At 40.1% G+C, this 576,716-nt stretch overlaps 4 protein-coding genes, 2 long non-coding RNA genes and 7 pseudogenes across 15 annotated transcripts; 8 read left to right on the top strand and 5 right to left on the bottom strand.

The window, feature by feature from the left end:
* The first annotated feature begins 58,641 nt into the window (after positions 1-58,641).
* Positions 58,642-61,430, top strand: LOC114296838 (subtilisin-like protease SBT3 pseudogene; annotated as a pseudogene). The gene has a single exon (XR_014365135.1). The product of XR_014365135.1 is annotated as a subtilisin-like protease SBT3 pseudogene (transcript).
* Positions 61,431-122,453: 61,023 nt separating this feature from the next.
* LOC114296841 (subtilisin-like protease SBT1.6 pseudogene) lies at positions 122,454-124,631 on the top strand (annotated as a pseudogene).
* A 25,472-nt stretch (positions 124,632-150,103) lies between these two features.
* LOC145823047 (uncharacterized) lies at positions 150,104-397,454 on the bottom strand (annotated as a pseudogene).
* On the top strand, positions 186,795-211,986 carry LOC114296833 (uncharacterized). The gene is made up of 6 exons (XM_082917372.1): positions 186,795-186,930; positions 187,066-187,472; positions 194,840-195,061; positions 209,034-209,372; positions 209,821-209,943; positions 211,659-211,986. Exons 1-6 carry the CDS (start codon positions 186,795-186,797, stop codon positions 211,890-211,892), a joined length of 1,461 nt encoding a protein of 486 aa, XP_082773498.1. The 3' UTR covers positions 211,893-211,986.
* On the bottom strand, positions 223,693-255,642 carry LOC114296846 (V-type proton ATPase catalytic subunit A-like). 3 transcript variants are annotated; one of them, XR_014365136.1, is made up of 7 exons: positions 255,505-255,642; positions 245,792-245,891; positions 245,575-245,637; positions 244,886-244,964; positions 244,516-244,632; positions 244,362-244,399; positions 223,693-225,215 (listed from the first exon to the last, which is right to left on the bottom strand). XR_014365136.1 is itself a non-coding variant. In XM_082921996.1 (5 exons), the coding sequence occupies exons 1-5, from the start codon at positions 255,560-255,562 to the stop codon at positions 244,735-244,737; spliced, it is 396 nt and encodes a 131-aa protein (XP_082778122.1). In that variant the 5' UTR covers positions 255,563-255,642; the 3' UTR covers positions 244,720-244,734. The 3 variants fall into 3 exon arrangements, 2 of the variants coding, with proteins under 2 accessions (XP_082778122.1, XP_082778123.1); XM_082921996.1 differs by lacking the exons at positions 223,693-225,215; positions 244,362-244,399; positions 244,516-244,632 and adding an exon at positions 244,720-244,830; XM_082921997.1 differs by lacking the exons at positions 223,693-225,215; positions 244,362-244,399; positions 244,516-244,632 and adding an exon at positions 244,720-244,830 and having other exon boundaries at positions 245,792-245,859; positions 255,505-255,632.
* Positions 230,227-231,939, top strand: LOC145820830 (uncharacterized). Its single transcript, XM_082917371.1, has 2 exons — positions 230,227-230,655; positions 231,265-231,939. The coding sequence occupies exons 1-2, from the start codon at positions 230,227-230,229 to the stop codon at positions 231,937-231,939; spliced, it is 1,104 nt and encodes a 367-aa protein (XP_082773497.1).
* LOC145823048 (subtilisin-like protease SBT3 pseudogene) lies at positions 255,608-257,995 on the top strand (annotated as a pseudogene). The gene has a single exon (XR_014365134.1). The product of XR_014365134.1 is annotated as a subtilisin-like protease SBT3 pseudogene (transcript).
* Positions 286,953-292,534, bottom strand: LOC114269547 (uncharacterized). 2 transcript variants are annotated; one of them, XR_014365138.1, is made up of 4 exons: positions 292,206-292,530; positions 291,997-292,052; positions 287,382-287,850; positions 286,953-287,216 (listed from the first exon to the last, which is right to left on the bottom strand). It is a non-coding gene; the product is annotated as an uncharacterized LOC114269547 (long non-coding RNA). The 2 variants fall into 2 exon arrangements; XR_014365137.1 differs by lacking the exon at positions 286,953-287,216 and having other exon boundaries at positions 287,243-287,850; positions 292,206-292,534.
* LOC145820829 (subtilisin-like protease SBT3 pseudogene) lies at positions 288,351-290,621 on the top strand (annotated as a pseudogene).
* Positions 397,455-478,161: 80,707 nt separating the features above from the next.
* Positions 478,162-490,295, bottom strand: LOC114304546 (V-type proton ATPase catalytic subunit A-like). 2 transcript variants are annotated; one of them, XM_082921995.1, is made up of 8 exons: positions 490,159-490,288; positions 479,993-480,060; positions 479,808-479,870; positions 479,133-479,211; positions 478,972-479,028; positions 478,713-478,824; positions 478,559-478,596; positions 478,162-478,424 (listed from the first exon to the last, which is right to left on the bottom strand). In XM_082921995.1, exons 1-8 carry the CDS (start codon positions 490,204-490,206, stop codon positions 478,236-478,238), a joined length of 654 nt encoding a protein of 217 aa, XP_082778121.1. In that variant the 5' UTR covers positions 490,207-490,288; the 3' UTR covers positions 478,162-478,235. The 2 variants fall into 2 exon arrangements, with proteins under 2 accessions (XP_082778121.1, XP_082778120.1); XM_082921994.1 differs by having other exon boundaries at positions 478,165-478,424; positions 479,993-480,092; positions 490,159-490,295.
* LOC145823046 (subtilisin-like protease SBT3 pseudogene) lies at positions 490,262-492,685 on the top strand (annotated as a pseudogene). The gene has a single exon (XR_014365133.1). The product of XR_014365133.1 is annotated as a subtilisin-like protease SBT3 pseudogene (transcript).
* A 33,941-nt stretch (positions 492,686-526,626) lies between these two features.
* LOC114281981 (uncharacterized) lies at positions 526,627-531,953 on the bottom strand. Of its 3 annotated transcripts, none has more exons than XR_014365129.1 (5): positions 531,582-531,953; positions 531,373-531,428; positions 530,663-530,778; positions 530,518-530,566; positions 526,627-527,255 (listed from the first exon to the last, which is right to left on the bottom strand). It is a non-coding gene; the product is annotated as an uncharacterized LOC114281981 (long non-coding RNA). The 3 variants fall into 3 exon arrangements; XR_014365127.1 differs by having other exon boundaries at positions 530,678-530,778; positions 531,582-531,945; XR_014365128.1 differs by lacking the exon at positions 530,663-530,778 and having other exon boundaries at positions 531,582-531,939.
* Positions 527,850-530,003, top strand: LOC145820827 (subtilisin-like protease SBT3 pseudogene; annotated as a pseudogene).
* Positions 531,954-576,716: the final 44,763 nt, after the last annotated feature.

The following is a 576,716-nucleotide window of genomic DNA, read 5'->3' as shown; positions in this document are numbered from 1 at the left end:
TTTGAATTTCTGAACACGCAGCTCATATTTTGAATGTGAACACGCAACACACACTTTTTGAAAGTCGAACACACAACCCAAACTTTTGAATTTCTGAACATGCAGCCCATTTTGATTGTGAACACGCAGCACACATTTGTTGAAAGAAGTTGAACACGCAGCCCAAACTTTTGAATTTCTGAACACGCAGCTCATATTTTGAATGTGAACACGCAGCACACACTTGTTGAAAGTCGAACACATAGCCCAAACTTTTGAATTTCTGAACACGCATCCCATTTTGATTGTGAAAACGCAGCACACATTTGTTGAAAGAAGTTGAACACGCAGCCCAAACTTTAAATTTTTGAAATCTGAACACACAGGCCAAATTTAATTGTGAACACGCAGCCCACATTTGTTGAAAGTTAAACACGCAGCCCAAACTTTAAATTTCTGAAATCTGAAAACACAGCCCAAATTTAATTGTGAACACGTAGCCCACATTTGTTGAAAGTTGAACACGCAGCCCAAACTTTAAATTTCTGAAATCTGAACACACAGCCCAAATTTGATTGTGAACACGCAGCCCACATTTGTTGAAAGTTCAACACGCAGCCCAAACTTTAAATTTCTGAAATCTGAACACACAGCCCAAATTTAATTGTGAACACGCAGCCCATATTTGTTGAAAGTTGAACATGCAGCCCAAACTTTAAATTTCTGAACACGCAGCTCATATTTGTTGAAAGTTGGACACGCAGCCCATATTTGTTGAATTTGATTTGATTTGCACACAGCTCATATAGCGATCCCAGGTTTACCCTTGTTGTATAGTGATCCGGACATGTGTCCGTGGATGTTGGTAGTTGTTTATTATCTTGTTTACATCCTTTCTTACTTTGTATTTGAGTTATAGGATGTGTTGAGCGGGTTTGTTACAGGTTGGTTGAGTTTAGAAACCAAAACTAGTCGCCCAGATTTTTGGCCTGTACGCTCGAGCAGAGGTGTTGGCGCTCGAGCGTAGATTACATCCATCCAGTATCTTGTTGTGCAGTGTTGTGAGCTCGAGCGTAGGGTTGGGAGCTCGAGCGGAGGCCTGGTTCTGCAAAAGAGCTGGGCGAGTGCATTCTGCGCTCGAGCGGGAGGTTGGCCGCTCGAGCGGAAGTCTGTGAGTGGCCGCTCGAGCGGGGTGTTTTACGCTCGAGCGGAAGACTGGGTTTAAATCCCGAAATTGTGACTTTTCAAATCACTTTTTCACTTTCTCTTCTCTCTCTTACTTTTCCAAAATCACCATTGTTGAGCCTCTCACTCTAGACTCTACCTTCTCTCTAGGTTTTGATCTAGTAGGAGTGATTTACTCACCTTTGGCCTTTACAAAAAGGTTGTTGATCGTCGAGGGCTTCATTTTAATCTGAAAATCTCGGGTTTTGGAGCACGTTGGGTTTTGTCGTCTTCTCCTTTGGGACTCCGAAATTGAGGTAGGGATAACCTACTCCTCTCTATGGGTTTTGTCTTTAAATTTTGGTATTTTGAGATGTTGGGCTTGGTTTGGTAAATTTGTGAAAGTTTGGGGCTTTTGTGTAATTTTACAAAAGTTGGGGTTTTATTCATAATAAACCTAGATGCATGTTTGGCATAGAAAAATAGAATGATTGTTGAATCATTGATGAAAATGGGACCTAAGGGTTGAAATGGTAATTATGGAAAATGGCCTAATTACATTGTTTAATTAATTGGGATAATTAATTGGTGAGAAATGAGGAAATGAAATGTTGATTGAATATCCATTTGTGCATTTATTTTCTGTTTTAGAAATAACTGCTTTGGGCTATCGGTGGAGGATAGTCGAGATTGTTGTAGACAATGCATGATGATTAGGTAAACGGAAACTAATCAATGGAACGTGTCATGGAACTTGACGGTTGATAGAATACATTAATTGTGTGTATTGTGTGATTGTATATAGAACCAATGTGTTTATATACGTTATGTGTAGAGGAGGAGATAGGGGATGTACTCCGCGGTTTAGGGGAAGATAGGGGATGTACCTCTAAACCGGATAGGTATTGGGAGGAGATAGGGGATGAACTCCGTAGACAGAGCTCATATGCTTGTCTAGAGAAGTGAAGATAGAGCTCATATGCTTATCTTTGTGAAGTGTGGATATAGCTTGTATGCTTATCTGTGGATATTGTTGATATACATATCTGTTGTAGAGTGTGGATACAGCTTGTATGCTTATCTGTGGATATTGTTGATATACATATCTGTTGAGAATGTGGGTATAGCTTTTATGCTTATCTGAATGTGAGATATAGTTTTTATACATATCTGTGGAAATGATGATAGAGCTAGCATGCTTATCTGTTGAAAAAGGGAAAAATGAAAAGTAATTGGGACTTGTAAGTCGTTGACATAAATATGTAATTTATGTGATTGTATCAGTGTTGACCAACTATCAATTGCTAATGTTTTAGTCATTGTCCATGGTTGGTTTAGTGTATTTCTACTGGGCTGTGGCTCACCCTATATGGGAATATCATTTTCAGGTACAGGAAGCATGCCACCTCCAAGGACATAGCTTGGAAGGCTAGAGGCGGACATAGTGTAGTTGTTTTACTTTTGATGTATTACATGTAACTTCAAGCCAAGGGCTTAATGTGTAAACGAGTTAGTACCCTTTTGTTGAAACCAAGTGTTAACTTGGAAAGCTGTAAGCCCGTAGGGCATTTTGTTTTGATGTTAACATGTAATACTTATGTAATGAAACTCAATGAAATAAAGGAATGTGGTTAGTTTATATGTAAATGCTTGTCTTATTTTGAGGGCGTTACAACTTGGTATCAGAGCGTACCGGGTTCGAATACTTTGGGTACGTGGGAAGTGATTAGGATCACAATGGGTTTGTCTCGCTTGATAGAGACTTAGATGTAGTATCATATGCTATGTGCTTAAATGCTAACATGCTTATGTGACTATGTGGGTATGGGATTTAATTTCTAGGATGTTGATTGGATCCTTGAGTTTCTAGGAGTCTTGTTGGAAAGGCACTTGATCAATGCTGTTTCTAACCGGAACTCTAGTAACGTCTCGGGACTATCATTATCCGGAAATGAAATTCGTAAGTGCTTATGTGTTTATGTGCTTACGTGGAGTGAATTACAGTTGTCCATGCATTAGGACGTGAGTGTTTAGTTTCGGCACACTTATGAATGTGCTAACGTTCTGTGTTGCCTTTATTAGGATGTCAGGACGAGGAAGAGGTGCTAGGCGTGGTAGACCTGCGAGGCAGGAAGCGCCGTTACCGGGTGAGATTCCGGCAGTGCAGGAGGGAGTTGGGCAGGCCAATGTGGCCGAGCCAGTAGGTCAGCAGGCTATGGGTGCCTTGGCCAGAGAGATAGTAGGAGCTTTGGGTATTCTTAGAGCTGGGAATCAGGCAGCTGAGACAGGACCTTCCTTCTTGAAGAGGGAGTTCTTCCGGTGTAATCCGGACGAGTTTATCGGGGATCCTAAAGAGCCGCTTAAGGCAGATGAATGGCTCGAACAGACAACGAAGACGTTTGAGATGCTTGGCATTGAGGACGGAGCACTGAAAGTGACCTTGGCATCCTTCCAACTGAAGGGAGATGCGGGTCAATGGTGGAAGTACGAGAAAGCTCGTGTTGGTGGTACTTGGGAGGCGTTTGTGAATGCTTTTCAGGAGAGGTTTTTATCAGCAGCAGCTAGGGAGAAGCTGAGGGATCAGTTTAGCCGGCTTAATCAGCAGGGCTTGTCAGTGGTCGAGTTTGAGGCTACTTTTACCAGTCTGTCCAGGTTTGCACCTGAACTGGTGGCGTCTGAGGAACGCCGTTGCTATGAGTTTGAGCGGAAGTTGAGGCGGGGCCTCAAGTTGAGAATTGGTGGGTCTTATATTCGAGAGTATAGACACCTAGTGGACGCTGCAGCTCATATGGAGCTTATGATGCAGGAGGAGGATGAGGGTCAGAGAGGCTCCAAGAGGAGCCAGGATAGTCAGAGTGATGGCAGGAGACAGAAGGGTTATAACCCTCAGCAGTCGCAGGGTGGTGTTGCTAGATCGACCTTCCCAGTGCCGAGTGCAGGCTCCGGGAGAGGTGGTCAGGGGGATTTCACCTGTTACAAGTGTGGCCAGTTGGGTCACAAGGTATCTGTTTGCCCGCAGAAGGGTGGGGGTCAGAAAGCGGCTTCTTCTTCAGCTAGACCGCAGAGTCAGAGTTTGGGCAGGGGGCAGCTCTTGACTTGTTATCAGTGTGGACAACCTGGGCACATGAAGAGGTTTTGCCCACAGTTGAGTGCCACTTCGGGAGCGTCTGGTTCTAGGCAGACGTAGGGTTTTCAGCCAGCTCAGTCTGTGCAGGCCTCGAGGGCTAATCCGGGAGCTTCGTCATCCCAGTCTGTGCAGCAGTCTTTTGCTCCGAGAGGTGAGCAGGTAGACCAGGGGCCTACGGGGCGCGTGTATGCTGTTACCGCGCAGGATTTAGTACCAGCTCCATCAGTAGTGAGAGGTACTTTTCTGTTTTGCAACTCAGTTGCTAATGTGTTGATAGACACGGGTGCATCTCATTCTTTTGTATCTGCTGCATTTGCATCTGTTTTGGAATTGGAGTTAGCACAGTTGGCATCTCCTATTTATGTGGTATCGCCTTTGGGTGGTGAGTTGATTCTGAAACAGGGTGTTAGAGGATGTGATATAGAGGTCGCCGACTATAGGCTTCCTTTTCCGTTTGTTGTCATGCCCATGAAGGGTTTTGATGTTATTTTGGGTATGGACTGGTTATCGTCATACCGGGCTGTTATTGATTGCTACCGCCAGAGGGTTACATTGTGTACCTTGAGCGGGGAGTGGTTCCATTTCTTGGGAGACCGGGTTGGTAGTGTTTTGCCACCGGGGTATGATTCGCGAGGGCAAAGTGAGCTTAGTAGTCTACTTGCTAGCTTTGAGAGTGGTGAGCATGGTGAGACCCAGTATGTATTACCGAGGGTGGTTTGTGAGTATTCGGATGTCTTTCCCGAAGATCTTGTTAGTTTGCCACCTCACCGAGAGATAGAGTTCTCTATTGATTTAGTGCCTGGTACGGCGCCGATTTCTATGGCACCTTACCGTTTTGCTCCAGCAGAGTTGGTTGAGTTGAAAGTTCAGCTCCAGGAATTGCTCGATAAGGGCTTTGTTCGCCCTAGTGTTTCACCGTGGGGAGCACCGGCACTCTTTGTTAAAAAGAAAGATGGTGCCTTGAGATTGTGTATAGACTACCGGAAGTTGAATCGGGCTATGGTTAAGAATAAGTATCCTATGCCCCGTATAGATGATTTGTTTGACCAGCTGAAGGGTTCCCGTTGTTTCTCTAAGATAGACTTGAGATCGGGTTACCATCAGTTGAGGGTCAGGGAGGAAGATATTCCTAAGACGGCATTCCGTACGCGGTATGGCCATTACGAGTTTCTGGTGATGCCATTCGGGCTTACCAATGCACCGGCAGTCTTTATGGACTTGATGAACCGGATTTTTCGGGAGTTCTTAGACCGATTTGTGGTTGTCTTCGTGGACGACATCCTTATCTATTCGTCTTCTGAGGAGGAGCACGAGGCACACTTGAGAGTGGTGCTTGAGTTACTTATAGCCCATAGGCTGTATGCCAAGTTTGGGAAGTGTGAGTTCTGGCTGAGGGAAGTCAAATTCTTAGGCCACGTGATATCCGGGGAAGGGGTATCTGTTGATACATCCAAGGTTGAAGCAGTGCAAGATTGGGCACAGCCTAAGACTGTGTTTGAAATCCGCAGTTTTCTGGGATTAGCTGGGTATTACCGTCGGTTTGTGAAAGATTTCTCCAGGTTAGCGTCACCGTTGACTAGACTGACTCGGAAGGGAGTCAAGTTTGTGTGGAGTGAGACTTGTAAAAAGTCGTTCCAAGAGTTGAAAATTAGTTTGACCACCGCTCCGGTGTTGATTATTCCGGAGAGAGGGTTGGGTTATGCGGTTTATTGTGATGCTTCACGAGAGGGTTTGGGTTGTGTGTTGATGCAAGAGGGGAAAGTGATAGCTTATGGCTCACGCCAGTTGAAAATACACGAGAAGAATTACCCCACACACGACCTAGAGTTAGCAGCTGTGATCTTTGCCTTGAAAATCTGGAGGCACTACCTTTATGGTGAGAGGTTCGAGGTATTCTCGGATCATAAGAGTTTGAAGTATCTGTTTACACAGAGAGACTTGAATTTGAGGCAGAGGAGATGGATGGAGTTCATCGAGGATTATGATTTTGAGTTGCATTATCATCCGGGAAAGGCCAATGTTGTGGCCGATGCCCTTAGTAGGAAAACCATTAGTGATGTAGCTTGTATAGCCATCCGGGAATGGGAGATGTTGGGAGCACTTGGCGAGTTTGATTTGCTACTGGGCGAATCTGTCGAGGCTGCGGCCTTGTTTTCTGTTGTTGCGCAGCCTACACTTGTGACTAGAGTGTTAGAAGCACAGAGAGGTGACCTTGAGGTAGAATCCCTCCGAGAGAAGATCTCCAGTGGGAAAGTTGAGAAGGGTTTGACGGTGTATCCCGACCTGAGTGTGAGATAACGAGACCGTTTGTTTGTACCGGAGGCTTGCCGTGAGGAAGTACTCCGAGAGTTTCACCATTCGCGCCTTGCGGTGCATCCGGGAGGTACTAAGATGTATCAGGATTTGGGTCACCAGTTTTGGTGGCGGGGTATGAAAAGAGATGTGGCTGTTTTCGTATCGAAGTGCCTTACTTGCCAGCAAGTGAAGGCCGAGCATCAGAGACCAGCGGGTTTGTTGCAACCCTTGCCTATTGCCGAATGGAAGTGGGAGCATGTCACTATGGACTTCGTTGTAGGTCTTCCGAGGACTCAACGGGGTAGTGATGCTATTTGGGTGGTTGTAGACCGGTTGACTAAGTCGGCGCACTTTATTCCTATGCGCGTGAAAGATTCGGTAGATCATCTTGCCGACTTGTATATTCGGGACATAGTGAGATTGCACGGGGTCCCAGTAACGATCGTCTCAGATAGAGATCCTCGTTTTACTGCTAGGTTGTGGCAGAGTTTGCAGAGTGCCTTGGGCACTAAGTTGACCTTTAGTACGGCTTATCATCCTCAGACTGACGGGCAGTCCGAGCGTACTATTCAGATCCTCGAGGATATGCTTCGGGGTTGTGTCCTGGACTTCAGTGGGACGTGGGAGAGGCACTTGCCATTGGTAGAGTTTGCCTACAACAACAGTTTTCAGTCTAGCATCGGTATGGCACCGTTTGAGGCCTTGTATGGCCGACCGTGTAGGTCTCCAGTTTGTTGGGCCGAGGTGGGTGATGCACCTTTGTTGGGTCCGGAGTTGGTTAGGGAGACGACGGAGAAAGTTGAGCTTATCCGTAGGAGGCTTGTTACAGCCCAGAGTCGACAAAAGAGTTATGCCGACCGTAGGAGGAGGCCTTTGGCGTTTGAGGTTGGTGATCATGTCTTTCTGAAGATATCACCTAGGCGAGGCCTGATGAGGTTTGGGAAGAGTGGGAAGTTATCCCCTCGGTTTATAGGTCCTTTTGAGATCCTTGAGAGGATAGGTGAGGTTGCTTATCGGTTAGCCTTACCGCCGCAGTTGTCCGGAGTGCATGATGTGTTTCATGTGAGTATGCTTCGGAAGTATGAGCCAGATCCATCACATGTGTTGGATTGGACTGATTTAGAGGCAGATGAGGATGCCTCGTATGAGGAGAGACCGGTTCGGGTCTTGGATAGGCGGGATCAGGTCCTGCGTGGCAAGACCATTCCTTTGGTGAGAGTCTTGTGGAAACATCACGGAGTGGAGGAAGCCACTTGGGAACGTGAATTGGAAGTCCGAGAGAAATATCCGGACTTGTTTGTTGTTATGTAATCTTATATTTAAATTTTACATTTTGTTGAACTTAAGAGCTTGGATATATGTCTTAAGTTGTGAAACATTGAAAATGTTTTGGTTATTGGAAGTATGTTTTGGAACTTGCCTCTTATGGAAGTTGAAAGTGACATTATATGCGTTAAATATATTGTTGAAATTGGAAGGATAGTGCATAATGTTGATGCATGTTGAAAATACATATGTTGTTTACATATTGTGATATGTCTCTTGTTAAAGGGATGGGATGACCGGTAATGGGTCGAATTGTTGAATGTTAAAATGTAACATTGTTTAAAATGGAGGAAAACTTGTTTTTGAAAACTTGTGTTTAATTTCGGGGACGAAATTCTTTAAGGGGGGGAGGTTATAGCGATCCCAGGTTTACCCTTGTTGTATAGTGATCCGGACATGTGTCCGTGGATGTTGGTAGTTGTTTATTATCTTGTTTACATCCTTTCTTACTTTGTATTTGAGTTATAGGATGTGTTGAGCGGGTTTGTTACAGGTTGGTTGAGTTTAGAAACCAAAACTAGTTGCCCAGATTTTTGGCCTGTACGCTCGAGCGGAGGTGTTGGCGCTCGAGCGTAGATTACATCCATCCAGTATCTTGTTGTGCAGTGTTGTGAGCTCGAGCGTAGGGTTGGGAGCTCGAGCGGAGGCCTGGTTCTGCAAAAGAGCTGGGCGAGTGCATTCTGCGCTCGAGCGGGAGGTTGGCCGCTCGAGCGGAAGTCTGTGAGTGGCCGCTCGAGCGGGGTGTTTTACGCTCGAGCGGAAGACTGGGTTTAAATCCCGAAATTGTGACTTTTCAAATCACTTTTTCACTTTCTCTTCTCTCTCTTACTTTTCCAAAATCACCATTGTTGAGCCTCTCACTCTAGACTCTACCTTCTCTCTAGGTTTTGATCTAGTAGGAGTGATTTACTCACCTTTGGCCTTTACAAAAAGGTTGTTGATCGTCGAGGGCTTCATTTTAATCTAAAAATCTCGGGTTTTGGAGCACGTTGGGTTTTGTCGTCTTCTCCTTTGGGACTCCGAAATTGAGGTAGGGATAACCTACTCCTCTCTATGGGTTTTGTCTTTAAATTTTGGTATTTTGAGATGTTGGGCTTGGTTTGGTAAATTTGTGAAAGTTTGGGGCTTTTGTGTAATTTTACAAAAGTTGGGGTTTTATTCATAATAAACCTAGATGCATGTTTGGCATAGAAAAATAGAATGATTGTTGAATCATTGATGAAAATGGGACCTAAGGGTTGAAATGGTAATTATGGAAAATGGCCTAATTACATTGTTTAATTAATTGGGATAATTAATTGGTGAGAAATGAGGAAATGAAATGTTGATTGAATATCCATTTGTGCATTTATTTTCTGTTTTAGAAATAACTGCTTTGGGCTATCGGTGGAGGATAGTCGAGATTGTTGTAGACAATGCATGATGATTAGGTAAACGGAAACTAATCAATGGAACGTGTCATGGAACTTGACGGTTGATAGAATACATTAATTGTGTGTATTGTGTGATTGTATATAGAACCAATGTGTTTATATACGTTATGTGTAGAGGAGGAGATAGGGGATGTACTCCGCGGTTTAGGGGAAGATAGGGGATGTACCTCTAAACCGGATAGGTATTGGGAGGAGATAGGGGATGAACTCCGTAGACAGAGCTCATATGCTTGTCTAGAGAAGTGAAGATAGAGCTCATATGCTTATCTTTGTGAAGTGTGGATATAGCTTGTATGCTTATCTGTGGATATTGTTGATATACATATCTGTTGTAGAGTGTGGATACAGCTTGTATGCTTATCTGTGGATATTGTTGATATACATATCTGTTGAGAATGTGGGTATAGCTTTTATGCTTATCTGAATGTGAGATATAGTTTTTATACATATCTGTGGAAATGATGATAGAGCTAGCATGCTTATCTGTTGAAAAAGGGAAAAATGAAAAGTAATTGGGACTTGTAAGTCGTTGACATAAATATGTAATTTATGTGATTGTATCAGTGTTGACCAACTATCAATTGCTAATGTTTTAGTCATTGTCCATGGTTGGTTTAGTGTATTTCTACTGGGCTGTGGCTCACCCTATATGGGAATATCATTTTCAGGTACAGGAAGCATGCCACCTCCAAGGACATAGCTTGGAAGGCTAGAGGCGGACATAGTGTAGTTGTTTTACTTTTGATGTATTACATGTAACTTCAAGCCAAGGGCTTAATGTGTAAACGAGTTAGTACCCTTTTGTTGAAACCAAGTGTTAACTTGGAAAGCTGTAAGCCCGTAGGGCATTTTGTTTTGATGTTAACATGTAATACTTATGTAATGAAACTCAATGAAATAAAGGAATGTGGTTAGTTTATATGTAAATGCTTGTCTTATTTTGAGGGCGTTACAGCTCATATCTTTCATTTGCACGTAGCTTATTTATTTCATTCTGAAACTGAATACATGTGTTCATTATGAATGCAGATGTCCTCCCGCGTTACACGGGGATACGGTTCCATTGCTGCGAGGGAGTGGTATGCAGAGCTCCCGGAGGCTATCTGCGATTGGGTTGATCTAGCAGGGTTCGAGCCCTTTTGTACCGGGATATCTCACTATCCAGCTAGCAGGACGTTGATGGGCGCCCTGGTGGAGAGGTGGTGGGACACCACCAACTTCTTTCATTTCTCATCTGTCGGGGACATGACTATGACCCCATTTGACTTTGCTGTATTGACAGGTCTCGACGTGGGAGGCTGGGCGATCCCCTACGATGAGGACATGGGTGAGTGGGAGGCTGCCTGGGTTTATCTATTGGGAGCTCGCCCACCGATCGACTGATCTTCGGGTCGGGTCTGATACACCTGGTTTTCTACACAGTTCAGGCATACTGAGCCCGAGACTCTTAAGGAGATTGCACAGTATGCCCGAGGGTTTTTGATGTTCCTCTTCGGGACCACTCTGTTCGCCGATAGGGGGAACACCGTTGGGCTATTTCTGCTGAGTGCCCTGGTAGACCTCTCGCAGGTTAGTCAGTATGACTGGGGTTGCGCCAGCTTGGCTACCCTCTATTGCTACATGAGCGCGACCTCCCACAGACGGGGAAACATAGTCGGCAGCTACTGGAGAGCCTAGGAGGTACCTTCTGCCCTCTTGACTTACATTTCTGCTTTTCATTGTCTGTACGTTGCACGCACGGCACACTTTACATTCTGTACTCACATTCTACATTCAGCATTCTGTATTGGGATTCTGCACTTAGCATTCTGTATTCGGATTCTGCACTCAGCATTCTGTATTCAGATTCTGCACTCAGTATTCTGTATTCTGATTCTGCACTTAGCATTCTGTATTCTGATGGCTTTTGCCCTATTTTTCACAGTTATGGGTTTTTGCGTACTTCTCGACGCTAGCCCCAGAGCTCGAGGTGGAGGCGCTCCTCATGACTCCCTACTCACTCGTTTTCGAGGCCCAGTACCGGCCGAGACCTCGGGAGACCCTCCCCTACCTGCGGCAGTATTTCGACACGGTGCGGCTGACAGAGGTAATTCAGAACTCTCAGTTCTCCATGTTTTCATCCTTGATTTATTTTATACATCTACGATTTCTGATCGGCTTATGCATTGGTTATCTGCAGATCACCTGGCAGCCCTAGGTGCCTTTTAGTAGGGACCTCCGATTTCAGCTTGCCGGAGGATAGGCCACCTCCCGGTCTAGGATCTTGTTTGAGGGTCCGGTTGGTAGGGCCTGGTTCCTGGGGGAACGCTTCCTTCGCCAGACTATGGGCTTCTTCGAGCAGAGTGTCCCTGCAGTACCTCCGGTCGACATGCGGTCCGCCGATAGGCTCACTCCCTAGGATGTTACTGACGCCAAGTTGGGCACCGATGTATTGCTACACTTGGAGGACGAGGAGTACGCGACCTACCATCATACATATTTGATGCCTCCATTGGCAGGTGTCCGTACTCCCATGAGGAGGTCTACTGGCATGCCATCCTCGAGTCGTACCCGAGCTAGAGACATTCCTTCGACCAGTAGGGCTGATACATCTAGGGGTGGGGCTGGACTGGTCCCGCCGATTCCCCCAACTTATCATCATGCTGGATGGCCAGACATTCCGACTGAGTTGACGGGTTGGCGATACGGGACTTCCTACTCGATTCCGATAGAGCCTCCTATGCCTGATCATTGATATGTCAGTGATCCTAACTCACCACCGGTATGCTCCATTTCTTTTCATTTATCACTCAGATACTTAGACACTCATTTATTCATTGATGATTTGAGCTTGTATCTGTAGCCACCCAGAGAGTACATGGAGGGGATGCTCATATTAGTGGCCTCACTCGAGGGTATGGTCTTGCGGAGAGAGGCACAGCTGTCCATCATGGGTGTCTTGGTATTCTTTAATTTTCTCGCATTCATCATACTTCTGATGACATATTGAACTTGAACATCTTACTGTATTGATTGACTGTATGTATAGAGCACACCTGACACACACCACATTCATGTACTGTATCTGTATGCACCGACTTCATGTAGTTTTCTTACATCTGCATCTGATATACATACTTTGGCTGATGTATTGCACTCTTTCTTTTCAGATGCCTCTGCTGCATACCGGGCCACAGGCCGGGCCATCTGGGCCTTTCCGAGGAGCTGGGCCATCTAGGTCTTCTCGAGGAGCTGGGAGAGGGGAGTCGTCTCGCAGACGAGGTGGGCGTATAGCACATATCATTGAGGAAGGGTCCAGCGAGGAGGAGGAGTCTGCGCATCCTCAGTCAGAGACATCCGCCGGCAGAGAGGATGACTCTGAGTCCGGTTCCGAGGGCGGAGGTGATGCCAAGGAGGGTTCCGAGGACAGCCGCTCCGATTCAGATAGTGGTGCTGATGGGGATGACGCAGGGGCGGTTCCGCAGAAGAGGACGAAGAGGGCCTCTTTTTCTCGCGCTTAAGAGCACAGATGTTCCTGCTTTATTTCCCTTTTTTACTAATAGTTGTAGCACATTGCACATTATTAGGCAGTTTTATTTTCTGTAAAACTTGTACCCTTGTTGTAAAATGTTGTAACAAAGGAAGCATGTTAGAATGAAACAGCTTTTGAAAAAGTGTTGTATTTTATGTTCTTGCATCGCATCGCATCGCATCATTTTGCACAAAATGAGATTTGAATGAAAATTGAGCATCGAAAATTTGCCAAGTCAAGTAGTGAACCGACGCAACAAACAAAACAACTTATCTTACTAAGAAACAACAAAACCTTAGAAAGTTTACAACTTGATAAACAAGACACAACAACGTTGATTAAACAGAGAGTAACAACTCGATATACACAACTCGTCAACTCGACAAAACTTAATACCTCGATAAACTAAACAACTTGATAAGCAAAACAACAACTCAATAAGCAAAATAACAACTCGATAAGCAGGATTTAACAACAGCTCGATAAACAAATGCATTTCGGACGATCTGGGTGACGGAACGCATCCGAAACAGAGGAAAACTCGCACCTTCAACACCCCCAATGCATGGAAATGCTAGGAACTTTCTTTTAGAAGTTAGAACAAGACCAAAGCCACCTTTCTCTCTATGGCCGACCACCTAAGGGAGCTGGCCGACCATCTTTTTGCATTAGAGGGGAGAGGGGTGGTCGGCCTACCAGAAAAGGTGGTCGGCCGACCACCTAGCTTGGCAGCCACCAATTTTTCGACATGTGTCCCCCGAATAGTGCCTTATCCTCTTTAAAAGCTCCAGCCTCGTGGCTCTCTCATTTCATCTTAGTTTTGCATCAAAATGGAGGCGTTCTTCACCCAAAATCTCACAGCTTAGATTGCTTCTCTAGACGGCTCGGAAAATTTGAACTTCCGGGGCTTCGGCTTGAACGCACTATTCACGCTGGGCCGTACTCCGCTACATCTTCCTTTCCTCTATACCACGGCGAGGTTTTGGAATCCGATAACACATGACTTTAGCTTTAGCAGGCAAGAGATGTGTCCTACTTTCACGGATTTCCAAGTTTTGATGGAATCCGAATGCAACAAGGAAATCTTGCCTCAATTCCGATTCGGCCACGTCTAAGCCTTAGGACAAATGTGCGGCCTCACTTTGCATGATGCTCGATCATTGGTTCATGATGGGGAGCTGGACATCCCAAGCTTGGTTTGCCCGTTTTCTGATGTTGGTGACCGCGGCGACCATCATTGGCAGGGCTATTAGCAACACGCGCTTTGCCTATGCTTGCTATCTCATTTCTTACTTGCCTCAGGTTCCGGAGGATCCAGTGTCCAGTTGATCGAGGTTGCCCAAGGTTTGAAGGAGGGCAAGAGCTGCATTGCTATGACATTGGCTGAGACATTGATGGGCTTAGACGCTTTTCACCGCCGGGAGACGGCTAGGCTTGCGGGGAGCCCACTACTATTGCAGGTAATGTTTCCCACCCCATCTCACATATGTATTGCTCACATCACTCGGCCTTCAGGCTCAGTTTTTCTCGCAAAGCCCTTTTCTTTCTTTTCTCTCATCGTACATCTCTCTATTCTTTATTCTCTCATTTTTCAATCCCTCCCCAGGTGTGGTTGATGGACAAGTTACAGATTGTGGAGTCTTGCCCCGCATACTCAACTTGCGGCTACTTTTTTCGACAACGCCTGGTCGATGCCCTTGATAAGGGATGGTGGTACAACTGGATGTGAAATTTGTCTGCAGATCGCATTGCTTAGCGCTGTCCTTGGTTCAATCTCCCGGCAATGAGCTATAGCATGTCCCGGCAGATCGGGATCCAGTTGATTGGTCTGACTCACTGTGTGTTCTACTTTCCGTTCCGGTTCCAGCGCTAGTTCGGTCATGATTAGACTTGCCCGCCAGAGGGGATAGAGTATCCTGCTGCATTCCCGGTTTGAGACGCACAGCTTGCCCGGTATACCACAGCATGGAGGACTAGAGAGCTCCTGGCCCCTGCTCCCACTTTCAGTTGCACTTTGTCTAATGAGTGCTTGGATTGGCTCAATGAAGAGGCACAAGAAGGGCCCACTTTGGCATCAGAGGCTTCGACCAGCTCTAGGAGGGGGCGCAGGAACACCAGACCTAGCTATGCCCCGGATTTATTGCTTTATTCGTACTTTCAAGTTCTCTTTATGATGTAATAAAAAGTAACTTCAATTATGCAAGAGCAGGAGAACTCTGTATTGAAATCAATGAAATTGAAGGTTGTGGGTACTGAAAATTTTCCGCTTTGGTCCAAAAATGGTCTAAGTTGTAAAAAGATTAATCTTGAACAAAGTCAACTTTTATTAAAACTTTTCAAAACCATTTTCGATATGGATCATAACTGGACACACCTGAAATCTGTCACTGAGATGCACAACCCCGGATCCTAGCAACTGGAAAGTTGCCCCTAGTCTGAATAGTATCGCAACACTGCACAGCAACGAAAAGTTATCCCTAGTCTGAAGAGTACTGCATCGGAGATCATAACCGAACTCTTGAATGCTGAATAGACAAAGATGGTCGAGATGATCAAATGGACAAAGTTGATCGGGAAAAAGTTTATGGCTGAACTTCAGGATGAAGTTGCCTACGTATCCCAAAGATGGAAATCAAGCCTTATGTAGTTTAGACTTAGGTTCACTCGAGTATTTTCACTCTCCTTTTATGCTCTAACTTTTGCCAAGGCCGCCCTTTGCGGGTTTTCAACCTTGCGAGCTCAGTTTTTATATTTTCAAAATTTTCAATGCTCTAACTTTTGCCTAGGTCGCCCTTTCGAGTTTTCGGCCTAGCGAGCCTCTCAGGGGTAATATTACTTTAACTTGTCCATGTTGATCGGTTGGGAGAACTCTAGGCCATCTAGATCCATTAGAACCACAGCTCCACCTGACCAGATAGCTTTGATGATGTAGGGACCAGTCCAATTGGGTCTGAACTTGCCCCTTGGGTCGTGGATGGGAGCTTGGTTGTCCTTAAGCACCAAATCTCCTTTTTTTAGATTCCCGGACTTAACTTTCTTGTTAAAAGCCCTGGCAATTTTGCGCTGATAGCCTTGAACATGGTACAGTGCTTTCAGTCTGCGCTCGTCAAAAAGCATGAGTTCTTCAAATCTGTTCTGTTGCCAATCTGCTTCGGCTATCTAACACTCAGCCAGCACTCGCAAAGACGAAACCTCAATTTCAATAGGTAGAACGGCCTCCATCCCATAAACTAATGAATATGGAGTCGCCCCAATAGAAGCTCTAATTGAAGTCCGGTACCCCCACAGAGCAAACGGCAGCTTGTCTGGCCAATCCCGGTAGGTTTCCACCATCTTCTACAATATGTGTTTGATATTCTTGTTGGCGGCCTCGACCGCTCCATTGGTTTGCGGCCGATATGTAGACGACTTATGAAAAGCCACGTTGTATTTCTCCAACAAGTCAATCACTTCCTTCTTGAAGTGGGAACCATTACCTGAAATGACCTCGTTTGGGACCCCATAGCAACAGATGATGTTGTTTCTGATGAACTTCGCAACATGTGAAGCCTTCAACACCGCATAAGATTGGGCCTCAACCCACTTCGTGAAATAATCTATCGCGACCAGGATGAACTCATGCCCATTCGACCCCATCGGGGTAACAGCCCCGATCACATCGATTCCCCAAACTGAAAATGGCCATGGCGAAGTCATATTGTACAACTTCGACGGCGGGATGTTCATGCGATTTGCATGGATCTGACATTTGTGGCATCGCCGAACAAAGCCGATACAATCCTCTTCCATGGTGGACCAGTAGTAACCCTGTATGAGGATCTTTCGTGCCAGCATTACTCCGTTCATATGCGCACCGCATTCCCCTCCATGGATGGCCTCCATCAAGCATTTTGATTCTTCAGCTTCAACGCACAGCTTATGCAGTCCCAGATGACCTCTCTTATACAATTTACCTCCGCAGATGATGAACTGAACGGCCATTCTTCTTATTGCCCTTTTGTCCTTGGCATTTGCCCCTGGTGGATACCCCTCTTTCTCCAAGAAATTCCAAATATCGTAATACCAGGGGATCTCATCCTGAACCTCATCTATAGCAGCAATTGATTCATATGCTAGCGCAAACTTCTGATCAATGATGACTGGACGCATCCGGACTCCAAATGGGATGTCTATCATGGAAGATAGAGTTGCTAGTGAATCTGTGAACCTGTTGTTCTCTCTTAACAGATGAGCGAAGTTTAACTTCTCAAACCGAGGAATCAACAAATCCAAGGTCTGGTGATACATCATCATTTTTTCTTCTTTGACTTTCCAATCTCCTTTCACTTGAGATACAACAAAGTTTGAGTCCCCGATGACGTCCAACTGTTTTGCCCCTAGTTCCAGAGCTGCCTCTAGACCGACAATGCATGCCTCATATTATGCTTCGTTGTTCGAGACTTTGAACCGGAGCTTGAATGCTAAAGGGATACGGGAATTGTCGAGTGCTATCAGCAACACTCCTATCCCATACCCGTATTGATTTGACGCTCCGTCAAAGTACATTGTCCAAAACTCGTCGTCGATATGCAAAATGGCCTCATCTGGGAATAAGTACTCAACTGCTTCACCCCCTTCCACTGGATGATCGGCTAAGAACTCTGCTACTGCTCTTTCCTTGACCGACTTGCGCGTCACATATTTTAGATCGAATTCGAAAAGCAACAGCAACCAACGAGCTAGCCTACCCGTAAGTGTTGGTTTCTCAAAGAGATATTTGATGGGATTTAATCTCGAAACCAACATTACAAAGTGAGCTAACAGGTAGTGCCGCAGCTTCCTGGTAGCCCATACCAAGGCCAAGCAAGCCTTCTCCAATGGTGTGTAGCAAGTCTCATACTCTAACATCTTCTTGCTTAGATAGTAGATGGCCCTTTCCACATTGTCCTCTGATTCCTGCGCGAGCATGCAGCCCATTGTGGTCTCAGTTACCGAAAGGTGCAATATCAACGGTCTTCCCGGTTCTGGTGGTGACAACACAGGTGGGTTCTGTAAATATTCCTTGATCTTTTCAAAAGCAGCTTGGCATCGGCCGTCCCACTGGAATTTCTTTCCTTTCTTCAGGAGACCAAAAAGTGGTTCACAAGTCAAGGTTAATTTTGAGATAAACCGTCTTATGAATTGCACTTTACCCAGAAAGCCTCGCACCTCATTTTCAGTCCTTGGTGGTGGCATTTCTAGGATGGCCTTGATTTTGGAAGGGTCGACTTTGATACCTCTCTGTGTAATGAGGAACCCCAGCATTTTCCCTGCTGTGACACCGAACGTACACTTCTGCGGATTCAACCGCAATCGGAATTCTATGATCCTTCGAAAGAACTTTTGCAAGGTGGTGTAGTGGCCCTCTCTTTCCTTGGACTTGACAATCATGTCGTCCACATACACCTCAACCTCTTTGTGGACCATGTCGTGCAATATTGTGGTCGCGGCTCGTTGATATGTAGCTCCAGCGTTCTTTAGCCCAAATGGCATCACTCTGTAGCAATAGGTCCCCCACGGGGTGGTGAATGCAGTCTTTTCTCGGTCTTCAGGTGCCATCACTATCTGGTTGTAGCCTGAAAAGTGATCCATGAACGAAAGCAAAGCATGCCCCGCCGTGAAGTCCACTAACTCATCGATATGCGGCAAGGAAAAGTCGTCCTTCGGACTGGCTCTGTTCAAGTCCCTGAAATCCACGCATACCCGGATCCTGCCATCCTTCTTCGGCACTGGAACGATGTTGGCCAACCAAGTTGGGTATTCGGATACCAACAAGAAACCTGCATCAATTTGCTTGGTGACCTCTTCCTTGATCTTGAGAGCCCAGTCCGGGCAGATTCTTCTGAGTTTTTGTTTAACGGATCAGGCCTCGGGGTCAAAAGGGATCTGGTGCTGTACGATCTCAGGATCGATTCCAAGCATGTCTTCGTAGGACCACGCGAAAATGTCTTTGAAATCTTTTAATAAAGCGACTAAGCGCTCGTGTTCCTCCGAAGACAGTGTGGACCCGATCTGGACCAGCCGCGGGTCCTCCTTAGTACTGACATTCACAGTGGTGATTTCATCCATTAAGGGTTTAACAAATCTCTCCTGCTCTTGTTCAATTAAGCGTTGCAAAATCGGAGGAATTTCTTCCTCGTCGTTTTCATCAAAATTTTGAAAGTCTGGGTTAATGCAATAAATCAAAGGCACAAAAAAGTACTCAGAAACCACAGCCACATCATTCTCATTAAGCATATCCAAATTGTCCGATTCTTCGGTTACAACAGACTCAAAAGAGAAAGAAAAAGACGACCCGGACAAGACTGTGGTATCCGGGTTATCATCCCCAGGAATACCGGACTCAGACTCAGTCGAGCTAGAACCTGATTCCAACTCAACAGACATGGTGGAATCAAATTCCGTCTCACTACCTGACCCGGTGCTGCTTGACAAAAATCCCTCTTCATACTGCCAGATGAGAGAGGGTGTGATAGATGCATCCAAAATAGTTACTGGTAGGCCCGCAGCCGTTCCATTCCCGATCATGCATACCGAGAAGTTATCCCCCAAGCACTTCTGTTCGATCGGAGGATCTGAAAGTAGACATGCCAGCGCTACCCCCATCTCACTTTCAGCATCCTCAGACTCCACTTTCTTGCTTTGCTCAACCTCAGCTAATGGGTCTGTCTACTCTTCGGCAACGTCATCCTCAGGTAACTGCAGGTCAAAGAAGATCTCAAACCCCAGCACGCGCTTCCTCTTCGCGTTCATCCACGGCTCTGGAAAGCCACAAACGGAAAGTCCTCCCCCTGCCGGACGAAGCGTCCGTTTAGGGTACCCTGAATGGGCCAGTGCATTAAGTCAAAAAGCTTCCCCGCCTTCTTCGCTCTGGCTCTCCCAGCCATCTCCTTACCAGATAACCCAAGCCAAAGGTATGTGGGTTATGTGGCACCTCGGCCAATGCTGCGACGCCCTTCCGGCCGCTCTTTCCCAATCCCTTCCCGGGGATGTGTTGAAGCTTGTTCATGAGGTATACTGATTGAGCACTGACATACACCCCCTCATTAACAGCTAAGATGTTCTGCATGACCCGAGCCTCGGCTAGGGTAAAACCGGATAAGAACACATCCTCCATACCGTGCTCAATTTCCAAAACTGGCGTAGATACTTTCGGCGGTGGATGGATCGATGAATTCCCAAAAACAATGGCTACTCCCTTTCCATGGGGGTATTTCACCATTTGATGCAAGGTAGAAGAAACTGCCTTCACTTGATGCAGCCACGGCCACCCCAAGAGTAGATTGAAAGTGGCGGGGACCTGTAGGACGTGAAAGTCAATTTCATGCAGCCCCGGCCCAACCTTGGTCTGAATTTTCGCTGTCCCCATGACTTCTCTGCTCGTGTTGTCGTATGCCTGAATCACCTGGGCTATTGGCACAAAGTCTGCGGTCTTCAAACCGATTGCATAGGCAGTCCTCGCTGGACACACATTGATGGCGGACCCTATGTCGACAAGCACCACGGGTATCCACTTGTTCCTGCACTCCACGGAGATGTAGAGTGGATTGTTATGGTTCGCACCCTCTGGTGGCAATTCTTTGTCAGAAAAGGTCAACATCAAGGTAGCTCCTCCCGAAAAAACTAAGCCCACCAGCTATTCGGGCGTGGTGTCTATTGAGAGCTTGGCCTTGTCCATGGCCGATAAGACAGCTTGTCGATGCACTCGCGATGCCATAAGCAGTCCCTAGATGGAGATGTCTGCTTGTATCTTCTTTAACTGCTTCAGTACAACCTCTTCTTCGACTTGCTTCTGTTTTTGTCTCTCAGCTTCCTTATCCTTCCCAGATACCTCTGGCTGGTCTAGATGCGGGGGCTTGAAATACCGCCCGCTTCTCGTCATATGATCGACCTCACCGATATACCAGGTATCATCTGGCTGATTACTCCCCCAATCCTCATCCGTGTGGGCAAGACATAAATCATCGTCCTCCCACCACATTCCGTCGGCAGCCAACAGACACCTGTCTGGCTCCGGTTCAATTGCATCTGCAGTACTCTCCGTCCACATGCTTGTAGCATTCTCTATCTTCGTGCACACAGCACTCTCAGTCCCCTCAGGGCCCTTAACTTTCCTAATTCTCTCGGCATCCTTAAACCTTTCTTGTTCCAACTACGTCAGTACAGCTGGTTGTTCAACAATTCCCGCATTCATAATGCCCAAGTCTTGAGCGAAATTCTTAGCACCGGCGCTCTCCGGCGATTCATTCTGATTTCCGGCCCTTCCGGCCACCACTAATATTCTTGTCCCTGCCGGGCCCTGTTCCAACTGAGCTTCGTCAATAACGTCTGGTAGGTCATCAAGCCACCCGGTGACCTCTGCTGACTCCTCAAAATCTAACCAGTTGACCACCATGCCCTCTAGCTCTTGTTCATTGAAAAATTAGAGGTTGGCAAAGTCCTCTTCCACAGCCGTCAAACCATCTATCCCCTGCTCAAATCCATCCCCTCGGATCACACACAGCTCTGCCCTCTCTGGCAATTCAATATTAGGCTCAAACTGACCTGCTGGCAGAATGTAATCACTCGGATCATAGGCTTCCCCAACGACACTCCCAGACTGCTCAAACCCTGATTGAACAATTCCATCCTCCTCTGAAATCTCCTCTGTTCTGTCTTTGCCAGTCACCACCATTGGCTCGGTTTGGGTTCTGGAGATGTCCAACATGCACAAAGAGTCAGTGCAGTCAGGAAGGAGCACCTCCAACTTAGCTAGGTGGGAAGGAATGATATATATGCTGGGATCGTAAGACACGACGCCAGTCTGGATGAAGTTGATTCTTTTGGGAGGTGGAGCTTGGTTGTGCGGTGGGAGAGGGTTTGTTGTGACATTGGGTTTTTCTGGAGGTACAATCACCTGCTTGTCAATAAGGTCTTGAATCTCATGACGCAATCTATAACATTGGTCAGTGTCCTGACCGTGTTGTTGGTGATATGCGCAGTATTTTGCTGGGTTATGAGAAGGAGGGAATGGATTTGTCAATGGCCTCGGCTCCAGGGGCTTTAAGTGCCATTTTTTGATTAATACCCCTAGAGCCTTGGACAGGGGCATATACAGTGGGGTGAAGGTTCTTTGGCCTCTGGGTTGGAATCGGGTGGTTTGTGTGTTGCTTCTGGACGCGCCGGAGAAAGGTGTAGCTGCCACGGGTCTGGGAGGGGGGATGGTGGTGACCACGCTTACTTTTGAAGCTCTAGCATTTGTGGCATTGCCGGTGCCTGTGTTGTTGTTGCGGTTGAAAGTTCTTCGGGGTTGCTCTCTATCTTGGTCAATCAGACCTTGTTTCATGGCATCCTCTATTTGTACCCCCATCTCGTGCAAATCTGAAAAGGTAGGGAAGGGGAGTACAATCATTTTCTGCATCAGTTTTGGCTGGAGATTGCGCACAATCATCCGGATTTGATCTTTATCTATAGGCCTTAAGGTCATCATTGAGGCCTTCGCCCTTCAACGGGCCACAAAATCCGAAAAGCTCTCCTTAGGCTCCTGCCTTGTTGTCTCAAGATCACAGGTTGTAATCTCGATTCGAGTGTTATAGGAGTACTGTGCAATGAAAGCCTCAGCCATCTCGTCCCAGTTCCGCTTAACATCATCTTCTAATTTTGCATACCAGATAGCGGCCACACCTGACAAGGTCCGGCCGAATAATGAAAGCTTCTGTGGTCTGGTGAGGCCCATCGGTCACAGTATATCTAAGAACAACCGAAGATGGACCATGGGATCCCCGGATCCGTCAAAACAGTCGATTTGTGGCATTTTGAACCTATCTAGCAGCGTCACAGCCACATCGGTATATGCGTCCTCGATGTCTGGGATGGACTTCATCCCTTGGGATTTCTTGAACAACTTCTCGAGCTTGCTCAATTTTAACGCTGTATGGTCTACCTCAAACTCAAAGGGAGAATCCGATTGATTGACAGGCGTAGGTGCCTTGGATAATTCAGGTAGAATTGGGGGTGGGGCCGGCCCCGTTGGGATGTCCGTATCTGCCTGGACATTTGGTGCCTCCCCAGGTGCCGAAATTCCTGGCGGGGGAGGAACTTGGTAGGAAGCAGATGCCCCAGCTTGTTGTTGCAACCTGGTAATTAATTCTGCCATGATCTCGGCCTGTTGTTTGGCAAACTCATCTCGGCGAGCAGCATCCTGCTACATGGCTCTCATGGTGTCCTGCATCTGACGCATCATTTCCTCGACTCCTATCGGTACCGCCATACTGCCCTGATCTGTCTAAACTACTGGCAGGTCTATCTCTATAGCAACAATTGAGATCTCAGTCCGACTATCCACTGATGGGGTAATCCACTGTATCGGTACTGCCATACTGCCCTAATCTGTCTAAACTACTGGCAGGTCTATCTCTATAGCAACAATTGAGATCTCAGTCCGACTATCCACTGATGGGGTAATCCACTGTTCTGGCGACCTCTGCTCGGATACACTGCGTCTTTTCGACCTCCGTCTGATAACCGGGGGTAGAGAGTGAAACACTGGTTGTCCGTCGACCAGATCCTCAGATCGATTGAGTCGGCGACCTCTTATCCAGAGTGCTTGGGGAATATCTGCTTGGTTTGAAGCAATTGTGCTAAATTACCTAGCAAAAAGATAAATAAAGCAATAATAAGGAAATAAACGAGCAGACAAACAGACAGCATAACGGCGTAAATAAACACAACACACAGTCGGGTATAATTAACATGCAATTGATACACCGTTCTCAAAGACTGATCATTATTCCCAAATCACTATCCCCGAAGCTGAATCTGATACCCGCAGATAACTGATTCCGAAAATACTGAATTGGTGCCCGCAGGCCTGATCCCCAAAAATACTGAACTGGTGCCCGCAGGCCTGATGCACAAACTTGTAAACTGATACATGCATTCGTATAAAGACGCACTCTAAAAGCACATAACAAACAAGTGAGAGCCAAAACACCCCTATGTTGGGGTAAGGTTTCCCTGTCCTATTTTTTCAGGAGCTAGGGTTTCACTACGCACGCAGCGGTTTCAAACAACCAATAAACGGATAAGCAACCTGTCCTAGTTTGGAATGGTCACTATGGATTCCGAATATGCACTAGGTCGAATGGTCAAAAAGGGTGCCCCGGTAAAACCGGGGTTTGTGTTCCTGTCGTGGCAGAGCCTGCAACCGGTCAACCTTATGGCACGCTTCGCAAAGTGAGCCTCCGGCAAACCATTCAGGAATAGCATACGGCAAACACGGTGTCCTAGGCGCACCAATGCAAATGCAATGCAAAGAAACACATAAGTGTAGTCAAAACCAGATATCATGAGTTCAAATCAAGTTCTCTAAATCCCCAGCAGAGTCACCAGAAACTGTAGACGTCCCCGAATGTCCCGGGAGGGAATCCCCCCCCCCCCCCCAGTTTTGTTCATATGGGCTCACTACAGTTTGGACTCAAAAGTCACGGTCCTGTATCTAATCTCGCAGAGTGCGATGCAAGACCGATGAATCATCAAAGAGTCCAAATTTGGCAAATCGTTTTTGAAAAAAAAATTTTTGAAAGAAGTGCCAAACATGGACTGCTTTGCCAGATACAGAGTCGCCACCTAAATATTTTATTTTGGGAAATTTAGGAAACCCTGACTCGTTGCCTAAGGCCATGTGTCCGTCATCACCAAAGTTGTCTCGGCTCGGGAACTTGGGTACGATTGGGGAAGGTCACTTCGTGAGCACCCCCGCTCGCCCGATCAAAGATCGGCCTCTACTAACCATGATATCTAGTTTTGAAAACATTATGCATTCTTATTCCGGTTATTAGCCTAGATTTACAATGTGATGTGCACAGCATACAAGTATAGACTGGATCGCCTGAATTGGAACAAAACGTTTCATGTTTGTTTTTGAAAGTGGTCTGCTACTCGCAAGTAGACTTAAAATGCAGATTTTGCCACCCTCGGGTGGGCTTAGAAAACAAGGTGATTTGCCACTCTCAAGTGGGCTTAAAACTCACAATCGATGAATTGTTCCAATCCAAATAACCCAACCTTCACCCACAGGCATTCAGGCAGGTATACCACGTAAGCACGTAGCCTCATGGTAAGCATGCTATCATGGCAGTCACTCACACACATGCAAAGATGCTAAAGCATAAACACTTACCGAGTACTCCAAGCCAAAACAGAAGGTATGTTAGAAATCCATGCATGATCCTAACTATACAGAAATGCCTAATGCAACACATGCAAAAATGCAACTACAATAGGCTCGGGTATTCTAAACATGGCATATGATGATGCTACAACAAACACGTATTCAATTTGGAATTGAAATACAAATGCAGTTAGTATGATGCGCCGAGCCCGGTGCATGCAATACAGATGAATGAATACAAACATGTGAGCATAAGTATGCTAATTAAAATATGCCCTAATCTAACCATCATAAGCTGGTAAATAAAAGGGAGAAAGACGTGGGGTTGGAAGACATACATCACACACACACACACACTTATTACAACATTGCCCTCGCTCAGAGGGTCCGGATAATATACAGTCCGAAAGTAATACAGTCCGAAAGTAATAACGAATTACAATTAATTATTACACAACCACTAACTAATTAACAAATTAGCTAAGTAAGCAAATAAAATGGCATGCAAATGGACTGCCCCGGCTCTGTTTTGGATGATAATGGATGCATGCATGCTCGATGCGCTTTGTCGGTAAATTCCATCGCGATGGCTTGTCTCGCCATTGTTTGCAGCTGATTTCAGGAACTTACACAAAGCTCCAGGAGGCTGAAACTCCACCTTGGGAAAGCCACCGACCAGGTATTGGCTTGGAAACCCCCTGCCGACCACCCCTCATGGTGAAAACCAAAAAAGGTGGTCGGCCTACCAGAAAACCTGGTCAGCCGACCACTTTCTGCCCCTGGACTCTGGTTTTTCTGCAACAACGGCAAGAAGGAGAGAAAGCAATGTATTTTCAACATATGTGTGCGGGACCACTCCTCTCCGTCCTTGCACAAGCTCTAGGGAGTGTGGCCCTTGGTTCTCGAGCCACCAATCACACATCTCAATGCATGATGGCCGAGAGACCGAATTGCACGTTTTAATAAGACATGAATGCAAGTATGAACATATGAAGCCAACAATTCTATCATCGATAATCAAGAATGTCGGGGACTAAGAATCGAGGCACGTTTCGTCACTTGGAGTACGAAGCGCCCCTTGTTTCCCGTGCTTGGACTAAACCCTATTCCAAGCACCGTGCAAATGGAATGGCATGCACAATGCGACTAACATGCAACCTAGCATACGTAATGCTATGTACTAAAATGGCATACACAATGCGCGTGATGTAACATGGCATACACAATGCTCTAAAATGCAACCTAGCATACGCAATGCTATGGACTGAAATGGCATGCACAATGCACGATGGACTTACGCCAACATGAGTGGACCTCAGCCACACTCACATCAGTGGCCATGAGATGGAAAAGAGACAACCGAAATGCGTGCACACGTGCACGTATACCGAGGACTGAACCTAAGGCATAAAATGCCACTCTACCAAAGCATGGAAAGGGATGAAAGATGGCATACAAATATGTAATTTCCAACACTGAAACATGATGCTAAATGGTCCCGAAACATGGAAATATGGCACCCGATGCATGAAATAAGCCCCGAAACTCAAAGCTAGGCACATGTATTGAATTAGAACTATGCAAAGCAAGCATTATTTGGCCGTGAAGTACAAAGACAGAGCCAAGGCAGTCCCAAAACATGCACATTTCTAGTTTAAAGCATGGCCAAAAGGTGCTAACATGATGGACTAAAATAGCATGCAAATTTGGCTAGCAAGCATGGTTTACATGGAATGTATATGAAGCGTATGAGAACTCATCAAACCAACCAAAAATAGTGAATAAAACATGTCAAAATATGCCCAAATAACCATTAAAATGCAACCAATGCATGCAAAAATGATGAGTTCCTTTAGAGGGCCATACATGGGGTTATTAAGCACATACAAGATAGACACGTAACATGGAAAAACCACCTTTGGAAATGAGTTATGACAGCCCTAAAACCCACCAAATAGGCCCTGAAATCAGTCTTGGAAACATGGAAAGAAAGGCCCCTTTGAAAGGCCTTGAATGGGATTGCTCTATACATGCATCATAGACATAAAACATGACAAAATGGGCTCTTGACAGAGCTTAGGCAGACCTTCAAACCCTCAGAATGAGGCCTGAAACATGACTTCAATGCATGCAAAATAGGGTCCCTTTGGAAGGCCAACCATGCTAGTAAAGAGAATGAGGGGTGAGAAGGTCACTCCTCTATGATTTTGGATCTCAAAGACACATCAAGGCCAGTGAAAATACACTAGATTTCAATGGCCAAGATGCCAAAACAAGACCAATGCAAATGCTCAAATGCATGGCTCAAAGCATGAGGAAGTGAAGCATGCAAGGAAGAAGATGACTCCAAACAGAAAAGTGACCTCAATCAAACTTAAAGAGGAGGTCAAAACAAGACTTTCTTCAGTTTAAGCCGAGGTCCAAAAATGCTCACAAATAAGGCTAATATATCATGCAAAATAAGCCCTAAAAGAGAGATAAAGCATACAAGGATGTAAGAGACCTCAAACAGAAAAGTATCCTTAATCAAACATGAAGAGGAGCTCAAAATAAGACTATTTTCAGTTTACACCAAGGCCCGAAAATGCTTGCAAATGGAGCTAAAGTATAGAACAAAATAGTGCAAAAAAGGGGTAAATGAAGACTTACCCTTGTAGAGCCGACCCTCAGCAACTTCTGGACTAAGAATGTGACTCCTCAAGCTCTGCAAATGACCTCCAAGATGCTGGAGTGGATGGTGGGGGTGGTAGGCTATGAGGTGTAGTGCAAAATGGCCAAGAATATTAGGGTTTGGAGCTTGGAGAAGAAGGCTATGGAGGATGGAGTGTGTATGCCTTAACCAAATGTCTAACCCTTGCAAAATGAGATGTAGGGTTGGTTATATAGAGGGAGAGAAGTAAGGCTTCTTGGAGAAGCCAAGAGAGAGGTTCAAAGCTTCTAGAAGCTTGACCAAAGGGGTCAAGCTTCTTGAGGAAGCTAGACCAAAAGGGTGAAGCTTCCTCAAGAAGCTTGACCAAAAGGGTCAAACTCCTCCTACCAACCAAGCAAAGGGGTCAAAACCCCCTTTTAAGGACCAAAATAGGGACAAAACCCTCGGACAGTGGGTCAAGTGCAAAACAGCTGGCACAGTTGGAACACACTTGAGAAGAGCAAAAAGTAGAAAGCTGGTCGACTAGCTAAGGTGGCCGGCCGGCCACTCCCCCTGGTCGGCCGACCAGGGGTCAAAAGGGTCAAGCAAAAAAGCTGGTCGACCTCCCCAGAAAGGTGGCCTCCCAAATGAGTAGAATACAGCTGTGTGGTGAAAAACCATTAAATGTGACCCAAAAGAGAGAAAAACCAACTTTTTAGAGGGGTTCAAAAGGGTCAAGAAGAATTACTGGTCGGCCTACCCATATTGGTGGCCTCCCAGATGAGCACAACACAACGATGGTGTGAAAAACCAGAAATTGTGGCTCAAAAGTGAGAAAAACCAACTTTCTGTCAGAAAACCGGCTTTTGGAGAGAGAAAATGAGAAAACTGGTTTTTCAGGGGAAAAGGTAGCCTCCCACCATCCTACCATCTTCCTAATAATGAAAATAGGGTCTCTACCAAAAATGGACCAAAACGGATGCAAAACGAAGGTTCGGGGGCCAAAACGCGCGGTTCGGGGCCCCGAAAACAGACTGTTAGGCGCCGGAAGTGGCGTATGACCACGAAAGTGGTCTCCCGGGCTACAGTGTCCCTCAAAATGGGGGAAACAAGGTGTGTGCCAAAAACCGGAGCAAACAGAGGTAGTTAAACGGTCCCGAACCGAGGCACACGGCCGACGGTTCCGAAAAACCAAAAACCGGGCTCCAAACGGGAAAAATGGCCTACGACCACGAAACATAGCCTACGGCCACTGAGAGATGGTCTACGAGACCTCTCCCTCCCTTCAGGAAGAGAAAATGGAGAAAACGGGATCTGGTTCGCAAACCGAGACAAAGTACAAAAGAGTCCGGAAGTCCGAAGGCAAGGCTCGCAGCCAAGACTCTGAAACCTCAGAATGAGCACAATATGCAATATCACCGAGCCCTCAACCGATGACGTCTGAGTCTTAAGGTCAGTCAAAAATGGGGTGTCTACATATACCGTTTAATGTTTTTTTTGATAACATAGTAGTCATATACTGTTTATCATTGAAATTTTGTTACATAATATGTTTCTATATATTTTGTGTGTAAATTAAATTTTGTATAAATTTTTGTGATTGATGCATTTTTATTTCATCAAAAATATGACTACTGAAACAAACAGCACTGAGATTGTTCGTATTCCGACCCCCACACCCATTGTACTAGTGATGACTCCAACAGTACCAATAAATTATGGAGAGAAACTAGAAAAATTCAATGGAAATGATTTTAAAAGATGGCAACAAAAGATGATGTTTTATCCTACGGCATTGAATTTGGCTCGCTTCACTCATGAAAAAGCCCCGACATTGAATGAGGAAAAAACTAACCAGCAAGTAGTTGTCGTAGTCGATGCATAGAAGCATGGTGATTTTCTGTATCGGAATTATATCATCAATAGGTTGGAATATACATTGTACAATGTGTATAATGTCAAAAGCACCGTAAAAGAACTGTAGAAATCTCTAGATCATAAACATAAGATAGAGGATGCAGGTACAAAGAAATTTGTTGTCAGCCGTTTTCTGGATTTTAAAACGATGGATTCCAATATGGTTATTAGTCAGGTTCAAGATCTCCAATTAATTCTCCATGACATACATGCGGAAAGGATGGTTCTCAGTGAATCTTTCCAAGTAGTGGCAATCATTGAAAAATTGTCACTATCCTAGAAAAAATTCAAGAATTATTTAAAGCATAAGCACAAGGAGATGAAATTGGAGGAACTGATAGTGCGGCTCAGAATTGAGGAGGACAACCGTGGTACCGATAAGAAGTCAGGAAACCATATTATGCAGGCTAAAGCAAATGTTGTGGAACATGGACAAGGGTCAAAATTCAACAACAAGATATGGAAGTATAATGGCAATGGTCCCAAACAAGGATCCACCAGAAAGATCAACAAAGGGATCAACAACGGGTTCAACAAGAGGTTCAAAGGCAAGTGTTTTGTGTGCAGCAAAGATGGACATCGGGCTAAGGATTATCATGTTCGTAAGGACAGAAGGAGTTCGAACAAAAAGTTAGCATAAGCCAACATAGTCGAGGATTTTTATCTTTTCGATAAAGTGGCAAACATCAATCTTGCTGCAGTTATCTTTGAGGCTAATTTTGTGGGCAATCCCAATGAGTGGTGGGTGGATACTGGAGCAACCCGTCATATCTGTGCAGATAAGCAGATGTTCATAGCCTACAAAGTGGTGGAAAGTGGGGAACAACTTTTATGGGAAACTCCTCCACATCAACCGTGGAAGGACAAGGAAAGATTGTGCTAAAAATGATCTCAGGGAAAGAACTCACTCTTAATAATGTACTTCATGTGCCGGAATTCGTAAAAATTTTATTTCTAGGTCATTGTTGATCAAGAATGGGTTTAGATTAGTTTTTGAATCTAACAAGGTTTTACTCTCCAAGAGTGGAATGTATGAGGCGAGGTTACATGAGTGATGGGCTTTTTAAGCTTAATATATTAACTGTTGTACCAAATTTGGCTATTAATAATAAGAACATGTCTTCTTTTTATATTGCTGAGTCTTCTTTTTAATAGCATGGTAGATTAGGACACGCAAATTTTAATTCTTTGCGTAGACTTGTTTCTTTAGAATGTTTGCCAAACTTAGAGTTTGATCCTAGTCATAAATGTGAGATTTATGTTGAGACAAAACTCACTAAGGCATCATTTAATAAAGTAGACAAAAGTATTGAACCTCTACGTTAAATTCACACGGATATCTATGATTTAAAATTTGTTCAAACTAGAGGAGGTAAAAAGTATTTTATTACTTTTATTAATGATTGCACTCGATGTTGCTATGTTTACTTATTAAGAAGTAAAGATGAAACCTTAGAAGCTTTTAAGCAATATAAGCTTGAGGTTAAAAATCAACCTGGCAAGCTATTAAGGTAGTGAGGAGTGACAGAGGTGGTGAGTATGATGCACCATTTGAGGAATTTTGTTCTGAATATGGTGTTATTCACCAAACCACTGCACCCTATTCTCCTCAGTCAAGTGAAGTTACTAAGAGAAACAATCGAACTCTTAAAGAGATAATGAATGCCATGTTGATTAGTTTAGGGTTACCTCAGAACATGTGAGGGGAGACGATTTTGTCTGCTAACTTTATCCTTAACAGGGTACCCCACAAGAAAATCAATCAAACACCTTATGAAGTATGGAAAAGTCGATGACCTACCTACAATTACCTCAAAATGTGAGGGTGTTTGGCTAAAGTGGTAGTACCTAGTTCTAAAACAACTAAGATAGGACCAAAAACCGTTGATTGTGTGTTCATTGGTTATGCAAATAATAGTAGTGCATATATACAAATTCTTTGTTCATAGATCTGAAAAACCTGATATGCATGTATACACTATTATTGAGTCAAGAAATGCGTCATTTTTCGAACACATTTTTCCTTGCAAGGAAACTGAAGAGACAAGTTCAAATAAAGGAACTTTTGATACTGCCATGGGTGACAGTGAATACCAAAATGATAATAAAGCAGAAAAACCTGGACATAGCAAGAGGGTTAGGATCTCTAAATCATTTGGTCCCGATTTTCTAACATACCTGCTAGAAAATGAGCCTCAAAACTTCAAGGAAGCAATGTCAAGTCCTGAAGCTCCATTTTGGAAAGAGAAAGTGAATAGTGAAATTGAATCTATTTTGCAAAATCATACTTGGGAACTAGTGGATCTTTCAACAGGATGTAAACCTCTTGGATATAAGTGGATATTCAAGAGAAAAATAAAAGCAGATGGTTCAATAGATAAATACAAGGCTAGGCTTGTTGTTAAGGGATACAGGCAGAAGGAAGGCCTTGATTATTTTGACATCTATTCACCAATGACAAGAATAACATCCATTCGCATGCTAATAGCAATTACAACATTGTATAATCTAGATATACGTCAAATGGATGTTAAAACAGCATTTTTAAATGGCAAGTTAGATAAGGAAATCTATATGGAACAACCAAAAGGGTTTCAAATTCCTAGCCCAGAGAAAAAGTTTGAAAACTTGTCAAATCCCTTTATGGATTAAAACAGGCTCCGAAACAATGGCATGAAAAGTTTGATCACGCTATGCTTTTGGATGGTTTTAAGATAAACGAATGTGACAAATGCGTCTATGTTAGACGCACAGACAGAGGCTATGTGTAACAACCCCAACTCATAATTAACTGTTAAACCATGATTAAGTATGCCTAATAAGTAATTAAGATGAAATCCTGAATTAATTACATGTGCATTGCATTATTTGTGTTTATATTTGTCTGTTGAAGGAATATCTATTTGTGTTTTTGTTTTGTTCTGCGAATTGAAGGCCTTATCGACATCCGATCATGAAATTGACTTGAAATATGTATTAGTTGGATTTTTTAGAATATTATGGTAGGTTTAATTGAAATTCGATTCGAAACGAAATAATTAGAATAATTAATGCTCAATTAAGTCTAATTAATGAATTCCTTAATCCAAGCCTATATAAGGCACTAGTGGACCCTTGTATACATTTTACACACTCATTTCATCCTTTTTGAGCTATAAACATGTAAGAGAGAGAGAGAGAGAGAGAGAGAGAGAGAGAGAGAGAGAGTGAAAGTGAGTTCAACAAGGGAGAATGAGAGAATTGCTAGGAATTATTGGAGAATTAAAGAGAGTTTAGAAGTTTAAGCCTCTACACTTGTGAATCCAAGGTATAAGGTAAGAATTCAAGCCTTTGGTCTTGCTTTTGAGTTGGTGAGTTCATGAATACAAGAGAATTAAGTTGAAATTGAGCTAGAATGAAGGAGTATAGATCATGCCATGCATGCATGTCCAATTTCATCACAATTTGAGTTTAATTTCAAGAAGTCTCTCATGCATGTGTCCATCTTACCTTTATTTTGAGAATTCATCAAGTTTCATGCCATTTTATCTTGCTTGATCATGTTTTGGAAGGTTGAGTTCATAATAACTCATGCATGTTCTACATACATACAATTCAAGTTTGATTTTGAGCAAATGACATGCTTTTGGGCCTTGATTTCATGAAATGATCTTGAATTCTTAATGTTTTCAAAGTTTAGACTTGTTTTTTCAAGTTTTAAGGCCCAAGGGTTGATTTTAATGGTTTTGAATTTGAATTTTGAAGATTGGAAGCAAACTTGGAAATTTTGGAATTCTGCTCCTCCGCTTGAGCGATAGAACCTGTGTTTAAGCGACCACTCTACATTTTTGCACTTTCGCTCAAGCGATCAAAAGTTGGCTCGAGCGTAAAATTCATGCTCCCAGAAGTTTACAAGTTTTGCAGACCGCTCGAGCGACAAGAGTTGTGCTCGAGTAAGGACTTCAGTCTTACGCTCAAGCGACTGTCGAGAGTGCATCGAGCGAAAAAATCAAGCAACCAGTACTTTTGCAAAGTTTACAGACCGCTCGAGAGAAGGAAGTTGCGCTCGAGTGAGACCCCTATTTTCAGCAAAAATGACTAAGTGTTTTGAAACTCATTTTGGCATTCCCATTGCATCCTAGGCATTCCTAGGCCACGAATAAGATATAATAATGAGGATAAGACAAAGAAACACACTAAGAACGAAATGCAATAAGTTAATTACTATCCGGGTGTGTGTTTCAATCTGTGTCTTTGTTATGTCTATGTAGGTCACGCGCCATAAGCTATCTGATTTGTCTGCTCTGTCAGTCTACTTCTGAAGCCATCTATGAGTAATAACTTAGTAAAGTTATATTCAACTTTATTTAATTTCTGTATGTTGTATTAGGATCTGTTTTCTGAAATGATAAGTTATGTACAATGAATGATTGTCCAATTCTGACAATGTATTCGTGGCATCCTTAGCATTACATGATATCTGTTAGCTGTTACTCGGTATCGGAGGTTCCATCATAGAACCTAATATGTCTGTTATCTGTTATCTGTACCGGAGGCTCAATTATGGAGCTCAACATATCTATTATCTGTTACATGGATCTGAAGGTTTCTTTATGGAACTGGTTATACATAACCATCATTTGTTCTGTATCTATCTGTATCTGTTCTGTTAACGCTAATGGATGTACCACGTATGATTAAGTACGAACTCTGATTTCTACTTATGACTATAAATCTGTTTTTGATATGAACTCTGATTTCTGAATCTAATATGGGATATCATTTAATTAAAACCCTTTACTCTGTTATTATTCACCAGGCCTCCGTTCACTAATTATATTATGTATATTGGTGATCAGGGGCGTGACCAGGCACAATGATGATCGCCTGGAGCTTGTTTTGTCGACCAACCCTTGTATCTCTCAAGGAGGTTCCGAAAGCCATACGATCATGTTTTGTAAATGTATAAGACTTGTTTTTTTTTGGTATATGAACAAGTTTTTGGTTTATTTGTACTTTGGGCTAAGTCTCCTTTTGACTTTATTTGTGTAAATAGGTGATATAAGACTACCATATCTATGACGTCACATGCACATATATGAGTTTTGAAAATTCTGTCCCATTTACGTCAGCACAACTTAATGGACTATGAATATTTTTATATATTTGTTTCTGCAACCCCTTAATATGTGATAGACTGTACAGAGGCCTTTGGTAATCCAAGGATTACTGGCCGGTTACGACGCTAAACCTATAGGGGCAGGTTTGGGTCGTGACACTATGTCATAGTTTGTCTTTATGTGGATGACATGCTCATTATTAGAAGCAATAATGACATGATTAAATCCACAAAGAAAGTTTTGAATAAAAATTTTGACATGAAAGATCTAGGTGTAGCAGATGTAATTCAAGGAATATAAATTACTAGAACATCTTAAGGATATGCTTTATCTCAATCTCATTATGTTAAGAAGATTCTGAAGAAATTTGGAAAGCATGACGACCGTCCTGCTAAAACACCTGTTGACATTAGTCTTCATTTGTCAAAAAAAATAGATGCATGCATATCACAATTAGAGTACTCTCGGATAATCGGAAGCTTGGTGTACTTAATGAATTGCACTAGGTCGGATATAGCCTATGCTGTAAGCAAATTAAGTAGGCACACAAGTAATCCAGAATCAAATCATTGGGAAGCGATAATTAGGGTACTTAGGTATCTAAGACATACGCAGAATTATGACTTACATTATACCAAATATTCAGCAGTACTCGAGGGGTACAGCGATGCAAATTGGATATCGGATACTAAAGACTCAAAATCCACTAGTGGATACGTCTTTACCCTAGGAAGTGCTGCAGTCTCTTGGAAATCCTCTAAGCCGACATGCATAGCAAGGTCAACAATGGAATCTGAGTTTATCACATTAGATAAAAGTAGAGAAGAAGCAAAATGGCTTCGTAATTTCTTAGAAGACATTTCAATGTGGCCTAAACCTATGCTATCTATATACATTCACTGTGATAGTGAATCAGGAATAAGACGGGCACAGAATCATATCACTACAAAAAATTACACTTTTGCCGACTAAAAATTTAGTCGGTAAAAGTCCATTTTTAGTCGGCAAAAGTTATCCGCGACTACTTTATTTGGTCGCCACTTTGGTTGCCAATTGAGGGTCGGCAAAAGTAATTAGCGGCTAAAACTTTTGTTAGTCGGGAAAAAGTTTGATTTGCTAACTAAAAGTTTGGTCACTAAATATATCATTACTATGACTAACCATTTAGTAAGTAAAACACTTTGGTCGCAAAAAGTTATATTTTCCCAACCAAAACGTTTGGTTGCCAATTGTCACATTTCATGACCAAAAAGTTTGGTCGCCAGTTATCACATTCCATGACCAAAAACTTTGGTCACCAATTATTACATTCCACGACAAAAAACTTTGGTCGCCAATTGTCACATTCCACGACCAAACATGTTAATCCTCAATTGTCACTTTCACGACCAAACATAGTAGTCGCCAAAAAGAATGTTTGCGCAACTAAAACTTTAGTCGCCAATAGACCTATTAGCGACCAAATCCTTTGGTTACCAATATTAATAATTTTAATGACTAATTATTTAGTCGCCAAATGTACCCTCTCACCTATCTTATTTAGTCGGCGAAAGTCTTACTTATCTTTCCCGACTAATCATTTGTTCGCCAAAATAGGAAAAACAAAACCAAAATTTTGTCACCAACATCCAACAAAATAAACCAATCCATTCAATAGAATCTAGAATTTGAAATAATCATTCAAACCAACAATTCAACTGAATCATGAACATTTAACAAAATATATAAATCATCCAATCTTGAATCTATTTAATGAAAGTCAGCAACTATTATAAGTTTTCATCCACAAGTAATTCCAAACTACATATTCCTCCAATTAAAATTCTGCTTGTAATATATATAATCATCCAATTCACATCCATCTATAATAAGAATTTAAAACATAACAAGTACTTGTTATTATGTTTTAAATTTTCATCCATGCGCATTTTTCAAAAAATATAATTGGTAGTCTACCCAAATATTTACCATACACACCCATCCAAAAATATAACTACTAGTCTACCCAAATCTTTTCCATACACATGTATACAAAATTATATAATCCTTCCAAAAATGCGTATAGTGCCAATTAGTCATGTACAATTTAGCTTCATGCACGAGTACATCCATCTATACTAAACAAAAACATAAATAATGTGAGTTACTTTTTATGAGAATATTTGCACATCACTTTATTGTAAAATTTGACGAAAAATGAAAAATGTCCATGGAAAGTAAGGTAACATGAACAAATTAAATGACTATCAATACCATTTTGTAAATAAAACAACATCATTCATATGTATATATCCAATAAACATTACAATTCTAACTATTGGTCCACAATTTGCCAATATTGACTTGTGCTTCAATAATGGAAACTAAGTTTAAATAGGCTTTATAATTCTGAATTCAAAATGCTTTGGTTGAACTTTTACTTGGAGGAGGGTAAGCGTAAGAGGGGAGTGGAAGACATGAGGTTTGGAGCATCACATTTGTTGATCTAAATATGTAACCGTGTGTCCTATCGACGCGCCGCTTGCTCTCACAAGTTTGTTTAATGTAGGCCCAGGTGACCGTTATGATATGGGGGCTGATTCGACGTTGTTTCCAATTGTTGCCCCAAACGGCCCGTTTTTGCCTTTTTTATCACATTTTTTGGTCTACATATCTAACTGTGCATCCTATCAATGCGCTGCTTGCTATCGGAAGTTTGTTTAATCTGGATCAAGGTGGCCGTTATGATATCGAGACTGTTTCGAGGTTGTTTTCAATTTTTTCCCCCAAACGGCCCCATTTTTGCCTTTTTTTTATCACATTTTTTGGTCTAAAAATCCAACTGTACATTCTATCAACACACCGCTTGTTCGCACAAGTTGTTTAATCTAGGCTGAGGTGACTATTATGATATGGAAGCTGATTCGTGGCTATTTCCAATTGTTGCCCCCAAACAGCCCGTGTTTGCCTTTCTTATCACTTGTTTATCACTTTTTTCTTATATCTGATATGGGACTTGTTTCGAGGCTGTTTCGAACTTGATAGTTAAAGAAAATGGTTTGCTAAAAAAGGCAAACACAGAAACTAAGTTTCATGAAAAATTCCACAAATTAACTTCACCCGAGGAAAATATAACATAATTTAGATTCCAAAACTTACTTAGAGGTCCAAAGATGACCCAAAACAACAACAATCAACTACAAGATCATATGTAAATCCAGTTAAGTAATTAAATGTAAGGATGCAGGAAACCTTGACATAAAACCAATAAAACAAAGAAATAATGAGCAATCAAAGTAAACAAAGACTAATTAGAGATAACTTCTCAAGAATAAGGCATTTGTGGAGTGTTTCAACACATTATTTCCACTAAGATAGATTAACGTGAGGTACTTCTCAAAAAATAAAAATAAAAAAAAAAAACAGTTAGATTACTGAGGTCTCACCTCAAATGATTTCTTATCAAAAATTTTGGATGGTTTGACTTTGTAATTTGGAAAGCATTATGTGGCAGGGCACGGCTTGTGTTACCAATCACAAACAATGCTTCACAAATTTCACACAACACAACTTACAAAAACTCCTTTAAGTTCTTTTTTCCTTTTTTTTTTCTTTTTTTTTTCTTTTTTTTTTTTGTAACATCAACATAAAGTTTCATTATAAATCAGAAAAATGAAAGAGGACAAGAAGTCTTCATACAAAGAAGGAGAGAGAACAAAACGAAACAATTACAAAGAGAAAACTCTTAGCACTAGTAGACCATTTTCTTCAACTATCAAGTTTGAAGTTTATATGCAGTGGATTAGAAAACTTGAACAAAGACACAATTAATACTGACTTTGTATCAAAACAATTGGATTTGGGTGAGGAAATGAACTAGACCAGCCCCTAGAATAAGGTAATTTTGACAAACTTCTTATGAGGTGTGATGCTAAAAAGGAACCTTGGGTAAAAGTAACCAAGTTCACCAATGGGATGAGGGAAAACACAATGGACGAAGCTTACTGTAAGACTTTAGACATAGAAAACCAATTGGTCCAGTAGCTTTGGTTGCCTGTAGGGGTAGCATTGCCCCCAAATGGCCCGTTCTTACCTTTTTTTATCACATTTTTTGTCTAAATATCCAACCATACGTCCTATTGACACGCCGCTTGTTATCACAAGTTTCTTTAATGTAGGCTGAGATGACTGTTATGATATGGGGGCTGATTCAAGGTTGTTCCCAATTGTTGGCCCCAAACGGCCCGTTCTCCTTTTTTATCACATTTTTTGGTGTACATATCTAACTGTACGTCCTATCGATGCACTGCATGCTATATACGCTGAGGTGACCGTTATGATATCGAGACTGTTTCGAGGCTGAAATTAAAATTGAAATTGAAATTGAAATTGACTAGTGTGCATAATATACATAATATACACTGAAATTGACCAATTTGTTTTATTTTCATAGACTAGTGTGCAGAATATACACTGGAATTGAAGACATCAGTTTTTTGAATGTAGGTCGAGGTGACCATTACAATATAGAGGTTGTTTCAGTGTTGTTTCTAATTTTTGCCCCCCAATGGGTTGTTTTGTTAGGAATCGACCCTTCCTAACCAAGATCGGTGAGACACAAAATAACAAACAAAGAAGAAAAACAAATCAAACAAATGACACACACAAGAACACAAGGATTTACGTGGTTTACCTCATAATAGAGCTACGTTCATGGTTGTTGCAGTTTTTCAATGATCAAAAAAATGCAACTCTCTCTTAACCTAAAAAAGGCACCCCTCTTATCTATTTATAAGTATAGAATTAGGGTTACACGGAAGCACATGGAAATTACGAAAGTACCTAAAACCCCCCATTGGACCCAATGTTTGAGTGAACAGTAAGGTTGAGTGAACAGTACTTATCTGGGTCCACCGACCTAACAATCTCCCACTTGGAACCTGATAACACAAGCTTTCCATCATCTTCATCACGTAGAGGAAAGCCGCAACAACTCAATCTTCCTTCATCAATCTTGAAGGCCCACTGAAGTTGCAAACAACTTCAATTTGTTAATGGTGACTGTCTTCGTCAACATGTCTGCTAGATTCTTACTGCCTTGGATCTTCTCAAAAGATAAAACTCCGTCATCTACAAGTGAATGAGTGAAATGGTATCGCAGTTGAATGTGTTTCATCCTAGAATGAAAAGTCGGATTCTTTGCAAGATAAATAGCACTTTGACTGTCACTATGCAAAATACTCATCTCTTGCGCCTTACCCAACTCTGCTAAGAAATTCTGTAACCAAGTCATCTCCTTTCCAGCTTCAGTAATAGCAACATACTCAGCCTCTGTTGTAGAAAGGGCTACAATCTTTTGTAACTGTGAAATCTAACTCACTACTGTACCACCCAATGTGTAAACATAACTAGTAGTACTCTTTCTGTTAGCCATATCACTAGCCAAGTCTGCATCAACATAACCATGTAACCCGATCCTGGTTCGTCTGAAACAAAATGTCATGTCTGTAGTACCACTGAAGTATCTAAGGATCCACTTCACTGCCTCCCAATGCTACTTGTCTGGATTACTCATGTACCTACTAACCACTCCCACTGCATGTGCAATGTCTGGTCTAGTACAAACCATAGCATACATTATGCTACCGTTAGCTGAACCATATGGAACACGTTCCATGTAAGCTTGCTCTTCTTCGGTCTTTGGAGACTGCTCTTTGGTAAGTCTGAAGTGGCTAGCCAATAGAGTGCTCACTGGTTTTGCACCATCCATGCTAAACCTCTTGAGAACTTTCTTGACATACTCAGCTTGTGACAACTTCAAAGTACCATTTGCCTTGTCCCTGTGAATCCTCATACCAAGGATTTTGTTTACAACTCTAAGATCCTTCATCTCAAATTGGTTGAACAAAAGTTTCTTCAATCTTTTTATCTCTTCAATACTAGATCCTGCGATAAGCATATCATCAACATATAAGAGCAAAATAATATAACTTTTGTCAAACCTCTTCAAATAACAACAATGATTTTCTTGACATCTTGTAAAACCACTGCTACACATAAACCCATCAAACTTCTTGTACCACTGCCTTGGGGCCTGTTTCAAACCATACAAGCTTTTTCAAAGTTTACATACAAACTCCTCTTTGCCACGTGCCAAGAAACCTTATGGTTACTTCATGTAAATTTCCTCCTCCAAATCACCATGGATAAAAGCTGTCTTCACATCCATCTGCTCAAGATACAAATCTTCAGTAGCCACAATTCCCAGCACCAAACTGATAGTGGTCAACTTCATAATTGGAGAGAAATTTTCAGTGTAGTCAACCCCTTCCTTTTGCTGAAATCCCTTTGCAACGAATCTGGCCTTGTAGCATTTACTCCTATCATGTTCCTATTTGACCCTGTAAACCCACTTGTTATGCAAAGCTTTCTTACCCACTGGTAATTTAGTCAACTCCCATGTTTGGTTTGCCATGAGTGAATCCATTTCATCCTGCATAGCTGACTCCCACTTGATTGAATCATCAACTTGTAAAGCCTCATCATAACTTCTGGGTTCACCTCCATCAGAAAAAAACAAATAATGTAAAGATGGAGAGCAACGCTGTGTAGGTTTAGACTCTCTTTCTGACCATCTCAACTTAGGAGTAAGAGTATGTGGCTCAGTTTGTGGAATAAGAGTTTTAGGATTATTCTGAATCCTACTATTCAAATCATTCTCACTAATCTCCTTTAACTCGACATGCTCATGACAAGTAACAGATTCAAATTCAAATTCACATGCAGACTTATCCCTATCTTTATACATTACTTTCTCATTAAATATGACATCTCTACTTCTAATTATTTTCTGATTTTTATCATCCCAGAACTGAAAACCAAATTGATCAATGTGATACCTAATAAAAGTACATGTAACAGATTTCGGATCAAGTTTACTTTTATAAGCAGAATCTATATACACATATGAAACACAGCCAAATACCTTCAAAAAAGAAATATTTACCTTTTTACCGCTCCAAGCTTCTTCTGATAACTCTCCATCTAATGGAACAGATGGACCACGGTTAATCAGATATGCTGCAGTATTAACTTCATCTGCCGAAAACATCTTTGGTAATCTAGCCTGTATCCTCATACTTCTAGCATGTTCATTCAAAGTTCCATTCATGCGTTCTACAACGCCATTATGTTGAGGTGTCTTTCGAACAGTATTTCTCCATTCCAATTCCACTTTCTACATAATATTTCTTGAACTCATTGTCCTCATATTTTCCTCAATTATCTGATCTCAAGCACTTAATTTTCAAACCTGTTTCAATCTCCACCAAGGCTTTTCACTTCTTAAAAGTAGTATAAACTTCAAATTTATGCTTCAGAAAATAAACCCATACCTTTCTCGTTGAGTCGTTGATAAATGCAACATAGTATAATGATCCTCCAAGAGATGAAACTGGTGCAGGTCCCACACGCATCTGTATGAACCAACTCTAACTTTTCTGACTTCAATTTCCTGCCATCCTTTGAAAAACTAATCCTCTTTTGTTTGCCAAAGATGCAATCCTCACCAAAGTCAATGTCCACCGATTTTAAATCTGACAGTTTCCCCTTAGATGCAAGTACCTTCATCCCTTTTTGACTCATATGCCCAAGCCTTGGGTGCCACAAATTTGAGTCTTCCTTCTCACCAGCAACTGCTACTGCATCCCTATTGTTCGTAATTATGTAAAGGGTTCCTTCTTTTTTACCATGAGCAACAACCATGGCTCCTTTGGTGATTTTCCACAAACCACCCATGAAGGTTACAACATGACCTTCATCATCAAGTTGTCCAACAGAATTCAAGTTTTTTTTTCAAACCAGGCATATGTCTGACATTCTATATCTTCCAAACAGATCCGCCTGGCAACTTGATTGTTACATCCCCTACTTACAATCTTCAAAGGTTCATCATCAGCCAGATAAACCTTCTTGAAATCACCACCAATGTAATTGTCCATGATTTTCCTCTATGAAGTAGAATGGAATGATGCCCCAGAATCTAAAATCCAAGATTCAAGAGGGCTATCAATACTCAAGATCAAAGCATCATAAATCTCATCCGTTACAGCATTAGCAGACTTCTGATTTTGATCACCTTTGTTCTTATTCAATGTCGGGCAATCTCCCTTTAGATGTCCCTTCTTTCCACAGTTCCAGGACCTCCGTCCCTCTCCAGTTCTTGACTTACTTCTGTGTTTGGATTTTGATCTGTTGCGGTTTGGGTTTTTTCCTGCTGATCTTCCTCTAGCTTCTATATTCAGGGCAGAACCTTATGTTTTCCATAATTCCCTCCTACGAATTTCTTCACTTAGAATTAAATCTTGAATATCATTGTAATTTAACTTTTCTTTTCCTGAAGAATTACTTACTGCCATTACAATACCATTCCAACTTTCTGGCAAACTAGATAGAATAGTCAAAGCCCTAACCTCATCATCAAATTTGATAGTTACAAAACTCAATTGTGTTACCATAATATTGAATTCACTCAGATGCTCAGCCACCGAAGCACCTTCCGTCATCCACAGATTAAACAATCTACGCATAAAATAAACTTTATTGGAGGTAGAGAGTTTTTGATACATGTTTGAGAGTGCCACCATGAGACCCGTTGTAGTCTTCTCCTTTACTATGCTAAACACAACGTTATGAGACAACGTTAGCTGAATAACACATAGCACTTGGCGATCAAGAAGAGTCCACTCATCATTCTTTATATTTTCTAGTTTTGCCCCTTAAAGGGGCTCATACAGTTTTTTCTGATACAGATAGTCTTCAATCTGCATCTTTCAAAAGACAAAAATTGTGCCATTGAATTTATCGATTCTAACCTTTTCGTCTGTGGCCATCGCTTCCACTCAAACCAATGCTCTGATACTAGCTGTTAGGAATTGACCCTTTTTAACCAAGATCGGTGAGACACGAAATAACAAACAAAGAAGAAAAACGAATCAAATAAATCACACACACAAGAACACAAGGATTTACGTGGTTCACCCTAGAATAGGGCTACATCCACGACTGCTGCGGTTTTTCACTATGATTAGAAAAATACAACTCTCTGTTAACCAAAAAGAGGCGCTCGCTCATCTTTTTATTAATATAGAATTAGGATTACATGGAAGCACATGGGAATTACGAAAGTACCCAAAACCCCCCATTGGACCCAGTGTTTGAGTGAACAGTAGGGTTGAGTGAACAATACTTATCAGGGTCCACCGACCCAACATGTTTTCCCCTTTTTGCCTTACAATTTTTTCTGTAATATTCTTATAACACTTTTATTTGCCTTTAATTTGAACATAAATATAATGCAATCTGGTTTAACATAGTTACCCATTACCATGACTAGCTATGGTGGGGACTTTGGTGGATTGAGATTTTCCATTACTTGCGCCAACATGCTCTGAAGTCCAAAAATCTGCTTTTGCATCTCATTACGTTTTCTTGCATTCTCAACCTCTTTTATTTGTTGCTCTTCTTCCTTTTTTTTGTTGCTCTAATTATATTCAAGGTTAGTTTCTTTAAGTTTAATGATGGTTAATAATTTGCTTTTGGCTTTTAGTTTCATCTGTTGGTTTTTTTATGTAGGACTCGTATGGAATACCTTTTTTTATGTTTAAAATCCAAAGTTCTTGGTCAGTTTTCAAAATTGAGAATATGAATTGCTAGTGGTTATCCACACACGAGCTATGTGCTATGAAATCTACAAACGAAACAGTTTAGAGTTTTTTTTTTTTTGGAAAAAAAAATTGAAGCAATTTGACTGCTCCTGTGTAATTGCTCATGTGTGGGCATTTTAAGAAAAAAAAAAAAAAAAGGTTACAAAGCTTCATCGACTTTAGTTGTAGGCTTTATATAATAAATACTATAGATAATTATGAAATGTTTTGGAAGTATTTGTCATACATCCATAGCTTGATACTTTCCATAAAAATCAACTGGACTGCTCTATTTCCATGTGCTTACATGCTTGCCCTTTTTAGCATGAGAGAGAACTTGCAAGATTATGGACAAGAGTGGCTATTTTTGGTTCATATTTAAACCTTTATAATTCTTTATTAGTCATCGCCTCTCTTTGGTAAATAAAATGTCCTTGTCCTTGGCTCAAGGGAGGATTCAAGCCTATGATTGAGTCTGCTATGTTATCTATGCTTGTTTTCTTTGCTATAAGAGATTATTATCACAATAGTAAATTTTTTCCCCTTTAAGCTTCCTTTTGCTATAGTCCATTTTAAGCATGCAGTTTTGACTTGTCTTTAGTTGCATTTCCATTCATTTTGGTTTTCACTGTTGGATCTGGTGTGAATAACCTTTTCTGTTTGTAGGTTCGGGAAAAGGAGAAGCATTCAGAGAGAAATTCTATTGGCATATCTTTTTGGCAAATCTTGTTCAGGAACTACAGACATGATTATATAGTATTATGATATTCCTGACCAGATTGTTACAAATTTATAATGTTGATGCCATTGGATGTTCGTTGCGGAGCTTGTTCTAAGTTTGTAATTATGAACCTCCTAGTCAACCAAAAAGGAAAAAAAATTATAATGTTGGTATTGATACATTGATTAGGCACTGATGCCTCTACTTTAAAAAGTCTAGTAAGATGAGTATTGCCTTTCTTTCTTTCTTTTTATATTTTATCTGATTTAAATCTAAAAACCCTCAGATTTATTTTGAAGACTAGAAGATTAATGAAGCTTTCATTGTAAAAGAATTCAAGACAATCACTGATTTAGGTGGTGGACTTGAAGCTTTCGAAATCCTTATATAAATTGTCTATAAATGCAGATATAGATTAGGGATATAGTTTCTACTCAAGGATTGGTGCATGGGAGGGACAAACTCCTACCATATATATTTGAGTCAAAATTGTCCAGGTGCATGGTAAATGCAAATAAAACATAGTTCAAAAGATTACTGACTTGACCTTAAGGACGTCATACAAAGAATAGCCAATGTTGAATGACAAAAAAAAAAAATAAATAAATTAGACAAACCTTGAATGAATATTGACCGGCTGGTGTAATGTAGGTTATCTTTCTTATAGAATCAAGAGGAAGTGCAACATGGTGCTGCATTAAACTGTTCTAAAAAATAGTCTGCATAATGATTTAACCATGGCAACCTAAGATGAAGAATAACAAAATAAAAATGCCAGACACATATGGCAACAGAATTTTACAGAAAGCACTTTTAAACTTCTGTAAACTAAGTTAAGCATTGTTAAACTTACAGCATATAAGTCTCCCTCTGTTACAAGATCTCCCTCACCTGCCACCGACAGATGACGTTGAACTATAAAGCATCAAGTCTTTCTAGCTCTCTAATGTAAACAAAAGCCATAACAATTGTCTCTAAACAACTAAAGTAAAACGCTCTTTGATTACCTTTTTTTTTAGGCTGGAATTCCCAAAGGGTATCCTTGTCAAGGGCCGAGACAGAGACACCACGAGGGATATACACATCACCAGATCGCTTTGCGATGGTCTTTAGAGGCCTCTGCATTATGTTTAAACAATAAATGGATTGTCAGTGGGTAAATGTCCTCCTTAAGAAAAGCTAATAATAAAAAATCCAATTGCAAAATGTTTTTGTTTAGACAACATTCAAGTTGGACAATATGAAGAAGCATATATTTTACAAACCTGAATACCATCAAATATATTCCCCAAGATTCCAGGACCCAACTCCATCGACAAAGGCTGTAATGTCAATGGACAAGTTAAATGTTAGTGCATTTAATGTTCGATCTATAACAACTCAAAAATTCTAACAATAATATTGTAAAAAAAACATAACAAGATTACCTTGTGTGTTTGTAAAATAGGATCATTGACTGTCAACCCAGTTGTTTCTTCATACACTGAGATGATACATATGTGGGATCTACAAACAAAAACGAGAAGCAGTCACAACTCTCTATCCGCAGAGCAATTAGTTCGCGTGAGTCATATTCGTTCAGTTAATAAGCAGTGTTGAAAGATAAAGTATTACAAAACCCCAAAGAATATGCCTTTTGGGAGGAGAAAAAACAAAACAAAAAATAATTAAAAAGAGTCCTTTTTACAGAGAAAAAGATCAAACCTCTTTATATATATATATATGTACATACAAGGCAATCGATAAGATACAAATTATTGATCATGCTATCCAAGGATAACCCAGATCATACAAACAGTGATACACAAAATTCCCAACTAATAAGCAAATTATATAAAGCAAATATGGTATACTTGCATGTGCTCTATCATCCCAACAAAAACAAACAAGAATATACATATATATATATATATATATATCAGTTTTCATTTTTTGCATTGTCTAGAGAGTATGATTTGAGGCCATCCCTTCAAACATTCACTCATTAGGGTTTTAAAAATTAGGGAAAACAAAAAAATTGGTTTTGAAAATTAGGAAAAACAAAAGAAAATAAAGAAATTGAGAGAGAGAGAGAGAGAGAGAGAGAGAGAGAGAGAGAGAGAGGACCCATACTTGATCTCAGGGTTGTTTGAAGATTGGAGAACTGGTAGTAGCAGAAAAATGGTGATGGTGGTGTTGTTAGGTAGGAAAAGAGAAAGCAACCATGTGAGTAAGAGGAGTAATGGAACATAAATACAGAGAGAGAGAGAGAGAGAGAGAGAGAGAGAGAGAATACATACCTAACAATGGAGGCCCAAGTACTTCTTGAAGCGCCGCTGATGCTTGGTCGAAGAAGCAACACAGACGACTGCGATGACAGAAGAGAAGCAACTTTGGTGACTGCAATCGAGCAGGAGAATCAATGATGAGGGTGTATGAGGAGTGGTGCGCGGAATATACAAGCAATTTTTCCCTACAAAACTGTTTGGTCGGTATTGTGCTTCAATTTATTTAAATAACATTCAAAACGACGTCGTTTTATTATCTGTGACCAAATTATTTTGGTTGCTAAAATTTTTTTCATTTGCGCTTTTTTTTTTTGGTCTTCCATGTTTGACCTTTGCCGACCAAATTTAAATTTTGGTCACAGAAAATTCTATTTTGGCAACTACAAAATATTAGTCGACAAAACTCCAAACCTTTGCTTACCAAATTTTAATTTAGTCACCAAATGAAAACTTTTTGCGACTAAATAAAAGTTAGTCTGCAAAATTGGTCGGGAAAATGTAATTTTAGATGAACCTTTCCAACATTCTTCAGTCGAGGAATTCACTCCTCCAAATGAAGCCAAAGAAGGCCTAGGGGGGTCATGTGCCCCCCCTCAATTTTGAATTTTTTTGGTTTTTGTTTTGTGGTCATATGCAAAATGTATTCTTTTTTTTTTAACATTTTTTTTGGCTAAGGATTTATTGTATTGTTCATAATAAGTAGTTATTTGATACTTTGGGAGCACTATGTGGTATTGTTTATGTAGTAGTCTAAACCAATAATGTAGTGGAAAATCTTATGAATTAAATATAATTAACTCATTATTTTCAGGTAGTTGACAAACTACTTTGTGTGATTTGTGATTTCTCATGCTTTGAACATCACATAGGCAACGCCATATGGTACTCTAAGACTATATAATAATTTCAATTCAAAGCACATTATTTATAGGCAATATCATCTCTTTAATATTTTCTGTCAAATAAAAATTAAATAGATTTTATAATAATTTGTGCTATAAATGATGTGATTTTATTTTCTAAAATTAGGAATTTTGATCCATAATTTTTGTGCTAAAATTACAAACTTGCATCACCATCCTGCACCGAACTATTACATACTATTATAGAATTTTAATTTATTCTTATTAATAATGATTTTTAATTTCTTATGCTTAAATTTAGCTCATAAAATTATTATTATCTTAATGTTGATCATGATTTTTTTTTTTTAAATTGTGATTAATAAGTGCTCCCTCTAACTTAATTTCCTGGCTCTGCCACTGCAACATCAAGCCCACCTCCAATGGAAGTGAACAAAGCCGAGAAGCCAGCAATGGAGGCTTCACCAGCTCTAATCTCCAACCCAAGAAGATCAAGCATGGTCGGCTTGTTTCCATAGAACGACAGTGGACCCACCATCAAATTAGTTAAACCGGTGGCTCAATCGGAGTGGAGCCCTAGCCCTAGACCTAGCCCTAGCCCTAGCCCAGCCGCTACCGATGAGTTTTTGTCTGGTATCAACACTACGAGGCTTACAATCAGATGTACCGGCAAAGACCGCAGGTGGTGTCGGCGATAATGGCAAGAACATACAGAGCGGCTTGAGAGATTAAGATCGATGACCCACAATTAGGGAAGAGAGAACTCCTTCAAAGAAACAAATTCAATTTAGGGCAAAAAAATGAGAAAAAAAAGAATATGTATATGTAACAACCCTCACCACTGTTTACTGATAACACTACTGATTAGTGCTAATCTATGATTAAGCATGTTAATTGACTGACTGACTGAATTATTAAACTGATTGTTTGATTGTGCTAGTTTGAATGCAATTCTATCTGTTGACTGTTAAATTATATATTCACGTTTTATGCTTTAAACTGCAAATTGAAGGCCTTATCGGCGGCCGAATCTGAAAATCGATTGATGTTTTGTGCTAATTAAGATTTATTTGATTTTAAGGTATATTTAATTGGAATGTGAATTGGTATGATTAAATTAGATTAAATATTGATAAATTACATAAGTTGGCTTTATTTACTAAAATGCCATCTAGTGGGCCACTTCACCAATATTGTTGAAAGCTTAGTCTTGCATCTCATTCTTGTTCATCCTTGAGAGACCAAACCAAGAGAAAGAGTGAGAGAGGAGAAACTTAGCTTCATTTGAGAATTGGCTTGGAACTAAAAGAATTGAAGGCTAATTGTGCAATTTGAGCTTGTATATCTTGCATTCTAGACCTGAGGTAGAACATTTACCTTCTTGTTTGTGAATTTAAGTTAATTCTTGCATGGCTCATGGCAATTTAGTCATCTAAGTCTAGAATTGGTTTACAATGTTGAACTGAGAGCTAGATCATGCATGCATATATATATTTTGAAGTTTAAAGTTGTTTTCATGGAAATTCCTCACATGCATGTCTATATCTTGAGTATAGTCCATGAATTCATCTTGTTATAGAAAGAATTGGCTCATTTGTTCATGTTTGGAAGCTTGAAGTTGATTTAATTCATACATGTTATGTTTTACATCATGTTCATGGAATTTGTTTGAATTTGTGTTCAATTGAACTACCTTTGGGCCTTGATTTTACAAATTGAGCTTTGAATCATGTCAAACTATGAATTTACAAGTGTTTTCCAGAAAATTGGCCCAAGAGGATCGAATTTGATGCATTAAAACTTGATTTTGAGCTTGAGGTTCAAATCTGGAAATTCCAAATTTTGGACTCCCGCTGGAGCGGGGTAAGTGGCGCTCGAGCGAGAAATTTGTGTATCCAGCACTTTTGTTGTGTTTACAGTCCGCTCGAGCGGGGTTTTGCACGCTCGAGCGAGGACTTGTGTCACACGCTCGAGCGGGTGTCGAGCGCCCATCGAGAGTGATTTTCACACATCCAGTACCTTTGCAGTACGCTCGAGCGGAGCCTTTTGTTTGCATGTCCGCTCGAGCGGGGAAACCCACGCTCGAGTAGGACCTCTGTTTTCTGAAAATTCTGAAAATATTTTTAAAGTGCATCTTTGCATCCTCATTTCATCCTAGGCATTCCTAGGCCTAGTTTAGGGCATTTTAATAAGGATATTGATGTAGAACCACACCGAGGCAAATTAGGGATTAAGTTATTATTTTCCCAACTATGTAGCTTAGTGTGTGTTCACTCTGTAACTGTATAGGGTTGGCATCTGAGGACGCGTACTAGCTTATCTGTAGCCCAGAACTCTGTGAGTAATAATGTTGTAAAGATATGTTCAATAATGATTATCTTCTGAACAATTGAACTGTACTGTTTTCTGAAATGATACTGTTACTGAATGAATGATGTCCTATTTGTGAACTGTATTCGTGGCATCCATAGCAACCTGCTGTTACTATACTACACTGCTACTGTCACAGAGATCTCTGTCGGTTCCCATGTTAGAACCACTACTGTTTACTGATATGATGGCCATCAATTGACTGTTCGGTCTAATAAGACCTACTGTACTGTTTTGCTATTGGATGTACCACATATGACTATTATAGTTTCTGAATGACTGTTATGGCCCGAAATATGAGCCACAAACTGAATGACTGATATACTGTTTAAATGACTGTTTTCAATATTGAAAGGACATTCATTCTTAACCTCTTTACGCATATGTTATTCACTGGGCTTTAGCTCACTGCTCATATATATATGTAGGTGTACAAACACCAGCCCGTTGCTAGAAGCGTCAGGGTAAACTCCAATTTTGTCAAGCCAACCAACGTGCCTCACTGAGAGGTTCCAAGTCCTTCAAGCTAGGGCTTTTGGGGTGTTTTAGTTTTCCCCCTTTTTGTTTATGTTTTGTATAGACTGAATGATGTTGTATTGTACTATTTTAATAGGGATTAAGTCCCTGTCCTGAATGATTGTATATATTGTACATACTGTTTTGGTACTGATTGTATATATATATATATATATATAAAAAGTCTTTTTGCATACAGACTGTCACAGCTCATTGGACTTCTTTTAATTACTGTTTTGGCTTCCGCCAGCCCCTGTACTCTGTATTACTGTATTATTGTTAAGCAGGCCTTCGGTAATCTCGGATTACTGGCCGATTACGGTGCTAAACCCATAGGGGCGGGTTTGGGTCGTGACAGTATATATATATGGTTATTGACAACTAAAATATTTTTTAGTCATTGAAAATATTTTATAAATCCCTCCAAAATTTGAAATGTCTCCCTTCAAATATTTTAGTTCTTTGGCGACTAAAAATTGTTTCACTCACTGAAAATAAATATTTGGCAACCAACTTTTGGTCGCCAAAGATAAAAAGTAAATTTTTGTTTTTCATTTGGCAACTAAATAATTTTAATAGCCAAAACTAAAATATTTGACAACCAAACATTTGGTCGCCAAAAATAAAAAGTTAATTTTTGTTTGTTATTTGGCAACTAAATAATTTTAGTAGCCAAAACTAACTATACAGCGACTGAAATATTTTTTTAGTCGCCAATTGTGGCAAATTTAGCCACTAAATTTGTTTTAGTCGCCATTTGTGGCATTTTTAGCGACTAAATTTTTTTTTTTTTGGTCACCAATAATCAATATACCCCAACTAAAAAAATTTAGTAGCTAATTATTGTACTTTTGCCGATTAACATAATTTTTGGTCGCCAATTCCATAATTTTTGGCAACCAAAATATTTTTAGTCAGCAAAAGTGGTCGCCAAAAGTGTATTTTCTTGTAATGTATGTATAACAGTAAATCTCGACACATTCGTTGAAGACATAATACCGTTCAGCATTTGCTCTCACATAAAATAATTTCCATAGAATATATAAAGCCAAAAGATAATATTGCGGATCCATTGACTAAAGGGCTAGCCAGAGAAAAAGTATACCATTTATCGAGGGGAATGTGATTAAAGCCTATTAGTTAAAAGTCGCCATAATGGCAACCCAACCTAAATGACTGGAGGTCCCAAGATCTAGGTTCAAAGGGACAACGGAATTATGGATGACTTCATGTATCACTAAGGAAGTTTACTCTTACCCATTTCTATGATAAGAAGAGTGATACATGTAGCGTTAGTAGAATAAGCTTTGGTTTTAATGATTTTTATAGCTTGGACATCCAAGTGGGGTATTGCAGGATACTCTTAATAAGAAGCCACCTATATGAGTGTGAATTGGGTCAGTTTTGTGAGAATTGAGAAGGCTAAATTCTCTAGAGCACTCATGAATTACTAGATATTGTTTAGGGCCAAAGTGAATACAACCGTAAGAACCAAACTGTGTCTGCGGATACACTATGTGTAGTATATTGTCTTAGCTTACACAAACAGTTGAACAGTTCAAGATGTTGTGTCCACTGGTTAGCCAGTAAGTCCGATAGGCTTTCACTAGAGGAGGTTCAAAGCCAAAAGCTGTCTATCTAGATGTGGTATATCTTCTTAATATACTCTTTCTTTGTCTGCATTTTGTTGCATGTTCGATTTCGTGAATTCCATTCATGTGGGGGATTGTTGGAAATGGCTTTATAATATGGCTTTATAAAATCTTATTTTTTTCTAACTTTGAGAATTAATTAAGGTAGGACCCAAGCGTTATTTTTAACATTTCTAATTGGGTTCATGTTTAATACTGCGTAGTGAATAACATCGTGTATTTGGTTGCTCAAAATCATTTCCGGATGAATGAGAATTCAACGTGCATTTTCAGGTTCGTAGAAATGGCTTTAGGTGGGTTTCCTACATATTTTTGAAATGTGCTTGTCCCACATTAAAAACGCTTAAGGATTTATATGGATATATAAACTCTAGCTTGCCATACTTGGGATGGGGCCCCAAGGGATACCCAAGTTTTGTGGATGGGTAAAGTGGGTTAGACTCATTGGACCCAAAACAAAACACAAGCAAGCCTTACCGCCATCCGTCCGGTCAGGCTAAGCTGGACTTGGGCGTGAGTGCATGGTAGAAAGTTGGGTTAGGTTTGTCTGACCCAATACTTATCTTTTTGGGCCAAAAATATTTGTATTTTATTTATTTATTTTTGAATTTCAGTTTCAAAATTCAAAATAAATCTGTCCAGTTTTTTCCTCTACCCGAACAGGTTCATATCTGTTGAATTCCACCCAAACAAATCTATTTCTGTTCCGAACAGGTTTCTACCTGTTGAAACCTGTTCTGAAAAGCCACATGTTCTTCTATAAATAGCCTGCCATTCCAGCATTTCATTCATTCAATTTTCCCTGAGCATTTCGTCTTTCTTCTTCCTTTTCCATCTTTTTGTTTTCTGCATCTGTCTACCATTTAATTTTAGGAAGAAAAATAGATAGTTAAAGCATAGTTTTGGTTCTCCAAACTTGAGTTTGTAGTGCTACAAACCAAGTAGTAGTCATTGCATCCTGAGAAGTAGACATTAAATCTCAAAGCACCGAGCGAGAGCGAAATATACTTTAAGGAAATTCTGTTCAACACAAGTCTTGACTTAGAATTTTTGTAAACAATTAATTAGGAATTTAATTTATTATTTTCTAGATTATTTATTTATGTTTTGTTATTTGTTTTATCTATATATTTAATTTACACACGCAACCGCTGAGGTGCTAACAATCTCCACTACTTATGTAGAGGGGTTAAAACATAGCACCAAACAGGTGCAATGTATTCCAATTGTCCATTGCTAAATTTTATCTATTTTATTCTCTCTATACATAATACACATTTGGAGCATACTAAAACACACATTTTAAACACTAAAACACATATTTTAACACACAATTTAGCTAATCCATTGGAACACCCACATACATTCACTAAATTAATAAACAGTTCACACACAAAAGTTGGACTCCAATTTTCTTATTAATACACTTTATCACACTTAAATATTTGTTTCGAGTAAAAGGAGATGCTAAATATCATGAAAGTTGCATGTCAACTTCCCATTTTGTCAAGGCAACTAGGGTTTGTCCATTAAGGTGCTCTCACTAAAGCTCGCTAAGGAATAGCCCTCCAAAAAAGTTAACAGTGTTGTTTATCTGCTCATGTATGGCAGATTCTGTTGCCATTACAAAATCTTAAGCCAGATAAAGTTTAATAGGTCCAGGTTCATTATGTTAGTTTTTTTCAAATTGAAAATTGATAATTAAAAATAAGAATAAAAAAAATTAAACTTACAAGAGCTTTTTTTTTAAACTTTTCAGATAATCAATTTTTTTAACTAGTTAAATTATTTTTACCTTACAAACAGAAATTATATTAAACATTCTAACACAAATTCTTTTAACAAAAAAGTTATAAATAGCTCTAACAAACTGCACCAAGAAACAACAAAATCTTGGGTAAATTATATTTTCAAAAACTGAATTTCAGCTTCATCTCACTTCTAATTGTGCTAATTAAGTTATCGGACCTACATTGCAATGTGATCTATCATCACCCCATTGTTAGAAAATTTGAGTGAAGGTAGAATGGGTCATTATTATTTTTTTTCTCTGATGTCTCCCAAACGTGCTCACATGTTCCTCGCCTGATCACTTTCCATCTAGTTGGCAGACAATAAGGAATCAAAATAAAATTTGAATGTGTAAGGTGTAAACCATTTAACTTTTCTTTTTCTTTTTCTTCTCAATTAAGCAAAAGATAGAGACACAATGACGTAGCTGACCACACGTCACATGTACGTAACCCTCACCATGGAACTCATTAATTTGGCATCTAAAAAAAATGAAAACACAAAAACAAAAGTTAAAAATCAATAAAACCGCATCAAGCCAATTCAAAACTAAAGAAATGTTTCATCAAGCTGCTACACTTGCTTAGGCACTTGAATCATGAGCTAAACAGAGCTATAAAACTAACAAAACAACGAAAGCAAAAACATTTGCTAACCCCAACCCACCGATTCTACTTATATCACTAACTTACTTTTTTACAGTTTTTATTTTATTACATTACTAAAAAAAAAAATTGTGATTCTCATTACACCAATTACACTGTCAAAACTAACTCTAAACTATAAACTCTTCAAAATCCTTTCAATTTTGTCTTTTTACACCAATAGTTTTTGGTAATACAATGTTAAAGAATTTGAATTACTCCAATACCGTGTTACCAGACAAACTAATTTTTTTCAGTCATTTATTGTTGTTTGATTGGATGATTTTACTTTACTTCAACAAGAAATTAGTTGGAGTCCATTTGTAAAGTGTCTGTTCGATAATACATTACTATACAAATTGGATTACTCCAATGTCATGTTGTCGAACTAAAATAAATTTGTCCAACCATTTGTCGCTTTGCGTGCATTGTAAATTATCTTCATTGTTGTTGCATTAAAGATATCATTTCGTTTCAATGTAATAATATTTCTTTTAGTCGTACCATACTCTTTAACTTGTCAACTAACAATAATGTTTCCTCATCAGATAATCTACTAGCAAATAAGTCATTCAAGATGTTCAACAGCCAAATAATTGTACTTGCATTGTTGCAATGAATAGAAGCATAATCCTTCTAAGAAAAAAAATTTTACAAAAATATAAAAAATAAAACTGAAAATGTAAGGTAATGAATAACCGAACAAATTAAAAACGTTCGGTCTTAAGTCACTGAAAATGTATCTTTTATTCGCCAGTGGATTACTGGACATATATTTTTTGTTCAGCAATGTGATTCCGAATTATTTTATTTTATTCGATTTTGACACACCGAACAAAAGTCGAAGAATTTCCTAAAAAAATGAAACAAAAATCTTCCAAACAAATTAAAAAAACTAATCATTCCACTTTTTTGATGATTCTTCACCACTATTTATTCATCTATTACTTTTTTATATGGTCAAAACACAATTTTCACTTTTTGAAAAAAAAAAATATATATATATATATATGTAGTCGAGAAGAAAAAATGAGAATGGAAGAAAAGTAATAGGAATTGAATTGCAATGGGTGTAAAAAGATAATAACATATATTTAATTTTAATATTTTGTCTTTAAAAATAATTTCACACATGAATAAAATTAAAAAATAAAAAATAATAAAAAAAAAACATTTTGTATGAAAAATATAAAGAGGTAAACTAGTAGTGGTGTCCTCAAAAGAGATGCTTCTCTTCTATCAAATCTTGACTCTAACCCATGGAAGCTACATTCTGAAAAAGGATTGAAGACGTCATGAAGAATATTAAGGTTCGGCCATGTTCATTTCGTTTTTTTCTTTCTTTAATTTTTCTTCCATGAATCACTCTTTAAATTCAAATTTTTAAAATAATTTAAAAAATACTAGAAATAACCCGTCGTCAAACACGTAGCTAGAAAATTTGAAATAATGGATGTTTCAATCATGACTTTAAAATAATGGCTGTTTCAATCATATTCCACAAAGACTCTTTTCCATGTGTTTATAGCAATGTGGCTTGAATGATTCAATTGTTAATGATGAATTAGTTGATTGTGATGTTTTGCCAATTGCATACTAGTGTATTCCCATGTGATGTGGCTTTTGGGTCTTGCGTTGGTGTAGATTATAAGCTCAAGTCCCCTTTTATTTTGAGTTTAATTTTGTTTACACACTATTAAAATATGAATAAAATACAAATTTTAATTAATTCAAAATAATAAAATTTACAATTTTAAGTATTGCACACTTATTAAATGAGAAGCTCACAATTTTAGACCAATCAAATTCTGCGAAAGTGTGAACCAATATTTTGTTTTTTACTTTCATCTTTGTTGGTATCTCCTTGATGATTTCCACGGTAGTGCTTAAGTTAATGATGTATACATTTAAAAGTTTCTCACCTATTCTTTACTTTCCAGAAAATAAAAAGACCATAAAAAACCAAGACTTCACTCTTTTTCTTTTTTTTTTAGGTTTTTAGGCCACCAAGACTTACTGTTCCCAGCAACAGGATCAACAACTTGGTCAACTGATGAGGTATTACAAGTTTTACTTCAGTTAAAAATAACAAAAGTTACCGTCCATTCAAGAGTAGTGCAAGCCGAAGGGCTTTTACCTCGATGGCATCACCCAATCACTCTCACACGAGAGGTTGGGGGTTAAAACCTAGCCTTACAAATGGTTAGATATATACCTAATATTCTGGTCCTCGCAAAAACAGTTATGCAAGAATTTTAGAAGTAATCAAAGTATATTATATATTAAGGACATACCTCACAACTTACAAGGAATGTGGATGACCTTGATTCTTTTGCATTCCTGGCTGCTTAAGAATTAAGGCTGTAATGGGTTCAAGGCATGAATATATTATAGGATTAGGGTTCTTAAAGGCAGAAGATTTTTAGGGTTTGAAGATTGGAAAGAACTAAAAATTAATTTAGTTAAACGTGACAGCTTAAGGGCAATGATACAGACCACTAAAAGTGATGCTCTAAAGCAACCACTAATGATGTGGCATCTACTTAAAAAAAAAAAAAAAAAAAAAAACAGACACAGCAACATTGTGGCAGTGGGTCCACCCACTGCCACATCATTAGTGGTGGCACTAATTAATGTTTCCACTCATTTTCCATTTTTGATTATCATAACCAGTCTACTCTAGACCTAAATAAAGCCTTTTATAATAACCTAACAATGTAACCCTTCGTAAAAATTCATGGGTGACCACTACAGCATATGTCTAGCAATTTAAAATATTACAAAAATACTGCTAACTTAATCCACTTTTCATTCATTTTTTCCTTCACTCTTTTTTTTTTCTTTCTACAACTCACTCCTCAGATCTAAGATTCAAACACAATCTTGGGGTTTTAAAAGGAAAAAGAGCTAAAATTAGTTCGTACAGAAGTGATAAAGCTTGCCAAACTTTCAATACACAGCCTATTCAAGAGTAAAACAAATGAGTAATTTAAGGTTTTGATAATCAAATTGAATGCCAATAGGTAGAGGACGGGGTTAGTACTGACTTAAGCTTGACTTGTTAGGGTTTTGGTGCTATAAAGGAGGTATAAACAAAGGCTGTGACACTAACAAAGAAGAAGAGAGGATAGTTTTTACACTCACAACAGCCAATCAAATTCACACAAACAAACTCTCAAATTATTGTAAAATCAACTCTATTGAAGAATGATAGGCTGCTAGACTGACTTAATCCTACAAAGACTTAACATTAAACAACAGCCAATCAAATTCACACAAACAAACTCTCAAATTATTGTAAAATCAACTCTATTGAAGAATGAAAAGCTACTAGACTGATAATCCTACGAAGACTTAACATTAGGAGTCCTTGACTTTTTGACTACGGTGTCTTCTGGACCTAGATAAAGCCGTGTACAATGATAACCCCATAACGTTAACTTAATCCATAAGATGATCCATGGGCAATTACACACCATATGTTTATCAATAAGATTTCATCATTATCTATATATATTAATGTCAAGCTCAAAATAAAGAAGGAAATTAAAGTTAGGGACCATTAAAAAGATAAGGAAGAGAAATTTCAAAGCATGAGAAAGTATACCATTGAAAAAATCAACGTAATGGGAGGGAGATTTTCTTGGAAGTCCTTTATATAGCATAAGAAAATCAGTTTCACATCATCTTCCCATCCAATCTACTTAGCCATGACCAGCATTTTTCTTTGTTTGCCCTTGCACCCTGCATTGCCCTGGCTACTGGTATTCCTCCTGGGGGTCAGTAATGCTTTTGAAGGACCTGAAGAATACAAGACATACATCATCCACATGGACCGTTCACAGAAACCAGCAACTTTCTTAAGCCATGAGTCATGGCACAAGTTTACTCTAAAATCGTTATCTTCATTTCCCGCTGACCATGAAGATAAGTTACTCTACTCATATGACCATGTCATGCATGGTTTCAGTGCCAGGCTCACACCCTCTCAACTATCTGAACTCGAAAAGTCCCCAGCTCACCGTGCAACATATGAGGAGTCCTTTGGTAAGCTCTTCACAACCCACACCACCAAGTTCCTTGGCCTAAAAAGTAGAACTGGGCATATGGCCTGCTTCTTCTTTTGGGAAAGATGTTATCGTAGGAATAATAGACACTGGAATTTGGCCAGAAAGCGAGAGCTTTCACGACAAAGGGATGTCACCAGTGCCAGAGAGATGGAAGGGCAAGTGTGAAAATGGCACAGATTTTGGCCCTTCAGCCTGCAACAGGAAGCTCATTGGTGCTCAGTCTTTTAGCAAAGGACTCCATGCTTCAGGTAAAAAAATTTCCAAGGAAGATGACTTCAAATCAGCAAGAGACTACACTGGTCATGGAACCCACACCTCGTCTACAGCAGCGGGTACCCATGTACTTGGTACTAGTCACTTTGGGTACGCTAAAGGCACAGCCAGAGGGATAGCACCAAATGCACGTATCGCTATGTACAAGGTCCTCTGGTCAACAAGCACAGAGGAGACTGCAGCTACTGATGTGCTCGCCGGCATGGATCGAGCTATTGCTGATGGGGTGGACATCATGTCTTTCTCTCTGGGATTTACACAGACATCTTATTTCAAGGATGACATAGCTATGGCATCTCTTTCAGCAATAGAGAAAGGAATTGTTGTTATCTGTGCAGCTGGAAATGATGGAGGTCCAAACACAACATACAATGGAGCACCTTGGATCATGACGGTAGGTGCTGGCACTGTTGACCGAAGTTTTGGAGGAAAAATGCACCTTGGAAATGGAGCAACTGTGGAAGGAACATCATATTTCCCGGAAAGCATATATATTACTGACACACCTTTGTATTATGGGGAACGTAATCGAAGCAAAGCAACATGCAACCTTTATGCTTTGGATCCAAAAGAGGTTGACAGTAAGGTAGTCCTATGTGATAATAGCGGCAACATTAGTGTCATTAAACAAATGATAGAAGTTTTTAGGGCAGGTGGATATGCAGGCATCTTCATGGCGGACCATGTGGCTTTAGGTCCAGACGAGTACTTCATTCCTAGCCTGGTTTTAAAGACTAGTTCCGGGACTTCAGTCAGAGAGTATGCAACCAAGGCAAAAAAAGCGATGGTGAAGAGCATGAGGTTCATGATGACAAGCTTGGGCACAAAACCAGCTCCTCTGGTTGCCCGGTTTTCTTCTAGAGGACCTGACCCAATTAGCCCAGGTGTTCTAAAACCAGATATTCTCGCTCCTGGCGCAGATATTCTGGCAGCAGTTGCACCCAATAAACCTGTCGCTACAATAGGTAACTACGATTTGGTCACAGATTATGCACTCTACTCAGGAACATCAATGGCAGCACCCCATGTTGCAGGAGTTGCAGCATTACTGAAGGCTGTCCACCAAGATTGGAGCCCTGCAGCCATAAGATCAGCCATCATGACCACCGCAAATATAGTTGACAATACAGGCACAACCTTCAAAGACCAATGGACTGGACTCCATGCCACACCTCTAGACTTCGGGGCAGGCCACATCAATCCCAATAAAGCCATGGATCCAGGCCTGATATATGACATGGGTTTCCAAGATTATATTGAGTTCCTGTGTCGCCTCGGCTATAGTAAGAAGCAGATGAGCGCTGTCCTCAGAAGAAATGAGTGGAGTTGCAGCCAAAATCCCATAGACCTCAATTATCCTTCTTTCGTCGCCATATTTCCCAAAGGAGCCAGCTCCATAAAAGAAAAGAACTTCAGCAGGGTTGTGACAAATGTGGGAGATGGTACAGCCACTTATCAAGCTGTTTTAGTTGTTCCTACTGGAATGAGGATCAAAGTAGAGCCCAATACTCTCACATTCACAAGCAAATTTCAGAAGCAAAGTTTTGCTATGAGTGTAGAGGTCGATAAAGATGCAACAAACATAACAAGTGGCTATCTCAAATGGTTTGATCAGGCTAACCACATAGTATCAAGCCCCATTGTAGCCATTTCTGGCTGACATCCTCAGCATAGGTATTCTACCCAACCAAAATATGTTAAACCAATATTCTGATATGAATCTCAATGAAGGATCAAAACATTATGCAATTATAAAGTAGAAGTGTGAAACAAGGCCAGATTGTTTTATATACACCTTAAATTAAACAAGCTAAAATTTTCCAATAAAATGTCAATATAAGCTCTTAGGAGATGTGGTTGTGTGGCATATAATATATGCAGCTTATCAAAAATTATGAATTGAAAGTTTGTCAATGATTCATTTATTGCAACTAATTGTATACCTTAAGGGATTCAAGCTGATGGAGCAGTGGCGACCCCTCTAGTCGCATAGAACTTTACGAACAAACTAAAATCCTACAACCGCATGACTTAGTCATCTGTACAACAAGATTTAAGTTCTGTTAGGTATCCATTTGCAGAGTGGGTCAACTTGGTTGGTCCAGATTATTGCCTACTTGTACTTTCATAATCGTACAATTTTATCACCCACCCTTTTTACCTCTTACTCAACAAATTTATGCACCATGCTTTAGTAGCTCATCAGTTGAATAAGCTCCTCTAGAAACCACAACAGAACATGATTCATGGGAAAAAGAAAATACTGATATTAGTGCGTACTTCTTGGCATGTAACTACCAAAAGCTCGCTCACTCTATTATGCAAGTAAATAATGCAAAGCAACTAACAAAACACCACCCAACCATTTGATAATCCAAAAACAGAGGAATGGTTTCAGATAATCCAAAAGCACTTGTGTTTTTGGTGCAGCTTATAATGCTAAAAGTTGATAATCTAAAAACAGAAGTTAAAAGCACCGCTCTCATCTCAGCTTTCAAATGATCATGCCTTTTTTTTTTTTTAAGCTTATTTAAGTTAGGGCAAATTACACAAATAGTCCCTATAGTTTGGAGCTTCTATCACTTTGGTCCCTGACTTTTCAATTGTGACACATTTGACCCTGAATTTTAAATCTTATTCCAAATAAGGACAATTGAAGATATCATTAGATTTTTCAAAGGTAAAATTGTCAATTTGATAAAATATAAATTAATTTGACAAAAATAACTGTCAAACAAATATTTTTAAATTTTTAAAAATTATTTCTACCTATTAAAAATAAAATTATGTAAAATTGATAAATCTTTTAACATTTATTTATTTTTTTTACCAAATTAATTTTTATTATGTGTTTAGATAATGATCATGTAAAATTAATTTTAAAAAATTAATCATGTAATTTTTATTAATTTTACATAATTTTATCCTTGGTGGATAAAAATAATTTTTAAAAAATTAAAAATATTTTTTTGACATTTATTTTTGTCAAATTAATTTATATTTTATCAAATTAACAATTTTACTCTTGAAAAATCAAATGATATTTTCAATTGTCCTTATTTGAAACAAGATTCAAAATTTAGGATCAAATGTATCACAATTGAAAAGTCAGGCACCAAAATTACACAAGTCCCAAACTATAGGAACTATTAGTGTAATTAACCTTTTAAGTTATTTTTACCTAATACGCTGTACGCCGAAGTTGTACTAAACAGTCTTGAACAAGCTATAGAAAAAGAAAAAATGTTAACTGAGGCTAAGAATTGGATATTTAGTCAAGATATGCAGGTATGTTACCTAATAATAAATGTTATATAACTTGCTAGATCCAATTGCCACCGCCACCATCCATCCGCAAACCCTAACCCCCTGCCTCCACCGCCGCCACCGTGAGACTGCGCGATGACAGAGGAGAGATCACGATGAGAGAGAGATCGCTGGCATGAGATCGTGGTGGATCGATCTCACGATCGCGCGATGAGATCTGGTTCCAGATCTGGTTTTGCAAAGGTTGGGGGTGGATGGGCAATGGGTTGGCGGCAGTGGCGGAGGGGAATTGGTGGGAAGGGCGAGGACTGGCGGAGCGGTGGCCGGAGGAATCTGGTAGGGGTGGCCGCCGGTTAGAGAGGGTGGGGTTGAAAGAGGAAGAGAGAGGGCAGATGGAAAGAATTAAGGGCATGTTTGGTTGGATGTGATTAGCAGTGAGGATTATTAATAAAGGGATTAATAATATAAGAATTATTAGTGAAAAAATTAAATAGAAGTGTGTTGTTTTGATAATAGTATAGCAAATGATTATCAAAGAGATTGTTAAATTATTTTCATATAAAATAAATAAATAAATTATTTTTATATTAAAAAAATTAAAATAAATATTAAAATAAAAAAAAGTACCCTACTAAAAAAAATTAAATTAAAAAATAAAATTATTATATAAAATAGATCAATCTCTTTATTATTTTTATAATCTAATTCAAAATCTAACCAAGTTAATTTCTCTACTGAGGGGTTTACTAAATTTCTTGGACTATCAATCTGTCCTCCCATTTTTATCAAATATGATGTGGATGGAATCCACAGTCATAATAGTCCAATTTAACCACTCAAGTCGTGAAACAAGCATAGCCAAAGGGTAAATATGTAAATTGATTCATTGTTTTATAATTATTTTTTAAAATTTTTCTGTATTATGTAATTATTTTGAAAAAAACTATAAGTCTTAAATTTTTTACCAAATAAATAATTAAATGTCTTACATGAGTATGGAATTTCACAAAATTATAGATCCTACGCTCATGTAAGACATTTGATGTAAAGCTAAAAAAAAATATAAAAATGTGATGATGGAAAATAGAATATATTATGATGGATTATGGGTGGTATATATTATATCATGATGATGTTTCAGTAGGGCGGTAAGTGGGTTATTTATTTTATTTAGGAATCTATCTATACTATATATATAATCAAATGTAGTGGTTTTGTCAAAAATTTGTAAATATTCATTCCTTAATTCTCATAATTTTAAAATTATCTCTTTCTTACGTGGCAACCCTTTTTTATTGTCTTTCGTGTTTTCTATTTTCCTCCATTTTCTATTTGTTTGATTAATTAAAATGAAAATTAATTTCATGACTTATGGATAAAGATTTGAATTTCAAAATCCCTCCATATAGATAAACATATAAAAAATGATAAATAATTTATGAAAATTAATTTCATGGTATACAGATAAAGATAAAAATTAAATACTTAATTTCATAACTTATAGATAATTTAAAATTTCTTCCCATAAATAAGCATATAAAAATTGATAAATAATTTATAAAAATTAATTTCATGGTCTACTGATAAAAATAAAGGTTAAAAAATTGATTTAAAAAAAATTACTCATATTTTTTGTCCTTCACTTTGTACTTTAATTAATTTCATTATAAATAAACATATAAAAAAATCATAAATAATTTATGGAAATTTATTTCATGACATTTAGATAAAGATAAAAATTTTAAAAATTATTTGAAAAATAATAATTTCATGACTTATAGATAAATAAACATATAAGAATTGATAAATAATTTATAAAAATTAATTCCATGGTCTACAGATAAAGATAAAGATTAACTAATTGATTTACAAAAAAAAAAAAATTTAAAATAATAAAATTGAGATAAATATATGATTTGTTAATCCATATCTATCAAAAACATATCTATCTAAATCTTTATTTTGGTTTACTTATATTTTTTTTCTCCTTTTATCACATATTATCTTTTTTTATTTTGAATTTTTTATCTTGTGAAATACTCTTATCTATAACTTTTTATCTCCTCTTAACCTAATCTTCATAATTTTTATTATTTGTTATTATCTACCAAGTGATAAAGATTTCTATCTATACTATATATGTAACCAAATGTAGTTGTTTTGTCAAAAACCTCCAAATATTTATTCCTAAATTCTCATAATTTTAAAACACTCTTTTTCCTACGTGGCAACCTTCTTTGATTGCCTTTCATGTTTTCTATTTTTCTTAATTTTTTTTTGTTTGATTAATTAAAATTAAAATTAATTTCATTACTTATAGATAAAGATTTGTATTTCAAAATTCCTCCATATGGATAAACATATAAAAACTGAAAATTAATTTTATAATCTACAGATAAAGATAAAAAACTAAACAATTAATTTAAAAAAATTAATTTCATAACTTGTAGATAATTTAAAATTTCTTCCCATAAATAAACAAATAAAAGTTGATAAATGTAGACGTCCCCGAACGCCCCTGGGAGGGTGAGCTCCCGTTCTGTTCATTTGGGGTCACTACAGCTCAGGACTCTCAAAAATTGTCACGGTTCTAAGTCTGAACCAAAGAGTTCAAATCCGGCAAATCGTTTTGAGAAAACAGATTTTTGAAAGAAGTGTCAAACATGAACTGCTTTGCCAGATACAGAGTCGCCACCTAAATGTTTTATTTTGGGGAAATTTAGGAAACCCTGACTCGTTGCCTAAGGCCACGTGTCCGTCATCACCAAAGTTGCCTCGGCTCGAGAACTTGGGTACGATTGGGGAAGGTCACTTCGTGAGCACCCCCGCTCGCCCGATCAAAGATCGGCCTCTACTAACCATGATATCAAGTTTTGAAAACATTGTGTGTTCTTATTCCGGTTATTAGCCTAGATTACTATGTGATGCGCACAGCATACAAGTATAGACTGGATCGCCTGAATTGGAACGAAACATTTCATGTTTGTTTATTTGAAAGATGGTTTGCTACTCGCAAGTAGGCTTAAAGATGCAGATTTTGCCACCCTCAGGTGGGCTTAGGAAAAGATGGTTTTGCCATCTATACTATATATGTAACCAAATGTAGTTGTTTTATCAAAAACCTCCAAATATTTATTCCTAAATTCTCATAATTTTAAAACACTCTCTTTCCTACGTGGCAACCTTCTTTGATTGCCTTTCATGTTTTCTATTTTTCTTAATTTTTTTTTGTTTGATTAATTAAAATTAAAATTAATTTTATTACTTATAGATAAAGATTTGTATTTCAAAATTCCTCCATATGGATAAACATTTATGTCTTACCCAAGGATATTTGAAATAAATAAATAAATAAATTTATAAATCTCAAAACCTAACTTCTATGACAATATGAAATTAGCCAAAAAGATTGGAGAACAAAAATAACGTTCTAAAGAAATTAAACGAGTGATTTAACCAATTATGCAAAATTTTTAGCATCTTCTGTGAAAAGAAGCACATGTTTTAAATCTCATATTATGTTTTTTGCTCTCTTTTACTTTTGCAATTTATCTAAGTTTCTATTTCTATATTCGTATAATTTATCTTCAAATTTGCATTTGATTTTTTTTTTAATCTTTATCTTATATTTACAGGATCGATTCTTGCTTTTGATTTTTAATTAAGTTTATTCTATTTTTATCTGATTTTCACTTTCTATATTCTTATAATTTTTTATTCTTTCTTATTTCAATTAAGTAGCTTTAGAAGACAAAATTTGATTAAATTATAGGTAGTAGACACAAAATAGAGTTAAAATTTGTATAATAAAATAACATAATTGCTTATTTTTTAACTACACAAAATTTAAATTTTAACAAATTATAAGTGGCACTTAAATCTTATATGATTTTTAACATACTACCTCGATTTTATTTTAGTTTTTTTTTTACAAATTTTAAAAAATTATAAGTGGCATTTCACTCTTATCTAATTTTTTAATTATTACCCTCTCCATTTCTTCTGTTATTAGAGTTATATTAGATTTTATTTTTCTTTTCAAGTTTGTCTTATCTTATTTTTTAATTTTAAATTTCAACTTTGTTTTTTTTTTTTTTTCAATTACTGAATTTCTCTCTACCTCATTTTTCTAGGATTTGTCTAATTTTCTTATATATATATATATATATATTTATATTTATAGTTTATCTTCAAATTTAAACTTAATTTGTTTTTATCTATATCTTATATTTACAGAATCCACTCTTACTCTTAATTTTCAGTTCAACTTTTTTTTCTTCTAAAATTTATTTAATTAAATATAGTAAGATTACTAAATATATTATTTCAATACCCATCTAAATAAGTATCATAGTATTTAATTGTTAATTTTTAGCATATTCAACATTATTTATCATTTTTTGTTACTTACCCGTGCATAGCACGGGTTACAGGTAGTATACATATATGCACTTGTTTCCTACAGCTTAAACTAAAGCATTTCTTAAAAAATTATAATTATTTTACAATTGATTTGTATTAATATTTTAAATTTAAATAATTATTACGGGAGTTTAAATAATTTAGCTCTTTAAGACGGAAAAAAAATTAATAGTTCATACCTCTTGGGTTAAGTGAACGGATTTAAAATTTAGACATTTTTTTAAGGTCGGACTAGGAATGACTAGGTTATAAGTATATGCAAAATACCATCCAGTGTACACTGATTCACCCACCAATCGTAGGTTAATTTGATCCGTAGTTTAAAAATTATAAGCCGTTTTTGAAACCGCCATACTCTATTATAGTTAATACATTTTTTTTTAAAACTCACAGTTTATGATTTGTTCCAATCCAAGTAACCCAACCTTCACCCACAGGCATTCAGGCAGTTATATCACATAAGCATATAGCCTCATGGTAAGCATGCTATTCATGGCAGTCACTCACACACATGCAAGGATGCTAAAGCATAAAACTTACCGAGTACTCCAAGCCAAAAAAGAAGCTAATTAGAAATCTATGCATGATCCTAATTATACAGAAGTGCCTAATGCAACACATGCAAAAATGCAACTATAGCAGGCTCGGCTATTCTAAACATGGCATATGAAATGCTACAGCTAACATGTATTCAATTAGGAATTGAAAATACAATGCAGTTAGTATGATGCGCCGAGCCCGGTGCATGCAAAACAGATGAATGATGCAAACATGCTGTCATACTGTATGCTAATTGAAACATGCCCTAATCTAACCATCATAAGCGGATAAATAAAATGGAGAAAGACGTGGGGTTGGAAGACATACAACACACACACGCACACTTATTACAGTTGTGCCCTCGCGCAGAGGGTCCGAATAAATAATACAATCCCAAATGAAAGAATAGTACAGTCCAAATATATACAGTCCGAATATAAACAGTCCGAATATAAACAAATTCCTAATTAATTTACAAATTAACTAAGAAAAGCTATAAACTGGCATGCAAGCCAGGGATTGCCTTGACTCTGATGAATGATGCATGTCTGGCTGCCTCGCGCGGAAATCCACTGGGATGCCCCGATTAGCCTCTGTTTTCTAATTTTTCTTGGAAAGCGCGCCAAGCTCCGGAAGTTTGCTGATTTTTGATTTGCTGCAACAGAGAGCAGGAAAGGGGCATAGCAATGTATTTTCACAAATGTATGCATGCCTCGATCCTCGTGCCACCAATCACGCATCTCGATGCATGATGGCCGAGGAGTCGAATTGCACAACTCAATATAGAATGAATGCACATATAAACACAACAAGAACCTAACTCCATCACGGATAATCCAGAGTGTCGGTGACTTGGAATTTGAGATACGTTCCGTCACTCGGAGTACAAAACGTACCTCGTTTCCCGTGCCCGGGCTAACTCCTATCCCGAACACGACGCAATATGCATGACATGCATGAAATGCAACTAAGATACAATCCTAACATACACAATGTTATGGAATGGCATGCAAGCTGCACGAGGTAATACACAACCGGGCATACACAATGCTATGGATGAAATGGCATGCGTGATGCAATAATGGGCTTACACCAACATGAGAGAGTCTCAGCCACACTCACATAGGAGGCCATCAGATGAAAACAAGACAACTCGAAATGCATGCACGCGTGCACACAAACCGAGGACCGACCCTCAGGCACCGAAATGCCACTCTAATGAGACATGGCAAAGACATGGAATATGACATGCAAACATGCAAAAATCAGTAGCAAAATGAGGGGCAAAACAGCCCCGAAAACAAGGCGAAATGACACCCGATGCATGGAATTTCTCCCGAAACATGGATTTTGGTGCATGAAATGGCTTATAACGATACAATACAAACATAATTGGTACATGGAATGAAAATACAGAAGCAAGGCAGCCCCTAGACAAGCTTTGTTACAGTTTAAAGCATGGCCAAACAGTAAGCACAAATGGGACTAAATTATCATACAAAAATGGCTCCACAAGGGAGGCAATGAAGCAAGTGGTAGATACAAAGCTCAAACAGAAAAAGACTCTTCTAAAACACTGAAGAGGGACCAAAAATATGAATACTTACAGTTTATGGAAACCCCCAAAACAATATACAAGTGTGCTCAAAATGTCATGCAAAGTAGGGCCCAAAAGAGGTCAAAACACAAAGCATGCAAAACATTCATCAAACAGCCAAAGACCCTTAATTAAACATGACAAGGGGGTCAAAATATGGTCACTTTCAGTTCGGACCAAGGTCCAAAAGCAGAGACACAACAGGCTAATAAATCATGCAAAAATGGGGACCAAAGAGGGGTATAATGACAAGTGGCACATGGAGGTCCCAAACAGTAATGAGACCTTCTTCAATATTGAATAAGGGCTCAAAATAAGCTCACTTACAGTTTATAACATGCCCCAAAACAGATTACACATAGGCCAAAAATAGCATGCAAGATTAGGGCCTAAAGAAGAGATAAAGAAGGAAGTGCAAGATGGGGACCTCAAATGCCAAAATTCCCTTAATGAAACATGAAATAGAGCTCAAATAAAGGGTACTTTCAGTTTTGGTCGGAGCTCAAAACAGTAAGCAAAATAACTAAAAAAAAGATACAAAAAAAAGGCCAAAAAGTGGGGAAAGGGTGCTTACCCTTGTAGACTATTCTTTAACAACTTCTTGGACCAAATTTGCTGCCTCCTAGCCTCTGAGAAGACCTCCAAGCTGCTGTAAATGGAAGTGGTGGAGTGGTGCTAGGTGATGGTGTGAAAATGGGGTAGGATTTGGGTGTTTTTTGAAGGAAATGAGAGAGATGGAGGGATATAATGCAAGAGGCTCTTAGGGAAATTTTTGTAACCCTTGGGACAGAGCTGGAGGCTCTGTTATGTAGACCAAAGAGGGGGAGAAAGGGAGGGAAAAAGTGGGGGGAAAACAAGCCAAGTTTCCCCCCAAAAGTTGTTCCCCCCGGATGCAGATTTTTTGGGGGAAAAAAGTATACAGCTGGAATATACACACCCTGAGGAGCAAGGCCGGCCAGGTTTTGGAGCTACAGGTGGCCGGCCGACCACCCCCCATAGCCGGCCGGCCAAGGGTCAAAAGGGTCAAGAAGATTTTCTGGCCGGCCACCACAAATTGGTGTCCTCCTGGATGCCCTCAACACAACCCTGTGGTTCAAAATTGCCAACTGTAAAACAGGAGAGAGAATAGGCCATTTTTAGGAAGGGTTCAAAAGGGTCAGGTGGAATTACTGGCCGGCCACCAACTTTTGGTGTCCTCCCATGTGTGTACATAACTGGTTCGCAAACCGAGGCGTCGGAGGAATATAACTGGTTGCTGAAACAATTGCTGGCCTCCCACCCTTCTACGGCCTTCCTGGTGATGAAACAGAGGTTCCTGCCAAAAATGAACGAAAACCAATGCAAAACGAATGTTCTGGGGCCAGAACGCGCAGTTCGGGGCCCCGAAAATTGCCTGTTAAGCACCGAAAGTGGCATTCGACCACGAAGTGGGTCTCTCAGACCTCAGTGTCCCTCAAAAGGGAGTAAATAAGATGCATACCAAAAACCGGAGCAAATGGAGGTGGTTAAGCGGTCCCGAACCGAGGCACACGGCCAACGGCTCCGAAAAATCGGAAACCGGACTCCAAACGGGCAAAATGGCCTACGACCACAAAACGTAGCCTACGGCCACTAAGAGATGATCTACGAGACCTCTCCCTCCCTTCGCGAAGAGAAAACAGTGAAAATCGAGCCTGGTTCGCAAACCGAGGCGAAGCACAAAAGAGTCCGGAAGTCCGGAGGCAAGGCTCGCAGCCGAGACTCTGAAACCTCTGAACGAGCACAATATGCAGTATCACCGAGCGCTCAATTGGTGACGTCTGAGTCTCAAGGCCGGTCAAAATGGGGTGTCTACAGTTGCCCCTCTTTGACAGAACTCGAAAGTCATAAGTGACGGGAGTGAATGTCAAAGCCCAGAGACGACCCATTTTTGACAAGGCCGAAGACTTAGACAAGCATACAAAAATAACACAAATGTGCCCACAGGCATGCCCGCAGGCAAAGGGGGCAAAATGCAAAGCGATATGCACAGAGCCGGAGGTAACTCAATGATCATGCAAATGCAGCAAGCTGTAATGAAGCAAGTATTCGCAAATAGATGCAACATTTTTAAGCAAGAATGCAAAGAAACAACTACATTTCATACAGTTAAGAATGCGGAGAATTGTTCAATTCTCGTCGCGTCTCACACGGAGAAGATACGATACTTGCGCAATTCGTCTGGTCGCACCAGTCTCGAATGAACCGTACATACAATATCATGCCTGCAAAAGAGAGAAATTCAACAAGCACAATATGCTAACAACATATATTCAATGTGATTCCGAAAGTTTGACACACGCAGTGCCGGCGAGTGAATGCATCGCGATGCGAGAAGGGAACGTGCGTGACAACGCATGCTCAAGCACAGAGGTATGGCAATATCAACAAATGTGCATAATAATGCAAGTATGCTCATGAGAATGCAAGTTATGCGCATGATAGTGCAAAACGAGCATAAATCAAGGTGCCCGTTTATTACGAAATAACGAGCAAGGAAACGCGTGTTTCGGCGAAGGCGACTCGATCACGGCCTCCGATTCACTTCCTGGAGAGGCTACAACATATTCAAAAAGGAGACATTTTGATTTTGATGAATAATGATGAGACACATGTCAGAATTTGAAGCTGAAGTTCTGGCGGAGCAATTTCGCGACAGAAAGTGCACTTTTTTTGAACTTTTTCAGGTTCTGGGAACTCCAATCCTCCTCAAAATTTGTAGAGAGCTAGGTGAGCATGTGGGGAACATGGCCGGCCAGTTATTTTCCCCAGGGGAGGCCACCGGCCAATTTTCAAAAAGAGAATAGCCGACCGGCTAGAAAAGGTGGCCGGCCGGCCACCTGCCCAAATCTGCGGGCAAATTGGTCTTTTCACCTCCTTTTCTTTATATTCTCTCACCCAAACACTTTGAGCTCATAACTTCAGCCACGAAATCTTCTCCTCTTGCTTCCCAAACCATTTTCTTCCTCAGATCTGAGCTCTATACGCGTTTTCCAACGCCCCACGCAAGTTGTTTTCGCGAAAACATTCAGTTTCAAGCACTTTGAACCGATTAAATTTTGATTTCGGGGCTTCTTTTCTCATTTTCGCCACTTGAGGTGAGTTTGTCTCAATATTTGGAAGATTTTCTCGAGGGTTGACTTTTGTTGACTTTTTCATTTCTCGAGAGTTGACTTTTGTTGACTTTTTTCAATTTTGCTCATTTCTGCCCCTTTTGCAGATTTTCCGAAATGGCGGGTAATTTTCCTCATGGTGGAGCCTCTCCGGGTGCCGGGGACGATTTTGATGTCATGACTTTGCCCCTGAGGGTTCGACCCTTTATTCCCGAGAGGTATGCCCCGCCGGCGCATGTTCTTCCCCGGGCTATTTTTCGTCACTTTACTGATTTTGATGATCGAGCACCCGGAGATCTACTTCTGCGAGAGCCAAAGCATCACCTCTCCTATGAGGCACGAGAGGTATTTACTTCATTTTCTGCATTTTTCGTGCATTTCGTGCCTTTGCCATGCTTGAACACACAGTTTAGCCTATGACATAGTACTTTGCTTGCATCCTGAACATGTGGATTAAACACTCGAATTTCTGAACACTCGGCTCATTAATTGATTGCGAACGCACGGTACACATTAGTTAAGAAGTGGACACACGGCTCAAACACTGATTTGTCGAACACACAGCCCGAATTTGAAGGTGAACACACAGCACACACTGACTAAGAGTAAAACACGCAGCCCAAACTTTGATTTTCTGAACACGCAGCCCAAGTTGAAGGTGAACACACAGCCCACACTGATTGAGAGTAGAACACACAGCCCAAACTCTAATTTTCTGAACACGCAGCCCAAGTTGAAGGTGAACACACAGCCCACACTGATTGAGAGTAGAACACGCAGCCCAAACTCTGATTTTCTGAACACGCAGCCCAAGTTGAAGGTGAACACACAGCCCACACTGACTAAGAGTAGAACACGCAGCCCAAACTCTGATTTTCTGAACACGCAGCCCAAGTTGAAGGTGAACACACAGCCCACACTGATTGAGAGTAGAACACACAGACCAAACTCTGATTTTCTGAACACGCAGCCCAAGTTGAAGGTGAACACACAGCCCACACTGACTAAGAGTAGAACACGCAGCCCAAACTCTGATTTTTTGAACACGCAGCCCAAGTTAAAGGTGAACACACAACCCACACTGATTGAGAGTAGAACACACAGCCCAAACTCTGATTTTCTGAACACACAGCCCAAGTTGAAGGTGAACACACAGCCCACACTGATGAGACTAGAACACACAGCCCAAACTCTGATTTTCTGAACACGCAGCCCAAGTTGAAGGTGAACACACAGCCCACACTGACTTAAAGTAGAACACGCAGCCCAAACTCTGATTTTCTGAACACGCAGCCCAAGTTGAAGGTGAACACACAGCCCACACTGATTGAGAGTAGAACACACAGCCCAAACTCTGATTTTCTGAACACGCAGCCCAAGTTGAAGGTGAACACACAGCCCACACTGACTAAGAGTAGAACACACAGCCCAAACTCTGATTTTCTGAACACGCAGCCCATGTTGAAGGTGAACACACAGCCCACACTGACTAAGAGTAAAACACACAGCCCAAACTCTGATTTTCTGAACACGCAACCCAAGTTGAAGGTGAACACACAGCACACACTAACTAAGAGTAGAACACACAGCCCAAACTCTGATTTTCTGAACACGCAGCCCATTTACTTGCACACAGCTCATTCGTTTTTATACTGACACATGTATTCATTCTGAATGCAGGTTGGTTCTCGCACTGTGCGGGGATATGGCTCCACCGCTGCGAGAGATTGGTATGTTGAGCTCCCGGAGGCTGTTTGGGATTTAGTAGATCTGGCGGGGTTCGGGGCCTTCTGCGTTGGGTTATCGCGTTGTCCTGCCAGGAGGACACTGATGGCAGCTTTGGTGAAGAGATGATGGGACACCACCAACTCCTTTCATTTTTTTGCCACTGGGGATTTGACTATGACCCCGCTGGATTTTGCTGTATTGATTGGCCTGGACATAGGAGGTTGGCCCATTCCTTACGACGAGGACATGGGTGAATGGGAGGCCACTTGGATACATTTGCTGGGGGCCCGCCCGCCTGTTGACAGAGCTTCCGGGAGAGTCCGATACACCTGGTTCTCTTCCCATTTTCGGAGGGAGGAGATGGAGCCCGGGACTCCTGAGGAGACAGAGCATTATGCCCGTGGTTTTCTTATCTTCCTCTTCGGGACTACTCTGTTTGTCGATAGAGGGAACACGGTTGGGCTGTATCTGTTGAGCGCTCTGGTTGACCTATCACAGGTCGGTCGGTACGACTGGGGTGGCGCCGGCCTGGCTACCCTTTACTGTTATATGAGCGCGACCTCCCGCGGGCAGGGAGACTTACTTGGCGGTTATTGGAGAGCCTGGGAGGTACTTTCTGTCCTCTTGATTTACATTTCTGCCCCTCATTACTTGTACATTGCACACACAACGCACTTTACAGTCTGTATTTTGCCCTCAGCACTTTGTATTTACATTCTGCACTGCTTTTCTCAGTTATGGATCTACGTATATTTCCCGACGTTAGCCCCAGAGTTGGAGGTGCCAGGGCCCCTCATGACCCCGTACTCACTGGTGTTCGAGGGCCAGCACCGGCCGAGACCCCGAGAGACTCTCTTTTATCTACGGCAGTATTTTGACTCTGTGCGAACGACGGAGGTATTTCAAAACTCTCAGTCCCTTCTATTTTCATCTTTGATTTGCCTTACATATTCCCAATTTCTAATTGGTTTATGCACTTGTTATCCGCAGATTACATAGCAGCCTTGGGCACCCTTGGGTGATGGTCTCCGATTTCAGTATGCCGGAGGATCGGGCACCTCCCAGTACAGGATCCTGCACGAAGGACCGGTTGGTAGAGCATGGTTTCTGAGGGAACGCTTTTTGCGTCAGGTATGGGGGTACATTTCTCAGGACCCTCCCGCAGCATCCCCAATTAGTATGCGGACTGCTGATAGGCTCTCTTCCCAGGATGTAGTCAGTGTTATGCTGGGTACTGATGCTTTGCTACATCTCGACGAGGGGGATTACGCCACTTACCGTTATACATACCTGATGCCTCCATTGACGGGAGTTCGCACCCCGATGATGAGGTCTGCTGGTACTCTATCCTCGAGCCAGGCTCGGGCTCGGGCTGCAGACGCCCCTTCCACTAGTAGGGCTAGTACATCGAGAGGTGGGGGTAGATCGGTTCCTCCGATTCCTTCGACTCTTCCTCATCCTGGGTGGCCGGATATGCCGACTGAGCTGATGGGGTGGCAGTTTGGGACTACCTCTCCGATTTCGATCCCGATTGAGCCTCCGATGCCCGGTCATCGATATGTCATTGATCCCGACTCACCGCCGGTATGTTCTACTTCTTTTTATCTATCATTCAAATGCTTAGACACTCCTTTATTCGTTGATGATTTGAGCTTGTATTTGCAGCCACCCAGAGAGTACATGGAGGAGGTGATCGGATTGGTGGCCTCACTCGAGGGCATGGTCTTGCGGAGGGAGGCACACTTGTCTATCATGGGCTTTCAGGTACCCTTCAGTTTTCTGGCATTTATCATACTTCAGATGACATGCTGATTCCTACTGCATTGATAGGCTATTTGTGTAGAGCACATCTAACACATACCCCGCTTGTACATTGTGTTTACATGCACCCACTTCATGTAGTTTTTGCTTGCATCTGCATCTGATGTACATGTTTGGACTAATGTATTTAATTTGAACTCTTTGTTCTCAAATGCCTCCGGTATATGCTCAGCCGCAGGCCGGGCCACCTGGGCCTTCTCGGGGAGTTGGGCCATCTGGGCCTTTTCACGGAGCTGGGCCATCCAGGCCTTTTTAGGGAGCTGGGCCATCCAGGCCTTCCCGAGGAGCTGGGCCATCCAGGCCTTTCCGAGGAGCTCGAGAAGGGTCCTCTCGCAGACGCAGGGCACATGTTATAGAGGCGGAGTCCGATGAGGAGGAGGAGGTTACAGACCGTCAATCAGAGACATCTGCTGAGGAGGGGGACTCCGGTCTTGGTTCCGGGAGTGGAGGCGAGGCTGAGGGGGATCCTGAGGATGACAGCTCCGACCCGGATGGTGATGGTGGTGCAGAGGTTGTCCCGCAGAAGAGGATGAGGAGGGCCTCTCATTCCCGCTCCCGAGGGCATTGATGCTGCTGTTTCCTACTTTATTTTCCTTTTTGCTAGTAGTTTGTAGCACTTTGCATATTGTTAGGCAGTTCTATTTTCTGTAAAACTTATACCTTTGTTTGTTGTAAAACATGATGGAATGAAACAGCTTTTGAAAAGGTGTTTGTATTTTAAACTTTTAGCATCGTATCGTATCATTTTATTTTGCACAAAAATGAAATTGAATGGGAATGTGCATTATATAATCACCAAGTCAGGTAGTGAACTGACGCAACAAACTAAGCAACTCAACTTACTAAGATATAACAGAACCCTAGCAAGTTTACAACTCGATAATCAAAATGCAATAATGTTGACAATTCGATAAACAAGACTCAAACAAAAGCTCAAACAAAGAGTAACAACTCAAAAACATGAAACACGACAGCTCGACAAACAACTCGATAAGCAAAACGACAACTCGATAATCAAAACAACAACTCGATAAACAAGACTTAACAAAACGGAGTGTACTTCGGACGATCTGGGCAACGGAATGCATCCAAAACAGAGGGAAATAGAGGCCTTCGGCACATCCGTTGCATGGAAATGCTTGAAACTTTCTCCCGGAGGGTAAAACAGGGCCAAAGGCATACATTGGAGCATGGCCGGCCACTTTTGGGAGCCAGCCGGCCAGTTTTTTTGCAGAGAGGGGGCCACCGGCCATTTTTGTAACAAGAAGTGGCCGGCCTGCTAGAAAAAGTGGCCGGCTGGCCACTTAACCCTGCAGCCGCCCAATTTTTGACACTTGTCCCCTTAAATAGTGTTTTTCCCTCTTTAAAAGCCTTAGCTCCGTTCTTTGATTCAATTCATCTTAGTTTTGCACAAAAATGGAGGCGTTTCTCGTTGAAAATCTCACAGCTTGGATTGCTTCTCTAGATGGCTCGAAAAAGTTAAACTTCCGGGGTTTCGGCTTGAATGCACTATTCACGCTGAGTCGCACTCCGCTACATCTCCCTTTTCTCCATGCCGCGGCGAGGTTTTGGAACCCGGTGACGCACGCCTTTAGCTTCGGTGGTCAAGAGGTATGTCCAACTTTTGAAGATTTTCAGGTTTTGATGGAGTCTGAATGTCATGAAGAGATCTTGCCCCAGCTCCGCTTTGGTCACGCCCAAGCTTTAGGGCAGATGTGTGGACTCACCGCACATGATGCTCGGTCTCTGATCTGTAATGGGGAACTGGATATCCTTGGTGTGATCCATCGCTTTTCTGACGCCGGTGACCGCAGCAACCATTATTGGCAAAGTTTCCGGCAACACGCCCTTTGCTTGTGCTTGCTGTCTCACTTTCTGCTTTCCCCAGGCTTCGGCAGAGCTAGCATTCGTCTGATTGAAGTTGCTCAAGGCCTGAGAGAAGGAAAGAGCTATATCGCCATGACCTTGGCCGAGACGCTGATGGGTTTGGATTCTGTCTATCGCCGGGAGACGACTAGATTTGCCGAGAGTCCACTGCTGCTGCAGGTAGTGTTTCCCACCCATCTTACATATGTATTTGCTCACATCACTCGGCCCTCAGGCTCGTTTTTTTCCTCACAAAAACCCTTTTCTCGCTTTTCTCTCAACGTACATCTCTCTATTCTTTATTCTCTCATTTTTCATCCCTCCCCCAGGTATGGTTAATGGACAAATTGCAGGTCGTGGACTCTTGCCCGGCCTACTTTGCTCGAGGCTACTTCTTTCGACAGCGCCTAGTTGATGCCCCTGACGAAGGGTGGTGGTTTGACTGGATGTGCAATTTGTCCGCAGATCGCATTGCTTGGCGTTGTCCTTGGCTCAACCTCTCGGCGATGAGCTATAGCATGTCCCGGCTGATCGGGATCCAGTTGATTGGTCTAACCCACTGTGTGTTCTACTTTCCGTTCCGGTTCCTGCTCCAGTTCGGTCATGATCAGATTTGCCCACCAGAGGGGATTGAGTACCCGGCTGCTTTCCCGGTCCGAGGGGCACAGCTTGCCCGATATGCCACAGCATGGAGGACTAGAGAGCTCCTGGCTCCTACTCCTACTTTCAGTTGCACTTTGTCCGACGAGTGCTTGGATTGGCTCAACGAGGAGGCATAGGTTGGGCCTAGCTTGGCGTCAGAGGCTTTGACCAGCTCTGAGAGGGGGCGCAGGGATACTTGACTTGACTATGCCCCAGATTTATTGCTTTATTAGTACTTTCAAGTTTTCTTTATGAATGTAACAAAAAAGCAACTTCGATTGTATGCAAGAGCAGGAGAACTCTGTTTTGACATCAATGAAATTGAAGGTTGTGGTGCTGGAAATTTGCCGCTTTGGTCCAAAAATGGTCTTAGTTGTAAAGAGATTAATTTGAACAAAGTCAACTTTTACAAAAACTTTTCAAAACCATTTTCGATATGGATCAGAACTGGACACGCCTAAGATCTGTCACTGAGATGCACAACCCCGGATCCTTGCAACTGGAAAGTTGCCCCTAGTCTGAATAGTACCGCGGCGCTGCATGGCAACAGAAAGTTGCCCCTAGTCTGAATAACTCTGCACCGTCGTGGCAACGGAAAGTTGCCCCTAGTCTGAATAGCACTGTACCGGAGATCGCGATAAAAGCTGATGGATAAAGATGACCGAGATGGTCAAAATGGATAAAGTTGATCGGGGAAAAGTTTATGGCTGAACTTCAAGGTGAAGCTGCCTAGGTATCCCAAAGATGGGAATCAAGCCTTACGTAGTTCAGGCTTAGGTTCACTCGGGTATTTTCACTCTCCTTTTACGCTCTAACTTTTGCCAAGGCCGCCCTTTGCGGGTTTTCAACCTTGCGAGCTCAGTTTTTATATTTTCCAATTTTTTGTGCTCTAACTTTTGCCTAGGTCGCCCTTTCGGGTTTTCGGCCTAGCGAGCCTCTCAAGGGTAATATTTCTTCAACTTGTCCATGTTGATCGGTTATGAAAACTCTAGGCCATCTAGTTCCATCAGAACCACAGCTCCATCTGACCAGATAGCTTTGATGATGTAGGGACCAGTCCAATTGGGTTTGAACTTGCCCCTTGGGTCGTGGATGGGAGCTCGGTTGTCCTTGAGCACCAGATCTCCTTCTTTTAGATTCCTGGACTTAACTTTCTTGTTGAAAGCCCGGGCAATTCTGCGCTGATAGCCTTGAACATGATACAGTGCTTTCAGTCTCCTTTCATCAAAAAGCATGAGTTCCTCAAATCTGCTCTGCTGCCAATCTGCTTCGGCTATTTGACACTCAGCCAATACTCGTAATGACGAAACCTCAATCTCGATAGGTAGAACGGCCTCCATCCCATAAACCAATGAATACGGAGTCGCCCCGGTAGAAGTTCTAATTGAAGTCCTGTAGCCCCACAGAGCAAATGGCAGCTTATCTGGCCAATCCCGGTAGGTTTCCACCATCTTCTGCAGTATGTGTTTGATATTCTTGTTGGCGGCCTCGACCGCTCCGTTGGTTTGCGGCCGGTATGTAGATGACTTATGAAAAACCACGTTTTATTTCTCCAACAAGTCTATCACTTCCTTTTTGAAGTGGGAACCATTATCTGAAATTATCTCGTTTGGGACCCCATAACGACAAATGATGTTGTTTCTGATAAACTTTGCAACGTGTGACGCCTTCAGCACCGCATATGATTGGGCCTCGACCCACTTCGTGAAATAATCTATCGCAACCAGGATGAACTCATGCCCATTCGACCCCTTCGGAGTGACAGCCCCGATCACATCGATTCCCCAAACTGAAAATGGCCATGGCGAAGTCATGTTATACAGCTTTGACGGCGGGATGTTCATGCGGTTTGCATGAATCTGACACTTGTGGCATCGCCGAACAAAACTAATACAATCCTCCTCCATGGTGGACCAGTAGTAACCCTGTCTGAGGATCTTCCGTGCTAGCATTACTCCGTTCATATGCGCACCGCATTCTCCTCCATGGATGGCCTCCATCAGGCGCTTTGATTCCTCGGCTTCAACACACAGCTTGTGCATTCCCAGATGACCTCTCTTATACAGCTTTCCCCCACAGATGATGAACTGGACGGCCATTCTTCTGATTGCCCTTTTGTCCTTGGCATTTACCCCTGGTGGGTACACTTCCTTTTCCAAGAAATTCCAAATGTCATAATACCAGGGGTTTTGGTCCTGAACCTCATCTATAGCAGCAATCGACTCGTAGGCTGGCGCAAATTTCTGGTCAATGACGACTGGACGCATCCGGATTCCAAATGGGATGTCTATCATGGAAGATAGAGTTGCTAAAGAATCTGTGAACCTGTTGTTCTCTCTTGGAAGATGAGCGAAGTTTAGTTTTTCAAACCGAGGGATTAGCAAGTCCAAGGTTTGGTGGTACATCATCATCTTTTCTTCCTTGACTTTCCAGTCTCCGTTTGCTTGAGACACAACAAGGTTCGAATCCTCGATGACGTCCAAGCGTCTTGCCCCTAGTTCTAGGGCCGCTTCTAAGCCAGCAATGCACGCCTCATACTCTGCTTCGTTGTTCGAGACTTTGAACCGGAGTTTGAAGGCTAGAGGGATACGGGAATTGTCGGGTGCTATCAGCAACACCCCTATCCCATACCCGTATTGATGCTCCGTCAAAGTACATCGTCCAATATTCGTCGTCGATGTGCAAAATGGCTTCGTCTGGGAATAAATACTCCACTGCTTCACCTTCTTGGACTGGATGATCGGCCAAGAATTCTGCTACGGCTCTTCCTTTAACCGACTTGCGTGTTACGTATTTCAGATCGAATTCGGAGAGCAACAGCGGCCAACGAGCTAGCCTACCCGTAAGTGCCGGTTTCTCGAAAAGATATTTGATGGGATCCAGTCGTGAAACCAACATTACGGAGTGAGCTAACAAGTAGTGCCGCAGCTTCCTGGTAGCCCATACCAAAGCTAAGCAAGCCTTCTCGAGCGGAGTGTAGCGGGTCTCGTAGTCCAACATCTTCTTACTCAGATAGTAGATGGCCCTCTCCACCTTATCCTCCGATTCTTGTGCGAGCATGCAGCCCATTGTAGTCTCAGTCACTGAAAGGTACAATATCAACGGTTTCCCCGGCTCTGGCGGCGACAACACGGGCGGGTTCTGCGAATATTCTTTGATCTGTTGACATCGGCCGTCCCATTGAAATTTCTTGCCTTTCTTCAGAAGACCAAAAAGTGGTTCACAAGTCAAGGTTAATTTTGAGATAAACCGTCTTTTGAATTGCACTTTACCCAGAAAGCCTCGCACCTCCTTTTCAGTCCTTGGTGGTGGCATTTCTAAGATGGCCTTGATCTTTGAAGGGTCGACCTCGATACCCCTTTGTGTAATCAGAAACCCCCGCATTTTTCTTGCTGTGACACCGAAAGTACATTTCTGAGGATTTAGCCGTAACCGAAATTCTCTGATCCTTTGAAAAAACTTTTGCAAGGCGGTGTAGTGGCCCTCTCTTTCCTTGGACTTGACAATCATGTCGTCCACGTACACCTCAACCTCCTTGTGGATCATGTCGTGCAATATTGTGGTCACGGCCCGTTGATAAGTAGCTCCGGCATTCTTCAACCCAAACGGCATTACCCTGTAGCAGTATGTTCCCCACGGGGTGGTGAATGCAGTCTTTTCTCTGTCTTCTGGTGCCATTACTATTTGATTGTACCCTGAGAAGCCATCCATGAATGAGAGCAAAGCATGCCCTGCTGTAAAATCCACCAACTCATCTATATGCGGTAAGGGAAAGTCGTCCTTCGGACTAGCTCTGTTCAAATCCCTGAAATCCACGCATACCCGGATCCTACCATCCTTCTTCGGCACTGGAACGATGTTAGCCAACCAAGTCGGGTATTCGGATACCAGCAGGAAGCCTGCGTCGATTTGCTTGGTGACCTCTTCATTGATCTTGAGAGCCTAGTCAGGGCGGATCCTTCGGAGTTTCTGCTTAATAGGTCAGGCTTCGGGGTCAAGGGGGATCCGGTGCTGTATAATCTCAGGATCGATCCCAGGCATGTCTTCGTAGGACTACGCGAAAACATCTTTGAAATCTTTTAGTAAAGTGACTAAGCGCTCGCGTTCCTCCGAAGACAGCGTGGACCCGATCTGGACCAGCCGCGGGTCCTCCTCAGTACTAATGTTCACGGTAATGATTTCATCCGTTAAGGGTTTGACAAATCTCTCCTGCTCCTGCTCAGTTAAACGTTGCAAAACCGGAGGAATTTCGTCCTCGTCGTTTTCATCAAAATTTTGAAAGTCTGAATTTATGCAATAAATTAAGGGCACAGAAAAGTACTCAGAAACCACAGTTACTTGATTCTCATTAAGCACATCCAAATCGTCCGAATTCTCGGTTACAACAGACTTAAATGAGAAAGAAAAAGACGACCTGGACACAACTGTGGCATCCGGGTTATGATCCCCAGGATTACCAGACTCAGACTCAGTCGAGCTGGAACCTGATTCCGACTCACAGGACTCGGTGGAATCAGATTCCGGCTCACTACCTGACCCGGTGCTGCTGGACAAGAATCCCTCTTCGTATTGCCAAGTGAGAGAGGGTGCAATAGATGCATCCAAAATAGTCGCTGGAAGGCCCGCAGCCGTTTCATCTCCAATCATGGAAACCGAGGAGTTATCCCCCAAGCACTTTTGGTCGATCGAAGGATCTGAAAGTAGACACGCCAACGCTACCCCCATCTCAAGTTCGGTGCTCTCAGAATCCACTGCCTTATACTGCTCAACCTCAGCTGATGGGTCTGTCTGCTCTTCGGCAACGTCATCCCCAGGTAATTGCAGGTCGAAGAAGATCTCGAAACTAGGCACGCGCTTCCTCTCCGCGTTCAGCCATGGTTCTGGGAAGCCGCAAAACGGAAAGTCCTCCCCCTCCCGGACGAAGCGTCCGTTCAGGGTACCCTGAATGGGCCTATGCATTAATTCGAAAGGCTTCCCAGCCTTCTTTGCTCTGGCTCTTCCGGCCATCTCTTTACGCTTCCTCACCTAGTCCTCTTTGGTGGGCAGATAACCCAATCCAAAGGTGTGAGGGTTGTGTGGCACTTCGGCCAATGCCGCGACGCCTTTCTGGCCGCTCCTTCCCAATCCCATTCCGGGGATGTGTTGTAACTTGTTCATGAGGTAGACAGATTGAGCGCTGACGTACACCCCCTCATTCACAGCCATAACATTCTGTACCACTCGAGCCTCAGCCAAAATGAACCCCGATAAGAACACATCCTCCGTGCCGTGCTCGATTTCCAAGACAGGTGTGGACACTTCCGGCAGCAGATGGATTGACGAATTCCCAAAAACAATCGCTACCCCCTTCCCGTGAGGGTACTTCAGCATCTGATGTAGAGTGGAAGAAACTGCCTTGACCTGGTGCAACCACGGTTGCCCCAAAAGTAGGTTAAAGGTTGTGGGAACGTCCAAGACATGGAATTCAATGTTGTGTTGTCCTGGACCAACCTTGGTTTGAATTTTGACAGTCCCCATCACTTCCCTGCTGGTATTATCGTATGCTCTGATTACTTGAGTAGTCAGCACGAAGTCCGCGGGTTTCAACCCGATTGCATACGCTGTTCTGGTTGGGTAGACATTAATAGCAGACCCGGTATCAACAAGTACCACCGGTATCCATTTGTCTCTACACTCCACGGAAATGTAGAGGGGTTTGTTGTGATTTGTGCCCTCAGGCGGTAGTTCTTTGTCTGAAAAGGTTAATGCCGGGAAACCTCCTCCCGGAAAAACCAGCCCAACCAGCTGCTCTGGTGTAGTATCTATGGAGAGTTTGGACTTGTCCATAGCAGATAGGACAGCTTGCCTATGTACTCGCGATGCCATAAGCAGTCCCCAGATGGAGATGTCTGCTTGTATCTTCTTTAGCTGTTTCAGCACAGCTTCCTCTTCAATCTGCTTCTCCTTCTGTTTCTCCGCTTCTCTATCCTTCCCGGATGCCTCGGGTTGGTCTAGGTGCGGGGGCTTGAAGTACCGCCCGCTTCTCGTCATGTGATCTACCTCATCGAGGTACCAAGTGTCATCCGGTTGATTGTTTCCCCAATCTTCATCCGTGTGGGCAAGACATAAGTCATCGTCTTCCCACCACATTCCACTGGCATTCAAAAGACACCCGTCTGGTTCGGGTATGTTTGTGCTCACAGCACTTTCAGCCCGCATGCCCACAGCATCATCTGTCCTTGTGCCCGCAGCACTTTCGATCCCTTCATGGATCTTGGCTTTCCCGGTTCTCTCAGAACCTTGTTGTTTTATCTGCGTCAGTGCAGCTTGTTGTTCAATCTTCACAATGCTTTCATCCTGAGCGAAATTCTTCGTACCGGCGCTCTCCGGCAATATACTTTGATTTCTGGCCCTTCCGGCCACAACTGATACTCCTGCCCCTGCCGGGCCCTGTTCTGGTTGTGATCCTCCCACTACATCTGGTTGATCATCGAGCCATCCAGTGGCCTCTGCCGATTCCTCATAGTCAAACCAGTTGATTGCAGCATCCCCTGGTTCCTGATCATCGAAAAATTGCAGGTTGGCAAAGTCCTCCTCTACAGCTGTCAGATCATCTGATCTCTGCTCAAATCCCCCCTTCGGATCATACACAGTTCTGTACTTTCTGGCAACCCCACACTCAGCTCGGATTGGCCCACCGATAGGATGTATTCACTTGGGTCGTAGGCTTCCTTAGCAAAAATTCCAGACTGTTCAAACCCAGCCTTGACCATTCTATCCCCCTCTGCAACCTCTGCTGCACTATCTTCCACGGTCACCACCGCTGGTTCGGGTTGGGTTGTAGAGATGTCCAACATGCACAAAAGGTCAGTGCAGTCGGAAAGGAGCACCTCTGGCTTAGGTAGGTGGGTGGGAGTAATACAGATGCTAGGATCGTAAGACACGACCCCAGTCTGGATAAGGTTGACTCTTTTGGGAGGTGGAGCTTGGTTGTGTGTAGGGAGGGGGTTGGTTGTGATGTTGGGTTTTTCTGGTGGCAAAATCACATTTTTATCAACGAGGTCTTGAATCTCGTGACGCAGCCCGAAACATTGGTCGGTATCATGGCCATGCTGCTGGTGATATGCACAGTATTTGGCTGGGTTGTGAGAGGGAGGGAGTGGATTCGGCAATGGCCTCGGCTCTAGGGGTTTCAGGTGCCCCTTTCTGATCAAGACCCCCAGAGCCTTAGACAAAGGCATGTATAGTGGGGTGAAGGTTCTCTGGCCTCTGGGGGGGTATTTGGAGGTTTGAGTATTGCTTCCGGATGCACTGGAGAAGGGTGTGGCTGCCATGGGCCTTGGAAGGGGAGGGGGAATGGTGGTGACCATACTGACCTCCGAAGCTCTTGCAGTTGCAGTGCCACTCAGGCCTGCATTGTTGTTACGGTTGAATGTCCTCCGGGGTTGCTCCCTATCCTGGTCAATCAGACCTTGTTTCATGGCATCTTCGATTTGCACCCCCATCTCGTGTAAATCTGAGAAAGTGGGAAAGGGGAGTACAATCATTCTCTGCATCAACTTCGGTTGGAGATTGCGCACAATCATCCGGATTTGGTCCTTATCAGTGGGCCTCAAAGTCATCATCGACGCCTTTGCCCTCCACCGGGTTACAAAATCTGAGAAAGTTTCCTTGGGCTCTTGCCTTGTCGTTTCGAGATCACGAGTTGTAATCTCAATCTGAGTGTTGTATGAGTATTGCGCGACAAAGGCCTCAGCCATTTCATCCCAGCTTCTTTTTACTTCATCTTCTAACTTCGCGTACCAGGTGGCGGCCACACCCGACAAGGTTCGGCCGAATAGCGAAAGCTTCTGTGGTCGGGTTAGGCCCATTGGCCGCAGGATGTCTGAGAATAGCCGAAGATGGACCATGGGGTCCCCGGACCCGTCAAAGCGGTCAATTTGCGGCATCTTGAACCTATCGGGCAATGTCACGGCTACGTCAGTATATCCATCCTCGATATCCGGGATAGCCCTTACCCCTTGCGATTTCTTGAAGAGCTTCTCAAGCTTGCTCAATTTCAGAGCTGTATGGTCAATCTCGAACTCAAAGGGGGAGTCTGGGTGGTTGGGTGTATGGGTTTTGGATAGTTGAGGCGGAAGTGGGGGTGGAGCTGGCCCCGTTGGAAGGTTCGTGTCCTCTTGTAGGTTCTGGATATTTGGCACGGTGTTTTGGGTGTTTGGCAGAGCGTTCTGAACAGTAGGCGCCTGCTCGGGTAAGGGAGCCCCTGGCGGAGGAGGGACTTGATGTGAAACAGATGTCGCATTCTGCTGTTGCAGTCTGGTAATTAGTTCGGCCTGTTGGGCCATGATCTCGGCCTGTTGTTTGGCAAACTCATCCCGGTGAATGGCATCCTGTTACATGGCTCTTATGGTTTCTTGCATCTGACGCATCATTTCCTCGACTCCTGTCGGTGTTGCCATACTGCCCTGGTTTGTCCGAACTATTGGCAAGTCTATTTCTATAGCAGTAATTGGGATCCCAATCTGACTGTCCATTGACGGGGTAGTCCTCTACTCGGATACACTACGCTTCCTCGGTCTCTGCCTGATAACCGGGGGTAAAGAATGAAACACTGGCTGTCCGTCAATTAGATCCTCAGATCGATTGAGTCGACGACCTCGTGTCCAAAGTGCTTGGGGAATGTATGCTGGGTTTGAAGCAATTGTGCTAAAACTGCCCTAGCAAAAAGATAAATAAAGCAATAAGGAAATAAATAAACAGATAAACGGACAACATAACAGCTTAAAATAAATGCATGACACACGGCCGGGCATAACAACACACGGTCGACAAGCTGAATACACACTGTCCTCAAACACTGATTATCATCCCTGAATCACTGTCCCCAAAGACTGAATCTGATACCCACAGATAACTGATTCTCAAATACTGGCTGATGCCCACAGGCCTGATACCCACAATACTGAACTGATGCCTGCAGGCCTGATGCCCAAACCCTGTAAACTGATACATGCATTCGTATGGAAACGCATCCCAAAGCACATAACAGATAAGTGAGAGCCAAAACACCCCTATGTTGGGGTAGGGTTTCCCTGTCCTATTTTGTCAAGAGCTAGGGTTTCACTACGCACGCAGCGGTTTCAAACAACCTATAAACGGGTAAGCAACCTGTCCTCGTTTGGAATGGTCACTATGGATCCGAATATGCACTAGGTCGAATGGTCAAAAAAGGGTGCCCTGGTAAAACTGGGATTTGTGTTCCCTTACTGGCAGAACCCACAACCGGTCAGCCTTATGGTCATGCCTTGACAAGACAAGCCTCCGGTAAACCGTTCAGGAATAGCAGATGGCAAACACGGTGTCCTAGGCGCACCAATGCAAATGCAATGCAAAGAAACACACAAGTGTAGTCAAAACCAGATATCATGCGTTCGAGTCAAGTTCTCTAAATCCCCAGCAGAGTCGCCAGAAACTGTAGACGTCCCCGAACGCCCCTGGGAGGGTGAGCTCCCGTTCTGTTCATTTGGGGTCACTACAGCTCAGGACTCTCAAAAATTGTCACAGTTCTAAGTCTGAACCAAAGAGTCTAAATCCGGCAAATCGTTTTGAGAAAACAGATTTTTGAAAGAAGTGCCAAACATGGACTGCTTTGCCAGATACAGAGTCGCCACCTAAATGTTTTATTTTGGAGAAATTTAGGAAACCCTGACTCGTTGCCTAAGGCCACGTGTCCGTCATCACCAAAGTTGCCTCGGCTCGGGAACTTGGGTACGATTGGGGAAGGTCACTTCGTGAGCACCCCCGCTCGCCCGATCAAAGATCGGCCTCTACTAACCATGATATCAAGTTTTGAAAACATTGTGTGTTCTTATTCCGGTTATTAGCCTAGATTACTATGTGATGCGCACAGCATACAAGTATAGACTGGATCGCCTGAATTGGAACGAAACATTTCATGTTTGTTTATTTGAAAGATGGTTTGCTACTCGCAAGTAGGCTTAAAGATGCAGATTTTGCCACCCTCAGGTGGGCTTAGGAAAAGATGGTTTTGCCACTATCTAGTGGGCTTAAAACTCACAGTTGATGATTTGTTCCAATCCAAGTAACCAAACCTTCACCCACAGGCATTCAGGCAGTTATATCACATAAGCATATAGCCTCATGGTAAGCATGCTATTCATGGCAGTCACTCACACGCATGCAAGGATGCTAAAGCATAAAACTTACCGAGTACTCCAAGCCAAAAAAGAAGCTAATTAGAAATCTATGCATGATCCTAATTATACAGAAGTGCCTAATGCAACACATGCAAAAATGCAACTATAGCAGGCTCGACTATTCTAAACATGGCATATGAAATGCTACAGCTAACATGTATTCAATTAGGAATTGAAAATACAATGCAGTTAGTATGATGCGCCGAGCCCGGTGTATGCAAAACAGATGAATGATGCAAACATGCTGTCATACTGTATGCTAATTGAAACATGCCCTAATCTAACCATCATAAGCGGATAAATAAAAGGGAGAAAGACGTGGGGTTGGAAGACATACAACACACGCACACACACTTATTACAGTTGTGCCCTCGCGCAGAGGGTCTGAATAAATAATACAGTCCCAAATGAAAGAATAGTACAGTCCAAATATTACAGTCCAATATATACAGTCCGAATATAAATAGTCCGAATATAAACAAATTCCTAATTAATTTACAAATTAACTAAGAAAAGCTATAAACTGGCATGCAAGCCAGGGACTGCCTTGACTCTGATGAATGATGCATGTCTGGGCTGCCTCGCGCGGAAATCCACTGGGATGCCCCGATTAGCCTCTGTTTTGTTATTTTTCTTGGAAAGTGCGCCAAGCTCCAGAAGTTTTCTGATTCTTGATTTGCTGCAACAGAGAGCAGGAAAGGGGCATAGCAATGTATTTTCACAAATGTATGCATGCCTCGATCCTCGTGCCACCAATCACGCATCTCGATGCATGATGGCCGAGGAGTCGAATTGCACAACTCAATATAGAATGAATGCACATATAAACACAACAAGAACCTAACTCCATCACGGATAATCCGGAGTGTCGGTGACTTGGAATTTGAGATACGTTCCGTCACTCGGAGTACGAAACGTACCTCGTTTCCCGTGCCCGGGCTAACTCCTATCCCGAACACGACGCAATATGCATGACATGCATGAAATGCAACTAAGATACAATCTTAACATACACAATGTTATGGAATGGCATGCAAGCTGCACGAGGTAATACACAACCGGGCATACACAATGCTATGGATGAAATGGCATGCGCGATGCAATAATGGGCTTACACCAACATGAGAGAGCCTCAGCCACACTCACATAGGAGGCCATCAGATGAAAACAAGACAACTCGAAATGCATGCACGCGTGCACGCAAACCGAGGACCGACCCTCAGGCACCGAAATGCCACTCTAATGAGACATGGAAAAGACATGGAATATGACATGCAAACATGCAAAAATCAGTAGCAAAATGAGGGAAAAACAGCCCCGAAACAAGGCGAAATGACACCCGATGCATGGAATTTCTCCCGAAACATGGATTTTGGTGCATGAAATGGCTTATAACTATACAATACAAACATAATTGGTACATGGAATGAAAAGACAGAAGCAAGGCAGCCCCTAGACAAGAATGTTTACAGTTTAAAGCATGGCCAAACAGTAAGCACAAATGGGACTAAATTATCATACAAAAATGGCTCCACAAGGGAGGCAATGAAGCAAGTGGTAGATACAAAGCCCAAACAGAAAAATACTATTCTACAAAACTGAAGAGGGACCAAAAATATGAATACTTACAGTTTATGGCAACCCCCAAAACAATATACAAGTGTGCTCAAAATGTCATGCAAGGTAGGGCCCAAAAGAGGTCAAAACACAAAGCATACAAAACATTCATCAAACAGCCAAAGACCCTTAATGAAACATGGCAAGGGGGTCAAAATATGGCCACTTTCAGTTCGGACTAAGGTCCAAAAACAGAGACACAATAGGCCAATAAATCATGCAAAAATGGGGACCAAAGAGGGGTATAATGACAAGTGGCACATGGAGGTCCCAAACAGTAATCATCCCTTCTTAAATGTTGAAGAAGGGCTCAAAATAAGCTCACTTACAGTTTATAACATGCCCCAAAACAGATTACACATAGGCCAAAAATAGCATGCAAGATTAGGGCCTGAAGAAGAGATAAAGAAGGAAGTGCAAGATGGGGACCTCAAATGCCAAAATTCCCTTAATGAAACATGAATTAGAGCTAAAATAAAGGGTACTTTCAGTTTTGGTCGGAGCTCAAAACAGTAAGAAAAATAACTAAAAAAAAGATACAAAAAAAAGGCCAAAAAGAAGGGAAAGGGTGCTTACCCTTGTAGACTATTCTTTAACAACTTCTTGGACCAAATTTGCTGCCTCCTAGCCTCTGAGAAGACCTCCAAGCTGCTGTAAATGGAAGTGGTGGAGTGGTGCTAGGTGATGGTGTGAAAATGGGGTAGGATTTGGGTGTTTTTTGAAGGAAATGAGAAAGATGGAGGCATATAATGCAAGAGGCTCTTAGGGAAATTTTTGTAACCCATGGGACAGAGCTGGAGGCTCTGTTATGTAGACCAAAGAGGGGGAGAAAAGGAGGGAAAAAGTGGGGGGAAAACAAGCCAAGTTTCCCCTCAAAAGTTGTCCCCCCCGGATGTAGATTTTTTGGGGGAAAAAAAGTATACAGCTGGAATATACACACCCTGAGGAGCAAGGCCAGCCAGGTTTTGGAGCTACAGGTGGCCGGCCGGCCACCCCCCATAGCCGGCCGGCTAAGGGTCAAAAGGGTCAAGAAGATTTTCTGGCCGGCCACCACAAATTGGTGTCCTCCTAGGTGCCCTCAATACAACCTTGTGGTTCAAAATTGCCAACTGTAAAACAGGAGAGAGAATATGCCATTTTTAGGAAGGGTTCAAAAGGGTCAGGTGGAATTACTGGCCGGCCACCAACTTTTGGTGTCCTCCCATGTGTGTACATCACAAATATGTGGTTAAAAGTTCAAGAAAATGGCCCAAGAGTGTTCAACATTGGCTTGGAAGTGAGAAAAACGGGCGTCGGAGGGCGCCAGAGGAATATAACTGGTTGCTGAAACAATTGCTGGCCTCCCACCCTTCTACGGCCTTCCTGGTGATGAAACAGAGGTTCCTACCAAAAATGAACGAAAACCAATGCAAAACGAATGTTCGGGGGCCAGAACGCGCAGTTCGGGGCCCCGAAAACTGCCTGTTAACCACCGAAAGTGGCATTCGACCACGAAGTGGGTCTCTCAGACCTCAGTGTCCCTCAAAAGGGAGTAAATAAGATGCATGCCAAAAACCGGAGCAAATGGAGGTGGTTAAGCGGTCCCGAACCGAGGTACACGGCCAACGGCTCCGAAAAACCGGAAACCGGACTCCAAACGGGCAAAATGGCCTACGACCACAAAACGTAGCCTACGGCCACTGAGACCTCTCCCTCCCTTCGCGAAGAGAAAACAGAGAAAACCGAGCTTGGTTCGCAAACCGAGGCGAAGCACAAAAGAGTCCGGAAGTCCGGAGGCAAGGCTTGCAACCGAGACTCTGAAACCTCTGAACGAGCACAATATGCAGTATCACCGAGCGCTCAACTGGTGACGTCTGAGTCTCAAGGCCGGTCAAAAATGGGGTGTCTACAATAAATAACTTATAAAAATTAATTTCATGGCCTACAAATAAAGATAAAGATTAAATAATTGATTTTTTTTAATAAAAAAAAATTACTCTCTTTTTTTCCCCCTCATTTCGTACTTTAATTAATTTCATTATAGATAAACATATAAAAATTCAGAAATAATTTATGAAAATTTATTTCATGACCTATAGATAAAGATAAAAATTTTAAAAATTATTTTAAAAAAATAATTTCATGACTTATAGATAAATAAACATATAAAAATTGATAAATAATTTATAAAGATTAATTTCGTGGCCTACAGATAAAGATAAAGATTAAATAATTGATCTTCAAAAAATTAAAATAATAAAATTTAGATAAAGATATGATTTGTTAATCTATATATCTATCAAAAACATATATATCTAAATCTTTATTTTGAGTTACTCATTTTTTTTTCTCCTATCACATATTATCTTTTTTTATTTTAAATTTTTTATCTTATGCAATGCTCTTATCTATAACTTCTTATCTCCTATTAAATTCTTAACATTCTTTTGATAATTTTTATTATTCATTATTATCTACCAAAGGATAAAGATTGTAAAAAAAAAAAAAAATTATCGCTCTGAATGAGAATAGTATTAATAATGAAATAATAAAGGCTACATGGGAGAATGTAGCACAAAAATCTCACAAAATTAATTTTCTTCACTATATTTATAAAAGGTAATAATTTGAGATTTTTTCTATTAGTTATTAAAAATAATTTGCATTAGATCATTGTTATGTTTTTTTTTTTTTTTTTTTTTTTTTATAAGGCTATCATTCGTTATAGTATTTCTTTAATCCCATCTCTAAATTCTCTCTTTGAAATCTTTGTTTTTTTAATAATTAAGTTTAGAATCAATTTCTTATCAAATTTGTTTTCTTGATCCTTATTTTATTGAAGGATCGAGACGAATAAAACTTTCATATAATATATGAAATTAATGAATATAATACAAAGATGATAGGGAAGTACTACATATTTGTCAATATCTCTATGTTATTATTAGTTGATTTGCTAGATTATACTATCAATTTAGAGCCCATATGATTTAATTCAATGTTCATGACTCTATTTGTATTTGACAATTTTTTCATTGAGTAGTCGATATAATTTTTTTTTTGGATATATAATGATTAAAGCTATCATTTGTTATATTTTTTCAAGTACAATTCAAATAATTTTTTTATCATATTTTTATAAATAAAATAGATTAAAACTATTCTCTTATATAATTTTTATAATACTATGACATTCTTATCTTGATTAATTTTTTAAAATGATGTAGGAACTATGAAAGTATTATTCAAACTATGGAGAATGATTTATACTTTGATATGATATGAGTGTGTCATTACTAGAGGAAATCAAAGATAAAGAGTTGCTAATATAATCAATTAATGATTTGTTTGAGAAGTTCTTTTTATAAGCAAGGCAACAAACTTAAATTAAATTTTTTTAAAAACTACTTATAAATTATAATTAAAAGTTGATATATATTCATAATTTGATCCCACAATAATAATATACACTACTGATTTAAAAGTTTAAGTAAATTTATGATAACTTTTTTAAGCGTATAGAATTTCTCTCTTTTAACGTTTTGTTTAGTTTGATACAAGTTATTTATGTTATCAAGTGATTGTGATATTATTTTCAACAATTTTTATAATTAATAATTTTTTATGCATATCAAATTTTATTGTAAAATTTTGTGGGTTAATTATTGTTAACATCTACCTAGATGGCTTGTCGCTATTAAGATATAATTTAAAATTAAAATAATTTATTTATCACACAGAATATATATAATTTATTTTTTCGTGCATCACACGGGTTACTGCTAGTATTATAGAGAGAGAAGTAATGTACACGAGGGGAGGGAACAAAAGAGGGATATATCATGAGAGAAGTAGTGTACAGTAGGGCTGTCTATTTTACTCTTTCGGTGGAGAATGATTTATTAAAGAGGGATACTTATTAGAGAGAGGGTTTTGGGAAGTGAGAGAGAAACTAAGAGAGTTATGTTGTGGTCGCGGCTGATTCTGTAGCAGAGCCGAGAAGACACAAGGCAGTGAAAATATATACAGAGGGAGGAAGCAATCGCTCTACGTTAGATCTGAGATTCTAGAGAGAGAGTATGAGCAGCAGCAACAATGGTGGCGGGTTACAATCAATCCCTGTGGCGTCGAGGAAGATGGTTCAAAGCTTGAAGGAGTATTGTAAACTGTCCCGAGCTTGAGATCTACGCCATGCTCAAAGATTGTAATATGGACCCTAATGAGGTTGTTAACGGCCTTCTTTCTCAAGAATAAGGAGATAACAGAATCCAGGTTTCGTCACTTTAGTAACTCTTCAAGTCGTGGGGGTAGGGGTGGCACTGATGGTTATATTGGGCGGGCTGGCTCAACCCAATCCAACTCTTTTGAGTCTGGCGTTTTCTTGTTAAACCTTCATACAAGAAGGAAAATGTTAAAGACAGCGAGGAAGAAGCCACTGGACTATTACTGAAGAAGGGGCTTCAAGTCGATGATGAATTGGAATTGGAATTGAAGCAGACGTCTGTGGGTCGATTGGGGGATGAAAGTAGCTCTCACAAATTGGGTTTTGATTGGACTTGGCCGCCATGGAAGAACGTTCCTCTAAGATATAAAATCATTGGTACAACCTCACTGGCCTTCGTTATTTGTAACATGGATAAGGTGAACTTGAGTATTGCAATAATTCCAATGTCACACCAATTTGGATGGAGTTCATCTGTTGCTGGATTGGTGCAGTCATCTTTCTTTTGGGGTTAAACATTAAGTCAGTTGCCTGGTGGATGGCTTGCAAAGACATTTGGTGGGAGAAAAGTTCTTGAGATTGGAATCTTGATCTGGTCACTAGCTACAGAACTTGTTCCTGTTCTTGCTGGATTTATGCCTGGACTAGTTTTGTCAAGGATTTTGGAACTCTCTCAGTTTGTTGAATATGGATGCGAGGGTAGTATATTGCTGCTTCAAACCTGCTTGGATCATATAAATTTTCGTGAAGGAGACGTGCACAACATGCATCTTAAGCCAAATTTATTAGCTGCAATATTTAGATATTTACTGCAATGGCCAAATTTTAGTACTGTGTTTTGTGAAGCAGTGAGGACCGTGATTATAAGTGAACAACTTCTCACGGATTTTTGTGATGCATTAAACTTGACGGTGTCAACCAAGGTTCGTACCGGAAATTGATAGGGCCGGTTCGATACGTAAGCGATTTGTTGTCCGATACATGCCGATACGGCTGAAAAACGAGCAAAGCTCAGTGTCTTGTGTATGAATGAGTGTGGCTACTGAGCAAAGCAAAGCATGGAGGAAAAGCAAGGCAATCACCTGGAGGAAAAGCAAAGCAAAGCACTTTGAGGAAAAGAAAAAATAAAGCAAAAGAACCTGCAAAGCAAAGCACTCAATCGGACCAAACCCAACTCCTCAATCAAACCCAAATCTATCTCCTAGGGGCTTCGATCTTGTAAAGTGCTGCAGCCTGCAGGGCGAAGCATCGAATCGAACCCAAATCCATCACCGATTTCAAGCTTCTTCGTTGAAGGTTTGGTCTCTCACTCATGCTCTGTTTGTTTTGTTCTCTCACCGTATGATAGCTCTGTTTTTTTTGTTTTGGGTCAAGAAAGGAAGTCATAGTTTTGGTTTATAAGTTGTGTTTGGTTCGGTTTGTTTATAATTTTTTTTTTTTTCTGTGATTATTTTTTTAAATGCACATAATTTTTTGTATATATTATTGAGGTTATCGGGAGCAATTTTTTACATAATTTTAAATGCACATAAGTTCAGAAGGTGAATAGAACTCATATTTTACAATTCAGAAGCAGGTTTGTTCTCCCATAATTTTATATATATATATATATATTATCAGCATAGAATATAATGTTTTATATAGAATATAATTTTTTATATAGAAAAATATTTTTTATTTATATTTTAAATGCACATATGCTCAATATATATATTTTTTATATATATTATTTAAAGAGATTTAATCTGTCAGATTTTTTATTTCAGATTTTTTTTATTATTTTAGATTTTTTAATCTGTCAAATCTTTTTATTTCAGATTATTTTTATATCATATTATTTTTATAGAGGTTTAATCTATCAGATTTTTTTAAAGAGGTTTAATTATTAAGTAAAGATGTTTAATATTTTAGATTTTTTATTTTTATTTTAAATACATTATTATTACTAACTAAATTAGAATTACAATATTTGTTAATTGAAAACTGTTATTGTAGGTAATTGAAAGTTATAATGGCGCACGGAGGTGGGGTTTGTCTATAATTTTTTTTTCTGTGGTTAGTTTTTTAAATGAACATAATTTTTTATATATATTATTGAGGTTCAATAGAATTCAGGGGCAATTTTTACATAATTTTAAATGTACATAAGTTCAGAAGGTTAATAGAACTCATAATTTTACAACTCAAGAGCAGGTTTGTTCTCCCATAATTTTATATATATATATATATATATTATCAGCATAGAATATAATTTTTTATATATAAAAATATATTTTATATATATTTTAAATGCACATATGCTCAATATATATATTTTTTATATATATTATTTAAAGAGATTTAATCTGTCAGATTTTTTATTAAAAGTTTAACATATATGCCAAATAAAAAGGTTGAGACTAAAATAAATACATATCATTTAGTTGAAAATGAGTCAAGAAAGTGCCTCTACATATCAAAATTTTGATTAAAATGTGATAAATTAAGGCTAAAAGAGTCAAAAAATGCATAAAATTGAGTTTTAGATGGATTGCTAATGATTTTTGAAATTTCACAGCCGCGACGCCCGATACCCGCTACGTACCGGTCGATACTACCGATACCGATACTCCGCGATCGATACCGTTACGTTACCCGATACCGCGATTTAGAACTATGGTGTCAACATTCGTTTGGTTGTGTTGGGTTGTGCATCTTTTCACTGTGTGGCATTGGATGTTGAAGGACGTTGCTATACTTGGTGAGAGCAACATTTTGATCGGTGGAGATCAAAATTCGGCAAAATCAAAAATTTAGATTTTTGTTTGTTTTCTCTTCAAGCTTGAGGTAAGGATTTTTTTTTTAGTTATATATATGTTTTTGCAAGATCTAGATAATTTTCGAAATCATCATTTGATTAGTTTTTTTTGAAAATTAATTATTGATTCAAGAGGATGAGCGATTTTGAGAGTGGATTTACTTCGTTTTCCTTAAAAAATAGAAATTAAGGGTTTTTGAACTATGTTGATGAAAGAAAGATGTTCTTGGTGAGATCTTCTCAAATATTTGAAGATGAATGGTTTTTGGTGAGAAAACCTAGAAATTAGGAATTTTTAAGAAAGATGTTGAAAATCTTTAGAATATGTTGTTATATTTATTTTGTGTGCCAAAAGAAATGATATTTGAAAATTGTTTATTTATTACATATAAATGATGTTTTCAAGGAATAAGAGAATTGTTGAAGTTTTGAAAATTGTTGTTTAAAAATGTTGATACAGTCTTGAAATGACTAAATTGTTGGAAATGTTTGAAATGTGAGAACCATGTTATCCCTTGGATGAATTGAAATAAAAATATTTATTCATCTTGTGAAATTACATTGGCATATCAATTCATTTGATAATGAAGAGCCTTGAAATTTGATTCGAAAACTTTGCATTTAGAAACGAATGTTGAGATACAAGTTTTCATGAAATGGTTTTAGGGTAAATACGGTGGTAAATCTTGACAGGTGATGTAATAGGTGTTGAGCCTTCCAGTTAATACTGGTAAAAATGACAAATTGGTAGTACTTGTATAGTCTACTTGCAGACATCAGCCTAGGGATTGAAATGTGGTGTAGATGATAGGTGTCGAGCCTTCCCGTTAATACCGGTAAAAATGATAAATTGGTAGTACTGGTATAGTTTACTTGCAGACACTGACCTAGGGATTACCAGAGTTGTATTTACCGCCCCTTGAAACTAAATTGTTAAATTTTGAACAGTTGAAGTTGCATAACATCATTGAGCATGATAGTTTTCAAAAGATGAAGATGTGGTTTATTTTCAAAAGGTATGGCATGACATGTGCAATCATCTCTTGAAACTTGTATAAAATGCATATATTTTGTTAAGGATTTTCCTATTGGGCTTTATGCTCACCCTATGGGATTCTTATGCAAAAAAAAAGTGTGGTGATTCCGCTTAATTGAAGGCATGGAAGTGTGTGTAGAGAGTATAATGTGCTCATTTGCTGTGACTCTGATTGTAAGCCAAGGGCTTTGTATGTGTGGGTTTGAATAACCGTTTTATGTAACTAGGCTCAAGCCTTGGAAATTTGTTAACCCTTGGGGGTATTTGTTGTTTAATTAATTGTCGCTGGATAAATCGTATTATCGCATGAAGACTATTTACATCATGTAATGTAAGCATGAGGATTTATTATCAGTTTTACTTTAAAGGGCCATGACTATTGTATACCATTTGGGCATGTAAATTGGGGCGTTACATTTGATATTTTTTGGCAGAAAATTTAATATTCTTAGCAATGCCTAATTATTTTTTCAGTAATGTTACCTCCACTAAATTTGGTGTCGTCTAAATTTGTTCATGTTGATCCTCTCAATTATAAGGTGATTACCATGATAGATAAGGGTAAACCCAGGTTATCCAACTAACACAAATTTATCCAATTCAAGCGACAACAAATTTAATAAATAAATCATTTCACTTATTTTTTTATTCCTACTCGTTTTGCAATTATTCCTTCAATTTTAACTTTTTAATCAACATTTGACAAATCGCTTCTTATGGTTCCTAAAATAATATTTTTTAATGTCTAATGGTATTTTCCTTTCACTTATAGTGGTATTCGGAAAAGTCTAGACAACCGCTCTGTTCCACTTAAAAAATTTCGGGTAGATAATTTTATCATGGAAATTAATTTATGTGTTGTAGAGTTTACATAGGATTCATGTAAAGTGTGATATAAATTAATTTTTGAGTAATTTCTAAATTAATAAAGATAAATTCATAATATTTTTCATAGTACTCCCTCCGTCCTACAATAATAATCTTTTAGAGATTCTAATTTATTTAGTGAGACATATAATTATTGCTTTGAAGTCAAATCAAAATATATTAATTTAAGACGAGAGCTGTTGGCTTGAAATAAAATAAAATAAAACCTTACAAATCTTCAAAGGCATCTATTATAGTAAGGAGAAATATATACTGACATATTTTTTATTTTATTGTTGAAAATTCACATGTGTTGAAATTTAATGTATATTTATTGATTATTATATTTTTGATGTTTTTAAAAATTAAACTAGTTATATTTCTTTTGACATTGATATTTATTAGAGTATAGCTACTTATATTTTATTATTCACCGATAAATATAAGTCATCTTCTATATATTTTGGGTCAACTTGTGCTCACCTCCAATCTCATAACTTTGAAATTAATTGGGGAGATTCAAATTAATTAGTTGATTTATCAACTAATCAATAAATAATATGTAATAATACATATCATTGCAGGTAAATTTAACGGTAATATTTTAAGGGTTTTATAATTTTTTAATTGGTTTGCCTACATGAGAACAATATTGATGTTATTATTATTATTATTTGCAAAAATAAAAAAAATAAAAAAAACTTATACTTTGACCCTTATAACAAAATAAATCATGAATTTTTAATTTTATCAATTTCAATGCTAATATTTTGATTTATTTTCAATCTCAATCATTCGCTCATTTTTGTTAGGTAGAATTAATGAAAAAAATATATTTTAATTATTAAACTCAATGTAAATATATCTAAAGTATCATTTTTGCATCAACTTACATAATGAAAATAAGTCAATGATTTAGATTGAAAGTAAATTAAAAAAATTTAATTTAAATTAATAAAATAAAAAACTCACAACTTATTTTGTTACAAAGGTCAAATTCTGAATTTTTTTCAAAATAAATTTTCCTCGTTTGTTTTTTTTTTTTTTTTTGGGGGGGGGGTTAATTTTGCTTAAAGTAATGTAAAGAAACCAACATCACACACACCAACAAACAAATTATATATAAAAAAAAAAAGCAAAACAAAAACAAAAAAAAAACAAAAATATTAAAACAAAAAAAATAAAAGAAAGGGACCCTTGAAAACAAATAAAAAAAAAAACAAACGCACCAAAGTATATCGTTTAAAGAAAGGGACCCTTTGAAAAAAACAAATAAAAAAAAAACCAAACGCACCAAAGTATATCGTTTTGCCATGCAGCACTCCTTGTTGTACGACAGGGACCCTTTTCTCCTCCAGACTGCTTGATCATTAAAATGAGAAAAGGGTCTTTGTTGTACAGCAAAGAGTGCTCCACGGCAAAACGATATACTTTGGTGCGTTTGGTTTTTCTTTTCCTTTTATTTATGTATTTTGTTTTTCTAGTTTTTATTTTTATGTTGGTGTGTGTGCTCTTGTTGGTTTTTTTACATTACTTTAAACAAATTAACCAAAAAAAAAATGAGGAAAATTTATTTTGAAAAAATTTCAGAATTTGACTTTTGTAACGAAATAAATTGTGTGTTTTTTACTTTATCAATTTAAATTTAAATTTTTTAATTTATTTTCAATTTAAATCATTGACCTATTTTCGTTATGTAAGGTGATGCAGAAATGATATTTTAGATATTATATATATATATGTGTGGGTAAAAATCTGACCACACTGCCCGTTTAGTGATCAGCAGCAAAGCACCGGCAGAATAGATGGCTTTAGCAACCTGTAACAGAAAGAAAAAGCTCCGGTGGTGGTTCTTCCACCCGGGGGCACTCCGACGATCAAGTTAGTATGTTTCTCAAGGATAATCAAGTACTAAACTGAATACACAAAGTATGAATTGCATACCTTAGACCCACGGGGGTGCCTTTCTTTTATAATACACTCAATCCAAGTCCAAATAGAAGTATGACTTCTATGAACCCCAATCTTAGTGCTTACTCTGGACTCTTTAGGAGATAGAGATAAACTCCCTAAGAGTTTTATCCTTATCTTAATTAAGTCCCCTCTTTGCTTTAGGACTCTTGTCCCTTATCTTCGGATTCCGATATCTTCGGAGATAACCTCGGCTTCTCCGAGATTACCTCGGCTTAACTACCAGGGCACGTGGCACCTCGGCTGACACGTCGGCGTCACCATGCCACGTGTTGGTATTCAGAAAATATGTCCCCACAACTGCCCCCTAGGTTCTATTTACCTCGGCATTCTGAGGTGATGGAACCTATTCCGAAATTTTGTTACTTCTTTTCTGAGTAATGGCTCAAAAAAAACTGTTTTGCCAAGATTATCTTTTTTTTAGCCGACGTGTTCTCTTCGGAGAACGAGGCTTCGGTCGTACTCCCCTATGCGCATGAGCTGTCATGCATATCTAACTGTTTCTTTTGCGTGTTTCGTTTTCATTGGGGCGTGTCAGTGACGCGCCCGAAGCTGTCTGTTCGTTCGTCTGCGCCGTCTGACGCGTGCGTTACCCTAGGCGTAATGATTGCCCTAATTTTGCCGCCGTTTCACATTTTTGACAAAACTTTTCTTGCCTCTATCCTTTCTTCACTTTTTCATTCCATCTTCTTGTTTTTTCTTTTTCTGAAAGTCCGTTCTTCTTCTTCGAATCTGCCATTGCTTCAATTTCTCTTCTGGAACTGTTCTTAGTCCCGTATTCTTCCAAAGCCTTCTTTGCTGTCGCAACTGGTTTCTGGGCTCGACGAGTATTTGCCTCGGCTTCATTTATCCTGGTAAGACCCCTTCCTTTAATTCTTCCATTCTCTTCATGTGCTATTGTCTGTCTGTTGCTATTATTGATTTTATTCGAGGTCTGGGATTTATCTGTAACTTGAATTTTGTGGCTATACTTTGAACCTCTATGCTTTTTCATCATTCTCTTTTGCCGCTATTCTTGATTTTTTTTTTTTTTTTTTTTTTTATTGTTTCTGAGAACTATACCTCTGTTCTTGAATCTGAAACTTCGTCTTTGTTTTCTCTTTTTTGTATCTGCCCCAGATCTGTGCCCTCGATCTTTATCTTCATAGTTCGTAGATTTGGGATTTGTCTGTAGAACCATTAATCTTTAGGGAAACCTGAAAAACGCCCATCTTCTGAAACATATTCCTCTTAGTTTAGGCCGACATAATGGGTATGTGGAGGCATAGGGTAAATACCCCAATAAGTCTTGAATACTTTAGGCAAGAATTCTCTATCCCAGCCGACGTTCATCTTAAGCTGGCTGGGGATGATGACACTATCGTGCCCACAGACCATACAATGCCTTTTCCAGTAGTTGCTTTTATCGAATGTGGACTTCGGCTTCCACTTGATCCCCTTTTTCGTCAAGTTCTCCATTTCTATAAGCTAAACCCCATGCAACTCACTATCAATTCCTATAGGGTGATTAATGGTATTATAGCCTTAGCTAGGCAAGAAAACCTTAGAATCACCCTAGCCGACCTTCAATATTGTTATACCATGTGTCCTCTTGATCTGAAGGATAGGGGTTTTGTCTATTATCTTAAGCCAAGATCCACTCAGTACAAAATTATAGCCGACCTCCCAGACTCCAACAAGGGGGCTGGAGATGATTTTCTCATTGCTTCTGGAAATTGGGAATTTGGCCCAGATGAAGATGTCCACCTCTACCCTCTTCCTCGAACACTCACAGAGGGCAAGAGTAAGAGCCCTGAGTCAACACTTAATTGTTTTTACTTAGGACTTTAAATACTTTTTGTTTCTGACGTCTGTTTCTTTGCAGATCTTCATCAACCACCGAAAAATTTTCGTCAATCCTTCTTCCCAGGACCAGATCTGAGAACACTTCTTGGCCTTCCAATCCTTAAACGAAAAGCCCCAGTATTATTAAACTTTGTCCCTACATACAAATCCACTTTACCCGACGTCCCTCGAAAATGGAAGAAGAGTCTCTCTCCACCTACAGCCACAACCTTAACTGCTTCTACATCTCGGACAGATCAAGAGTCCACATCTGACCCAGCCGATCTTCCATCAACTTCGGTTCCCTTCTTGATACCAATTCCTGAACGTAAACGCCGACGAAGGCTCGTAAAGACTGCCGAGATGGTTCGTCCGAGGCCTGTCGTCCAAGACCTTCTTGCCGATCTTCCAACTGATGCCGAAGCCGTACCGGCGCAATCAATGCTCCCCCCCAAACCAAAGAGAGTAAAAAAGGCTCAGCCTAAGGCTAAGGCTATTGATGCCGAAGCTGAGGATGCTGTGCCTATTTCAAAGCTGGCAGAAAGCAGGAAATCAACCTCTGTCTCCACCAAGAGGTCTGCTGAGGGCCAACCCTCAGGGTCTACACAAACAAAGAGGCCAAGGTCATCGTCTGCGACGACCTCGGCTTCGAAGAAGCCCGACGTCCCCTGGGCCCCCGATCTATCCCTGGAGGATAGGCCTATTATGGCTAGTGAGAGTGCTGACGACATTAATGTTGCTGTCGCCCTTAGCACTGCACTTCTTCTACCAAATGATTTGGATCGAAATAGCAAGCTTAGTGAGTATGAAAATTACGCCCTGATGCTCCAACATTCTGCTCAAGTAAGTATTTCTGTTTGTATTTTTGTTTTTTCCTTTTGTTTCTTTCTGAGAAAATTTTCTGACACTTCTGTTTTTATTCAGGCTATCCAACATGCCCATTCATTTTCAATGCAATCTTTTGAAAATCGTCAAAGATTGGTTGATATGAAGAGGGAAACATCTTCACTGAAGAGAGAGATAAGGGCCCTTGAAGCAAAAATGAAAAAACTGGAGGATCAGGCCGAGGCTGCAACGAAGAACCAAACCTTAGCTCTAGAAAAGGCCGAGGCTGCTGAAGCCGTTAAAAAAGTAGCTGAAGCCGAGAAAAGGGAGGCCGAAGCTCAGAAGGTCCAGGCGCAAAAAGAACTTCAACAAGCTCTGGCCGCCAAGGAGGCCGAAGTGAAAGAGGCCGATGAAAAGGCCTATGCTCAAGGCATGGCCGACGTTGCAGAAGACTACAAGCTTCAAGTCAGGCAGGCATGCAACAGGGGATTTTCCCTTGGTTGGATGTCCCTGGTAAAGAAGCTTGATCTTCCTGCTGACTCGCCATTGCGCCAGGCCGACGCTATTCCTTTACCATTTCCTCCTCCAAGTCAGACTGAAGACGAATCAGAGACCGAGGTAGAGGCTGAGGGTGAGGACGAGGAGAAAAATGATGAGGAAGCCTTGGTGAGGAAACCCAAGGATGCTGCTGGGGCCAAGTCCCCTCTTCCAGCTGAACAAGTTTTGGATTTAACTCAAGATGAAGGGGGTGATGAGGCTGTGGAAGTGTCCAAGGAGTCCGTTCAAGGGTGTCCATCATCTGACCTCCTTCTGACTGAAAGAAGTCTTGACACAACATTGGCGGAGATAGATGCCGAAATACAAGCGGAGAAGGTGGCCGAGGAGATTCCACCTGAATCGTCCGAGGTCCCAGTTCTTGCTGTGGCTGATGCTCAAGAGTCTTGAAAAAATTGTCCTTTGTAGTTTTTTCCTTCTTTTTACTGCTTTTTGCGCTTTGTACTTTCTTACTCTCTAGATAATGAAAAAATTCTTTCCTTTGGCCGACATGGTTTCTTCAATGTGTAATTGCAACAGTTCTTCCTCTGGATGTGATATTTTGTTGACTGTTTTTGCACAGTTTTGTACTTAGAAAGTTTTTTTGCATGCTTCTTCATGTTGCTTCCTTGGTGCAATCTTCTCGGGGTTTCATACCTCGGGTATAACCACGAAACTTTTACTTCGGCAGGATACTAACCTGCAAACTTCTCATAAATTTCAACAAGTATAGAACATACATTTCGGAATGTAAACTTTGCAAGCTTCTTCTTAATTCTTAACAAGTACTAAATGGTAATCTACTTGTAAATTGCTACAAATTTCAACAAATAATGAACAATATACTTAGCCTTTGTTTTAACCTGTGTCCTTCTGTATACCTCTGCGGGTGATCATATGTCGGCTTAACATAAACTTGTAAATTGCTACAAATTTTAACAAGTGTTAAGCATCTTTATTGGGGTTCAAACAACCCACACATTGCTATGAGGGCTTAAGCAATAGTATCGGCCTATCTTCGACTTGTAAATTGCTGCAAATTTCAACAAGTGGAGATAAGGAATCAGCTTAATTCCAACTTGTAAATTGCTACAAATTTAAACAAGTGAATTAAGGAATAACATCGGCTTAACTTCAACTTGTAAATTGCTGCAAATTTCAACAAGTGAAGATAAGGAATCAGCTTAATTCCAACTTGTAAATTGCTACAAATTTTAACAAGTGAATTAAGGAATAACATCGGCTTAACTTCAACTTGTAAATTGCTACAAATTTCAACAAGTGAAGATAAGGAATCAGCTTAATTCCAACTTGTAAATTGCTACAAATTTTAACAAGTGAATTAAGGAATAACATCGGCTTAACTTCAACTTGTAAATTGCTACAAATTTCAACAAGTGAAGATAAGGAATCAGCTTAATTCCAACTTGTAAATTGCTACAAATTTCAACAAGTGAATTAAGGAATAACATCGGCTTAACTTCAACTTGTAAATTGCTACAAATTTCAACAAGTGAAGATAAGGAATCAGCTTAATTCCAACTTGTAAATTGCTACAAATTTCAACAAGTGAATTAAGGAATAACATCGGCTTAACTTCAACTTGTAAATTGCTACAAATTTCAACAAGTGAAGATAAGGAATAACATCGGCCTAGCTTTGTCTGAGTTTGATATGTCTTCAATAAACATCCATGCATAACTTTATCAATCATATATGTTGAAAGAATTCTGAAAAGACTTTATTGATGATATCGGCCAAACAATGATGTTTATCTAATGATAGAAGAATTTCAAATTACAAGTATTCCAAGGTCTGGGCAATGCTTTGCCCTCATTGTACTCAAGCCGATATGCTCCATTGCCTAATACTGAAGTAATTCTGTAAGGTCCTTCCCAGTTTGGGCCAAGCTTGCCCTCCCTGGGATCCTTCTTGTTCCCGACGACTTTTCTTAGGACTAGGTCGCCAACTTGAAAATCTCTTGGATTGACTCTCTTGTTGTAAGCTCTGGCAAGTTGTTGTTGGTATACTGCAAGCTGAATTGCAGCCTTCTCTCTTCGTTCTTCCAGTAAATCCAGGTCTCGGGCTAAGAGTATGTCATTGGTGCCATTCTCTACTCCCTGGGTTCTGATCCCTGGGATGCCGATCTCCAATGGGATGACTGCTTCTGTGCCATAGGCCATGGCAAAGGGGGATTCTCCTGTTGATCTTCTCGGCGTAGTCCGATATGCCCAAAGTACGTTGGGCAGTTCGTCTACCCACTTCCCTTTTACTGCCTGGAGCCTCTTCTTTATTCCATCCAGGATTACTTTGTTGGACGCCTCTGCTTGCCCATTGCTTTGAGGAAAACTTGGAGTTGAGAAATAGTTCTTGATCTTGAATTTTGCACAAAAGTTTTTGATAAGTTTGCTGTCGAATTGTGTTCCGTTGTCGGCAACTATTGCTCTTGGAATCCCAAATCTGGTAATTATGTTTCTCCAAATGAAATTCTTGACATCCACATCTCGGATTTTGGCAAGAGGTTCTACCTCTATCCATTTTGTGAAGTAGTCTGTTGCTACCAGTAAATACTTTCTTTGCCCAGTTGCTTGGGGAAGTTGTCCAACCAGATCCATGCCCCATTGGGCAAACGGCCAGGGGCTGGATACTGGGTTTAGGTCGGCAGCTGGCTGATGTATCAAAGGTGCAAACCTTTGACATTGCTCACACTTTTTTACATAGGCTTCGGCATCTTTTTGCATGTAGGGCCACCAATACCCTTGGGTAATGGCCCTATGGGCTAATGATCTGCCCCCAGCATGGCTGCCACAAATTCCTTCATGAATCTCATAAAGAAAATCTTCAACCTGCAAAGGGTGTACGCACCTTAAGAGTGGTCCAGTGAAGGACCTCCTGTAGAGATGGCCTTCCGCTGTTAGGCTGAATCTGGCCGATTTCAGCCTAATTTTATGTGCTTCTTTATGGTCTTCTGGCAGCTTCCCCTCTTTTAGGAATGCAATGATTGCATCCATCCAGCTTGGTCCAAGGCCCACGCACATTGTTTCTTGTTCGGTGCTTTGTTTGTCTATACTCGGGGCCGACATGTAGTCGATCATAATTGTCCTTGTTTTTCCAGTTTGAATTGAGCTGGCCAGGTTGGCTAACGCGTCGGCGTGGGTGTTGTCATCTCGGCTGACTTGGAGTAATCTGCAGTTCTGGAATAGGGCTGCCAGTCGGATGACTTCCTTTGCATATGCCGACATTCTTTCGTCTCTGGCTGTAAATTCTCCTGTTGACTGGTTAACAATTAATTGTGAATCACAAAAAACAATTACCTCGTCTGCCTCAGCTGCTGCTGCTAGCTTTAGTCCTGCAATTAATGCTTCATATTCTGCTTCATTATTGGAGGCTTTGAACCCCAAACGGATGGACTGTTCTAATATTTCCCCATCTGGAGATATCAGCAGTACTCCTGCTCCTGCCCCCTGGCGGTTTGAACTTCCATCGACGAATAATCTGAATGAATCGCCGATGTAGATGCTGCACGGTCTGAGTTTTCCTTCCTCTTGCGTTTTGGTCTTTGACTGGGATTCTTTCTGTTTGTTGGGATGGTCTTCATTTTGGCTCGACGGAGCCCGAGGTGTGATGGCTTCAGGTGTGAGTTCTGCGACGAAGTCGGCCAAAACTTGGCCCTTTATTGCTGTTCTTGGTCTAAATTCCAGGTCAAACTGACCCAGTGTCACTACCCATCTTGCTATCCTTCCTGTTAAGTCTCCTTGATGCAATAAGGACTTCAGTGGGTGCTCTGTTAGAACCACAATCTTGTGTGCCTGAAAGTAATGGCTTAATTTCTTTGAAGCCATTACCAGGGCTAGCATTAATTTTTCTAGTGGTAGGTATCTTGTTTCTGCATTTGCCAAAGTCTTGCTTACATAATAGACAGCCTTTTGCTCTCCTTTTTCCTCTCGGATTAGCACTGCACTGACTGCGTGTTCAGAGACTGCTAAGTACAAAAATAATTCCTCCCCTAGGACTGGGTTGGAAAGGACCGGGGTTGTGGTCAGGTACTTTTTTAGGTCGGCTAAGGCAGCTTCACATTCTTTTGTCCATAGGAAGTCTGTGGCTTTTTTCACCAGGTTAAAGAAGGGTCTGCACTTGTCTGAGCTTCTGCTGATGAATCGGTTTAGGGCTGCGGCCCTTCCAGTGAGCATCTAGACTTGCTTTGCCGATGTTGGACTCTGTAATTCCAGGATGGCCTTGATTTGGTCTGGGCTGGCCTCAATGCCCTTTCTCGTTACCAGGTAGCCTAGAAATTTACCTGACCCAACTCCGAAGGCACACTTTGCGGCGTTGAGTCGGAGCCGATATCTTTTGAGTATGTCAAAGACCTGTTTTAGGTCGGCAAGATGGCCTTTTGATTCCTTGGTCTTTACGACCATATCATCGATGTAAACTTCTACTGTTTTGCCAATCAGATGTTTAAACATTTTTGTTACTAACCTCTGATAGGTTGCTCCTGCGTTTTTCAGCCCAAAAGGCATTACCTTGTAACAGTACAGGCCTTTCGGCGTGATGAACGCGGTCTTCTCCTCATCTGGGGGGTACATAGCAATCTGGTGGTACCCTCTGTATGCGTCTAAAAAACTCATCCTTTCGTGTCCCGAAGTGGCGTCTACCAGTTGGTCGATTTTGGGCAGAGGGAAGCTATCCTTGGGGCAAGCTTTGTTGAGGCTGGTAAGATCTACACAAACCCGCCACTTGCCATTTTTCTTTTTTACTACTACTGTGTTGGACAGCCACGTTGGGTACTGAACTTCTCGGATTGCCCTGGCTTCAAGGAGTCTGTCTACCTCTTCCTCCACTGCTTCGACGTGTAATAACGTCGGCCTTCTGGCTCGTTGAATCACTGGTTTTGCCGATCTGTCGACATTCAGACTGTGGCAAGTGACCTCGGGGTCAATGCCAGGCATTTCATAGGGTGTCCAGGCGAATGCCTCTATGTTTGCCCTTAAAAAATCTTCTAGTTCCTTTTCTTCTTCTTTAGCTAAGCCAGAGCCGAGAAGAAAAAATCGTTCTTCGTCGCCCTCCTGGACGAGGATTTTCTTTAGCGCTTCTTCGCTTTTTTCGGTCGGTTCTTTCCCGACGTCTTCCAGGACTTCCATGTCTCCATCTTCAACTTCTGCTTTCTTTGGCTCCTGTATACTACAGGTGGACTTTATTGCTGCCATGGAGCAATTTTTGGCTTGTAGTTGATCCCCTCTGACTTCTTCAATCCCATTCTCTGTTGGGAATCGGAGTAGTTGATGCAACGTCGAGGGAACTGCCCCCATTGCATGTAACCACGGCCTTCCCAAGATGATGTTGTAGGGTGAGGGTGTGTCAATTACCAGGAATTCTGTCCTGATCTTCTTAGTGCCGGCTTGTACTTCTAAACTTGTTGCACCCAGTGGCCATGTCGGCGTTCCATTAAAGCCGACCATCGGGCCGCTGGATTGTTCTAGGTCATCGGGGTGAAGGCCTAGCTCTTTGTAACATCTGATGTACATGATGTCACAGGAGCTGCCTTGGTCTATTAGGATGCGCTTTACCTGGCACTCCCCAACCTAGAGGGATATTACCAAGGCATCATTATGCGGATGCTGGACCAGTTCTAGGTCGGCTTCAGTAAAGGCTATCATTGGCCCTTGGCATTCATCTGGCCGATGTCTCTTTTCCCCAACTTGGTAGATATGCTGTAAATGTCTTACCCTCTGGGTTTCTCCTCTAACTTCGTTTTCGTTGACCCTTGAGTGGATCACATTAACCACCCTTGGTTCTCCTGCTTGTGGTAGCTGTGCTGGGGGAGGGGGTGCTGCTGGTGCTTGAGGCAGCCTCGCCTGCTCTTCCCTTGTTCTGGCCTCATCGATCAGGTCCCTCAGAAGGCCTTGTCTTACTAGGTCCTCCAAGTGTGCTTTTAAGGCTCTGCAACCTTGAGTTGGGTGCCCTTCTTCATTGTGGTAGGCACATCGTCTACCAACATTCCTTCCCATAAATTCCCCCGGTGCTCTTGCCGGAGGCCTGAAATATGGTTGATTTCGAATCTGATCTAAAATTTTATGGATTGGGATCCGGAATACCGTTGTTACTGCCTGTTTATTTCTTAGTTCTATTTCTTGTTTGGTCGGCCCACTGTTGACTCGGGCTCGCTTTGGTGAGCCGTTTCCCTTTTCCTGTTTTACCTCTTTGTTTCCCGATGTATCTTCCTCGGCCCTGGCGTATTTCTCAATTCTTGCCATGAGTTCTTCCATGCTTTTTGGCAATGTTTTTTCCAGAGACTTCCGTAGTGGGCAGTCATCTTTCAGGCCGTTCTTGAAAGACACGACTGCTACTTCCTGGTTGCATTCAGGTATTCGGTTGAACACCTCGTAATACCTCTTTGCATAGGCCCTAAGGCCTTCTTCCTTGGTGATTCTTAGAGCCATCAAAGCATCAACCCTCAGGGGTTGCAGCTTGTTGGTCACGAACCTGGCCACAAACATCTCGGCCAAGCCTTCCCATGTCTTTATGCTTCCTTTCGGTAACTTATGGAACCAATCAGATGCAATTTCCCCAAAGGATGAGGGGAATACCTTGCAGAGCAACGGTTCGTTCCCGCTATATAGTGCCATTGAATTTAGGTATAGCCCAACATGAAAGTTTGGATCTGACTTACCATCATAGATTTGAAACCTCGGCATACTGAACCTCTTGGGCGGTTCGAATTTGTCCAGTTCCACCGAGAAGGCTGTCTTCGGTTTTACTGGAGAGTTTACCTCGGCTTCTGCATTCTGCTGCCTCCTCTTGAGGAAGTCCCTTAAGTCTTCTTTGCTCCTCCCTGGAGCTCGGCTGTCTTTAGATTTTAGTCTTTTTGGTATACTGCTTTCGGCCTCGAGGTGGGTCCGTTTGGGTCTTTCTTCATGGGTTGTGTCAAAGTGGAGCACTTGCCCCTGAACATGTCGATGTTCTTTGGGGTCTGGATGCTTCATGTGTTGCGTCCTTCGGGACTCTTCTTGCCTCGGCCTTTCTCGTCCGACTTCCCTGGAAGACCGGTGAGAATGCCTTCCGCTCCTGGTATGTTGAGGGACCTCGGGGATTGTTTTTCCTCCACCCTTCTGGGTGTTAGTTGCTGGTATCGGCGTATCTTGCAGCGGGTATGGCGGTTGCATAACATTATTCTGCATCATGAAGTTGACGACTGACTGGAGGTCCGCCAACTTGTTTGCTAATTCTTTTACTTCCTCGTCTCTGCGTAGGCACCTGTCCCTCCATACCTGGAGGTTGTCTTCATTGTAGTATTTTCCTTGGTTTGATCTCTTTGCTGTGTCGCCTTCCTGGATGTCGTCGTTCTCCCTGTGACCCTGGTCACGGGCTTCTGTATTGTGATTGTCTCCTTCAGTGTCAAGGTTAATTGGTCTGCTGCTCCCAGAAGGAGCATCATCCCCAATATTTCCCTGCTGTCCGTTACTGGCCATCTATTCTTCCTTCGTTCCCACAGACGGCGCCAAATTGTGTGGGTAAAAATCTGACCACACTGCCCGTTTAGTGATCAGCAGCAAAGCACCGGCAGAATAGATGGCTTTAGCAACCTGTAACAGAAAGAAAAAGCTCCGGTGGTGGTTCTTCCACCCGGGGGCACTCCGACGATCAAGTCAGTATGTTTCTCAAGGATAATCAAGTACTAAACTGAATACACAAAGTATGAATTGCATACCTTAGACCCACGGGGGTGCCTTTCTTTTATAATACACTCAATCCAAGTCCAAATAGAAGTATGACTTCTATGAACCCCAATCTTAGTGCTTACTCTGGACTCTTTAGGAGATAGAGATAAACTCCCTAAGAGTTTTATCCTTATCTTAATTAAGTCCCCTCTTTGCTTTAGGACTCATGTTCCTTATCTTCGGATTCCGATATCTTCGGAGATAACCTCGGCTTCTCCGAGATTACCTCGGCTTAACTACCAGGGCACGTGGCACCTCGGCTGACACGTTGGCGTCACCATGCCACGTGTTGGTATTCAGAAAATATGTCCCCACAATATATATATATATATATATATTGATATTGAGTTTAATAACTAAAATATATATTTTTCATTAATTTTACCTAGCAAAAATGTGCGAATGATTGAGATTGAAAATAAATCAAAATATTAGCATTTGAATTGATAAAATTAAAAATTCATGATTTATTTTGTTGTAAGGGTCAAAGTATAATTTTTTTAATTTTTTCAAATAATAATAATAATATTGTTATTGTTCTCATTTACGAAAACCAATTATAAAATTATAAAATCCTTAAAATATTATTGTTAAATTTACTTGCAATGATGTGTATTATTACATATTATTTATTGATTGGTTGATAAATCAACTAACTGATTTGAGTCTCTCCAATTAGTTTCAAAGTTGTGAGATTCGAGGTAAGCACAAGTTGACCCAAATACTAAATATATAGTAGATGACTTATATTTATCTGTGAATAATAAAATATAAGTAGCTATACTCTAATAAATATCAATGTCAAAAGAATTATAACTAGTTTGATTTTTAAAAACATCAAAAACATAATAACTAATAAATATACATTAAATTTGAACTCATGTGAATTTTTAAAAATAAAATAAAAAATATGTCAGTATATATCGGTCCTTACTACAATAAATGCCTTTGAAAATTTGTAAGGTTTTGTTTTATTTTATTTTGTTTCCAACCAACAAGTCTCTCTCTCTCTCTTACAAAAAAAAAAAAAAATTCAAAACCGTGCCGTTTGTATGCACAACAGGCACCCCTGGTCCATTAATTTATCATAGTACTCCTTTTAGTTTCATTATTAAATATATTTATAATTATTTTAAAATAATAGTTTTGAATTTTTTTAGAATTTTATGTGTTGACTTTTCAGAATGGATAAATATTTTAAGATATCTAAAAAGAAAAAGATGAAAAAATAATATGGAACGGAGAGAGTATATTTCATTTGGTATAGTGTAATAATATTATCATTCAACAATACATGAGAAAATTAAGAAAAATGCAGTATATTTGAATTTGATTGTCAAAATATAACATTTTGAATATTATAACATAATATTTATGAGTTTGATAATCACCTTAAAGCTTCTGTGCTTGTTTGATAATATTTATATTTATAATTTTTTTATATGTTCATTTAAAATAAAAATAAAAAAAATAAAAATAGTAATAAATTTTATTTGGTGTCTATTTTCATTTTTAAAAAATAAGAACAGTTTTAAAAATTTATTATATTTTATAAAACACCAACAGTTGGGCCACGCAATAAAAATAAAATGAAATATTTACTATTAATACGTGACATCTAAGTCATAGGGCCCTGTTTATTTTCAGAGGTAGAATGGAGAAGATTATTAGTGAGAGGACTAATAGTGAGGGGATTAAGAAAATTGTGTTTGTTTGATAACCAACGGACTAGTAATAGTTTATGTTTGTTTTGAAAGATAGGGATAGGATTAACCATGTGAAATTCTACAAATACCCATTTTGCATTATTATCAAATTTAGACTTATACCAACTAAAGAATAAATAAATTTTTACTCAATGTTATTCTTCTTCCTTTTTTTTTTTTAAATTATTAAAGAATCCAATTATCAAAAAAAAATTAGTCAATGTTATTTATTTATTTATTTATTAATATTAATGAATCCAACTATCAATAAATTTGTAGTCAATGTTATTCTCTCTTCTTCTTTTTTGATTTTTTTTATTATTTATTTTTTTATGTTTTTATTCTTTTTTGTAAATATTAAATAATCCAACTATCAATGTTATTCTCTCTTCTTTTTTTATTTTTTTATTCTTTTTTGTAATTGTGTATGATGACAACTTTGAAAGAGTGTCACCACCAGCAATCACATGAGATATATCAACATGAAGTGTAATATTCCCATACATAAAATGATAGGTAAATGACAATACAGTTAAATTTCTTTGATAACGCCAAAAGTGAACAGGGCATACATTGAACGGCATCAATCTAAACCCATCTAGCACGCCTAGTTTTGTTAGTAGTATCCATTGCAAGTGTGGACGCATACAAAATGCATATAACTACAACATACCAAAAAACAAAAAAAAAAAAACATGACAACTCATCTATAACGGTAGATGAAAAGAACAAAAAAGCCACATAGCCAAGCACATCATGATTCTGGCGCACATTTCTTTGTCAAAGTCTGGCTTGACGAGCAACTCATAACCCTCTAAGGCCGCGTTTCATCAGAAATATACTTTGGGAGTCCAAAGAATGGTGCCTCATGGAATACTTGGCATAGTGCGGATACCTAAGCATCCAAAAACCCATCTACATTGCCTATAGATAGCACCGCTACTTGGCACAAATTCATTTCCTTATATGCTCAGGAATAAGACGTTGACGCAATTCAGGCGATGCCCCAGCCAGCTCTGTAAGAAATTTTGGCACGATCAACAAGAGAACCATCAAACCCCCCCCCCCCAAAAAAAAAAAAGGAAAATTTAAGTTGACTCACCTTGAGGCGTGAAATTGAAGAGAGGAGGGACCGGTCTCCCATTTGGCAAGCTTGTGGTTGGTTCCCTCAAATCATCAAAGAAAGGATGTGCACATGCCTCCAACTGAAAAGGTCATAGATTTTGATTAAAAGACAACTTTCAAAACAACATTTTACAATTTCTTTGACAAGGTCAGAAAATTATGTATGATTCAAAACAAAATAACAATATAATCTATTGATTACAAAGACAAATCATAAGACAATATTAACTTATCAATTTGGCTAATGTCTTATTAAAAATATAATATAATAATGTTATATTAGGATATCAGAGAATGACATTACTTGTACATTTCATTTTGCTATGAAAAATATTCAATGCAACGTTGATTGACAATGAGCTTTTTAATAAATGTCCACATATAATGATTTTTCTATTTCATATATAATAAGCAAAGATCAAATTTCTTACAGCAGTGCAACGTAGATTTGGTGAATATTGGAGCAGCTTCGACACAAAATCCATAGCTTTGGCTAGCATTCGCTTGTTAAAAACGAAGAAAACGTAAGTTCATTAGATTTGGCTGTCATGAAAGTAATGCGCTTATTATCAATGAAGATGAGTCAAAGATGCATCCTCCATGTGGAATTTCTAACAAACCTTGTGCCATGGGTGTGCTTTGATCTGAGGAAATTTGAACTCCATGTAATTTGGATTCATGCATCTAATTTCCTCTCTGGTTGGTGTCCTCAATATCTGTAACAGAACCACCCAAGAAAATAATAATAATAATAATAAGAGAATGCACCAAACAATTATTAGAATATAAAATTTTATAAAAATAAATTACTAGAACCTTAATTATTTCCACTAGCTGATCAACCCCACTTTCTCCAGGAAACAAAGGCTGCACATCAAACCATATTCAATACGAATCAGGACCAGCCCCATAACATGTTCCGAAATAAATGAAGTTTAGCAACAACAAATTAATCAGCAAATTTCAAAATTTCATATATATATATATATATATATACTGCTTAGTCCCAAACCCTATAAATTAATCAACAAATTTCAAATTTTCAAAAAGCACAGTAAAATAAAAATTGTTATAAAGCTACAAAAAAAAATAAAATTCAAGGCCAATGCAGAAGAAACATATCTTAAAGAATGATATGCAAATGGGTATAATTGAAGAAGCATGGTAGGCATTCATCTAAATGCATATACCACATTCAAAAAGTCTGAGAATAAATAATCAACAAATAGTAATCAAAACCAATTATTACTAAGCAAATATTTCATTAACGGGTGCCGTAGTATACTGCATACAAGTCCCTATCTTGATTTCTTGCAGGGTAAAGTGGCATCTTTCACATCAAATTTAAAGCTTAATAAAAGTGCTGACTGTCAATGTTCCAGAAAACAAACTCAAATATACACTCACCTGGCCTAGAAGTAGCTCGGCCAAAACACAACCAGCAGACTACATGTCAATTGCAGTTGTGTACTTTATAGCCCCAAATATCAATTATGGAGCCCTATAATACCGTGAGCAAATATATGATATGTTGGGTTCACCAGGCACCTACAACGGGAAAATAAATTTCAAACATTGCCACACATTAAAAAACATGAAATCCCATGAATAGAGACCTACCAACATCTTTACACTCCCAAAATCGCACAACTTTAGCTGATGACTGTGGGGATTAACCTGTAACAAGCATCAAAACCTCAAAAATAAGTTATAATATCTAACACACATGAGTTCCAAACCTTTTCCTGATGGAAAAGAAGTTCCAACACCCTAGCACCAACAACATAGCCTCCATCCTCCAACATGCCCCAATCCAACAACATTAAAGAGCACCCACACTAGAATGTATGATCCAATACAGATCAATTATGCAGTAACTTAATTAAAATATAACCATCAGCTACTAAACAAGTTTGTTCTTGAATAAACCAATGTATGGAACTACTTCAAATTATTAACATTAAACAGACGCAAGTGGTCTCCACAATTAATTATATAAAAACATGGGACACCCACAGTGGTCAGAATCACAAGAAGAAAAAGTAGCATATTATGGCTCTTTCAAAAGTAGCAGAGAGTAGCATACAATACAATATAGTGCAGCCCAGCACAGGAGTAACATGTAAACAGATTGGAAGCTACAAGAACTAGTCTTAACCAGTCCAACATAGGACCAACATATAAACAAATTGGAAGCTACAAAAACCAGTCTTAAACAACCCAACACATGAGCAAACAAAAAGAAACCCATCATACAAAAAGACCATCATACAGTAGATGCCACATTCAAATATGACCTTCCAATAGAAAAGAAACCCAGTTCATATTGTCATTCTCATCTAAACTGAAGAACAAGCCAACTTTGTCTTCATCTTTCACTATCATAGATGCTGCCATCAATCTTTGGGTATTACTCATTCGCAACTTTAGAAGTTCTGCACTAACCAACTTCCTTTGTTGGGATAGGTCATATGAATATCCTATCCTATAAGCAATCTCCACCATCGTAGTATTAGTATTCTCAATGAATGATCCAAGATTTTTTGCTATCTCTGATAGTTCACTAGGAATCCCCTTAGCAGGCCGAGCCCCTTTTTTCCCAGTTTTAGTAGAGTCAGCATGGTTGGAAACATTACCTGCAGTAGACATTGAGTAGTCTGTTTCACCCATCTTCATACTAAACTGTTCAACAAGAGACTGTTCTCCTTCTTTTGTAGTTACATTTGTATCCTCCTTTTCCATGGCTGCAACTGCATTAACAGGATCCTTAGGCAGTTCACTAGTCGCCCTGTCCTTTCCAAATAGAATAAGCCAATCTTCATAGAACAAGAATGGCCTATTTCGCATCCCTTTTGCATCCGGTACCCTCTACACAAGTGATTATCCAATTATTAAAAAGAATAGATTGATTTATAGGTAAAGAGTCATGCAAATAACAACATAAAAATGAGATTTACCCTGACATAGTTCTGCCATACGTCGTCACTATCAACAAGCACCATCTTTTGTTCATTATCCCAATCAAAACCACTTATCTTTAACACATCTTGAAAAGTGCTATATTGTTTCCTCCACAACTTAATCTTCGAGTCGATGTGAGGAGTGGCTCGAAGATCAGTTCCAGGAAATGCTCTTAAGATCTTCTTCTCACATTCATTGTAGAAGCCTACCCTAAACTGATTATTATCAAGCTTCCACCTGGGATTACTTGCGGTTATATCCTTCATGGTTATAATGAGGAAGAGTTCCTCATGGTGATTCCAAAACCTTCGAGGTTTCCCCTTCTTACGAGAATTAGTGGTACCAGTGTCATCCATACCTATATATATATGTATGTCATAAGTTTAAATCATAACACACATGTCAATCGTAAATAAAAAATCAACTTACACAATATTTGTTACAAATACCACACAAAAACTAAACAAATATGGTTCGAATTACATGCCATAATAAACTCTCACTATTACATAAGAATCGTCATACAACACTAATTTATTGACCTCTGCTTGCTTTCCATTCATTAAACATTTGGGTTGCCATGGCAGTTCTCCATTCACTCCATTGATCAGATGCTTCAACAACATCAATCATTTCATCTCCTAATTCAGTAGCTGGAGGAGGAGGATTCATTTCCTCATTCTCATCATCATCAAGATCCATAGGCATTTCACATTGTATGAGATTGTGGAGAAGGCAACATGCAGTGATAATACGAAATTGAGTCTTAATTGGAAAGTAAGAATAAGTCCTCAATATTGCCCACCTCATTTTAAGTAGCCCAAAACACCTCTCAATGATGTTACAAGCAGAAGAGTGCCTCATGTTAAAAAACTCTTGTGGAGTTGTTGGGGCGCCCACTTCTCTCCATGTGGAAAGATGGTAACGCTATCCTCTGTATGGTGCAAGAAAACCCTCCCCATTTGTGTAACCCGCATCTACGGGATAGTAGTGGCCTGTAATTATGTAACATGGTTTCACTATGTATGTGACAAAATAATTGTTTAATATAAATATAGTATACTTATATATATAACAATATATAATTTTTATACCAGTTGGGACTTTCAACCCATTGGGTCTACTGACAACATCTCTAAGTACCCTAGAGTCAGAAGTAGATCCTTTCCATCCAGGCAAGACATATATGAATTGCATGTCTTGGGAGCACACACCTAATACATTTGTGGCAATTTCTCCCTTTCTTGTTCTATACCTTGGTTTGTCTATTGCAGGGGCAAGAACCTTAACATAGGTTCCATCTAAAGCACCAAGACAATTCTAAAAATAAAATAATATTATAATAGGCAATACAAAAATATAATATGTTAATTAAACAAAGTTGTAAATATATTGTACCTGAAAACAACTCCACTTATCATCTGTACAATTAGCAGTTATTGGTTCAAGCTTCTTAAGGAGGAGACCATGGAGGCGCAACACAGCCTTGAGAACATTATTGAAGTGCTTACTAATTGTTTGACCACTTCGCATGAAATTAAATTTAATTTTGTTGTTCTTAGTATGATGTGCAAGCACATTCAAAACACATTGCTACTTGCTCCTCTAAGACGACATACTTTGAATCAGACAATCCAACACTTCGCACCAACCCACATAAAAGCATAAAAGTACGCCTATTCATCCGAAGTTAGTCATGACAATTTATGTCACTATCGTTGACCAATCTATTCAAATGGTCAATTTGATTTCCATAGGGGTGAGGTGATCTAGGTAGTTGCAACCTAATTTCTTTCTTCTTGAATGCAGCATGTAAAATCACTATATACATAGCACATGCATAATTAATGGATGAAACAACATGTTGCAGGGCTACAAATTCCTCTATCAGGTCTTTTCTCCCTTTCTTAGTGGCATAATTATCCATCTACAAAAAATGAATAAACAATAAGCGGCTAAAATCAGCACAAAAAGTAAAACAAATAATAGAAACTGTTGACTGCCATAAAACAAAGTGTAAAGGCCAAAAAGCCACATAGAGAAAAAGATTCAATGAAAAACAAAGGAAAGAACTACGCAAAAGATTACCAAGCGGAGCATTGTTCAGATTTTTTCATACCACATGTTAACAATGTGAAAGTAGTATTAATTTCCTACAGAAAAGAAATAGAAAAGACATCAAAGAAAATGAAAGATATTTATTTTCAATGGAAATCCAACTTAAACATTTAGTTATAATACACAATCTTTGACTACAACAAATGCCATTAAAACACTAGTGCAGAAATATATGAAAAAGCACTTGAATAGGTAAATATGTTCCCTATTTTTACTCAAGAGAAAAAAGGGCAGTTTCTTACAAGAATGGTCCTTTTTCTTACAAGAGTGATACAAACCCATTATTTGAATATTCCATTCTCATACTCTTTTATTAGTTGTATTAGAATGAGGAAAACATGGTATGTATGTAGTTCATTTCATGAGAAACACATTCCATAATGTTAAAGTTTGAAATTATGTAATTAAATTTGAAACTTTCAATGACTATTAATTTAATCATTTGTCACTGACCTCTTTCCTTGAGAAGGCAATAACCTAATTGTGCTCTTGTCAATTCAGGATTTTAGGGTGTTGGCAGGGGATAGAGGGTGTTGGCAGGGCAATAACTAATTGTGAGTACATTGACATTTACCATACTTGATACATATTCATATCCATACTCATTGGCAGACTTGGATATGTTATATAAGATGACAAAATGCAACTTCCCTTTCCTAACATATTTTGTTAATCAGAGCAACTTTCTCATTATACAAGTACCCACTAAAGAGGTGGAGGTATATGAATTTTTGCTGATGTTGTCACAGATTAAATTTTTTTAAGACAAGAATATTAATGGAAAAGGATCTAGACAACTTTTTTTCTTCTCTCTTTTGATAAGTCATCTAGATAGCCAGTTAATTAAAGAGGATTTCCATATTTTCTTCGTAAAAAATTTGGCCAGTTGGATGTCTGAACCAATCTTTTGATGGGTTTGATTATTATTGTGCAGATAAGAAAATCTATTACAATTAACAATTGAGTATTTGCTCATTATTTGTTTGCTGTACTTTTTCCATTAAAATAAAATTGCACATTGCCAGCAATTACCAGCAATCAAAACCCCAAATGTGTAAAAAATATATCATTCAAACCCCAAAGGCAAAAAAAAAAAAAAACCCCCAATTTGAAGCAGATGCAGCAGAACCCAATTTGAAACAAAACCCAATTCCAACCACCAAGTTAATAATAACTTGCTTGACAAAAAAAAAAAAAAAATAAAATTACCGATATAGCAGATGCTTCACTCAATCTGAAGATTGAAAATCTGAAGATGAGAGAAAGCTAGGCACATTGTGAAGAAAAGAAAGGAGCTTATTTAAAAACAAACAATTGGTAAAAAGAAGAAAAAATAATCAGCAAGAGATGTACTTTATGCAGCATCCAGTTCTTGTAGCAAGAACTTGGTGTCTTTGATCATTGTGTCAGATCAATTGGTGATAAGAAGGGCTGCACTTATATTTTTTACGATATTTGACATCATGCCTTGCAGGCCAGCACTCATAGGAAGTAGCATTATGTACCAACAATCCCTCTCTCACTATGATGCTTATGTAACTCGAACTCATGACAACTTAACTTTGATACCACTTGTCGGACTGAATTCCACCATCTCTCCTAAAACCAATTGGTGATAGGAAGGGTTTCACTCATGTTTTTTATGGCATTCAACATCACACTCCGTTAGTCTATTTTTAAAGCAGTCCCAGAGAATGACATTGTGTACCAAAACAGTGCTCTATGTGGAAAGCTCTGTGGTGATCCTTCAATTATCAGATCCACTATGGTTTGCTAGATCATGATTGGTTCAGGTACAACAGTGGTAACCTTTGGCCATCTAGGCTATGAAAAAGCAAAGGAAAAATTTGGAAGTTATTATTCAAAAATCAAAACCAATTATATTAGTCAAATGGAAGGCTCACTTGTTTTTTTAGACAATTTATAAATAAATAAATAAAAAAAGAGAAGGGACAAATATGCTGATCATGCTAACACAAGCAACCATATGAATCACAGAAATGTCAAAGCATGAGAAAATATGTGCACAAGTAAATTATTGAAAATCAAAGGAAAAATTTGGAAATTATTCCAAACAAAATCAATAAAAAAGAAAAAAGAAAATGATGGACTAATATATTGATCAAGTTAACACAAGCAAGCAACTGAACAACTAGAATGTCAAAGCATGCAAATATCTGTGGACAGGTACTTGAGATCAAAAATCAAAAGAGAAACAATATAAAATTAAAAGGGAGATATCTTTGTAGTACTATAAATGGTTGCTCAAATTCTCAGTTTCTCATCAGCTTGCCTGCCAATCTCCTTAGCTAGCCGTGACCAACTCTTCTCACATTCTGATTTTGAACCTTGCATTGCCATGGCTAATGATGTTATTGCTACTAGGGGTGGTCAGCAATGCATCTTCAGAACTCGAACAATACTAGACATGCATCATCCACATGGACCATTCACAGAAACCCGCATCCTTCTCAACCCACTATTCATGGCACCGTTCCACCCTAAACTCGTTGTCTTTTTCTCCACTTGACAGTGAAGAAAAGCTACTCTACACATACAACCATGTCATGCATGGGTTCAGTGCCAGGCTCACACCCTTTCAACTTTTTAAACTTGAGAAATCCCCAGCACATCATGCCACCTATCACGAGTCCTTTGGCAAACTCTTAACCACCCGCACCCCAAAGTTCCTTGGCCTAAAGCACAAAACTGGAGTCTGGCCAGCTTCATCGTATGGCAAAGGCGTGATAATAGGAATAATCGACATCGGAGATAGCGAGAGTTTTGCTGACACGGGGATGCCACCGGTGCTAGAGAGATGGAAGGGCAAGTGTGAAAATGGCACAGCTTTTAGCCCTTTTGACTGCAATAGAAAGCTCATTGGAGCTCAATCTTTTAGCAGAGGACTCCTCGCGCCAGGTAAACAAATCTCCAAGGAAGACGACTTTGAATCAGCCAGAGACTACCACAGTCATGGGACTTACATGGCATCCACAGTAGTAGGTTCTTACGCACTTGGTGCTAGTCACTTTGCGTATGCTAGAGGCACAGCCATATGAGTAGCACTGAGTGCACACGTTGCCATGTACAAAGTCCACTGGTCAACAAGCACAACTGAGATTTTAGCCAACAACGTGCTCGCTAGCGTGGACCAAGCAATTGCCGACGGGGTAGACGTCATGCCTTTGTCTCTGGCCTTACCCAAAACACTTTATTTTGAGAATGTCATAGCCATTGCATCGCTTTCAGCAATAGAGAAAGGGATTGTCGTTGTCTGTGCTGCTGGAAATAAAGGGGCTCGGAACAGAACATTCAATGGAGCACCATGGATCATCACAGTAGGTGCTGGTACTATTGACCGAAACAATGTCGCATCACTAAACCTAGAAAATGGGTTAACCATAAAAGGCACATCATACTTCCTAGCGAGTGTTTACATTACCAACAGATCTATTTATTATGGGAAAGGCAACCTAAACAAAGCAATATGCAATGTTTCAGCTTTAGATTTAGAAGAGATTGTTGGAAAGGCAGTCCTATGTGATAAGAGCCCTAACATTGACATAGTTGGAAAGATGAAGGAAGTTAAAAGGGCAGGTGGATACGCAGGAATATTCGTGGGGGACATGGTGACTTCAGATCCATAGTACTACATTCCTGTCCAGTTTTCCATTCCTAGCCTGGTTCTGCATACTAATTATGGGGCTTCAGTAAAGGAGTATGTAACCAGTGAAAATAACGTAAAGGTAAAGAGCATGAAGTTCGTGATAACGACTTTGGGGACAAAACCTGCACCTCAAGTAGCCTTTTTTTCTTCAAGAGGACCTGATCCAATTAACCCAGGTGTTCTAAAACCAGATATCCTCGCTCCAGAGCAAGATGTTCTGGCAACAGTTGTACCCAAGAAGGCGCATTTCAAAGTAGGCAACTATAATATGGTCACTGATTATGGATTCATCTCAAGGACATCAATGGCAACTCCCTATGTTGTAGGAGTTACAACATTACTAAAGGTCGTCCACCATGATTGGAGCCCTGCAGCCATCCGATTAGCTATCATGACCACTGCAAATACACTTGACAATACAGACATAGCCTTGAAAGACCAATTAACTGGACTGCGTGCCACACCTCTGGACTTCGGGGCTGGCCATGTCAATCCAAACAAAGCAATGGATCTTGGGTTGATCTACAACGTGGGTTTCCAAGATTATGTTGACTTCTTGTGCCGTCTTGGCTACAATAAGAAGCAAATGAGTGCTGTCCTCAGAAGAAATCAGTGGAGTTGCAACCAAAATCCCAACGATCTCAATTACCCTTCTTTCATCGCTATATTTCCCAAAAACACCAGCTCCATAACAACAGAAACCTTCAACAGCGTTATGACGAACGTGGGAGATGATACAGCCATTTATTGAGCAGTAGTAGTTGTTCCTACTGGAATAAGTGTCAAAGTAGAGCCCAATACTCTTACATTCACCAGCAAATATCAGAAGCAAAGTTTTGTCGTAAGCATAGAGATTGATAAAGTTGCACCCAACATACAATACGGTTATCTCAAATGGATTGATCAGCATGAACACATAGTATCAAGCCCCATTGCAGCCATTTCTGGCTGAGACATGCTCACGAAAGTCTCTGAACAGATTTTCTGCCTTGATACTTTGCTCTACAAATAATTGAGGAACTATGCCTATATTGAACGTACAACGTCAAGTAACTTGTTTAGCACAACAAAGATTGAAATAAGCTATCAGTAAAAGCTATTAAAGTTTATTTATCAAAAAAAAAAAAAAATATTAAAGTTTATTGTTCTTTGTAGTGTCTGTGTGAATGTGGGTTGCATGCACGTAAGTATGCAGTTTCCAAAAATAAAAAATTGGAAGTTTGTTGGTCTTCACTCAGAAGAACTAGTATCTCCAATATTCGAAAGCTGAATATCAGCTAGAGTGAAATAACAAACAACTATACACAAACTGGACATTGGTGCAGAAAATCTATAGCTTACTCATCTGCACACCAACTTTTGAATCAAAGACCACAAACCAGTGTGCTTAATTCTGTTAGCATCACTTCCAAAGTAGACACGCTTGGTTGGTCCTAACCATGCAATAAAGTTGTTTCCGCATATAAAAATTAAGAGTTAGAAGTTCAACTTACGATTTTATTAACAAAGGGTTTTATGTCCTTCCCTTTCTCGCCCCCCGTAAATAAACTTGTGTTAGGTTTAATTTGCTCATCTATTCAGTTGCTTTGGCAAGAATTGTAACCAAACATGATTAACAACAAAAGCACATTACTGGACTTGTGCGTACTTTCTTCCATCTATCATAGCCACAACCTTCACCCATTGGACTTCAACATATTCTCACTATTAGCTTAGGCTATGAAGTGGATAAAGGTAGTCAAGAAACGCCTGTGCAATACTTAGGCCTTGTTTGGCAAGGGCTATTTTAGCCTATTTTAGGCTAAAATTCACAAAAAGACAAAATAGGCTAAAATAGCTAATAAGACAAAATGTCACATCAAACCCATAATCATTTCACTTTTTCTCTCACAAACATCACATCCAACTAAAAAAAATCCAACAACCTTTTCAAATACAAAAATTTTAGCCTACTAAAATAGCCAAAAACTAAAATAGCCAACTTCTCAAACAAGGCCTTAATTAATTAATAAGTTTTACACAAAAGTTAAAACTTACTAGATTCTAAACAAATAAATCAACAGACCCATTACGTTAATTCTCTTCAAAAATCCAATCTTGGCATTCATGTGTCCTAGGCCTTGGCCCTCACATCTCTATACAAAACATATAGATTTTCCTGCATCTGCTTTATATATACTTAGTAATGTGAATTCGACATTGTAACTTCCATTTTTTAATATGTTTTGCTTCTAGTCCCCCCTGCCCCTCCCCCTCCCCCCAACCCCCAAAAAAATACCCATATTGTTAAAATAAATGCTAGCAGTTATCAAATTCAACTCATCTCCATTCATCAAATCACCAACAAAAAAAAAAAAAAAAAATTGGATGTAAAACTTGCACCCACTTATAGTTATCAAAATTTCCACACAACAAAATTGAAATACAGCACTATTGAAGTTTTAAAGCAAACACCAATTAATAAGTCAGCTTTACACATATGCAACGTTTAGAAAACACAATCAAACCAAATTGCAGGTTCATGGGTACCTTTTAGAATAGCTAGACAACATTGGTCTCATTTTATGATTTGAATAACTCCATCCCTGCAGAGAATACATGTATGTATTGTAGTGCATTGAGAAGATGAATTAGAACAGAAAAGGATTGAAATTGAAATCAATGTAAAGCGAATCGCTAAGCCATACTATTTTTATACGGGGCATTAGATTTAGAGATTACCGAGATATATGAAACAGAGCGTTGAAGAGAGGAAAACCCTTTGCAACGAAGTCGAATAGACCGTGATGATACGAAAAACCAATCAAACGGTGAAGTGAATAAAGCCAACATTTGTCAAATATCTCGTTCTTTTTTTTTCATTTTTTTTCCATGTTGCCACTAAAAACTAAGATCAAGAACATGGACATACAGAGCAACCATGGCTATTGCCTGAACCAAATACCAATAAATAAATAAATAAATAAATTAATAATAATAATAATAATAATAATAATAATAATAATAATAATAATAATAATAATAATAATAATAATAATAATAATAATAATAATAATAATATATTAATCATTCAACTCGATATAGGTGACACAACGCTTGTTTAGAACTAGTCGTTTTCCGAAATTTGAAATTTTTAGTGATAATTTTTTAAAATTATGTCAATTTTTTTATCTTTATAGTCTAAATCTAAAAAGTATTTTTTTTAAATAAATAAATAAAAAAGAAACAAAATAAGTTTTAAATAGTCACTATTTTTTATTTATTTTTATCTTTTCTAAACTTCTTTTAAATTTTTAAAAATTTTTCGATTCATCTCGTTGAGAATTTATAACATATAATTATAACATAAATGTTTTGAAGAAGGGTTAAAAAGGTGTGGATGGTGGCTTTTTTGCATCTTTTGCGAAGGAAATCAGAGCACTTTTGAGGATACTGAGTTGAGAGATTCATAGACTTAAATCGGCTTTTTTTGTTTTGTTTTCATTATTGGCTGGAAGGGAAACTTTGTGACACCTTTTTTTTTTCTTCTTCTTTTTGTATGCACTTGTGTACGCATGCTGCGCTTTTTTTTTTTTTTTTTTTTTCGCCTTATAATGAAATGACTTATTTACTTTTTCATATATATATATACTAACCTTCTCACAATTTTTTTTTTCTTTTTGATACAACGGAAATAAAGCAAAAACAAGAGGGTTAAACTCTCTCGCTCCCTATCTCAAGCAAGTCTGCAACCAGCAACTCCCTAATCTCAGCAGGGGGGTATTGGCCACTAGGATATCTTCCGGTTGTATTGCTCCCAGCTTGGCAAGAGCATCCGCACAGATGTTGCCTTCATGATAGACATGTTGTGCAGTGCATTGGCAGCCATTGAAGATGATTCTCACAGTTTCCACTAGACTGCGGTAAGGGTGTTTGTTGCCAGGGCCTTCTACTAGCACCTTCACAACTTTTTGGGCATCGGTCTCCACTATCACTTTGGTGAAGCCTTTTTGGAGAATGATTGTGAGGCCTTTATACACTACCTATAATTCTGTTTCAAGACTAGTACAGCTTTCTATCCTTCCATAGTAACTGCATATCCAAGCTCTCCTCTCATCTCGAATGAGACCTCCAAATCTATTTGGTCCCCTACTCTATTTGCTTCCATTGGTGTTCCACTTTAGAGTACCTGCAGGAGGAAAAGACCATTTTATGAGTCTAAATGGGGGTCTAGGATTAATAATAGACAAGCTAAACGCAAGATCAATTTCAGTGGAGTAATCAAGGATAAACTTCAAGCTCTCAAACTGGGTAACCAATTTGTTTTCAAAGCTTTTAAGGTTCCTGTTTTTCTAGATTTTCCACAATGTGACCAAGAAGATAGTGCTCCATGCAGATTTGGCGCCAAATTTGGCCTTTGTTTTGGAGTTGGAGAGCAACCAATTCCTCCGAGTTTCATCAAGCATCTATAGATACCAATGCTGATTTCGGACAGCAATCCAAACTGCATTGGCTTTGTGGTATGCGTGAAAGACATGGTTGAGGTCTTCATTTTCACTACAAAATGGGCAACAAGAGTTGTTTGATAGCCCTATTTTTAGTCTCATGTTATTAGTAAGAAGTTTGCCATGTAAAATGGTCCACAAAAACCCTTTCAATTTTTGTGGAATTTTCTTTTTCCACAACCACTGCCAATCCTCCTCTTTCCCATCATAATCAGAAGCAATATCAAAAGCATTGGAAGTGGAAAAAGTGGCATCAGGGAACCCTTTCCAAACTAGATGATCCAAGTTGGAATTATATTTAGGGGGTTGCTTTTTGAAAATATAAGCAACCACCAATGGGGGAAAGATTTGATTAATGATAGCAACATCCCAATCACCTTCCATATTAGTGATATCCCTGACCTTGTAAATAGAAATATTGTGTGGGGGGGAGGGGAAGAAGAAATTGGGGGCATGACTTCCTCAATAGATTTCTCCCTACACCACCAATCTTTCCAAATATCAACAGTAGTGCCATCACCAATGGACCATTTAGCACATCTTTTTAGAATGCTTCTAGATTTCAACATTCCTTTCCACACATGAGAGGATCTAGTACTCCTCTTACTGTTTAGAAAAGGTGTGCCTTTCAAATATTTGGTTTTTAAAACCTCAATCCACATACCTCCCTCTTTGTTAATGAGTTTCTATCCCAGCTTAGAGAGAAGAGCTAGGTTATACTCTCTAGCTTTCCTAATGCCAAGTCCACCGTGTTTCTTCTTTTTGCAAACCTCATTCCAATTGACAAGATGAATTTTCTTTTTCTCTAGGGAATCACCCCAAAGAAAAGTTCTATTCATCTTGTCAATATCATTGCACACTCGTTTGGTAACTCCACACTTTGCATAGAGTAAGAAGGTACAGTAGAGGTAACTGATTGAACAAGAGTAGCTCTTCTTGCCATAGAGAAAACATTCATTTTCCAACCAGCCAATTTAGCCTGAAGGTTTTCAAGGATATAGTTAAAATGGTGCCTGGTCACCCTTTTATTCAAAAGGGGGACACCTAAGTACTTTCCCAGATCATTAGTTAATGGAATGCTACATCTAAAATTGAGGTCTCTAGCCTTGCTCAAATTAAGGTTAGGGGACACAAAAAGTTTAGATTTTTGGAGATTAATTTTAAGCCCAGAGATGAAACTAAACTCAGTCAAAACATTAATAATAACAGCACAGGTTTTAGTATCAGCTTTTGCAAAAAGAAGTAAATCATCAGTAAAAAATGTGTGGGTGATACAAGGTCCTCCTTTAGCAGTAGAGATCCCTTTCCATCTCTTTTTCTCAGCCTTTAAGCTTACCATATTAGACAGACGTTCCATGCACAAAACAAAGAGGTAAGGAGATAAAGGGTCACCTTGCCTTAGACCCTTCAAAGGCCTAAACTCCTCCAGAGCTTCACCATTCCATAAGATAAAGGTCTGTACTGAGGTTACACAACACATGATTAAATCTACCCAATTCTCATTGAAGTTAAATTCAAGAAGAGTTTCTTTAAGGAAATGCCACAAAATATTGTCATAAGCCTTTTCAAGATCAATTTTCAAAATCATATTGCCCAATTTACGTTTTTGGAGCCTCATGGAATGTAGGACTTCTTAAGTAATGATGATGTTATCACTGGTATTTCTACCAGGGACAAAACTACTTTGATTAGGCCCCACAAGTTTATCTAGAAAAGGTCTTAGTCGATCCACAAAAATTTTAGTAATGATTATATAGGTAACATTACAAAGGCTAATAGGCAAAAAATGTTTAACCCTCTCAGGATTGTCAACTTTCGGGATAAGAGCAATAAGGGTCCTGTTCATCTCCTCAAGGATGCGATTGGTAAGAAAACAATTCTCGATGAAGGAACAAACACCAAGGCCAACAATATCCCAAAACTTATGAAAGAAAATAGCCTGAAAACCATCTCTACCAGCGGCTTTAAAGGCTTTGATATTGTTAACATCTTTCTTACTTCCTCATCAGTAATATCTTTAGACAGCTCAGTATTATCCAAATTAGATAGAGTGCATGTAATAATATTACACTAGTGGTTCAAAGAATTGGTAATGGGATTCCCAAACAAATTTTTGAAATAAGTAACAACAAGATTCTTAAGGTTAGAGGTATTGTCAATCCAGACACCATCATCATTCTGGAGTACATCAATTCTAAGTCTCCTTCTCTTAATGAGAGTGGAGATATGAAATAACTTAGTATTGCGGTCCCCTTGGACAATCCAATTCTCTCTGGATTTCTGAAACCAGAGGACTTCCTCCTAGATAAGTGTTTGATTATATTGTTCCATCAGATCTTTTTCAAGCAAGTGGAGATTGTGGGTATAGACACAGGATTAGGTTGTTTGGATCCCTTCAATCCTCCCTAGAAACCATTGCTTCCGTTTAAAAATATTACCAAAAGTATCCATATTCCAAACAGATACCTTATTCGCCAAAGTGTGAAGTTTATCAATAAGATCAGGATTAGAGTGATTTCAACAATTCTCAACAACAAACCTGAACCCCTCATGGGTAATCTAGGTTGCTTCAAATTTAAAAGGTCTAGAGAAAGGGCTATAGGGGATTTTACCTTCGGTGAAGACCATCGTCGGAGAGTGATCAGAATAAGTTCTGGGGAGGTTGCGAACAAAGCCATCGGGAAACGGGTCCTCCATTTAGCATTGCAGAGAGCTCGATCCAATCGAACTAAAGTGTTGGCCTAGCCTTGTCTATTGTTCGACCAAGTGAGGCTAGGTCCAGTGCAGCCAAGATCCATGAGGTTACAGTTGTTGATCCTGTCATTAAATTTCCGATTACACGTTTGACTCTGGTTAAGATTTTGATCTTGATTTTGGTTCATAGTGAACCCTCTTTTCTCAGCACTACTAGCATAGTCATTGAAATCTCTAGCAACAAGCCAAGGCATATTCATATCCTGGGCTATTTCGCCCAAATTTTCCCATAGTTCATCATGAGCTCTAGGATTTGGGCTTGCATAGACTACCGACAACAACTATTCAGGGTGGTTCTGTCTAGAAATGGTGGCAAGGATCATTTGTGAGCTAGCTTCTGAGATTCTAACATTATTGTTGGGATTCCACATCATCCAGATACCTCCACTTCAACCAATAGGGTCAACATGTGCAGAGGTTATAAAGCCAAGGGTGTTAAAGAACATACCCATAGATTGAAGAGAAACTTTAGTTTCCATAAGTACTAGAATATCAGGTTTCTGTGTTTTGATAAGTTCTTTAATGGTCCTCTTGAACTTGTTGTTTCCAGCTCCACGGCAATTCCAAAATAGCATATCTATTAGAGACATTTAGGGAAGATTTGGGATGGGCAACTAGGCTGGTATGCCCAGCGTCGCCCTAGCTCTATTGTGGTTGTCCTCCATGGATAGTTTCAAGCTCGCAATCACTAGGTGCTGACTCTGGCTTGCTTCGAATTGCCACCATGGTTTGATCTTTAGTTTCACTTCTTCTACCCACCAGTCGACAGCGACGAGGTGAGATGCTTCTTTCCCTAGGTCTAAGAACAGCATCACTCGATGTTATGAGATCTTATGTTGGCTTGTGGTCATCACTGGCTCCTCCATCTCCTCTCTCGCAATTTGCATTTCTACGTTACTCATCCTTGTTTTTATCAGGGGGCTTTTTATTGTGACAGTGGTTTAAAGTGGTCACTCTTGGTACTGTGAGAACTCTTGGGTTTGAAGCTGAAGGTAACTGGGGTTGGTAGCTAAGCTCCCTATCTTTAAAGGCGACAGACTGTGTAGATGTCATATATTCCTTTTGTATCATTTTTTCCTGAGCTACTCCCTTCCCTCATTTGATCTCATCTCTAAGCAATTTTTTTGTTATCTCAGCTATATGATGTTGACCTATTTTTTTATCCTGGGTGTCTTGAGCTTTTTGTCTATATCTGAAACCTACTTCCTTGGTTTTGAAGTCCATTTTATTATTTCTTTGTTCAACTTGGCCTGATTGTTCCCCCTACAACAAACTTTTCCTCTTGAAGTATATCAAACTGATTTCATTGTGACTGGGCTAGGCTCTTTGAGGGCTTTAAATGACAATTTGGTCATCTTCTGGTTGGGGCTTTTGTCCATGGCCCATAGCTTGGGCCCACCTCAGCTTCATTAGTGTCAATGTTGTTTGGGCTCTTGGATATGCTTGGCCCATGTGCGTCCTTGCCTCCTACAATGACTATCTGGGTCATCTTCTTCGGTGCCATCTACAACTTATCGGAGCAATTACCTTTTTGGTGGCCAATCCTGCCAAAGGAAAAGTAAAATGTATGTAAATGTTCATACTCAATAACGTAGCTATACTTAACGATAACAAAGTACGAGAGCAGCGGTTTTTTCAAGTCCATCTTTATGCACAGTCGGGCGTATTCTACCCGGGCGGCCATGGCTGTGTTAATGTCCACCTTCAGTGGCTTCCCCAGAGTTTTTGCAATATAAAAGAGGACTTTTTCACTGTAGTATTCAATAGGGAGATTTGGGAATCTAACCCAGATAGTTGTTGTATCCTCTTCCACAACATCCGATTTAAAGTCAGGTTGTCACTTTCGAATAGTGACATAGTGGTCCATCACTACCCATGGGCCGCATGTGTAAACCCTATTATAACCCTCCATCATATTAAACTTCACTATAAAGAAGCTATGTCCAATGTCAAGAGCTTCAAAATCTTCTTTTAATCCCCAAATCTTTTTCATCTTAGTGACAAACAATTTATAACCAATGCTCTTACCCAATAACCTAATAATAAGGACTTTTTTCCATGGCACTCGAATTTTCTTGAGGAGGCCAGGTGGGATTTTACTTTTGGGATTTGGTCATTCTGATTGAGCTCTGGATCTTCAACAGCAATATTTTCAATCATATCTTCTTTGTCATCAGATGATAAACTTCAACATTGCAATCAAAAAAAATTTCATTGTTGTTCTCATTAAATCGCGAATGGAGGAGGGCCTGTTTAAATGATTTTGTATTTGCCTCCGCTCTTTTTATTCCTTTCTCCGCACTCACATCCATAACTTCGTTATGGGTGTAGGTCCACTATGGTCTCTGTCATTTTTGTTTCAGTTGAATCAGATTGGTTAGTCGGTGTAATTTAAAAGTTGTTCCCCCATGGAGACATTTGTTTGTTCCATTTGGTCTCCTTTGATTTTCTTCATACTCCTGGCGAGATGATCATCTTCTTCAAGTGATCGGCCATGGGAGATGGTTTCAGTAGTAACGGTTATATTCTAGAGAGAGAATTTTTCAAGTATATTGAGTGTGTTGTTTTAACCTTCCCACAGTTCAACATTGCATGTTTGACTGAATCCTCAAAACCAATTGAATTGAAAGCCTCTATTTCTTGTTGCTTGACATGTGAAATACAGAAATTGATAGTCACGATATAGTTTTGCATGAATGCAGCTTTTGATGCCCCGAATCTACACTATTGGTTGCAGTCAAGGGAGAGTCATTAATGAGTCCTATGGTCAATAACCAAGTAAGATCCCAGATCGCCGGAGGAGTCAAATTAGCCTCCCTTCTAAGTCCAACTTTCTTAGGCAGCGCACTACCGTTTTGACAGATCTTAAAAGGTATTGATACAAGGTCTCATAAGCAAAGATAAGGTTTATATATATGTACATAACAACCACGAATATCCTTAATTACAAAAGCTCGTTCCATTACATTACATCCCAAAAGAAAATTTAAATCTTCATATGAGCCTTATAAAATATCAAAGGGAAATTTCTAACTTTCCTAAGATAGCCAAAAGTCTTCGAAGGTTTCAGGCTCGTCGTCTCCAGCTATAAGCTCCTCTTTGACACCTGGCATGATACGCAGTGAGCTTTGAATGCCCAGTAGACGCACTATAGCGACCCCGGTCTTTTCCCATTTGATTATTGTATCCGGACTTAGGTTCCGTAGATTCTGTCATTTTATAATTGTTGTTGTTGTTGTTGTCCCTTATTTTCTCATTTGGAATTATAGGATGTGTTGGGCAGGTTTGTTTCAGGTTGGTTGGGTTTAGAAACCAAGTGTTGCTGTCCAGAATTTTGGATCTTCGCTCGAGCGAGATGTTGTTTTTGGTTCTTCGCTCGAGCCGGGGTTTGGTAGCTCGAGCGAGAGTTTGTGTCTGGTTTGGACCTGTAGCTTTGCATTCTTGGCTCGAGCGAGCTTTTCTTCACTCGAGCGAGTTAGTTCGTTCTTCGCTCGAGCGATAGTTCCTTCGCTCGAGCGTGAGTCTGGTTACAGACCTGAGGGTTTGAGTTCTTCGCTCGATCGAGTTTTCTTTCGCTCGAGCGAGCTTTTGGGTTGTTGGCTCGAGCAAGGCTTCCTTGGCTCGAGCGTAGCTTCTCTGTGTCTGGTCGCTCGAGCGACCAAGTCTTCGCTCGAGCGAGCCTGTCCAGTTTATATACGCAGCAGCGGGTTTTTAATTAGTTTTTATCATCTTTTTAGATTCCAAACCCTAAGGTCCGACTTCTCTCTCTCCCTACTCACCTTCTTTCTTAGGTTTGATCTGTTTAGAGTGTGTTTCTACCCTAGTTGCTTTATTAAAAAGATAGAGGGAGTCGAGGGCTTTCATTTAATCTGAACAATTGGCGATTTGGAGCATATTGGTATTTGGGTATTCATCTCTGTCTTCTCCATTTGGGTTGTCTTCTTTGAGGTAGGGATTTCCTACTCCATTTTATAAGTTCTGTTCTAAGTTTTGGTATTTTGATAAGTTGGGGTTACTTTGATAATTTTGGGAAAACCCTAGTTGTTTAAATTAATTAATTTGTGTAATTGATTTAAGGGGATTGGGGAATTTGGTTAAATTCATGAAATTGGGAAATTTATTGCTTAAATGGTGTAGTTGGATAATGTAAATCACTCGCCCATTGAATTGTTGATATATTTATTTCCAGTCTAGAAATAACTGTTTTGGGCTATCGGTGGAGGATAGTCGTGATTGTTGTAGACATTGCATGTGGATTAGGAATAACTGAAACTAATCACACTGGTTAAGTCATTAATTTTGACTAATGCATTGATACAGAAAATACGTGTATTGATTGAGCATTGCATTTGCATACATTGTTTTGTGTGGGAGGAGATAGGGGATGTACTCCACGGTTTAGGGGAAGATAGGGGATGGACCTCTAAACCGGATTTTGTTTGGGAGGAGATAGGGGATGGACTCCATTAGCATCACTTTTATGTGTGCTTATTTATATAGAAGTGTTTTTATTGATACAGCACTAAAATGTGTATCAATCTGGAAGTATGAAGTGTTTTGATTTGAGCTTGAGTCTCATTTGTTTGTTGATATTGGAAGAATGTGAATATGATATATATAATTCACTGTTGTAAGTTTGGCCAGGTTCTGAGCCATGTTGATAATGTTGGAAAGTAAAACGTATCTTAGACAATAGTGTCATGAGGCTGTAAAATGAAGTAATTGATTATCCTGGTTAACCATCTGTTGAATGCTATTGCTTTATTCATTGCTTATATGTGGTTTAGTATATTTCTACTGGGCTGTGGCTCACCCTTTATGGGAACATCATTTTCAGGTTTAGGTGATAAGCTACCTCCAAGGACTTAGCTTGGAAGGACTTGGACTTTGAAGACTATTTATAGTTATTTGTTTTTCATTGTTAGTATATGTAAACACTCAAGCCTAGGGCTTTATTTATGTTTGAGTTAGAACTCATACTTTTGTGTCCAAGTATTGGCTTGGAAAGATGTAAGCCGGCAGGGCATTTACTTTGATGTTACATGTAATGCTTTTGTTTAGTAAGACTCTGATGGATATTATAATGAAGAATTAAAGTGTTCTTTTTAAATAATGCATGTCAATGATATATATAATGGGTTATTTCTGAGGGCGTTACACGCACACACACCCCGTCCCTTTTTCCCAGTCTAATACACAATCACAAATATGATAGCAAGTAATAAAGCATGATACTCAACTAAACAAATAAAGGGTTACAAGGTTAGATGTTAGTAAACTAGACATCCCCCAAAGAGATTTTGTCCTCCCAACCACAAGAATCAGACGCGGATTATTCGGTATGCCCCCTCTTTTGTTGCTTTGTTGCAGAACTAACCTCGAATGCCTACCAACAGTTATATATCGCATAGCACCAACCGCAAGGCCTCAAAAGAGACGCTAGTAATGGGCCTTGCCCAAATCCCTCCTCACACCAAATACCTAGGGTCCGAATACAACCGCTCCGTTCAGGGGTTCTAAAAAACCACTTGCGCAAGACTTTAACTTCCAAATAGGAAACGCATCCCATCAATCCATACATCACATATTATCATCTTTTCATTACTCAAGTGATCAAAAACCCAATACCATCCCAATTAAGTTTTCCGTTGAGTTAAATGTTTTAAATCAAGGTTAGACCAACTTAACAAGATAGTAATATCCATGTAAGCATGCATCATTAAAATGAAGAAGATAAGGAACATAACCATAACTCATGCAATACCATACCAGGACATGATCATAAGCTAATAAGCATATTCATGAACACAAGAGCATAAAACACTCATGCAAGCTAATTTCCAAATTCAATACCATTTAAAGATTAAAATAAAAGGGCTATTTTAGATTTTTACCGAACTCGGCCATCCTATGGTTTGTAGAGAATTTAATCTAGTTTCCAGAACATATTTCAGAAATGGGATAGCTTTTCTAAATTTTTAGTTATTTAAGAAATACTCCAGCGCTGTCCAGATTCATCGACCGTTACGAAAATTTGATTTTCTTACAAACCGCCCACTGTTTTTCAATGAGACCAATTTTACTTTAAAGCTAACTCCTTAAGGAAGATTTTGACATAAAATGGAGGTCTAGAATAATTTTCTACATGTTTCTAGAAATTTTGAAAGTTGGTTGTGAAAATAGATTTTTAAGGCACAATACCCAAAACAAGAAGATTTGTGAGAAAGGGATCCACTAAGGAAAATTTTTCATTTCTTTTGTGATGAAAACATGCTAAATAATATATATTAAACTCAGAAAATTATCTTGAAGGTGTGCCTTTGGAAAGTTTGAGAGATTGGTATGAAAAAGATAGTTTTGTACCGAAATGAGGGGAACTACAAGAGGGGTAGAATCATGGCTCAACTCTTATCATTTTTAACACAATGAAATCATTAATAACACATCTAAAAATAATGGTTAGAACCCTTAAGAACATGTATTTGAAAAAGGAAAATAAAAGAGAGAGTTGTGTTGTGGCTTACTTGTTAGGCTAGGCCAAGTTGAACAAGATTGCTCCCCTCTTCCTTCCTCTTTCTCTCAAAGCTTTTCTCTTGCTCTCCTTTCTCTCCTTTAGGCCAAATGTAGGTGTGTGTATGTGTTGTTTGCGTATGCTTTGCTAAGAGGGTGGTTGTATTTATAGGCAATTTTGGTATGAAAAGACATAAAGGCCCACTAGTTGGAATTGGATTAAAAAGTTTGGATTCACTTGGAGTCTAATGGAATAGGGAGTGATTAGGGGGCTTAATTATGTGATTAGACAAGATTTAGTTAGCCTCTAGTTAGGATGGAACTAGGTTGGAAACACAACCCTTCTACTTGGTACTTGAGTTTCTAGAATGTCATGATTACAAGCCTTGAGAATTGATCCCTCACGCTCTCCTAGGTTGGCTGGCTATGGGGAAAGGAAATGGAGAATATTTTATTTAATATATGTACACTATGGAGATATTCCCAATGTATATATATATAATTGGTACCAAGGTCATCATTGCTCCAAGATTTCAAGGGATTTGTTTGTACTAAAGTACAATGATTATAGCTTAGGAGGTATGATGGCTAGCCATGTGCTCAAGATTTGGGGAGATTTTCCTATTTATTTTGTGTACAAATTCCATAGATATTGTGTACAAAAAGATTTGATGAATAAGAGGTACAAATATATATATATATATATACAATGGTACTAACTTGGGGTCAAAGAAAGGAAATTTACTTGGTCCCCAAGAATAAATAAAAAAAGTATTAGAAAACAAAGGAGATGAATAATAATAAGGTGAAGATAAAAATAGATAAAATAAATAGAGAAAATAAGTTAGATTCTCATCTAAATATCTCACCACCAAACTACCACCAATACCTCTCACTAAATATTAATACCTCAAAAATTCGGGGTTTCACACAGCTAGCATCTTATGCTTGATGTGTGACACCCTAAATATTTAAGTAATACCATAATTCACCACGATTAATAATAATAATAATAATAATAATAATAATCTGTAATAGTAAAATAAAATAATTAATTTCATGATGGTATGCGATAAAGTATAATTTAATTTATTATACAATTAACTAGGGTCAATGTAAAATGAAGGAATAATAATAATAATAATAATAATAATAATAATAATAATAATAATAATAATAATAATAACTAAGCTATACGTGCTATGTAAATTAATTTGTCATTGTAGTTATCAAATATATGATGAAGAGAATTATTTGGAGGCTAAGTTAATCACTAATTAATAAAAGAAGATTGGCATGTATAGATTTAGTTAAACATATTAAGTAATAATTAATTACGAAGATTTGCAAATATGTTGAGAAGAATGAATATGAGCCATCTGTACCACCTAGGATTAAGGGGGAGGTGATTCATCACCATAGGACCATTAGATAGGATGAGTCATCACTTAGTTACATGTATAAAAAGGGGGAGGTGCTGTGAAGTAGTGCTAACAAAAAACAAAGAAGAAAGAAAGAAAAAAGAAAAAGAAAAAGAAAAAAAAAAGAGAGAATCAACAAAAATAGAGAGCAAGAGAAGGGCCGAAAACCAATGGAAATAGGAAGGAATTAGTAAGACTCAATATTAAAGTGCGTTATATTATACCTTGAGTCACCATAATATATTTTACGTATGTTTTTGGTTACCATAATTTATTTTACGTAATATATGTTTTATAAATTATATTAATATTTTGATTACGTTAATTATTTTCTAAACTCTATTTGCTTAAATTGAGACCCATAGATATGTTTGTTTAACTTTTAGAAATTATTTGACAATGATTTTATAACCATTTATGTTTTGTAAGTACCACCACGGGAGTCTTATGCCTTGGGGGACTTAAATAACCATTGATCTCTGTTTGGCCACTTTGTGGTCCTCTGTTTGTCATAGATCCATTGACCTCTGCTTTGACTGTCACTCCAGTGACCTCTGCTCTGTTCCATTTTGTATTGTGGTTATGGTTATTGATTTACATAATTTCTGTATTTCAGTTTTTGCCACTTAAATAATTTGTTTATTCAAATTAAGTTATGTAAATATTTTAACCAAACTAACTATCCATGGTTATTTTGTGTTTCCTATACTCTTGGCATAATATTTCTTACTCTGCTGTGTACTTATAACTGTTACCCTTTCAGGTGACGAGATGTAAGGAAAACCCGTAACCTCATATAGTGGAACCCGTACAAGAATTGAGGCTGATCTGTTTTTTTTTTTCTTTTCTTCCTTTTGTTTTTTTACTAAGGGCCGGTCACTGAATAAAAAATAAATAAAAGCCCTATAGATGTACTTTCTTTTATCAAAATAGTCGAATGAAGTTCATTTTCTATTTAATTATTTTCCTACTTCCATTTTGCCTCTACCTATGCCACTTAATTTGTTATGATTATAATTATTTAGTAAGTTGTGATTCCAACCCTAAGCCCCTTGATTGGGTCGTGACATGATGAATATTGTCTTTGCTCGAAACTATTTAGCCTAACAATTGTCTTGTTTTCTTGAAGCTTTGATGACATCATTTTTTCTTTGTCATGTGGTAGTAGATTTACATCAGATGTTAAAATCAAGAGCATTTCAGTTGTTGGTGGTGCTGATAGAAGAAGTCCTTCCAAGATGAGGGCATAGTTAATTATATTGCAAATAATAATAATTATTTTTTTGTTTCTTTTGCTATTTTTTTCAGTACGTGATGATATTTTCGCATATCGATATTAGAGCTTACTATTGATTCTAAATAATTAATTATATTTAATATATAATTTTTTTTTATTTATACTGTCAATACTTTTGTTTTGTTTTAGATACAAATTTGAGTTTTTAAATTATCAAAAATTATTAGTATTGTTGGAGGATGTTTTTATATATTTTTGTAAAAGAATGTTTGGTTGACACTGTATTATTACAGGATACATATATATTATTATTCGTATATATGATTTTGTGAATGTGAATGTAAATGTGAATGTAGATGTAGATGTAGATGTAGATGTATTTTATTTTAGAAAATATTAATAATCTGTATAGGGAATGAATTAATAAAATATATTTATTTTATGATTTTTTTTTTTTGTGACAGTAATAAACCGTGGCTAATGTAATCGTCATTTCCTTACATTTTATTAGCGACGTGTTAACCTGTCGCATATACATATTAATTCAATTCTTTTGTGAAGATTTAAACAATCCCGAAGACATTATTGATTCAATTATATTTTTTTTCGACGTTTTAGACCATCACAAGTAATACTTTTAGCGATGTCAACTACCATCTCTAAAAAAGTTTTGGTGACAACATCCTAAACCGTCAATCAAAGTGATGTTTTTCTCGCTTTTTTGTGTCAGGTCAAATCGTCGCAAAAACTATTAATTTGCCGTCACTACAAGAAAGTGACGGTTTGTAACCATTACAAATACTTTATGTCACACCCCCTTCTGTAACCCCTCACTTCCTGTTGCTATTCCATCGCAAAAAGTCTTTTACGACAGCATGTCAACCTTTTGCGACGTTTGAGACCATCGCAAAAAGGTCCAATTTTTAGTAATGGTAGTTTTATTAAAAAAAAAAAATTATACAACTTGCATAAGTGATGATCATTTTACAGAAGCTATCTAATTTTTTTGCTACACTTTCCCTCCCTAAGCAAATTTTTTAGTGGTGTTTATGACTGCAATCTGGTTAATTGTTCAAAAATTACATTGTAAGCCTCATAAAAAGTCCATGGGTTGATTTGAGCCCTACCTAGCCGAACTTTGCCTGACCCAGACCTAAGGATGGGCTAGCAGCCCAGCCCAGCCCAGCCCAAAAATATATGGGCTATGCTTGGGTAGAAAGGTAAGGCATGTTGCCTGACCCGATGACTTTTCAAGGCCCGATCCATAATATGCCTATCCCGAAAGCCAATACCAAGCCCATTTATCTACACTATTTATATTTTATATATTTATATAAAGTGAAGGTTAGAGTTGGTATCATGGTGTCACGTATTTCTCATATCTTTATTTAAAACAAAAAAGTTAAATAGAGAAATGCACAAGATTTTAAATCAAGACTTTTGGTCTAAGATATAAAGTTCTTACCATTTGAGAGCACACATATTATAATGTTACTTTGATTTTTATTTTTACTTATTCAATTGTACACGCATTGCGTGTACAAGCCACTAATAATAAATACTATATGTTCCTCTTTTCCTTTTGTTTTTTTTTTTGGTGCCACTACAACAAAATGCACATTTGGCGACTAAATTTTTAGACGCTAAAAGTAAGATTTTTAGTCGCCGAAACATTTTCCTGACTAAATATTTTGGTCGCCAGATTTGTCGCCGGAAGATTGTCGGGGAAAGTATTGGCGACTAAAAAAATTATTTAGTCCCCCAAAGTCCTATTTTTTGCCGACTAATTTGTTAGTAGCCAAAAGTAAAGGTTTTGGTGACAAAACTAATATATAGTCGCTGATGAGGCTAAATTGGTGACTAATATGTTAGTCGCCAAAAGCTACTAATTTAATTTATATCACATTTTCAGCTACTAAAATTTTTGTCGCCAAAACTTCAAGCATCTAGGGCGACCAAAGTTTTAGTCGCTAATAGATATATATTTTTTTTCATCTAACATTTTTTAGCTACTAAATGTTTAGTCGCCGAAAGTCCAATTTCGTGTTTAGCTACTAATAGTTTTGTCACCTAAAGTCTACGTTTTTTAAGTCTACGTTTTTAGCTACCAAAGTTTTAGTCGCATATAATATAATTTTATGGTTTTGGCGACCAAATATTTAGTCGCCAAAAGTGTTTTTCCTTTTTTGGCTACTAAATATTTAGTTGCCAAAAGATTTAATTCTTTTTTAGCTACCAACTATTTAGTCACTGAAAATATTTAACTCCATTTTTGGCTACCAATTGTTTAGTCGCCAAAAACATCATTGTATTATTTTTTTTAATTTTAATTAATTTGTCCACAACATGTATATATCTATCACAGCCTGCAACAGGTATAAAAACAAAACAATATATATATATATATTATCACCCTTTCTATAGCGCATATTTCACTTACAACCATCAAACAAAAAAGAATAACTTATAATGTCAACTTCTATACAAACCAAGTACATATTTCAATTGGAAATAATAACTTCATACATAACAAATAAGCATACCAAAACAATGTCCTCCATACACAAAAATATATTTACTACTATGTGAAATGACCATTTGACATGGTACAAATTAGCATTGTAATGTATACCACGACAAAAGGTAATCTATATACCACAACAATAAATACAAGTTCCATGTCAAATGTATTATGTACCCCGACAAAAGTCATATGTACGATTCATCCAAATGCCATACAAAAAGCAGAGGACGACAAAAAAAAAGGAGTGTTCAGAAGTGTAAATTATCCTCCGTACACAAAAATAGAAGATCCACATGTCTATACCAAAAGCCATCTACACAAAACAAAAATTACACCCATTAGTTCCATCTAGCATTTGAACATAATTTCCATGCCAAAAAAGCCCATTGGCATCTAAATAACGCAAAGTGCACAGGAGTAAAAATCCATTGGCATCTAAAAAATGACAATCAATGTAAGGTCAACAATAATGAGGAAAAATGTAGCCCCTAAAAAATGACAATTAATGTAAGGTTGTGCAACATATTCAGCTGTAATGACAAAAAATTTAGCCCCTAAAAAATGACAATCAATGTAAGGTTGTGCAACATATGCAGCAGTAATGACATAAAATTACTTTATAAAACAACTTGGCAATGCTTATTTGTCAAACTAGAAAATGATTGAAGGTCAACATCAAAGTTAAATCGGGTCTACTCTTCAGTTTGGTTCTTTACAACCCTATTTAGTTGTCATATTTGGCAAAAATATCATGTTGTTGGGTAAATGTTTCACTGTACTGAGAGATTATTGAAATGGTTTTGACTATTGCATATAAGCTGTGACAATTCAATAAATTAGGCCATTAATTAGTCAATCCAAACCACCTAGAATCTTATAAATGGACCCATCTATACGACCATTCTCATTGTTAAGCGTTTTCGAGGGCTGCTTTGCATTTTCAACCCCAAACAACCTTTTTCGACTAAGTTTATAGCGTTTTTCACTCCAACTCCCAACCTACGTGTGCTAATTACACCCTGTCTATCCCCACAGGTCCTAATTGTGAAGAGGAAGCTACCCGTTACATCCATAGAGTGGTTCGGGAGCTGCATTGCATTTTCGCTCCTGAACGACCTTTTTCAACTAAGTTTATGGGGTAAATCACTCCAACTACCAAACTACGTGTGCTAATTACATCTTGTCTGTCCCCACAGGTCCTATTTTTCACAAGGAAGCTACTCGTTACATCCATAGAGTGGTTCAGGGGCTGCGTTGCATTTTCACCCCCGAACAGCCTTTTTCGACTAAGTTTACAGGGTAAATCACCCCAACTCCCAAACTACGTGTGCTAATTACATCCCGTCTATCCCCACAGGTCCTATTTCTCACAAGGAAGCTACCCGTTACATCCATAGAGTGGTTCAGGGGCTGCGTTGCATTTTCGCCCCCGAACGACCTTTTTCAACTAAGTTTACGGGGTAAATCACTCCAACTCCCAAACTACATGTGCTAATTACATCCCGTCGGTTTCCACCAGTCCTATTTGTCACGAGGAAGCTACCCATTATATCCATAAAGTGGTTGGGGGGCTACATTGCATTTTCACCCCCGAACAGCCTTTTCGACTAAGTTTACAGGGTAAATCACTCCAACTCCCAAACTACATGTGCTAATTACATCCCGTCTATTCCCACAGGTCCTATTTCTTACGAGGAAGCTACCCGTTACATCCATAGAGTGGTTCAGGGGCTGCGTTGCATTTTCACCCCCGAATGGCCTTTTTCGACTAAGTTTACGGGTTAAATCACTCCAACTCCCAAACTACATGTGCTAATTACATCTCGTTTGTCCCCACAGGTCCTATTTCTCATGAGGAAACTACCTGATACATCCACAGAGTGGTTCAGGGGCTGCGTTGGATTTTCGCCCCCGAACGGCCTTTCTCGACTAAGGTTACGGGGTAAATCACTCCAACTCCCAAACAACGTGTACTAATTACATCCCGTCTATTTTCACTGGTTCTATTTGTCATGAGGAAGCTACCCATTATATCCGTAAAGTGGTTCGGGGGCTGCGTTGCATTTTCATCCCCGAAAAGCCTTTTTCGACTAAGTTTACAGGGTAAATCGCTCCAACTACCAAACTACGTGTGCTAATTACATCCCGTCTTTCCCCACATGTCCTATTTGTCACAAGGAAGCTAATTGCATCAGCCATTGTGTTGCAGGTTCACAATTGGAAGAAGCATGAATCTGATCACACTGGTAAGCAATGAAAAGATCTGGTTATGCTTGGTGATGAATACTTGAGTGGTCCTATGCAGGGTGTGTGTGTATGTACAGAAATTTGAAACAAAAGGTGGAAATCTGCCCCTCTTGGGGCAGGTTAGATTGCCATCTCCAACCATCTCTCCACCCCCCTTCCAAAGGCAAAAAAGAAGAGGAGAACAACGACTACAACTGAAACATTTTACTTGAAGAAAGTATTATTGGCAATAAAGAGATTCACCCAAGAAGTTCAATGCTTTTGATAAAGAGAATATGAAAAGCTAACAAATTGGACAATAATGATAGGAAACAAGTATCAATACAAGAAACATAAAGTAGACTTTAGCATACATATTATTATGATATGGAATGCGATGACAATGCAATCATCATATAACAAATCAAATAGTGATAAAGAATGATTGTATTGTGCAGTTCATTAGGAAAAGGGATTTATTTTAGGCATTCAGAATTGTGGCATCTCATAACTCAGACAGCAAATCATGTTGCTACAAATTCATTGCAAGTTCACTTGGTTGATTCAACTAAGTCTGAAATCTCAAATGACCCTTGGATATCTATGTATTAACTTGTTCGAATGGGGGGAAAAAAAATTACCAACAAGTATCTATGTTGTACGATTGGTTGATCATATTCATAGCATATTTTGATCTATTAGTAATGCCATTCAATTGGATGGGACTCCTAATTTAGTGACTTCCCTCATATTCATAAGCTTATCCTTCTAAATTCTGGGAAAGTGAATGTTTCTTTGAAATCATATGGTTACCTTATGGAAATCAGAATGAAGTCCTTTGGAGTATTGAACCACTAGGTCCTTTGCTGCTATGTCTACTCACATTACGCCTCAAAGCCTATTCGAAGCACAAGAAAAAAAACAACCATAATCAACGTTGTAATAGGTTTGAATACGAACTTTAGAAAACAATTCTACGTTTATTGTACACAATAATGTCAATATGAGAAGGGCACAGTCCAAACCCATTAAGAAAAAATAAAATAACGAAGTTGAAATTGCAAACACATAGATTGCAATGTACATCTCAAAGTGTGGATGGAAAATGGTTGGCCACCATAAACAACTTGATAACCTGAAAATGGAAAATGGTTTGCTCAACATAGCATATTCATCAAGTTGGCCACCATAAACAACTTGATAACCTGAAACTATTTTATCTAATGCGTTTCCAGCAGGTCTCTGTCCAAAAGAAAATGATGGAAAATGGTATTAATCCTCAAATTATGCAAAAATATAAAGCAACAAAAATTAGTAGCATCCACTTATCCAAATCACCATAAATAACACTCACTGCGCATTAAGTTTTCTAAGATCAATCTTCTTTAATAATCCCTGTACATCTCAAAGGGATTGCTTCAATCAGTTCAATTCAGATAACATTTGTAAGGAAACTCTTTAATCTAAGGTGAATAATAAAATAGTATCTATCACACAGGTACAGAAAAAATTCAACAAACTCTACAAGTACTTGTGTGGATACAAATGACAACGTCCAGCCATAAAGATAGATATAAACATCCCATCCTTGTTGAAAGGTAAGTATTACAATTTGATTGAAGAAACTCTTGCCTAAACTTTAGGAAAAGAAACATGTATTGCTTTTCAAAAAGAACATTATTTCATGGGGGGAATAGTATATACCCCATACATGGGTTGTCCTTGAAAACAGAACTGATAGTGGAAGCATATCGCACTTTATAACCCCAGTACATTCCCACCTCTTCCCTAGGCTTGGAAGATGAGACAACCTGGCATGGTAGATCTATGAAATACTAAACTTCACAAGCAGTACCAATTTTGTTATTCATATGAAGAATTAAATCGCATGCAGGATCAATAATCATAAGTGTAAACTGAACCAAATTTCAAAATTTAAGAACAATAAATTATGAATAATCAGGCTTAAAAATCTTTAGATGCAAAACCTAAGAAAAATTAATTCAATCTATTTCAATGCAAAGAATTTCTAAGACATCCTAGGTTTTGTGGATAAAACACACAGATTGCTAGATATATTCAATCTCATCATTATTTCTATTCAATGACATCACAAACATATACGAAACACTAAAATTGCCTCTCATCAATTGTATGAATCTGAAGCAATAGAAGAGAAAAAAATAGTGTATGAGCATCAACAAACTTAGGTAATCAATTCTAATAGGAGAAAAAGCTATCAGAAGACAATGTAAAAGATTTGTCAAGTGATTTAAAATGGAATGCTATTCATATTACTTTTATCAAATCACTAGAGGAGATTCTTCTCCGTCTCCTAGGTACTATGACTGGTATTCTTGTGATCAATTTGATAGGTATTTTCCTTCCAAGGTTCATATTCTAGATAAGGTTCTTCCTTTCAGTCAGGACAACCATCTACCCTACACCTTTATCCAAGTATCAGCCAATTCTAATGTATATTTCCCAAATATGTACCAATATAAGCAGGGTCCACTTCAGAAATAGTCGGGTACAGTAATTCAAGTAAAAGCAATGCCTCAGAACAATCATCTCAAGTACATGGCAACACCTCTATATATTGCATCACTAATCTATACACCATACTTCACAAATCCAAAAACTTAGCTTGTGAAAACATTAAATATCTTATCCAGTGATTCTCCCGAATAAAATAAACAAATAATACTAATAGTAACAGAAACAAGACTATATAATAACTACAAATTTTAAATAGATGAAATTAAAAACTAATGATCAAAGTGTGGAAGTCACCCAACCTTTCTTGGATTAGCTATGGACAAATTTTGTTGCAACATTGAATGCTGGATATCCGAAGCTTACGTAGTAGTACACAACTAATTGAAGCATTAGCACATTCAGTAATCCAAGTAGTAGTCATAAATTAGAAAGTAATCCATTATCATAATTATTGAAGTGACAAAAAAATCAAGGAATTCAAATAACTTCTTGAACAAAATAGAAAGAAAAAAAAAATCCATGTACTCAATAGATGTAACAACCAAAAACATAGAAGAAAACAACAATTCAAATCCATCAACTCAAAGAACATGAAAAAAAGTTATAAAAAATTACAAATAAATAAAATAAAATAAAAGGCAGGAAAAATCAAACAACAAATAAAGCCAATGAGTCCATAACAGCCTTTGATGGTTTTCCTTGTACTGAAACAAACCAGAAAAGTTAAAATTAGTATATGGAGATAGGTATCTTCAATAGAAAACAAGAATGAATTCAACAAAAACAACTGCTGAAGTCCAGAAATATGTCAGTGTAAAGCTAAACAACTTACTAAATATTATAGGCAAAATTATCAAGCAAATGAGAGAAGCCATGCCCACCAACAGTGAGCATTCCATTTCATGAATCCAAAGACCTATAAAATGCAACAAAAAAAAAATGAAATAAATTAAATTTCATAAAAACATAACTGGTCATCCAAAGACCTTTAATGTTTCGATCCAAACCCTAGAAGTAGATTAGGGTCATAAAATGAAAACAAACAAAGAGAGATGAGATCCAAGAGAGAAAGGAAGAGAACGAAGAGATTACCAGATAAAGAAATTGAGGGAGTTCATACAGTTGGTGGTCTCTTCTTCAGACGACCATGGCGATTTATAGAGCGAGAAACAGAGAAAAATCGAGAAAGGAATATCGAGAGCAAAATCGATAGAGAGAAAGAGTAAAATTGAGACAAATTTGGGAAATAAGAGTGAAAGGGGATAGGGCAAGTTTTATACGATTTGGGGATATGGCAAGCTCGAGAGCGAAAATGAGAGAGAGCGCGAGACTAAGAGAAAGAGCGAGAGATAACCTGGTATTGTGGCAGTGGCGGTGGTGATTTGGGACGGTGGTGGTGGCAATGTGCGACGTCGAATGCTTCTCGGTGGTAAGCCCCTGTGGTGAGGTAAGGTGAGGTGAGATTTGATGGTGACTGATTGTGTGTGTGTGTGTGTGTGTGTGTGTGAGAGAGAGAGAGAGAGAGAGAGAGAGAGAGAGAGAGATAGTGTTTTGTATTCCTAAACAGAGGAGAATACTTGGGCGAGCGCCAATAGGATTTTACTTTCCCACTAAAATTTTGGCACCTTCGGCGACTAATTTCAAATTTTGTCGGCAATAATGTAAATAATAACAACTAAATTATTTAGTAGCCAAATCAACTCTAATGGCGACTAAAATGTTAGTCGCCAAAAGTAGACATCTTTACATTTGCCGACCAATTTTTTGGTCGCCAAAGGGTAACAATAAAATTATGGTTGTTATTTGCCGACTAAATTTATTTTAGTCGGCAAAAATTAGCATACCACGACTAAAACAAACTTTAGTAGCCTAAAAACTAGATTAACACCGGCTAATATTTATTTTGGTTGCCCATTATGGCCTATTTAGTGACTAAAATTTTTTTTGGTTGCCAATAAATGATATACTCCGACTAAAAAAATTTAGTAGCTAAATCTTAAACCTACGCCAACCAATGCAATTTTTTAGTCACTAAAAATTGCACTTTTGGCTACTAAATTCCTTTTAGTCGCCAAAAGGATAAATTGTTGTCGTGTGCACGTAAGCAATTTTAGTAAAACAATTAGATTAATATTGAGAACTAAATGAATCGCACACCAACTACAAAGCTAGTAACCATATTACCGCTAAATTAAAGATGCATATAAATTAATAACATAATCATAATTACTTAATAAATAAAGTTAATTTTTTATGATTCAATATTCAATCCTAATTATTGTAATGCACTTCAAAATTTATATTATATATATATTTTTATTTTCTATGATTATTTAGAATTTAATATTAAAAAAAAATAATCCCAAATTAGGCCCGACCCAAAACTCAAAAATTCATATTTTTAAGAACAAGTGTAGGGTCTGGTCTTTAGAAATATAGCATACGTCAACCTGAGCTTAGCTAGTTGACGGGTTAAAGCCCATGGGTTTGAAATTTTAGAGTCGAGTTGGCCCGACCCCACCCATTTGCTGACACTTGCATCCAAGTAAAGCTTGGGTTCCAATTCGAAACTCCCATTGACACAGAATTTTGTCGCATTCAAAGGCTGATCACCACATACAACTTTATTTCCAAGATTTAAATAAAGCAGCATCTTAATTTCTAGGACACCCATGCATGATTACACGTTCTAAATTCTCCAAAAAAGCAGCATCTTAAAATGGCAATTATTCCTCGGGGCATGCATATGCATGCACATTCAGACAACGTTCACCAAACGTTGATTATCGGCGACACAACAATGGGGCTCCTCACCGTGTGCCCTTCATTCTCTTCAATCCAAGTTAGTGAACCGAATGTCACTGACCCGTTCTTGTCACCCATATAACTTATGGTCAGAGAGTAGTTCTGCTTCTCATATGTCTTCGTAAACACTAATGTATCTGGTGAAACACTGACCACAGAAAACGTTGGTGCTATCACATTAGCTGTGTAAGACGTTGCGCCATCTCCAACATTCGTGACGGTCCTTTGAAATGTTTGAACCACCATCCCTGTTGTGTTTGTGTACAAAGCAATGAAAGATGGGTAATTGAGATCGGAAGAAGTGTTTAAGCAACTATAACTGTTCGATCTTGTTATGGTCAAGATCTGGTTCTTAGTGAAATTCTTTGAGCAAAGGAGATTCACATAGTCCTGTGAAGCAGCATCATATATAAGACCCGGATCATTTGCCCTGTTCAGATCAACTTGACCAGATCCCATAGCCAATGGCATAGCAATTTCGTGTTGGGTATACCTCCTTATTGGAGTGTGGGACCCAATTGGTTTGTTAAAGAATTTTAATTTGGCTTGGTTTAGGTATAATATATTTTTATATATTATATTTGTGGAGACCCAATCCAATTTGGAAACAACTAAGGTTTGATAATAAACCCTAGATTCACAATATTATGATGTGTGTATTGTTTTTCCCAAAGCAAAGTGGCAGCCGTTTTCTTGGTGAAATAGTGCTTCGGGTAGATTGCTTTGGTGAAGCAGCAGTAAATTGATTTGGGTGCATCTTTGTTTGGGTGCTTTGGTGAAGTTGTTTGGGTTCGTTATTTTGGGTCTTCTTCAACTTTGATTCTGAAGATTTTGGTTCATCTATTTGGTGAGGTCTTTCCTCTTTGTTTATTTGTGATTATTTAGAATTCACCTAAGGGTGGTTTTGTGAAACCATTAGTGTCTCGTTTGTAATCGTTTGGAACCTATTTGGTTGATAGTGGAATCGAATTTTGATCCCGTGGACGTACTTCATATTGAGGAAACCACGTAAAAATTCTTGTGTTGCTTTTGATTTAATTTTTCCGCATTAGTTTTTATTCCCATTGGTTGATTTACTTGTGGGGAATCACATATTTTCCCTAACATTTCGTAACCCAAGCCAATGTCTCGGATTTGATTAAAAGTGTTATCGATTGTGCTTGCTGTGGTCATCATGGCGGAGCGAATGGCAGCTGGACTCCATTCAGGGTGCGCTCCTTTTAGTAGTGCAGCAATGCCAGAAGCATGCGGGCAAGCCATGGATGTCCCGGAGATTGTGACGTAATCACTGGACAAGACAATATTTGAACCAATGGAAGCTGAATATCCATTTGGAATCCAAGATGCTAATACTAGTGTTCCCGGGGCCATCACGTCTGGCTTGAGGATTCCCGGATAGCTCGGCGAAGGACCTCTTGATGTGTAGGCAGCAACAGCTGGTGCAGCCTTAGTACCCACAAAGGTTTGTTGAAACTCAATGCTAGCTGTAGGTTGAACAATAGTTTGGGCATAATTGATCAATGTCGGTGCATCCTTCGGGCTAATCACGACCCCCGGATAAGGGAAAATATTAAACTCGAATATTTAAGGGTCATCCGAGATAAAGATAGCTGCAGGCTGATTTGACATAGAAACTTGTTTGATTTGTGTGAAAAATGGCACCGTATTATCGCATATGAGGATGGAAAAAGGGGCCTCAGACAATAATTCAGATAAATTGCAAGCGGATATTGTCGTGTTGTAGATAATAGGGTGGTTTTCCACCAAGGCACTCGCAGGGAACATGCTCCATCCAGTGATGGTTAACCCATTTCCCAGAGTCACTGTCCCAGCGAACCAATGATCAATAGAACCAGCTGCGACTGTCAAGACCCATGGAATGCCATTGTGCAACAATCCAAGCTTTGGACCATAATTTCCTGCTGAAGAAGAAACAAGCACTCCATTTTCCATTGCTCCGAACAAAGCTATGGCGATTGGATCCTCATAAAGTGGCGTCTGATCGAAACCCATAGAAATTGATATCACATCGACACCATCAACAATTGCCTGGTTCATACCAGCAAGAACATCTGAAGCATAGCGAAATTGGTCCCAAATAACCTTATACATGAAAACCCTAGCGCGTGGCGCAACCCCTCTTGCGGTTCCTGCAGCGTAGCCAAAGAATGAAACAACATCAACATAGTTTCCAGCAGCAGTTGAAGAAGTGTGCGTCCCATGTCCTTTAGTGTCCCTCGTCGAGTTCATGTTGAATGTAATGTTGGGATTTGCAGCCACAACGCCCTTATTGAACGACCTAGCTCCTATGAGCTTCAAATTACACATTGAAGAATTGAACTCTTGTCCTGCTTCGCAAATTCCATTCCAACTGCTGGGAATTTCAGTCATCCCATCATCTTTAAAGCTTTCACTCTCTTGCCACTCCCCGGTGTCGATGACACCAACAATCACATCTTTCCCATAATTGGAAGCCGGCCATAGTCCGGTGGCGGGATTGAGGGAGAGGAAATCTATGGTATGAGTGGTATCAATCGTGGCTTGCCTGTCACTATAAGATGAGACGAACCCTGGCGAGTTCTTCAGAGAGTCAAGCTCATCTTTGGACAATACTGCACTGAAGCCATGAAATGTGAGAGGGTAATGGGCCGAGCTGGGCAATGGGCCGTTAATGGGCCAAAATAAGAGCAGCAGAGTAAAAGGAGCCCAAAACCTTTAAGTTAGTCCGGTCTGAATGAGGGTTGAAGATTATTCTGGACTAAAGATACTTAGTGCTTAGACCGGTCTAAGGTTACTTTGAAGTTAGTTCGGTCTCAAAAGGTAGACCGGTCGCAGGCATAACACGGATAGCTCGGTAGGACCTAGCTGATTGTTAGCACGGTTCAATCAACATAGTAAGCACAGTTTGAGCAGGAAGAGCTGAGGCAGAGCAGTGAAGGAGGGGACCAAACTATCGATAGTTCGGTCTACTCAGTGCTCGGCATGGCCATGCTTGCTTCGGTAGTGGTAGTTCGGCCATGATAAAACCATCTCACTTGGTTTAAGCAGTGAGGGAGGTATTGAAGGATAAGCATTATCCTTCAATAGTATGAATCCTAGGAGGACTCTTCATGGAGGAGTAGAAGTCCTACTAGGATTGTTCCACACGAAACCTATAAAAGCTCACAAACATCACCTTTGGAGAGGTAACACAACTTTGATTCTCGAATTCACAGAGCTTTTTGTCTACTTGTCTATTTTTCTGACTTAGGCATCGGAGGGGTTTCCGGCACACACCCGCGGCTAGCTCACGCTTGTGTTTTCAGGGAGTAAAGCGATGTCGTACGGAGGAGCGCAGACTTGATCAACAGGATTATACGAGAAGGTTTATTTTTTTCCCGTACAATTGGCGCCGTCTGTGGGAAAAACAGACAGGACAAAACCTCTTGATCAAGCTTTACCTCTTTAGGAACAATGGCGCATAATGAAGATTTACCACAGTCCGCCATCGACGGGAAAACACCAGATGGGGGTGCAAGGCGCGAAAGACTGCCTTCTATCCCTCCCATGGCGGACTTGGAGCCCCAACGACATAGCTCCAGGAGGGATACTAGGGGGAGGCGGACTAACAGCCCCCGTTACTCTCATTCACAAAGTCCTGACAGGCAAAGGCGGAGGATTGATCCTCAAGTTCTGAAGGACCGCGTGAAAGAGCAAGACGAGTTAATAAAGAAAATGGCAGCGAAGATAGAGGCCTTGAAGCGCCAGATGAAGGGAAAAAGAGTGGCGACAGGAGAGGGGCGCAAAAACAAGACGCCCCCTCGCCACTCAGAAGACCATGGAAGGCATTCCACACCATCACAAGCAAAGAGTAGAAGCCTCAGGACAGGCGATACTCAGTCTAGAACCTCCAGAACTCGTTACTCCAGGTCTGAGAGAACGAGATCATTGAGGTCTTACACAGAGGGAAGTACCTACCGACCCTCACACTCGCACCAAACATTATCCAAACAGACGGAGTTGCCCAGATCATCCGATTTGCGGATCATGCTGGAAGAAAAGGCACGATGGAAGGAGGACACCAGAGCGTGCGACCCTCGCAGAGTTTCTGCCCTTCAACGATTGGCTCCTCGATCACATGGAAGCGTTGAGGTTGGAATGACATTACCACGCCCTGCCTACGAACCAACGGACAAAGCATTAGCAAGGCTGCAGGACCTCGCCGTTCGTTCTGGCAATTGAAAACGCGCCCCTACCTACAGGCTTCCTCCAGCCCAAATTCACTACGTACGAGGGGAAAACGGACCCCTACATTCACCTAAGCCACTTCCACCAGGTTATGGCGGTATATCGGCGAAACGAGACTCTAATGTGCATCCTCTTCCCGTCAAGCCTTGGCGATCTAGGCTTGACTTGGTTTGAAAAACTTCCAGAAGGCAGCATAGCCTCCTGGGCGCAATTGGCGGAGGCGTTTGTCACAAGGTTCAGAATAAACACCAAAACCCCGGTGGAGATTGACCAGTTACTCTCTATCAACATGGGTGAAAAAGAGACGCTAAGGTCCTACAATAGTCGCTACTGGGAGACATTCAACCAGATTGGGGACTGCCCCACCAATCTCGCCATTGCACAGTACAAAAGAGGCCTTCCAATCGGGAATAGACTAAGGGACTCAATCACCATGACACCACCCCTCACCATGGAAGCCTTGATGGAAAAAGTGTATCAAAACATCAGGGTGGAAGAGGATAGTGCCCGTGCCAAAACAAAATCTGGCACCACCGCAGTGCCAGAGAAAAAGGCCTCGACAAAGGTCAACGCAGTAGATCGTCCAAGCAGAAACAGACGAGGCAGGCGAGACAACGGAGAGGACCAGGATAAAAGATGGTTGAGAGTCCGCACTGCCATAACCACGGTCTTCAAGAAACCGATCTACCGAATTCTAAGTGAAATACGGGATAAGCCTTTCGTCAGATGGCCAGCTAAGCTTGGGGAAGCTCAGAAGGACTATGATGAAAGATCACGGTACACCTTCCACAAAGAAAAGGGGCACCGCACTGAAAATTGCACGCCATTGAGACAGCACTTGGAGGAGTTGGTGACAGCAGGTCACCTAGATAAATACATTGAAGGAGGGGCCCAACCAGCCCCCCCGGACCATAACAACCCCAACGGAATGCCAATCGACGCCCCACCTCCAGGCGTTATCAATGTGATACATGGAGTTTTCGAACCTAAGCATGTATGCGAGCTCAGAGGATCAATCAAAAAGGCTGAGCATTTAAGAGAGGTACAAAGTGCCCAACCTACCATCAAGAAGGGGAAGACAGAGGCCACGAACATCATGTCTTTTTTGGACAAGGACTTGGCAAGGATATATTGCCCTCACAATGATGCCTTGGCTGTCACTCTCCGAGTCAAGGATTTTGACGTCAAGCAGATTTTGATAGACCAAGGCAGTTCATGCGAAATAATGTACTACGACACCTTTAAACAGTTGAAGTTACAAGATAAAGACTTGGCACCTGCCGTATCTCCCCTGATTGGATTCAACTCCATGCCAGAATGGCCCGTTGGCAAAATAATCCTCCCAGTCAAGGCAAGAAGCGTGACGAAACAAGTGGAGTTCTGGGTATTAAAGGTCCCCTCCACTTATAACATCATCTTGGGCAGAACATGGCTGCATGCCATGCGATCGGTGGCGTCATCCTACCACCAAGTAATGCGGTTCCCCAACGATACTGGTGTAATTGAAGAGGTCTATGGAGATCAGATTATGTCCAAGCAATGCTTTATCACGGTGAATGGCAGCCGCGCTGCCAAAGGATATGTTCATTCGGTGGAAGAACTTAAGAGCAATGAACTGTTCGCAGATGTAGGCAAAGCAGCTAATCAGAAAGCGGTGGAAGACTTGGTAGAGGTAAGAATAGGTGAAAAGAACCCGGATAAGTTCTTTTTGCTCGGTTCATCGTTGTCCAGCACTGAGAGATTAGAGGTCTTGGAATTTCTAACCTTTAATATCGAAGTGTTTGCCTGGACACCATACGACATGCCAGGCACTGATCCCAACTTCATCTGTCACCAACTCAATGTCCACCCATCCGCCAGACCAATCATTCAACGCACCCGTAGATCGGCACTCCACCATGCCGAAATAGTGGCGGAAGAAGTAGGAAACCTACTGGAGGCAGGAGCAATTAGAGAAGTGTACTACCCAAGATGGATCTCCAACACAGTCGTAGTGCCAAAGAAGAATGGCAAGAGGCGTGTTTGTGTCGACTACAAAACAGTCAACAAGGCATGTCCGAAAGACAGCTTTCCTCTACCACGGATAGATCAACTGGTCAACCTAACGGCGGGGCACAACTGACTTAGCTTTCTGGATGCATACAGAGGCTACCATCAAATCACCATGCATGCACCAGACCAGGAGGTCACATCCTTTACAACTCCAAGAGGACTATACTGTTACAAGGTCATGCCCTTTGGCCTAAAGAACACAGGGGCAACATTCCAACGGATGGTCACCAAGATGTTTGAACCATTGTTAGGCAGAACAATGGAGGCTTACATCGACGACATGGTGGTCAAGAGCAAGGATGAGAAGGACCATCTCAAGGACCTAGGCGAGATGTTTGAGATCCTGAAGAAGCACAAGTTGCACCTCAATGCATCCAAGTGTGCATTCGGAATAGGATCTGGCAAATTCCTGGGCTTCCTTGTGACCAACCGGGGTATAGAAGCAGAGCCCTCCCAAATCAAAGCAATCCAGGATTTGGAGAGACCAAACTCAGTAAAAGAAGTGCAGCATCTCACCGGCATGGCAGCTGCGCTCAATCGGTTCATAAGCCGGTCATCGGACAGACTACGACCATTCTTCTATGCACTAAAAGCCAAGTTCGAATGGGACGAAGAATGTGACCAAGCTCTGGAAAGCTTGAAAGAATACATGTCTTCTCCACCATTGCTGGTCACCCCAATACCTGGAGAAGAACTCTTCCTGTACCTGGCAGTCTCTCAGCACGCAATTAGCGCAGTGTTGGTCTGTGCGGAAGAAATTCAACATCTGCCCATCTATTATGTCAGCAAGACATTACTGGGAGCCGAAACAAGGTATTTGCCACTGGAAAAACTGGTATTGGCCTTGATGATGGCCTCAAGGGAGTTGTCGCACTGCTTTCACGTCCACACCATAGTTGTCCTCACAGCTTTCCCATTAAAAGCTCTGTTTGAGAGGGCAAACTTTTCTGGACGAATCTTGAAGTGGGCGGTAGAGTTGGGACAATTTGACATCAAGTTCCAATCCAGAACCGCAATAAAAGCCCAAGCTTTGGCAGACTTTGTCGCAGAATTCACCCCAGGAAGTCATCATATCTACCCAGTCGACCTGACTAATACAACCAAACCAGGAATAGAAGTTGACGCCGAAATAGCACAACCACCAAGTGAAGACTCACCAACAAATAAAGACTTGGTACAATCAGATAGCGAAGGGCAGACCGCAAGCATGGACCTTGAAGAAAACACTAGCAACATTCTTGACCCCACGACATCATCTGACCCCTCCACTTGCTGGAAGTTGTTCGTTGGTGAGATGCGGAAGCTCTTTGTGGATGGAGCATCCAACCGGCATGGTGCAGGACTTGGCATAGTCCTCATCTCACCAGACGGCCTGGTTGTGGAGCAAGCAATCAACCTTGGCTTCCCAGCATCAAACAACGAAGCAGAGTATGAAGCACTTCTTGCAGGACTCAAATCAGCGTTCTACATGAAGGCCACCGAATTAATGGTCTACAGTGACTCACAGTTGGTGGTAAACCAAATTTCTGGCGACTATGAAGCAAAGGATGACAGGATGGCCAAGTACCAAGAATTGGTCAGAACAGAGATCAAGAAATTTGAAGTAGTAAGGATAGAACAAATTGGCAGAGAGGAAAACAGCAGAGCAGACGAACTAGCAGGCTTCGCTTCAATGGCAGATACTTCCATCCCTCATCCATTACTCATCGACTACTTACCAAGACCAAGCATTGAAGACCCTGAAGCAGAAGAGGTATGTTACGCCGAGCTAGGCCCCTCATGGATGGATCCCATCATACTGTTCTTAAAAGATGGCGTCTTACCAGAAGAAAAGAAAGAAGCCAACAAAATTAGAGCAAAGTCGCAGCGATTTTGGCTCTCCCCATCTATGGCATTGTACAAAAAATCCTTCTCAGGACCTTATCTAAAGTGTGTCCACCCCAGTAAAGTAGAAGCATTCTTGTTCGAAATACATGAGAGGGTGTGCGGAAGCCACCAAGGAGGAAGATCATTAGCTTACAGAGCCATTTCACAAGGATACTGGTGGCCATACATGGAAGCAGACTCTGAGAAATATGTGAAGAAGTGCGAGAAATGTCAGAAGTTCACACATCAAATACATCAGCCGGCCAGAGAACTCCTACCATTGACCAGCCCATGGCCCTTTGCAATGTGGGGCTTGGACATAGTAGGACCACTTCCAACAGCGCCCGGAAACAGGAAGTACTTTCTCGCAGCAACAGACTACTTCACAAAGTGGGTGGAAGCAGAAGCATTGGCATCAATCAAGGAAAAAGATGTGAAGAAGTTCGTCTGGCAAAATATCATTACTCGATTCAGCATACCTAAAGCCCTCATATCAGACAACGGCACCCAGTTTGATGGCAAAATCTTTAGAAGCTTTTGTGAAGAATACAAGATAGAGTTCTACAATTCTACACCAGCATATCCTCAAGCAAATGGCCAAGCAGAAGCATCAAACAAGGTTGTCTTGGATGGACTGAAGAAAAGGTTAGAAAAGGCAAAAGGCAAGTGGGCGGAGGAACTTCCTCATGTTTTATGGGCTTACCGCACCACACCTCGACGATCAATAGGAGAAACACCATTCTCCTTAGCCTACGGCATGGAAGCAGTAATCCCACTGGAAGTTGGCCTCCCCACAATTCGAAGCGAAAATTTTGATCCAGACTTGAATGGAGAAGCCATAGCATTGGAGCTCGACCTCGCCGAAGAAAGAAGAGAAAAAGCACTAGTCCACATTGCCTCATATCAACAAGAGTTATCCAGGAAATACAACAAAACTGTACATCCAAGGCAATTCAAGATCGGAGATTGGGTGCTGCGCAAAGTGATGGGAAACACCCTGGTACTAGGAGATGGCAAGCTAGGGCCTAATTGGGAAGGTCCTTACAAAGTGGTTGGGTTAGCAGGCAAAGGGGCATACCACCTAGAAGATAAGGACGACAAAGCAATCCCTAGGCCATGGAACACCGCCAATCTCAAGTTATTTTATTTTTAACTTTCCTCTTTCAAACATGTGTAATTTTTTCTTTCCTCAATAAAACAAGTCGATTCTTTTCAGCATAGTTGTTTTCTGTAAAAGTTAGTTTTAGTGAAGTTAGGAACATTGCAAACACTTTATTCTAAGTTGGCTGGAAAAACTAACTTAGAGGTTGGCTGGATTAAACCAACACCCCTCCTAAGCCCAGGATAAGGATCCAGGCTGCAGGACGTTTGGTCGGAATAACCAAACACTTTACTTTAGGTTGGCTGGAAAAACCAATCTAAAGGTTGGCTGGAAGAACCAACACCCTTCCTAAGCCCAGGATAAGGATCCAAGCTGCAGGACATTTGGTCAAAATAACCAAACACTTTACTTTAGGTTGGCTGGAAAAACCAATCTAAAGGTTGGCTGGAAAAAACCAACACCCTTCCTAAGCCCAGGATAAGGATCCAGGCTGCAGGACGTTTGGTCGGAATAACCAAACATTCTATTCTAAGTTGGCTGAAAAAACTAACTTAGAGGTTGGCTGGATTAAACTAACTTTTCTTACTCTTCAGCCAAAGTAAGGGTATGGATGAAGACGTGGTTGGCTGGATTGAACCAACTTTTGTTACTCTTCAGCCGAAGTAAGGGTATGGCTGAAGAGTGGTTGGCTGGATTAAACCAACCTTTGTTACTCTTCAACCAAAGTAAGGGTATGGGCTGAAGAAGTGGTTGGTTGGATTAAACCAACTTTTATTACTCTTCAGCCGAAGTAAGGATATGGCTGAAGAGTGGTTGGCTGGATTAAACCAACTCTTATTACTCTTCAGCCGAAATAAGGGTTTGGGCTGAAGAAGTGGTTGGCAGGATTAAACCAACTCTTTGTACTCTTTAGCCGCAGTATTTGTATCAGCTAAAGAGTGGTGGGCAAGTCAGCCTAGTCAGATTGATAAGCTAGGACCAGAATAAAGTATTTAAACCGGAATAACAGTTAGTGCAAAAAAAGATGATTCTCATTAATCAAGTTCAAAGCAATTACAAGGGAGGGGCTCCCAGCCCGGTTACAAGTCGAAGCAAAAAGAAGAAATACAAAATCAGCTAAAAAGGTCATCTATTTCGACATCCAGCTCGGCATCAACCCGAAGTCCGGTTTCAAACGGAATTACAGTCTGAGTTGGGAGCTCGGTCTCGGCCTGGAGCTCGGTTTCAACAGGTTGCTCAGTGGTTAGATCTTCTACCGCAGGCTCCACCCGAATTGATTGGTTAGCTGGAACATTGTCAACCGGAGTGTCAATTGGCTCATTCTCTTCATCGTCTCCGTCAAACACTTCAAGAAATTGCTTCTGAAGATCGGCTGCATACTCCACCAGTGAGGCCGGAATAAAATATTGAGGAGCATTGTAGACCTCGGTGTCGGGACCGCAACCGAGCTGCTCCCCGGCACCCCTCCAGCCCCACTTGAAGAACAAGTCCTTCGCAGCTTCACACTGTTGGATGTATGCAGCTTCGCCTTCCTTGAAACCCTTCAGCACGGCATCTTCAGCTTTCTTCTTCAAAACATTTATTTTGGCGTCCTTAACACCCTCAAGTTTCGCCAGTTCCCATAAATACTTGTCTTTCATCTCGGTTAGCGCTCTTTGTTTGTCGGTATTAGCCGAGGTAACTAGTCCGGTTAGACGAGTTATCTCAGCCTCCAGCTCGGCCGTCCTCTGTTGGGATTGATTTAGTTCGACAGTCTTGGCTTCGGCTTCTGCCATGGCTTGCCTAGTCGTTTTCCTTAGCTCCAACACTCGCCTATGAGTGATATTGTTTTTCTGAATGGCCTGCAAAAGAATTGTTTCTTTTTAACCGAGCTAAAACTTGGAAGAATTAGAAAGATCGAAAAAACCTACTTACTAGAATCATTGATTTCATTGAAGACCGGATGAACTTCAGTTCGGTGTTCAGTTGGTTGTGGTGGTGCTCCATGTCTTTTGGAAGACACACACTCTTGGCCAGATTGAAGGCCAGTACGTGATCTTTCTCTGCGACCACCGAGTCGGTGTCCTGGATAGCTCGGTTCTGGAAAGAGAGCTTGGGTACCCACTTGGAAGAGCTAGATTGGTCGGATCGCTCTGGCTGAGGGCTCGGTGGAAGGCTTGGTGGCGGAAGAATGGTCTCATCTTTATCCACAAGGCGCTGCTCGGTTTGGCTAGTCCGGGCACGCTTGTCCACCCGAGATGAAGAAGGTTGTTGAGAAGGAAGGGCCACAACGGCCTGTTGCGTTTGGCTTGGTGGCGGTACTTCGGGTCTGTTGGTTTTGGCCAAGAGGGCCCTGACTCTGTTTCTCTTGGCCATTTCTTGTTCGGTTGTGAGAGGGACCAGGATAATTTGGGGTAAAGTTGGGTCCGGTTCTGGGGCGTCCTCAAGCAGAAAATATGTTACTCTGGCTTTTCTGCGACCGTTGTAACGGTATGTCGGCTCAAAATTAAGAAGTTTGGCCCAACTTCTTTCTGGAAAATGAAGTGCGGCGCGGATAGTGTTCAGATTGGGGTAACTGTACAAGGATTGAAGATGGGTTGAATCTGCATAAAGAAGACAAATTGTTAGTTCGGTTCAGGAATAGGTAATCGAAATAAAACAAAGCATGCCAACAAACCGAAGTAAATTATACCAGGTTCACCTTTATTCCAGTTTATACTTCGGCCAGGGATCTGGGCTTGCTGGTCTTCAAAATTGCCAGACACCCAGAAAAAGTCATCATCATTCAAGTCTTTGTCCGGTGTGTTTTTTATTATTTTTCTCGGCGACGGCGTATTCAAAGATAGTAAATCCAGCCGTCTTCTTTTGACCCTATGGAGTACTGGTGGAAGATTTCGGCTAAGTCAAGGTTAATGCCAGCTCGGCGGTTTAGCTCGGATATGCCCATTATAATGCGGTATGAGTTGGTGGAAAGCTGGGTTGGGCATATTCTCGTTTGCCTAAGGAATTCACAAATTAAGGGTTGGACTGGAAATCTTAGTCCGGTTTCTATTATTGATAAAAGGGTAAAGGGTACAAAGCCCTGGTTTCCCCAAGGTATAACATCTTTTTCGGCTAAGGTTAGGTGGACATCGTCAGGAACGTTATAATCCCTTCGGAATTCGGCCAAGCCATCCGGAGTGTTTACTAAAAACCTATACTTCCCCATTTATTTTATAAGTTATGAATAAATTAAAAGTTGTGTTAGCCTGGTCGAAGACTGGTGCTGTGTAGCTCGGTTGAGCGCCCAAAGGAGTATCTGGGCAACCTAAGTCTGCAAAGTGAAAAACAAAGGTGTTAAGCACAGTTTGCTGGACCGTGCTACAAAATAAGAAGCAAGAAAAAAGAAGTCCCACTTCGGCTATATAGGATGTTACAGGTTCTATCTCGGTTTCAACAAGGTGCTTGGTAGCTCGGGTGGATTAGTAGGTAATGTTAGACCGGTTAAGCGCCTAGGGACAGCTTTCTGAGTTCGGTCTAAAAACTGAGAAAGCTGGTTTAGCCCCCAAGACCTAGATCGGTCGAAATTAAGGTTTCCCAGTATGCTAAGTGCAGACTTAGTTCGGTTGGATACCTCGGCTAAGGTCTATCAAGAAGTGGTTTGACTTATTGAAACTACTGGTACCAACATGGAGTGCTAGTTCGGTTAAGAAGCCTGATAGAATGACATTGACTACAAACTACTTTTTAGTTCGGTTATATTGTAATTGTGGATCAAACTAAGTGTTCTGCAGACAGCTTCATGAAGTTCATAGGGTTCTTATGAAGTTTTTCCCAGAAAACGTAAGGTAGAGCAAGAAAATATGTTTTGCAAAAACAGAAACAGTGTGCCAAGAATGAAAGAAAGCAAATGCAAAGACCACAAAAGCAAAATAGGTTTGAAAAACTTACCAGGTGAAGAGAAGGAAATGGAAGTAGAAAATAGCAGCGAGCACGAGCTTCTTCAAAATGCAAAATGAAGAACGAGAAGAGCTCAGAAGAGAGAAAGAGCTTGAACAATAAAATGACTGATATGGGAGTTCAAAGGGCGAAAGAGGTGTTTTGGAAGGTAGGAAGGACGAAAAAGCGCGGGACTGTTCAAATTTTGCAGAGTACGAGGGCGGCGTAATAGCTGCGAAGGGCCAATCAGAGGCTGCCACGTGTCATTGGAATGGGAGACGATTCAGTTATTGTGATTGAAGAGACGTTTTGACCGGACAGGTGCAACTCGGTTTAAGTTAGCTCGGCTGGACAAGCTAAAAGAATTTTTTAGCTCGGTTGCAAAGGCTAAAAAGAAGTTTTTTAGCTCGGCTGGAACGGCTTAAAAGTTTTTTAGCCCGGCTGTTAGCTCGGCCGATATACAAGTAATCCCTATCTTGCTTTGCCGATGGAATTAAGGGGCAATTGAGAGGGTAATTTATATGATTAAATTGGGTCGAGCTGGGCAATGGGCCGTTAATGGGCCAAAATAAGAGCAGTAGAGTAAAAGGAGCCCAAAACCTTTAAGTTAGTCCGGTCTGAATGAGGGTTGAAGATTATTCTGGACTAAAGATACTTAGTGCTTAGACCGGTCTAAGGTTACTTTGAAGTTAGTTCAGTCTCAAAAGGTAGACCGGTCGCAGGCATAACACGGATAGCTCGGTAAGACCTAGCTAATTGTTAGCACAGTTCAATCAACATAGTAAGCACGGTTTGAGCAGGAAGAGCTGAGGTAGAGCAGTGAAGGAGGGGACCAAACTATCGATAGTTCGGTCTACTCAGTGCTCGGCATGGCCATGCTTGCTTCGGTAGTGGTAGTTCGGCCATGATAAAACCATCTCACTTGGTTTAAGCAGTGAGGGGGGTATTGAAGGATAAGCATTATCCTTCAGGAGTATGAATCCTAGGAGGACTCTACATGGAGGAGTAGAAGTCCTACTAGGATTGTGCCACACGAAACCTATAAAAGCTCACAAACATCACCTTTGGAGAGGTAACACAACTTTGATTCTCGAATTCACAGAGCTTTTTGTCTACTTGTCTGTTTTTCTGACTTAGGCATCGGAGGGTTTTCCGGCACACACCCGCCGGCTAGCTCACACTTGTGTTTTCAGGGAGTAAAGCGACGTCGTACGGAGGAGCGTAGACTTGATCAACAGGATTATACGAGAAGGTTTATTTCTTTCCCGTACAAAATGCATGATCATAAGTGCAGACAAGGCTTGGTGTGGAATGATGGCCGTTTGATGATGTAGACTCCACAGATTTTATGGAATCAATGATGGAGGAGTACTAATGATGATGGGTAGTGAAAGCCTTGGGCATGAAAGACTTGTCCATGTGGACAATGAATGTGGACCTCTCCGCCAAGGTTGAACTAACATGGACAGGTAAAAGAAACATTGCAGACAATATCATCAACAGAAGGGGAGACACATTTCTTGTCAACCCCATTGTTTTCGTTAGAAGAAAAAACTTATGCTCAGACACAAACTAGGTATGGAACTTAAATAGGTGCATATTTTACAACTACGAGGTAAGCACAGGATTATGATAATATATATATTATGAGGATTTATATACCTTGTGTCAGCTTTTATTAAGTTGAATAAAACTTAGGCTTCTCCGTGGAGTCTCGGTTAATTTGTTCCATTGGCAGTTGGCTTCTTTGGAAAGGTTTCCTGGTCAACTTGTGAAATTACAAGGATGAGTAAATGCTAAGATGATTAGATTTTTATATCAAATTTATTTACCATTTAACATGGCACTTTAGATATCATCTTTGTATTGTTATGATATCTGGAAAGTAAGGTTCATTGTATTAATACAATGATCACAAAGAAATTTGAAACAAAAATTTGATCATCGTGTTATTACTCAAATCAAAATTTTCCGTATAGACCTTTGGGGGGGGGGGGGGAATTATGACATAGAATTTCAAATTTTCATTTAAAATTTTATATAAAATGATATAACGTTTTGAGATGCGTCTTTCTTTCATTTCAAATAGAAAATATAAAAATACATGATAATGTTATTTTTATGAAAAGTAAATATTATACAAACTAAGGAAAAAAAAAACATTTACAGAATTTGTTAATTTGTTCAACATACAACATTTTGTAAACTGCTTTAAAAACGAAAAAATCAGCTTTTTATCACAAGCCAAAATCAAAACAAATAGTATTTAGCCAGCTTGGCAATTCAATTTTTATATACCTCTACTATATACAATGTGCATAAAATGTTCTCAAATTTTTTGTTTTTATTTTTATATTATTGACCGCCCCAACCCCCCTCCCCCCCCCCCAAAAAAAAAAAAAAAAAAAAATGAAGAATGACATACATGGGCTGGCCTCTATGAACTTTTAAGCTTAGTCTGTTAATTTGTTCCATTGGCACCTAGCTTCTTTTGTAGGTTTCATGTTCAATTAATTAAGTTGTTGTTCACAAAAACTTTTTTAATTGACTTTTTAGAGTTGAGACTTTTTTAATTTTGAATTAAAAAGTTTGATTAGTAAATTTTTTTAAAAATTTTTGTGAGAAAAAAAAAATGAAATGATTATAATTTGGATGTGACATTTTATCTTATTGAATTTTTTAGTCTATTCGGTCTTTTGTGTATTTTTAGTCTCAACTGAAATAGCAAAACTAAGCCGAAATTACAAGGATCAAATGAGTAATAGGAGATTGAAGTTTTTAAAATAAATTTATCATTTATTTTGTAAAACCTTTCGTGTATATTATTAATAAAAAAAATTAGGCCAATTTGATAATTATAGTACATTCAATTTGACAAGTGTATTTTTAAAACTGGCCATTCATTTTTTTGGTGACAAATGCAATAAGTTGAACATGTTATAATTATCAGATTGATTTTTTTTTTATTGTATGGATAATATACACGAAGAGCTTTATAAAATGAGCGGTTTAGATAATTGAATTAGGACTCGTAGTACACCCTACGAGCCCGGACAACAATCCAGACTCTATGAAACACTACAAGAAAAAGCACCTTTCGCCAAAAGTCCATTTTTAGTCTCCAAAAGTCGACTTTTCACTTTCCCCGACTAAATATTTTAGTCGCTGGTTTTGTCGCGAATACATGGTCGCTGGAGGTATTGGCGACTAAAAAAGTTTTAGTCGACAAAAACAGGTCTTTAGCGACCAAAGCTTTTGTCGCCAATAGTCAATTACATTTTTGAAAATTATACATTTAGCCACTAATCTTTTAGTCGCCAATAGTGAATTATTTTTTTTGTTATTTATACATTTGCCGACTATTTTTTTCGTCACCAATAGTCAAGCTTTTGGCGACCACACACATTTTAGTCGCCAAAAGCATATTTCAGGAAAAAAAAATTACCCTCTGCTGTTCCCAAGTTTCAAACCACCAACCTCTCACATTCTAAACCTTTAGCAACACACTCTTCCCACTATGCCACTACAACATCACATGAATATAAATGCAACATATATTATTTATATAGTGTATTGATCGGTATTAATACAAAACTATATATATATATATAAATAATTATTTTTATTTAATATAATTTATGTAAAAAATAAATTATTTACTAAAAAAAATAGGAGACCACTTTTGGCAACTAAAGTTGTTTTTTAGTCGCGAATTCTATACTTTTTGGCTACTAATTACTTTTTTGTCGCTAAAAGAATTAATTCCCGCCTAAAACCTCCACTTTTGGCGACTAAACTGACTTTTAGTCGTCAAAACCCTCCACTTTGGGCGACTAAACTGAATTTTAGTCGCCAATTGTTGACTTTTAGCTACTAAATATTTTTTAGTAGCCAAAAAGGTTCACTTTTGGCTACGAAATTTTTTTTTGTCGGTAAAACACGTATAATCGGCGACCAAACTATTTTTTAGTCGCCAAAAACCTTGACTTTTGGCTACTAAAATTTTTTTAGTCGCTAAAACCCATATAATCGGCGACTAAACTGATTTTTAGTCGCCAATAACTATACATTTGGCTACTAAACTGTTTTAGTCGCCAAAAGTCTTCACTTTTGGCTACTAATTCCATTTTAGTCGCCGAAAGTGCTACTTTCAGCGACGAAAATTTTTTTTTTAGTCGCCATTTGTGCTTTTTGTTGTAGTGAAAAGTGAGATTCATCGCACCATTGCAACAATAATTAGCTTTCTTGGTCTTTAATCACATCTTCCCTCCCCTAAACACCTTAACTTAATGCTAGCTTTTCCAAAATTGTTTTCAGATCTTGTTTGATATACAAATCATTTCAAATGGGGACTATTAGAGTCTTCATATTCTTAATAGTTGTCTAAGAATTAATATAAATGAGTGATTTGCCATGAATTGTTGGTCAGACCCAAAAAACAAGACTCTGAATTATTGGGACATGATGCAGCTAGCTAGGCACCCTTATCAAAGGAAATTATTAGGTGTTAAAGAAGATAAAATATCAAAATGTGTGCACAAAATATTCAAAAAATCTGAAGTCAAACCAACCCAACCCCAATGGGCTCAATTGATTTGGTTTTTTCAATACCTTTATTAGGATCCTAAATCATTAACCTGATAGGATTGAATTAAAAATCCAAACTCTATATATTTGTGGTTCACATGTTTTCATGTAATTAGATCTGTTAGAAAAACCAAAGGTGAACTTGATTGCACCTTTTCATTTCATATATAAAAGAAAAGTTAATGCTAAATTGTCAAACTCATCTTTCATTAACTCTTCAAGTCTGCCAAATACTCATCTTGTATACATTCGGTTGTAACTCATATGACAAAACTTTAATGTTGAACGTTCAAAACTGAATTATTCTAAAAAAAATTAGTGTAAATTATAAACACACTTCTTAAGGTTTGCTTAAAATACAAATTGTTCTTTATAATTTAAAAAATTATAAATGCTCCCTTGTCAAAAAAAATTTATTTAACAGAATTAACCAAAAAAATAAAATTCGTAACTGTTTTTCTATACAATAATAAAATTACTTAAATCATTAATTGAAATAAATTTTTGGCTTTATTAAAAATTGTTAATTAATTTGATGGTTTATTAATAAAATGGACTAATTGTTATGAAATTAGAAATTTCAAGGGACAAGATGTGATTTCCAAAACCATAGGAAGCAAATCGTATTTTAAGAAAACTTCATGAGATGTATTTGTATTTGACACGAAAAAAATTTATTAATTGAGTCAATTATGATTAATTCGATCCTAGATCCAAAAACTTATAATCAACCATGATTGAGTTAGTTCTACATTCAGTACTATCTCAAACTTAACCGACGCATGAACACCCTTACATATACCAGTACCTATTGGTCTAAGTACATGGACAAGTGCCCAAGAAAAACCTGGCACACCTCCTCTCTTTTTATTTCCTTGTTTGCTCAGTCTCTAATATTAGAATAATGTTTCATAGCTCGAAACATGTTGCCCCGAATGGCTCAAATACGCAGCTCTTTTTTTTTTTTTTTCCCTTCCCCCTCTGTTTTCTCTCTGAAACAGATAGAAGAGGAGATAAGAAGGAGAGAAGGAAGAACAGAGAAGAAGAGAAGGAGAAGAGAGCGCCGCCGACAAGACGAAGGCCTCGGCCACTGACGAAGCCATTGTTGAAGAAACTTGAAAAGATTCGAAAGAAACACAGGTATTGTGCGAAAAAACTGGGTTCATCTTAAATGAATCCTTTTCCATTGTTTTAATCCATCAGGGACCATATCTTCTAAAAACACCATGAATTTCTTTGTGCCTTAAAGCCAACAATTTCTTCTTTTTTCCTCATTTATGAAGTCCCCACAATTTGAACCAAATAAATCCTTACAGGAGACCCAAACCACCCAAAATGTTCCCAATAGATCTCTGATTGACCCAAATTTTCCATTGCTCTTTTTTTTTTTTTTTTTTTTTTTTGCTGAATTTGTTGCTGATGGAAATTCAAATTGTTTAGGGAAACTGAGGAGTTTAAGCAGATAATGCAGAGAAGAGAAGAGAAAGCTTACTTAGCGTGTTTAGAGGATTGAAAAATACAAGGAGATGAGGAAGGTTAGATCTGTGTATACACATATATATGTGTGTGTGTATATACATGAGAGAGAGAGCCCACCATCGCAGTTCAAAAGGAAGAAGAAGAAGACCAAGGTAGAGGAGGAGAAATAGTGAAAGAAAGAGAATGAGAAAGAGAGAGAGAGAGGTCAGGCCATTCGAGCTACGTAGCAGAATTGCTAATATTATTCCTACTCGGCCATACCCTATTGTCATCCTTATAAATAAGGAATTTAGCTCACAGAGCAAGGGCATTTTTGTTGGAAATGGCTTTATAATATGGCTTTATAAAATCTTATTTTTTGCTAACTTTGAGCATTAATTAAGGTAGGACCTAAGCGTTTGTTGGCTACATATTTTGTACAAGCCAATTACAATTCGACGCGTGGCAAAGTAAGGGTAGTACGGGAAGACTATTCAAATCTTCGATCCTAATCGTACACGTGGCAATTAGTATTGGTTGTTACGAGATCTGAGCGGTAGTGGATCAGTAGAGAGATACAAAGTGATGTGGCATCATCGATTACTCACATTTGAATCAAAATTTAAGAGGGAAGCCTAACTGCAAGTGATGGCGTAATGGAGCTAATCTTGAGGCAACATGATCAGCGATCATGAAGGAGTAGTTCGACGATTGGAAATATAGTTTGATTGTCATCCTTAAGCAATATAAATAGCAGAGAAGGCCCCAGAGAAGCCCTCCAGACTCAGATCCAAAAACCAGTCTTATTCTACTTTACTTAGTTTTACATTTCCTGTTCTTTACATTCCAGTACTTTAAATTTTGTACTGCACTTCATTCATAGGAGTAGTTTCAAGTAGATTGTCGCTATAAACCTCTACGAGGCTGAGTTTGAATCATTGTAAGTTTTTCATTCTAATGAAATGCTTCAGTTGTTCTTTATTTGATTGATATTTTGCTTAATTCTCCTAAATCAAGCCACCAGTAAAAGTCCTCTTCATTGAGGCTGAGAGAACTAAAACACAATCATTTGATAATTGGTTGGCAATTAAATTTCTATAAGGGCTAATTGATCCTTGCTGGCACGCTCGCAATTACAATAATAACCTTCGAAAGCCAAAAAGCCAACATATATTTTTGGCACGCCCAGTGGGACCAATTGAAATGGCTGGACGTAGGAGACAAGGATAAAATGAACGCTTGGAAGAAGGCGTGGAAGGAGAGGTAGAGATACCTAATCCAGAGGATAATGTGATAACACATCCTGTGGAAACTCCCATTTTATCAGAACCTATGGTCGAACAGACCAGTACTTCAGAACAAATACCATATGTTCGTACTATTGGACGAGACCAAGGAATTGGACCATCCATTGTCCCATCTACTCAGCCAATGAATCCATGGGGTAGCTTAATAGATGCAATGGGACAGCAATTAATGAACACAATGGAAAGGTGGCAACATCCTTTTTGGATCGAATGAATAACCACCAACTAACAAGCGTTAGACACATGGAGGAAATTTCGAATGTCCCGTAGCAAAGATTGGCTAGAGATAAACAGCCTATGCAAGTTAATGGACATTCTAATGGTCAGACTAGTAATCAGAACTGTGAAAGACCATCACCTCAATCTTGGTACGAGCCTATTCTGAGGCCTATAGCAGGTCAAAATGCCTCAGTACTTAACAGTGAAGCCATGCAATTTGGTGGATCTAGCCCAATACAAGAAAATGACATAAGAATGGTTTCAAATCCCATGTTCGAAGCCATACCTGGCACAAGGGGGTTCACTAATCCCTTATTCGAATTTATACCCGGGGGTTGGAAGGTTTTCCTACAAATGGAAGAAACACAACACCAGTTCCAGCACCTTTCGCAGGTCCTTTCGCAGGACAAATTCAAAGGGGTTACCCATACCCCCAACAGCAACCTGCACCATAGGGACAACCAGTCCCAAACATACCACCTTATGGACCAAGAGGACCACAAGCACAAGTTTGTCCACCAAATCCTGTGTTTGTTCCTCCAGTAATGGTTCAGCAGGCACAAAATATGGTCCCTTGGGACCAAATTGTTGACATCGTTAGGGAGATGTGTGGACCGATGGCTCGGGGGGTCCAGACTCCTGTATATAGAAAACCATACCTAGAATGGGTAGATAGGGTACATGAATACCCAAGAGGTTTCAGGATACCAGATTTCGCCCTTTTTATGGGAATGGAAACCAATCAACAGTAGAGCATATTGCTAGGTTTGCTGCTCAATGCGGTGAATTCACTAATAATGACTATATGAAGCTGAGATTGTTCTCAAACTCTCTAACAGGGGGAGCCTTTGTATGGTACATTAACCTTACACATGGCTCAATCCAAACTTAGCAACAAATGGAAGAGGCATTTCATGCCCAATTCTTCCAATTGGAGCCAGAGGTTTCCATGGCAGACCTGGCAAAGTTGACTCAAAGGCCTGAAGAGAAGGCTACTCAGTTTATTGCCAGATTTAAAAGGGCTCAAAATAAATGTAAAGTCATCTTGCCAAAGCTAGAATTCGTAAGATTGGCTCAAGATGGCTTAGAGTTTAGGCTTCGAAAGAAGTATGACTCAACAGAGTTCAGGGACTTAGTGGAACTGACTTACAAAGTATCTAGGTATGAAGCATTACTAGAAGAGGAACAAGATCGAAATAATGTATCATACAAGGCATACTACAAAGATCCTAACTATGAGATTGATGCAGCAGAGATTGTGGAGAAAGAACCTGTGATCTGTGAATCATTAATTCATAAGGATACAACAATTGACCAGCAGTTTAAAAAGAAAGACCTTCACAGGAAATACTCTTTTGATTTAACTAAGGTAGATGACATTTTTGATCATTTGCTTGCGGCCAACTTCCTTAAGCTACCAAAAGGGGTTAAAATTCCATCTCTTGATGAACTTAACAGGAAAGCATATTATAAATGGCATAATTCTTGGTCTCACTCGACTAAAAACTGTATTGTTTTTCGAGACAAGATCCAAGAACAAATTCGAAAAGGAAGTTTGAAATTCCCAGCCAAAGCTGAAAAGGCCATGGGGATCGACAGTAATCCATTTCTAGAAATTTGAGAGGTGGCAGTCAATGTCATTATGCCGAATTTTCAGAACCTGTCTTTGAAAGAATTGGAAAAAGTCAATGTGCAGATGCATGTGGCCAACCAAACAACTATTAAGAAAGACACTGGAAATCTACCAGCTATTGGACAAGGTTTCTCACACCAGAGGAAAGACTTTAAGGAAGAAACACTGGATGACGATTCCTTAGAAGCAGCTGTAATGCAGAGGATGTGTCCTAGATACAGACTAAGCTACAAGTGGTTGAAAGGACTTCCAATTGATGGGAAGCAATACTACAAGGATGTGCAGAGACGTCCTAAACCAACCAATGCTTACAGGCCATATCCATCTGGTGTCAGGCAGCAGCCATTGAGGGTTGAACCAACAGTTGATAGGATGCATTCCAAAGGTAAGAGGCCTTTACATGAATCCAGGCTGCTTAATTATTACAGAATGGAGAGCAGTCATTCTGAGAGGAGATTGGAGAGAGGTTCAGTTTATGAGATCAAAGCCAGAGATTGGCCCCCTAGACCAGCCTCACGCAAGACAGAAAGTGGACACCTTCATCGAAGGCCTGAGTTAGGCCCAAAGCATGAAGTCAGGACCAAGCAGTGGCCTTCGCAGATAGCTTCGAAGAAGGCTTCAAAGGAAGAAGGAAATAGTTCAACGACAGGGTCAGTAGGTTCGTAGGTACCTGGGGTCCCAGATTGGTTTGTGATTCAGAATAAACCTAGGGAAGTGTTTACCCAAAGAGATATAATTCGAAACCAAGGCAGGATGGTTAAGCCTCCTTTGGTGGCTCCAAATAATTGGGTGTTGCTTAAGCACCCAAAAACAATGGAACCAGATATGGTCCTCGTAATTTCCAGATCACAAAGGAGAAAAATTCAACATAGGTACACTCAGTACCAGCTAGACCTAAAAGAGAATGGAGAGAGTCCTTCATTGGTACAGACAGAAGGAAAGAAGAATCCAAAGTCGAACCATACTCCAAAACCAACTCTACAAGGCAAAATGGGTTGCAACAGGGAACAGTTGGCCAAAGGTCACTCTGAACTAAAAGCCAGAGAGAAGTCTAGTTTAGCGAGATTGGAGAAGGCATTGATGGAGAGTGACAGCAAGGCAGAGACATAAGTTGGCTTAGGCCAAAACAAAGAAATGGTTGAGGAAGAAATGTTCGAAGCCTTCATGGCTGAACAAACATTTCTGGTTGAAAAATCAGTCGCGGCAGACCATTCAAAGGATGAAGTACCAGAGAGCAGCATGGAGGATGCTTCTGAAGTAACTAAACAAGGTGGCCAAAAGGAGAAGCAGACACAACCAGCCATCTAATTTGGCTCTGTGTCAGTGAACATGGTACACATACTACCGCATGAATTCCAAGCTGGAGATGAGAATCAAGAGGGGCAAGAAATTGACCCAATTCCAATCTCTAGCGAAGACTCACAAGTGAGTATGGTGCAAGATAATTCCGGAATGGTTACCCCAATGGAAACTGAATATGAGAGTGAAGAAGTGGTAAGTATTAACCTCTCGTATCCTTTTGAATATCCCTCGAATTCTATGACACAGCATGTTAAGCCTTTGTATATTAAGGCCTTCTTCGATGGGATACAGTTGAACCGAGTCTTGGTGGATAATGGGGCAGCGGTGAACTTACTACCGAAATCTTCCTTGAAGAAATTAGGGAAAAGGAATCCCAGGTTAATCCCAACCAGTACAACCATTGCTGGTTTTGCTGGAGACAAACAGATGGCCCAGGGAATTCTACGCATCAACCTGAGTGTGGGAGCCAGGGACTGCATGACAGCGTTCTTCGTCATCGACAGTAATGCTAAGTACAATGCTTTACTTGGTAGAGATTGGATCCACACTAACAAATGTGTGCCCTCCTCTTTGCATCAGAAAATAATGATGGCCCTAGGCAATGGAGAGATTGAGGAAATTGATACAGATCCTCAACCTTTCATAGCCTGCGCAGACTTCGCAGAGGCCAAGTTGTATATTGAGGGAGTGACACCACTCAGTATACTAAGGAAATCTGATGGCTCAGCCGAAGTGACGGCTGATGAGGAAGTGACACACCTGAAGCACTTAGTCCAGGAGAGTTCTGATGAAGAGGTGGTCGTTAAAGATAACAATGATGCCTGGTTATAGGCAACAAGATGAAGCACCAGAAGTCAAGTCTTTGGCTTTAATTAAGTTTTCAATATTGGATGTAAAGTCAATAGTCCAGCAAATGCAGGAGCAAGAGAAAGAAGCCATGATAATTGGCTACAAGTAGGAGCAGCAACAAGCCAGAGTTTTAGCCCTTGATAAATACTGTGCATTGGACATAGAAACAAAAGTCTAGGAAATATAGGAAGAAGAAGCCTTGTGGACAGACTTTGTCTATGAGGAGGAGGGTAAAGAGGTTGAATCAAAGAACTTGGGAACAAAACACAGCAAGGAGATTGCTTTGAAGCTAGAAGGAATCAAAGAAGGAGCTCCAGTAAGTTCTCAGATACAAGACCCCTTAGAAGAAATAAATTTAGGGGTAGGTTCTGTACAACAACCCATATATATAAGTGCTTGGTTGAATACTCTTGACGGTCATTAGTGGAACATAGGCTCCCTATGAAGCCTAACTTCAAGCCATACAAGCAAAAACCAATAAGAATGGGTCTAAAAGTGATTCAGAAAGTTAAGGAAGAAATTCTTAGACTACTCAAGGCAAGCTTTATTAGGACAGCCAGGTATGTTGAATGGGTGCCTAATATTGTGCCTGTACTTAAGAAGAATGGTAAAATGAGGGTATGCATTGATTTAGAAAACTTGAATCTAGCAACTCCAAAAGATGAGTATCCTATGCCTATAGTAGATTTGCTGGTAGACAGTTCAGCAGGGCATCAAATTTTATCAATGATGGATGGGCACTCTGGTTATAACCAAATCTGCATTGCGGAGGAGGATGTTCACAAAACAGCATTTAGATGTCCTGGAAATATTGGCACTTCCGAATGGGTTAAAATGCCATTTGGTCTGAAGAATGCTGGGGCTACATATCAGAGGGCTATGAACACTATCTTTCACAACCTCATTAGAGGGTATTTAGAGTGTTATATTGATGATATTGTAGTTAAGTCCCAATCCATGGTGGAGCATCTGTTTCACTTAGAAGCAGCTTTCGAAAGAATGAGAAAGTTCAAGTTGAAACTCAATCCTCTTAAGTGTGCTTTTGGCGTATCATCTGGAAATTTCTTGGGCTATGTAGTACACAAGAAAGGAATATAGATTGACCAGAATAAAGCCAAAGCCATCATTGAAGCCAAACCCCCATCAAGTAAGAAGGAATTACAAAAGTTCCTTGGACAGGTTAATTTTCTTCGAAGATTCATTTCTAACACTACAGGAAAAACTAAAGTATTTTCTTCCTTGCTAAGGTTAAGAGATGAAAAGGAATTTTTATGGGCAGCAAAGCATCAAATTGCTTTCGAAGGAATCAACGCCTACTTGGCCAACCCTCCAGTGCTGATGCCACCAAAGGGCGATAAGCCTTTAAAGTTGTACATAGCTGCAGCAGAAGATTCATTGGGAGCTTTCTTAGCCCAAGACAATGAAGAAGGCAAGGAACAAGCTGTTTATTATCTTAGTAGGTTTTTAAATTCTTGTGAAAGTAAATATTCAGCTGTAGAAAAGCTTTGCCTTGCATTGTATTTTGCTGCAATGAAATTAAGATACTATCTTTTGCCTACAACTGTCTTCGTAATTGCAACCACAGATTTGGTTAAGTATATGTTATCCAGACCTATGTTGAGTGGAAGAATTGGCAAATGGGTATTAGCCTTATCAGAATTTCATTTAGAATATGTTCCCTAAAAGGTAGTGAAAGGACAAGTTTTAGCCAATTTTTTGGCAGACCATCCATCTCAAACAGAGAGCCAAGAGATAATGGAACTTGGTATGGCTAGTGTTGAGTCGTGGCAAATGTGGTTCGATGGATCGAAAGCCAATGGCCTAACTGGAATTGGTATAGTGATTAAGTCACCACAAGGAATAGAAACCACACATGGTTTCAGAGTGGATGAAACTACCTGTTCTAATAATCAAGCTGAATATGAAGCCTTGATAGTGGGATTGGAAATTCTTATTGGATTACAAGTACATGCAGTTGACATATTTGGAGATTCTCAATTGGTGGTTAACCAAGTGAAAGGGATTTTCAAATGTCAAAGTATAAACATATTGCCATACTATGTTGTTTCATTACATCTGTTTTCTCAATTTCAAATAGCAAATGTAACTCATGTCCTAAGATTCTTGAATAATAGAGGTAATGATGTGGCTCAGAAAGCTTCGAATTACAAGAGGAGGGATAATACTCAAAGGGACATAAGCCAAACAACATACTAGAAATCTATACCACCCTTAAATAAAAGGAATGTGGTCCTAGAAGTCAATCATAATGACTTGCAGGAACAAGATTGGAGGCATCCAATAATGCAGTACTTGGCTGGCCCATCCTCAAAGGCCAACAGAAAAATTAAATTGCAATCTATGCAATACATCATATATAACAATGCTCTCTACAAAAGGGGAGGAGATGGTTTACTGCTGGAATGTTTAGGCCCAAAAGAAGCATTAACAGTTATGGCTGAGGTTCATGAAGGCATCTGTGGTGCTCATCAGCCTGGTGTGAAAATGAGATGGCTGCTTCGAAGGCATTTCGACTATTGGCCAACTATCCTTAAAGACTGCATAAAATATGCAAAAGGTTGCCCCGGCATGTCAAAAGCATGGCACAATAAGGCATGTGCCCATAACTGACCTGCATGCGGTAGTAAAGTGTTGGCCATTTAGAGGATGGGCCATGGATATGATGGGGAAAATACACCCACCCTCTTCGAAGCATCATTGTTTCATTTTAGTGGCTACTGATTACTTCACCAAGTGGGTCGAAGCTAAGCCATACAAGGCTGTAGACCAAACTGAGGTCATTGGATTCATCAAGGATTTAACCCATAGGTTTGGCATCCCACAAACTATAACTGTTGATAATAGGACTGTGTTTGATGGGAAAATGGTGAGGTCTTTTGTGGCAGAGTTTGGAATTAGCCTTGTTAATTCCACCCCTTATTATGCACAAGCCAACGGCCAGGTTGAATCATCCAATAAGTCCTTGAAGAAAGGAATACAAAAGGTTGTGGAAGACAATCCTAGGGATTGGCATAACTTATTGTTGGATGTATTGTGGGCTTATAGAACTTCCCCAAGGTCAAGCACAGGAGTTACTCCTTATGCCTTGGTGTATGGACATGATGCTGTATTGCCTGTGGAAATTAATGTTAAGTCTTTGAGGGTAAGATGCCATGACCAGCTAGATCCTGAGCAATACCATCAAAGTATGTGCTTAGAATTAGAAGGAATAGATGAACCCAGAATTCTGGCATTAAATAGCATTCTCTTTCAAAAGAAGAAAGCAGCCAAAAATTACAATAAGAAAGTCAAACACATTGGCTTCGATGAAGGTGATTTGGTGTGGAAAATCATACTCCCAATAGGGATTAAAAGCCATAAGTTTGGCAAATGGTCACCTAATTGGAAGGGGCCATACCAAGTCCATAGAGTCCTTTCTTTTAGAGCATACCATTTGAGAAATTTGAATGGATATGTACATCCCAAAAAGATTAATGGCAGGTATTTGAAGCCTTATTTTCCAACTATATGGGAAACACAAGGAGAAAAATAAATGACAAGTACAAGAACACAAAAATACTCAAATGATAAATAAGAATTTGTTTTTCATAAAGAGTTGAATACGTTCTGCCATAAATTGGCCCAAAAATCATTACAATGCCTCAGTTGTTCTTTTACAACAGATGTTCTAGTTTTAAAAGATGAAAACAACTGAATGGCTGTAGTCATTTCTTGCTTTCGATCGGCCAGTCCTTGGTTAGTGATCAGCAACTTAGTACCAGCTCGGGCTAAAGCCTGGTTGACTACAGATAACTCCTCCTCAAGTTGAGCCTTCCTCTCCAGTAGTTGAGTGTGAAATTGGGAGACAGAGGAATGTTATCCCTTCAGCTCTGATATCTCAGCATGTACTGTTGAAACAAAGTCCTGATCTCTGACCAATTTCTCCTCTGCAGCCTTGGCAGCACAGTAAATATTGATGTAGAAGTCAATAGTAGCTGCTGCCTGAGATAAATGACTTGAGACAGACATGCCGGATTGCTCAACAATTTTGCAGCACTGAAGGAAGCCATTCCTTATTATAGGTCTCTCTAGTGCCTCGAAAGGAATCCTTGAAAAAGATGTCAATAGTTCCAGACAGTTGTCCAAATCTATCAGGGGTGTAGAAGGCTTACTACTGGAAGAAGGACACTGAAAAATTTCTAGTAAAGAGTCAGCCAAAACTAATGGCTCAGTTTCATCATTGGCTATTGGATAGGTAGAGAGCATGTCAAAGAAACTAGCTAGTCTCGCTTCAAAGATATATATCTCAACCGTGGACATGAGGGGTGTAGAAAGGGTAGTGGTGGAAGGCACAGAGGACTGCATGGGGTAGGCGAAATAGGTAGAGCATCTTCGGCAGTCTCTATGGTCCTAGCCACCAATAGGTCAAGAGAAGAAGGGCTGGAAGTAGGCAGAGATAATAAACCATGAGTTGGAGAGCTGTCAGTACCCTTTATAGGAGAATCAACTGCCATAAGAGATGGAGTAGCAGTTGGAATTTCCTTGGAAAAAGGAAGAAGAGCAAGGTTCGAAAGAGAAATGAATTGAGGTAGATCCAAAGACAAGTAAGGAAGATATGGAATTAATCCAAAAGAAAGAGATGCAGGAATGCTTGACCTCAAGGAGGATACATTGAATGTAAGCCTAGGAAGTGGGAGCATTATCTGAAGAGTCCTCACATTTTGCATCTGTTCAACTTCAACTGAAACTGAGGGAGTCCTCATTGGAAGAATAGGCTCAGTAGTTGTTGCTGCAAAAGAAGAAAAGTACCAAGAATAGGCTCAGTAACGTCACGTTCAACGCCAAAAAATTGATATGAGGGAAACAGTAGAGGCTCAAAAGAAGTTACTTGTTTCATAAATGATAGCAGCAATAGGAGAGCTTCGGAGGGAGTAGTGTTCAGCAATGTGTTGCCTTCTTGCAGCCTCCCTCTGGATTGCATCAGCAGCAGCAGCTTCATCTCTTAAGAATTGTTGTTGTCGTCTCTTCTCAGCTCTCTCAAAGACAATTATGGCCCTGGAATGTTCCTGTTCCACTGCTTTAGCAGCCGCCTCATGAATAGGGTCTTCGACGAAGTCAGAAGGAGAGACAGTCGTTTTCCTTCTTTTTCTTATTGGTGCTGGCATTTCCTGTTCTTTCTCAACCTCTCTCTCTTCAAGATAGGATTTAGACTCTTCAGGGGCAACTTCTTTTTCTGCTGCTTTGGTAGCTGTCCCAGGAGTAGGGTCTTCAACTGAATCAGCAGAAAAGGCAGTCATCTGTTTCCTCTTTTTCCTTTGCAATGGTACCTCCTGTTCTTTCTCAATCTCCCTCTCTTCGGTGTAGGATTCAGATTCTTCAGGAGTAAGTACAAGCTTTCTTTTCTTTTTCTGCTGTTGTTTGTCCTTGAGAGCGGCTAGAATTCCAGTCCTCTTTGGAGATTCTTCTTGTGGAGACCCTACACCAAAATGTATGAGTGTAAGGGAAGCAAACAAAAGAGTCGAAAAGAAAAGTGGCCTGAAATTACTTAGCCTTTTTTGAAGCAACTCTAGTGACTCTAGCTGGAGGGGATGAGGTTGTAGAAACAGTTTGGGCAACTGTGGAAAGGGAAGGCATGTTCTTAGCTGTTGTTGATTTAGCCCTAGAAGGCACTCCTAACCCTATCAGTAAATCATGAGGGTGCGCTAATAGGCGTATTTCCATGTTGACTGACCACTAGTTTTGGAATCTTTTCAAAACCAAGCCATAGGGAAGAAATGGGACAAATGTAAACTCATATAATTCTTTCAACAGTCTGAATGTAGCTGCCTCTAGCTTTGATCTGGGTATTCTCAGGTCTTTGGTCGTAAGATGGACATTCGAGAGACTGCAAAGTGGAACAAGAATCCCTTGAGTGAACCCAAATAGCCTGGCAAACTGAGAAGGGCAGTACACCTCAGCTATACATTTATAAGCTCGAGGGTTTAAAGTGCCAATAAACAGCTCCCTTGGTAGCAAAATAGAAGCCCACATATCTTTGTGAGGTGAGGTGGAACACTCTTTATCATCCAAAAAGGTTTGCAGCCAAGCAGGTCCTTTGCTGGCATCAAAGGGACAAAAGAAGGTAGGAGATGGAGAAATAGGGAGTTGGTGAAAAAAGGTGAGGTAATAAGCAAAGGAAGCAGGATAAAGAGTAATCCTAGCATACTTCTCCCCATAAGTGCTAGGGTCCTGAACAAGGAAACTTAAGCATTTGAGACGCAAATCAATGAAATAGGCGAAGAACCAAAGTTGGCGCACCCAAAGGGGACCCCCTTGGTTCACGTCAAGAGGTTTCTCACAAAATTGGGAACATGCTCTATAAACATGGCCTAAGAGGTAAGGAGCCAGGGCTATACGTTTTTTCAAAACAAGTGCCTTCGCTAGTGGAGCAAACTCAGGCATAATCCTCTTAGATGATGTACAGAAAAGGAATTTACACAACCAGTACAAAATGAAGGAAAAAAGTTCTCTATCCCTCACGGGACCTACCCTTTTATTTTCGACCTTTACAAAATCACTGTAGGAGGAGTTCAAGGGTGGAAGGGAGAACTTAACAGAGAGGTCTGGATAACTGGGAGTGAAAGAAGAGCCAATGGGTGAAAGCCCTAAAAGATGGCAAATATCAAGAACGGTGGGAGCCATCATGCCACACTGAAATTGGAAAAAATTGAAGGTCATGTTCCAAAAACAAAGAGCAGTAGGAATCAAGAAAGGGTCTTCAGGAATGATAAACCTGGAAAGACCGAGGGCATCGAGAATACGGAGCTCTTGCGAGTCGTCTCGCGCGGGTACAACTCTGTCATACCATTCTTCCCATTCAACTCTCAATGTTGGCCAGCAGCGATGAGGTCGGGTCACCCTCCAATTTTCCCAATCAAGCCCTCCTTTGTAGAGAAGAAAATGGTCCTCCAGTCGAGGGTATAAAGCTGGAAGTTGAGCAGGAGCCTCTGGAAAGATGAGGCCCAAGACATATTCTTGTTTGTTGCTGTGGCGAGGGACGAAGAGACGGCCGTCAATGGTGCTTGACTCACCAGTTGTTAACTTGGCGATCTCTTCATCAATGCATTTTTTCAAAGCCATGGTTGGGCTTATATGATCACCAGCAAGCACTTTGAGAGAAGAAGAAGCCATTGGTAACAAGCAGCAAGGAGGAGGCAAGGAGAAGGGTTTGTGTTTTGAACGAGCAAGTGATTTCAGAGCACGAAATAAAAGGGTTTTAAAAGCCTTTGTGTCTGGAAAATATATCGCGTAATTTGTTAAGTACTAAAAGTACGAATACGAAGAGTTTCCTTCAATATTGATACTTTTGGAGGGAAAAACATAGCCTAGATGATACTACCAGCTTCGAAATAAAATATTTGGCTTCGAAACCAGATTTTGGCACCAAAAGTCAAGTAACAACGGCTTTGAAATTACGAAGCCGGCTTCAAAGCACATTCCATACCTAATGGATGCAAGAATGCTCAAGTATTCATTTACTTCAAAGGGATTAAAGACCTGTTTTAGGTTTCTCAATAAAAGTGATGTTCTTCGAAGCAAAACTAGAGATCCCTTAAGAATGGAAATTGTTGTTCGAAACATCAGAACCAATAATTGGTGTGTATTTAAAAAAGATTCTCTTTCTAGACTAAAACAGTGCAGCCCTAAAAAGGAGCTTTCATATTTTTTGAAAGTATGGACTGTTATTCTAAGGAAAGAATGGTCAATTTAAAACTGATTGATCATATTGACCATGACCATATGTTGGTTATGATCGAAACAAGCTTAAGAGGTAAGATTGTTAAATTCGAAGCACCAGTTTTAAATGAAAATCAACAAAAATTGTTAACTATATTCCATAAATTGGACAGGTTCATTGTTGGTTCTTTTCGTGTTTCATTTGAAACGATCGAGTCCAAATTCGAAGGATAAGCTTGTTCAGATCGAAACTCTGAAGACAAATGGAGATAAGATCAAACCATACCAAACAAAGAAAAAGTCTTAGTAGTATTAAAACCAAAGCAATTACATCGAATGGCCCTATTTGGGTACAAACTCAAGCTCATAAAAATAGGGAAAGGAATAAATAACAAGATCATGAAATTTAGTCTAACAATGATCAATGAATTTTTGTTCTTTCTTTATCCTATCCGCTATTTCTTCTAACATTGGCTGCATGAGTTGATGTGCTCTCACTTCGTAAAAGAGCTCTTCAGCCTTTAGTTCGAATGCTGTTTCTCTCAATCCTTGTTCCAATTCGTCTATCTCTAAGTCATCCCAGTACGCAGAATTTTTATTCTTGAAATCATCGAATTCTTCAATGAAGTTCTCTGCTTCGTACTGGGCATGAACTCGAAGGGACGAAAGTTGGTCTAAAGATTGTGTGGTGGCCATAGAGATCCGATGCCAGTAGAGAAGCAATGGAAGTTGGTCCAAAAAAATGTGAAGCTCTGCTTGGGCAAGGGGATTGAGGACATGACCCCGAGTCAGAATGTCACAAGCCCATCGAAGGTTCTTGAGAGGGACTTCGTCCTCAAGAACATTGAAAGGCAAGTGGGAAAAAGCCGCGAGCAGAAGTTGAGCTTGCTTCCGCTCGGCTGGAGTAGGGGAAGGTAGAGGCTTGTAAGGTGTGGATGCTTTTATTTCAGGAGAAGAAACAAAGGAAGAAGGAACAAAGGCATTAATATAATCAAGCCAGTCAGAAGAACAAATCTTTGCCTTCTGGGCTAAGAATGATAGATTGTACCCTTGTGCCTCTTCTAGATGTTGGGCAGGGTGCACTATCTTTGTAGGCATGGAAGATGTATGCCATACCACAAGCAAATTCTACTCCAAACTGCGTCGATGTGCATAAAAAGGGAACTCTAAAGAGCCACAGAAGAAGAAGAAGATGCAACCCTACCCCATGCAAAGGGTTGTGAAGAAGAACTTCCCTTGTCCATATTTACAACTTTCTGAATCAAAGGATTGAGAGCAGTTTGTTCATAGTCCAAGGGTGAGTCAGAAAAAGAACTTCCTATGTCCATATTTGTGAGTTTCTGAATCAAAGGATTAAGGGCAATATGTTCGAAGTCCAAGGGTTGATAATTTGCAAAGGCATCCATGACCTGAATATAGAAAGGTGGGTAAAGGTGGCTAATTAATGCATGGAGGTTCTTTCGAGGTAGAATGGCATCATCATATGACTCTTCGTATGCTCGATCAATGGAGGGAAAAATTGATTTGGCCATCAAAATGTATCAGTCTGTTCGAATACTAAAGTGGTGAGAGTGTTCAAAAGATTGAAGGAGAGTTTAATGCAGATGATGAATGACAGTTGCATTTCTGGGAAAATGCAAAACCCATGCACGTTCTAAGACGTGGGAAAAAGACCTTGATCCACTAATATCACCAAGTATTGGGTATATTAGTGCAGGGGGTAATGTTGGCTACATATTTTGTACAAGCTAATTACAATTCGACGCGTGGCAAAGTAAGGGTAGTACGGGAAGACTATTCAAATCTTCGATCCTGATCGTACACGTGGCAGTTAGTATTGGTTGTTATGAGATCTGAGCAACAATGGATCAGTAGAGAGATACAAAGTGATGTGGCATCATCAGTTACTCACATTTGAATCCAAATTTAAGAGGGAAGCCTAACTGCAAGTGATGGCGTAATGGAGCTAATCTTGAGGCAACATGATCAGCGATCATGGAGGAGCAGTTCGACGGTTGGAAATACAGTTCGATGGTCATCCTTAAGCAGTATAAATAGCAGAGAAGGCCCCAGAGAAGCCCCCCAAACTCAGATCCAAAAACTAGTCTTATTCTACTTTACTTAGTTTTACATTTCCTGTTCTTTACATTCCAGTACTTTAAATTCTGCACTGCACTTCATTCATAGGAGTAGTTTCAAGTAGATTGTCGCTGTAAACCTCTACGAGGCTGAGTTTGAATCATTGTGAGTTTTTCATTCTAATGAAATGCTTCAATTGTTCTTTATTTGATTGATATTTTGCTTAATTCTCCTAAATCAAGCCACCAGTAAAAGTCCTCTTCATTGAGGCTGAGAGAACTAAAACACAATCGTCTGATAATTGGTTAGCAATTAAATTTCTATAAGGACTGATTGATCCTTGCTGGCACGCTCGCAATTACAATAATAACCTTCGAAAGCCAAAAAGCCAATAGCGTTATTTTTAACGATTCTAATTGGGTTCATGTTTAATGTCACGTAGTGAATAACATCGTGTATTTAGTTTCTCAAAATCATTTCCAGATAAATGAGAATTCAACGTGTATTTTTTGGTTCATGGAAATGGTTTTAGGTAGGTTTCCTACACATTTGTGAAATATGCTTGTCCCAGATTGGAAAGACATAAGGATTTAAATGAGTATATAAACTCTAACTTGCCATACTTGAGATGGGCCCCAACGGGTACCCCAGTTTTGTGAAAGGGTGAGGTTACGGGTAATGTGAGCTAGACCTATGGGACCCAAAACACACCCGCGCGCCGTCGCCGCCACCGTTCGTTCAAGCAGACTTGGGTGCAGGTGTGAGATTGGGTTGGGTTTGTCTAATCCAATACTTATCTTTTTGGGCCAAAAATATTTTTATTTTATTTATTTATTTTTGAATTTTAGTTTCAAAATTCAAAATAAATCTGTCCAGTTTTTTCCTCTACCCGAACAGGTTCATACATGTTAAACTCCACCTAAACAGATCTGTTTCTGTTCCGAACAGGTTTCTACCTATTGAAACTTGTTCTGAAAAGCTACATGTTCTTCTATAAATAGCTTGCCATTCCAGCATTTAATCTATCCAATTTTCCCTGAGCATTTCATCTTTCTCCTTCACTTTCTATCTTTCTGTTTTCTGCATCTGTCTACCATTTAATTTTAGGAAGAAAAAGAAAGAGTAACAGCATAGTTTTGGTTCACCAGACTTGGATTTGTAGTGCTGCAAACCAAGTAGTAGTCGTTGCATCCTGGGAAGTAGACGCCATTAAATCTCGAAGCACCGGAGTGAGGGCAAAATCTACTTTAAGGAGATTGTGTCTAACACAAGCCTCGACTTAGAATTTCTGTAAGTAATTAATTCATAATTTAATTTATTATTTTCTAGATTATTTATTTATGTTTTGTTGTTTATTTTATTTATACATTTAATTTACACACACAAACAACCACTGAGGTGCTAACATTCTTAAAGTAGATTTTGTTTTTATTTTTATTTTTGTGTTAGATAGATGAATATTTTGTTTCGAAAAATTAAATAGTAGTCATATGCTGTTTAATTTCTTAAATAGTAGTAATATACTATTTAATGATTTCTTTGATAACATAGTAGTTATATACTGTTTATCAATGGAATTTTGTTACAAAATATTTTTTTGTATATTTTGTGTGTAAATTAAATTATGTATAAATTTTTGTGATTGATGCATTTTTATTTCGTCATAAATATGACTACTGAAACAAACAGTACAGAGATTGTTCGTATTCCGACCCTCACACCCGTTGTGCCAATGATGACTCCAATAGTATCGGTAAATCATGGGGAGAAACTAGAAAAATTCAATGGAAATGATTTTAAAAGATGGCAACAAAAGATGATGTTTTATCTTATGACATTAAATTTGGCTCGCTTAACTTATGAAAAAGCACCAGCACTGAACAATGGAGAATCTGACCGGCAAAGTGGTTGTTGTAGTCGATGTATGGAACTATGGTGATTTTCTATGTCGGAATTATATCTTCAATAGGTTGGACAATACACTATACAATGTGTATAGTGTTAAAAGCACCGCAAAAGAACTGTCGGAATCCCTAAATCATAAATATAAGACAGCGGATGCCGGTACAAAGAAATTTGTTGTCGGCTGTTTTCTGGATTTTAAAATGATGGATTCCAAGATGGTTATTAGTCAGGTTCAAGATCTTCGATTAATTCTCCATGACATACATGCGAAATGGATGGTTCTCAGGGAATCTTTCCAAGTAGCGGCAATCATTGAAAATTTGCCACTATCCTGGAAAAAAATTCAAGAATTATCTAAAGTATAAGCACAAGGAGATGAAATTGGAGGAACTGATAGTGCAGCTCATAACTGTGGAAGACAACCGTGGCACCGACAAGTAGTCAGGAAACCATATTATGCAGGCTAAAGCAAATGTTGTGGAACATGGACAAGTGTCAAAATTCAATGACAAAAAGTGGAAGCATGATGGCAATGGTCCTAAACAAGGATCCACTAGTAAGATCAACAACGGGTTCAACAAGAGGTTCAAAGGCAAGTGTTTTGTATGTGGCAAAGATGGACATCGGGCTAAGGATTGTCATGTTCGTAAGGACGGAGGGAGTTCGAGCAAAAAGTCAGCATAAGCCAACATAGCTGAGGATTTTTATTTTTCCAATGGAGTGGCAGACATCAATCTTGCTGCAGTAGTCTATGAAGCTAATTTGGTGGGCAATCCCAAGGAGTGGTGGGTGGATACTGAAGCAATCCGCCATATCTGTGCAGATAAGAAGATGTTCATAACCTACAAAGTAGCGGAAAGTGGAGAGCAACTTTTTATGGAAAACTCCTCTACATTAACCGTGAAAGGACAAGGGAAGATTGTGCTGAAAATGACCTTGGAGAAAGAACTCACTCTTAACAATGTACTCCATGTGCTGGAGATTCGGAAAAATTTTATTTCTGGGTCATTGTTGATCCAGAATGGGTTTATATTAGTTTTTAAATCTGACAAGGTTGTACTCTCCAATAGTGAAATGTATGTGGGGCGAGGTTACATGAGTGATGGGTTTTTTAAGCTCAATATATTAACTGTTGTACCAAATTTGGCTATTAATAATAAGAACACATCTTCTATTTATATTGTTGAGTCTTCTTTTTAATGGCATGGTAAATTAGGACATGTAAATTTTAATTCTTTGCGTAGACTTATTTATTTAGAATGTTTGCCAAACTTAGAGTTTGATTCTAATCATAAATGTGAGATTTGTGTTGAGACAAAACTCATTAAGGCATCATTTAATAAAGTAGTTAGAAGTACTGAACCTCTAAATTTAATTCACACAGATATCTATGATTTAAAATTTGTTCAAACTAGAGGAGGTAAAAAGTATTTTATTACTTTTATTGATGATTGCACTCGATATTGCTATGTTTACTTATTGAGAAGTAAAAATGAAGCCTTAGAAGCTTTTAAGCAATATAAGCTTGAGGTTAAAAATCAACTTGGCCAAGCTGTTAGGGTAGTGAGGAGTGACAGAGGTGATGAGTATGATGCACCATTTGAGGAATTTTGTTCTGAACATGGTGTTATTCACCAAACCACTGCACCCTATTCTCCTCGGTTAAATGGAGTTGCTGAGAGAAACAATCAAACTCTTAAAGAGATAATGAATGCCATGTTAATTAGTTTAGGGTTACCTCAGAACATGTGCGGGGAGACGATTTTGTATGCTAACTTTATCCTTAACTGGGTACCCCACAAGAAAATCAATCAAACACCTTATGAAATATAGAAAGGTCGACGACCTACCTACAATTACCTCAAAGTGTGGGGGTGTTTGGCCAAAGCGACAGTACCTAGTCCTAAAACAACTAAGATAGGACCAAAAACCGTTGATTGTGTGTTCATTGGTTATGCAAATAATAGTAGTGCATACAGATTCTTAGTTCATAGATCTAAAAATCCTGATATGCATGTAAACACTATTATTAAGTCAAGAAATGCATCATTTTTTGAACACATTTTTCCTTGCAAGAAAACTGAAGGGACAAGTTCAAAGAAAAGAGCTTTTGATATTGCTATAGGTGGCAGTGAATACCAAAATGATAATAAAGCAGGTAAACCTAGACGTAGCAAGAAGGCTAGGATCTCTAAATCATTTGGTCCAGATTTTCTGACATACCTGCTAGAAAATGAGCCTCAAAACTTCAAGGAAGCAATGTCAAGTCCTGAAGCTCCATTGTGAAAAAAGACTGTGAATATTGAAATTGAATCTATTTTGCAAAATCATACTTGGGAACTGGTAGATCTTCCAACAGGATGTAAACCTCTTGGATATAAGTGGATATTCAAGAGAAAAATTAAAGCAGATGGTTCAATAGATAAATACAACACTACAAGAAAATACACTTTTGGCGACCACTTTTGCCGACTAAAAATATTTTGGTTGCTAAAAGTTGTGGAATTGGCGACCAAAAATTATGTTAGTCGGTAAAAGTACAATATTTAGCTACTAAATTTTTTGTCGGGGTATATGGATTATTGGCGACTAAAAAACAATTTAGTCGCTAAAAATGTAACAATTGGCGACTAAAAAAAATTTAGTCGCTAAATTTGCCACAAATGGCGACTAAAAAATTATTTTAGTCACTGTATAGATAGTTTTGGCAACTAAAATTATTTAGTCGCCGAATCAAAAATAAAAATTTACTTTTTATCTTTTACGACCAAAAGTTTGATTGGCAAAAATTTAATTTCAGCGACTAAAAAATATTTTAGTCGTCGTATAGATAGTTTTGGCAACTATAATAATTTAGTCGCTGAATGAAAAATAAAAATTTACTTTTTATATTTTGCGACCAAAAGTTTAGTCGGCAAAAATTTAATTTCAACGACTAAAAAATATTTTAGTCGCTGTATAGATAGTTTTGGCAACTAAAATTATGTAGTCGTTGAATCAAAAATAAACATTTACTTTTTATCTTTGGCGACCAAAAGTTTGGTTGGCAAAAATTTAATTTCAGCGACTAAAAAATATTTTAGTCGCTGTATAGATAGTTTTGGCAACTAAAATAATTTAGTTGCTGAATGAAAAATAAAAATTTACTTTTTATCTTTTGCGACCAAAAGTTTGGTCGGCAAAAATTTAATTTCAGCGACTAAAAAATATTTTTGTCGTTGTATAAATAGTTTTGGCAACTAAAATTATTTAGTCGCCGAATCAAAAATAAAAATTTACTTTTTATCTTTGGCGACCAAAAGTTTGGTTGACAAAAATTTAATTTCAGCGACTAAAAAATATTTTAGTCGCTGTATAGATAGTTTTGGCAACCAAAATAATCTAGTCGCTGAATGAAAAATAAAAATTTACTTTTTATCTTTTACGACCAAAAGTTTGGTCGGCAAAAATTTAATTTCAGCGACTAAAAAATATTTTAGTCGCTGTATAGATAGTTTTGGCAACTAAAATTATTTAGTCGCCGAATCAAAAATAAAAATTTACTTTTTATCTTTGGCAACCAAACGTTTGGTCGGCAAAAGTTTAATTTCAGCGACTAAAAAATATTTTAGTCGCTGTATAGATAGTTTTGGCAACTAAAATAATTTAGTCGCTGAATGAAAAATAAAAATGTACTTTTTATCTTTGGTGACCAAAAGTTTGGTCACCAAAAAATTATTTTCAGCGACTAAATAAATATTTTAGTCATTGAATAGTTACTTTTGGCTACTAAATTTATTTAGTCGCTGAATGGAAAACAAAAATTTACTTTTATCTTTGGCAACCAAAAGTTTGGTCGCCAAATTTTTATTTTCAGCAACTAAATAAATTTTAGTCATCATATACCAACTTTTGCCGACTAAAAGAAATTTAGTCGCCAAATATCTAGTATAATTTTAGTTTTCATCTTTGGTGACTACCTCATTTGGTCGGCAAATATACATTTTTGGTGACTAAAACACATTTAGTCGGTAATAAAACTCAATTTTTTTAGTGGGAACACATACTGCGCAATTTGAGTTGATGTTTAATTTTATTATTATTATTATCATTATTATTATATTTTTATTTTTTATTTATTATCATTTTGGAGGGATTTTTAAATTAATTTGGTGAGGAACTCTAGAGGGATTTCAAACAAATGAAAATGAGTTAGGGCTTAAACACGTCTCTCTCTCTCTCTCTCTCTCTCTCTCTCTCTCTCTCACACACACACACACACACACACACACACACACTCTGTGACTCTCTCTCTCTTTCGCATCTGCCCTCTTTCGATTCTCTCATGCCTCTGTCTCTTTCATTCCATTCCTGCCCTCTTCTTGATATTGAATCTCTGTCGCTTTGCTTCCATCGTCGTTGGGTAAGGAGCATCACTACCATCGAGCACCGCCGTCGATCCACTATTGGAGCATTACCCCAGTGTGTCCTCTCTATTTTGCCTTCTCTCTGCCCTTTTCTCTGCCTCTTTTCCCCTAATATCTGTCTCTCTCACTCTGTGACTCTCTCTGTCTTTGTTTTCTCTTTGACTAAAGTAATTTTGTTCTACAATGCCTTTTTAAATTTTGGAGAGATTTATAAAATGAATTGGTGACCAAAATGTTTTGCCACGAATTGTGTAAAATTACCACATATATATATATATATATTTTGTTTCCAAACCAATCCCTAATCAAACCAGCGCCTCTCTCCCTATAGCGTCTCTCTCCCTCTCCGCTACTCTTCTTCCCTCCCTCTCTTACCACCTCTCCAATAGCCACAGAACAACTCTCCTCCGCCGCACCTCCTCGTATTTGCTGGCAACTAGAGCGTCGATTCACCTCAGATCCATCACCCAGGCGACTCCTCCCTTACAAAGAGTGGTAAGGCCGCTGGTTTCTTTCCCCCTATTATCATCATCATCTGAGGTCGTCTTATCACCGACTATGCAAGTAAAAACCCAAATTAAGTGTAAATTTTGAGTCTTAGTTTTTGGGTTTTTTTTATTGATATAGTTAATTGGATGTGAATTAGAATTTAGATTATAATATACATTTGGATTAGAATTTAGGGAAAATTGTGTCATCTAGTTCTCTTACTGTGCATAGATTGTTGGAGATGGTTCAAACTTTGTGTTCCTTACAGTTATTTATATCGTTCTCCCACATTGGTGACCATATATAAATATATATATTATTTTCTGATTTCATACTTACCTATATTTGATTTTTAATATATTAATTTGTTAAGATGAGTATTTTACAACTATTGCTCATGGGTTGGAAATCTTCATTTCCAACTTATAATAGAGCACATTTGAATCTGGAGATGCTGCTTTAACCCCCTAAGCCACTCTACTTTTAAATAGATCACAAAGCACATTCATATTAGGTTGCGTACCCAAAAACACAATCTCATTCCTACCCTTCCAAATGGACCATAGAACAACCAGAGGTATGGCCTTCCAAATTTGTTGTTCTAATCTTTTAAAGCTAAAACTAGCTCACCACTACAACTATAGCGACCCCGGTCTTTTCCCATCTGATTATTGTATCCGGACTTAGGTTCCGTAGATTTTGTCATTGTATATTGTTGTTGTTGTCTTTTTTTTTCTCATTTGGAATTATAGGATGTGTTGGGCAGGTTTGTTTCAGGTTGGTTGGGTTTAGAAACCAAGTCTTGCTGTCCAGGTTTTTGGTTGTTCGCTCGAGCGAGTAGTTTGTCGCTCGAGCGAGATGTCTTTTTGGTTCTTCGCTCGAGCTGGGGTTTGGTCGCTCGAGCGAGAGTTGACGTCCAGTATGGACCTGTAGCTTTGCATTCTTGGCTCGAGCGAGTTTTTCTTCGCTCGAGCGAGTTAGTTCATCCTTCGCTCGAGCTATAGTTCCTTCGCTCGAGCGTGTGTCTGGTTACAGACCTGAGGGTTTGAGTTCTTCGCTCGATCGAGCTTTCTTTCGCTCGAGCGAGCTTTTGGGTTGTTGGCTCGAGCAAGGATTCCTTGGCTCGAGCGTGGTTTCTCTGTGTCTAATCGCTCAAGCGACCAAGTCTTCGCTCGAGCGAGCTTGTCCAGTTTATATACACAGCAGCGGGATTTGATCAGTCTTTTTCATCTCATTTTGATTCCAAACCCTAGGTCCGACTTCTCTTTCTCTCTACTCACCTTCTCTCTTAGATTTGATCCATTTAGGGAGTGTTCCTACCCTAGATCCTTCATTAAAAAGATAGAGTGAGTTGAGGGCTTCCATTTAATCTGAATAGTTGGCGATTTGGAGCACTTTGGTATTTGGGGTATCATCTCTGTCTTCTCCTTTTGGGTTGTTTTCTTCAAGGTAGGGATTTCCTACTCCATTTTATAGGTTTTGCTCTAAGTTTTGGTATTTTGATGTGTTGGGTTACTTTGGTAATTTTTGGGAAAACTCTGGTTGTAATATTAAAATTAATTTGTATAATTAATTTAAGGGAATTGGGGAATATGGCTAAATTCATTGTATTGGAGAAATTATTGAGTAAATGGTGTAGTTGGTTAGTTTAATCACTCACCTATGAAAATGTTGGAATTATGTTAGTTGATACATTTATTTCCTGTTTAGAAATAACTGTTTTGGGCTATCGGTGGAGGATAGTCGTGATTGTTGTAGACATTGCATGTGGATTAGGAATAACTGAAACTAATCACATTGGTTAAGTCATTAACTTTGACTATTGCATTGATACAGAAAATACGTGTATTGATTGAGCATTGCATTTGCATACATTGTTTTGTGTGGGAGGAGATAGGGGATGTACTCCACGGTTTAGGGGAAGATAGGGGATGGACCTCTAAACCGGATTTTGTTTGGGAGGAGATAGGGGATGGACTCCATTAGCATCACTTTTATGTGTGCTTATTATATTGAAGTGTTTTTATTGATACAGCACTAAAATGTGTATCAATCTGGAAGTATGAAGTGTTGTGAATTGAGCTTGAGTCTCATTTGTTTGTTGATATTGGAAGGATGTGAATATGGTATATGTAATTCACTGTTGTAGGTTGGCCAGGTTCTGAGCCATGTTGATAAAATTGGAAAGTAAATTGTATCTTAGACAATAGTGTCATGAGACTGTAAAATGAAGTGGTTGATTATCTTGGTTAACCATCTGTCAAATACTATTGCTTTATTCATTGCTTATATGTGGTTTAGTATATTTCTACTGGGCTGTGGCTCACCCTTTATGGGAACATCATTTTCAGGTTCAGGTGATAAACTACCTCCAAGGACTTAGCTTGGGAGGGTTTGGCTTCTGAATTGAAGAAGACTACTTTTAGTTAATAGTTGTCATTTATTGGTACATGTAAACATTCAAGCCTAGGGCTTTTCTTGTATTGAGATTAGAACTTATATTTTTGAATCCAAGTGTTGGCTTGGAAAGATGTAAGCCTGCAGGGCATTTTATTCGATGTTACATGTAATGTTTTATTTAGTAATACTCTGATGAATGAATTAATAAATTGTCTTCTTTAAATATTGCATGTCAATGATATATAATGGGTTAATTTTGAGGGCGTTACAACAACACTCTCGTTTATTAAGTTACAAGGTTTAGAATGCATTATGATTAATGCTATGAATTGGATCTCCTTATTTCTAAGGCGATGATCAAAAATAGATGCCAACTGTACTGAAAATCATGTCACAGTTTTTCAATAATACATTTCCTTACAAATTGCCCTTTCAAATGAAGTGCTACTACACACATCTCCAATTTGAAGACAATATTTTTCTACTCTCAATATGCCATTAAGTATTTCTAGTTTGACTAACTAAAATAGCTTCAACGTGTTTGAGGCTTTGTCAGAAGCTCTAACTGCTTAAACATCCTTGAGATTTGATCATCGGAAAATATTCAGTGTGTTTGGTTTTAGTTTTCTAAATTCAGTTTTTTGAAAACCGATTTTTTTGTTTTTCATGTTTTTTTTAGTGAATATTTTAAAAATCATAAGTATTTTTTACTTTTTTTGATGTATCTTACTTAAATGTATCTAAAAAGTAAAATATTGTAAAAAAATATTTTTAAAAATTAATAAATACACAAAATACGAAAAATATACTAAATTTTAGTTTTTTTTTTTTTTGTATTTTTGGTATATAGGGATTTTTTTTTAGTTTTTTTTACGAAAATTATACTTTTTGAGTGTATTTATGTTAGATGTGTTTAAAAATTTTAAAAATTATTTAAAATGTTAAAAACATTTAGAAAAAACAAAAAAATATGGAAAATAAGAAAGTATATTTTTCCAAAAATTGTTTTTAAAAAACTAGAAACAAACATGGTGATTGGTGATTAAAATAAAATTAGTTGTGGTATACTAATTTTTTCCGATGAAAAAAAAATTAGTCGCCAAAGGATTTCGGTGACTAATATTTTAGTCGCTGTTACTTAAGTTCTAGCTACAAGAAGTTTTAGTCGTACCATATGGGTTATTTGCCGACAAATAACCAATTTAGTCGCTAAATTGGTCTAAAACTTTGCGGGGGAAATTACTTTTAACATTCGCGCCCTATTCTATTCTCTGTTTAAACAAACACAAAAGTCCTCTCTCTTACACATCACCACCAAACCTCACCCCACCTTATCTCAGCACAGTCCCTCACCACCGTCGCTCACCGTACGTTGCACATCGCCACCGCCACAGCCGCAATCACCACTGTCACCGCCGTAGACCACAGGTTCTCTCTCCCTCTCTGTCTCGATCGCGCTCTTTGTCTCGCTCGCTTGCTCTCTCTCTCTCTCTCTCTCTCTCCCCCTTCCTCTATTTCCCCAACTATCAACACTTGCTATAGGGTTTTATATGATTTATACTAAATAATTTCGTGTTTATTTCTTAAACTGGTTTGATTTCTAGAGCTTTATGGGTTTGATCTCGTAAATGGGTTTGATTTTACTGGTAAAATTTACTTTCGCCCTCTTTTTCCTTTCTCTCTCATTAGTTTCAAAGCCCTAATCCATTGATTGTGTATGTATTTGCATGTATGGCTGCTCATTGATTGTGTATGTATTCTCATGTGTTCCTGATTGTTTGAATTGAAATTTGATTCTATGATTGCAATAGTAAATCCCTTTGATAATTATTTCTCAGATTTTGGGCAATACCCCTCATTTTGCTAGTTTTCAGGAGGCTTCTCAGACTCACTCAATGGTTTTGCTACATTTGTTTTCTTAGATCTTGTGTAGCCTTGGATTTGGTGTTAGAGTAATAGTGTAATTCTCTGAGATATATATCTGGTTTTGCTCAAGCTAATATCTTTGTTTATTGACCTACTTAAGATCTATATATTAAACATATCAGGAAGTCTAACTTATTAAGTCCTCCTATTCACACTCTCCTTTTACAGAACCCTAGAAAATAATCTTGCATGTCCAGGGAGGTTTTACTTTTTAATTTAAATTTCAAAATGGCAACAAAATTTTAATTTATGACTTTTGAAAATTATTCACTATCAATTGTTTCTCATGATTTGTGTGAAGTAATTTGAAGAATTTTTTCTTTCAACAAGCATTGGATAGTAAACAATGATGGTTGACATTTCTTACCTCAAGCATTGGATAGTAAACAATGTAGTTAGGTTCTGAATGTTGTTCTCAAAAGGAGAATATTTCGTTGAGATTCCTTGGATAGCTTGTAATATTGTTTTCTTTTTTTAGTGCGAAAAAGGTTTTTAAAATTTAGAAATATATGTCTACTATTTATTTTCCCCAAACTAGCTTTTAATAATTTTACAGGACAAATCATTTTGATTGTGACTGGGATTGTATGCATTATTTTATAAGACAGCCACAAAGAGATGATTTTATAGGACAGTCACAAAGATCATTTTCCTTTGATTTTGGAAATTTGTCTTTCCTGCATTATAATGTTGAAAACAGAATTTGCATTGGAAAGAAAACACTGGCCCTCCATTTCTGAATAAACCTATGATATGTAGAGCAGTCATAGTTTTTTGGAAACAAAATATGTTTTCTTTTGGAAAGGAAAAGTTGAACGGTCAAGCAAAAGTTAATTTGTAACATAAAGCAGAAGAAAATCAGAAACTCGTTTTGTTGTGCAAAGAAGCATTTTATTTTTATTTTTTCTTCTTTTGCTGGGAAATATCTTTGTGTTTTTTTTACTTCCGTAAAATATTGTTTTATACTTCAAAGTGACTGCTTGAGCAAGAGGCAAGTTCAGTCCCAAGACTCCCTACTACCACTAACAAAACTCATAGCTGGATTGAACTTTGTTTTTCCCCAACGAGCTAGAAATAATTGCTATTTGTATTTTCATTTGCAAGTGACTACTTCTCTGAAATGCATCAACATGGCCTTTTAATGTTCATTAGATAAAAATATCTTATAAAGGCTTTTGTTGGTTGTATGCTGTTAAAGTTTAACTCTGTCAAATTCCAATTTCCCGAGCATATCATTCTCTCCGGAGTTTTATGTACTTGGGAGTTAATTTTTTCCGTTTGTGTATACTTGTCATTGTATAAAAATAGAACATTGTTCAAGAAGAAAAGAACAAAAAGATCACAAGAGTACTCGCATGGATGATAAAATATTCTAAATTGCGGCAAGCTGTCAGAGTTACCAATTTATTTTTATCTGTGATCTAATATTCTATACGTGTGAAAGATCACTAACTGCAACTCTATGTTGTCAACTATTTTATTAATAGACAGAAAAACTCATAAATCTTTATATATTTAGTCAGTCTGGGAGAAAAAGTTGAAGTACACTTTAATTTAGGATACTATGAGCAGCACAAATGTGTGATAGTTGAGCTTCACACTAATTATTATATAGTTGGACCAACGTTCAAGAAGAAATCTAAATGGAGGTAGCAAGAGACAATCTGCTGATTCCTTAAACTTCTAACAAATGATCATAAAAGTTAGGAATGATGATGTTTGAACTTTTATCTCTTGCAGACCAAAGGAATTAATGTCTGTGCTAGTTTTTGCATCCTCCAAATTTTAATTTATTTTCTCCAAACTAGTTTTTAATAATTTTAATAAAATAGATTCTAACAATGGCTTTACTCAATAAATTACTTGAGTTGAGAACAAAATTCTTAGTAAAGTGTATATGAACACCATATATTTACTTGAGTTGAGAACAAAATTCAATACAAAGTTTATATTTCCTCATTTTAGTGGTATTATTTTTCCATTTTCATTTTTGTACCGTTAGTTAGCGATTTGTCATACTGATCCCGCTCTTTTATATTCCAACAATTTATATGCAGTTGCAGCTTGGTTTGAACTATATTTGATAGCACTACTTGTGTGGCTTTTCATTTTGAACATATATGAAAGTTTCTCTACTAAATGTGGCATATAAAGAGTATTAATATTGATCACAAACCACTAACAATATGTGTTAAGGGCTAGCTGATCAAAGTGTTCAGTAAACCTCTTTGTGCTTCTGGTCTTATGAAGCCTGATGAAAAGAACATTTTGCTATTTTAATATGCCTCTACAGGGTTTGTAACGCCCTCAAAAAAATAACAATAAACCCATCAGATAAGACATGCATTTACATTTAAACTAACTGCATTCCTTTCATTCATTAGAATTCCAAGACATAAGTATTACATGTAATACATCAAAAGTAAAACGACAAAACTATGCCCGCCACTAGCCTCCCAGCTATGTCCTTGGAGGTGGCATGCTTCCTGCACCTGAAAATGATATTCCCATATAGGGTGAGCCACAGCCCAGTAGAAATACACTAAACCAACCATGGACAATGACTAAAACATTAGCAATTGATAGTTGGTCAACACTGATACAATCACATAAATTACATATTTATGTCAACGACTTACAAGTCCCAATTACTTTTCATTTTCCCCTTTTCAACAGATAAGCATGCTAGCTCTATCATCATTTCCACAGATATGTATAAAAACTATATCTCACATTCTCAACAGATATGTATATCAACAATATCCACAGATAAGCATACAAGCTGTATCCACATTCTACAACAGATATGTACGTCAACAATATCCACAGATAAGCATACAAGCTGTATCCACACTTCACAAAGATAAGCATATGAGCTCTATCTTCACTTCTCTAGACAAGCATATGAGCTCTGTCTACGGAGTTCATCCCCTATCTCCTCCCAATACCTATCCGGTTTAGAGGTACATCCCCTATCTTCCCCTAAACCGCGGAGTACATCCCCTATCTCCTCCTCTACACATAACGTATATAAACACATTGGTTCTATATACAATCACACAATACATACAATTAATGTATTCTGACAACCGTCAAGTTCCATGACACATTCCATTGATTAGTTTCCGTTTACCTAATCATCATGCATTGTCTACAACAATCTCGACTATCCTCCACCGATAGCCCAAAGCAGTTATTTCTAAAACAGAAAATAAATGCACAAATGGATATTCAATCAACATTTCATTTCCTCATTTCTCACCAATTAATTATCCCAATCAATTAAACAATGTAATTAGGCCATTTTCCATAATTACCATTTCAACCCTTAGGTCCCATTTTCATCAATGATTCAACAATCATTCTATTTTTCTATGCCAAACATGCATCTAGGTTTATTATGAATAAAACCCCCAACTTTTGTAAAATTACACAAAAGCCCCAAACTTTCACAAATTTACCAAACCAAGCCCAACATCTCAAAATACCAAAATTTAAAGACAAAACCCATAGAGAGGAGTAGGTTATCCCTACCTCAAATTCGGAGTCCCAAAGGAGAAGACGACAAAACCCAACGTGCTCCAAAACCCGAGATTTTCAGATTAAAATGAAGCCCTTGACGATCAACAACTTTTTTATAAAGGCCAAAGGTGAGTAAATCACTCTTACTAGATCAAAACCTAGAAAGAAGGTAGAGTCTAGAGTGAGAGGCTCAACAATGGTGATTTTGGAAAAGTAAGAGAGAGAAGAGAAAGTGAAAAAGTGATTTGAAAAGTCACAATTTCGGGATTTAAACCCAGTCTTCCGCTCGAGCGTAAAACACCCCGCTCGAGCGGCCACTCACAGACTTACGCTCGAGCGGCCAACCTCCCGCTCGAGCGCAAAATGCACTCGCCCAGCACTTTTGCAGAACCGGGCCTCCGCTCGAGCTCCCAACCCTACGCTCGAGCTCACAACACTGCACAACAAGATACTGGATAGATGTATTCCCCGCTCGAGCGCCAACACCTCCGCTCGAGCGGACAGGCCAAAAATCTAGGCAACTAGTTTTGGTTTCTAAACTCAACCAACCTGAAACAAATCCGCCCAACACATCCTATAACTCAAATACTAAGTAAAAAGGATGTAAACAAAATAATAAACAACTACCAACATCCACGGACACATGTCCGGATCACTATACAACAAGGGTAAACCCGGGATCGCTATAACCTCCCCCCCTTAAAGAATTTCGTCCCCGAAATTAAACACAAGTTTTCAAAAACAAGTTTTTCTCCAATTTAGACAATGTTACATTTTAACATTCAACAATTCGACCCATTACCGGTCATCCCATCCCTTTAACAAGAGACATATCACAATATGTAAACAACATATGTACTTTCAACATGCATCAACATTATGCACTATCCTTCCAATTTCAACAATATATTTAACACATATAATGTCACTTTCAACTTCCATATGAGGCAAGTTCCAAAACATGCTTCCAATAATCAAAACATTCTCAATGTTTTACAACTTAAGACATATATAAAAGCTCTTAAGTTCAACATAATGTAAAATTTAAATACAAGATCACACATCAACAAACAAGTCCGGATATTTCTCACGGACTTCCAACTCACGTTCCCAAGTGGCTTCCTCCACTCCGTGATGTTTCCACAAGACTTTCACCAAAGGAATGGTCTTGCCACGCAGGACCTGATCCCGCCTATCCAAGACCCGAACCGGTCTCTCCTCATACGAGGCATCCTCATCTACCTCTAAATCAGTCCAATCCAACACATGTGATGGATCTGGCTCATACTTCCGAAGCATACTCACATGAAACACGTCATGCACTCCGGACAACTGCGGTGGTAAGGCTAATCGATAAGCAACCTCTCCAATCCTCTCAAGGATCTCAAAAGGACCAATAAACCGAGGGGATAACTTCCCACTCTTCCCAAACCTCATCAGACCTCGCCTAGGTGATATCTTCAGAAAGACATGATCACCTACCTCAAACGCCAAAGGCCTCCTCCTACGGTCGGCATAACTCTTTTGTCGACTCTGGGCTGTAACAAGCCTCCTACGGATAAGCTCAACTTTCTCCGTCGTCTCCCTAACCAACTCCGGACCCAACAAAGGTGCATCACCCACCTCGGCCCAACAAACTGGAGACCTACACGGTCGGCCATACAAGGCCTCAAACGGTGCCATACCGATACTAGACTGAAAACTGTTGTTGTAGGCAAACTCTACCAATGGCAAGTGCCTCTCCCACGTCCCGCTGAAGTCCAGGACACAACCCCGAAGCATATCCTCGAGGATCTGAATAGTACGCTCGGACTGCCCGTCAGTCTGAGGATGATAAGCCGTACTAAAGGTCAACTTAGTGCCCAAGGCACTCTGCAAACTCTGCCACAACCTAGCAGTAAAACGAGGATCTCTATCTGAGACGATCGTCACTGGGACCCCGTGCAATCTCACTACGTCCCGGATATACAAATCGGCAAGATGATCTACCGAATCTCTCACGCGCATAGGAATAAAGTGCGCCGACTTAGTCAACCGGTCTACAACCACCCAAATAGCATCACTACCCCGCTGAGTCCTCGGAAGACCTACAACGAAGTCCATAGTGACATGCTCCCACTTCCACTCGGCAATAGGCAAGGGTTGCAACAAACCCGCTGGCCTCTGATGCTCGGCCTTCACTTGCTGGCAAGTAAGGCACTTCGATACGAAAACAGCCACATCTCTTTTCATACCCCGCCACCAAAATTGGCGACCCAAATCCCGATACATCTTAGTACCTCCCGGATGCACCGCAAGGCGCGAATGGTGAAACTCTCGGAGTACCTCCTCTCGGCAAGCCTCCGGTACAAACAAACGGTCTCGGTATCTCACACTCTGGTCGGGATACACCGTCAAACCCTTCTCAACTTTCCCACTGGAGATCTTTTCTCGGAGGGATTCTACCTCAAGGTTACCTCTCTGTGCCTCTAACACTCTAACCACAAGTGTAGGCTGCGCAACAACAGAAAACAAGGCCGCAGCCTCAACAGATTCGCCCAGTAGCAAATCAAACTCGCCAAGTGCTCCCAACATCACCCATTCCCGGATGGCTATACAAGCTACATCACTAATGGTTTTCCTACTAAGGGCATCGGCCACAACATTGGCCTTTCCCGGATGATAATGCAACTCAAAATCATAATCCTCGATGAACTCCATCCATCTCCTCTGCCTCAGATTCAAGTCTCTCTGTGTAAACAGATACTTCAAACTCTTGTGATCCGAGAACACCTCGAACTTCTCACCATAAAGGTAGTGCCTCCAGATTTTCAAGGCAAAGATCACTGCTGCTAACTCTAGGTCGTGTGTGGGGTAATTCTTCTCGTGTATTTTCAACTGACGTGAGCCATAAGCTATCACTTTTCCCTCTTGCATCAACACACAACCCAAACCCTCTCGTGAGGCATCACAATAAACCGCATAACCCAACCCTCTCTCCGGAATAATCAATACCGGAGCGGTGGTCAATCTAACTTTCAGCTCTTGAAACGACTTTTCACAAGTCTCACTCCACACAAACTTGACTCCCTTCCGAGTCAGCCTAGTCAACGGTGACGCTAACCTGGAGAAATCTTTCACAAACCGACGGTAATACCCAGCCAATCCCAGAAAACTGCGGATCTCAAACACACTCTTAGGCTGTGCCCAATCTTGCACTGCCTCAACCTTGGATGTATCAACAGACACCCCTTCCCCGGATACCACGTGGCCTAAGAATTTGACTTCCCTCAGCCAGAACTCACACTTCCCAAACTTGGCATACAGCCTATGGGCTCTAAGTAACTCAAGCACCACTCTCAAGTGTGCCTCGTGCTCCTCCTCAGAAGACGAATAGATAAGGATATCGTCCACGAAAACAACCACAAATCGGTCTAAGAACTCCCGGAAAATCCGGTTCATCAAGTCCATAAAGACTGCCGGTGCATTGGTAAGCCCAAATGGCATCACCAGAAACTCATAATGGCCATACCGCGTACGGAATGCCGTCTTAGGAATATCTTCCTCCCTGACCCTCAACTGATGGTAACCCGATCTCAAATCTATCTTAGAGAAACAACGGGAACCCTTCAACTGGTCAAACAAATCATCTATACGGGGCATAGGGTACTTATTTTTAACCGTAGCCCGATTCAACTTCCGGTAGTCTATACACAATCTCAAGGCACCATCTTTCTTTTTAACAAAGAGTGCCGGTGCTCCCCACGGTGAAACACTAGGGCGAACAAAGCCCTTATCTAGCAATTCCTGGAGTTGAACTTTCAACTCAACCAACTCTGCTGGAGCAAAACGGTAAGGTGCCATAGAAATCGGCGCCGTACCAGGCACTAAATCAATAGAGAACTCTATCTCTCGGTGAGGTGGCAAACTAACAAGATCTTCGGGAAAGACATCCGAATACTCACAAACCACCCTTGGCAATACAACCTGGGTCTCACCACTCTCACCACTCTCAAAGCTGGCAAGTAGACTACTAAGCTCACTTCGCCCTCGCGAATCATACCCCGGTGGCAAAACACTACCAACCCGGTCTCCCAAGAAATGGAACCACTCCCCGCTCAAGGTACATAACGTGACCCTCTGGCGGTAGCAATCAATAACAGCCCGGTATGACGATAACCAGTCCATACCCAAAATAACATCAAAACCCTTCATGGGCATGACAACAAACGGAAAAAGAAGCCTATAATCGGCGACCTCTATATCACATCCTCTAACACCCTGTTTCAGGATCAACTCACCACCCAAAGGCGATACCACACAAATAGGAGATGCTAACTGTGCTAATTCCAATTCCAAAACAGATGCAAATGCAGCAGATACAAAAGAATGAGATGCACCCGTGTCTATCAACACATTAGCAACTGAGTTGCAAAACAGAAAAGTACCTCTCACTACTGATGGAGCCGGTACTAAATCCTGCGCGGTAACAGCATACACGCGCCCCGTAGGCCCCTGGTCTACCTGCTCACCTCTCGGAGCAAAAGACTGCTGCACAGACTGGGATGACGAAGCTCCCGGATTGGCCCTTGAGGCCTGCACAGACTGAGCTGGCTGAAAACCCTGCGTCTGCCTAGAACCAGACGCTCCCGAAGTGGCACTCAACTGTGGGCAAAACCTCTTCATGTGCCCAGGTTGTCCACACTGATAACAAGTCAGGAGCTGCCCCCTGCCCAAACTCTGACTCGGCGGTCTAGCTGAAGAAGAAGCAGCTTTCTGACCCCCACCCTTCTGCGGGCAAACCGAAACCTTGTGACCCAACTGGCCACACTTGTAACAGGTGAAATCCCCCTGACCACCTCTCCCGGAGCCTGCACTCGGCACTGGGAAGGTCGATCTAGCAACACCACCCTGCGACTGCTGAGGGTTAGAACCCCTCTGCCTCCTGCCATCACTCTGACTATCTTGGCTCCTCTTGGAGCCTCTCTGACCCTCATCCTCCTCCTGCATCATAAGCTCCATATGAGCTGCAGCATCCACTAGGTGTCTATACTCTCGAATATAAGACCCACCAATTCTCAACTTGAGGCCCCGCCTCAACTTCCGCTCAAACTCATAGCAACGGCGTTCCTCAGACGCCACCAGTTCAGGTGCAAACCTAGACAGACTGGTAAAAGTAGCCTCAAACTCGGCCACTGACAAGCCCTGCTGATTAAGCCGGCTAAACTGATCCCTCAGCTTCTCCCTAGCTGCTGCTGATAAAAACCTCTCCTGAAAAGCATTCACAAACGCCTCCCAAGTACCACCAACACGAGCTCTCTCGTACTTCCACCATTGACCCGCATCTCCCTTCAGTTGGAAGGATGCCAAGGTCACTTTCAGTGCTCCGTCCTCGATGCCAAGCATCTCAAACGTCTTCGTTGTCTGTTCGAGCCATTCATCTGCCTTAAGCGGCTCTTTAGGATCCCCGATAAACTCGTCCGGATTACACCGGAAGAACTCCCTCTTCAAGAAGGAAGGTCCTGTCTCAGCTGCCTGATTCCCAGCTCTGAGAATACCCAAAGCTCCTGCTATCTCTCTGGCCAAGGCACCCATAGCCTGCTGACCTACTGGCTCGGCCACATTGGCCTGCCCAACTCCCTCCTGCACTGCCGGAATCTCACCCTGTAACGGTACTTCCTGCCTCGCAGGTCTACCACGCCTAGCACCTCTTCCTCGTCCTGACATCCTAATAAAGGCAACACAGAACGTTAGCACATTCATAGGTGTGCCGAAACTAAACACTCACGTCCTAATGCATGGACAAGTGTAATTCACTCCACATAAGCACATAAACACATAAGCACTTACGAATTTCATTTCCGGATAATGATAGTCCCGAGACGTTACTAGAGTTCCGGTTAGAAACAGCATTGATCAAGTGCTTTTCCAACAAGACTCCTAGAAACTCAAGGATCCAATCAATATCCCAGAAATTAAATCCCATACCCACATAGTCACATAAGCATGTTATCAAATAAACACATAGCATATGGTACTACATCTATGTCTCTATCAAGCGAGACAAACCCATTGTGATCCTAATCACTTCCCACGTACCCAAAGTATTCGAACCCGGTACGCTCTGATACCAAGTTGTAACGCCCTCAAAAAAATAACAATAAACCCATCAGATAAGACATGCATTTACATTTAAACTAACTGCATTCCTTTCATTCATTAGAATTCCAAGACATAAGTATTACATGTAATACATCAAAAGTAAAACGACAAAACTATGCCCGCCACTAGCCTCCCAGCTATGTCCTTGGAGGTGGCATGCTTCCTGCACCTGAAAATGATATTCCCATATAGGGTGAGCCACAGCCCAGTAGAAATACACTAAACCAACCATGGACAATGACTAAAACATTAGCAATTGATAGTTGGTCAACACTGATACAATCACATAAATTACATATTTATGTCAACGACTTACAAGTCCCAATTACTTTTCATTTTCCCCTTTTCAACAGATAAGCATGCTAGCTCTATCATCATTTCCACAGATATGTATAAAAACTATATCTCACATTCTCAACAGATATGTATATCAACAATATCCACAGATAAGCATACAAGCTGTATCCACATTCTACAACAGATATGTACGTCAACAATATCCACAGATAAGCATACAAGCTGTATCCACACTTCACAAAGATAAGCATATGAGCTCTATCTTCACTTCTCTAGACAAGCATATGAGCTCTGTCTACGGAGTTCATCCCCTATCTCCTCCCAATACCTATCCGGTTTAGAGGTACATCCCCTATCTTCCCCTAAACCGCGGAGTACATCCCCTATCTCCTCCTCTACACATAACGTATATAAACACATTGGTTCTATATACAATCACACAATACATACAATTAATGTATTCTAACAACCGTCAAGTTCCATGACACATTCCATTGATTAGTTTCCGTTTACCTAATCATCATGCATTGTCTACAACAATCTCGACTATCCTCCACCGATAGCCCAAAGCAGTTATTTCTAAAACAGAAAATAAATGCACAAATGGATATTCAATCAACATTTCATTTCCTCATTTCTCACCAATTAATTATCCCAATCAATTAAACAATGTAATTAGGCCATTTTCCATAATTACCATTTCAACCCTTAGGTCCCATTTTCATCAATGATTCAACAATCATTCTATTTTTCTATGCCAAACATGCATCTAGGTTTATTATGAATAAAACCCCCAACTTTTGTAAAATTACACAAAAGCCCCAAACTTTCACAAATTTACCAAACCAAGCCCAACATCTCAAAATACCAAAATTTAAAGACAAAACCCATAGAGAGGAGTAGGTTATCCCTACCTCAAATTCGGAGTCCCAAAGGAGAAGACGACAAAACCCAACGTGCTCCAAAACCCGAGATTTTCAGATTAAAATGAAGCCCTTGACGATCAACAACTTTTTTATAAAGGCCAAAGGTGAGTAAATCACTCTTACTAGATCAAAACCTAGAAAGAAGGTAGAGTCTAGAGTGAGAGGCTCAACAATGGTGATTTTGGAAAAGTAAGAGAGAGAAGAGAAAGTGAAAAAGTGATTTGAAAAGTCACAATTTCGGGATTTAAACCCAGTCTTCCGCTCGAGCGTAAAACACCCCGCTCGAGCGGCCACTCACAGACTTACGCTCGAGCGGCCAACCTCCCGCTCGAGCGCAAAATGCACTCGCCCAGCACTTTTGCAGAACCGGGCCTCCGCTCGAGCTCCCAACCCTACGCTCGAGCTCACAACACTGCACAACAAGATACTGGATAGATGTATTCCCCGCTCGAGCGCCAACACCTCCGCTCGAGCGGACAGGCCAAAAATCTGGGCAACTAGTTTTGGTTTCTAAACTCAACCAACCTGAAACAAATCCGCCCAACACATCCTATAACTCAAATACTAAGTAAAAAGGATGTAAACAAAATAATAAACAACTACCAACATCCACGGACACATGTCCGGATCACTATACAACAAGGGTAAACCCGGGATCGCTATAGGGTTTGCTTTATTACTTTATTAGTGTTAGAATATGTTCGACGAGTTTTTTGATAGCAAGAAAAAAGAGTGCAAGCTTTATGTTCATGGTTGTTAGTTTTGTCAAAAGTAAATATTCCAATAAAATGGCAATGATTACTTTCGTTTCAATGGATATTGTTTATATATAGGCACAAGATACTAATTGTATTTTAGTATCTTGTCCTCAAATCTTGATAGCGTGTTTACTAGCTGATGGAGGAGTAGATGTATTACAGATTGTAGGAAAAATTTTAATTATGTGTTATGATTAGGTTATTGGGAAGCCAAAAGGCAGTTGGTATGAGTTGATTAATTTCGTTATAATTTCTTAATCAATAATGTCATATATGGTATTTAAATCACTAATCAGTCTATGTCCATATCCCAATTTGTAGTATTAGAGTCTTCAATCTAAACTTTGTGAATCTTAACTGAATGTTCTATCCAACCAATGACCATAAAAAAATGCATCATGCTTTGGAAACTTATTCCTTTCAAACTCATAAATTGTCAATTTAATATTCTCTTCATCAAAATGTCTCTCCAACCAATGAGGAATTACATTGTATGGATGCGCCAATCCATAATATACTCAGAGACACGAATCTTCTGAGCTATGTTGATGGATCTGCTGTTCCTCCATCTACGACCATTCTTGATTCTTCTGGAAAACCTTTGGCTAATCCTACTATCACCAATGGATGCATATTTGCTCCAGATAAAAAAAAAAAAATATGATCATTTATCTCTATCTGGATATCCAATTGATGAAGCATATCTGGTTGTCATAACCTTGAATGGACTTCCTGCAGAATTTCTGTCACTTAAGACCACAGCTCCTGCATAATTTTACTCTGTTATGGGGCTTTGCATGTTGCTTCAGATACTAAGTCTTCTAATTTTGATCTCAATGTTGCTTACTCCATTACTATATATCACACTCACTCGGTTTCAAAATCAATCATCTGCTCACTCTCGAGGGAATCATAATCAGTTTCGTAGAGGAGATAATACCTCAATAGGAGGTCGATTTTGAGGAAATCCGATTCTCTAACTCAGGTCGACAATCTCAATCTTTATCTTCTTCCTCTGGTTCGTTTCTATTTTGTCAGATCTGTAGCAAGCCTAACCATACAGCTATTGATTGTTGGATTCGTATGGATGCTTCTTACAATTCTTCTACACAATCATCCTCTCCATCCTACACTACCTATATGGCTTCTCAGTCTGTTTCTCGTCCTACAAATTGGTATGTTGATTCTGCTGGCACTACTCATGTCACCAGACCTAAAGCATCAGTCTCTCATCAGTGACTGTTGGTTTCTACTGCTCCTGATCCTGCTCTGATTGAGCCTCATAGTTTCTCAGATGCCATTAACACTCCAGCTTGGGCTGCAGGCGTGACTGAGGAATTTCAGGCTATCCAAAGTCAAAAGACATGGATGTTGCTACCTCTTTCTCCTGGCAAACAGCAAATTGGATGCAAATGATGCTGCCCTGAAAGCAGGTCAGCATGCTTGAATTTGAGCATAGCTCCAACCAAAACCACCTGATGATGTCCTCAATTTCAATGGATACATCAATACAACCTGAGAAACCAAATAGTGGGTAGAAGACCAGAGAAACAAAGTCAAAAAAAATTCAAAATAGGATCAATAACCTGAGGCAAACCTCACTGATATTTGTACTAACAAACTCAACAGTCCATAGCATAATCACTCATCAAATGAACAGGTTCATCAAATGAACAGGTTATAGAAACCATATATAAATCAAACCAAATATATATCCTCTCATCACTAGGTTCTTTCCAAAAAGAATTCCCTACTAATGTGCCAACACAGATGTATTACGGATTTGGAATTGTTTCTTAATTGTTGAATGCTTTTGTGTTTGAATTCCAGCTTCAATGCTGCAATTGTGGTCACTCTTCTGACACCTATGAGCCCTTGATTGACCTGAGTTTGGAGATTGAGAATGTGGGTACTCTTCCTAGTGCATTGGAATCTTTCACCAAGGTGGAAAAGATTGAAGATCCAGAGACAAAGTTCACTTGTGAACAACGTAAAGAAAAAGTGTCAGTAGAAAAGCAGCTTATATTGAACCAGGCTCCTTCTGTTGCTGCGTTCCACTTGAAAAGATTCAAGAATGATGGCTCCTATGTTGAGAAGATTGACAAGCACGTGGAGTTCCCACTAGAGCTAGACTTGCTGCCATACACTGGTGGCGATCAGAATAATGATGTGAGTATATGGGCTCTGATTTTGCTAGAGAATTTCTATCAACAAATAATCAAATAGTAAGTTTGTTACTGATGTCAAAGCCATTGGTTGAAAGATCTGTTAGGAAAATGAACTTCATAAATAGAAGTCCTAATGCAACTGTCTCATGATCTAATCTGAAAAATTATGATGGTTGAGTAATTTGCATTTTCTGTTGGGTGCTGATGGTGAATGGCTTTAGAAAACTTAGCTGCTTCAAATATTTTTACTAATTGAGTGATCATACCTTTGCATGAGTATTTAGTAAATTTTCTTTTGGTAATCCAGTGGTAAAGATACTTTTAGGGTGGGATTAGTGGGGTTTAAGTATTACGTTAAACTTGAAAAGAAAATGCATATTTCAATTATCTTTGTTTGGGTTTTTGTTAGATGGACAGGTACTAAACTCTGTTTTCTCTATACCATATAGATCGAATTGAAGTACAATCTGTATGCAGTTGTTGTGCATATCGGATTCTCATCCACTTTGGGTCATTACTATTGCTTCATTCGTTCTGCCCCAGATGCATGGTACAGGTTGGATGACTCAAAGGTAATACTTGTTGTAGTTACATGTATTTTTTGGATTAGTAAGATTAGTATTTTGTGGATATCATATGTTGGCAATTGAGATTCACCTTCTTACATATAGGTTTTGGTTGGATGATAGGAGGAATCAAAGAGTGAGAATGAGAATCTTTTTACCAGTGATTCCATTACTAGTAATAATATATTTCTGTGTCAATGTAATTTAAGTGTTTGGTTTGGTTAGGAATCCTCTATAAATCCTCTAAAGGAATATGATTTAATTTTAAATTTTATGGGACCATCAATTTATTTTATTCTGAAATGAGTTATGTACCTCCAAGAATGTGAGATTTCGATGGGGAATGTGGGAATGGGATTCTTACTAGTGTGGTAATTTCATTTTGCCTTGGGAACTATTGTAAGAATCACATTCTCATTCTTAGATGCATCCAAACAAAGGAATGAAAGAGACATAGAATGAGATTCTCATTTTCCTTGCCACTCCTGCCAGCCAAACATGGCCTTAAGGTTTCATTATGTTTGTTGGATATGACCTACTTTCCTAGTTTTGGCATTTGCAATAGTCTAGTGGCAAAATATGATGATGGATAACAATTTGATTATTCTGGATCATAGTTAAGTAGTGATAGTTAAGCCACAAAGTGCAATGGCTGAATTTTTTGAGAATGTCCATATCATTGCTGAAGTACAATCAATTAAATTTTCTCTACATACTAAACCTGTAGGTTATTACCCGAATGGGACTGAATAGGTGTACTTGTTGCAGTCCATCATTGATTTTTTCAACTTGTGACATTGATATTTAAGGATGGACCCTGTTATGGTGCAGCCAGTTGATCTGGTTTTGTTTTAGTATGGAGATGCTCCAGAATATTGTATTGTTTCAATGTGTAAACTAATTATAAGATACATGGTCTTCTCATTCTGTTTGTGATTTAACAACATAAGAAACAGTAGCATCATAATTTTTTCTTCCTTTACCAAATTGACATGAACAGAAACAGAATAATGCTATGTACACAGAACACACACATACATTAGTCTCGTATGGAATTGTAAACTTCTTAACTACATAAGTTTTGAATAATGTGCACTTCAGTGTGTGACTAATGAAAAAACCTTTTACTGAGGGAATTGATTTTCAGATTCTACATCTGCATATTAAAGCATAAGTTTTATTATATGCCCTCTTTCCAAGCTACAAAGGCACGTTTGCACCCCTTCATGCAGTAGCCCAAAGTGAAAACAGTAGTTGTAGAGATGGCTAGAGACAAAAACATATAGACTATTCAGACAAAAACACATACATTAGTCTGGTTATATGCTTCTAATAGAGAGATGGGTTTGTTGTTTTGCTGGAGCTTGTGTTGATAATCCCAACTTCGTATCTTCCACTTCGCTCTCACACTTGCCCTCCTCTAAGTAAAAGTTCAACCAAAGCATATAGACTATTCAGAAGTAGAAAGACTATTTTAACTTAGTTTCCATTGTTGAAACATAGGTCAATATTGGCATATTGTGAAACAATAGTTAGAATTGATATATATATACGAATGATATTTTATTTACAAAATAGTATTGATAGTCATTTAATTTGTTAAAGTTTCCTTTACTTTCTATGTAGAATTTACATTTTTTGTCCAATTTTACAATAAAGTTATGTGCAAATATTTTCAACAAAAATTTACCTGACATTATTTCTCATTTTCTTTGGTACAGATGGATTATCTCGTGCACAAAGCTAAATTGTATATGACTGATTGGCACTATAAGCATTTTTGGAAGGAATATATATTTTTGGATAGATGTGTATGGAAAAGATTTGGGTGGACTAGTAGTTATATTTTTGGAAAGACTAGTAGTTATATTTATTGGATGAATGTGTATGGAAAATATTTGGATAGACTACTAGTGTGTATATTTTTTGATAGATGCGCATGGATAACAATTTAAAACATAATAACAACTAATTGTTATGTTTTAAATTATTATGCTAGATGGATGTGACTTGGATGATTATATAGATTACAAGTGAATTTTTAATGGGAGGAATATGTAGTTTGAAATTACTTATGGATGAAAACTTATAATAGTTGATGACTTTCATTAAAAATGTTTAGTTTGGATGATTTATATTTTGTTGAATGTTCATGATTCAGTTGATTTGAATGATGCTTGTAAATTACATATTATATTGAATGGATTTGATGAATTATTATGAATTAAAGGTTTATTTAGTTGGATGTTGGCGACCAAATGTTGATCTTGTTTTTTCCATTTTGGCGACCAATTGATTTGTTGGGAAAGATAATTAATACTTTTGCCGACTAAATAATTAGTCGTTAAAGTCATTAATTTTGGCGACCAAAAAGGAATTCGTCGCTAATAGGTCAATTGCCGACTAAAGTTTTAGTTGTGCAAACATTCTTTTTCACGACTAACATGTTTGGTTGTTGAATGTGACAATTGCTGTCACGACTCCAAACCGCCCCTAGTAGTTTAGTGCCGTGATGGCCAGTAATCCAAAATTACCGAAGGCCGATTTCAAAACCACACACAATCAGAGTATAAATTTATATGGGGCTCACAAGTGCGGAAGCAATAATCTTAAAATACAAGTGGTCCAAAAGAGCAGTGCATAAGTTACATGGAATGGCATACAACTTTACATTATATTACAACTTGGATTCAAATACCATAAAGTACAAAATACATTCTACATCTTCATCAAAAGGCTTCTCCAGCCGATGTGTGTAAATTACAAGCATTATAAGCCGAGAAGCATAGTTTTCAAGACTGCCGACATGCAAACAAGTTAAGCCGACGTAAACAAAAACCCAAGACGAACTTGCAAGTCACACCTAGGCATCACCGCCTTCCTGCTCATCACCTACATATATATATAGAGAGGGTGAGCTTGGATACTTAGTGAATGGTATAAGAAATAAAGGGGTTTGCATGACTGGTATTCAAGATCTTTGTTAAACAACACAAAACATAATTAGTGCAAGTCAAAAGGATGAATCAAGTCCATCTAGCAAATCTGTCATGTAACGCCCTCAAATAATAACATCAAACCCATCAAATAAGATATTCGTTGACATATGAAATAACCACATTCTTTTATACATCAGAGTTTCATTACAAAAGTATTACATGTTAACAACAAAGCAAATGCCCTAAGGGCTTACAGTTTTCCAAGTCAACACTTGGTTACAACAAAAGAGTACTAACTCGTTTACACCTTAAGCCCTTGGCTTGAAATTACATGTAATACATCAAAAAGAAAACGACAAAAGTATGCCCGCCTCTAGCCTCCCAAGCTATGTCCTTGGAGGTGGCATGCTACCTGTACCTGAAAATGATATTACAGCCCAGTAGAAATACACTAAACCAACCATGAACAATGACTAAAAGATTAGCAATTGATAGATGGTCAACACTGATACATTCACATAAATTACATATTTATGTCATACGACTTATGAGTCCAAGTTACCTTTCATTTTTCCCTTTTTCAACAGATAAGCATGTTAGCTCTATCATTATTTCAACAGATATGTATAAAGACTATATCCCACAATCACAGATAAGCAAATAAGCTATATCCACATTCTCAACAGATATGTATAACAACAATATCCCACATTCACAGATAAGCATATAAGCTATATCCACATTCTCAACAGATATGTATAACAACAATATCCCACATTCACAGATAAGCATATAAGTTGTATCCACACTTCACAAAGATAAGCATATTAGCTCTATCTTCACTTCTCTAGACAAGCATATGAGCTGTATCTACGGAGTTCATCCCCTATCTTCTCCCAACACTATCCGGTTTAGAGGTACATCCCCTATCTTCCCCTAAACTGCGGAGTACATCCCCCATCTCCTCCTCTACACATAACGTATACAAACACATAGGTTCTATATACAATCACTCAATACATACAGTTAATGTATTCTATCAACCGTCAAATTCCATGACACATTCCGTTGATTAGTTTCAGTTTGCCTAATCATCATGCATTGTCTACAACAATCACGACTATCCTCCACTGATAGCCCAAAGCAATTATTTCTAAACAGAAAATAAATGCACAAATGGATATTCAATCAACATTTCATTCCCTCATTTCTCACAATTAATTATCCCAATTAATCAAACAATGTAATTAGGTCATTTTCCATAATTAACATTTCAATCCTTAGGTCCCATTTTCATCAATGATTCAACATTTATTCCCTTTCTCTATGCCAAACAAGCATCTAGGTTCATTATGAACAAAACCCCAACTTTTGTAAAATAACACAAAAGCCCCAAACTTTCACAAAATTACCAAACCAACCCCAACATCTCAAAATACTAAAATTTAAAGACAAAACCCATAGAGAGGAGTAGGATATCCCTACCTCGAAGTTTGAGCCAAAAATGAGATGAAGACTCGAAGATCAACGTGCTCCAAATCCAAACTTTTTCAGATTAAGTCGAAGCTCTCAACGCCCTCTATCTTTTTAACAAAGGCCCTAGGCTAGATTCACACTCTAGGGAGATCAAATCTTAGAGAGAGTGTAAGTGTAGAGAGAGAGAGTCTCGGATCTAGGTTTTGAAAGAAAAAGAATGTGAAAAAGTGATGTTCGAAAACGCTACTGTCCGCTGATATAAAACACGCTCGCTCGAGCGAAGCCTTTCTCGCTCGAGCGACCAGACACAGAAAACTCTCGCTCGAGCCAAGAAGTTCTCGCTCGAGCCAAAAACTCAGAAGTGCGCTCGAGTGAAAGAATGCTCGCTCGAGCTAACAACTCAAACCCTCAGGTTTGCAACCAGCACGCTCGAGCGACAGACTTCTCGCTCGAGCGAAGAACAAACCAGACCGCTCGAGCGAAGAAAGCTCGCTCGAGCCAAGAAATGCAACTCTCAGGTCCAGAACCAGACGCAATCGCTCGCTCGAGCGAAGCCACTCTGGCTCAACCCACCAGGCACGACTCAACTCTCGCTCGAGCGACCAACTCCTCGCTCGAGCGAAGGTCCAAAAATCTGGGCAGCAGCACTAGGCTCCCAAACACAACCAACCTGTAACAAACCTGCCAAACACATCCTATAACTCAATATACAAAGTAAAAAGATGCAAACAAGATAATAAACAACTACCAACATCCACGGACACATGTCCGGATCACTGTACAACAAGGGTAAACCCGGGATCGCTATATGTCAAGTTTCAAAGGATGCTTACTAACATCATTATAATACAAGTGATGACATCTCGACAACAAAACCCACGCGGTAAACCGTTAGTGGCAAACAAGACAAGACAAGGCAAGACAAGGGAGATATCTCAATTCAATGGTGCCGTTGCATTGTAGTCCCCGGACACTAAGGACTTGTGCTACAAGTGCTTATAGTCCCTTAGCACGTACGGACTTCCAAACTTTGTGCTACAAGTGCTTATAGTCCCTTAGCACGTACGGACTTCCAAACTTTGTGCTATAAGTGCTTATAGTCCCTTAGCACGTACGGACTTCCAAACTTTGTGCTACAAGTGCTTATAGTCCCTTAGCACGTACGGACTCCCAAGAATGTCATCAAAACAGGATATATATATTTTTCAATTAGGAATAACCATTCATGCTTACAAATACTTTCCAAAACAAGCAAAACAAGACTTTATCAAAGCATTATAACATAGCTTTATTAAAGATACCACTCACTTAGTTCTTCAAACGTCGGGGTCGAAGCAAGTCCAAACCCTACAAACACATGCAAAGTCTATTGAATGCACTTTCAAGCAAGTTCCACATGCATGCAGATGATCTCGGCATTCCCCAAGACTAAGTCAAATCAAAACAAACACAATTCTCTTATCTCGGAAAACATGCTGGGCGACTACCAGGTCTAGGCCGAGGTTCTATATCCCCTGGCCGAGGTGTGGCCTCGATGGTCACACTCAAAGGGATGAAGTCGGGAAAATCTGGGTTTCCCTTCCTTGAAGAATAATATGAACATGAATATGAGGAAGATGAATGCAAGGATCATGATTTGTTATTACAAAATCTGAGATTTCATGCTATGAGTTCAAAACATGGACCTGGGTACCCATATGCAAGGATCTAGTGAGAACAACCACAAAAAACACGAAACTTAATGCAAACTTTCAGATCGAACAAGACTTTTCTTTCATGAACACAAGAACACCATTTTCTCTTTCTAAACCAACTTTAAATCGATGCATGACATGCAAAACGGGTTCGATCATGCAACGCAGCTAGATGATCAATAAGAATGACAAGAGTAGGTCAAGAATCTAACCTCAATACGCGAATCTAATGGTTTGATCTCTAGGAATCAAGCTCGAAACTCACTCTCTCACTCTAAACTTTTTCTTCTTCTTCTCCTAGAGCTTCTCTCTCCTCACAAACAAAGACATAAAGCAAATGATACATTTCTAAGTCTGCTGGCTGACTTAACCCTCTACAGAGGCACGTGGCAGCAGCTGGTTGGTGCTACACAGAAAGGTGGCTGAGTGACAAGACAAAACCATGACAAAGTGTGTTAAACAAGCAAGACGGTATGGGCACTCTGGTGAGTAATGATCTCGGCTAATAGCAAGACATCGGCAAGTAGGGAACAATGACCTCGGCTAGGAAGGACAACACTTGACTAAGCTGTGCCACACCTTGGCCTAGATGTGCCACACCTCGGTCTAGGTCATACCTCTCCGGGACAAGATCACTCTGGTGCAAGGGTAACATCTCGGCCTAGATGACACACATCTCGGCCGATATCCCAGGACGAAGGTACAGGTCAACCAAAGTGGTTCCAGGGTGGTTCTAGGCTTAGGATGACCTCGGCTGTAAACAACCTAGGCTTGAGACGGCAAGGAAGGAACAAAGCATGCACATAACACTTAGGCAAAACAAGATAAGATTCATGAATGTAAACTTAATAAGACAAGGTTATGCAAGTGCACATGAACATGGCTACGACATGAATGTGGGTTATTACAATTGCCGACCAGTCTTTTTGGTCGTGGAATGTGCCATTTGCTGTCCAAACTTGTTTTTCGTGGAATGTATTGCCAACCAAACTTTTTGGTCTTGTTTTTGAGTTGGTGAGTTCATGAATGTGCCATTTGCTGTCCGAACCTATATAAGGCACTAGTGGACCCTTGTATACATTTTACACTCTCATTTCATCCTTCTTGAGCTACAAACGTGTGAGAAGGAGAGAGACCAAGAGTGAAAGTGAGTCAACAAGGGAGAAGAGGAGAATTGCTAGGAATTGTTAGAGAATTGAAGAGAGTTTAGAAGTTTAAGCCTCTACACTTGTGAATCCAAGGTATAAGGTAAGAATTCAAGCCTTTGGTCTTGTTTTTGAGTTGGTGAGTTCATGAATACAAGAGAATTAAGTTCAAATTGAGCTACAATGAAGGAGTATAGATCACACCATGCATGCATGTCCAATTTCATCACAATTTGAGTTTAATTTCAAGAAGTCTCTCAAGCATGTGTCCATCTTACCTTTGTTTTGAGAATTCATCAAGTTTCATGCCATTTTATCTTGCTTGATCATGTTTTGGAATGTTGAATTCATAAGAACTCATGCATGTTCTACATACATACAATTCAAGTTTGATTTTGAGCAAATGACATGCTTTTGGGCCTTGATTTCATGAAATGATCTTGAATTCTTAATGTTTTTAAAGTTTAGACTTGCTTTCTCAAGTTTTGGGGGCCAAGGGTTGATTTTAATGGTTTTGAATTTGAATTTTGAAGCTTGGAAGCAAATCTAAAAATTTCAAAATTCTACTCCTCCGCTCGAGAGACAAAACTTGTGCTCGAGCGACCACTCTATATTTTTGCACTTTCACTCGAGCGACCAAAATTGGCTTGAGTGGAAAGTTCATACTCCTAGAAGTTTACGAGTTTTGCAAACCGCTCGAGCGACAAGAGTTGCACTCGAGCGAGGACCTCAGTCTCACACTCGAGTGACCGTCAAGCGTGCGTCAAGCAAAAAAATCAAACAACTAGTACTTTTGCAAAGTTTACAGACTGCTCGAGCAAAGGAAGTTGTACTTGAGCGAGACCCCTATTTTCAGCAAAAATGACTAAGTGTTTTGAAACTCATTTTGGCATTCCATTGCATCCTAGGCATTCCTAGGCCACGAATAAGATATAATGATGAGGATAAGACGTAGAAACACACTAAGAACGAAGTGTGTGTTTCAAGTACTATCCAAGTGTGTGTTTCAATCTTTGTATCTATTATGTTTGTGTAGGTCACGTATCGTAAGCTATCTGATTTGTATGCTTTGTTTGTCTGCTTTCGAAGCTATCTGTGAATAATAACTTAGTAAAGCTATGTTCAACTTTATTTAATTTTTGTATGTTGAATAAGGATCTGTTTTATGAAATGATAAGTTCTGTACAATTAATGATTGTCCAATTCTGACAATGTATTCGTAACATCCTTAGCATTATATGATATCTATTAGCTGTTACCCGGTATCAGAGGTTCCATCATGGAACTTAATATGTCTGTTATCTGTTACCCGTACCGAAGGCTCAATTATGGAGCTCAGCATATCTGTTATTTGTTACCTGGATCTGAAGGTTTCTTTATGGAACTGGTCATACATAACCACCATCCATTATGTATCTGTCTGTATCTGTTTGTATCAGTTCTGTTAACGCTAATGGTTGTACCACGTATAATTAAACATGAACTCTGATTTCTACTTATGACTATGAATCTGTCTTTGATATGAACTCTGATTTCGAATCTAATATGAGACATCATTCAATTAAAACTCTTTACTCTGTTATTATTCACTAGGTCTCCGCTTACTAATTATATTATGTATGTAGGTGATCAGGCACGTGACCAGGCACAATGATGACCACCTGGAGCTTGTTTTGTCGGCCAACCCTTGTGTCTCTCGAGGAGGTTCTGAAAGTCATATGGTTGTGTTTTGTGAATGTATAAGACTTGTTTTCTTTTGGTATATGAACAAGTTTTCTATTTATCTGTACTTTAGGCTAAATCCCCATTTGACTTTATTTGTGTAAATGGGTGATGTCAGACTACCATATCTATGATGCCATATGTACATATATGAGTTTTTGAAAATTCTGTCCCATGTACGTCAACACAACTCAATGGACTATGAATGTTTTTATATATTTGCTTCTGCAGCCCCTTAATATGTGATAGACTGTACAAAGGCCTTTGGTAATCCAAGGATTACTAGTCGGTTACGACGCTAAACCTAAAGGGCGGGTTTGGGTCATGACATTATGTCATAGTTTGTCTTTATGTGGATGGCATGCTCATTATTGGAAGCAATAATGACATGATTAAATCCACAAAGAAAATGTTGAACAAAAAAATTGACATGAAAGATTTGAGAGTAACATATGTAATTCTAGGAATATAAATTACTAGAACATCTGAAGGATATGCTTTATCTCAATCTCACTATGTTGAGAAGATTCTGGAGAAATTTGGAAAGCATGACGACCGTCTTACTACAACACCTGTTGACATTAGTCTCCGTTTGTCTAAAAATACAGGTATAGGCATATCACAATTAGAGTACTCTCGAATAATCAGAAGCTTGATGTACTTAATGAATTGCACTAAGACGGATATAGCCTATGCTGTAAGCAAATTAAGTAGGCACACAAGTAATCCAGGGTCAGATTACTGGCAAGCGATAATTAGGGTGCTTGGGTATCTAAGATATACCCAGAATTATAGCTTACATTATACTAAATATCCAGCAGGACTTGAGAGGTACAGCGATGCAAATTGGATATCGGATACTAAAGACTCAAAATTCACTAGTGGATACGTCTTTACCCTGGGAGGTGTTGCAGTCTCTTGGAAATCCTCTAAGCAGACATGCATAGCAAGATCGACAATAGAATCTGAGTTTATCGCATTAGATAAACAGGAGAAGAAGAAGAATGATTTCATAATTTCTTAGAAGACATTCCAATGTAGCCTAAACTGTGCCAACTATATGCATTCACTGTGATAGTGAATCAGCAATAAGACAGGCACAAAATCATATCACTACAAGAAATTGCACTTTTGGCGACAAAAAATTTAGTGGGCAAAAATCCATTTTTAATCAGCAAAAGTTATCCGCGACTACTTTTTTTGGTCGCCATTTTGGTCGTCAATTGAGGGTCGACAAAAGTAATTAGCTGCTAAAACTTTTGTTAGTCAGGAAAAAGTTGGATTTGCCAACTAAAAGTTTGGTCACTAAATATATCATTACTACGACTAATCCATTTAGAATGTAAAACACTTTGGTCGCGAAAAGTTATGTTTCCCCGACCAAAATGTTTGGTCGCCAATTGTCACATTCCACGACCAAAAAGTTTGGTCACCAATTATCACATTCCACGACTAAAAAGTTTGGTCGCCAATTATCACATTCCACGACAAAAAAATTTGGTCACTAATTGTCACATTCCACGACCAAACATGGTAGTCGCCAAAATGAATGTTTGCTCAACTAAAACTTTAGTCGCCAATAGACCTATTAACTACGAAATCCTTTGGTTGCCAATATTAATAATTTTAATGACTAATTATTTAGTCGCCAAATGTACCCTCTCGCCTATCTTATTTAGTCGGCGAAAGTCTTACTTATCTTTCCCGACTAGTATTTGGTCTCCAAATAGGGAAATACAGAACCAAAATTTTGTCGCCAACATCCAACAAAATAAACATGTAATTCATAACAATCTATCCAATCCATTCAGTAGAATCTGTAATTTGCAATTATCATTCAAACCAACAATTCAACTGAATCATGAACATTCAACAAAATATATAAATCATCTAATCTTGAACCTATTTAATGAAAGTCAGCAATTATTGTAAGTTTTCATCCACAAGTTATTCCAAACTACATATTCCTCCAATTAAAATTCTGCTTGTAATATATATAATCATCCAATTCACATCCATCTATAATAAGAATTTAAAACATAACAAGTACTTGTTATTATGTTTTAAATTTTCATCCATGCGCATCTTTCAAAAAATATAACTAGTAGTCTACCAAAATATTTACCATACACATCCATCCAAAAATATAACTACTAGTCTATCCAAAAATATAACTACTAGTCTACCCAAATCTTTTCCATACACATCTACACAAAATTATATAATCCTTCCAAAAATGCTTATAGTGCCAATTAGTCTTGTACAATTTAGCTTCGTACACGAGTGCATCCATCTATATCAAACAAAAGCAGAAATCATGTGAGTTACTTTTTTTTATGTGAATATTTGCACATCACTTTATTGTAAAATTTGACAAAAAATGAAAAATGTCCATGGGAAATAAAGGTAACATGAACAAATTATATGACTGTCAATACCATTTTGTAAATAGAACAACAGCATTCATATGTATATATCCAATAAACATTACAATTCTAACTATTGGTCCACAATTTGCCAATATTGACCTGTGCTTCAACAATGGAAACTAAGTTATAATATGCTTTATAATTCTGAATTCAAAATGCTTTGGTTGAACTTTTACTTGGGTGAGGGTAAGTGTGAGAGGGGAGTGGAAGATATAAGGTTGGAAGTATCACATTTGTTGGTCTAAATATGTAACCATGCGTCCAATCGATGAGTCACTTGCTCTCACAAGTTTGTTTAATGTAGGCCTAGGTGACCGTTATGATATGGGGGCTGGTTCAACACTGTTTTCAATTGTTGCCCCCAAACGGCTCGTTTTTGCTTTTATTTTATCACATTTTTTGGTCTACATATCTAACCGTGCATTCTATCAATGCGCTGTTTGCTATCACAAGTTTGTTTAATCTAGGTTGAGGTGGCCGTTATGATATCGGGACTATTTCAAGGTTGTTTGCAATTTTTGCCCCCAAACGACCCTTTTTTGCCTTTTTTATCACATTTTTGTCTAAAAATCCAACTGTGCGTCCTATCGACATGCCGCTTGCTCGCACAAGTTTGTTTAATCTAGGCCAAGGTGACCGTTATAATATGGGGGCTGATTCGAGGTTGTTTCCAATTGCTGCCCCCAAACATCCCGTTTTTGCCTTTCTTATCACTTGTTTATCACTTTTTTTTATATCTGATACGGGGCCTGTTTTGAGGCTGTTTCAAACTTGATAGTTAAAGAAAATGGTATGCTAAAAAAGGCAAACACGGAAACTAAGTTTCATGAAAAATTCCACAAATTAACTTTACCCGAGGAAAAGACAACATAATTTAGATTCCAAAACTTACTCAGAGGTCCAAAGATGACCCAAAATAACAACAATCAACTACAAGATCATTTGTAAATCTAGTTAAGTAATTAAATATAAGGATATAGAAAACCTTGACATAAAACCAATAAAACAAAGAAATAACGAGCAATCAAAGTAAACAAAGACTAATTGGAGATAACTTCTCAAGAAGAAGGCATCCTTGGAGTGTTTTAACACATTATTTCAACTAAAATAGATTAATGTGAGGTACTTCTCAAACAATAAAAATTAAAAAAAAAAACAATTGGATTACTAAGGTGTGACCTTAAACGATTTCTTATCAAAAATTTTGGATGGTTTGACTTTGTAATTTGGAAAGCATTATGTGGCAGGGCACGGTTTGTGTCACCAATCATAGACAGTGCTTCACACAACACAACTTACAAAAAACTCCTTCAAGTTCTTTTTTTTTTTTTTTTTTTTACCATCAACATAAAGTTTCATTATAAATCAGAAAAATGAAAGAGGACAAGAAGTCTTCATACAAAGAAGGAGAGAGAACAAAACAATTACACAGAGAAAACTCTTAGCACTAGCAAACCATTTTCTTTAACTATCAAGTTTGAAGTTTATATATAGAGGCTTAGAAAACTTGAACAAAGACACAATTAATACAGACTTTGTATTAAAACAGTTGGATTTGGGTGAGGAAATAAACTAGACCAGCCCCTAGAATAAGGTAATTTTGACAAACTTTTTATGAGGTGTGATGCTAAAAAGGAACCTTAGGTAAAAGTAACCAAGTTCACCAATGGGATGAGAGGAAAACACAACGGAGGAAGCTTACTGTAACACTTTAGACATAGAAAACCAATTGGTCCAGTAGCTTTGGTTACCAGCAGGGGTAGCATTACCCCCAAACAGCCCGTTCTTGTCTTTTTTATCACATTTTTTGGTCTAAATATCCAACCGTGCATCCTATCAACGTGCCACTTGCTGTCACAAGTTTCTTTAATGTAAGCCGAGGTGACCGTTATGATATGGGGGCTAATTCGAGGTTGTTTCCAATTGTTGGCCCCAAACGGCCCGTTTTCTTGTTTTTTTCACATTTTTTGGTATACATATCTAACTGTGCGTCCTATCACTGCTTGCTATCACAAGTTTGTTTAATTTAGACTGAGGTGATCGTTATGATATCGGGGTTGTTTCGAGGCTGAAATTGAAATTGACTAGTGTGCATAATATACATAATATACACTGAAATTGACCAATTTGTTTTATTTTCATAGACCAGTGTGTAGAATATACACCAAAATTGATAACACCAATTTTTTTAATGTAGGTCGAGGTGATCATTATGATATAGAGGCTGTTTTGGTGCTATTTCCAATTTTTTCCCCCTAATGGGTTGTTTTGTTAGGAATTGACCATTCCTAACCAAGATCAGTGAGACACGAAATAACAAACAAAGAAGAAAAACGAATCAAACAAATCACACATACAAGAACACTAGGATTTACGTGATTCACCCCAGAATAGGATTGCATCCACAGCTGCTGCGGTTTTCACTATGATCAGAAAAATACAACTTTCTCTTAACCTAAAAGAGGCGCCCCCTCATCGATTTATAAGTATAGAATTAGGGTTACACGGAAGCACATGAATATTACGAAAGTACCCCCAAACCTCTCATTAGACCCAGTGTTTTTGAGTGAACAGTAGGGTTGAGTGAACAGTATTTATCAAGGTCCACCAACCCAACAATCTCCCACTTGGAACCTGATAACACAAGCTCTCCATCATCTTCATCACATAGAGGAATGCCGCAACAACTCGATCTTCCTTCCTTAATCTTGAAAGCCAACTGAAGTTGCATGGTGACTGTCTTGGTCAACATATCTGCTGGATTCTTACTACCTTGGATCTTCTCAAGAGATAAGACTCCATTATGTACAAGTGAATGAATAAAATGGTATTGCAATTGAATGTGTTTCATCCTAGAATGAAAAACTGAATTCTTTGCAAGATGAATAGCACTTTGACTGTCACTATGCAAAATACTCATCTCTTGCGTCTTACCCAACTCTGCTCGAAAATTTGTAACCAAGTCATCTCCTTCCCAACTTCAGTAATAGAAACATACTCAACCTCTATTGTAGAAAGGGCCACAATCTTATGTAACTGTGAAATCCAACTCACTGCTGTACCACCTAATGTATAAGCATAATCAGTAGTACTCTTTCTGTTATTCATATCACCAGCCAAGTCTGTATCAAAATAACCATGTAACCTGATGTCGGTTCGTCTCAAACAAAGTGCCATGTCTGTAGTACCACACAAGTATCTAAGGATCCACTTCACTGCCTCCCAATGCTGCTTGCCTGGATTACTCATGTACCTACTAACCACTCCCACTGCATGCGCAATGTCTGGTCTAGTACAAACCATAGCATACATTATGCTACCGATAGCTGAAGCATATGAAACACGTTCCATGTAAGCTTGCTCTTCTTCAATCTTCGGAGACTGCTCTTTGGTAAGTCTGAAAGTGGCTAGCCAATGGAGTGCTCACTGGTTTTACACTATCCATGTTAAACCTCTTGAGAACTTTCTTGACATACTCAGCTTGTGGCAACATCAAAGTACCATTTGCCTTGTCCCTGTGAATCCTCATACCAAGGATTTTGTTTGCAACTCCAAGATCTTTCATCTCAAATTGGTCGGACAAAAGTTTCTTCAATCTTTTTATCTCTTCAATATTAGATCCTGCGATAAGCATATCATCAACATATAGGAGCAAAATAATATAACTTTTGTCAAACCTCTTGAAATAACAACAATGATCTGCTTGACATCTTGTAAAACCGCTGCTACACATAAACCCATCAAACTTTTTGTAACACTGCCTTGGGGCCTGTTTCAAACCATACAAGCTTTTTCGAAGTTTGCATGCAAACTCCTCTTTACCACGTGCCAAGAAACCTTGTGGTTGCTTCATGTAAATTTCCTCCTCCAAATCTGTAAAACCCAAGTTTTGAACATTATTATTTTTGGATAGATTGGTAATTACATTAATTTATATGGGTCACTTAGTAATATCAAGGATTTAATTATGAGATGGCATTATTATTTCAATAACAAAGGTGGGTAATTTTGTAATTTTGGAAAAGAAAAGAATATTAGGTTAAGTAGCCATCATGCTGTGGCTTTGTCTGGGAGAAGAAAACAAAAAAAAAAAAAAAAAAAACAGAGGGCTTGGGAGGAAGGCTGCACAGGGTTTGAAAAGTGGAAGAAGAAAAAAAAAAAAAAACAAAACAAAACAAAACAAACCAAAGTGAAGGAGGAGGATTTATAGAGTGGTGATTTTTCTTTATTCATCACTTAGGTATGACTTATTTTATTGTATTCTTATCTATGATTTTGGTGTTAATATATCAATAGATGAATTTATGGGCATATATGATTGAATAAATATATTGATGTAGTCTATGTTGGGGGTCTCGATTTTTGCTCAATTTTAGAGTGTATTTTGCATCCCGATTGGGTGGTTCATATTTTGAGATTAATATGTGATAGGTTAAGTTTAATGGTGGTGTGTTTGTGGGATACAAGTTTGGCTACAAGCAATTACAAATTTATACATGTATATGAACAACAATAGAATAATATAGGTTGAGAATTCCGAAGCCATGATGGCTTTGTTTTGATGCTAAATTGTGGGGGTCCCTAATAAACAATTGGATTAATTTATTCTATGGTTGCTATAAGAAGAGAAGGATGGGTGCAAATAATAATTGTTTATGTGGTATAATATTTTATTAGGTTCGTGAGATTGAGGTGGATCTTGGTAATTTGAGATTAGCTTAGGAAATATTATTTTAGCTATTTGAGGTAAGTAACCCTCTATCACTGTTGGTTTATTTTTATTCTTATCGAACAGTTTAAAATCATAAATATTTATTCATAACTTTCCTGTTCTCTTAAAATAAAATATGGGTCAAGTATAAAACAACATCGAATATTATTATGAAAATTATTTGAATATTTGGTGAAACTATTCTGAAAATTGTACTAAACGTTTATTCTGAAAATATCGAATGTTTTATTTAAAAGTTGTGTATTGTTTGAATTTTGAACATCACTCTAGTCTGACTATGATTTGGACCCTAGCCAATGGGGGTTATTTATTGGCACAAAAACTAGTTTCTTTTGGGGCTTTACCACGACCTATGTGTGGTTCTGGGCCTTGTCACGGGCTAAGTGACCATAGTCATTAAGACTTGGGTTTTGTGAATCAAATCATTGAACCATCTGAATATCGAACCATCGATTTGAACAATGAATTACTTTGAATTATCTTGTTGGCTTTTCATTTAAAATGTATTGTACATTGTTTATTTTTAGCTATGAAACCATCTTACAAATACTTATTCATTTATTGAACTATAGAAAAATTTATATTTACTGGTTATCGATTTATTTATTTATTTATTTATTTATACTTGATCCAGCTGGCAGTGATGGTAGGTTATTTACTGGGCTATCTAGCTTACCCTTATTTTATTTTTTTCAGATTCTGCAGAGTAGAGCTGCGCGGGATTTTTTTTACATGTGGGAGTGCCAAGAGTAGGACCATGATTTAAGTACTTGGATTATTGTTTTGTTAGTGGATTAAATTAGTGGACTTGGTGGACATTTTCATATAAGAACTATTTATTTTTATGGATTTTGGCATTATGACAATTAAGGATTTAATTTGTGTATTTTACATTGTGGGTTATGTGATTGGATTCTTAGCCTTGCATGCTCACTTATATGAGTGTGCGGCGTTGTCACGGAGCTTGGGGAGTGACAATTTTGTGGTATCAGAGCTAGGTTATAATTTTAAAGGCTGGTATAGAATAGTGGTGAGATTGGGTAGATGTAGGATTGGGAACGCTTATAATTTGATATAATGTTATTTTATTTACATGTTATAGGGACTTGAGAATAGAATAAGATGAGATTTTATTATTGATGCATTTAGGTTGCAATGGAACACGATGAGACATTGGCAAATATGGCTAGAAATACACACCAGGGTCAAACGAATCGACGGACTAGTAATAGCAATCAGCGAGGGAATGTGACTAATAATGGTAGTGGTTCTCGAGCAGTCGGAGGGAATCAAGGGCAAGAGTTGGGACAACAAGAACAAGCTGCAATCCCCAATCCAGTTGGAATGGTTCAAGTGCTTGAGACTTTGGCCGGGGTGGTGCAACAACAAACCACCATAGAGAATAACTTGACTAGACTTATGGAGCGACAACAACGGATGCAGCCAGGTGTTGGGCCACAACCGAGGCCACGTTGTAACATTACTGAGTTTAAGAAGATAGCCATAGCATTTGACGGAGCCACAGACCCTTTGGAGGCTGAAAAATGGTTGACAGAAATGGAAAAGTTGTTTCCTGTTTTTGAGTGTACGGATGATCAGAAGGTGACCTATGCTACGTTTATGCTACAAGGGATAGCTAACGATTGGTGGCAGATGAAGAAGCGCATACATGAGCATGATGCCAACCCCTATACATGGGAAAGGTTTAAGAATGCATTCAATGAGAAATACTTCCCTAGGAGTGTTCGTCTACAAAAACAGAGGGAATTTTTGAAGTTAGAGCAAGGGAATAAGACGGTTGTAGAATATGAAGCCGAGTTTACGAAGTTGTCTAAATTTGCATCAGCATTTGAAGCAGACAAGGATAGCAAAGCACGAAAGTTCGAATGTGGGCTAAGAACGAACATTATGCAACAGGTGGTTCCTTTCAAGTTACCTACTTTTGGAGCAGTGTTGAAAAAGGCTTTGTTGGTTGAGAGTGGCCTCACTAGAGCCCAAGAAGAGAAAGAAGAGAAGTATAAGAAGAGGCATAGTTCTTCCAACTTCCAAAATAACAGTTTGAAGGGCAATGCTAAGAGACAAAACACTTCTTCGGTTGGAAGTTGGGAAAGTCGAACTGGAGGTGGTAGTGTTGACAAGCAGAACGATCGGGTACAGTGCACTAGGTGTAATGGATTCCATCGGGATAATGAGTGTCGTTGGAATACTGGGGCTTGTTTCTCTTGCGGGCAACAGGGGCATAGGATAGCTGATTGCCCTAACCGGAAGGGGCATGAGATTGAACAGAAAACATGGACAAATAAAGGAGCATCAACAGGCAAAGGGTCTTCAGGAAGTCAAAAGAAAAATGGAGGTCATAAGCCAAAGACTTAGGGTCGAGTGTACGCACTCACGCAACAAGATGTTCAGACTTTCAACACGGTGGTGTCAGGTACTGTTTTAGTGTCTTCTGTTTATGCACATGTGTTATTTGATTCTAGCACTACAAATTCATTTGTGTCTATGGGATTTGTTAAGAAACATGGATGTAAATGTGTCTCTAGAGAGATTGACTTATGTGTTGAAACCCCGATAGGAGGGGTTATGGTTGCTAACTTAATTTGCAAATCTCGTGTGGTTAGTATAGATGACAGGAAATTGCTTGTAGACTTAACTGTTTTAGATATGCGGGATTTTGACATAATTCTTGGAATGGATTGGTTGGCAACCAATTATGCTTCTGTTGATTGTCGAGGCAAAATGGTAGTATTTCAGATTCCTAATCAACCAGAATTTTGTTTTGTGGGTAATGGAGTTAACACTCCTCTTCTGGTAATCTCAGCTTTGCAAGCTAGACGGTTGTTAAGGAATGGTTGCGAGGGCTATTTAGCTTCTGTGAGAGATACCCGTGAGACTGAATTGAAGTTAGAGGATATTCTAGTTGTGAAGGAATTTCCCGATGTTTTTCTTGGAGAGTTACCGGGGTTGCCACTAGATAGAGAGATTGAGTTTGCCATTGAATTGATACCCGGCACGGGTCCTATCTCCAAGGCTCCGTATCGGATGGCCCCAGCAGAGTTGAAAGAGTTGAAGGAACAGTTACAAGAGTTACTAGATAAGGGCTTTATTAGGCCTAGTGTTTCTCCTTGGGGTGCGCCCGTTTTATTTGTGAAAAAGAAGGATGGTAGTTTTCGCCTTTGCATTGATTATCGAGAGTTGAACAAGGTGACAATCCGAAATAAATATCCTTTGCCTAGGATAGATGACCTATTTGATCAGTTGCAAGGAGCACAAGTCTTTTCTAAGATTGACCTTCGTTCTGGCTATCATCAGTTGAAGGTTAAGGCGGAAGATATACCTAAGACAGCCTTCCGAACTATGTATGGGCATTATGAATTTTTAGTGATGCCGTTTGGGTTGACCAATGCACCTGCAGCTTTTATGGATTTAATGAACAGAGTATTTAAACCCTTCTTAGATCAGTTTGTGGTAGTTTTTATTGATGACATTCTTGTGTACTCGAAGAGTAAAGAGTAGCACGAAGAACATCTGAGAATAGTGTTGCAGATATTAAGGGAGAATAAATTATTTGCTAAATTAAAGAAGTGTGAATTTTGGCTGGAGAGTGTATCATTTTTGGGTCATGTGATGTCTAGAGATGGGGTGTCTGTTGACCCCAAGAAAGTGGAGGCGGTGGTAGAGTGGAATAGGCCTACTAGTGTCACTGAAATTCGTAGCTTCTTGGGTTTAGCAGGTTATTATAAAAGGTTTGTTAAGGGATTTTCCCGAATTTCTATGCCTTTCACTCGTTTAACACAAAAAGAGATTAAATTTGAATGGTCTGATGATTGTGAGAAGAGTTTCCAGGATCTAAAGAGTCGATTGGTGTCTGCTCCAGTACTTGTAGTTCCGTCCGGAGATGAAGGTTTTACCATCTATAGTGATGCATCGAAGATGGGCTTGGGTTGTGTCCTGATGCAGAATGATAAGGTAGTGGCATATGCGTCTAGGCAGTTGAAGCCATAAGAGCAAAATTATCCTACGCATGATTTGGAGTTGGCTGCCGTGGTGTTTGCATTGAAAATCTAGAGGCACTACTTGTATGAGGTGAAATGTGAGATATTCACTGAGCATAAAAGTTTGAAGTATATTTTTACTCAAAAAGAATTGAATATGAGGCAAAGGCGATGGTTGGAGCTATTAAAGGACTATGATTTGACTATCAATTATCATCCAAGAAAAGCCAATGCAGTGGCGGATGCCTTGAGTAGAAAGACCTCGAGTAATTTGGCTACCTTAATCACTGACCAAAAGAATATCTTGGAGGACTTACAGAGGTTGAATATTGAGATTAGATGGCATAGCCATGGAGTGCAGTTGGCAAACCTTAGAGTTCAACCCACATTGATTGATAGAATTAAAGATGCTCAGGGAAGAGATCCTCAGTTGCAAAAACTTAAGGCTGAAATGGAAATAGGGCTACAGATGGAATTTTGTATGCATAAAGATGGAACCTTGAGATTTGGAGAGAGGTTGTGTGTGCCTAATGATTTAGAGCTCAAGAGAGAAATCCTGAGAGAAGCTCACAGTTCAGGATATACTGTACATCCAGGGAGCACTAAAATGTATAAAGACTTGAAGAGGAACTTTTGGTGGAATAATATGAAGAGGGAAATTGCTCAGTATGTTGCTCAATGTTTGGTATGTCAACAAGTGAAAGTTGAACATCAGAGACCTGTAGGTAAGTTACAACCTCTTCCTATTCCCGAGTGGAAGTGGGAACATATTACCATGGATTTTGTGACAGGGTTGCCTAGGACCCAAGGTGGTAACAATGCTATTTGGGTTATCATTGATCGATTGACCAAATCCACTCACTTTCTAGCTTTTAAGGTAGGGTTCTCCTTAGAGAAGTTTGCAAAATTGTATATCAAGGAGACTGTGAAGTTGCATGGTATTTCGGTGACCATAGTGTCTGATAGATATAGCAGATTTGTATCTATGTTTTGGAGGAGTTTGCATACAGCTTTGGGCACTAGTTTGAATTTTAGCACTGCCTTTCATCCTCAAACTGATGGACAGTCAGAGAGAACTATTCAAACCTTGGAAGACATGTTGAGGGCTTGTGTTATCGATCTTGGAGGTTCTTGGGATGAGCATTTGGCCTTAGTGGAATTCTCTTATAATAACAGTTATCATGCGAGTATTCAGATGGTACCATATGAGGCTTTATATGGACGAAAGTGTAGATCACCTATTTGTTGGGATGATGAGGGTGAAAAGAAGTTGTTAGGGCCTGAGATTGTGCAACAAACAGTGAACAAGATCAATCTTATTAGAGAGCGACTTCGCACGGCACAGAGTAGACAGAAAAGTTATGCAGATAACAGGAGACGTGATTTGGTGTTTGGGATTGGAGACCATGTATTCCTTAAGGTGTCTCCTATGAAAGGAGTAATGAGGTTTGGTGTTCGTAGTAAATTGAGTCTTAGATTTGTTGGGCCATTTGAGGTTTTAGATCGAATTGGTGAGGTAGCTTACAAACTTGCCCTACCACCTTCACTAGTTGGAGTTCATAATGTTTTTCATGTCTCAATGTTAAGGAAGTATATACCGGATCCTAGTCATGTGATTGATCATGCACCATTGCAGTTTAAGGAGGATTTGACATATAAGGAACACCCTATACGAATTGTTGATAGGAAGGAACAGGTTTTGAGGTGTCGAGTCATCCACTATGTTAAGATTCAATGGAGTAATCACTCAGAAAGAGAAGCAACTTGGGAACTTGAGGATGAAATGAAACAAAAGTATCCACAACTTTTTGAGACTTCAGGTATGTCAAATTTCGAGGACGAAATTTCTTTTAAGGAGGGAAGGATGTAAAACCCAAGTTTTGAACATTATTGTTTTTGGATAGATTGGTAATTACATTAATTTATATGGGTCACTTAGTAATATCAAGGATTTAATTATGAGATGGCATTATTATTTCAATAACATAGGTGGGTAATTTTGTAATTTTGGAAAAGAAAAGAATATTAGGTTAAGTAGCCATCATGCCGTGGCTTTGTCTGGGAGAAGAAAACAAAAAAAAAAAAAAAACAGAGGGCTTGGGAGGAAGGCTGGACAGGGTTTGAAAAGTGGAAAAAAAAAAAAAAAACCAAAGTGAAGAAGGAGGATTTATAGAGTGGTGATTTTTTTTTATTCATCACTTAGGTAAGATTTATTTTATTGTATTCTTATCTATGATTTTGGTGTTAATATATCAATAGATGAATTTATGGGCATATATGATTAAATAAATATATTGATGTAGTCTATGTTGGGGGTCTCGATTTTTGCTCAATTTTAGAGTGTATTTTGCATCCCGGTTGGGTGGTTCATATTTTGAGATTAATATGTGATAGGTTAAGTTTAATGGTGGTGTGTTTGTGGAATACAAGTTTGGCTACAAGCAATTACAAATTTATACATGTATATGAACAACAATAGAATAATATAGGTTGAGAATTCCGAAGCCGTGATGGCTTTGTTTTGATGCTAAATTGTGGGGGTCCCTAATAAACAATTGGATTAATTTATTCTATGGTTGCTATAAGAAGAGAAGGATGGGTGCAAATAATAATTGTTTATGTGGTATAATATTTTATTAGGTTCGTGAGATTGAGGTGGATCTTGGTAATTTGAGATTAACTTGGGAAATATTATTTTAGCTATTTGAGGTAAGTAACCCTTTATCACTGTTGGTTTATTTTTATTCCTATCGAACCGTTTAAAATCATAAATATTTATTCATAGCTTTCCTGTTCTCTTAAAATAAAATATGGGTCAAGTATAAAACAACATCGAATATTATTATGAAAATTATTTGAATATTTGGTGAAACTATTCTAAAAATTGTACTAAACGTTTATTCTGAAAATATCGAATGTTTTATTTAAAAGTTGTGTATTGTTTGAATTTTGAACATCACTCTAGTCTGACTACGATTTGAACCCTAGCCAATAGGGTTATTTATTGGCACAGAAACTAGTTTCTTTTGGGGCTTTACCACCAGCCTATGTGTGGTTCTAGGCCTTGTCACGGGCTAAGTGACCGTAGTCATTAAGACTTGGGTTTTGTGAATCAAATCATTGAACCATCTGAATATCGAATCATCGATATGAACAATGAATTACTTTGAATTATCTTGTTGGCTTTTCATTTAAAATGTACTGTACATTGTTTATTTTTAGCTATGAAACCATCTTACAAATACTTGTTCATTTATTGAACTGTAGAAAAATTTATATTTATTGATTATCGATTTATTTATTTATTTATTAATACTTGATCCAGCTGGCAGTGATGGTTGGTTATTTACTGGGCTATCTAGCTTACCCTCTTTTTTTTTCAGATTCTGCATAGTAGAGCTGAGCGGGATTTTTTTTACATGTGGGAGTGCCGAGAGTAGGACCATGATTTAAGTACTTGGATTATTGTTTTGTTAGTGGATTAAATTAGTGGACTTGGTGGACGTTTTTGTTAGGTTTTATTTCTTGGCAATCCCGTTTGACAAAACTCCTTTCAGTTGTATTTATTTTCGCACTTTTATTTCAGTGAGGCTATGAGTGTTTAGATGCGAATCCAACCCGAATTGTGCCTTTCAGAGAAGTCTGTGACGCTAATACTTTCAAGATGCCTGTCCGCTCGAGCGGACATTACCCCGCTCGAGCGGAGAATTCCTGGTTCCAGCAGTTTTGGTCGCCTGTAAAAATACTGAGATGTGTAATTTCACGCTCGAGCGGGTTCTCTAGCGCTCGAGCGGACCTCTGTTATATCACGTGCATATTTTGCTGAAGCCGCTCGAGCGGGCTGTTGGGCGCTCGAGCGGAGATCGCGGGACAGATTCTATAAATTCGCGTGTTGGGTCAGATTTTAGGATAACTACTCCAGATCTTCTTTTTGGGTTCTAGGGTTTATATCTGGGGATACTTTATGAGTTTTCTTTGATGTTTTATTGAGTATTCAACTCATGTTTTAAAGAGTATACATCAAAGTTTTTGTTTGTTCTACAAAAGAGAGAGTTGTTCTTCGGTGGATTCTGAAGAATTCAAGCCTGAAGCTTTGGTGGATTCCGAGGTGGCTCATTGTAAAGACAATTCCGAGGTGAAAGACGGGTTGGAAGAGGCACATAGAGGTTGGTTCAATTAGGCGTGGATTCGCTAGGTAATTGAGAGTATACCTGTGTAATTCCTTTAAATCTTCTTAGTGGATTGTTTTGTGGCTGTTGCCCGTGGTTTTTTAATCACAGTCGGAGGTGTCCAATTGTGATTTTTTTCCACGTTAAAATCGTTGTGTTGATTTGTCTTGATTGTTTGATTGGGATTATTATATACTGCTTAAAATTGTTACATAATCACAAATCAATATCTAAGGGATTTCTAGATTTTTCAATTGGTATCAGAACAGGTCGTTCTATTTTTTTTTTAAAAAAAAAATTCTTTTAGAACGAGATCTTGTTTGATTTGTGATAATGGATGCAATTCGTGAAGGAAATTCTATGGTTTAACCACCCTTACTTGACGGATCCAATTATTCTTTTTGGAAAGCTCGGATGAGATCTTTTTTAAAATCTGTTGATGAAAAAGTTTAGCAATCCGTCATGAATGGGTGGACCGAATCAACAATTACCGTTGATGGAGTTACAATGAATGGGTGGACCGAACCAACAATTACCGTTGATGGAGTTACAATGAATGGGTGGACCGAACCAACAATTACTGTTGATGGAGTTACAATCCCCAAACCAATTGATAAGTGGGACACAATTGATTACCAAAATAGTAGCTGGAATAGTAAAGCCATCAATTCTCTCTTTTGCACTGTCACACCTGAAGAATTTAGTCGTATTTGTAATTGTGAAGTCGCAAAAGAGGCTTAGGATATCTTACAAACTATTCATGAGGGCACTCCTTCTGTTAAATGCTCAAAACTTCAAAGGCTCACGTCTAGTTTCGAAAACCTTTCAATGAAAGATAGTGAGACATTTGATGAATTTTATGCGAAGTTGAGTGACATTGTAAATTCCAGCTTCAATTTAGGTGAAAAAATTCCAGAATCCAAAGTTGTGGGAAAAATTTTGAGATCCTTGCCCGATCGGTTCCAACCAAAAGTTACGGCTATTAAGGAGGCTCAAGATGTTGACAACCTCAAGCTGGATCAGTTGGTTGGAAATCTCCAAACTTATGAGGCACACAGGAATTTCAAAAAGAAACAAAAAGATATTGCGTTTAGTAGTGCTCATAAAGTTAGAGAGGATTCTGATGAGGATTGTGAGATAGATTCCAAGATTACGGCTGCTTTTGTTAAACAATTTAAAAAATCTTTTTTGAAAAAGAATCATAATCTTTTGGAATCTACTCATTCTCATAAATCTAAAGGTAAAGATAGACTCAAAATTAATTCTATAGCCAAGAAGGAGAAAGGAAAGATACAAGGGAACTCTGAAAGACTCCAATGCTATGAATGCCAAGGATTTGGCCATTTTGCTCAAGAATGTCCCACTCGTTTAAAGAAGAAGAAAGCCCTCGCTATCACTTGGGATGATGAATCAGAATCTGATGAAGATGAAAGTGACAACGAAGATCAAGGCGAAGAGGGACATAAACAATTCCTTGCTTTCATGGCGGCTTCCGAAGCTGAAGGACAAACAGATTCTCCGAAGAGGTCAGTTGAGAATATCACTGATGATGAATCCTCGGAGAGTGATCATGAGGAGCTTGAGCAAGCTTATGAAAAGTTGTATAAGGAGTCTCTTAACTTATTCAAATTGAATGATAAACTCACAAAGAAACTCAAAGCATGTGAAAGTGAGAATGTCAAACTAAAGGAAGAGATTTTCGAGGCTAGGAATGATGCCATCAAGATAGCTGATGATCGACAAGCTCTTTGTGCAAAACTGTTGACTTGTGAGACAGAGAGGAATGAGCTGCTGCAAACCCATGCCATGTATAAAGAAAAGATTGAATCTCTCGAGATGTCACAAGTTGCTTTGGAAGAACTAATGATCAAGAAAGAGGAAGAGCTCAAGTGTGCTATGGCTACCTTTGGTCTTTGGAACAAAGGATCAAAGACTTTGGAGGATATCATTGGGTCTCAACAAATGAGTTGTGACAAGAGTGGCATTGGCTTTGGTGATAAGAAAGAGCAAAAACAGAGTGCTTCCACATCTCATAATACAAGAACTCAAGGAAAGGGGAAACAAAAATTTCAACATAAGGATGGACTTCTCAACCTTCCTAGAGTAGGTAAGGTAAAAGAAAAGAAGGTACACCTTGGACACCCTGTTTTTATTTGTCATCATTGTGGTATGCAGGGTCATATTCGCCCTTACTGTTATAAGTTACATTGTAGAGTGTCTCAAAAGGGTAGAAATTCGAATACTTTTTGGATTAGGAGACAACCTTACATGTCCAGGCAGAATACCAAGATTCATGAGAGTGTTCACAATGCCACGACATTTACCAAGACCGCTAGACCTAATTTTGTTAAGATCAAAAAGATTTGGGTGAGAAAACTTGACTTGTGTTAATTTGTTTTGTCATTTTAGTTTTTGAGTTTCTGTGTTTTTTTTTTTTTTTTGTCATTACATGTGTGCTTGTTCGTTTTTGTCTTGCTTTGGTTAAAAAAATAATAAAAATAATAATAAAAAAAATAATAAAAAAAATAAAATAAAATAAAAACCAAAAAGATTTTCTTAGTATGGTTTTGCAAGTTTGAAATTTTTGAGTGGTCCTTGGTGCATATTGGAATTGATGAGAATATCCATTACATGTTAATATATGTGTGTTTTCTGTGGTCATTACTCATTTTGGAGTGTGTGTTTTTTGATTAGTATGTCTCATTCTGTACACACTCTTGGATTAGCAAATATCGGAGTCTTCCGCCTTAGTGATTATTTTTTCTCTATGGACTTCTGTCATTGATCTTTTGCGTTTCTAGAGAAATTGACCTATACTAGCATATCATGGGTGATGTTGAGTCTCTTAACCACATTCCATCTTTTTGCATCTCCATGGCTTTCCCCTTAATTCTTTGCAGTCTAGCCATGAGGAAAAAGCTACCTCAGAGTCACCAACCAGGCCATCCTTATTATATCCATGCTTCTCTGGTTCGGTTTCCATACTCTTGAGCGTGTCAGCCACCAATGATTGTGCAAAAGAAAAAGAAAAAGAAAGAGAAGAAGACAAAACATGCAAAAGAAAGGAAAAAATGTGCAAAAGTAAGAAAAAGTGTGTGAAAATAAAAAAAAAAAAAAAAGATTCATTGATTGAGGGGAAGCCTCCGCCTTTACTCACCAAATACCCCTTGATTCCTAGTGGTTTGACTTTCCTTTGTCGTGCTTAGATTCTCTTGTCGGAGGTCCGACTTTCATATCACTACTAGGATTGAATCTAGTGTTTGTCAAACTCCAAGAGTCACACACACACTTTTATCATGGGATCTATGCTTTTCACATAATGCATCACTTTCTTGCATGAGGAATCTTCTACAGACTGTGCACATTGTGTTTACTAGTAATTGTGCTTCTTAGATAATCTTATGTGTTTTAAGGTACTAATCTAAAATTCCTTGCTTGCTCCACCACATTATTTTTGTCGTTTTCTTCTTGTTCACTGTTTTCAGTGTTTATAGCGCTTTTAGTGAGGGGGAGTTTGGTTTTTCATTGCAAGAGTTGTTTAGCATGAACACTATGATATGTTTTGTAAGGGAGATTGGCTATATGTTTTGCATGTTGCTATGCACTGTTTGCTTGTTATTTCTTTTTTGTGTGCCCCTGATATTTACATCGTCATATCATTGCTTGTGTGGTCTATGATCTTGTTTTTGTTGTTTGAGAGTTGTTTTTCATGAGTTGTAGTTTTCATCTATTCATGTTTTCCATCTCATGTTTCAAGAAAATCGTGTCTTATGTCTATTGTTTTTTTTTATATATACTCTTGTGGGACTAATAGTTGTTTTGAAGATTGTGGCACTAATAGTTGTTTTGCAGATCATGACCTTGAGAAAGAAGTTGGCTTTTGTTGGCTGTAATGGGTTAGGGTGTTTAGGATTTTATTTGTTAGGTGTGTTTTGTCACGGCTTTGCCAAATGGGGAGATTGTTAGGTTTTATTTCTTGGCAATCCCGTTTGACAAAACTCCTTTCAGTTGTATTTATTTTCCCACTTTTATTTCAGTGAGGCTATGAGTGTTTAGATGTGAATCCAACCTGAATTGTGCCTTTCAGAGAAGTTTGTGATACTAATGCTTTCAAGATGCCTGTCCGCTCGAGCGGACATTACCCCGCTCGAGCGGAGAATTCCTGGTTCCAGCAGTTTTGGTCGCCTGTAAAAGTACTGAGATGTGCAATTTCACGCTCGAGCGGGTTCTCTAGCGCTCGAGCGGACCTCTGTTATATCACGCGCATATTTTGCTAAAGCCGCTCGAGCGGGCTGTTGGGCGCTCGAGCGGAGATCGCGGGACAGATTCTATAAATTCGCATGTTGGGTCAGATTTTAGGATAACTACTCCAGATCTTCTTTTTGGGTTCTAGGGTTTATATCTGGGGATACTTTATGAGTTTTCTTTGATGTTTTATTGAGTATTCAACTCATGTTTTAAAGAGTATACATCAAATTTTTTGTTTGTTCTACAAAAGAGAGAGTTGTTCTTCGGTGGATTCCGAAGAATTCGAGCCTGAAGCTTTGGTGGATTCTGGGGTGGCTCATTGTAAAGACAATTCTGAGGTGAAGACGGGTTGGAAGAGGCACATAGAGGTTGGTTCAATTAGGCGTGGATGCGCTAGGTAATTGAGAGTATACCTGTGTAATTCCTTTAAATCTTCTTAGTGGATTGTTTTGTGGCTGTTGCCCGTGGTTTTTTAATCACAGTTGGAGGTGTCCAATTGTGGTTTTTTTCCACGTTAAAATCGTTGTGTTGATTTGTCTTGATTGTTTGATTGGGATTATTATATACTGCTTAAAATTGTTACATAATCACAAATCAATATCTAGGGGATTTCTAGATTTTTTAATTTTCATATAAGAACTATTTATTTTTATGGATTTTGGCATTATGACAATTAAGGATTTTAATTTGAGTAATTTACATTGTGGGTTATGTGATTGGATTCTTAGCCTTGCATGCTTAATTATATGAGTGTGCAGCGTTGTCACGGAGCTTAGGGCATGACAAAATCACCATGGGGAAAAGTTGTCTTCACATCCATCTGCTCAAGATACAAATCTTCAGAAGCCACAATTCCCAGCACCAATATGATAATGGCCAACTTCACAACTGGAGAGAAAATTTCAATGTAGTCAACACCTTTCTTTTGCTGAAATCCTTTTGCAACCAATTTGGCCTTGTAGCATTTACTCTCATCATGTTCCTGTTTGACCTTGTAAACCCACTTGTTGTGCAAAGCTTTCTTACCCAATGGTCATTTAGTCAACTCCCATGTCTGGTTTGCCATGAGTGAATCCATTTCATCCTACATAGTTGACTCTCACTTGATTGAATCATCAACCTGCAAAGCCTCATCATAACTTTCGGGTTCACCCTCATCAGACAACAACAAATAATGTAAAGATAGAGACCAACACTGTGTAGGTTTAGACTCTTTTTCTGACTGTCTCAACTTACAAGTAGGAGTATGTGGCTCAGTTTGTGGAATAAGATTTTCAGAATTATTCTAAATCCTACTAATCATTCTCACTAATCTCCTCTAACTCGATGTGCTCATGACAAGTAACAGATTCAGATTCAGATTCACATGTAGACTTATCCCTATCTTTATACATTACTTTCTCATTAAATATGACATCTCTACTTCTGAATATTTTTTGATTTTTATTATCCCAAAACCGATAACCAAATTGATCAATGTCATACCCAATAAAAGTATATTTAACAGATTTCGAATCAAGTTTACTTCTATCAGCAAAATCTATATGCACATATGAAACACAGCCAAATACCTTCAAAAAAGAAAAATTTACCTCTTTACCATTCCAAGCTTCTTTTGGTAACTCTCCATCTAATGGAACAGATGGACCACGGTTAATCAGATATGCTGCAGTGTTAACTACATCTGCCCAAAACATCTTTGGTAATTCGGCTTGTATCCTCATACTTCTAGCACGTTCATTTAGAGTTCTATTCATGCATTCTGCAATGCCATTCTGTTAAGGTGTCTTTCGAACAGTCTTCTCTATTCTAATTCCATTTCTGCACAATATTTCTTGAACTCATTGTCCTCATATTTCCCTCTATTATTTGATCTCAAGCACTTAATTTTCAGACTTGTTTCAGTCTCCACCAAGGCTTTCCACTTCTTAAAAGTAGTATAAACTTCAGATTTATGTTTCAGAAAATAAACCCATACCTTTCTCGTTGAGTCATCGATAAAGGTAACATAGTATGATGATCCTCCAAGAGATGAAACTGGTGCAGGTCCCCACACATTTGTATGAACCAACTCCAACTTTTTTTACTTCAATTTCCTGCCATCCTTTGAAAAACTAACCCTCTTTTGTTTGCCAAAGATGCAATCCTCACAAAAGTCAATGTCCACCGATTTTAAATCTAACAGTTTCCCCTTAGATGCAAGTACCTTCATCCCTTTTTGACTCATATGCCCAAGCCTTTGGTGCCACATATTTGAGTCTTCCTTCTCACCAACAACTGCTACTGCATCCTTACTATTCGTAGTTATGTAAAAAGGTGCCTTCTTTTTTACCAAGAACAACAGCCATGGCTCCTTTGGTGATTTTCCACAAACCACCCATGAAGGTTACAACATGACCTTCATCATCAAGTTGTCTAATAGAAATCAATTTTTTTTCAAACTAGGCACATGTTTGACATTCTGTATCTTCCAAACAGATCTGTTTGGCAACTTGATTGTTACATCCCCTTTACCCACAATCTTCAAAGGTTCATCATCAGCTAGATAAACATTCCACGAAATCACCACCAATGTAATTGTCCATGAATTCCCTCTGTGAAGTAGAATGGAATGATACCCCAGAATCTAAAATCCAAGATTCAAGAGGGCTGTCAATACTCAAGATCAAAACATCATAAATCTCTCATGTTGCATCATTAGCAGACTTCTGATTTTGATCACCTTTGTTCTTATTCAATATCGAGCAATCTCCCTTTAGATGTCCCTTCTTTCCATAGTTCCAGCAACTCTGTCCCTCTCCAGTTCTTGACTTGCTTCTGTGTTTGGATTTTGATCTGTTGCAATTTCTAGTTTTTTCCTACTGATCTTCCTCTAGCTTCTGTATTTGGCGCAGAACCTGATGTTTCCCCTAATTCCCTCCTACAAATTTCTTCACTCAGAACTAAATCTCAAATATCATTGTAATTCAACTTTTCTTTTCCTGAAGAATTACTTATTGTCGTTACAGTACCATTTCTACTTTCTGGCAAACTAGATAAAAGAATCAAAGCCCTCATCATCAAATTCGATAGATACAGGACTCAATTGTGTTATCACAATATTGAATTCGTTCAGATGCTCAGCCACCGAAGCACCTTCTGTCATCCTCAGATTAAACAATTTACGCATCAAATAAACTTTATTTGAAGCAAAGGGTTTTTCATACATGTTTGAGAGTGCCGCCATGAGACCCGCTGTAGTCTTCTCATTCGCTATGTTAAACGCAACGTTATGAGACAACATTAGCAGAATAACACCTAGCGCTTGGCGATCAAGAAGAGTCCACTCATCATCCTTCATCTTTTCTTGTTTCGTCCCTGAAAGGGGCTCATACAATTTTTTTCTGATACAGCTAGTCTTCAATCTGCATCTTCCAAAAGCCGAAATCTGTGCCGTTGAATTTATCGATTCTAACCTTTTCATCTGTAGCCATCGCTCCCACTCAAACCAATGCTCTGATACCAGCTGTTAGGAATTGACCCTTCCTAACCAAGATCGGTAACACACGAAATAAAAAACAAAGAAGAAAAATGAAACAAACAAATCACACACATAAGAATACAAGGATTTACGTGGTTCACCCCAGAATAGGGCTACGTTCATGGCGGCTACAGTTTTTCACTATGATCAGAAAAATACAACTCTCTCTTAACCTAAAAGAGGCGCCCCCTCATCTATTTATAAGTATAGAATTAGAGTTATACGAAAGCACATGGGAATTACGAAAGTACCCAAAACCCCCCATTGGACCTAGTGTTCGAGTGAACAATAGGGTTGAGTGAACAATACTCATCAGGGTCCACCGACCCAACATGTTTTCCCCTTTTTGCCTTACAATTTTTTCTATAATATTCTCATAACATGTTTATTTGCCTTTAATTTGAACATAAATATAATGCAATCTGGTTTAATACACTTGCCCATTACCATGACTAGCTATAGTGGGGACTTTGGTGGATTGAGATTTTCCATTACTTGCGCCAACATGCTCTGAAGTCCAAAATTTTACTTTTGCATCTCCTCACGTTGTCTTGCATTCTCGGCCTCTTTTATTTGTTGCTCTTCTTCCTTTTTTTGTTGCTCTAATTATACTCAAGGTTAGTTGCTTTAAGTTTAATTATGGTTAATAATTTGCTTTTAGCATTTAGTTTCATCTGTTAGCTTTTTTTTGTGGGACTCATATGGAATTCCTTTTTTTATGTTTAAAAGCCAAAGTTCTTGGTCAGTTTTCAAAATTAAGAATATGAATTGCTGGTGGTTATCCGCACACAAGTTGTGTGCTATGAAATCTACAAACGAAACAGTTTAGATTTTTTTTTTTTTTTTTTGGAAAAAAAAAATGAAGCAATTTGACTGCTCCTATGTAATTGTTCATGTGTGGGCATTTTTAGAAGTTAAAAAAATAAATAAATAAATAAAGGGTTTCAGAGCTTCACCGACTTTAGTTGTAGGCTTTATATAATAAATACTATAGATAATTATGAAATGTTTTGGAAGTATTGGTCATACATCCATAGCTTGATACTTTCCATAAAAATCAACTAGATTGCTCTGTTTCCAGGTGCTTACCTGCTTGCCCTTTTTAGCATGAGAGAGAACTTGCAAGATTATGGGCAAGGGTGTCTATTTTTGGTTCGTATCTAAATCTTTATAACTCTTTGTTAGTCATCGCCTCTTTTTGGTAAATAAAATGTCCTTGTCCTTGGCTCAAGGGAGGATTCAAGCCTATGCTTGAGTCTGCTATGTTATCTATGCTTGTTTTCTTTGCTATAAGAGATTATTATGACAATAGTAAATTTTTTTCCCCTTTAAGCTTCCTTTTGCTATGGTCCATTTTAAGCATGCAGTTCTAACTTGTCTTTAGTTGCATTTCCATTCATTTTGGTTTTCACTGTTGGATCTGGTGTGAATAATCTTTTCTGTTTGTAGGTTCGGGAAAGGGAGAAGCATTGAGAGAAATTCTATTGGAACACCTTTTTGGCAAATCTTGTTCAGAAATTACGGGCATGATTATATAGTATTATGATATTCTTGACCAGATTGTTACAGATTTATAATGTTGATGCCATTGGATGTTCGTTGCGGAGCTTGTTCTAAGTTTTGTAATTATGAACCTCCTAGTCAACCAAAAAGGAAAAAAAAAAATTTATAATGTTTGTATTGATACATTGATTAGGCACTGATGCCTCTACTTTAAAAAGTCTAGTAAGATGAGTATTGTCGTTCTTTTTTTCTTTTTATTTTTAATCTGATTTAAATCTAAAAACCCTCAGATTTATTTTGAAGACTGGAAGATTAATGAAGCTTTCATTCTGAAAGAATTCAAGACAATCACTGATTTAGGTAATGGACTTGAAGCTTTCAGAATCCTTATATGATTGCCTATAAATGAAGATATAGATTAGGGATATGGTTTCTACTCAAGGACTGGAGCATGAGAGGGACAAACTCCTACCATATATATTTGAGTCAAAATTGTCCAGGTGCATGGTAAATGCAAATAAAACATAGTTCAAAAGATTACTGACTTGACCTTAAGGACGTCATACAAAGAATAGCCAACGTTGAACGACAAAAACAAAAAATAAATTAGAAAAACCTTCAATGAATATTGACCAACTGGTGCAATGTAGGTTATCTTTCCTATAGAATCATGAGGAAGTGCAACATGGTGTTGCGCTAAACTGTTCTCAAAGACAGTCTGCATAATGATTTAACCATGGCAACCTTAGATGAAGAACAACAAAATAAAAATGCCAAACACATATGGAAACAAAAGCTTACAAAAAGGACTTTTAAACTTCTATAAACTAAGTTAAGCATTGTTAAACTTACGGCATATAAGTCTCCCCCTGTTACAAGACCTCCCTCACCTGCCACCAACAGATGACGTTAAACTATAAAGCATCAAGTCTTTCTAGCACTCTAATGTAAACAAAAGCCATAACAATTGTCTCTAAACAACTAAAGTAAAATGCTCTTTGATTACCTATTTTTTTAGGTTGAAATTCCCAAAGGGTGTCCTTGTCAAGGGCCAGGATAGGGACACCACGAGGGATATACACATCACCAGATCGCTTTGCGATGGTCTTTAGAGGCCTCTACACTGTTTTTAAATAATAAATGGATTGTCAGTGGGTAAATGTCCTCCTGAAGACAGGCTAATAATAAAAAACCCAATTGCAACAAGTTTTTGTTCAGACAACATTCAAGTTGGGATATATGAAGGAGCATATATTTCACAAACGTAAACACCATCAAATATATTCCCCAAGATTCCAGGACCCAACTCCACCGACAAAGGCTGTAATGTCAATGAACAAGTTAAATGTATCATAATACTATATATATGGTATTACCTTGTGTGTTCGTAAAACGGGATCATTGACCGTCAACCCAGCTGTTTCTTCATACACTAAGATGATATATATATGGGATCTACAAACAAAAACAAGAAGCGGTCACAACTCTCTAGCCCCAGAGCAATTAGTTCGCGTGAGTCACATTCGTTCAGTTAACAAGCAACATTAAAAGATAAAGTATTACAAAACCCCAAAAAATATGCCTTTTGGGAGGAGAAAAAACAAAAATAATAATAATAATAATAATGAAAAAGAGTCTTTTTTACAAAGAAAAAGATCAAACCTCTTTATATATATATATATATATATATTTATGTACATACAAGGCAATTGATGAGATACATATTATTGATCATGCTATCCAAGGATAACCCAGATCATTCAAACAGTGATACACAAAATTCCCAACTAATAAGCAAATTATATAAAGCAAATATGGTATACTTGCATGTGTTCTGTCATCCCAACTAGAACAAACAAGAATATACATATATATATATATATATATATATATATATATATATCAGTTTTCAATTTTTGCATTGTTTGGAGAGTATGATTTGAGGCCATTTCTTCAAATATTCACTCATTAGGGTTTTGAAAATTAGGAAAAACAAAGGAAAATAGAGAAATTGAGTGAGAGTGAGAGAGAGAGAGAGAGTGAGAGAGAGAGAGAGGACCCATACCTGATCTCAGGCTTGTTTGAAGATAGGGGAACTGGTAGTAGCAGAAAAATGGTGATGGTGGTGCTGTTAGGTGGGAAAAGAGAGAGCAACCATGTAAGTAAAAGGAGTAATGGAACACAAATACACACACACACACACACACACACACACACACACACACAGAGACAGACAGACAGACAAATAGATAGATTGATAGAAATAGAGATAAAATACATACCTAACAATGGAGGCCCAAGTACTTCTCGAAGCGCCTCTGATGCTTGGTCGAAGAAGCGATATAGGCAACTGCGATGACAGAGGAGGAGCGACTTTGGTGACTGCAATCGAGCAGGAGAATCAACGATGAGATGCGTATGAGGAGTGGTACGCGAGATATACAAGCAATTTTTCCCTACAAAACTGTTTGGTTGGTATTGTCCTTCAATTTATTTAAATAACATTCAAAACGGCGTCGTTTTATTATCTACGACCAAATTATTTTGGTCGCTAAAAATTTTTTCATTCCCTTTTTTTTTTTGGTCTTCCATGTTCGACCTTTGTCGACCAAATTTCAATTTTGGTTGCAGAAAATTCTATTTTGGCAACTACAAAATATTAGTCGGCAAAACTCCAACCCTTTGCCTACCAAATTTTAATTTAGTCGCCAAATGAAAACTTTTTGCGACTAAATAAAAGTTAGTCTGCAAAATTGTTCGAGAAAAATGTAATTTTAGATGAACCTTTCCAACATTCTTCAGCCGAGGAATTCACTCCTCCAAATGAGGTCGCCGTCGCCACCCCCGCCAGGGGCGGAGCCAAAGAAGGCCCAGGGGGGTCACGTGCCCTCCCTCAATTTTGAATTTTTTTTGTTTTTGTTTTGTGGTCATATACAAAATGTATTTTTTTTTTTTAATATTTTTTTTTGGCTAAGGATTTATTGTATTGTTCATAAGTAGTTATTTGATACTTTAGGAGTACTATGTGGTATTGTTTATGTAGTAGTCTAAACCAATAGTGTAGTGGAAAATTTTATGGATTGAATATAATTAACTCATTACTTTCAGGTAGTTGACAAACTACTTTGTGTGATTTGTGATTTATCATGCTTTGAGCATCACATAGGCAACACCATATGGTACTCTAAGACTATGTAATAGTTTCCATTCAAAACACATTATTTATAAGCAATATCATCTCTTTAATATTTTTTGTCAAATAAAAATTAAATAGATTTTATAATAATTTGTGCTATAAATGATGTTTTTTTATTTTCTAAAATTAGGAATTTTGATTCATAATTTTTTGTGCTAAAATTACAAACTTACATCACCATCTTGCACCGAGCTATTACACACTATTATAGAATTTTGATTTATTCCTATTAATAATGATTTTTAATTTCTTATGCTTAAATTTAGCTCATAAAATTATTATTATCTTAATGTTGATCATGAATTTTTTTTTTTTTTTAAATTGTAATTCGTGCTGCCTCTAACTTAATTTCCTAGCCCGCCACCGCAACATCAAGCCCACTTCCAATGGAAGTGAACAAAGCCGAGAAGCCAGCAATGGACGCTCCACCAACTCCAATCCCCAACCCAAGAAGATCAAGTGTGGTCGGCTTGTTTCCATAGAACGACGGTGGACCCACCATCAAATTAGTCAAACCGGTGGCTCAATCGGTGTGGAGCCCTAGCCCTAGCCCTAGCCCAGCCGCTACCGATGAGTGGCTCTCTGGTATCACCACCACAAGGCTTACAGTTAGATGTACCGGCAAAGACCGCCGGTGGTGTCGGCGATGGTGGCAAGGACATAGAAAACGACTTGGGAGATTGAGATCGATGACCCACAATTAGGAAAGAGAGAGCTCCTTCAGAGAAACAAATTCACTTTAGGGCAAAAAAATAAGGAAAAGAAGAATATATATATATATATATATATGGTTATTGGCAACTAAAATATTTTTTAGTCACTGAAAATATTTTATAAGTCCCTCCAAAATTTGAAATATCACTTTTCAAATATTTTAGTTCTTTGGCGACTAAAAATTGTTTTAGTCGCCAAAAATAAATATTTGGCGACCAAAAGGATAAAAAGTAAATTTTTGTTTATCATTCGGCGACTAAATAATTTTAATGGCCAAAACTAACTATACAGCAACTAAAATATTTTTTAATCCCTGAAAATAAATATTTGGCGACATTTTATTTTTCATTCGGCAACTAAATAATTTTAGTAGCCAAAACTAACTGCACAACGACTAAAAATTGTTTTAGGTACTGAAAATAAATATTTGGCGACCAAACTTTCGGTCGCCAAAGATAAAAAGTAAATTTTTATTTTTCATTCGACAACTAAATAATTTTAGTAGGTAAAACATTTGACGACCAAATGTTCGGTCGCCAAAAATAAAAAGTTAATTTTTGTTTGTTATTCGGCAACTAAATAATTTTAGTAGCCAAAACTAACTATACAGCGACTAAAATATTTTTTTAGTCGCCAATTGTGGCAAATTTAGAGACTAAATTTGTTTTAGTTTGGCGACTAAATTTTTTTTTAGTCGCTAATAATCAATATACCCCAACTAAAAAAGTTTAGTAGCTAAATATTGTACTTTTGCCGACCAACATAATTTTTGGCCGCCAATTCCACAACTTTTGGCAACCAAAATATTTTTAGTCGGCAAAAGTGGTCGCCAAAAGTATATTTTCTTGTAGTGTATATATAACAGTAAATCTCGACACATTCACCGAAGACACAATACCGTTCGGCATTTGCTCTTACATAGAATAATTTTCATAGAATATGTAAAGTCAAAAGAGAATATTGCGGATCCATTGACTAAAGGGTTAGCCAGAGAGTAAGTGCACCATATATCGAGGAGAATGGGATTAAAGCCTATTATTTAAAAATTGTCATTATGGCAACCCAACCTAAATGATTGGAGATCCTAAGATTTAGGTTCAAAGGGACAACTGAATTATGGATGACTTCATGTATCACTAAGAAAGTTTACACCTACCCATTTCTACGATAAGAAGAGTGATACCTGCAGCGTTAGTAAAATAAGCTTTGTTTTTAATGATTTTTATAGCTTGGACATCCAAGTGGGATATGGCAAGATACTCTTAATAAGAAATCACCTATATGAGTGTAAATTGGGTCGGTTTTGTGAGAATTGAGAAGGCTAAATTCTCTAGAGCACTCATGAATTACCAGGTATTATTCAGGGCCAAAATGAACACAATCGTAAGAACCAAACTGTGTATACGGATACACTATGTATAGTCTATTGTCTTGGCTTATACAAATAGCTTAATAGTTCAAGGCATTGTATCCACTGGTTAGCTAGTAAATCCGATAGGTTTTCACTAAAGGAGGTTCAAAGCCAAAAGCTACCAATCTGGATGTGGTGATCTTCTTAATGTACTCTTTCTTTGTCTGCATTTTGTTGCACGTTCGTTTTTGTGAATTCCATTCATGTGGGGGATTGTTAGAAATGGCTTTATAAAATCTTTTTCTTTTTCTTTTTTTCCAACTTTGAGCATTAATTAAGATAGGACCCAAGTGTTATTTTTAACATTTCTAATTGGGCTCATATTTAATGTCGCGTAGTAAATAACATTGTGTATTTGGTTGCTCAAAACCATTTCCGGATGAATAAGAATTCAACGTGCATTTTCGAGTTCGTGAAAATGGCTTTAGGTGGGTTTCCAACACATTTGTGAAATGTGCTTGCCCCACATTGGAAAGGCTTAAGGATTTATATGGATATATAAACTCTAACTTGCCACACTTGGGATGGGCTCCAAGAGGTATCCAAGTTTTGTGGATGGGTAAAGTGCGTTAGATGTATTGGACCCAAAACAAAACACACGCGAGCCCCACCGCCGTCCGTTCGGTCGAGCTAGGCATGGATGTGTGGTGGGAGGTTGGATTAGGCTTGTCTAACCCAATACTTATAGTTTTTGGCCAAAAACATTTATATTTTATTTATTTATTTATTTTTGAATTTCATATTCAAAATTCAGAATAAATCTGTCCAGTTTTTTCCTCCACCCGAACAGGTTCATATCTGTTGAATTCCACCCAAACAAATCTGTTTCTATTCCGAACAGGTTTCTACCTGTTGAAACCTATTCTAAAAAGCCACATGTTCTTCTATAAATAGCCTGCCATTGCAGCATTTCATTCATCTAATTTTCCTTGAGCATTTCGTCTTTCTTCTTCCCTTTCCATCTTTCTGTTTTCTGCATCTATCTACCATTTAATTTTAGGAAGAAAAAGAGAAAGTCACAACATAGTTTTGGTTCTCCAGACTTGAGTTTGTAGTGCTGTAAACCAAGTTAGTAGTCGTTGCATCCTGGGAAGTAGACGCTGTTAAAACTCGAAACACTAAGCGAAGGCAAAATCTACTTTAAGGAGATTCTGTACAACACAAGTCTCGACTTAGAATTTCTATAAGCAATTAATTCGGAATTTAATTTATTATTTTCTAGATTATTTATTTATGTTTTGTTATTTATTTTATTTATACATTTAATTTACAAACACAACCAGTGAGGTGCTAACAATCTCCACTATTTATGTAGAGGTGTTAAAACAGAGCACCAAACAAGTACAATGGATTCCAATTGTCCATTGCTAAATTTTATCTATTTTATTCTCTCTATACATAATACACATTTGGAGCACACAAAAACACACATTTTAACACAATTTAGCTAATCCATTGGAACACCCACATACATTCAGTAAATTAATACACAGCTCGCACACAAAGTTGGACTCCAATTTTCTTATTAATACACTTTATCACACTTTAATATTTGTTTCGAGTAAAAGGAGATGCTACAAGGCAACTAGGGTTTGTCCATTAAGGCGCTCCTACTAAAGCTCGCAAAGCAATAGCCCTTCAAAAAAAGTTAACAGTGTTGTTTATCTGCTCATGAATGTCAGATTCTGTTGCCATTACAAAATCTTAAGCCAGATAAAGTTTAATAGGTCAAGGTTCACTATGTTAGTTTTTTTCAAATTGAAAATTGCTAATCAAAAATAAGAATGAAAAAATTTAAACTTACAAGAGCTTTTTTTTTTAAACTTTTCAGATAATCAATTTTTTTTAACTAGTTAAATTATTTTTACCTTACAAACAGATATTACATTAAACATTCTAACACAAATTCTTTTAACAAAAAAGTTATAAATAGCTCTAACAAACTGCACCAAGCAACAACAAAATCTTGGGTAAACCTACATTGCAATGTGATCTATCATCACCTCATTGTTAGAAAATTTGAGTGAAAGTAGAAAGGTGAAAAATATAATGTGTCAATATTATTTTTTTCTCTGATGTCTCCCAAACGTGCTCTCATGTTCCTCACCTGATCACTTTCCATCTAATTGGCAGACCATAAGGAATCAAAATAAAATTTGAGAAGTGTAAGGTGTAAACCATTTAACTTTTCTTTTTCTTTTTTTGCTCAATTAAGCAAAAGATAGAGACACAGTGACGTAGCTGACCACACGTCACATGTACGTAGCCCTCACCATGGAACTCATTAATTTGTCATCTAAAAAAAAATGAAAAAACAAAAACAAAAGTTAAAATCAACAAAACATCATCCAGCCGATTCAAAACTAAAGAAATGTTATATCAAGCTGCTACACTTGCTTAGACACTTGAATCTTGAGCTAAACAGAGCTATAAAACTAACAAAACAGTGAAAGCAAAAACACTTGCTAACCCACCGATTAAAGGCATACTGATTCTACTTACATCACTAATTTACTTCTTTACATTCTTTATTTCATTACACTACTAAAAAAAATGTGACTCTCATTACACCAATTATACTACCAAAACTAACCCTAATCTAAAAACTCTTCAAAACTCTTTTAATTTTGTCTCTTTATACCGATAGCTTTTGGTAATACAATGTTAAAGAATTAGAATTATTCCAGTGCTATATTACCAGACAAACTTTTTTCAGCCATTTACTCTCATTTGATTAGATGATTTTACTTCAACAAGAAATTAGTTGGAACCCATTTGTGAAGTGCATATTCAATGATACATTACTATACAAATTGGTTTATTCCAGTGTCATGTTATCGAACTAAAATAAATTTGTCCAGCCACTTGTCGTTTTCCGTGCGTTGTAGATTGTCTGCATTGTTATCGCATTAAAGATACCCTTTCGTTTCAATGTAATAAACATCTCTTTTAATCGTATCATACTCTTTGACATGTCAATTAATAATAATGTTTCCTCCTCAGATAATCTACCAACAAATAAGTGTCATTCAAGATGTTCAGCAACCAAATGATTGTACTTGCATTGTTGCAATGAATAGAAGCATAATCCTTCCAAATAAAATATATATATATATATATATATATATATAACTGGAAATGCAAGGTAATAAGTAACCGAACAAATTAAAAACGTTCGAGCTTGAGTTACCGAAAATGCATCTTTTATTCGACAGTGGATTACTGGACATATATTTTTTGTTCGGCAATGTGATTCCGAATTATTTTATTTTGTTTGATTTTGGCACACCAAACAAAAGTCGAAGAACTCTCTCAAAAACGAAACAAAAATCTACCAAGCAAATAAAAAAAAACTCATCATTTCACTGTTTTTTTATGGTTCTTTACCATTGTTTCTTTATCTATTGTTTTTTTCTATGATTAAAACACTATAATTCTCACTTTTTGAAAAAAGATATGTAATAGGGAAGAAAAAATGAGAAGTAAAGAAAAGTAATAGGGATTGAACACCAATAGGTGTAAAGAGATAACAAAATATATTTAATCTTAGTCTTTTGTCCTTAAAAATAATTTCACATGGATAAAAACAAAAAAAAATAAAAAAAAAACACACACACACACACACATTTTATATGGAGGGTATAAAGAAGGGATGGCAATTTAAACCCAACCTGACGGGGACCCGATTCCCTGATCCCGATTAGAATGGTTTTTTTCCAAAAAATACACTCGACTGGCCGGGGATGGTATTTGAAAATGCATCCTCGATTATGTCCGGGCTAGAGACGGTGATACATTCCCCAACCCCAGCCCCGGCCCGCCGCCCCTATTTCCCCGAACTAAAATTACTATTATACCCCTATATATATATATATATATACCAACCCCTAACCTCCGTTTTGTCATTGCTTCAAGTCACCAATTTTCTATCCCATTATCACTGTTCATTATTTTATTTAATTTTTTATTACTGTTTCATTCTTTCTTCATCATTGAGTTATAGGTTGGGTTTGGGAGAGTACGAATTTTTCATAGTACATGGAAAATAGGGTTGGCTCTGCAACTGGTTTGTTCTGTGGTGAGACTGTTCGCCATTATAGTTGCTTTGGTTGTTCAAGGATCTACAGGTGATTAATTCTTTGATTTCCATTGTTTTTTGCTTTTTTTTTTTTTTTTTTTTTTTTTTTGTGGGGAGGGGGGGTCGGAGAAACCCGATCCTCATTAGGAGGCAAGGGTGGTGATAGATTTCTCGTCAGAGATCAGGGCTTGGGACGGAAGAATTTTCACCATCAGGGGTCGGGGACAGGCAGTGTGATCCCTGGCCCTACTTCGGCCTGATGCCATCCCTAGTATAAAGAGATAAATGACTGCTGGTATAAATAAAATCACTCAAAAGAGATGCTTATCTTCTAAGTCTTGACTCTTAACCCATGAAAGCAACATTCTAATTGAAGACGTCATGAATTATTAAGGTTCGGCTATGTTCATTGCATTTTTTCCTTTCTTTAATTTTTCTTCCACAATCACTCTTTAAATTCAAATTTTTAAGATAATTTTAAAAATACAATAAATTACCCGCCGTCAAACACGTGGCTAGAGTGATAATGGATGTTTCAATCATATTCCACAAAGACTCTTTTCCGTGTGTTCGTAACAATGTGGTTTGAATGATTCAATTGTTAATGATGGATTAGTTGATTGTGAGGTTTTGCCAATTGCATACTAGTGCATTCCCATGTGATGTGCTATTGGATAATGGCTTTTGGGTCTTGCTTTGGCGCAGATTATAAAGCTCAAGTCCCCTTTTATTTTGAGTTTAATTTTGTTCGCACACTATTAAAATATAGATAAAATAAAAATTTTAATTAATTCAAATTAATAAAATTTATAATTTTAAGTAGTGTACATTTTTTAAATGAGAAGCTCACAATTTTAGACCAATCAAATTCTGTGAAAGTGTGAACCAATAGCTTATTTTTTACTTTCATCTCCTTGATGGTTTCCACGGTAGTGCTTAAGTAAATGAAATATACATTTAAAAGTTTCTCACCTATTCTTTACTTTCCAAAAAATAAATAGACCATAGAAGACCAAGACTTCACTCCTTTTTTTTTAGGTTTTTAGACCACCAAGACTTACTGTACCCAACTCGGGTCAACTGATGAGGTTTTACAAGTTTTACTTCAGTTAAAAATAACAAAAGTTACTGTCCATTCAAGAGTAGTGCAAGCCGAAGGGCTTTTACCTCGATGGCATCACCCAATCACTCTCATACGAGAGGTTGTGGGTTCAAACCTAGCCTTACAAATGGTTAGATATATACCTTATATTTTGGTCCTCACAAAAAGAGTTATGCAAGAATTTTAGAAGCAATCAAAGCATATCATATATTGAAGACATACCTCACAACTTCCAAGGAATGTGGATGACGTTGATTCTTTTGCATTCCTCTTTGATGTAGAACAACTTTATAAAAATATTGCGAGGCTGCTTAAGAATTATGGCTGTAATGGGTATAAGGCATGAATATATTATAGGATTAGGGTTCTTAAAGGCAGAAGACTTTTAGGGTTTGAAGATTGGAAAGAACTAAAAATTAATTTAGTTAAACGTGACAAAGAAGAAGAGAGGATCGTTTTTACCCTCACAACAGCCAATCAAATTCACACAAACAAACTCTCTAATTATTGTAAAATCAACTCTATTGAAGAATGATAGGCTACTAGACTGACTTAATCCTACAAAGAGTTAACATTAAACAACAGCCAATCAAATTCACACAAACAAACTCTCCCATTATTGTAAAATCAACTCTATTGAAGAATGATAAGCTACTAGACCGACTGAATCCTACAAAGACTTAACATTAGAGTCTTCTGGTCTAAATAAAGCCGTGTACAATAATAACCCAATTACGTTAACTTAATCTATAAGATGATCCATGGGCAATTACACACCATATGTTTAGCAATTTAAAAAGTAACCAAAATACTGCTAACTACAAGAGTCCTAAAATCTCTTCAGCAATGTTCTAACATATAGAACGCATAAAATAAGTCTCGGATGGACACTAAACATGATTACAAGAAGCGCTAGATGTGCTCCATCTGAAATTCTCAATTTAAAAAATAAATAGATAATTATTTTTGTATGTTCATCATCATTTTCTTCCAAGAACAAAAATTTATGCTGTTAACAGGAGATTCTCATCATTAGAAGAGATATATTACTATATATCAATCAAAAAAGTTAAGCAAGAGTTCTAAGCCAACATTAAGTAAGGCTTGAGGGTTCATTCTCAGGATTTTGCAAGTTGGGTGCAACCATGGTCACTAGTGTCCCTGGGACGTATCAAAAGGGGAAAAGGGAGGGGGGGGGGGGGGGGGGGGGGGGGGTGGAATTGAGAGAACAACATTCACGCATAAAAACAGAGAGTCAAATGAGATGCTGATATATACTTAACATAAAGATAAAGAGTGAACGGCTACTATTGAAGATGCTAACACAAGCAAAAAAAATATATATTTTTTTTTTTTGATAAATCATTGGTTTATTAATAAGATTTCATCATTATCTATATATATTAATGTCAAGCTCAAAATGAAGAAGGAAATTAAAGTTAGGGACCATTAAAAAGGTAAGGAAGAGAAATTTCAAAGCATGAGAAAGTATACCATTGAAAAAATCAACGTAATGGGAGGGAGATTCTTTTGGAAGTCCTTTATATAGCATCAGAAACTCAGTTTCACATCATCTTCCCATCCAATCTACTTAGCCATGACCAGCTTTTTTCTTTGTTTGCCCTTGCACCCTGCACTGCCCTGGCTACTGGTATTCCTCCTGGGGGTCAGTAATGCATTTGCAGCATCTGAAGAATACAAGACATACATCATCCACATGGACCGTTCACAGAAACCAGCAACTTTCTTAAGCCAGGAGTCATGGCACAAGTTTACTCTAAAATCATTATCTTCATTTCCCGCTGATCATGAAGATGAGTTACTCTATTCATATGACCATGTCATGCATGGTTTCAGCGCCAGGCTCACACCCTCTCAACTATCTGAACTCGAAAAGTCCCCAGCTCACCGTGCAACATATGAGGAGTCCTTTGGTAAGCTCTTCACAACCCACACCACCAAGTTCCTTGGCCTAAAAAGTAGAACTGGCATATGGCCTGCTTCTTCTTTTGGGAAAGATGTAATCATAGGAATAATAGACACTGGAATTTGGCCAGAAAGCGAGAGCTTTCAGGACAAAGGGATGTCACCAGTGCCAGAGAGATGGAAGGGCAAGTGTGAAAATGGCACAGATTTTGGCCCTTCAGCCTGCAACAGGAAGCTCATTGGTGCTCAGTCTTTTAGCAAAGGACTCCATGCTTCAGGTAAAAAAATTTCCAAGGAAGATGACTTCAAATCAGCAAGAGACTTCGCTGGTCATGGAACCCACACCTCGTCCACAGCAGCGGGTACCCATGTACTTGGTGCTAGTCACTTTGGGTACGCTAAAGGCACAGCCAGAGGGATAGCACCAAATGCACGTATCGCCATGTACAAGGTCCTCTGGTCAACAAGCACAGAGGAGGCTGCAGCTACTGATGTGCTCGCCGGCATGGATCGAGCTATTGCAGATGGGGTGGACATCATGTCTGTGTCTCTGGGATTTACACAGACATCTTATTTCAAGGATATCATAGTTATGGCATCTCTTTCAGCAATAGAGAAAGGGATTGTTGTTGTCTGTTCTGCTGGAAATGATGGAGGTCCAAACACAACATACAATGGAGCACCTTGGATCATGACAGTAGGTGCTGGCACTGTTGACCGAAGTTTTGGAGGAAAAATGCACCTAGGAAATGGAGCAACTGTGGAAGGAACATCATACTTCCCGGAAAGCATATACATTACTGACACACCTTTGTATTATGGGGAACGTAATCGAAGCAAAGCAACATGCAACCTTTATGCTTTGGATCCAAAAGAGGTTGACAGTAAGGTAGTCCTATGTGATAATAGTGGCAACATTAGTGTTATTGAACAAATGATAGAAATTTTTAGGGCAGGTGGATATGCAGGCATCTTCATGGCAGACCATGTTGCTTTAGGTCCAGGTGGGTCCTTCATTCCTAGCCTGGTTTTAAAGACTAGTTCCGCGACTTCAGTCAGAGAGTATGCAACCAAGGCAAAAAAAGCGATGGTGAAGAGCATGAGGTTCATGATGACAAGCTTGGGCACAAAACCAGCTCCTCTAGTTGCCCGTTTTTCTTCTAGAGGACCTGACCCAATTAGCCCAGGTGTTCTAAAACCAGATATTCTCGCTCCAGGGGCAGATATTCTGGCAGCAGTTGCACCCAATAAACCTTTCACTTCAATAGGCAACTACGATTTGGTCACAGATTATGCACTCTACTCAGGAACATCAATGGCAGCACCCCATGTTGCAGGAGTTGCAGCATTACTGAAGGCTGTCCACCAAGATTGGAGCCCTGCAGCCATAAGATCAGCCATCATGACCACCGCAAATTTAGTTGACAATACAGGCACAACCTTCAAAGACCAATGGACTGGACTCCATGCCACACCTCTAGACTTCGGGGCAGGCCACATCAATCCCAATAAAGCCATGGATCCAGGCCTGATATATGACATGGGTTTCCAAGATTATATTGAGTTCCTGTGTTGCCTCGGCTATAGTAAGAAGCAGATGAGCGCTGTCCTCAGAAGAAATGAGTGGAGTTGCAGCCAAAATCCCATTGACCTCAATTATCCTTCTTTCGTCGCCATATTTCCCAAAGGAGCCAGCTCCATAAAAGAAAAGAACTTCAGCAGGGTTGTGACAAATGTGGGAGATGATACAGCCACTTATCAAGCGGTTTTAGTTGTTCCTACTGGAATGAGGATCAAAGTAGAGCCCAGTACTCTCACATTCACAAGCAAATTTCAGAAGCAAAGTTTTGCTATGAGTGTAGAGGTCAATAAAGATGCAACAAACATAACGAGTGGCTATCTCAAATGGTTTGATCAGGCTAACCACATAGTATCAAGCCCCATTGTAGCCATTTCTGGCTGACATCCTCAGCATAGGTATTCTACCCAACCAAAATATGTTAAACCAATATTCTGATATGAATCTCAATAAAGGATCAAAACATTATGCAATTATAAATTAGAAGTCTGAAACAAGGCCAGATTGTTTTATATACACCTTAAACAAGCTAAAATTTTCCAATAAAATGTCAATATAAGCTCTTAGGAGATGTGGTTGTATGGCATAAAATATATGCAGGCTGCAGCTTATCAAAAATTATGAATTGAAAGTTTGTCAATGATTCATCTTTTTTTTTTTTTTTTTGTGAAGATTGTAGGATTTTAGTTTGTTAGTAAAGTTATATTGCGACTAAAGGCGTAGCCACTGCTCCATCAGCTCGAATCCCTCAACTTTTCCCTCACCACAGCTTAAGGTGTGGCTACAAGACCACTGGCCCAAACCCAAGTCTTGTCGATGATTCACTCAGAACTAGTAACTCCAACAGCCAAAAGCAGAATGTAAGCTATGGGAAAATCAGTAACAATCAACTCCAATAACAAAAGGTAGAATATCAGTTACAAGGAAATCAGTAATAATATGCAAAAAATTGCATTCCTGTATCTAGGAGTAGACAACCCATAACTTAAGTTCTGTTAGGTTGTATCCATTTGCAGAGTGGGTTTGCTTACTTGTATTTTCATAATCGTACAATTTTATCACCCTCCTTTTTTACCTCTTACTCAACAAATTTATGCACCATGCTTTGAGCATCTCCCAACTCACTAGGCATACAATACTTGTTATTTAAAATGCCTAATGTGACTCACTTTTTTTAACTCCAATGCACTAGGCAATGATTAGACATTTTGCTCAGCTCACATTCACTAGTTACATGTAACCTTCAAGGCTAGGCAAAATGTATTTAATCATTAGGATTATTTCCATCCATCTTTATTATTGACGTGACATTCTATAAAGTTAATGAATAGCTAAAATAAAGAGCATGATTGCAATAGAAACATAAAATAGTTGACTGGCAAAATAAAATGTATACTTTACAGTCATATTTAGATAGGTAAAATGCCTATTCACGTTGGAGAGATGCTCAGTAGCTCATCAGTTGAGTAAGCTCCTCCAGAAACTACAACAGAACATGATTCATGGGAAAAAGAAAATACTGATATTAGTGCGTACTTCTTGGCATGTAAATACCAAAAGCTCGCTCACTCTATTATGCAAGTAAATAATGCAAAGCAACTAACAAAACACCACCCAACCATTTGATAATCCAAAAACAGAGGAATGCTTTCAGATAATCAAAAAGCACTTGTGTTTTTGGTGCAGCTTATAATGCTAAAAGTTGATAATCTAAAAACAGAAGTTAAAAGCACGACTCTCGTCTCAGCTTTCAAATGATCAGGTTTTTTTTTCAAAAAGCACTTGTGTTTTTGGTGCAGCTTATAATGCTAAAAGTTGATAATCTAAAAACAGAAGTTAAAAGCACGACTCTCGTCTCAGCTTTCAAATAATCTAAACAGTCTTGAACAAGCTAATAGAATAAGAAAAAATGTTAACTCAGGCTAAGAATTGGATAATTAGTCAAGATATGCAGGTATGTATGTTACCTAATAATAAATGTTATATAACTTGCTAGATCCAATTGCCACCGCCACCATCCCTCCGCAAACCCTAACCCCCTGCCTCCTCCACCGCCGCCACCGTGAGACTGCGCGATGACAGAGGAGAGATCACGATGAGAGAGAGATCGCTGGCATAAGATCGTGGTGGGTCGATCTCACGATCGCGCGATGAGTTCTGGTTCCAAATCCGGTTTTGCAAAGGTTGGGGGTGGATTGGCAATGGGTTGGCGGCAGTGGCGGAGGGGAATTGATGGGAAGGGCGAGGACTGGCGGAGCGCTGGCCGGAGGAATCTGTTAGGGGTGGCCGCCGGTTACAGAGGGTGGGGTTGAAAGAGGAAGAGAGAGGGAAGATGGAAAGAATTAAGGCCATGTTTGGTGAATTTAGTTTGATGAGATTAGTAGCGAGAGCATCCTAATAATGTAGGAATTATTAGTGAAAAAATTAAATAAAAATGTGTTATTTTGATGATAGTATAGTAAGGGGTTGTTTGGGATGACCTAAATAAGTATATTTTTTGTCTTTTTATAAAAAGATGTGTAGGAAAGTAGAGAGGTGATGCAATGGAAAAAAATTAAAAAGATAAAAAAATAGATTATTTTTGAGTTGCCAAACTTGGCCTAAATGATTATTTAAGAGATTGTTAAATTATTTTTATCCAAAATAAATATAAATGTTTTTATATTAAAAATATTAAAATATAAAAGTGCCTTAGTAAAAAAAATAAAATTTTTATATAAAATAGATTCAATTTTTTTATTATTTTTCTAATCTCATTCAAAATCTAACCAAGTTAATCTCCCTATTGAGGGGGTAGACTATCAGTATATCCTCCCATTTTACTATCAAACATAATGTGGATGAACCCACAATCATCCATAGTAGTCCAATTCAACCACTCAAATCGTGAAACAAACATGGCCTAAGGGTAAATAGGTAAATTGATTCATGGTTTTCTAATTATTTTTTAAAATTTTCTGTATTATGTAATTATTTTGAAAAAAATTATAGGTCTCAAATTTTCTACCAAACAAATGATTAAATGTCTCACATGAGTGTGAGGTTCACAAAATTGCGAACCCTACACCCATATGAGACATTTAATATTTTTTAGTAGAAAAATTAATATTCCTAACAATGCCTAATTAATTTTTCAACAATGCTACCTCCAGTAAATTTGGAATCGTCTGAATTTGTTCATGTTGATCATCTAAATTATAAGGTGATGACCATGATAGATGGTGGAAAAATCGAGTCGTCCAACTAACACAAATTTAACTAATTCAAGCCACAACAAATTTAATAAATAAATCATTTCACTTGTTTTTTTATTCATACTTGTTTTGCAATTATTCCTTCAATTTTAAATTTTTAATCAACATTTAACAAATTGCTTCTTATGATTTCTGAAATAATATTTTTTAATGTCTAATGGTATTTTCCCTTCACTCATAATAGTATTCGGAAAAGTCTAGACACCGGTTCTGATCCACTTAAAAAATTTTGGTAGGTAATTTTATCACGGAAATTAATTTGTGTATTGTAGAGTTTACAAGGGATCCATATAAAGTGTGACAGAAATTAATTTTTGAGTAATTTCTAAATTGATAAAGATGAATTTGTAATATTACTCATAATATTCCCTCCGTTCTACAATAATAATCTTTCTAGAGATTCTATTTTTTTTATGAGACATATAATTATTGTTTTAAAGTCAAATCAAAATATATTAATTTAGGACAAGGGGTGTGTCACGACCCAAACCCGCCCCTATAGATTTAGTATCGTAACTGACCAATAATCCTTAGATTACCAAAGGCCTCTTGACATAATAATATATAAATAGGAGCTGTGGAAACAAATATAGAAGGTATACAATGTCCATAGAGCTGTGTTAACGTATATGAGACAGAAAACTTTAAAACAACTTATATATATATATATATATGTGTGTGTGTGTGTGTGTGTGTGACGTCATAGATACGATAGTCTTACGTCATCCATTTAAACAGATAAAGTCAAAAGGAAACTTAGCCCAAATACAAATAAACAGAACAAAACCAAATAAAGCCTTGACATGGACCTCTCAAAAGGAACCTCCTCGGGAGGCACGGTGGTTGGCTGACAAAAGAGAATCTTAGGCCGTCAACTCTAGACCTGGTCACATGCCTGATCACCTACATACATACATAGGGTTAGTTTGGGGTGTCCTAAAAAAGTGCACTTTTTGTCTTTTTACGAAAAGATGTGCAGAAAAGTAGAGAGGTGATGTGATAGAAAAAAGATAAAAAGATGAATTATATAGTTCATACTAAACCAACCTAGTGAGCGGGAGTCTAGTGAATAATAACAAAGTAAAGGGTTTAAATGAACGATCTCTCTAATAGATTCAGAAATCAGAATTCATATAAAAAACAGATATATAATCATATTCTTGTTCAAACTTCATACGGAAATTAGAATTCATACTTAATCATACATGGTAAATCCATTAGCATTATATTGCTTGTTAGTTCCATAAGGAACCTCCAGTACCAGGAACTTATAATATACTTGAGCTACGGTATTGTTACCCCCGGGCAAAAGCCATGAGACCACGGTATTATTACTCCCGGGCTAGGGCCTTGCTTAAAAAGGCACGGTATTGTTATCCCTGGGCCAGGGCCTTGTACTTGTAGACCACGGTATTATTACCCCCCAGTAAGGGCCTTGTGCTAAGGATGCCACAAATATATTTCAAAAATTTGGACAATCATTTATTCATACAAAAAATATCACATTTCAAAAAACTAATCATTTCATAGTATTAGAAAATAATTAAAGTTAAAAATAACTTTACAGTATTATTACTCACAGATGGCTCCACTTCCAGAACAGACAAATTCGATAACTTGTAACGCGTAACCTACACACACATAGCAGAAACACATAATGAAACACACATTTGGTTGATACTTAACTTCTTTCGTTTCATTCTTAGTGTTTTTCTAGGTCTTAGCCTCTTATTGAGTCTTAAACATGGCCTAGGATGCAATGTGAATGCCAAAATGCACTTTGGGACTCTTAACAAAACTTGCTAAAAACAAGGGTCATGCTCGAGCGCAACTTCCCTCGTTTAAGCAGACATGCAAACATGTGAGGGGCCGCTCGAGCATAGATTCCCTCGTTTGAGCAATCTGCAAATTTTGAAAAAGTACTTGTTGTATGAAATCTTCACTCGATGGCCGCTCGACGGTTGCTCGAGCGTGAGACTAAGGTCCCCGCTCAAGCGTAACCTATGTCGCTCAAGCGGTCTGTAAAATTTGAGAACTTCTGGGAGCTTGCATTTCTCACTCGAGCAAACTCTTGGTCGCTCAAGCAGAAATGCAAGATCATAGAGTGGTCGCTCGAGCGGAAGTGCAAAATTTGGAATTTCCAGATTGCACTCCCAAGCTCCAAACTCGAATTACACCCTTTAAAACTCATCCTTTTGGGCCAAATTTTCAGAAAACATTTAGAAACTTATAAAATACCATGGTTTGGAGATCATTTCATGAAATCAAGGCCTAAAATTATGTCAATTGTTCAAAATCCACCTAGAGACTTTAAGAACATAACATGAATACTACATGCATGAAATGGTTTGAGCTTCAAGTGTCCAAAACACAATCAAATGAGGTGTTTAGCTCAAAAACATGTTGAATTCTTAAACCGTGGCTAAAATATAAACATGCATGGGACAAATTCTAAAATGACATGCTCTATTTGTCATGTGATGCACATGCATGCATGCATCTTCTTCTTCTACATCAATCAACTTAATTCTTGCTTTAATTACTTAGTTCTTTTGAATACATGTGGTAAATACTCCAATTAAACAACTAAAGGCTTGACTTCTTACCCTAGGGGCCTAATTTTAGCTTAGATGTGTTGATGCTTGAGATCACAAGTCAATTCTTTCAATTCCCTTTCAAGTCTCCCCAATTCTCAAGCTTAGAGTCAAATCTTCCTACTCCCTCTCTTACTCTCACATTTTGCCACCAAAGATGAAGATATGAGAGTGTAAAATGTGAATGAGGGTCCATTAATGCTTTATATAGGCTAAATTAATGGTTTAATTACATGGTTGATCAAATTACTCAATTAGACATAAATTATTCTAATTAAATTGTTCCAAATAGACTTTCAATTGAACCTTCCGTAAAATTTTAAAAATTCTAACTAACACATAATTCAAGTCAATTTCGCGATTGGAAGTCGATAAGGTCTTCAATTCACAGAATAGAACGACAAACAGATATTGCTACAATAGACTGATAAAAACACAAATAATGTCGTACACATATGCAAATAAATGCAGAATTTCATCTTAATTCTTCTTCGGCATAATTAATCATGGATTAAAAGCTAATCATAGGTCGGGGTTGTTACAGTCTTCCCCCATCAAAGAGTTTGGTCCTCCAAACTCGGATTATCTTCATTTTGGAAGAATATCGGATCCAAAGGAAATAATTCAAGGTATCGCCTCATCATATCTTCCTCCGTTTCCCAAGTTGCATAGGTCCTTCCGTGGTTTTGCCAATCAACCTTCACCAATGAGATTTCTTTGTTCCTTAGTCTTTTGATTCGGCGATTAACAATCTATATTGGCCTCTCCTCATAGGTGTAATCATCTTTCAAAAGCACATGTGTGAGTTCAATGACATGTGACGGATCTCGTAGATTATCCCGAAGCATGGGGACATGGAAAGCATTATGCATATGTTCCATGACTGGCGGTAAGGCTATCCAATATGATACTGGGTTAATCTTCTCAAGGATTTCGTATGGACCAACATATCTCGGTGCCAATTTGCCTTTTACTCCAAACTGCGTCTGGCCTTTCATTGGAGTTACTTTGATAAACACGTGATCCCCGACTTCATATTCCCTATCTCTCATTCAGACATCCGCATAACTCTTTTGGCGACTTTATGCAGTTTCAGTCTTTATTGAATCAATTTTACATTTTCGGTTATTTTTTGCACAAGTTCCGGTCCCAATAAAGGTCTGTCACCTACTTTAGCCCAACATATCTGTGAACGACACTTTCTACCATATAAAGCTTCATAGGGAGCCATCCTAATACTTGAATGATAGTTGTTGATATATATGAACTCGCCAAAGGGAGGTAAGTCTCCTAATTCCCTTGAAAGTCCAACACACACATACGTAGCATATCTTCCAAAGTTTGATTGGTTCGTTCTGTTTGGCCATCTATTTGTGGGTGATAAACACTGCTTAACTTCAGTTCAGTCTCCAAAGCCTGTTGCAAACTTTGCCAAAACCTTGACGTGAACTTTGAATCTTTATCAGATACGATGGATACTGGCACACCATGTAGCCTCACAATCTCATTCATATAAACATTGGCCAATCTGTTCGCATTGTAAATAGATTTAATAGGCAGAAAATGGGCGGACTTAGTTAAACGATCAACAATAACCCAAATAATATCCATACCTCGGGAGGAGCGAGGAAGTCCAATAATAAAATCCATGGTAATATGCTCTCATTTCCATTCTGGTACTGAAAGCGGTTGAAGCAATCCAGCAAGTCGTTGATGTTCGGCTTTAACTTGTTGGCAGTGCAAACATTTAGCTACAAAATCAGCAATACACTTCTTCATTCCCGACCACCAGAAGTTCTGTTTCAAGTCATGATACATCATTGTATTTCCCAGATGCATAGCAAATTTCAAATTGTGAGCTTCAGTCATGATGCGTTTCCTCAAGTCAAAACAATCTGGCACACAAAGGTGATTCTGAAATTTCAACACATCATTGTCAAACACAAATGCCAGTCTCGGTTTTGAGTCAATCTCATCAACAATTTTCCTCAGAAACTCATCTCACGTTGTTTCTCTTTAATTTCTTCAATGATTGCAGGTTGGGCAGAAAATGGCAGTCAAGATCCCGCCTTGTTCACGTAACACAATTTCAATTTCATTTTTATCCAAGTCACATAATAACTCTCTTCGATCGGTGAGCAAACATGACAAATTCCTAATAGATTTTCGGCTCAATACATCTGCAACGGTATATGCCTTCCCTAGATGATACAAAATTTGCAAATCATAGTCCTTGATCAATTCTAACCATCTCCTCTGTCTCATGTTCAGCTCTTTTTTGGGTGAAGAATTATTTTAAACTTTTATGATCTGTGTATACTTCACAAGTTACTCCATACAGATAATGGCGCCAAATTTTTAAAGCAAATATCACAGCGGCTAATTCAAGGTCATGGGTTAGATAGTTTTTTTTTATGAGGGCGGAGTTGTTGAGAAGCATAAGCAATCACTTTTCCATTTTGCATCAACACACACCCCAAACCTTTGTAGAAAGCATCACTGTAAATTTGAAACCTATCAGTACCATTAGGCAAAGTCAAAATTGGTGCAGTTACTAACCTAGTTTTTAGCTCTTGGAAAGCAGTCTATCTTTGATCAGTCCAGTCGAATGGTGTAGCTTTCTGTGTCAATTGAGTGAGTGGCAAAACAAGTTTGGAAAAATCTTTGACAAATCTGTGATAATTGCCTGCAAGTCCTAGAAAACTTTAAACTTCTATTATATTCGTCGATCTAGGCCAGCTCACAATAGCTTCAATTTTCTGTGGGTCAACGGAGATACCATCCTTGGTAATTACATACCCTAAAAATGCCACACTATCAAGCCAAAATTTACATTTGGAAAATTTTGCAAATAACTTTCTCTCAGAATCTGTAAAGCAATTCTCAGGTGATTTTCATGTTCTTCCCTAATTTTAGAATAAATCAATATATCATCGATGAACACAAGAATAAACTTATCAAGGAATTATTTGAACATTCTATTTATTAAGTCCATGAATGATGCGGGTGCATTAGTTACCCCAAATGGCATGACTAAGAATTTATAATGTCCATATCTAGTTCAGAAAGCGATTTTCTCAATGTTTTCTACTTTCACCTTTAGTTGATGATGTCCGGATCTAAGGTCTATCTTAGAGAACACTTGTGCTCCTTGAAGTTAATCAAATAGGTCATCTATTTAGGGTAATTGGTACTTGTTCTTGACAGTTACTTTGTTCAGCTCACGGTAGTCAATACATAACCTCAAAGACCCGTCTTTCTTTTTGACAAATAACACTGGAACACCCCAAGGTGAAGTGCTCGGGCGGATAAACTTCTTGTTTAATAGTTCCTGGAGTTGAGTTTTTAATTCCTTCAGTTCAGAAGTGGACATTCTGTATGGGGTTTTAAAAATTGGTTGTGTCCCGGGTACTACATCAATGGTGAACTCAATTTTCCTATTAATTAATTCCCTAGGTAGGTCAATAGGAAACACATCAGGAAATTCACAGACTATAGGTATCGTTTCTACATTAGCACTATCCGAAGACTCAGCCAACACACAACACAAGTAGCCCCGATAACCTTTTCTTAACAATTTCCTAACTCTCATAAATGAAATCAAGTATGGCGGAGGAACTACCCCATTCCTAGTAAAAACAAACTCAAGCATACTAGGTGGTCTGAACACAACAGATTTATTTGCACAATCAATGGTGGCGTAGTATTTAGTCAACCAATCCATATCTAGAATACAATCAAAATGATCAATGCCCAGGGGCAACAAATCAGCATTTAATGTCATATTACCAATCATAATATCACATGCCGGATAGACATAAGCACATATCAAAGAACCCCCAGACGGTGTAGACACAGATAATAAACAGTTCATAGGTTCTAATGGTCTAGTTAATTTCCAAGAAAAAACATGCGATACAAATGAATGCGTGGAACCAGAATCAATCAGTACATAGGCATTCTGAGCACAGATAGAGACTATACCTGACACTACTGACTTAGTATTCTGTATATCCCCAGGTATTAATGCAAAAACTCAGCCTTGTCTCAAAGTTTCTCCTCCAGTATTGGCCTTCGCATTGGCTCTTGGTACAGGAGTAGATCCGGATGAACTTGTTGCAGGATGGGTAGTCATGTCAAGGCTCATCGGGCAATCTCTAATCATATGGCCTGTCTTGCCGCATCGAAAACAAGCACCAGATGCACGGTAACACATGCCCCTATGTTTCCTTCCACATTCTGGACAAACCGGTATAGACCCATTGCTTTGGCTTGAGCTACTTGACGATCCAGTATTTTGCTTCTTCGAAAATGATCTGCCTTTCTTGAAATTGCATCCAGTCATTTTAGCTCTTCGTTCAGTTGTTGGAGTTGTAGCTTCTTTTTTGGCTACTAGTATGGCCTCTACCATCAATGACCTATTAAGTACTTCCACATAAGTAGGCAATTTTAATACACCCACTCGATCATACATGTCCAGTTCTAAGCCCCCTTCAAATTTTCGGGCCTTCTTATAATCTATGTCGACCATATGAGGGGAAAATCTGGCCAACTCAGTAAACTTAGCCTCATACTCGGCTACAGACATTCTGTCTTGCTTCAATTCTTGGAATTCAAAAACTTTTCGGTCTCTAAAGCATTGAGGAAAGTACTTGTTATAAAAGATCTAATTGAATTGAGCCCAGGTCATATTCCCATTACTATTTCGGGTCAATAACCACCATCACCGGCTTTATCTTTAAGAGTATAGGTGGCCAATAAAACCTTCTAAGTCTCAGTATAGGGAAACATTTCAAATAACTTTTCCATTTCTAGTAACCATGTCGCCGCTTTCAACGGTTCAATACCACCCAAGAAAGTTGGCGGTTTCATCTTCATGAATTTCTGCTTTAGGTTGATAATGTCATTATTATTCAATTCAACTTAGACCGGAGGGAGCAGAGGAGGCATCGGTTGTTGTCTTTGTTGCTATGCTATTGCTTCAGTTAGAGTGGTAATCATTTGTTCCATTCGGCTCATGCGAGCCTCTGAGGATTCACTTGTATCATTACTTCTTGCATTCTCCATTAGCTATAGGTAAACACAACAATAATAAACATAGACGAGTAAACCCTTCCATAATGTTCAGAATATTCAGTTTTAGGTCATTTGTTTCATTTATGTGAGGTTAAGTTGAATTCATGTTCAATTCCAGTTGTCACAGTAATCAACTCACACACTCACACATGCACATAAATGTCCCTACTTTTTTTCTAGGACATCATATAGCTCATATGGACTCATGTGTGCGGTAAGACGCATGCTCTGATATCACTCTGTCACGACCAAAACCCACCCCTATAGGTTTAGCATCATAACTGGTCAGTAATGCTTGGATTACAAAAGGCCTCTTGACAGAATAATATATAAATAGGGCTACGGAAGCAAATATAGAAAATATACAATGTCTATAGAGCTGTGTTAACGTATATGAGACAAAAAACTTTAAAACAACTTATATATATATATATATATATATATGACATCACAGATACGATAGTTTTACGTCACCCATTTACACAGATAAAGTCAAAAGGAAACTTAGCCCAAGTACAGATAAACAGAACAAAACCAAATAAAGCCTTGACATGGACCTCTCAAAAGGAACCTCCCCGGGAGGCACGTCGATTGGCTGACAAAAGAGAATCTTAGGCCGTCAACTCTAGACCTAGTCACGTACCTAATCACCTACATACATACATAACATAAATAATAAGCGGAAGCCCAGTGAATAGTAACAAAGTAAAGGGTTTAAATGAACGATCTCCCTAATAGATTCTGAAATCAGAATTCATATCAAAAACAGATATATAATCATATTCTTGTTCAAACTTCATACGGAAATCAGAATTCATGCTTAATCATACATGGTACATCCATTAGCATTATCTTGTTTGTTAGTTTCATAAGGAACCTCTGGTACTGGGAACTTGTAATATACTTGAGCCACAACATTGTTACCCTCGGACAAGGGCCATGAGACCACGGTATTATTACTCCTAAGCAAGGGCCTTGCTTAAAAAGGCACGGTATTATTACCCCCAAGCAAGCACCTTGTGCTAAGGATACCACGAATATATTTCAGAAATTTGGATAATCATTCATTCATACAAAACATCGTATTTTAGAAAACTAATCATTTCATAGCATCAGTAAATAATTAAAGTTAAACATAACTTTACAGAGTTATTACTCACAGATGGCTCCACTTGTAGAACAGACAAATTAGATAACTTATGACGCGTGACCTACACACACATAGCAGGAACACATAATGAAACACACACTTGGTTGATACTTAACTTATTTCGTTTCATTCTTAGTGTGTTTCTAAGTCTTAGCATCTTATTGAGTCTTAAACATGCCCTAGGATGCAATGTGAATGCCAAAATGTACTTTGGGACTCTTAACCAAACTTGATGAAAATAGGGGTCACGCTTGAGCGCAACTTCCCTTGCTCAAGCAGACATGCAAACATGTGAGGAGCCTCTCAAGCGCAGATTCCCTCGCTCGAGCGGTCTGTAAACTTTGAAAAAGTACTAGTTGTATGAAATGTCCGCTCGATGGCTGCTCAACGGTTGCTCCAACGTGAGACTGAGGTCCCCGCTCGAGCGCAACCTATGTCACTCGAGCGGTCTGCAAAATTTGAGAACTTCTGGGAGCTTGCATTTCTCGCTCGAGCAAACTCTTGGTCGCTCGAGCGAAAATGCAAGATCACAGAGTGGTCGCTCGAGCGCAGATTATGCCGCTCGAGCGGAAGTGCAAATTTTGGAATTTCCAGATTGCACTCCCAAGCTCCAAACTCGAATTACACCCTTCAAAACTCATCTTTTTGGGCCAAATTTCCAGAAGACATTTAGAAACTTATAAAATACCATGGTTTGGAGATCATTTCATGAAATCAAGGCCCAAAATTATGTCAATTGTTCAAAATTCACCTAGAGACTTTAAGAACATAGCATGAATACTACACGCATGAAATGGTTTGAGCTTCAAGTGTCCAAAACATAATCAAATGAGGTGTTTAGCTCAAAAACATGTTGAATTCTTAAACGATGGCTAAAATATAAACATGCGTGGGACAAATTCTTAGACAACATGCTCTATTTGTCATGTGATGCACATGCATGCATCTTCTTCTACATTAATCAACTTAATTCTTGCTTCAATTCACTTAATTCTTTTGAATACATGTGGTAAGTACTCCAATTACACAACTAAAGGCTTGGCTTCTTACCTTAGGGGCCCAATTTTAGCTTAGATGTGTTGATGTTTGAGCTCACAAGTCAATTCTTTCAATTCCCTTTCAAGTCTCCAAAATTCTTAAGCTTAGGGTCAAATCTTCCTACTCCCTTTCTTACTCTTACGTTTTGCCACCAAGGATGAAGATATGAGAGTGTAAAATGTGAATGAGGGTCCATTAATGCTTTATATAGGCTAAATTAGTGGTTTAATTAAATGGTTGATCAAATTACTCAATTAGACATAAATTATTCTAATTAAATCGTTCCGAATCGACTTTCAATTGAACCTTCCATAAAATTCTAAAAATTCCAACTAACACATAATTCAAGTCAATTTCGCGATTGAAAGTCATACACATATGCAAATTGCTATGATGGACAGATAGAAACACAAATAATGTCGTACACATGCAAATAAATGCATAATTTCATCTTAATTCTTCTTAGGCATAATTAATCATGGATTAAAAGGTAATCACAGGTCGGGGTTATTACAGGGTGCCTGCTGTGCATAGCAGGGTGTGCTGTGCATAAAAAACGACACAGTTTTAACCTTTTTTATTTTTTATTTTAAGAGAGGAAGGGAGAGAGAGAGCTGTTGGTTTGAAATAAAATAAAATAAAACCTTACAAATCTTCAAGGGCATTTATTATAGCAAGGAGAAATATATACTGACATATTTTTTATTTTATTGTTGAAAATTCACATGAGTTGAAATTTAATGTATATTTATTGATTATTATATTTTTGATGTTTTCAAAAATTAAACTAGTTATATTTCTTTTGACATTGATATTTATTAGAGTATAGCTATTTATATTTTATTATTCATAGATAAATATAAGTCATATGCTATATATTTAGTATTTGGATCAACTTGTGCTCACCTCGAATCTCATGACTTTGAAATTAATTGGGGAGACTCAAATTAGTTAGTTGATTTATCAAAAAATCAATAAATAATATGTAATAATACACATCATCGCAAGTAAATTTAAAAATAATATTTTAAGAGTTTTATAATTTTTTTAATTGGTTTTCCTAAATGAGAACAATATTGATGTTATTATTATTATTATTATTTGCAAAAATTAAAAAAAAAAAAAAACTTATACTTTGACCCCTATAACAAAATAAATCATGAATTTTTAATTTTATCAATTTCAATGCTCATATTTTGATTTATTTTCAATCTCATTCATTCGCTCATTTTTGTTAGGTAAAATTAATGAAAAAAAATATATTTTAGTTATTAAACTCAATGTAGATATATCTAAACTATCAATTTTGCATCAACTTACATAATGAAAATAGGTCAATGATTTAGACTGAAAGTAAATTAAAAAATTTTAATTTAAATTGATAAAATAAAAAAATTCACAACTTATTTTGTTACAAAGGTCAAATTCAGAATTTTTTTCAAAATAAATTTTCCTCATTTTTTTTGTTGTTGTTGTTAATTTTGCTTAAAGTAATGTAAAGAAATCAACAACAGCACACACCAACAAACAATATATATGTATAAATAATAATAATAAAAAAACAAACAAACAAAAATATTAAAACAAAAAAAAATAAAAGAAAGGAAGAGAAAAACCAAACGCACCAAAGTATATCGTTTTGTCTTGCAACACTCCCTGCTGTACGATAGGGACCCTTTTCTCGTTTTAATGATCAAACAATCCGGACGAGAAAACAGCCTCTGCCGTACAACAAGGAGTGCTGCATGGCAAAACGATATACTTTGATACGTTTGGTATTTCTTTTCTTTTCCTTTCTTTTATTTATTTATTTATTGTTTTTCTATTTTTTATTTTTATGTTGGTGTGTATACTATTGTTGGTTTCTTTACATCAGTTTAAGCAAAATTAACCACCAAAAAAAAAAATTTGAGGAAAATTTATTTTTAAAAAAATTCAGAATTTAACTTTTGTAACAAAATAAATTGCGAGTTTTTTACTTTATCAATTTAAATTTATTAATTTATTTTCAATCTAAATCATTGACTTATTTTCATTATGTAAGTTGATGCAAAAATGATATTTTAGATATTTTATATATATTGATATTGAGTTTAATAACTAAAATATATATTTTTCATTGATTTTATCTACAAAAATGAGCGAATGATTGAGATTGATAATAAATCAAAATATTAGCATTTAAATTGATAAAATTAAAAATTCATGATTTATTTTGTTATAAGGTGTAACAACCCCGATCTATGATTAACCATTAAACCATGATTAAGAATACTTAATAAGTAATTAAGATGAAATTTTAAATTAATTGCATGTGTATTATAAAACAAAGTATAAACACAGCGGATGAAAAATTATGGTCATACATTTTTCTGCAGAGTCTGAATAGAAAGGATCTCGTGGGTAAATCACGGGCTTCCTGAATCTGATCAATCAACACAGCAGTGGAGTGATATTACAGAATGAATATCACCCACACAAGTCACAGTGCAAAATGGCTCTTGATCGTTGTATTTTTGGGAGAGAGTCAGAATATGGGAAACAACATACGACATACGTTGTTATTCTCTTAATCACCCATATCCCATATTATCAGATATATTGGATAATAATAAATCTATCCATATCAGTTATATCAGATATATAAGATATCTATATCATCTATCCATATCAGTTGATATGATAGATATAGATATCCTGAGTGGTTATCCAAATAGGTTTTGAATTCAAATTCAAACTTATTTGGATAAGGTTCAAAAGGTTCAAAGAAGGGTCAAGCTACATGGGCGCCCAATTTTTAATATCTCCCACTCGCACATGAGTTGGCATGACACTGCCACATCTCTTTCTCAATCTCTCCAAAAATGAACAATCTCATACTAGCCACTGCACCGTGCGATTGCTGAGAACACCTGCATGTGGGAGCTCTATACTAGAAACTCAAAATGAGCCAGCATAGAGACATCAACCCAAAAAAAAAAACAGAAATAGTGTCTCATATACCCCAAACCCATCTAATTACACCGGTCTAAAAAACATCTCTAATCCCTCAAAAGAGCATGTTTGACCCTCTCAATCCTTGCAATATATTCACACTCAATCCGCCTCTCGTACAGAGCGATGTGAGTTGCCGACAATGAATATACAACAGTGGTGTAATACTAGATGATCTTCCCTTTGCCCTCATGCCATTTAGTTTAGGATTGACCGCTTTCCCAGTGATGTCCCTTAAGGCTGAATCATACATGACCTCAGGCAACATACCAAAGTAGCAGAACATCAACCCCTTACCTTATGACATAATCAAAAGTCACAAAAGGGTACATAAATGAAAGTCATATCAATAATGACATGTAAGACTCACACAGTGAGGAAACAGGGATCAATTCTCTCACCTCATTACTCGGTCACCAAGCACATATAGTATGAATACATGTTACGGTAGAGTAACTCTTCCAAAAAAGAGTGACGTCATACTCGATACACCGTACAGATCTTAGTCTAGTCGCTTTCTAGCGCCTAACCCAAATTCTCTATTTGCTCGCCTTTCAGGCGCCAAATGAGATCTCGCATCTAGCTAATCATAACAGGCACAACATGGAAAGTGGGTACTAACATCCATGTTTGGTCCTTAACACGACCTCATCTTGGTTGTAACCAAGGCGACATACATAGTGGATGATTTAAGCCTCTCTTGGCTCCAAATAAAAATAAACCACTAGTCTCATCCTTGCTCGCTCCCAAGCGCCAAGAGCAATTGCTCGTGTGAGTGAGCTAATCTTGCCCGCTGACATCATCATCTGCTAATCATTATGACACAAACCATAATAGTGTCAACATCCCATCATCTCATAACAAATAAGTGATCGATTTTAAAAAAAACACAACCACAGTCTATGTAATTCCAGATTCCAAGCATAAGCTTTATCAGCACCTCTTGCAATAAGCATATACAACGGAATCCACCATTTGCACCTCACATGAAGTGGTTCAAGATCACTATCTCTTGCGCAATTACCTTTCTAAAGATATTTTGGTGACCAATTTGCGTTCATTCTTAATGCGCCCAACTAGCGCAGATGCGCCCAACTAGCGCATTGAATCTTACAAGGAGCAAATTAATATACTACTAGTAAAGCATTTTATCCACGGTCTAATGAGCAAGGTCAATGTCTAAACAACTCAGTTGACCATTTACCAAAGATAACACTTATCATGCCGAATACGCCCACATAGCGTACTTTAGGCTCCCACAACAAAGAAAAGATCAAGGAATATAGGTCATCTATTTCTCCCAAAGACAATCCGAGGATTCACTCAATAGCTAAGGCTCTGGCTTTTACTGATAGGAAAGTCAATGGGTTTGCAATTTTGCATCTAGAATCATTCTAGGATATTCCTTATGTAAGTCATCGAAGACAAAACAGGAATTCTCCCAAAACAATCTCTAAGGATCGTATATCTGAGCATATAAATTACATCACCCATGTCCATCATATCTAAAACAGAGGACTGCCCACCCTAGGTGGCGACAACCCTATAAATTCCTGGCTCATAATGACTAAGTAAGGAAAAACTTTTTGTGGACCATTGATCATGCCTCAGTGGTCTTCATCGATCATCGTTGGCCTATCATGGCTTGACGAAATCTAAGAACCACTATTTGGATAACTGTTTTAGGCTGTAAAAGATTTATTGGAACTAGCAACCTTTTTGCGCTCCTAACTTTTTACCATAAAAGCAGAAGGAAAATCCTTATGGATCTACTTATCCAATTCTCTAACGAGAAAGTTGGGTCACAATGTCCATAAATCAATGTTCTGAACTTATGTCAATCATAGCCTAAGTCAAAATAACCTCACTCCCCAAGAGGAAGTCTTCTCATGGTCTACACTTTCCTCAATGGTGCGACTTTTCGGTATTTAGCGAGCCTTATGCCTCAATAATGACTATCCAAATTACGCATAACTTTATAACAGTTTTGCGTCATAATGGAAAGTCAACCAAATTATAAAAATGGTTAATCCTCAAAGACTTTGTCTTAAACTGCGCAACATTGATTCACTTTCTAAAAATAGGGGACTAGAGCCTTTGGCATTATCCCAGGCTCTTTATCATCTTGCGGAGCAATCATGAATGTTTCCTTCTCAATCACCCAGTGATGACGTGGAAGATTTTCACATTCGCTACCATGCAACTAAGAATGTAGAGTATTCTTCTCTAATGGAGTAATCTATTAGTAGGCATATCGCTCCCACTGTCCCTAGGATATTGGAAATTTCTTTTCATTCTCGACTAGGCTACATAGAGCGCTATGCTTAGAATTCTCTATCTTATAGAGTTCTAAGACCTCTATTCACGTCACCTTTACTAAGAAAACTTTATGTGACTTAGTTACACTCCCACAAAGCTGCTTACCTATTTGCACATGACCCGGAGGGTTTTCATGACCGCATACAATAATGCGGCACACAACCCTTTGTGTTTACAAGACAGCATACAATAATGCGCTATAGAACCCTAGGTCTTAACTTTGCAATCTTATGAGAAGTAAAATAAAGATAAGCTGCTTAACGGTTACAGATCGCCCATAGATGGCTCTCTGCTAACCCATTACTCAAATGGAGTGTAAAAACTGATATGGAGGGCACTTAGTTAGGGATATAGGCAACAAACTAGTGCAATTCCCAATTGGGAAACATTTTGCGCCATTATCCACCTAACATTAACAATACTTAATTCCTTATCTCTACTACACCATTGTGTTATTGAGTATTAGGAATAATCAATTTTCTAAGCATCCATTTCTTTTCATAGAGTTTTTTTTTTCTAAAATAACTCAAATAGATACTCGCCACCTTGGTCAAAACTAAAAGCACGAAAGTTGTTATCTAATTGATCTTAACCTCATATGTGCAATGTCAAAAATCATCTCAAAACTTTTGACTTATGGGAGATCAAATAGTCTTGACTCAAATGCGTATTGTAATCTATAAATATGTCGAGATTGAGGCTTAGCTATCATACCCTTACACATATCTAGTTACAAAAATCATAGTGGACTAAATGCGCCAATACAAATGACCTTCTACGGCTTTCTTACTCACTTGTGCGCAACCATTGCAAACAAAGTTACACATTCACATGAGAGCAGGATGTCATAAGCGAGTGGGCCCGAGAAGGCCTACTCAAACCATCGTGTCATCATCTTATTAATGTGATTAAGTATAATAAGCCACTGGTTCATGACCAATGTCATAAACTAATTCCAATCATCTTAATGTGTGAGTTCTTGAAGACAAGTTTTAAAGGTTTAGGCCCAACTAGGTAATGACTCACGACTAATTCATATTCACTAGATCACAAAAGGATGTCATGGAGATATCAAGTGCGCCTAAGTCGCAAATTTAACTAGTAAGTGCTAATCCCCTGCACCTTCAAGTCAATTTTATTCTCCATACACTTTATTGCATCTAGTTGAAAGATGACGATACCCCTCTTGCCATATCTATTTCTCGCTTCATAGTTACTTGCAATTAATTCTACTATCTACAAGAAGGAGAGAATAAGCTATCAACTATGACAGCTCCTGAAGTAACTTAAGTGTGAATTAGGCTAAAGAGTCTAATTCAACACAATGCTCTCACGAGCCATGCATCAAATTCTTAGAGTCATAACAACCTTGTCGGCCTTGACCTTTTCATTATTATGCTGCAACATTTGCGCTTAGTGGTAAACGTTATTCAAAAACGTTAGCCTAGCTAAAGAATCATTCAAAGAAGCCCCTCCTCATGTCTCACACTCAAGTGTGGAAACAGTAAGTGTCCAAACTTAGACAAGTTGGCAATGCTAATAGATTTTGCAGCCACTAAGCACCAATCTTTTCACTTAGTGTTAATAGATTTTGCAGCTTCTAAGCGCTAATCTTTTCACATAGTGTTAATAGATTTTGCAGCTTCTAAGTGCTAATCTTTTCACTTAGTGTTAATAGATTTCGCAGCTTCTAAGCACTAATCTTTTAACTTCACGTGATATTTCAACGCACACTATTATAGTGCATGAAATTTTGCTCCATCCACTCCCAATAATTGGGCAGAGAGCAAAACACTGCTCATACTGGCTACTTGTCTTACACTTAATGACTAATTTATTTAAGCTCGCATTTCTTGAATGACGTGACTCTTGAATGTTACTTCATCCAATGATGTAACATTATTTACAGGTCAAATTACAAAGTCAATCCGCGCAGCTCAATAGTCAAGATCATATACAGATCTATTGAGGACTTACTAATTTCATAACTCCAAAACTCGCCAACCAAAACTACGTAGCGTGCCGCTAACCATAGCGCACACATTAGTTTTTATTATGCCAAGCAAGGCAATAAAATCACGGCGACTTTGAGTCATATTTCCTTACTTTGGCTCAATTAAGGCTTGACCTAAAGTCTCCAAGACTTTTGCTTATCTAAAGAATGGGATTACATTGTTCACATTTGAACATCTTTACTAAGTCTAGGTCAACCAATTAACTTCCATAAGCTAAGTCAATTTAGAGAGAAATTCGCGTTGGGATTAATTTGATTAGCATAATATAATTTTGCCACAAAAATCTAAATTAAATAGTGACAATATTACACAAGTCGCAAAATCGAAAATCCGCTATTCTCGTAATCATTTCTTGCGCCACAGGTGACAATTATCCAAAATTTAATTTAATTTATGCGCAAAAATATTAGTTTTCAGGAGTTAATCTACAAAGATTTCTCTCAACCAAATAACCTCCCACTCACTATGGCATGTCTAAAATTATGATAAAAAATTCTAATTCCATACAATAGCATCATAATGTAGATTCACAATCAATACATGCTATGCTACATTTAATAACGGAATTAAAATAAAAAACAATTAATCATGCTATTCTAATCACAACATATTACAAACCCTAAAAAAAATAATATACTGTATTTAATATTCAAATTATGCCATAACAGAAACTGTATCACTTCTGAAATTTTCTGGTATTTTCTAGAATTTTAAATAACTAATAAATACACATAAAATTAGAAATAAATATTCTAGAATCTGGTAAAATGCTATAACTATACCAGTAAATAGTAAACTACAACAATAGTCTACAATAAAAAATTCAGTCCCAGAAACTTAATCATGCAACACCAGATGCATTTTAAACCAGAAATAATGAATTATTATTTCAAGAAAAATATTTTTTATTTTCATAAAATTTCCAAAATTTTACAGAAGATAAAATTTTTAATTCTGAGTCTAACAGTACCAACCACGCTTAAAACAAAGCTATAACGAATTAATAATGACCATTTAACACGATTCAGAATTAAAAACAAAACAAACAGTGCCTTATGCATTAGCAGCCAAGCCGGCGGAGGAAAAATGGCGCGGCTCAACGCGCAGGCTCGACGCGCGGCTCGGTGCGCTGCTCAGCACGCGGCGCGCGTGTGGTGCGGAGGGCACGCGCGTGGAAAGCACGGAACAGCGCGCGCGTGGCAGCGCGTCTTAGCGCGGGGAGGCACGTGTTCGCCGCTGACGGCATCATCTGGAGCGTGAGGCACACCCACTGCCTTCCGGGGTGTTTTCTGGTCCGATTTCGGTACTCCCAAACTCCATTTTTCACAACAAAAAACATTTATGACATTAAAAATAACATTTAATGAACATAAAAATGAAGACATCTTCCTCCTTTATTAATATTTATGCATATATCATGTATATATATTTATATAAAAATATACACATATTTTAATGCATAAAAATAAGCACGAAAATACCCATATTCGCTCTGATACCAATGTAAAACAAAGTATAAACGCAGCGGATGAAAAATTATGGTCATACCTTTTTCTGCAAAGTTTGAATTGAAAGGATCTCGTGGGTAAATCACGTGCTTCCTGAATCTGATCAATTAACCCAGCAGTGGAGTGATATTACAGAATGAATATCACCCACACAAGTCACAGTGCAAAATGGCTCTTGATCGTTGTATTTTTGGAAGAGAGTCAGAATATGGGAAACAACATACGACATACGTTGTTATTTTCTTAATCACCCATATCCCATATTATCAGATATATTGGATAATAATAAATCTATCCATATCAGTTATATAAGGTATATAAGATATCTATATCATCTATCCATATCAGTTGATATGATAGATATAGATATCCTGAGTGGTTATCCAAATAGATTTTGAATTCAAATTCAAACTTATTTGGATAAGGTTCAAAAGGTTCAAAGAAGGGTCAACCTACATGGGCGCCCAATTTCTAACATGTATTGTATTATTTGTGTCTCTATTTGTCTATCGTAGAAAGATTTATTCATGTCTATGTTTCGTTCTGTGAATTGAAGACCTTATCGACATTCAATCACGAAATTAACTTGATTTATGTGTTATTTGGAATTTTTAGATCCTTGTGGTAGGTTTAATTAAAATTCGATTCGGAGCAAATTAAATTAGATTAATTAATGCTCATTTGCTTAGTTTAATTAATTACCACTCATCAAGCCTATATAAGGCCTACTTGACCCCAATAGTTCTTTTTTTTTCTTTTTTGGTACACTCAATACTTCATTTTGAACTTCAAACCGGGGGAGAGGGGGGAGGAAGAGAGAGAGATTAAGAGAGAAAGTGAGATCAAGAAAGAAAATGGGAGAATTGTAGAAGAATATAAGAGAATTTGAAAGATTAGGCTTCAACACTTGGAAATTCAAGGCTTTAAGGTAAGAATTCAAGTCTTTAGATGCAATTGAGCCATTTCAACGTGATTTGAAAGGTTTAAGTTTAAAGAAATTACATGTGTGTTTATATCACGAGTCTCAAGTGGAATTTTAGACAATTGTCCTGCTATTGGGCCTTGATTTTGCGTAATGATCTTTAATTCCCCATGTTTTCCGAGTTTAGACATGTTTTCTCAAGTTTTGGAGCCTAAAGGTTTGAATGCATTGAATTCGAGTTTTGCAGCTTGGAGGTGAATCTGGATTCTAGAATTCGACCTCTCTGCTCGAGCGATAGAACTTGCGCTCGAGCGACCACTTTGTGATCTTGCACTTCCGCTCGAGTGACCAGAAGTCTGCTCAAGCGTGAAATGCAAGCTCCTAGAAGTTTCATGTTTTTGTAGACCGCTCGAGTGACAAGAGGTGTGCTCGAGCGAAGACCTCAGTCTCACGCTTGAGAGACCATCGGGTGGCCGTCGAGCGGAGAATTCACACAACCAGTACTTTTGCAGACTGCTCGAGTGATAGAAGTTACGCTTGAGCGACCATTCACATTTTGCATGTCCACTTGAGCGAAGGAAGTTGCGCTCAAGCGGGACCCCTATTTCCTGCATTTTTGATCAAGTGTTTTCAAATGCATTTTGGCTTCCACATTGCATCCTAGGCATTCCTAGGCCAAGATTAAGACATAATATGAAAGATAAGGACTAGAAACACACTAAGAATGAAACGAATTAAGTTCAGTACGACCCGAGCATGTGTTTCAAAATGTGTATACGTTACGTTATGTAGGTTACGCGCCGTAAACTGTTGATCCATTGGCTGTTATCAAAGTAATCTGTGCAATAATCTGTTAGTAATAACTCTGTAAAGTTATGTTTAACTTTTAATTATTTTCTGATGATATGAAATGATCAGTTTTCTGAAATGTTTTGTTTTGTATGAATGAATGATTGTTTAAGTTTCTGAAATGTATTCGTGGCATCCTTAGCATCATATGATATGTGTCCCTTTATGGGTCTTCAGAATGCCTTTATGGTCGTCCTTTTATGGGTCATCGGAATGTTTTTATGGCTGTCCCTTTATGGGTCATCAAAAACGTCTTTGTGCACATGAGTCATCGGAATGCCTTTATGGCCGTCGCAATATGGGTCATCTTATTTGTTAACGCTAATGGATGTGCCATGTGCTATAATGTGAAATGTACGAACTTTGAATACCAATATAACTACGTATATGAATCTACTTCTGCTTTGCCATCTGATCATATACAAGACTCTGCTTCTGTATGGACATCATTCATTAAAATCTTTACTTTGTTATTATTCACTAGGTTTCCGCTCACTATTTATGTATGTAGGTGCGCATGACCAGGGCTAAGCTGTTGCCTGGAGAGTTTGGGTCAACTAGCCACCATGCCTCCCGTGGAGGTTCTTCTTTGAGATCCAATCAAGTTTTTGAGAAACAAGTCTTTGGGGCTTTTGTACTATCTGATGTTTATGTTTTGTTTGAACATGTTTTGGAAATTCTGTATATGTGGCTTTGGTGACGTATAACTACTGTGTTTATATAACGTCACTCTTATGTATCGAAGTTTTAAACTTTTGTTCCATGTATGTCTGCACAGCTCTATGGACTATGTATATTTCTATATTTACTTCCGCAGTCCCTTATTATATGATATTCAAGTCAGAGGCCCTTGGTAATCCGTAGATTACTGGTCGGTTACAACGCTAAACCTACAGGAGCGGGTTTGGGTCGTGACATAAAGGGTCAAAGTCAAAAAAATTTTTAAAATTTTTGCAAATAATAATAATAATAATAATAATTACATCAATATTGTTCTCATTTAGGCAAACCAATTAAAAAATTATAAAATCCTTAAAATATTATTGTTAAATTTACTTGCAATGATGTGTATTATTACATATTATTTATTGATTGATTGATAAATCAACTAACTATTTGAGTCTCGCCAATTAATTCCAAAGTTGTGAGATTCGAGGTAAGCATAAGTTGACCCAAATACTAAATATATAGCAGATGACTTATATTTATCTGTGAATAATAAAATATAAGTAGCTATACTCTAATAAATATCAATGTCAAAAGAAATATAACTAGTTTGATTTTTAAAACATCAAAAATATAACAATCAATAAATATACATTAAATTTCAACTCATGTGAATTTTGAATATTTGTAAGGTTTTATTTTATTTTGTTTCCAACCAACAGCTATCTCTCTCTCCCTTTCACTCTTAAAAAAAATACAAATAAAAAAAATAAAAATTTCAAAACTGTGCCGTTTTGTATGCACAGCAGGCATCCCTTGTCCATTAATTTATCATAGTACTTCTTTTAGCTTCATTATTAAATATATTTATAATTATTTTTAAATAATAGTTTTGAAATTCTCTAGAGTTTAATGTTTTGACTTTTCAAAATGGATAAATATTTTAAGATATCTAAAAAGGAAAAGATGAAAAAATAATACGGAACGGCGAGAGTATATTTCATTTGGTACAATGAATAATATTATCATTCAACAATACATGAGAAAATTAAGAAAAATGATGTATACTTGAATTTGATTGTCAAAATATAACATTTTGAATATTATAACCTAGGGCAACTTACACTAACGATCCCTATAGTTTGGTCCGTGTGTCACTTTGGTCCTTGACTTTTCATTTGTGACACATTTGACTTTGAATTTTGAATCTTGTTTCAAATAAGAATAATTGAAGATACCATTGCTCAATTTTAAGGGCAAAGTCGTTAATTTGATAAAATATCAACTAATTTGACAAAAATAAATGTCAATAAAATATTTTTAAATTTTTAAAATTTATTTCTACCCACTAAAGATAAAATTATGTAAAATTGATAAATTTTTTAGACATTTTTTTTTACCAAATTAATTTTTATTATATGTTTGGATGATAATCATGTAATGGATGGTGGTTTTCATTTTTATTAAATTAGTTTTTATTTTTTCCAAAAGTCAAATATGTCAATAACTTTGATATCATTATTAAACCAATCTATTAAATCAAAAAATCCAAAACGAAAAATATTTCATATATTAAATAGGGAGCTTTTTTGATAAATCCTTTTTCTAAGAGCTTTATTCCATCCAACCCATATTATTTTTTATTATTCCATTAGGTCCTATTTGAGGTAAGAAGACCAAAATACCATTTTCATCGACTTATGTTTCATTTAGCCCACATTATTTTTTTATGTTTCAATAAGTACTATGGATGGCATAATTACCAAAATACCCCTAATGTGAATATTCACATCGTCAATGTGAATGTTCATACCGTCAATGTGAATGTTCCTATTTGAGGTAAGAAGACCAAAATACCCTTTTCATCTACTTATGTTCCATTTAGTCCACATTATTTTCTTATGTTTCAATAAGTCCTATGGGTGACATAATTACCAAAATACCCCTAATGTGAATGTTCACATCGTCAATGTAAATGTTCACACCGTCAATGTGAATGTTCCTATTTGAGGTAAGAAGACCAAAATATCCTTTTCATCTACATATGTTCCATTTAGTCCACATTATTTTCTTATGTTTCAATAAGCCTTATGAGTGACATAATTACCAAAATACCCCTAATGTGAATGTTCACATCCTATGAGTGACATAATTACCAAAATACCCTTAATGTGAATGTTCACATCGTCAATGTGAATGTTCACACTGTCAATGTAAATGCTCACACCGTCAATGTGAATGTTCATATCCTCAATGTGTAGGGGCTCGGCCCAGCCTGGGCCGGGGCCAACCCATGTAAAGCCTCGTGGGTGCTTGCCAAAATTCGGGCTGGGCCGGACTGGCCCACGGGCCAGAAAATTAGGCCTAGGCCCTAGCCCTGGCACAGAGGTATTCAGGCTTTGGGTGCCCCGGTGAGTCGAGCCAAGGGGCTTGGGCCTAGACTTGGGCTTGGGTCGGGCTTGGGTGAGCCTTGCCATTTTTTTTAATTCTTTTTAATTTTTTCTTCCAAAATTTTATTATTTTTCACAAAAAAGACACCGGGCCTCTGGCGGGCCGGGCCTTGGGCCGAGCCTTAAATGGGCCTTATGCGGGCCGAGTTTCAAAGTGATGGCCCAAGTCCTAGCCCAAGTTCTCGGGTTGGGCTCGGGCCTGGGCCCAAACGAGCTTGCCTCGGGCCTCGGGAGGCTTCGAGTGGCCCACGGGCCGCGGGCCAATTTTACACTTCTATCAATGTGAATATTAACATGTCAATGTGAATATTCACATTGTAAACAGGCCGGGCCGGGCTGGGCCCACCGGCGGGTTTCGGGCCGCCTACGGGCCGCGGGTCAATTTTACACTCCTATCAACGTGAATGTTAATATGTTAATGTGAATATTCACATTGTCAACGGGTCGGGCCCGTCCTGGGCAGCCTACGGGCCGCGGGCGAGTTTCAGGCCGCAGGCCAATTTTACACTTCTATCAATGTGAATGTTAACATGTCAATGTGAATATTCACAGTGTCAACGGACCGGACCCGCCCCGGCCCAAGGGGGAGCTTCGGACCGCCCACGGGCCACGGGCCAATTTTACATTCTTACCAATGTGAATGTTAAAATATGAATATTTATAGTCCGCCCTGCCCCGGGCAACGGGTGGGCTTCGGGCTGCCTACGGGCCGCGGGCCAATTTTATACTCCTATTAATGTGAATGTTAACATGTCAATGTGAATATTCACATTGTAAACGGGCCGGGCCGAGCTCGCGGGCGCGTTTCGGGCTGCCCATGGGCCGCGGGCCAATTTTACACTCCTATCAATGTGAATGTTAACATGTCAATGTAAGTATTCACATTGTAAACGGGCCGGGCCGGGCAGGGCCCGCCGGCGGGTTTCGGGCCGCCTACGGGCCGCGGGTCAAATTTACACTCCTATCAACGTGAATGTTAATATGCTAATGTGAACATTCACATTGTCAACGGGCCGGGCCGGGCCCGCCCCGGGCAGCTCGCGGGCCGCGGGCAGGTTTTGGGCAGCCTATCGGTCGCGGGCCAATTTTACACTTCTATCAATGTGAATGTTAACATGTCAATGTGAATATTCACATTGTCAACGGACCGGGCCCGCCCCGGCTCGGGGGCGAGCTTCGAACCGCCCACGGGCCACGGGCTATGGGCCAATTTTACATTCTTACCAATGTGAATGTTAAAATATGAATATTTACAGCCCGCCTCGCCCCCGGCAACGGGCGGGCTTCGGGCTGCCCACACCAATTTTACATTCCTATAAATGTGAATGTTAACATGTCAATGTGAATATTCACATTGTAAACGGGCCGATCTGGGCTCGCGGGCGGGTTTCGGGCCGCCTACGGGCCGTGGGTCAATTTTACACTCCTATCAACGTGAATGTTAATATGTTAATGTGAATATTCACTTTGTCAACGGGCCGGGCCCGCCCGGGCAGTCCACGGGCCACAGGCGGGTTTCGAGCCGCCCATGGGCCGCGGGCCAATTTTACACTTCTATCAATGTAAATGTTAACATGTCAATGTGAATATTCACATTGTCAACGGACCGGCCCGTCCCGCCCCGGGGGCGATCTTCGGACTGCCCACGAGCCACGGGCCACATGCCAATTTTACATTTTTACCAATGTGAATGTTAAAATATGAATATTTACATCATAAAATTGCTAAGCGTTCAAAAAATATTTGTAAGGGTATCAAAATTAAATATAAGGGTATAAGAGTCTAAAAAAAGAGTTTAAATCAAGAAAAAAGACTTTATGGAATAAAACTATACATACATGGGACTAAATGGGTTAATAAATTTCTTTATGGACTTTTTGGGTTAAAACACTTCAAAATGAGATTTATCAATAAAAATCCCTATTTAGTATATCAATAACACATTAAAAACCTAACAACCACATATTACATGATCATCATCCATACATATAATAAAAATTAATTTAGTAAAATAAATAAATAAATAGATGTCTAAAAGATTTATCAATTTTACATAATTTTATCTTTGGTGGGTAAAAATTATTTTTAAAAATTTAAAAATAATTTTTTGATATTTATTTTTGTCAAATTAGTTGATATTTTATCAAATTGACAACTTTACCCTTGAAATTGAGCAATAATATTTTCAATTGTCCTTATTTGGAACAAAATTCAAAATTCAAAGTCTAATGTGTCACAATTGAAAAGTCAAGGATTAAAGTGACACGAGTCTCAAACCATAGAGACTGTTAGTGTAACTCGCCCTATAACATAATATTTATGAGTTTGATAATTACCTTGAAGCTTCTGTGCTTATTTGATAATATTTATATTTATAATTTTTTTATATGTCCATTAAAAAAACAAAAGACAAAAATAGTAATAAATTTTATTTGGTGTCTATTTTCATTTTTAAAAACTAAAAACAGTTTTAAAAATTTATTATATTTTATAAAACACCAACAGTTGGGACACGCGATACATGTGTAATTCAAAATAACTAAAAATAAAACGAAATATTTACTATTAATATATGACATCTCAACTATAGGAATCTTCTTCATTTCACTGTGTCTACAGGACGGAATTTTTCAAAAGTGAATTTCACCAAGTTTTATAAATTGTCAATCCCTTCTGTGTTCCATCCTATATTTTATTTGGGAGAATTACCATCCAACGGTACCTTTAAAGAAAGAACACACCCCTCTGTCCATGGCATCCCAAAAAAATAAATAAATAAAAATAAAAAGAAGACTAATTGCTTCTACAGTATATCAAGATACATTTCTTGTCTGACAAGTCCAGCCCTTGTGTTGAATACTATGACCTGCAGGTAAACACACAAAACATGTGAACATTATCTAATTTGGACCAGGGAAATTTTTTAATTGAAGAAAAGTTTTCTATAACTGTTGACAGATTCATTACATCTTTTAAATTTAAAAACAAACAACTGGTAAGAAGAAGAAAAAATAATCAACAAGAGATGTACTTTATGCAGCATCTAGTTCTTGTAGCAAGAACTTGGTGTCGTCAATCATTGTGTCGGATCAATTGGTGATAAGAAGGGTTGTACTTATATTTTTTACGATATTTGACATCATGCCCCGCAGGCCAACACATAGGAAGTAGCATTATGTACCAACAATCCCTCCCTTACTATGATGCTTCTATAACTCGAACTCATGACAACTTAACTTTGATACCGCTTGTCGGACTGAATTTTACCATCTCTCCTAAAACTAATTGGTGATAGGAAGAGTTTCACTTATGTTTTTTATGGCATTCGACATCACACCCCGCTAGTCTATTTTTAAAGCAGTCCCAGATAATGACATTGGGTACCAACACAGTGCTCTATGTGGACAGCTTTGTGGTGATCCTTTAATTATCAGATCCACTGTTGTTTGCTAGATCATGATTGGTTCGGGTACAACGGTGGTAACCTTTGGCCATCCAGCCTATGAAAAAAGAAAGGAAAAATTTAGAAGTTATTATTCAAAAATCAAAACCAGTTATATTAGTCAAATGGAAAGCTCACTTGTTTTTTCAGAAAAATTTATAAATAAATAAAAAAGAGGAGGGACAAATATGCTGATCATTCTAACACAAGTAACCATATGAAGCACAGAAATGTCAAAGCATAAGAAAATATGTGCACAAGTAAATTATTGAAAATCAAAGGAAAAATTTGGAAATTATTCCAAACAAAATCAATAAAAAAAAAGAAAAAAAGAAAATGATGGACTAATATATTGATCAAGTTAACACAAGCAAGCAACTGAACAACTAGAATGTCAAAGCATGCGAATATCTGTGGACAAGTACTTGAGATCAAAAATCAAAAGAGAAACAATATAAAATTAAAAGGGAGATATCTTTGTAGTACTATAAATGGTTGCTCAAATTCTCAGTTTCTCATTAGCTAACCTACCAATCCCCTTAGCTAGCCATGACCAACTCTTCTCACATTCAGATTTTGAACCTTGCATTGCTATGGCTAATAATGTTATTGCTACTGGGGGTGCTCAGCAATAAATCTTCAGAACCAAAACAATACCAGACATACATCATCCACATGGACCATTCACAGAAACCCGCATCCTTCTCAACCCACGATTCATGGCACTAGTCCACCCTAAACTCGTGTCTTCTTCTACACTTGACGATGAAGAAAAGCTGTTCTACACGTACAACCATGTCATGCATGGGTTCAGTGCCAAGCTCACACCCTCTCAACTCTCTAAACTTGAGAAATCCCTAGCTCATCGTGCCACCTATCAAGAGTCCTTTGGCAAACTCTTAACAATCCGCACCCCAAAGTTCCTCAGCCTAAAGCACAAAACTGGAGTCTGGCCAGCTTCATCGTTTGGCAAAGGCATGATAATAGAAATAATCGGCACCGGAGTTTGGCTAGAGAGAGAGTTTTGCTGACACAGGGATGCCAAGTGCCAGAGAGAAGGAAAAGCAAGTGTGAAAATGGCACAGCTTTTAGCCCTTCTAACTGCAACATGAAGCTCATTGGAGCTCGATCTTTTAGTAGAGGACTCCTTGCATCGGGAAAACAAATCTCCAAGGAAGACGACTTTGAATCAGCCAGGGACTACCATAGTCACGGCTCACACGGCATCCACAGCAGCAAGTTCTTACGTACTTGGTGCTAGTCACTTTGGGTATGCTAGAGGCACATCCAGAGGAGTAGCACCGAGTGCACACGTTGCCATGTACAAAGTCCTCTGGTCAACAAGCACAGTTGAGATTGCAGCGAGCGACGTGCTCACTGGCATGGACCAAACAATTGTCGATGGGTTAGACATCATGTCTTTGTCTCTAGCCTTACCCAAAACACCTTATTTTGAGGATGTCATAGCCATTGCATCACTTTCAGCAATAGAAAAAGGAATTGTCATCGTCTGTGCTGCTGGAAATAAAGGGGGCTCAGAACACAATATTCGACAGAGCACCATGGATCATCACAGTAGGTGCTGGTACTATTGATCGAACAATGTCGCATCATTAAACCTAGAAAATGGGTTAACCATGGAAGGCACATCATACTTCCCAGCAAGTGTTTACGTTACCAACACATCTATTTATTATGGGAAAGGCAACCTAAGCAAAGCAATATGCAATGTTTCAGCTTTGGATTCAGATGAGATTGCCGGAAAGGCAGTCCTATGTGATAAAGCCCCAACATTGACATATTTGGACAGATGACAAAAGTTGAAAGGACAGGTGGATACGTAGGAATATTTGTGGGAGACCTGGTGACTTCAGATCCACAGTACTACATTCCTGCCTAGTTTTCCATTCCTAGCCTAGTTCTGCATACTAATTATGGGGCTTCAGTAAAGGAGTATGTAACTAGTGAAAATAACGCAAAGGTAAAGAGCATGAAGTTCATGATAACGACTTTGGGGACAAAACTAGCACCTCAAGTAGCCTTTTTTTCTTAGGTGTTCTAAAACCAAATATCCTCGCTCTAGGGCAAGATGTTCTGGCAGCAATTGTACCCAACAAGGCGTATTTCAAAGTAGGCAACTATAATATGGTCACTGATTATGGATTCATCTCAGGGACATCAATGGCAACTCCCCATGTTGCAGGAGTTACAGCGTTACTAAAGGTCGTCCACCATGATTGGAGCCCCGCAGCCATCCGATCAGCTATCATGACCACTGCAAATACACTTGGCAATACAGACACAGCCTTGAAAGACCAATTAACTGGACTGTCTGCCACACCTCTGGACTTCGGGGCTGGCCATTTCAATCCGAACAAAGCAATGGATCCTGGGTTGATCTACAACATGGGTTTCCAAGATTATGTTGACTTCTTGTGCCGTCTTGGCTACAATAAGAAGCAAATGAGTGCTGTCCTCAGAAGAAATCAGTGGAGTTGCAACCAAAATCCCACCGATCTCAATTACCCTTCTTTTATCACTATATTTCCCAGAAACACCAGCTCCGTAACAGCAGAAACCTTCAGCAGGGTTGTGACGAACGTGGGAGATGATACAGCCATTTATCGAGCAATTGTGGTTGTTCCTAGTGGAATAAGTATCAAAGTAGAGCCCAGTACTCTCACATTCACCAGCAAATATCAGAAACAAAGTTTTGTCGTGAGCATAGAGATTGACAAAGTTGCACCCAACATACAGTACGGTAATCTCAAATGAATTGATTAGCATGAACACATAGCATCAAGCCCCATTGTAGCCATTTCTGGTTGAGACATGCACACGAAAGCCTCTGAACAACTTTTCTGCCATGACACTTTTCTTTACAAATAATTGAGGGACTATGCCTATATTGAAAGTACAATGTCAAGTAACTTGTTTAGCATAATAAAGGTTGAAATAAGCTATCAGTAAAAGCTATTAAAGTTATTTATCAAAAAAAAAAAAAAAAAGCTATTAAAGTTTATTGTTCTTTGTAGTGTCTGTGTGAATGTGGGTTGCATGCACGTAAGTATGCAGTTTCCAAAAATAAAAAATTGGAAGTTTGTTGGTCTTCACTTAGAAGAACTAGTATCTCCAATATTTGAATGCCGAATATCAGCTAGAGTGAAATAACAAACAACTATACACAAAATGAACATTGGTGCTGCACACCAACTTTTGAATCAAAGACCACAAACCAGTGTGATTAATTCTGTTAGCATCACTTCCAAAGTAGACCCGCTTGGCTAGTCCTAACCATGCAATAAAGTTGTTTCCAAATATAAAAATTAAGAGTTAGAAGTTCAACTTATGATTTTATTAACAAAGAGTCTTATGTCCTTCCCGTTCTCGCCCCCTGTAGATAAACTTGTGTTAGGCTTAATTTGCTCATCTATTCAGTTGCTTTGGCAAGAATTGTAACCAAACATGATTAACAACAAAAGCACATTACTGGACTTCTGCATACTTTCTTCCATCTATCACAGCGACAACCCTCACCCATTGGACTTCAACGGATTCTCACTATTAGCTTAGTGCTATGAAGTGGATAAAGGTAGTCAAGAAACGCCTGTGCAATACTTAATTAATTAATAAGTGTTACACAAAAGTTAAAACTTACTAGATTCTAAACAAATAAACCAACCCATTCCGTTAATTCTCTCAAAAATCCAATCTTGGCATTCATGTGTCTTAGGCCTTGCCCTTCACATCTCTATGCAAAACATACAGATTTTCCCACATCTGCTTTATATATACTTAGTAATGTAAATTCTACATTGTAGCTTCCATTTTTTCATATGTTTTGTTTCTAATCCCACCAAAAATTGCACAAACATCTATGCTATCTGAACTATAATATAAAGCACACAAGTCACAATGCTTTGAATCTTTATAATTTTATTTTCTCCCAAAAAAAAAAAAATACCCATATTGTCAAAATAAATGCTAGCAGTTATCAAATTCAACTCATCTTCATTCATCAAATCACCAAAAAAAAATTTGGATGTAAAACTTGCACCCACTTCTAGTTATCACAATTTCCACACAACAAAATTGAAATACAACACTATAGAAGTTTTAAAGCAAACACCAATTAATAAGTCAGCTTTACACATATGCAATGTTTAGAAAACACAATCAAACCAAATTGCAGGTTCATGGGTACCTTTTAGAATTGCAAGACAACATTGGTCTCATTTTATGATTTGAATAACTCCATCCCTGCATAGAATACATGTATGTATTGTAGTGCATTGAGAAGATTAATTAGAACAGAAAAGGAATGAACTAAGTGAGGGATTGAAATTGAAATCGATGTAAAGCGAATCGCAAAGCCATACTATTTTTATACGGGGTATCAGATTTAGAGATTACCGAGATATATGAAATAGAGTGTTGAAGAGAGGAAAACCCTTTGCGACGAAGTTGAATAGACCGTGATGATACGAAAAAACAATCGAACGGTGAAGTGGATAAAGCCAACATTTGTCGAATATCTCGTTCTTTTTTTTCTTTTCTTTTTTTCATGTTGCCACTAAAAACAAAGATCAAGAAATGGATATGCAGAGCAACCATGGCTATTGCCTGAACCAAATACAATTAAAAAAAAAAAAAGAAGAGAAAAATCGCTGAAAAAATAATATACTAATCATTCAACTTGATCTAGGTGACATAACGCTTGTTCAGAACTAGTCGTTTTCCTGATCTAAAAACAGAACTAGTCATTTTCCGAAATTTTAAATTTTTTGTGATAATTTTTTCAAATTATGTCAAAATTTTTTACCTTTCTAGTCTGAATCTAAAAGTATTTTTTTAAAATTAAAACAGAGACAAAATAAGCTTTAAATATTCACTATTTTTCACTTATTTTTATTTTTTCTAAACTTCTTTTAAAATTTTTAAAATTTTTCGAGTCATTATAACATATAGTAATAACATAAATGTTTTGAAAAAGGGTTAAAAAGGCGTAGATGGTGGCTTTTTTTTTTTTTTTTTTTTTTTTGTATCTCTTGCAAGGGAAATCAAAGCACTTTTGAGGATGCTGAGTTGAGAGATTCATAGACTTAAATCGGCTTTTTTGTTTTGTTTTCATTATTGGTTGGAAGGGAAACTTTGTGACAATTTTTGTGGGGGTTTGAATTATTACTGTTTTTCTTTACAAAATGTTTGGGACCCCCTTTTGGGGAGACCCCCACCACCCCCACAGTGATGTGGATCAATGATATGTTTGTATTGTTTATTATTTTTTTTTTCTTTCTCTTTCTCACTTACACCAATCACAAGTGAATGGGGGTTGTGGGGGTGATATTTTGTGGAGGTCTGAATCATTACTGTTTTTCTGTTTTTATGCACTTGTGTATATAAGCTACGCTTTTTTTTTTTTTTTTTGTTTCCTTATAATGAAATGACTTATTTACTTTTTGATATACATATACTAACCTTCCCACAGTTAGTTTTTTTTTTTTTTAACAACGAAAATAAAGCAAAAACAAGAGGGTTAAACTCTCTCCATTCCTATCTCAAGCAAGTCTGCAAACAGCAGGTCCCTAATCTTAGCAGGGGGCCATTGACCACTAGGATATCTTCCGGTTGTGCAGCTTCCAGCTTGGCAAGAGCCTCTGAACAGAGGTTGCCTTCACGATAGACATGTTGAGCAGTGTATTGGCAGTCATTGAAGATGATTCTTGCATCTTCCACCAGACTGCTGTAAGGGTGTTTCTCACCAGGGCCTTCTACTAGCAGCTTCACAACTTCTTGGGCATCGGTTTCCACTATCACTTTGGTGAAGCCTTTTTGAAGAATGATTGTGAGGCCTTTATACATTGCCCATAATTCAGTTTCAAGACTAGTACAACTTTCCATCCTTCTATAGTAACCGCATATCCAAGCTCTCCTCTCATCCCGAATGAGACCTCCAAATCCATTTGGTCCCCTACTCCATTTGCTTCCATTGGTATTCAGCTTTAGAGTACTTGCAGGAGGAAAAAGACCATTTTATGAGTCTAAATGAGGGTCTAGGATTAATAATAGATAAGCCAAACGCCAGATCAATTTCAGTGGAGTAATCAAGGATAAACTTCAAGCTTTCAAACTAAGTAACCAATTTGTTTTCAAAGCTTTTAAGGTTCCTGTTTTTCTAGATTTTCCATATTGACCAAGAAAACAGTGCTCCATGCAGATTTGGCACCAAATTTGGCCTTTGTTTTGGAGTTGGAGAGCAACCAATTCCTCCAAGTTTCATCAAGCGTCTGTAGATACCAATACTGATTCCGGACAGCAATCCAAACTGCATTGGCTTTGTGGCATGCGCGAAAGACATGGTTATGGTCTTCATTTTCACTGCAAAATGGGCAGCAAGAGTTATCTGATAGCCCTTCTTTCAGTCTCATGTTATTAGCAAGAAGTTTGCCATGTAAGACGGTCCATAGAAACCCTTTCAGTTTTTGTGGAATTTTCTTTTTCCACAACCACTACCAATCCTCCTTTTTCCCATCATAATCAGAAGCAATATCAAAAGCATTGGAAGTGGAAAAAATGGCATCAGAGGACCCTTTCCAAATTAGATGATCCAAGTTGGAATTATATTTAGGGGGTTGCTCTTTGAAAATAGAAGCAGCCACCAATGGGGGAAATATTTGATTAATGATAGCAACATCCCAATCACTTTCCATATTAGTGATATCCCTGACCTTGTAAATAGAAATATTGTGTGGGGAGGAAAAAGAAATTGAGGGCATGACTTCCTAAATAGATTTCTCTCCACACCACCAATTTTTAGAATGCTTCTAGATTTTAGCATTCCTCTCCACACATGAGAGAATCTACTATTCTTCTTACAGTTCAGAAAATGTGTGCCTTTCAAATATTTGGCTTTTAAATCCTCAGTCCACATACCTCCCTCGTTGTTAATGAGTTTCTATCCCAGCTTAGAGAGAAGAGCTAGATTATGCTCTCTAGCTTTCCTAATGCCAAGTCCACCATGTTTCTTCTTTTGCAAACCTCATTCCAATTAACAAGATGAATTTTCTTTTTCTCTAGGGTATCAACCCAAAGAAAATTTCTATTCATCTTGTCAATATCATTGCACACTTATTTGGGTAACTCCATGGTTTGCATAGAGTAAGAAGGTACAGTAGAGGTAACAGATTGAACAAGAGTAACTCTTCCTGCCATAGAGAGAACATTCATTTTCCAACCAGCCAATTTAGCCTGAAGGTTTTCAAGGATATAGTTAAAATGGTGCCCGGTCACCCTTTTATTCAAAAGGGGGACACCCAAGTACTTTCCCAGATCATTAGTTAATGGAATGTTGCATCTAGCATTGAGGTCTCTAGCCTTGCTCAAATTAAGGTTAGGGGACACAAAAAGTTTAGATTTTTGGAGATTAATTTTAAGCCCAGAGATGAAACTAAACTCAGTCAAAACATCAGTAATAATAGCACAAGTTTTAGTATCAGCTTTTGCAAAAAGAAGTAAATCATCAGCAAAAAACAGGTGGGTGACACATGGTCCTCCTTTAGCAGTAGAGATCCCTTTCCATCTCTTTTGCTCAGCCTTTAAGCTTATCATATTAAACAGGCGTTCCATGCACAAAACAAAGAGGTAAGGAGATAAAAGGTCACCTTGCCTTAGACCCTTCAAAGGCCTAAACTCCTCTACAGCTTCACCATTTCATAAGATAAAGGTCTGTATTGAGGTTACACAGCACATGATTAAATCCACCTAATTCTCATTGAAGTTAAATTCAAGAAGAGTTTCTTTAAGGAAATGCCATGAAATATTGTCATAAGCCTTTTCAAGATCCTTTTTCAAAATCATATTACCCAGTTTACCTTTTTGAAGCCTCATGGAGTGTAAGACTTCTTGAGTAATGATGATGTTATCATTGGTATTTCTACTAGGGACAAAACTACTTTGATTAGGCCCCACAAGTTTATCAAGAAAAGGTCTAAGTTGATCCACAAAAGTATTAGTAATCATTTTATAGGTAACATTACAAAGGATAATAGGGCGAAAATGTTTAACCCTCTTAGGATTGTTAACTTTCGGGATAAGAGCAATAAGGGTCTTGTTCATCTCCTCAAGGATGCGATTGGTAGGAAACAATTCTGGATGAAGGAACAAACACCAGGGCCAACAATATCCCAAAACTTATGAAAGAAAATAGCCTAAAAACGATCTTTACCAGGGGCTTTGAAGGCTTTGATATTGTTAACAGCTTTCTTTACTTCTCATTAGTAATATCTTTAGACATCTCAGTATTATCCAGATTGGATAGAGTGCATGTAATAATATTACACCAGTGGTTCAAAGAATTGATAATGGGATTCCCAAACAAATTTTTGAAATAAGTAACAACAAGATTCTTAAAGTTAGAGGGATTGTCAACCTAGACACCATCATCATCCTGGAGTACCTCAATTCTAAGTCTCCTTCTCTTAATGAGAGTGAAGAGATGAAAGAACTTAGTATTGCGGTCCCCTTAGACAATCCAGTTCTCTCTGGATTTCTGAAACCAAAGGAGTTCCTCTTAGTAAAGTGTTTGATTATATTGTTCCACCAGATCCTTTTCAAGCAAGTGGAGATTGTGGGTATAGACACGGGATTGAGATGTTTGGATCCCTTCAATCCTCCCTAGAAGCCATCGCTTCCGTTTAAAAATATTACCAAAAGTATCCCCATTCCAGATAGATACCTTGTTCGCCAAAGTGTGAAGTTTATCAATAAGATCAGGATTAGAGTGATTCTAACAATTCTCAACAACAGACCTGAATCCCTTATGGGTAATCCAGTGTAACAACCCTCATTTTAACTTAGTCATACTCGCATACACTTATGGATGATCTTGTTTTAATATGTGCATTTGCAAATCTTGTCTTGTTTTGCCTGAATGATTGCTTGCATGCTTTGTTCTTGTCTGGTGTGTTGCCGAGGTCATCTTAAGCCTAGACGCCTTCGAGACCTTTATCACTTAGAGCTATCTTGGAACCCCTTTGGTTAACCTCCATCTTCACCCTGGCATATTGGCTGAGATGTCACCATCTAGGCCGAGATGCGCGTCGCTTAGGCCGAGATGTTAATATCTAGGTGTCCTAGATCCTTGATCTTTGCATTAGTGATTTTGTTCCTGGAATGGTGTGACCTAGACCGAGGTGTGGCACATCTAGGCCAAGGTATGGCACAGCTTAGTCAAGTGTTGTCCTTCCAAGCCGATGTCATTGTTACCCTGCTTGCCGAAGCTTTGCCCTTAGCCGAGATCATCACTTGCCGGAGTACTCTTGCTGTTTAGCTTGTTGAATACACTTTGTCTTGGTCTTGTCTAATCAGTCAGTCACCTTTTTGAGTAGAGCCAATCAGCCGATGCCACGTGTCCTGACAGAGGGATTAAGTCAGTGATTGTCATGAGAAACATATCATTTTGTATCAAATCTTGCCTTTTAGAGAGAGAAACTCTAGGAAGAAGAAGGAGAAGTTTGAGCAAGAGAGAGTGAACTTCCAAGCTTCATCGTTGGAGCTTGAACCATTAGATTCGAGTTTTGAGGTTAGAATCTTAACCTACTCTTGTTGTTCTTATTGATCATCTAGTTGCACTGCATGATCAAACCTGTTCGGCACGTCATGCATTGATCTAAAGTTGGTTTTAGAAAGAGAAAATGGTTTTCATGTGTTCTTGAAGAAAAGCCTCGTTTGATCCGAAAGTTTGCACTAAGGCTCATGTTTTTGTGTTTGTTTTGATAAGATCCTTGTGTATGGGTACCCAGGTCCACGTTCTCGAATTCATAGCATGAAATCTTAGCTTTCGCTGTAGCAAGTTTTGATCTTTGCATTCATTTTCCTCGTATTCATGTTCTTCATGCTTTTCATGCTCATGTTCTTCATGTTGTCAAGAGGGAAACCCAGTTTTTCCCGACTTCGCTTTTGAATGTGGCCATCGAGGCCACACCTCGGCAAGGAGGTGTGGGACCTCGACCTAGACCTGGTAGTTGCCCAGTGTGTTTTCCAAAAATAAGAAACTGTGTTTTGATTTGATTTGACTTAGTTTTGAAGAATGCCGAGGTCATTTGCATGTATGCTAGACTTGTTTTGAGTAGTGCATTCAACAGACTTTGCCATGTGTTTGTAGGACTTGGACTTGCCTTGACCCCGACGTTTGAAGAGCTATGTGAGTGGTATTTCTAATAAAGCTATGTTATAACGTTTTGTTAAAGCTTCGCTTTGCTTGTTTTGAAAAGTATTTGTTAAGCATGAATGATTGTCCCTGTTTTATATACCAAGCATGATTTTGTTTTGATGACCTTCTTGGGAAGTCCCTTGTGCTGGAGGACTCTAAACTTTCGCAGCACATCTTGTCTTGAAAGTCCCTTGTGCTGGAGGACTCTAAACTTTCGCAGCACATCTTGTCTTGGAAGTCCCTTGTGCTAGAGGACTCTAAAATTTCGCAGCACTCTCGTGTTAAAAAGGCTACGGGCCTTTGTAACATAGGTCCCTTGTGCTAGAGGACCCTAAACTTTTGTAGCACCCTTGTTTGAGATGCCCCTCTTGCTTTATCTTGTTTTGCCACTGACGGGTTACTGCGTGGATATGTTTGCTGGAATGTTATTATTTGTAATATGTGATGCTAGTAAGTATCCCTTGAAGCTTTGAAGATTTGTTAGGTGGACAAGGTTCATTCCTGGTTATATACAAAGTTTTGTCTTGTATTGTTTTGAAAGGACTTCGGCTATTATTCATGCAAACTCCTTTATTATTTATGCCATTCACTGAGTATCCAAGCTCACCCTCTCTCTATATATGTAGGTGATGAACAAGAAGGCGGTGACGCCTAGATGTGATTCGGGAGCTTTTTTTGGGTTTTTGATTATGTCGGCTTAACATGTATTAACGTCGGCAGTCTTGAAAATTATGCTTCTCGATTTGTAATACTTGTATGTTGCATACGTCGGCTTGAGATCAAGATGTGTGTTTTGTTTGATTGTTACGTCGGCAAGGAGGATGTCGGCAACCTGGCAGACCGTGTTCTTTGACCTGTAGTTCGTACATTTTGTTGTGTCAGCTTGTGAAGCCCTTTGTTAATATGTAAGATGTAATTTGTACTTTGCTTCGTTTGTAATTAAGTTGTAACCCATATGAAGATGGTTCCTATTTTATTTGATTTATGCACAACTCTTATGGACTAACCTGTTAGTATGTATCGCTTTCGTATTTGTGAGCCCCATATATTTATACTCTGTTGTGTGTGAATTTTGTAAGTTGGCCTTCGGTAATCTCGGATTACTGGCCATCACGGCACCAAACTACTAGGGGCGGTTTGGGGTCGTGACATCCAGGCTGCTTCAAATTTAAAAGGTCTAAAGAGAGGGTTAGGGGGGATTTTACCTTTAGTGAAGACCATCATCGGAGAGTGATCATAATAAGTTCTAGGGAGGTTACGAACAAAGCCATCGAGGAAACGAGTCCTCCATTCCTCATTGCAGAGAGCTCGATCCAATCGAACTCTATTATTAGACCAAGTGAAGCTAGGTCCAGTGCTGCCGAGATCCATGAGGTTACAGTTATTGATCTTGTCATTAAATTTTCGATTATGCCTTTGACTCTGGTTAAGATTTTGACATTGATTTTGGTTCATAGTGAACCTTCTTTTCTCAATACTACTAGCATAGTCATTGAAATCTCCAGCAACAAGCCAAGGCATATTCATATCCTGGGCTATTTTGTCCAAATTTTCCCATAGTTCATCACAAGCTCTAGGGTTTGGGCTTGCATAAATTGCCGATAACAGCCATTCAGGGTGGTTTTGTCTAGAAATGGTGGCAAGGATCATTTGTGAGCTAGTTTATGAGATTCTAACATTATTGTTGGGATTCCACATCATCTAGATACCTCCACTTCTACCAATAGGGTCAACATGTGCAGTAGCTGTAAAGCCAAGGGTGTTAAAGAACATACCCATAGATTGAAGAGCAACTTTAGTTTCCATAAGTACTAGAATATCAGGTTTCTGTGTTTTGATCAGTTCTTTAATGCTCCTCTTGAACTTGTTGTTTCCAACTCCATGGCAATTCCAAAATAGCATATCCATTAGAGATATTTAGGGAAGATTTGGGATGGGCAACTGGGCTGGTATGCCCAGCATCACCCTAGCTCTGTTGTGGTTGTCCTTCATGGATAGTTTCGAGCTCGCAATCACTAGGTGCTGACTCTGGCTTGCTTCGAATTGCCACCACGGTTTGATCTTTAGTTTCACTTCTTCTACTCATTAGTCGGCAACGACGAGGTGAGATGCTTCTTTCCTTGGGTCTAGGAACAACATCACTCAATGTTGTGAGACCTTTGTTGGGTTGTGGTCATCACTGGCTCCTCCATCTTCTCTCTCGCGATTTGCATTTCTACGTTGCTCATCCTTGTTTTTATCAGGGGGCTTTTTATTATGACTGGTTTAAAGTGGTCACTCTTGGTGCTGTGAGAACTCCTAGGTTTGAAGCTGAAGGTAACTGGGGTTGGTAGCTAAGCTCCTTATCTTTAGAGGCGACAGACTGTGTAGACGTCATATCTTCATTTCGTATCATTTTTTCCTGAGCTACTTGTTTCCCTCGTTTGATCTCATCTCTGAGCAAATCTTTTGCTATCTCAGCTGTATGATGTTGACCTATCTTTTTATCCTTGGTGTCTTGAGATTTTTGTCTATATCTGAAACCTGCTTCCTTGGTTTTGAAGTCCATTTTATTATTTCTTTGCTCAACTTGGCTTGATTGTTCCCCTACAACAAACCTTTCCCCTTGAAGTATATCAAATCGATTTCCTTGTGACTGGGCTAGGCTCTTTGAGGGCTTTAAATGACGATTTGGTCTTCTTTTGGTTAGGGCTTTTGTCCATGGCCCATAGCTTGGGCCCACCTTAGCTTCATTAGTGTCAATGTTGTTTGGGCTCTTGGATATGCTTGGCCCATGTGGGTCCTTGCCTTTTGCAACGGCTATCTGGGTCATCTTCTCTGGTGTCATTTGCAACCTATCGGAGCAATTATCCTTCCGATGGCCAATCTTGCCACAGGAAAAGCAAAATGTATATAAATGTTCGTGTTCAATAACATAGCTATACTTACCGATATCAGAGTACGAGAATAACAGTTTTTTCAAGTCCATATCTACGCACACCCGGGTGTATTTTCCCTTAGCGGCCATGGCTGGGTTAATGTTCACCTTTAGTGGCTTCCCTAGAGTTTTTGCAATATGAAAGAGGACTTTTTCACTATAGTACTCAATAGGAAGTGAGAGGGGAGATTTGCACCTGACAGTATGGTCAAGCTACGGTAACGCGGGGATTGGCAAACCTCGCGGTGCCGAGCTGTTCTCTCGATTAGCGTGGCCTCCCGGCCTGTCGTGCATTGCCGAGTTAGATTGACCGGTCAGCTAGGATCTGTTAAACATTCGGCTGGGCGCGCAGTGGTGTGAAGCATCCGAGCTAAGGGCAGCCCGGGAATGACCGAGGACAGGCGAGGGCCGGCATGCCCCCGATCGGTTAGCCAAGATGGCCGGACTTCATGCGACCTAGAATGATGGTAGAGCGGGGAAGGGCCGGCATGCACCATGGCCGGTCAGTCAGGATGGACCGGTCACGAGCAGCTCGGCCATGAGAATCAGACTTTCGCTTCTTCCGGAGGGACAGGTCGGCGAGACATAGCTCGGTTGTGTTGCTTGTGGTGGCAATTCTCTACGAGGGATAGGCCGGTCGTGATACTCCAGTTAAGTGCGCCACCTGGGCCAATGGCGTGAGGGAGAGGAAATCTGCTCCAGGCACGCGTCAATACCGTTGAGCAGTTCTGCGTGTACTACTTGGAGGACTAGGCCTTTACACGTGTAAGGTGGTGAGGCGAGCACTGCCACCTGTCCAGGAAAGGACAACAAAGGTAGTGCGCGCACAATCCTGAGGCTGCATGGCCAGCCTAGAAATAGGAGCGGAAGATGAAAGTTAGAGGCATGCAACTTCATGCCATCGAAAACATATTCTCTTTCTAACAGCCTTCTTCTTCCTCAAGTGATCTGACTTGATCGTTGAAGGGTCTATCCGGCAAACCACGGCCGGGCAGCTCACCGTTTTTGTTTTGCCAGGTTAGACGTCGTCACTAGAAGCTTGAGTCCAAGGAGTACGGAAAGCACTGGATATTTCGTCCCCGTACAATTGGCGCCTGTAACAAGCCCGCGGGGGACCTCGCTACAGCTCGGACTCGATTTGTAGTCACGGTTCTTAATCTGAACCAAAGAGTCCAAATCCGGCAAATCGTTTTGAGAAACTGATTTTTGAAAAAGTAGTGCCAAACATGGACTGCTTTGCCAGATACAGAGTCGCCACCTAAATATTTTATTTTGGGAAATTTAGGAAACCCTGACTCGGTGCCAAAAGGCCACGTGTTCGTCATCACCAAAGTTGCCTCGGCTCGGGAACTTGGGTACGATTGGGGAAGGTCACTTCGTGAGCACCCCCGCTCGTCCGGTCATAGACCGGCCTCTACTAACCATGATATCAAATTTTGAAAACAATGTGAGTTCTTATTCCGGTTTATTAGCCTAGGTTACTATGTGATGCGCACAGCATATAAGTATAGACCGGGTCACCCGAATTGGAACAAAACATTTCATGTTTGCCTTTTTTCGAAAGAGGTTTTGCTACCCGCAGGTAGGCTTGAAACATTTGATGATTTACTCCAATCCAGATAATCCAACCTTCACCCACAGGCATTCAGACAGTTATATCAGATAAGCACATAGCCTCATGGTAAGCATGCTATTCATGGCAACACCCACACGCATGCGAGGATGTTAAAGCATAAAAACTTACCGAGTACTCCAAGCCAAAATAGACACTTATTAGAAACCATGCATGAATCCTAATTATACAGAAATGCCTAATGCAACACATGCAAAATGCAACACATGCAAAATGCAACTATAGCAGGCTCGGCTATTGTAAGATGGTATATGAAATGCTACAATTACCATGTATTCAACTTGGAATTGAAAGTACGATGCAGTTAGTATGGTGCGCCGAGCCCGGTGCATGCAATACAGATGAATGATGCAAACATGCTGTCATACTGTATGCTAATTTAAATATGCCCTAATCTAACCATCATAAGCGGATAAATAAAAGGGAGAAAGACGTGGGGTTGGAAGACATACATCACACTCACCCACACTTATTACAGTTGTGCCCTCGCAGAGAGGGTCCGAATAAATATACAGTCCAAATATTACAGTCCCGAATAAAAGAATATTACAGTCCAAAATATTACAAAATCCTAATTAATTAAAGAATTAACTAAGAAAACAAATAACACTGGCGTGCAAGCCAGGGACTGCCTTGCTTTTGATGGATGATGCATGTCTGGGCTGCCTTGCGCGAAAATCCACCGGAATGCCCCAATTAGCCTCTGTTTACACTTGTTCTTGAAATGCGTGCCAAGTCCCAAAAGTTGCTGATCCTTCGTTTTGCTGCAACAGAGAGCAGGAAAGGGGCATAGCAATGTATTTGCACAAATGTATGCATGTCTCGATCCTCGTGCCACCAATCACGCATACCGAGGCATGATGGCCGAGGAGTCGAAATGCACAACTCAATATAGGATGAATGCACATGAAACTACAGCTAAAACCTAACTCCATCATGGATAATCCGGAGTGTCGGTGACTGGGGGAATTGAGACACATTCCGTCACTCGGAGTACGAAATGTACCTCGTTTCCCGTGCCCGGGCTAACTCCTATTCCGGACATGATGCAATATGCATGATATGCATGAAATGCAACTAAGATATAATCCTAACATACACAGAATGCTATGAAAATGAAATGCCTCGAAGTGCGTGCACACGGGCACGCAAACCAAGAAAATGATATGTGTCTCGAAATGCGTGCACGCGGGCGCGCAAACCGAGGCGATGATAAATGCAATGAAGATGAAGTGCCTCGAAGTACGTGCACTCGGGCACGCAAACCGAGGCGATGGTAGAAACAATGAAAATGAGGTGCCTCAAAGTGCGTGCACACGGGCACGCAAACCGAGGCGATGATAGCAACAATGAAAATGAGGTTTCTCAAAATGCGTGCACACGGGCACGCAAACCGAGGCGATGACGAAATGCAATGAAGAAAATGAGGTGTCTCGAAGTACGTGCACGCAGGCGCGCAAACCGAGGCGATGATAAATGCAATGAAGATGAAGTGCCTCGAAGTACGTGCACTCGGGCACGCAAACCGAGGTGATGGTAAAATGCAATGAAATGACATGGAATGACAAATGGGCTTATATCAACATGAGTGAGCCTCAACCACACTCACATAGGATGCCGGCGGATAAAAAAGAGGTGCCTCGAAATTCGTGCACACGGGCACGCAAACCGAGGCGATGATAAAATGATATGAAATGACAAATGGGCTTATACCAACGTGTGTGAGCCTCAGCCACACTCACATAGGATGCCGGCGGATAAAAAAGAGGTGCCTCGAAATGCGTGCACACGGGCACGCAAACCGAGGCGATGATAAAATGATATGGAATGACATGAAAATGACAAATGGACTTATACCAACATGAGTGAGCCTCAGCCACACTCACATGGGATGCCAGCGGATAAAACTGGAGTGCCTCGAAATGCGTGCACATGGGCACGCAAACCGAGGCGATGGTAAAATGGAATGGAATGACATGAAAATGACAAATGGACTTATACCAACATGAGTGAGCCTCAGCCACACTCACATAGGATGCCGGCGGATAAAAAAGAGGTGCCTCGAAATGCGTGCACACAGGCACGCAAACCGAGGCGATGATAAAATGATATGGAATGACATGAAAATGACAAATGGACTTATACCAACATGAGTGAGCCTCAGCCACACTCACATGGGATGCCAGCGGATAAAAATGGAGTGCCTCGAAATGCGTGCACACGGGCACGCAAACCGAGGCGATGGTAAAATGGAATGGAATGACATGAAAATGACAAATGGACTTATACCAACATGAGTGAGCCTCAGCCACACTCACATGGGATGCCGGCGGATAAAAAAGAGGTGCCTCGAAATGCGTGCACACGGGCACGCAAACCGAGGCGATGATAAAATGATATGAAATGACAAATGGGCTTATACCAACGTGTGTGAGCCTCAGCCACACTCACATAGGATGCCGGCGGATAAAAAAGAGGTACCTCGAAATGCGTGCACACGGGCACGCAAACCGAGGCGATGATAAAATGATATGAAATGACAAATGGGCTTATATCAACGTGTGTGAGCCTCAGCCACACTCACATAGGATGCCGGCGGATAAAAAAGAGGTGCCTCGAAATGCGTGCACACAAGCACGCAAACCGAGGCGATGATAAAATGATATGGAATGACATGAAAATGACAAATGGACTTATACCAACATGAGTGAGCCTCAGCCACACTCACATGGGATGCCAGCGGATAAAAATGGAGTGCCTCGAAATGCGTGCACACTGGCACGCAAACCGAGGCGATGGTAAAATGGAATGGAATGACATGAAAATGACAAATGGACTTATACCAACATGAGTGAGCCTCAGCCACACTCACATGGGATGCCGGCGGATAAAAAAGAGGTGCCTCGAAATGCGTGCACACGGGCACGCAAACCGAGGCGATGATAAAATGATATGAAATGACAAATGGGCTTATACCAACGTGTGTGAGCCTCAGCCACACTCACATAGGATGCCGGCGGATAAAAAAGAGGTGCCTCGAAATGCGTGCACACGGGCACGCAAACCGAGGCGATGATAAAATGATATGAAATGACAAATGGGCTTATACCAACATGTGTGAGCCTCAGCCACACTCACATAGGATGCCGGCGGATAAAAAAGAGGTGCCTCGAAATGCGTGCACACGGGCGCGCAAACCGAGGCAATGATAAAATGATATGAAACATGGCAAAAATGATATGCAAGTATGCTAATGGAATTTCAGCAACAAAATATGGGGGAAAACAGTCCCGAAATGAAGCGAAATGACATGAAATGCAAGGAAATGTCCCGAAATGCAACATTAGGCACCCAAAATGGCCTATAGTCATGCCAAACATGCACAATATGGACACGCAATGCAAAGACAGAAGCTAGAAAGTCCCAAAAGATGCACTTTCACAGTTATAAACATGGCCAAACAGCAAGCATAGGTAAGGAAAAAATAGCATGCAAGAATAGAGGCCAAAAGAGGGGTAATGAAGCAAGTAATACAAGAAAAACCCAAACTGAAAAATTTCCTTCTACAACACTGAAGATGGACCAAAAATATGAACATTCACAGTATATGGAAACCTCAAAATCAGTATACAAATATGCTAATAATGTGATGCAAAATAAGGCTCAAAAGGTGCTATAACATGAAGTATACAAAATAATCACCAAATAGAAAAAAAGTGTTAATTAAACATGAAGTATAGGCCAAAATAAGACCACTTTCAGTTCTGACCAAGGTCCAAAAACAGAAGCAAAGAGGACTACCAATTTATGCAAAAATGGGGCCAAATAAAGGATATAACTACAAGTGACACATGGAGATACCAAACAATGTTGAGCCCTTCTCCAATGTTGAAGAGGGGCTCAAAATAAGCCTTATATCAGTTTACAACATGCTCGAAAATAAATTGCTCATGGGTCAAAAATAGCATGCAAAACTATGACATACAAGAGGATCAATGAAGCAAGTGTGTCATGGAGGGCTCAAACAGGGTTGAGCCCTTAATGAAAAGTGAAGATGAGCTCAAAAGATGTCCCTTTTCAGTTAGGGCCGGAGCTTGAAACAAAAAGGAAGTGGGGCTTAGAAATAGATCAAGAAAAAGGGTCAAAAGGGTAAAAGTATTACTTACCCTTGAAGATTCAAACTTTTGTTGCTTCTTGGATGGATTTGCAGCTTCTTTAGCCTTCAAGAATCCTTCCTTGTTGCTGGAAATGAGATGGTGGTGGTAGAGCTTGGTGGTGTATAAGGAATGATGGTTAGGGACTTAGGGTTTTTTGAAGAATTGAGAAGGAAGAAGATGGAGTTGGCTATGGAGACTTGAAGAGAAATTTTTCTAACCCTTACAATGGAGGCCATCAGCTGGTTATAAGGGTTCAAAATGGGGTGTAAAGGTGGGGGAGAAGGAGAGGAAAACTCCCCCACAAAATATCCCCCGGATACAGAAAATATCTGGGGGATATTGCCCCACAGCTGTAAAGTGCACAGTGCAAGGAAGCAGGCCGACCCATTGCTTTTGCTGGAGGTGGCCGGCCGGCCACACCCCCTAGCCGGCCGGCTAGGGGTCAAAAGGGTCAATGTGATTTTCTGGCCGGCCAGCTACTGGAGAGGTACCCCTATGTGTGTACAACACAACCATGTGGTTGAAAATCCAAGAAAGTGGGTCCAAGGGGTTCAACATTAGCCCGGAAGAAAGGGGTCAAAAGGGTCAAGTGACCTTAATGGCCGGCCACCAACTTTTAGGGGCCTCCCAGATGTGTAGATCACAGATATGTGGTTGAAAGTTCAAGAAAAAAGGTCCAAGGGGTTCAACATTAGCCTGGAAGAAAGGGGTCAAAAAGTAATTTTACAATTACTGGCCGGCCATGGGTTTTTAAGGGCCTCCCAGATGTGTAGATCACAGATATGTGGTTGAAAGTTCAAGAAAAAAGGTCCAAGGGGTTCAACATTAGCCCGGAAGAAAGGGGTCAAAAAGTAATTTTACAATTACTGGCCGGCCATGGGTTTTTAGGGGCCTCCCAGGTGTGTAGATCACAGATATGTGGTCGAAAGTTGGCAACACTAACTCCAAGGTGTTCAACATTGGCCCGGAAGAGGAGGGGCAAAAATGGAAAGAAAAATTAATGGCCGGCCATAAACTTTTAGGAGCCTCCCAAGTGTGTAGATCACAGATATGTGGTCGAAAGTTGGCAACACTAACTCCAAGGTGTTCAACATTGGCCCGGAAGTTGGAAAAACGGGCGCCGGTAGGCTCCGGAGGAGAGATAACTGGTTGCTGCAACAATTACTAGCCTCCCATCCTTCAGTGACCTTCCTGGTGATAAAACAGAGGTACCTGCCAAAAATGAGCAAAAACCGATGCAAAACGAATGCTCGGGGGCCAAAACACGCAGTTCGGAGTCCCGAAAATGGGCTGTTAAGCACCGAAAATGGCAATCGGCCACGAAGTGGGTTTCTCAGACCCCAGTGTCCTTCAAAAGGGAGCAAATAAGAAGTATGCCGAAAATCAGAGCAAACGGAGGTGGTTAGGCGGTCCCAAACCGAGGCACGCGGCCTGACGGCTCCGAAAACCGAGAACCGGGCTCCGAAATGGGCAAAATGGCCTACGGCCACCAAATGTAGCTCACGGCCACTGAGAGATGGTCTACGGGACCTCTCCCTCCCCTCAGGAAAAGAAACAGAGAAAACCGAGTCTGGTTCGCAAACCGAGGCAAGGCACAGAAGAGGGTTCGGAAGCCCGGAGGCAGGGCTCGCAGCCGTGACTCTGAGACTTCTGAACAAGCACAACATGCAATATCACCGAGTGCTCAACTGGTGATGTCTGAGTCTTAAGGTCGGTCAAAAATGGGGTGTCTACAGCGCCGTCTGTGGGAAGTCTTTGATACTCAAACCTTGCTCTTCAAGCTTCTTCGACCGTTTCCATGGCCAACAACGACGAAACTCCACTGTCCGTCGTCGATGGTATCACACCAGAGTCTGTCCGACGGAGAGAAGGCCCCCAAATGTTCCGGCCATGGCGGGCCTAGAGACCTCTTCAAGAGGTGCGCGAGACAAACACGGAAGGAGTACTGATCGCTCGCAAAGTCCAGAGGGCCGTCGACGGAGAAGGGAGTTCCGTGCGCAGCGCCTGGAGCACAAACTCAAAGACCAGGACGCCCTCATTCGCAGGATGGCAGCTGAGATGGAGATGCTGAAACACCAGATAAAGGGGAAGGGTGTTGCTGGAGAGGGCAACCTCAGTGAGAGCACCCCGTTTCCTCGTTCTAGCAGTCACTGCCAGGAAAGAACGCACACTCTCTCTATCACTAGAAACTATGGGGTTGGGGATTCCAACCCAAGAGAGGGCAGGTCCCTCACTCGCGACAGCACCTACCACTCCTCGCGCCCCTCGTGGATGTCGCGATACTCTTTCTCCACCCGTTCTAGAGACCTGAGGGATGTGTTGGAGGAGAGGGCGCACCGTTGAGAGGCTTAGAGAGTGCCGGCGTTGCAAAGGTTGAGCACCCAAGTTCGTTGTAGCGAAGAAGTGGCAATGCCAGCACTCAGGGTGATGGCTCCTGCACTAGTGGACAAAGAGCTGGCGAGACTTATGGCCATGCCGCTGTCTCCGGAAATCGAGAGTACACCGCTCCCTGCTGGATTCCACCAGCCTAAGTTCACCTTGTACAACGGCAAGACGGATTCGTACATGCACATGAGTCATTACCGACAAGTAATGGCTGGCCACCGGCGTAATGACGCCTTGATGTGCCTCATATTCCCAGCAAGCTTGGGAGAACTGGACCTGAAATGGTTCGAAAGGCTTCCAGAGGGGAGTATCGAGGGGTGGCAGTAACTAGCAGAAGCCTTCGTCACCAGATTCAAAACCAACACTCGAACACTGAAGGAGGTCGACCATCTCCTGGGCGTCAAGATGGAATCCGGAGGTTCATTAAAGGCATACAACACGAGGTACTGGGAAACCTACAATGAAATCCCCGACTGCCCTACCAATCTGGCAATCACTCAATACAAGAGGGGTTTTCCAGTCGGACATAGATTGGGAGACTCGCTCACGATGCATCAGCCTACAACCATGGAATCTTTGATGCAGCGGATCAATGAGCATATTTGTGTGGAGGATGATGCTGCCTCCGCAACCGAGAAGGCTAATTCAGTCGCGACCGACAGAAAGGTGGCGGGGAAGGTTCACTCAGTCGGGCAGGAGGATAACCGCCCAAACGACCGGTCAAAAGATCAACGTTGTGGCCCAAACCGCGATGATAGAAACAAAGGTCATAGAAACGACCAAGCTGACGCTCCGCGTGATGTAGAGGAGGATGCCAAGAGAAAATTGAAGGCGCGGACTGGAATCACCACGATCTTTAAAATCCCTATCTACCGCATCTTGAGTGAGATCCGAGGCGAGCCTTTTGTTCGCTGGCCGGCCAAGTTGGGGAGTGCACAGAGAGGCTTCAATTCAAGATATCGCTGCACCTTCCATGAGGAATGGGGACACCGAACGGAGGATTGTTTGCCGCTCAAACAACATTTGGAGGAGCTGGTGGCCACAGGACGTCTTGACCAATACATAGATGGGGGTATGAAAGCCGCGCCATTGGGGCAAACCGAGCCAAACGGCCTAGCCGCCCTAGAGGCAGAACCCCAAGGCGTAATCAACGTCATCCATGGCATCATTGAACCAGCAAGGGTCTGCGAGCTCAGAGGGATGATTAAGAAAGCCGAGCACATGAGGAAAGTGTTCTCCGTTCAGCCCGCTATGAAGAAAGGGAAGACCGAAGAGAAGGACATCCTTACCTTTTCGAGTAGGGACTTGGAGTGGATCCAGATGCCCAACAATGATGCCCTAGTGGTAACTCTTCGCGTCAAAGACTTTGACATCAAGAGGATCTTGATTGACCAGGGAAGTTCGGTCGAAATTATGTGTTATGACGCGTTCAAACAAATAAAGTTGGAGGACAAGGACTTGGCCCTTGCGACGCCCCCTTTGGTTGGCTTCAACTCTCAGCCAGAATGGCCGGTAGGGAAGATCATATTGCCGATCAACGCGGGTTCAGTCACAAAGCAAGTAAAGTTCTGGGTGCTCAAAGTCCCATCCACCTACAACTTAATTTTGGGCAGGGGCTGGTTGCATGCCATGCAAGCAGTAGCGTTGACTTACCATCAGGTTTTGCGCTTCCCGGCGCCAAACACACAAATAGAGAAAGTTTGGGGAGACCAAGTGATGGAAAAACAATGCTTCGTTGCGGTAAATGGCAGCCGAGCAGCCAAAGGGTTTGTCCAAATGATTGAGGGACCCAAGGGAAAGGAGGTCCTTGAAGACGTAGGAAGAAAGGCCGAGGAAAAATCGGTCGAGGATTTGGTGGAAGTGCGTATTGACGAGAACGACCCAACTAAATTCTTCCTCTTGGATCATCTTTGTCTAGCGTCGAGCGGTTAGATTATGTCAACTTCTTGGTTTCCAATTTGGAGGCTTTTGCATGGACGCCTTACGACATGCCTGGCGTCGACCCCAGCTTTATTTGCCACCAGTTGAATATCTTCCCTGATGAGCGGCCGGTCATTAAGAGGACTCGCCGCTTGGCTCTGCACCATGCCGAGGTAGTGGCAGAAGATGTTAAAAATTTGTTGGAAGTAGGGGCAATAGAAGAAGTGCAATACCCTCGATGGATATCCAACACGGTAGTTGTTCCGAAAAAGAATGGCAAATGACGAGTCTGCGTTGACTACAAGACGATCAACCGTGCATGCCCAAAGGATAGCATCCCCCTCCCTCGAATTGACCAGCTGGTGGACTTGATCGCTGGCCATCAGAGGTTTAGCTTCCTGGATACATATCGCGGCTACCACCAGATAGCTATGTATGAACCGGACCGAGAGATCACATCGTTCATTACTCCAAGGGGCTTGTATTGCTATAAAGTCATGCCGTTCGGCCTGAAGAATGCCAGGCCAACTTTTCAAAGGATGGTGACAAACATGTTTGCTCCACTGCTGGGCCGCACCATGGAGGCCTACATTGACGATATGGTGGTAAAGAGTAATGAGAAGTCTCAACACCTCGCCGACCTAGCAGAGATGTTCGCCATACTTAAACACCGCAAGCTTCGTTTGAATGCCTCCAAATGCGCCTTCGGAGTCGGCATCGGAAAGTTTCTGGGTTTTCTGGTCATAAACCGAGGGATTGAAGCTGACCCATCCCAAATCAAGGTTGTACAGGAGCTGGAGCGCCCAAACTCCACAAAGGACGTGCAACATCTTGCCGGGACGGCAGCCGCGCTGAACAAATTTATCAGCTGGTCTTCAGATCGTTGCAGGCCCTTCTTCAAAACTTTGAAGGCCAAGTTTTGCTGGGATGACGAATGTGACCGTGCACTGGTGGATCTAAAAGTGTACCTTTCCTGTCACACCCCACACTCGCCCCTAAAAGTTCGGGCATGACCCATTCAGAAACAGTCATATAACCTGGTATATATAGCATATGGGGCCTTGACGGAAGCACAAAATATTAGAAGAATACCAAATCAACAAACTCCATTGAGCTATTTCTAACATGCCAGGATCTCATACATTACATGCACAATAAAAGGTTGATAGAGTCCAAAAATATTCCTTAGCAGTATATATACACAAACACATATACAGACCCAGCCCTACAGTCGGGCATGTAACAAAAAACTGTTGAAGTTATATGCATTCAACCTTGGAAGGATAGCCAAGAAGTAAGCTAATTATCTTAATAAACTTCACAAAATAAGTGGCCTCGTAAGTGCCTGGATACACGAAGGTTGACAAAAGAGACCGGGCGTCAGAGGTTAGGATTGACCACCTGGTTGGTTGCCTACAGAAACAGACATAACAGAAAGTGAGCTAGGCTCAGTGAATAGTAATACATAAATGAAACAATGCTCAACTTGAAACATGACATATATCAATACATATGGAAATGCAGAGATTACAAAGTTAGCCTGATTCTGTATTCATCTTATAACGGCCTTAGGCCCAATCTTGAACATAACAGCTTGACATAACACATTCTTAAATCATAATGGCTTGAAGCCCTTGAACATGGTGGCATAATGCCTTTGAACATAGTGGCACAAGGCCCTTAAACATGGTGGCACAAAGCCCTTGTAACATATGGCACTAAGGCCCTTGAAACGTGTGGCACAAGGCCCTTGTAACTTGTTGGCATTGAAGCCCTTGAAAGTGGCATAAAGCCCTTGAAACCATACTTATACGAACTCAAGAGGTGTCTCACACGGATTCTAGAGGTGGCTCACGTCGTAGCACTTAGTTCCGTGTAGCACTTTGTTTCATATCATAATAACTTATATTGAATGGCCGTAGGCCCAGAGTCTTATAGAGTAAAGGTATTTTATCTTTCCCATTTCATTCTTTACATACTTGGAACATACTTGAGCATTAACATACATACTTGAATCATACATACTTGAAACATTAATCATAGTTGCGTACTTGAGACATTAACATAGTTGCGTAAACGAAATGCTAATGAAAATCATTAGCCATATGTAAAGAAGATAATGATACTATTACTCACAGTGTTGCGATGGTGCGCTTGTTCCTCCTGGAGTGTGCCCTTGTGCTTAATCTTCCTCAAATTCCCAACCTTTTTGATGATCTCCTCCCTCTACCCTTCAATTTCTCTCTCTCCTCATCTTCTCTAAGGAGAAATATGATTCCTAAGTCTTAAGGTCATAAGACTCTTATAAGCATGTATATATATATAAAGCTTGAATAGGGACAAAAATTAATCGTTTAAGCATCCCCAAATTGAAATTCCACAGAAGCGCTTAATGTTACTTAAAAATTATGCTGATTATATATGTGAAATCAATTTCAGATAATTAAGCCTTTAAGGCTTCCAATTTCTGATTCAAACCTTCTAATGTAACAGATACTTTTCTTGTTGAACAGATAGACATCCTTAAACATATGCTTTAAACATGGAGTTCACTTTCTTATCCCTAATTTCTCATGGAATTACACAGTAAGCATCCAAAATCACAAAATAGGATCCGAAAATATAACAAAGAACATGTATGAGGGTCGGGTTATTACATTTCCTCAGCCCCAATCTTGGTCACGCCACAACCGGGTGAAGAATTGTATCTCTACTTGGCGGTCTCTCAACATGCGGTGAGCGCCGTCCTAGTCCATGCTGAAGGCATCCAGTACCTGCCCATCTTCTATGTAAGCAAGACTCTGCTCCCGGCTGAGACGAGATATCTTCCGTTGGAAAAATTAGCGCTGGCCCTAATGATGGCTTCGAGAAAGCTAGCGCACTATTTTCATACCCATTCAATAGTTGTGCTAACCCAGTTTCCACTGAAGGTGCTCTTTGAAAAGGCAGACTTTACCGGGAGAATCTTGAAATGGGCCGTGGAATTGGGGCAGTACGACATAAAGTTTCAACCACGCACCGCAATCAAGGCTCAAGCCCTTGCAGACTTTGTGGCGGAATTTGCCCCTGGAATGCATCCGGTTTGCCTGGTTGATTTGGCTAGAGCGGATTTGGAATAGCCCGTGGTTCAGGCAATGGCAACGAATGTTGGCTCGCAAGTGGAAGATGAGCAAATGGAAGCCGAACTTGAGAACCCGGATAACTCATTGGGGTATGAACCCAGCCAAGGCAAGGAAAGAGACCAGAACGAGCCGACCAGAGCCTTGGAGTTGAGAAGCTCACAAAACCCCTCTGACAGCTGGAAGTTGTTCATTGGCGAGGTGTAGAAGCTCTTCGTCGACGGGGCATCCAACAGGCATGGCGCCGGGCTGGGTATCGTGTTGACTTCCCCGGACGGGCTGGTCATCGAACAAGCAATTACGCTCGGCTTCCCTGTGTCCAACAATGAGGCGGAGTATGAAGCCCTCCTCGCCAGATTAAGGAGTGCATTGAGGATGAAAGCGTCGGCTCTCATAGTGTTCAGCGACTCCAAATTGGTGGTCAATTAGGTCTCTAGGGAGTATGAGGCCAGGGATGAAAGAATAGCCAAGTATCAGGCACTGGTGCGCGTAGAGATCAAGAAGTTCGCCGCCATACGAGTGGAGCAAATCAACCTTGAAGAAAACAACGCAGTAGACGAACTGGCCAGCCTTGCATCTACGCAATCAGTTTTTCCTAACCCCTTAATGATAGAATTTTTACCTTGGCCAAGCATTGAGGAACTAGAAATGCCCGAGGTATTCTGCGCCGACTTGGGACCTTCTTGGATGGACCCCATCATCACCTTCCTAAAAGATAGAGTTCTGCTTGAAGAAAAGAAGGCGGCTAACAAAATTCGGGCTAAGTTAGAGCGGTTTTGGCTCTCGCCGTCCGGAACCTTATACAAGAAGTCTTTTACCGGGCCATTCCAAAAGTGTGTCCATCCCGCAAAAGTTGAAGCCTTCCTCTATGAGATCCATGAAGGCATCTGCGGGAGCCATATTGGGGGCAGATCTTTGGCTTACCGAGCAATCTCCCAAGGCTACTGGTGGCCATGCATGCAGGTGGATGCGCAGAAATACGTTCGCTGATGTGAAAAGTGTTAGAAATTTGCTCACCAAATCCACCAGCCCGCTAGAGAGTTGCTCCCTCTCACAAGTCCCCTGGCCGTTTGCACTCTGGGGATTAGATATTGTTGGACCGCTCCCAGCAGCTCCGGGTAATTACAAATTCTTCATCGCCGCGACCGACTATTTCACCAAGTGGGTTGAGGCCGAGCCATTGGCAACCATAAAGGAAAAAGATGTGAAGAAGTTTGTTTGGAAAAATGTCATCACTCCCTTCGGCATACCTAAGGCCCTTATCTCAGATAATGGCACTCAATTTAATGGGAAACTCTTTCGCGAATTTTACGAAGAGTTAAAAATTGAGTTCTACAATTCAACGCCGTCCTATCCTCAGTCGAATGGCCAAGCAGAGGCCTCACACAAGACCATCCTGGACGGGCTGAAGAAGCGGCTTGAAAAAGCCAAAGGTAAGTGGGCTGAAGAACTCCCTAATGTGCTATGGGCATACCGCACTACGCCAAGGCGGTCGACCGGAGAGACACTATTCGCCTTGGCCTATGGCATAGTAGCCGTTATCCCGCTGGAAATTGGTATGCCAACCATCCGGTCTGAGAGCTTCCAGCCAGATTTGAACAATGAAGCAATGGCATTGGAGCTTGACCTAGCCGAGGAAAGAAGGGAATGGGCTCTGATCCACATAGCGACTTATCCACAAGAGCTCTCCAGGAAATATAACAAGACTGTGCACCCCAGGCTGTTCAAAATCGGGGACTGGGTCTTAAGGAAAGTGATGGGCAACACGGTGGTCCCTGGTAAAGGAAAACTTGGCGCAAAATTGGGAAGGACCATACAAGGTGACTGGCCTTGCAGGCAAAGGGGCATACCATCTGGAGGACTTAGACGGTAAAGCTATCCCCAGACCATGGAATGCAGCCAACCTTAAGATTTTCTACTTTTAAAATGAACTTGCTTTTGTTGCTTCTAGACCTTTAGACTTTTGGCACTTGATGTAAAAGATAACACTGTTTTTTGTAATGAAAAATAGCCTTATTGTTCTTTTGGATTATATCTTTCTGTACGAATGACATGGCAAGGATACTTGGCCACTATAGAGGCCAGGGGCAAAGAGACTAACCCGCACCAGGCAGAACCGATTTCCCCCTGGCCGGTATAGAAACGGACCGCACAAACAGTTGGTGAATTGTCCAATCGGCGTAGGGGCCGAGTTGATTTTTGCTCGCCCAATTGAAATATTGGTGTTTTGTCCAATGTAAAGGGCGAGCTGATTTTGCTCGACCAAAATGAAATGTTGGTGTTTTGTCCAACTGATAAGAGCCGAAGCTGATTTTGCTCGGCCAAGCGATCCGTTGGTGCCTTGTCCAACTTACAAAAATCCAAGTGTAGACACCCTATTTTTGACCGTCCTCAAGACTTGGACGTCACCGCTTGAACACTCGGTGATCATCTATGTTTATGTTCGTCTTGAGTTCCCGGAGGCCTCGGCTACGCGTCTTGCCTCAGGATCTCTCGACTCGACCGTTTTATGTCTGGTTTTGCACCAAACACTTGTGTTTTTGCTTTGGAGGGCAGGGAATGGCTTTTGGGACATCCCCACACTCCACCGGCCGTGGCTTGAGGCCATTGGCTGTGTTTTGTTGCCATCGGCCAAATGTGATGGCTGGCCGGCCAATTTGACTGCCGGTCGGCCACTTTTATGGCCGGTCAGCCAAATGTGGTTTTCAACAGATATTTCTGCAGACAGCTGGCAACTGTCATTCCAGGCCATACCCCAGCCCATGCCTGGACGTGGGAGCTCTGAGGAGCTGCAGACTGATATATCTCTATATCAATCAAGCTTTTTGACAAGAAAAAGAGACACGAGGAGAGAAGAGAAGAGAGATACAACTTGGAGGAAGAAGAATTTCCTCTCTCTCTAAAAAAATTCTCAGCTCTCTCTCTATCTCTCTCTCCCAAACCCTTCAAATCCTAAGGTTCTTGCACCATTTACCCTACACCTCATAGCACAAGGCCTCCATCCTTCATTCCAGCACTTTGGGATTGTTTTGGAGAGGTTAAAGGCTCAGAAATTTGGTCCAAGAGCTGCTGGTTCATTGGTCTTCAAGGGTAAGCCCTCTTCTCCTCTTTTCTTGCCTTATTTTGCTTTGTATCTAAGCCATACTTGCTAGCTTTTTTGGGCTCCAATCTAAACTGTAAATAGTCATATTTTGAGCCCATTTTCATGTTTGATCAAGGACCTCCTACTGTTTGAGGTCTCCTACTACCACTTGCCTCTTTGTCTCTCTTTTAGGCCAATTTTTGCATAGTATTTTAGGCTTACTTGTAAGCTGTTTTGGACTTTACCATAAACTGTGAAATATCTTGTTTCGAGCCCCTCTTTAACATTGTTGAAGGGCTCTCCTCTGTTTGAGAACAGAAGCTACCACTTGTCTCTTTACCCCTCTTTTAGGCCCTTTCTTGCATGATAGTTTGGCCCTATTTGTGATTATTTTCGTGGCTTGATGTAAACTGTAAAGTGCCTTTTTTTGAGCCCCTATTCAACTTTGTTGAAGGGCTCTTTTCCATTTGGGGCCAGCTGCTGTCTCTTTATGTTTAATCTCTCTTTTAGGGCCATTTTTGCATGATAGATTAGCCCTATTTGTGTTCATTTTTGAGACTTGTTATAAACTGGAAATATGCATGTTTTGGGACTTTCTTGCATCTTTCTTCATGCTTCATGATCAAATAATGCATGCTTTGTATAGCTGTAAGTCATTCCGTGTGCTTAGTTTCGAGTCGCGGGTTTCATCTCATGCATCGGGTGCCATTTTTCCATGTTTTGGGGCTGTTTAGAATCATACTTCAGTGCTGGAATTTGCATGTTCATATGCCATGTTTCATCATTTTCCATGCTCAGTTAGAGTTACGTGTTGTATCTTAGGATCGGTCCATGCATTGGACATGTTTGTGTGCATTTCGATTGCCTCATTTCCATCTTATTGGCCACTGATGTGAGTGTGGCTGAGGTCCACTCACATTGGTATAAGTCCATCCTGCATTGTGTATGCCATGTTTCAATGCGTTGTGCATGTTATGTTGTTAGCGTTGTGTGTGCCATGTAGTTGCATTGCGTGTTCGTATGTTTGTTTGCATGCTTAGGTCGCATGTGCATCTTTGTGCATTTCCTTGCCTCTTGATCAACCATGATAGGGGTTGGGGCCCTTTGATGTGTTTTGTGCTTGCATTTCATTTTATATCAAAGTTGCATACTTGGATTTTGGGCCATCATGCATTGAAGTACGTGATTGATGGCCCGAGGGTCGAGAGCCATGCTCCCTTGAGTCCATTGCATGATAGAGAGAATGACCATGCATACATTGCTTTGAATTTCCTTGCCATGCACTGTCTGCCCTCTGCTGCTGTCAAAAACAGGTTCTGCAGGAATATTTGGCCGGCCAGCCACCTATACTGCCGACCGGCCATTCATTATTTGCCGATGGATTTAAAAATGGTCGATAACCATCCGGACATGGCCGGTGAAAATTCCAATTGGTCGGTGATTCTCCCCAGTGTCCAGAGAGTTCACCTTGGGAGTTGCCCAATTTTCGGAGGAGCAAGGCAGTGTAAACAGAGGCAACAGTGGCATGGTACGGATTTTTAGGCAAGACGAGTCAAGCATGCATCATCCACGCATTTCGAGGCAGGGCTGTGGCCACTTTAATTCTTCATTTAAATTGTTAATTAATTGGAACTTCTGTAATAGTTAATTTAGCACTATTCATTCGGACTGTAATATTTATTCGGACCCTCCGAGCGAGGGCAATTGTGTAATAAGTGTACGTGAGTGTGTGTATGTCTTCCAACCCCACGTCTTTCTTCCCTTTTATTTACCCGCTTATGATGGTAGACTAGGGTATATTTAAATTAGCATACCTTATGCTATGCATGCGTGCATCATTCATTAGTCTTGCATGCACCAGGCTCGGCGCATCATACTAACTGCATAAGTATTTCAAATCTAACTTGAATACATGCTACTTGTGCATTTTCACATGTCATTTATAAACTAGCCGAGCCTACTCTAGTGACATCCCGTATGCGTTGCATTAGGCATTTAAACATGGACTTGGATCATGCATGATTTCTAACATGTTCTTGTTTTGGCTTGGAGTACTTGGTAAGCATTTATGCTTTAGCATACCGCATGCGTGTGAGTGTTGCCATAACAACATGATTGCCATGAGGCTAGCTGTTTATGTGATATAACTTCTTGAATGCCTGTGGGTGAAGGTTGGGTTACTTGAATTGGAACAATTCATCAAATGTGTGTTTTAAGCCCACTAGATAGTGGCAAAATCATGTTTTTCTAAAAGCCCACTCGAGGGTGGCAAAACCTGTATTTTAGCCTACTTGCGAGTAGCAAACCATCTTCAAAACAGGCATGAAATGTTTTGTTCCAATTTAGGCGATTTGGTCTATACTTGTTTGCTGTGCGCATAACATAGTAATTCTAGGCTAATAACCGGAATAAGAACACATAACGTTTTCAAAAACAGATATCACGGTTAGTAGAGGCCGATCTTCGGATCGGGCGAGAGGGGGTGCTCATAGCTGACCTTCCCCAATCGTACCCAAGCTCCCGAGCCGAGGCAACTTTGGTGATGACGAACACGTGGCCTTTGGCACTGAGTCAGGGTTTCCTAAATTCCCCCATATAAAAATATTTAGGTGGCGACTCTGTATCTGGCAAAGCAGTCCATGTTTGGCACTTCTTTTCAAAAATCTGTTTCTCAAAACGATTTGCCGAATTTGGACTCTTTGGTTCAGATTAAGGACCGTGACACAAATTGAGTCCGAACTGTAGTGAGGCCCACGGGCGCGTCTACACCAAGCTGACTTTCCTTGGACAAAAGAAGTGTTGGCGTTCTATCCAACTCAAAAGGCCGAGCTGATTTTGTTCGGCCACATTGAAACATTGGTGTTTTGCCCAATTTAGAGGCTGAGGAGGTCTTGCTCGGCCAAAATAAAATGTTAATGATTTGTCCAACTTCCTTTAGGGCCGAGCTGATCTTTACCCGCCCAAATACAAGACTTGAAGTGATGTCGAAGCCAGAGCGGCCGAGGTGATTTTTTCTCTGCCAGAATGAAATGTTTGGGCGTTTTCAAAACTACAAAGACTGAGCTAATTTATGCTTGCTTTACTCTAAATGTTCGCGCTTTTCCCAACTTAAGGCCGAGCTGACTTCGCTCGGCCGAATGAGGATATTTGGGTTCATTCGAAGAATCAAAGTACCGAGCTTCCAGTTATGATTCGCGAACATTTGAGTTGACGAAATTCTAATTTTAGGTTGGCATATTGCGCGGCTTGGCCGACCTACCAGTCGTGATGCATTAAAATTTGAATGAAGAAATTTTGCACGTGTCAACCGAACAGAAATAGAAGATCAACGAGCAAAAAAGTTCAAATTTCATTGACCAAGGAAATTGCATTACAACTGTGGGGCATAGCTAGGTTACATTCTAAAAAGGCAAAGAAGCAAAAACGAAGCAAAAAATTGAAGGGAACATCATCAATCTAGTTCAAGGTCAACCGTCTGCTCGGCGACCTCAACCGTTTGCTCGGGCAACCCATCCACGGCCTCGTCGTTAGCGCCTTCCACCGTGACAACCTCCCGATCAGCCACTTGATCTTCGACATCTTGAGATGCTTCGGAAGAAGTTTGCTCGGTTTGTTGCGCAGCGGGCAGCTTCTTCCTCGGCCGCTTTCTTTGCCTCTTCGATGAGCCGGTTTTGAGCGGCATTAGCGCACTCCTGCATGTAGACCGGGATATAGGCTGCAGGGTGATTCAGGAACATATCAGCATCTTGACCAAAGCCAACTTTTTCCACGGTAGCTTTCCAGCCGCACTGGAAAAAGATGTCCTTGGTAGCCTGAACTTGCTACTCATAAGTCTTCTCGCCCTGCGCGTATCCCCGGTCCTCAGTGTCATCAACTGCCTTGTCTTTCTCTTCCTTGTGGGCATCGCGCAGTTTGCGCAGCTCGGCGAGGTACCGAGCCTTCGTCGTCTTCACGGCCCGTTGTTTGTCCACTTCAGCCCGGTCCAACTTTTGGCTTAACGTATCTCGATCAGCCTCAACCACCTCCTGCGCGGCCTTGAGCTTTGCTATCTCGGCTGTTTGCGCCTTGTTCTCAGCAATGACGTCGCGCAAACTCTGCCGCACGGCGATCATGCGCTCATGGACGAGATAGTTCTTTTGCACAGCCTGCAAACAAGTGAAAGATTGTTAGCATTAAGGAAACCAAGCAAAAATCGGGCGATAACTAACAACTTACCAGCACTATGGATTTCGCCGTTGAGCGGAGGACCTTCAGGTCGGACAGCTCGTCATGTTTTTTCATGTCGGCGGGTAGGATCAACCCCTTGGTCATGTTAAAACCGAGCGAGTAGTCCTTGTCCGTGTAGACAGAGTCTGCTGCAGAAACAGCGCGACCTTTGTACTTGAATTCTAGCGACTAGACCGGGGGGGCACTTGGGCTCTTGGCTGGCCCGCTGATTTGTTATTTGGTCTGGTCCCCGAGATCGGTCAAAGCTTGCTTGGTGGAGTCCTCATCCACCAGATGTTGCCCAGCCAGATCTTTCCTCGGGCGCTTCTTCGACTGGCTAGTTGCTTGTTCGCTGGCAAGAGCTAGCACAACCCCTTCCTTTTGACCGGCTAGAGTGGAGGAAGTCCCCCCAAAAGCTCCTAGTGGCCGGGAGTCGCTCGGTTCACTGGTGATCATTGATTTGATAGTTCGGATTTTTGCAATTTCTTGCTCAGCGGTGGTAGGAACAAGTTTGATCAGCGGAAGATTTGGGTCAGGTTCTGGGGAAGGAGCATGAAGAAAGTCGGTGACCCGGCTTCTGCGTGGCTCCTTGTAGTTGCAGGTCGGTTCAAAGCCGAGCAGCTTCGGTGATTCTCTTTCTTCTTCTGGATGACGCAGTAAGACTCTAATGGCTTCTTGGTTAGCCCAGTTGTAGTCTTCCGCTAAGTGCTTGTAATCTGCAAAAAGTAGGAGTGTCAGATCGGCATAGAGAGAAACTAATGCAGAAAGAAGATAGTGCGGTTAGCCGAGCTACTCACCAGCACTGCCAAAATCTTTCCTAATATACCAGCCCGGTATGGGTGCCTCGGTGTCCTCGTAATGACTGGACACCCACAATAAGTCATCATCATTGGTCTCTTTGTCTGGGTTGCCCTCGATGAGTTTTGCTCGGCCCTTCTTTACCTTTAGGTACTAGCAAAACCCACATTTATTCTTGCTAAGGCTGTATTGATGAAATATCTCGGCGAGGCCGAGATTGAGACCGAGCCTCCTGTTTAGCTTGGCCACGCCGTTTATTATCTTATATGTGTTGTTCGACACCTGGGTTGGACAAAGCCTTGTCTGCCTCAAAAATTTGCAGATCAAGGGTTGGACCGGGAAACGAAGTCCTCCTTCGACTATGGACACGACCGTGAAGGGGCACCGGTCTAGGTCGCCCCAAGGGGTATCTCCCTTCTTGGCCAACTCTAAAATGACATCGTCTGGAATGTTGTACTCCCTACAAAACTCAGCTAGCGCACCGGGCGAGCTCACCATGAATCGGTACTTCCCCATCTATCTCGGTTTTATTCGGTGATTTAATTTGTATCTCGGTGAAAAATTTTGGTGTATTTGCTCGGACTTTGAGCTCCACCAGTGATAGTTCTAGACTAGCCTGGTCGGCCCTAGTTTGTTCTTCATTGTTAAGAAACAAGTCCAAGGGTTAGCACGGCATAAATTACACGGCTTCAATATGGATTTTTTTAGCTCGGTGAAGGGTTTTTGGATGTTTGACCGGTTTGACCCTTTCTCGGCTAGACAACTTGGCCAATTTGACCTTCCTAGTTCGGTTCTGATTCCCTATTTTCAACTTGGTTGCGGCTTTAACGAGAAGCAACAAACCAGTTTTTGCTCGGCTAAAGCTCTACCTACGGATCTAAATGAGCATTTAGCTCGGTTCTGTCCAGTGTTCATCCAGTTTATCCCAAAAATGGAGTTTGTTCGCTCGAGCCAAGGAGAAACGGGCGCGAAGGCCCCATCCACTCCTCCAGTTCCAGTTTGCCCTAAGGTGTGCCAATACTACCCCATTGAGGAGGTATTGATAAGCAAGAACAGAAGCCCGAAAATGAAGAACTCGAAGAACTCACGTATGAAAGTACGAAAGAAGGATGGAAGGGCCTACCTAAATCAGATGCGAAGCAGGATACAGTACACGAGCTAGGTTACAGCCTTCTGAAAGGATGAAGAATGAGCGAGGGGAAGCACAGAGACAGTAACCTCAGTGGGGTCAGCAATGGCAGAAGTGGGACGTTTGAAGGCTAGGGTTTTGGCCTGGAGAAGGAGATGAATAGTAGAAGGCTCGAAAGACCCTTCGTTCAGTGTTTAAAGAGGGGGGAAAACCCAAACGGCGGCAGCCGTTTGAATTCTGCGCATGGAAGACAGCTGGGTTGTACGGTCCAATGGCGTGAGGCTACGTGGCACTGAGAGCGCGACTGTCAGTACGGCTGTACGATCCTTGACAAGACTATTGAGGCAAAGGCCGACCGAATGGGATAGCTCGGAAACGGCTTTGATGCCAATCACGCTCGGCTTGTACTGGCGCAACTCAGGGACCATTAACTCGGTCATGGTGGTAACCCCAATCACGATTAGCTCAGATGGGATTAAGGGGCAATTGAAAGGGGAGATTTGCACCTGACAGTACGGCCGAGCTACGGTAACGCGGGGATTGGCAAACCTCGTGGTGCCGAGCTGTTCTCTTGATTGGCGTGGGCTCCCGGCCTGTCGTGCACTGTCGAGTTAGATTGACCGGTCAACTAGGATCTGTTAAACATTCCGTTGGGCGCACGGTGGTGTGAAGTAACCGAGCTAAGGGCAGCCCAGGAATGACCGAGGACAAGCGAGGGCCAGCATGCCCCCGATCGGTTAGCCGAGATGACCGGACTTCATGCGACCTAGAATGATGGTAGAGCAAGGAAGGGCCGGCATGCTCCACGGCTGGTCAGTCAGGATGGACCGGTCACGAGCAGCTCGGCCATGAGAATCAGACTTTCGCTTCTTCTGGAGGGATAGGTCGGCGAGACACAGCTCGGTTGTGTTGCTTGTGGTGGCAATTCTCTACGATGGATAGGCCGGTCGTGGTACTCTGGTTAAGTGTGCCACCTGGGCCAATGGCGTGAGGGAGAGGAAATCTGCTCCAGGTACGCGTCAATACCGTTGAGCAGTTCTGCGTGTACTGCTTGGAGGACTAGGCCTTTACACCCGTAAAGTGGTGAGAGGCGAGCACTGCCACCTGTCCAGGAAAGGACAACAAAGGTAGTGCGTGCACAATCCTGAGGCTGCATGGCCAGCCTAGAAAAAGGAACGGAAGATGAAAGTTAGAGGTATGCAACTTCATGCCATCGAAAACACATTTTCTCTCTAACAGCCTTTTTCTTCCTCAAGTGATCCGACTTGATCGTCGGAGGGTCTATTCAGCAAACCACGGCTGGGCAGCTCACCATTTCTGTTTTGCCAGGTTAGACGCCGTCACTAGAAGCTTGAGTCCAACGAGTACGAAAAGCACTGGATATTTCGTCTCCGTACAGGAAGATTTGAGAATCTAACCCAGTTAGCTGTTGTATCCTCTTCCGCAACATCCGATTTGAAGGCAGGTTGCCACTTCCGAACATTGACATAGTGGTCCATCACTACCCATGGGCCGCATGTGTAAACCCTATTATAGTCATCCATCATATCAAACTTCACTATAAAGAAGCTATGTCCAATGTCAAGAGCTTCAAAATCTGCTTGTAATCCCTAAATCTTTTTCATCTTGGTAGCAAACAATTTATAACCAATGCTCTTACCCAGTAACCTAATAATAAGGGATTTTTTCCATGGCTCTCGAATTTTTTTGAGGAGGCTGGGTGGGATTTTTACTTTTGGGATTTGGTCATTCTAATTGAGCTCTGGATCTTCAACAGTAATATCTTTAATCATATCTTCTTCGTCATCAGATGATAAGTCTTCGACATCGCAATCAAAAAAATTTCATTGTTGCTCTCATTAAATCGCGAATAGAGGAGGGCCTGTTTAAACGATTTTGTGTTTGCCTTCGCTCATTCTATTCCTTTCTCCGCACTCACGTCCATAACTTCATTTATGGCTTCAGGTCCACTATGGTCTCTGTCATTTCTGTTTCAGTTGAATCTGATTGGTTGGTCAGTGTGGTCAATAGTTGTTCCCCATTGGAGATATCTGTTTGTTCCATTTGGTCTCCTTTGATTTTCTTCATACTCCTGGTGAGATGATCACCTTCTTCAGGTGATCGGCCATAGGAGATGGTTTCAACAGTAACGGTCATATTTTAGAGAGAGAATTTTTCAAGTTTATTGAGTGTGTTGTTTTAACCTTCCCACAGTTCAACATTGTCTGTTTGACTGAATCCTCAAAACCAATTGAATTGAATGCCTCTATTTCTTGTTGCTTGACATGTGAAATACAGAAATTTATAGTCACGATGTACTTTTGTATGAATGTAGCTAGCATCTTATCCTTGATGTGTGACACCCTAAATATTTAAGTAATACCACAATCCACCACAATTAATAATAATAATAATAATAATAATAATAATAATAATAATAATAATAATAACAATAACCTGTAATAGTAAAATAAAATAATTAATGTTATGATGGTATGCGATAAAGTATAATTTAATTTATTATACAATTAACTAAGGTCAATGTAAGATGAAGGCATAATAATGATAATAATAATAATAATAATAATGGAAATAATAAAATAACTAAGCTATATGTGTTGTATAAATTAATTTGCCATTGTAGTTATCAAATATATGATGAAGAAAATTATTTGGAGGCTAAGTTAATCACTAATTAATAAAAGAAGATTGGCATGCATAGATTTAGTTAAACAAATTAAGTAATAATTAATTACGATGATTTGCAAATATGTTGAGAAGAATGAATATGAGCCATCTGTACCAACTAGGATTAGGGGGGAGGTGATTCATCACCTTAGGGCCATTAGGTAGGATGAGCTATCACTTAGTTACATGTATAAAAAGGGAGAGGTGCTGCAAAGTAGTGCTAACGAAAAACAAAGAAGCAAGAAATAAAAAAAGAGAATCAGCAAAAATAGAGAGCAAGAGAAGGGCCGAAAACCAACGGAAATAGGAAGGAATTAGTAAGACTCAATATTAAAGTGAGTTATGTTATACCTTGACTCACCATAATATATTTTACGTATAGTTTTGGTTACCATAATTTATTTTACGTAATCTATGTTTTATAAATTATATTAATATTTTGATTACGTTAATTATTTTCTAAACTCTATTTGCTTAAATTGAGACCCGTGGATATATTTGTTTAACTTTTGGAAATTATCTGACAATGATTTTATAACCAATTATGTTTTGTAAGTACCACCACGGGAGTCTCATGCCTTGGGGACTTAAATAACCATTGGCCTTTGTTTGGCTATTTTGTGGTCCTCTGTTTGTCATGGATCCATTGACCTCTGCTCTAACTGTCACTTTACTGACTTCTGTTCTATTCCGTTTTGTACCGTGGTTATGGTTATTTATTTATATAATTTATGTATTTCAATTTCTGCAACTTAAATAATTTGTTTATTCAAATAAAGTTATGTAAATATTTTAACCTAACTAACTATTCATGGTTATTTTGTGTTCCATATACTCTTGGCATAATATTTCTTACTCTACTGTGTACTTATAGTTGTTACCCTTTCAGGTGACGAGATGTAAGGAAGACCCGTAACCTCATATAGTGGAACCCGTACAAGAATTGAGGCTGATCCGTTATATTGTTTTGTTTTTTTTTTCTTTTCTTCCTTTTGTTTTTTTTACTAAGGGCCAGTCACTGAATAAAAAATAAATAAAAGCCCTATAAATATACTTTCTTTTATCAAAATAGTCGAATGAAATTAAATTTCTATTTAATTATTTTCTTACTTCCATTTTACTTCCACCTGTCCCACTTAATTTGTTACGATTAAAATTTTTTAGTTAATTGTGATTCCAACCCAAAGTGCCTGGGTTGGGTCGTGACATGATGGATACTGTCTTTCGACGAAACCATCCTAACAATTGTCTTGTTTTCTTGAAGCTTTGATGACATCATTTTTTCTTTGTCACGTGGTAGTAGATTTACATCAAATGTTAAAATCAAGAGCATTTCAGTTGTTGGTGGTGGTGATGGAAGAAGTCCTTCCATTCCAAGATGACGACGTAGTTAATTATATTGCAAATAATAATAATTATTATTTTTGTTTCTTTTGTTATCCTTTCCAATGCGTATGATATTTTCGTTATTGATGTTGGAGCTTACTGTTGATATTAAATAATTAATTATACTTAATATATGAGTTTTTTTATTTGTGCTGTCAATATTTTTGTTTTGTTTTAGAGACAAATTTGAGTTTTTAAATTATCAAAATTATTAGTATTGTTGGAGAATGTTTTTAATTATTTTTGTAAAAGAATATTTGGTTGACACTATATTATTACATGATACATATATATTATTCGTATATATGATTTTGTGAATGTGAATGTAAATGTGAATGTGGATGTAGATGTAGATGTAGATGTAAATGTATTTTGTTTTAGAAAATATTAATAATTTGTACAGAGAATGAATTAATAAAATATATTTATTTTATGATTTTTTTTATTTATTTTTTTATTTTTTGGGTGACAGTAATAAACCGTGGCTAATGTAATCATCATTTCCTTACATTTTATTAGCGACGTGTTACCCTGTCGCATATACGTATTAATTCAATTCTTTAGTGACGATTTAAACTGTCCCGAATATATGCATTATTGATTCAATTTTATTTTTTTGCAACATTTTAGACCATTGCAAATAATACTTTTAGCGACGTCAACTACCATCTCTAAAAAAGTTTTGGTGACAACATCCTAAACCATTGATAAAAGTGATGTTTTTCTTGCTTTTTGTGTCAAGTCAAATCGTCGCAAAAACTATTAATTTTCCATCACTATAAGAAACCGACAGTTTGTAACCATTACAAATACTTTTTGTCACACCTCCTTTTGTCAGCCTCACTTCCCGTCGCTATTCCGTCGCAAAAAGTCTTTTTTGACAACATGTTAACCTTTTGCGACGTTTGAGACCATCGCAAAAGGTCTAATTTTTAGTAGCGGTAGTTCTATTAAAAAAATTTTTATACAACTTGCATAAGTGATGATCATTTTACAGAAACTTTCTAATTTTTTTGCTACACTTTCCCTCCCTAAGCAAATTTTTTAGTGGTGTTTATGACTGCAATCTGGTTAATTGTTCAAAAATTACATTGTAAGCCTCATAAAAAGTTCATGGGTTGATTTGAGCTCTACCTGGCCGAATTTTGCCTAACCCAGACCTGAGGATGGGCTATACAGCGATCCCGGTTGTCCCTTTACTGTTCTGTTGTATTCCGGACTCGGTTCTGTGATGTTGGTAATGGTACACCTTGTTGTCATCCTTTAATTCCACTTGATTGAGTTTTAGGATGTATTGGGCAGAGTTGTTACAGGTTGGTTAGGCTTTGGTTTCAATTCTTTGTTGCCCAGATTTTAGGAGGTCCGCTCGAGCGGGTCTTCTTGCGCTCGAGCGGAGATTGCACGCTCCCAGTTTTTCGTGTCCCTGCAAAACTTCTGCAAGTGTGATTTTTACGCTCGAGCAGGTTTCTTCACGCTCGAGCGATGGCGCTCGAGCGGGTAGTACCTTTGGGTGTAAGTTCTGGGAGGGGGAAATCTACGCTCGAGCGGACTGGTTTTCGCGCTCGAGCGGATTTACTTTATTCTTGTGTCTTGGGGCTCGAGTGGGTCTTTTTGCGCTCGAGCGAACCTAGTTTTTGTTCTTGAAGCTCGAGCGTTGTGTTTTCCGCTCGAGCGGGAATGTCGTATATCAGTTGACTGTGGGGCAGTTTTAAATCACTTTTTCTCACCCTTTCTCTCTCTTATTTTTCCGAAAAGGCCATTTGAGAGCCTCTCTCTCTAAAACCTTGCCTTCTCTCTAGATATTGATCTAGCTAGGGTGTTTTCCTCACCTTTGGCCTTTGCAAAAAGGTTGTTGATCGTCGAGGGCTATCTTTTGATCTGAGAAACTTGTGGTTTGGAGCAACTTCGTTTTCACCATCTTCCTCGTTGGGTGTCATCTTTTGAGGTAGGGATTCCTACTCACTCTTATGGGTTTTAACCTAGATTTTGAGCCTATTGTTTAAATGGTTGATTTTGGGACTTAGGGTTTCAAAATGTGTTAAAAAGGGTTTTGTGATTTTGGGCTCATAATTTGTAATTTGGGTTTCAAAATGATGATATAGTTGTTGGTTGGTGAAATTGGAACCTTTGTGTTAACATCGAGAGTTGGGGGTGAAAGCCCTAATTTGTTGTTTAAAATTAATTGGTATAATTAATTTGAAAAAATTGTGAACTTATGGAATTGAGTTGGAAATAATGAAATTGGCTCATTATGTTGTGAAATGATGGAGTTGGATTTATAAATCGCTCACTTTTGAAAACATTGATATTTTTATCTGTTGAAGCTTTTATTATCTGTTTAGAAATAATTGCTTGGGCTACCGGTGGAGGATAGTTTTGATTGTTGTAGACAATGCATGACGATTAGGCACACTAAAACTAATCAATTGGTTATGTCATAGAGTATGACGGTTGATAGAATACATTAACGTTATGTATTGATTGATTGTGTATATGACCTTTGTGTATATACATTGTGTGTGTGGGAGGAGATAGGGGATGGACCTCTAAACCGGATGTTGATTGGGAGGAGATAGGGGATGGACTCCACCGATACAGCTCATATGCTTGTCAGATAATGTGTTGATACAGCTCATATGCTTATCTTTGGAAGTATTGATACAGCTCTTATGCTTGTCATTGGAAGTGTTGATATAGTTAATATGCATATCTGTTGAAATGTGGATTCAGTTTGTAGGCTTACCTGTTGAGATGTTGATACAACTAATATGTTTATCTATTGTAAAATGAGAAGTGTTTAATATGAGTCATTGTCTCATATAAGTGGTTGGCCAGGTTCTGAGCCGTTGATGCAAAAATGTGAAATTGATAAGAAATGGAAACTGAAATGAGACATGAACATGGTGGTCATGAAATGGAAATAGGTTATGAATTGATTTATGGAAATTGAACATTTATCAATTGCTAATGTCTTAGTTATTGTTCATACTGTGTTTAGTATATCTCTACTGGGCGTTGGCTCATCCTTTATGGGACATCATTTTCAGGTACAGGTAGTATGCCACCTCTAAGGACATAGCTTGGATGATGATGAGAGTTGAAGACTCCTTTTGTTTATTTTGTTTGTATTACATGTATATCAAGCCAAGGGCTTATTTTGTATAGAGTTAGCACTCTTCTTTTGTGTAACCAAGTGTTGACTTGGAAAGCTGTAAGCCCATAGGGCATTTGCTTTTGTTGTTAACATGTAATACAGTTGTAAGAATTACTCTGATGAATAGAAATGGTTAGTTTCTTTTATATCAATACATGTCTAAAGTGTTGGGTTTTATGTATTATTTTGAGGGCGTTACAACTTGGTATCAGAGCGTACCGGGTTCGAATACTTTGGGTACGTGGGAAGTGATTAGGATCACAATGGGTTTGTCTCGCTTGATAGAGACTTAGATATAGTGTCATGTGCTATGTGCTTAATTGATAACATGCTTATGTGACTATGTGGGTATGGAATGTAGTTTCTAGGATGTTGATTGGATCCTTGGGTTTCTGGGAGTCTTGTTGGAAAGGCACTTGATCAATGCTGTTTCTAACCGGAACTCTAGTAACACCTCGGGACTGTCATTATCAGGAAATGAAATTCGTAAGTGCTTATGTATTTATGTGCTTACGTGGAATGAATTACAGTTGTCCATGCATTAGGACGCGAGTGTTATAGTTTCGGCACATTTGTGAATGTGCTAATAGTCTTGGTTACCTTTATTAGGATGTCAGGACGAGGGCGTGGTAGGCGTGGCAGGCATGGTAGGCAGGAGGTACCTCTACCGGATGACGTTCCGACAGTGCAGGAGGGAGTTGGTTAGGCCAACGTGGCCAAGCCAGCGGGTCAGCAGGCTATGGGCGCCTTGGCCCGAGAGATAGCGGGAGCTTTGGGTATTCTCAGAGCTGAGAATCAGGTTGCTGAGGCAGGGCCTTCTTTCTTGAAAAGGGAATTCTTCCGGTCTAATCCGGACGAGTTTGTTGGGGATCCGAAGGAGCCACTTAAGGCTGACGAATGGTTGGAACAGATGGAGAAGATGTTCGAGATGCTAGGCATCGAGAACGGGGCTTTGAAGGTGACCCTGGCATCCTTTCAATTGAAGGGAGATGCGGGTCAATGGTGGAAGTACGAGAAGGGCAGTGTTGGTGGTGCATGGGAGGCGTTTGTGAATGCCTTCCAGGAAAAGTTTTTATCTTCAGCTGCTAGGGAGAAGCTGAGAGAGCAGTTTTGCCAGCTTAGACAGCAGGGCTTGTCAGTGGCCGAGTTTGAGGCTACTGTTACTAGTCTGTCCAGGTTTGCACCTGAACTGGTGGCGTCCGAGGAACGCTGTTGTTTCGAGTTTGAGCGGAAGTTGAGGTGTGGGCTCAAGCTGAGGGTTGGAGGGTCCTTTATCCGAGAGTATAGATGTTTGGTGGATGCTGCTGCTCATATAGAGATTATGATGCAGGAGGAGGATGAGGGGTAGAGAGGCTCCAAGAGGAGCCATGATGGTCAGGGTGACGGCAGGAGACAGAGGGGTCCTAACCCACAACAGTCTCAGGGTGGTGTGGCTAGATCGACCTTTCTAGTGCCGAGTACGGGCTCTGTGAGAGGTAGTCAGGGAGGCTTGAATTGTTTTGCGTGTGGCCAGCTGGGTCACAAGTCTTCGGTTTGCCCGCAGAAGGGAGGGGGTCAGCGAGCTGCTTCTTCTTCAGCTAGACCTCAGGGCCAGAGTCAGGGCAGGGGCCAGCCTTTGTCTTGCTATCAGTGTGGTCAGCCTGGGCACCTGAAGAGGTATTGCCCACAGTTGAGTGCTACTTCAGGAGCGTTTGGTTCTAGGCAGACGTAGAGTTATCAGCCAGCTCAGTCTGTGCAGGCCTCGAGGGCCAATCCGGGAGCTTCGTCATCCCAGTCAGTGCAGTAGTCTTTTGCTCCTAGAGGTGAGCAGGTAGATCAGGGGCCTACAGGGCGCGTGTATGCTGTTACCACGCTGGATTTAGTACCGTCTCCATCAGTTGTGAGAGGTACCCTCTTGTTTTGCAACTCGGTTGCTAATGTATTGATTGATATAGGTGCATCTCATTCTTTTGTGTCTGCTGCATTTGCATCTGTTTTGGAATTGGAGTTGGCACAGTTAGCATCTCCTATATGTGTGGTATTGCCTATTGGTGGTGAGTTGATCTTGAAACAAGGTGTTAGAGGGTGTGATATAGAGGTCGCCGACCATAGGCTTCCTTTTCCTTTTGTTGTCATGCCCATGAAGGGTTTTGATGTTATTTTGGGTATGGACTGGCTATCGTCATACCGGGCTGTTATTGATTGCTACCGCCAGAGGGTCACGGTTTGTACCCTAAGCGGGGAGTGTTTCCATTTCTTGGGAGATCGGGTTGGTAGTGTGTTGCCATCGATGTATGATCCGCGAGGGCGGAATGAGCTTAGTGGTCTACTTGCTAGCTTTATGAGTGGTGAGTGTGACGAGACCCAGATTGTTTTGCCGAGCGTGGTTTGTGAGTATTCAGATGTTTTTCCCGAGGATCTCGTTAGTTTTCCACCTGACCGAGAGATAGAGTTCTCTATTGATTTAGTGCCCGGCACAGCGCCGATTTCTATGGCACCTTATCGTTTTGCCCCAGCCGAGTTGAGTGAGTTGAAAATCCAGCTCCAGGAATTGCTAGATAAGGGTTTTGTTCACCCTAGTTGTAGACACCCCATTTTTGACCGACCTTAAGACTCAGACATCACCGATTGAGCGCTCGGTGATATTGCATTTTGTGCTCGTTCAGAAGTTTCAGAGTCTTGGCTGCGAGCCTTGCCTTCGAACTTTCGGACTCTTTCATACCTTACATCGGTTTGCAAACCAGGCTCGGTTTTCTCTATTTCTCTTCTCGAAGGGAGGGAGAGGTCTCGTAGATCATCTCTCAGTGGTCGTGGGCTACGTTTCGTGGTCGTAGGCCATTTTGCCCGTTTGGAGTTCGGTTTCCGGTTTTTCGGAGCCGTTGGCCGTGTGCCTCGGTTCGGGACCGCTTAACCACCTCCGTTTGCTCTAGTTTTTGGCATGCATCTTATTTGCTCCCTTTTGAGGGACACTGCGGTCCGAGAGACCGACTTCGTGGTCGAACACCACTCCCGGTGCCTAACAGTCAGTTTTTGAGGCCTCGGGCTGCGCGTTTCGGCCCCTGAACCTTCGTTCTGCATTGGTTTTGGTTCATTTTTGGCAAGGACCTCTGTTTCATTGGTAAGAAGGCCGTAGAAGGGTGGAAGGCCAGTAATTGTTCTGTCAGCCAACTTTATCCCTTCATCGCCCTCCGTCGCCCGATTTTCCTCACTTCAAAGCCAATGTTGACCACCCTTGGGCCATTTTCTTATACCCTAAACCCCATATTTGTGATGTACACATCTGGGAGGCCACCAATATTTGGTGGCCGGCCAGTAATTGTTGTTGAACCTTTTGAACCCCTTTGAAAAGTGGGTTGTTCTCTCTCGTGGTTTACTATTTCCAGTGTTTAACCACAGGGTTGTGTTGTGCACACATCAGAGGATCTCTTTCTGTGGTGGCCGGCCACTAATCACACTTGAACCTTTTGACCCTTGGCCGGCCGGCCATGGGAAGTAGCCGGCCGGCCACCTGCAACCTAGATAACTGGCCGGCCAGAATCCTTACATCATCTACAGTGCAGATACAACCTCTTTTTCTCCCCAGATTCTGTATCCAGGGGGCTGCTTTTTGGAGGGAAACTTGGTTTGTTTTCCCTCCATTTTTCCCCCCTTTCCCCCCCCCTTTTTGCCTTTATAACAGGGGCTCCAGCTCTGTTATTAGGGTTACAAAATTTCCCCCCTAAGCCCTTGCCTTGTATCTCTCTTTCTCTATACTCCCAAGCCCAAAACCTCTCAAGTCCAACACCCTTCCCTACACCACCACCTAGCACCATACCTCCAACCTCCATTGAAGCCATTTGAAGTTGTTTTCCAGAGCCTAGGAGTGCTGCAAATCAAGCCAAAGAGCTGCCAAAGACAAGTCTTCAAGGGTGAGTTTCCATTTTCCCTTTTCTACCCTTTTCTTGATCTATTTGTAAGTCATTCTTGCTTGCTGTTTTGGGCTCCAACCCTAACTGGAACTAGGCTTATTTTGAGCCATTTTTCATGTTTGTTTAAGGGCCCCTCACTGTTTGAGGCCTCCTTGTTGCACTTGCTCCATTTTCCCTCTTGTATGCATATTCCTTGTGTAGTATTTTTGGCTTATATATAAACTGTTTTGAGCTCTATCATGAACTGTAAAGTGGCTTATTTTGAGCCCTTCTTAAACATTGTTGAAGGGCTCATTGCTGTTTGAGGCTTTCATTTATCAGTTGCCTTTATATCTCTCTTTTGGCCATATTTTTGCATGATTTGTTAGCCTCTTTTGCTTCTGTTTTTGGGCTGTAGTCCGAACTGAAAATGACCTTATTTTGACCCCCTATTCATGTTTCATTAAGGGTCTTTCACTGTTTGAGGCATCCTTTATATACTTTGTGTTATATCTCTCTTTTTGGCCTTATTTTGTGTAGTATTTTAGGCTTGTATGCATACTGTTTTGGGTCTGTCCATCAACTGTAAAGTGAAATATTTTGGGCCTCTCTTCAACATTGTTGAAGGGCCCCTTTGTGTTTGAGGCCAGAAACCACCACTTGCTTCTTTGTCCCTCTTTTGGCCCATTTCTTGCATGAGAGCTTAGCCATACCTGTGTTGGTTTTTGGGGTTTGTTGTAAACTGTAAAACATCATATTTTGGGCCCCTCTTCAACATTGTTGAAGGACTCTCATCTGTTTGAGGTCTACAACTGTGACTTGCTTCTTTATCTCACATTTAGGGCCATTTTTGCATGCTAGTTTTGCCCTATTTGTGTTTACTGTTTGGCATTGCTTAGAACTGTAAACATGCATGTTTTGGGGCTGCCCTGAATCTGTCTTCACATGTCATGATCAAATAATGCATGCTTGATGTAGCTACAAGTCATTTCATGTGCTTAATCTTGCATTTCGGGACCACTTCATGCATCGGGTGCTATATTGTCATGTTTCGGGGCTGTTTTGCATCTCGTTTTGCTACTGAAATTTGCATGCTTGTATGCCATATTCCATGCCTTGCCATGTCTTGTTAGAGTGGCATTTTGTACCTTAGGATTGGTCCTCTGTTTGCGTGCACGTGTGCACGCATTTCGAGTTGTCTCATTTTCATCTCATGGCCTCCTATGTGAGTGTGGCTGAGGTCCACTTGTGTCGGTGTAAGTCCATGGTGCATTGTGTATGCCATTTTATTTCATAGCATTGCGTATGCTAGGTTGTATGTTAGAGCGTTGTGTATGCCATGTTATCTCGTGCATCGTGTATGCCATTTCATAGCATTGTGTATGCTATGTTGTATCTTAGTTGCATTTCATGCATATCATGCATATTGCATTGTGCTTGGGATAGGAGTTAGCCCGAGCACGGGAAACGAGGTACGTTTCGTACTCCGAGTGACGGAACGTGTCTCAATTCCCAGTCACCGACACTCCGGATTATCCATGATGGAGTTAGGTCCTATTGTGTTTATATGTGCATTCATTCTATATTGAGTTGCACAATTCGACCCCTCGGTCATCATGCATCGATATGCGTGATTGGTGGCACGAGGATTGAGGCATGCATACATCTGTGAAAATACATTGCTATGCCCCTTTCCTGCTCTCTGCTGCAGCAAATCAAGAATTAGCAACCTTCCGGGGCTTGGCGCGCTTTCCAAGAAATCATTGCAAAACAGAGGCTAATCGGGGCATCCCAGTGGATTTCCGCACAAGGCAGCCCAGACATGCATCATCCATCATCAGAAGAAGAGTCAAGGCAATCTCTGGCTTGCATGCCAGTTTATTATTTTTCTTAGTTAATTTGTAAATTAATTAGGAATTTGTATATATTTGGACTGTATTATTTGGACTGTACTATTTATTCGGACCCTCTGCGCGAGGGCACAACTGTAATAAGTGTGCGTGCGAGTGTTGTATGTCTTCCAACCCCACGTCTTTCTCCATTTTATTTACCTGCTTATGATGGTTAGATTAGGGCATATTTCAATTAGCATACAGTATGATAGCATGTTTGCATTCATTCATCTGTTTTGCATGCACCGGGCTCGGCGCATCATACTAACTGCATTGTATTTCAATTCCAAAGTTGAATACTTGTTAGTTGTTGCATCTCATATGCCATGTTTAGAATAGCCGAGCCTGCTATAGTTGCATCTTTGCATGTGTTACATTAGGCATTTCTGTATAATTAGGACCATGCATGGATTTCTAATTAGCTTTTGTTATGGCTTGGAGTACTCGGTGAGTTTTATGCTTTAGCATCCTTGCATGTGTGTGAGTGACTGCCATGAATAGCATGCTTACCATGAGGCTATGTGCTTATGTGATATAACTGCCTGAATGCCTGTGGGTGAAGGTTGGGTTATTTGGATTGGAACAAATCATCAACTGTGAGTTTTAAGCCCACTAGATAGTGGCAAAACCATCTTTTCTTAAGCCCACCTGAGGGTGGTAAAATCTGCATTTTAAGCCTACTTGCGAGTAGCAAACCATCTTTCAAAAACAAACATGAAATGTTTTGTTCCAATTCAAGCGACCCAGTCTATACTTGTATGCTGCGTGCATCACATAGTAATCTAGGCTAATAACCGGAATAAGAACACAAAATGTTTTCAAAACTAGATATCATAGTTAGTAGAGGCCGATCTTTGATCGGGCGAGCGGGGGTACTCACGAAGTGACCTTCCCCAATCGTACCCAAGTTCCTGAGCCGAGGCAACTTTGGTGATGACGGACACGTGGCCTTAGGCAAACGAGTCAGGGTTTCCTAAATTTCCCCCAAAATAAAATATTTAGGTGGCGACTCTGTATCTGGCAAAGTAGTCCATGTTTGGCACTTCTTTTCTAAAAATCTGTTTTCTCAAAACGATTTGCCGGATTTGGACTCTTTGGTTCAGACTTAGAACCGTGACAATTTGAGAGTCCTGAGCTGTAGTGACCCCAAATGGACAGTACGGAACTCACCCTCCCGGGGCGTTCGGGGGACGTCTACACTAGTGTTTCGCCGGGGGAAGCACCGGCCCTCTTTGCTAAAAAGAAAGATGGTGCCTTGAGATTGTGTATAGATTACCGGAAGTTGAATCGGACTACGGTCAAGAATAAGTACCCTATGCCCCGTTGTAGACACCCATTTTTGACCGTCCTCAAGACTTGGACGTCATCGTTTGAACACTCGGTGATCATCCATGATTGTGTTCGTTTGGAGTTCCCGGAGGTCTCGGCTCGCGCGCCTTGCCTCAGGATCCCTGAACTCGACTGTTTAGTGTCTAGTTTTGCACCGAACACTTTTGTTTTGCCTCAGAAGGGCAGGGAATGCCTTGTGAGACATCCCCATACACCACCGGCAGTGGCTGGAGGCCATCGGCTGGTCTTTTTCTTCCATCGGCAATTTTGTTTGCCGGTCGGCACACTTTATTGCCGGTCGGCATAATATGTTGCCGGTCGGCACCTTTTTTTACCGAAATAGCTTTTTTGGGCAGCCGACCACTGTTCCTCCACTTTATGGAGATATTTTGTGCCAGCTGTGATAGCTGGCACCAACTCCTTTCCCCTCCATACACGTGTATGGAGGGATTTCCCTCTAGCCAAGCTTGTTGAATAAGCTTTGCAAGAGGGATCCTTATAAGAGAGAGGCTTTCCTCTTGGTTCTAGGTTAGAAAAACAGAAGCAAAATCAGCCTTTAGAGATATAGATACATATTATCTCTATACCTCTCTCCCTCTCCCTTCTTGTGTGTGTTTCTTGGCCCAAAAGGTGTGTTTTACCTTACTTTTGCACCATTACACACACCATTACACCTTAGTCCGAGATTGAGGGACTTGGGGGAGTTGTTTCTTGAGTTTTGGACTGGTTTTGATCCAAAGAAGGAGGTTAGGCCATTTGTTCTTCAAGGGTTCTTCAAGGGTGAGCATCTTCCCTTTTATTCCCCAAACTTGCATTGGTTTTCTACCTATTTTGTTTATTGTTTTGGCTCTTGTGTATAACATAAAAAAGGCTCATATTTTCCTTCTCTAACACTTTCATTAAGGTCACTTTGTGGTTAGATTGCAAACTCACCCTCTTAGGCCTTGTTTAGCCTATTTTGGTGCCATTTTGATAAGGTTTTGTGCACTTCAGCCTCTTGATCTTTCGATCACTAAAAATCAGTGTATTTTAGTGTCAAAAAAGTTGGTTTGAAGTCTTGCATAGGGGAGGGACACCCCTCTCCCTTTATGGTTTTGTTTCCTTGCTTTTTGGGCTCAAAAGGATAGCATGTGTGCTTGTTGTTTCTTGGCTTCATTTCAGTACTTTTTTAGGCATCTTAGGTCTTACATAACCTCTGTTTTTGGTCGGATTTGGGCCCTCTTGTATGCTTGTGATATTTGCTTTGTATTGCTCCATCTTGCTTAAAAATACATCCCATGATTAGGCCATGATTTTTGTGTGTGTTGGCTTGGTTCCATGAAGCATTTAGCATTGTTTTTCCATGCTTAAAATCTGTTGGCTATCAACTTGGTCATGTTTGGCATATTTGCTATGGTTGCTATGTATCTTGGCTTGTGAGCCTTCAAGTATATGAGTCATAAGTGCTTTGGTTGGTCTACTTTGATGAGTGGAGGTTGTTTGCCATGCCACTTTAGTCCAAAAATCATGCCTACATGTGTGCATGCATGGTCTTTTCCATATCTTGAGGTTGTGTCTTCCTATGCCTAAGAATGAGCCTTGGTGTATTTGTTTCATGGGGCTTATTTTAGTTGCCATATTAGGAGTTTTTGGGGTCATATCTTACATGCATAAATTCTGTTTTTTTATTTGTTTTAATCATGCCATGAATGGCCATGTTGGTGGGGGTAAGTTGTCTCCTTTAGTGCCTTAGCTTTGGGACCATAAGTTTGCTTGTTAACATGAGTTGATTGTCTATCATTTTAAGCACTTTTGGCCACTGTTTTGAGAAGGGTAAGGACCTGCCCCTTTGCCACTTCAAGCCCTCTTGCATGCTTGCCCCATGTTCGTTGCATATTTGTTCCATTAAGCTTTGTAGCACATCAATTCCATGGTCAATTTGCTCCATGTTTGCATCATGTTTGTATCTTGTGCGCTTGGTATCATACATTTTGTCATGATAATTGCATATTGCTTGTTGTGTTTTATATCTTGGTGGCGTGTTACATTTGAGGCTTGTGAGCATTGCATGCATTTTCATATCAAATGGCAAATTCGATCCTTTGACTCACCATGTACCATTGATGATTCAAGGATCGAAAGTCATGCTTCTTTGAGTCTAAAATATGATAAGAAGTAGGACCATGCTTACATGTGTCCAAAAACTCCATACTATGCACTGCCTGTCCTCTGTTTGCTGTCAAATTGTCTATTGCAGGAAGTTTCTGCCGACCGGCAGAATTTAGTGCCGACCGGCACTATCTGGAGTGCCGATGAATCTGATAAAGTGCCGACGGGAATTTTGGAGTGCCGGTGGCAATTCTGTCTGGCCGGTGGTGCTCTGCAGGATGCAGAGAGCTTGTTCCAGTACTTTGGCAATTTTCAGAAAGACAAAGCAGTACAAACAGAGGCGACAAGAGTATAGTATGGGTTTTCCGGGCAGGACGGATTCGAGCATGCATCATCTGCGCGCCCCGAGGCAGAGGCTGTGGCCACCCTCTTCATTCTTTTGCTTCCTTTTTTTAATTAATTAGGAAATTTTGTAATAATTTTATTTGTTCATTATTTTGGGACTGTAATATTAATTCGAACCCTCTGAGTGAGGGTAAACATGTAATAAGTGTGGGTGAGTGTGTGTATGTTTTCCAATCCCCATTTCTTTCATCCCTTTTATTTACCAGCTTATGATGGTAGATTAGGGCATTTTTGAAATTAGCATACCTTATGCTATGCATGCGTGCATTCATGCATTTGTTGATATGCATCGGGCTCGGTACATCATACAAACTACATTGTACTTTTTCAATTCCAAATTGAATACATGTTACTTGTAGCATTTCATATGCCATTTTAGGGTTAGCCGAGCCTGTTTAGATCGCATCTTTGCATGTGTTGCATTAGCCACTTTTAACATGAACCTGGACATGCATGTCTGCTAACTAGTTTACTGTTTTGGCACGGAGTACGATGTAAGTATTTTTTGCTTTAGCATCCAGCATGCGTGTGAGTGTTGCCATGACAGTATGCTTACCATGCGGCTAAGTGCTTATATGAGATAAACTGTTTGAATGCCTGTGGGTGGAGGTTGAATTACCTAAATTGGAATAATGCATTAAAACTGTGAGTTTTAAGCCCACTAGATAGTGGCAAAATCATCTTCTCTAAAAGCCCATTTGAGGGTGGCAAAATCTGTATTTTAGCCTACTTGCGAGTAGCAAACCATTTTCAAAATAAACATGAAATGTTTTATTCCAATTTGGGCGATTTGGTCTATACTTGTTTGCTGTGCGCATAACATAGTAATTCTAGGCTGATAATCGGAATAAGAACACATAACGTTTTCAAAACTAGATATCACGGTTAGTAGAGGCCGGTCTTCGGACCGGGCGAAAGGGGGTGCTCATAGCTGACCTTCCCCGATCGTACCCAAGCTCCCGAGCCGAGACAACTCCGGTGATGACGGACATGTGGCCTTTGGCACCGAGTCAGGGTTTCCTAAATTCTCCCATTTTAAAATATTTAGGTGGCGACTCTGTATCTGGCAAAGCAGTCCATGTTTGGCACTACTTTTCAAAAAATCTGTTTTCTCAAACGATTTGCCAGATTTGTACTCTTTGGTTCAGATTAAGAACCGTGACACACAATCGAGTCTGAACTGTAGCACGAGGTCCCTCGCGGGCGCGTCTACAGTTTCTGGCGACTCTGCTGGGAAATTTAGAGAGCTTGACTTGAACTCGTGATATCCTGTTTTGATCTCATTTATGTGTTTCTTTGCATTACATGTGCATTGGTGCGCCTAGGAACACAGTGTTTGCCATCTGCCATTCCTGAACGGTTTGCCGGAGGCTTGTCTTGTCAAGGCATGTCCGTAAGGCTGACCGGCTATGGGCTCTGACAGTATGGGAACACAAACCCCAGTTTTACCGGGGCACCCTTTTTGACCATTCGACCTAGTGCATATTCGGAATCCGTAGTGACCATTCCAAACTAGGACAGGCTGCTTACCCGATGTTAGGTTGTTTGAAACCGCTGTGTGCGTAGTAAAACCCTAGCTCCTGACAAAATAGGACAGGGAAACCCTACCCCAACATAGGGGTGTTTTGGCTCTCTTTACTTGCTATGTGCTGTTAGAATGTATTTCTGCAGGGAAATGAACACACCAGTTTGTAAGTCTGGGCATCTGGCCTGAGGGCATCAGTATCAGCTTTAAGAGAATCGGTTATCCGAGGGTATCAGGGTTCAGTATTGGGAATAGAGATTTTGAGAACAGTGGTCGGTATCGGGGAACCGTGTGCTCGGCTTATCGACTATGCGTTTTGAAAATTCAACTGTATATTATTTGTTTATTTTATGCTGTTGTGCTGTCCGGTTGTTGGTTTATTTATTGCTTTATTTATCTTTTTGCTAGGTAGTTTAGCATCATTGCGTCTAACCCAGTAGACATTCCCCAAGCACTCTGGATCAGAGGTCGCCGGCTCCATCGATCTGAGGATCTGATAGAAGGACAACCAGTGTACCATTCTCTACCCCCGGTTACTAAACGGAAAGCAACTAGGCAGAGGATATCGGTTCAGCAATCGGTACAAAGGGCTTCGTCTACCCCACCTGTGTACAGTAGGGATCAGGATCCCGTTTCACCCACAGAGAGGGAACGCATACCGGCAATTCAACCAGAGCAGAACAATATGGCTAACTTAGAGGAGATGGTGCGCCAACTTCAGGAAAGCATGAAAATGATGCAGCAAGATGCTGCCCGACAGGCAGAATTTGCCAGGCAACAGGCTACAGTGATGAGTGAGCAAGCGGATTTAATTGGGAGGTTGCAACAGCAAACCGGGGCATCACCTTCGCAGCAAATCCCTCCTCCATTAAGGGTTCCAATACCCGAAGAAACACCAAACGTCCGGAATGTCCAAGAAGATACAGACGTCCCAACGGGGCCAGCTCCACCCCCGATTCCGCCTCAACAATCCAAGGCAACCACTCCCATTAACGTATCGGATTCTCCCTTTGAGTCTGAGATAGACCCCATGACTTTAAAAATGCACAAGCTTGAAAAGCTGTTCAAGAAATCTCAAGGTGCGAAGTCCATTCCGGACATTGGAGATGGGTACATCGACACAGCCGTAACGCTGCCAGATCGATTTAAGATGCCCCAAATTGATCGTTTTGACGGGTCTGAGGATCCCATGGTACACCTGCGACTGTTTTCAGACGTCCTAAGGCCAATGGGCCTCACCAGATTGCAGAAACTATCTTTATTCGGCCGGACCTTGTCAGGTGTGGCGTCCGCATGGTATGCCAAGTTGGGGGACGACGTCAAGAGAAACTGGGACGAGATGGCTGAGGCCTTTATCCTGCAGTACTCGTATAACACACAAATCGAGATCACGACCCGGGATCTCGAGACAACGAGGCAAGAACCCAAGGAAAGCTTCTCAGAGTTTGTAACTAGATGGCGGGCTAAGGCTTCAATGATGACCTTGAGACCCACAGACAAAGACCAGATTCGGATGATTGTGCGCAATCTTCAGCCGAAGCTAATGCAAAAGATGATCGTAGTCCCCTTTCCCACCTTTGCTGATTTACATGAAATGGGGGTGCAGATCGAGGACGCCTTGAGACAAGGTTGGATTGATAATGATCGGGACCAACCCCGCAGAAATTTCAATCGTAGTACTAATACAGGCCCGAGTGGCGCTGCGACTGCCAGGACCTCCGAAGTGAGTATGGTCACCACTAACCCTTCCCCGAGAAATACAGCAGCCACACCATTCTCCGGCGCGTCCGGAAGCAATTCGCAAACAGCCAAATACCCTCCCAGAAACACCAGAACCTTTGCTCCACTTTATATGCCCCTATCCAAAGCTCTGGGGGTTTTGATCAGGAAAGGGCATCTGAAGCCCCTAGAGCCGCGGCCCTTGCCAGAAAGACTACCCGCCACCCACAACCCAGCCAAATATTGTGCGTTCCACCAGCAGCATGGTCATGACACTAACCTATGCTTTCGTTTACGTCATGAGATTCAAGATCTCATTGATAATGGGGTGATTCTTCCCCCTGAGAAACCTAATGTTACCACAAATCCTCTCCCCGCACATAACCAAGTTCCACCACCCAAAAGAGTCAACTTCATCCACACTGGGGTCGCATCCTACGATCCCAGCATCTACATCACACCCTTCTACCTGCCTAAACCTAAAGTTTTCCTCCCCGATTGCACCGATTTGTGCATGACGGACATCTCCATAACCCAACCCAAGCCGGTGGTGGTGACCATCGAGAACAAGAAAGGGGTTGTCAAACCAGGGTCCGCGGAGCCTGAGAATGATGTTGGGAACGCTTACAATCCGAATGACTACATTTCACCCGTGGGCCAGGATAGACCAAATGTCGAATTTCCAGTCGGGGGAGAGCTGTGTGTAATCCGAGGGGACAATTCAGGACAGGGAATGGATGATTTGACAGCCGTGGAAAAGGATGTTGTCAAGTCCCAACTTCACGATGACCAAGACTTAGCCATCAATTGGTTCGATTATGAAGAGTCAGCAGAAGCCACGGGGTGGTTAGACGATCAACCGGATGTAATAGAGGAGTTCCAGTCAGAACAAGGCCCGGCAGGGGCAGGAATGTCAACGACGGCCGGGAGTGTCGAAAAGCAGAATACATCGCCGGAGAGCGCCGGTGTCGAGAGTTTCGCTCGGGAATGGAGCATTTTAAGTACAGGGATCAGTGAGCAATCTACTGCATTGACAAAGTCAGAACAAGAAAGATTCGAGGATTCTGAGAGGATTAGAAAAGCAAAAGGCCATGTAGGGGTCGAAACCGCCGCAAGTACAGAAATGGAGGATGCTGTGAACATAGGGATAAAAGGTACTGTGAGTATCGAGACAGTTGTGCCAGAACCAGACAGATGCTTGTCAGTCGCAGATGGTATGTGGTGGGAAGACGACGATCTATGTCTTGCCCACACGGACGAGGATTGGAAAGGTAACCAACCAGATGATACCTGGTATATCGGCGAAGTCGATCACATGACTAGGAGTGGACGGTATTTCAAGCCTCCACACCTAGATCAACCAGAGGCGTCTGGGAAAGATAATGAAGCAGAGAAACAAAAGGAGAGGCAACTCGAAGACGAGGCTGTGTTGAGACAACTGAAAAAGATACAAGCAGACATCTCCATTTGGGGACTGCTTATGGCTTCTCGAGTACATAGGCAGGCTTTCCTGTCAGCCATGGACAAGGCCAAGCTGTCCATAGACACCACGCCCGAGCAGCTAGTGGGATTAGTCTTTTCAGGAGGGAATTCCCCAGCATTGAATTTTTCTGACAAAGAGCTGCCACCCGAGGGTGCAAACCATAACAAGCCGCTCTACATCTCTGTCGAGTGCAGGGATAAATGGATACCTGTAGTACTTGTCGACACGGGATCCGCTATCAATGTCTGCCCGTCAAGGACAGCTTATGCGATTGGTTTGAAAGTCGCGGATTTTATACCAACGGCCCAGGTAATTCGGGCATATGATAACACAAGCCGGGAGGTAATGGGGACAGTTAAGATTCAAACAAAGGTTGGGCCCGGACAGCATGAGATAGATTTCCATGTCTTGGAGGTTCCGGCAACGTTCAACTTGCTTTTGGGACGGCCGTGGCTGCATCAGGTAAAGGCGGTCTCCTCTACCTTACATCAAGTGGTGAAATACCCCTATGGGAAGGGAGTAGCCATTGTTTTTGGAAATTCATCAATTCATCCACCACCAGAGGTGTCTACGCCTGTTCTAGAAATTGAGCATGGTATAGAAGATGTGTTCATATCAGGTTTTACCTTGGCCGAGGCTCGGGTTGTACAGAACATCATGGCAGCTAACGAAGGGGTGTATGTCAGCGCCCAAGCAGTTTATCTCATGAACAAACTCCAGCACATCCCCGGGATGGGATTAGGCAAGAGCGGTAGGAAAGGTGCCGCAGCATCGACAGAGGTGCCACATAACCCCCATACCTTTGGTTTGGGCTACTTGCCCACCAAAGAGGATTGGATAAGGAAAGGAAAGGAAATGGCCAGAAGGGCCAGGGCGAAACAGATAGGGAAGCCCTTTGACTTGATGCACCAGCCCATTCGGGGGACCCTGAACGGACGTTTTGTCCGGGAGGGGGAAGACTTTCCGTTCTGTGGCTTCCCGGAGCCGTGGCTCAATGCGGAGATGAAGCGCGTACCGGGATTTGAAATTTTCTTTGATTTACAGTTACCTGAGGATGACATCGCCGAAGGGCAGGCAGATCTATCGGCTGAGGCCGAGCAAAGTAAGGAGGTACAGTCCGAGGACGCTGAAAATGAAATGGGGGCAGCGCTGGCATGTCTGCTGTCAGATCCTCCGATCGAACAGAGGTGCTTGGGGGATAGCTCCTCGGTATGTGTGATTGGGAATGAAGCGGCTGCGGGCCTACCATCAGCTATTTTGGATGCATCCATCGCACCTTCTCTCATCTGGCAATATGAAGAAGGCTTTCTATCAAGCAGCACCGGGTCAGGTAGTGAGCCGGAATCTGATTCCACCGAATCTTGTACGTCGGAATCAGATTCCAGCTCAACTGAGTCTGAGTCCGGTATTCCCGGGGGTGATAACCCGGATACCACAGTCCTGTCTAGATCGTCTTTTTCATTTTCTTTTGAGTCTGTTGTAACGGAAGAATCCGACGGCTCGGAAGTATTTAATGAGAACGACGTGGGTGTGGTTTCGGAGTATTTTTCTATGCCTTTGATTTATTGCTTAAATCAGGATTTTCAAAATTTTGATGAAAACGACGAGGAAGAAATTCCTCCGGTTTTGCAACGGTTAATTGATCAAGAGCAGGAAAGATTTGTTAAACCTTTAATGGATGAAATCACTACTGTGAATGTTGGTACTGAGAAGGACCCGCGGCTGGTCCAGATCGGGTCCACGTTGTCTTCTGAGGAACGCGAGCGCTTAGTCGCTTTGTTAAAAGATTTCAAAGATGTTTTCGCGTGGTCCTACGAAGACATGCCTGGAATCGACCCTGAGATTGTACAGCACCGGATCCCTCTTGATCCCGAGGCCCGACCTATCAAACAGAAGCTCAGGAGGATCCGCCCTGATTGGGCCATTAAGATCAAGGAAGAGGTCACCAAGCAGATTGACGCAGGCTTCCTGTTGGTGTCTGAGTATCCGACTTGGTTAGCCAACATTGTTCCGGTACCGAAGAAGGATGGCAGAATTCGGGTCTGTGTAGACTTCAGAGATTTGAACAGGGCCAGTCCGAAGGACGACTTTCCCTTGCCACACATCGACGAACTGGTAGATTTCACGGCAGGACATGCCTTGCTTTCGTTTATGGATGGTTTCTCAGGCTATAATCAGATAGTAATGGCACCCGAAGACCGGGAGAAGACTGCATTCACTACCCCGTGGGGTACATATTATTATTGAGTGATGCCATTTGGGCTGAAAAACGCAGGAGCTACCTATCAGCGGGCAGCAACTACGATATTGCATGATATGATCCATAAAGAGGTCGAGGTGTATGTGGACGACATGATTGTCAAGTCCAAAGAAAGAGAGGGCCACTACACCGCCTTACAAAAGTTTTTTCAAAGGATCAGAGAATTTCGGCTGCGGCTGAATCCCCAGAAGTGTACTTTTGGTGTTACAGCAGGAAAGATGTTAGGGTTTCTGATAACGCAAAGGGGCATCGAGGTCGACCCTTCCAAAATCAAGGCCATCTTAGAAATGCCACCACCAAGGACTGAAAAGGAGGTGCGAGGCTTTCTAGGTAAAGTGCAATTCATAAGGCGGTTCATCTCTAAACTAACCGTGACTTGTGAACCACTGTTTGGCCTCCTGAAGAAAGGAAAGAAGTTCCAATGGGACGGCCGATGTCAAACAGCTTTTGAGCAGATCAAAGAATATTTACAGAACCCGCCTGTATTGTCACCACCAGAACCAGGGAGACCGTTGATATTGTATCTTTCGGTAACTGAGACCACCATGGGCTGCATGCTCGCACAGGAGTCGGAAGACAAAGTGGAAAGGGCTATCTATTATCTGAGCAAGAAGATGCTGGAATACGAGACCCGCTATACACCACTGGAGAAGGCTTGTTTGGCCTTGGTATGGGCTACCCGGAAGCTGCGGCACTACCTGTTAGCTCACTCTGTAATGTTGGTTTCACGTTTGGATCCCATCAAATATCTTTTCGAGAAACCAGCACTTACAGGTAGGCTAGCTCGTTGGTTGCTTTTGCTTTCCGAATTCGACTTGAAGTATGTGACACGCAAGTCAGTGAAAGGAAGAGCGGTAGCGGAGTTCCTTGCCGACCATCCGGTTGAGGGGGATGAAGCGGTTGAGTACTTATTCCCAGATGAAGCGATTCTGCATATCGAGGATGAAACTTGGACGATGTACTTTGACGGAGCGTCAAACCAGTATGGGTATGGGATAGGAGTGTTGCTGATAGCGCCTGACGATTCCCGTATCCCTTTGGCATTCAAGCTCCAGTTCAGAGTCTCGAACAATGAGGCAGAGTATGAGGCATGTATTGCTGGTCTGGAAGCAGCCCTAGAGCTAGGGGTAAGACGGTTGGATGTCATTGGGGATTCGAATCTTGTTGTATCCCAAGCAAAAGGAGACTGGAAGGTCAAGGAGGAAAGGATGATAATTTACCACCAAACCTTGGATTTGTTAATTCCTCGGTTCGAGAAACTAAATTTCACCCACCTCGTAAGAGAGAACAACAGGTTTGCAGATTCGTTAGCAACTCTATCTTCCATGATAGACATCCCGTCGGGAGTCCGGATGCGTCCGGTCATCATTGATCAGAAGTTTGCGCCAGCATACGAGTCAGTTTCCGCCATAGATGAGACCCAAGACGACAACCCCTGGTATTACGATATTTGGAACTTCTTGGAAAAGGAGACGTATCCGATAGGGGCAAGCACCAAGGATAAAAGGGCCATTAGAAGAATGGCTATTCAGTTCATCATCTGCGGAGGTAAACTGTACAAAAGAGGCCATCTGGGAATGCATAAGCTCTGTGTAGAAGCTGAAGAGTCGAAGCGCCTAATGGAGGCCATCCATGGAGGAGAATGCGGCGCACACATGAATGGAGTAATGTTGGCCAGAAAAATCCTTAGACAGGGCTATTATTGGTCGACCATGGAAGAGGATTGTATCGGCTTTGTTCGGCGATGCCACAAATGCCAGATCCATGCAAACCGTATGAACATCCCACCATCCAAATTGTACAATATGACTTCCCCGTGGCCGTTTTCCGTGTGGGGGATCGATGTAATCGGAGCTGTTACCCCGAAGGGATCGAACGGACATGAGTATATCCTCGTAGCGATAGATTATTTCACAAAGTGGGTCGAGGCCCAATCATACGCGGTGTTGAAAGCGTCGCACGTCGCAAAGTTCATCAGAAACAACATCATTTGTCGCTACGGGGTGCCAAATGAGATCATCTCGGACAATGGATCCCACTTTAAGAAAGAAGTGGTCGACTTGTTGGAAAAGTATAACGTGGCTTTTCATAAGTCATCTACGTATCGGCCGCAAACCAATGGAGCAGTTGAGGCCGCCAACAAGAACATCAAGCATATACTGCGGAAAATGGTAGAGACCTATCGAGATTGGCCAGATAAGTTGCCGTTTGCTCTGTGGGGCTACAGAACTTCGATTAGAACTTCTACCGGAGCAACTCCGTATTCGTTAGTTTATGGAATGGAGGCTGTTCTACCTATTGAAATTGAAGTTCCGTCTTTACGGGTATTGGCCGAGTGTCAGATAGCTGAGGCAGATTGGCAGCAAAGCAGGTTCGAGGAACTAATGCTCTTTGATGAAAGGAGACTGAAAGCACTGTACCACGTTCAGAGTTATCAGCGCAGGATTGCTCGGGCTTTTAACAAGAAGGTTAAGTCCAGGAATCTAAAGGAAGGGGATTTGGTACTCAAAGACAACCGAGCTCCCATCCACGACCCGAGGGGCAAGTTCAGACCCAATTGGACTGGTCCCTACATCATCAAAGCTATCTGGTCAGGCGGAGCTGTGGTTCTGATGGACTTAGATGGCTTAGAATTCTCTCAACCGATCAATATGGACAAGTTGAAGAAATACTACCCTTGAGAGGCTCGCTAGGCCGAAAACCCGAAAGGGCGACCTAGGCAAAAGTTAGAGCACAAAAAATTAGAAAATATAAAAACTGAGCTCGCAAGGTTGAAAACCCGCAAAGGGCGGCCTTGGCAAAAGTTAGAGCGCAAAAGGAGAGTGAAAATACTCGAGCGAACCTAAACCGGAACTACGTAAGGCTTGATTCCCATGTTTGGGATACGTAGGCAGCTTCATCCTGAAGTTCAGCCATAACACTTCCCCGATCAACTTTGTCCATTTGATCATCTCAGCCATCTTAGTCCATCAGCATTCGTTGGAATCTCCGGTGCAGTGCCACTCAGACTAGGGGCAACTTTCCGTTGCTATGCAGTGCTGCGGCGTTCTTCAGACTAGGGGCAACTTTCCAGTTGCAGGAATCTGGGGTTGTGCATCTCGAGTGACAGATCTCAGGCGTGTCCAGTTCTGATCCACATCAAAAATACCTTTGAAAAGTTTTAATGTAAGCTGACTTTGTTCAAATAATCTTTTTACAACATTGACCATTTTTGGACCAAAGTGGAAAATTCTTAGTACCAGAACTTTCAATTTCAGTGATTTCAAAACAGAGTCTTCCTGCTCTTACAAACAATTGAAGTTGCTTTTTATTACATCGAGGAAAGAAAACTTGAAAGTACTAATAAAGCAATAAATCTGGGGCGTAGTCAAGTCAGGTGTTCCTGCGCCCCCTCCCAGAGCTGGTCGAAGCCTCTGATGCCAAGCTGGGCCCAATCTGTGCTTCTTCATTGAGCCAATCCACGCACTCGTCAGACAAAGTGCAACTGAAAGTAGGAGCGGGGGCCAGGAGTTCTCTCATCCTCCATGCGGTGGCCTGCCAAGCAAGCTGTACACCTCGGGCTGGGAATGCAGCAGGATACTCTATCCCCTCTGACGGGCAGGTCTGATCATGGCCAAATTGACGTCGAATCCGAAATGGGAAATAGAATACACAATGAGTGAGACCAACCAGTTGAATCCCAGTCTGTCGAGGCATGTTGTAACTCATTGCCGGAAGGTTCAACCAAGGACACCGCCAAGCAATACGGTCTGCGGACAAGTGGCACATCCAAGTGAACCACCATTCCTCATCCAAGGCATTGACTAGATGATGCCGGAAGAAGTAGCCGCGAGCTGAATATGCGGGGCAGGAGTCCACAACCCGCAGTTTATCCATCAGCCATACCTGGGGAGGGATTGAAAAATGAGAGATTAAAGAATAGAGAGATGTACGAGGAGAGAAAAGTGAGAATGGGGTTTTGTGAGAAAAGACTAAGCTCGAGGGCCGAGTGGTGTGAGCAATACAGAAATGCGAGATTGGGTGGGAAACATTACCTGTAGTAGTAGTGGACTCCCCGCCAATCTAGACGTCTCATGACGGTAAAAGGCGTCTAAGCCCATTAGTGTCTCGGCCAGAACCATGGCAATGCAGCTCTTGCCCTCTCTCAAGCCTTGGACGACCTCAATCAACCGGACACTAGCCCCTCCAGAGCCCGAAATGAACAGGAAATGAGACAGCATGCACAAGCAGAGCGCATGTCGCCGGAAGCCTTGCCAGTGATGGTTGCTGCGATCGCCAGCATCAGAAAATCGATTGGCCAAACTTGGAATATCTAACATCCCGTCGCCCATCAGAGACCGAGCATCGCACATGCTAAGTCCGCACATGCGCCCTAAGGATTGGGCATGACCAAAATTAAGTTGGGGCAGGAGCTCCTCGTCGCGCTCGGACTCCATTAAGGCTTGGAAGTCTTCAAAGGTAGGACACATCTCTTGCCCGGCAAAGCTAAAGACATGTGTCACCGGATTCCAAAACCTTGCCGCGGCATGAAGAAACGGGAAATGCAACGGGGTACGACCCAGAGTGAATAGTGCATTTATGCCAAAGCCCCGGAAATTCACTTTCTCCGAGCCATCCAAGCTAACAATCCAAGCGGTGAGATTTTGAGCAAGAAACTATTCCATTGGAGCAAATCAGTGTGAAAATGAGAAAAACCACGAAGCTGGGATCTTTTGTAGGAGATAAGGTTGAGTGGGGGGCAGGTGTCAACATTCTGGTGGTCCTCCTCGTTTAGTGCCGACCGGCCAGAAAAATGTGCCGACCGGCCATTTTAGTTTGCCGACAAAACAGATATACGGCCGGTAGCCACTCCTTGCAGCCGGTGGTCCCTAAACCGTGCCGGTGGGCTTCCTTCTGGTTTCCTGAGCTGTTTTGCTAAGAATTGGGGAACTCCATCACCCCCAACCCCCCCCGGCGATAAACTTTTGCGGAGCCACGCCTGTCTGCTTGTCGAGTTTTTGAACATTTGCTTATCGAGTTGTATTTCGCTCTCTTTGAGCTCTTGATTTGTCTATCGAGTCGTATTTACACTTGTTTGGTTATGTCTTGTCCTTGTTTTGCTTATCGAGTTGTAAGTCGGTTCACTACCTGATTATTACGATGGCAAATTTCCAAAATGAGTTCAATTTCGTTCACATTGTGGTGTGATATCCTGCGATGCGATGCATAGAAGATCCCCGAATGCAACCTCTTTTGAATAAAATGATTAGTTTCATTCCCCATCACATGTTTTGCAAAGTGTGTGAATTTTGAGAAGAAAAGAAAATAAACCTGCCTGAGGCAGTGCAATGTGCTTAAACTACTAGTAAAAAAGGGAAATAAAACGTAGAATGGCAGGGTAGCCAAGTATCAGAGTTGATACCGGTGAAACTCCCCTTGTGGTTAACGCACCTTCCGTGTCTTTGTTCGGGTCAGCCGCGTTGTTGGACGCCCTCACAATACGGGAAATCACACCTTTGAAACGTGAACCTTTGAGTTGACCTCAGATCACAACTTCTCCAAGCAACGCTCGATGCATGCGAAGAATGTCCCGCCCCGTATCCTTTTCATGCTTTGTGAGCCCCGCAAATTGTTTCGATTATGCTGTGTAATAGTACGTTCCTTTGATTGCGTAGATCGCATGTTTAATTCCATTACCTGCGTAGACCGCATGTTTTGATTGCGTAGATCGCATGTTTAATTCCATTACCTGCGTAGACCGCATGTTTTGATTGCGTAGATCGCATGTTTAATTCCATTACCTGCGTAGACCGCATGTTTTGATTGCGTAGATCGCATGTTTAATCCCATTACCTGCGTAGACCGCATGTTTTGATTGCGTAGATCGCATGTTTAATTCCATTACCTGCGTAGACCGCATGTTTTGATTGCGTAGATCGCATGTTTAATTCCATTACCTGCGTAGACCGCATGTTTTGATTGCGTAGATCGCATGTTTAATTCCATTACCTGCGTAGACCGCATGTTTTGATTGCGTAGATCGCATGTTTAATTCCATTACCTGCGTAGACCGCATGTTTTGATTGCGTAGATCGCATGTTTAATTCCATTACCTGCGTAGACCGCATGTTTTGATTGCGTAGATCGCATGTTTAATTCCATTACCTGCGTAGACCGCATGTTTTGATTGCGTAGATCGCATGTTTAATTCCATTACTTGCGTAGACCGCATGTTTAACTCCGTCACCAGCATAGACCGCATGTGTTAATTACGTAGACCGCTTGTTTAGTTTCATCGCCTGCGTAGACCGCGTGCTTGTGATCAATTTCGTCGCCTGCGTAGACCGCTTGCTCCGCTTGCCTAGTTGTATTTCAATATGCATTGTCATGCTCTTTACTTACTTTGCGCTGTCACGCATTTCGAGTACACCACTATTCTTGCATTGTCATGCATTTTTGCTAACCATATTGTACCTGTTAAGTTTGTTTTCTTTGCAGGCATGATATTGTATGTACGGCTCATTTGAAGCTGGTGCAACCAGACGAGCCGCACAGGTATTTTATCTCCGAGTGAGACGTATTGAGAATTCCATAATTCTCTTACATCCTTTCTGCATTGTAGTGTAATTTGGTATGCTAGCTTAAAACTGTCGCATGTATGCTTCGTTACAGCTTTCTTAGCATGATCATAAGTTATGCTCGGCTCTCTGCATTGTCTTGCATTTCGCCCCCGCCTTCGGGCGCATATCTCATTTGTCTTGTATGTTTGTCTGAGTCTTCGGCCTTGTCAAAAATGGGTCGTCTCTGGGCTTTGACATTCACTCCCGTCATTGTTATGACTTTCGAGTTCTGTCAAAGAGGGGCAACTGTAGACACCCCATTTTTGACCTTCCTCAAGACTTGGACGTCACCGTTTGAACACTCGGTGATCATCCATGATTGTGTTCGTTTGGAGTTCCCGGAGGTCTCGGCTCGCGCGCCCTACCTCAGGATCTCCGAACTTGACCGTGTGGTGTCCGGTTTTGCACCGAACACTTTTGTTTTGCCTTAGAAGGGCAGGGAATGTCTTGTGAGACACCCCCATACACCACCGGCAGTGGCTGGAGGCCACCGACTGGTCTTTTTCTTCCATCGGCAATTTTGTTTGCCGGTCGGCACACTTTATTGCCGGTCGGCATAATATGTTGCCGGTCGGCACTTTTTTTTGCCAAAATAGCTTTTTTGGGCAGCCGACCACTGTTCCTCCACTTTTTGGAGATATTTTGTGCCAGCTGTGATAGCTGGCACCAACTCCTTTCCCCTCCATACACGTGTATGGAGGGATTTCCCTCTAGCCAAGCTTGTTGAATAAGCTTTGCAAGAGGGATCCTTATAAGAGGGAGGCTTTCCTCTTGGTTCTAGGTTAGAAAAACAGAAGCAAAAACCAGCCTTTGAAGATATAGATACATATTATATCTATACCTCTCTCCCTCTCCCTTCTTGTGTGTGTTTCTTGGCCCAAAAGGTGTGTTTTACCTTACTTTTGCACCATTACACACACTATTACACCTTAGTCCGAGATTGAGGGACTTGGGGGAGTTGTTTCTTGAGTTTTGGACTGGTTTTGATCCAAAGAAGGAGGTTAGGCCATTTGTTCTTTCAAGGGTTCTTCAAGGGTGAGCATCTTCCCTTTTATTCCCCAAACTTGCATTGATTTTCTACCTATTTTGTTTATTGTTTTGGCTCTTGTGTATAACATAAAAAAGGCTCATATTTTCCTGCTCTAACACTTTCATTAAGGTCACTTTGTGGTTAGATTGCAAACTCACCCTCTTAGGCCTTGTTTAGCCTATTTTGGTGCCATTTTGATAAGGTTTTGTTCACTTCAGCATTTTGATCTTTTGATCACCAAAAATCAGTGTATTTTAGTGTCAAAAAAGTTGGTTTGAAGTCTTGCATAGGGGAGGGACACCCCTCTCCCCTTATGGTTTTGTTTCCTTGCTTTTTGGGCTCAAAAGGATAGCATGTGTGCTTGTTGTTTCTTGGCTTCATTTCAGTACTTTTTTAGGCATCTTAGGTCTTACATAATCTCTGTTTTTGGTCGGATTTGGGCCCTCTTGCATGCTTGTGATATTTGCTTTGTATTGCTCCATCTTGCTTAAAAGTACATCCCATGATTAGGCCATGATTTTTGTGTGTGTTGGCTTGGTTCCATGGAGCATTTAGCATTGTTTTTCCATGCTTAAAATCTGTTGGTTATCAACTTGGTCATATTTAGCATGTTTGATAGAGTTGCTTTGTATTTTGGCTTGGAGGCCTTGAGCATTTTGACCTCTAGCATGCATGGTTGTGTTTACCCTCTTGATTTGGCATCATCTAGGGTCATATTTTAGTCCAAGAATCATGCTTGTATGTGTGCATGCATGGCCTCTTTCATGCCTTGAAGATGTGTCCTCTTATGCCTAAGAATGAGCCTTAGTGTATTTGCTTCATGGGGGATATCTTAGTTGCCATATTAGGAGCTTTTGGGGTCCTATTTTGCATGCATAGATTCTGTTTTTTACTTGTCTTGATCATGCCATGAGTGGTCATGTCATTGAAGGTAAGTTGCCTCCTTTTGTGTCTTAACTTTGGGACCATGAATTTGCTTGTTAACATGAGTTGATTGCCTATCATTTTAAGCACTTTTGGTCACTGTTTTGAGGAGGGTAAGGGTCTGTCCCTTTGCCATTTGTAAGCCCTCTTGTATGCTTGCTCCATGTTTGTTGGATAGTTGTTCCATTAAGCTTTGTGTAGCACATCGATCCCATAGTCAATTTGGTCCATGTTTGCACCATTTTTGTACCTTGTATGCTTAGCATTGTACATTTGTCATGTTGGTTGCATAATGTTTGTTGTGCTTTATATCTTGGTGGCATGATGTATTTGAGCCTTGTTGAGCATTACATGCATTGCATTCACTTGGCTTGGGGTGTCAAACTAAGTTCGGGAATCAAGGACCATTCATACTTCAAGTGATGCAATGCGCCTTGATTCTCGGTCATCGGGACCTTTGACTCTAACTTGATAAGGCCTCGGTTTTTCATGTTGTTTGTTGCATGCATTTTCATATCAAATGGCAAATTCGACCCTTTGACTCATCACGTACCATTGATGATTCAAGGATCGAAAGTCATGCTTCTTTGAGTTCGAAATATGATAAGAAGTAGGACCATGCTTACATGTGTCCAAAAACCCCATACTATGCACTGCCTGTCCTCTGTTTGCTGTCAGATTGTCTGTTGCAGGAATTTTATGCCGACCGGCAGAATTTAGTGCCGACCGGCACTATCTGGAGTGCCGATGAACCTGATAAAGTGCCGACGGGAATTTTTTGAGTGCCGGTGGCAATTCTGTCTGGCCGGTGGTGCTCTGCAGGATGCAGAGAGCTTGTTCCAACACTTTGGAAATTTTTAGAAAGACAAGGCAGTACAAACAGAAGCGACAAGAGCATAGTACGGGTTTTCCGGGCAGGACGGATTCGAGCATGCATCATCTGCGCGCCCCGAGGCAGAGGCTGTGGCCACCCTCTTTATTCTTTTGCTTCCTCTTTTTTAGTTAATTAGGAAATTTTGTAATAATTTTATTTGTTCATTATTTTGGGACTGTAATATTAATTCGAGCCCTCTGAGTGAGGGTAAACATGTAATAAGTGTGGGTGAGTGTGTGTATGTCTTCCAATCCCCATTTCTTTCTTCCCTTTTATTTACCAGCTTATGATGGTAGAATTAGGGCATTTTTGAAATTAACATACCTTATGATATGCATGCGTGCATTCATGCATCTGTTAACATGCACCGGGCTCGGTACATCATGCTAACCGCATTCGTATTTTCAAATTCCAAAAATTGAATACATGAATTAGTTGGTTGCATATCGTATGCCATATCTAGGTTAACCGAGCCTAACTAGAATTGCACCTTGTATGTGTTGCATTAGGCAAAATAACATGAACTAGGACATGCACATTTGCTAACTAGTTTATTGTTTTGGCACGGAGTACAATGTAAGTATTTTTGCTTTAGCATCCAGCATGCGTGTGAATGTTGCCATAATAGTATGCTTGCCATGCGGCTAAGTGCTTACATGAGATAAACTACTTGAATGCCTGTGGGTGGAGGTCAAATTGCTTAAATTGGGATAATGCGTTAAAACTGTGAATTTTAAGCCCACTAGATAGTGGCAAAACCATCTTTTCCAAAAGCCCACTTGAAGGTGGCAAAATCTGCATATTAGCCTACTTGCGAGTAGCAAACCATTTTCAAAACAAACATGAAATGTTTTGTTCCAATTTGGGTAACTTGGTCTATACTTGTTTGCTGCGCGCACAACATAGTAATTCTAGGCTAATAACCGGATTAAGAACACATAACGTTTTCAAAATTGGATATCACGGTTAGTAGAGGCCGGTCTTCGGACCGGGCGAAAGGGGGTGCTCATAGCTGACCTTCCCCGATCGTACCCAAGCTCCCGAGCCGAGACAACTCCGGTGATGACGGACATGTGGCCTTCGGCACCGAGTCAGGGTTTCCTAAATTACCCCATTTTAAAATATTTAGGTGGCGACTCTGTATCTGGCAAAGCAGTCCATGTTTGGCACTACTTTCAAAAAAATCTGTTTTTCTCAAAACGATTTGCCAGATTTGGACTCTTTGGTTCAGATTAAGAACCGTGACACAAATCGAGTCCGAACTGTAGCACGAGGTCCCACGCGGGCGCTGTTACAGTTTCTGGCGACTCTGCTGGGGAAATTTAGAGAGTTTGACTCGAACTCGTGATATTCTGTTTTGACTTCATTTATGTGCTTCTTTGCATTGCATGTGCATTGGTGCGCCTAGGAACACAGTGTTTGCCATCTGCCATTCCTGAACGGTTTGCCGGAGGCTTGTCTTGTCAAGGCATGTCCATAAGGCTGACCGGCTATGGGCTCTGACAGTATGGGAACACAAACCCCGGTTTTACCGGGGCACCCTTTTTGACCATTCGACCTAGTGCATATTCGGAATCCGTAGTGACCATTCCAAACTAGGACAGGTTGCTTACCCGATGTTAGGTTGTTTGAAACCGCTGTGTGCATAGTAAAACCCTAGCTCCTGACAAAATAGGACAGGGAAACCCTACCCCAACATAGGGGTGTTTTGGCTCTCTTTACTTGCTATGTGCTGTTAGAATGTATTTCTGCAGGGAAATGAACACACCAGTTTGTAAGTCTGGGCATCTGGCCTGAGGGCATCAGTATCAGCTTTAAGAGAATCAGTTATCCGAGGGTATCAGGGTTCAGTATTAGGAATAGAGATTTTGAGAACAGTGGTCGGTATCGGGGAACCGTGTGCTCGGCTTATCGACTATGCGTTTTGAAAATTCAACTGTATATTATTTGTTTATTTTATGCTGTTGTGCTGTCCGGTTGTTGGTTTATTTATTGCTTTATTTATCTTTTTGCTAGGTAGTTTAGCATCATTGCGTCTAACCCAGTAGACATTCCCCAAGCACTCTGGATCAGAGGTCGCCGGCTCCATCGATCTGAGGATCTGATAGAAGGACAACCAGTGTACCATTCTCTACCCCCGGTTACTAAACGGAAAGTAACTAGGCAGAGGATATCGGTTTAGCAATCGGTACAAAGGGCTTCGTCTACCCCACCTGTGTACAGTAGGGATCAGGATCCCGTTTCACTCACAGAGAGGGAACGCATACCGGCAATTCAACCAGAGCAGAACAATATGGCTAACTTAGAGGAGATGGTGCGCCAACTTCAGGAAAGCATGAAAATGATGCAGCAAGATGCTACCCGACAGGCAGAATTTGCCAGGCAACAGGCTACAGTGATGAGTGAGCAAGCGGATTTAATTGGGAGGTTGCAACAGCAAACCGGGGCATCACCTTCGCAGCAAATCCCTCCTCCATTAAGGGTTCCAATACCCGAAGAAACACCAAACGTCCGGAATGTCCAAGAAGATACAGACGTCCCAACGGGGCCGGCTCCACCCCCGATTCCGCCTCAACAATCCAAGGCAACCACTCCCATTAACGTATCGGATTCTCCCTTTGAGTCTGAGATAGACCCCATGACTTTAAAAATGCACAAGCTTGAAAAGCTGTTCAAGAAATCTCAAGGTGCGAAGTCCATTCCGGACATTGGAGATGGGTACATCGACACAGCCGTAACGCTGCCAGATCGATTTAAGATGCCCCAAATTGATCGTTTTGACGGGTCTGAGGATCCCATGGTACACCTGCGACTATTCTCAGATGTCTTAAGGCCAATGGGCCTCACCAGATTGCAGAAACTATCTTTATTCGGCCGGACCTTGTCGGGTGTGGCGTCCGCATGGTATGCCAAGTTGGGGGACGACGTCAAGAGAAACTGGGACGAGATGGCTGAGGCCTTTATCCTGCAGTACTCGTATAACACACAAATCGAGATCACGACCCGGGATCTCGAGACAACAAGGCAAGAACCCAAGGAAAGCTTCTCAGAGTTTGTAACTAGATGGCGGGCTAAAGCTTCAATGATGACCTTGAGACCCACAGACAAAGACCAGATTCGGATGATTGTGCGCAATCTTCAGCCGAAGCTAATGCAAAAGATGATCGTAGTCCCCTTTCCCACCTTTGCTGATTTACATGAAATGGGGGTGCAGATCGAGGACGCCTTGAGACAAGGTTGGATTGATAATGATCGGGACCAACCCCGCAGAAATTTCAATCGTAGTACTAATACAGGCCCGAGTGGCGCTGCGACTGCCAGGACCTCCGAAGTAAGTATGGTCACCACTAACCCTTCCCCGAGAAATACAGCAGCCACACCATTCTCCGGCGCGTCCGGAAGCAATTCGCAAACAGCCAAATACCCTCCCAGAAACACCAGAACCTTTGCTCCACTTTATATGCCCCTATCCAAAGCTCTGGGGGTTTTGATCAGGAAAGGGCATCTGAAGCCCCTAGAGCCGCGGCCCTTGCCAGAAAGACTACCCGCCACCCACAACCCAGCCAAATATTGTGCGTTCCACCAGCAGCATGGTCATGACACTGACCTATGCTTTCGTTTACGTCATGAGATTCAAGATCTCATTGATAATGGGGTGATTCTTCCCCCTGAGAAACCTAATGTTACCACAAATCCTCTCCCCGCACATAACCAAGTTCCACCACCCAAAAGAGTCAACTTCATCCACACTGGGGTCGCATCCTACGATCCCAGCATCTACATCACACCCTTCTACCTACCTAAACCTAAAGTTTTCCTTCCCGATTGCACCGATTTGTGCATGACGGACATCTCCATAACCCAACCCAAGCCAGTGGTGGTGACCATCGAGAACAAGAAAGGGGTTGTCAAACCAGGGTCCGCGGAGCCTGAGAATGATGTTGGGAACGCTTACAATCCGAATGACTACATTTCACCCGTAGGCCAGGATAGACCAAATGTCGAATTTCCAGTCGGGGGAGAGCTGTGTGTAATCCGAGGGGACAATTCAGGACAGGGAATGGATGATTTGACAGCCGTGGAAAAGGATGTTGTCAAGTCCCAACTTCACGATGACCAAGACTTAGCCATCAATTGGTTCGATTATGAAGAGTCAGCAGAAGCCACGGGGTGGTTAGACGATCAACCGGATGTAATAGAGGAGTTCCAGTCAGAACAAGGCCCGGCAGGGGCAGGAATGTCAACGACGGCCGGGAGTGTCGAAAAGCAGAATACATCGCCGGAGAGCGCCGGTGTCGAGAGTTTCGCTCGGGAATGGAGCATTTTAAGTACAGGGATCAGTGAGCAATCTACTGCATTGACAAAGTCAGAACAAGAAAGATTCGAGGATTCTGAGAGGATTAGAAAAGCAAAAGGCCACGTAGGGGTCGAAACCGCCGCAAGTACAGAAATGGAGGATGCTGTGAACATAGGGATAAAAGGTACTGTGAGTATCGAGACAGTTGTGCCAGAACCAGACAGATGCTTGTCAGTCGCAGATGGTATGTGGTGGGAAGACGACGATCTATGTCTTGCCCACACGGACGAGGATTGGAAAGGTAACCAACCAGATGATACCTGGTATATCGGCGAAGTCGATCACATGACTAGGAGTGGACGGTATTTCAAGCCTCCACACCTAGATCAACCAGAGGCGTCTGGGAAAGATAATGAAGCAGAGAAACAAAAGGAGAGGCAACTCGAAGACGAGGCTGTGTTGAGACAACTGAAAAAGATACAAGCAGACATCTCCATTTGGGGACTGCTTATGGCTTCTCGAGTACATAGGCAGGCTTTCCTGTCAGCCATGGACAAGGCCAAGCTGTCCATAGACACCACGCCCGAGCAGCTAGTGGGATTAGTCTTTTCAGGAGGGAATTCCCCAGCATTGAATTTTTCTGACAAAGAGCTGCCACCCGAGGGTACAAACCATAACAAGCCGCTCTACATCTCTGTCGAGTGCAGGGATAAATGGATACCTGTAGTACTTGTCGACACGGGATCCGCTATCAATGTCTGCCCGGCAAGGACAGCTTATGCGATTGGTTTGAAAGTCGCGGATTTTATACCAACGGCCCAGGTAATTCGGGCATATGATAACACAAGCCGGGAGGTAATGGGGACAGTTAAGATTCAAACAAAGGTTGGGCCCGGACAGCATGAGATAGATTTCCATGTCTTGGAGGTTCCGGCAACGTTCAACTTGCTTTTGGGACGGCCGTGGCTGCATCAGGTAAAGGCGGTCTCCTCTACCTTACATCAAGTGGTGAAATACCCCTATGGGAAGGGAGTAGCCATTGTTTTTGGAAATTCATCAATTCATCCACCACCAGAGGTGTCTACGCCTGTTCTAGAAATTGAGCATGGTATAGAAGATGTGTTCATATCAGGTTTTACCTTGGCCGAGGCTCGGGTTGTACAGAACATCATGGCAGCTAACGAAGGGGTGTATGTCAGCGCCCAAGCAGTTTATCTCATGAACAAACTCCAGCACATCCCCGGGATGGGATTAGGCAAGAGCGGTAGGAAAGGTGCCGCAGCATCGACAGAGGTGCCACATAACCCCCATACCTTTGGTTTGGGCTACTTGCCCACCAAAGAGGATTGGATAAGGAAAGGAAAGGAAATGGCCAGAAGGGCCAGGGCGAAACAGATAGGGAAGCCCTTTGACTTGATGCACCAGCCCATTCGGGGGACCCTGAACGGACGTTTTGTCCGGGAGGGGGAAGACTTTCCGTTCTGTGGCTTCCCGGAGCCGTGGCTCAATGCGGAGATGAAGCGCGTACCGGGATTTGAAATTTTCTTTGATTTACAGTTACCTGAGGATGACATCGCCGAAGGGCAGGCAGATCTATCGGCTGAGGCCGAGCAAAGTAAGGAGGTACAGTCCGAGGACGCTGAAAATGAAATGGGGGCAGCGCTGGCATGTCTGCTGTCAGATCCTCCGATCGAACAGAGGTGCTTGGGGGATAGCTCCTCGGTATGTGTGATTGGGAATGAAGCGGCTGCGGGCCTACCATCAGCTATTTTGGATGCATCCATCGCACCTTCTCTCATCTGGCAATATGAAGAAGGCTTTCTATCAAGCAGCACCGGGTCAGGTAGTGAGCCGGAATCTGATTCCACCGAATCTTGTACGTCGGAATCAGATTCCAGCTCAACTGAGTCTGAGTCCGGTATTCCCGGGGGTGATAACCCGGATACCACAGTCCTGTCTAGATCGTCTTTTTCATTTTCTTTTGAGTCTGTTGTAACGGAAGAATCCGACGGCTCGGAAGTATTTAATGAGAACGACGTGGGTGTGGTTTCGGAGTATTTTTCTATGCCTTTGATTTATTGCTTAAATCAGGATTTTCAAAATTTTGATGAAAACGACGAGGAAGAAATTCCTCCGGTTTTGCAACGGTTAATTGATCAAGAGCAGGAAAGATTTGTTAAACCTTTAATGGATGAAATCACTACTGTGAATGTTGGTACTGAGAAGGACCCGCGGCTGGTCCAGATCGGGTCCACGTTGTCTTCTGAGGAACGCGAGCGCTTAGTCGCTTTGTTAAAAGATTTCAAAGATGTTTTCGCGTGGTCCTACGAAGACATGCCTGGAATCGACCCTGAGATTGTACAGCACCGGATCCCTCTTGATCCCGAGGCCCGACCTGTCAAACAGAAGCTCAGGAGGATCCGCCCTGATTGGGCCATTAAGATCAAGGAAGAGGTCACCAAGCAGATTGACGCAGGCTTCCTGTTGGTGTCTGAGTATCCGACTTGGTTAGCCAACATTGTTCCGGTACCGAAGAAGGATGGCAGAATTCGGGTCTGTGTAGACTTCAGAGATTTGAACAGGGCCAGTCCGAAGGACGACTTTCCCTTGCCACACATCGACGAACTGGTAGATTTCACGGCAGGACATGCCTTGCTTTCGTTTATGGATGGTTTCTCAGGCTATAATCAGATAGTAATGGCACCCGAAGACCGGGAGAAGACTCCATTCACTACCCCGTGGGGTACATATTGTTATCGAGTGATGCCATTTGGGCTGAAAAACGCAGGAGCTACCTATCAGCGGGCAGCAACTACGATATTGCATGATATGATCCATAAAGAGGTCGAGGTGTATGTGGACGACATGATTGTCAAGTCCAAAGAAAGAGAGGGCCACTACACCGCCTTACAAAAGTTTTTTCAAAGGATCAGAGAATTTCGGCTGCGGCTGAATCCCCAGAAGTGTACTTTTGGTGTTACAGCAGGAAAGATGTTAGGGTTTCTGATAACGCAAAGGGGCATCGAGGTCGACCCTTCCAAAATCAAGGCCATCTTAGAAATGCCACCACCAAGGACTGAAAAGGAGGTGCGAGGCTTTCTAGGTAAAGTGCAATTCATAAGGCGGTTCATCTCTAAACTAACCGTGACTTGTGAACCACTGTTTGGCCTCCTGAAGAAAGGAAAGAAGTTCCAATGGGACGGCCGATGTCAAGCAGCTTTTGAGCAGATCAAAGAATATTTACAGAACCCGCCTGTATTGTCACCACCAGAACCAGGGAGACCGTTGATATTGTATCTTTCGGTAACTGAGACCACCATGGGCTACATGCTCGCACAGGAGTCGGAAGACAAAGTGGAAAGGGCTATCTATTATCTGAGCAAGAAGATGCTGGAATACGAGACCCACTATACACCACTGGAGAAGGCTTGTTTGGCCTTGGTATGGGCTACCCGGAAGCTGCGGCACTACCTGTTAGCTCACTCTGTAATGTTGGTTTCACGTTTGGATCCCATCAAATATCTTTTCGAGAAACCAGCACTTACAGGTAGGCTAGCTCGTTGGTTGCTTTTGCTTTCCGAATTCGACTTGAAGTATGTGACACGCAAGTCAGTGAAAGGAAGAGCGGTAGCGGAGTTCCTTGCCGACCATCCGGTTGAGGGGGATGAAGCGGTTGAGTACCTATTCCCAGATGAAGCGATTCTGCATATCGAGGATGAAACTTGGACGATGTACTTTGACGGAGCGTCAAACCAGTATGGGTATGGGATAGGAGTGTTGCTGATAGCGCCTGACGATTCCCGTATCCCTTTGGCATTCAAGCTCCAGTTCAGAGTCTCGAACAATGAGGCAGAGTATGAGGCATGTATTGCTGGTCTGGAAGCAGCCCTAGAGCTAGGGGTAAGACGGTTGGATGTCATTGGGGATTCGAATCTTGTTGTATCCCAAGCAAAAGGAGACTGGAAGGTCAAGGAGGAAAGGATGATAATTTACCACCAAACCTTGGATTTGTTAATTCCTCGGTTCGAGAAACTAAATTTCACCCACCTCGTAAGAGAGAACAACAGGTTTGCAGATTCGTTAGCAACTCTATCTTCCATGATAGACATCCCGTCGGGAGTCCGGATGCGTCCGGTCATCATTGATCAGAAGTTTGCGCCAGCATACGAGTCAGTTTCCGCCATAGATGAGACCCAAGACGACAACCCCTGGTATTACGATATTTGGAACTTCTTGGAAAAGGAGACGTATCCGATAGGGGCAAGCACCAAGGATAAAAGGGCCATTAGAAGAATGGCTATTCAGTTCATCATCTGCGGAGGTAAACTGTACAAAAGACGCCATCTGGGAATGCATAAGCTCTGTGTAGAAGCTGAAGAGTCGAAGCGCCTAATGGAGGCCATCCATGGAGGAGAATGCGGCGCACACATGAATGAAGTAATGTTGGCCAGAAAAATCCTTAGACAGGGCTATTATTGGTCGACCATGGAAGAGGATTGTATCGGCTTTGTTCGGCGATGCCACAAATGCCAGATCCATGCAAACCGTATGAACATCCCACCATCCAAATTGTACAATATGACTTCCCCGTGGCCGTTTTCCGTGTGGGGGATCGATGTAATCGGAGCTGTTACCCCGAAGGGATCGAACGGACATGAGTATATCCTCGTAGCGATAGATTATTTCACAAAGTGGGTCGAGGCCCAATCATACGCGGTGTTGAAAGCGTCGCACGTCGCAAAGTTCATCAGAAACAACATCATTTGTCGCTACGGGGTGCCAAATGAGATCATCTCGGACAATGGATCCCACTTTAAGAAAGAAGTGGTCGACTTGTTGGAAAAGTATAACGTGGCTTTTCATAAGTCATCTACGTATCGGCCGCAAACCAATGGAGCAGTTGAGGCCGCCAACAAGAACATCAAGCATATACTGCGGAAAATGGTAGAGACCTATCGAGATTGGCCAGATAAGTTGCCGTTTGCTCTGTGGGGCTACAGAACTTCGATTAGAACTTCTACCGGAGCAACTCCGTATTCGTTAGTTTATGGAATGGAGGCTGTTCTACCTATTGAAATTGAAGTTCCGTCTTTACGGGTATTGGCCGAGTGTCAGATAGCTGAGGCAGATTGGCAACAAAGCAGGTTCGAGGAACTAATGCTCTTTGATGAAAGGAGACTGAAAGCACTGTACCACGTTCAGAGTAATCAGCGCAGGATTGCTCGGGCTTTTAACAAGAAGGTTAAGTCCAGGAATCTAAAGGAAGGGGATTTGGTACTCAAAGACAACCGAGCTCCCATCCACGACCCGAGGGGCAAGTTCAGACCCAATTGGACTGGTCCCTACATCATCAAAGCTATCTGGTCAGGCGGAGCTGTGGTTCTGATGGACTTAGATGGCTTAGAATTCTCTCAACCGATCAATATGGACAAGTTGAAGAAATACTACCCTTGAGAGGCTCGCTAGGCCGAAAACCCGAAAGGGCGACCTAGGCAAAAGTTAGAGCACAAAAAATTAGAAAATATAAAAACTGAGCTCGCAAGGTTGAAAACCCGCAAAGGGCGGCCTTGGCAAAAGTTAGAGCGCAAAAGGAGAGTGAAAATACTCGAGCGAACCTAAACCGGAACTACGTAAGGCTTGATTCCCATGTTTGGGATACGTAGGCAGCTTCATCCTGAAGTTCAGCCATAACACTTCCCCGATCAACTTTGTCCATTTGATCATCTCAGCCATCTTAGTCCATCAGCATTCGTTGGAATCTCCGGTGCAGTGCCACTCAGACTAGGGGCAACTTTCCGTTGCTATGCAGTGCTGCGGCGTTCTTCAGACTAGGGGCAACTTTCCAGTTGCAGGAATCTGGGGTTGTGCATCTCGAGTGACAGATCTCAGGCGTGTCCAGTTCTGATCCACATCAAAAATACCTTTGAAAAGTTTTAATGTAAGCTGACTTTGTTCAAATAATCTTTTTACAACATTGACCATTTTTGGACCAAAGTGGAAAATTCTTAGTACCAGAACTTTCAATTTCAGTGATTTCAAAACAGAGTCTTCCTGCTCTTACAAACAATTGAAGTTGCTTTTTATTACATCGAGGAAAGAAAACTTGAAAGTACTAATAAAGCAATAAATCTGGGGCGTAGTCAAGTCAGGTGTTCCTGCGCCCCCTCCCAGAGCTGGTCGAAGCCTCTGATGCCAAGCTGGGCCCAATCTGTGCTTCTTCATTGAGCCAATCCACGCACTCGTCAGACAAAGTGCAACTGAAAGTAGGAGCGGGGGCCAGGAGTTCTCTCATCCTCCATGCGGTGGCCTGCCAAGCAAGCTGTACACCTCGGGCTGGGAATGCAGTAGGATACTCTATCCCCTCTGATGGGCAGGTCTGATCATGGCCAAATTGACGTCGAATCCGAAATGGGAAATAGAATACACAATGAGTGAGACCAACCAGTTGAATCCCAGTCTGTCGAGGCATGTTGTAACTCATTGCCGGAATGTTCAACCAAGGACACCGCCAAGCAATACGGTCTGCGGACAAGTGGCACATCCAAGTGAACCACCATTCCTCATCCAAGGCATTGACTAGATGATGCCGGAAGAAGTAGCCGCGAGCTGAATATGCGGGGCAGGAGTCCACAACCCGCAGTTTATCCATCAGCCATACCTGGGGAGGGATTGAAAAATGAGAGATTAAAGAATAGAGAGATGTACGAGGAGAGAAAAGTGAGAATGGGGTTTTGTGAGAAAAGACTGAGCTCGAGGGCCGAGTGGTGTGAGCAATACAGAAATGCGAGATTGGGTGGGAAACATTACCTGTAGTAGTAGTGGACTCCCCGCCAATCTAGACGTCTCATGACGGTAAAAGGCGTCTAAGCCCATTAGTGTCTCGGCCAGAACCATGGCAATGCAGCTCTTGCCCTCTCTCAAGCCTTGGACGACCTCAATCAACCGGACACTAGCCCCTCCAGAGCCCGAAATGAACAGGAAATGAGACAGCATGCACAAGCAGAGTGCATGTCGCCGGAAGCCTTGCCAGTGATGGTTGCTGCGATCGCCAGCATCAGAAAATCGATTGGCCAAACTCGGAATATCTAACATCCCGTCGCCCATCAGAGACCGAGCATCGCGCATGCTAAGTCCGCACATGCGCCCTAAGGATTGGGCATGACCAAAATTAAGTTGGGGCAGGAGCTCCTCGTCGCGCTCGGACTCCATTAAGGCTTGGAAGTCTTCAAAGGTAGGACACATCTCTTGCCCGGCAAAGCTAAAGACATGTGTCACCGGATTCCAAAACCTTGCCGCGGCATGAAGAAACGGGAAATGCAACGGGGTACGACCCAGAGTGAATAGTGCATTTATGCCAAAGCCCCGGAAATTCACTTTCTCCGAGCCATCCAAGCTAACAATCCAAGCGGTGAGATTTTGAGCAAGAAACTCTTCCATTGGAGCAAATCAGTGTGAAAATGAGAAAAACCACGAAGCTGGGATCTTTTGTAGGAGATAAGGTTGAGTGGGGGGCAGGTGTCAACATTCTGGTGGTCCTCCTCGTTTAGTGCCGACCGGCCAGAAAAATGTGCCGACCGGCCATTTTAGTTTACCGACAAAACAGATATACGGCCGGTAGCCACTCCTTGCAGCCGGTGGTCCCTAAACCGTGCCGGTGGGCTTCCTTCTGGTTTCCTGAGCTGTTTTGCTAAGAATTGGGGAACTCCATCACCCCCAACCCCCCCCGGCGATAAACTTTTGCAGAGCCACGCCTGTCTGCTTGTCGAGTTTTTGAACATTTGCTTATCGAGTTGTATTTCGCTCTCTTTGAGCTCTTGATTTGTCTATCGAGTCGTATTTACACTTGTTTGGTTATGTCTTGTCCTTGTTTTGCTTATCGAGTTGTAAGTCGGTTCACTACCTGATTATTACGATGGCAAATTTCCAAAATGAGTTCAATTTCGTTCACATTGTGGTGTGATATCCTGCGATGCGATGTATAGAAGATCCCCGAATGCAACCTCTTTTGAATAAAATGATTAGTTTCATTCCCCATCACATGTTTTGCAAAGTGTGTGAATTTTGAGAAGAAAAGAAAATAAACCTGCCTGAGGCAGTGCAATGTGCTTAAACTACTAGTAAAAAAGGGAAATAAAACGTAGAATGGCAGGGTAGCCAAGTATCAGAGTTGATACCGGTGAAACTCCCCTTGTGGTTAACGCACCTTCCGTGTCTTTGTTCGGGTCAGTCGCGTTGTTGGACGCCCTCACAATACGGGAAATCACACCTTTGAAACGTGAACCTTTGAGTTGACCTCAGATCACAACTTCTCCAAGCAACGCTCGATGCATGCGAAGAATGTCCCGCCCCGTATCCTTTTCATGCTTTGTGAGCCCCGCAAATTGTTTCGATTATGCTGTGTAATAGTACGTTCCTTTGATTGCGTAGATCGCATGTTTAATTCCATTACCTGCGTAGACCGCATGTTTTGATTGCGTAGATCGCATGTTTAATTCCATTACCTGCGTAGACCGCATGTTTTGATTGCGTAGATCGCATGTTTAATTCCATTACCTGCGTAGACCGCATGTTTTGATTGCGTAGATCGCATGTTTAATCCCATTACCTGCGTAGACCGCATGTTTTGATTGCGTAGATCGCATGTTTAATTCCATTACCTGCGTAGACCGCATGTTTTGATTGCGTAGATCGCATGTTTAATTCCATTACCTGCGTAGACCGCATGTTTTGATTGCGTAGATCGCATGTTTAATTCCATTACCTGCGTAGACCGCATGTTTTGATTGCGTAGATCGCATGTTTAATTCCATTACCTGCGTAGACCGCATGTTTTGATTGCGTAGATCGCATGTTTAATTCCATTACCTGCGTAGACCGCATGTTTTGATTGCGTAGATCGCATGTTTAATTCCATTACCTGCGTAGACCGCATGTTTTGATTGCGTAGATCGCATGTTTAATTCCATTACCTGCGTAGATCGCATGTTTAATTCCATTACTTGCGTAGACCGCGTGCTTATGATCAATTTCGTCGCCTGCGTAGACCGCTTGCTCCGCTTGCCTAGTTGTATTTCAATATGCATTGTCATGCTCTCTACTTACTTTGCGCTGTCACGCATTTCGAGTACACCACTATTCTTGCATTGTCATGCATTTTTCTAACCATATTGTACCTGTTAAGTTTGTTTTCTTTTCAGGCACGATATTATATGTACGGTTCATTTGAGGCTGGTGCAACCAGACGAACCGGACAGGTATTGTATCTCCCGAGTGAGACATTTTGAGAATTCCATAATTCTCTTACGTCCTTTCTGCATTGTAGTGTAGTTTGGTATGATAGCTTAAAACTGTCGCATGTTTGCTTCATTACAGCTTTCTTTGCATGATCATAAGTTATGCTCGGCTCTGTGCATTGTCTTGCATCTTGCCCCTGCCTCCGGGCGCACACCATATTTGTCTTGTATGCTTGTCTGAGTCTTCGGCCTTGTCAAAAATGGGTCGTCTCTGGGCTTTGACATTCACTCCCGTCATTGTTATGACTTTCGAGTTCTGTCAAAGAGGGGCAACTTTAGACACCCCATTTTTGACTGTCCTCAAGACTTGGACGTCATCGTTTGAACACTCGGTGATCATCCATGATTGTGTTCGTTTGGAGTTCCCGGAGGTCTCGGCTCGCGCGCCTTGCCTCAGGATCCCCGAACTCGACTGTTTAGTGTCTAGTTTTGCACCGAACACTTTTGTTTTGCCTTAGAAGGGCAGGGAATGCCTTGTGAGACATCTCCATACACCACCGGCAGTGGCTGGAGGCCACCGGCTGGTCTTTTTCTTCCATCGGCAATTTTGTTTGCCGGTCGGCACACTTTATTGCCGGTCGGCATAATATGTTGCCGGTCGGCACCTTTTTTTGCCGAAATAGCTTTTTTAGGCAGCCGACCACTGTTCCTCCACTTTATGGAGATATTTTGTGCCAGCTGTGATAGCTGGCACCAACTCCTTTCCCCTCCATACACGTGTATGGAGGGATTTCCCTCTAGCCAAGCTTGTTGAATAAGCTTTGCAAGAGGGATCCTTATAAGAGAGAGGCTTTCCTCTTGGTTCTAGGTTAGAAAAACAGAAGCAAAATCAGCCTTTAGAGATATAGATACATATTATCTCTATACCTCTCTCCCTCTCCCTTCTTGTGTGTGTTTCTTGGCCCAAAAGGTGTGTTTTACCTTACTTTTGCACCATTACACACACCATTACACCTTAGTCCGAGATTGAGGGACTTGGGGGAGTTGTTTCTTGAGTTTTGGACTGGTTTTGATCCAAAGAAGGAGGTTAGGCCATTTGTTCTTCAAGGGTTCTTCAAGGGTGAGCATCTTCCCTTTTATTCCCCAAACTTGCATTGGTTTTCTACCTATTTTGTTTATTGTTTTGGCTCTTGTGTATAACATAAAAAAGGCTCATATTTTCCTGCTCTAACACTTTCATTAAGGTCACTTTGTGGTTAGATTGCAAACTCACCCTTTTAGGCCTTGTTTAGCCTATTTTGGTGCCATTTTGATTAGGTTTTGTGCACTTCAGCCTCTTGATCTTTTGATCACTAAAAATCAGTGTATTTTAGTGTGAAAAAATTTGGTTTGAAGTCTTGCATAGGGGAGGGACACCCCTCTCCCTTTATGGTTTTGTTTCCTTGCTTTTTGGGCTCAAAAGGATAGCATGTGTGCTTGTTGTTTCTTGGCTTCATTTCAGTACTTTTTTAGGCATCTTAGGTCTTACATAACCTCTGTTTTTGGTCGGATTTGGGCCCTCTTGTATGCTTGTGATATTTGCTTTGTATTGCTCCATCTTGCTTAAAAATACATCCCATGATTAGGCCATGATTTTTGTGTGTGTTGGCTTGGTTCCATGAAGCATTTAGCATTGTTTTTCCATGCTTAAAATCTGTTGGTTATCAACTTGGTCATGTTTGGCATATTTGCTATGGTTGCTATGTATCTTGGCTTGTGAGCCTTCAAGTATATGAGTCATAAGTGCTTTGGTTGGTCTACTTTGATGAGTGGAGGTTGTTTGCCATGCCACTTTAGTCCAAAAATCATGCCTACATGTGTGCATGCATGGTCTTTTCCATATCTTGAGGTTGTGTCTTCCTATGCCTAAGAATGAGCCTTGGTGTATTTGTTTCATGGGGCTTATTTTAGTTGCCATATTAGGAGTTTTTGGGGTCATATCTTACATGCATAAATTCTGTTTTTTTATTTGTTTTAATCATGCCATGAATGGCCATGTTGGTGGGGGTAAGTTGTCTCCTTTAGTGCCTTAGCTTTGGGACCATAAGTTTGCTTGTTAACATGAGTTGATTGTCTATCATTTTAAGCACTTTTGGCCACTGTTTTGAGAAGGGTAAGGACCTGCCCCTTTGCCACTTCAAGCCCTCTTGCATGCTTGCCCCATGTTCGTTGCATATTTGTTCCATTAAGCTTTGTAGCACATCAATTCCATGGTCAATTTGCTCCATGTTTGCATCATGTTTGTATCTTGTGCGCTTGGTATCATACATTTTGTCATGATAATTGCATATTGCTTGTTGTGTTTTATATCTTGGTGGCGTGTTACATTTGAGGCTTGTGAGCATTGCATGCATTTTCATATCAAATGGCAAATTCGATCCTTTGACTCACCATGTACCATTGATGATTCAAGGATCGAAAGTCATGCTTCTTTGAGTCTAAAATATGATAAGAAGTAGGACCATGCTTACATGTGTCCAAAAACTCCATACTATGCACTGCCTGTCCTCTGTTTGCTGTCAAATTGTCTATTGCAGGAAGTTTCTGCCGACCGGCAGAATTTAGTGCCGACCGGCACTATCTGGAGTGCCGATGAATCTGATAAAGTGCCGACGGGAATTTTGGAGTGCCGGTGGCAATTCTGTCTGGCCGGTGGTGCTCTGCAGGATGCAGAGAGCTTGTTCCAGTACTTTGGCAATTTTCAGAAAGACAAAGCAGTACAAACAGAGGCGACAAGAGTATAGTATGGGTTTTCCGGGCAGGACGGATTCGAGCATGCATCATCTGCGCGCCCCGAGGCAGAGGCTGTGGCCACCCTCTTCATTCTTTTGCTTCCTTTTTTTAATTAATTAGGAAATTTTGTAATAATTTTATTTGTTCATTATTTTGGGACTGTAATATTAATTCGAACCCTCTGAGTGAGGGTAAACATGTAATAAGTGTGGGTGAGTGTGTGTATGTTTTCCAATCCCCATTTCTTTCATCCCTTTTATTTACCAGCTTATGATGGTAGATTAGGGCATTTTTGAAATTAGCATACCTTATGCTATGCATGCGTGCATTCATGCATTTGTTGACATGCATCGGGCTCGGTACATCATACAAACTACATTGTACTTTTTCAATTCCAAATTGAATACATGTTACTTGTAGCATTTCCTATGCCATTTTAGGGTTAGCCGAGCCTGTTTAGATCGCATCTTTGCATGTGTTGCATTAGCCACTTTTAACATGAACTAGGACATGCATGTCTGCTAACTAGTTTACTGTTTTGGCACGGAGTACGATGTAAGTATTTTTTTCTTTAGCATCCAGCATGCGTGTGAGTGTTGCCATGACAGTATGCTTACCATGCGGCTAAGTGCTTATATGAGATAAACTGTTTGAATGCCTGTGGGTGGAGGTTGAATTACCTAAATTGGAATAATGCATTAAAACTGTGAGTTTTAAGCCCACTAGATAGTGGCAAAATCATCTTCTCTAAAAGCCCATTTGAGGGTGGCAAAATCTGTATTTTAGCCTACTTGCGAGTAGCAAACCATTTTCAAAATAAACATGAAATGTTTTATTCCAATTTGGGCGATTTGGTCTATACTTGTTTGCTGTGCGCATAACATAGTAATTCTAGGCTGATAATCGGAATAAGAACACATAACGTTTTCAAAACTAGATATCACGGTTAGTAGAGGCCGGTCTTCGGACCGGGCGAAAGGGGGTGCTCATAGCTGACCTTCCCCGATCGTACCCAAGCTCCCAAGCCGAGACAACTCCGGTGATGACGGACATGTGGCCTTTGGCACCGAGTTAGGGTTTCCTAAATTCTCCCATTTTAAAATATTTAGGTGGCGACTCTGTATCTGGCAAAGCAGTCCATGTTTGGCACTACTTTTCAAAAAATCTGTTTTCTCAAACGATTTGCCAGATTTGGACTCTTTGGTTCAGATTAAGAACCGTGACACACAATCGAGTCCGAACTGTAGCACGAGGTCCCTCGCGGGCGCGTCTACACCCGTATAGATGATCTGTTTGACCAGTTGAAGGGTTCCCGCTGTTTCTCTAAGATAGACTTGAGATCGGGTTACCACCAGTTGAGGGTCAGGGAGGAGGATATTCCTAAGACGGCATTCCGTACGCGGTATGGCCATTATGAGTTTCTGGTGATGCCATTCGGGCTTACCAATGCACCGGCAATCTTTATGGACTTGATGAACCGGATCTTCCGGGAATTCTTGGACCGATTTGTAGTCGTTTTCGTAGACGACATTCTTATCTATTCGCCTTCTGAAGAGGAGCACGAGGAACACTTGAGAGTGGTGCTTGAGTTGCTTAGAGCCCATAGGCTATATGCCAAGTTTGGGAAGTGTGAGTTCTAGCTAGGAGAGGTGAAATTCTTAGGCCATGTGGTATCCAGGGAAGGGGTGTCTGTTGATACATCCAAGGTTGAGGCAGTGCAAGGTTGGGTACAGCCTAAGAGTGTGTTTGAGATCCGCAATTTTCTGAGATTAGCTGGGTATTACCGTCGGTTTGTGAAAGATTTCTCCAGGCTAGCTTTGCCGTTGACTAGATTGATACGGAAAGGGGTCAAGTTTGTATGGAGTGAGACTTGTGAAAAGTCGTTCCAAGAGTTAAAGGTTAGATTGACCACCACTCCAGTTTTGATTATTCCGGAGAGAGGGTTGGGTTATGCAGTCTATTGTGATGCCTCACGAGAGGGTTTGGATTGTATGTTGATGCAAGAGGGGAAGGTGGTAGCTTATGGCTCACGTCAGTTGAAAATACACGAGAAGAACTACCCTACACACGACCTAGAGTTAGCAGCAGTGATCTTTGCCTTGAAGATTTGGAGGCACTACCTTTATGGTGAGAGGTTCGAGGTGTTCTCGGACCACAAGAGTTTGAAGTACCTGTTTACACAGAGGGACTTGAATTTGAGGCAGAGGAGATGGATGGAGTTCATTGAGGACTATGATTTTGAGTTGCACTATCACCCGGGAAAGGCCAATGTTGTGGCCGATGCCCTTAGTAGGAAATCCATTAGTGATGTAGCTTGTATAACTATCCGGGAATGGGGGATGTTGGGTGTACTTGGCGAGTTTGATTTGCATCTGGGCGAATCTGTTGAGGCTGCAGCCTTGTTTTCTGTTGTTGCGCAGCCTACACTTGTGACTCGAGTGTTAGAGGCACAGAGAGGTGACCTTGAGGTAAAGTCCTTCCGAGAGAGGATCTCAAATGGGAAGGCTGAGAAGGTTTTGACGGTGTATCCCGACCTGAGTGTGAGATACCGAGACCGTTTGTTTGTGCCGGAGTCTTGCCGAGAGGAAGTACTCCGAGAGTTCCATCATTCACGTCTTACGGTGCATCCAGGAGGCACTAAGATGTATCGGGATTTGGGTCGCCAGTTTTGGTGGCGGGGTATGAAGAGAGATGTGGCTGTTTTCGTATCGAAGTGCCTTACTTGCCAGCAGGTGAAGGCCGAGCATCAGAGGCCAGCGGGTTTGTTGCAACCCTTGCCTATTGCCGAGTGGAAGTGGGAGCATGTCACTATGGACTTCGTTGTAGGTCTTCCGAGGACTCAGCGGGGTAGTGATGCTATTTGGGTGGTTGTAGACCGGTTGACTAAGTCGGCGCACTTCATTCTTATGCGCGTGAGAGATTCAGTAGATCATCTCGCCGACTTGTATATTCGGGACATAGTGAGATTGCACGGGGTCCCAGTGACGATCGTCTCAGATAGAGATCCTCGTTTTACTGTTAGGTTGTGGCAGAGCTTGCAGAGTATCTTGGGCACTAGGTTGACCTTTAGTACGGCTTATCACCCTTAGACTGATGGGCAGTCTGAGCGTACTATTCAGATCCTTGAGGATATGCTTCGAGATTGTGTCCTTGACTTTAGTGGGACGTGGGAGAGGCACTTGCCTTTGGTGGAGTTTGCCTACAACAACAGTTTTCAATCTAGCATCGGTATGGCACCGTTTGAGGCCTTGTATGGCCGACCGTGTAGGTCTCCAGTGTGTTGGGCCGAAGTGGGTGATGCACCTTTGTTGGGTTCGGAACTGGTTATGGAGATGACGGAGAAAGTTGAGCTTATCCGTAGGAGGCTTATTACAGCCCAGAGTCGTCAAAAGAGTTATGCCGACCGTAGGAGGAGGCCTTTGGCGTTTGAGGTAGGTGATCATGTCTTCTTGAAAATATCACCTAGGCGAGGTTTGATGAGGTTCGGGAAGAGTGGGAAGTTATCCCCTCGGTTTATTGGTCCCTTTGAGATCCTCGAGAGGATTGGGGAAGTTACGTATCGTTTGGCTTTGCCACCACAGTTGTCCGGGGTTCATGACGTCTTTCATGTTGGTATGCTTCGGAAGTATGAGCCGGATCCATCCCATGTGTTAGATTGGACCGACTTGGAGGTAGATGAGGATGCCTCGTATGAGGAGAGACCGGTGCGGGTCTTGGATAGGCGGGATCAAGTCTTGCGAGGCAAGACCATTCCCTTGGTAAAGGTTTTGTGGAAACATCACGGAGTGGAGGAAGCCACTTGGGAACGTGAGTTGGAAGTCCGTGAGAAGTATCTGGACATGTTTATCGATGTGTAATTTTGTAATGAAATTCTATAATATTGTTGAACTTTAAGAGCATTGTATGTGTCTTAAGTTGTAAAGCTTTGTGAATGTTTTGGCTAATGAAAGTTTGTTTTAACATTGCGTATGTTAATGTATCGTGGAAATGCAAGCATGATGATAATGTTGCATGTATGATTAAATTGTGAAAAATGAGTTGAAATTGGTAAATTTCAAAGGAATGCATGTTGATAATGGAAGTTGTTTTAAATAATGTGTTTTGCCTCATGAAAAGGGATGGGATTGACCGGTAATGGGTCGGGTTGTTTAATATTATGTTGTAATATTGTTGAAAATGGAGAAAACCTGTTTTTGAAAAACTTGTGTTTAATTTCGGGGACGAAATTTTTTAAGGGGGGGAGGTTATAACGATCCCGGTTGTCCTTTTACTGTTTTGTTGTATTCCGGACTTGGTTCCGTGATGTTGGTAGTGGTACACCTTGTTGTCATCCTTTAATTCCACTTGATTGAGTTTTAGGATGTATTGGGCAGAGTTGTTATAGGTTGGTTAGGCTTTGGTTTCAATTCTTTGTTGCCCAGATTTTAGGAGGTCTGCTCGAGCGGGTCTTCTTGCGCTCGAGCGGAGATTGCACGCTCCCAGTTTTTCGTGTCCCTGCAAAACTTTTGCAGGTGTGATTTTTACGCTCGAGCGGGTTTCTTTACGCTCGAGCGGTGGCACTCGAGCGGGTACTTTGGCGCTCGAGCGGGTAGTACCTTTGGGTGTAAGTTCTGGGAGGGGGAAATCTACGCTCGAGCGGACTGGTTTTCGCGCTCGAGCGGATTTACTTTATTCTTGTGTCTTGGCGCTCGAGCAGGTCTTTTTGCGCTCGAGCGGACCTAGTTTTTGTTCTTGACGCTCGAGCATTGTGTTTTTCGCTCGAGCGGGAATGGCGTATATCAGTTGACTGTGGGGCAGTTTTAAATCACTTTTTCTCACCCTTTCTCTCTCCTACTTTTCTGAAAAGGCCATTTGAGAGCCTCTCTCTCTAAAACCTTGCCTTCTCTCTAGATGTTGATCTAGCTAGGGTGTTTTCCTCACCTTTGGCCTTTGCAAAAAGGTTGTTGATCGTCGAGGGCTATCTTTTGATCCGAGAAACTTGTGGTTTGGAGCAACTTCGTTTTCACCATCTTCCTCGTTAGGTGTTATCTTTTGAGGTAGGGATTCCTACTCAAAATGTGTTAAAAAGGGTTTTGTGATTTTGGGCTCATAATTTGTAATTTGGGTTTCAAAATGATGATATAGTTGTTGGTTGGTGAAATTGGAACCTTTGTGTTAACATCGAGAGTTGGGGGTGAAAGCCCTAATTTGTTGTTTAAAATTAATTGGTATAATTAATTTGGAAAAATTGTGAACTTATGGAATTGAGTTAGAAATAATGAAATTGGCTCATTATGTTGTGAAATGATGGAGTTGGATTTATAAATCGCTCACTTTTGAAAACATTGATATTTTTATCTGTTGAAGCTTTTATTATCTGTTTAGAAATAATTGCTTGGGCTACCGGTGGAGGGTAGTTTTGATTGTTGTAGACAATGCATGACGATTAGGCACACTAAAACTAATCAATTGGTTATGTCATAGAGTATGACGGTTGATAAAATACATTAACGTTATGTATTGATTGATTGTGTATATGACCTTTGTGTATATACATTGCGTGTGTGGGAGGAGATAGGGGATGTACTCCATGGTTTAGGGGAAGATAGGGGATGGACCTCTAAACCGGATGTTGATTGGGAGAAGATAGGGGATGGACTCCACTGATTCAGCTCATATGCTTGTCAGATAATGTGTTGATACAGCTCATATGCTTATCTTTGGAAGTATTGATACAGCTCTTATGCTTGTCATTGGAAGTGTTGATATAGCTAATATGCATTTCTGTTGAAATGTGGATATAGCTTGTAGGCTTACCTGTTGAGATGTTGATACAACTAATATGTTTATCTATTGTAAAATGAGAAGTGTTTAATATGAGCCATTGTCTCATATAAGTGGTTGGCCAGGTTCTGAGCCGTTGATGCAAAAATGTGAAATTGATAAGAAATGGAAACTGAAATGAGACATGAACATGGTGGTCATGAAATGGAAATGGGTTATGAATTGATTTATGGAAATTGAACATTTATCAAATGCTAATGTCTTAGTTATTGTTCATACTGTATTTAGTATATCTCTACTGGGCATTGGCTCACCCTTTATGGGACATCATTTTCAGATACAGGTAGTATGCCACATCCAAGGACATAGCTTGGATGATGATGAGAGTTGAAGACTCCTTTTGTTTATTTTGTTTGTATTACATGTATATCAAGCCAAGGGCTTATTTTGTATAGAGTTAGTACTCTTCTTTTGTGTAACCAAGTGTTGACTTGGAAAGCTGTAAGCCCATAGGGCATTTGCTTTTGTTGTTAACATGTAATACAGTTGTAAGAATTACTCTGATGAATAGAAATGGTTAGTTTCTTTTATATCAATGCATGTCTAAAGTGTTGGGTTTTATGTATTATTTTGAGGGCGTTACAGGCTAGCACCACAGCCCAACCCAGCCCAGCCCAGCCCAAAAATATATGGACTATGCTTGGGTAGAAGGGTAAGGCATGTGGCCTGACCTGTTGACTTTTCAAGGCCCCATCCATAATATGTGCATCTCGCACTACAAGAAAAAGGATATACAGTGACGTTTTTTTCTATGACGTTTTTCAAAAACGTCGTGGAATCTGTCCAGATTTTTCAAATTCCAAAAAAATTAAACTAAACCATCTCTCGTTTTCTGCCCCAGTTATTTCTTTTAAACACTGGCTCAACTCAAGGCTATGACATTCTTCTATTCAGATTAAACAGAGGCGTGACTTCAGGAAGAGAGAGAAATCGAGGCATCGGATCTTCGAGGCGTCGGGTCTTCGATCTCCATCAATTCTTTAGTTGCTTGATCTGAAAAATCTTGTTCTACTCGTGATTTGAGCGTATATCTCCGTGATTGTTCGAATCCCTATGATCTAAATCGATCTAGGGCTTAAGGTTAGGGTTTTCTGATATAGATTTGCTACATTCACACAAGATCTATAAAATTTCATGGCTAAAACTAACGATTTGGAATTGCTTTCTCTCGATTTAGTTGATTTCCAGCTTTTTTTTTTTTTTGCTTTTGTTGTGTTTTCTCCTTTCGTTTTTGTTCCTTTATTTCTAGTCCTTGTGTGGAAAACTCTTCTCTTCCATCAGATTGAGCAGCAGCAATGGTGAATCGATTTATCTAGGGTTTCGAGTGCGGTGTTAGTGTCTCTAATCATGTACAGGACAAGCAGGTGGCGTTTGTAGACGTCCCTGAACGTCCCGGGAGGGAATCCCCCCCGTTTTGTTCATTGGGTTCACTACAGTTCAGGACTCAATGTCACGGTCCTGTATCTAATCTCGCAGAGTGCAATGCAAGACTGAGGAATCATCAAAGAGTCCAAATTCGGCAAATCGTTTTTGAAAACAGATTTTTTGAAAGAAGTGCCAAACATGGACTGCTTTGCCAGATACAGAGTCGCCACATAAATGTTTTGTTTTGGGAAATTTAGGAAACCCTGACTCGTTGCCTAAGGCCACGTGTCCGTCATCACCAAAGTTGCCTAGGCTCGGGAACTTGGGTACGATTGGGGAAGGTCACTTCGTGAGCACCCCCGCTCGCCCGATCAAAGATCGGCCTCTACTAACCATGATATCTAGTTTTGAAAACATTATGCGTTCTTATTCCGATTATTAGCCTAGATTTACTACGTGATGTGCACAGTATATAAGTATAGACTGGATCGCCTGAATTGGAACGAAACATCTCATGTTTGTTTTGAAAATGGTTTGATGGTGCTACCCGCAAGTAGGCTAAGACGTGGATTTGCCACCCTCAGGTGGGCTTAGAAAACATGATGATTTGCCACTCTCAAGTGGGCTTAAAACTCACAGTCAATGCATTATTCCAATTCAGATAATCCAACCTTCACCCATAGGTATTCAGGCAGGTATATCACATAAGCAAATAGCCTCATGGTAAGCATGCTATCATGGCAGTTACTTACATGCATGCAGGGATGCTAAAGCATAAAACTTACCGAGTACTCCAAGCCAAAACAAAAAACTATGTTAGAGATCCATGCATGATCCTAACTATGCTGGAATGCCTAATGCAACACATGCAAAATGCTACTACAATAAACTCGGCTATTCTAAGATGGCATATGATGATGCTACAGCTAACATGTATTCAACTTGGAATTGAAATACAAATGCAGTTAGTATGATGCGCCGAGCTCGGTGCGTGTAAGACAGATGAATGAATGCAAACATGCTATCATACTGTATGCTAATTGAAACATGCCCTAATCTAACCATCATAAGCTGGTAAATAAAAGAGAGAAAGACGTGGGGTTGGAAGACATACATCACACACACGCATACTTATTACAATTGTGCTCTCGCTCGGAGGGTCCGAATAAATAATATACAGTCCGAAATGAATAATTAAATATTTACAAAACCCTAATTAATTAACAAATTAACTAGGAAAGCGATAAATTGGCACGCAAATCTATGGACCGTCTCAACTCTGTTCCAAATGACGAATGATGCATGCTCGAGTTGCCTTGGTCGGGAAATTCCTTGCAATGCCCTGATTCACCTCTGTTTGCAATTAATGCCGGAATGCTGTGCAAGGCTTTAGAAAGCTCCTGATTTCTGATTTGCTGCAACAGAGAGCAACAAAGGGACATGGCAAAGTATTTTCACATATATATGCATGACTACTCTGCAGGGAGTGTAGTCCTCGATCCTCGTGCCACCAATCACGCATATCGATGCATGATGGCCGAGGAGCCGAATTGCACGACTCAATATGAGATGAATGCACATGAAAACACAACAAAACCTAAACTCCATCATGGGTAATCTGGAGTGTCGGCGACGGGGAATTGAGACACGTTCCGTCACTCGGAGTACGAGACGTCCCTCGTTTCCCGTGCTTGGGCTAACTCCTATCCCAAACACAATGCAAATGAAATGGCATACACAATGCAACTAACATACAACCTAGCATACACAATGCTATGAAATGGCATACACAATGCTCGATGTAACATGGCATACACAATGCTCTAACACGCAGCCTAGCATACACAATGTTATGAATTGAAAAGGCATACACAATGCACGATGGACTTACACCAACATGAGTGGACCTCAGCCACACTCACATCAATGGCCATAAGATGAAAATGAGATGACCGAAATGCATGCACACATGCACGCAAACCGAGGACCGAACCTAAGGCATTGAATGCCACTCTACCAAAACATGGCAAGGACGAAGCATGGCATTCAAACATGTAGTTTTCAGCACTGAAACATAATGCTAAATGGTCCCGAAACGTGAAAATATGGCACCCGATGCATGGAATAAGCCCCGAAACTCAATACTAGGCACATGCATTGAACCACAAGTATACAAAGCAAGCATTATTTGATCATGAAGTCTAAAGACAGAACCAAGGCCGTCCCAAAACATGCACATTTCTAGTTTAGAGCATGGCCAAAAGATGCTAAAATGATAGACTAAAATAGCATGTAACATTGACTAGCAAACATGGTTTATATGGCATGTATATGAAGAAAATGAGAACTCACCAAACTAGACAAAAACAGTAAATAAAACATGCCAAAATATGCCCAAATAATCACTGAAATGCAGCCAATGCATGTAAAAATAAGGGGCTTCTTTGGAAGGCCATTCAAGGGGTTGTTAAGCACATATAAGATAGACACTTAGCATGACCAAACCAACTCTGCAAATGAGTTATGCCAGCCCTAAAACTCACAAAATTGGCCCTAAAATCAGTCTAGGAAACATGACAAGAAAGGCCTCCTCAAAAGGCCTTGAATGGAATTGTTCTACACGTGCATTGTAGGTATAAAAAATGGCCAAAATAGCCCCAGACAGACCTAAGGCAGACCCCAAAACTCACAAAATTGGACCCAAAAAGTGACTTCAATGCATGCAAAATAGGGTCCCTTTGGAAGGCCCAAAAGATCCCTAAACAAGACAAGGAGAGAGGGGGTCACCCCCTCTAATTTTGGCCCTCAAAAATATATCCAAGCCACTGAAAATCCACTGGATTTCAGTAGCTAAGAGGCCAAACCATGGCCAATGCAAGTGCTCTAATGCATAGCCTTAATCATGAAGAGATGAAGCATGCATAGGGGGAAGATGACCCCAAAAAGAAATAGGACCTTAACAAAACTTGAATAGGAGATCAAAACAAGACTTTTTCCAGTTCATAACAAATCTTGAAAATGTTCACAAGTAAGGCTAAAGTATGATGCAAAAATAGCCCTAAAAGAGAGATTGAACAAACACGGAAGTAGATGACCTCAAATAGTAAATTTCCCTTAAACAAAGTTGAAGAAGGGCTCAAAATAAGTCACTTTACAGTTTATAGAAAATCTCGAAAGTGCTCACAAGTAGGGCCAAGATATGATGCAAAATAGGCCTACAAAGAGGGGTAAAGCATGCAGGGGTGTAGGAGGCCTCAAACAGAAAAGTGTTCTTAAACAAACATGAAGAGGAGCTCAAAATAATACTATTTTCAGTTTACACCAAGGCTCAAAAATTCTTGAAAATGGAGCTAAGGCATAGGGCAAAATAATGCAAAAATGGGGGACATGAGGACTTACCCTTGAAGAGCTGACCTCCAGCAGCTTTTGGACCAAGTTGGTGAGCTTTCAACCTCTGCAAATGTTTTCCAAGGTGCTGAAATGGATGATGGAGGTGTGGTGCTAAGGGTTGTAGTGTAAATGGACCAAGAAAGTTAGGGTTTTGGAGCTTGGAATAATAGCAATGGAGGTGGGAGGTTATGTGCCTTGGCCAAAAATGTCTAACCAGCTGAGATGAAGAGGAGGGCCTCTCTTATAGAGAAGAGAGGCCAAAGCTTCTCTTGGAAGCTTCAAAGATCCTCCATACACGTGTATGGATGATGCACCAAATGGTCTCTAGCTGGCACAGCTGGATTACACTCAGAAAGGGCAAAAGCAATAAGCTGGCCGGCCAGTTCAAGTGGCCGACTGGCCACTCCCCCTGGTCGGCGACCAGGGGTCAAAAGGTTCAAGAACAATTGCTGGTCGGCCTACCCAGAAAGGTGGCCTCCCAGATGAGTAAAACACAGCCCTGTGGAGAAAAACCAGAAAATGTGACCCAAGAGAGAGAAAAACTAGCTTTTAAGCAAGGTTTAAAAGGGTCAAGGTGAATTTCTGGCCGGCCTACCCATATTGGTGGCCTCCCAGATGAGTAGATCACCATGGTGGTATGAAAAGCCAGAAAATGTGGTTTAAAAGTGAGAAAAACCAGCTTTCTGTCAAAAAAACCGGCTTTTGGAGAGAGAAAATGAGAAAATGGGCTTTTCGGGGGAAGAGGTGGCTGGACACTATCCTACCACCTCCCTAATAGTGAAAATAGGGTCCCCACCAAAAATGGACCAAAACGGATGCAAAACGAAGGTTTGGGGGCCAAAACGCGCAGTTCGGGGCCCCGAAAACAGGCTGTTAGGCACCGAAAGTGGTGTATGACCCCGAAGGTGATCTCCCGGGCCACAGTGTCCCTCTAAAGGGAGTAAATAAGGTGTGTGCCAAAAACCGGAGCAAACGGAGGTAGCTAAGCGGTCCCGAACCGAGGCACACGGCCGACGGCTCCGAAAATCGGAAACCGGGCTCCAAACGGGAAAAATGGCCTACGACCACGAAACGTAGCCTACGGCCACTGAGAGATGGTCTACGAGACCTCTCCCTCCCTTCGGGAAAAGGAAACGAAGAAAACAGGACTCGGTTCGCAAACCGAGGTAAGGCACAAAAAGAGCCCCGAAGTCTGGAGGCAAGGCTCGCAGCTGAGACTCTGAAACCTCAGAACGAGCACAACATGCAACATCACCGAGCGCTCAACTGGTGACGTCTAAGTCTTAAGGTCGGTCAAAAATGGGGTGTCTACAGCGTTGGATGTGGATCGTTGGTAACAATGAGTAGAAGCTCAATGATGAAGAGATACAGATTTGCTCTCTAAGATCAGATCTGTTCTCTCTCTCTCTCTCTCCGATCTGCTAACATGGTAATATCATATCTGCTTTGTCTCTCTTTAGTCCATTATTTTTCCTTTTTTTGGAATCTCATTTGGCATTTCTTGCTTTCTAACTCTCCTAATAATCATTTCGGTATAGTTTCCATGTAAATTGATAAACTTTCATCTTGGTATGTTCTCCGAGTTTCCTTTTTTTTCAAGCTGCTACACATGGGTGGTCCTGTTATTGACTACTTGTGCAGATAGCCAAGAAAAGAAAGGCATTTTCTTGATTCATATCTTTAACTATTTTCTCTCTCTAGATATTGATAATATAATAAATTTGTTTGGCTTTGTTGCAATTATATGTTAATTGAATATGAATTGTTGAACTTGTTGGGTATGTTTTTTTTTCCCCTCGCTATTTCAAAGAGGAAAAAGAAAGGAGGAAAAATAATCTGTTTTGAGTTGTAGATTTATATGCATTAAGATGTTGGGTAATTGTCTAATTGATGATGTTTTATTGATTGGGTAAACAAGTACAATAAGTTTGAAGCCTAAACAAAGCTGTGGGAAGGACAACAACTAAGGAGCCTTTTTGATATGACTCGTGCCCGTATTTATCTTGATTATAAGTTAGTATGATGTTGGTCACTAATAATTTTATTTTATTTTTGCCACTGAACCTGTAGAATCCTATGATGTAGTGGTTGTTGGTGTTGGGCTTGCAAGTATGTATTGTTAGACTTTCTTAGATAGTTGATTGTCCAATTTGTCATAACTGTTTTGATATTTGTAAAATGTAATATTCTCTTCCCGATTGACCCAAAAAAAAAAACACTATAAAATCAAATCACTTGCGCTGCCCAAAAGGGGGGCATTTATACAATTTTTATGATTGAAGGATCCAAGTTTAGGGTTTTTCAGTTGAGGGTCAAGTGATGTTGAATGATAATTGAGATGGTGTCCTTATAATTATCCCCTCTAGATAATAGAAACATATCTCTTTATGGTTTTATGATGGTAAATTTGAGAATGAAGTTTTGAGACTTGATCTCTCAACTGCAAGCTGTAAAAATTGCACTCAAATTTGTTTGGTGACTTGTTCTCAAACACTCCATCACTGCTATCTACAAGCAATCCTATAGGATTTGGTCAAACAACTGTAAGTCACTCTTAAAACTCATAATTAAGTTTCTCCGTGTGGCAATGTTTAAGTAGTTGATATTTTAGGGGTGATAGTTGGAACCTAGGTTGCTTGCATGGGCATGACGTATGATGTATTGGATTCAGAAAATTGATAAGTTTTGATATGTGGACATGTTGGTATTTCCAACTAATGTAGTGTCTAAGTACAGTATCTATAAAATGTTTTAGCGCATATTTTTGCACTCCACGTATGCCAATATGCACCATGTGGGAAAAATGGCTTTCCATCTTCATTGATTTTCATTTAAAAATTTCTTAGAAATTATACCGTGTACTTCATAGATGAAAATTGTTAATCTTCATGCAAAGGAAACTTCTTACATAAAGCTGTAGAGTGACACTTGCCTGATCATGTCTGATATTGTTACATTATAATTTATAGGCATCCCATTGTTGTTTGTTCTTAAGAATATGATTTCTTCGTGTTTTAGTTTTTGAGACCTCTATATTCTTTTGTCGATATGGATTTAATTTCTTCTCTTCTTCAGCCCTCACTTTCAACACCTTTCTAGTCTGTTCAACCTGCTCAGACAACAGGTTCTTTTGGGTTTGGCAACTTTGGTCAAACACAAGCAGGTACTTGGTATATTTAGTCTTTAACTACCTTTTCTGTAAATCTTCAATATTTTTATGGCTGATTTCCCCCTGCCCCCCTTTTTCTTTGGTGCCTTAATATAGATGGTACAAGTGGTTTTGGAAGCATGCCAAGCATTTTTAGTCAGAGTACTTTTGGACAATCGCATGTTCTTTCCCTTCTTTTTTTTGTGGTCATGCACAATTCCTTTTTTTCATATGCGCACATGACCATCTCAATGACACAGGATGGCTTAGTTTTTTTATGTGCGCGTTATGTCACAGTTTTATGAGTATTCAACATTATTTCCTTACTTGTCTTTTTGGCCCAGCCCTTGGGTTAGCACTTAAACTGTTATCGTGTGAAATTTTGCTTAATTGTGCATCTATTTCTACTTTTAAGCCTTGTTTTGGTACTTTATGTGACTCTGGTTTGTTTATAACAGGTTTGTTACTCAGGGCTCTACAGTTGCACAACCACTTCCTGTTGTAATTCCTTTTGGAACTCTACCTGCAATGCCTCAGATGTCAATTGGTCGTTCAGGGACTGCACCTTCTATTCAATATGGAATTTCTAGCCTGCCAATAAGCATGACTTGTCCTGTCCATCCAGAACTAAAAAAAAAAAAAAAAAAAAAACAACAACAACAACAACAAAAAAAAAAAAAAAAAAGCCTAGAGGAACTAAAAACTATGAGTAGTTTTAATTTATAATTTATGAGTAGTTTTAATTTATAATTTATCTCATTTTAAAATAGAAATTATTACACTTCATTGCTTAATTTTGATATCCAGGTGCCATTTTTCACTGATGATGAAGAAACTCCGAGCACACCTAAGGTAGATGCTCTTTTCATTCCCAGGGAGAATCCTAGAGCTCTTGTTATTCGTCCCTTGGAACAGTGGCCTCCAAGAACAAATGTGGATAAATCATCTCCATTGAAGGACACATCTAGTCCAACACATGAGAATGGTAAATTTTTCTTGTATTTTAAATTTAGTGGGCCTGAATGCTCAATCTTTAGGTATGGGAACAATGAAAATGTGCGAAATTCATTATTGGGGCTGGAACAAAGAATTATTTTGCTTGTATTAAACTAATGTTGTAGCTGGTATCTGTTTTGTCACCATAAATGGAATGTTATGGGGAGGGGAACACCTAAACTAACACAGGATGCGGTAGTAGAAAAGTGATGTTATATCTGTCAACTACCCCAACATCCTCGGCAGCAGTTAGCAAAGGTTTTCCCACATGTCCATCCATTAGCTGTTGATCTGGTTCATAAAATGTTGACATTTGATCCTGCTAAAAGAATTACAAGTAATTTCCCTTTCCTGTCAACTAGTTTGACATGAATTAGAAATTGATTTGATATTAATTATTCAATGTTTATATTAAATTACATGAACTTCTTTCAGTAGGCACCATTAAAATGATATTGACGCTTCACTAATGAGCCTTTATTTATTTGTTTGTTAGACTGATCTAAATTCTTGATGTGTTTTTTGCTTATATTTTTTCTTCATTAGTTTGTATCTTTATATACCTAGCAAACAGTGAACAGTTTGTACTTAGTTTAACATGTTAGAAGGTCAAGGCTCCGACCTTTTATTAATTGGGTTGTGGATGACAAGTACAAGTGATGCTCAGAACAAATTTCTAAGCATCAAGTGCTCAAGTGCCTGGAGAATTGAGTTATTGAAATTAGCTTCTTCTAGTGGATCTTCCTTCAGAACTTATACAGGTGTCAAGTGCACGTGTGCGTGAGTTGGCCAAGGCAACAGCCTAGGATGCGTCTCAGTTTCCACTCTTAACAGGCTTACACAACCAACATGGTTTGTTAGTTGTGAGTCAAATTGATTTCACCCTGAGTGGTAGTCCTAACAACATCCCTTCCCCTTCCCCCTACCAAAAACAAAGGCAAAATGGAGAAGTTTGAATGTTTAAACGCATCTCTACGGTTGCCATGCCATTAATTTTGAAAACTCTCTCTCTTTCTTGAGTGAAACTAAATTTTCAGAATTGTTTCATGGATCAATTTTTCTATGAACAACAACTGCACTTGAATTTAGATCCTATTTCTTGAAATCAGCTTGATGAATATAGGTACACCTTGATTTGGTTTCAATTCAATTATTTACAGTCCCATAATACCTCTTGGGATGGGGGATGTTCTACCCCAAAACCCACTAATTTAAAAAATCATCCTCACTAAGGCAGATCTTTACTTGGTCTCTTGTTCAGGGCATCCAAGTCGGGGTCTTTTATTAGGAGTGCATGTTTTATAACTTCTGTTTCATTGAAATAAATAGATTGGTTTCACCTTGAGTAGTAGTCCAACCAAGAGGGAGGGAGAGAGGCTGGAACAAATAGATATAGGCTTTATTCATATGGACAGTTAAGTGTGTTTTCCTGTCAAATTTTAGGCTTCATTGCCTATTGCTGAATCTTAAAGCATTGCTGTTTACGTTCAGGTAAAACAGCTGAAGCTGTTTCCATTTCTTTGATTTATTTCTTTCTCTATTTTCTGAAATAGTTTCTATGTGTGAAATGGTATTGAAATGATTTATTTCGGTTCTGAAATGTTTTGATTTTTGTAACATCTGTTCTTTGATTGAAATGAGTTTCTGAAATAGTTTCTATTTTCTGGAATGGGTTTCTGAAATAATTTTACATTTTCTGAATCTAAAACAGATTTTTGAAATGGTTTCCATGATCATTTCGTTTTTGACAAGAGCTGTGCCAGAGATGGAGATGTTAGAAAGGAAAGAAAAGTAGGTATTCCCATAAACCTGGGCTCCTCTGCGTGCCTCTCTCATATATATTTTTTTTCTTGGATCAAAGCCGATCAACATAGTTGAAACCAGATGAAATTCAACATACTGTTAGTTCTATTTGGTAATTTATTCTTTTTTATTTTTAATTCTCTTCTTTTTATTTTTGTTGACCTCCAAAATCCATATCCACAAATTATGCAAGCACTTTCTCCGTTGGCTACTCTTGATTGCTGTAGGTAAAATTGTGGGATTGGTCAAGCAACCAACCAGTAATTGCTTATTTCTATTTATTAATTGGCTCTTAATTCAGTAATATCTAGTAAATCTGCTAATTTTAAAGACTCCTGTTTAGTTTTTTAGAATTTGTTGATAGATAGTAAATTTTGATCATAGTGAATGCTTTTAACTATTTGTCTTGTGAGTATTAATCTTTCTCCTGACCATATTCCTCTCCCAGAGAAATAAAGAGGTTATATTTTTGATCAAATTTTTGGATTCTTGGTTATACCGTAAAAAACCAAGTGTTGACTCCCAATCTTTTTCAAAATACAGATTGAAATATTTTTCTACATAGCACTGGAACTTATTTCATTTCATCCAAGACTTACTGTGATCCACTATCTAGTAAAAATGGAAGCTAGCTGGTGTTGGAACTATGTTTAAGACTTCAATTGAGTTACTGATTTATGCAGATTGTACATGATGAACTTGTGAAATTGATGGGTGGAGAGGTTTCTGAACTGGTTTTTGCAAAATAGTAGGCAATTATTGTATTCTGAACTGTTAGTGGTTTGCACCCGAAAGAAAGCATGCTGAGCAATTATTGTATTCTGTATTTATTATGTTTTTCTGCTTTGTTACCGTTCATGTTTGATTCAAATTCATGATCACATAATTCATTCTCATATTCAATGATAAGCTTGGGACAAGTGGATGTGCCTGTTTATACAGCATGAACTGGTGTTAAACCAGCAGAAATAGCTAGGCAAGGTCTAGAAGAGGCCAAAAGGAAGAATATGGATGTGGTCATAGTGGACACAGCTAGAAGACTTCAGGTTATATCAGCTATCTATTTGGGGCTACTTTTAATAAGATCTGTTTTTTTAATAAAATAATAATTATTATTATATATGTGCTTTTCAACCTTATTTTAACTGATCTATCTTCTTTTTTTTTTTTTTACTTACTGTCAGATTGACAAGACAATGATGGATGAATTGAAAGAAGTTAAACGGGCACTAAATCCCATAGAAATTTTGCTTGTTGTGGATGTAATGGCTGGCCAAGAAGTTGCAGGTCTTTAACCTTATTTTACTTCTTTGTCTTTGTTAAAGTTCTTTTATATTGGCCATTTTTCATAATTTTGTTGATATGTTGGCTAAAGGTTTGTGACTATTCATTTTGTTTGATATGGTGGCTAAATCAGATTGTGCCTGGTTCTGATTGAGATCTTACCTATAGCTTGCAGCTAGGCCCGGATCTCTAGAGTCATTACAACAGCTGGTTGAGGTTGCCAGGAATCCTGCTGCCAATCCTGCTACTCTTTTTGCTGTTTTTGTTAGGGAGGATAATACCAGACAAGCTACAGAGCAGAAGGTTATTAGAAATATTGGTCTTATATAATTTTTAATTGTGTAATATTTATTTGCATCTTAACATTTTAATTTCTGCTGGCACAGGCCCCTGGTCTCTGTGCAGCAAGCATGGAAGATTATAACATAGTGGAGTCAATGGAACCAGATCCTACTGGTTTTCGTGAGTAGGTTATATATGACCTTTTGTTGTTCAGCATGCTCTTCATAATTCTAAATCAGTAGAAATGAATTTGGTGCTTTTTTGCCATGGTTAAAAATTGGCTGAATAAGGATTAATGAATTTTCCATCCACATATAAAAATGCCCTCTCTCTGTCTATTTATTTATAATCTTTTCTTATCTTTTGAACGAGTGTGACGGGTGAAACTAATCAAAAGTTCAAAGGAAAGAGTTTCAACAATTGTTGGCAAGAAAAAGGAAGTATTATATATGTCTTGAATCCCATGATAGTAATTGTTGACAAATTAACTTTGATTATAGGTTTTTTGGTTGAACTACCCTTTCCAATGAACACAAAAATTGACTTTGGATGTTAATCAGCTTGCCAAAAAAGTAACCCTTTTCATATGGCATGATCATATTGTTGTTTCAAGGGAGGATAATAAATCTTTTGATGACAGTAACTCTACTTGTAAATAATTAAATTATTAAAAAGTATACAGATGGTATATATTAATATGATGGGATTCACTAATACATCATAAAAGAGAATTTGATGACAGTAACTCTACTTGTAAATAATTAACTTTCTATGTCACATTGCCTATCTTCTGAGGTGACAGTAACTCTACTTGTAAATAATTTGATGACAGTAACTCTACTTGTTTAGATGAATTCAAATTTCTTTTTTTCTTGGAATAACAGCCATCAAGCTGAGGTGTTTGATTCAAAAGCAGGAGCAAAACTTCTTGACATAATTCTCAAGGAGGTATTAGCTCATATTATGTTTTAGGGCCTTGTTAATGTGTGTCCTAAGTGTACATATATTTGTATGATTTTGATTGTACAAGCATAGAATGTACAATCGTTTTAACTTTCATAACATGTGCCTTTAACAAAATCTTGTATTTTAAATTTTAATATACATATGCAGAACTACTTGTCTGTCTCTGTGTACATTCTTGTTCATGGCCATATGTGCATGTGTGCATAAAAAGTTTGTTTTTTACATAACAAAAAAGGCATGGTTGTATTAATAGGTGATTTGAGGAAGGGATGGGGGGCTGTTTAACTGCTTAGAGCGGTGTTTGACATGTTCCATGTTCGAATATGAAGCAGAGCAGATGGGATTTCCATTTTGGACTCTCTGAATAGTTTTATGAATTACTTTTATTAGTTTTCTAGAAATCCAGCCAATTTTTTTATTATTATTAGTTTTATTGACCATTGATATGACTCCATGGATGGACCCTTTCACCTTTAAAGATGGTCTTTTGTTCATGAGGGCAGAGGCAAAGATCTACTTGTTGAAGTTAGGAATGATGAAAATAGAATGGAGGAGCTCTGCACCCTTTCTACATTGGGGCCAAACTCCATGATTTCTCCCATTGTGCTTCCATATTCCATGAGTTTGGTACCATTGAGTCAGCCCTAAAAGTTTGGATTTCAGAGGGTTCAGGATCTTATATTTAAATATATATATATATATATATATATATGTTTATTTTGGTACAAATCTAACAGGTGGTTGTCATGGAAAAAAAGGTTAAACAGGATGTCTCCTATGCATAAGTATTGGGTACAAATTTTTCAATTTATGTTTATTTTGGTAAATTTGATTACACTTTATGTTCTGAAGCAGGCATGTAGACCAGTGAAGACCAACAATGAACTCTCTCATCAATTTGAATTTAACTCATCCAGCTTGAAATTTATGTTATAAGTAGGAATATATTTTTGAGTTGGGGATAATTTTTTTTTATAGTAATTTGCCATCTCTTGTATAGTTGGATCCATCATTATAGCTCAACATTTCTTTATCTGCTAATGTCTTTGTTAAAACATGATTTTTGGATATGTTATTTTGTAATTAATGGTGATTGGATATTAAATTGAATGGAAAAGTGAATTAATGTTGCATTTTAAATGGGAGTTATTATTTCATATTAGTGCTATTTTTCAATTTAATTACAGGTATTTTTTTGTTCAATAACATAAAATTAGCACAATTTAAAAAAAAAAAAAAAAGAGGCTATCACGGCATTTCTAAAAACGTCGTTAAATAGTATGGTGACGTCATATTACTGTTAGTAGAACTAAAAACGCCGCCTATAGTCATATAGCGACGTTTCTAAAGTGCCATAAAGTTATAGCGACGGCTGCATCTTCGGCGTTTGGTATTAAACGTCGCAAAAGGATTTAACAGCGTTTTTGGGACCTATAGCGGCGTTTTGTAAACGCCGCTAAAACCCTCATTTCCAGCAGTGTCGAAAGCCAATACCATGCCTATTTATCTATACTATTTATATTTTAGATATTAATATAAAGTGAGGGTTAGAGTTGATGTCCATGGTGTTACGTATTTCTCATAGTTCTATTTAAAACAAAAAAGTTATATAGAGAAATGCATAAGATTTAAAATCAAGACTTTGGCCTAAGATAGAAAGTTCTTACCATTTGAGAAAACACATATTATAATGTTACTTTTATTTTTATTTTTACTTATTTAAATTATACACGTATTGCATGTACCAATCACTAATAATAAATACTATTTGCTCCTCTCTTTCTTTTGGTTTTTTTGGTGCACGTAAGCAATTTTAGTAAAACAATTAGACTAATATCACTACAAGAAATATGGATTTAGGTGGCATTTTTTTTAACGGCGTTTTTTAAAACGTCATTGTTTCTAATATTTAACGGCGTTTTATAAACGTCTTATTTTTCTTTAATTAAAATGGCGCCGTTTTATGAATAGGAGGCGTTTATAAACGTCTTCTAATGCGTGTTATATCACGCGCTTCCTTTTTCAAATATGAGAATCTCAATTTTCAAATTGAACCGATGCACTCACAAATACTCTCTCTCTCTCTCTCTCTCTCTCTCTGTGTGTGTTGTGTCTAAACCCTAATTATCACAGAGATTCAATTGCTTATCAATGGAATCCTCAGAAATCGAAGTTCTCTCTCAAAATCGAAGTGATTCATCAGAGCGATTTCGAAGTTCATCTCAACAATTTAGATCAGTCTCAGCGATTTAGAACTCAAAATCGAAGTTCATATCTCGAAATTTTAAATTCTGAGTTCATATCGCTTCGATTTCATATTGTGATTCAAATCTGAGTTCATATCACTTCAGTTTCGATTCAGATCGTGATTCAGATCTCAGCGATTCATATCAGTCTCAGTGATTCATATATTGAGAACTAAATGAATAGCACACCAACTACAAAGCTAGCAACTATATTACCACTAAATTAAAGAAGCATATAAATTAATAACATAATAATAATTACTTAATAAATAAAGTTAATTTTTAAGATTCAATATTCAATCCTAATTATTGTAGTACACTTAAAAATTTTATATTATATTTTTTATTTTCTGTGATTATTTAGAATTTAATAAAAAAATTACCAAATTAGGCCCGACCCAAAATTCATCAATCCATATTTTTAAGAACAAGTGTAGGGTCGGGTCTTTAGAAATATAGCATAGGTGAACCTGAGCTTAGCTAGTTGACAGGTTAAAGGCCATGGGTTTTAAATTTGAGAAAAGTTAAGGATCATGAAATTTTTTTCATGAAAATGGTCATGAAAGATTTATGATCCTTGGATTATCTTGATTAATGTGTGGTGCTTTATTGTAAGTGTAATCCAAAGGTCATAAAACTTTCATGATTATTTTTATAAAAATTTTTTTATAATACCTAACATTGCCGTTTAAATTTTAGGATCGAGTTGGCCCGACCCGAGCCATTTGCTGACACTTGCAACCAAGGGGAGCTGGGTTCCAATTCGAAACTCCCACCGACACAGAATTTTGTAGCATTCAAAGGCTGACCACATACAACTTTATTTCCAAGATTTAAATCTTAATTTTTAGGACACCCATGCATGATTACACGTTCTAAATTCTCCAAAAAAAGTGGCATCTTAAAATGGCAATTATTCCTCAGGACATGCATGCATGCACATTTAGACAACGTTCACCAAACGTTGATTATCGGCGACACAACAATGGGGCTCCTCACCGTGTGCCCTTCGTTCTCTTCAATCCAAGTTAGTGAACCGAATGTCACTGACCCGTTCTTGTCACCCATATAACTTATGGTCAGAGAGTAGTTCTGCTTCTCATATGTCTTCCCAAACACTAATGTATCTGGTGAAACTCTGACCACAGACAACGTTGGTGCTATCACATTAGCTGTGTAAGACGTTGCGCCGGCTCCAACATTCGTGACGGTCCTTTGAAATGTTTGAACCACCATCCCTGTTGTGTTTGTGTACAAAGCAATGAAAGATGGGTAATTGAGATCAGAAGTGTTTGAGCAACTGTAACTGTTCGATCTTGTTATGGTCAAGATCTGGTTCGCAGTGAAATTCATGGAGCAAAGGAGATTCACATAGTCCTGTGAAGTAGCATCATATATAAGACCCGGATCATTTGCCCTGTTCGGATCAACTTGACCAGATCCCATAGCTAATGGCGTAGCAATTTCGTAACCCAAGCCAATGTCTCGGATTTGATTAAAAGTGTTATCGATTGGGCTTGCTGTGGTCATCATGGCGGAGCGAATGGCAGCCGGACTCCATTCAGGGTGCGCTCCTTTTAGTAGTGCAGCAATGCCAGAAGCATGCGGGCAAGCCATGGATGTCCCGGAGATTGTGACGTAATCACTGGACAAGACAATATTTGAACCAATGGAAGCTGAATGTCCATTTGGAATCCAAGATGCTAATACTAGTGTTCCCGGGGCCATCACGTCTGGCTTGAGGATTCCCGGATAGCTCGGCGAAGGACCTCTTGATGTATAGGCAGCAACAGCTGGTGCAGCCTTAGTACCCACAAAGGTTTGTTGAAACTTAATGCTAGCTGTAGGTTGAACACCAGTTTGGGCATAATTGATCAATGTCGGCGCGTCCTTTGGGCTAATCACGACCCCCGGATAAGGGAAAATATTAAACTCAAATATTTGAGGATCATCCGAGATAAAGATAGCTGCAGGCTGATTTGACATAGAAACTTGTTTGATTTGTGTGAAAAATGGCACCGTATTATCGCATATGAGGATCGAGAAAGGGGCCTCAGACAATAATTCAGATGAGTTGCAAGCGGATATAGTCGTGTTGTAGGTAATAGGGTAGTTTTCCACGAAGGCACTCGCAGGGAACATGCTCCATCCAGTGATGGTTAACCCATTTCCCAGAGTCACTGTCCCAGCGAACCAACGATCAATAGAACCAGCTGCGACTGTCAAGACCCATGGAATGCCATTGTGCAACCATCCAAGCTCTGGACCATAATTTCCTGCTGAAGAAGAAACAAGCACTCCATTTTCCATTGCTCCGAATGAAGCTATGGCGATTGGATCCTCATAGAGTGGCGTCTGATCGAAACCCATAGAAATTGATATCACATCAACACCGTCAGCAACTGCCTGGTCCATACCAGCAAGAACATCTGAAGCATAGCAAAATTGGTCCCAAAAAACCTTATACATGGCAACCCTAGCGCGTGGCGCGACCCCTCTTGCTGTTCCTGCAGCGTAGCCAAAGAATGAAGCACCATCAACGTAGTTTCCAGCAGCAGTTGAAGAAGTGTGCGTCCCATGTCCTTCAGTGTCCCTCGTCGAGTTCATGCTGAATGTAATGTTGGGATTTGCAGCCACAACGCCCTTGTTGAACGACCTAGCTCCTATGAGCTTCAAATTACACATTGAAGAATTGAACTCTTGTCCTGCTTCGCAAATTCCTTTCCACCTGCTGGGAATTTCAGTCATCCCATCATCTTTAAAGCTTTCACTCTCTGGCCACACCCCGGTGTCGATGACACCGACAATCACATCTTTGCCATAATTGGAAGCCGGCCATAGTCCGGTGGCAGGATTGAGGGAGAGAAAATCTGTGGTATGAGTGGTATCAATCGTGGCTTGCCTGTCACTATAAGATGAGACGAACCCTGGCGAGTTCTTCAGGGAGTCAAGCTCATCTTTGGACAGTACTGCACTGAAGCCATGAAATGCATGGTCATAAGTGTAGACAAGGCTTGGTGTGGAATGATGGCCGTTTGATGTTGTAGACTCCACAGATTTTATGGAATCAATGATGGAGGAGTACCAATGATGATGGGTAGTGAAAGCCTTGGGCATGAAAGACTTGTCCATGTGGACAATGAATGTGGACCTCTCAGCCAAGGTTGAACTAACATGGAGAGGTAAAAGAAACATTGCAGACAATATCATCAACAGAAGGGGAGACCCATTTCTTGTCAACCCCATTGTTTTTGTTAGAAGAAAAAGCTTATGCTCAGACACCAACTGGGTATGGAACTTAAATAGGTGCATATTTTACAACTACAAGGTAAGCACAGGATTATGATAATATATATTATGAGGATTTACATGCCTAGTGCCAGCTTTTATTAAGTTGAATAAAAGTTAGGCTTCTTCGTGGAGTCTCTGTTAATTTGTTCCATTGGCAGCTGGCTTCTTTGGAAAGGTTTCATGGTCAACTTGTGAAATTACAAGGATGAGTAAATGTTAAGATGATTTATATCAAATTTATTTACCATTTAACATGGCCCTTTAGATATTATATTTGTATTGTTATAATATCTGGAACGTAAGGTTCATTGTATTAATACAATGATCACAAAGAAATTTGAAACAAAAATTTGATCATCGCGTTATTACTCAAATCAAATTTTTCCGTATAGACCTTGGGGGGGGGCAATTATGACATAGAATTTGAATTTGAATTTAAAATTTTATATAAAATGATATAACGTTTTAAGATGCGTCTTTCTTTCATTTCAAATAGAAAATATAAAAATAAGTGATAATGTTATTTTTATGAAAAGTAAATATTATACAAACTAAGAAAAAAAAAACATTTACAAAATTTGTTAATTTGTTCACTATACAACATTTTGTAAACTGCTTTAGAAACGAAAAAAATCAGCTTTTTATCACAAGCCAAGATTAAAACAGACAGTATTTAGGCCGGCTTGGCCGTTCAATTTTTAAATTATTGACCAACAACACACCCGCCCCCCCCCCCCCCCCCCCCGGCCCAAAAAAAAAAAAAAAAATGACATGCATGGGCTGGCTTAGGCTTCTCCGCAACTGGTAATGTAGTCTGTTAATTTGTTCCATTGGCAGCTAGCTTCTTTTGTAAGTTTCATGTTCAATTAATTAAGTTGCCGTTCACAAAAAAAAATTTAATTGACTTTTTAGATTTGAGACTTTTTTAATTTTGAATTAAAAAGTTCGATTAGTAAATTTCTTTTTTAATTTTTGTGAGAAAAAAAAAAACTAAAATGATTATGATTTGGATGTGACATTTTATCTTATTGACTTTTTTAGTCTATTTGGTCTTTTGTGCATTTTTAGTCCCAACTAAAATAGCGAAACTAAGCCTAAATTACAAGGATCAAATGAGTAATAGGAGATTGAAGTTTTTAAAATAAATTTATCATTTATTTTGTAAAACCTTTCGTGTATATTATTAATAAAAAAAATTAGGCCAATTTGATAATTATAGTACATTCAATTTGACAAGTGTATTTTTAAACTGACCATCCATTTTTTTGGTTACAATTGCAGTAAGTTGAACATGTTATAATTAACAGATTTTTTTTTTTTTTTGTATGGATAATATACACAAAAAGTTTTATAAAATGAACGGTTTAGATAATTGAAATAAGACTCGTAGTACGCCCTACGAGCCCGGACAGCAATCCAGACTCTATGAAAAGTGAGATTCATTGCACCAATGCAATAATAATTAGCTTTCTTGGTCTTTAATCACATCTTCCCTCCCCTAAACACCTTCACTTAATGCTAGCTTTTCCAAAATTGTTTTTAGATCTTGTTTGATATACAAATCATTTCAAATGGGGACCATTAGAGTCTTCATATTCTTAATAGTTGTCTTAGAATTAATATGAATGAGTGATTTGCCATGAATTGTTGGTCAAACCAAAAAAACAAAACTCTGAACTATTGGGACATGATGCAGCTAGCTAGTGTCACGGCCTTGGATTTTCCAAGCCAACCGTGCGGCTTTAGATGCTTATCAACCCACTTGGTTGCACCTAAGTCAACCTTCCTTACTCGACCACACTAACTAAAACACAAAGTTTAGGTGGAAGAATGTGTTCACTATACCAGTATAGTTGTGTACAAAGCTTTACAAGGCTCTCACCCTCACAAGTGCTTTACTCTTAGAGCTCTCTTGGATCTCCTCTTGGATCTCTTACAAATGAGACTCCTCCCCTTATATAGCCATCCACCTCCTCAATGGATGGCTAGGATCATTTTGATCCAAGGGCTACCAGCTCTCCTCTAGAACCCTCCATAGAAATATCTAGGACAACTACCCTTCTACTACCTTCTAGAATTCTCTATACTAGTGTAGTATATGGTAGGCTTCTCCGTGATATTCTAGGATGTTCCAGAGCCATCCAGACTCTTCTGGACCCTCCAAAGTTCTTTCACCATATTCTGGAATCTTTTAGGTCACGCCGAACCCTTCCACCAAGTTTTAGAGCCTTCCATTATACTCTAGCTCATTCTCACACCTTCCGGAACCTTCCAGCACCGTTGGCACACCTCAAACACTGCTCTTTGTGTCACAGAAATTCTTGGGGCGTGACACTCTTCCCCACCTAATCTCGTGATGCCCTCGTCACGCAGAAGCATACCGAGTTACCACATCTCGATACGATCTTTGTCCGTTGTTGCTGCTGGTGCTTGCTGCTTCGTCTTTGCCCTTGCCATGCTGCTTAATCTGCTACATTGCCGCAAGTGTCTTCTCCTTGTCTTTGAGTAGCTAACTCTTGGCCACCAACGAGACCTCACATGGTCGATCACCTGCAAACAACAACATGGTTACAGCGTACGGGACTGGCATCACATTGTTCTTCCTCATGAAATTCATCCCTAAGATTATGGGGTGGTCATCCGTCTCAATGACCAAGAACTCCACCTGTCCAGTCCAACTCCCAATGGTCATGTCAGCACTCCTCACTACACCTTGGATTGGCTTGGCCTTCGCATTTACTGGCTTGGACCAACCCTTGTCCTTTTTCATTTTCAAGCCCAGCCTCTTAGCCTCTTCGGTGCTCACAAAGTTATGAATCGCACCTGTATCTACTAACGCATGTGAAGTTATCCCATTAACCTTCACCTCCACGTAAAGCACATCCTTCTTCTGGATGCTCCTCGGCTCTTGCATATTCTCATTCTTCTTGGATATTGACCCAAGAAGTTGGATGCTCCCCAGTTGTGCTTCCTTCTCTGAAGGGCTTTCACTATCGGAGCCTTTCGTCCAATTTTTCTTCATGGCACTAAGCATCTTCTTCTTTGGGCAGTTCCTCACCATGTGCGGTCCATTGCACAGGAAACACTCAAGCCGCCCTTTACCTTCATGCTTCTTCTTTGGAGATCCGATGCGTTGTCCATTCTTTCGTCGTTCCCGTCTCTTTTGGGACTCTTCATCACTGCGCTCATGATTGGTGGTTAGTGGAGACTGTCTCCCACCTTTGGTATGACTCTCTTGTGCCCTTGGGTTTCCCTAGTGCTTTGAAGTCATCCAACTTCTCTGCCTCCGCTAGGGTTGTTACAAGGTCTTTTACTCCTTGACTCTACAACTCTCTTGCTGCCCAAGGCTGCAAACCATCTAGGAAGCCATACAATGCCTCTTTTTCGGCCATGTTGGGGATCTCCAATAGCAGTGCGGAATATTCCTTTACATAGTCCCACAATGACCCCTCATGCTTTAGCTTGCGCAGCTTCCTGTATGCCTGGAATTCGACATTGACAGGGTAGAAATGCTTCTTTAATTCTCTCTTGAGCTCTACCCAAGTCTCTATCTTGTACAACCCCTTCTCCATGTCGGCGTACCGCCTCCTCCACCACAACATTGCAGTGTCCTTCAAATACAAGGTAGCGGTCTGCACCTTCTCGTCTTCATCTACGATGTTGACGTTCTCAAAATACCGCTCCATGTTCCAAATGAAATTGTCAATCTCTCGGGCATCCCTCGCACCATCATAGGCGCACGAACCTTCCATTTTGTTGGAGCCAAATTTTTGTCATTGCCAGCGACTATGGCCTTCTTGCACAACTCTAATTCCACTTCTAAGCTAGCCACTCTTGCCTCCAGGGCCTTCCGTTGGGCGGGACTGTCTCTAGCTGCCTCAGAGATAGACGAGTTCACCCTTTCTTCGCAGGAGTCAACCTTTTCCTCCAACACTTCTACCGTAGCAACAAGACTAGCAAAGTAAGAGAAAAATTCTCTTATATGGGATGTGGGCTTACCAGGGCCAACTAAAGCTTCCTCCAGTCTAGTGAGCCGCTCTGCTACATTCTCCATTATCTCATCGAGCCGTGTCTCCAATGCTGCTATCGAGTCCTTTGTTGAGAGCTTCTTCGCCTCGGGGACGTTAGCACATTCGTTGCCAGACGTGGCCATGCACACCTCCCTTGGTTACTTTCTCACGTAACCTCGCTCTGCTACCAACTGTCACGGCCTTGGATTTTCCAAGACAACCGTGCGACCTTAGATGCTTATTAACCCACTTGGTTGCACCTAAGTCAATCTTCCTCACTCAACCACACTACCTAAAACACAAAGTTCGGGTTGAAGAATGTGTTCACTATACCAGTATAGTTGTGTACAAAGCTTTACAAGGCTCTCACCCTCACAAGTGCTTTACTCTTAGAGCTCTCTTGGATCTCCTACAAATGAGACTCATCCCCTTATATTGCCATCCACCTCCTCAATAGATGGCTAGGATCATTTTGATCCAAGGGCTACCAGCTCTCCTCTGGAACCCTCCATAGAAATATCTAGGACAACTACCCTTTTACTACCTTCTAGAATTCTCTATACTAGTGTAGTACATGGTAGGCTTCTCCATGATATTCTACGATGTTCCAGACCCATCCAGACTCTTCTGGACCCTCCAAGGTTCTTCCACCATATTTCGGAATCTTTTAGGCCACTCCAGACCTTTCTACCAGGTTCTAGATCCTTCCAACATACTCTAGCTCGTTCTCACACCTTTTGAAACCTTCCAGCGCCTTCAGCACACCTCAAACGCTGCTCTTTGTGTCACAGAAATTCTTGGGGTGTGACACTAGGCACCCTTATCAAAGGAAATTATTAGGCAAAAATTCACAAAGCACAATAATGCATCCTACCATGCTCAAAGGTGTTTAAAGAAGATAAAATATCAAAATGTGCACTTCTATTGCTAGTAAAAAAGAATGTTCAATTCATCATCCCATGGCATAGACCTACATACGGGTGCACAAAATATTCAAATAATCTAAAATCAAACCAACCCAACCCCAATGTTCAATTGATTTGGTTTTTTCAATACCTTTATTAGGATCTTAAATCATTAACCTGATAGGATTGAATTAAAAATCCAAACTCTATATATTTGTGGTTCACATGTTTTCATGTAATTAGATTTGTTAGAAAAACTAAAGGTGAACTTGATTGCACCTCCTCATTTCATATATAAAAGAAAAGTTAATGCTAAATTGTCAAACTCATCTTTCATTTACTCTTCAAGTCTGCCAAATACTCATCTTGTATACATTCGGTTATAACTCATATAACTAAACTTTAATGTTGAACGTTCAAAATTGAATTATTCTAAAAAAATTAGTGTAAATTATAAATACACTTCTTAAGGTTTGCTTAAAATACAAATTGTTCTCCGTAATTTAAAAAATTGTAAATGCCCCATTGTCAAAAAAATTTATTTAACAGAATTAACTAAAAAAATAAAATTCGTAACTGCTTTTCTATATAATAATAAAATTACTTGAATCATTAATTGAAATAAATTTTTGACGTTATTAAAAATTGTTCATTGATTTGATGGTTTATTAATAAAATGGACTATTTGTTATAAAATTAGAAATTTCAAGGGACGAGATGTAATTTCCATAACCATAGGAAGCAAATCGTATTTTAAGCAAACTTCATGAGATGTGTTTGTATTTTACACAAAAAATTATTGTTAATTGAGTCAACTATGATTAATTCGATCCTAGATCCAAAAACTTATAATCAACCATGATTGAGTTAGTTCTATATCTAGTACTACCTCAAACTTAACCGACTCATGAACACCCTTACATATACCGGTACCTATTGGTCCAAGTACATGGACAAGTGCCCAAGAAAAACCTGGCACACCTCCTCTCTTTTTATTTCCTTATTTGCTCAGTCTCTAATATTAGAATAATGTTTCGTCGCTCGAAACATGTTGCCCCGAATGGCTCAAATACCCAATACGACGTCACTTTGGGCAGTTCTTTTTTTTTTTTTTTTCTTCTTCCCCCTCTGTTTTCTCTTTGAAACAAACAGAAGAGGAGATAAGAAGGAGAGAAGTAAGAACAGAGAATAAGACAAGGAGAAGAAAGTGTAGCCGACAAGACAAAGGCCTCAGCCGCTAACGAAGCCATTGTTGAAGAAACTTGAAAAGATTCCAAAGAAACACAGGTATTGTGCGAAAAAAACTGGGTTCACCTTAAATGAATCCTTTTCCATTGTTTTAATCCATCAGGGACCATATCTTCTAAAAACACCATGAATTTCTTTGTGCCTTAAAGCCAACAATTTCTTCTTTTTTCCTCATTTATGAAGTCCCCACAATTTGAACCAAATAAATCCTTACAGGAGACCCAAACCACCCAAAATGTTCCCAACAGATCTCTGATTGACCCAAATTTTCCATTGCTCTTTTTTTTCTTTTTTTTTTTTTGCTGAATTTGTTGCTGATGGAAATTCAGATTGTTTAGAGAAACTGAGGAGTTTAAGAAGATAATACAAAGAAGAGAAGAGAAAGCTTACTGAGAGAGTGTTTAGAGGACTGAAAAATACAAGGAGGTGAGGAAGGTTAGATCTGTGTATACACAGATCTATATATGTGTGTGTGTGTGTGTGTGTGTATATATATAAGAGAGAAAGAGAGAGAGAGAGAGCCCACCATCGCAGTTCAAAAGGAAGAAGAAGAAGATCAAGGTAGAGAAGAAGAGATAGTGAAAGAAAGAGAATGAGAGAGAGAGAGAGAGGCCAGGCCGTTCGAGCTACGTAGCAGAATTGCTAATATTATTCCTACTCGGACATACCCTATTGTCATCCCTATAAATAAGGAATTTAGCTCACAGTAGTAAAGGCATTTTTGTTGGAAATGGCTCTATAATATGGCTTTATAAAATCTTATTTTTTGCTAACTTTGAGCATTAATTAAGGTAGGACCTAAACGTTATTTTTAACGTTTCTAATTGGATTCATGTTTAATGTTCCTGATGAATGAGAATTTAACGCGTATTTTTTGGTTCGTGGAAATGGCTTTAGGTAAGTTTCCTACACATTTGTGAAATATGCTTATCCCACATTGGAAAGACATAAGGATTTAAATGAGTGTATAAACTCTAACTTGCCATACTTGGGATGGGCCCCAACGGGTATCCAAGTTTTGTAGAAGGGTGAGGTTATGGGTAAAGTGAGCTAGACCTATTAGACCCAAAACACACCCGTGCGCCGCCACCGCCATCGTCTGTCCAAACAGACTTGTGTGCGAGTGTGAGGTTGGGTTGGGTTTGTCTGACCCAATACTTATCTTTTTGAGCCAAAAATATTTGTATTTTATTTATTTATTTTTGAATTTCAGTTTCAAAATTCAAAATAAATCTATCTAGTTTTTTCCTCTACCCGAATAGGTTCATACCTGTTAAACTCCACCCAAACAGATCTGTTTCTATTCTGAACAGGTTTCTACCTGTTAAAACCTGTTCTGAAAATCCACATGTTCTTCTATAAATAGCCTGCCATTCCAGCATTTCATTCATCTAATATTCCTTGAGCATTTCATATTTCTTCTTCACTTTTTATCTTTCTGTTTTCTACATCTGTCTACCATTTAATTTTAGGAAGAAAAAGAAAGAGTAATAGCATAGTTTTGGTTCACCGGACTTGAATTTGTAGTGCTACAAAACAAGTAGTAGTCGTTGCATCCTGGGAAGTAGACGCCATTAAATCTTGAAGCACTGGAGCAGGGGCGAAATCTACTTTAAGGAAATTGTGTCTATCACAAGCCTCGACTTAGAATTTCTGTAACCAATTAATTTGGAATTTATTTTATTATTTTCTAGATTATTTATTTATGTTTTGTTGTTTATTTTATTTATAAATTTAATTTACACACACACACAACCACTGAGGTGCTAACATTCTTAAAGTAGATTTTGTTTTTATTTTTATTTTTGTGTTAGACAGATGAATATTTTGTTTCAAAAAATTAAATAGTAGTCATATATTGTTTAATTTCTTAAATAGTAGTAATATACTAATTAATGATTTCTTTGATAACATAGTAGTCATATATTGTTTATCATTAGAATTTTGTTACGAAATATTTTTCTGTATATTTTGTGTGTAAATTAAATTCTGTATAAATTTTTGTGATTGATGCATTTTTATTTCGTCAGAAATATGACTACTGAAACAAACAGTATTGAGATTGTTCGTATTCCGACCCTCACACCTGTTGTGCCAGTGATGACTCCAATAATATTGGTAAATCATGGGGAGAAACCAGAAAAATTCAATGGAAATTATTTTAAAATATGGCAACAAAAGATGATGTTTTATCTTACAACATTGAATTTGGCTCACTTCACTTATGAAAAAGCTCCAGCACTGAACGAGAGAGAATTTGACCGGCAAAGTGGTTGTCGTAGTCGATGCATGGAAGTATGGTGATTTTCTATGTCGGAATTATATCATCAATAGGTTGGACAATACACTGTACAATGTGTATAGTGTCAAAAGCACCGCAAAAGAATTGTAGAAATCTCTAGATCGTAAATATAAGACAGAGAATGCCGGTACAAAGAAATTTGTTGTCGGCTGTTTTCTGGATTTTAAAATGATGGATTCCAAGATGGTTATTAGTCAGGTTCAAGATCTTCAATTAATTCTCCATGACATACATCCGAAAGGGATGGTTCTCAGTGAATCTTTCCAAGTAACGGCAATCATTGAAAAATTGCCACTATCCTAGAAAGAATTCAAGAATTATCTAAAGTATAAGCACAAGGAGATGAAATTGGAGGAACTAATAGTGCAGCTCATAACTGTGTCAGGAAACCATATTATGCTGGCTAAAGCAAATATTGTGGATCATGGACAAGTGTCAAAATTCAACAACAAAAAGCGGAAGCATGATGGCAATGGTCCCAAACAAGGATCCACTAGTAAGATCAACAACGGGTTCAACAAGAGGTTCAAAGGCATGTGTTTTGTGTGTGACAAAGATGGACATCAGGCTAAGGATTGTCATGTTCGTAAAGACGGAGGGAGTTTGAGCAAAAAGTCAGCACAAGCCAACATAGCCGAGGATTTTTATCTTTTCGATGGAATGGCAGACATCAATCTTGTTGCAGTAGTCTTTAAGGCTAATTTGGTGGGCAATCCCAAGGAGTGGTGGGTGGATACTGAAGCAATCCGCTATATCTGTGCAGATAAGAAGATGTTCATAACCTACAAAGTGGTGGAAAATTGGGAGCAACTTTTTATGGGAAACTTCTCCACATCAACCGTGGAAGGACAAGGAAAGATTGTGTTGAAAATGGCCTCGGAGAAACAACTCACTCTAAACAATGTACTCCATGTGCTGGAGATTCACAAAAATTTTATTTCTGGGTCATTGTTGATCAAGAATGGGTTTATATTAGTTTTTGAATCTGACAAGGTTATACTCTTCAATAATGGAATTTATGTGAGGCGAGGTTACATGAGTGATGGGTTTTTTAAGCTTAATATATTAACTGTTGTACCAAATTTGGCTATTAATAATAACAACACATTTTCTATTTATATTGCTGAGTCTTCTTTTTAATGGCATGGTGGATTAGGACCTGTAAATTTTAATTCTCTGCGCACACTTGTTTCTTTAGAATGTTTGCCAAACTTAAAGTTTGATCCTAATCATAAATGTGAGATTTGTGTTGAGACAAAACTCATTAAGGCATCATTTAATAAAGTAGACAGAAGTACTGAACCTCTAAATTTAATTCACACAGATATCTATGATTTAAAATTTGTTCAAACTAGAGGAGGTAAAAAGTATTTTATTATTTTTTATTGATGATTGCACTCGATATTGCTATGTTTATTTATTGAGAAGTAAAAATGAAGCCTTAGAAGCATTTAAGCAATATAAGCTTAAGGTTAAAAATCAACTTGGCCAAGCTATTAAGGTAGTGAGGAGTGACAGATGTGGTGAGTATGATGCACCATTTGAGGAATTTTGTTCTGAACATGGTGTTATTCACCAAACCACTGCACCCTATTCTCCTCAGTCAAATGGAGTTACTGAGAGAAACAATCGAACTCTTAAAAAGATAATGAATGCCATGTTGATTAGTTAAGGGTTACCTCAGAACATGTGAGGGGAGACGATTTTGTATGCTAACTTTATCCCTAACAGGGTACCCCACAAGAAAATCAATCAAACACCTTATGAAGTATGGAAAGGTCGACGACCTACCTACAATTACCTCGAAGTGTGGGAGTGTTTGGCCAAAGTGGTAGTACCTAGTCCTAAAACAACTAAGGTAGGACCAAAAACCGTTGATTGTGTGTTCATTGGCTATGCAAATAATCGTAGTGCATACAAATTCTTAGTTCATAGATCTAAAAATCCTGATATGTATGTAAACACTATTATTGAGTCAAAAAATACGTCATTTTTCGAACACATTTTTCCTTGCAAGAAAACTGAAGAGAGAAGTTCAAATAAAAGAGCTTTTGATATTGCTATGGTTGGTAGTGAATACTAAAATGATAATAAAGCGGATAAACCTAGATGTAGCAAGAAGGCTAGGATCTCTAAATCTTTTGATCCAGATTTTCTAACATACCTGTTAGAAAATGAGCCTCAAAACTTCAAGGAAGCAATGTCAAGTCCTGACGCTCCATTGTGGAAAGAGACTGTGAATATTGAAATTGAATCTATTTTGCAAAATCATACTTGGGAACTGGTAGATCTTCCAATAGGATGTAAACCTCTTGGGTATAAGTGGATATTCAAGAGAAAAATTAAAGCATATGGTTCAATAGATAAATACAAGGGTAGGCTTGTTGTTAAGGGATACAAGCAGAAGGAAGACCTTGATTATTTTGATACCTATTTGCCAGTGACAAGAATAACATCTATTCGCATGCTAGTAGCGATTGTAGCATTGTATAATCTGGAGATACATCAAATGGATGTTAAAACAGTATTTTTAAATGGCGAGTTAGATAAGGAAATCTATATGAAACAACCGACAGGGTTTCAAATTCTTGGCCAAGAGAAAAAGTTTGTAAACTTGTCAAATCCCTTTATGGATTGAAACAAGCTCTGAAACAATGGCATGAAAAGTTTGATCACGCTATGCTTTCGGATGGTTTTAAAATAAACGAATGTGACAAATGCGTCTATATTAGAAGCACAGACAAAGGTTATATGTAACAACCCTGACCCATGATTAACTGTTAAACCATGATTACGCCATGATTAAGTATGCATATTAAGTAATTAAGATGAAATCCCGAGTTAATTACATGTGCATTGCATTATTTATGTTTATATCTGTTTGTTGAAGGAATATCTGTTTGTATTTCTGTTTTGTTCTGCAAATTGAAGGCCCCATCGGCATCCGATCACGAAATTAACTTGAAATATGTGTTAGTTGAAATTTTTAGAACATTATGGTAAGTTTAATTGAAATTTGATACGAAACGAAATAATTAGAATAATTAATGTTCAATTAAGCCTAATTAATGAATTCCTTAATCCAAGCCTATATAAGGCACTAGTGGACCCTTGTATATATTTTACACTCTCATTTCATCTTTCTTGTGCTACAAACGTGTGAGAGGGAGAGAGACCAAGAGTGAAAGTGAGTTCAACAAGGGAAGAGAGGAGAATTGCTAGGACTTGTTGGAGAATTGAAGAGAGTTTAGAAGTTTAAGCCTCTACACTTGTGAATCCAAGGTATAAGGTAAGAATTCAAGCTTTTGATCTTGTTTTTGAGTTGGTGAGTTCATGAATACAAGAGAATTAAGTTGAAATTGAGCTGCAATGAAGGAGTATAGATCATACCATGCATGCATGTCCCCAATTTCATCACAATTTGAGTTTAATTTCAAGAAGTCTCTCGAGCATGTGTCCATCTAACCTTTGTTTTGAGAGTTCATCAAGTTTCATGCCATTTTATCTTGCTTGATCATGTTTTGGAAGGTTGAATTCATAACAACTCATGCATGTTCTACATACATACAATTCAAGTTTGATTTTGAGCAAATAACATGCTGTTGGGCCTTGATTTCATGAAATAATCTTGAATTCTTAATGTTTTCAAAGTTTAGACTTGCTTCCTCAAGTTTTGGGGCCCAAGGGTTGATTTTAATGGTTTTGAATTTGAATTTTGAAGCTTGGAAGCAAATCTAAAAATTTTAGAATTCTGCTCCTCCGCTCGAGAGACAAAACTTGCGCTCGAGCGACCACTCTATATTTTTGCACTTTTGCTCGAGCGGCGAAAAGTTGGCTGGAGCGTAAAATTCATGCTGCCAGAAGTTTACAAGCTTTGCAGACTGCTCGAGCGACAAGAGTTGCACTCGAGCTCGGACCTCAGTCTCACGCTCGAGTGACCGTCGAGCATGCGTCGAGCAAAAAAATCAAGCAACCAGTACTATTGCAAAGTTTATAGACCGCTCGAGCGAGACGCCTGTTTTCAGCAAAAATGACTAAGTCTTTTGAAACTCATTTTGGCATTCTCATTGCATCCTAGGCATTCCTAGGCCACGAATAAGATATAATAATAAGGATAAGGCGTAGAAACACAATAAGTTAAGTACTATCTGGGTGTGTGTTTCAATCTTTGTATCTGTTATGTTTGTGTAAGTCACGCGCCGTAAGCTATTTGATTTGTATACTTTGTCTATCTGCTTTGGGAGCCATCTGTGAGTAATAACTTAGTAAAGCTATGTTCAACTTTATTTAATTTTTGTATGTTGAATAAGGATCTGTTTTCTAAAATGATAAGTTCTGTACAATGAATGATTGTCCAATTCTGACAATGAATTCGTAGCATCCTTAGCATTATATGATATCTGTTAGCTGTTACCCGGTATTGGAGGTTCCATCATGGAACTTAATATGTCTGTTACTTGTTACCCATACCGGAGGCTCAATTATGGAGCTCAGCATATCTGTTCTTTGTTACCTGGATCAGAAGGTTTCTTTATGGAACTGGTCATACATAACCACCATCTATTCTGTATATGTCTGTGTTTATTTGTATTTGTTCTGTTAACGCTAATGGATATACCACGTATGATTAAGCACGAACTCTGATTTCTACTTATGACTACGAATCTGTTTTTTATATGAACTCTGATTTCAAATCTGATATGGGACATCATTCAATTAAAACCCTTTACTCTGTTATTATTCACTGGGCCTCCGCTCACTAATTATATTATGTATGTAGGGGATCAGGCGCGTGGCCAAGCACAATGATGACCGCCTGGAGCTTGTTTTGTCGGCCAACCCTTGTGTCTCTCAAGGAGGTTTCGAAAGTCATATGGTCGTGTTTTGTGAATGTATATGACTTGTTTTCTTTTGGTATATGAACAAGTTTTCTGTTTATCTGTACTTTGGGCTAAGTCCCTGTAGACACCCTATTTTTAACCGTCCTCAAGACTTTGATGTCATCGCTTGAATACTCGATGATTATCCATGTTTGTGTTTGTTTTGAACGCCCGAAGTTCTTGGCGGAGTGCCTTGCCTTTGAGCCTTTGAAACTTGCCTGTTTTGTGCTTGGTTGTGGACCAAATGCTTGCTTCTCTGCTTCTGAAAGAGAGGGTGGCCTGCCGGCCATCCCTACAATCCATCGGCCAGGGTTTATTCCCATTAATGGTGGCTGGTCGGCCATTAATGATGGCCGACGGCCATTTTTCTCCTTTTTCAGATATTTTATGTGCCAGCTGTTGGTCACTGAAGCCATCCTCCATGCACATGTATGGGGGGATAGAAACAAGCTTTTGGCTTGTTTTTCTATATAAGGGGAGGTCTCTCCTCCATTTTGAGGGTTCAGAAATTTTGGTGAGCAAATTTTCACTCTCTCTCTCTCTAGAATCCTCTCTCTAGAATCTCTCTCTCTCTCTCCTTGTTTTAGGCTTGAAAGTGATTTTTCTTTACACATTTGCCTACAACCTTTTTACCAAATTAGACTACCTTGTTGCTGAGGTGCTTGGAGGTCTTATTTGGGTTGTTGAAGGCTAGTTTTGGCTTAGAAGTTGCTGTTTTGGCTGCGGTGCTTCAAGGGTAAGGCTTTACCCTCTTTAAAGCTTTATTTAGTTGCTTGTTTGGCCAACTTTGCATGCTATTTTTGGCCTAGTTTTCAACTACAAAAACCTCTATTTTTAAGGTCTAAAAGTGGTGGTTTAAGACACTTTTGGAGTTAGGAGTGGTCCACCCTCTTTTGTAGCTTGTTTGCTAAGCTTTGTGCCATCTTTTAAAACTTTTAAAACAATCTTCTTTTGGACTTTCTACCACTGAATTTCAAGGGAATTTCAGTGGTAGAAAGTTGGTTTTGAGGTCCCAAATAGGAGGGGGTGGCCGCCCCTCCTTGTGTTTTGTTTGCATATGTTGATGGCCTAATAAGTAAGCTTCTATTTCTACCTTTTTGAAGCTTAGTTCAAGCATGTTTTAGGCTTTATTTTGACCTACTTTAACTTTGTTTTTGGCTGGTTGGGTCAATTCTTGCTTGCTTTTTGTACTTGTAGTGCAATCTTGCTCACTGGCCTTGCATGCCTAATGAGTTAGTTTATCATTCTAGCTTGTGTTAGCTTAATTCCAGTACATTTTTGCTACTGATTTAGCATACTTTAACTCTATTTTGGGTGGTCTTGGTCATGTATGATTTGCTTTGTATAGCTATAATGTAGTTGGTCTTTACTAACTTTGTGTCTTAGGCCCTCTAGCATGCCTTATTTGTGATGTTTGCATGGTATAGCATCATTTAACATGTGATTTCAACGCATATACCTCTGTCACACTCTCACATATATCACTCTTTAATTGGTTTTGAGAATTGTGCCTTATGCCTTGCTTGCGAGCCAACATGTGCGCATGATTTTCTACTCTTTTATGCCTTAATTTCAATATGTTTAGGCCACTGTTTTGGCATGATGTAGCTCTATTTTGAGCTAGTTTGGTCATTTGAGCATTGTATTGCATGCCTCTAGTGTTGTGTACTTCACTAGCTTCAATGCTTTTGGTTGTTGGAACATGTTGTCTATCACGACCCGAACCCGCCCCCATGGGTTAAGGACGTAACCGGCCAGTAATCCATGGATTACCTACGGCCTCAAACCAAAACAAACTTAACACATCAGAGTAAAGGGGCCAAAAGGGAAGCAAAATTTAAAACTTTGTCCATAGAGCCGTGCTTATATGCACACCATAACATTCCGTATGTACATATGTTAATAACTCACAACAGAAAGTGTAATGACATAAGATTCTATACAGACAGGATCATCCAACTAAGTCAACCCATGAAAACTATATACAGACGTATTCAAAACTTCGCCAACCTGACAAAATATAAGTACATAACAAAAGGGGCGAAGACGGGTCTCGTACGTGAGACACGAGGGCTGACTCTCCAAAACCTTAGTTGTTCCATACAGACTTCACTGAGGCTGGGTCTGGACTTCTCTTGGCTCACCTACAAACACATGAATGAGCGTGAGCGAAAGCCCAGTGAATAATATCAAATCAAATACAGAAGTTACATAACAATGTAGAACAACATGTTCCAAACGGCCTTGGGCCCAATTCATATTTCTATTTAACAGATATATAACTATACGAAATTCAAATCAAGTGACTGTAGTTCAAAACATTTTGGCCTTTGGCCCATTCAGATTTCCATTCATGTCAAAACGGCCTTCGGCCCATTCATTTATGTCAAAACAGCCTTCGGCCCATTCATTTCTGTCAAAACGGCCTTCGGCCCGCTCATTCATGTCAAAACGACCTTAGGTCCATTTATTTCTATCAAAACGACCTTCGGTCCACTCATTCGTATCAAAACGACCTTCGGTCCATTCGTTTACGTCAAAACGGCCTCCGGCCCATACATTCATATCAAAACGGCCTTCGGCCCGCTCATTTATGTCAAAACGACCTTAGGTCCATTCATTTCTGTCAAAACGGCCTTCGGCCCACTCATTCATGTCAAAACGACCTTAGGTCCATTTATTTCTATCAAAACGACCTTCGGTCCACTCATTCGTATCAAAACGACCTTCGGTCCATTCGTTTACGTCAAAACGGCCTCCGGCCCATACATTCGTATCAAGACGGCCTTCGGCCCATACATTCGTGTCAAAACGGCCTTCGGCCCGTACATTCGTGTCAAAACGGCCTTTGGCCCATTCATTTATGTCAGAACGGCCTTCGGCCCACTCATTCATTTCAAAACGGCCTTCGGCCCACTCATTCATGTCAAAACGACCTTGGGTCCATTTATGTTTATCAAAACGACCTTGGGTCTATTTATGTCTATCAAAACGACCTTTGGGTCCATTTATGTTTACCAAAACGACCTTGGGTCCATTTATGTTTATTCATATCAGACTTACGTCCATAATCCCAATTAGCAATTCATAAAGCTTATAAGGGAATAGACAATTGGACATTCACAAGCATTCAAATATCGATATTACTCACAGTGATCGGCTTGTGGATTTGCCCTGGAGCTTGACCCTACACGTTTCATGAACACAAAAGGGTCATTAATAGTTCAATCCGTTCTTTAATTCACATATTCCTCTTTAGGCTTTATTATTATCTCATTAACTCATTTACAGTGCTTAACACATGCCTAAGAGTGCTTGCAAGTGAAAGAGAACGGAAAACAGAACACAAAATGCAAAAACAAGATTTCAGGAAATAGGGTCCCTGCTCGAGCGTGGACTTCCCCGCTCGAGCGGACCCTTAGGTCTGCGAAAGTACTGGTTCCCTTCAATTCCAGCTCGAGCGTGAACTTGGCCGCTCGAGCGGACTGCCTGTCTACATAGCTCCCCGCTCGAGCGTCAACTTCCCCGCTCGAGCGGGAACCATGTCTGCAAAAAATGCTGGGAGCTCGATTTCTTCGCTCGAGCGGCACTTCACCCGCTCGAGCGGACATCGAAAATCTGGGTTTTCCAGATTGAGTTCTTGAGCTTCATCTCGACATTCAAAGGCTCTAAATGCATGATTTCGGTCCAAACTTCACATAATCATGTACTAACATGGTACAAACATAGAATTACAACATATTGAAGCTCAATTTCATAATTTATCTACATGCATGGCTCATTTTCCACCAACTCATTACCAATGTAACCATTTCATGCATTCAAAGCTTCTACTTCCATGGATTGTACATGCATGTGACACATAACCTTCATTCTCGTCTCATATGATGAAAAGATGGTCAAATACATGGATTTCAACCAAAATTGCAACATGAGTCATGTAATTCAAGCTCAAATATGCAAATTCAAAACAATACATACATGCATGCATATACAGTCTTCAAATTCATCAAAACCAACTCCTTTCATGTTCTAGATCACAAATTAATCTTCAATTCACGAAATCACAACTCAAATTCATGAGTTAGGGGTTGGTTACTCACCTAGGAGCTTTAATCTTCCAAACTCTAGTCAATTCTTGAGTTAAATCTTCAAATTCCCAAGCTAGAGCCAAAAATTGCTCAAGTCTCTTCCTTTCTCTCTCTATAGCCGGCCTCTCTCTCACTCTCAATTGTCTAACTCAGATTTTGAGTTTTTAAGAGAGCTAAAGGAGAGTGCAATGCAAATATACAACAAGCCCCACTAACAAATATTTTAATATAAAATAATGGGGTACTTAATTTATCAATTTAATCAGTTTAAATTGACCAGAATCAATTTTCAATTAAATTTCACCATAAGCTCTAAAAATTATGCCAACCACAATGGCGTAATTAATTTCGAGTTCCGTGGCCGATAAGGCCCTCAATTTAATTCCAAAGTAGATTATTCAAATAGATATTCCTACGGTGGACAGATAGAATTCTAGAATCACATATATCACATAATGACACACCAAATCATATCAAACATATAATCAAATTCATATTAAGGGCCAATTAACGCATTACGGAACAGGGGTATTACATTGTCCATATGTTGATCACATGATTTAGTGTCTTAAGCATGCCATTTCAACACTAAATTTTGCAACCTCCCTTTGTTCTTCGCTTTTGAATTTGCTCTTGAAAATGGTCTTGAGCCCCTTGTTGACTTGAGTATGAAATTGAGGCATTCATGCCTAATGGTTTTAATCCTCCCTTGAGGGTTTCTACTAACCAACAGCATGGGACCTCTTTCATGCTTAAGGCACTTGTAGCTTAGACCATCTTTCCAATTAGTGGACTTTTCACGTTGGACTTAACCGGTTAAAGGACTAATTGGTAAGCTAAAATGTGTAAACAAGAATTGAACCAAGTAAAACTAGTACAAGATAAGCATTTGTGTTGCATTGCATATGTTCGGATCGGACGTTAATCCAAACACAAGAAATGTGGGACGTTTCATACTCAAAGTGATGAAACGTGTCACATTTCTTGGTCGCCAACACCCTTGATCATGCATGATAGGGGGGTTGAGGCTCTTTGTGTATTGTTTGTGCATTCACTAAGCTTATACAAGCTTGGTTTTTGGGCCGTCATGCATTGAGATGCTTGGTTGGTAGCTTGAGAGCTGAGCGCCACTCTCCTTTGAGCTTGAGACATGATGAAAAGAGTGGCAGTATACACATTTCCTTGCAAATACATTGTCTTGGCTCTGTTGTTCTCTATTGCAGCAAAACCAGGAGTTTGGGAAAGGAGGTAGCCGACCGGTCACTTGCAGTAGCCGACCGGCTAGTTGAAGTGGCCGACAGCCACTTTTGGTGGCCGATCGGCCACCAGTCCATTTTTGGTGCAAAAATGTTCCTGTTTTAAGGCAAAGGTAGTCTGAAGTTGGCACAATGTTCAGAAAATAGAGGCGAGTGTAAATAGAGACAACTGACAGCAAGGCGATGAATTTCCGGGATGACACCAACCGAGCCTGTATGTCTCCCTCGCCCGCAAGGCCATTTAATTGCTTTAATTAGTTAGAGTAGCTAATTATTCAATTCATTTTATAATATTTTAATTAGCTTAGCATTAGCTAGTTATTCAATTGTGTTGTAATAATTAATTAGCTAGAGTAGTTAATTAGTTGGTTTGTAGCTTAGCTTATTCATTCGGACCCTCCTTTGAGATGGCATAATGTTGTAAGAAGTGTGCGTGTGTGTGTGCATGTCTTCCAACCCCAATTCTTTCTCCCTTTTACTTAACCGCTTTCGATGGTTAGTTTTAGGGCACGTTTTGATTAGCATACCTTATGCTTTGCATGTTTGCATCATTCATTTGTCTTGCATGCACCGGGCTCGGCGCATCATACAAATTGCATCGTATTTCAATACCTATTTGAATACGTGTTCCAAAGCATGTTATCAAATTATTGCATTCATATGCCATCTTAGATAGCTGAGCCTACTAATTACATTATTGCATGCGTTGTAGTAGGCATTTTGCATAGTTAGGATCATGCATGATTACTAACTAGCTTTTGTTTTGGCTTGGAGTACACTGTAAGTCTTTACGCTTCAACATACTTGCATGAGTGTGAGTGATGCCATGTTTAGCATGCTTGCCATGAGGCTATTTTCTTATTTGCTAAACTGCATGAATGCCTGTGGATGAAGGCTTTATTGCTTGAATTGGGACAATTCATCAAATATGAGTTTTAAGCCCACTTTGCGAAGTGGCAAATCATGTTTTAAAGCCCACTTGAGGGTGGCATTTTCAAACCATTTTCGAGAAACAAACATGAGTTGTTTTGTTCCAATTCTTGCAATTTTAGTCTATACTTGTATGCTGTGTGCATCACATAGTAAAGTTAGCCAATAATTAGAACAAGAACCCATGTGTTTATAAAACAACATATCATGTTTAGTAGAGGCCGATCTTTGATCGAGCGAGTGAGAGTGCTCATTTCAGGACCTTTGCCTCTCGTACCCAAGTTCCCGAGCCGAGGCAACTTTGGTGATGACGGACACGTAGCCTTTGGCATGAGTCAGGATTTCCTAAATTTTTCAAAAATAAAATATTTAGGTGACAACTCTATAATCTGGCAAAGCAGTCCATTTTTGGCAATATTTGATTTAAAATCGATTTTCCAAAAATGATTTACCGGATTGGACTCTTTGGTGTTTATCAGTCTCACATTGCACTTTGTGAGATTAGATTCAGAACCGTGACAAGAGTCCGAACTGTAGGAGACTAATTCGCGCCTTCTCCGAAAGGGGGGCGCGCGAAGAAAGTCGGGTCTACAGTCCCCTTTTGACTTTATTTGTGTAAATGGGTGATATAAGACTACCATATCTATGACATCACATGTACATATATGAGTTTTTGAAAATTCTGTCCCATGTACGTCAACACAGCTCAATGGACTATGAATGTTTTTATATATTTGCTACCTCAGCCCCTTAATATGTGATAGATTGTACAAAGGCCTTTGGTAATCCAAGGATTACTAGCCGGTTACGACGCTAAACCTATAGGGGCGGGTTTGGGTCATGACATTATGTCATAGTTTGTCTTTATGTGGATGACATGCTCATTATTGGAAGCAATAATGACATGATTAAATACGCAAAGAAATTGTTGAACAAAAAATTTGACATGAAAGATCTGGGAGTAGCAGATGTAATTCTAGGAATATAAATTACTAGAACATTTGAAGGATATGCTTTATCTCAATCTCACTATGCTGAGAAGATTCTGGACAAATTTGGAAAGCATGACGACCGTCCTACTAAAACACATGTTGACATTAGTCTTCATTTGTCAAAAAATAAAGGTACAGACATATCACAATTAGAGTACTCTTGGATAATCGGAAGCTTGATGTACTTAATGAATTGCACTAAGCCAGATATAGTTTATGTTGTAAGCAAATTAAGTAGGTACATAAGTAATCCAGGGTCAGATCACTAGAAAGCGATAATTAGGGTGCTTAGGTATCTAAGACATACCCAGAATTATGGCTTATATTATACCAAATATCTAGCAGTACTTGACGGGTACATCGATGCAAATTGGATATCGGATACCAAAGACTCAAAATCCACTAGTAGATACGTCTTTACCCTGGGAGGTGTGGCAGTCTCTTGGAAATCCTCTAAGCAGACATGCATAGGAAGGTCGACAATGAATCTGAGTTTATCGTATTAGATAAAACATGAGAAGAAGCAAAATGGCTTCATAATTTCTTAGAAGACATTCCAATGTAGCCTAAACTATGCCAGCTATATGCATTCACTATGATAGTGAATCGGCAATAAGATGGGCACAGAATCATATCACTACAGGAAATTGTACTTTTGCCAACTAAAAATTTAGTGGCCAAAAATCCATTTTTAGTCGGCAAAAGTTATCCACGACTACTTTTTTTGGTCGCCACTTTGGTCGCCAATTGAGGGTCGGCAAAAGTAAATAGCGGCTAAAACTTTTGTCAGTCGGGAAAGAGTTGGATTTGCCAACTAAAAGTTTGGTCACTAAATATATCATTACTATGACTAATCCATTTAGTAGGTAAAACACTTTGGTAGTGAAAAGTTATATTTTCTCGACCAAAACGTTTGGTCGCCAATTGTCACATTCCACGACCAAAAAGTTTGGTCGCCAATTATCACAATCCATGACCAAAAAGTTTGGTCGCCAATTATCACATTCCACGACAAAAAAGTTTGGTCGCTAATTGTCACATTCACGACCAAACATGATAGTCGCCAAAAGGAATGTTTGCTCAACTAAAACTTTAGTCGCCAATAGACCTATTAGTGACCAAATCCTTTGGTTGCCAATATTAATAATTTTAACGACTAATTATTTAGTCGCCAAATGTACCCTTTCGCCTCCCTTATTTAGTCGCCGAAATTCTTACTTATCTTTCCCGACTAATCATTTGGTCGCCAAAATAGGGAAAAACATAACCAAAATTTTGTCACCAACATCCAACAAAATAAACATGTAATTCATAACAATCCATCCAATCTATTCAATAGAATCTTTAATTTGCAATAATCATTCAAACCAACAATTCAACTGAATCATGAACATTCAACAAAATATATAAATCATCCAATCTTGAACCTATTTAATGAAAGTCAGCAATTATTATAAGTTTTCATCCACAAGCTATTTCAAACTACATATTCCTCCAATTAAAATTCCGCTTGTAATATATATAATCATCCCATTCACATCCATCTATAATAAGAATTTAAAACATAATAACTTTTAAATTCTTATTATAGATGGATGTGAATGGGATGATTATATATATTACAAGCTTTCATCCATGCGCATCTTTCAAAAAATATAACTAGTAGTCTACCAAAATATTTACTATACACACCCATCCAAAAATATAACTACTAGTCTATCTAAAAAATATAACTAATAGTCTACCCAAATCTTTTCTATACGCATCTATACAAAATTATATAATCCTTCCAAAAATGCTTATAGTGCCAATTAGTCTTGTACAATTTAGCTTCGTGCACGAGTGCATCCATCTGTACCAAACAAAAACAGAAATCATGTGAGTTACTTTTTTTATGAGAATATTTGCACATCACTTTATTGTAAAATTTGACAAAAAATGAAAAATGTCCATGGAAAATAAAGGTAACATGAACAAATTAAATGACTGTTAATACCATTTTGTAAAAAGAACAACAACATTCATATCCAATAAACATTACAATTCAAACTATTGATCCACAATTTGCCAATATTGACCTGTGCTTCAACAATGGAAACTAAGTTCTAATAGGCTTTATAAGTCTGAATTCAAAATGCTTTGGTTGAAATTTTACTTCGAGGAGGGTAAGTGTAAGAGGGGAGTGGAAGGTATAAGGTTGGGAGTATCACATTTGTTGGTCTAAATATGTAATCATGCGTCCTATCGACGAGCCGCTTGCTCTCACAAGTTTGTTTAATGTAGGCCCAGGTGACCATTACGATATGGGGGCTGATTCGACACTGTTTCCAATTGTTGCCCCCAAACGGTCCGTTTTTGCATTTTTTTATCACATTTTTTGGTCTACATATCTAACCGTGCATTCTATCAGCGCGCTACTTGCTATCACAAGTTTGTTTAATCTAGGTCAAGGTGGCCGTTATGATATCGAGACTGTTTCGAGGCTGTTTGCAATTTTTGCCCCCAAACGGCCCTTTTTTGCCTTTTTTATCACATTTTTTGGTCTAAAAATCCAACTATGTGTTCTATCGACGCGCCGCTTGCTCACACAAGTTTGTTTAATCTAGGCCAAGGTGACCGTTATGATATGGGAGCTGATTCAAGGCTGTTTCCAATTGCTGCCCCCAAACAGCCCGTTTTTGCCTTTCTTATCACTTGTTTATCACTTTTTTTTTTATATATCTGATACGGGGCCTATTTCGAGGTTGTTTCAAACTTGATAGTTAAAGAAAATGGTCTACTAAAAAAGGTGTAATAATCGTGTCCTATACTATGTTAATTAATCATGATTATGTTTGTAATTATGTGCTTAATTTGAATTTGGATGTTAATTGCATGATTATATGTGATTTTGGTTTTGTATCTGTTCACCGTAGGAAAATTTGTTAGAATCTGTGCTTTGAACTGAAAATTGAAGGCCTTATCGGCCACAGAAACCGAAATTTATCACGCCATTGAGATTAGTGTAATTTTTAGAGCCTATGGTGAAATTTAATTAGACATTAATTCGGATCAAATAATTAGATCTGGAACGATTAATTAAGCTCTATTATTTAACTCTAATCAATTTGATTAAGAGGGAGAGACTATAAAAGGGACCAATATACACTTATATTCATTTGGTTGAACTCAAATTGAAGTCACACTCTAGAGAGAGAGGGAGAGGCCGGCTCTAGAGAGAGAAAGGAGGAGAATTGTGTGTTTGGCTCAAAGTTTGTGAAATTGGAAGGCTAGACTCAAGATTTGACTACAATTGTGAGAGTGGAAGCTCCTAGGTGAGTAATTGAGCAAAGATTTATGAGCTTAAGGTTGTAATTTTGTGAATTCAAGGTTTGATGGTGATCAAGAACATAATTTGAATTGAATTTGTTGAATTTGAAGCTTATATGTACATGCATGAGCATAATTGCCATGAGTTTCATGATTTTAAGTGTCATTTGTACCATTTGGAATAGAATTGAAGTCAAGAATTTACATGCATGCATGATAGATAAGGATATGGAATTTGTATGAAAATGAGTTCATGAGTTTTGAAATCAACAAGAATTTGAAGTGATTTGAGAAATGAACCATCACTTTAGTCAATTGGCTCCCAATTACTTATGTCCTTGTGTTGTATGATTTTCCTCCTTGTTTTTGTATCAAGAATATGAGTTTTGGAGCCTTGGGGTCGAGCTTGAAGCTCAAAATGGTTGCTGGAAAAACCCAGAATTTGGCATGTCCGCTCGAGTGGGGAAAGCGCCGCGCGAGCGTGAAATGCGAGCTCCCAAACTTTTGCAGACATTCATGTCCACTCGAGCGGGGATATTTACGCTCGAGCGGGGGGCCATGTGCTGTGACTTTCAGCTCGAGCGCTCGAATTCACACTCGAGCGTAAAAATAAGGCAACCAGTATTTTTGCAGACCAAAGGGGTCCGCTCGAGCGGGGAGCCCTGTTTCTGAAATTTTGAAAAATAGCTATATGTTTCATTTTCCGTTCTCTTTCATTTTCAAGAACTCTTAGGCATGCATTGGGCATTGTGAATGAGTTAAAATGATAAGAAAGAAGCCTAAGAGGAATGTATGAATCAAGAACGGATTGAATCGTTTGTGACCCATATGTGTTATGTAATGTGTAGGGTCGAGCTCAAGGGCAAATCCACCGGCAGAACACTGTGAGTAATATCTTAGTAAAGATATTTTCAAATATGTTACTTCTAAATGCTACTTCTGTATAAGCTTCATGGATTTGTTAATTTAAAATATGAATGAGTATTCTATATGCCTAATTTCGTATAAGACCGTTTGATATGAATGATTGGGCCAAAGGCCGTTTGATATGAACGATTGGGCCAAAGGCCATTTGATATGAATGATTGGACCAAAGGCCGTCGAACATGAATGATTGGGCCAAAGGCCGTCAGATATGAATGATTGGGCCAAAGGCCGTCGAACATGAATGATTGGGCCAAAGGCCGTCAGATATGAATGATTGGGCCAAAGGCCGTCGGACATGAATGATTCGGCCAAAGGCCGTCTATATATAATGACGATGGGCCAAAGGCTGTTTGAATACCGTGAAGGGCCAAAGGCTGCTTGAACATGAGCGTAATAGGCCAAAGGCCGTTTGAATGAAAAGGGATCATGATCATGAATATAAAATACGCATAGATATGAATATATTTGAATTGGGCCCGAGGCCATTTGATATGTTTGAATTGGACCTGAGCCAAAGGCCGTTGGACATGAATGATTGGGCCAAAGGCCGTCGGACATGAATGATTGGGCCAAAGGCCGTCTAAATATAATGACGATGGGCCAAAGGCCGTTTGAATACCGTGATGGGCCAAAGGCCGTCTGAACATGAGCGTAATAGGCCAAAGGCCGTTTGAATGAAAAGGGATCATGATCATGAATATGAAATACGCATAGATATGAATATATTTGAATTGGGCCCGAGGCCGTTTGATATTTTTGAATTGGACCAATGGTCGTTTTGAATAAAAAGTTGGTTGGACCAAAGGTCATCTCGTTTTATATAAGATTTGGACCTGAAGTCGTTTTCCATACGGATATGATGTGTTGGTAAATCTGATGTGAATGAGAATGGTGGTTCAAATGTTTACATTATAAGTATGACTCATTTATGAACGAATCTCATTCATTAACCTCTTTATTTTGATATTATTCACTGGGCGTTAGCTCACTCTTATTTATATGTATGTAGGTGAGCAAAGGAACGTTCAACCCCAACCTTAGTGGAAGTTAAGAAAGGAACCCGAGTTTTGTGAAGTCAGCCCAGGTGCCTTACACATGAGGCTTTGTTTATGATCTTTTGTATTTCTTTTGCTATTGTTGTTGGTCATGATAGACCGTTTATGGGTATAAAGCTTTTGGTTTAGCTGACTATGTGTTTGAATGATCCTGGGTACACAAGATATTAACTACTGATATGTGGTGTGAATTATTATTATGTATATGTGAAATGTTTGTTACACCATGTAAGCATAGCTCATTGGACAAAAGTTTCAAGTTGCTTCCGTTTTGGCCCCTTAACTCTGTTGGTAAAATGTTTTATTTGGTTTGAGGCCGTAGGTAATCTCATGACTACTGGCTGGTTATGACCTTAATCTATAGGGGCGGGTTCGGGTCATGACAGAGTGGTATCAGAGTACAAGTTAATAACTCACACACTTGTCCAAATGAGCCATAAGGTGTCTAGAAAAGACTTAAGATGCATCCATTTGATAAGTGCATGATGTAAGCATTGAGAACTTGTGATTATATAAGATATGAATTGTTGCACTAATGTGTACAGCAAGTCTTGTTTTGTTATAATGCACGTACATGAACATATGAATCATGAAAAGTTGCTTACGTGCATTCGATTCTGCAAATAGGTGTCTATGTGGAATATGAATATGGTTTAAGTGTATAATTACTTAGTAAGTGTTCAGTACGCTGTAGACACCCCATTTTTGACAGCCCTTAAGACTTAGGCGCTACTAATTGTTTACTTGGTGATGAAAGATGTGCAGGGCAAAGGTTCGATTTCTTCGACAAGAGGAGAGTCAAATCCTAACCTCACACCCCATTTTGGACCAAAGCTATTTTGGATGGTTTTTAGACTTTAAAACCCTCTCTTTCAAAACATTTTTGAAAACGAATTCCTACAATGTTCTGAGGCTCGCATTTTGTCAAATGTTGCACTTTTCGGTAAACCGAGCAAGGACAAAGTGAAAATGAATGAAAGAGAGATGAAATCTTTGAAAAATATTTCAAAACACCTTGTTTAGGGGTTTGGAGTTGAAGAAAAGAGGAGAAGAGGGAAAAAACCAAGTTGGAGAAGAAGATGGGCAGGAATCGCTAAGAGAGAGTCGAGTCGCCCTCGCTAAATTGGGCTTATCCACTTGTATACTTGGATTTCAGCTATGAGACCACCACCGTTGGAAATCTTACTTCCGGGGCTTCATTTTTCACTTAATAATGTCCTAAAGTCGAGTCTGGATGGGGAGATATGATTGGTTGAAGTTGGGCATCATTCCGGTTGGACCAAAACTGAGCCGCCTTCACTAAAAAAGAGATATCTCTTGGCACACATGGAATTTTGAGGTGAGTCTTCCAAATTTGGATAGAAGACTTCCGGGACTACAGTTTAGGCTCAAGAATGACCTAAAAAGGAGTCTAGATGAAGGAATTAGGCTTGCTTCAAGTCAGGGACTAGGGCTGATTTTTTCCATCGGCCTCTATGGAAGTGCATCGGCCACAATTTGAACTCAGCAGCTATATGTCGGCCAAAAGTGAACCTTATCGGTCAAAAATGATGGCCGGTCGGCACCAAAGATGGCCGGTCACCCAAAAGTGTCCAGAAAGCCCAAAATTGACAGATATTTTCCTTTCCAGCTGTTGTGCACTGCATCAGATATTTCCAAATGAGATATTTCGACCAAAAACTCTTGAATTGCTATATGTAAAGATATATCTCATATATTCAAGGGGTTAGAACATTTAGGGAGTCTCTCGCTCTAAAACTCTCTCTCTCTATAATTTTGGATAAAAAATCTTTGCCTCTCTCTTGCCTTTTGTGCATGCAAGTAGAGAAATACCTATCTTTTTCCTAGACATCCTTGTTGAAAGTGGTCCATCTATGGGTTAAGGTTGCTTGAAGCTTACTTGGAGCCTTGTTTGAGCTCCAAAAGGAGAATTAAAGCTTGGTTTAGTGCCTCTTTTGTGCCTAGTCTGTACTTTGCTTCAAAGGTATACAACTTACCCCATTTAAGCTTGTCTTGCACTATTGATTTGCCATCTTTCTACATTGTTTTTGGCTTGGTTTTGAACTGAAGAAAGGTCTGATTTTCAGTCCTAAAAATGTTGGTTTAGGCCTATTTTGTGTTAGGGGGTTGTCTCTCCCTTTTGTTCCTTAGCTTGTATAGTTTTTGAGCCATCTTCTAAGGCCTTTCAAAACAACATATTTTGGCCTTAAAATCACTGAATTCCAGAGGAATTTCAGTGGTAGAAAACTTGTTTTGAGGTTCAAAATAGGAGGGGGTTGTCCCCCCTCCTCTTCTCTTGTTTGCTTGTATTGATGGCCCTTCAAAAGAGCATGTATTTCTACTTCTTGAAGGCTTTGTTAAGGCTCATTTTTGTGACTTTCCAGACCTGCCATAACTCTGTTTTGGGCTGTCTTGCTCACCCCATGCATGCTTTTTACACTTATAGTGTAATCCTTGCAAACTAGCCTTGTATGCTTAAGCTTTTGGCTCATCTTTCTAGCATGTGTTGGCTCCATTCCAGCATGTTTTTGGTTATTATTTAACATGCCTTGACTCTGATTTTAGTTGGTGAACTCATCTCATGCTTGGCTTTGGTAGGTGTAGTATATACATGCTCATTAGCCTAGCTTACTTGATGTTTTGGCCCTTCATGCTAGCTTGTCTTGGCTATACTCCATACATGTTTTAGCATTATTTTGATATGCTTTAGGACTGTTTTGATTGTTCTTGGCCTTTTGAGGCTCGCTTTGTATAGCTATAGTGTATTTGGCTTTGCTAGCCTTGCACTTTGGGACCCCTAGCATGTCATATTTGAGTTATTTGCATGATGTGGCCTCATTTGGTAGGTGATTTCAGAGCATATTGCATTGTCACACTCTCACATTTTCCACTTCTTCAATGTGTTTGAAAGTTGTCTTCATGCCTTGTTGGTGAGCCAATTTGTGCGCATGCTTGTCTAGCCTTTTGAGCTTCAAATTCCAACATGTTTAGGCCATTATTTTGATGTAATTAAGCTCTGTCTAGAGCTGGTTTAGTCCATTAAGCATTGTATTGCATGGTCCTAGTGTAAAGTTCTTCACTAGTTTCAACGCTTCAGTGTTCTAGCATGTTGTGCATGCGATGTTTGCATAGTAGAGTCTTGCATTTCATGCCACTTTAGCACTGAAAATCTGCCATCCTCCTCATTTCTTCACTTTTGATTTGTTTTGAGAATTGGTTAGTCTTGAGTTTGAGTTTAATGCAAGGGATTGAGACTTGTGCTTAAATGGCTTTAACTCTCTCTTGTGAGGGTTCCTCCTAGTCCAAGGCATTAGTCTCTCCCATGTCTTAAACCATTCTCTTTGATAGACCTCTCTCTCATTAGAGGACTCTCATATTTGGACAAGTTGATTAATGAATGGATTGGTAATGTTAAAATGTGTAAACAAAATCAATCATGTAAAATGTGCCAAGATAAGCATGTTGCATATGTGCATTGCATTGTGTTCAACCGGACGTTATGTTGAACACAAAGTGAATTGTCCATTTCATACTTGAAGTGATGAAAATGGGTCAATCCCCTTTGTCTCCATTGCCTTTGATTATCCATGATAAGGTGATGGTCCAAGTGTCTTATTTGTCATGCATTTATTGACCTTGTGCAATTTGGCTTCTTTGGCCATCATGCATTGAGATGCGGGATTGATGGCTCGAGAGCCGAGCACTACACACCTTTGAGCCTTAGACATGATAAGGGGTGTAGTTGCACACACATTTTCTTGCAAATACATTGTCATGCCTCTGTTTGTGCTCTGTTGCAGCAAAATGGAAGTTTGCAGGAAGCAGTGGCCGATCAACTACTTTGTCTGCCGATCGGCTATCAATAATTGGCCGATAGCCTCAAATATGGTCGATGACCTTTATCCTTTGGTCGATGGTCATATCCCTTGGCCGATGACCTCTCAACATGTCCATGAGGTGGATTAGAAGTGCTATGGAAGTTGGCACAGTTTTCAGAAGTGTGCAAACAGAGGCAACATGAAGCACGACAGTGGATTTCCAAGCGAAGCCGACCGAGCACGCATGCATCCCTCGTCACGAGGCCATTTCAGTGCTTTTGATAACTAGAGTAGTTATTTGTTTCGATTCGGTTGTGTAATAATTAATTAGCTAGGATAGTTAATTAATTAGTTGATTTGTATTATTTATTCAGACCCTCCGTCGAGAGGGCGAATTTTGTAATAAGTGTGCGTGAGTGTGTGAATGTCTTCCAACCCCATGTCTTTCTCCCTTTTACTCACCTACTTTCAATGGTTAGTTTTAGGTCATATTTCAATTAGCATCCTTATATTCGCATGTTTGCATCATTCATCTGTATTGCATGCACCGGGCTCGATGTATTATACTAACCGCATAGTATTTCAATTCCAACTTGAATACGTATATCGAGTTGTCGCATTTCACATGCCATTCTTAGATAGCCGAGCCTATTTCTAGTTGCATTTTGCATGTGTTGCATTAGGCATCTTAACATAGCTAGGATCATGCATTGATTACTAACTAGCTATTGTTTTGGCTCGGAGTACTAGGTAAGCTTTTATACTTTAGCATCTTGCATGAGTGTGAGTGTTAACATGACAGCATGCTTGCCATGAGGCTAACCGCTTATATGATATAACTGCCTGAATGCCTGTGGGTGAAGGTTGGGTTACTTGAATTGAAATAATTCATTGAGATGCGAGTTTTAAAGCCCACTTGAGAGTGGCAAAATCATGTTTTCTAAGCTCACTTGAGGGTGGCAAAATCCACATCTTAGCCTACTTGCGAGTAGTACCTTCAAACCATTTCAAACAAACAAACATGAGATGTTTTGTTCCAATTTAGGCGATCTAGTCTATACTTGTATGTTGTGCGCATCACGTAGTAAGCTAGCTAATAAACCGGAATAAGAACACGTGTTTTCAAAAACAAAATATCATGTTAGTAAAGGCCGATCTTTGATCGGGCGAACGGAGGTGCTCATTGCATGACCTTTCCCTCTCGTACCCAAGTTCCCGAGCCGAGACAACTTTGGTGATGACGCACACGTGGCCTTAGGCACGAGTCAGGGTTTCCTAAATTTTTCAAAATAAAATATTTAGGTGGCGACTTTGTATCTGGCAAAGTAGTTCATGTTTGGCACTTCTTTACAAAAATAAATTTTTCAAAACGATTTTCCAGATTTGGACTCTTTGGTGATTTATCAATCTCACATTGCACATTGTGAGATCAGATTAAGAACTGTGACATTTGAGTCCGAACTGTAGCACAGCATAAAGCCCTCGGGGCGCGTCTACACACGCGATATCTGATAAGTAAGCAATCATCTGTTACGTATGTGATTAATTGTGTCTTGACGACACGTAAAATGAGAATATAACGATGTGCCTATGTGCGAATGTACCTATGTGTATCCGTGTTTATTTCTGTATTGGGCATTCTAGTATTTGGCATGGCTTAATAAGAGTTTGTGTAGATTGTGGATAAAGTAAGGGCATACGAGTTGGCAGACTCTTCCACAGCCCGACTTGATAGACTAAAAAGAATAGTACAAGAAATGGCAGAGATCTTAAGACAACAACATCAGTTGCCGCTACGGCAAGAACCTTTGCCACCACCAGTGCAAGAGCACCAAGTGAATGAGTTGGAAGTCACAAAATATGTTGAGGTGCTAGACCGAACACTGATGACTGAAGCTAACATGAACCGATCTTTTGAATAGAAAAGCAAGAGACAAGGCTTTTTCTCAAAGAAGAGGTCATTTAAAAAACAAAATACGGGATCATTGTGCACGTCAAACTCTACAAGGAATACAGCGCCAATGTGTAACGAATCTGGTAAGAAACACCGAGGAGTTTACTACCGAATTTTTAGGGCTTGTTATAGATGTGGTGGAATGGACCATATGGTGAGGAACTGTCCCCGAACTGAACAAAATGTGAATAGATCCTCTGCCTCAGTTGGATTCGTACCAATGGTAGGAATTGCTAGTCAAGATAGAGTAATTGCACTTGTTCTAGAAAGCACTCAGAATACTACGACTGCTATCCCAAGTATTTATACTGTTTATAAACGAATGCCTATATGTTGACTAATTCTGGATTGGTACATATGTACATCTTTGCTTGGGATGTTATTTGATTCGATTCGGCGCATTCTTTCATATCTGCTATATGTGTATCTAGATTGGTCAGAAATACAGGATCAATACCTTATTTATTGTATGTATCTACCCCATTGGAGAAATTTGTGAAATACGTATTGGGATATCGATTGACTCTGTACATGCACATATACATCTAAACCTATGCTCAGGGCGATTTGTTATATCGTTGTCTTCAATGACTAAACCACTGGAATTATGACCCTGTGATCATGTGACTAAGTTGAGCACCCCAAATAATGAACTCTATAAATTGCGAGATCATGTATTTTGATTGGTAGAAAATTGACTGGACTATGTGACTATACCAGGTTTGACTCGTAAACCTACGCTCTTGTGACTGATTTGCAACTTATGCGTAACAAATCCTATAGTATGTGCAACCGAGGAACTTTGTTTAATGTGTTACTGTGCACCATGTACTTGCATATCAGACTTATTTGGGAACTGCTATATTGATTATGATACATACCTCCTGATATGAACAACTGCATCCATATGCAACTACACATGAACTTATGTTGTCACGACCCGAACCCGCCCCTATGGGTTAAGGCCATAACCGGCCAGTAATCACGAGATTACCTATGGCCTCAAACCAAATAAGACAAGACTCATCAGAGAAAAAGGGGACAAACAGAAGCAAATTTAAAACTTTGTCCATAGAGTCGTGCTTATATGCACACCATGACATTCCATATGTATATATGTTAATAACTCACAACAGAAAGTATAATGACATAAGATTCTATATAGACAGGATCATCCAGACTAAGTCAACCCATGAAACTATATACAGACATATTCAAAACTTCGCCAACCTGACAAAATGTAAATACATAACAAAAGGGCGAAGACGGGTCTCGTGCGTGAGACACAAGGGCTGACTCTCCAAAACCTTTGTTGTTCCTGACAGGCTTCACTGGGGCTGGGTTTGGACTCCTCTTGGCTTACCTACAAACACATGAATGAGCGTGAGCGATAGCCCAGTGAATAATATTAAATACAGAAGTTATACAAACGATATGTAGAACAACATACTCCAAATGGCCTTGGGCCCAATCCATATTTCTATTTAACATATATATATATTTAATTTAGGTCAAGTGACTGTGGTTCCCAACATATTGGCCTTTGGCCCATTCATCTTTCCATAATAAACTGGCCCTTGGCCCATTCAGACTTTCGTTCATGTCAAAACAGCCTCTGGCCCATTCATTCTATTATTCAGATCGAACTGTTATTCTTGTCAAACTATTACTTGTATCAAACTATCATTCGTGTCAAACTATCACTCGTGTCAAACTAGCCTTTGGCCCACTCAAGTGACAAACTGGCCTTTGGCCCATTTAAATGGCAAACTGGCCTTTGGCCCATTCAGGCTTTCATTCATGACAAAATGGCCTCTAGCTCATTCATTCATGTCAAAACGGTCTTCAGTCCACTCATTCATGTCAAAACGACCTTCGGTCTATTTATTTATGTCAAAACGACCTGCAATCTATTCATTTATGTCAAAACGACCTTCGGTCCATTCATTCATGCAAAAACGACCTTCGGTCCATTCATTTATGCCAAAACGACCTTCGGTCCATTCATTTACACCAAAACGACCTTCAGTCCATTCATTTATGCCAAAACGAACTTCGGTCCATTCATTTATGCCAAAACGACCTTCGGTTCATTCATTTACACCAAAACGACCTTCGGTCCATTCATTTATGTCAAAACGACCTTAGGTCCATTCATTTATGTCAAAACGTCCTTCGGTCCATTCATTTATGTCAAAACATTGTCCACCAATTGAATCGACGAACTTATAAAACTTACATAGAAGTGAGCAATTGGACAACAGTATATTTCAGATGCCTTGATAAGATATTACTCACAGTGATCGATTGGTTGGTTCGCCCTAGAGCTCGACCCTACACATTTCACAAATACAAAAGGGTCATTAACAATTCAATCTGTTCCTTATTTCACATATTCCTCTTTAGGCCTTGTTTTTATCTCTTTGACTCATTTACAATGCTTAACACATCCCTAAGAGTGCTTGCAAGTGAAAGAGAACGGAAAACGAAATACTGAATGCAAAAATAAAATTTCAGAAAACATGGTCCCCGCTCGAGCGTGGACTCCACCGCTCGAGCGGACCCTTAAGGCCTGCAAAAGTACTGGTTGCATGAAAAATACGCTCGAGCGTGAAATAGGGCGCTCGAGCGAAAGGCCTGTCTACATAGCTCCCTCGCTCGAGCGTAAACTAACCCGCTCGAGCAGACACCAAGTCTATAAAAAGTACTGGGAGCACGTTTTTCCCGCTCGAGCGGACATCAAAATTCTGGGTTTCCCAGATTGTGTTCTTGAGCTCAATTCAACCTTCAAGCTAACATTTCTTGCATGCAATGTCTCAAATCTCAAATATAATTATACTAACATGGTATAAACCCCAAATTACAACCCAATGAAGCTCAATTTCACAAATAAATCACATGAATGCCCCAATCTCCCATCAAACTCATTCCAACATAACAAATTCATGCATTCAAGCTCATAGTCTCATGAATTGTACATGCATGTGCTATATAACCCTTACTCTCAACCTAGATGATGAAAAGGTAATCAAATTTACAGGGATCATACCCTTTGAGCTCAAACATGCCATATTCAAAGCAATTACACACATGCATGCACATATGGGTCTTCATTACAACAAATTCAACTCAATTTCCTTATGATCAAACTAATCCATGTTCTTGACCCTCCTTCAAACTTGAATTCACAAGATGATAACTAAAATACATGAATTACTCACCAAGGAGCTTAATCTTCCAAACTCTAGTCAATTCTTGGACTTAATCTTCAAGATTTCCAAGCTTTGAGCCAAAGCTACACAATCCTCTCCCTCTCTCTCTCTAAGGCCGACCCTCTCCTTTCTCTCTTGAGTTAGCATCAGCCAAAATGATATAAGGGTGAGGAATTGATTATAATAAGGCCCCTTTTTGGCCCCACTCAACACATTATTTCATTATAAAATATTTGGGCACTTAATTCATCAGTTTAATCGATTTAATCTGACCCGAATCAATTTTCAATTAAATTCCACCGTAGCCTTTAAAAATTACGCCAATCACAATGGCGCAATCAATTTTGGGTTCTGTGGCCGATAAGGCCCTCAATTTAATCTCCAAAGCGGAGAAATCAAACAGATATTCCTACGGTAAACAGGTAGAAATTCAAAACCACATATTTTCACATAATGGAACATAAAATCATATTAAATCGCATAATCACATCATATTAAGGATCAATTAACATATTACGGAATAGGGGTATCACAGTCTTCCCTCCTTTAGGAAGTTTGGTCCTCCAAACTTAATTTACCTGCAGCCGAAAACAATTCGGAATACTTTCTTATTTGACGGTTCCAATTCCTTTGATAGTTATTTGCTTAGTCTCAAAATCAAGCAACACTCTGTTCTCAATCAGTCAGAGACTTATCTTTTCTTCCATACAAGGCTTGTATGGTATTATACTAAACTAGAGTGTAAGCTGTTGTCGTAAACAATGTCTGCCAATGATGGGTAGATTTCTCCAACTGCCTTGGAAATCTAAAACATACATTTGGAACATTTCTTCCAGAATTTAAAAGTTCCTTCTGACTATACATCAGTCTACGGATGGAAAACAGCGTTGATCCACAATTCAGTTCCTCCTTGCCTCTCAAAGACTTCCCAGAATTCAAACACATTTTAGGATCCCTGTCCAAAACAATAGATACTAGGATTCCATGCAAACAGGCAGACTTATCGATGTAAACAGTGGCTAGTCTACAAGCATCATACGAAAATTTTACATATAATAACCCAAACGGGACTTATACCTTGGGTGCTCAAGGCGGCCCCACCATGAAATTCGTAGTCACATACCCTTATTCCCATTCCGAAATAGAGAGAGGCCGAAGTAGTTCCGCCACTATTCGATATTCGACTTAACCTATTGGCACCGAAAAATACTTAAACACAAATTCACCAATTGCCCCCTTCAAGGTAGGTCACCAACATATTCATTTCAAATGCCAGCCAACTTTATCATAAAAGTTCGGTCTCTTCCCTTGTCACAAAAGTTCAATTCATTCTTCAATAACTCCACAATACACAATCCGATTCGGTATTTAATTTAGTGACTCATCACAATTATCCGAAGTCAATCAGAAGTCTTCAGGAATATACAGTGGATAATTGTAAGGTTCAATAACATCGAGGCAGCCGATTTCTAACACCATACATGTGTTCTTAATTCATTCACAGTTTGCGGTTTCCATTTCAGCTAAATATTCAATTCCCTGCTCCATCGAGTCTTTCCACACTATTTCATAGTCGCCAAAGCAGAAGGCATTTCATGTATTAATCCCCATGATGTCAAAGATAATATCAAAACAGTCAGTCACATGTTAGACACAATTTACACATCCTTAGAGCCCCATTCACAGAATATAATGGCATTGAGCAGTCATTCACAAGGCATATTGAATTCTCACATTTCTGGACAATCAAGGTTTTTCAAAGCTTCTTTTTTTTTGGATGTTAATAACATCTACATAATACCAAGGGATGACATTCCGGACAAAACAAAGGAATAATCGTCTCGGAACCAAAGCACACCCGTTCACGACCGTCAGTGGCCGACCCGAGATCGATTAGACAAACCCACCCGTACGAAACCGTCGGTGGCAAAAGATATCCTAACCAAAGGTGCTACATAGGCTTAACGTCCTCTAGCACGAAAGGACACTCCAAGAATGTCATCAAAACAAACATAATATCATTCACTTTAACCTGATTTCCCAAAATCTAATAACATTGAAGCAACCACTCTCCCTTACAAAACATATTCTGATCAGTCAAAGACAAATGTTCAGTACTGCTCATGATCAAATCAATCTGCCGTCATCGGTTCCCATAGTGTCAAACAAACAAAGATGAGACAATACTTCTTGCGACACTTAATCACGGGGTTTGCACAATTCGGTTCATTTTAACACATATGCCCTCGATAGTCGGGGGTTGGTTCTCAACGGTGTTCATAGTTAGATCAACCTGTTGACAGACCACAAAAGGTCTTATCGGTCGATCCAAGCAAGGGTCTTGTCAGATTAAATCAAACAAAGGTTCCATCAAATTATATCCAATGAGAGTTCCATCAAGACAATATCAGGCAAAGGTTCTATCAGATCGAATCAGATAAAATTTTTCTCAAATGGGGTACATTCAGTTCTATGAGGCTCACTTCGTTTGTTTAGGCACACGACTAATAGTTTCATAACTATCCTAAGTTTATCAGTTCTCAAAGTCATATCAGAATTATTCATCACAACTGCTCATATCAAAGCATTTCAAGTCATGTACAATATGGCATTGACTACATAAATTCGAGGGTAGTTGCATAAACATGCAGTTATTCAGATCAGGAAGTATATACCATAATCAATACAGCAATTCCCAAACAAGTCTTATATACAAGCACATATGGTGCACGATAACACATTAAACAAAGTTCTTCGGTTACGCCTAATATAGGATTCGTCACGCAGAGGTTCCAAATTAGTCACAAAACATAGGTTTACGAGTCAAGCTTAACATAGTCACATGGTCCAGTCAATTCTCTACCAATCAGAATACATGGTCTCACAATTACAGAGTTCGTCATTTAACGTGCTCAGCTCGGTCACACAATCACAGAGTCATAATTCCAGTGGTTTAGTCATTGAAGACAGTAATACAATAATCCGCCCTGAGCATAGGTCTAGATGTACATGTGCATGTGCAGAGTTATTCGATATCCCAACATATATTTCACAAATTTCCCAAATGGAATATATAAATTCAATGAATACGGTCTCGATCTTATGGGTCTAATCAATCTAGATACACATGCAACAGATACGAAAGAATATGTCTATTCGAATCAAATAATATCCCAAGCAAAGATGTACTAATTCAGAATAAATCAACACATAAGCATCCATTTGTAAACAATATAGATACCTGGGATAACGGTCACAATATTCTGAGTGCTTCCTAGGATGAGTGTGATTACTCTATCCTGAGTAGCAATTCCTACCACTGGTACGAATTTAGCTGAGGCAGAACATCTATTCACATTGCTCAGTTCGGAAACAATCCCTTACCATATGGTCCATTTTACCACACCTATAACAAGCCTCCGAAATCTGACAACGACCCCTCGGCATTTCTTACACTGGTGGTGGCAAAAGTTCTTGCCATAGCAGCAACTGACGTTGTTGTCTTAAGATCTCTGTCATTTCTTGTACCATTCTTTCCAGTCTATCAGGTCGAGCTGTAAAAGAGTCTGCCAACTCGTATGCCCTTACTTTAACCATGTTCTACATGAACTCTTATTTAATCATGCCAAATACGGGGATGTCCAATAAAAAAATAAACACATAGTCACACATAGGCACGTCTTTATATTCTCATTTCACATATCGTACGTAATTAATCACATACGTAACAGATAATTGCATACTTATCAAATATCGCATGCTGAACATTTACTAAGTAATTATATAATCAAATCATGTTCATATTTCACATAGACACCCATTTGCAGAACCGAATGCACATATGCAACTTTTCATGATTCATGTGTTCATGTATGTGCATTATAGCAAAACAAACTTGTAGTACACATTAGTGTAACAGTTCATATTTCATATTCAAATCATGTGTGGTACCTCCTTTAGCATAACATTTCATGTTGGTTAAGCGTATCAAGTTCCATAATGGAACCTTCGGTACCAGGTAACACATCACATACATAGGCCACGGTATTATTTTCCCCGGGCGAGGGCCTGTACCACGGTATTATTTCCCCCGGGCTAGGGCCTCATAACCATAAGCCACAGTATTATATCCTCTGGGCGAGGGCCTCTGCTACGGATACCACAATTACGTTCAAAGAAAATTTGGACAATCATCCATTCACACAAAACATAGCATTTCAGGGAACTTGTCATTTCCTATCATTAGAAAATAATTAAAGTTAAACATGACTTTATAGAGTTCTTACTCACCATCTAATTAAACTTGCATTATACTTTGTACAAAAAATTCACAAGTATACATATACCAGAAAGCATAGATATTCAATGGTTTGCAATGCAAGCAATTCACGAATTATAGCACATAACTGTTCATATCGAAACACTTAAGCATATAATCAATGCTTCTAAATTCATATTTATCACATGAATGCATCCTAGATCTTATCTAGACGCTTATTGCTCCTTTTGGACAAGTGTGTGAGTTATTAACTCGTGCTCTGATATCACTCTGTCACGATCCGAACCCGCCCCTATGGGTTAAGGCCATAACCGGCTAGTAATCACGAGATTACCTACGGCCTTAAACCAAATAAGACAAGACTCATCAAAGAAAAAGGGGACAAACGGAAGCAAATTTAAAACTTTGCCCATAAAGCCGTGCTTATATGCACACCATGACATTCCATATGTATATATGTTAATAGCTCACAACAGAAAGTGTAATGACATAAGATTCTATACAGACAGGATCATCCAGACTAAATCAATCCATGAAACTATATACAGACGTATTCAAAACTTCGCCAACCAGACAAAATGTAAATACATAACACAAGGGCGAAGACGGGTCTCGTGCGTGAGACACAAGGGCTGACTCTCCAAAACCTTTGTTGTTCCTAACAGGCTTCACTGGGGCTGGGTTTGGACTCCTCTTGGCTCACCTACAAACACATGAATGAGCGTGAGCGATAGCCCAGTGAATAATATCAAATACAGAAGTTATACAAACGATATGTAGAACAACATACTCCAAACGGCCTGGGGCCCAATCCATATTTCTATTTAACATATATATATATATATTTAATTTAGGTCAAGTGACTGTGGTTCCCAACATATTGGCCTTTGGCCCATTCATCTTTCCATAACAAACAAGCCCTTAGCCCATTCAGACTTTCGTTCATGTCAAAACGGCCTCTGGCCCATTCATTCTATTATTCAGATTGAACTGTTATACTTGTCAAACTATTACTTATATCAAACTATCATTTGTGTCAAACTATTATTTATGTCAAACTATCACTCGTGTCAAACTGGCCTTTGGCCCATTTAAATGGCAAACTGGCCTTTGGCCCATTCAGGCTTTCATTCATGAAAGAACGGCCTCTGGCCCATTCATTCATGTCAAAACGGTCTTTGGTCCACTCATTCATGTCAAAACGACCTTCGGTCCATTTATTTATGTCAAAACGACCTGCAGTCTATTCATTTATGTCAAAATGACCTTCGGTCCATTCATTCATGCCAGAACGACCTTCGGTCCATTCATTCATGTCAAAACGACCTTCGGTCCATTCATTTATGCCAAAACGACCTTCGGTCCATTCATTTACACCAAAACGACCTTTGGTCCATTCATTTATACCAAAAGGACCTTCAGTCCATTCATTTATACCAAAACGACCTTCGGTCCATTCATTTATGTCAAAACAACCTTCGGTCCATTCATTTATGTCAAAACGTTGTCCATCAATTGAATCGACGAACTTATAAAACTTACATAGAAGTGAGCAATTGGACAACAATATATTTCAGATGCCTTGATAAGATATTACTCACAGTGATCGGTTGGTTAGTTCGCCCTAGAGCTCGACCCTACACATTTCACGAATACAAAAGGGTCATTAACAATTCAATCCGTTCCTTATTTCACATATTCCTCTTTAGGCCTTGTTCTTATCTCTTTGACTCATTTACAATGCTTAACACATGCCTAAGAGTGCTTGCAAGTGAAAGAGAACGGAAAACGAAATACTGAATGCAAAAATAAAATTTCAGAAAACAGGGTCCCCGCTCGAGCGTGGACTCCACCGCTCGAGCGGGCCCTTAAGGCCTGCAAAAGTACTGGTTGCATAAAAAATACACTCGAGCGTGAAATAGGGCGCTCAAGCAGAAGGCCTATCTATGTAACTCCCTCACTCGAGCGTGAACTAACCCGCTCGAGCGGACACCAAATCTGTAAAAAGTACTGGGAGCACGTTTTTCCCGCTCGAGCGGCCATTACCCAGCTCGAGTGGACATCAAAATCCTAGGTTTCCCAGATTGTGTTCTTGAGCTCAATTCGACCTTCAAGCTAACATTTCTTGCATGCAATGGCTCAAATCTCAAATATAATTATACTAACATGGTATAAACCCCAAATTACAACCCAATGAAGCTCAATTTCACAAATAAATCACATGAATGCCCCAATCTCCCATCAAACTCATTCCAACATAACAAATTCATGCATTCAAGCTCATATTCTCATGAATTGTACATGCATATGATATATAACCCTTACTCTCAACTTAGATGATGAAAAGGTAATCAAAACATGAGCTTCAACTACAAATTTACAGGGATCATACCCTTTGAGCTCAAACATGCCATATTCAAAGCAATTACACACATGCATGCACATATGGGTCTTCATTACAACAAATTCAACTCAATTTCCTTATGATCAAACTAATCCATGTTCTTGACCCTCCTTCAAACTTGAATTCACAAGATGATAACTAAAATACATGAATTACTCACCAAGGAGCTTAATCTTCCAAACTCTAGTCAATTCTTGGACTTAATCTTCAAGATTTCCAAGCTTTGAGCCAAAGCTACACAATCCTCTCCCTCTCTCTCTCTCTAAGGCCGACCCTCTCCTTTCTCTCTTGAGTTAGCATCAGCCAAAATGATATAAGGGTGAGGAATTGATTATAATAAGGCCCCTTTTTAGCCCCACTCAACACATTATTTCATTATAAAATATTTGGGCACTTAATTCATCAGTTTAATCGATTTAATCTGACCCGAATCAATTTTCAATTAAATTCCACCGTAGCCTCTAAAAATTACGCCAATCACAATGGCGCAATCAATTTCGGGTTCTGCGGCCGATAAGGCCCTCAATTTAATCTCCAAAGCGGAGAAATCAAACAGATATTCCTACGGTGAACAGGTAGAAATTCAAAACCACATATTTTAACATAATATAATACAAAATCATATTTTCACATCTATCCATCATTGGCAGACTTTGCTTACGACAACAGCTTACACTCTAGTTTTGATGTGGCACCATACAAAGCCTTGTATGGAGGAAAAGGTAAGTCTCTGACTGGTTGAGAGTAGAGTGTTGCTTGATTTTGAGACTGAGCAAATAACTATCAAAAGGATTGGAACCATTGAATAAAAAGTATTCCGAATTGTTTTTGACTAAAGGTAAAATAAGTTTGGAGGACCAAACTTCCTAAAAGGGGGAAGATTGTAATAACCGTGTCCTGTACTATGTTAATTAATCATGATTATGTTTGTAATTATGTGCTTAATTTGAATTTGGGTGTTAATTGCATGATTATATGTGATTTTGGTTTTGTATCTGTTCACCGTAGGAAAATCTGATAGAATCTGTGCTTTGAACTGAAAATTGAAGGCCTTATCGACCACAGAAACCGAAATTGATCACGCCATTGAGATTAGTGTAATTTTTAGAGCCTATGGTGAAATTTAATTAGAAATTGATTTGGATCAAATAATTAGATCCGGAACGATTAATTAAGCTCCATTATTTAACTCTAATCAATTTGATTAAGAGAAAGACTATAAAAGGGGCCAATATACACTTATATTCATTTGGTTGAACTCAAATTGAAGTCACACTCTAGAGAGAGAGGGAGAGGCGGGACCTAGAGAGAGAAAGGAGGAGAATTGTGTGTTTGGCTCAAAGTTTGTGAAATTGGAAGGCTAAACTCAAGAGTTGACTACAATTGTGAGAGTGGAAGCTCCTAGGTGAGTAATTGAGCAAAGATTTATGAGCTTAAGGTTGTAATTTTGTGAATTCAAGGTTTGATGGTGATCAAGAACATAATTTGAATTGAATTTGTTGAATTTGAAGCTTATATGTACATGCATGAGCATAATTGCCATGATTTTATACATTCAAGCATAACTCATGAAGAACAAGAAGAATTGAGCTCCAAATCTCACATGCATGCATGATTTCCATGAGTTTCATGATTTTAAGTGTCATTTGTACCATTTGGAATAGAATTGAAGTCAAGAATTTACATGCATGCATGATAGATAAGGATATGGAATTTGTATGAAAATGAGTACATGAGTTTTGAAATCAACAAGAAGAATTTGAAGTGATTTGAGAAATGAACCATCACTTTAGTCAATTGGCTCCCAATTACTTATGTCCTTGTGTTGTATGATGTTCATCCTTGTTTTTGCATCAAGAATATGAGTTTTGGAGCCTTGGGGTCGAGCTTGAAGCTCAAAATGGTTGCTGGAAAAACCCAGAATTTGGCATGTCTGCTCGAGCAGGAAAAACGCCGTGCGAGCGTGAAATGCGAGCTCCCAGAACTTTTGCAGACATTGATGTCTGCTCGAGCAGGGATATTTACGCTCGATCGGGGAGCCATGTGCTGTGACTTTCAGCTCGAGTGCCTAAATTCACGCTCGAGCGTAAAAATAAGGCCACTAGTATTTTTGCAGACCAAAAGGGTCCGCTCGAGCGGGGAGCCCTGTTTCTGAAATTTTGAAAAATGGCTATATGTTTCATTTTCCGTTCTCTTTCATTTCTAAGCACTCTTAGGCATGCATTGGGCATTGTGAATGAGTTAAAATGATAAGAAAGAAGCCTAAGAGGAATGTATGAATTAAGAACGGATTGAATTGTTTGTGACCCATATGTGTTATGTAATGTGTAAGGTCGAGCTCAAGGGAAAATCCACCGGCAGAACACTGTGAGTAATATCTTAGTAAAGATATTTACAAGTATGTTACTTCTGAATGCAACTTCTGTATAAGCTTCATGGATTTGTTGATTTGAAATATGAATGAGTATTCTATATGCCTAATTTCGTATAAGATCGTTTGATATGAACGATTGGGCCAAAAGCCGTTTGATATGAACGATTGGGCCAAAGGCCGTTTGATATGAATCATTGGGCCAAAGGCCGTCGGACATGAATGATTGGGCCAAAGGCCGTCAGATATGAATGATTGGGCCAAAGGCCGTCGGACGTGAATGATTGGGCCAAAGGCCATCAGACATGAATGATTGGGCCAAAGGCCGTCAGATATGAATGATTGGGCCAAAAGCCGTCTAAATATAATGACGATGGGCCAAAGGCCGTTTGAATACCGTGATGGGCCAAAGGCCGCTTGAACATGAGCGTAATGGGCCAAAGGTCGTTTGAATGAAAAGGGATCATAATCATGAATATGAAATACGCATAGATATGAATATATTTGAATTGGGCCCGAGACCGTTTGATATGTTTGAATTTGACTTGGGCCAAAGGCCGTTGGACATGAATGATTGGGCCAAAGGCCGTCGGATATGAATGATTGGGCCAAACGCCGTCTGAATATCATGACGATGGGCCAAAGGCCGTTTGAATACCGTGATGGGCCAAAGGTCGTTTGAATACCATGATGGGCCGAAGGCCGTTTGAACATGAGCGTAATGGGCCAAAGGCCGTTTGAATGAAAAGGGATCATGATCATGAATATGAAATACGCATAGATATGAATATATTTGAATTGGGCCCGAGGCCATTTGAAATGTTTGAATTGGACCAAAGGTCGTTTTGAATAAAGAGTTGGTTGGACCAAAGGTCGTATTGTATAGATGGACCCAAGGTCGTCTCGTTTTATATAAGATTTGGACCTGAGGTCGTTTTGCATACGGATATGATGTGTTGGACCCGAGGTCGTCTTGCTTTGTTAAGATTAGTGAATCTGATGTGAATCTGATGCGAATGAGAATGGTGGTTCAAATGTTTACATTATGAGTATGACTCATTTATGAACGAATCTCATTCACTAACCTCTTTATTTTGATATTATGCACTGGGCGTTAGCTCACTCTTATTTATACGTATGTAGGTGAGCAAAGGGACGTTCAACTCTAGCCTTAGTGGAATTTAAGAAAGGAACCCGAGTTTTGTGAAGTCAGCCCAGGTGCCTCACGCAAGAGGCTTTGTTTATGATCTTTTGTATTTCTTTTGCTATTGTTGTTGGTTATGATAGACCGTTTATGGGTATAAAGCTTTTGGTTTAGCTGACTATGTGTTTGAATGATCCTGGGTACACAAGATGTTAACTACTGATATGTGGTGTAAATTATTATTATGTATATGTGACATGTTTGTTACACCATGTAAGCATAGCTCATTGAACAAAAGTTTAAAGTTGCTTCCATTTTGGCCGCTTAACTCTGTTGGTAAAATGTTTTATTTGGTTTCAGATCGTAGGTAATCTCATGATTACTGGCAGGTTATGACCTTAATCTATAGGGGCGGATTCGGGTCATGACAAAAGGCAAACACGGAAACTAAGTTTCATGAAAAATTCCACAAATTAACTTCACCCGAGGAAAAGGCAACATAATTTAGATTCCAAAACTTACTCAGAGGTCCAAAGATGATCCAAAATAACAACAATCAACTACAGGATCATTTGTAAATCCAATTAAGTAATTAAATATAAGGATGCAGGAAACCTTGACATAAAACCAATAAAACAAAGAAATAACGAGCAATCAAAGTAAACAAAGATTAATTGGAGATAACTTCTCAAGAAGAGGGCATCCTTGGAGTGTTTCGACACATTATTTCCACTAAAATAGATTAATGTGAGGTACTTCTCAAACAATAAAAATAAAAATAAAAAATAGTTAGATTACTAAGGTGTGACCTTAAATGATTTCTTATCAAAAAAATTGGATGGTTTGACTTTGTAATTTGGAAAGCATTATGTAGCAAGGCACGGTTTGTGTCACCAATCACAGACAATGCCTCACAAACTTCACACAACACAACTTACAAAAAACTCCTTCAAGTTCTTTTTTTTTTTCTTTTTTTTTAACATCAACATAAAGTTTCATTATAAATCAAAAAAATGAAAGAGGACAAGTCTTCACACAAAAAAGGAGAGAGAACAAAACAAAACAATTACACAGAGAAAACTCTTAAGACTAGCAGACCATTTTCTTTAACTATCAAGTTTGAAGTTTATATGCAGAGGATTAGAAAACTTGAACAAAGACACAATTAATACAAACTATGTATCAAAACAGTTGGATTTGGGTGAGGAAATGAACTAGACCAGCCCCTAGAATAAGGTAATTTTGACAAACTTTTTATGAGGTGTGATGCTAAAAAGGAACCTTAAGTAAAAGTAACCAAGTTCACCAATGGGATGAGAGGAAAACACAATGGAGGACGCTTACTGTAAGACTTTAGACATAGAAAACCAGTTGGTCCAGTAGCTTTGGTTACCTGTGGTTACCTGCATGGGTAGCATTACCCCCAAACAGCCCGTTCTTGTCTTTTTTATCACATTTTTTTGTCTAAATATCCAACTGTGCATCCTATCAATGCGCCGCTTGCTGTCACAAGTTTCTTTAATGTAGGCCGAGGTGACCGTTATGATATGGGGGCTGATTCGAGGTTGTTTCCAATTGTTGGCCCGAAACGGCCCATTTTCTCTTTTTTTTTTATCACATTTTTTGGTATACATATCTAACCGTGCATCTTATCAGTGCTTGCTATCATAAGTTTGTTTAATCTAGACTGAGGTGATCCTTATGATATCGGGGCTGTTTCGAGGCTGAAATTGAAATTGAAATTGACCAGTGTGCATAATATACATAATATACACTAAAATTGACCAATTTGTTTTATTTTCATAGACCAATGTGCAGAATATACACCGGAATTGAAAACACTAGTTTTTTTAATGTAGGTCGAGGTGACCATTACGATATAGAGGCTGTTTCGGTGCTATTTCCAATTTTTGCCCCCCAATGGGTTGTTTTGTTAGGAATTGACCATTCCTAACCAAGATTAGTGAGACACGAAATAACAAACAAAGAAGAAAAATGAATCAAACAAATCACACACACAAGAACACAAGGATTTACGTGGTTCACCCCAGAATAGGGCTACGTCCACGGCTGCTGCAGTTTTCACTATGATCAGAAAAATACAACTTTCTCTTCACCTAAAATAGGCGCCCCCTCATCGATTTATAAGTATAGAATTAGGGTTACATAGAAGCACATAGAAATTACTAAAGTACCCCCAAACGCCCCATTAGACCCAGTGTTTTTGAGTAAACAGTAGGGTTGAGTGAACAGTATTTATCAAGGTCCACCGACCCAACAATCTCCCACTTAGAACCTGATAACACAAGCTCTCCATCATCTTCATTACATAAAGGAATGCCGCAACAACTCGATTTTCCTTCATCAATCTTGAAGGCCAACTAAAGTTACACACATCTTCAGTTTGTCAATGGTGACTGTCTTGGTCAACATATCTGCTGGATTCTTACTACCTTGGATCTTCTCAAGAGATACGACTCCATCATCTACAAGTGAATGAAATGGTATCGCAGCTGAATGTGTTTCGTCCTAGAATGAAAAATCGAATTCTTTGCAAGATGAATAGCACTTTGACTGTCACTATGCAAAATACTCATCTCTTGCATCTTACCCAACTCTGCTAGGAAATTTGTAACCAAGTCATCTCCTTCCCAGCTTCAGTAATAGAAACATACTCAGCCTCTATTGTAGAAAGGTCCACAATCTTATGTAACTGTGAAATCCAACTCACTGCTGTACCACCCAATGTGTAAGCATAATTGGTAGTACTCTTTCTGTTATCCATATCACCAGCCAAGTCTGCATCAAAATAACGATGTAACCCAATGCCAGTTCGTCTGAAACAAAGTGCCATGTCTGTAGTACCACTCAAGTATCTAAGGATCCACTTCACTGCTTCCCAATACTACTTGTCTGGATTACTCATGTGCCTACTAACCACTCCTAATGCATGTGCAATGTCTGGTCTAGTACAAACCATAGCATGCATTATGCTACCGATAGTTAAAACATATGGAATACATTCCATGTAAGCTTGCTCTTCTTCGGTCTTCGGAGACTGCTCTTTGGTAAGTCTAAAGTGGCTAGCCAATGGAGTGCTCATTGGTTTTACACCATCCATGCTAAACCTCTTGAGAACTTTCTTGACATACTCAGTGTAGACACCCCATTTTTGACCGTCCTCAAGACTTGGACGTCACCGTTTGGACACTCGGTGATTATCCATGTTTGTGTTCGTTTGGAGTTCCCGGAGGTCTCGGCTCACGTGTCTTGCCTCAGGATCTCCGAACTCGACCGTTTAGTGTCTGGTTTTGCACCAAACACTTGCATCTTGCCCTCGAGAGGCAGGCTGGGGCTTGTAGACCATCCCCACCCATCACCGGCAGTGGCTAGAGGCCACCGGCTGGTGTTTGCTGCCACCGGCAATATAGTTTGCCGGCCGGCACTATTTGTTGCCGGTCAGCACTTTTTAGTGCCGGCCGGCACTCTTTTTGGCCAAAATAGCATTTTTGGCCGGCCGATTGCTGTTCATCTGCTTTTGCAGATATTTTTAGACAGCTGTCTTGCTTTTGCTCCCCTCCATACACGTGTATGGAGGGATCTCCCTCTTGTAAAGCTTGTCTTGTAAGCTTTACAAGACATATAGAGGGGGGCTCTCTCAAAGAAAAGGGAGGAGGGGACTTTAGACATTTTTAGAGAGAAGAAAGGATAGAGAGAAGTCTGGTTTTAGGGTTTGAGTTACATATATTTTCTATCTCTCTTTCCCTCTCATTTGTTCACTAGGTGCTTTGTGTCTTACTATTGCACACAAACACCTAGTGTTTCACCTTCCTCTTGAAACTAGGGTTCTAAGGGCTTGTTCTTGAGTTTCTTGACTGGTTTGGAGCCAAAGGAGGCCATTGGAGCATCATTTGTGAAGAAGGCTTCAAGGGTGAGATTCTAGTCCCTTTTTTTCCCCATTCTTGCATTGATTTTATACCTATCTTAGAGCTGTTTTTGTGCTTATTGTATAACATAAAAAAGTTCTATTTTTAGGCCCTCTTTATTGTTTATTAAGAGTGTTTTGTTGTTTGAGGGTTGTTGACCACCCTTAGGCCTCAAAAGGCCTCATTTTGAGCCATTCTGTGTTAGCTCCGGGATTTTGGTGTTGAGGTCTCTTCACCACTGAAATCTTGAGGGATTTCAGTGGTGAAAATGATGCTTTGAAGTCCCAAGAAGGAGAGGGCCACCCCCTCTCCTTGTTGTCCTTGAAAAGGGCATATTTTGGCCTCTTAAGGAAGCCTATGCTTGAGTGTGTGTTGAGCATGTTTGGGCTGTTTTTCATGCTTATATATCCATAATATAACATGATTTCAAGTTGGTTTTGGAACTCCATGCATGCTTAGCATAGTTGCCATGTAATGCCTTGTTATGCCTTAACATGTCTTAGGTTGTTAGCCTTTATTGGAGCATGTTTTAGGCTTAGTCTTGTGAAGATTTTGTGCATATCTTGCCATGTTTTAGCTCTGTGCATAGTCGTTTGGGTTGATTTTAACATGCTTGATATAGCTCCTTTGTATTTGGGCTTGTTGGCCTTGAGTATGTGCATGTGTAGCATGCCATCTTTGCATTGTTTTGGTGATTTGGGATCATTCTATATGCCATTTCAGTCCCATTTCCATGCTTGTTTGATTGCCTTGCATGCCTCTTTAATGCTTTGGAAGCTTGTGTAGCATTGCTCCATGTTTTGGTGCCTTTGCATGCCTTTGTTTTTGAGCCATCTAGATGCCATCTAAGTGGTCTTTCGGGCCTTATATTATGTGCTAAAAACCTGTTTTAGGTTGCTTAATGCATGCCATGTTTGTTGTGATAAACATGCCTCAAAGCTTCATGACTTGCCTCGAGTATTTGGACCATGCTTGCATGCATTTACTTATCTTGTTTAATATGATTTGGCATCATTTTATAACATGATTTTCAGAACTTATGTTGCATGCTAATTGTCCATGATTCCCCCCTTTCAAGTGTGCTTGAATGTTGTTTGATTTGTGCTTAAGTGTTGGTCCTTATGTGCATATGTGTGTGCATGCCATTTAGCCCTCACTTTTTTTTTAGCACTTTGGCTACTGTTTTAGGCCTATTTTAGAGCTGCCTAATTCATGTATAAGACCACCTTTCCATCTATTTGCATTGCCATATGTATGCTTGTATGCTTGCATAAGTGCCTTGCCATGCCATGTTGCATCCTTAGCTTGTATGCCTAGGTTGCATTGCATCTTGCATGCATTCCTTGTCCCTTGACTTGGGTGATAAGGATTGGGAGTTTTGTTTGATTGGTTTGCATACATTTGAAATCAAAGTTGCATACTTGGTTCTTTGGGCCATCATGCATGGAAATGCATGATTGGTGGTCCGAGAACCGAGGCACATGTCCCTTTGAGTCATTACAATGATAAGAGACATGGTTGGTGCATACATGCTTTGAATTGTGTTGCCATGCTTTGCCTTGCCCTCTGCTGCTGTGAGTTGCAGGTTCTGCAGGAATACTCTGTCGACCGGCAGTGTAATGTGCCGACCGGCAACAATTTATCTGCCGACAGATTCAATTTTGTGCCGATGGCCATACCATACTGCCGGTGGCAATCTCAATCAGCCGGTGGTGATCCTCTCTGTCCAAGGGATCAGTCCTGAGGCTTTGACAGCCTCCAGAGGAGGAAAGGAAGGAAAACAGAGGCAGCCCATGCATGGTGGCGCGCTTCCCGAGGCGTTTTCCTGTTTTAATTAATTTATTTAATTCGTTAATTTAATTTGTTAATTTGTAATATTAATTAGCTTGCGTAGTTAATTAATTTGTAATATTTATTCGGTCCCTCCGAGCGAGGGCAAATCTGTAATAAGTGTGTGTGGGTGGTGTGTATGTCTTCCAACCTCACTTCTTTCTTCCCTTTTACTTACCCGCTTTAATGGTTAGTATTAGGGCACGTTTAATTTAGCATACCTTATGCTATGCATGTGTGCATCCATGCATTTGTATTGCATGCATTAGGCTCGGTACATCACGCTAACGGCATCAATACTTCAATTCCCAAACTGAATACGTGATAATTGTGCATTTTCACATGACATGTTTAGGATAGCCGAGCCTATTCTAGCAATACTTTGTATGCGATGCATTAGGCACTTAACATGGACTTGGATCATGCATGTTTGCTAACAAGTTCTTTGTTTTGGCATGGAGTACTATGTAAGTATTTCCGCTTTAGCATATCGCATGAGTGTGAATATTGCCATGACAGCATGCTTAACATGTGGCTAGATGCTTATGTGTTAAACTGTTTTGAATGCCTGTGGGTGGAGGTTGGATTGTTTGAGTTGGAAAAACTCGTTGAAATCCGTATTTTAGCCTACTTGCGAGTAGCAAATTCCAAAGCATTTTCAAACCGAACGGATATGCAATGTTTATTTCCAAATTAGGCAATCTAGTCTATACTTGTTTGCTGTGCGCATAACATAGTAATTCCAGGCTGATAATCGGAATAAGAACACGTAAAGTTTTCAAAAACGGATATCACGGTTAGTAGAGGCCGGTCGTCGGACCGGGCGAAAGGGGGTGCTCATAGCTGACCTTCCCCGATCGTACCCAAGCTCTCGAGTCGAGACAACTCCGGTGATGACGGACACGTGGCCTTCGACACCGAGTCAGGATTTCCTAAATTCTCCCATTTTAAAATATTTAGGTGGCGACTCTGTATCTGGCAAAGCAGTCCGTGTTTGGCACTTCTTTCAAAAAAATCTGTTTTTCTCAAAACGATTTGCCGGATTTGGACTCTTTGGTTCAGACTTTGAACCGTGACACAAATCGAGTCCGAACTGTAGCATGAGGCCCACGGGCGCGTCTACAGTTTCTGGCGACTCTGCTGGGGAGTTTAGAGAGCTTGACTCGAACTCGTGATATCCTGTTTTGATCTCATTTATGTGTTTCTTTGCATTGCATGTGCATTGGTGCGCCTAGGAACACAGTGTTTTCCATCTTCCATTCCTGAACGGTTTGCCGGAGGCTTGTCTTGTCAAGGCATGTCCGTAAGGCTGACCGGCTATGGGCTCTGACAGTATGGGAACACAAACCCCGGTTTACTGGGGCACCCTTTTTGACCATTCGACCTAGTGCATATTCGGATCCATAGTGACCATTCCAAACTAGGACAGGTTGCTTACCCGATATTAGGTTGTTTGAGAACCGCTGTGTGCGTAGTGAAACCCTAGCTCCTGACAAAATAGGACAGGGAAACCTTACCCCAACATAGGGGTGTTTTGTTCTCTTTACTTGCTATGTGCTTTTAGAGTGTTGCTCTACAGGAACGCATATGTCAGTTTGCAAGTTTGAGTATCAAACCTGGGGACACCAGTGTCAGTATCAGTTGTGAGAATCAGTTATCCGCGGGTATCAGTTCAGTTTTCGGGAACAGTGACTTCTGGGAACAGTGATCGGCAGTAGGGTACAGTTGTTTGGCTACACCCGTGTTTGACCAGTTTGGGCTGAAATGCTGTCTGTTTTTCTTTCAAGGTTCAGAGAGTTGCAGAGTTGATACAGAATAGCCAGTGTCTCCCCTTTGCTGAGGCAAGATTTATGGCGGCACAAAGTTCAGAAGAAATTGTGGTTATGGCAACTGTATCGGAGCAGGGGACCGCTCCACAGAGTGAGGCCAGCATCAGTATGTCATATCCGCCCAGGTCGCCCGTGGTGCACCCGGTTTGGGCTCCCCAGTTATACCAGGCTCGTGAGCCCACCACCTTCGAATTGATGGGGATGATAGGCGATCTCCAAAGGTCTGTGGCGGACCTTGCCTATGGAATATCGGCTTCACCGCCAACGGCGTCATATGCCGGGAATTTCGTACCACAGGAGCCCCCGCTGCTGGGGCGGATTGTGATAGAGCTCAGCCAGCCAGAGGTGGCTTCCGGCTATAGCCACGACATGCCAGCACCAACCCAGACCCTTGATCAGGCTAAGGCCAAAGGAAAGGACAAGGCAAAGGTAGACGCCGACTCTATTGAACAACTGTTGTGGGCAGTCGAGGCTCTGAAGGCCAGAGGGATGAACAAGCAACAAACATCTGCAATAGTGACCAAAGCTGTAGATGATGCTTTCCCCGCTCCAACCAAAGGCAGTTCAAGCCAGGCAGAAAATCGGGATGGGCCCCGTCATGCCCAGACAATTCCAGTAGTTCCCAACCCTGCACCGGGGAAGGTTCAAAAAGCCAAGGCAGCGCCAGCTGATCCTTTCGCCAGCGCATCTGGCAAGAATCCTCAAACTGCAAAGTACCTGCCCCGAGGGCGCAGGGTCTTTCACGACCTCCACATGCCTTTGTCTAGGGCATTGTTAATATTGGCGAAGAATGGGCATCTTAAGCCTTTGGAGCCCCGGCCACTCCCGAAGAATCTCCCTCCCACGCATGATGCTACCTTGTACTGCGCGTACCATCAACAGTCCGGTCACAGTACCGATGGATGTTCCCGCCTTCGTCATGAAGTGCAGGATTTGATCGATAACAAGGTTATCCTACCACCTACCTCAGGCAAGCCCGTCACCACTCAGTTGTTGGATTTCGAGGGCTCAGATACTACGAGTATGTAAAGTGAACCGCCTGCGGGCAACATTTGGTACATTTTGGGTGAAGCGTCTGGCACGCATTTTTGAGCATCGGTGAAACCGAGTTTTGTAAATCCTGGCTTGGATATCGAGTCAGTCTTTTGTTTTGAGTCTGTCTCTTTGTCTTCAGTCAGTCTTTTTTGCTTAAGGGTCTGTCTGGTTGTATCAAGTCAGTCCCCGTTGAATATAATACCAGGTGATTCTGGGGTTGTTGCCTCGAACACCGTTTTGTTTTGTAATTATTACCTGTTTTTGTTTTGAGTCTGTTTCTACCGAGGGGCCAGTTGCACCAACAAAGCCGATCAAAACAGATGTTGTTATCTCAAACTTCATGCTTGCTTTCAGCATAAGTGCCAGAGAATTTGAATGGGCTGACAGTACATCTCGCCTGCTCTCCTGCGCGCTAAGCTCATTGCATTAACCTAAATTTTCCAAAAACCCTTTTGAACACTGCGGTGATGAAAACGAAGAGGAAGGAATTCCTCGGGTTTTACGAAATTTTGATCATTTTGAGAGAAAGAGAGGCGTGCTAAGCTTTTTTATGAATAAAACCATGCTTGTCGGCGTAAGTACTGAGAAGGATCCTGGCCTGATCCAGATTGGTTCCACACTATCTTCGGCGCGAGCGATTCGTCGCTTTCTTAAAAACTTTCAAAAAATGTTTTACGCGGCCCTGCGAGGACCTGTGTGGAATCGCTCTTGAGATTGCGCAGCCTAGGATCGCTCTTAGCCTCAAGATTCAATCTACTTGTTCTCCGACTTTGAACCCGTTCAGAACATTCAGAAAGTTCAACGGACAAACGCCATGAAAGGCCCGTGTGGCCAGTTTTGAGGTAGCCCTCGAGCAAGAAGCATCAAACCCGAATCAGAAGGAGTAGATCTCGCCGGAAGAAGCTCGTAGAGTAACCCTGATGGATTCTCCGCAAATCAGTGCAACAGCCATTCTCCTAGGCACAGAGAGGCTTCAATTTCAAAAAAACCATTTGGCATGGACTTGCTACACTTTTACCCTTTGAGAGGCTCGTTGGGCCGAAAACCCGGAAGGGCGACCCAGGCAAAAGTTAGAGCAAGAGAAAAATACAAAAAATGCAAAGAAAAGAAAAAAAAAAAGAAAAGAAAAAATAAAAAAAAGAAAGCAAAAAAAAAGAAAAGAAAAGAAAAGAAAAGCAAAAAAAAAGAATGAAAAAGAAGAAATAGAAAACGAAAAGAAGCTCGCAAGGTCGAAAACCCGCATTGGGCGCCTTGGAAAAAGTGAGAGCCTAAAGAAAAAAAGTGAAGGTTAAAATACCCGAGTGGACCTTAACCGGAACTACGTAAGGCTTGATTCCCATGTTTGGGATACGTAGGCAACTTCATCATGAAGTCCAGCCCCCAACGCTTTCATAAGCGTCTCAGTCCATGCAATGGTTTCGATTTCATCTCAAAGTCCAGTGGCCGACACCCTTCAAGGTGATTGTGTCCATATATGTGTTGTGACCGTCTTCGTCATCTCTGTGTCCAAGAACTCGACCACCGCCAATGAAGACTATCTGCGGATTGCTGCGGCACCATCCAAACAAGGGGCAACTTTTCGTTGCCACAAGCCGTCATGAGACGCCATTCAAACTAGGGGCAACTTTCCGTTGCCTCCCACCTCCTTCAAACCGGGGGCAATTTCCCATTGCCTCCGACCCGAGGTTGCGCATCTCAAAGAGTAAGTTCCATGCCCGTTGAGCATCAGCTGTTTGAAAAATAGTTTTTGAAAATTTTTACTGAGGTTGACTATTTCCTCGAAAACTATTCCATTTTCCAAAATCGAACCATTGTCTTGGACCCAAAAAGGAAAATTTTCAGTGTTTACAGCCTGACTTGCACGGTTTTCAAATCAAAAATCGAACAAGTACGTTTATCCGACTCTCATTTTGATCAAAATTGTTTTAGTAGAAAGCAAAAACATAGAATGGTTAAAATGATGAACTAGGGGCACAGTTGAGCCAGGCGTTCTGTCTTTCCCCCGTCACCGACGTACTTGCCAGAAGAGCACTCTGCCCGCCAAAAGAAGTAGCTGTGAGCTAACGGCATCGGGCGTGAACCCGCAACTTCCTGTTCATTCATCAGTCACCCCGGGGAGGGATGGAAAATGAGGGATTGAAGAATAGAGAGGTGTAAGTTGAGAGAAAAGTGAGGAAAAGGGTTTTGAGAAAAAATCCGAGCTTGAGAGTCGAGTGATGTGAGAATCACAAATCAGAAAGGGTGGGAAACAATGCCTAGAGAAACTGGCTCCTCGTGGTCCGAGGTCCCCCATCTTCGCTAACGCGTCTGTATGTTGTGTCTTTGGTTTTGTTTACCTCAACCCTTGTTTTAGGTCTCTTCCGAGCGTGTCTCTTTGTGTTAGGTCGTGTACCTTTATATTTGAGTCCTCCCCGCTGTGTTCAGTTGTAGGCTCGATATCCCGGTTTGAAAAACCCTCATTCAATTTCAAAAATCATTTATGCTCAGAATGCCGTGCCATTCTCTACATTTGAGCGTGTTTCGACTTCAACCGGCTCCACCTTTGAGGCCGTCTTGTCAGATTGGGCTGTTTTGTTTAGAATTTGCTGTGTGCAGAATGAATCGAATGCTGTGCTAAGGGCTGTATGCAGATTAATCCCCGACAAAGCAAGGGCTGTGTGTCCAGAATCAGGCAGTGGATTGCTTGGGTTATTTCGCCGTCGGCTGTTTAGTTATCTGATTATTACAGTGCAAGTGTTCAATTTTCAGACAACCAATCAATTTCATTTACATTGAGGTGTAACATGATGAGATGCGATGCAATGCATGAAATGTGTCAATGTAAACACTTTTTCAGATAAAAAGTCCGTTTCATTTCATTATCTTTTCAAATGTACAAGTTTTGGAAACCAAATCTGCTTGCAGCAGTACAAGGTAATCTATCTACCAACAAAAGGAAAAGTACAAAAAAAAAAAAAAAAGATAGCAAAAATCTGCATCCATGTCGAGCACTCCGGGGGGTCGTCAGTCCGTCCTGGTCCTCTTCTTGGACGAGGGTCCAGGAGCATCATCAGCATCGTCGTCAGAACCCGAGCTAGAACCGTCTCCGGTCTCCTCCTCCGATGACTCGGACTCCGCCTCGGCCTCCGCCTCTGACTCCTCCTCGTCGTCATCGTCCGGGACTGGAGCTCGCGAGCTGATCCCGACGTGAGTACGCCCTCCCCTGGTACGGGGAAATATCCTGCCCTCCTTATCTCTCCCCCGAGCAGGGACAGAAGGCCCAGCTGGAGCACCTCCTGCCATGGGAATCTGGAAAGGAGGCTGAAAAAGCACACAAAAGAGAAATGCATCAGTATGCCGTGAGCAGTTTAAACAGTGCAGAATGCAGTGTGTGAGTACAGTGTATGAATGCCGTGAGCAGTTTAACGGCGCAGAATGAAGTGTGTGAGTACAGTGTATGAATGCCGTGAGCAGTTTATCAGTGCAGAATGCAGTGTATGAGTACAGTATAAGAATGCCGTGAGCAGTTTATCAATGCAGGGTACAGTGCAGAATGCAGTGTATGCAGTGTGTCAGATACTGTGAGATCAGTGTATCAGGTGTTGTGCCGTGCATCAGATTATGCAAAGCAATGTATGAATGGTTGAGGCCAGTGTCAGAAGGACATACCGGTATGCTGTAGACGGCTAGGAGGTCAAATGTCCGCTGGAGCATCCTCATCATCGAGGCATTCATCGCCAACGACTGACGGGTGTACTCAGAAGAAGCCTGCAAAAGTATCAGACGCATCAATATTCTGTGGAATATCAAGTAAACTGAATTGAATAACTGTACAAAATGCAGTAGTACATACCGGCGGTAAGTCGGGGACGTCAATGAACTCATGACCAGCCGGTGGAGGGGCGAAGGGGATCTGAGAGGTCGACCCACCCTGCCCCTGGCAAGTCAGTACAGCAGGCAGGGCAGGCCAGCCAACTCCCCGTCCTCCCTGCGCTCTACCCCTACCATGGACCCGGGCCCTCCTCGAAGATCCAGCCCCTGCTCCCGCTCCGGCCCCAGCCGCCGATGCTATAGGCCTGGCCCCCTCTACTCGACGACCACTCAGGGGGCGCATCAGGTACGTCCGCACGTACTCCTGATAGTCGCCGGTGCCTCGGAAGCTAGCCTCCTCCCAGCCGATGGAGTAATCATCCAACTGCTCAGTGGTGAGCCCCTCGGTCTCCCTCATCTCTGTAGGAGGGTGAGCCGGGACTATCTGCTCAGGTAACCCGCGGGTCTGGCGTAGAAAACGCTCCCCCAGGTACCAAGCCCGACAAACCGGGCCCTCTAGCAGAATCCAGAAACGCGAGGTCTCCTCAGCACTAGGGAACCGACCCCGCATCACTGACGGCAAGGAAGCCCATGGCCGCCAAGTGATCTGAAAGTGACAGACAGTTTGTTATCTACTGTTATTGAAATATGCAGTGGGAAAGCGAAGCTAAATAAACTGAAGATAAAACATACCTCGGCCGGGGTGATGGTGTCAAAATATCGACGGAAGAAGCCGAATGTCTCCTGTGGTCGCCGGGTGCATCTCCCGTCGAAGCGACTCGAGAACGGAACAGCCGGAGGAGGCTCCGCGACTGGTACGGGTGCAAGCCTAGGGAAGTAGGCGCAAACCCACAGCTGCAAAACAGATGTCAGTGTGACTATCAGAAAAAGCAGAATATGCAGAATAAAGCAGAAATGGCAGAGCCGTGTGTTGTGCAGTGTATTGTGTGCAGTGTACAGTGTGAGCAGTGTACAGTCAGTGTAAAGCAGAATGTATGTGTGTGCCGTGTGTACAGTATACAGCAAGTATAGAGCAGATCACAGTGTGTGTAGTGTACAGAGTACAGGAAGTACGAGACAGAAATGAAAAGCGGAGAAGAAGTATACCTCCCAAGCCCGCCAGTAGCCTCCGAGGAGCTGGCCGCTGCCGCGCGAAGCCGAGCTCATATATCCGTAAAGGGTGGCCAGAGCAGCGCCGCCCCAATCGTAGTGCAGAATGTCCCGGACGTCCACCAGTGCGCTGAGAAGACAGAGAGGCACGGTGTTCGCCCGGTCGGCGAAGATGGTAGTCCCGAACAGGAACATGAGGAAGCTGCGAGCATACCTCTCCTCGTCCTCCGGGGTCATCTGCGCCTCCTCCTCTAATGCGGACTGGACCCGAAACTGTACCTCGAACCAGGAATACCACACAAAACCTGGACGAGCTAGTGGCGGCGCCTCCCCCAGCAGATAAACCTGAGCGGCGGTCCACTCATCCATGTCGGTGTCGAAAGGGATCGGATCCCCCCCTACCCCGATGCCTGTGAGCATCGAGAAGTCATAAGGGGTCATCGTCATATCCCCTGCAGCAGAGAAGTGGAAAGAATCGGTGGTGTCCCACCACCTCTCCGCCAAAGCAGCAAGAAGAGGTCTGCATGTGGACAACCTAGAGAGCCCTCGGCAGAAGGTGCCGAAGCCCGCCCAGTCCACGATGCGTTGGACCGCATCAGGGAGCTCATCATACCACTCCCGTGCACCAGTATTCCCATACCCACGAATGGTATGGGAACCCTCCTGCAAACAGAAAATGACAATTGCAAGACAACATTCAAAATGCAGTTTTGAAAGGACAGATATGGCATGTATGCAAATTTGTCAGATTCAGGCAAATACCGGGTGCTGGTGTGCTTACAATGAAATACGTGTGCTGTGTCAGCGTGTTTGGGTGTTTCAGAACAGATGTAGCATGTGTGCAAATCTAACAGATTCAGACAAATACTGGGTGCCAGTGCGTATGCAGTAAAATACAGTGAGTACAGTGTGTTTGAGTGATTCAGGGCTAGTGCAGTGTGTGTGCATGTGTCAGTCTCAAACAGATATCAGTTGTATGTATGTTTACAGTCAACTACGGTCTACGGCATATCAGATTTCAGCAGTTAGAGAATACAACTAACTATGGCAGCTTTGTATCCTACATTGCAGAAAGTAAAGCAGAAAGAAGGGAGTTACCTCGGAAGTGCCGAATGAAAGGTGGGAGGTAGGCTCACGCAGCAGTAGCTCAGGCGCCACATGCCTCTCAAAGCTCCGGAACTGACGCAGGCCGTCTGGGGGCAGAACATGGATCGCCGGCCGGTAGGTCGCCGGGTCGAACGGGCGCTCGCTCAGTGGTAGGAGCTCGACCCCAGGATCCATCTCGTGGTCCGGGGGAGTCCCGCCACGTGGAATGTCGTCCGCCATGTAGAGAGTGATGTGAAAATGGCCGGAAAAGGAAAACCGAGCCGGAATACGAAGAGTCAACTGAAAAGTCAACTCCCGAGAGGGTCGGAAATGGCCGGGAAGGCCGGAATGTGAAAAGGCACAGGAATGAAGAGGGAAACAAGGGGAACAAACCCCGAAAAGGCGAGAACGCCAAACGAGGCACCGAAACGAGAATGTGATCGGTTGAAAACGTCCGAAACGCGAAGAGAAACGCGAATCCGACGACGAAACGGGCGTAGAACGCGAAGAAACGGAGAAACGGGGAAGGAAAAACGCTCTAGAGAGAGTGTGTGAGGGTTTTCGGCGGTGGAAAAGTAAGGAATAGGGTTTTGAAACCCTATTTTAAAACACCCAAGGTGAAAAGTCAAAACTGCCCCGCACCAGCAACTGTTTGCCGGTCGGCAATGTTTTGTGCCGGCCGGCACTTTTTTGTGCCGATGGAATTATTTTTATGCCGGTGGCCTCCCCTTTCGGCCGGTGGGGTTCTCACAGCCTTGGTTAGGCCATTTGAGTTGTTTTGGGTCTTCATAGCTCAAGAAAGTGCAAGAAAGTGCATCTCCGACGTTCAACCGGCCTCCGTTTTGACTTCGAGCCTTGTCTCCAGTGCGTGGCACTCGAATTCGTGCAAGGTGTATCCTTTTTGTATCCTTTTAAATTCAAAAGTTGCCCCATGTATGTTGCACGAGTTCATCACACTACTTCGGTGCATTGCATCGTGCTGTCGTGCGCCACTCATTTGCATTGTTATGCGCGTGTTACAAGCGTTGCAACACGCACCCCTTTGCATTGTCGTGCACATTTCTCATGCATCATCATTGCATTTCCATTCCATGCATTGTCATGCATTCTGGAATATGTGCGTTGTTGCGCATTTAAGCCCATTTACACTCCGTGTGGCATGCGTGTCGCACTTAGCATTGCACTGTTTTGTGCATTTCAAAATTGTTCGCGCTGTTCTGCGCATCGCACTGTTTTGTGCATTTCAAATTTGTTCGCGCTGTTCTGCGCATCGCACTGTTTTGTGCATTTCAAATTTGTTCGCGCAGAAATTTGTTCGCGCTGTTCTGCGCATCGCACTGTTTTGTGCATTTCAAATTTGTTCGCGCTGTTCTGCGCATCGCACTGTTTTGTGCATTTCAAATCTCGCGCTGTTTTGCGCATCGCACTGTTTCGTGCACCTCACTTGCATCTTGCATGCATCTATTCGCGCTATCTTGCGCACCTCGGTTGTACTTGTTAGTACATTGCATTGTTTTGAATTCAAAACCGGCTTCGCATAGCGTATAAGTCCTTTAAAAAATTATTGCATTCCGTGTGGCATGCGTGTCACACTTGTATCATTTTACATTTTATGGGACACGCATGTCTCATTTGTATCATCTTGCATCATGCTTCATTTGCATTATCATGCATTTTGCCACGGTCTGGCGAGACCTTAAACACGCACGGTCTGGCGAGACCTTAAACACGCATGGTCTGGCGAGACCTTAAACACGTACGGTCTAGGAGACCTTAAATCCTTGGGAGGTGTGAAACCTCCGGTGCATTGATGTGCACGTTTTTATTATTTTGAATATAAGTCCATTTGCATCAACTTACATTCCATACGGCATGCGTGCCTCATTCTTGCATTGTCATACATATTGCTAACAATATTGTACCTGTTAAGTTTGTTTTCTTTTCAGGAACGATATTGTATGTACGGTTCATTTGAGGCTGGAGCGACCAGACGAACCGGACAGGTACTTCACGGTCTGGCGAGACCTTAAACACGCATGGTCTGGCGAGACCTTAAACACGTACGGTCTAGGAGACCTTAAATCCTCGGAAGGTGCAAGACCTTTAATGCATTGGTGTGCACACTATTGCTTTGTACATGTCTTAAGCCGCGTGTTGTCGCGCATTCCATACAACATGCATCACTTGCATCATTTGCATTTCAAAAAAAACAAAAACAAAAAAAAAACATGCATTGTCATGCATACATTTTGCATTCCGGTCTAGGAGACCTTAAATCCTCTGAAGGTGCAATTCCTTTGGTGTTTGTCGTGCCCGAACGACTTTTCGGTGGTCTGGTAAAGCCACCTGCCTATGCTTGCGATGAGTTCCTAGAAGACCAACTGGGACGGTGGAAACTAGAGTTCGAACGGCTTATGCCTAGAACGCAAAGGTTCGGGAGTTCCGAGACTAAAGTCTGGTTTAAATACCCAGAGGTTTACCCTCGGCTTGAAATCTGTATGGAAGCCCCATAGGTTGAGGCGGCATGTCTACGCCTCAGTTCTGGATACTGAACCAACCTAGTATATCACCCTATTGGTAAGATAGGGAAAGTTGCAATCATAGTCATTGCATCATAGTGCATTGTCATGCATTTCCATTGTAGCTTGCATGCATCCATTGCATCTTCCCCCAGTAGGTCGCATTGCACTGCATTGTCATGCATGTTGTAAATATCCACTCCATTGCATAGTTGTACATATTGCATTATAGCTTGCATGCATTCATTGCATCATCTTCCGCCTATGGCTTGCGCCTTTCCATGTTGAGCTTGGTCTGGTATGTGCCCTTACTTTTCATGTTAAAACACAGTTCTGCATGTGTATCGCACCGATTCCACGCTGGTATGTTGGTTGAGGGTTGCGGCACCTTTTCTGTGTTACACATGGCTCGTATGTGTCCATGCCTTTCCTAGGCAAGATTTGGTTTGGCTTGCGTGCCATATCCATCTTGTAAATATCCACTCCATTGCATATTTGTAGATATTGCATTATAGCTTGCATGCATTCATTGCATCATCTTCCGCCTATGGCTTGCGCCTTTCCATGTTGAGCTTGGTCTGGTATGTGCCCTTACTTTTCTTGTTAAAACACAGGTCTGCATGTGTATCGCGCCGATTCCACGCTGATATGTTGGTTGAGGGTTGTGGCACCTTTTCTGTGTTACACATGGCTTGTATGTGTACATGTCTTTCCTAGGCAAGATTTGGTTTGGCCTGCGTGCCATATCCATTGCCATCTTCCTAGCATATTCATTCATATTACATTGTAGTGTAGTTTTTGCATCCGGCATTAGGATCGTAGTCCTTTCTCCAGCGGGTCGTTTCCCCACTTGTGTCAATTCCACCCAATACTCGTTCTTGCGTCTGTCTACAATACTCACAGTTCAGTTGACCGTTCTGTGGTAGACAGACTTGTTATCTCCATCAATCTATTTGACATAGGTGTGGCTCCGAACCGCTCGTGTTTGGATCACGATTCAAATGCTTTGCATGTAGCTTGCATTGTTTCAATTACATTGCATGTTTATTTGCATTGTTTATACATTGTTTTGTATATATTGCATATTGTTTTGCATCCACATTTGCATTGTCATGCATGTTGCTAACCATATTGTACCTGTTAAGTTTGTTTTCTTTGCAGGCACGATATTGTATGTACGGTTCATTTGAAGCTGGTGCAACCAGACGAGCCGCACAGGTATTGTATCTCCCGAGTGAGACGTATTGAGAATTCCATAATTCTCTTACATCCTTTCTGCATTGTAGTGTAGTTTGGTATGCTAGCTTAAAATTGTCGCATGTTTGCTTCATTACAGCTTCCTTTGCATGATCATAAGTTATGCTCGGCTCCGTGCATTGTCTTGCATTTTTCCCCAGCCTTCGTGCGCATATCTTATTTGTCTTGTATGTTTGTCTGAGTCTTCGGCCTTGTCAAAAATGGGTCGTCTCTGGGCTTTGACATTCACTCCCGTCATTGTTATGACTTTCGAGTTCTGTCAAAGAGGGGCAACTGTAGACACCCCATTTTTGACCGTCCTCAAGACTTGGACGTCACCGTTTGGACACTCGGTGATTATCCATGTTTGTGTTCGTTTGGAGTTCCCGGAGGTCTCGGCTCACGTGTCTTGCCTCAGGATCTCCGAACTCGACCGTTTAGTGTCTGGTTTTGCACCAAACACTTGCATCTTGCCCTCGAGAGGCAGGGTGGGGCTTGTAGACCATCCCCACCCATCACCGGCAGTGGCTAGAGGCCACCGGCTGGTGTTTGCTGCCACCGGCAATATAGTTTGCCGGCCGGCACTATTTGTTGCCGGTCAGCACTTTTTAGTGCCGGCCGGCACTCTTTTTGGCCAAAATAGCATTTTTGGCCGGCCGATTGCTGTTCATCTGCTTTTGCAGATATTTTTAGACAGCTGTCTTGCTTTTGCTCCCCTCCATACACGTGTATGGAGGGATCTCCCTCTTGTAAAGCTTGTCTTGTAAGCTTTACAAGACATATAGAGAGGGGCTCTCTCAAAGAAAAGGGAGGAGGGGACTTTAGACATTTTTAGAGAGAAGAAAGGACAGAGAGAAGTCTGGTTTTAGGGTTTGAGTTACATATATTTTCTATCTCTCTTTCCCTCTCATTTGTTCACTAGGTGCTTTGTGTCTTACTATTACACACAAACACCTAGTGTTTCACCTTCCTCTTGAAACTAGGGTTCTAAGGGCTTGTTCTTGAGTTTCTTGACTGGTTTGGAGCCAAAGGAGGCCATTGGAGCATCATTTCTGAAGAAGGCTTCAAGGGTGAGATTCTAGTCCCTTTTTTTCCCCATTCTTGCATTGATTTTATACCTATCTTAGAGCTGTTTTTGTGCTTATTGTATAACATAAAAAAGTTCTGTTTTTAGGCCCTCTTTATTGTTTATTAAGAGTGTATTGTTGTTTGAGGGTTGTTGACCACCCTTAGGCCTCAAAAGGCCTCATTTTGAGCCATTTTGTGTTAGCTCCGGGATTTTGGTGTTGAGGTCTCTTCACCACTGAAATCTTGAGGGATTTCAGTGGTGAAGATGATGCTTTGAAGTCCCAAGAAGGAGAGGGCCACCCCCTCTCCTTGTTGTCCTTGAAAAGGGCATATTTTGGCCTCTTAAGGAAGCCTATGCTTGAGTGTGTGTTGAGCATGTTTGGGCTGTTTTTCATGCTTATATATCCATAATATAACATGATTTCAAGTTGGTTTTGGAACTCCATGCATGCTTAGCATAGTTGCCATGTAATGCCTTGTTATGCCTTAACATGTCTTAGGTTGTTAGCCTTTATTGGAGCATGTTTTAGGCTTAGTCTTGTGAAGATTTTGTGCATATCTTGCCATGTTTTAGCTCTGTCCATAGTCGTTTGGGTTGATTTTAACATGCTTGATATAGCTCCTTTGTATTTGGGCTTGTTGGCCTTGAGTATGTGCATGTGTAGCATGCCATCTTTGCATTGTTTTGGTGATTTGGGATCATTCTATATGCCATTTCAGTCCCATTTCCATGCTTGTTTGATTGCCTTGCATGCCTCTTTAATGCTTTGGAAGCTTGTGTAGCATTGCTCCATGTTTTGGTGCCTTTGCATGCCTTTGTTTTTGAGCCATCTAGATGCCATCTAAGTGGTCTTTCGGGCCTTATATTATGTGCTAAAAACCTGTTTTAGGTTGCTTAATGCATGCCATGTTTGTTGTGATAAACATGCCTCAAAGCTTCATGACTTGCCTCGAGTATTTGGACCATGCTTGCATGCATTTACTTATCTTGTTTAATATGATTTGGCATCATTTTATAACATGATTTTCAGAACTTATGTTGCATGCTAATTGTCCATGATTCCCCCCTTTCAAGTGTGCTTGAATGTTGTTTGATTTGTGCTTAAGTGTTGGTCCTTATGTGCATATGTGTGTGCATGCCATTTAGCCCTCACTTTTTTTTTAGCACTTTGGCTACTGTTTTAGGCCTATTTTAGAGCTGCCTAATTCATGTATAAGACCACCTTTCCATCTATTTGCATTGCCATATGTATGCTTGTATGCTTGCATAAGTGCCTTGCCATGCCATGTTGCATCCTTAGCTTGTATGCCTATGTTGCATTGCATCTTGCATGCATTCCTTGTCCCTTGACTTGGGTGATAAGGATTGGGAGTTTTGTTTGATTGGTTTGCATACATTTGAAATCAAAGTTGCATACTTGGTTCTTTGGGCCATCATGCATGGAAATGCATGATTGGTGGTCCGAGAACCGAGGCACATGTCCCTTTGAGTCATTACAATGATAAGAGACATGGTTGGTGCATACATGCTTTGAATTGTGTTGCCATGCTTTGCCTTGCCCTCTGCTGCTGTGAGTTGCAGGTTCTGCAGGAATACTCTGTCGACCGGCAGTGTAATGTGCCGACCGGCAACAATTTATCTGCCGACAGATTCAATTTTGTGCCGATGGCCATACCACACTGCCGGTGGCAATCTCAATCAGCCGGTGGTGATCCTCTCTGTCCAAGGGATCAGTCCTGAGGCTTTGACAACCTCCAGAGGAGGAAAGGAAGGAAAACAGAGGCAACCCATGCATGGTGGCGCGCTTCCCGAGGCGTTTTCCTGTTTTAATTAATTTATTTAATTCGTTAATTTAATTTGTTAATTTGTAATATTAATTAGCTTGCGTAGTTAATTAATTTGTAATATTTATTCGGTCCCTCCGAGCGAGGGCAAATCTGTAATAAGTGTGTGTGGGTGGTGTGTATGTCTTCCAACCTCACTTCTTTCTTCCCTTTTACTTACCCGCTTTAATGGTTAGTATTAGGGCACGTTTAATTTAGCATACCTTATGCTATGCATGTGTGCATCCATGCATTTGTATTGCATGCATTAGGCTCGGTACATCACGCTAACGGCATCAATACTTCAATTCCCAAACTGAATACGTGATAATTGTGCATTTTCACATGACATGTTTAGGATAGCCGAGCCTATTCTAGCAACACTTTGTATGCGATGCATTAGGCACTTAACATGGACTTGGATCATGCATGTTTGCTAACAAGTTCTTTGTTTTGGCATGGAGTACTATGTAAGTATTTCCGCTTTAGCATATCGCATGAGTGTGAATATTGCCATGACAGCATGCTTAACATGTGGCTAGATGCTTATGTGTTAAACTGTTTTGAATGCCTGTGGGTGGAGGTTGGATTGTTTGAGTTGGAAAAACTCGTTGAAATCCATATTTTAGCCTAGTTGCGAGTAGCAAATTCCAAAGCATTTTCAAACCGAACGGATATGCAATGTTTATTTCCAAATTAGGCAATCTAGTCTATACTTGTTTGCTGTGCGCATAACATAGTAATTCCAGGCTGATAATCGGAATAAGAACACGTAAAGTTTTCAAAAACGGATATCATGGTTAGTAGAGGCCGGTCTTCGGTCCGGGCGAAAGGGGGTGCTCATAGCTGACCTTCCCCGATCGTACCCAAGCTCCCGAGCCGAGACAACTCCGGTGATGACGGACACGTGGCCTTCGGCACCGAGTCAGGGTTTCCTAAATTCTCCCATTTTAAAATATTTAGGTGGCGACTCTGTATCTGGCAAAGCAGTCCGTGTTTGGCACTTCTTTCAAAAAAATCTGTTTTTTCTCAAAACAATTTGCCAGATTTGGACTCTTTGGTTCAGACTTAGAACCGTGACACAAATCGAGTCCGAACTGTAGCATGAGGCCCACGGGCGCGTCTACACTCAGCCAGTGACAACTTCAAAGTACCATTTCCCTTGTCCCTGTGAATCCTCATACCAAGGATTTTGTTTGCAACTCTAAGGTCTTTCATCTCAAATTGGTTGGACAAAAGTTTCTTCAATCTTTTTATCTCTTCAATGCTAGATCCTATGATAAGCATATCATCAACATATAAGAGCAAAATAATATAACTTTTGTCAAACCTCTTGAAATAACAACAATGATCTGCTTGACATCTTGTAAAACCGCTGCTACACATAAGCCCATCAAACTTCTTGTACCACTGCCTTGGGGCCTGTTTCAAACCATACAAGATTTTTTAAAGTTTGCATACAAACTTCTTTTTAACTCGTGCCAAGAAACCTTGTGGTTGCTTCATGTAAATTTCCTCCTCCAAATCACCATGGAGAAAAGTCATCTTCACATCCATCTGCTCAAGATACAAATCTTCAGTAGCCACAATTCCCAGCACCAATATGATAGTGGTCAACTTCACAACTGGAGAGAAAATTTTAGTGTAGTCAATCCCTTCCTTTTGCTGAAATCCCTTTGCAACCAATCTGGCCTTATAGCGTTTACTCTCATCATGTTCCTATTTGACCCTATAAACCCACTTGTTGTGCAAAGCTTTCTTATCCACTGGTAATTTAGTCAACTCCCATGTCTGGTTTGCCATGAGTGAATCCATTTCAACCTGTATAGCTGACTCCCACTCGATTGAATCATATAACTTTTGTCAAACCTCTTGAAATAACAACAATGATTTCCTTGACATCTAGTAAAACCATTGCTACACATAAACACATCAAACTTCTTGTACCACTGCCTTGGGGCCTGTTTCAAACCATACAAGCTTTTTCAAAGTTTGCATACAAACTCCTCTTTGCCACGTGCCAAGAAACCTTGTAGTTGCTTCATGTAAATTTCCTCCTCCAAGTCACCATAGAAAAAAGCTGTCTTCCCATCCATCTGCTCAAGATACAAATCTTCAGCAGCCACAATTCCCAGCACCAATATGATAGTGGTCAACTTCACAACTGGAGAGAAAATTTTAGTGTAGTCAACCCCTTCCTTTTGCTGAAATCCCTTTGCAACCAATCTGTCCTTATAGCGTTTACTCCCATCATGTTCCTATTTGACCCTGTAAACCCACTTGTTGTGCAAAGCTTTCTTACCCACTGGTAATTTAGTCAACTCCCATGTCTAGTTTGTCATGAGTGAATCCATTTCATCCTGCATAGTTGACTCCCACTTCATTGAATCATCAACCTGCAAAGCCTCATCATAACTTTCGGGTTCACCCCCATCAGACAACAACAAATAATGTAAAGATGAAGACCAACGCTATGTAGGTTTAGACTCTCTTTCTGACTGTCTCAACTTAGGAGTAAGAGTATGTGGCTCAGTATGTGGAATAAGATTTTCAGGATTATTCGGAATCCTACTAATCATTCTCACTAATCTCCTCTAACTCGACATGCTCATGACAAGTAATAGATTCAGATTCAGATTCACATGCAAACTTATCCCTATCTTTATACATTACTTTCTCATTAAATATGACATCTCTACTTCTGATTATTTTTCGATTTTTATCATCCTAAAACCGATAACCAAATTGATCAATGCGATACCCAATAAAAGTACATTTAACAGATTTCGGATCAAGTTTACTTCTATCAGCAGAATCTATACGCACATATGAAACACAGCCAAACACGTTCAAAAAAGAAAGATTTACCTCTTTACCACTCCAAGCTTCTTCTGGTAACTCTCCATCTAATGGAACAGATGGACCACGGTTAATCAGATATGCTGCAGTGTTAACTGCATCTGCCCAAGACATCTTTGGTAATCCAGCCTGTATCCTCATACTTCTAGCACGTTCATTCAGAGTTCTATTCATGCATTCTGCAACGCCATTCTATTGAGGTGTCTTTCGAACAGTCTTTTCTATTCTAATTCCACTTTCTAGTACAATATTTCTTGAACTCATTGTCGTCATATTTCCCTCCATTATATGATCTCAAGCACTTAATTTTCAAACCTGTTTCAGTCTCCACCAAGGCTTTCCACTTCTTAAAAGTAGTATAAATTTCAAATTTATATTTCAGAAAACAAACCCATACCTTTCTCGTTGAGTCATCGATAAAGGTAACATAGTATGATGATCCTCCAAGAGATGAATTTAGTGCAGGTCCCCACACATCTGTATAAACCAACTCCAACTTTTTTTAATTCAATTTCTGCCATCCTTTGAAAAACTAACCCTCTTTTGTTTGCCGAAAATGCAATCCTCACAAAAGTCAATGTCCACCGATTTTAAATCTGATAGTTTCCCCTTAGATGCAAGTACCTTCATCCCTTTTTGACTCATATGCCCAAGCCTTTTATGCCACGTATTTGAGTTTTCCTTCTCACCAGCAACTGCTACTGCATCCTTATTGTTCGTAGTTATGTAAAAAGGTTCCTACTTTTTTACCAAGAGCAACAACCATGGCTCCTTTGGTGATTTTCCACAAACCACCCATGAAGGTTACAACATGACCTTCATCATCAAGTTGTCCAACAGAAATCAAATTTCTTTTCAAACTAGGCACATGTTTGATATTCTGTATCTTCCAAACAGATCCGTTTGGCAACTTGATTGTTACATCCCCTTTACCCACAATCTTCAAAGGTTCATCATCAGCTAGATAAACCTTCCCGAAATCACCACCAATGTAATTGTCCATGATTTCCCTCTGTGAAGTAGAATGGAATGATACCCCAGAATCTAAAATCCAAGATTCAAGAGGGCTGTCAATACTCAAGATCAAAACATCATAAATCTCTCATGTTGCAGCATTAGCAGACTTTTGATTTTGATCACCTCTGTTCTTATTCAATGTCGAGCAATCTCCCTTTAGATGTCCCTTCTTTCCACAGTTCCAACAACTCCGTCCCTCTTCAGTTCTTGACTTGCTTCTGTGTTTGGATTTTGATCTGTTGCGGTTCGGGTTTTTTCCTACTGATATTCCTCTGCGCAAAACCTGATGTTTTCCCTAATTCCCACCTACAAATTTCTTCACTCGGAATTAAATCTCAAATATCATTGAAATTCAACTTTTCTTTTTCCGAAGAATTACTTATTGTCGTTACAGTACCATTCCTACTTTCTGGCAAACTAGATAAAAGAATCAAAGGCCTAACCTCATCATCAAATTCGATAGATACAGAACTCAATTGTGTTATCACAATATTGAATTCATTCAGATGCGCAGCCACCAAAACACCTTCTGTCATCCTCAGATTAAACAATCTACGCATCAAATAAACTTTATTTGAAGCAAAGGGTTTTTCATACATTTTTTAGAGTGCCGCCATGAGACCCGTTGTAGTCTTCTCCTTCGCTATATTAAACGCAACATTATGAGACAACGTTAGCCGAATAACACCTAGCGCTTGGCGATCAAGAAGAGTCCACTCATCATCCTTCATCTTTTCTGGTTTCGTTCCTGAAAAGGTGTAATAACCCGACCCTCGTCTATGATTCTGGTATACTTTCAGTTCCCTTAGTCTGCGTATTTATATGCTTATTGTGAAATTTCATGTGGAATTACGGTTAAGTAAGTAAATCCCCTATTAAAGGATGTCTATCTGCTAAGCAAGAAAAGTATCTGTTCCATGTAGAATATTTAAAGTAGAAATTGGAAGCCTTAGGGGCTTAATTATCTGAAATTGATGTTATATATGTGATCAACATAATTTTTAAGTAATATTAAATGTTTCTGTGAAATTTCAATTTGGGATGCTTAAACGATTGATTTTTGTCCTATTCAATTATTATAACATAATATATACATGCATGCTCTAGTCATTGACTTGGACCCAAAAAACACAAAAATATCTCCTAAGAGGGTTAGGAGAGGAGAATTTGGGAGAAAGAAGAAGAAGCTTCCAAGGAAGAAGATTGGGAAATTAAAGGGGTTATAAAGATTTTAATAGAGGGTATGTGTAATTCATTCTTATTGGTTCCTCTCTTTGATAATTAAGTAGAAAGTTCTTTATGTTATACAAGTTAGGGTTTATGTTACGGAACAAATATGTGGTGAATGATTAATTAGAATCATGTTTTTGAAGTTTGATTATGTAGCTAAATGATCATGTGTGTATATATGGCTATGTATGAGAAGATAGGAATGTTATGAAGTTAAGTTGTGTTTGTGAGTTAAGATCAAAGGTCCAAATTGTATGAAGATTGATCTATGTTATAGCTCCTATTTACATGATTTTGAACCATGTTTCATCAATTAAAAGAACCTATTTTGAGCCTTGAAAAATGTATCAAAATTTGGGTTTTTCTACATTTTCGGACTGCTTTCTGCCAGAATCGCCGCACGTGCGGGGCTTCTTGCCACACGTGCGGGAAGCACTGCCGCACGTGCGGGGCTCACAGCCGCACGTGCGGCCCAAACTGCAAAAATTCGTTCGCTCTGTTTTGCGTGCTTAACCCTCGGGTATTTTTGAAATTCATGTTTGAAGTTCCTAAGATGCCTATAAATTCGTTCGAAGTGAAATGATGCAGGAAATGAATTAAGAAAGAAAAAGAACTAATGTCTAAGTTATGTATGTGTACAGGGCACATTCCAGGAGGGACAAGCACTCCGTTGTAGCACTGTGAGTAGTACAAAAATGTACATTTTATCTAATGTTGACAATTATTGTTACTAATGCTCTGTTCCTTGTAAATGTTATACGAATATTTATGACAATTGGAAAGCAATGTGAACTTATATGAACGCTGAAAGATTCGCGTACGTCGGTATGATTTTGGAATCCTTATGTTCTATTAATGACAAATATTAGCCATTTGTTATTTATCAGCATACTATGTTATTTCTTAGAGAATAAGTGGAACCTATGTTCATCCTTGAAGAATGATATTTGTGTGAATCTAAGATTATGTTACGAAGGGACCCAAGATCGTTTAGAATTTATGATATGAATGCAAAGGTTTACCATCAGTATGCAACCCACATAAGAATATGAATTATTCTATTTTGTTAAGCGCATGATAACGACATGATATAACAAGAAACGCTCTGTTTCTATTAACTTAATGAATGATTATTCAGATATGTAGAAGTATTCACATCATCTTTAACACGAGGCCCTTACCCAGGGGTAATGATACCGTGGTTCAAATAATTGAGTTACAAGTTTACGTATGTTCTAAGTTTAAGTCTGTTATAAGTTTACATATGCTATAAGTCAAGAATGTTACAAGTTTATATATGTGACAAGTTCAAATATGTACAAGTTTAAGTAAGGTTACAAGTACAGGTATATACAAGTTTAAATATGTTACACGTTTTCAAGTTTAAGTATGTTATAAGTTCATGTATGTTACAGGTCCAAGTATGTTACAAGTTCATGTATGTTATAAATTCAAGTACGTTACAAGTATGCGCATGTTATAAGTTCAAGTATGTTAGAAGTTTAAGTACGTTACAAGCTTAAGTAAGTATGTTACAAGTTTAAGCACGATACAAGCTTAAGTATGTTACAAGCTGCGTCACAAGCTTACATATGTACACGTTCAAGTGTACTATAAGTTCACAATGTTGAGGAATTTCTTTATGGAACTAACAAGAATGCTTTTTATTGATTTGCCAACGCTATTAAAAGGCTAAGTATAAGTAAGTATGAATTCTGATTTCTGTTAATGATTCAAGCATAATGCATATGTATGAATTTATTTCCGTTTATGGTATGACATTTATGTATGGTTTGGTCTGTAAGACCTGCTAATTATTGGTATGGAACAAAGTGCTACTTGGAACTAAGTGCTACATTGTGAGCCACCTCTAGAGTCCATGTGAGCCACCTCTTGAGTCCATACATATGCGAATGAGGCTTATAGCCAATCTGGGCCTATGGCCATTCTATATGATCTATGAGGCCGGAGGCCATTTTGTATTTTTGGTATGGAACAAAGTGCTGTACGGAACTAAGTGCTGCAATGCGAGTCACCTCTAGAATCCGTATACGAGCCACCTCTTGAGTCCATACATATGTGCAAGTTATGAGGCCTATGGCCATTCTGGGTAAGTTGTTATAATATGAAACAAAGTGCTACACGGAACTAAGTGCTACGATGTGAGTCACCTCTAGAGTCCGTGTGAGACACCTCTTGAATTCATACACATATGTTCAAGGGCTTCATGCCATATGTTCAAGGGCTTCATGCCATATGTACAAGGGCTATATGCCAACATGTTTAAAAGTTTAATGATAATATGTTCAAGGGCTATCGCCACTTTGTTCAAGGGCTTAAAGCCATTATGTTCCAAGATATTATGTTTCAAGTCAAAATGTTTCAAGACTGGGCCTTAGGCCGTTTAAGAATTAATACAGAATCCATTAACCTTATGCCTCATTATTATGTATGCATTGATATGTACTATTATTCACTGAGCTTTGCTCACTGTATATTATGTATGTTCTGTAGGTAATCACTTTGGGAGTCCGTCTTAACCCGTGAAGCTCACCCCTCAGTTGTCAACCTCAGTATGCCCAGGCTCCCAGACCAAGTCTATGCATTTATGTCAAGTTTTGTTAAGATTTTGGCTTGCACTTTAATTATTTACCTAAGGTTAAAATGTATGTATATGATCCCTTTCTATTCCAATGTTTGTTTATGCGGTCGTGTATGTATATGGGTATATCTAAAAATAAATGACTCTCACGAATGTGATCCTGGCATGTTAGGTTTAGCTCAATGGATGCTTTTCTGTGTTATTTTATTATATTAAATGCTTCCGTTCCGGCCCCATATGATATGTATATCAGGTTAAGTGTCCGTTTCTGTATGAGTCATGCCCGAAATTTTAGGGGCGAGTTTGGGGTATGACAAAAGGGCTCATACAGTTTTTTTTTTTATACAGATAGTCTTCAATCTGCATCTTCTAAAAGCTAAAATATGCGCCATTGAATTTATCGACTCTAACCTTTTCGTCTATAGCCATCACTCCCACTCAAACCAATGCTCTGATACCAGTTGTTAGGAATTGACCCTTCCTAACCAAGATCGATAACACACGAAATAACAAACCAAAAAGAAAAACGAAACAAACAAATCACAGACATAAGAACACAAGGATTTACGTGGTTCACCCCAGAATAGGGCTACGTTCACGGCTGTTACGGTTTTTCACTATGATCAAAAAAATACAACTCTCTCTTAACCTAAAAGAGGTGCCCCCTCATCTATTTATAAGTATAGAATTAAGGTTACACAGAAGCACATGAGAATTACAAAAGTACCCAAAACCCCCCATTGGACCTAGTGTTTGAGTGAATAGTAGGGTTGAGTGAACAGTACTTTTCAGAGTCCACTGACCCAACACGTTTTCCTCTTTTTGCCTCACAATTTTTTCTATAATATTCTCATAACACATTTATTTGCCTTTAATTTGAACATAAATATAATGCAATCTAGTTTAATACACTTACCCATTACCATGACTAGCTATGGTGGGGACTTTGGTGGATTGAGATTTTCCATTACTTGCGCCAACATGCTCTGAAGTCCAAAAATCTACTTTTGTATCTCCTCACGTTGTCTTGCATTCTTGGCCTCTTTTGTTTGTTGCTCTTCTTTCTTTTTTTGTTGCTCTAATTATACTCAAGGTTAGTTTCTTTAAGTTTAATTATGGTTAATAATTTGCTTTTGGCATTTAGTTTCATCTGTTGGTAGGGGTGTAAAAATGGCCCGAGGCCCGTGGGCGGCCTGAAGCCCGCGGCGGGCCCAACCCGTTTCGGTCCGGTTAAGCCCGGGCCCAAGCCCAACCCAGTAGCTTGGCCCTGGGCCTTCCATTTTGGGGCCGGCCCATTGGCCCGTGGCCCGGTCCAAAAAATTTCGGGCCCTACCCGCTGACAAATTTCAAAAAATAAAAATAAAAAACAATTTACAATAGTTAAATAATTAAAAATAAATAAATAAAAAGATTGATCTTATAAAAATAAAAAAAAATAAAAAGATTGATCTTATAAAAATAAAAAATAAAAAGATTGATCTTATAAAAATAAAAAAATAAAATAATTAAATAAATAAAAAGATTGATCTTATAAAAATAAAAAAATAAAAAGATTGATCTCATAAAAATAATTAAATAAATAAAAATATTGATCTTATAAAAATAAAAACATAAAAAATAAAAATTAATATAATTAAATAAATAACATTAATAATTTAAAAATAAAACAAAAATTAATAATAATTTATTAAATTAAAATCAAATTATGAATTATTTAATGGAAAATGATGATATGATGTATCACTGTGTGCACAGCAGCACAGTCTGTGTGTGTGGCTAGAAAAGTGGGAAAGTGCACCTAATAATATATATGGAAAAATGCACCTAAGGTCCTAAGCTCACGTGAAAGAAAAAAAAAAATATATATATATATATATACTAAGTTGGAAGGTAATACTGGGCTTGTGGGGACTAACCACGAGTCCTATTTTGATAATCCGAACCGTTCAATGTGTAGAACTCTTCCATTACTATATGCTTGTAAAAAATCACATTAATTGGATATCGCTAACTACATGATCAAATCAATTTGGTATAAAAATGCATGGTGTTACAGTTAATGATTTACAAAAAAAAAAACTAATCCGATCAGGTAGTTATAGATATCCAATCAACGTGATTTTTTACAAACATATAATACTCGACGAGTTGTATACATTGAACGGTTTCGATTAGCAAAACGGGACCCGTGATGGCTCCCACTGGCCAAAGAGCACCATCCAAGTGGTTGCCCGAGAAGGAGGCAACCATTTCCTAGCCTAGCCTCAATTTTGAGCTGTTGCAAACTCAAACAGATATATATAAAGCGGTCATAATAATTCAAATAGATAGATTTTAAATTAGTATAAATATATTTTAGTTTTCAAAATATATTTCACAACAAATCATTCTCTCTCTCTCTCTCTCTCTCTTCAACTCTCTTAATCTCTCTCAACTCTCAATTAATTTTGAAGTGCCATCCCTAAGTGGCTATTACAATTGTGAAACAAGAAACTTTTAGCAGAAGAAGAAAATTTCTATATCGCATTCCCCAGTCGGTAATATTAATTAGTTTAATTAAATTTATGCACATATATTAATTATTATTTTTTACTGATTGAATTTACACATTATTTAAATTAATTGTTAATTCTTATATATTGTTTTACATGCATTACTATGGATCCTAATATGCCTAATGTTTTTGTCGATGTTGATACATATACTACACCACACGAATCTGTTGATTCTTCTTCTAATATCACTGTTCCAACAATTGCACCATCATCTAGGGGCAGAAGTAGTAGTGTTTGGGAACATTTTGAAAAAATATCTATAAATAATCTTGATGGCACAATTACATTTAAAGCAAAATGTAAATATTGTGCACGTTTACTTAGTGTTGCATCTGCAGGGGGTACTAGTCATTTAAAAAGGCATTCTGACAAACATTTACAAAATAAACAACCTGATATTCGAAGTCAAATGCAATTAGGGGCTTCATCAACTGGTAATTTGCAAACATTTTCATATGATCTTATACGTGCACAAAATTCTGTAGTTGATTATATTATTAAAAAAAACAACCTTTTAGTACTAGTGAATGTCCTGATTTTACCGAAATGATTCACGAAAGTTTTACATCGCAATATCAAAGTTTTTCAAGAAATACTACTAGAAGCAGGATTTTAAAAAAATTTGAAGATATTAAAAGTGAATTATTTGATATCCTTAAAAATTTGAATGGAAAAGTTTGTTTAACATCTGATCTATGGTCAAATAATGGTTTTGAATATCAATGTATCACTGCACATTTTATTGATAATGATTGAAAATTAAATAAAAGAATTATTTTATTTAAATTAATTGAACTTCCATACACTGGTCATTCGCTTGGTGTAGAAATAAGAAATACATTATATGAGTGGGCTTTACAAAATAAAATATTTACGATTAGTTTAGATAATGCATCATATTATAATCAAACTGTAGCCCATTTAAAATCAACTTTACGATTACTTGTTGATGGTGATTTATTTCATGTTCGTTGTTGTGTCCATATTTTAAATTTGATTGTTAAAGAAGCTATGCATGTATACGAAACTTCTGTACTTGTAATAAAAAATGCAGTTGTTACTATTATGTCTTCTAGTAATCGAATTTCAAAATATAGAAAAATTTGTCAACGAGAAAATATGTCATTTAAAAAATTAATTTTAGATGCAGATAGTAGGTGAAATTCAACATATAATATGTTAAAAATAGCTTGTAAACAGAGAAGAGCAATAGATTTATTTTTTGCAACAACATCAATAGGAGGAGTACTGACACCCACTGAACTTAATTGGCGCCAAGTAGCCTTGTATAAAGATTTTTTAAAAGTTTTCGATACTTCAACAAAATTATTTTATTATATATATATTCCTACTTCACCATTTGTTTTACATATGCTAGCAGAAATAATTAAAGTTTTCATAAAATATATGGGTAATGAACTTTATGTAACCATTATTACATCAACGAAAGAAAAATTTGATAAATATTTTCATCATTTGCCTCATCTATTAGGTTTAGCTATAATAATTGATCCTAAGTGTAAAGAAATTAGTTTAGAAGAATTTTTAGAGCGTATTTTTGATGATCAAATACAGTTTGCCCCTATTATGCAAACATGCAACAGATTATTTCAAGAATACAGGGCAGCTGCAGCTGCATCTGCATCTATAAATACACCTACACACACTACACTAGCAGTCCAACAATCTCGAGGCGGGAGATTAAGTATTTTCACAGCAATAAAAAGTAGAAGAATATCTCAACATACAAGTGTAAATAGTTCTGAACTGCAACGTTATTTGGAAAGTCCGTCAGTGGATGATTCTGATAATTTTGATATTTTGGAATGGTGGAAACAAAATGAATCTGTGTGGCCTGTGCTTTCGCAGATGGCCCGTGATATACTAACCGTTCCTATTTCTATAGTCACTTCAGAAACAGCTTTTAGTGTAGGTGGACGGGTGCTGAGTGACTACAGGAGCAGGCTTTCACCCGAAATGGTTGAGGCATTGATGATATCCAGGGATCATATGCACGCGCTTACAAGAAGACAAAATTTTAGTGAAAAAGAGTGAATTCAGTATGATTTGGATGACATATCATTGAGCAACGCGACTGAAATATCTGTCTCCTCTGATGATTGATCAACAATTTATTTTTTACTATTTCATTTCATTTCGTTTTTTTCTTGGTTTTTATTATTTATTTTTTTTTGTGTTAGATTATTTAGGTCGAGTATAATGCAAATGATTGGTAAGCTAGTAGGTGCCAACCTAGTTGGGATGTACTTGACCTATAGTGATGCAATTTCTATACCATCATCAGTAATCTACACCTGATTTATTTAATAATATCAATTTTGTAATATTTTATTTCATTTTGAAATAAAAATTATTCATTCAATAAATGTTATATAAATAATTTAATATTGTAATATTGAAAGTTTCAATTTCATATATATAAAATTATTCATTTCGAAAGAAAAAAAAATTACATAATTGCATACTTTTTTAGTTATAAGTTCACAATTAAAAAAACATAAATCATATATAATTAAATTTAAATATCACTATAAAACATTACATAACCAAACAAAATATCTCATTAATCGTAATTAAAATACTTTAGTATAATTTTTTTTTATTTCTATTATTAAAAAAAAAAGCCCGACTAGGCCCGGCCCGCGGGCCAAGGCCCTATTATGAGTGGGCTTGGGCCTGGGCCCCACATTTTAGCCATGGGCCGGGCCGGGCGGCTAAAAAATCGCGAGCCCACAAAGTCCGAATGGGCCGGCCCGGGCCCGGACCCGAATGGGCCGAGCCGGGCCGGGCCGGGCCATTATTACACCCTTTATCTATTGGCTTTTTTTTGTGGGACTCATATGGAATACCTTTTTTTATGTTTAAAAGCCAAAGTTCTTGGTCAGTTTTCAAAATTAAGAATATGAATTGCTAGTGGTTATCCACACACGAGTTGTGTGCTATGAAATCTACAAACAAAACAGTTTAGAGTTTTTTTTTTTTTGGAAAAAAAAAATGAAGCAATTTGACTACTCCTATGTAATTGTTCATGTATGGGCATTTTTAGAAATTAAAAAAAAAAGAAAAAAAAAAGAAAAGGGTTTCAAAGCTTCACCGACTTTAGTTGTAGACTTTATATAATAAATACTATAGATAATTATGAAATGTTTTGGAAGTATTGGTCATAAATCCATAGCTTGATACTTTCCATAAAAATCAACTAGACTGCTCTGTTTCCAGGTGCTTACTTGCTTGCCCTTTTTAGCATGAGAGAGACCTTGCAAGATCATATCTAAATCTTTATAATTCTTTATTAGTCATCGCCTCTTTTTGGTAAATAAAATGTCCTTGTCCTTGGCTCAAGGGAGGATTCAAGCCTATGCTTGAGTCTGCTATGTTATCTATGCTTGTTTTCTTTGTTATAAGAGATTATTATGACAATAGTAAATTTTTTCCCATTTAAGCTTCCTTTTGCTATGGTCCATTTTAAGCTTGCAGTTCTAACTTGTCTTTAGTTGCATTTCCATTCATTTTGGTTTTCACTATTGGATCTAGTGTGAATAATCTATTCTGTTTGTAGGTTCGGGAAAGAGAGAAGCATTGAGAGAGAAATTCTATTGGAATATCTTTTTGGCAAATCTTGTTCAGGAACTATGGACATGATTATATAGTATTATGATATTCTTGACCAAATTGTTACAGATTTATAATGTTGATGCCATTAGATGTTCGTTGCGGAGCTTGTTCTAAGTTTTGTAATTATGAACCTCCTAGTCAACCAAAAAGGGAAAAAAAAATTATAATGTTTGTATTGATACATTGATTAGGCACTGATGCCTCTACTTTAAAAAGTCTAGTAAGATGAGTATTGCCTTTCTTTCTTTCTTTCTTTTTATTTTTTATCTGATTTAAATCTAAAACCCCTCAGATTTATTTTGAAGAGTGGAAGATTAATGAAGCTTTCGTTCTGAAAGAATTCAAGACAATCATTGATTTAGTTGGTGGACTTGAAGCTTTCGGAATCCTTATATGATTGTCTATAAATGAAGATATAGATTAGGGATATAGTTTCTACTCAAGGACTGGTGCATAGGAGGGACAAACTTCTACCATATATATTTGAGTCAAAATTGTCCAGGTGCATGGTAAATGCAAATAAAACATAGTTCAAAAGATTACTAACTTGACCTTAAGGATGTCATACAAAGAATAGCCAACGTTGAATGACAAAAACAAAAAATAAATTAGACAAACCTTCACTGAATATTGACCAACTGGTGCAATGGAGGTTATCTTTCCTATAGAATCAGGAGGAAGTGCAACATGGTATTGCGCTAAACTGTCCTCAAAGACAATCTGCATAATGATTTAACCATGGCAACCTTAGATGAAGAACAACAAAATAAAAATGCCAAACACATATGGCAACAAAATTTTACAGAAAGGACTTTTAAACTTATGTAAACTAAGTTAAGCATTGTTTAACTTACAGCATATAAGTCTCCCCCTGTTACAAGACCTCCCTCACCTGCCACCGACAGATGACGTTAAACTATAAAGCATCAGGTCTTTCTAGCTCTCTAATGTAAACAAAAGCCGTAACAATTGTCTCTAAACAACTAAAGTAAAATGCTCTTTGATTACCTATTTTTTTAGGCTGGAATTCCCAAAGGGTGTCCTTGTCAAGGGTCGGGACAGAGACACCACGAGGGATATACACATCACCAGATCGCTTTGCGATGGTCTTTAGAGGCCTCTACATTTTTTTTAAATAATAAATGGATTGTCAGTGGGTAAATGTCCTTCTTAAGAAAGGCTAATAATAAAAAAACCCAATTGCAAAAAGTTTTTGTTCAGACAACATTCAAGTTGGGAAATATGAAGGAGCATATATTTCACAAACCTGAATACCATCAAATATATTCCCCAAGATTCCAGGACCCAACTCCACCGACAAAGGCTGTAATGTCAATGAACAAGTTAAATGTTAGTGCATTTAATGTTCGATCTATAACAACTCAAAAATTCTAACAATAATATTGTAAAAAAACATAACAAGATTACCTTGTGTGTTCGTAAAATAGGATCATTGACCGTCAACCCAGCTGTTTCTTCATGCACTAAGATGATATATATGTGGGATCTACAAACAAAAACAAGAAGCAGTTACAACTCTTTAGCCCCAAAGCAATTAGTTCGCGTGAGTCACATTCGTTCAGTTAATAAGCAACGTTAAAAGATAAAGTATTACAAAACTCCAAAGAATATGCCTTTTGGGAGGAGAAAAAACAAAAAATAATAATAATAACGAAAAAGAGTCCTTTTTACAGAGAAAATGATCAAACCTCTTTATATATATATATATATTTATTTATTTATTTATGTACATACAAGGCAATCGATGAGATACAAATCATTGATCATGCTATCCAAGGATAACCCAAATCATACAAACAGCGATACACAAAATTCCCAACTAATAAGCAAATTATATAAAGCAAATATGGTATACTTGCATGTGTTCTGTCATCACAACTAGAACAAACAAGAATATACATATCAGTTTTCATTTTTTGCATTGTTTGGAGAGTATGATTTGAGGCCATCCCTTCAAACATTCACTCATTAGAGTTTTGAAAATTAGGGAAAACAAAAAAATTGGTTTTGAAAATTAGGGAAAACAAGGGAACATAGAGAAATTGAGCGAGAGAGAGAGAGAGAGAGAGAGGGGACCCACACCTGATCTCAGGGTTGTTTGAAGATAGGTGAACTGGTAGTAGCAGAAAAATGGTGATGGTGGTGCTATTAGGTAGAAAAAGAGAGAAGAACCATGTGAGTAAGAGGAGTAATGGAACACAAATACAGAGACAGACAGACAGACAGACAAACAGATAGATAGATAGAAATAGAGATAAAATACATACCTAACAATGGAGGCCCAAGTACTTCTCGAAGCGCCTCTGATGCTTGGTCGAAGAAGCGATATAGGCAACTGCGATGACAGAGGAGGAGCGACTTTGGTGACTGCAATCGAGCAAGAGAATCGACGATGAGGTGCGTATGAGGAGTGGTACGTGGGATATACAGGCAATTTTTCCCTACAAAACTGTTTGGTTGGTATTGTCCTTCAATTTATTTAAATAGCATTCAAAACGGCATCGTTTTATTATCTACGACCAAATTATTTTGGTCGATAAAATTTTTTTCATTCCCGCTTTTTTTTTTTGTCTTCCATGTTCGACCTTTGCCAACCAAATTTCAATTTTGGTCGCAAAAAATTCTATTTTGGCAACTACAAAATATTAGTCAGCAAAACTCCAATCCTTTGCCTACCAAATTTTAATTTAGTCGCCAAATGAAAACTTTTTGCGACTAAATAAAAGTTAGTCCACAAAATTGGTCGGGAAAAATGTAATTTTAGATGAACTTTTCCAACATTCTTCAGTCGAGGAATTCACTCCTTCAAATGAAGCCGTCGCCGCCGCCGCCGCTGCCGCCAAGGGCAAAGCCAAAGAAGGCCCAGGGGGGTCACGTGCCCCCCTCAATTTTGAATTTTTTTTGTTTTTGTTTTGTAGTCATATACAAAATGTATTTTTTTTTTTAATATTTTTTTGGCCAAGGATTTATTGTATTGTTCATAAATAGTTATTTGATACTTTGGGAGTACTATGTGATATTGTTTATGTAGTAATCTAAACCAACAGTGTAGTGGAAAATCTTATTGATTAAATATAATTAACTCATTATTTTCAGGTAGTTGACAAACTACTTTGTGTGATTTGTGATTTCTCATGCTTTGAGCATCACATAGGTAATGTCATATGGTACTCTAAAACTATGTAATAGTTTCCATTCAAAACACATTATTTATAAGCAATATCATCTCTTTAATATTTTCTATCAAATAAAAATTAAATAGATTTTATAATAATATGTGGTATAAATGATTTTTTTTATTTTATAAAATTAGGAATTTTGATTCATAATTCTTTGTGCTAAAATTACAAACTTACATCACCATCTTGTACCGAGCTATTACACACTATTATAGAATTTTGATTTGTTCCTATTAATAATGATTTTTAATTTCTTATGCTTAAATTTAGCTCATAAAATTATTATTATCTTAATGTTGATCATGATTTTTTTTTTTAAGTTGTAATTAGTGCTCCCTCTAACTTAATTTCCCAGACCGCCACCGCAACATCAAGCCCACTTCCAATGGAAGTGAACAAAGCCGAGAAGCTAGCAATGAAGGCTCCACCAGCTCCAATCCCCAACCCAAGAAGATCAAGCGTGGTCGACTTGTTTCCCTAGAACGACGCCATCAAATTAGTCAAACCAATGGCTCAATTGGTGTGGAGCCCTAGCCCTAGCCCAGTCGCTACCAATGAGTTCTGGTATCACCACCACGAGGCTTACAGTTAGATGTACCGGCAAAGACCGCCGGTGGTGTCGGCAATGGTGGCAAGGACATACAAAACGACTTGAGAGATTGAGATCGATGACCCACAGTTAGGGAAGAGAGAGCTCTTTCAGAGAAACAAATTCAATTTAGGGCAAAAAAATAGGGAAAAGAAGAATATATATATATATATATATGTATGGTTATTGGCAACTAAAATATTATTTAGTTACTAAAAATATTTTATAAGTCCCTCCAAAATTTGAAATGTCTCTTTTCAAATATTTTAGTTCTTTGGCAACAAAAATAAATATTTGGCAACCAAACTTTTGGTCGCCAAGGATAAAAAGTAAATTTTTATTGCTCATTTGGCGGCTGAATAATTTTAGTAGCCAAAACCAACTATACAGCAAGTAAAATATTTTTTAGTCGCTGAAAATAAATATTTGGCGACATTTTTTTTTCATTCGGCAGCTAAATAATTTTAGTAGCCAAAACTATACAGCGACTAAAAATTGTTTGTCACTGAAAATAAATATTTGGCGACCAAACTTTTGGTCACCAAAGATAAAAAGTAAATTTTTATTTTTCATTTGGCAACTAAATAATTTCAGTAGCTAAAATATTTGACGACCAAATGTTTGGTTGCCAAAAATAAAAAGTTAATTTTTGTTTGTTATTCAGCGACTAAATATTTTAGTAACCAAAACTAACTATACAGTGACTAAAATATTTTTTTTAGTCGCCAATTATGGCGTTTTTGGCGACTAAATTTTTTTAGTTGCTAATAATCAATATAACCCAACTAAAAAAGTTTAGTAGCTAAATATTGTACTTTTTCTAACTAACATAATTTTTGGGCGCCAATTCCACAACTTTTGGCAACCAAAATATTTTTAGTCGGCAAAAGTGGTCGCCAAAAGTATATTTTCTTGTAGTGTATGTATAACAGTAAATCTCGACACATTCGTCGAAGACATAATACCATTCGACATTTGCTCTCACATAGAATAATTTCATAGAACATGTAAATTCAAAAGAGAATATTGCGGATCCATTGACTAAAGGGTTAGCCAGAGAGCAAGTGCACCATATATCGAGAAGAATAAGATTAAAGCCTATTATTTAAAAATCATCACAATGGAAACCCAACCTAAATGACTAGAGATCCCAAGATCTAGGTTCAAAGGGACAACCGAATTATGGATGACTTTATGTATCACTAAGGAAGTTTACTCCTACCCATTTCTATGATAAGAAGAGTGATACCTGCAGCGTTAGTAAAATCAGCTTTGTTTTTAATGATTTTTATAGCTTGGATATCCAAGTGGGGTATGGCAAGATACTCTTAATAAGAAGTCACCTATATGAGTGTGAACTGGGTCGGTTTTGTGAGAATTGAGAAGGCTAAATTCTCTAGAGCACTCATGAATTACCAGGTATTATTCAGGGTCAAAATGAACACAACCGCAAGAACCAAACTGTGTATACGGATACACTATGTGTAGTCTATTGTCTTGGCTTACACAAATTACTGAATAGTTCAAGACATTGTGTTTACTGGTTAGCCAGTAAGTCCGATAGGCTTTCACTAAAGGAGGTTCAAAGCCAAAAGCTACCAATCTGGATGTGGTGTATCTTCTTAATGTACTCTTTCTTTGTCTGCATTTTGTTGCATATCCGTTTTCGTGAATTCCATTCATGTGGGACATTGTTGGAAATGGCTTTATAATATGGCTTTGTAAAATCTTATTTGTTTTCTAACTTTGAGCATTAATTAAGATAGGACCCAAGCGTTATTTTTAACATTTCTAATTGGGTTCATATTTAATGTCGCGTAGTGAATAACATCATGTATTTGGTTGCTCAAAACCATTTCCAGATAAATGAGAATTCAACGCGCATTTTCGAGTTCGTGAAAATGGCTTTATATGGGTTTCCAACACATTTGTGAAATGTGCTTACCCCACATTGGAAAGGCTTAAGGATTTATATGGGTATATAAACTCCAACTTGCAATACTTGGGATGGGCCCCAAAGGGTACCTAAGTTTTGTGGATGGGTAAAGTGGGTTAGATCCATTGGACCCAAAACAAAACACACGCGAGCCCCACTGCCGTCCGTTCGATCGAGCTAGGCGTGGGTGAGTGGTGGGAGATTAGATTAGGCTTGTCTGACCCAATACTTATCTTTTTGGGCCAAAAACACTTGTATTTTATTTATTTATTTATTTTTGAATTTCAGATTCAAAATTCAGAATAAATCTGTCCAATTTTTTCCTCCACCCGAACAGGTTCATATCTGTTGAATTCCACTCAAACAAATCTGTTTTTGTTCCAAACAAGTTTCTACCTGTTGAAACATGTTCTATAAAGTCACATGTTATTCTATAAATAGCCTGCCATTGCAGCATTTCATTCATCTAATTTTCTTTGAGCATTTCGCCTTTCTTCTTCTCTTTCCATCTTTCTGTTTTATGCATCTGTCTACCATTTAATTTTAAGAAGAAAAAGAGAGAGTCACAGCATAGTTTTGATTCTCCGGACTTGAATTTGTAGTGTTGTAAACCAAGTAATAGTCACTGCATCCTGAGAAGTAGATGCTGTTAAAACTCGAAGCACCGAAGGAGGGCGAAATCTACTTTAAGAAGATTCTATACAACACAAGTCTCAACTGAGGTGCTAACAATCTCCACTATTTATGTAGAGGGGTTAAAACAGAGCACCAAACAGGTACAATGGATTCCAATTGTCCATCGCTAAATTTTATCTACTGGAACACCCACATACATTCACTAAAACACACATTTTAACACACAATTTAGCTAATCCATTGGAACACCCACATACATTCACTAAATTAATAAACAGTTGGCACACAAAGTTGGACTCCAATTTTCTTATTAATACACTTTCACACTTTAATATTTGTTTCGAGTAAAAGGAGATGCTAAATATCTTAAAAGTTGCATGTCAACTTCCCATTTTGTCAAGGCAACTAGGGTTTGTCCATTAAGGTGCTCCTACCAAAGCTCGCAAAGCAATAGCCCTTCAAAAAAAGTTAACAGTGTTGTTTATCTGCTCATGTATGTCAGATTCTGTTGCCATTACAAAATCTTAAGCCAGATAAAGTTTAATAGGTCAAGGTTCACTATGTTAGTTTTTTTCAAATTGAAAATTGATAATCAAAAATAAGAATGAAAAAATTTAAACTTACAAGAGCTTTTTTTTTAAAACTTTTCAGATAATCAATTTTTTTTAACTAGTTAAATTATTTTTACCTTACAAACAGATATTACATTAAACATTCTAACACAAATTCTTTTAACAAAAAAGTTATAAATAGCTCTAACAAACTGCACCAAGCAACAACAAAATCTTGGGTAAACCTACATTGCAATGTGATCTATCATCACCTCATTGTTAGAAAATTTAGTGAAAGTATAAAGGTGAAAAATATAATGTGTCAATATTATTTTTTTCTCTGATGTCTCCCTAACGTGCTCTCATGTTCCTCACCTGATCACTTTCCATCTAATTGGCAGACCATAAGGAATCAAAATAAAATTTGAGAAGTGTAAGGTGTAAACCATTTAACTTTTCTTTTTCTTTTTTTGCTCAATTAAGCAAAAGATAGAGACACAGTGACGTAGCTGACCACACGTCACATGTACGTAGCCCTCACCATGGAACTCATTAATTTGGCATCTGAAAAAAAATGAAAAAACAAAAACAAAAGTTAAAATCAACAAAACATCATCCAGCCGATTCAAAACTAAAGAAATGTTATATATCAAGCTGCTACACTTGCTTAGACACTTGAATCTTGAGCTAAACAGAGCTATAAAACTAACAAAACAGTGAAAGCAAAAACACTTGCTAACCCACCGATTAAAGGCATACTGATTCTACTTACATCACTAATTTACTTCTTTACATTCTTTATTTCATTACACTATTAAAAAAAATGTTACTCTCATTACACCAATTATACTACCAAAACTAACCTTAATCTAAAAACTCTTCAAAACTCTTTTAATTTTGTCTCTTTATACCGATAGCTTTTGGTAATACAATGTTAAAGAATTAGAATTATTCCAGTGCTATATTACCAGACAAACTTTTTTCAACCATTTATTCTCGTTTGATTAGATGATTTTACTTTACTTCAACAAGAAATTAGTTGGAACCCATTTGTAAAGTGCATGTTCAATGATACATAACTATACAAATTGGATTATTCCAGTGTCATGTTGTTGAACTAAAATAAATTTGTCCAGCCACTTGTCGTTTTACGTGCATTGTAGATTGTCTGCATTGTTATCGCATTAAAGATACCCTTTCGTTTCAATGTAATAAACATCTCTTTTAATCGTATCATACTCTTTGACATGTCAATTAATAATAATGTTTCTTCCTCAGATAATCTACCAACAAATAAGTGTCATTCAAGATGTTCAGCAACCAAATGATTGTACTTGCATTGTTGCAATGAATAGAAGCATAATCGTTCCAAATAAAATATATATATATATATATATATAACTGGAAATGCAAGGTAATAAGTAACCGAACAAATTAAAAACGTTCGATCTTGAGTTACCGAAAATGCATCTTTTATTCGACAGTGGATTACTGGACATATATTTTTTGTTCGGCAATGTGATTCCGAATTATTTTATTTTGTTCGATTTTGGCACACCAAACAAAAGTCAAAAAACTCTCTCAAAAATGAAACAAAAACCTACCAAGCAAATAAAAAAAAACTCATCATTTCATTATTTTTTTATGATTCTTCACCACTGTTTCTTTATCTATTGTTTGTTTCTATGATTAAAACACTATAATTCTCACTTTTTGAAAAAAGATATGCAGTAGGGAAGAAAAAATGAGAAGTAAAGAAAAGTAATAGGGATTGAACACCAATAGGTGTAAAGAGATAACAAAATATATTTAATCTTAGTCTTTTGTCCTTAAAAATAATTTCACATGGATAAAAATAAAAAAAATAAAAAATAAAAAAAAACACACACACACACATTTTATATGGAGGGTATAAAGAAGGGATGGCAATTTGAATCCAACCTGACGGGGACCCGACTCCCTGATCCCAATTAGAATGGTTTTTTCCTAAAAAATACACTCGACTGGCCGGGAATGGTATTTGAAAATGCATCCTCGATAATGTTCGGGCTAGAAACGGTGATACGTTCCCCAACCCCAGCCCCGGCCCGCCGCCCCCATTTCCCCGAACTGAAATTATTATTATACCCCTATATATATATACCAAACCCTAACCTCCGTTTTGTCATTGCTTCAAGTCACCAATTTTCTATCCCATTATCACTGTTCATTATTTTATTTAATTTTTTATTACTGTTTCATTCTTTCTTCATCATTGAGTTATAGGTTGGGTTTGGGGGAGTACGGATTTTTCATAGTATATGGAAAATGGGGTTGGCACTCGCAACTAGTTTGTTCTGTGGTGAGATTGTTCGCCATTATAGTTGCTGTGGTTGTTCAAGGATCTACAAGTAATTAATTCTTTGATTTCCATTGTTTTTTGTTTTTTTTTTTTTTTTTTTTTTGGGGGGGGGGGAATTTTCAAGGTCGGAGAAACCCGATCCCCATTAGGAGGCAAGGGTGGTGATAGATTTCCCGTCAGAGATCAGGGCTTGGGACGGAAGAATTTTCACCATCAAGAGTCGGGGACAGGCAGTGTGCCCCACTCCGGCCTGATGCCATCCCTAGTATAAAGAGATAAATGAGTGCTGGTATAAATAAAATCACTCAAAAGAGATGCTTATCTTCTAAGTCTTGACTCTTAACCCATGAAAGCAACATTCTGATTAAAGACGTCATGAAATATTAAGGTTCGGCTATGTTCATTGCATTTTTTTCTTTCTTTAATTTTTCTTCCACAATCACTCTTTAAATTCAACTTTTTATTATAATTTTAAAAATACAATAAATTACCCGTCGTCAAACACGTGGCTAGAGTGATAATGGATGTTTCAATCATATTCCACAAAGACTCTTTTCCGTGTGTTCGTAGCAATGTGGTTTGAATGATTCAATTGTTAATGATGGATTAGTTGATTGTGAGGTTTTGCCAATTGCATACTAGTGTATTCCCATGTGATGTGCTATTGGATAATGGCTTTTGGGTCTTGCTTTGGCGCAGATTATAAAGCTCAAGTCCCCTTTTATTTTGAGTTTAAATTTTAATTAATTCAAAATAATAAAATTTACAATTTTAAGTAGTGTACATTTTTTAAATGAGAAGCTCACAATTTTAGAGCAATCAAATTCTGTGAAAGTGTGAACCAATAGTTTATTTTTTACTTTCATCTTTGTTGGTCCCATCTCCTTGATGGTTTCCACGGTAGTGCTTAAGTAAATGATGTATACATTTAAAAGTTTCTCAACTATTCTTTACTTTCCAAAAAATAAATAGACCATAGAAGACCAAGACTTCACTCCTTTTTTTTTTTTAGGTTTTTAGACCACCAAGACTTACTGTAACAGGATCAACAGGATCAACAACTCGGGTCAACTGATGAGGTTTTACAAGTTTTACTTCAGTTAAAAATAACAAAAGTTACTGTCCATTGAAGAGTAGTGCAAGCCGAAGGGCTTTTACCTCGATGGCGTCACCCAATCACTCTCATACGAGAGGTTGTGGGTTCAAACCTAGCCTTACAAATGGTTAGATATATACCTTATATTTTGGTCCTCACAAAAAGAGTTATGCAAGAATTTTAGAAGCAATCAAAGCATATTATATATTGAAGAAATACCTCACAACTTCCAAGGAATGTGGATGACCTTGATTCTTTTGCATTCCTCTTTGATGTAGAACTACTTTATAAAAATATTGCGAGGCTGCTTAAGAATTAAGGCTGTAATGGGTTAAAGGCATGAATATATTATAGGATTAGGGTTCTTAAAGGCAGAAGACTTTTAGGGTTTGAAGATTGGAAAGAACTAAAAATTAATTTAGTTAAACGTGACAGCTTAATCCTAGTCTATTACTAGACTTCTTAAGTTTACCTAGATTGTGACTTAACACTATAAGATCTTGAATTTTTTATTATCATAACCAGTCTACTCCAAAACCTAAATAAAGCCTTTTATAATAACCCAACAATGTAACCCTTCGTAAAATGATTCATGGGTGACTACTACCACATATGTCTAGCAATTTAAAATATTACAAAAATACTGCTAACTTAATCCACTTTTCATTCATTTTCCCTTCACTTTTCTTCTTTTCTTTCTACAAATCACTCCTCAAAGCTAAGATCCAAACAGTCTTTGGGTTTTAAAAGGAAAAAGAGCTAAAATTAGTTCGTACAGAAGTGATAAAGCTTGCCAAACTTTCAATACACAGCCTATTTAAGAGTAAAACAATGAGTAATTTAAGGTTTTGATAATCAAATTGAATGCCAATAGGTAGAGGACGGGGTTAGTATTGACTTAAGCTTGACTTGTCAGGGTTTTGGGGCTATAAAGGAGGTATAAACAAAGGCTGTGACACTAACAAAGAAGAAGAGAGGATCGTTTTTACCCTCACAACAGCCAATCAAATTCACACAAACAAACTCTCTAATTATTGTAAAATCAACTCTATTGAAGAATGATAGGCTACTAGACTGACTTAATCCTACAAAGACTTAACATTAAACAACAGCCAATCAAATTCACACAAACAAACTCTCCCATTATTGTAAAATCAACTCTATTGAAGAATGATAGGCTACTAGACTGACTTAATCCTACAAAGACTTAACATTAAACAACAGCCAATCAAATTCACACAAACAAACTCTCCCATTATTGTAAAATCAACTCTATTGAAGAATGATAAGCTACTAGACCGACTTAATCCTACAAAGACTTAACATTAGAGTCTTCTGGTCTAAATAAAGCTGTGTACAATAATAACCCAATTACGTTAACTTAATTTATAAGATGATCCATGGGCAATTACACACCATATGTTTAGCAATTTAAAAAGTAACCAAAATACTGCTAACTACAAGAGTCCTAAAATCTCTTCAGCAATGTTCTAACATATAGAATGCATAAAATAAGTCTCGGATGGATACTACATGATTACAAGAAGCACTAGATGTGCTCCATCTGAAATTCTCAATTTAAAAAATAAATAGATAATTATTTTTGTATGTTCATCATCATTTTCTTCCAAGAACAAAAATTTATGCTGTTAACAGGAGATTCTCATCATTAGAAGAGATACATTACTATATATCAATCAAAAAAGTTAAGCAAGAGTACTAAGCCAACATTAAGTAAGGCTTGAGGGTTCATTCTCAGGATTTTGCAAGTTGGGTGCAACCATGGTCACTAGTGTCCCTGGGACGTATCAAAAGGGGGGGGGGGGAAATTGAGAGAACAACATTCACGCATAAAAACAGAGAGTCAAATGAGATGCTGATATATACTTAACATAAAGATAAAGAGTGAACGGCTACTATTGAAGATGCTAACACAAGCAAAAAAAAAAAAAAATTTTTTTTTTTTTGATAAATCATTGGTTTATTAATAAGATTTCATCATTATCTATATATATTAATGTCAAGCTCAAAATGAAGAAGGAAATTAAAGTTAGGGACCATTAAAAAGGTAAGGAAGAGAAATTTCAAAGCATGAGAAAGTATACCATTGAAAAAATCAACGTAATGGGAGGGAGATTCTCTTGGAAGTCCATTATATAGCATCAGAAACTCAGTTTCACATCATCTTCCCATCCAATCTACTTAGCCATGACCAGCTTTTTTCTTTGTTTGCCCTTGCACCCTGCATTGCCCTGGCTACTGGTATTCCTCCTGGGGGTCAGTAATGCTTTTGAAGGACCTGAAGAATACAAGACATACATCATCCACATGGACCGTTCACAGAAACCAGCAACTTTCTTAAGCCATGAGTCATGGCACAAGTTTACTCTAAAATCGTTATCTTCATTTCCCGCTGACCATGAAGATAAGTTACTCTATTCATATGACCATGTCATGCATGGTTTCAGTGCCAGGCTCACACCCTCTCAACTATCTGAACTCAAAAAGTCCCCAGCTCACCGTGCAACATATGAGGAGTCCTTTGGTAAGCTCTTCACAACCCACACCACCAAGTTCCTTGGCCTAAAAAGTAGAACTGGCATATGGCCTGCTTCTTCTTTTGGCAAAGATGTTATCGTAGGAATAATAGACACTGGAATTTGGCCAGAAAGCGAGAGCTTTCAAGACAAAGGGATGTCACCAGTGCCAGAGAGATGGAAGGGCAAGTGTGAAAATGGCACAGATTTTGGCCCTTCAGCCTGCAACAGGAAGCTCATTGGTGCTCAGTCTTTTAGCAAAGGACTCCATGCTTCAGGTAAAAAAATTTCCAAGGAAGATGACTTCAAATCAGCAAGAGACTACACTGGTCATGGAACCCACACCTCGTCCACAGCAGCGGGTACCCATGTACTTGGTACTAGTCACTTTGGGTACGCTAAAGGCACAGCCAGAGGGATAGCACCAAATGCACGTATCGCTATGTACAAGGTCCTCTGGTCAACAAGCACAGAGGAGACTGCAGCTACTGATGTGCTCGCCGGCATGGATCGAGCTATTGCTGATGGGGTGGACATCATGTCTTTGTCTCTGGGATTTACACAGACATCTTATTTCAAGGATGTCATAGCTATGGCATCTCTTTCAGCAATAGAGAAAGGAATTGTTGTTATCTGTGCGGCTGGAAATGATGGAGGTCCAAACACAACATACAATGGAGCACCTTGGATCACGACGGTAGGTGCTGGCACTGTTGACCGAAGTTTTGGAGGAAAAATGCACCTTGGAAATGGAGCAACTGTGGAAGGAACATCATATTTCCCGGAAAGCATATATATTACTGACACACCTTTGTATTATGGGGAACGTAATCGAAGCAAAGCAACATGCAACCTTTATGCTTTGGATCCAAAAGAGGTTGACAGTAAGGTAGTCCTATGTGATAATAGCGGCAACATTAGTGTCATTAAACAAATGATAGAAGTTTTTAGGGCAGGTGGATATGCAGGCATCTTCATGGCGGACCATGTGGCTTTAGGTCCAGACGAGTACTTCATTCCTAGCCTGGTTTTAAAGACTAGTTCCGGGACTTCAGTCAGAGAGTATGCAACCAAGGCAAAAAAGGCGATGGTGAAGAGCATGAGGTTCATGATGACAAGCATGGGCACAAAACCAGCTCCTCAAGTTGCCCGTTTTTCTTCTAGAGGACCTGACCCGATTAGCCCAGGTGTTCTAAAACCAGATATTCTCGCTCCTGGGGCAGATATTCTGGCAGCAGTTGCACCCAATAAACCTTTCACTTCAATAGGCAACTACGATTTGGTCACAGATTATGCACTCTACTCAGGAACATCAATGGCAGCACCCCATGTTGCAGGAGTTGCAGCATTACTGAAGGCTGTCCACCAAGATTGGAGCCCTGCAGCCATAAGATCAGCCATCATGACCACCGCAAATTTAGTTGACAATACAGGCACAACCTTCAAAGACCAATGGACTGGACTCCATGCCACACCTCTAGACTTCGGGGCAGGCCACATCAATCCCAATAAAGCCATGGATCCAGGCCTGATATATGACATGGGTTTCCAAGATTATATTGAGTTCCTGTGTCGCCTCGGCTATAGTAAGAAGCAGATGAGCGCTGTCCTCAGAAGAAATGAGTGGAGTTGCAGCCAAAATCCCATTGACCTCAATTATCCTTCTTTCGTCGCCATATTTCCCAAAGGAGCCAGCTCCATAAAAGAAAAGAACTTCAGCAGGGTTGTGACAAATGTGGGAGATGATACAGCCACTTATCAAGCGATTTTAGTTGTTCCTACTGGAATGAGGATCAAAGTAGAGCCCAGTACTCTCACATTCACAAGCAAATTTCAGAAGCAAAGTTTTGCTATGAGTGTAGAGGTCGATAAAGATGCAACAAACATAACGAGTGGCTATCTCAAATGGTTTGATCAGGCTAACCACATAGTATCAAGCCCCATTGTAGCCATTTCTGGCTGACATCCTCAGCATAGGTATTCTACCCAACCAAAATATGTTAAACCAATATTCTGATATGAATCTCAATAAAGGATCAAAACATTATGCAATTATAAATTAGAAGTGTGAAACAAGGCCAGATTGTTTTATATACACCTTAAACAAGCTAAAATTTTCCAATAAAATGTCAATATAAGCTCTTAGGAGATGCGGTTGTATGGCATAAAATATATGCAGGCTGCAGCTTATCAAAAATTATGAATTGAAAGTTTGTCAATGATTCATCTTTCTTTTTTCTTTTTTTTTTTGTGAAGATTGTAGGATTTTAGTTTGTTAGTAAAGTTATATTGTGACTAAAGGCGTAGCCACTGCTCCATCAGCTCGAATCCCTCAACTTTTGCCTCACCACAGCTTAAGGTGTGGCTACAAGACCACTAGGCCAAACCCAAGTCTTGTCGATGATTCACTCAGAACTAGTAACTCCAACAGCCAAAAGCAGAATGTAAGCTATGGGAAAATCAGTAACAATCAACTCCAATAACAAAAGGTAGAATATCAGTTACAAGGAAATCAGTAATAATATGCAAAAAATTGTATTCCTGTATCTAGGAGTAGACAACCCATAACTTAGTTGTCTGTGCAACAAGATTTAAGTTCTGTTAGGTTGTGTCCATTTGCAGAGTGGGTTTGCTTACTTGTATTTTCATAATCATACAATTTTATCACCCTCCTTTTTTACCTCTTACTCAACAAATTTATGCACCATGCTTCGAGCGTCTCCAACCCACTAGGCATACAATGCTTGTTATTTAAAATGCCTAATGGGACTCACTTTTTTTAACTCCAATACACTAGACATATGATTAGACATTTTGGCTAAGCTCACATTCACTAGTTACATGTAACCTTCAAGACTAGGCAAAATGTATTTAATTATTTCCATCCATCTTTGTTATTAACGTGACATTCTATAAAGTTAATGAATAGCTAAAATAAAGAGCATGACTGGAGTAGAAACATAAAACAGTTGACTAGCAAAATAAAATGTATACTTTACAGTCATACTTAGATAGGTAAAATGTCTAGTAGCTCATCAGTTGAGTAAGCTCCTCCAGAAACTACAACAGAACATGATTCATGGGAAAAAGAAAATACTGATATTAGTGCGTACTTCTTGGCATGTAAATACCAAAATGCTTTCAGATAATCCAAAAGCACTTGTGTTTTTGGTGCAGCTTATAATGCTAAAAGTTGATAATCTAAAAACAGAAGTTAAAAGCACGACTCTCATCTCAGCTTTCAAATGATCAGGTTTTTTTTTTTTTTTTTAAGCTTATTTAAGTTATTTTTGCCTAATACGCTGTACGCCGAATTTGTACTAAACAGTCTAGAACAAGCTAATAGAATAAGAAAAAATGTTAACTCAGGCTAAGAATTGGATAATTAGTCAAGATATGCAGGTATGTATGTTACCTAATAATAAATGTTATATAACTTGCTAGATCCAATTGCCACCGCCACCATCCCTCCGCAAACCCTAACCCCCTGCCTCCTCCACCGCCGCCACCGTGAGACTGCGCGATGACAGAGGAGAGATCACGATGAGAGAGAGATCGCTGGCATGAGATCGTGGTGGGTCGATCTCACGATCGCGCGATGAGTTCTGGTTCCAGATCCGGTTTTGCAAAGGTTGGGGGTGGATTGGCAATGGGTTGGCCGCAGTGGCGGAGGGGAATTGGTGGGAAGGGCGAGGACTGGCGGAGCGGTGGCCGGAGGAATCTGGTAGGGGTGGCCGCCGGTTACAGAGGGTGGGGTTGAAAGAGGAAGAGAGAGGGCAGATGGAAAGAATTAAGGCCATGTTTGGTGAATTTAGTTTGATGAGATTAGTAGCGAGAGCATCCTAATAATGTAGGAATTATTAGTGAAAAAATTAAATAAAAATGTGTTATTTTGATGATAGTATAGTAAGGGGTTGTTTGAGATGATCTAAATAAGTATATTTTTTATCTTTTTATAAAAAGATGTATAGGAAAGTAGAGAGGTAATGTGATGAAAAAAAATTAAAAAGATAAAAAAATAGATTATTTTTGAATTGTCAAACTTGGCCTAAATGATTACTTAGGAGATTGTTAAATTATTTTTATCTAAAATAAATATAAATGTTTTTATATTAAAAATATTAAAATATAAAAGTGCCTTAGTAAAAAAAATAAAATTAAAAAAATAAAATTTTTATATAAAATAGATTCAATTTTTTTATTATTTTTCTAATCTCACTCGAAATCTAACCAAGTTAATCTTCCTATTGAGGGGATTTACTAAGTCCTTTAGACTATCAGTATATCCTCCTATTTTACTATCAAACATAATGTGGATGAACCCACAATCATCCATAGTAGTCCAATTCAGCCACTCAAATCGCGAAACAAACATGGCCTAAGGGTAAATAGGTAAATTGATTCATGGTTTTCTAATTATTTTTTTAAATTTTTTGTATTATGTAATTATTTTTAAAATTGCGAACCCTACACCCATATGAGACATTTGATATTTTTTAGTAGAAAAATTAATATTCCTAGCAATGCCTAATTATTTTTTCAACAATGCTACCTCCACTAAATTTGGAGTCGTCTGAATTTGTTCATATTAATCATCTAAATTATAAGGTGATTACCATGATAGATGGGGGAAAAATCGAGTCGTCTAACTAACACAAATATAACTAATTCAAGCCACAACAAATTTAATAAATAAATCATTTCACTTGTTTTTTTATTCATACTTGTTTTGCAATTATTCCTTCAATTTTAAATTTTTAATCAACATTTAACAAATTGCTTCTTATGATTTCTGAAATAATATTTTTTAATGTCTAATGGTATTTTCCCTTCACTCATAATAATATTCGAAAAAGTCAAGACACTGGTTCTGATCCACTTAAAAAATTTTGGTAGGTAATTTTATCACGGAAATTAATTTGTGTATTGTAGAGTTTACAAGGGATCCATATAAAGTGTGATAGAAATTAATTTTTGAGTAATTTCTAAATTGATAAAGATGAATTTGTAATATTACTCATAATATTCCCTCCGTTCTACAATAATAATCTTTCTAGAGATTCTATTTTTTTTATGAGACATATAATTATTGTTTTAAAGTCAAATCAAAATATATTAATTTAGGACAAGGGGTGTGTCACGACCCAAATCCGCCCCTATAGATTTAATATCGTAACTGACCAATAATCCTTAGATTACCAAAGGCCTCTTGACATAATAATATATAAATAGGAGTTGTGGAAACAAATATAGAAGGTATACAATGTCCATAGAGCTGTGTTAACGTATATGAGACAGAAAACTTTAAAACAACTTATATATATGTGTGTGTGTGTGACGTCATAGATACGATAGTCTTACGTCATCCATTTAAACAGATAAAGTCAAAAGGAAACTTAGCCCAAGCACAAATAAACTGAACAAAACCAAATAAAGCCTTGACATGGACCTCTCAAAAGGAACCTCCTCGGGAGGCACGGTGGTTGGCTGACAAAAGAGAATCTTAGACCGTCAACTCTAGACCTGGTCACATGCCTGATCACCTACATACATACATAATATAAATAGTGAGCGGGAGTCTAGTGAATAATAACAAAGTAAAATGTTTAAATGAACGATCTCCCCAATAGATTCAGAAATCAGAATTCATATCAAAAACAGATATATAATCATATTCTTGTTCAAACTTCATACGGAAATCAGAATTCATACTTAATCATACATGGTACATCCATTAGCATTATCTTGCTTGTTAGTTCCATAAGGAACCTCTGGTACCAGGAACTTATAATATACTTAAGCTACGGTATTGTTACCCCCGGGCAAAAGCCATGAGACCACGGTATTATTACTCCCGGGCCAGGGCCTTGCTTAAAAAGGCACGGTATTGTTATCCCCGGGCCAGGGCCTTGTACTTGTAGACCACGGTATTATTACCTCCGGATAAGGGCCTTGTGCTAAGGATGCCACAAATATATTTCAGAAATTTGGATAATCATTTATTCATACAAAATATCACATTTCAAAAAACTAATCATTTCATAGCATCAGAAAATAATTAAAGTTAAAAATAACTTTACAGTATTATTACTCACAGATGGCTCCACTTCTAGAACAAACAATTAGATAACTTGTAACGCGTAACCTACACACACATAGTAGAAACACATAATGAAACACACATTTGGTTGATACTTAACTTCTTTCGTTTCATTCTTAGTGTTTTTCTAGGTCTTAGCCTCTTATTGAGTCTTAAACATGGCCTAGGATGCAATGTGAATGCCAAAATGCACTTTGGGACTCTTAACAAAACTTGCTGAAAACAAAGGTCATGCACGAGCGCAACTTCCCTCGTTTAAGCAGACATGCAAACATGTGAGGGGCCGCTCGAGCACAGATTCCCTCATTTGAGCAATCTGCAAATTTTGAAAAAGTACTTGTTGTATGAAATCTTCGCTCGATGGCCGCTCGACAGCTGCTCGAGCGTGAGACTAAGGTCCCCGCTCTCACGCTTGAGCGCAACCTATGTCGCTCAAGCGGTCTGTAAAATGTGAGAACTTCTGGGAGCTTGCATTTCTCACTCGAGCAAACTCTTGGTCGCTCAAGCAGAAATGCAAGATCATAGAGTGGTCGCTCGAGCGGAAGTGCAAAATTTGGAATTTCCAGATTGCACTCCCAAGCTCCAAACTCGAATTACACCCTTCAAAACTCATCCTTTGGGGCCAAACTTCCAGAAAACATTTAGAAACTTATAAAATACCATGGTTTGGAGATCATTTCATGAAATCAAGGCCTAAAATTATGTCAGTTGTTCAAAATCCACCTAGAGACTTTAAGAATATAACATGAATACTACATGCATGAAATGGTTTGAGCTTCAAGTATCCAAAACACAATCAAATGAGGTGTTTAGCTCAAAAACATGTTGAATTCTTAAACCGTGGCTAAAATATAAACATGCATGGGATAAATTCTAAAATGACATGCTCTATTTGTCATGTGATGCACATGCATGCATGCATGCATCTTCTTCTACATCAATCAACTTAATTCTTGTTTCAATTCACTTAGTTCTTTTGAATACATGTGGTAAGTACTCCAATTACATAACTAAAGGCTTGACTTCTTACCTTAGGGGCCTAATTTTAGCTTAGATGTGTTGATGCTTGAGATCACAAGTCAATTCTTTCAATTCCCTTTCAAGTCTCCCCAATTCTCAAGCTTAGAGTCAAATCTTCCTACTCCCTCTCTTACTCTCACGTTTTACCACCAAGGATGAAGATATGAGAGTGTAAAATGTGAATGAGGGTCCATTAATGCTTTATATAGGCTAAATTAATGGTTTAATTACATGGTTGATCAAATTACTCAATTAGACATAAATTATTCTAATTAAATTGTTCCGAATAGACTTTCAATTGAACCTTCCATAAAATTTTAAAAATTCTAACTAACACATAATTCAAGTCAATTTCGCGATTGGAAGTTGATAAGGTCTTCAATTCACAGAACAGAACGACAAACAGATATTGCTACAATGGACTGATAAAAACACAAATAATGTCATACACATATGCAAATAAATGCAGAATTTCATCTTAATTCTTCTTCGGCATAATTAATCATAGATTCAAAGTTAATCATAGGTCGGGGTTGTTACAGTCTTCCCCCATCAAAGAGTTTGGTCCTCCAAACTCGGATTATCTTCATTTTGGAAGAATATCGGATCCAAAGGAAATAATTCAAGGTATCGCCTCATCATATCTTCCTCCGTTTCCCAAGTTGCATAGGTCCCTCCGTGGTTTTGCCAATCAACCTTCGCCAATGAGATTTCTTTGTTCCTTAGTCATTTGATTCAGCGATTAACAATCTATATTGGTCTCTCCTCATAGGTGTAATCATCTTTCAAAAGCACATGTGTGAGTTCAATGACATGTGACGGATCTCGTAAATTATCCCGAAGCATGGGGACATGGAAAGCATTATGCATATGTTCCATGACTGGCGGTAAGGCTATCCAATACGATATTGGGTTAATCTTCTCAAGGATTCCGTATGGACCAACATATCTCGGTGCCAATTTGCCTTTTACTCCAAACCACGTCTGGCCTTTCATCGGAGTTACTTTGATAAGCACGTGATCCCTGACTTCATATTCCCTATCTCTCATTCGGACATCCACATAACTCTTTTGGCGACTTTGTGCAGTTTCAGTCTTTATTGAATCAATTTTACATTTTCGGTTATTTTTTGCACAAGTTCCGATCCCAATAAAAGTCTGTCACCTACTTTAGCCCAACATATCTGTGAGCGACACTTTCTACCATATAAAGCTTTCATAGGGAACCATCCTAATACTTGAATGATAGTTGTTGTTGTATATGAACTCGCCAAAGGGAGGTAAGTCTCCTAATTCCCTTGAAAGTCCAACACACACATACGTAGCATATCTTCTGAAGTTTGATTGGTTCGTTCTGTTTGGCCGTCTATTTGTAGGTGATAAACACTGCTTAATTTCAGTTCAGTCTCCAAAGCTTGTTGCAAACTTTGCCAAAACCTTGACATGAACTTTGAATCTTTATCAGATACAATGGATACTGGCACACCATGTAGCCTCACGATCTCATTCGTATAAACATTGGCCAATTTGTTCGCATTGTAAATAGATTTAATAGGTAGAAAATGGGCGGACTTAGTTAAATTATCAACAATAACCCAAATAATATCCATACCTCGAGAGGAGCGAGGAAGTCCAATAATAAAATCCATGGTAATATGCTCTCATTTCCATTCCGGTACTGAAAACGGTTGAAGCAATCCAACAAGTCGTTAATGTTCGGCTTTAACTTGTTGGCAGTGCAAACATTTAGCTACAAAATCAGCAATACACTTCTTCATTCCCGACCACTAGAAGTTCTGTTTCAAGTCATGATACATTATTGTATTTCCCAGATGCATAGCAAATTTCAAATTGTGAGCTTCAGTCATGATGCGTTTCCTCAAGTCAAAACAATCTGGCACACAAAGGTGATTCTGAAATTTCAACACATCATTGTCAAACACAAATGCCAGTCTCGGTTTTGAGTCAATCTCATCAACAATTTTCCTCAGAAACTCATCTTCACGTTGTTTCTCTTTAATTTCTTCAAGGATTGCAGGTTGGGCAGAAAATGGCAGTCAAGATCCCGCCTTGTTCACGTAACACAATTTCAATTTCATTTTTATCCAAGTCACATAATAACTCTCTCCGATCGGTGAGCAAACATGACAAATTCCTAATAGATTTTCGGCTCAATGCATCTACCACAGTATATGCCTTCCCTAGATGATACAAAATTTGCAAATCATAGTCCTTGATCAATTCTAACCATCTCCTCTGTCTCATGTTCAGCTCTTTTTTGGGTGAAGAATCATTTTAAACTTTTATGATCTGTGTATATTTCATAAGTTACTCCATACAGATAATGGCGCCAAATTTTTAAAGCAAATATCACAGCGGCTAATTCAAGGTCATGGGTTAGATAGTTTTTTTTTTATAAGGGCGGAGTTGTTGAGAAGCATAAGCAATCACTTTTCCATTTTGCATCAACACACACCCCAAACCTTTGTAGAAAGCATCACTGTAAATTTGAAACCTATCAGTACCATTAGGCAAAGTCAAAATTGGTGCAGTTACTAACTTGGTTTTTAGCTCTTGGAAAACAGTCTATCTTTGATCAATCCAGTCGAATGGTGTAGCTTTCTGTGTCAATTGAGTGAGTGGCAAAACAAGTTTGGAAAAATCTTTGACAAATCTGTGATAATTGCCTACAAGTCCTAGAAAACTTTAAACTTCTATTATATTCGTCGATCCAGGCCAGTTCACAATAGCTTCAATTTTCTGTGGGTCAACGGAGATACCATCCTTGGTAATTACATACCCCAAAAATGCCACACTATCAAGCCAAAATTTGCATTTGGAAAATTTTGCAAATAACTTTCTCTCAGAATCTGTAAAGCAATTTTCAGGTGATTTTCATGTTCTTCCCTAATTTTGGAATAAATGAATATATCATCGATGAACACAAGAATAAACTCATCAAGGAATTATTTGAACATTCTATTTATTAAGTCCATGAATGCTGCGGGTGCATTAGTTACCCCAAATGGCATGACTAAGAATTCATAATGTCCATATCTAGTTCGGAAAGCGATTTTCTCAATGTCTTCTACTTTCACCTTTAGTTGATGATATCCGGATCTAAGGTCTATCTTAGAGAACACTTGTGCTCTTTGAAGTTAATCAAATAGATCATCTATTTAGGGTAATGGGTACTTGTTCTTGACAGTTACTTTGTTCAGCTCACGGTAGTCAATACATAACCTCAAAGACCCGTATTTCTTTTTGACAAATAACACTGGAACACCCCAAGGTGAAGTGCTCGGGTGGATAAACTTCTTGTTTAATAGTTCCTGGAGTTGAGTTTTTAATTCCTTCAGTTCAAAAGTGGACATTCTGTATGGGGTTTTAAAAATTGGTTGTGTCCCGGGTACCACATCAATGGTGAACTCAATTTTCCTATCAATTAATTCCCTAGGTAGGTCAATAGGAAACACATCAGGAAATTCACGGACTATAGGTATCGTTTCTACATTAGCACTATCCGAAGACTCAGTCAACACATAACACAAGTAGCCCCGATAACCTTTTCTTAACAATTTCCTAACTCTCGTAAATGAAATCAAGTATGGCGGAGGAACTACCCCATTTCTAGTAAAAACAAACTCAAGCATACTAGGTGGTCTGAACACAACAGATTTATTTACACAATCAATGGTGGCGTAGTATTTAGTCAACCAATCCATATCTAGAATACAATCAAAATGATCAATGCTCAGGGGCAACAAATCAGCATACAATGTCATATTACCAATCATAATATCACATGCCGAATAGACATAAGCACATATCAAAGAACCCCCAAACGGTGTAGACACAGATAATAAACAGTTCATAGGTTTTAATGGTCTAGTTAATTTCCAAGAAAAAACATGCGATACAAATGAATGCGTGGAACCAGAATCAATCAGTACATAGGCATTCTGAGCACAGATAGAGACTATACTTGACACTACTGACTCAGTATTCTGTACATCCCCAGGTATTAACGCAAAAACTCGGCCTTGTCTTAAAGTTTCTCCTCCAGTATTGGCCTTCGCATTGGCTCTTGGTACAGTAGTAGATCCGGATGAACTTGCCGCAGGATGGGTAGTCATGTCAAGGCTCATCGGGCAATCTCTAATCACATGGCCTGTCTTGCTGTAGACGTCCCCGAACGCCCCGGGAAGAACGAGCTCCCGTTCTGTTCATTTGGGGGTCACTACAGCTCAGGACTCTCCAATTTTGTCACGGTTCTAAGTCTGAACCAAAGAGTCCAAATCCGGCAAATCGTTTTGAGAAAAACAGATTTTTAGAAAAGAAGTGCCAAACATGGACTGCTTTGCCAGATACAGAGTCGCCACCTAAATATTTTTTAATGGGAAATTTAGGAAACCCTGACTCGGTGCCAAAGGCCACGTGTCCGTCATCACCAAAGTTGCCTCAGCTCGGGAACTTGGGTACGATTGGGGAAGGTCACTTCGTGAGCACCCCCGCTCGCCCGATCAAAGATCGGCCTCTACTAACCATGATATCTATTTTTGAAAACTTTGTATGTCCTTATTCCAGTTTATTAGCCTAGGTTACTATGTGATGCACACAGCATATAAGTATAGACTGGGTCGCCCGAATTGGAACAAAATATTTCATGCTTGTTTATTTGAAAGATGGTTTGCTACTCGCAAGTAGGCTTAAAATGCAGATTTTGCCACCCTCGGATGGGCTTAGAAAAGATGGTTTCGCCACTATCTAGTGGGCTTAAAACAAACAGTCAATGATTTGTTCCAATCCAAATAACCCAACCTTCACCCACAAGCATTCAGGCAGATATATCACATAAGCAAATAGCCTCATGGTGAGCATGCTATTCATGGCAATCACTCACGCGCATGCAAGGATGCTAAAGCATAAAACTTACCGAGTACTCCAAGCCAAAACAAAAACTGTATTAGAAATCATGTATGACCCTAAGTATACAGAAATGCCTAATGCAACACATGCAAAAATGCAAACTATAGCAGGCTCGGCTATTCAAAACATGGTATATGAGATGCTACAATTATCATGTATTCAATTTGGAATTGAAAATACAATGCAGTTAGTATGATGCGCCGAGCCCGGTGCATGCAAAACAGATGAATGAATGCAAACATGCTATCATACTGTATGCTAATTGAAAAAATGCCCTAATCTAACCATCATAAGCGGATAAATAAAAAAGGAGAAAGACGTGGGGTTGGAAGACATACAACACACACACGCACACTTATTACAGTTATGCCCTCGCGCAGAGGGTCCGAATAAATAATACAGTCCCAAATAAAAGAATATTACAGTCCAAATATTACAGTCCAAATAATGTACAAATTCCTAATTAATTAACAAATTAACTAAGAAAGCTTAATAAAACTGGCATGCAAGCTAGGGACTGCCTTGCTTCTGATGGATGATGCATGTCCGGGTTGTCTTGCGCGGAAATCCACCGGGATGCCCCAATTAGCCTCTGTTTAGCAGTTTCTTCTTGGAAAGTGCGCCGAGCCCCGGAAGACTGCTGATTCCTGATTTTGATGCAACAGAGAGCAGGAAAGGGGCATAGCAATGTATTTTCACAGATATATGCATGCCTCGATCCTCGTGACACCAATCACGCATACCGAGGCATGATGGCCGAGGAGTCGAAATGCATAATTCAATATAGGATGAATGCACATGAAACACAGCTAAAACCTAACTCCATCATGGGTAATCCGGAGTGTCGGTGACTGGGGAATTGAGACGCGTTTCGTCACTCGGAGTACGAAACGCACCTCGTTTCCCGTGCCCGGGCTAACTCCTATTCCGAACACAATGCAATATGCATGATATGCATGAATGCAACTAAGATGCAGCCTAGTATGCATAATGCTATGAAAATGAGATGTCTCGAAATGCGTGCACACGGGCACGCAAACCGAGAAAATGACATTCGCAATGCAAATGATATGGAAATGCGATATGGGCTTACACTAACATGAGAGAGCCTCAGCCACACTCACATAAGAGGCCGATGGATGAAAATGAAGTGCCTCGAAATGCGTGCACACGGGCACGCAAACCGAGACGATGGCATACGCAATGCAATATGGCTAAAATGGCATACAGAATGCAACATGGACTTATACTAACATGAGAGAGCCTCAGCCACACTCACATAAGAGGCCGATGGATGAAAATGAAGTGCCTCGAAATGCGTGCACACGGGCATGCAAACCGAGGCAATGGCATACGCAATGCAAATGACATGAAAACATGATATGGGCTTATACCAACATGAGAGAGCCTCAGCCACACTCACATAGGATGCCGATGAATGAAAATGAAGTGTCTCGAAATGCGTGCACACGGGCACGCAAACCGAGGTGATGGCATACGCAATGCAATATGGCTAAAATGGCATACAAAATGCAACATGGACTTATACTAACATGAGAGAGCCTCAGCCACACTCACATAAGAGGCCGATGGATGAAAATGAAGTGCCTCGAAATGCATGCACACGGGCACGCAAACCGAGGCAATGCAAAAATGCAAACTATGGCATGGAAAATGATATGCAAACATGCTAATGGGATTTCAGCACTGAAATGTGGGGGAAAATAGCCCCGAAATGAGGCGAAAACACACCCGATGCTTGCAATCTCTCCCGAAATGCAAATTAGGCGCATAGAATGAACTACAGCTATACAAAGCATGCATAATTGGTACATGGAATGAGAAGACAGAAGCAAGACAGCCCCAAAATAAGCATTTTACTAGTACAAAACATGGCCAAACAGCAAGCAAAGATAGGGCAAAATTAGCATGCGAAAATGGCCCTAAACATGGGATTCAGAAGCAACTCATAGCTGCTGTCCTCAAACAGGTTAGGACCCTTCAACAACATTGAAGAGGGACCAAAAATAAGCACTTTCACAGAACTGTAAAAACCTCAAAAACAAACATAGATAAGGCTAAGTTCTTATGCAAGAAAAAGGGCCAAAAGGTGGCCAAAGAGGCAAGTGGTATATGCATAGCCCAAAGTGAAAAATTCCCTTCTACAAAATTGAAGAGGGACCAAAAATAAGCACATTTACAGAACTGTAAAATCCCCAAAACAGTATACAAACATGCTAGAAATGCAATGCAAAATGAGGCTCAAAATAGGCTATAACATGAAGTATGCAAAATATTCCACAAACGGCCAAAGACCCTTAATGAAACATGTTAAGAAGGTCAAAATAAGGCCATCTCTAGGCCTGTAAAAAGACCAAAAACAGAAGCATGATAGGCTGCCAAAGCATGCAAAAATGGGGACCAAAAGAGAGATATAACATGAAGTGACATATGGAGGTCCCAAACAGTGATGAGCCCTTCTTCAATATTGAAGAGGGACTCAAAATAAGCCTATTTATAGAACTGTAAAATGCCCAAAAATGGAAGCATAATGGGTTGCCAAAGCATGTAAGAAAATTGACATTCAAGTGGATATTGAAGCAAGTGCAATATGGGGGACTCAAACAGGGTTGAGCCCTTAATCAAAAGTGAAAATGAGCTCAAAAGAAGGCCACTTTCAGTTATGGCCGGAGCTTAAAGCAAAAAGCATAGATAGCTTACAAAAGATACAAGAAATGGGCCAAAAAGGGAAAGATGCAACTCACCCTTGAAGATCAATACTTTTGTTGCTTCTTGGACCAAATTTGTTGCCTCTTAGCTGCTGGAATTCCTCCCCTTGCTGCTAGAATGGAGTGGTGGTGGTAGGGCTTGGTGGTGTAGAAGAAATGGTAGTGTAAAGCTTGAAGGTTTTCAAGGAAATGAGAGAGATGAAGAGGGATTCTTGTATTCAAGCTTGAAGAGCAAATTTTTCAACCCCTATAATGCATGTTGGCAGCTGGTTATAAGGAACAAAAAGAGGGTGTAAAGGTGGGGGAAAAAGGAGGCAAGCTTTCCCCCACAAAATATCCCCCGGATACAGATATTTTCTGGGGGAAAGGGCTACACAGCTGTAAAGTGGAAGGAGAGAGGAACATGGCCGGCCACCTATTGGGCTTGGAAGTGGCCGGCCGGCCACCCCCCCTAGCCGGCCAGCTAGGGGTCAAAAGGGTCAACTTGAAATAGTGGCCGGCCACCACATATTGGTGGCCTCCCAGGTCTCCTCTTCACAACCCTGCGGTTCGAATTTGGAAATTCTAAAACAGGAGAGAGAACAAGCCAATTTTAGGAGGGGTTCAAAAGGGTCAAAAGGAATTAATGACCGGCCATAAACTTTTAGGGTCCTCCCATGTGTGTACAACACAAATATGTGGTTCAAAGTTCCAGAAAGTGGCCCAAGGGTGTTCAACATTGGCTCGGAAGGAGGGGTTCAAAAGGGTCAAGAAACATTAGTGGCCGGCCATGAACTTTTAGGGTCCTCCCATATGTGTACATCACAAATATGTGGTTTGGGTTTGAAGAAAATGGCTCTAAGGTGTTCAACATTGGCCCGGAAGTGCGAAAAGCGGGTGTCGGAGGGCGAAAATAGAATATAACTGGTTGCCAAGATAATTGCTGGCCTCCCACCCTCCAGTGACCTCCCTGGTGATAAAACAGAGGCACCTGTCAAAAATGAACAAGAACCGATGCAAAACGAACCCTCGGGGGCCAAAACACGCAGTTCGGGGTCCCGAAAATGGGTTGCTAAGCACCGAAAGTGGCGTTCGGCCACGAAGTGGGTTTCTCAGACCCCAGTGTCCCTCAAAAAGGATAAAATAAGACATATGCCAAAAATCAGAGCAAACGGAGACGGTTACGCGGTCCCGAACCGAGGCACACGGCCAACGGTCCCGAAAAACTGGAAACCGGACTCCGAAATGGGCAAAATGGCCTGCGGCCACAAAATGTAGCCCACGGCCACTGAGAGATGGTCCACGGGACCTCTCCCTCCCCTCAGGAAAAGAAACAGAGAAAATCGAGTCTGGTTCGCAAACCGAGACAAGGCACAGAAGAGGGTTCAAAAGTCCGGAGGCGGGGCTCACGGCCGCGACTCTGAAACTTCTGAACGAGCGCATTATGAAATATCACCAAGCGCTCAACTGGTGACGTCTAAGTCTTAAGGTTGGTCAAAAATGGGGTGTCTACACTTGCCGCATTGAAAACAAGCACCAGATGCACAGTAACACATGCCCCTATGTTTCCTTCCACATTCTGGACAAACCGGCATAGACCCACTGCTTTGGCTTGAGCTACTTGACGATCTAGTATTTTGCTTCTTCGGAAATGATCTGCCTTTCTTGAAATTGAATCCAGTCATTTTACCTCTTCGTTCAGTTGTTGGAGTTGTAGCTTCTTTTTTGGCTACTAGTATGGCTTCTACCATCAATGACCTATTAAGCACTTCCACATAAGTAGGCAATTTTAATACACCCACTCGATCATACATGTCCAGTTCTAAGCCCCCTTCAAATTTTCGGGCCTTCTTATAATCTGTGTCGACCATATGAGGGGAAAATCTGGCCAACTCAGTAAACTTAGCCTCATACTCGGCTACGGACATTCTGTCTTGATTCAATTCTTGGAATTCAGAAACTTTTCGGTCTCTAAAGCATTGAGGAAAGTACTTGTTATAAAAGATCTAATTGAATTGAGCCCAGGTCATATTCCCATTACTATTTCGGGTCAATAACCACTATCGCCGAGCTTCATCTTTAAGAGTATAGGTGGCCAATAAAACCTTCTAAGTCTCAGTATAGGGAAACATTTCAAATAACTTTTCCATTTCTAGTAACCATGTCTCCGCTTTCAACGGTTCAATACCACCCAAGAAAGTTGGCGGTTTCATCTTCATGAATTTCTGCGTTAGGTTGATGATGTCATTATTATTCAATTCAACTTAGACCGGAGGGAGCAGAGGAGGCATCGGTTGTTGTCTTTGTTGCTATGCTATTGCTTCAGTTAGAGTGGTAATCATTTGTTCCATTCGGCTCATGCGAGCCTCTGAGGATTCACTTGTATCATTACTTCTTGCATTCTCCATTAGCTATACGTAAACACAACAATAATAAACATAGTCGAGTAAACCCTTCCATAATGTTCAAAATATTCAGTTTTAGGTCATTTGTTTCATTTATGTGAGGTTAAGTTGAATTCATGTTCAATTCCAGTTGTCACAGTAATCAACTCACACACTCACACATGCACGTGAATGTCCTTAATTTTTTTCTAGGACATCATATAGCTCATATGGACTCGTGTGTGCGGTAAGACGCATGCTCTGATACCACTCTGTCACGACCAAAACCCACCTCTATAGGTTTAGCATCATAACTGGTCAGTAATGCTTGGATTACAAAAGGCCTCTTGACAGAATAATATATAAATAGGGCTACGGAAGCAAATATAGAAAATATACAATGTCTATAGAGCTGTGTTAACGTATATGAGACAAAAAACTTTAAAACAACTTATATATATATATATGACATCACAGATACGATAGTCTTACGTCACCCATTTACACAGATAAAGTCAAAAGGAAACTTAGCCCAAGTACAGATAAACAAAACAAAACCAAATAAAGCCTTGACATGGACCTCTCAAAAGGAACCTCCTCGGGAGGCACAACGATTGGCTGACAAAAGAGAATCTTAGGCCGTCAACTCTAGACCTAGTCACGTACCTAATCACCTACATACATACATAATATAAATAGTGAGCGGGAGCCCAGTGAATAGTAACAAAGTAAAGGGTTTAAATGAACGATCTCCCTAATAGATTCTGAAATCAGAATTCATATCAAAAACAGATATGCAATCATATTCTTGTTCAAACTTCATACGGAAATCAGAATTCATACTTAATCATACATGGTACATCCATTAGCATTATCTTGCTTGTTAGTTTCATAAGGAACCTCCGGTACTGGGAACTTGTAATATACTTGAGCCACGGTATTGTTACCCCCAGGCAAGGGCCATGAGACCACGGTATTATTACTCCTGAGCAAGGGCCTTGCTTAAAAAGGCACGGTATTATTACCCCTAAGCAAGCGCCTTGTGCTAAGGATACCACGAATATATTTCAGAAATTTGGATAATCATTCATTCATACAAAACATCGTATTTCAGAAAACTAATCATTTCATAGCATCAGGAAATAATTAAAGTTAAACATAACTTTACAGAGTTATTACTCACAGATGGCTCCACTTGTAGAACAGACAAATTAGATAACTTGTGGCGCGTGACCTATACACACATAGCAGGAACACATAATGAAACACACACTTGGTTGATACTTAACTTATTTCATTTCATTCTTAGTGTGTATCTAAGTCTTAGCCTCTCATTGAGTCTTAAACATGACTTAGGATGCAATGTGAATGCCAAAATGTACTTTGGGACTCTTAACCAAACTTGATGAAAACAGGGGTCACGCTTGAGCGCAACTTCCCTTGCTCGAGCAGACATGCAAACATGTGAGAAGCCTCTCAAGCGCAGATTCCCTCACTCGAGCGGTCTGCAAACTTTGAAAAAGTACTAGTTGTATGAAATGTCCGCTCGATGGCTGCTCGACGGTTGCTCCAACGTGAGACTGAGGTCCCCACTCGAGCGCAACCTATGTCACTCGAGCAGTCTGCAAAATTTGAGAACTTCTGGGAGTTTGCATTTCTCGCTCGAGCAAACTCTTGGTCACTCGAGCGGAAATGCAAGATCACAGAGTGGTCGCTCGAGCGCAGATTATGCCGCTCGAGCGGAAGTGCAAATTTTGGAATTTCCAAATTGCACTCCCAAGCTCTAAACTCAAATTACACCTTTCAAAACTTATTTTTTTGGGCCAAATTTCCATAAAACATTTAGAAACTTATAAAATACCATGGTTTGGAGATCATTTCATGAAATCAAGGCCTAAAATTATGTCAATTGTTCAAAATTCACCTAGAGACTTTAAGAACATAACATGAATACTACATGCATGAAATGGTTTGAGCTTCAAGTGTCCAAAACATAATCAAATGAGGTGTTTAGCTCAAAAACATGTTGAATTCTTAAACCATGGCTAAAATATAAACATGTGTGGGACAAATTCTTAGACAACATGCTCTATTTGTCATGTGATGCACATGCATGCATGCATGCATCTTCTTCTACATCAATCAACTTAATTCTTGTTTCAATTCACTTAGTTCTTTTGAATACATGTGGTAAGTACTCCAATTACACAACTAAAGGCTTGACTTCTTACCTTAGGGGCCCAATTTTAGCTTAGATGTGTTGATGTTTGAGCTCATAAGTCAATTCTTTCAATTCCCTTTCAAGTCTCCAAAATTCTTAAGCTTAGGGTCAAATCTTCCTACTCCCTTTCTTACTCTTACGTTTTGCCACCAAGGATGAAGATATGAGAGTGTAAAATGTGAATGAGGGTCCATTAATGCTTTATATAGGCTAAATTAGTGGTTTAATTAAATGGTTGATCAAATTACTCAATTAGACATAAATTATTCTAATTAAATCGTTCTGAATCGACTTTCAATTGAACCTTCCATAAAATTCTAAAAATTCCAACTAACACGTAATTCAAGTCAATTTCGCGATCGAAAGTCATACACATATGCAAATTGCTATGATGGACAGATAGAAATACAAATAATGTCGTACACATATGCAAATAAATGCATAATTTCATCTTAATTCTTCTTAGGCATAATTAATCATGGATTAAAAGGTAATCACAGGTCGGGGTTATTACAGGGTGCCTGCTGTGCATAGCAGGGTGTGCTGTGCATACAAAACGACACAGTTTTAACCTTTTTTTATTTTTTATTTTAAGAGAGGAAGGGAGAGAGAGAGCTGTTGGTTTGAAATAAAATAAAATAAAACCTTACAAATCTTCAAAGGCATTTATTATAGCAAGGAGAAATATATACTGACATATTTTTTATTTTATTGTTGAAAATTCACATGAGTTGAAATTTAATGTATATTTATTGATTATTATATTTTTGATGTTTTCAAAAATTAAACTAGTTATATTTCTTTTGACATTGATATTTATTAGAATATAGCTATTTATATTTTATTATTCATAGATAAATATAAGTCATATGCTATATATTTAGTATTTGGATCAACTTGTGCTCACCTCGAATCTCATGACTTTGAAATTAATTGGGGAGACTCAAATTAGTTAGTTGATTTATCAACAAATCAATAAATAATATATAATAATACACATCATCGCAAGTAAATTTAACAATAATATTTTAAGGGTTTTATAATTTTTTTAATTGGTTTTCCTAAATGAGAGCAATATTGATGTATTATTATTATTATTATTATTATTATTATTATTATTATTATTATTATTATTTGCAAAAATTAAAAAAAAAAAAAACTTATACTTTGACCCCTATAACAAAATAAATCATGAATTTTTAATTTTATCAATTTCAATGCTAATATTTTGATTTATTTTCAATCTCATTCATTCGCTCATTTTTGTTAGGTAAAATTAATGAAAAAAAATATATTTTAGTTATTAAACTCAATGTAGATATATCTAAACTATCAATTTTGCATCAACTTACATAACGAAAATAGGTCAATGATTTAGACTGAAAGTAAATTAAAATTTTTTAATTTAAATTGATAAAATAAAAAAATTCACAACTTATTTTGTTACAAAGGTCAAATTCTGAATTTTTTTCAAAATAAATTTTCCTCATTTTTTTTTTTTGTTGTTGTTGTTAATTTTGCTTAAAGTAATGTAAAGAAATCAACAACAGCACACACCAACAAACAATATATATGTATAAATAATAATAATAAAAAAAACAAACAAACAAAAAAATAAACAAAAATATTAAAACAAAAAAAAAATAAAAGAAAGGAAGAGAAAAACCAAACGCATCAAAGTATATCGTTTTGCCTTGCAACACTCCCTGCTATACGACAGAGACCGTTTTCTCATTTTAATGATCAAACAGTCCGGACGAGAAAACGGCCTCTGCCGTACAACAAGGAGTGCTGCATGGCAAAACGATATACTTTGATACTTTGGTTTTTCTTTTCTTTTCCTTTCTTTTATTTATTTATTTTTTTTTTGTTTTTCTATTTTTTATTTTTATGTTGGTGTGTATGCTATTGTTGGTTTCTTTACATCACTTTAAGCAAAATTAACCACCAAAAAAAAAAATGAGGAAAATTTATTTTGAAAAAAATTCAGAATTTAACTTTTGTAACAAAATAAATTGCGAGTTTTTTACTTTATCAATTTAAATTTATTAATTTATTTTCAATCTAAATCATTGACCTATTTTCGTTATGTAAGTTGATGCAAAAATGATATTTTAGATATTTTATATATATTGATATTGAGTTTAATAACTAAAATATATTTTTTTCATTGATTTTATCTACAAAAATGAGCGAATGATTGAGATTGATAATAAATCAAAATATTAGCATTTAAATTGATAAAATTAAAAATTAATGATTTATTTTGTTATAAGGTGTAACAACCCCGATCCATGATTAACCGTTAAACCATGATTAAGAATACTTAATAAGTAATTAAGATGAAATTTTAAATTAATTGCATGTGTATTGTAAAACAAAGTATAAACGCAGCGGATGAAAAATTATGGTCATACATTTTTCTGCAGAGTCTGAATTGAAAAGATCTCGTGAGTAAATCACGGGCTTCCTGAATCTGATCAATCAACCCAACAGTGGAGTGATATTACAGAATGAATATCACCCACACAAGTCACAGTGCAAAATGGCTCTTGATCGTTGTATTTTTTAGAGAGAGTCAGAATATGGGAAACAACATACGACATATATTGTTATTCTCTTAATCACCCATATCCCATATTATCAAATATATTGGATAATAATAAATCTATCCATATCAGTTATATCAGATATATAAGATATCTATATCATCTATTCGTACCAGTTGATATGATAGATATAGATATCCTGAGTGGTTATCCAAATAGGTTTTGAATTCAAATTCAAACTTATTTGGATAAGGTTCAAAGGGTTCAAAGAAGGGTCAAGCTACATGGGCGCCCAATTTCTAACATCTCCCACTCGCACATGAGTTGGCATGACACTGCCACATCTCTATCTCAATCTTCCAAAAAATGAACAATCTCATACTAGCCACTGCACCGTGCGATTGCTGAGAACACCTGCATGTGGGAGCTCTATACTAGAAACTCAAAATGAGCCAGCATAGAGACATCAACCCAAAAAGAACAGAAATAGTGTCTCATATACCCCAGACCCATCTAATTACACCGGTCTAAAAAACATCTCTAATCCCTCAAAAGAGCATGTTTGACCCTCTCAATTCTTGCAATATATTCACACTCAATCCGCCTCTCGTACAGAGCGATGTGAGTTGCCGGCAATGAATATACAACAGTGGTGTAATACTAGATGATCTTCCCTTTGCCCTCATGCTATTTAGTTTAGGATTGACCGCTTTCCCAGTGATGTCCCTTAAGGCTGAATCATACATGACCTCAGGCAACATACCAAAGTAGCAGAACATCAACCCCTTACCTTATGACATAGTCAGAAGTCACAAAAGGGTACATAAATGAAAGTCATATCAATAATGACACGTAAGACTCACACAGTGAGGAAACAGGGATCAATTCTCTCACCTCATTACTCGGTCGCCAAGCACATATAGTATGAATACATGTTACGGTGGAGTAAATCTTCCAAAAAATAGTGACGTCATACTCGATACACCGTACAGATCTTAGTCTAGTCGCTTTCTAGCGCCTAACCCGAATTCTCTATTTGCTCGCCTTTCAGGCGCCAAATGAGATCTCGCATCTAGCTAATCATAACAGGCACAACATGGAAAGTGGATACTAACATCCATGTTTGGTCCTTAACACGACCTCATCTTGGTTGTGACCAAGGCGACATACATAGTGGATGATTTAAGCCTCTTTTGGCTCCAAATAAAAATAAACCACTAGTCTCATCCTTGCTCGCTCCCAAGCGCCAAGGGCGATTGCTCGTGTGAGTGAGCTAATCTTACCCGCTGACATCATCATCTGCTAATCATTATGACACAAACCATAATAGTGTCAACATCCCATCATCTCATAATAAATAAGTGATCAATTTTAAAAAAACACAACCACAGTCTGCGCAATTCTAGATTCCAAGCATAAGCTTTATCAGCCCCTTTTGCAATAAGCATATACAACGGAATCCACCATTTGCGCTTCACATGAAGTGGTTCAAGATCACTATCACTTGCGCAATTACCTCTCTAAAGATATTTTGGTGACCAATTTGCGTTCATTCTTAAGGCGCCCAACTAGCGCAAATGCGCCCAACTAGCACATTGAATCTTACAAGGAGCAAATTAATATACTACTAGTAAAGCATTTTATCCACAGTCTAATGAACAAGGTCAATGTCTAAACAACTCAGTTGACCATTTACCAAAGATAACACTTATCATGCCGAATACGCCCACATAGCGTACTTTAGGCTCCCACAACAAAGAAAAGATCAAGGAATATAGGTCATCTGTTTCTCCCAAAGACAATCCGAGGATTCACTCAATAGCTAAGGCTCTGGCTTTTACCGATAGGTAAGTCAATGGGTTTGCAATTTTACATCTAGAATCATTCTAGGATATTCCTTATGTAAGTCATCGAAGACAAAACAGGAATTCTCCCAAAACAATCCCTAAGGATCGTATATCCAAGCATATAAATTACATCACCCATGTCCATCATATCTAAAACAGAAGACTGCCCACCCTAGGTGGCGACAACCCTATAAATTCCTGGCTCATAATGACTAAGTAAGGAAAAACTTTTTTTGGACCATTGATCATGCCTCAATGGTCTTCATCGATCATCGTTGGCCTATCATGGCTTGACGAAATCTAAGAACCACTATTTGGATAACTGTTTTAGGCTGTAAAAGATTTATTGGAACTAGCAACCTTTTTGCGCTCCTAACTTTTCACCATAAAAGCAGAAGGTAAATCCCTACGGATCTACTTATCCAATTCTTTAACGAGAAAGTTGGGTCACAATGTCCACAAATCAATGTTCCGAACTTATGTCAATCATAGCCTAAGTCAAAATAACCTCACTCCCCAAGAGGAAGTCTTCTCATGGTCTACACTTTCCTCAATGGTGCGACTTTTCAGTATCTAGCGAGCCTTATGCCTCAACAATGACTATCCAAATTACGCATAACTTTATAACAGTTTTGCGTCATCATGGAAAGTCAACCAAATTATAAAAATGGTTAATCCTCAAAGACTTTGTCTTAAACTGCGCAACATTGATCCACTTTCTAAAAATAGGGGACTAGAGCCTTTGGCATTATCCTAGGCTCTTTATCATCTTGCGGAGCAATCATGAATGTTTCCTTCTCAATCACCCAGTGATGACGTGGAAAATTTTCACATTCGCTACCATGCAACTAAGAATGTAGAGTATTCTTCTCTAATGAAGTAATCCATTAGTAGGCATATCGCTCCCACTGTCCCTAGGATATTGGAAATTTCTTTCCATTCTCAACTAGGCTACATAGAGCGCTATGCTTAGAATTCTCTATCTTATAGAGTTCTAAAACCTCTATTCACGTCACCTTTACTAAGAAAATTTTATGTGACTTAGTTACACTCCCACAAAGCTGCTTACCTATTTGTACATGACCCGGAGGGTTTTTATGACCGCATACAATAATACGCCACACGACCCTTTGTGTTTACAAGACAGCATACAATAATGCGCTATAGAACCCTAGGTCTTAACTTCGCAATCTTATGAGAAGTAAAATAAAGATAAGCTGCTTAACGGTTACAGATCGCCCATAGATGGCTCTTTGCTAACCCATTACTCAAATGGAGTGTAAAAACTGATATGGAGGGCACTTAGTTAGGGATATAGGCAACAAACTAGTGCAATTCCCAATTGGGAAACATTTTGCGCCATTATCCACCTAACATTAACAATACTTAATTCCTTATCTTTACTACACCATTGTGTTATTGAGTATTAGGAATAATCAATTTTCTAAGCATCCATTTCTCTTCACAGAGTTTTTTTTTTTCTAAAATAACTCAAATAGATACTCACCACCTTGGTCAAAACTAAAAGCACGAAAGCTGTTATCTAATTGATCTCAACCTCATATGTGCAATGTCAAAAATCATCTCAAAACTTTTGACTTATGGGAGATCAAAGAGTCTTGACTCAGATGCATATCGTAATCTATAAATGTGTCGAGATTGAGGCTTAGCTATCATACCCTTACACATATCTAGTCACAAAAATCATAGTGGACTAAATGCGCCAATACAAATGACCTTCTACGGCTTTCCTACTTACTTGTGCGCAACCATTGCGAACAAAGTTACACATTCACATGAGAGCAGGATGTCATAAGCGAGTGGGCCCGAGAAGGCCTACTCAAACCATCATGTCATCATCTCATTAATGTGATTAAGTATAATAAGCCACTAGTTCATGACCAATGTCATAAACTAATTCCAATCATCTTAATGTGTGAGTTCTCGAAGACAAGTTTTAAAGGTTTAGGCCCAACTAAGTAATGACTCACGACTAATTCATATTCACTAGATCATAAAAGGATGTCATGGAGATATCAAGTGCGCCTAAGTCACAAATTTAACTAGTAAGTGCTAATCCGCTGCACCTTCAAGTCAATTTTATTCTCCGTACACTTTTATTGCATCTAGTTGAAAAATGACGATACTCCTCTTGCCATATCTATTTCTCGCTTCATAGTTACTTGCAATTAATTCTACTATCTACAAGAAGGAGAGAATAAGCTATCAACTATGACAGCTCCTGAAGTAACTTAAGCGCGAATTAGGCTAAAGAGTCTAATTCAACACAATGCTCACACGAGCCATGCGTCAAATTCTTAGAGTCATAACAACCTTGTCGGTCTTGACCTTTTCATTATTATGCTGCAACGTTTGCGCTTAATGGTAAACATCATTCAAAAACGTTAGCCTAGCTAAGGAACCATACAAAGAAGCCCCTCCTCATATCTCACACTCAAGTGTGGAAACAATAAGTGTCCAGACTTAGACAAGTTGGCAATGCTAATAGATTTTGCAGCCACTAAGCACCAATCTTTTCACTTAGTGTTAATAGATTTTGCAGTTTCTAAGCGCTAATCTTTTCACATAGTGTCAATAGATTTTGCAGCTTCTAAGCGCTAATCTTTTCACTTAGTGTTAATAGATTTTGCAACTTCTAAGTACTAATCTTTTAACTTTACGTGATATTTCAACGCACACTATTATAGTGCATGAAATTTTGCTCCATTTACTCCCAATAATTGGATAGAGAGCAAAACACTGCTCATACTGGCTACTCGTCTTACACTTAATGACTAATTTATTTAAGCTCACATTTCTTGAATGACGTGACTCTTGAATGTTACTTCATCCAATGATGTAACATTATTTACAGGTCAAATTACAAAGTCAATCCGCGCAGCTCAATAGTCAAGATCATATACAGATCTATTGAGGGCTTACTAATTTCATAACTCCAAAACTCGCCAACTAAAACTACATAGCGTGCCGCTAACCATAGCGCACACATTAGTTTTTATTATGCCAAACAAGGCAACAAAACCATGGCGACTTTGAGTCATGTTTCCTTACTTTGGCTCAATTAAGGCTTGACCTAAAGTCTCCAAGACTTTTGCTCATCTAAAGAATGGGATTACATTGTTCACATTTGAACATCTTTACTAAGTCTATGTAAACCAATTAACTTCCATAAGCTAAGTCAATTTAGAGAGAAATTCGCATTGGGATTAATTTGATTAGCATAATATAATTTTGTCACAAAAATCTAAATTAAATAGTGACAATATTACACAAGTCGCAAGATCGAAAATCCGCTATTCTGGTAATCATTTCTTGCGCCACAGGTGACAATTATCCAAAATTTAATTTAATTTATGCGTAAAAATATTAGTTTTCGGGAGTTAATCTACAAAGATTTCTCTCAACCGAATAACCTCCCACTCACTATGGCATGTCTAAAAGCATGATAAAAAATTCTAATTCCATACAATAGCATCATAATGTAGATTCACAATCAATACATGCTATGCTACATTTAATAATGGAATTAAAATAAAAAATAATTAATCATGCTATTCTAATCACAACATATTACAAACCCTAAAAAAAATAATATACTGTATTTAATATTCAAATTATGCCATAACAGAAACTGTATCACTTCTGAAATTTTCTGGTATTTTCTGGTATTTTAAATAACTAATAAACACACATAAAATTAGAAACAAATATTCCAGAATCTGGTAAAATGCTATAACTATACCAGTAAATAGCAAACTACAACAGTAGTCTACAATAAAAAATTCAGCCCCAGAACTTAATCATGTAACATCAGATGCATTTTAAACCAGAAATAATGAATTATTATTTCAGGAAAAACATTTTTTATTTTCATAAAATTTTCAAAATTTTACAGAAGATAAAAAATTTAATTTTGAGTCTAACAGTACCAACCACGCTTAAAACAAAGCTATAACAAATTAATAATGACCATTTAACGCGATTCAGAATTAAAAACAAAACAAACAGTGCCTTATGCATCAGCAGCCAAGCCGACGGAGGAAAAACGACGCGGCTCAACGCGCGGGCTTTGCACGCGGCTCGGCGTGCGGCTTGGCGCACGGTTCAGCACGCGGCGCTCGTGTGTGGCGCGGAGGGCACGCGCGTAGAAAGTAAGGAATAGCGCGCGCGTGGCAGCGCGTCTTAGCGCGTGGAGGCACGTGAGAACGCGCGGAGGGGGGTGAGAGCGCGTGGCAGTGCGTGTTCGCCGCTGACGGCGTCATCTGGAGCGTGAGGCACACCCGCCACCTTCCGGGGTGTTTTTTGGTCCGATTTCGGTACTCCCAAACTCCATTTTTCACAACAAAAAACATTTATGGCATTAAAAATAACATTTAATGAACATAAAAATGAAGACATCTTCCTCCTTTATTAATATTCATGCATATATCATGTATATATATTTATATAAAAATATACACATATTTTAATGCATAAAAATAAGCACGAAAATACCCATATTCGCTCTTATACCAATGTAAAACAAAGTATAAACGCAACAGATGAAAAATTATGGTCATACCTTTTTCTGCAGAGTTTGAATTAAAAGGATCTCGTGGGTAAATCACGTGCTTCCTGAATCTGATCAATCAACCCAGCAGTGGAGTGATATTACAGAATGAATATCACCCACACAAGTCACAGTGCAAAATGGCTCTTGATCGTTGTATTTTTGGGAGAGAGTCAGAATATGGGAAACAACATATGACATACGTTGTTATTTTCTTAATCACCCATATCCCATATTATCAGATATATTGGATAATAATAAATCTATCCATATCAGTTGATATGATATATATAGATATCCTGAGTGGTTATTCAAATAGATTTTGAATTCAAATTCAAACTTATTTGGATAAGGTTCAAAAGGTTCAAAGAAGGGTCAAGCTACATGGGCGCCCAATTTCTAACATGTATTGTATTATTTGTGTCTCTATTTGTCTATCGTAGAAAGATTTATTCATGTCTATGTTTCGTTCTGTGAATTGAAGACCTTATCGACATTCAATCACGAAATTAACTTGATTTATGTGTTATTTGGAATTTTTAGATCCTTGTGGTAGGTTTAATTAAAATTCGATTCGGAGTAAATTAAATTAGATTAATTAATGCTCATTTGCTTAGTTTAATTAATTACCACTCATCAAGCCTATATAAGGCCTACTTGACCCCAATAGTTCTTCTTTTTTTTTTTTGGTACACTCAATACTTCATTTTGAACTTCAAACCGGGGGAGGGGGGGAGAAAGAGAGAGAGATTAAGAGAGAAAGTGAGATCAAAAAGAAAAGGGGAGAATTGTAGAAGAATATAAGAGAATTTGAAAGATTAGGCTTCAACACTTGGAAATTCAAGGCTTTAAGGTAAGAATTCAAGTCTTTAGATGCAATTGAGCCATTTCAACGTGATTTGAAAGGTTTAAGTTTAAAAAAATTACATGTATGTTTATATCACGAGTCTCAAGTGGAATTTTAGACAATTGTCCTGCTATTGGGTCTTGATTTTGCGTAATGATCTTTAATTCCCCATGTTTTCCGAGTTTAGACATGTTTTCTCAAGTTTTGGAGCCCAAAGGTTGAGTTTGAAGGCATTGAATTCGAGTTTTGCAGCTTGGAGGTGAATCTGGATTCCAGAATTCGACCTCTTCGCTTGAGCGACAGAACCTGCGCTCGAGCGACCACTTTGTGATCTTGTACTTCCGCTCGAGTGACCAAAAGTTCGCTCAAGCGTGAAATGCAAGCTCCCAGAAGTTTCATGTTTTTGTAGACCGCTCGAGTGACAAGAGGTGTGCTCGAGCGAAGACCTCAGTCTTACGCTTGAGAGACCATCGGGTGGCCGTCGAGCGGAGAATTCACACAACCAGTACTTTTGCAGACTGCTCGAGTGATAGAAGTTACGCTTGAGCGACCATTCACATTTTGCATGTCCACTTGAGCAAAGGAAGTTGCGCTCAAGCGGGACCCCTATTTCCTGCATTTTTGATCAAGTGTTTTCAAATGCATTTTGGCTTCCACATTGCATCCTAGGCATTCCTAGGCCAAGATTAAGACATAATATGAAGGATAAGAACTAGAAACACACTAAGAATGAAACGAATTAAGTTAAGTACGACCCAAGCATGTGTTTCAAAATGTGTCTATGTTACGTTATGTAGGTTACGCGCCGTAAACTGTTGATCCATTGGCTACTATCAAAGTAATCTGTGCAATAATCTGTTAGTAATAACTCTGTAAAGTTATGTTTAACTTTTAATTATTTTCTGATGATATGAAATGATCAGTTTTCTGAAATGCTATGTTTTGTATGAATGAATGATTGTTTAAGTTTCTGAAATGTATTCGTGGCATCCTTAGCATCATATGATATGCGTCCCTCTATGGGTCTTCGGAATGCCTTTATGGTCATCCTTTTATGGGTCATCGGAATGCTTTTATAGGTCATCAGAATGTTTTTATGGCTGTCCCTTTATGGGTCATCGGAAACGTCTTTGTGCACATGAGTCATCAGAATGCCTTTATGGCCGTCGCAATATGGGCCATCTTATTTGTTAACGCTAATGGATGTGCCATGTGCTATAATGTGAAATGTACGAACTTTGAATACCAATATGACTACGTATATGAATCTACTTCTGCTTTGCCATCTGATCATATACAAGACTCTGCTTCTGTATGGACATCATTCATTAAAATCTTTACTTTGTTATTATTCACTAGGCTTCCGCTCACTATTTATGTTATGTATGTAGGTGAGCAGGCGCGTGACCAGGGCTAAGCTGTTGCCTGGAGAGTTTGGGTCAACTAGCCACCATGCCTCCCGTGGAGGTTCTCCTTTGAGATCCAATCAAGTTTTCGAGAAACAAGTCTTTGGGACTTTTGCACTATCTGATGTTTATGTTTTGTTTGAACATGTTTCGGAAATTCTGTATATGTGGCTTTGGTGACGTATAACTACTGTATTTATATAACGTCACTCTTATGTATCGAAGTTTTAAACTTTTGCTCCATGTATGTCTGCACAGCTCTATGGACTATGTATATTTCTATATTTACTTCCGCGGTCCCTTATTATATGATATTCAAGTCAGAGGCCTTTGGTAATCCGTGGATTACTGGTCGGTTACAACGCTAAACCTGTAGGAGCGGGTTTGGGTCGTGACATAAAGGGTCAAAGTAATTTTTTTTTTAAAATTTTTGCAAATAATAATAATAATAATAATAATAATAATAATAATAATAATAATAATAATAATAATAATAATAACATCAATATTGTTCTCATTTAGGCAAACCAATTAAAAAATTATAAAATCCTTGAAATATTATTGTTAAATTTACTTGCAATGATGTGTATTATTACACATTATTTATTGATTGATTGATAAATCAACTAACTGATTTGAGTCTCGCCAATTAATTTCAAAGTTGTGAGATTCGAAGTAAGCATAAGTTGACCCAAATACTAAATATATAGCAGATGACTTATATTTATCTGTGAATAATAAAATATAAGTAGCTATACTCTAATAAATATCAATGTCAAAAGAAATATAACTAGTTTGATTTTTAAAAACATCAAAAATATAACAATCAATAAATATACATTAAATTTCAACTCATGTGAATTTTGAATATTTGTAAGGTTTTATTTTATTTTGTTTCCAACCAACAGCTATCTCTCTCTCCTTTTCACTCTTAAAAAAAATACAAATAAAAAAAATAAAAATTTCAAAACTGTGCCGTTTTGTATGCACAACAGGCATCCCTTGTCCATTAATTTATCATAATACTTCTTTTAGTTTCATTATTAAATATATTTATAATTATTTTTAAATAATAGTTTTGAAATTCTCTAGAGTTTTATGTTTTGACTTTTCAAAATGAATAAATATTTTAAGATATCTAAAAAGGAAAAGATGAAAAAATAATACGGAACGGCGAGAGTATATTTCATTTGGTATAATGAAATAATATTATCATTCAACAATGCATGAGAAAATTAAGAAAAATGATGTATACTTGAATTTGATTGTCAAAATATAACATTTTGAATATTATAACTTAGGGCAAATTACACTAACGATCCCTATAGTTTGGTCCGTGTGTCACTTTGGTCCTTGACTTTTCATTTGTGACACATTTGACTTTGAATTTTAAATCTTGTTTCAAATAAGAATAATTGAAGATACCATTGCTCAATTTTAAGGGCAAAGTCGTTAATTTGATAAAATATCAACTAATTTAACAAAAATAAATGTCACCCACTAAAGATAAAATTATGTAAAATTGATAAATTTTTTAGACATTTTTTTTACCAAATTAATTTTTATTATATGTTTGGATGATAATCATGTAATGGATGGTAGTTTTTATTTTTATTAAATTAGTTTCTATTTTTTCCAAAAGTCAAATATGTCAAAAACTTTGATATCATTATTAAACCAATCTATTAAATCAAAAAATCCAAAACTAAAAATATTTCATATATTAAATAGGGAGCTTTTTTGATAAATCCTTTTTCTAAGAGCTTTATTCCATCCAACCCATATTCTTTTTGACTATTCCATTAGGTCCTATTTGAGGTAAGAAGACCAAAATACCATTTTCATCGACTTATGTTCCATTTAGTCCACATTATTTTCTTATGTTTCAATAAGTCCTATGGATAACATAATTACCAAAATACCCCTAATGTGAATGTTCACATCGTCAATGTGAATGTTCACACCGTCAATGTGAATGCTCCTATTTGAGGTAAGAAGACCAAAATATCCTTTTTATCTACTTATGTTCCATTTAGTTCACATTATTTTCTTATGTTTCAATAAGTCCTATGGGTGACATAATTACCAAAATACCCTTAATGTGAATGTTCACATCCTATGGGTGACATAATTACCAAAATACCCCTAATGTGAATGTTCACACCGTCAATGTGAATGCTTACACCGTTAATGTGAATGTTCCTATTTGAGGTAAGAAGACCAAAATACCATTTTCATCTACTTATGTTCCATTTAGTCCACATTATTTTCTTATGTTTCAATAAGCCCCATGGGTGACATAATTACCAAAATACCCCTAATGTAAATGTTCACATCCTATGAGTGACATAATTACCAAAATACCCTTAATGTGAATGTTCACATCGCCAATGTGAATGTTCACATTGTCAATGTAAATGTTCATATCATCAATATGTAGGGGCTTGGCCCAGCCCGGGCCGGGGCCAACCCATGTAAAGCCTCGTGGGTGCTTGCCAAAATTCGGGCCGGGCCGGGCCGGACCGGTCCACGGGCCAGAAAATTAGGCCTAGGCCCTAGCCCTAGCACAAAGGTATTCAGGCTTTGGGTGCCCCGGTGGGTCGAGCCAAGGGGCTTGGGCCTAGACTTGGGCTTGGGTCGGGCTTAGGTGAGCCTCGCTATTTTTTTTAATTCTTTTTAATTTTTTCTCCCAAAATTTTATTATTTTCCACAAAAAAGAGACCGGGCCTCTGGCGGGCCGGGCCTCGGGCCGAGCCTTAAATGGGCCTTATGCGGGCCGAGCTTCAAAGTGATGGCCCCGGTCTTAGCCCAAGTTCTTGGGCCCGGGCCCAAACTAGCTTGCCTCGGGCCGCGGGAAGCTTCGAGTGGCCCACAGTCCGTGGGCCAATTTTACATTTCTATCAATGTGAATATTAACATGTTAATGTGAATATTCACATTGTAAACGGGCCGGGCCGGGCTGGGCCCGCCGGCAGGTTTTCGGCCGTCTACGGGCCGCGGGTCAATTTTACACTCCTATCAACGTGAATGTTAATATGTTAATGTGAATATTCACATTGTCAACGGGCCGGGCCCGCCCTGGGCAGCCTACGGGCCGCGGGCGGGTTTCAGGCCGTGGGCCAATTTTGCACTTCTATCAATGTGAATGTTAACATGTCAATGTGAATATTCACAGTGTCAACGGACCGGGCCCGCTTTGGCCCAAGGGAGAGCTTCGGACCGCCCACGGGCCACGGGCCAATTTTACATTCTTACCAATGTGAATGTTAAAATATGAATATTTACAGTTCGCCCTGCCCCGGGCAACGGGCGGGCTTTGGGCTGTCCACGGGCCGCGAGCCAATTTTACACTCCTATTAATGTGAATGTTAACATGTCAATGTGAATATTCACATTGTAAACGGGCCGAGCCAGGCTCGCGGGCGGGTTTCGGGCTGCCCATGGGTCGCGGGTCAATTTTATACTCCTATCAATGTGAATGTTAACATGTCAATATAAATATTCACATTGTAAACGGGCCGGGCCGGGCTGGGCAGGGCTCGCGGGCGGGTCAATTTTACACTCCTATCAACGTGAATGTTAATATGCTAATGTGAATATTCACATTGTCAACGGGCCAGGCCGGGCTCGCCCCGGGCAGCCCACGGGCCGCGGGCGGGTTTCGGGCAGCCCACCGGCCGCAGGCCAATTTTACACTTCTGTTAATGTGAATGTTAACATTTCAATGTGAATATTCACATTGTCAACGGACCGAGCCCGCCCCGGCTCGGGGGCGAGCTTCGGACCGCCCACGGGCCACGGGTTATGGGCCAATTTTACATTCTTTCCAATGTGAATGTTAAAATATGAATATTTACAGCCCGCCTCGCCCCCAACAACGGGCGGGCTTTGGGCCGCCCACAGGCCGCGGGCCAATTTTACATTCGTATAAATGTGAATGTTAACATGTCAATGTGAATATTCACATTGTAAACGGGCCGGGCCGGGCTCGCGGGCGGGTTTCGGGCTGCGGGTCAATTTTACACTCCTATCAACATGAATGTTAATATGTTAATGTGAATATTCACATTGTTAACGGGCTGGGCCAGCCCATGGGCCACGGGCGGGTTTCGAGCCGCTCATGGGCCGCGGGCCAATTTTACACTTCTATCAATGTAAATGTTAACATGTTAATGTGAATATTCACATTGTCAACGGACCGGTCCGCCCCAGCCCGGGGGCGATTTTCGAACCGCCCACGGGCCACGGGCCAATTTTACATTCTTACCGATGTGAATGTTAAAATATGAATATTTACATCATAAAATTGCTAAGCGTTCCAAAAATATTTGTAAGGGTATCAAAATTAAATATAAGGGCATAAAAATCTAAAAAAAGAGTGTAAATCAAGAAAAAAGACTTTATGGAATAAAACTATACATATATGGGACTAAATGGGTTAATAAATTTCTTTATGGACTTTTTGGGTTAAAACACTTCTAAATGAGATTTATCAATAAAAATCCCTATTTAGTATATCAATAACACATTAAAAACCTAACAACCACATATTACATGATCATCATCCATACATATAATAAAAATTAATTTAGTAAAATAAATAAATAAATATGTAAAAGATTTATCAATTTTACATAATTTTATCTTTGGTAGGTAAAAATTATTTTTAAAAATTTAAAAATAATTTTTTGATATTTATTTTTGTCAAATTAGTTGATATTTATCAAATTGACAACCTTACCCTTGAAATTGAGCAATAGTATTTTCAACTATCTTTATTTGGAACAAAATTCAAAATTCAAAGTCTAATGTGTCACAATTGAAAAGTCAAGAACTAAAGTGACACAAGTCCCAAACTATAGAGACTGTTAGTGTAACTCGCCCTATAACATAATATTTATGAGTTTGATAATTACCTTGAAGCTTCTGTGCTTATTTGATAATATTTATATTTATAATTTTTTTATATGTCCATTAAAAAAACAAAAAACAAAAATAGCAATAAATTTTATTTGGTGTCTATTTTCATTTTTAAAAACTAAAAACAGTTTTAAAAATTTATTATATTTTATAAAATACCAACAGTTGGGACACGCGATATATATGTAATTCAAAATAATTAAAAATAAAACGAAATATTTACTATTAATATATGACATCTCAGCTATAGGAATCTTCTTCATTTCACTGTGTCTACAGGACGGAATTTTTCAAAAGTGAATTTCACCGAGTTTTATAAATTGTCAATCCCTTCTGTGTTCCATCCTATATTTTATTTGGGAGAATTACCATCCAACGGTACCTTTAAAGAAAGAACACACCCCTCTGTCCATGGCATCCCAAAAAAATAAATAAATAAAAATAAAAAGAAGACTAATTGCTTCTGCAGTACATCAAGATACATTTCTTGTCTGACAAGTCCAGCCCTTGTGTGGAATACTATGAACCTGCAAGTAAACACACAAAACATGTGAACATTATCTAATTTGGACTAGGGAAATTTTTTAATTGAAGAAAAGTTTTCTATAACTGTTGACAGCTTCATTACATCTTTTAAATTTAAAAACAAACAACTGGTAAGAAAAAGAAAAAATAATCAACAAGAGATGTACTTTATGCGGCATCTAGTTCTTGTAGCAAGAACTTGGTGTCGTCAATCATTGTGTCGGATCAATTGGTGATAAGAAGGGTTGTACTTATATTTTTTACGATATTTGAAATATTTGACATCATGTCCCACAGGCCAACACATAGGAAGTAGCATTATGTACCAACAATCCCTCCCTTACTATGATGCTTCTATAACTCGAACTCATGACAACTTAACTTTGATACCGCTTGTCGGACTGAATTTCACCATCTCTCCTAAAACTAATTGGTGATAGGAAGAGTTTCACTTATGTTTTTTATGGCATTCGACATCACACCCTGCTAGTCTATTTTTAAAGCAGATAATGACATTGTGTACCAACACAGTGCTCTATGTGGACAGCTTTGTGGTGATCCTTTAATTATCAGATCCACTGTGGTTTGCTAGATCATGATTGGTTCAGGTACAACGGTGGTAACCTTTGGCCATCCAGCCTATGAAAAAAGAAAGGAAAAATTTAGAAGTTATTATTCAAAAATCAAAACCAATTATATTAGTCAAATGGAAAGCTCACTTGTTTTTTCAGAAAAATTTATAAATAAATAAAAAAGAGGAGGGACAAATATGCTGATCATTCTAACACAAGTAACCATATGAAGCACAGAAATGTCAAAGCATAAGAAAATATGTGCACAAGTATATTATTGAAAATCAAAGGAAAAATTTGGAAATTATTCCAAACAAAATCAATAAAAAAAAAAGAAAATGATGGACTAATATATTGATCAAGTTAACACAAGCAAGCAACTGAACAACTAGAATGTCAAAGCATGCGAATATCTGTGGGCAAGTACTTGAGATCAAAAATCAAAAGAGAAACAATATAAAATTAAAAGGGAGATATCTTTGTAGTACTATAAATGGTTGCTCAAATTCTCAGTTTCTCATTAGCTAACCTACCAATCCCCTTAGCTAGCCATGACCAACTCTTCTCACATTCAGATTTTGAACCTTGCATTGCTATGGCTAATAATGTTATTGCTAATGCATCTTCAGAACCAAAACAATACCAGACATACATCATCCACATGGACCATTCACAGAAACCCGCATCCTTCTCAACCCACGATTCATGGCACTGGTCCATCCTAAACTCGTGTCTTCTTCTACACTTGACAATGAAGAAAAGCTGTTCTACACGTACAACCATGTCATGCATGGGTTCAGTGCCAAGCTCACACCCTCTCAACTCTCCAAACTTGAGAAATCCCTAGCTCATCGTGCCACCTATCAAGAGTCCTTTGGCAAACTCTTAACAACCCGCACCCCAAAGTTCCTCAGCCTAAAGCACAAAACTGGAGTCTGGCCAGCTTCATCGTTTGGCAAAGGCATGATAATAGAAATAATCAACACCGGAGTTTGGCTAGAGAGAGAGTTTTGCTGACACGGGGATGCCAAGTGCCAGAGAGAAGGAAAAGCAAGTGTGAAAATGGCACAGCTTTTAGCCCTTCTAACTGCAACATGAAGCTCATTGGAGCTCGATCTTTTAGTAGAGGACTCCTTGCATCGGGAAAACAAATCTCCAAGGAAGACGACTTTGAATCAGCCAGGGACTACCATAGTCACGGCTCACACGGCATCCACAGCAGCAAGTTCTTACGTACTTGGTGCTAGTCACTTTGGGTATGCTAGAGGCACAGCCAGAGGAGTAGCACCGAGTGCACACGTTGCCATGTACAAAGTCCTCTGGTCAACAAGCACAGTTGAGATTGCAGCGAGCGACGTGCTCACTGGCATGGACCAAACAATTGTCGATGGGTTAGACATCATGTCTTTGTCTCTAGCCTTACCCAAAACACCTTATTTTGAGGATGTCATAGCCATTGCATCACTTTCAGCAATAGAAAAAGGAATTGTCATCGTCTGTGCTGCTGGAAATAAAGGGGGCTCAGAACACAATATTCGACAGAGCACCATGGATCATCATAGTAGGTGCTGGTACTATTGATTGAACAATGTCGCATCATTAAACCTAGAAAATGGGTTAACCATGGAAGGCACATCATACTTCCCAGCAAGTGTTTACATTACCAACACATCTATTTATTATGGGAAAGGCAACCTAAGCAAAGCAATATGCAATGTTTCAGCTTTGGATTCAGATGAGATTGCCAGAAAGGTAGTCCTACGTGATAAAGCCCCAACATTGACATATTTGGACAGATGACAAAAGTTGAAAGGGCAGGTGGATACGCATGAATATTCGTAGGAGACATGGTGACTTCAGATCCACAGTACTACATTCCTGCCTAGTTTTCCATTCCTAGCCTGGTTCTGCATACTAATTATGGGGCTTCAGTAAAGGAGTATGGAACTAGTGAAAATAACGCAAAGGTAAAGAGCATGAAGTTCGTGATAACGACTTTGGGGACAAAACCAGCACCTCAAGTAGCCTTTTTTTCTTAGGTGTTCTAAAACCAGATATCCTCGCTCTAAGGCAAGATGTTCTGGCAGCAGTTGTACCCAACAAGGCGTATTTCAAAGTAGGCAACTATAATATGGTCACTGATTATGGATTCATCTCAGGGACATCAATGGCAACTCCCCATGTTGCAGGAGTTACAGCGTTACTAAAGGTCGTCCACCATGATTGGAGCCCCGCAGCCATCCGATCAGCTATCATGACCACTGCAAATACACTTGACAATACAGACACAGCCTTGAAAGACCAATTAACTAGACTGTCTGCCACACCTCTGGACTTCGGGGCTGGCCATATCAATCCGAACAAAGCAATGGATGCTGGGTTGATCTACAACATGGGCTTCCAAGATTATGTTGACTTCTTGTGCCGTCTTGGCTACAATAAGAAGCAAATGAGTGCTGTCATCAGAAGAAGTCAGTGGAGTTGCAACCAAAATCCCACCGATCTCAATTACCCTTCTTTTATCACTATATTTCCCAGAAACACCAGCTCCGTAACAGCAGAAACCTTCAGCAGGGTTGTGACGAACGTGGGAGATGATACAGCCATTTATCGAGCAATTGTAGTTGTTCCTAGTGGAATAAGTATCAAAGTAGAGCCCAGTACTCTCACATTCACCAGCAAATATCAGAAGCAAAGTTTTGTCGTGAGCATAGAGATTGACAAAGTTGCACCCAACATACAGTACGGTAATCTCAAATGGATTGATCAGCATGAACACATAGTATCAAGCCCCATTGTAGCCATTTCTGGTTGAGACATGCACACGAAAGCCTCTGAACAACTTTTCTGCCATGACACTTTTCTTTACGAATAATTGAGGGACTATGCCTATATTGAAAGTACAATGTCAAGTAACTTGTTTAGCATAATAAAGATTGAAATAAGCTATCAGTAAAAGCTATTAAAGTTTATTTATCAAAAAACAAAAAAAGCTATTAAAGTTTATTGTTCTTTGTAGTGTCTGTGTGAATGTGGGTTGCATGCACGTAAGTATGCAGTTTCCAAAAATCAAAAAATGGAAGTTTGTTGGTCTTCACTTAGAAGAACTAGTATCTCCAATATTTGAATGCCGAATATCAGCTAGAGTGAAATAACAAACAACTATACACAAAATGAACATTGGTGCTGCACACCAACTTTTGAATCAAAGACCACAAACCAGTGTGATTAATTCTGTTAGCATCACTTCCAAAGTAGACCCGCTTGGCTAGTCCTAACCATGCAATAAAGTTGTTTCCAAATATAAACATTAAGAGTTAGAAGTTCACCTTACGATTTTATTAACAAAGAGTCATATGTCCTTCCCGTTCTCGCCCCCTGTAGATAAACTTGTGTTAGGCTTAATTTGCTCATCTATTCAGTTGCTTTGGCAAGAATTGTAACCAAACATGATTAACAACAAAAGCACATTACTGGACTTCTGCATACTTTCTTCCATCTATCACAGCCACAACCCTCACCCATTGGACTTCAATGGATTCTCACTATTAGCTTAGGCTATGGAGTGGATAAAGGTAGTCAAGAAACGCCTGTGCAATACTTAATTAATTAATAAGTGTTACACAAAAGTTAAAACTTACTAGATTCTAAACAAATAAACCAACCCACTCCGTTAATTCTCTCAAAAATCCAATCTTGGCATTCATGTGTCTTAGGCCTTGGCCTTCACATCTCTATGCAAAACATACAGATTTTCCTGCATCTGCTTTATATATACTTAGTAATGTAAATTCTACATTGTAGCTTCCATTTTTTCATATGTTTTGTTTCTAATCCCACCAAAAATTGCACAAACATCTATGCTATCTGAACTATAATATAAAGCACACAAGTCACAATGTTTTGAATCTTTATAATTTTATTTTCTCCCAAAAAAAAAAAAAACCATATTGTCAAAATAAATGCTAGCAGTTATCAAATTCAACTCATCTCCATTCATCAAATCACCAAAAAAAAATTGGATGTAAAACTTGCACCCACTTCTAGTTATCAAAATTTCCACACAACAAAATTGAAATACAACACTATAGAAGTTTTAAAGAAAACACCAATTAATAAGTCAGCTTTACACATATGCAATGTTTAGAAAACACAATCAAACCAAATTGCAGGTTCATGGGTACCTTTTAGAATTGCAAGACAACATTGGTCTCATTTTATGATTTGAATAACTCCATCCCTGCATAGAATACATGTATGTATTGTAGTGCATTGAGAAGATTAATTAGAACAGAAAATGAATGAACTAAGTGAGGGATTGAAATTGAAATCGATGTAAAGCGAATCGCAAAGCCATACTATTTTTATACAGGGTATCAGATTTAGAGATTACCGAGATATATGAAACAGAGTGTTGAAGAGAGGAAAACCCTTTGCGACGAAGTTGAATAGACCGTGATGATACGAAAAAACAATCGAACGGTGAAGTGAATAAAGCCAACATTTGTCGAATATCTCGTTCTTTTTTTTCTTTTCTTTTTTTCATGTTGCCACTAAAAACAAAGATCAAGAAAATGGATATGCAGAGCAACCATGGCTATTGCCTGAACCAAATACAATTAAAAAAAAAACAGAAGAGAAAAATCGCTGAAAAAATAATATACTAATCATTCAACTCGATCTAGGTGACATAACGCTTGTTCAGAACTAGTCGTTTTCCTGATCTAAAAAAGAACTAGTCATTTTCCGAAATTTTAAATTTTTAGTGATAATTTTTTCAAATTACGTCAAAATTTTTTACCTTCCTAGTCTGAATCTAAAAGTATTTTTTTTAAATTAAAAAAGAGACAAAATAAGCTTTAAATATTCATTATTTTTCGCTTATTTTTATTTTTTCTAAACTTCTTTTAAAATTTTTAAAATTTTTCGAGTCATTATAACGTATAGTAATAACATAAATGTTTTGAAGAAGGGTTAACAAGGTGTTAGATGGTGGCTTTTTTTTTTTTGTATCTCTTGCGAGGGAAATCAGAGCACTTTTGAGGATGCTGAGTTGAGAGATTCATAGACTTAAATTGGCTTTTTTGTTTTGTTTTCATTATTGGTTGGAAGGGAAACTTTGTGACATCTTTTGTGGGGGTCTGAATCATTATTGTTTTTCTTTGCAAAATGTTTGGGACCCCCTTTTGGGGAGACCCCCACCACCCCCACAGTGATGTGGATCAATGATATGTTTGTATTGTTTGTTTTTTTTTTCTTTCTCTTTCTCACTTGGACCAATCACAAGTGAATGGGGGTTGTGGGGGTGATATTTTGTGAAGGTCTGAATCATTACTGTTTTTCTTTTTTTATGCACTTGTGTATATAGGCTGCGCTTTTTTTTTTCCTTATGATGAAATGACTTATTTACTTTTTTATATACATATATTAACCTTCCCACAGTAGTTGTTGTTGTTGTTGTTGTTTTTTTTTTTTTTTTTTAACAACAGAAATCAAGCAAAAACAAGAGGGTTAAACTCTCTCTCTTCCTATCTCAAGCAAGTCTGCAACCAGCAGCTCCCTAATCTTAGCAGGGGGTCTTTGACCACTAGGATATCTTCCGGTTGTGCAGCTTCCAGCTTGGCAAGAGCATCTGCACAGAGGTTGCCTTCACGATAGACATGTTGAGCAGTGTATTGGCAGCCATTGAAGATGATTCTCGCATCTTCCACCAGACTGCAGTAAGGGTGTTTCTGACCAGGGCCTTCTACTAGCAGCTGTAGACGTGCCCTTGGGCCTCACTACAGTTTGGATTCAATTTGGGTCTCGGTCCTGTATCTAATCTCGCAAAGTGCAATGCAAGACCGATGAATCATCAAAGAGTCCAAATTCGACAAATCGTTTTTGGAAACAGATTTTTTGAAAGAAGTGCCAAATATGGACTGCTTTGCCAGATATAGAGTCGCCACCTAAATATTTTATTTTGCGAAATTTAGGAAACCCTGACTCGTTGCCTAAGGCCACGTGTCCGTCATCACCAAAGTTGCCTCGGCTCGGGAACTTGGGTACGATTGGGGAAAGTCACTTCGTGAGCACCCCCGCTCGCCCGATCAAAGATCGGCCTCTACTAACCGTGATATCTAGTTTTGAAAATATTATGCGTTCTTATTTCGATTATTAGCTTAGATTTACTATGTGATGCGCACAGCATACAATTATAGACTGGATTGCCTGAATCGGAACGAAACATCTTATGTTTGTTTTTTTCTTAAAGCGGTTTGCTACTCGCAAGTAGGCTAAAATGTGGATTTGCCACCCTCAGGTGGGCTTAGAAAAACATGATTTTGCCACTATCTAGTGGGCTTTAAAACTCACAATTAATGAATTGTTCCAATTCAAATAACCCAACCTTCACCCACAGGCATTCAGGCAGGTATATCATATAAGCAAATAGCCTCATGGTAAGCATGCTATCATGGCAGTCACTCACACGTATGCAAGGATACTAAAGCATAAAACTTACCGAGTACTCCATGCCAAAACAGAAACTATGTTAGAAATCCATGCATGATCCTAACTATACAAAAATGTCTAATGCAACACATGCAAAATGCAACTAAGGATAGGCTCGGCTATTCTAAAGATGACATATGAAATGCTACAACTAACAAGTATTCAACTTGGAATTGAAATACAAATGCAGTTAGTATGGTGCGCCGAGCTCGGTGCATGTAAGACAGATGAATGAATGCAAATATGCTATCATACTGTATGCTAATTGAAACATGCCCTAATCTAACCATCATAAGCTGGTAAATAAAAAGGAAAAGGACGTGGGGTTGGAAGACATACATCACACTCACGCACACTTAGGGGTTGTTTGGGGTGTCCTAAATAAGTGCACTTTTTGTCTTTTTGGACTAAAAAGTTGAGGGAAAAAATATGGATGTTTGGGTTAATTTTTTGACTTTTCATGAAAAAATGCGTAATAAAAAATTGTAAAAATTGGTTTGTAGAGGAAAATTAGGATTGGGAGTTGTGCAGCCGTAATTGTTGACTTTTGGTGAATAGTGTTAACTTTTTAACTTTTTGAGTAACTTTTTGGCTTTTTGGCTTTTTTTACATACCCCAAACTTGGCCTTATTACAACATTGCCCTCGCTTGGAGGGTCCGAAAGAATAATACAGTCCGAATGATAATACAGTCCAAATAAATACAAATCCTAATTAATTAACAAATTAATCTAGGAAAGCAGGTAAATTGGCACGCAAATCCATGGACCGCCTCAGCTTTGTTCCGAATGACGAATGATGCATGTTTGAGTTGCCTTACGTAGAAATCCATTACGATGCCCCGATTTCCCTCTGTTTGCAATTGTTCTCGGAATATTGTGCAAAGCTCCAGAAAGCTGCTGATTTCTGATTTGCTGCAACAGAGAGCAACAAAGGGACATGGCAAAGTATTTTCACATATGTATGCATGACTACTCTTCAGGGAGTGTAGTCCTCGATCCTCGTGTCACCAATTACGCATCTTGATGCATGATGGCCGAGGAGTCGAATTGCACGACTCAATGTGAAATGAATGCACATAAAAACACAACGAGACCTAAACTCCATCATGGGTAATCCGGAGTGTCGGCGACCGGGAATTGAGACACGTTCCGTTACTCGGTGTACGAAACGTCCCTCGTTTCCTGTGCTCGGGCTAACTCCTATCCCAAACACAATGCAAATGAGATGGCATACACAATGCGACTAACATACAACCTACCATACACAATGCTATGAAATGGCATACACAATGCTCGATATAACATGGCATACACAAAGCTTTAACAGGCAACTTAGCATACGCAATGCTATGAATTGAAAAGGTATACACAATGCATAATGGACTTACACCAAAATGAGTGGACCTCAGCCACACTCACATCAGTGGCCATTAGATGAAAATGAGACAATCGAAATGCGTGCACACATGCACGCATACCGAGGACCGAACCTAAGGCATCAAATGCCACTCTACCAAAGCATGGCAAGGGATGAAAGATGGCCTATGAACATGTAATTTCCAGCACTAAAATATGATACTAAATGATCCCGAAACATGGAAATATGGCACCCGATGCATGGAATAAGCCCCGAAACTCAAAACTAGGCACATGTATTGAACCACAAGTATACAAAGCAAGCATTATTTGATCATGAAGTCAAAAGACAGAGCCAAGGCAGTCCCAAAACATGCACATTTCTAGTTTAGAGCATGGCCAAAAGATGGACTAAAATAGCATGCAACATTGGCTAGCAAGCATGGTTTACATGGCATGTATGCGAAGCAAATGAGAACTCATCAAACCAGCCAAAAAAAGTGAATAAAACATGCCAAAATATACCCAAATAATCACTGAAATACAGCCAATGCATGCAAAAATGAGGGGCTTCTTTGGAGGGCCATTCAAGGGGTTGTTGAGCACATATAAGATAGACACTTAGCATGACCAAACCAATTCTGGAAATGAGTTATGACAGCCCTAAAACTCACAAAATTGGCCCTGAAATCAGTCAAGGAAGCATACGATGAAAGGCCCCCTCAAAAGGCCTTGAATGGAATTGTTCTACACATGTACTATAGACATAAAATATGATCAAAAGGGCCCAAGACAGACCTAAGGCAGACCTTAAAACCCACAAAATTGGGCCCAAAAGTTGACTTCAATGCATGCAAAATAGAGCCCCTTTGAAAAGCCAATGATGCTAGTACAGAAAATGAGGGGTGAGAGGGTCACCCCTCTATGATTTCAAAGCTCAAAACCTTATCAAAGCCACTGAAAATCCCCTGGATTTCAGTGGCTAAGAGGCCAAAACAAGTCCAATACGCATGCTCTAATGCATAGCCCTAAATATGAAGGAATGAAGCATGCAAGGAAGGAGATGACTCCAAACAGAAAAGTGACCTCAAGAAAACTGAAAGAGGAGGTCAAAAAAATCCTTTTTCCAGTTTATAACAAATCTCAAAAATGTTCACAAGTAAGGCTAAAGTATGATGCAAAAATAGCCCTAAAAGAGAGATAGAGGGTAAGGGGAAGTAGATGACCTCAAACATCAAAGTGCCCTTAAAAAAAGTTGAAGAGGAGCTCAAAATATGACACTTTCTAGTTTATGACAAAGCTTAGAAATATTTGCAAGTGAAGCTAACTAATGAAGCAAAAAAATGCAAGTTTAAGGGAAATAGACACTTACCCTTGAAGAGCTGACCTCCAGCAGTTTTTGGACCAAGTTGGTGAGCTTTCAACCTCTGCAAATGACTTCCAAGGTGCTGGAATAGATGATGGAGGTGTGGTGCTAAGGGTTGTAGTACAAATGGACCAAGAAAATTAGGGTTTTGGAGCTTGGAATAGTGACAATGGAAGAGGGAGGTTATATGCCTTAAGGAAAAATGTTCAACCCTTTGATATAAAGCCAAGCCTCTCCTTTATAGAGGAGAGGCTCCAAAATATCCAAAAAGGTTCCAAGTATCCTCCATACACGTGTATGGAGGATACACCAAATGATCTCCAGCTGTCACAGCTGGACTACACTCAGAAAAAGTAAAAAGCAAGAAGCAGGTCGGCCAATTCAAGTGGCCGGCCGGCCACCCCCCCTGGTCGGCCGACCAGGGTTCAAAAGGGTCAACAAAATTTTCTGGTCGGCTACCCCAGAAAGGTGGCCTCCCAGATGAGCACAACACAGCTATGAAGTGAAAAACCAGAAAAGGTGACCCGGGAGAGAGAAAAGCTAGCTTTTAGGCAAGGTTCGAAAGGGTGAAAAAGAGAAAACTGGTCGGCCTACCATATTGGTGGCCTTCCAGATGAGTAGATCACAATGGTGGTATGAAAAGCCAGAAAAGGCTCAAAAGTGAGAAAAACCAGCTTTCTGTCAGAAAAATCGACTTTTGGAGAGGGAAAATGAGAAAACTGGTTTTTCAGGGGAAAAGGTGACCGGCCACCATCCTACCACCTTCCTAACAATGAAAATAGGGTCTCTACCAAAAATGGACCAAAACGGATGCAAAACGAAGGTTCAGGGGCCAAAACGCGCGGTTCGGGGCCCCGAAAGCAGGTTGTTAGGCACCGGAAGTGGCGTATGACCACGAAGGTGGTCTCCCGGGCCACAGTGTCTCTCTAAAGGGAGGAAATAAGGCGTGTGCCAAAAACTGGAGCAAACGGAGGTAGTTAAGCGGTCCCGAGCCGAGGCACACGGCCGACGGCTCCGAAAATCAGAAACCAGGCTCCAAACGGGAAAAATGGCCTACGACCACGAAACGTGGCCTACGGCCACTGAGAGATGGTCTACGAGACCTCTCCCTCCCTTCGGAAAGAGAAAACAGAGAAAACAAGACCTGGTTCGCAAACCGAGGCAAAGCACAAAAGAGCCTCGAAGTCCGGAGGCAAGGCTCTCAACCGAGACTTTGAAACCTCAGATCGAGCACAAAATGCAACATCACCGAGTGCTCAACTGGTGACGTCTAAGTCTTAAGGTCGGTCAAAAATGGGGTGTCTACAGTTACCCCTCTTTGACAGAACTCGGAAGTCATACATGACAAGAGTGAATGTCAAAGCCCAAAAACGACCCATTTTTGACAAGGCCGAAAACTTAGACAAACATACAAGATAACAAAGACGTGCTCGCAGGCACGCCCGCAGGCAGGGGCAAAATGCAAAATGATATGCACAAAGCCGGATATAACTCATGATCATGCAAAGCAGCAAGCTGTAATGAAGCACACACGCAACAGTTTTAAGCAAGAATGCAAAGCAACAACTACATTTCATGCAGTTTAAGAATGCGGAGAGTCATTCAATTCCCGCCGCGTCTCACACGGAGAAGATACAATACCTGCACGATTCGTCTGGTTGCACCAGCTTCAAATGAATCGTACATACAATATCATGCCTGAAAGAGGAAGAAACTTAACAAGTACAACATAGTTAGCAACACATGTTCAACACTACATCGAATGCAGACAAATAGGGTGTTGATGGGAAAGCGCATCGCAATGCGAGAGACACGAGCGTAACAACGCAAGCTAAGCGTGAGGGTATAACAATACCAATGAAACGTGCACAACAATGCAAGTGGTATGCATGAGAATGCAAGTGACGTGCACAACAATGCAGGATAAGTGCAAATTCGAATGCGTGTTTGACGCGAAACAACGAGCAAATAAATGCAAATTTCGACAAGTGCGACTCAATCGCGACCCCCGGTTTACCTCCCGGAAGGGCCACCGCGTGCTCAAAAAGGATACATCTTGCTCTTGACGAATGACGATGAAACACGCATCGAAAGTTGGAGTTGGAGTTCCCGCGGAGGGATTTCGCGACGAAAAGTGCACTTTTCTTGTACTTTCTCGAGTGCTAGGGACTCCGATGAGTACTAAAATTTGCAGAGACCTTGGAGACCACCTTGGGAACACCACCGACCAGGTTTAGAGTCCAGGGGAGGCTGCCGACCAGGTTTGAGTGCAGGGGGTGGTCGGCCTACCAGAAAAGGTGGCCGGCTGACCACCTAGCCCAAATCCGGGGCAATTTGGTCTTTTTGCTCTCATTTCTTTAAATGTAATTGTCCAAAGCTCTTTTCCTCATAACTTCAGCTCCGAAACTGCCTTCTCCTCCTTCCTAGACCATTTTCTCTCTTAGATCTGCGCTCTATACGCGTTTTCCAACGCCCCACACCAAGTTGTTTCGCGAAAACTTTCAGTTTTCTTCACTTTGAATCGATTAAAATTTGATTTCGGAGTTTTTTTTTCTCATTTTCACCACTTGAGGTAAGTTTGTCTCAATATTTGGAAGATTTTCTCGGGAGTTGGCTTTTGTTGACTTTTTCATTTTCCGAGAGTTCCCTTTTGTTGACTTTTTTCAATTTTGGCTCATTTCGCTCATTTTTGCTCATTTTTGCAGATTTCTTGAAATGGCAGGTCAATTTCCCCACGGCGGAGGTTCTCCAGGCGCCGGAGGCGAGCCTGACATCATGTCTTTGCATCTGGGGGTTCGGCCATTCATCCCCGAGAGGTACGATCCTCCGACTCATGTCCTCCCTTGGGCGATTTTTTATCATTTTACCGACTTCGACCCTCGAGCTCCTGTAGACCTGCTACTGCGGGAGCCAGAGTCCCATCTCTCCCATCAGGCACGAGAGGTACGTACTTCACCTTTTTACATTTCCTGCCTTAATTCTGCATTTTCCCTACATTTCATGCTATGTATGCTTATTGCTCGTTCTGAACACATTCGCATGCCATACTTCTGCTCATTTTAGCACACAACTTGTTCTGCATGCTTAGTCTATAACACAATACTCTGTCTTGAACACACAGCTCAATCACTTGAATCACTGAAATTTGAACACACAGCCCAAATTTAATTGTGAACACGCAGCCCAAACTTTAAACTTCTGAAATCTGAACACACAGCCCAAATTTGATTGTGAACACGCAGCCCACATTTGATGAAAGTTGAACACGCAGCACAAACTTTGAATTTCTGAAACTTGAACACACAGCCCAAATTTAATGGTGAACACGCAGCCCACATTTAATTAAAAGTTGAACACGCAGCCCAAACTTTAAATTTCTGAAATCTGAACACATAGCCCAAATTTGACTGTGAACACGCAGCCCACATTTGATTGAAGGTTGAACACGTAGCCCAAACTTTAAAATTCTGAAATCTGAACACACAGACCAAATTTGATTGTGAACACGCAGCCCACATTTGATGAAAGTTGAACACGCAGCCCAAACTTTGAATTTCTGAAATCTGAACACACAGCCCAAATTTGATTGTGAACACGTAGCCTACATTTGATTGAAAGTTGAACACCCAGCCTAAACTTTGAATTTCTGAAATCTGAACACACAGCCCAAATTTAATGGTGAACACGCAGCCCACATTTGATTGAAAGTTGAACACGCAGCCCAAACTTTGAATTTCTGAAATCTGAACACACAGCCCAAATTTGATTGTGAACATGCAGCCCACATTTGATTGAACGTTGAACACGCAGTCCAAACTTTAAAATTTCTGAAATCTAAACACACAACCCAAATTTGATTGTGAACACGCAGCCCACATTTGATTGAGAGTTGAATACGCAGCCCAAACTTTGAATTTCTGAAATCTGAACACACAACCCAAATTTGATTGTGAACACGCAGCCCACATTTGATGAAAGTGATTTGATTTATACACAGCTCATATCTTTTCATTTGCACACAGCTTACTTATTTTGTTCTAAAACTGAATACATGTGTTTATTATGAATGCAGACATCCTCCCGCGTTACACGGGGATACGGTTCCATTGCTGCGAGAGATTGGTATGGGGAGCTCCCGAAGGCTGTTCGCGATTGGGTTGATCTGGCAAGATTCGGGACCTTTTGTACCAGGATATCTCGCTATCCAGCTAGCCGGACATTGATGGGCGCCCTGGTGGAGAGATGGTGGGACACCAGCAACTCCTTCCATTTCTCAGCCGCCGGGGACATGACCATGACCCCATTTGACTTCGCCGTGTTGACGGGCCTTGACGTGGGAGGCTGGGCGATCCCTTACGACGAGGACATGGGCGAGTGGGAGGCTGCCTGGATTCATCTGTTGGGAGCTCACCCACCGGTCGATCGATCTTCAAGCCGAGTCTGATACACCTGGTTTTCTACACAGTTCAGGGGGACTGAGCCCGAGACTCCTGAGGAGATTGCACAGTACGCCCGCGGGTTTTTGATGTTCCTCTTCGGGACCACTCTGTTTGCCGATAGGGCGAACACCGTTGGGCTATATTTGCTGAGTGCCCTGGTGGACCTTACGCAAGTTGGTCATTATGACTGGGGTGGCGCTAGCTTGGCCACCCTCTATTGCTATATGAGCGCGACCTCCCGTGGACGGGGGAACATAGTCGGCGGCTATTGGAGAGCCTGGGAGGTACCTTCTGCCCTCTTGATTCACATTTCTGCTTTTCATTATCTGTACATTGCACACACGGCACACTTTACATTCTGCCCTCAGCATTCTGTATTCAGATTCTGCACTCAGCATTCTGTATTCTGATGGCTTTTGCCCTGTTTTCCACAGTTATAGGTCTTTGCGTACTTTCTGACGCTAGCCCCGGAGCTCGAGGTGGAGGCCCTTCTCATGACCCCTTATTCGCTCGTCTTCGAGGGCCAGTACCGGTCGCGGCCCCGGGAGACTCTCTCCTACCTGCGGCAGTATTTTGACACTGTGCGGGCGACCGAGGTATTTCAGAACTCTCAATTCTTTATGTGTTGATCTTTGACTTATTTTGCACATTTGCGATTTCTAATCGACTTATGCATTGGTCATCCGCAGATCTTATGGCAGCCTTGGGCGCCTCTGGGTGGGGATCTCCGATTCCAGTTTGCCGGAGGATGGGCCGTCTCCCGGTATAGGATCTTGTTCGAGGGGCCAGTTGGTAGGGCCTAGTTCTTGGGAGACCGCTTCCTTTGTCAGACTATGGGCTTCCCTGAGCCGAGTGTCCCTTTAGCACCCCCGGACGATATGCGGCTCGCTGATAGGCTCACTCTCTAAGGTGTCATTGACGCCAGACTGGGCACTGATGCACTGGTGCATTTGGAGGACGGGAAGTACGCGACCTACCGTCACACCTACTTGATGCCTCCATCGACAGGTGTCCGTACTCCCTCGAGGAGGTCTACCGGCATGCCGTCTTCGAGTCGCACCCGAGCCAGAGACATTCCTTCGACCAGTAGGGCTGGTACATCCAGTGGTGGGACTGGACTGGTCCCTCCGATTCCCCCGACTTATCATCATGCAAGATGGCTAAACATTCCGACTGAGTTAACGGGTTGGCGATACGGGAGCTCCTACCCGATTCCGATAGAGCCTCCTATGCCTGATCATCTATATGTCAGTGATCCTGACTCACCACCGGTATGTCCCACTGCTTTTCATTCATCACTCAGATACTTAGACACTCATTTATTCTTGATGATTTGAGCTTGTGTCTGCAGCCACCTAGAGAGTACATGGAGGAGATGCTTGGATTGGTGGCCTCACTCGAGGGTATGGTCTTGCGGAGAGAGGCGCAGCTGTCCATCATGGGTGTCTCGGTACTCTTTAGTTTTCTTACATTTATCATATTTCTGATGACATGCTGAATTTGACCATTTCACTGCATTGATTGACCGACTGTATGCGGAGAGCACATCTGACACACACCACATCTATGTACTATATTTGCATACATCCACTCCATGTAGCTTTTTATCTGTACCTCTGATATAGATATTTTGGCTGATGCATTCAAATTGCACTCTTTCTTTTCAGATGCCTCTGATATATGCTGGACCACAGGCCGGGCCATCTGGGCCTTCCCGAGGAGCTGGGCCATTTAGGCCTTCTCGAGGAGCCAGGAGAGGGGAGTTGTCTCGCAGACGAGGTGGGCGCCGAGCACATATCATTAAGGAGAAGTCCAGTGAGGAGGAGGAGTCCGCGCATCGTCAGTTAGAGACATCTGCTAGCAGAGAGGATGACTCTGAGTCTGGCTCTGAGGGCGGAGGTGATGCCGAGGAAGATTCCGAGGACAGTGGCTCCGATTCGGATAGTGGTGCTGATGGAGATGGCACGGAGGCTATTCCGCAGAAGAGGATGAAGAGGGCCTCTTTTTCTTACGCTTGAGAGCACAGATGTTCCTGGTTTATTTGCCTTTTTTACTAGTAGTTGTAGCACATTGTACATTATTAGGCAGTTTTATTTTCTGTAAAACTTGTACCCTTGCTATAAAATGTTGTAAAAAAGGAAACATGATGGAATGAAACAGCTTTTGTTCAAAAAAGCGTTGTATTTTATGTTCTTGCATCGCATCGCATTATTTTGCACAAAAATGAGATTGAATGGAAATCGTGCATTGAAAATTGCCAAGTTAGGTAGTGAACCGGCGCAACCAACAAAGCAACTTAACTTACTAAGAAAGAACATAACCTTAGCAAGTTTACAACTCGATAAGCAAGACACAACAATGTTGATTAAGCTTACAACTCGATAAGCAAGACACAACAATGTTGATAAACAAAGAGTAACAACTCAATACACAAAACTCGTCAACTCGACAAAACTTAACAACTTGGTAAGATTAACAAATCGGTAAGCAAAGCAACAACTCGATAAGCAAAAACAACAACTCAATAAGCAGGATTTAACAACAACTCGATAGACGAATGCATTTCGGCCGATCTGGGTGACGGAACGCATCCGAAACAAAGGAAAACTCGCACCTTTAATGCCCCCAATGCATGGAAATGCTTGGAACTTTCTTCTAGAGGCTAGAACAAGGCTAAGGCCACCCTCCTCTTGATGGCCGACCACCTAAGGGAGCTAGCCGACCAGCTTTTTGCATTGGAGGGAAGAGGGGTGGTCAGCCTGCCAGAAAAGGTGGCCGGCCGGCCACCTAGCTTGGCAACCACCAAATTTTCGACACGTGTCCTCTGAACAGTGCCTTATCCTCTTTAAAAATTCCAGCCTCGTGGTTCTCTCATTTCATCTTAGTTTTGCACCAAAATGGAGGCATTTCTCACCCAAAATCTCACAGCTTGGATTGCTTCTCTAGATGGCTCGAAAAAGTTGAACTTCCGGGGCTTTGGGTTGAATGCAATATTCATGCTGAGCCGTACTCCGCTGCACATTCCGATCCTCCATGCCGCGGTGAGATTTTAGAATCCGGTAACACACGTCTTTAGCTTCGGCGGGCAAGAGATGTGTCCGACCTTCGAAGATTTTCAAGTTTTGATGGAATCTGACGCCATGAAGAGATTTTGTCCCAGTTTCGCTTCGGTCACGCCCAAGCTTTAGGACAGATGTGTGGGCTCACCATGCACGATGCTCAGTCTCTGTCTGCAACGGGGAACTGGATATCCTTGGCTTGATTCTTTGCTTTTCTAATGCCGGTAACCGCGGTGACCATCATTGGCAAGGTTTTCGGCAGCACGCCCTTTGCTTGTGCATGCTATCTCACTTTTTGCTTGCCCCGGGCTTTAGCGGATCTAGCATCCGTCTGATTGAAGTTGCTCAAGGCTTAAAAGAAGGAAAGAGCTGCATTGCCATGACATTAGCCGAGACGCTGATGGGCTTGGATGCTTTCTATCACCGAGAGACGACCAGATTCGCTGGGAGTCCACTACTGCTGCAGGTAATGTTTCCCACCATTTCTTACATATATTGCTCACATCACTCGGCCCTCAGGCTCGATTTTTCTCATAAAACCCTTTTCTTACTTTTCTCTCATCGTACATCTCTCTATTCTTTATTCTCTCATTTTCCAATCCCTCCCCAGGTATGGTTGATGGATAAATTGCAGGTTGTGGACTCTTGCCCAGCCTACTCAGCTCGCGGCTACTTCTTCCGACAACGACTAGTCGATGCCCTTGATAAGGGATGGTGGTTCGACTGGATGTGCAATTTGTCTGCGGATCGCATTGCTTGGCGCTGTCCTTGGCTCAACCTCCCGGCAATGAGCTATAGCATGTCCTGGCAGACCGGGATCCAGTTGATTGGTCTGACTCACTGTGTGTTCTACTTTTCGTTCCGGTTCTGGCGCCAGTTCGGTCATGATCAGACTTGCCCGCCAGAGGAGATAGAGTATCCTGTCGCATTTCCGGTTCGAGGCGCACAGCTTGCCCGGTATGCCACAGCATGGAGAACTAGAGAGCTCCTGGCCCCTGCTCCCACTTTCAGTTACACCTTGTCTGATGAGTGCTTGGATTGGTTCAATGAAGAGGCGCAGGAAGGGCCTACCCAGGCATCAGAGGCTTCAACCAGCTCTGGGAGAGGGCGCAGCAACACCTGACTTCGCTATGCCTCGGGTTTATTACTTTATTAGTACTTTCAAGTTTTCTTTATGAATGTAATAAAAAGCAACTCCAATTTGTATGCAAGAGCAGGAGAACTCTGTATTGAAACCAATGAAATTGAAGGTTGTGGGTACTGAAATTTTTTCGCTTTGGTCCAAAAATGGTCTAAGTTGTAAAAAGATTAATCTTGAACAAAGTCAACTTTTATTAAAACTTTTCAAAACCATTTTCGATATGGATCAAAACTGGGCATGCCTGAAATCTGTCACTGAGATGCACAACCCGGATCCCAACAACTGGAAAGTTGCCCCTAGTCTGAAGAGTACCGCGGCACTGTACAACAACAGAAAGTTGCCTCTAGTCTGAAGAGCACTGCACCGGAGATCATAACCGAACTCTTGAATGCTAATTAGACAAAGATGGCCGAGATAATCAAATGGACAAAGTTGATCGGGGAAAAGTTTATGGCTGAACTTCAGGATGAAGTTGCCTACGTATCCCAAAGATGCGAATCAAGCCTTACGTAGTTCAGGCTTAGGTTCACTTGAGTATTTTCACTCTCCTTTTACGCTCTAACTTTTGCCAAGGCCGCCCTTTGCGAGTTTTCAACCTTGCGAGCTCAGTTTTTATATTTTCCAACTTTTCAATGCTCTAGCTTTTGCCTGGGTCGCCCTTTTGGGTTTTCGGCCTAGCGAGCCTCTCAGGGGTAGTATTTCTTCAACTTGTCTATGTTGATTGGTTGCGAGAACTCCAAGCCATCTAGGTCCATTAGAACCATAGCTCCACCTGACCAGATAGCTTTGATGATGTAGGGACCAGTCCAATTAGGTCTGAACTTGCCCCTTGGGTCGTGGATGAGAGCTCGATTGTCCTTGAGCACCAAATCTCCTTCTTTTAGATTCCTGGACTTAACTTTTTTGTTGAAATCCCAGGCAATTCTGCGCTGATGGCCTTGAACATGGTACAGTGCTTTCAGTTTGCGCTCGTAAAAAATCATGAGTTCTTCAAATCTGCTCTGTTGCCAATCTGCTTCGGCTATCTGACACTCAGCCAACACTCGCAAAGACGGAACCTCAATTTCAATAGGTAAAACGGCCTCCATCCCATAAACTAATGAATACGGAGTCGCCCCAGTAAAAGTTCTAATTGAAGTCCGGTACCCCCACAGAGCAAACGGCAGCTTGTCTGGCCAATCCCGGTAGGTTTCCACCATCTTCTGCAATATGTGTTTGATATTCTTGTTGGTGGCCTCGACCGCTCCATTAGTTTGCGGCCGGTATGTGGATGACTTATGAAAAGCCACGTTGTATTTCTCCAGCAAGTCAATTACTTCCTTCTTGAAGTGAGAACCATTATCTGAAATGACCTCGTTTGGGACCCCATAACGACAGATGATGTTGTTTCTGATGAATTTTGCAACATGCGAAGCCTTAAACACCGCATAGGATTGGGCCTCAACCCACTTCGTGAAATAATCTATTGCGGCCAGGATGAACTCATGCCCGTTAGACCCCTTCGGAGTGACAGCCCCGATCACATCGATTTCCCAAACTGAAAATGGCCATGGCGAAGTCATATTGTACAACTTTGATGGCGGGATGTTCATGCGGTTTGCATGGATCTGACATTTGTGGCATCACCGAACAAAGCCGATACAATCCCCCTCCATGGTGGACCAGTAGTAACCCTATCTAAGGATCTTCCGTGCCAGCATTACCCCGTTCATATACGCACCGCATTCCCCTCCATGGATGGCCTCCATCAGGCGCTTTGATTCTTCAGCTTCAACGCATAGCTTATGCATTCCCAGATGACCTCTCTTATATAATTTACCTCCGCAAATGATGAATTGAACAGCCATTCTTCTGATTGCCCTTTTATCCTTGGCATTTGCCCCTGGTGGATACGCCTCTTTCTTCAAGAAGTTCCAAATGTCGTAATACTAGGGGTTCTCATCTTGAACCTCGTCTATAGTAGCAATTGGCTCGTAAGCCGGTGCAAACTTCTAGTCAATAATGACTGGACGCATCCGGACTCCGAACGGGATGTCTATCATGGAAGATAGGGTTGCTAGTGAATCTGCGAACCTGTTGTTTTCTCTTACTAGATGAGCAAAGTTTAGCTTCTCAAACCGAGGAATTAACAAATCCAGGGCCTGATGATACATCATCATCTTTTCTTCTTTGACTTTCCAATCTCCTTTCGCTTGAGATACAACAAGGTTCGAGTCCCCGATGACGTCCAACCGTTTTGCCCCTAGTTCTAGGGCTGCTTCTAGACCAACAATGCATGCCTCATACTTTGCTTCGTTGTTCGAGACTTTGAATCGGAGCTTGAAGTCTAGAGGGATACGGGAATTGTCAGGTGCTATCAGCAACACTCCTATTCCATACCCATACTGGTTGGACGCTCCGTCGAAATACATCGTCCAAAACTCGTCATCGATATGCAGAATGGCCTCATCTGGGAATAAGTACTTAACTACTTCACCCCCTTCCACTGGATGATCGGCTAAGAACTCTGCTACTGCTCTTCCCTTGACCGACTTGCGCGTCACATATTTTAGATCGAATTCGGAAAGCAACAACAACCAACGAGCTAGCCTACCTGTAAGTGTCGGTTTCTCGAAGAGATATTTGATGGGATCTAATCTCGAAACCAATATTACAGAGTGAGCTAACAGGTAGTGTCGCAGCTTCCTGGTAGCCCATACCAAGGCCAAGTAAGCCTTCTCCAATGGTGTGTAGCGAGTTTCATACTCTAACATCTTCTTGCTCAGATAATAGATGGCCCTTGCCACTTTGTCCTCTGATTCTTGCACGAGCATCCAGCCCATTGTGGTCTCAGTTACCGAAAGGTACAATATCAACGGTCTTCGCGGTTCTGGTGGTGACAACACAGGTGGGTTCTGTAAATATTCCCTGATCTTTTCAAAAGCAGCTTGGCATCGGCCGTCCCATTGAAATTTCTTTCCTTTCTTCGGGAGACCAAAAAGTGGTTCACAAGTCAAGGTTAATTTTGAGATAAACCGTCTTATGAATTGCACTTTACCCAGAAAGCCTCACACCTCCTTTTCAGTCCTTGGTGGTGGCATTTCTAGGATGGCCTTGATTTTGGAAGGGTCGACTTCGATACCCCTCTGTGTAATGAGAAACCCCAGCATTTTTCTTGCTGTAACACCAAACGTACACTTCTGAGGATTTAACCGCAATCGGAATTCTCTGATCCTTTGAAAGAATTTTTGCAAGGCGGTGTAGTGGCCCTTCCTTTCTTTGGACTTGGCAATCATGTCGTCCACGTACACCTCAACCTCTTTGTGGATCATGTCGTGCAATATTGTGGTCGCGGCCCGTTGATATGTAGCTCCAGCATTCTTCAACCCAAACGGCATCACTCTGTAACAGTATGTCCCCCACGGGGTGGTGAAGGCAGTCTTTTCTCGGTCTTCAGGTGCTATCACTATTTGGTTGTAGCCTGAGAAGCCATCCATAAACGAAAGCAAAGCATGCCCCACTGTGAAGTCCACTAACTCATCAATGTGCGGCAAGGGAAAGTCGTCCTTTGGACTAGCTCTGTTCAAATCCCTAAAATCCACACATACTCAGATTCTACCATCCTTCTTTGGCACTGGAACGATGTTAGCCAACTAGGTCGGGTATTCGGATACCTGCAGGAAACCTGCGTCAATTTGCTTGGTGACTTCTTCCTTAATCTTGAGGGCCCAATCCGGGCGGATTCTTCTGAGTTTTTGTTTAACGGGTCGGGCCTCGGGGTCAAGAGGGATTCGATGCTGTACAATCTCAGGATCGATTCCAGGTATGTCTTCGTAGGACCATGCGAAAACATCTTTGAAATCTTTTAATAAAGCGACTAAGCGCTCGCGTTCCTCCGAAGACAACGTGGACCCGATCTGGACCAGCCGCGGGTCCTCCTCAGTATCGACATTCACGGTAGTGATTTTATCCATTAAGGGTTTAACAAATCTTTCCTACTCTTGTTCAATTAAGCGTTGCAAAACCAGAGGAATTTCTTCCTCGTCGTTTTCATCGAAATTTTGAAAGTCTGAATTAATGCAATAAATCAAGGGCACATAAAAGTACTCAGAAACCATAGCTATTTGATTCTTATTAAGCACATCCAAATCGTCTGATTCTTCGGTTACAACAGACTCAAAAGAGAAAGAAAAAGACGACCTGGACAAGACTGTGGCATCCGGGTTATCATCCCCAGGATTACCAGACTCAGACTCAGTCGAGCTGGAACCTGATTTCGACTCACTAGATTCGGTGGAATCAGATTCTGGCTCACTACTTGACCCGGTGCTGCTGGACAAAAATCCCTCTTCATACTGCCAAATGAGAGAGGGGGCGATGGATGCATCCAAAATGTTTGCTGGTAGGCCCGCAGCCGTTCCATTCTCGATCACGCATACCGAGAAGTTATCCCCTAAGCACTTCTGTTCGATCGGAGGATCTAAAAGTAGACACGCCAGCGCTACCCCCATTTCACTTTCGACGTCCTCAGACTCCGCTTTCTTGCTTTGCTCAACCTCAGCTAATGGGTCTGTCTGCTCTCCGGCAACGTCATCCCCGGGTAACTGCAGGTCAAAGAAGATCTCAAACCCCGGCACGCGCTTCCTCTCCGCATTCAGCCACGACTCTGGGAAACCACAGAACGGAAAGTCCTCCCCCTCCCGGACGAAGCGTCCGTTTAGGGTACCCTGAATGGGCCGGTGCATTAAGTCAAAAGGCTTCCCCGCTTTCTTCGCTCTGGCTCTCCCAGCCATCTCCTTACCCTTCCTTATCCAATCTTCTTTGGTGGGCAGATAACTCAGACCAAAGGTATGTGGGTTATGTGGCACCTTGGCCGATGCTGCGACGCCCTTCCGGCCGCTCTTTCCTAATCCCATCCCGGGGATATGTTGAAGCTTGTTCATGAGGTATACCGATTGAGCACTGGCATACACCCCCTCATTAATAGCTAAGATGTTCTGCACGACCCGGGCCTTAGCTAGGGTAAAACCGAATAAGAACATATCCTCCATACCATGCTCAATTTCCAAAACTGGCGTAGATACTTCCGGCGGTGGATGGATCGATGAATTCCCAAAAACAATGGCTACTCCCTTTCTATGGGGGTATTTCACCATTTGATGCAAGGTAGAAGAAACTGCCTTCACTTGATGCAGCCACGGCCGCCCCAAGAGTAGATTGAAAGTGGCGGGAACCTCTAGGATGTGAAAGTCAATTTCATGTTGCCCCGGCCCAACCTTGGTCTGAATTTTCGCTGTCCCCATGACTTCTCTGCTTGAATTGTCGTATGCCCGAATCACCTGGGCTATTGGCACAAAGTCCGCAGTGTTCAAGCCGATTGCATAGGCAGGCCTCGCTGGACATACATTGATGGCGGACCCTGTGTCGATAAGCACCACGGGTATCCATTTATTTCTATACTCCACGGAGATGTAGAGTGGCTTGTTATGGTTCGCACCCTCAGGTGGCAGTTCTTTTTCAGAGAAGGTCAACATCGAGGTAGCTCCTCCCGAAAAAACTAAGCCTACTAGCTGTTCGGGCGTGGTGTCTATAGAGAGCTTGGCCTTGTCCATGGCCGATAAGACAGCTTGTCGATGCACTCACGATGCCATAAGCAGTCCCCAGATGGAGATGTCTGCTTGTATCTTCTTTAACTGCTTCAGTACAGCCTCTTCTTCGACTTGCTTCTCTTTCTGTCTCTCAACTTCTTTATCCTTCCTAGATGCCTCCGGCTGGTCTAGGTATGGGGGCTTGAAATACCGTCCGCTTCTCGTCATATGATCGACCTCACCGATATACCAGGTATCATTTGGCTGATTACTCCCCCAATCCTCATCCGTGTGGGCAAGACATAATCATCGTCCTCCCACCACATTCCGTCGGCAGCCAACAGACACCTGTCTGGCTCCGGTTCAATTTCATCCGCAGTACTCTCCGTCCACATGCTCACAGCATTCTCTATCTTCGTGCACACAGCACTCTCAGTCCCCTCAGAGCCCTTAGCTTTCCTAATTCTCTCGGCATCCTCAAACCTTTCTTGTTCCAGCTGCGTCAGTACAGCTGGTTGTTCAACAATCCCCGCATTCATAATGCCCAAGTCTCGAGCGGAATTCTTAGCACCGGTGCTCTCCGGCGATTCATTCTGGTTTCCGGCCCTTCTGGCCACCACTGATATACTTGCCCCTGCCGGGCCCTGTTCTAACTGAGCTTCATCAACAACGTCTGACAGGTCATCAAGCCACCCAGTAACCTCTGCCGATTCCTCATAATCAAACTAGTTGACTGCCGCGTCTCCTGGATCTTGGTCGTTGAAAAACTGGAGGTTGGCCAAGTCCTCTTCCACAGACGTCAAACCATCTGCCCCCTGCTCAAATCCATCTTCTTGGATCACACACAGCTCTACCCTCTCTGGCAATTCAATATTAGGCTCAAACTGACCTGCTGGCAGAATGTAATCACTCGGATTGTAGGCTTTCCCAGCGACACTCATAGACTGCTCAAACCCTGTTTGAACAATTCCATCCTCTTCTGAAATCTCCTTTGTTCTATCTCTGCCAGTCACCACCATTGGCTCGGGTTGGGTTCTGAAGATGTCCAACATGCACAAAGAGTCAGTGCAGTCAGGAAGGAGCACCTCCGGCTTAGGCAGGTGGGGAGGAGTGATATATATGCTGGGATCGTAAGACACGACCCCAGTCTGGATGAAGTTGATTCTTTTGTGCGGTGGAGCTTGGTTGTGCGGTGGAAGAGGGTTTGACATTGGGTTTTTTTGGAGGTACAAGCACCTGTTTGTCAATGAGATCTTGAATCTCATGATGCAGTCGGAAGCATTGGTCAGTGTCATGACCATGTTGTTGGTGATATGCGCAGTATTTGGCTGGGTTGTGAGAGGGGGGGAGTGGGTTTGGTAATGGCCTCGGCTCCAGGGGTTTTAGATGCCCTTTCCTGATTAATACCCCTAGAGCCTTGGACAGGGGCATATACAATGGAGTGAAGGTTCTTTGGCCTTTGGGTTGGAATCAGGTGGTTTGTGTGTTGCTTTCGGACGCGCTGGAGAAAGGTGTAGCTGCCATAGGTCTTGGAAGGGGAGGGGGAATGGTGGTGACCATGCTCACCTCCAAAGCTCTTGCAGTTGCAGCGCCACTTGGGCCTGTATTGTTGTTATGGTTAAAGGTTCTTATAGGTTGCTCTCTATCTTGGTCAATTAGACCTTGTTTCATTGCATCTTCGATTTGTACCCCCATTTCATGTAGATCTGAGAAAGTGGGAAAGGGGAGCACAATCATTTTTTGCATCAGTTTTGGCTGGAGATTGCACACAATCATCCTGATTTGGTCTTTGTCGGTAGGCCTTAGGGTCATCATCGAAGCCTTCGCCCTCCACCGAGTTACGAAATTCGAGAAGCTCTCCTTAGGCTCCTGCCTTGTTGTTTCGAGATCTCGGGTCGTAATCTCGATTTGGATATTGTAAGAGTATTGTGCGACAAAGGCCTCGGCCATTTCATCCCAACTCCGCTTGACATCATCCTTTAACTTCGCATACCAGATAGCGGCCACACCCAACAGGGTCTGGCCGAATAGTGAAAGCTTTTGTGGTCTGGTGAGGCCCATTGGTCGTAGTATATCTGAAAATAGTCGGAGATGCACCATGGGGTCCCCAAATCCGTCGAAGCAATCAATTTGCGGCATTTTAAACCTATCTGGCAGCGTAACAGCCACGTCGGTATATCCGTCCTCGATATCCGGAATAGCCTTTACCCCTTGGGATTTCTTAAACAACTTCTCAAGCTTGCTCAATTTCAGTGCTGTATGGTCTACCTCGAACTCGAAGGGAGAGTTCGGTTGATTGACCGGCGTAGGTGCCTTAGATAGCTGGGGCAGAATTGGAGGCGGAGCTGGCCCCGTTGGTATGTCCATATCTGCCTGGACATTTGGTGCCTCTTCGGGTGCCGGGATTCCTGGTGGGGGAGGAACTGGGTGTGAAGCAGATGCTCCGGCTTGTTGTTGCAATCTGGCAATTAACTCTGCCTGCTAGGCCATGATCTCGGCCTGTTGTTTGGCAAATTCGTCCCGGCAAACAGCATCCTGCAGCATGGCTCTCATGGTGTCCTGCATCTGACGCATCATTTTCTCAACTCCTATCGGTCCCGCCATACTACCCTGATCTGTCTGAACTACTAACAGGTCTATCTCTATAACAACAATTGGGATCTTAATCCGACTGTCCACTGATGGGGTAATCCGCTGCTCAGATACACTGCGCCTTTTCGACCTCCGTCTGATAACCGGGGGTAGAGAGTGGAACACTGGTTGTCCGTCGACCAGATCCTCAGATCGATTGAGTCGGCGACCTCTTGTCCAGAGTGCTTGGGGAATATTTGCTTGGTCTGGAGCAATTGCGCTAAACTACCTAGCAAAAAGATAAATAAAGCAATAATAAGGAAATAAACGAGCAGACAAATGGACAGCATAACGGCGTAAATAAACACAACACACAGTCGGGTATAATTAACACGCAATTGATACACTGTTCTTAAAGACTGATCATTATTCCCAAAATCACTATTCCCAAATCACTGTCCCCGAAGCTGAATCTGATACCCGCAGATAACTAACTCCGAAAATACTGAACTGGTGCCCGCAGGCCCTTGATACCCAGAAATACTGAACTGGTGCCCGCAGGCCTGATGCCTAAACTTGTAAACTGATACATGCATTCGTATAGAGACGCACTCTAAAAGCACATAACAAACAAGTAAGAGCCAAAACACCCCTATGTTGGGGTAAGGTTTCCCTGTCCTATTTTGTCAGGAACTAGGGTTTCACTGCGCACGCAGTGGTTTCAAACAACCTATAAACGGGTAAGCAACTTGTCCTAGTTTGGAATGGTCACTATGGATTCCGAATATGCACTAGGTCGAATGGTCAAAAAGGGTGCCCCGGTAAAATCGGGGTTTGTGTTCCCGTCGTGGCAGAGCCCGCAATTGGTCAGCCTTATGGCACGCTTCTCGAAGCGAGCCTCCGGCAAACCGTTCAGGAATAGCATACGGCAAACACAATGTCCTAGGTGCACCAATGCAAACGCAATGCAAAGAAACACATAAGTGTAATCAAAATAAGATATCATGAGTTTGAGTCAAGTTCTTTAATTCCCCAACAGAGTCGCCAGAAACTGTAGACGTGCCGTTGGGCCTCACTACAGTTTGGACTCAATTTGGGTCTCGGTCCTGTATCTAATCTCGCAAAGTGTAATGCAAGACCGATGAATCATCAAAGAGTCCAAATCTGGCAAATCATTTTTGGAAACAGATTTTTTGAAAGAAGTGCCAAACATGGACTACTTTGCCAGATACAGAGTCGCCACCTAAATATTTTATTTTGGGAAATTTAGGAAACCCTGACTCGTTGCCTAAGGCCACGTGTCCGTTATCACCAAAGTTGCCTCGGCTCGGGAACTTGGGTATGATTGGGGAAGGTCACTTCGTGAGCACCCTCGCTCGCCCGATCAAAGATCGGCCTCTACTAAGCGTGATATCTAGTTTTGAAAACATTATGCATTCTTATTCTGGTTATTAGCCTAGATTTACTATGTGATGCGCACAGCATACAAGTATAGACTGGATTTCCTGAATCGGAACGAAACATCTCATGTTTGTTTTTTTTTAAAGCGGTTTGCTACTCGCAAGTAGGCTAAAATGTGGATTTGCCACCCTCAGATGGGCTTAGAAAAACATGATTTTGCCACTATCTAGTGGGCTTTAAAACTCACAATTAATGAATTGTTCCAATTCAAATAACCCAACCTTCACCCACAGGCATTCAGGCAGGTATATCATATAAGCAAATAGCCTTATGGTAAGCATGCTATCATGGCAGTCACTCACACGCATGCAAGGATGCTAAAGCATAAAACTTACCGAGTACTCCAAGCCAAAACAGAAGCTATGTTAGAAATCCATGCATGATCCTAACTATACAGAAATGTCTAATGCAACACATGCAAAATGCAACTAAGATAGGCTCGGTTATTCTAAAGATGGCATATGAAATGCTACAACTAACAAGTATTCAACTTGGAATTGAAATACAAATGCAGTTAGTATGGTGCGCCGAGCTCGGTGCATGTAAGACAGATGAATGAATGCAAACATGCTATCATACTGTATGCTAATTGAAACATGCCCTAATCTAACCATCATAAGCTGGTAAATAAAATAGAGAAAGACGTGGGGTTGGAAGACATACATCACACTCACGCACACTTATTACAACATTACCCTCGCTCGGAGGGTCCGAAAGAATAATACAGTCCGAATGATAATACAGTCTGAATAAATACAAAATCCTAATTAATTAACAAATTAATCTAGGAAAGCAGGTAAATTGGCACACAAATCCATGGACCGCCTCAGCTCTGTTCCGAATGACGAATGATGCATGCTTGAGTTGCCTTGCGTAGAAATTCATTACGATGCCCCGATTTGCCTCTGTTTGCAATTGTTCTCGGAATATTGTGCAAAGCTCCAGAAAGCTGCTGATTTCTGATTTGCTGCAACAGAGAGCAACAAAGGGACATAGCAAAGTATTTTCACATATGTATGCATGACTACTCTTCAGGGAGTGTAGTCCTCGATCCTCATGCCACCAATCACGCATCTCGATGCATGATGGCCGAGGAGTCGAATTGTACGACTCAATGTGAAATGAATGCACATAAAAACACAACGAGACCTAAACTCCATCATGGGTAATCCGGAGTGTCGGCGGCTGAGAATTGGGACACGTTCCGTCACTCGGAGTACGAAACGTCCCTCGTTTCCCGTGCTCGGGCTAACTCCTATCCCAAACACAATGCAAATGAGATGGCATACACAATGCGACTAATATACAACCTAGCATACGCAATGCTATGAAATGGCATACACAATGCTCGATGTAACATGGCATACACAAAGCTCTAACAGGCAACTTAGCATACGCAATGCTATGAATTGAAAAGGCATACACAATGCATAATGGACTAACACCAAAATGAGTGGACCTCAGCCACACTCACATCAGTGGCCATTAGATGAAAATGAGACAACCAAAATGCGTGCACACATGCACGCATACCGAGGACCGAACCTAAGGCATCAAATGCCACTCTACCAAAGCATGGCAAGGGATGAAAGATGGCCTATGAATATGTAATTTCCAGCACTAAAATATGATGCTAAATGATCCCGAAACATGGAAATATGGCACCCGATGCATGGAATAAGCCCCAAAACTCAAAACTAGGCACATGTATTGAACCACAAGTATACAAAGAAAGCATTATTTGATCATGAAGTCAAAAGACAGAGCCAAGGCAGTCCCAAAACATGCACATTTCTAGTTTAGAGCATGGCCAAAAGATGGTAACATGATGGACTAAAATAGCATGCAACATTGGCTAGCAAGCATGGTTTACATGGCATGTATACGAAGCAAATGAGAACTCATCAAACCAGCCAAAAACAGTGAATAAAACATGCCAAAATATGTCCAAATAATCACTGAAATGCAGCCAATGCATGCAAAAATGAGGGGCTTCTTTGGAGGGCCATTCAAGGGGTTGTTAAGCACATATAAGATAGACACTTAGCATGACCAAACCAATTCTGGAAATGAGTTATGACAACCCTAAAACTCACAAAATTGGCCTTGAAATCAGTCAAGGAAGCATACGATGAAAGGCCCCCTCAAAAGGCCTTGAATGGAATTGTTCTACACATGCACTATAGACATAAAATATGATCAAAAGGGCCCTGGAAAAACCTAAGGCATACCTTAAAACCCACAAAATTGGGCCCAAAAAGTGACTTCAATGCATGCAAAATAGAGCCCCTTTGGAAAGCCAATGATGCTAGTACAGAAAATGAGGGGTGAGAGGGTCACCCCTCTATGATTTCAAATCTCAAAACCTCATCAAAGCCACTGAAAATCCCTTGGATTTCAGTGGCTAAGAGGCCAAAACAAGTCCAATTCGAATGCTCTAATGCATAGCCCTAAATATGAAGGAATGAAGCATGCAAGGAAGGAGATGACTCCAAACAGAAAAGTGACCTCAAGAAAACTTAAAGAGGAGGCCAAGAAAAGGCTTTTTCAGTTTATGACAAATCTCGAAAATGTTCACAAGTAAGGCTAAAGTATAATGCAAAAATAGCCCTAAAAGAGAGATAGAGGGTAAGGGGAAGTAGATGACCTCAAACAGCAAAGTTCCCTTAAACAAAGTTGAAGAGGAGCTCAAAATATGACACTTTCTAGTCTATGAAAAAGCCCAGAAATACTTGCAAGTGAAGCTAAGTAATGTAGCAAAAAAATACAAGTTTAAGGGAAATAGACACTTACCCTTGAAGAGCCGACCTCCAGCAGCTTTTGGACCATGTTGGTGAGCTTTCAACCTCTGCAAATGACTTCCAAGGTGCTGGAATGGATGATGGAGGTGTGGTGCTAAGGGTTGTAGTACAAATGGACCAAGAAAATTAGGGTTTTGGAGCTTGGAATTGTGACAATGGAGGAGGGAGGCTATATGCCTTAAGCAAAAATGTTCAACCCTTTGATATGAAGCCAAGCCTCTCCTTTATAGAGGAGAGGCTCCAAAATATCCAAAAAGGTCCCAAGTATACTCCATATACGTGTATGGAGGATACACCAAATGGTCTCCAGCTGGCACAGCTGGACTACACTCAGAAAAAATAAAAAGCAAGAAGCAGGCCGGCCAGTTCAAGTGGCCAGCCGGCCACCCCCCTGGTCGGCCGACCAGGGGTCAAAAGGGTCAACAAAATTTTCTGGCCGGCCACCCCAGAAAGGTGGCCTCCCAGATGAGCACAACATAGCTATGAAGTGAAAAACCAGAAAATGTGACCCGGAAGAGAGAAAAGATAGCTTTTAGGCAAGGTTCAAAAGGGTCAAGAAGAGAAAACTGGTCAGCCTACCATATTGGTGGCCTCCCAGATGAGTAGATCACAATAGTGGTATGAAAAGCCAGAAAATGTGGCTCAAAAGTGAGAAAACCAGCTTTCAGTTAGAAAAATCGACTTTTGGAGGGAGAAAATGAGAAAACTGGTTTTTCAGGGGAAAAGGTGGCCGGCCACCATCCTACCACCTTCCTAACAATGAAAATAGGGTCTCTACTAAAAATGGACCAAAATGGATGCAAAACGAAGGTTCGGGGGCGAAAATGTGCGGTTCGGGGCCCCAAAAGTAGGCTGTTAGGCACTAAAAGTGGCGTATGACCACGAAGGTGGTCTCCCCAGCCACAGTGTCTCTCTAAATGGAGGAAATAAGGTGTGTGCGAAAAATTGGAGCAAACGGAGGTAGTTAGCGGTCCCGAGCCGAGGCACACGGCCGACGGCTCCGAAAATCAGAAACCGGGCCCCAAACGGGAAAAATGGCCTACGATCACGAAACGTAGCCTACGGCCACTGAGAGATGGTCTACGAGACCTCTCCCTCCCTTCGGGAAGAGAAAACAGAGAAAACAGGACCTGGTTTACAAACCGAGGCAAAGCACAAAAGAGCCTTGAAGTCCGGAGGCAAGGCTCTCAACCGAGACTCTGAAACCTCAGATCGAGCACAAAATGCAACATCACCGAGCGCTCAACTGGTGACGTCTAAGTCTTAAAGTTGGTCAAAAATGGGGTGTCTACAGCAGCTTCACAACTTCTTGGGCATCGGTTTGCACTATCACTTTGGTGAAGCCTTTTTGGAGAATGATTGTGAGGCCTTTATACATTGCCCATAATTCAGTTTCAAGACTAGTACAACTTTCCATCCTTCTATAGTAACCGCATATCCAAGCTCTCCTCTCATCCCGAATGAGACCTCCAAATCCATTTGGTCCCCTACTCCATTTGCTTCCATTGGTATTCAGCTTTAGAGTACCTGCAGGAGGAAAAGACCATTTTATGAGTCTAAATGAGGGTCTAGGATTAATAATAGATAAGCTAAATGCTAGATCAATTTTAGTGGAGTAATCAAGGATAAACTTCAAGCTTTCAAACTAAGTAACCAATTTGTTTTCAAAGCTTTTAAGGTTCCTGTTTTTCTAGATTTTCCACAGTGACCAAGAAAACAGTGCTCCATGCTGATTTGGCACCAAATTTGGCCTTTGTTTTGGAGTTGGAGAGCAACCAATTCCTCCAAGTTTCATCAAGCATCTGTAGATACCAATACGAATTCCGGACAGCAATCCAAACTGTCTTGGCTTTGTGGCATGCGCGAAAGACATGGTTGAGGTCTTCATTTTCACTGCAAAATGGGCAGCAAGAGTTATCCGATAGCCCTCCTTTCAGTCTCATGTTATTAGCAAGAAGTTTGCCATGTAAGATGGTCCATAGAAACCCTTTCAGTTTTTGTGGAATTTTCTTTTTCCACAACCACTACCAATCCTCCTTTTTCCCATCATAATTAGAAGCAATATCAAAAGCATTGGAAATGGAAAAAATGGCATCAGAGGACCCTGTCTAAACTAGATGATCCAAGTTGGAATTATATTTAGGGGGTTGCTCTTTGAAAATAGAAGCAGCCACCAATGGGGGAAATATTTGATTAATGATAGCAACATCCCAATCACTTTCCATATTAGTGATATCCCTGACCTTGTAAATAGAAATATTGTGTAGGGAGGAAGAAGAAATTGAGGGCATGACTTCCTGAATAGATTTCTCCCCACACCACCAATTTTTAGAATGCTTCTACATTTTAGCATTCCTCTCCACACATGAGAGAATCTACTATTCTTCTTACAGTTCAGAAAATGTGTGCCTTTCAAATATTTGGCTTTTAAAACCTCAATCCACATACCTCCCTCGTTGTTAATGAGTTTCTATCCCAGCTTAGAGAGAAGAGCTAGATTATGCTCTCTAGCTTTCCTAATGCCAAGTCCACCATGTTTCTTCTTTTTGAAAATCTCATTCCAATTAACAAGATGAATTTTCTTTTTCTCTAGGGTATCAACCCAAAGAAAATTTCTATTCATCTTGTCAATATCATTGCACACTTATTTGGGTAACTCCATGGTTTGCATAGAGTAAAAAGGTACAGTAGACGCAACAGATTGAACAAGAGTAACTCTTCCTGCCATAGAGAGAACATTCATTTTCCAACCAGCCAATTTAGCCTGAAGGTTTTCAAGGATATAGTTAAAATGGTGCCTGGTCACCCTTTTATTCAAAAGGGGGACACCAAGTACTTTCCCAGATCATTAGTTAATGGAATGTTGCATCTAGCATTGAGGTCTCTAGCCTTGCTCAAATTAAGGTCAGGGGACACAAAAGTTTAGATTTTTGGAGATTAATTTTAAGCCAAGAGATGAAACTAAACTCAGTCAAAACATTAGTAATAATAGCACAAGTTTTAGTATCAGCTTTTGCAAAAAGAAGTAAATCATCAGCAAAAAACAGGTGGGTGTCACATGGTCCTCCTTTAGCAGTAGAGATCCCTTTCCATCTCTTTTGCTCAGCCTTTAAGCTTATCATATTAAACAGGCGTTCCATGCACAAAACAAAGAGGTAATGAGATAAAAGGTCACCTTGCCTTAGACCCTTCAAAGGCCTAAACTCCTCTAGAGCTTCACCATTTCATAAGATAAAGGTCTGTATTGAGGTTACACAGCACATGATTAAATCCACCCAATTCTCATTGAAGTTAAATTCAAGAAGAGTTTCTTTAAGGAAATGCCATGAAATATTTTCATAAGCCTTTTCAAGATCCATTTTCAAAATCATATTACCCAGTTTACCTTTTTGAAGCCTCATGGAATGTAAGACTTCTTGAGTAATGATGATGTTATCATTGGTATTTCTACCAGGGACAAAACTACTTTGATTAGGCTCCACAAGTTTATCAAGAAAAGGTCTAAGTTGATCCACAAAAGTATTAGTAATCATTTTATAGGTAACATTACAAAGGATAATAGGGCGAAAATGTTTAACCCTCTTAGGATTGTTAACTTTCAAGATAAGAGCAATAAGGGTCTTGTTCATCTCCTCAAGGATGTGATTGGTAGGAAAGAATTTTGGATGAAGGAACAAACACCAGGGCCAACAATATCCCAAAACTTATGAAAGAAAATAGCCTAAAAACCATCTCTACCAGGGGCTTTGAAGGCTTTGATATTGTTAACAGCTTTCTTTACTTCTCATTAGTAATATCTTTAGACAACTCAGTATTATCCAGATTGGATAGAGTGCATGTAATAATATTACACCAGTGGTTCAAAGAATTGATAATGGGATTCCCAAACAAATTTTTGAAATAAGTAACAACAAGATTCTTAAGGTTAGAGGGATTGTCAACCTAGACACCATCATCATCCTGGAGTACCTCAATTCTAAGTCTCCTTCTCTTAATGAGAGTCAAGAGATGAAAGAACTTAGTATTGCGGTCCCCTTAGACAATCCAGTTCTCTCTAGATTTCTGAAACCAAAGGAGTTCCTCCTAGTAAAGTGTTTGATTATACTGTTCCACCAGATCCTTTTCAAGCAAGTGGAGATTGTGGGTATAGACACGGGATTGAGATGTTTGGATCCTTTCAATCCTCCCTAGAAGCCATCGCTTCCGTTTAAAAATATTACCAAAAGTATCCCTATTCCAGACAGATACCTTGTTCGCCAAAGTGTGAAGTTTATCAATAAGATCAGGGTTAGAATGATTCTAACAATTCTCAACAACAGACCTGAATCCCTTATGGGTAATCCAGGATGCTTCAAATTTAAAAGGTCTAAAGGGAGGGTTAGGGGGGATTTTACCTTTAGTAAAGACCATCATCGAAGAGTGATCAGAATAAGTTCTAGGGAGGTTACGAACAAAGCCATTGGGGAAACAAGTCCTCCATTCCTCATTGTAGAGAGCTCGATCCAATCGAACTCTATTATTAGACCACGTGAGGCTAGGTCCAGTGCAGCAGAGATCCATGAGGTTACAGTTATTGATCTTGTCATTAAATTTTCGATTATGCCTTTGACTCTGGTTAAGATTTTGACATTGATTTTGGTTCATAGTGAACCTTCTTTTCTCAATACTACTAGCATAGTCATTGAAATCTCCAGCAACAAGCCAAGGCATATTCATATCCTGGGCTATTTTGTCCAAATTTTCCCATAGTTCATCACGAGCTCTAGGGTTTGGGCTTGCATAAACTGCTGATAACAGCCATTCAGGGTGGTTCTATCTAGAAATGGTAGCAAGGATCATTTGTGAGCTAGTTTATGAGATTCTAACATTATTGTTGGGATTCCACATTATGTAGATACCTCCACTTCTACCAATAGGGTCAACATGTGCAGTGGCTGTAAAGCCAAGGGTGTTAAAGAACATACCCATAGATTGAAGAGCAACTTTAGTTTCCATAAGTACTAGAATATCAGGTTTCTGTGTTTTGATTAGTTCTTTAATGCTTCTCTTGAACTTGTTGTTTCTAGCTCCATGGCAATTCCAAAATAGCATATCCATTAGAGACATTTAGGGAAGATTTGGGATGGGCAACTGGGCTGGTATGCCTAGCGTCACCCTAGCTCTGTTGTGGTTGTCCTTCATGGATAGTTTCGAGCTCGCAATCACTAGGTGCTGACTCTGGCTTGCTTCGAATTGCCACTACGGTTTGATCTTTAGTTTCACTTCTTCTACTCATTAGTCGACAACGACGAGGTGAGATGCTTCTTTCCTTGGGTCTAGGAACAACATCACTCAATGTTGTGAGATCTTTGTTGGGTTGTGGTCATCACTGGCTCCTCCATCTCCTCTCTTGTGATTTGCATTTCTACGTTGCTCATCCTTGTTTTTATCAGGGGGCTTTTTATTATGACTGGTTTAAAGTGGTCACTCTTGGTGCTGTGAGAACTCCTAGGTTTGAAGCTGAAGGTAACTGGGGTTGGTAGCTAAGCTCCTTATCTTTAGAGGCGACAGACTGTGTAGACGTCATATCTTCATTTCGTATCATTTTTTCCTGAGCTACTCCTTTCCCTCGTTTGATCTCATCTCTAAGCAAATCTTTTGCTATCTCAGTTGTATGATGTTGACCTATCTTTTTATCCTTGGTGTCTTGAGCTTTTTGTCTATATCTGAAACTTGCTTCCTTGGTTTTGAAGTCCATTTTATTATTTCATTGCTCAACTTGGCTTGATTGTTCCCCTACAACAAACCTTTCCCCTTGAAGTATATCAAACCGATTTCCTTGTGACTGGGCTAGGCTCTTTGAGGGCTTTAAATGACGATTTGGTCTTCTTTTGGTTGGGGCTTTTGTCCATGGCCCATAGCTTGGGCCCACCTTAGCTTCATTAGTGTCAATGTTGTTTGGGCTCTTGGATATGCTTGGCCTATGTGGGTCCTTGCCTCTTGCAATGGCTATCTGGGTCATCTTCTCTGGTGTCATTTGTAACCTATCGGAGCAATTATCCTTCTGATGGCCAATCTTGCCACAGGAAAAGAAAAATGTATATAAATGTTCGTGTTCAATAACATAGCTATACTTACCGATAACAAAGTACGAGAACAACAGTTTTTTCAAGTCCATCTCTACGCACACCCAGGCGTATTTTCCCCTAGCGGCCATGGCTAGGTTAATGTTCACCTTCAGTGGCTTCCCAAGAGTTTTTCCAATATGAAAGAGGACTTTTTCACTATAGTACTCAATAGGAAGTGAGAGGGGAGATTTGCACCTGACAGTACGGCCGAGCTACGGTAACGCGGGGATTGGCAAACCTCGCGGTGCCAATCTGTTCTCTCGATTGGCGTGGCCTCCCGGCCTGTCGTGCACTGTCGAGTTAGATTGACCGGTCAGCTAGGATCTGTTAAACATTCGGCTGGGCGCGCGGTGGTGTGAAGCAACCGAGCTAAGGGCAGCCCAGGAATGACCGAGGACAGGTGAGGGCCGGCATGCCCCCGATCGGTTAGCCGAGATGGCCGGACTTCATGCGACCTAGAACGATGGTAGAGTGGGGAAGGGCCGGCATGCTCCATGGCCGGTCAGTCAGGATGGATCAGTCACGAGCAGCTCGGCCATGAGAATCAGACTTTCGCTTCTTCCGGAGGGACAGGTCAGCAAGACATAGCTCAGTTGTGTTGCTTGTGATGGCAATTCTCTACGAGGGATAGGCCGGTCGTGGTACTCCGGTTAAGTGTGCCACCTGGGCCAATGGCATGAGGGAGAGGAAATCTGCTCCAGGCACGCGTCAATACCGTTGAACAGTTCTGCGTGTACTGCTTAGAGGACTAGGCCTTTATACGCGTATGGTGGTGAGAGGCGAGCACTGCCACCTATCCAGGAAAGGACAACAGAGGTAGTGCGCGCACAATCCTGAGGCTGCATGGCCAACCTAGAAATAGGAGCGGAAGATGAACGTTAGAGGTATGCAACTTCATGCCATCGAAAACACATTCTCTCTCTAACAGCCTTCTTCTTCCTCAAGTGATCTGACTTGATTGTTGGAGGGTCTATCCGGCAAACCACGGCCGGGCAGCTCACCGTTTCTGTTTTGCCAGGTTAGATGCCGTCACTAGAAGCTTAAGTCCAAGGAGTACGGAAAGCACTGGATATTTCGTCCCCGTACAATTGGCGCCGTCTGTGGGAAGTCTTTGATACTCAAACCTTGCTCTTCAAGCTTCTTCGACCGTTTCCATGGCCAACAATGGCGAAACTCCACTGTCCGTCGTCGATGGTATCACACCAGAGTCTGTCCGACGGAAAGAAGGCCCCTAAAATGTTCCGGCCATGGCGGGCCTAGAGACCTCTTCAAGAGGTGCGCGAGACAAACGCGGAAGGAGTACTGATCGCTCGCAAAGTCCAGAGGGCCGTCGACGAAGAAGGGAGCCCCGTACGCAGCGCCTAGAGCACAAACTTAAAGACCAGGATGCCCTCATTCGCGGGATGGCGGTTGAGATGGAGATGCTGAAACGCCAGATAAAGGGGAAGGGTGTTGCTGGAGAGGGCAACCTCAGTGAGAGCACCCCGTCACCTTGTTCTAGCAGTCACCGTCAGGAAAGGACGCACTCTCTCTCTATCACCAGAAACTATGGGGTTGGGGATTCCAACCCAAGGGAGGACAGGTCCCTCACTCGCGACAACACCTACCACCCCTCGCGCCCCTCGTCGACGTCGCGATACTCTTTCTCTACCTGTTCTAGAGACCTGAGGGATGTGTTGGAGGAGAGGGCGCACCGTCGAGAGGCTTAGAGAGTGCCGGCGTTGCAGAGGTTAAGCACCCAAGTTCGTTGTAGCGAAGAAGTGGCAATGCCAGCACTCAGGGTGATGGCTCCTGCACTAGTGGACAAAGAGCTGGCGAGACTTACGGCCACGCCGCTGTCTCCGGAAATCGAGTGTACACCGCTCCCTGTCGGATTCCACCAGCCTAAGTTCACCTTGTACGACAGCAAGACGGATCCGTACATGTACGTGAGTCATTACCGGCAAGTAATGGCTGGCCACCGGCGCAATGACGCCTTGATGTGCCTCATATTCCCAGCAAACTTGGGAGAACTGGGCCTAAAATGGTTCGAAAGGCTTCCAGAGGAGAGTATCGAGGGGTGGCAGTAACTAGCAGAAGCCTTCATCACCAGATTCAAAACCAACACTCGAACACCGAAAGAGGTCGACTATCTCCTGGGCGTCAAGATGGAATCCGGAGGTTCATTAAAGGCATACAACGCGAGGTACTGGGAAACCTACAACGAAATCCTCGACTGCCCTACCAATCTGGCAATCACTCAATACAAGAGGGGTTTCCCAGTTGGACATAGATTTCAAGACTCGCTCATGATGCATCAGCCTACAACCATGGAATCTTTGATGTAGCGGATCAATGAGCACATTCATGTGGAGGATGATGCCGCCTCCGCAACTGAGAAGGCTAATCTAGTCGCGGCCAACAGAAAGGTAGCGGGGAAGGTTCACTCGGTCGGGCAGGAGGATAACCGCCCAAACGACCGGTCAAAAGATCAACGTCGTGGCCCAAACCGCGATGATAGAAACAAAGGTCGCAGAAACGACCGAGCTGACGCTCCGCGTGATGCAGAGGAGGATGCCAAGAGAAAATTGAAGGTGTGGACTGGAATCACCACGGTCTTTAAAATCCCTATCTACCGCATCTTGAGTGAGATCCGAGGCGAGCCTTTTGTCTGCTGGCCAGCCAAGTTGGGGAGTGCACAGAGAGGCTTCAATTCAAGATATCGCTGCACCTTCCATGATGAAAGGGGACACTGAACGGAGGATTGTTTGCCGCTCAAACAACATTTGGAGGAGCTGGTGGCCGCGGGACGTCTTGACCAATACATAGATGGGGGTATGAAAGCCGCACCATTGGGGCAAACCGAGCCAAACGGCCTAGCCGCCCTAGAGGCAGAACCCCAAGGCGTAATCAACGTCATCCATGGCATCATTGAACCAGCAAGGGTCTACGAGCTCAGATGGATGATTAAGAAAGCCGAGCACATGAGGGAAGTGCTCTCCGTTCAGCCCGCTATGAAGAAAGGGAAGACCGAGGAGAAGGACATCCTTACCTTTTCGAGCAGGGACTTGGAGTGGATCCAGATGCCCCACAATGATGCCCTAGTGGTAACTCTTCGCGTCAAAGACTTTGACATCAAGAGGATCTTGATTGACCAGGGGAGTTCGGTCGAAATTATGTATTATGACGCGTTCAAACAAATGAAGTAGGAGGACAAGGACTTGGCCCCTGCGACGTCCCCTTTGGTTGGCTTCAACTCTCAGCCAGAATGGCTGGTAGGGAAGATCATATTACCGGTCAAAGCAAGTTCAGTCACAAAGCAAGTAGAGTTCTGGGTGCTCAAAGTCCCATCCACCAACAACTTAATTTTGGGGAGGGGCTAGTTGCACGCCATGCAAGCAGTAGCGTCGACTTACCATCAGGTTTTGCGCTTCCCGGCGCCAAACAGACAAATAGAGGAAGTTTGGGGAGACCAGGTGACGGCAAAACAATGCTTCGTTGCAGTAAATGGCAGTTGAGCAGCCAAAGGGTTTGTCCAAATGATTGAGGGACCCAAAGGAAAGGAGGTCTTTGAAGACGTGGGAAGAAAGGCCGAGGAAAAATCGATCGAGGATTTGGTAGAAGTGCGCATCGACGAGAACGACCCAACTAAGTTCTTCCTCTTGGGATCGTTTTTGTCTAGCGCCGAGCAGTTAGATTATGTCAACTTCTTGGTTTCCAATTTGGAGGCTTTTGCATGGATGCCTTACGACATGCCTGGCGTCGACCCCAGCTTTATTTGCCACCAGTTTAATGTCTTCTCTGATACACGGCCGGTCATTCAGAGGACTCGCCTCTCGGCATTACACCATACTGAGGTAGTGGCAGAAGATGTCAAAAATTTGTTGGAAGCAGGGGCAATAGAAGAAGTGCAATACCCTCGATGGATATCCAACACGGTAGTTGTTCCAAAAAAGAATGGCAAATGGCGAGTTTGCATTGACTACAAGACGGTCAACCGTGCATGCCCAAAGGATAGCTTCCCCCTCCCTCGAATTGACCAGCTGGTGGACTTGACCGCTGGCCATCAGAGGTTTAGCTTCCTGGATACATATCGCGGCTACCACCAGATAGCTATGTACGAACCGGACCGAGAGATCACATCGTTCACTACTCCAAGGGGTTTGTATTGCTATAAAGTCATGCCGTTCGGTCTGAAGAATGCCGGGGCAACATTTCAAAGGATGGTGACAAAGATGTTTGCTCCACTGCTGGGCCGCACCATGGAGGCCTACATTGATAATATGGTGGTAAAGAGTAAGGAGAAGTCTCAACACCTCACCGACCTAGCAGAGATGTTCGCCATACTTAAACACCACAAGCTTCGTTTGAATGCCTCCAATGCTCCTTCGGAGTCGGCACTGGAAAGTTTCTGGGTTTTCTGGTCACAAACCGAGGGATTGAAGCCGACCCATCCCAAATCAAGGCTGTACAGGAGCTGGAGCGCCCAAACTCCACAAAGGACGTGCAACATCTTGCCGGGATGGCAGCCGCGCTGAACGGATTTATCAGCCAGTCTTCAGATTGTTGCAGGCCCTTATTCAAAACTTTGAAGGCCAAGTTTTGCTGGGATGACGAATGTGACTGTGCACTGGCGGATCTAAAAGTGTACCTTTCCTCAGCCCTAATCTTGGTCACACCACAACCGGGTGAAGAATTGTATCTCTACTTGGCGGTCTCTCAACATGCAGTCAGCGCCGTCCTAGTCCGTGCTGAAGGCATCCAGCACCTGCCCATCTTCTATGTAAGCAAGACTCTGCTCCCGGCTGAGACGAGATATCTTCCGCTGGAAAAATTAGCGCTGGCCCTGATGATGGCTTCGAGAAAGCTAGCGCACTATTTTCATACCCATGCAATAGTTGTGCTAACCGAATTTCCACTTAAGGTGCTCTTTGAAAAGGCAGACTTTACCGGGAGAATCTTGAAATGGGCCGTGGAATTGGGGCAGTAGGACATAAAATTCCGACCACGCACCGCAATCAAGGCTCAAGCCCTTGCAGACTTTGTGGCAGAATTTGCCCCTGGAATGCATCCGGTTTGCCCGGTTGATTTGGCTAGAGCGGATTTGGAACAGCCCGTGGTTCAGGCAATGGCAACGAATGTTAGCTCGCAAGTGGAAGAAGAGCAAATGGCAGCCGAACTTGAGAACCTGGATAACTCATCAGGGTGTGAACCCAGCCAAGGCAAAGAAACAGACCAGAACGAGCCGACCAGAGCCTTGGAGTTGAGAAGCTCACAAAACCCCTCTGACAGCTGGAAGTTGTTCATTGGCGAGATGTGGAAGCTCTTCGTCGACGGGGCATCCAACAGGCATGGCGCCGGGCTGGGTATCGTGTTGACTTCCCTGGACGGGCTGGTCATCGAACAAGCAATTACGCTCGGCTTCCCTGTGTCCAACAATGAGGCGGAGTATGAAGCCCTCCTCGCCGGACTGAGGAGTGCATTGAGGATGAAAGCGTCGGCTCTCATAGTGTTCAGCGACTCCAAATTGGTGGTCAATCAAGTCTCCGGGGAGTATGAGGCCAGGGATGAAAGAATGGCCAAGTATCAGGCACTGGTGCGCGCAGAGATTAAGAAGTTCGCCACCATACGAGTGGAGCAAATCAACCTTGAAGAAAACAACGTAGCAGACGAACTGGCCGGCCTTGCATCTACGTAATCAGCTTTTCCTAACCCCTTAATGATAGAATTTTTACCTTGGCCAAGCATTGAGGAACCAGAAATGCCCGAGGTATTCTGCGCGGACTTGGGACCTTCTTGGATGGACCCCATCATCACCTTCCTAAAAGATAGAGTTTTGCTTGAAGAAAAGAAGACGGCCAACAAAATCCGGGCTAAGTCAGAGCGATTTTGGCTCTCGCCGTCCGGAACCTTATACAAGAAGTCTTTTACCGGGCCATTCCTAAAATGTGTCCATCCTGCCAAAGTTGAAGCCTTCCTCTATGAGATCCATGAAGGCATCTGCGGGAGCCATACTAGGGGCAGATCTTTGGCTTACCGAGCAATCTCCCAAGGCTACTGGTGGCCATTTATACAGGCGGACGCGCAGAAATACGTTCGCCGATGTAAAAAGTGTTAGAAATTTGCTCACCAAATCCACCAGCCCGCTAGAGAGTTGCTCCCCTTCACAAGTCCCTGGCCGTTTGCACTCTGGGGATTAGATATTGTTGGACCGCTCCCAGCAGCTCCGGGCAATCGCAAATTCTTCATCGCCGCGACCGACTATTTCACTAAGTGGGTTGAGGCCGAGCCATTGGCAACCATAAAGGAAAAAGATGTGAAGAAGTTTGTTTGGAAAAATGTCATCACTCCCTTCGGCATACCTAAGGCCCTCATCTCAGATAATGGCACTTAATTCAATGGGAAACTCTTTCGCGGATTTTGTGAAGAGTTAAAAATTGAGTTCTACAATTTAACACCGTCCTATCCTCAGTCGAATGGTTAAGCAGAGGCCTCACACAAGACCATCCTGGACGGGCTGAAGAAGCGGCTTGAAAAAGTCAAAGGTAAGTGGACTGAAGAACTCCCTAATGTGCTATGGGCATACCGCACTACGCCAAGGCGGTCGACTGGAGAGACACCATTCGCCTTGGCCTATGGCATGGAAGCCGTTATCCCACTGGAAATTGGTATGCCAACCATCCGGTCTGAGAGCTTCCAGCCAGATTTGAACAATGAAGCAGTGGCATTGGAGCTTGACCTAGCCGAGGAAAGAAGGGAACGGGCTCTGATCCACATAGCGGCTTGTCAACAAGAGCTCTCCAGGAAATACAACAAGGCTGCGCACCCCAGGCTGCTCAAAATCGAGGACTGGGTCTTAAGGAAAGTGATGGGCAACACGGTGGTCCCTGGTGAAGGAAAACTTGGCGCAAAATTGGGAAGGACCATACAAGGTGACTGGCCTTGCAGGCAAAGGGGCATACCATCTGGAGGACTTAGACGGTAAAGCTATCCCCAGACCATGGAATGCAGCCAACCTTAAGATTTTCTACTTTTAAATTGTACTTGCTTTTGTTGCTTCTAGACCTTTAGCCTTTTGGCACTTGATGTAAAAGATAGCACTGCTTTTTGTAATGAAAAATAGCCTTATTGTTCTTTTGGATTATATCTTTCTGTACGAATGACATGGCAAGGATACTTGGCCACTATAGAGGCCAAGGGCAAGGAGACCAACCCGCACCAGGCAGAACCGATTTCCCCCTAGCCGGTATAGAAACGGACTGCACAAACAGTTGGTGAATTGCCCAATCGGCGTAGGGGCCGAGTTGATTTTTTCTCGCCTAATTGAAATATTGGTGTTTTGTCCAATGTAAAGGCCGAGCTGATTTTGCTCAGCCAAAACGAAATGTTGGTGTTTTGTCCAACTGATAAGAGCCGAAGCTGATTTTGCTCGGCCAAGCGATCTGTTGGTGCCTTGTCCAACTTACAAAAAACCAAGCTGACTTTCCTCGGACAAAAGAAGTGTTGGCGTTCTATCCAACTCAAAAGGCCGAGCTGATTTTGCTCGGCCACATTGAAACATTGGTGTTTTTCCCAATTTAGAGGCTGAGGAGGTCTTGCTCGACCAAAATGAAATGTTAATGATTTGTCCAACTTCCTTTAGGGCCGAGCTGATCTTTACCCGCCCAAATACAAGACTTGAAGTGATGTCGAAACCAGAGCGGCCGAGGTGATTTTTGCTCGGCCAGAATGAAATGTTTGGGCGTTTTCAAAACTACAAAGAACGAGCTGATTTATGCTCGCTTTACTCTAAATGTTCGCGCTTTGCCCAACTTAAGGCTGAGCTGACTTCGCTCGGCCGAATGAGGATATCTAGGTTCATTCGAAGAATCAAAGTACCGAGCTTCCAGTTATGATTCGCGAACATTTGAGTTGACGAAATTCTAATTTTAGCTTGGCATATTGCGCGGCTTAGCCGATCTACCAGTCGTAATGCATTAAAATTTGAATGAAGAAATTTTGCACGTGTCAACTGAACAGAAATAGAAGATCAGCGAGCAAAAAAGTTCGAATTTCATTGACCAAGGAAATTGCATTACAACTGTGGGGCATAGCCCGGTTACATTCTAAAAAGGCAAAGAAACAAAAACGAAGTAGAAAATTGAAGGGAACATCATCAATCTAGCTCAAGGTCAACTGTCTGCTCGGCGACCTCAACCGTTTGCTCGGGCAACCCATCTACGGCCTCGTCGTTAGCGCCTTCCACCGCGACAACCTCCCAATCAGCCACTTGATCTTCGACATCTTGAGATGCTTCGGGAGAAGTTTGCTCGGTTTGTTGCGCGGCGGCGACTTCTTCCTCGGCCGCTTTCTTTGCCTCTTTGATGAGCCAGTTTTGAGCGGCATTAGCGTACTCCTGCATGTAGACCGGGATATAGGCTACAGGGCGATTCAGGAACATATCAGCGACTTGATCAAGGCCAACTTTTTCCACGGCAGCTTTCCAGCTGCACTGGAAAAAGATGTCCTTGGTAGCCTGAACTTGCCGCTCATAAGTCTTCTCGCCCTGCACGTATCCCTGGTCCTCAGTGTCATCAACCGCCTTGTCTTTCTCTTCCTTGTGGGCATCGCGCAATTTGCGCAGCTCGGTGAGGTACCGAGCCTTCGTCGTCTTCACGGCCCGTTGTTTGTTCGCTTCAGCCCGGTCCAACTTTTGGCTTAACGTAGCTCAATTGGCCTCAACCGCCTCCTACGCGGCCTTGAGCTTTGCTATCTCGACCGTTTGCGCCTTGTTCTCAGTAATGGTGTCGCGCAAACTCTGCCGCACGGCGATCATGCGCTCATGGGCGACATAGTTCTTTTGCGCGGCCTGCAAACAAGTGAAAGATTGTTAGCATTAAGGAAACCGAGCAAAAATCGGGCGATAACTAACAGCTTACCAGCACTATGGCTTTCGCCGCCTAGCGGAGGACCTTCAGGTCAGACAGCTCGTCATGTTTTTTAATGTCAACGGGCAGGATCAACCCTTTGGTCATGTTAAAACCGAGCGAATAGTCCTTGTCTGCGTAGACAGAGTCTGCTGTAGAAACAACGCGGCCTTTGTACTTGAATTCTGGCGACCAGATCGGGGGGGCACTTGGGCTCTTGGCTGGCCCGCTAATTTGTTGTTCGGTCTGGTCCCCGAGATCAGTCGAAGCTTGCTTGGTGGAGTCCTCATCCACGAGATGTTGCCCAGCCAGATCTTTCCTCGGGCGCTTCTTCGACCGGCCAGTTGCTTGTTCGCTGGCAAGAGCCAGCACAACCCCTTTCTTTTGACCGGTTGGAGTGGAGGAAGTTCCCCCAGAAGCTCCTGGTGGCCGGGAGTCGCTCGGTTCACCGGTGATCATTGATTTGATAGCTTGAATTTTTGCCATTTCTTACTCAGTGGTGGTAGGAACAAGTTTGATCGGTGGAAGATTTGGGTCAGGTTCTGGGGAAGGAGCACGAAGAAAGTCAGTGACCCGGCTTCTGTGCGGCGCCTTGTAGTTGTAGGTCGGTTTAAAGCCGAGCAGCTTCGGTGATTCTCCTTCTTCTTCTGGATGACGCAGTAAGACTCTAATGGCCTCTTGGTTAGCCCGGTTGTAGTCTTCCGCTAAGTGCTTGTAATCTGCAAAAAGAAAGAGTGTTAGACCGGCATAGAGAAAAACTAATGCAGAAAGAAGATAGTGCGGTTAGCCGAGCTACTCACCAGCACTGCCAAAATCTTTCCTAATATACCAGCCCGATATGGGTGCCTCGGTGTCCTCGTAGTGACTAGACACCCACAAGAAGTCATCATCATTGGTCTCCTTGTCTGGGTTGCCCTTGATGAGTTTTGCTCGGCCCTTTTTTACCTTTAGGTACCAGCAAAACCCACCTTTATTCTTGCTGAGGCTGTATTGATGAAATATCTCGGCAAGGCCGAGATTGAGACCGAGCCTCCTGTTTAGCTCGGCCACACCGTTTATTATCTTATATGTGTTGTTCGACACCTGGGTTGGACAAAGCCTTGTCTGCCTCAAAAATTCGTAGATCAAGGGTTGGACTGGGAAACGAAGTCCTCCTTCGACTATGGACACGACCGTGAAGGGGCACCGGTCTAGGTCTCCCCAAGGGGTATCTTCCTTCTTGGCCAGCTCTAAAATGACATCGTCTGGAATGTTGTACTCCCTACGAAACTCGGCTAGCGCACCAGGTGAGCTCACCATGAATCGGTACTTCCCCATCTATCTCGGTTTTATTCGGTGATTTAATTTGTATCTCGGTGAAAAATTTTGGTATATTTGCTCGGACTTTGAGCTCCACCAGTGATAGTTCTGGACTGGCCTGGTCGGCCCTAGTTTGTTCTGCATTGTTAAGAAACAAGTCCAAGGGTTAGCACGGCATAAATTGCACGACTTCAATATGGATTTTTTAGCTCGGTGAAGGGTTTTTGGATGTTTGACCGGTTCGACCCTATCCCGGCTAGACAACTTGGCCGATTTGACCTTCCTAGTTCGGTTCTGATTCCCTATTTTCAGCTGGGTTGCGGCCTCAACGAGAAGCCACAAACTAGTTTTTGCTCGGCTGAAGCTCTACCTACGGATCTAAATGAGCATTTAGCTCGGTTCTGTCTAGTGTTCATCCAGTTCATCCCCAAAATGGAGTTTGTTCGCTCGAGCCAAGGAGAAACGGGCGCGAAGGCCCTATCCACTCCTCCAGTTCCAGTTTGCCCTAAGGTGTGCCAATACTACCCCATGGAGGAGGTATTGATAGGTTCCTAACACTTCTAAGCAAGAACAGAAGCACGAAAATGAAGAACTCGAAGAACTCGAGTATGAAAGTACGAAAGAAGGATAGAAGGGCCTAGCTAAATCAGATGCGAAGCAGAATACAACACACGAGCTTGGTTGCAGCCTTCTGAAAGGATGAAGAATGAGCGAGAGGAAGCACAGAGATAATAACCTCAGTGGGGTCAGCAATGGTAGAAGTGGGACGTTTGAAGGCTAGGGTTTTGGCCTGGAGAAGGAGATGAATAGTAGAAGGCTCGAATGACCCTTCGTTCAGTGTTTAAAGAGGGGGGAAAACCCAAACGGCGGCAACCGTTTGAATTCTGCGCATAGAAGATAGCTGGGTTGTACGGTCCAATGGCGTGAGGCCACGTGGCACTGAGAGCGCGGCTGTCAGTATGGCTGTACGATCCTTGACAAGACTACTGAGGCAAGGGCCGACCGAATGGGATAGCTCAGAAACGGCTTTGATGCCAATCACGCTCGGCTTGTATTGGCGCAACTCAGGGACCGTTGGTTCGGTTATGGTGGTAACCCCAATCACGATTAGCTTAGATGGGATTAAGGGGCAATTGAGAGGGGAGATTTGCACCTGACAGTACGGCCGAGCTACGGTAATGTAGGGATTGGCAAACCTCGCGGTGCCGAGCTGTTCTCTCGATTGGCGTGGCCTCCCGGCCTGTCGGGCACTGCCAAGTTAGATTGACCGGTCAGCTAGGATCTGTTAAACATTCGGCTGGGCGCGCGGTGGTGTGAAGCAACCGAACTAAGGGCAGCCCGGGAATGACCGAGGACAGGCGAGGGCCGGCGTGCCCCCAATCGGTTAGCCGAGATGACCGGACTTCATGCGACCTAGAACGATGGTAGAGCGGGGAAGGGCCAGCATGCTCCACGGCCGGTCAGTTAGGATGGACCGGTCACGAGCAGCTCGGCCATGAGAATCTGACTTTCGCTTCTTCCGGAGGGATAGGTCGGCGAGACACAGCTCGGTTGTGTTGCTTGTGGTGGCAATTCTCTACGAGGGATAGGCCGGTCGTGGTACTCCGGTTAAGTGTGCCACCTGGGCCAATGGCGTGAGGGAGAGGAAATCTGCTCCAAGCACGCGTCAATACCGTTGAGCAGTTATGCGTGTACTGCTTGGAGGGCTAGGCCTTTACACGCGTAAGGTGGTGAGAGGCGAGCACTGCCACCTGTCCAGGAAAGGACAACAAAGGTAGTGCACGCACAATCCTGAGGCTACATGGCCAGCCTAGAAATAGGAGCGGAAGATGAACGTTAGAGGTATGCAACTTCATGCCATCGAAAACACATTCTCTCTCTAACAGCCTTCTTCTTCCTCAAGTGATCTGACTTGATCGTCGGAGGGTCTATCCAGCAAACCACGGCCGGGCAGCTCACTGTTTCTGTTTTTCCAGGTTAGACGCCGTCACTAGAAGCTTGAGTCCAAGGAGTACAAAAAGCACTGGATATTTCGTCTCCGTACAGGAAGATTTGGGAATCTAACCCAGTTAGTTGTTGTATCCTCTTCCGCAACATCCGATTTGGAGGCAGGTTGCCACTTTCGAACATTGACATAATGGTCCATCACTACCCATGGGCCGCATGTGTAAACCCTATTATAGTTCTCCATCATATCAAACTTCACTATAAAAAAGCTATGTCCAATGTCAAGAGCTTCAAAATCTGCTTGTAATCCCCAAATCTTTTTCATCTTGGTGGCAAACAATTTATAACCAATGCTCTTACCCAGTAACCTAATAATAAGGCATTTTTTCCATGGCTCTCGAATTTTTTTGAGGAGGCCCGGTGGGATTTTTACTTTTGGGATTTGGTCATTCTGATTGAGCTCTGGATCTTCAACAGTAATATCTTCAATCATATCTTCTTCGTCATCAGATGATAAGTCTTCAACATCGCAATCAAAAAAATCTCATTGTTGTTCTCATTAAATCGCGAATAAAGGAGGGCCTATTTAAATGATTTTGTGTTTGCCTTCGCTCATTCTATTCCTTTCTCCGCACTCACGTCCATAACTTCATTTATGGGTTTAGGTCCACTATGATCTCTGTCATTTCTGTTTCAGTTGAATCAGATTGGTTGGTCAGTGTGGTCAATAGTTGTTCCCCATTGGAGATATCTGTTTGTTCCATTTGGTCTCCTTTGATTTTCTTCGTACTCCTGGCGAGACGATCACCTTCTTCAAGTGATCGGCCATGGGAGATGGTTTCAACAGTAACGGTCATATTTTAGAGAGAGAATTTTTCAAGTTTATTGAGTGTATTGTTTTAACCTTCCCACAGTTCAACATTGCCTGTTTGACTGAATCCTCAAAACCAATTGAATTGAAAGCCTCTATTTCTTGTTGCTTGACATGTGAAATAGAGAAATTTATAGTCACGATGTAGTTTTGTATGAATGTAGC

The sequence above is a fragment of the Camellia sinensis genome, chromosome 3 (genome assembly GCF_055761805.1).
Source record: "Camellia sinensis isolate YWXY chromosome 3, ASM5576180v1, whole genome shotgun sequence".
In the NCBI taxonomy this organism is placed as follows: Eukaryota; Viridiplantae; Streptophyta; class Magnoliopsida; order Ericales; family Theaceae; genus Camellia; species Camellia sinensis.
Note: the sequence above shows the minus strand (reverse complement) of the source record. Positions and strands in the feature narration are given on the sequence as shown.

Bases quoted from the DNA above. Each gene is read 5' to 3' on its own strand.
- LOC114296833 (XM_082917372.1), top strand. From the start codon at position 186,795: ATGCAGGCTAAAGCAAATGTTGTGGAACATGGACAAGTGTCAAAATTC. The intron at 187,473-194,839 runs GTACCAAATTTG...TAACCAATTTAG, and splicing joins AGCTCAATATATTAACTGTT to TCGCTAAATTGGTCTAAAAC. The intron at 209,373-209,820 runs GTGAGTATATGG...TATACCATATAG, and splicing joins GTGGCGATCAGAATAATGAT to ATCGAATTGAAGTACAATCT.
- LOC145820830 (XM_082917371.1), top strand. From the start codon at position 230,227: ATGAGGCAAAGGCGATGGTTGGAGCTATTAAAGGACTATGATTTGACT. The intron at 230,656-231,264 runs GTACATCCAGGG...GCGAGTATTCAG, and splicing joins CTCACAGTTCAGGATATACT to ATGGTACCATATGAGGCTTT.
- LOC114296846 (XM_082921996.1), bottom strand. From the start codon at position 255,562: ATGCTATATAAAGGACTTCCAAAAGAATCTCCCTCCCATTACGTTGAT. The intron at 245,892-255,504 runs GTATACTTTCTC...GCTCGATTGCAG, and splicing joins TTACGTTGATTTTTTCAATG to TCACCAAAGTCGCTCCTCCT. The intron at 245,638-245,791 runs GTATGTATTTTA...CCCACCTAACAG, and splicing joins ACTTGGGCCTCCATTGTTAG to CACCACCATCACCATTTTTC.
- LOC114304546 (XM_082921994.1), bottom strand. From the start codon at position 490,216: ATGCTATATAATGGACTTCCAAGAGAATCTCCCTCCCATTACGTTGAT. The intron at 479,871-479,992 runs GTATGTATTTTA...TCTACCTAATAG, and splicing joins ACTTGGGCCTCCATTGTTAG to CACCACCATCACCATTTTTC. The intron at 478,825-478,971 runs GTTTGTGAAATA...AAAAAAATGTAG, and splicing joins ATATATTTGATGGTATTCAG to AGGCCTCTAAAGACCATCGC.